Below are 445,911 nucleotides of genomic sequence, written 5' to 3'. Positions count from 1 at the left end.
TGGAAAGATTTGATAAACCATTTCAGGTCTTAATTGATTGTTCACGCTTACAGTGGCTTTCAGACAGCATACATTATAAAAAAATTCGTCTCCCCCCTCCTCTTTTCAGAATATAGATGGACTAGTCCTAAATAAACTGCCAAATCGTTGCGCGTGGCGCTAACGTTTTTTATAAATAAATAAGCCGTTTAAAAATAAATTTATGCAAACCAACACACCTGAAGATGACCGTTTGAGTTATGGTCGAAACGTGAGAATTTTTTTATTGATTTCATATATATTTTATTATTTTGTTGTTTCCCTTCAACGTGACTTTACCGAAAAAACTAAGAATATGTACAGCCCTGTTGACAATCCACTCCTGGATGAAGGTCTCCCTATGCCATGCAGCTAATGGGAGTTACTTAACCATACTTTACCATGTTAGTGCCGGTTGATGGTGGGGTGCATTGTTGTGGGCCAACAAGTGCAGTACACAATGGAGTTATTGCATTGCCCTCTGCTTTCCACCACGTTGCCCTGCAGCCTAGTATGCATAATAGTTGATCATCCAAGCTATTCGGGCACTATCAAGGCTCAACCTCACCTGATCAGTCGTGCTTCCGTGTAAAATGCACACGCTATAATATATTATTCCAGGTGATTTGTTTTTAAAGTATGGGCAGGTATTTTCCAGTTTTCATTTAATATGGAATGGTGTTCGCCACCAGTGAAACTTAACTTTTGAGTCATGTACCCCGTTTGTGCCACCTCAATCCTGATTTTCTGCCAGTTCACTTAAGTTTAGAAAGGTCAACCTCTGCAAAAGGTCATTAACTTTCGACCCCCCTGACATCACAAAGTGGCTATTTCATCAAGTTGCTTGTATACAGTAACCTACTGCAATTCAGTATTATGACGGGTCAAGTGCATTACGACACATGGCATGCATGTAATCAGAAAAAGACAAGTTGTGATTCCATTTTACAACAATATTTAATGTTAAAGAACAAACCAAGTTTTCTGCAAGATGCCAACCGAGGAGGGGTTCCAGCATGGTCACTGAGAAGCTGGTATGGAATGCTGTCAACGTAGATTTCACGAATACAGTATGTACTCGGTAGACCTTTTTACCTGATGACATTTTTCACACAGTAACACTCCAAAACAGTGAAGAGGCAAGTGCTGTTGATGAACGTCCACACAACAGGCCGGCACGTGGGTTATGGGTGGTGTGGCCAACGGAAACCCCAATCTGTCATCCGTCTCTCCATCGCAACTGTTCACGCTGTAGCTGTATAAGCCGCCGGGGGAAAAAGTCCATAGAAAGTCGCCAATAATCACTCGTCAGCGGTGCGCATGGCCAGGAGTCACAAAACGCAGGTTGCCGGGCTCCTAGCAGGTTAGGCACAGACGCCTTTAGTTGAATATGCCGGGGTCTACGTAAGGGAACGCCTCGAAGTCGCACACCTTGCCCCCGCTCTCGTCGTAGTGCAGCATGCGGAAACAGACGTCGCAGAAGAAGCAGGGGTCCTCGGGGGCCAGCTCGTCGTTGTTGGTCACCCACCTGGGGGGCGGGGGAGTGCAGCCGTTGAATGGAAAACGTTAAGAACGTTAAGAACGTTAAGCAAGAGGAGCATTGAATTAACTTTCGTAATAAATTACCCTCCGAACAACTTCTAAATAGAAATGTAGGCGATACATTTCAAGGTGCAGAAACGCTTGATGGGAGAGGCCAACAACGAATGTTGCCGGGATGCGCCTCTCACTTGGCCGTGTAGATTTTGCAGACAAGACACTTCCTCGACATGAAGCAGTGCTTGCTGACGAGCAGGGGGTACAGGGACCGGTCTTGGCAGTCATCCGGGTTCACCATCCTGGTAGGTGTTCATAAAATCGGACCACCAGAGTAAACCGCTGTGCGTTGCCCCACCAATACAAAAGGGGCTTCTCTTTGCTTCGGTCCACACAATGTTTACAAATATCGTGATCAAGGCACGTACACTGGTGTACAATTAAAAACAAAGTTGGGTCTTCATCTCCAGTACAATGTCACACCCGACTCGCTGGAAACAGATATATGAACTATAAAAGATGACTGGTAAGCCATGCACAAGTACTATGCTGGGTGTTTGCGGTGAATTGGTCAGAGCGGATACGTTAAGGTGGGATATAATGCGAGATTGTATTGTGACGAAAATGTAGTTTTTAAGTTGGTAAATGTTTATCTTCCTATGAAGATTGACCCCTGCCAAGGTAATAGGGATTTTCAACTACTGGTTCAGGGTTGCCTGTAGAGAGATAAGTGCCACCGAGTGCTTGATTTGACCAAGGAGACTGGCTCTGAATTACTTTTTTTGAATATGGCTCCTTGGGTTACATCCAAAAGCTAGAAGCTCAACGTCGCGCGTCTTTACCTTATGTCCTTGACGATGATGATGTGCTCGCAGTCTCCCTGGTGGCAGTAGAGGTAGGGGAATCCCACCTTGAGAACCAGGTCATTAAAGGTGTGGTCTTCCATGGAACGTGCCTCAAATGGCCCGAGGCCCCGGTCCAGGCAACTCGCCCACTCTACGATCGTCCTGCGAGACACCCGAGGAGTACGCATGGCTCAACACCATCATCATTACTTTGTTTTGGTGTGTTACGTTTATTGTCCTTCCCCCGCACCTCCAATTAGCACGGTTAGCTACGTACGGTGCGAAAGATCAGCATACATGCTTAATATATGAGCATAAACCATCACGTGAGCTCCGGTCATCCTCGCAATGGCTTTGGGCTGGCCATCGAACGAAGACGGTCACTGCATTGCGCGCTTTTTGAGATGCGCTTGTGCGGCCGTCTGGAACGGTCTTCCTTCCTGATATTAGCCACTGGAGCTATGCACCTTTAAATCAAGATTGAAAGCTTATTTCTTTAGAACAGTTTTTTGTGTTTAGTTTGTTGTCCTTCCCCCCCACCTCCGATTAGCACGGTCGGCTACATACGGTGCAAAAGGTCAACATACATGATTTTTATACCGTGCCTCCCACGCAAAATTAGATGAACCGAATTTATTATGCAGGCTTATGCAGTCATTGGTGACCAGGCTCAGACCATGAAATTGCTCTCCCTGAAATCCCAGTTTAACTACAGGTGGCTGTAACCTTGATTCAAACCTAGTATGTGTGCGGTGCTGGTTCAACGCCACCTGCTCACTTCACACGGTTCAGGAATTATTTTAAGAAGAAAAAAAAACAGGCAGCAGCAACAATAAAAGCAACACAATGCCACAGAAGTCCCAGAACGTGCCACCACCTGCTCAGATCCTGGCACTCGGGGAAGCGCATGTCATTGTAGAAGATGCCCTCAAAGTAGAAAAAGGCCGACTTGTAGAGGTCCCTGCTAGTGTGCTCGGGCGCCAGGTCGGGGGTGTTGCTGTACTCGCCCAGCATCTGCAGGTCGCTCACGCACGGCAGCGCATCCCGGAGCTCCGTCAGCTTCTGGCTGCCCAGCACATGGAGCACCTGGTGTGGTTTGCTGCACTTGTGCTGCAGAGGTAATGCAAAAAAAAATAATTACGTGAAATTCACCAGTACAAACCACCCCATCGAGCCACGTCGGCGCGGGGGGCCCCTCACGGTCCATGTACTTATCCCTCTGGCAATTTGCCGAGCCAGGACCAAACCGAGAAGGTCTGGCCTCACACAGACATCTGAAGAAGGCTTGGGACCAAGCAAGGCCAGAGTCGGGGTTGATCATGCTAGCTGTACATTGCGTCAATCGGCACGTTAAACTTTTGACATCGGCAGCAGTGGGAAAAAAAAAATCGACGGCACAAAGTATATTAGATGTGGTGTGCCGGGCGTGGAAATATTTCACGGGTCACCGACCCAAACAGGAACCTCTGAAATTAAGGCATGTGCGAGTGTGCTAGTGAGAGCTGGCCGGGGAGTGTGCACCGGCGAGAGTGTGCCGGGGAGTATACCAGCGTGAGTGTGCTGGTGTGAGCGTGTCGGAGAATACGTGCCGGCAAGCGCGTGCTGGCGAGATTGTGCCGGCGTGAGCGTGCCGGCAAGTGCGCGTCGGAGAGAGCGCGCCGGAGAGGACGCGCCGGAGAGAGCGTGAGTGTGCGCACCCGCTGAAGGATGATGGGGTAGTAGACGTTAACGTCGAGCAGGACCTCTCCGGGCGGGATGGCGTCCTCCGGCTCCTCAGACTGCTTGGCGTGGTACTGCAGCTCCTGCACGCAGCAAGAAAAAAGGCAGCAGCAACAAAACAAAGATCCCCCTTGTAGCCTTAAGAAACCTTTGGGGCAATTGCTATTAGCGAGCACCTGTGAAAGCAGGCACGGTACACGAGGGGGTGGGTGGCCAGCACCACGCACAAACACCTTTGTCTCCCCAGTGGCGATGTTCACACACCGCACCAGGTACTCATTGGAGGCCGAGTCGACCTAGGGGAGGCCCAGAACCGGTTCAGATAATCTTCACCGGCGGTGGCCGTGGACGGGAATCGAACTCGGGTTGCCAGGCTCGAAGCGCAGCGCGCTGACCGCCCTGGGTTTGGCCCTGCTGGCTGTGTGCACCATCTCGCTCGGGAGCCCGTGGGCTTGCCTCTGGCGGCTGGTCGTACCATCTCGCGCAGCATGGTTTGTATACGCTTGTTCGTTGGCGCTCCCGTAGGGCGCAGGCGTTGTTTCTTTTCCAGGTACTGCTGCCTCAGCCTGCACGCAAAGCACGCACAGCACACATAGCATGCGTAGCCTTACCATACTGTTGAGTCAAATCGCTGTTCGCGAGTACCCACGAAAGGTTGCCACGGCACAAGAGAGGGAGGGAGGGGGGGGCTAACACCACACACAGCACCAGGCACTGTTAAGGCTCGAGTTCACCGGGTTCGTAGTGAAGTCCGCTAACCACTACATGACCGCTCCCCACAGCAGTCACCGCAAACAAGCACACCGCATACAGCACGCACTACAACACGTGTACAGCACACATAGCACACAGCACACGATGTACACCGACACGAGACCTGTCAATCCACGACTGGATGAAGGCATCTCCCCATGGCACATCAGCCGTGGGTTATTTGACCAAAACTTCACGATGCCGGTCAGTGTTGATTGGTGAAGACCGGGAGTGTAAACCTTGGAGCATATGACAGTACAGTACAACATCGGATTTTTTTTCTGCACCGTCTCTCTGCTACCCACCAACATCGCCCCTGCCTTCAACATCTGCCATGGACGGCGGTCGGCCATCCCAAGCGCTATCCAGGCTCACCCCGCTTAGCTTTCTGACAATCTCGTTCTGTCGTGTGCCAACGCAGGGGGGTGGAATGGCATAGCTGCCATTCTTTCACTGCACGGTGCGGTGAACATTCGTTTTTATGTATTATGATGGGAAACGAAGTCTGTGTTTTTACAAATTTGGGCTTCGCGATCAGAAGCATCTTCTGATCCCGGGGGCGGTGGTCGGTGGGGGGCGGTGGTCAGCGGTGGGGGGGGGGAGCGGTGGGAGCCGACTCACCTGAGCGTGAGGAGTTCCACGTGCGGCGGGATGCTGCGTGGATCACAGTTCAGTGCCTCAGCGGGACACCGCAGCGTCTCCACTCTACGCGCGCGCAGGCAGAACACAGACACCGCGACAGACAACGACGGGGCCCCGTTTGTTGTCGTCAATGTCGGGTTGACATCACACGCGTGGTTACCTTAAGGACAAGCGCAACACGCGCGCGCACGACGTTATGCTTGCACGTGGAAAGCTGCCGCTGCTGCGTCTCCGCACCCGCACACGAGGCTCAGCTCCTGCTCCAGTGCCTCGCTGCCGCCGCGTCTCCTCGCCTCGGCGGCAGCGAAGCGGCTCCGCCACCGCTCCGCCAGACCGCGCACCCACACGGCCGACGAGTGCGAGCCGGCAACCTCCAGCCGGAGTTCATCCCCGCACGCCTGCCCGCCCTGGCCCCGGCCATGCCCCCGTCCTTCCACGGCACCGGGGGACGAAGCAGAGAGAGGAGTCGCCAGAGGAGTCGCCGCAGGAGCCGCCGCAGGAGGAGGCGGAGGAGGCGCCCGTAACCCCGAGCCGCACGCCGCCTCCGCCATCTGTTTACTTCCGTCTGCTTGATGCGCACGCGTGCTACGGGTGCCCGTGCGCCCTGCGCTGACGGTGGTGGGGAAAGGCGTTTGTAAAATAAAATACAATTTACGCGTTGCCGACTGCGGCGTCTTTGGGGTGGGGTCCAGGTCGTTGGGACGCTTACCCCCCCCCCCCCACCTCGATTCCGTAGGGCGATGACCACAACGTGAAGTGAAACAATGGTCGCACGTTTTGATTTAAAGCTTTCGTGACTGCAGTGTTAGGGGCCGTCCATAAATGACGTCACGTACCTGGGGGGGTGGGGGGGTCAGACGTTTGTGACGATGTGTGACGGGGGGGGGGGTGAGAAATGTGACGTCACATCAAAATGCGCAACTTTAAATAAATATAGACAACACTTTCTACTTAATTAGACTTTTAAATAAATGTTTTATCCTACAACATCAGAGTGCAGCGCCACATTAAATACGCACTACAATGACGATAGTTTAAAGCGATTTGAAGCATGTGTTTTTTTGTTGGGGGGGGGGGGGGGCAGAGCTTTGTGACGTCATATTTGAGGGGGGGTCTGACTTTTTGTGACGTCGTGTAACGGTGGGGGGGGAGTAAAAAAATCGTCCAAAATCGCGTGACGTCATTTATGGACGGCCCATTAGACGAAGAAGAGCTGATGATGATAATGGTGATAATGATGATAAAGATGAAAATTATGATGAAAATGATAATAATGCTGATAACAATGATGACTTTACCGACAGAACCAAAGAGTATGGATTCCTGCAGTCACGAAAGCTTCAGATCAAGATTGATGATGATGCCGGCGGTGATGAGAAGGAAACTCTTTGGACACCAACAGAGCGAGTGCAAGCGGTGTTGTTATTGTTCGGAAAATTGGATGTAACCTGCAAGGGAATCAATATATTTATGTATACCGGAGGAATTCGATGAGCTATAAAAGCTTTTTTTTAAACAGATGTCCAGTAGGGGCAAGGGGTCAGAACGTTACAAAAATATGAGTACACACCGCCTGCACGTTGCTAAAATGTTGTCTTGCACGGATGTACAAGTCTCCTGCCACAAACAAACAAAAAAGGAAACGTGGAGTTTCCACCGCTCGTGTTGCGATCGAAACGTCCTGCAGTCACGAAATCTTCAAATCAAGATTGAAATGAAGATTAAAAGCAAGATTCAACTCTCGTGGTGGAAACCGCCTCGTCTAGAACCCATTGCGCACCCTAAACGCAGCGGCTCTTGAAATATCGACGAGAAAAATAAATGTGTCACATTTTGACTTAAAACTTTCGCGGATTGCAGGAATTCATATTCTTGGCTCTTTCGGTGAAGTCGCGTAGATAGAAAATAAAATAAAAACAAATAAAGACCGCTTGTGTCGCGATCGAAACGTCGTGGGGTTTTTTTGCTTTCATTATTTCAATTTATTATTTTTAATTTCATTTAATTTTATTACCGCAAGAACCAAGAATATTCCAAAAAGACCGTGTTTGTTTGTACACCGTCCGCGCCCTAACGAGAGTGCGCGCGGCTGCCCTCCCGTGGCCACGTGCGGCTCCACAAGTCGCGGCGGCAGCGGCACGCGGGGGCGTGGCCTCGCGTCTCCTGGACGCGCGCGTCCCCAAACACAGGTGGAGGAAGACCTGCAACGGGCGGCACACTCACACACACTCACTCTCATACTCTCACACACTCACCTGAGCGGCACACACACACTCACCTGAGCGGCACTCACACTCACCTGAGCGGCACACACACACTCACACTCTCACACTCTCACACACTCTCACTCTCACCTGAGCGGCACAACCGAGGTAAGGATCTCACCAGCCCCCCACTCGCTCCCCCGCCCCTGCGTTGGACACAGCCCTTGGTTGTAAGACATTGGTGAGGACGTCACCTGGTGAGACGGTGGAGACACCTGCGGCAGAGAGAGGCGCCTGGGTGATGCGCACTCACCTGGCCGGAAGCTGTATGGGGAATGGACACCTGAGTGGACACGAAGCTGGGGAGACGGACACTCTACCTGGGGTGACGGCTGGGGAGACAGGGTACTCACCTGGGTGAAAACTCACCTGGGTGGACACACACTCACCTGGCCCCAGGTGAATCGAGAATAGAGCAGTGACTTATAACGATGACTCTATTATGACAGTTCCCAAAGGATACAAAGGCTAGCGATACTATTACAGTTCCTAAAGGATACAAAGGCTAGCGATGCTGCTGTATTAGCAACGGACAGTGAGACGTTTCACGAAACATTTCACATTGTGTTGTGCACGCAGGGCAGAGTTGATAAGAGCTGTGTGTGTGTGTCGGTCTTAATGGGGATAGTTGGCCCGAGTGATTAGCGCACTGCGCTACTAACCAGAGCACCCGAGTTTGATTCCCGTTCACGACCAATAAACGTCGCGATTGTCTGAACCGGTCCTGGGCCTCCCCCCCAGGTTGACTCAGCCTTACGTGAATGCCTGGTGCGGTGTGTATTAAACATTGCCACTGGTGAGACAAAGGCGGTCGGGTGTGGCGTTGGCCACCCACCCCGTCGTGTGCCGTGCCGGCCTTTTTGGGTGCTACTCGCTAACGGAAACTTGTCCCATAAGTCTGTGACGGCTATAAGGGGGATCTGTGCATTTATTGAGCTTAAAGGCGCTTTCTGAAACATTTACTCCGCTGGTGAATGATGGACCTTCGTCTCTGTTTTTTTTATATATAATGTATGAAAATTAAATAGATACTTGCAATAAGATCCTCACATGCATGTACTGTACAGGATGCTTCAAAAACATGTTAACACTAAAAAGGGACTACCGTTTTTAATGAAAAAAAACGAATGATAGACTGTAACATGATAACAAATGTAATGTTAACGGCTTTAAAAAGTCAAAGAGTCTCCCACTTGTTCGCCATCGTTGTCAACACGTGGCCTGGAATCTTCTTCAGGTGGTTTCCAGAGCCCGGAGGCAGCAGCACATGTCACGTGGTGTTAACATTTTTTTGGAGCGCGCTGTATAAACAGTGATGCGCTTGTATAAACAGCACTCTACTTCGCTGTACAATCAACTGTGGCTGTCATGGATAAACCAACCCCTGCCATGGGAATAAGGAATTTCCACCACTGACCTGGCACTGCCGACAGAGATGAGGACGACCACATGGTCATTGATAAACAATGACCCCACGCAAGTAACACGTTTGTAATAACAATGTATCCTTAAGTGCAGCAGATATGCTCTGCTCAATGAACCTGATGAGCCGAGTTCGATTCCCGACCGTGGCTAACAGGATAAATACAGGTGATTCTGATTCTGCAAGTGATATCTGAATTGCGGTGGCGAGATCCTATGTCCCTCGCCTGGAATGCATGAGGTCGTCGTGGGTACGATCCCTAGACCCTGACAATGCCTGTTGTATATTTGGAGTTTGCGTGTTCTTTCTCCCCTTGGTCGCGTGGATATTTCTCCACGTCTTCCGGTTATGCCCTCAACATGAAGAAACGTGCTTGTAGATTATGTGGGTGCTGCTATAGATTCCCACGTGTGATCATATAAGCCACTTCAACGCAGGGACGTGCAGTCAGGGGAGGCAGGTGAGGCACAGCTTCACCTGTCATACTCCAATTAAATAGCTGATACGAAAAGTAAAAATGAATAAACTAAACATTAAGATTTTCCATTGATCTACGTTATGAATGTCATTTCTGTACGATTCCAATCATTTTTATGGTCAAAATCGCCAAATTTGCAAAAACTGCAGGAAGAGACGAGAGGCGAGGAAGCGACGAGATCAGCCTCCCCTCTGATTGCGCAACCTCTCAGTAACTGGATAGAGTGCGGGCAATAAGCGCGTGCCTGTTACTATCTCAGTATGTCACCAATATAATGTTTATATTCTTAGCTCTGTCGATGAAGTCACGTTGAAGGGAAACAATAAAATAATAAAATATATAAAACAATAAAAATTCTCACGACGTTTCGACCATAACACAAACGGTCGTCATCAGGTGTGTCGGTTCGCATTAATTTATTTATTTTTAAGCACACCGTTATTTTTTTAAACACACCGTTATTTTTTTTTAAACACACCGCTATTTATTTTTAAACAGACCATTTAAAAGTAAATAAAGTAATGCAAACCGACACACCTGATGACGACCGTTTGTGTTATGGTCGAAACGTCGTGAGAATTTTTATTGTTTTATATATATATTTTATTATTTTATTGTTTCCCTTCAACGTGACTTTACCGAAAGAGCTAAGAATATGAATTACTGCAGTCACGAAAGCTTTAAATAAAAATATAATGTTTGTAGACCCCTTCATTTCATGTCCTCCCCTTCCATACTCCAGGTAACTTATTTCACGTATGTGTATAAAGATATTTAGGCTCGCTGGTCTCGTCATGAAACTGCAATGAAAAAGTACCAGGTGAGGCAGCTATCACATCTACCTCACTGAAGGGGGCGTATCAGACACGCCCCCCTCATCGAGGACACGCCCCCTCAGTGAGGACACGCCCCCCTCAGTATGTGAATCTGGCTCTGATACCAGCCAGTGTCTCCCCAGCCATTGACCTCACCGCACGTCAATGCTTCAATTAGCTATCAAGTGTGGCCAAGTCTCTAAAAAAAAATAGCTCTTAGCTCAGTGGGCTTTACCTGGTAAATAAAATAGTAGTAGGACCAGTGATGCCTCCTCACTCACTAACCTAGCATCAAGTACACTATGGTTAAACAGCTGTCACCAAGGTGAACCGTTTTAAATTATTCATCATCTGATTTGTACCACTCGTGCTGCAATATCTTGACAGGGCAAAACATTAGTGTTGCGAGTTGATGTATGCACCTTGGTGCAAATGTTAGTAAGCCAGTGGTGTTCACGTGAACAGGATTTTCACAAATACACCACACCTGCTGGCAAAATGTACACATGTGAAGGTTTCTACTCTTGCACAACTGGCCGACGTTTTCACAATTGTAGTCTCGTATGAATTCGTACACGAGTATAGTATTGGGAGGTTATAAGAAAAGGCTTGACACTTTCTGGCAATAAAACAGTTTGTGTTCAGCTGTTAAAACACCAAACTGAAACCTTTTGCAAGGAATCGTGTCCGCATTAATCACAAATACTCGTGGTAAACATGAAAAAAAAACACTGGTAGTCTATGCATTGTCTTTGGAACTGATTGGTCCACACCAGAGACAGCTTTCTTTCGAGCATGCTCTCAAACGGTGTTAGACCAGAGGATGCCAAAAGGCGAACAGCACAAAGACAATGCCACTATCAGGACATTGAGAGCTCGGGGTGAGCAGCTACAGCTAAACACCCGTTTTATTGCCAAAAAGGGTAAAACCTATTCTTACATTTTGATACTGGCAAGGGAGGTTCCATGATATCGGGAGGTTATTGGACATCCCTTGGGTGTTCTCGGACAGAGAACAGGCGTCACGGTGGTGAGATGTTAACTACCTCGCCTGGTATGCAGGAGGTCGTGGGTTCGATCCCCGACCTTGCTGCCTGTTGTGTATTTGGAGTTTGCACGTCTCTCCCTGTGGTCGCGTGGATTTTTATCCGGGTCCTCCGACCTTCCGATGGACTTACTGCGATGTTCCCATGTGTACTGCCGGGTGGACTAAATAGGGGAGGGTAGCGTGAGTAGTGACGGCGTCCCATAGTCCTCGCGTCGTGCGTTGTGGACGTGGGTGAAATGCGAAACGTTGGGCGTTTGTGCGCAGCCTGCGGAACGAAATGCCGACGCAGATCCAGTACTACAACTCGTCACCGGCCATGACGGGGGTGCTGCACCCCCAAACGGCGCAGTGTTCGCGTCAGCCCGTCCGGCCCTGGGACCCTTACCCACCCCACCCACCGGCACGCATCGCCCCGGCCACGGGTAAGCACACACCAGCAGCAGCAGCAGCCGCCGCCGCCGGTAACGCACGGAGTATTGGCGACGCTTAACCAGAGCTGGGCTGTCTTGATTGTTTCACGTGATAGGTTGCTCTTATCAATTATCGGTTCGATTGCTCAACTTTCCCCCACTTCAGATTAGCACGGTTGGCTACGTATGGCACGGAAAAAGGTCAACGCACGTACATACAATCGGATAACTTGAAATTGTGTGCAGGTGATGGGCACGGTCTGGGGACGACGTTGGTATTGTCAGTGGTGTCACGCCGGGCCTGACTTGCAGGGGGGGGTTTCGGCCTTTGAGAGACAGCATGTGGGGGCAGCTGACATTTGCAAAGGGGTCCGCGTAATGGAAACACAGACTAAGCAGTCGATCATTAACCCACGTTTCCATGAACCGGCTGCATATGGGCGATAGCAGCGCGCGCACAAGGGCAGAACCAAGCTGGGCCAAAACCAGGCCAAGTTGTGTTCCCATGAAGCCACTGGCCTCATCCGCTCCCATCCCATTCCACCCACCTCACCCCCTTTGTCAGCCCCCTGCTGGATGAGGGCCTCCCCACAGCGTGCAGGTCCTGGGGGGTTATTCGATCATACTTCACCATGCTGGTCAGTGCGGCTTAGTGAAGGCGGGGAGATGAGACGCAGGAGCATAGAAGTACAGATTTGCACCCAGATTTGTACTCACAACCGTCGAATTGTTCGTCCAAGCATTTTGCCTCAATGCCAACCAAACACAGCTATTAAAGTATCTACAACTGGTAGCATTAAGCGCTGTAGCTGACACAGTCTGTTAGCTTATGATCTCAACCAGAACGAACACAATTCTTTATAGCCACCCATTTCACGTATTTGCAAAAATGCAAAAACCTATCAATATTTTTTATTGAAAAGTTGCTATTTTCCAAATTTGTAGCCATTTTCCCACCAACAGTTGGGATACAAATCAGTTTCCATCAACACACGAGCCGAGCCCATTGTGCCTCGTGCAGTGTGCCATGGTCTTGCTGTAACCAGAGCCTGATGCAACGCGCCTACAGGCATGGGCATGCTTCTTGCATCGCACCCCAAACTAAGGTTTTCACCTTGGTTGGCTGGCAAACTCCCATGCGTATCGGTGTTTTGCACGAACGTACATAGGTTTTCAGCACTTCAACGCATTTATTTTTTTCTGACGATTCTCAGCCCGCGCCCGACAGATTCTCAGTTTCGCTCGGACTCCGGCTCGCGAGCGCCGTCACCTTTCGCACGCGAGCGCTTGCGCGCGTACCGGACCGTGTGTGTGCGCGCGAACGCGACTGGCCGCGCAGGCTTTCACCACCGGTCGCTGTCGGTCCCGCTGGACCGCCCAACGTGGAACGACCCACGCCACGGGCGCGCCGCCTCTCCGCCGGCCTGGCCGCGCGTCGGTCCGCGACGCCAGCCCTTCCAGTCGTCCCTTGGCCGCCGAGCTCCCTTCGCAGGTGCCCTCCAGCAGAGCCTCGCGCGTCTAACGCTCGTCGGGTGAACCGTGGTTATTCGTCGCCGCCGCATTCAAGTTCGGTTTAGAAACGCTTTTTGCGTGGCGATTCGGTTTGTCGTCCGTTCCACCCGCACCTTCGGTCAGCGCTGGTTCGCTATGTACGGTGCGAACATTACTTCTCTCAAGCTCTCACCACGCACTACCGCGGGCATCTTCAGGAGTTGCAGACGACAGCCCTCTGACGGTGTCTTTCGGCTAGTACATGCAGGTACAACCCCGACCACTCGCCAGACAGCCATCGTCGGCCTTCTCCAGTCTCTAGCTTCTCCAAGTCCTGAAGATACCCCGCAGTAGTGCGTGGACAAAGCTCGAGGAGAGAAACGCTCAACAGTACACCGCAGGCAAATCCCGCGTTTTAAATCACCACGATTGCTAGTCACACCGATCGTCGGAGAATAGTCCTTCTAGCTAAGGCGTCGGCGGTTTGCGCCCGGCTGGTTGCGGGGTCCTCGTCGTGAATGACACGGTCGTTGCGTGGCGCAGCTCGGACGATGGACGTGGGCCTGTACAGCCGGGGGCGGCACGTCAACGGCAGGATGGGCAGCCTGCCACCGTACGCCCCCTTCAATGACCCGCACCTGCTCGACTACTACACGCGCAAGTTCGCGATGGAACCCCGGCCGCCGTCCACGGTGGGTGGTGCCTGCGTGGTGCCCGAGGGCACGCGGTGGCAGCGGCGGGGATGGAAATTCGAGAAGCCACGTTGATGTTGATGACGGTGAAGACCTTGAGGTGTATGACAAGTGCTGATCGTCGTGATGATGATGATCGTGGTGATACGGATGATGATGACAATACCGGGAATCATAACAATGATGGTGATACTTACAATACCAAAGCTGATGATGAGTATTGTTGTTGTTACAATGGACAATACGGATGATGATGACAATACTGGGAATCATAACAATGATGGTGATACTTACAATACCAAAGCTGATGATGAGTATTGTTGTTACAATGGACAAAATAAAACTGATGGTAATGACAATAATGTGATTTACAATGGAGATATTTTAAGATAGTGGTGACACAGACTATGACAGTTGTGATGATGGCGATGCATGAGTACTATTTTAACCAACAGCTTAAGGTGACGCGCACGACTTGGAATAAAAAAAATAAACTCTACGTTTGACACATCCGTCACTCCTGAGTTACCCACGTTACTCCCACTGCCGAGCGCAGGCGGGGAGAGGGGGGAGTGCCCGCAGCACCAGGGGTGGCGTCCTCTACACGGTGACGGTGAAGACCGGAGATCGCAAGAACGCAGGCACCCAGGCCAGGGTATGACCAGCGGCGTGGTGGATGTCATGTGCGCCGTGCGTGCGTGTGTGTGCGTGTCTACGTATCTGCGGGGAGCGGTCATGTAGCAGTTACCACCGGTGTCGATTATCTGAACCGGTCCTGGGCCTCCCCTAGGTCGACTCAGCCTCAAAAGGTGTACGTGTGTGCGGTGTGTGAACATCAGCGGCCAGGCGTGGTGCTGGCTACCGATCCCATCGCGTGCCGTGCCGGCCTTCGTAGATGTTCGCTCACAGACACTCGCTCCAGCGGTCTGTTAAAGTCTGCACGGTGGGTGGATCTTCTCCTCCTTTGCCTTTGCGCTAGGTGTACCTGCAGATGAAGGGCTCCAAGGGCAGGGTCAACAAGAAGCGCCTCTACAAGAAGTCCAGCTCCGGCATCGGAGACTTCCGGTTCGGCCGCGGCTCTAGCCACACGTTTCGGCTGCACGGCCCCGAGCTCGGCGAGCTCAAGGCCATCACGCTTGAGGTACGGGGAGAGAGGGCGGCCACCACTACCACCGTAGCGCGTAAAGGACCGCGGCATTACGTCCGTCGTGCCTCCGTGTGCTCGAATGAGTGTGTTGCGTTTGTGCGCTCGTGTCCATTGGTGACCCCGAGCCTAGCGGTGGACATTCCCTGTTCCGATGGCGGGACTCAGTCTCACCGTAGGACGGCCCCCGCTGTTGGCGATTTTTGGGAGCGGTAGGGTTAGCGGTTAGCGCGCTGCGAACCCGGCAAGCCGAGTTTGATTCCCGATCACGGCCAATAACAGTGGCGACGAACATTTGAACCGGATCTGGGCCTTCCGTAAATGTTCTCAATCCTTAAAATGAGTACCTGGTGCAGGATGTAAAACATCACCACTGGGGAGATGAAGGCGGCTGGACGTGGTGTTGGCCATCCACCTCCTCGTGTGCCGTGCCGGCCTCCATAGGTGCTCGCTAACGGCACTTTCCCCAACAGTCTTTTGAGGCAACACGGGGGATCTTTGTCTTTGTTGTGGTTGTCAACTCAGCCTCAGATGAGTCCCTGGTGCAATGTGTAAACATCGCCACTCGGCAAGCAATGGCGGCCGGGCGTGGTGTTGGCCACCCACCCCCTTGTGCACCGTGCCGGCCTTCGTAGGTGCTCGCTGTACGACACTTGCCCCAACAGTCCGTTTAGGCTACACGGGGGGAACCTTTCTCTTTGGGGCAGCACGACGGGCTGGAGGAGCACGACGCGTGGTTCGTGGAGGAGGTGAGCGTGACGAGCGCGTCGCGGGCGCGCACCTGGACCCTGCCGTGCCACTGCTGGCTGTCGCTGCACCGCTCCGACTGCCAGATCAGCCGCACGTTCACGCCACTCGCCCGCGAGTCGCATACCGGTGGGGGTGCCCCTCGCGATCACTCGCCGCGCGTTCTATAAACACTGGCGGCGCCACGTCACATATCCGCCCCGACCTATTATCCGCCAACACCCAGTGAAATCTGCCCTTTCGTGCGTACGTTCGCTTACCTGTAAAGCACAGAAAAGCGTTTCCCCACGTTTAAAGCAAATTTGCGCTTAGTTTTTTGTCCAGTGACCCATTTGTGCATGTGTGAACATCTACAGATGTGTGAACATCAAATAGACATCTAAAGATGTTCACACATGCGACCGTTTGAGCCGGATGACACTTCACCAATAGGTTACCTTAATGACACTTCACCGATAGGTTACCTTAACAATGACACTTCACCGATAGATTACCTTAACAATGACACTTCACCGATAGATTACCTTAACAATGACACTTCACCGATAGATTACCTTAACAATGACACTTCTCCGATAGATTACCTTAATGACACTTCACCGATAGGTTACCTTAACAATGACACTTCACCGATAGATTACCTTAACAATGACACTTCACCGATAGATTACCTTAACAATGACACTTCACCGATAGATTACCTTAACAATGACACTTCACCGATAGGTTACCTTAACAATGACACTTCACCGATAGGTTACCTTAACAATGACACTTCACCGATAGGTTACCTTAACAATGACACTTCACCGATAGATTACCTTAACATTGACACTTCACCGATAGATTACCTTAACAATGACACTTCACCGATAGGTTACCTTAACATTGACACTTCACCGATAGATTACCTTAACAATGACACTTCACCGATAGATTACCTTAACAATGACACTTCACCAATAGATTACCTTAATCACACTTCTCCGATAGATTACGTTAACAACGACACTTCACCGATAGGTTACCTTAACATTGACACTTCACCGATAGATTACCTTAACAATGACACTTCACCGATAGGTTACCTTAACATTGACACTTCACCGATAGATTACCTTAACAATGACACTTCACCGATAGATTACCTTAACAATGACACTTCACCGATAGGTTACCTTAATGACACTTCACCGATAGATTACCTTAACAATGACACTTCACCGATAGATTACCTTAACATTGACACTTCACCGATAGATTACCTTAACAATGACACTTCACCGATAGGTTACCTTAATGACACTTCACCGATAGATTACCTTAACAATGACACTTCACCAATAGGTTACCTTAATGACACTTCACCGATAGGTTACCTTAACAATGACACTTCACCGATAGATTACCTTAATCACACTTCACCGATAGATTACCTTAACAATGACACTTCTCCGATAGGTTCCCTTAACAATGACACTTCACCAATAGGTTACCTTAATCACACTTCACCGATAGATTACCTTAACAATGACACTTCACCGATAGGTTACCTTAACAATGACACTTCACCGATAGGTTACCTTAACATTGACACTTCACCGATAGATTACCTTAACAATGACACTTCACCGATAGGTTACCTTAACAATGACACTTCACCGATAGATTACCTTAACAATGACACTTCACCAATAGATTACCTTAACAATGACACTTCACCGATAGGTTACCTTAATGACACTTCACCGATAGATTACCTTAACAATGACACTTCACCGATAGGTTACCTTAACAATGACACTTCACCGATAGGTTACCTTAATGACACTTCACCGATAGATTACCTTAACAATGACACTTCACCGATAGATTACCTTAACAATGACACTTCACCAATAGGTTACCTTAACAATGACACTTCACCGATAGATTACCTTAATCACACTTCACCGATAGATTACCTTAACAATGACACTTCACCGATAGGTTACCTTAACAATGACACTTCACCGATAGATTACCTTAACAATGACACTTCACCGATAGGTTACCTTAATAATGACACTTCACCAATAGGTTACCTTAATCACACTTCACCGATAGATTACCTTAACAATGACACTTCACCGATAGATTACCTTAACAATGACACTTCACTGATAGGTTACCTTAATCACACTTCACCAATAGATTACCTTAACAATGACACTTCACCGATAGATTACCTTAACAATGACACTTCACCGATAGGTTACCTTAATGACACTTCACCGATAGATTACCTTAACAATGACACTTCACCGATAGGTTACCTTAACATTGACACTTCACCGATAGATTATCTTAACAATGACACTTCACCGATAGATTACCTTAACAATGACACTTCACCGATAGGTTACCTTAACATTGACACTTCACCGATAGATTACCTTAACAATGACACTTCACCGATAGATTACCTTAACATTGACACTTCACCGATAAGTTACCTTAACAATGACACTTCACCGATAGATTACCTTAACAATGACACTTCACCGATAGATTACCTTAACAATGACACTTCACCGATAGGTTACCTTAATGACACTTCACCGATAGATTACCTTAACAATGACACTTCACCGATAGATTACCTTAACAATGACACTTCACCAATAGGTTACCTTAACAATGACACTTCACCGATAGATTACCTTAATCACACTTCACCGATAGATTACCTTAACAATGACACTTCACCGATAGGTTACCTTAACAATGACACTTCACCGATAGATTACCTTAACAATGACACTTCACCGATAGGTTACCTTAATAATGACACTTCACCAATAGGTTACCTTAATCACACTTCACCGATAGATTACCTTAACAATGACACTTCACCGATAGATTACCTTAACAATGACACTTCACCGATAGGTTACCTTAATCACACTTCACCAATAGATTACCTTAACAATGACACTTCACCGATAGATTACCTTAACAATGACACTTCACCGATAGGTTACCTTAATGACACTTCACCGATAGATTACCTTAACAATGACACTTCACCGATAGGTTACCTTAACATTGACACTTCACCGATAGATTATCTTAACAATGACACTTCACCGATAGATTACCTTAACAATGACACTTCACCGATAGGTTACCTTAACATTGACACTTCACCGATAGATTACCTTAACAATGACACTTCACCGATAGATTACCTTAACATTGACACTTCACCGATAGGTTACCTTAACAATGACACTTCACCGATAGATTACCTTAACAATGACACTTCACCGATAGATTACCTTAACAATGACACTTCACCGATAGGTTACCTTAACAATGACACTTCTTCACCGATAGGTGACCTTAATACTGACATTCTACCGATAGGTTACCTTCACAATGAAAATGAATCGATAGGTTACCTTAACAAAGACTCTCACTGATATTTTACCTCCACAACGACAGCCGTGTGTACACGTCTTCTGGGACGATGTCGCGACGCTGAACATGAGGTTACGACGGTTGTCCCCCCCCCCCCACCCCCGCCGTGACCGTAGTGTACGAGGTGGTGACGGTGACGGGCGACGTCCGCGGCGCCAGCACCGACGCCAACGTCTCCGTGACCCTGTTCGGGGAGCGCGGCAGCACGGCCAAGCTGCAGCTCACCAGCGCGTGAGGCCGCCTCCGTTCACCGCGCGCCCGCACGATTGACGCGCCTCCCACGCTAGCGGCTTCATTCGTTTGTTCATGCCTTTGTATTTGGGGTATAAGGCAGGGTCAGCGTAGGAGGCAGGGTCAGGGTAGGAGGCAGGGGCAGGGTAGGAGGCAGGGTCAGGGTAGAAGGCAGGGTCAGGGTAGGGGGCAGGGTCAGGGTAGGAGGCAGGGTCAGGGTAGGAGGCAGGGTCAGGGTAGGAGGCAGGGTCAGGGTAGGAGGCAGGGTCAGGGTAGGAGGCAGGGTTAGGGTAGGAGGCAGGGTCAGGGTAGGAGACAGGGTTAGGGTACGTCTTAAATATATGGATAAATGTGATGTCCTTACTTGTGAGCCAATCAGGTGTGGAAACCAGAGGGATGGAGGGTTAATGTATATAATACCGAAACAGGAGGATTTCTCTACAACTCTGGCTGTAGCTTGATGATGCTGGTTGTAATTACTGGCGATATATCGTACTTGAATCGTAAATGTTGTGGGTTTTCTCTCCAACACACCGTCGTGCTGTACTAGTAACAAAGTGACAAGTTTTGTTTACGCGACAAACCTTACTAATTGGCTGTGTCGGCTGGTGGCAGGTTTAATGACGCATTTATATTTAAGCGATCTAACCAAAAAACCTCCATGGTGGATAATATTGGTCACCAAAGACTACGTGTTAAACAGGAACACGCAGGCTTTTGCGACCAATATGAAAGTATAACTGTGTCGTAACCTTCTACCACCCGACACAGCCAATCAGTAAGGGATTTGTCACGTAAACACAACGTGCCAATTAGTTCCTACTTCAGCCCACCGGTGTATTGGAGACTAAATGCACAACATATACAATTTGAGTACGACGTTTCACTGGTAATTTCATCCAGCACCATCGAGCGATTTGTCAGAATAGTGGAGATGGGTAGGTCGGTCAGTGAGTGGGTAAGTAGGTCGTGGGGTAGATGTGTAATGAGGTTGGTGTGTATAATTCGGTGGCCAGGCCGGATCGCCGCGTGAGGTGCGAGCGTTTGCGTGACGTGTGTGCCCTTTGCTGCTGCAGCGGCAAGGACTGCTTCGAGAGAGGGAAGACGGACACGTTCAAGGTCAAGGCGAACTGCGTGGGACCACTGCGGAAGATAAGGCGAGGGGCAACATTGATTGACTCGCATCAAGTTTTGTGTTTTGATTGACATCCCGCCACGGTGGCTAGGAGATGTTAACCACCTCGCCTGGTACACAGGAAGTCGTGGGTTCGATCACGACCCCGACGCCTGCTGCTGTATATTTGGAGTTTGCGTTTCTCTTTCCCCGTGGTCGCGTGGATTTTTCTCCGGTTTTCTCCCCATCAATTAGAATCGACGTGCGTTTAGAGTATTTGGCTGCTTTAAATGTTCACATCATAAGCCACTTCGTTGAGCTTTCATTTGTGGCTAGGTCGCTTCTGAAAAAGAGCGATGTAGCTCAGTAGGCTTTACCTGATAACATGTAAAAAATAGCTTTTTAAACTGGCTAAGAACTCTAACAGACCAAAATTTGTCTAATTTGCAAGAGCAACCCGGGCATGAGTCTGCCGATAGGGGGGGGCGATGATTGCTGCTGTGTATAAACACAATCGAACAAATCTGTGTTGTTGTGCCACCAAAGATAAAGATCCCCCTTAAAGGCAGGTGGCCAGCACCACACCCGGGCCGCCTCTGTCTCCCGAGTGGCGACGTTTCCACACCGCACCAGGTACTCATTTGAGGCTGAGTCTACCTAGAGGAGGCCCAGGACCAGTTGCGATAATCGTCTCTGGTGTTCGAGGCCACCGTGAGTGCCAGTTGAACTCGGGGCCGCCGGTTTCGTGGCGCGGCGCGCTGACCACTGTGCCACTGCTCCTTGCACACACACACACAAAGATAAAAAAACAAAGATCCCCCATATAGCCTTAACAGACTGTAGGGGCAAGTGCTGTTAGCGAGCACCTATGAAGGCCGGAACGGTACACGAGGGGGTGGGTGGCCAGCACCACGCCCGACCGCCTTTGTCTCCCTAGTGGCAATGTTTACACACCGCACCAGGTACTCATTTGAGGCTGAGTCGACCTAGGGGAGGCCCGGGACCGGTTCAGATAATCGTCACTGGTGTTGGCCGTGAGCGGGAATCGAACCCGGGTCGCCAGGTTCATAGTGCAGCGCGCTAACCGCTGCACTATCGCTCCCCACACACGCACACGCACACACACACGCACACACATACACGCACACACACGCACACACACGCACGCACGCACTCACGCACACACACACACACGCACACACACACACACGCACACACACACGCACGCACGCACTCACGCACACACGCACACACACGCACACACGCACACACTCACGCACACACGCACACACACGCACACGCACGCACACGCGCACTCACGCACACACGCGCACGCAGGGTGGAGCACGACAACCGCGGCAGCGCCCCGGGCTGGTTCCTGGAGCGCGTCGTGGTGACGGACGTCAGCCGCCCCGGTGCCCGCTGCTTCTTCCCGTGCGGGCAGTGGCTGAGCCGCGACGAGGGCGACGGGCGCACGGTGCGCGACCTGCTGGGCAGCGCTGACCCCATGCACGCGCCGCGCAAACGTGAGGGCGGGCAGCACCCACGGGGGACGGCCACACTGGGCGAGCGTGCAGAGTGTCCGTGAATCTCCATTCATTCATAATAAAGGTTTTTGGGTTAGATCGCGTTTATTTATAAATGTGTCGTAACCCTCCACCACCCGACACGGCCAATCAGCAAAAAAAAAAAGTGTCACGTTGACAAAAGACAAATAATTCACTACTTCAGCCCACCGGTGTGTTGAAGAGTTAATCCACATTTACAGTTTGAGTACGACGTTTCGCTGGTAAATACATCCAGCATCATCAAGCAATTCGCCAGAATGGTAAAGCCCTCGCTTGCTTCCGGTTTTAATATAGAGCAGCAGGGTGACGTCATCACTTAACTCATATCAGGTGCATTGATTAGAGGCGGAGGGGGGGGTATTGTAATTATAATCGATTAGTAATCAGTCATTGGTTATGATTAGTAATGAGTTGTAGATTAGTAATTCTTTAAATGTAATGTGTATTATTTAATAATACGCTTCCAGGCCGCACTAAGCCGGTAGCTGTCAGAGCGATTAAAGTTATTCTTGTTCCTCTCAATTTCAATGGATTCTCTAATTAGTCTTTGCCAGTAATAATTCGTTTTACACACCACTGCAACATTGTCAAAATCAATTGAGTGTCCTTGTTGACAAGCATGTTCTGCTACTGCCGACAGTTGTGTTTGAGATAATTTAATATTTCTCTGATGTTCTTTTAGTCTTACGCTGATGTTACGTCCTGTCTGCCCAATGTAGCAGCTGCCACATGAACAATAATCAATGCACCTGATATGAGTTAAGTGATGACGTCACCCTGCTGCTCTATATTAAAACCGGGAGCAAGCGAGGGCTTTACCATTCTGGCGAATTGCTTGATGATGCTGGATGTATTTACCAGCGAAACGTCGTACTCAAACTGTAAATGTGGATTAACTCTTCAACACACCGGTGGGCTGAAGTAGTGAATTATTTGTCTTTTGTCAACGTGACACTTTTTTTTTGCTGATTGGCCGTGTCGGGTGGTGGAGGGTTACGACACATTTATAAATAAACGCGATCTAACCCAAAAACCTTTATTATGAATAATATTGGTCGCGAAAGCCTACGTGTTAAATCTCCATTCACTTATTCACAGCTCTATGAATCTCCATTCACTTATTCAACGCTCTATGAATCTCCATTCACTTGGGTGCAGCTCTATGAATCTCCATTCACTTATTCAATGCTCTATGAATCTCCATTCACTTGGGTGCAGCTCTATGAATCCCCATTCACTTATGCGGGGCTCTGTGAATCTCCATTCACTTGTGTGCAGCTCTATGAATCTCCATTCACTTATTCACAGCTCTATGAATCTCCATTCACTTGTGTGCAGCTCTATGAATCCCCATTCACGTATGCGCGGCTCTGTGAATCTCCATTCACTTGTGTGCAGCTCTATGAATCTCCATTCACTTATTCACAGCTCTATGAATCTCCATTCACTTGGGGGCAGCTCTATGAATCTCCATTCACTTATTCACAGCTCTATGAATCTCCATTCACTTGGGCGCAGCTCTATGAATCTCCATTCACTCACTCAGATCAGCGACCGTGGCCCCAAATGCACGCTCACGCAGGAGGTGCCAGCCGAATCCATCCGCCGAGCCCAGGTGCCATCGAATGGCCTTTCCCAACCTCGCGTGCAGGCGTCAACTCGGCAGTTGTATTTCAAATGCCGTACAAGAAACGAAGAACGATTTAACCTCCGTTCCCCCCGGCGTGCAGTCACGGAAAAAATCAGAAGCGCTGCAAAGTGTGCAGAGCCTCCATGCAACTCTTGGTTCACGTCTGCATGGGGCAGGTCAGGCACAGTGCCAGTTGTGTGGTGTCCTGGCGATACTTAATAACCCACAGGCAGGAACCCAGAACCTGTTCCATTGCCACTGGCCACGGCCAACGGCAATCAAACTGAGGTGCCACCATTATTACTACGCCGGTGGCTATGCGGCCAATAAAACTGTCGCCACTTTTTGGGAAGTTACCATTGAAATTGACCGAGCCCCCCGTCATGGGCAATGTTGATTCTTTTCACCGCTGGCCCCTGCGGCCACCGGCAAAAGACATCTCTGCTCTCGTTCTAGCCGGAAGATGCGTGGATTCGACCGCTCCGGTTTGTTCGATTTGACAGTGCGCGCACTGTTAAATCGTTTAGCTTTGCGTCCCTCACCTGCATCTCCGTTTATCCGATTAGCACGGTTGGCTACGTACGGTGCGAAATAACTTCAACGTGCGTGCACACCACAGGCTCCCTGGCTTGCGGGTTTGCACGAGCGTAACGCACGGGGCAATGCCGCCGCTGGTGGTTGCTCAGGGAAACGCGCGCGGACAAACTCCGCTAAATCTTTGCGCAACAACTCCAGAGGTCAGGGCCAAAGGTCGCTGCACAGAGAGAGAGAGAGACGCCACGGAGAGAGACGCGCACCGCACCCCTCCCCTTTAGAGCTGCGCTGCTCCTGTGACATCAACGCGGCCACAACTTGCCAACGGCCACTGTGTGCACGGGCTTAAAAAGATGGTAAATAAAGGCAGGCGTGGAGAGCGCGGTGCTAATTGGAAAAAAGCACCGTTGTGGCCCAAGCGTGTCGGGACTTGCCTTCAAAAATAATACCACGAAGCTTTGCTCGCGAAGGAACGGTGTGAGGTGTCACTGTATGAGATGCCGAAATCACGCGCTTAGGTTTTCGTTGCCGTATCGATACGACCTAATGCAGTCGAGTTAGTTTTATATATATGTATATACAAATGTACATGGTAATATGTCTGAAACATGACTTTTTTTTATTCACGTTATATATTTCCGTGTATTTGTTTGGCCTCTGTTGTAGAACGGCACGGTTAACTGTCCATGATCGCGAAAAGCCGACGTGTTAAACTGACGGTTAACTATCGCCGTCATACCGACGGTTGCGCTCCTTTGGCGCAGATAACCGTCGCTCCGGTTGACCGTCACACGCGACCGCGGCTAGAGCCGGCCGAATGGTTTTTCTCGCGCCGCGATCGATGGCGAATCGCTCGCCGCGCATTTGCCGCACGCAGACCCGGGGGTGGAGGGGGGGGGGGTGCCGCTCGCCGATTGCGTGCGGAGGCGCTGGCGCTGGCGCCGTCCGCCTGCTGGAGAAAGCGCGTCGCTCGCGGTAACTCACCCCGGTCGTTGTTCACCCCGGTTCCTGCTGCTGCTGCTGCTGCTGATTCCCGGTCCTCCTCTCCCCACGCAGCCAAGAAGTACGAGGTGACGGTGTTCACGGGGGACGAGCGCGGCGCCGGCACGGACGCCGACGTCTCCATCAACATCTTTGGGGAGCTGGGAGACACAGGTCGGTGCATGTCCAGTGCGTGAGTGAGTGGGAGTGTGGTGGTTAGCGCACTGCGCTATGAACCCGGGGACCCGAGTTCGATTCATGCTCATGGCCACCGCCAGTGACGATTCTCTGAACCGGTCCTGGGCCTCCCCCTAGGTCGACTCAGCGTCAAATGAGTACCTAGTGCAGTGTGTAAACATCACCACGAGGGAGACAAAGGCGGCCGGACGTGGTTCTTGCTGTCCACCCCCTGGTGTGCCATGCCGGCCTCAATAGGTGCTCGCGAACAGCACTTGATGCTAGCGTCTGTTAAAGCTATATGGGGGATCTTAGTCTTTGTTTTCTTAACCAATCTGAAACAATGAACTATTTTTTTTTATTTTAAAACTAAATACTAAACTGAACATGTTATTTTTATATTACCAGGTAAGGCCTACTGAGCTACATTGCTCTTTTTCAGAAGCGACCTGACCACAAATGATAGCTCAATGAAGAGGCTTATCACATGGAAATGTATCACGTGTTGATTTTAAATGTGGAGGGAAAAACCGGGAGGTTCCGGAGAAAAATCTATGTGGCTACAGGGAGAAAGACACTCAAACTTTAAATATACAACAGGCGTCAGGGTCGGGATAAAACCCACAACCTCCTGTATACCAGGCGAGGTAGTTAACATCTCGCCACCGTGGCACGCTTGTTGAATGTGCGTGCTGCGCGCAGGGGAGAGGCGGCTGGACAGCAGACGGAACAACTTTGAGCGCGGCAAGCAGGACAAGTTCACGCTGGACTCCCCGAATCTGGGACGTCTCACCAAGATCTCCATCGGCCACAACAACCGCGGGCCTTCTCCCGGGTGGTTCCTCGACAAGGTGGGTGCCCACCTCGTCGCCCCACCGCGTCGCGACCCGGACGCCGCTCTGCACCTCGCTGCGAGCATCCGCGGCCCCGCAGTGCCTCGTCGAGAAAGAGAAGACTCGCCAAATGTTTCCAGAGGCCGTTGAAGACTAGGTCCCCCCCCCCCCATCCCGAGCTGCTGCGACGTTGGCAGCTGCCCTTACCACGTGCCACTGTCTGGCTCTCGGTTGAACAGAGATGTGCGCGTAAAAACGGTGCGCGCAAAAAAAATATGAAAATTGTTTAAACATTTTTTTAAAATGTTAACAAAGAATTACGGCCATCGGCCATTTTTATGTTCCTCTTCGCGTAATCAGCCGCGGCGTTGAATGCAATCGCGACGCAAAGTTGCGTCATGTTGACGGTGTGGTGCGGCGTGGGGTTGTGTTGTGCGCCGAGCGCTGCAGGTGGTGGTGGACGACAGTGACGCCGGCGTCGTTTACCAATTCCCGGTACGGCGCTGGCTGTCGGAGGACGAGGATGATGGGCGGATTCGGCGCGAGATCCCCGTGGCCGGCGGTAGCGTCACCGACGGAGGCGCCGGTAGATCCCACGCGGCGCCCTCCACGTGTCAAACCCTAAACCTGACCCTTCACTTGTCAAACCCTAAACCTGAACCTCCACGTGTCAAACCCTAAACCTGAATCTTCACGTGTCAAACCCTAAACCTGAATCTTCACGTGTCAAACCCTAAACCTGAACCTCCACTTGTCAAACCCTAAACCTGAACCTTAACTTGTCAAACCCTAAACCTGTATCTTCACTTGTCAAACCCTAAACCTGAACCTCCACGTGTCAAACTCTAAACCTGAACCTCCACGTGTCAAACCCTAAACCTGAATCTTCACGTGTCAAACCCTAAACCTGAATCTTCACGTGTCAAACTTAAACCTGAATCTTCACTTGTCAAACCCTAAACCTGACCCTTCACGTGTCAAACCCTAAACCTGAACCTCCACGTGTCAAACCCTAAACCTGAATCTTCACGTGTCAAACCCTAAACCTGACCCTTCACTTGTCAAACCCTAAACCTGAACCTTCACGTGTCAAACCCTAAACCTGAACCTCCACATGTCAAACCCTAAACCTGAACCTCCACGTGTCAAACCTTAAACCTGACCCTTCACTTGTCAAACCCTAAACCTGAATCTTCACGTGTCAAACCCTAAACCTGAACCTTTACGTGTCAAACCCTAAACCTGAACCTTCACGTGTCAAACCCTAAACCTGACCCTTCACGTGTCAAACCCTAAACCTGAATCTTCACTTGTCAAACCCTAAACCTGAATCTCCACGTGTCAAACCCTAAACCTGAATCTTCACGTGTAAAACCCTAAACATGAACCTCCACTTGTCAAACCCTAAACCTGAATCTTCACGTGTCAAACCCTAAACCTGAATCTTCACGTGTCAAACCGTAAACCTGAATCTCCACGTGTCAAACCCTAAACCTGAACCTTAACTTGTCAAACCCTAAACCTGAACCTCCATTTGTCAAACCCTAAACCTGAATCTTCACGTGTCAAACCCTACACCTGAACCTTCACTTGTCAGACCCGAAAAATGAACCTCCACTTGTCAAACCCTAAACCTGAATCTTCACGTGTCAAACCCTAAACCTGAACCTTAACTTGTCAAACCCTAAACCTGAACCTTCACTTGTCAAACCCTAAACCTGAACCTTCACGTGTCAAGCCCTAAACCTGAATCTCCACGTGTCAAACCCTAAACCTGAACCTCCACGTGCCAAACCCTAAACCTGAACCTTAACTTGTCAAACCCTAAACCTGAATCTTCACGTGTCAAACCCTAAACCTGAACCTCCACGTGTCAAACCCTAAACCTGAACCTTCACGTGTCAAACCCTAAACCTGAACCTCCACGTGTCAAACCCTAAAACTGAACCTTCACGTGTCAAACCCTAAACCTGAACCTCCACGTGTCAAACCCTAAACCTGAACCTTCACTTGTCAAACCCTAAACCTGAATCTTCACGTGTCAAACCCTAAACCTGAACCTTCACGTGTCAAACCCTAAACCTGAACCTTCACGTGTCAAACCCTAAACCTGACCCTTCACGTGTCAAACCCTAGACCTGAATCTTCACTTGTCAAACCCTAAACCTGAATCTCCACGTGTCAAACCCTAAACCTGAATCTTCACGTGTAAAACCCTAAACCTGAACCTCCACTTGTCAAACCCTAAACCTGAATCTTCACGTGTCAAACCCTAAACCTGAACCTTAACTTGTCAAACCCTAAACCTGAACCTTCACTTGTCAAACCCTAAACCTGAACCTTCACGTGTCAAGCCCTAAACCTGAATCTCCACGTGTCAAACCCTAAACCTGAACCTCCACGTGCCAAACCCTAAACCTGAACCTTAACTTGTCAAACCCTAAACCTGAATCTTCACGTGTCAAACCCTAAACCTGAACCTCCACGTGTCAAACCCTAAACCTGAACCTTCACGTGTCAAACCCTAAACCTGAACCTCCACGTGTCAAACCCTAAAACTGAACCTTCACGTGTCAAACCCTAAACCTGAACCTCCACGTGTCAAACCCTAAACCTGAACCTTCACTTGTCAAACCCTAAACCTGAATCTTCACGTGTCAAACCCTAAACCTGAACCTTCACGTGTCAAACCCTAAACCTGAACCTTCACGTGTCAAACCCTAAACCTGACCCTTCACGTGTCAAACCCTAAACCTGAATCTTCACTTGTCAAACCCTAAACCTGAATCTCCACGTGTCAAACCCTAAACCTGAATCTTCACGTGTAAAACCCTAAACCTGAACCTCCACTTGTCAAACCCTAAACCTGAATCTTCACGTGTCAAACCCTAAACCTGAATCTTCACTTGTCAAACCCTAAACCTGAATCTTCACGTGTCAAACCCTAAACCTGAACCTTAACTTGTCAAACCCTAAACCTGAACCTCCATTTGTCAAACCCTAAACCTGAATCTTCACGTGTCAAACCCTACACCTGAACCTTCACTTGTCAAACCCGAAAAATGAACCTCCACTTGTCAAACCCTAAACCTGAATCTTCACGTGTCAAACCCTAAACCTGAACCTTAACTTGTCAAACCCTAAACCTGAACCTTCACTTGTCAAACCCTAAACCTGAACCTTCACGTGTCAAGCCCTAAACCTGAATCTCCACGTGTCAAACCCTAAACCTGAACCTCCACGTGCCAAACCCTAAACCTGAACCTTAACTTGTCAAACCCTAAACCTGAATCTTCACGTGTCAAACCCTAAACCTGAACCTCCACGTGTCAAACCCTAAACCTGAACCTTCACGTGTCAAACCCTAAACCTGAACCTCCACGTGTCAAACCCTAAAACTGAACCTTCACGTGTCAAACCCTAAACCTGAACCTCCACGTGTCAAACCCTAAACCTGAACCTTCACTTGTCAAACCCTAAACCTGAATCTTCACGTGTCAAACCCTAAACCTGAACCTTCACGTGTCAAACCCTAAACCTGAACCTCCACGTGTCAAACCCTAAACCTGACCCTTCACGTGTCAAACCCTAAACCTGAATCTTCACTTGTCAAACCCTAAACCTGAATCTCCACGTGTCAAACCCTAAACCTGAATCTTCACGTGTCAAACCCTAAACCTGAACCTCCACTTGTCAAACCCTAAACCTGAATCTTCACGTGTCAAACCCTAAACCTGAATCTTCACTTGTCAAACCCTAAACCTGAATCTTCACGTGTCAAACCCTAAACCTGAACCTTCACGTGTCAAACACTAAACCTGAACCTCCATTTGTCAAACCCTAAACCTGAATCTTCACGTGTCAAACCCTACACCTGAACCTTCACTTGTCAAACCCGAAACCTGAACCTCCACTTGTCAAACCCTAAACCTGAATCTTCACGTGTCAAACCCTAAACCTGAACCTTAACTTGTCAAACCCTAAACCTGAACCTTCACTTGTCAAACCCTAAACCTGAACCTTCACGTGTCAAGCCCTAAACCTGAATCTCCACGTGTCAAACCCTAAACCTGAACCTCCACGTGCCAAACCCTAAACCTGAACCTTAACTTGTCAAACCCTAAACCTGAATCTTCACGTGTCAAACCCTAAACCTGAACCTCCACGTGTCAAACCCTAAACCTGAACCTTCACGTGTCAAACCCTAAACCTGAACCTCCACGTGTCAAACCCTAAAACTGAACCTTCACGTGTCAAACCCTAAACCTGAACCTCCACGTGTCAAACCCTAAACCTGAACCTTCACTTGTCAAACCCTAAACCTGAATCTTCACGTGTCAAACCCTAAACCTGAACCTTCACGTGTCAAACCCTAAACCTGAACCTCCACGTGTCAAACCCTAAACCTGAACCTTCACTTGTCAAACCCTAAACCTGAACCTCCACGTATCAAACCCTAAACCTGAATCTTCACGTGTCAAACCCTAAACCTGAACCTCCACGTGTCAAACCCTAAACCTGAACCTTCACGTGTCAAACCCTAAACCTAAACCTTCACTTGTCAAACCCTAAACCTGAACCTCCACGTGTCAAACCCTAAACCTGAACCATCACTTGTCAAACCCTAAACCTGAACCTTCACGTGTCAAACCCTAAACCTGAACCTTCACTTGTCAAACCCTAAACCTGAATCTTCACTTGTCAAACCCTAAACCTGAACCTTAACTTGTCCAACCCTAAACCTGAACCTCCACGTGTCAAACCCTACACCTGAACCTTAACTTGTCAAACCCTAAACCTGAACCTTCACGTGTCAAACCCTAAACCTGAACCTCCACGTGTCAAACCCTAAACCTGAACCTTCACTTGTCAAACCCTAAACCTGAACCTCCACGTGTCAAACCCTAAACCTGATCCTTAACTTGTCAAACCCTAAACCTGAACCTCCACGTGGCAAACCCTAAACCTGAACCTCCACGTGTCAAACCCTAAACCTGAACCTCCACGTGTCAAACTAAAACGAAACGTTTTTTTTTTATTTTATACAGGTAAGGCCCACTGTGGCGTTGTGAGCGATCGGCGAATGCCACAGGCAGACAAGTCTAACTATCTCGACTAATCCCTTCCCCCCGCTCCCGCTCCACCCGCCAGGAGGCACCCTGTACACGCTGCGGGTGCTGACGGGGGACAAGCGCGGCGCCGGCACGGACGCGCGCGTCTACGCGGTGCTGCACGGCGCCGGCGCCGGCGGCGCGCGGCCGGGCAGCAGCGGGCGCCTCGAGCTGCGGGGCGGCTCCTTCGAGAGGGGCGGCACGGACGTGTTCCAGCTGGAGGCCGGGCACGACGTGGCCAGCCCGCTGGCGCGGCTCACCGTCGGGCATGACAACTCGGGCGCCGCTCCGGGCTGGTTCTGCGAGAAGGTACGGGCTGCGTGGCGCAGCCGCGGCGTCATTTGTTTGTTGCATGGATGTACGTTGAAATGCTTTCGCACCGTACGTAACCAGCCGTGCAAATCGGAGGTGTGCGGGGAAGGACAACAAACTAAACACTAAAAAGCAGTTCTAAAGAGACGAGTTGTCAATCTATATTTAAAAGTGCATAGTTCCAGTGGCTCGCCGTTGTTGTCGTCGTCGCTTGTCGTTGCCGTCGTCGTTTCGTGTCCGCGGCCACGTCCGATTCGCGCGGTCGGCTAAAAGGAGTTCAGTTCAACGAAGGTGAGCGCGATCGTTGATCTCGTCCGCGGGGCTCAGGTGGTGGTGCTGTGCCCCGGCACGGGCGTGGAGCAGACGTTCCCGTGCGGCCGCTGGCTGGACCGCCGCGAAGGGGACGGCCTCATCGAGTGCGAGCTCCTGGAGGACTTGTCGCTGCGCAAGACGGTGGCCAAACGTAGGGGCGATGTACTCGACCGGTCGGACTTACTTGGCGCGAAGGTTGCGAGACTTTGTAATCGATCGAGGAAAGCCTCCATGAGACTTGAGACTCTTGTTGCAGAAAGTTATTATTTTGGGATAGCGTGACACGCAGGCTTTCACTGGTAGGTCTCTTCACAATTCTGGCAAAATCGCCCGATGATGCTAGATGTAATTACCAGCGAAACGTCAAAGTACTGAAATTGTAAATTTCGTGGATTTACTCTCTAACACACCGGTGGGCTGAAGTCGTACCGAATTGGAACGTTTTGCTTACGTGACAAACCTTACTAATTGGCTGTGTCGGGTGGTGATGGGTTAACGAAACATTTATACTTACGTGATCCAACCCCGATAAAACTTTACTATGAACATTTTTAGATACTTAGCCAAATAGCTTTTTTTTAATATATAATAGTTTTAATAAGTTGCAGTCCCTACCGGGTGAGGGAGTTGATATTTCGCCACCGTGGAGCCCTCGTTGTTTCGGTCAACGATCGCCGCTCGTCATCGTTCGGGCGCCGGTGCCCAGCCCGCGTCCACCGCCACATCTGTGCTTCTGTCGCCGCGCTCTCAGGGCAGCCCAGCTCCGTGTGGGTCCACACGAGCGACGTGCGCAACGCCGGCACGGACGCCAACGTCAGCTTCCAGCTGTACGGGGAGCGCGGGCACTCCGAGGAGATCCTCCTCGACAACAAATCGGACAACTTCGAGCGCGGACAGACGGACAAGTTCACCGTAGGTGTCGTCGGGAGCACGCCCAGATCCTGGGTGCTCATCTGGGCGGCCGCCTGTGATAAAGTTGGCGTCTAGGAAGTTAAACTTAAAACTATTTAAATTTGAACTATTTTCTATTTTACCAGGTAAGGCCCACTAAGCTCTTTTTCAGAAGTGACCTGGCCACAGATGTGGAAATGCAAAGCAGCCAAATAGTCTTGAACGCATGTTTTTTTAAATTGATAAAATAAAATAACACAATAATATTCTCACGACGTTTTGGCCACAACACAAGCGGCCGCTTTTATCAATTTATTATTTTATTCTCATTCTACGTGATTTTACCGAAAGAACCAAAGAAGATGAATCATTGCAGTCACGAAAGCTTTAAATCGAAATTTAAATGTTTTTTAAAGTTCATAGTGGCAGCTTGGTCACTGATGACAGTTAAAAAAAAAACTTTCTAAATGTTTTTTTTGTTTAATCTGGAGGAAAAAGGTCCAGATCTGAGGATTTAAAACATACATTTCCCTTTGACTGCCATGCAATGAAGATCTCTAAAGCGGCAGATGTGGGAAAGTGTGGCACCGCTATTGTGGACAGGAAGCTGTGCGAAGCAGTCATCCTGTGATATCACCTTCGATGGGCCAATCTCTCCACGCCTTTGCAGGTCGTGAGGATTATTTCTGTCCATCGTTATGTACCAAGGTTTGGGAAACTGCAGGTGACCTGTAAAGCTGAGCCCACGAGGTTCGCGTCCCCGCTGTCGTGTGTCGCGTGCTGTTGCCGGGGATGCAGGTGGAGCTGCCGGACCTGGGGCCGCTGTACAAGATGCGCGTGTGGCACGACTGCACGCACCCCTTCGCTGGCTGGCACCTGGACAAGGTGTGGCAGGCACTGGTTGCGACTCGCCCGCGTGTGTGTCGTTGTACCTGGTGCGGTGTGTAAACATTTGGGGAGACAAAGGCGGTTGGGCGTCGTGGTGGCCACTCACCCCCTCGGGGGCTGTCCCGGCCTTCATAGGTGCTCGTTAACAGCACTTGCCCCAGCAGTCTGTTCAGGCTACATGGGGGAACTTTGTATTTTGTGTCGTATATTTATGGTAGGGAATGGTGGCATAGTGGTTAGCGCACTGCGCCACGAATTTGGTGACCCGAGTTCGATTCCTAGCCGCGACCGACATCCAGTGGTGAGCGATATCTTAATTTATTCTGGGCCTCCCCTAGGTCAATTCAACCTTAAATGAGTACCTGGTGTGGTGTAACAAATATCGGCCGGACATGGCGGTGGCCGCATAACCCCTCGTGCACCGTGCTGTGTGTAGTGAACATCGCCACAAGGGAGACAAAGGCGGCCGGGCGCGGTGATGACCACCGATCCCTTCGTGTGCCGTGTTATCGAGTAGCAAGTGTTACTTGCTAACAGCACTTGCCCCAAAAGTCTGTTAAGGCTACACGGGGGGATCTCTGTGTGCGTGACTGCGCGTCACCCGCCACTGCAGGTGACCGTGTGGATCGCGGGTGGACGTGAGCGCTACACGTTCAGGTGCGGGCGCTGGCTGGACGTGAACGAGGGCGACGGGGAGATCGTGCGGGAGCTGCCGGCCGAGGGCCCCTCCGTCCGCCAGCCACTGCCAGGTGCGTGCAAGCCCACGGCCGGCTCGTATAAAATACCCACAATACTTTGCACAGCACTGTCGGAAATGTTTTACAATACTTTGCAAGACATGGTCGGAAGACCCACGATGCCTCACAAGGCACCAGGAGGAGTGTCCGTAATGCGTGGATAGGCTGAACGAGATGTTGAATCCAGCAGCATCCCTGAACGGTGTCACGGGAGGTAAGTGGGCCTGCAAATGCGAATTCAACCCCCGATGAAGCCTGGAGAGCTGAACGGAGTTCAAGATAACTCAGAAACCACTTGTGAAAGACCCAACGCAGAAGATCCCTGGGTTCGGTGTCCCACGAAGCTCCTATTCCACCCTAAATCGCATCCGCACAAACCATGGCAGATGCGTATACCCGATGCATAAATGGACAATTAAAAACTCTCCAGTGTGCAACTTTGGTCACTCAGAGCAGACCATACAATGTGTAACGACGCAACGCCCCGATCCACAAATAAGGAGACATCACAGCCATACACTCCGCTGCTCCTGACCCAGTTATGTCGCTTGACCACCTGAATGCATCTACATGAGCCGTACGAAAGAAGAAGTGGGCCTGCTCGCCCGCCTGTACCCGCTTTCCTGCTGACCTGCCTGCCGCAGGGGTGCCTCGGTTGGATCGTGGCGCTAAAGCCCCCCTCCCTTTCCCCACCCGTCGTGTCCGGCCGCGCGCAGTCGTGCAGTACGCGGTGCTGGTGGAGACGGGGAAGTGCGCCGGTGCCGGCACGGACGCCGCCGTCTCGTTGTGCCTCTACGGCGAGCGCGGGGACACGGGGAACCGCGTGCTGCAACGGAGCTCGTCGCACCGCAACAAGTTCGAGCGCGGGAACGTGAGTCCCCCCCCCCCGGAGCCACCGCCGTGCCGTGCGGACTCGGCGTGGGGAGACTTGGTCTCGCACGACCGATTGCCCGGAGGTTTTAGGCGTAGAGCAACGTGCGGCCGCACGGAGAAGGCGGTGTCCGTGCCGGCACCGCGCACGTCCCCCGTGCGAGCCGTCACGCTCGCAGTTCATCACTGGGCAGCATTATTACGTAATTACTTTAGTTGTTTACAGTTCCGGTTCATACGACCTCACGGTGACAATGCCGTTACGGTGCTCTGTGATTGCACACGCTCCGCACTGCGTTCTGTGCGCGTTGGATTGCTACCGTCCTCACGTTAACCAAAGCTTCCAACACGATCGTGGCAAAAAGGCGTTGTTGTGCCGTGCTCCTACGCTCCCACATCTGTGCTCCATGCCTCCACCAACCCACACCGGCCAAAATGGCTGTTCCCACCCGGCATGGCGCAGAGAGACACCCATCCAGCAGTGGATTCACACGGGGGGAGGGTCCTGTGCGTGCATGCGGGCGTGTGCGCGTGTATCCGGCGCAGACCGACGAGTTCGTGCTGGAGGCCGTGAGCCTGGGCCGGCTCGACCGAGTGAGAATCGGCCATGACGGCAAGGGAGCCAGCGCCGGGTGGTTCCTGGAGCGAGTCGAGGTGCGGGACAAGAGTCGGCCAGAGGGCCCGGCCCAGGTGTTCCCCTGCAGCAGGTGAGGCTCCCTCCCTAATTTATTCATTCTTTCATTTTTGTTTCTATTTACTCACTGCGCTACCTGATCTCGTCAAGGAGAAGTAAACCATCGCGCGAACTCCCGTCATCCTCGCAGCAACAGCAGCATGGGTTTTTGGCTAGCCATCGAATTAAAACCGTACGTAGCCAACTGTGCTAATCGTAGGTGTGGGGAAAGGACAACAAACTAAACACCAAAAAATCAGTTCTAAAGAAATTAGTAAAAAAATAATTGCTCCAGCGGCTTCCTAATATCAGAAGGAAGAGCGTTCCAGATGGCCGCAGAAGCGCATCTGAAAGTGCGCGATGCGGTGACGACTGCCTTTGTTTGATGGTTAAAATTTCTATTCACAAGGATGAGCTGGGTGCATCCGTATGGCTAGAAGGTCACGAGTTGGCACAGCGAGCAGCACACGCTCGCTCGAGTCTATGAACCCATAACACCGTCTCAGTTTCGTGACCTCCATCCTCAAATGTTGTGGTGATGTCACCGGCATTAGTGGCGAAGTGACTTTTGTTGTTGTTAGGAACGGCTTATTTTGCGATGTGACCGAATGTTATGAATTTGGGAACATCACTTTCATTTTAAGTAGTAATTGACATTTAACGAGTATACAAGCCAGAACTCTGATACGTACATCTCTATTAGAGTTACACAGCTATACTTTTACTTTATAGTTTATTTATCATTAATACAGACCAGGTGGAAACCCACTTGGGTTTGGAGCCCAGACATGGTCAGACTGAAATCTGCCATCATCGCAGGAAAGAGAGGTTTATTTCAATGCAACTTTGATAAACAATATAAAGTATGTCAACACATTCGCACATCTCCAAATGCTGTACAGGAAGCAACATTAGCTTCGCTGGCGATAGACCGGAATCGCAGTCAAAGAAGCACTTACACAAAGCTCCAGCCAAGCAAATGGGGCTGAAGTTCACCCCTGTTGGTGACCCGAACTCACCGGTAGAAATTCCACCTTCCCATGGTAGAGGACAACCCTCGACTGCATGTGTGCGTGTGCTCGCTGCAGGTGGCTATCGGAGGGTGAGGACGACGGACAGATCGTAAGGGAGCTGCTGCCCTCAGGACACTCGCAGATTCTCAAGAGTAAGAGGCTCACACGTGCAGGTGGTTGGGAGGCTCACAGGGCGAAGACCAAAACTAAACGGATTTTATTTTACCTGGTGAGGCCCACTGAGCTATACAGCTCTTTTTTTTCAGAAGCAACCTGGCTATCGGTAATGATAGCGCGACAAAGTGGCTTATCGTGTGGAAATTTATAGCAGCCAAATGCTTTGAGCGCACGTTGATAATTATAAACGTGGAGGGAAAAACCGGAGGACCCGGAGAAAAATCCACGTGACAATGGGGAGAGAGACACCGCAAACTCCAAGTATATAACAGGCGTCAGGGTCAGGATCGAACCCACGATCTCGCCACGGTGGCTAGGAGATGCTAACTACCTCGCGGTTTGTGGTTAATCCGGGTCTCCAAGTGCAGCGCGTTGGTGGGCCCAGCCCCAGTCACGTAAGACCGCACGCATTAAGAGCAACCCGTAAAAGTTTTGTTTGTGGCTTAATTTGACTGACTGACGATGATTGACGATGACAGCCCAGCGTCCTGTCTCCCCATCCCCGCGGTCCCGTGCGATCGTTGCCGGCAGACATCAGCTACCACGTGAAGGTGCGCACAGGGGACGTGCGCAACGCCGGCACGGACGCCAACGTGTACGTGCGTCTCGTCGGCGAGGCGGGCGAGACCGCCAAGATCCCGCTCCGCACCTCCGCCAACAAGACCGGAAACAAGTTCGAGCGTGGACGCGTCGATGTGTTCACCATCGAGGGCGGCGACATTGGCAAGGTGCGGCCGCGGCGTCCATTTCGAGGGAGGTGCTTTGTAGTCCTTCCCGCGTCGCCGACACGCCAGGCAACCCTCCACAATAACCCGGGTCCTACGGTTATTCCCTCCACATTTGGAATCGACGTGCGTTGAGAGTATTTTGGCTGCTAAACATTTCTACGTGATGAGCCACTCCGGTGAGCAATCATTTGTGGCCCAGGTGGCTTCTGAAAAATAGCTCTATAGCTCGGTGGACCTTACCTGCTAAAATAACGCAAACTGTTTAACATCATTGAGTTTTAACCCGGCGCGACCTCTTGTCGCGGTCTCGTGCCATCAGTCCGATCTCTTCCCACGAGTCGCTACGCCCTTCCAAGCCGTTCAGTTTGCAGCTGATCAGCGTTCCGCTGCCGTTTCCCAGCACCTGCACAGAGAAATATCGAGCGATGAAACCCAATTGAACGTGGCAGCCTTTTTGCGATACGAAACTAATTCAATTAGCCGTGCGCATGGCCACCCGCTAGGCGAGTCGCCGTTGACTGGGCTGCGGGCGCGGCGGTTGTGACGGTCGGTGCCCGACGGTCGCTGACAGGTGCGCCGCCTGGTGATCGGACACGACGACTCGGGGCCCGGCGCCGGCTGGTTCCTGGAGGGCGTGGAGGTGGAGGTGCCCGCGCAGGGGCTCGCGTACACGTTCCCCTGCGGGCGCTGGCTCGCCTCGGACGAGGGCGACCGCCGTACGGAGGTGGAGCTGCAGCCGGGGCAGGTCCAAGAGCGCAACAAGTGTACGTGCCTCCTCCTCCTCCTCCATCACCGCCACCACCAGAGCCACATTACTACTCGGGTGGGAGATGCCTTGCTGGCAATGTGGACGAGCTCACACCCCCTGGCTGTTATGTACACCTATGTATTTAGCCTTTTCGTTAATCCACTGCTGGATGAGGGTGCCTCGCCATGCCGTGCGGGATCGTATTTTTCCCCGCACTGATCGGTGCCGTGTTGGTAAAAAGCCCCGGGGGAGAGCACGCGCGTGGGGAGCAGCCGAGTACAGCCCAATGGGTTTTACTCTGTGCTGCCCGCGATGCCAGTAAATCCCACGCTTCCACGCAGTGATAAACTACGAGGTGACGGTTCGCACGGGGGACGTGCGCGGCGCCGGGACGGACGCCGCCGTCTTCGTGCAGCTGTACGGCGAGCACGGCAAGACGGAGCAGAAGACGCTGGCCAGCCGCTCCGACAGCTTCGAGAAGGGCGCCACCGACGTCTTCAAGGTGCGTCCGTGTGTCCACCACCACCGTCATAAAAACGACGACAGCCACCGTCCGCCACTTAAGTGGCGGTAACGACGGCGTCACCGCGGCGCCTGTGCCACGCCAGGTGCACTTTTGAGGCCACGTGAAGTGTCGAAGGCTCGCTGACAGGTCATGCGACACACCCAGGTGAGATGACGAGCAGATGCACCGGCTATGCCACCTCCTGCACCAACTTACTGAATTTTAGCCGCCCGGCTCTCCGCTCGTTATTGTGTTCCTCCGTGCTCCGATGTTGCTGGAGGTCGACTGCCTCCAGCTGCCCAGTAGCGCCCTTGACGAGCCTCCTCCATAGAGGCCGATCTTGACACCGCCGGTACCTGTCTTCGGCAAGTCCAACCAGCACCACTCGCAGTAGCAGCAGCAAGCTGTGTGGTGCAGAGCAAAGTGGTGACACCTGTTGCACCTGTTCCCTGTTTACTTGCAGTGATCGCGCAGGTATCTTTGTTCAGGGTTCACAGATATGGTTTTAGGAGGCCCCGGGGCAAAATGCTGAATAAGGGCCTCTGAAAGAGGCCCCGTTGGGCCTTCTGCAGATTACCGTCCATTTAGCAGACCGCCGCTGCTTACACCTCGTATGACGCTGGGGCAGGTGCTTGGATGGACTACAGCAAAAAATTGGAACGGTTGACGTTAGATGTGATGTGAGGCGCTTTGAGTCGACAGGAGATACCGGTTTCAGCGAATAGCTTCGCTAACCCACCTGCATGGGTTTAACCCAGCTGCATGTATGTTGAACTTCTTTCGCGCCGTACGTAGCCAACCGTGCCAATCGGAATGTGCGAAATTAGTGTCGTCAGCTCGCAATTGCGTCGATTTTTTTCTCTTGCAACTTCGCTTTCCTCCGGCTTGCAAAATAAGAGCGAGAAAATTGGATGAACGTGCCAATCAACGAGCTTTCCGTTGATGAGATTCAAGATTATTATTATACACAAGAATCAATGGATGCTTCCATAGCGTACTGCTTCGCACACTGGACCTGCAATCCAGAGGTCGCAGGGTTTGGTTTGATCTCTGAGCGTAGGAGATGTTGTTCAAGTTTAAACAGGAAGGTTTATAGAGCGCACAATAACGCGTGTTTGGAAGGCTACGAGTAGACATCTCTGTAATCGGTCAATTGAGTCCATGAGTCAGATGTGGTTGCTAAAACAGGAACCACTTTGTAAGCGATCAACGGTCGCCATGCCCACTATGTTGACCCTGTAAAGACAAAAAATATATATAATTTACCGTTCTAACTCAGTCTATGAGTTGAAATCAATATAGCCAGCCGAAATGTGCAATACGGTGTAAAAAACCTTTCGGAGCTAGACTGCGTAAGAAGCCGGAAAGTCTGCTAAAGTAAAGAAATAAGCCCCGACCCAAGAAGACCGGGCGCTACTTAAACTGTGCACAGTGCACGTGGAGTTTACGTGGAGTTTACGTGCAAATCGCGTGGGGCGCTTTTTAAAAATAATATAAAGTGTTGTACTGTACTATAAATGCAGTCGACGTGTTAACAACCACCAATTCTAAAGCTATTTACAGTGTTGGCCTTGTCTGGTGTGAACCTATCTATGGCGCTAATAGCGCCGCTCGTTCCGAGTGCTTTGCGAAGGATTTCCCCCTCACGCTCGCTCGCTCGCTCTATAATCGTCACTTTGTCAGCTTAAGGTGTTTTACATTTACTTTACATCAAACGAACTCTTCCAAGTCCACGGCTATCAGCCGCACGTGGCACCGTCACTGCGTTCAACAATACAACGCCTGATTGTTTCACCTTTGAAAAAAGGTGAAACAACAGCTGTTACCGCACGAGTAGGTTTCGTCATCTCCGCATGTCTTGAAATGCGTTTCCGTTGTTGTTATTTGTCTTCCCCCAAACGTTTAAAATAAAAAAGTACTTAACAAAAAATAGTTTCACGACGTTTCTGGGTGGGCGTGAACCACCGACCTTTACAGTTCACAGCAGAACACGCTAGCTAATTGCGCCGCAGAGACAGCTACAAGGGATCACTTGCTGTTCCATGTTTAAGGAGTTTATGAAATTCGCAGTCTTAAAAAACAAATCTAGAATAGACTTTCTACAAGCAAAAAAAAATACACTCAGAAATGTCGTCCCTGGGTGGACTTGAACCAGCGACCTTTTGGTTCACAGCCAAACGCACTAACCAATTGCGCCATAGAGACAGCTGCAGGGCATTGATTGCTGTTCCGTATTTAACGATTTAATGACATTCGCTTTCGTAAAAACTAAACGAGTATTGGCTTTGGGGCCGTCCATAAATGACGTCCCGCACCTGGGGGGGGAGGGGGGTCAGACATTTGTGACGAGGGGGGTGAGAAACGTGACGTCACATCAAAATGCGCAACTTTAAATAAATATAGACAACACGTTCTACTTAATTAAATAGACTTTTTAATAAATGTTTTCTCCTACAACATCAGAGTGCAGCGGCACATTAAATACGCACTACAATGACAATAGTTTAAAGCGATTTGAAACATGTTTTTTTTGGGGGGGGGGCAGAGCTTTGTGACGTCATATTTGCGGGGTGGGTCTGACTTTTTGTGACGCCGTGTGACGAGGGGGGGGGGGTCAAAAATCGTCCAAAATCGCGTGACGTCATTTATGGACGGCCCCTTTGTGAAATAAAAAAGACTTTCAAACAGCATCTCTGGGTGGGCTTAAAACCCACCAACCTTTCGGCTCACCGGCTCGTTGATGATATTCAGTTTTAATGAAATAAAATCGAACAAACGAAAATCCCTCCAACATCCTCCCCCTCCCCATCATGGGCTTGAACCACCAAACTTTTGGTCGTCACATCTTCAAGGCTCTTTAATGGCACTCACTGTATTAAAATAAAATCTAGAATTATCATTATTATTTACTCTGTGCACGCAAAAACATACGCTCACAACCACCAACCAGCCCGGGCGCGCTCACCGATTGCGCCACAGACGGCAGGCTGCGAGAGACGACGTCCCCGGCACGGGACGCGTGCGTTGAACTTCTTTCGTGCCGTACGTGGCCGTGAAGCGTGCTGCTGCTGCTGCTGAGCCCTGTTTATCGGTCAAGTTGACTTTGGACGGATTTGACTGACGCAGCACGAGAGTGCGAGCCGAGGCAGGCGGATCTCACGCGGCAAACTCCAACACCGTTCACTCTCCTCGCCGCGCCACCACCGTCGCGCCCCGGATTTATAATTATGGCTTCACCTTCTACTCCCGCCCCCTCCGCCCGGTCAGGTAAACACACAAAACTGTAACAAAATGTAATTCACCATTGCACCACAACGCATTTTTTTTTGCTTCCATAATACAGGTTTTTTTTTTGTAAGGGAGGGGGGGGTTAGATCGAGTAACTATATAAACGTGTCGTTAAACCCACCCCTTGTTAAATACTACGTGAAAAAAAACCCATATCTACGGTAGAGGATGAAAGTGTTGGGTTGTTTGGGTGGCACGTGGCAACAGTCAACGCGACGCCGTTGTGCCGCACAGAAACGGTGTCTGTGGTCTTTGCAGACGATGAAAAAAACGTTTGAGTTGTCAATCTCCCAACAATTCAACCAACAAATTACTTTCCAGCATCCACCTATTAACTTTCCACCTATATACTGTCCTTTTATGTGGCTGCACATTCGTTTGTTCATCACCACACACCACCTTGTTTTAAAAAAAAAGTAAATGTTAACTTCGTCCCTGGGTGGGCTTGAACCACCAACCTTTCGGTTAACAGCCGAACGCGCTAACCAATTGCGCCACAGAGACAGCTGCAAGAAGCCGCCTGCAGTTCCATGTTTGAGGAATCAATGACATTCGATGTCGTCAAATCGAACTGAGTATTGACTTTGCGTTATCAAAATATACTCACGCCACAGAAATCGCAGGTAACAAACTCAGCTGGCCGTGCGGTCTCCAAAGCCCCCCGATGATATTCGCTCGGAGCTAACCGCAACACGAGGCACACAAATGCGACGCACAGTTGGGGACTTGTAAATGAAAAACTCCGTGCAGACTTATTGTCGGACAAAGGGAGGAACGTCAGTCAGCAGGTCATTCACTTCCTCTAAGGTAATTGTAACTTTCATTGACATATACTTTTTAGCGTTATACTTTGTTTACACATGCACCGTGTACATTATGCAATGGCCCACAGTCTGTTGTATTTTAAGGATAACTCGTGACCCACATGTTTTGTGAAAAATTCCAATTCATTAAAATGCAATTAACTGAAAAGAAAGGCACTGGCCTGCTTTTAAATGCGTCCACTAAATACGTTTGCAAACATTTGTGAACATGACATGGTGTCTATTAGATTACCCAACAACTTAACCTTTGCAACAAAAAATAGAAAAAAAAACCTCGTCCCTGGGTGGGCTTGAACCACCAACCTTCCGGTTAACAGCCGAACGCGCTAACCAATTGCGCCACAGAGACAGCTGCAGGGACACTCGATCTCGATTTGGTGCTTTCGTGACTGCAGGAATTAATTTTGATTTAAAGCTTTCGTGACTGCAGTAATTCATATTCTTAGCTCTTTCGGTAAAGTCACGTTGAATGGAAACAATAAAATAATAAAATATATATAAAAATTCTCACGACGTTTCGACCATAACACAAACGGTCATCATCAGCCTACACAGCCTACACCTGATGATGACCGGTTGTGTTATGGTCGAAACGTCGTAAGAATTTTTAAAATTGTTTTTATATATTTTATTATTTTATTGCTTCCCTTCAACGTGACTTTACCGAAAGAGCTAAGATTATGCAGGAATTAATCTTTGTTTTTTTCTGTATCCCCTGGTATATCTGTGCTAATTCCCTCTACTTAATGTCTGTACATATAACTGCGGTTTTGTGTTTCCTCTACCTGATGATGATTGCTTGTGTTGCAATCGAAACGTCGTATATTATGTAATTTTATTTTTTTCTTATTTCTACGTGACTTTACCGAAAAAAAAAAAACATTACACTCTCGACCGTTCGTTCCATCGTTAATGCGTCTCAACGATATTCAACTGTGTATAAACGTACATCCAGAATTGACCGCGCGCAAACAAAACAAACTCGCAAACACTTAACACACTCGCGAACACAGCACTTGCTCTGAGGCTTTAAGCTACCAGACATCAGCCATGAGCATCAGAGGTTGGCGTGTCCTGTGCTGCACGTAACACATTGCGACTGATTGTGAGCCATTGCAGCGCATTGGGAGAACATTTGAAACGCTCCAAAAATTTGGTTGGCAACGTAACTTGGTTTGACTGCTTCCGACTGGCAAGTTTTCCATCTCAAAGTTGGTGTCTCAAACACGCGAAGTTTCCATCTGTTAAGGACTCCAGCAGGATTTTCACGTTGCTCTTCGTGAGTTGTTCATCACCACTCCCCGTGTGAAACATTTCACTTTCCTTCCATGTCCGCAACATTCACGTTCACTGGCCTGCACTGGCAGTGGTGAGCGTGGTTCTTAAAACTATGTTGTTTTCTAATTGCACGAGCATTTGTCAGCATGCACGTACATTTTAAACGAGCAATTACAATGTAACTTTATTGCGATAAAAATCAATCGCACGTCCCTGGGTGGGCTTGAACAACCAACCTTCCGGTTAACAGCCGAACACGCTAACCAATTGCGCCACAGAGACAGCTGCAAGAAGCCACCTGCAGTTCCATGTTTGAGGAATCAATGACATTCGATGTCGTCAAATCGAACTGAGTATTGACTTTGCGTTATCAAAATATACTCACGCCACAGAAACCGCGGGTAACAAACTCAGCTGGCCGTGCGGTCTCCAAAGCCCACCGATGATATTCGCTCGGAGCTAACCGCAACACGAGGCTCACAAATGCGACGCACAGTTGGGGACACGTAAATGAAAAACTCCATGCAGACTTATTGTCGGACAAAGGGAGACACGTCAGTCAGCAGGTCATTCACTTCCTTTAAGGTAATGATAACTTTCATTGAAATATACTTTTAAGCGTTACACTATGTTTGCACATGCACCGTGTACATTATGCAATGGCCCACAGTCTGTTGTATTTGAAGGATAGCTCATGACCCACATGTTTTGTGAAAAATTCCAATTCATTAAAATGCAATTAACTGAAAAGAAACGCAACTGGCCTGCTTTTAAATGTGTCCACTAAATACCTTTGCAAACATTTGTGAACATGACATGGTGTCTATTAGATTAGCCAACAACTTAACCTTTGCAACAAAAAATAAAAAATAATAATACCCCGTCCCTGGGTGGGCTTGAACCACCAACCTTCCGGTTAACAGCCGAACGCGCTAACCAATTGCGCCACAGAGACAGCTGCAGGGACACTCTCGATCTCGATTTGGTGCTTTCGTGACTGCAGGAATTAATTTTGATTTAAAGCTTTTGTGACTGCAGTAATTCATATTCTTAGATCTTTCGGTAAAGTCACGTTGAAGGGAAACAATAAAATAATAAAATATATATAAAAACAATAAAAATTATCACGACGTTTCGACCATAACACAAACGGTCATCATCAGCCTACACAGCCTACACCTGATGATGACCGTTTGTGTTATGGTCGAAACGTCGTGAGAATTTTTTAAATTGTTTTTATATATATTTTATTGTTTCCCTTCAACGTGACTTTACCGAAAGAGCTAAGAATATGCAGGAATTAATCTTTGTTTTTTTTCTGTATCCCCTGGTATATGTGTGTTAATTCCCTCTACTTAAGGTCTGTATATATGTCTGCGGTTGTGTTTCCTCTACCTGATGATGATTGCTTGTGTTGCAATCGAAACGTCGTATATTATGTAATTTGTTTTTTTTAATCTTATTTCTACGTGACTTTACCGAAAAAGAACAAAGATTACACTCTCAACGATATTCAACTGTGAATAAGCATACATCCAGAATTGACCGCGCGCAAACAAAACAAACTCGCTAAGACTTAACACACTCGCGATCACAGCACTTGCTCTGAGACTTAAAGCTACCAGACATCAGCCAAGGGCATCAGAGGTTGGCGTGTCCTGTGCTGCACGTAACACATTGCGACTGATTGTGAGCCATTGCAGCGCATTGGGAGAACATTTGAAACGCTCCAAAAATTTGGTTGGCAACGTAACTTGGTTTGACTGCTTCCGACTGGCAAGTTTTCCATCGCAAAGTTGGTGTCTCAAACACGCAACGTTTCCATCTGTTAATGACTCCAGCAGGACTTTGACGTTGCTCTTCGTGAGTTGTTCATCACCACTCCCCGTGTGAAACATTTCACTTTCCTTCCATGTCCGCAACATTCACGTTCACTGGCCTGCACTGGCAGTGGTGAGCGTGGTTCTTAATAGTATATTGTTTTCTAATTGCACGAGCATTTGTCAGCATGCACATACATTTTAAACGAGCAATTAAAATGTAACTTTATTGCGATAAAAAGCAATCGCACGTCCCTGGGTGGGCTTGAACCACCAACCTTCCGGTTAACAGCCGAACGCGCTAACCAATTGCGCCACAGAGACAGCTATACAGCACCACTTGCTGTTCCATGTTTAACGAATTCATGAAATTTGCTGCTAAAAAAGAAAAATCTAGTATTGACTTTGTGAAATAAAAATGCACTTTCAAACAACATCTCTGGGTAGGTTTGAAACATCAACCTTGTTGGTTAATTGCTGAAGGCGGTAACCAATTGTGCCACAGAGACAACTCACAGATGCTGCTTGCTGTTCCATTTTTAAGGCACTAATGACATTCGCTGTGGTAACAACGAATCAAGAATAGACTTCGGCAAGCAAAAAATACTCTGAAACCTCGTCCCTGGGTGGGCTTGAACCACCAACCTTTCGGTTAACAGCCGAACGCGCTAACCAATTGCGCCACAGAGACAGCTGCATGAAGCCGCCTGCAGTTCCATGTTTGAGGAATCAATGACATTCGATGTCGTCAAATCGAACTGAGTATTGACTTTGCGTTATCAAAATATACTCACGCCACAGAAACCGCGGGTAACAAACTCAGCTGGCCGTGCGGTCTCCAAAGCCCACTGATGATATTCGCTCGGAGCTAACCGCAACACGAGGCACACAAATGCGACGCACAGTTGGGGACTTGTAAATTAAAAACTCCGTGCAGACTTATTGTCGGACAAAGGGAGGAACGTCAGTCAGCAGGTCATTCACTTCCTCTAAGGTAATTGTAACTTTCATTGACATATACTTTTTAGCGTTATACTTTGTTTACACATGCACCGTGTACATTATGCAATGGCCCACAGTCTGTTGTATTTTAAGGATAACTCGTGACCCACATGTTTTGTGAAAAATTCCAATTCATTAAAATGCAATTAACTGAAAAGAAAGGCACTGTCCTGCTTTTAAATGCGTCCACTAAATACCTTTGCAAACATTTGTGAACATGACATGGTGTCTATTAGATTAGCCAACAACTTAACCTTTGCAACAAAAAATAAAAAAAAAAATACCTCGTCCCTGGGTGGGCTTGAACCACCAACTTTCCGGTTAACAGCCGAACGCGCTAACCAATTGCGCCACAGAGACAGCTGCAGGGACACTCTCGATCTCGATTTGGTGCTTTCGTGACTGCAGGAATTAATTTTGATTTAAAGCTTTCGTGACTGCAGTAATTCATATTCTTAGCTCTTTCGGTAAAGTCACGTTGAAGGGAAGCAATAAAATAATAAAAAATATATAAAAACATTAAAAATTCTCACGACGTTTCGACCATAACACAAACGGTCATCATCAGCCTACACAGCCTACACCTGATGATGACCGTTTGTGTTATGGTCGAAACGTCGTGAGAATTTTTTAAATTGTTTTAATATATATTTTATTGTTTCCCTTCAACGTGACTTTACCGAAAGAGCTAAGAATATGCAGGAATTAATCTTTGTTTTTTTTTCTGTATCCCCTGGTATATGTGTGCTAATTCAATCTACTTAAGGTATTTATATATGTCTGCGGTTATGTGTTTCCTCTACCTGATGATGATTGCTTGTGTTGCAATCGAAACGTCGTATATTATGTAATTTTTAAAATTTTATTTCTACGTGACTTTACCGAAAAAAAACAAAGCTTACACTCTCAACGATATTCAACTGTGAATAAACATACATCCAGAATTGACCGCGCGCAAACAAAACAAACTCGCAAACACTTAACACACTCGCGAACACAGCACTTGCTCTGAGACTTTAAGCTACCAGACATCAGCCACGGGCATCAGAGGTTGGCGTGTCCTGTGCTGCACGTAACACATTGCGACTGATTGTGAGCCATTGCAGCGCATTGGGAGAACATTTGAAACGCTCCAAAAATTTGGTTGGCAACGTAACTTGGTTTGACTGCGTCCGACTGGCAAGTTTTCCATCTCAAAGTTGGTGTCTCAAACACGCGAAGTTTCCATCTGTTAATGACTCCAGCAGGACTTTGACGTTGCTCTTCGTGAGTTGTTCATCACCACTCCCCGTGTGAAACATTTCACTTTACTTCCATGTCCGCAACATTCACGTTCACTGGCCTGCACTGGCAGTGGTGAGCGTGGTTCTTAAGAGTATGTTGTTTTCTAATTGCACGAGCATTTGTCAGCATGCACATACATTTAAAACGAGCAATTAAAATGTAACTTCATTGCGATAAAAAGCAATCGCACGTCCCTGGGTGGGCTTGAACCACCAACCTTTCGGTTAACAGCCGAACGCGCTAACCAATTGCGCCACAGAGACAGCTGCATGAAGCCGCCTGCAGTTCCATGTTTGAGGAATCAATGACATTCGATGTCGTCAAATCGAACTAAGTATTGACTTTGCGTAATCAAACTATACTCAGGCCACAGAGACCGCGGGTAACAAACTCAGCTGGCCGCGTGGTCTCCAAAGCCCACCGATGATATTCGCTCGGAGCTAACTGCAACACGAGACAAACAAATGCGACACACAGTTGGGGACTTGTAAATGAAAAACTCCGTCCAGACTTTCTGTCGGACAAAGGGAGACACGTCAGTCAGCAGGTCATTCACTTCCTTTAAGGTAATGATAACTTTCATTGAAATATACTTTTTAGCGTTATACTTTGTTTACACATGCACCGTGTACATTATGCAATGGCCCACAGTCTGTTGTATTTTAAGGATAACTCGTGACCCACATGTTTTGTGAAAAATTCCAATTCATTAAAATGCAATTAACTGAAAAGAAAGGCACTGGCCTGCTTTTAAATGCGTCCACTAAATACCTTTGCAAACATTTGTGAACATGACATGGTGTCTATTAGATTAGCCAACAACTTAACCTTTGCAACAAAAAATAGAAAAAAAAACCTCGTCCCTGGGTGGGCTTGAACCACCAACCTTTCGGTTAACAGCCGAACGCGCTAACCAATTGCGCCACAGAGACAGCTGCAGTGGCTTCCAGTCTGTGTCCCTGCTGACACTAAGCCGTGTTCATTGATTGGCGGAACAGAAGACGATAAATAACTCGTGGCAACGTTAATAACCTGCTTACTGCATCGCCTGATTTGAGCAGGGCATTGATCTGCAGGTGGGGATGTATGATAATCCCCATCTCTTCATGTTCCACCAACCATTTTCCAGGTCACCAAATTATATTCATACGCAACTACACCCGGTAAGAAAAATGACCGCTATTTATACTATTATATTAGTATAATGTACACTTCACCCATCCCCAATAACCATTATCAGGTGACGTCACTCAACATGGGACAACCCCCCTCCCTCATTAATAATCATGAGCTGAACAATTTTTCTATTTAATATTTCAGATTTATTGCAATATACACCCGTACTTGGACGGGCAAACAAGCTCGTTCATCATTAAATGCAACATATGATGAGTTCAGGAACAGTGTGTAATTGTGCATATCGTATTTCTCCAGCATGTTAAGATTAACACTTAACACTTAAACTGTGATTAAGATTGACGCTTAAACTGTGAACCAACAGCAAGTGAATTTAGATACTCACGGGGTGCAAAATATTCTGGCAATTGCGTCCCTGGGTGGGCTTGAACCACCAACCTTTCGGTTAACAGCCGAACGCGCTAACCAATTGCGCCACAGAGACAGCTGCAAAAAGCCACCTGCAGTTCCCTATTTGAGGAATCAATGACATTCGCTGTCGTAAAATCGAATCGAGTTGGGGACTTGTAAAAGAAAAACTCCGTGCAGACTTATTGTCGGACAATAAGTGGGAGACACGTCAGTCAGCAGGTCATTCACTTTCTTTGAGGTAATTATAACTTTCAATGAAATATACTTTTAAGCGTTATACTTTGTTTACACATGCACCGTGTACATTATGCAATGGCCTACAGTATGTTATATTTGAAGGATAACTCGTGACCCACATGTTTTGTGAAAAATTCAAACTCATTAAAATGCAATTGACTGAAAAGAAACGCAACTGGCCTGCTTTTAAATGCGTCCACTAAATACCTTTGCAAACATTTGTGAACATGACACGGTGTCTCTCTATCAGCCCATCTCCTCCTAACCCTCTCTCTCTCTCTGCATCTCTTTGACTCTCCTCGTACCCCCAGTTCCGGATTAAGCTTGTGCGGGGCCTGTAGCAAATGTTATGAAGGTGCCGAAAATAAAAATACATAAATATTAAAACACAAATGTTTTACTTGCATAGTAAAGTAATTGTATTTTTTTTATTTGCTACACAGCCAGATAATGCGACAAATCGCTAACCTTAAAACACCCGGTCGTTCATAAAAGTCGAAGGCGGTATAGTACTATAGTCATAGAGCAAGTGCAGAATCACTGAACCGGAATTGATAGCTTGTGTTGTGCCCGAAATGTCGTGATTTATTTTATTTTATACTCACGTGACTTTACCGAAAGAACCAAAGAGTATTATTATCTTGTGTTGCCCCAATTAATTAGCATGGTTCCAGCATCAGCAGTTTCGCGTTCTTAAAAGCACAGCCAAGCAACATCATCATCTGTCTCTGTGGCGCAATTGGTTAGCGCGTTCGGCTGTTAACCGAAAGGTTGGTGGTTCAAGCCCACCCAGGGACGGACGTGTGCTTTTTTTCCACTCACAAGAAGCGAACTTTTAATTTCTCGATTTGAATGTATGTGCATGCTGACAAATCTTCGTGGAATTAATCACATTTTTTTTAAAGAACCACGTTCACCGCTGCCAGTAATGGGAACAATCCAGTGGAAGCCAGTGAACGTGAATATTCCGGACATGGTAGGAAGTGGAATTTTCAACAAGGGGTCTGGTCATGAACGACTAAAAAAATTGCAACTTCAAAGTACTGCTGCAGCATCAAGAGATGGAACCGTCATGTGTGCAAAATATGAAGAGCTCAGGAACATTACGCGTAACTGTGCAAATCGTATTTCTCCAGCATGTAAGACAAACAACTTAACTGCGTACCAACAGCAATTGAATGTTGACTTCTTGTGTGCAAGATAATTTCACACTTGCATCCCTGGGTGGTGTTTGAACCACCAACTTTTCAGTTAACAGAAACAGTTGCGAGAAGACTCAGGCTATTTCATCTCTAAGGCTCTTTCATGACATTTTCTTGAAGCTACCAGGCGTCAGCCGCTCTTTCTTTTCTCTACGTCTGTCTCTCCTCGTCCGTCTCGCCGCGTCGTTCTCCACGTTTAGCTGTCACAGGAACCGCTATTTTGCATCACCACTACAGGCTCTTGCGCGCGCAACACGGCGTTCGCGCAGTGCCAACCACCCAAGGTCAGCGTCTCTCCCCCCCCTCCCTTCTTTCTGTCCCCGGTGCCGCACAGCTGGAGGCGGAGGACGTGGGACGGCTGGCGAAGCTGCGCGTGGGTCACGACGACAAGGGCATCTCCTCCGCGTGGTTCCTCGACTCGGTCACCGTGCGCCGCTTCCGCGGCAAGCGCGAGCTCGCCGCCGCCGCCGCCAACGGCGCCCGGACGAACGGGGAGGCCGGAGCCGGCCGACGGGACGGGAGCCGTCGCGGGAGCCTCGCCGGGGTGGCCGCACCGATGGCGGCGCTGGCGGGCAAGGGGCCGGGCGGAGAGGCGGCGGGAGCGGCGGACGGGGACGTGGAGACGTACACGTTCGTGTGCCGCCGCTGGCTCGCTCGCAACGAAGACGACGGGCAGGTGGTGCGCGAGCTGCTCCCCCAGGAGGGCAGCGCCCTGAAAGGTGGGAGGGGAGAGCTGTTGGGTTCTGGCCGCACGCGTGCGTGTAGGGCAGGGCCACATTTCTGGTCACTTGGCACCCCCCCCGGGGGGACCCACCCAGGGGAGAGCAGTAAATACCACTCCGCTATCCGCCCGCCCACGCCTCTCCTCCCACTTTTGATGTGCAATCAAACTTACGAACTTTCAGAGATTCGAACAAACTCGTCCGTGTGTCCAGTTGCCTGTTCGGACCGAGACTCGTAAGTTCAAGCACCGCGCAAACAGATGGCGGTGGTGGCGGCTACATCTATAGAACCGTGAAGAACCAGTTGCATCTACCCAGGAGATTTTACAACTTTTAAAGCCATTCCCCGTGTTTAGTGTACATGCCGTACAATATGTTTGGAATCGACATGAGTAAAGTTGACTTACGAACAGGCCTCTGGAACCTAACTCGTTCGTAAGTAGAGGAGTCCCTGTATATATTCTGTATATAGACAAATATTTCCCGTATAGCCTTTAAGAGGCTGTTGGGACAAGTTCTGTTCGCGAGTTGCACCTATGAAGGCCGGCACGGCACGCGAGGAGGTGGGTGGCCAGCACCACGCCCGGCCGCCTTTGTATCCCCAGTGGGGTGGATTAAATACCGCAAGGTACTCATTTGAGGCTGAGTCGACCTAGGGAAGGCCCAGGACCGGTTGAGATAATTATCACTGGTGTTGGCCGTGAGCGGGAATCGAATTCGGGTTGCCGGGTTTGTAGCGCAGCACGCTAACCACTACACACACCCAATATGTCACATTATTTTAAAATATATATATGTATTTTTTTAAAGGTCGGATCGGGCGACACGTGGGCACTGGGCAAATGTGCCTTTTGCTTGCCTCGCCCCCACTTTTAAATCCAGTCTTGGCGTAGGGTGAAGGAGAAATTGCACTCAACTAAGAATTCATTCTTGAGGGATGCTTTCTAATTACAGCGCCAATCAACGAGATAGATGGTTACAATTAATCATGTAGCAGCTGTGATGAATCTATTGCCAGATGAAGGCCTTTCCAAATCATTGCCAGTAGTGCTACGGTGGAAAAATCCACTTGATTTCATTGCTTAATTGCCATGGTGGATTTTCTGTCGGACGCATTCCATTCCTTGGCTGCCATTCTGTCACTATTCTTGCTAAATACTATAAATACTGTAAATGGGTGCCACTGGAAAACCTTGGATCAAGATCCCAATTATGAACATTGCCAAATGCAGGTCTCTTTGAAATTATTCAAACATTCAATGCCAGAGGATTATTTACTGCACTGTTATGCTTTTTTTGAACGTCATACAATGTTAAACATATGTTTTTACATAAAGGGCCCAATAAAATGGCTTTGGTGCTTAAGTACAGAGTGGGCAGCAGGCCAGATTAGGGCAGCAGTTAAAGACGAAACCGTTTAAACACCATGGCAACCGCTTGCTTAATTGAACATTTTCCATCTTCGCATTTGCTTCATGTCTTAATGGCATTTATTAAACGTTTTTTTAGAAGCCCTTTTCCCTAAATTATTGATGCGATCGTTGCCGTTTCATTTTAATAATTAAGGCGGCCGTTTCTCCCAGGCGGATTGTCGGGGAGTGCCATCTGTCACGTGCAATGTTGTTTCTGTCTGCGCTGACCGGGGGAGATGACGGCGCGAAGCTGCGCTCGTTGTTGGGTGCAGCGCTGCCACTTAGCAAGCTCCGGGGAGCTGTGCTTTAAAGCAAAGCAGCTGGCAAAGGAAAAGCAGCTGTCTCTCGTGGCGCTATGGGTTAGGGTGCCTGGGCGGTAACCGAAAGTGTTGCTGCTTCATGCCCACCCAGGGGAGTGGTATGCGTGCGTTTTTTTTCTTCTGTTGCAAACAAGAAGTCAATGTTGAATTGGTCAGCGAACGTTGCCTTTTGAGTCACGGGGTTTTGAACACGGAGTTTGGTAACAGGTGACTATGATCCAAACGGGTGAATGAGTCGGTGGGACTTTTTGAGATGGATGAGATATCAACTTTCCTGGAAAAGGCCATGTGAAACAATAGAGCAAGTGGGTTGTTAAAGCCAAAAAATGCATAACATATTTGAATGTTCTTCCATTGAAATACAATGGCAGGTCAACAGTTGTATCGCGATGTACAATGCTTTGCCAATCCACCACCGGATGAAGGCTTCCCCAGCCACAGAAACCCCTGATGCATGTGGTCGATGTATCCTGGCCTTGGTTAGGACATCAGAAACCTGTCTCTGCGACGCAATCGGCGAACGCGTTCGGTTGCTCACCAGAAGTCGATGCTAGATTGCATCTTACTAACGGGGTATTAAACACAAGACCGCCACAGAATGCTTGCAGCTGTACATGCGGTGAAGATGGTTTAGTGTGTTTGGTTGTTAACAGAAAGGTTGGTGGTTCACACCCACCCAGGAGATGTGAGTGTTTTTTTTACAATTAAATACAATTAAAGTGGTTGATATTGTTTAGTACGATCGCATTGTCTTTAGCAGGATTCCTCAATTGGCAGTCAATGGGCCACATGTGGCCTGGGAAGGATCTTGGAGTGGCCCACCGAGCTGTGGGAACCGCCAAGACATATTTGGCGCCGAGTATTAATTCAACACAGATTGGTGACGTGAAAGTGAGACGAGAGAGCCGTTGACAAGATGCATTATAATAGTCACAGGGCATGTCAACGTATGGTGTCACGTGCCCATAAAGCACGTGCCAGTTATATTGTGGGCTGCCTGTAAAGACGGCCGATGAACCCCAGTCGACAGAGGACCGCCGACGATGACTCGCAGCGTCGATCGATAACTCACTCTTGCTTCTGCACCCCCCCCACTCCTGCTGTCGTTTACTCCGGCAATCGCTTCTCAGAATGCACGTACAGCGTGCACGTGTTCACGGGAGACGTGCGTGGCGCCGGCAGCAACGCCAACGTCTTCATCACCGTCTACGGCACCGCGGGCGACTCCGGCGAGCGGCAATTGCGCGATTCCGAGAAGCACCGCAACAAGTTCGAGCGCGCAAACGTGAGCCCCCCCCCCGGTGGTGGTGATTGTGGTGCTAATGGTAGTGGCGGTAGTGAGTAGGTGGGGCTACCTGAGTAGTGGGTGGAGCTAACTGGGTAGTGGGTGGGGCTACCTGAGTAGTGGGTGGAGATACCTGAGTAGTGGGTGGAGCTACCTGAGTAGTGGGTGGGGCTAGCTAAGTAGTGGGCGGAGCAACCTGAGTCGTGGCTATGGTTGACAGAGGAGTAGAAACTTGATTTGAAGCTTTCGTGACTGCAGGAATCTTTCGGTAAAGTCACGTAGGTAAAAAATATACCTACGTGACTTTACCGAAAGAACCAAAGAGTATAGAGGAGTAGAAGTCGTTGCAACCAACAGGACAGAGCTATACAGCACAAACGCTATGATGTGAACGTATTTATGTTGAACTTCTTTCGCAACCGTGCTAATTGGAGGCGTGTAAATGTTGGGTGTTTGTTGTCCTTCCCCCGCACCTCCGATTAGCACGGTTGACTACGTACGGTGCAAAAGAAACTTAACATACATACGACATTACAGAACAAATGAGATGCAGGAGACTGACAACAGAAATGAGAGAGTGCAAACGAAACAGAAAAAAAAAGAGTCAGCTCTTAAATCGTGTGTGGCGGACATCCACGTCGGCAATCACGTCGGCTGCCGCTGTGTCATCGCTCTGCGGCCGCTGCAGGAGGACGTCTTCACGGTCGCGGCCGTCGACCTGGGAGAGCTGAAGAAGGTCCGGCTGCGACACGACAACAGCGGCGTTAGCGCCGGCTGGTTCCTCGACCGCGTGGAGGTCACGGAGCAGACGTCCCAGCGCAAGTGAGGGCACCCACGCCGGCGCAAGGGTTGGAGCGTGCAGGCGGGTGGACGCGCACGGGTGTCGGAAGGGTTGTACACATGATAAGCCACTCACGTTGAGCTGTCGTTTGTGGGCCAGCTCACTTCTGAAAAAGAACTACGTAGCTCAGTGGGCCTTAATTGGTAAAATAAATAAAAAATAGTTTATAGTTTTAGTTTATTTTGTGTCGTGCCCGGCCCCACCATGTTATTGTCACCTGTGCACGCCATGCTACGTACGTGTTCCCATTGTCATCACCTGTGCCCACCGCGCTAGGTTCGTGTTCCCATTGTCATCAACTGTGCCCACCGCGCTAGGTTCGTGTTCCCGTTGTCATCACCTGTGCCTACCACGCTAGGTACGTGTTCCCGTTGTCATCACCTGTGCCTACCACGCTAGGTACGTGTTCCTGTTGTCATCACCTGTGCCTACCACGCTAGGTACGTGTTCCCGTTGTCATCACCTGTGCCTACCACGCTAGGTACGTGTTCCTGTTGTCATCACCTGTGCCCACCGCGCTAGGTTCGTGTTCCCGTTGTCATCACCTGTGCCTACCACGCTAGGTACGTGTTCCTGTTGTCATCACCTGTGCCTACCACGCTAGGTACGTGTTCCCGTTGTCATCACCTGTGCCTACCACGCTAGGTACGTGTTCCTGTTGTCATCACCTGTGCCCACCGCGCTAGGTACGTGTTCCTGTTGTCATCGCCTGTGCCTACCACGCTAGGTACGTGTTCCCGTTGTCATCACCTGTGCCTACCACGCTAGGTACGTGTTCCCGTTGTCATCACCTGTGCCTACCACGCTAGGTACGTGTTCCTGTTGTCATCACCTGTGCCCACCACGCTAGGTACGTGTTCCCGTTGTCATCACCTGTGCCTACCACGCTAGGTATGTGTTCCCATTGTCATCACCTGTGCCTACCACGCTAGGTACGTGTTCCTGTTGTCATCACCTGTGCCTACCATGCTAGGTACGTGTTCCCATTGTCATCACCTGTGCCTACCACGCTAGGTACGTGTTCCTGTTGTCATCACCTGTGCCCACCACGCTAGGTACGTGGTCCTGTTGTCATCACCTGTGCCCACCACGCTAGGTACGTGTTCCCTTTGTCATCACCTGTGCCCACCGCGCTAGGTACGTGTTCCTGTTGTCATCACCTGTGCCCACCACGCTAGGTACGTGGTCCTGTTGTCATCACCTGTGCCCACCACGCTAGGTACGTGTTCCCTTTGTCATCACCTGTGCCCACCGCGCTAGGTACGTGTTCCTGTTGTCATCACCTGTGCCTACCATGCTAGGTACGTGGTCCTGTTGTCATCACCTGTGCCCACCACGCTAGGTACGTGTTCCCTTTGTCATCACCTGTGCCTACCACGCTAGGTACGTGTTCCTGTTGTCATCACCTGTGCCTACCACGCTAGGTACGTGTTCCTGTTGTCATCACCTGTGCCTACCACGCTAGGTACGTGTTCCCGTTGTCATCACCTGTGCCTACCACGCTAGGTACGTGTTCCCGTTGTCATCACCTGTGCCTACCATGCTAGGTATGTGTTCCTGTTGTCATCACCTGTGCCCACCACGCTAGGTACGTGTTCCCGTGCGGGCGTTGGCTGGCCGTGGACGAGGACGATGGGCAGGTGGCGCGCGAGCTGGTGGCACAGGACCCCGCCCGGGTGAAGGCCCCGGCACTCGGCTCAGCAAAGCGGCCCAAGTCCAGCACCAGCCTCAGCTTGGAGCAGAAAGGCAGGGGCGGGGGGGCGGCACGTGGACAACATTCACCAGGCCCTTAGGGCTCTATCCACCTGGCACTAGGCACTACGAACTAGGAAACTCACACTCGCCACGCTGGGAGTCCTGTGTGGTGTTCGTGTCTTGATGGGAAGTTGTGAACGGTGTTAGTGTGGCAATGGGGAGGCGTGTGTAGTGTTAGTGTGGTGATGGGAAGGCGTGTGTTGTGTTAGTGTGGTAATGGCGAGTCGTGCATGCTGTTAGTGTGTGATGGTGAGGTAAGTCGTATGTGTTGTTAGTGTGGTGATGGTGAGGCGTGTGTGGTGTTAGTGTGGTGATGGTAAGGCACGTGTGGTGTTCGTGTGGTGATGGTAAGGCACGTGTGGTGTTTGTGTGGTGATGGTGAAACATGTGTGGTGTTAGTGTGGTGATGGTGAAACATGTGTGGTGTTAATGTGCGCGTTGCCTGTGCAGCTCAGCTCACGACGTACAACATCAAGGTGAAGACGGGAGACAAGCGTGGATCGGGCACGGACGCCAATGTCTACATGGTGCTGTACGGAGAGAAGGACGACACAGGTAGAGAGGCAACTTGCCGCTTGGCTGTCGCTTCCTTCCACATCATCATGTTTTTGGTTCTGGTTGTCAACCTTTTTAGCGTCGTCACATTATTATTATTATTATATACATCATCGTGGGATAATCTGCATTCTCATCATCATCTGCATCACCATTGACTACTAATTTGGCATTGCCGTATCACTGTCATTGTTGTCATCACCAGCATCTACATCAGCAATCATCAGTATCGGCAAGAGAAGCATCCTCATAATCATAATCAGCAGCAGCATTATTCGCAAACATCATCACGTGCAAGAGAAAGATCAGTATCAGGAAGAATAGCATCATAAGCAACAGCAGCATGATCAGCTTCATCACCACCATCATTGTCGTTGCCACGGTTTGATGGTTTGCATTTGTTGCCACAGGCAAGGTGAACCTGAAGTCATCCAAAACCAACAAAAATAAGTTTGAGAGGGGCCAGACTGATGAGTTTACCCTGGAAGCTGTCGACATCGGAGCCCTGAAGAAGATTAAGATCGGACACGACAATGCAGGTACTCCCCCTTCCAGGAGTAATCCTTCAATTGAAATTAATGAATGAAATTAATTTGTGCAAGTGTTTTTTTTTGCTGGCAAGAAGTCAATACTATATTACATCTTATGGCAGTGAATGGCATTGACAAGTCATGAAGATGCGCCACAGATGCAGCCATCTCTGCGGAGCAATCGGTTAGCACGTTCGCCTGTTAATTAAAAGGTTGGTGGTTAAAGCCCACCCAGGGACGAGGTTTCTGAGTGTTTTTTGCTTGCAGAAGTATATTCTAGATTCGTTTTTACAACAGCGAATGTCATGAATTCCTCAAATATGGAACAGCAAGTGGCTTCATGCAGCTGGTGCTGTGGTGCAATTTTGTGAGTGTGTTTGGATATTGATTGGAAGTTTGGTGGTTCTAACCCACCAATGGACGATTTTTGTGATTACATTTTGCTTGAACAAGTCAATTTTAGATTATTTTTTATCGCAGTAAATGTCATTAAAGAGCCCTAAAAAATAGGTCAGCCAGAGGTTGTCAGCAACTTTATGGCGCAATTGGGTAGTGCATTCGGTTATTAATTGAGAGGTTGGTAATGAAATCACGCCCATGGACAAGGGTTTGTGAGTATATTTTGATTGCAGATATTAATATTAGATTAGTTTTTACAACAGCGAATGTCATTAATTCCTCAAACATGGAACAGCAGATGGCTTTGTGCAGCAGTCTCTGTGGTGCACTTGGTTCGTGTGTTTGGCTGTCAACTAAAAGGTTGGTGTTTCAAACCCACCCAGTGACGATGTTTGTGAGTAGTTTTTTATTGCGCAATGTCATTAATTCCTTATATATGGAACAGCAAGTGGCTTCTTGAAGCTGTCTCTGGCACAATTGGCTAGCGTGTTCTGCTGTGAATTGTAAAGGTTGGTGGTTTAAACCCACCCAGAGATGCTGTGTTAATATGTATTCTTATTTCACGAAGTCCATACGAGATTCGTTTTTACAACAGCGAATGTCATTAATTCCTTAAACATGGAACAGCAAGTGATCCCTTGTAGCTGTCTCTATGGCACAATTGGTTAGCACGTTTGGCTGTTAACTGAAAGGTTGGTGGTTCAAGCCCACCCAGGGACGACGTTTCTGATTGTGTTTTGCTTGCAGAATGTCTATTCTAGATTTGTTTTTTAAGACAGCAAATTTCATAAATTCGTTAAACATGAAACAGAACGTGATCTGTGTAGCAGTCTCTGTGGCGCAATTGGGTAGTGTGTTTGGCTGTTAATCGAAGGGTTGGTAGGTCAAGCCCACCCAGTGACGAGGCCTCAGAGTAGTTTTTGCTTGCAGAAATCAATTCTCGATTGGTTTTTACGACAGCGAATGTCATTAATTCCTTAAACATGGAACAGCAAGCAGCATCTGTGAGCTGTCTCTGTGGCAGAAATTGGTTAACTCCTTAAGCAATTAATCAACAAGGTTGATGTTTCAAGCCCACCCAGAGATGCTGTTTGAAAGTGCATTTTTATTTCACAAAGTCAATACTAGATTTTTCTTTTTTAACAGCAAATTTCATGTATTCGTTAAACATGGGTGGGCTTCAACCACCAACCATTTAGTTACCAGCCAAACGCACTAACCAATTGCGCACAGAGACAGCTACAAGGGACCACTTGCTGTTCCATGTTTAAGAATTAATGACATTCGCTGTCGTAAGAAGGAATCTAGTATTGACTTTGTGAAATAAAAATACACTTTCAAACAGCATCTCTGGGTGGGCTTGACCCACCAACCTTTACAGTTCACGGAAGAACACGCTAGCTAATTGCGCCAGAGACAGCTGCAAGAAGCCACGTGCTGTTCCATGTTTAAGGAATTAATGACATTCGCTGTCGTAAAACGAATCGAGAATAGACTTTCTGCATGCAAAAAACACTCTGAAACCTTGTCCCTGGGTGGGCTTGAACCACCAACCTTCCAGTTAACAGCCGAACGCACTAACCCATTGCGCCACAGAGATAGCTACAAGCAACCACTTGCTGTTCCATGTTTTAGGAATTTATGAATTTCGTAGTCTTAAAAACAAATCGAGAATAGACTTTCTGCATGCAAAAAACACTTTGAAACCTCATCCCTGGGTGGGTTTGAACCACCAACCTTCTGGTTAACAGCCAAACGCGCTAACCAATTGCGCCACAGAGACAGCTACACGGGATCACTTGCTGTGATATGTTTAACGAATTTATGAAATTCGCTGTCTTAAAAAAAAAACAAATCTCGAACAGACATTTTGCAAGAAAAAATTCTACAAAAACACATCACTGAGTGGACTTGAACCACCAACCATTTGGTTACCAGCCAAACGCACTAACCCATTGCGCCACAGAGACAGCTACACGCAACCGCTTGCTGTTCCATGTTTTAGGAATTTATGAATTTCGTAGTCTTAAAACACAAATCGAGAATAGACTTACTGCAACCAAAAAACACTCAGAAACTTCATCCCTGGGTGGGCTTGAACCCCCTTTCGGTTAACAGTCGAACACGCTAACCAATTGCTCCACAGACACAGCTGCAAGGAACTGCTTGCTGTTCTATGTTTAACGAATTTATGTAATTCGCTGTCTTAAAAAACAAAACTAGAACAGACATTCTGCAAGCAAAAAACTCTCCAAAACCGCATTATTGGGTGGGCTTCAACCACCAACCATTTAGTTACCAGCCAAACGCACTAACCAATTGCGCACAGAGACAGCTACAAGGGACCACTTGCTGTTCCATGTTTAAGAAATTTAGGAAATTCGCAGTCTTAAAAAAAAAAATCTAGAATAGACTTTCTGCAAGCAAAAAACACTTAGAAACGTCGTCCCTGGGTGAACTTGAATCACCAACCATTCGGTTACCAGCCAAACGCACTAACCAATTGCGCCACAGAGACAGCTAAAAGCAACCACTTGCTGTTCCATGTTTAAGAATTAATGACATTCGCTGTCGTAAGAACGAATCTAGTATTGACTTTGTGAAATAAAAATACACTTTCAAACAGCATCTCTGGGTGGGCTTGACTCACCAACCTTTACAGTTCACGGAAGAACACGCTAGCTAATTGCGCCAGAGACAGCTGCAAGAAGCCACGTGCTGTTCCATGTTTAAGGAATTAATGACATTCGCTGTGGTAAAAACGAATCGAGAATAGACTTTCTGCATGCAAAAAACACTCTGGAAACCTCGTCCCTGGGTGGGCTTGAACCACCAACCTTCCGGTTAACAGCCAAACGCGCTAACAAATTGCGCCACAGAGACAGCTACACGGGATCCACTTGCTGTTCCATGTTTAACGAATTTATGAAATTCGCTGTCTTAAAAAAACAAATCTAGAACAGACATTTTGCAAGCAAAAAATTATCCAAAGAGACATCACTGCGTGGACTTGAACCAGCAACCATTTGGTTACCCAGCCAAACGCACTAACCCATTGCGCCACAGAGATAGCTACAAGCAACCACTTGCTGTTCCATGTTTTAGGAATTTATGAATTTCGTAGTCTTAAAAAACATATCTAGAACAGACATTCTGCAAGAAAAAAACTCTCCAAAACCACAATTCTGGGTGGGCTTGAACCACCAACCGTTTAGTGACCAGCCAAACACACTAACCAATTGCGCCACAGAGACAGCTACAAGGGACCACTTGCTGTTCCATGTTTAAGGAATTTATGAAATTCGCTGTCTTAAAAAACAAATCTAGAACAGACATTCTGCAAGCAAAAAACTCTCCAAAACCACAATTCTGGGTGGGCTTGAACCACGAACCGTTTAGTGACCAGCCAAACACACGAACCAATTGCGCCACAGAGACAGCTACAAGGGACCACTTGCTGTTCCATGTTTAAGGAATTTATGAAATTCGCTGTCTTAAAAAACAAATCTAGAACAGACATTCTGCAAGAAAAAAACTCTCCAAAACCACAATTCTGGGTGGGCTTGAACCACCAACCGTTTAGTGACCAGCCAAACACACTAACCAATTGCGCCACAGAGACAGCTACAAGGGACCACTTGCTGTTCCATGTTTAAGGAATTTATGAAATTCGCTGTCTTAAAAAACAAATCTAGAACAGACATTCTGCAAGAAAAAAACTCTCCAAAACCACAATTCTGGGTGGGCTTGAACCACCAACCGTTTAGTGACCAGCCAAACACACTAACCAATTGCGCCACAGAGACAGCTACAAGGGACCACTTGCTGTTCCATGTTCAAGGAATTTATGAATTTCGTAGTCTTAAAAAAACAATCGAGAATAGACTTTCTGCATGCAAAAAACACTCTGAAACCTCGTCCCTGGGTGGGCTTGAACCACCAACCTTCCGGTTAACAACCGAACGCGCTAACCAATTGCGCCACAGAGACAGCTACACGGTATCACTTGCTGTTCCATGTTTAACGAATTTATGAAATTCGCTGTCTTAAAAAAACAAATCTAGAACAGACATTTTGCAAGCAAAAAAATTCTCCAAAAACACATCACTGTGTGGACTTGAACCAACAACCATTTGGTTACCAGCCAAACACACTAACCCATTGTGCCACAGAGATAGCTACAAGCAACCACCTGCTGTTCCATGTTTTAGGAATTTATGAATTTCGTAGTCTTAAAAACAAATCTAGAACAGACATTCTGCAAGAAAAAAACTCTCCAAAACCACAATTCTGGGTGGGCTTGAACCACCAACCGTTTAGTGACCAGCCAAACACACTAACCAATTGCGCCACAGAGACAGCTACAAGGGACCACTTGCTGTTCCATGTTCAAGGAATTTATGAATTTCGTAGTCTTAAAAAACAAATCGAGAATAGACTTTCTGCATGCAAAAAACACTCTGAAACCTCGTCCCTGAGTGGGCTTGAACCACCAACCTTCCGGTTAACAGCCGAACGCGCTAACCAATTGCGCCACAGAGACAGCTACACGGGATCACTTGCTGTTCCATGTTTAAGGAATTTATGAATTTCGTAGTCTTAAAAAACAAATCGAGAATAGACTTTCTGCATGCAAAACACACTCTGAAACCTCGTCCCTGGGTGGGCTTGAACCACCAACCTTCCGGTTAACAGCCGAACGCACTAACCAATTGCGCCACAGAGACAGCTACACGGGATCACTTGCTGTTCCATGTTTAACGAATTTATGAAATTCGCTGTCTTAAAAAAACAAATCTAGAACAGACATTTTGCAAGCAAAAAAATTCTCCAAAAACACATCACTGCGTGGACTTGAACAAACAACCATTTGGTTACCAGCCAAACGCACTAACCCATTGCGCCACTGAGACAGCTGCAAGAAGGCACGTGCTGTTCCATGTTTAAGAATTAATGACATTCGCTGTGGTAAAAACGAATCGAGAATAGACTTTCTGCATGCAAAAAACACTCTGAAACCTCGTCCCTGGGTGGGCTTGAACCACCAACCTTCCGGTTAACTGCCAAACGCGTTAACCAATTGCGCCACAGAGACAGCTACACGGGATCCACTTGCTGTTCCATGTTTAACGAATTTATGAAATTCGCTGTCTTAAAAAAACAAATCTAGAACAGACATTTTGCAAGCAAAAAATTATCCAAAGACACATCACTGCGTGGACTTGAACCAACAACCATTTGGTTACCAGCCAAACGCACTAACCCATTGCGCCACAGAGACAGCTGCAAGAAGCAACGTGCTGTTCCATGTTTAAGGAATTAATGACATTCGCTGTGGTAAAAACGAATCGAGAATAGACTTTCTGCATGCAAAAAACACTCTGAAACCTCGTCCCTGGGTGGGCTTGAACCACCAACCTTCCGGTTAACTGCCAAACGCGTTAACCAATTGCGCCACAGAGACAGCTACACGGGATCCACTTGCTGTTCCATGTTTAACGAATTTATGAAATTCGCTGTCTTAAAAAAACAAATCTAGAACAGACATTTTGCAAGCAAAAAATTATCCAAAGACACATCACTGCGTGGACTTGAACCAACAACCATTTGGTTACCAGCCAAACGCACTAACCCATTGCGCCACAGAGACAGCTGCAAGAAGCAACGTGCTGTTCCATGTTTAAGGAATTAATGACATTCGCTGTGGTAAAAACGAATCGAGAATAGACTTTCTGCATGCAAAAAACACTCTGAAACCTCGTCCCTGAGTGGGCTTGAACCACCAACCTTCCGGTTAACAGCCGAACGCGCTAACCAATTGCGCCACAGAGACAGCTACACGGGATCACTTGCTGTTCCATGTTTAAGGAATTTATGAATTTCGTAGTCTTAAAAAACAAATCGAGAATAGACTTTCTGCATGCAAAACACACTCTGAAACCTCGTCCCTGGGTGGGCTTGAACCACCAACCTTCCGGTTAACAGCCGAACGCACTAACCAATTGCGCCACAGAGACAGCTACACGGGATCACTTGCTGTTCCATGTTTAACGAATTTATGAAATTCGCTGTCTTAAAAAAACAAATCTAGAACAGACATTTTGCAAGCAAAAAAATTCTCCAAAAACACATCACTGCGTGGACTTGAACAAACAACCATTTGGTTACCAGCCAAACGCACTAACCCATTGCGCCACTGAGACAGCTGCAAGAAGGCACGTGCTGTTCCATGTTTAAGAATTAATGACATTCGCTGTGGTAAAAACGAATCGAGAATAGACTTTCTGCATGCAAAAAACACTCTGAAACCTCGTCCCTGGGTGGGCTTGAACCACCAACCTTCCGGTTAACTGCCAAACGCGTTAACCAATTGCGCCACAGAGACAGCTACACGGGATCCACTTGCTGTTCCATGTTTAACGAATTTATGAAATTCGCTGTCTTAAAAAAACAAATCTAGAACAGACATTTTGCAAGCAAAAAATTATCCAAAGACACATCACTGCGTGGACTTGAACCAACAACCATTTGGTTACCAGCCAAACGCACTAACCCATTGCGCCACAGAGACAGCTGCAAGAAGCAACGTGCTGTTCCATGTTTAAGGAATTAATGACATTCGCTGTGGTAAAAACGAATCGAGAATAGACTTTCTGCATGCAAAAAACACTCTGAAACCTCGTCCCTGGGTGGGCTTGAACCACCAACCTTCCGGTTAACTGCCAAACGCGTTAACCAATTGCGCCACAGAGACAGCTACACGGGATCCACTTGCTGTTCCATGTTTAACGAATTTATGAAATTCGCTGTCTTAAAAAAACAAATCTAGAACAGACATTTTGCAAGCAAAAAATTATCCAAAGACACATCACTGCGTGGACTTGAACCAACAACCATTTGGTTACCAGCCAAACGCACTAACCCATTGCGCCACAGAGACAGCTGCAAGAAGCAACGTGCTGTTCCATGTTTAAGGAATTAATGACATTCGCTGTGGTAAAAACGAATCGAGAATAGACTTTCTGCATGCAAAAAACACTCTGAAACCTCGTCCCTGGGTGGGCTTGAACCACCAACCTTCCGGTTAACAGCCGAACGCGCTAACCAATTGCGCCACAGAGACAGCTTCACGGGATCACTTGCTGTTCCATGTTCAACGAATTTATGAAATTCGCTGTCTTAAAAAAACAAATCTAGAACAGACATTTTGCAAGCAAAAAATTCTCCAAAAACACATCACTGCATGGACTTGAACCAACAACCATTTGGTTACCAGCCAAACGCACTAACCCATTGCGCCACAGAGACAGCTGCAAGAAGCAACGTGCTGTTCCATGTTTAAGGAATTAATGACATTCGCTGTGGTAAAAACGAATCGAGAATAGACTTTCTGCATGCAAAAAACACTCTGAAACCTCGTCCCTGGGTGGGCTTGAACCACCAACCTTCTGGTTAACAGCCAAACGCGCTAACCAATTGCGCCACAGAGACAGCTACACGGGATCACTTGCTGTTCCATGTTTAACGAATTTATGAAATTCGCTGTCTTAAAAAAACAAATCTAGAACAGACATTTTGCAAGCAAAAAATTCTCCAAAAACATATCACTGCGTGGACTTGAACCAACAACCATTTGGTTACCAGCCAAACGCACTAACCCATTGCGCCACAGAGACAGCTGCAAGAAGCAACGTGCTGTTCCATGTTTAAGGAATTAATGACATTCGCTGTGGTAAAAACGAATCGAGAATAGACTTTCTGCATGCAAAAAACACTCTGAAACCTCGTCCCTGGGTGGGCTTGAACCACCAACCTTCTGGTTAACAGCCAAACGCGTTAACCAATTGCGCCACAGAGACAGCTACACGGGATCACTTGCTGTTCCATGTTTAACGAATTTATGAAATTCGCTGTCTTAAAAAAACAAATCTAGAACAGACATTTTGCAAGCAAAAAAATTCTCCAAAACCACATCACTGCGTGGACTTGAACCAACAACCATTTGGTTACCAGCCAAACGCACTAACCCATCGCGCCACAGAGATAGCTACAAGCAACCACTTGCTGTTCCATGTTTTAGGAATTTATGAATTTCGTAGTCTTAAAAACAAATCTAGAACAGACATTCTGCAAGAAAAAAACTCTCCAAAACCACAATTCTGGGTGGGCTTGAACCACCAACCTTCTGGTTAACAGCCAAACGCGCTAACCAATTGCGACACAGAGACAGCTACATGGGATCATTTGCTGTTCCATGTTTAAGGAATTCATGAAATTCGCTGTCTTAAAAAACAAATCTAGAACAGACATTCTGCAGGAAAAAAACTCTCCAAAACCACAATTCTGGGTGGGCTTGAACCACCAACCGTTTAGTGATCAGCCAAACACACTAACCAATTGCGCCACAGAGACAGCTACAAAGGACCACTTGCTGTTCCATGTTTAAGGAATTTATGAAATTCGCTGTCTTAAAAAAACAAATCTAGAACAGACATTTTGCAAGCAAAAAATTCTCCAAAAACACATCACTGCATGGACTTGAACCAACAACCATTTGGTAACCAGCCAAACGCACTAACCCATTGCGCCACAGAGAGAGCTGCAAGAAGCAACGTGCTGTTCCATGTTTAAGGAATTTATGAATTTCGTAGTCTTAAAAAACAAATCGAGAATAGACTTTCTGCATGCAAAACACACTCTGAAACCTCGTCCCTGGGTGGGCTTGAACCACCAACCTTCCGGTTAACAGCCGAACGCACTAACCAATTGCGCCACAGAGACAGCTACACGGGATCACTTGCTGTTCCATGTTTAACGAATTTATGAAATTCGCTGTCTTAAAAAAACAAATCTAGAACAGACATTTTGCAAGCAAAAAAATTCTCCAAAAACACATCACTGCGTGGACTTGAACAAACAACCATTTGGTTACCAGCCAAACGCACTAACCCATTGCGCCACTGAGACAGCTGCAAGAAGGCACGTGCTGTTCCATGTTTAAGAATTAATGACATTCGCTGTGGTAAAAACGAATCGAGAATAGACTTTCTGCATGCAAAAAACACTCTGAAACCTCGTCCCTGGGTGGGCTTGAACCACCAACCTTCCGGTTAACTGCCAAACGCGTTAACCAATTGCGCCACAGAGACAGCTACACGGGATCCACTTGCTGTTCCATGTTTAACGAATTTATGAAATTCGCTGTCTTAAAAAAACAAATCTAGAACAGACATTTTGCAAGCAAAAAATTATCCAAAGACACATCACTGCGTGGACTTGAACCAACAACCATTTGGTTACCAGCCAAACGCACTAACCCATTGCGCCACAGAGACAGCTGCAAGAAGCAACGTGCTGTTCCATGTTTAAGGAATTAATGACATTCGCTGTGGTAAAAACGAATCGAGAATAGACTTTCTGCATGCAAAAAACACTCTGAAACCTCGTCCCTGGGTGGGCTTGAACCACCAACCTTCCGGTTAACTGCCAAACGCGTTAACCAATTGCGCCACAGAGACAGCTACACGGGATCCACTTGCTGTTCCATGTTTAACGAATTTATGAAATTCGCTGTCTTAAAAAAACAAATCTAGAACAGACATTTTGCAAGCAAAAAATTATCCAAAGACACATCACTGCGTGGACTTGAACCAACAACCATTTGGTTACCAGCCAAACGCACTAACCCATTGCGCCACAGAGACAGCTGCAAGAAGCAACGTGCTGTTCCATGTTTAAGGAATTAATGACATTCGCTGTGGTAAAAACGAATCGAGAATAGACTTTCTGCATGCAAAAAACACTCTGAAACCTCGTCCCTGGGTGGGCTTGAACCACCAACCTTCCGGTTAACAGCCGAACGCGCTAACCAATTGCGCCACAGAGACAGCTTCACGGGATCACTTGCTGTTCCATGTTCAACGAATTTATGAAATTCGCTGTCTTAAAAAAACAAATCTAGAACAGACATTTTGCAAGCAAAAAATTCTCCAAAAACACATCACTGCATGGACTTGAACCAACAACCATTTGGTTACCAGCCAAACGCACTAACCCATTGCGCCACAGAGACAGCTGCAAGAAGCAACGTGCTGTTCCATGTTTAAGGAATTAATGACATTCGCTGTGGTAAAAACGAATCGAGAATAGACTTTCTGCATGCAAAAAACACTCTGAAACCTCGTCCCTGGGTGGGCTTGAACCACCAACCTTCTGGTTAACAGCCAAACGCGCTAACCAATTGCGCCACAGAGACAGCTACACGGGATCACTTGCTGTTCCATGTTTAACGAATTTATGAAATTCGCTGTCTTAAAAAAACAAATCTAGAACAGACATTTTGCAAGCAAAAAATTCTCCAAAAACATATCACTGCGTGGACTTGAACCAACAACCATTTGGTTACCAGCCAAACGCACTAACCCATTGCGCCACAGAGACAGCTGCAAGAAGCAACGTGCTGTTCCATGTTTAAGGAATTAATGACATTCGCTGTGGTAAAAACGAATCGAGAATAGACTTTCTGCATGCAAAAAACACTCTGAAACCTCGTCCCTGAGTGGGCTTGAACCACCAACCTTCCGGTTAACAGCCGAACGCGCTAACCAATTGCGCCACAGAGACAGCTACACGGGATCACTTGCTGTTCCATGTTTAAGGAATTTATGAATTTCGTAGTCTTAAAAAACAAATCGAGAATAGACTTTCTGCATGCAAAACACACTCTGAAACCTCGTCCCTGGGTGGGCTTGAACCACCAACCTTCCGGTTAACAGCCGAACGCACTAACCAATTGCGCCACAGAGACAGCTACACGGGATCACTTGCTGTTCCATGTTTAACGAATTTATGAAATTCGCTGTCTTAAAAAAACAAATCTAGAACAGACATTTTGCAAGCAAAAAAATTCTCCAAAAACACATCACTGCGTGGACTTGAACAAACAACCATTTGGTTACCAGCCAAACGCACTAACCCATTGCGCCACTGAGACAGCTGCAAGAAGGCACGTGCTGTTCCATGTTTAAGAATTAATGACATTCGCTGTGGTAAAAACGAATCGAGAATAGACTTTCTGCATGCAAAAAACACTCTGAAACCTCGTCCCTGGGTGGGCTTGAACCACCAACCTTCCGGTTAACTGCCAAACGCGTTAACCAATTGCGCCACAGAGACAGCTACACGGGATCCACTTGCTGTTCCATGTTTAACGAATTTATGAAATTCGCTGTCTTAAAAAAACAAATCTAGAACAGACATTTTGCAAGCAAAAAATTATCCAAAGACACATCACTGCGTGGACTTGAACCAACAACCATTTGGTTACCAGCCAAACGCACTAACCCATTGCGCCACAGAGACCGCTGCAAGAAGCAACGTGCTGTTCCATGTTTAAGGAATTAATGACATTCGCTGTGGTAAAAACGAATCGAGAATAGACTTTCTGCATGCAAAAAACACTCTGAAACCTCGTCCCTGGGTGGGCTTGAACCACCAACCTTCCGGTTAACTGCCAAACGCGTTAACCAATTGCGCCACAGAGACAGCTACACGGGATCCACTTGCTGTTCCATGTTTAACGAATTTATGAAATTCGCTGTCTTAAAAAAACAAATCTAGAACAGACATTTTGCAAGCAAAAAATTATCCAAAGACACATCACTGCGTGGACTTGAACCAACAACCATTTGGTTACCAGCCAAACGCACTAACCCATTGCGCCACAGAGACAGCTGCAAGAAGCAACGTGCTGTTCCATGTTTAAGGAATTAATGACATTCGCTGTGGTAAAAACGAATCGAGAATAGACTTTCTGCATGCAAAAAACACTCTGAAACCTCGTCCCTGGGTGGGCTTGAACCACCAACCTTCCGGTTAACAGCCGAACGCGCTAACCAATTGCGCCACAGAGACAGCTTCACGGGATCACTTGCTGTTCCATGTTCAACGAATTTATGAAATTCGCTGTCTTAAAAAAACAAATCTAGAACAGACATTTTGCAAGCAAAAAATTCTCCAAAAACACATCACTGCATGGACTTGAACCAACAACCATTTGGTTACCAGCCAAACGCACTAACCCATTGCGCCACAGAGACAGCTGCAAGAAGCAACGTGCTGTTCCATGTTTAAGGAATTAATGACATTCGCTGTGGTAAAAACGAATCGAGAATAGACTTTCTGCATGCAAAAAACACTCTGAAACCTCGTCCCTGGGTGGGCTTGAACCACCAACCTTCTGGTTAACAGCCAAACGCGCTAACCAATTGCGCCACAGAGACAGCTACACGGGATCACTTGCTGTTCCATGTTTAACGAATTTATGAAATTCGCTGTCTTAAAAAAACAAATCTAGAACAGACATTTTTCAAGCAAAAAAATTCTCCAAAAACACATCACTGCGTGGACTTGAACCAACAACCATTTGGTTACCAGCCAACCGCACTACCCCATCGCGCCACAGAGATAGCTACAAGCAACCACTTGCTGTTCCATGTTTTAGGAATTTATGAATTTCGTAGTCTTAAAAACAAATCTAGAACAGACATTCTGCAAGAAAAAAACTCTCCAAAACCACAATTCTGGGTGGGCTTGAACCACCAACCGTTTAGTAACCAGCCAAACACACTAACCAATTGCGCCACAGAGACAGCTACAAGGGACCACTTGCTGTTCCATGTTTAAGGAATTTATGAAATTCGCTGTCTTAAAAAACAAATCTAGAACAGACATTCTGCAAGAAAAAAACTCTCCAAAACCACAATTCTGGGTGGGCTTGAACCACCAACCGTTTAGTGATCAGCAAAACACACTAACCAATTGCGCCACAGAGACAGCTACAAGGGACCACTTGCTGTTCCATGTTTAAGGAATTTATGAAATTCGCTGTCTTAAAAAACAAATCGAGAATAGACTTTCTGCATGCAAAAAACACTCTGAAACCTCGTCCCTGGGTGGGCTTGAACCACCAACCTTCCGGTTAACAGCCGAACGCGCTAACCAATTGCGCCACAGAGACAGCTTCACGGGATCACTTGCTGTTCCATGTTTAACGAATTTATGAAATTCGCTGTCTTAAAAAAACAAATCTAGAACAGACATTTTGCAAGCAAAAAATTCTCCAAAAACACATCACTGCGTGGACTTGAACCAACAACCATTTGGTTACCAGCCAAACGCACTAACCCATTGCGCCACAGAGACAGCTGCAAGAAGCAACGTGCTGTTCCATGTTTAAGGAATTAATGACATTCGCTGTGGTAAAAACGAATCGAGAATAGACTTTCTGCATGCAAAAAACACTCTGAAACCTCGTCCCTGGGTGGGCTTGAACCACCAACCTTCTGGTTAACAGCCAAACGCGCTAACCAATTGCGCCACAGAGACAGCTACACGGGATCACTTGCTGTTCCATGTTTAACGAATTTATGAAATTCGCTGTCTTAAAAAACAAATCTAGAACAGACATTTTTCAAGCAAAAAAATTCTCCAAAAACACATCACTGCGTGGACTTGAACCAACAACCATTTGGTTACCAGCCAACCGCACTAACCCATCGTGCCACAGAGATAGCTACAAGCAACCACGTGCTGTTCCATGTTTTAGGAATTTATGAATTTCGTAGTCTTAAAAACAAATCTAGAACAGACATTCTGCAAGAAAAAAACTCTCCAAAACCACAATTCTGGGTGGGCTTGAACCACCAACCGTTTAGTAACCAGCCAAACACACTAACCAATTGCGCCACAGAGACAGCTATAAGGGACCACTTGCTGTTCCATGTTTAAGGAATTTATGAAATTCGCTGTCTTAAAAAACAAATCTAGAACAGACATTCTGCAAGAAAAAAACTCTCCAAAACCACAATTCTGGGTGGGCTTGAACCACCAACCGTTTAGTGATCAGCAAAACACACTAACCAATTGCGCCACAGAGACAGCTACAAGGGACCACTTGCTGTTCCATGTTTAAGGAATTTATGAAATTCGCTGTCTTAAAAAACAAATCGAGAATAGACTTTCTGCATGCAAAAAACACTCTGAAACCTCGTCCCTGGGTGGGCTTGAACCACCAACCTTCCGGTTAACAGCCGAACGCGCTAACCAATTGCGCCACAGAGACAGCTTCACGGGATCACTTGCTGTTCCATGTTTAACGAATTTATGAAATTCGCTGTCTTAAAAAAACAAATCTAGAACAGACATTTTGCAAGCAAAAAATTCTCCAAAAACACATCACTGCGTGGACTTGAACCAACAACCATTTGGTTACCAGCCAAACGCACTAACCCATTGCGCCACAGAGACAGCTGCAAGAAGCAACGTGCTGTTCCATGTTTAAGGAATTAATGACATTCGCTGTGGTAAAAACGAATCGAGAATAGACTTTCTGCATGCAAAAAACACTCTGAAACCTCGTCCCTGGGTGGGCTTGAACCACCAACCTTCTGGTTAACAGCCAAACGCGCTAACCAATTGCGACACAGAGACAGCTACATGGGATCATTTGCTGTTCCATGTTTAAGGAATTCATGAAATTCGCTGTCTTAAAAAACAAATCTAGAACAGACATTTTGCAGGAAAAAAACTCTCCAAAACCACAATTCTGGGTGGGCTTAAACCACCAACCGTTTAGTGATCAGCCAAACACACTAACCAATTGCGCCACAGAGACAGCTACAAGGGACCACTTGCTGTTCCATGTTTAAGGAATTTATGAAATTCGCTGTCTTAAAAAAACAAATCTAGAACAGACATTTTGCAAGCAAAAAATTCTCCAAAAACACATCACTGCGTGGACTTGAACCAACAACCATTTGGTTACCAGCCAAACGCACTAACCCATCGCGCCACAGAGATAGCTACAAGCAACCACTTGCTGTTCCATGTTTTAGGAATTTATGAATTTCGTAGTCTTAAAAACAAATCTAGAACAGACATTCTGCAAGAAAAAAACTCTCCAAAACCACAATTCTGGGTGGGCTTGAACCACCAACCGTTTAGTAAACAGCCAAACACACTAACCAATTGCGCCACAGAGACAGCTACAAGGGACCACTTGCTGTTCCATGTTCAACGAATTTATGAAATTCGCTGTCTTAAAAAAACAAATCTAGAACAGACATTTTGCAAGCAAAAAATTCTCCAAAAACACATCACTGCGTGGACTTGAACCAACAACCATTTGATTACCAGCCAAACGCACTAACCCATTGCGCCACAGAGACAGCTGCAAGAAGCAACGTGCTGTTCCATGTTTAAGGAATTAATGACATTCGCTGTGGTAAAAACGAATCGAGAATAGACTTTCTGCATGCAAAAAACACTCTGAAACCTCGTCCCTGGGTGGGCTTGAACCACCAACCTTCTGGTTAACAGCCAAACGCGCTAACCAATTGCGCCACAGAGACAGCTACACGGGATCACTTGCTGTTCCATGTTTAACGAATTTATGAAATTCGCTGTCTTAAAAAAACAAATCTAGAACAGACATTTTTCAAGCAAAAAAATTCTCCAAAAACACATCACTGCGTGGACTTGAACCAACAACCATTTGGTTACCAGCCAACCGCACTAACCCATCGTGCCACAGAGATAGCTACAAGCAACCACTTGCTGTTCCATGTTTTAGGAATTTATGAATTTCGTAGTCTTAAAAACAAATCTAGAACAGACATTCTGCAAGAAAAAAACTCTCCAAAACCACAATTCTGGGTGGGCTTGAACCACCAACCGTTTAGTAACCAGCCAAACACACTAACCAATTGCGCCACAGAGACAGCTATAAGGGACCACTTGCTGTTCCATGTTTAAGGAATTTATGAAATTCGCTGTCTTAAAAAACAAATCTAGAACAGACATTCTGCAGGAAAAAAACTCTCCAAAACCACAATTCTGGGTGGGCTTGAACCACCAACCGTTTAGTGATCAGCAAAACACACTAACCAATTGCGCCACAGAGACAGCTACAAGGGACCACTTGCTGTTCCATGTTTAAGGAATTTATGAAATTCGCTGTCTTAAAAAAACAAATCTAGAACAGACATTTTGCAAGCAAAAAATTCTCCAAAAACACATCACTGCATGGACTTGAACCAACAACCATTTGGTTACCAGCCAAACGCACTAACCCATTGCACCACAGAGACAGCTGCAAGAAGCAACGTGCTGTTCCATGTTTAAGGAATTAATGACATTCGCTGTGGTAAAAACGAATCGAGAAAAGACTTTCTGCATGCAAAAAACACTCTGAAACCTCGTCCCTGGGTGGGCTTGAACCACCAACCTTCCGGTTAACTGCCAAACGCGTTAACCAATTGCGCCACAGAGACAGCTACACGGGATCCACTTGCTGTTCCATGTTTAACGAATTTATGAAATTCGCTGTCTTAAAAAAACAAATCTAGAACAGGCATTTTGCAAGCAAAAAATTATCCAAAGACACATCACTGCGTGGACTTGAACCAACAACCATTTGGTTACCAGCCAAACGCACTAACCCATTGCGCCACAGAGACAGCTGCAAGAAGCAACGTGCTGTTCCATGTTTAAGGAATTAATGACATTCGCTGTGGTAAAAACGAATCGAGAATAGACTTTCTGCATGCAAAAAACACTCTGAAACCTCGTCCCTGGGTGGGCTTGAACCACCAACCTTCCGGTTAACAGCCGAACGCGCTAACCAATTGCGCCACAGAGACAGCTTCACGGGATCACTTGCTGTTCCATGTTCAACGAATTTATGAAATTCGCTGTCTTAAAAAAACAAATCTAGAACAGACATTTTGCAAGCAAAAAATTCTCCAAAAACACATCACTGCATGGACTTGAACCAACAACCATTTGGTTACCAGCCAAACGCACTAACCCATTGCGCCACAGAGACAGCTGCAAGAAGCAACGTGCTGTTCCATGTTTAAGGAATTAATGACATTCGCTGTGGTAAAAACGAATCGAGAATAGACTTTCTGCATGCAAAAAACACTCTGAAACCTCGTCCCTGGGTGGGCTTGAACCACCAACCTTCTGGTTAACAGCCAAACGCGCTAACCAATTGCGCCACAGAGACAGCTACACGGGATCACTTGCTGTTCCATGTTTAACGAATTTATGAAATTCGCTGTCTTAAAAAAACAAATCTAGAACAGACATTTTGCAAGCAAAAAATTCTCCAAAAACATATCACTGCGTGGACTTGAACCAACAACCATTTGGTTACCAGCCAAACGCACTAACCCATTGCGCCACAGAGACAGCTGCAAGAAGCAACGTGCTGTTCCATGTTTAAGGAATTAATGACATTCGCTGTGGTAAAAACGAATCGAGAATAGACTTTCTGCATGCAAAAAACACTCTGAAACCTCGTCCCTGGGTGGGCTTGAACCACCAACCTTCTGGTTAACAGCCAAACGCGTTAACCAATTGCGCCACAGAGACAGCTACACGGGATCACTTGCTGTTCCATGTTTAACGAATTTATGAAATTCGCTGTCTTAAAAAAACAAATCTAGAACAGACATTTTGCAAGCAAAAAAATTCTCCAAAACCACATCACTGCGTGGACTTGAACCAACAACCATTTGGTTACCAGCCAAACGCACTAACCCATCGCGCCACAGAGATAGCTACAAGCAACCACTTGCTGTTCCATGTTTTAGGAATTTATGAATTTCGTAGTCTTAAAAACAAATCTAGAACAGACATTCTGCAAGAAAAAAACTCTCCAAAACCACAATTCTGGGTGGGCTTGAACCACCAACCGTTTAGTGACCAGCCAAACACACTAACCAATTGCGCCACAGAGACAGCTACAAGGGACCACTTGCTGTTCCATGTTCAAGGAATTTATGAATTTCGTAGTCTTAAAAAACAAATCGAGAATAGACTTTCTGCATGCAAAAAACACTCTGAAACCTCGTCCCTGAGTGGGCTTGAACCACCAACCTTCCGGTTAACAGCCGAACGCGCTAACCAATTGCGCCACAGAGACAGCTACACGGGATCACTTGCTGTTCCATGTTTAAGGAATTTATGAATTTCGTAGTCTTAAAAAACAAATCGAGAATAGACTTTCTGCATGCAAAACACACTCTGAAACCTCGTCCCTGGGTGGGCTTGAACCACCAACCTTCCGGTTAACAGCCGAACGCACTAACCAATTGCGCCACAGAGACAGCTACACGGGATCACTTGCTGTTCCATGTTTAACGAATTTATGAAATTCGCTGTCTTAAAAAAACAAATCTAGAACAGACATTTTGCAAGCAAAAAAATTCTCCAAAAACACATCACTGCGTGGACTTGAACAAACAACCATTTGGTTACCAGCCAAACGCACTAACCCATTGCGCCACTGAGACAGCTGCAAGAAGGCACGTGCTGTTCCATGTTTAAGAATTAATGACATTCGCTGTGGTAAAAACGAATCGAGAATAGACTTTCTGCATGCAAAAAACACTCTGAAACCTCGTCCCTGGGTGGGCTTGAACCACCAACCTTCCGGTTAACTGCCAAACGCGTTAACCAATTGCGCCACAGAGACAGCTACACGGGATCCACTTGCTGTTCCATGTTTAACGAATTTATGAAATTCGCTGTCTTAAAAAAACAAATCTAGAACAGACATTTTGCAAGCAAAAAATTATCCAAAGACACATCACTGCGTGGACTTGAACCAACAACCATTTGGTTACCAGCCAAACGCACTAACCCATTGCGCCACAGAGACAGCTGCAAGAAGCAACGTGCTGTTCCATGTTTAAGGAATTAATGACATTCGCTGTGGTAAAAACGAATCGAGAATAGACTTTCTGCATGCAAAAAACACTCTGAAACCTCGTCCCTGGGTGGGCTTGAACCACCAACCTTCCGGTTAACTGCCAAACGCGTTAACCAATTGCGCCACAGAGACAGCTACACGGGATCCACTTGCTGTTCCATGTTTAACGAATTTATGAAATTCGCTGTCTTAAAAAAACAAATCTAGAACAGACATTTTGCAAGCAAAAAATTATCCAAAGACACATCACTGCGTGGACTTGAACCAACAACCATTTGGTTACCAGCCAAACGCACTAACCCATTGCGCCACAGAGACAGCTGCAAGAAGCAACGTGCTGTTCCATGTTTAAGGAATTAATGACATTCGCTGTGGTAAAAACGAATCGAGAATAGACTTTCTGCATGCAAAAAACACTCTGAAACCTCGTCCCTGGGTGGGCTTGAACCACCAACCTTCCGGTTAACAGCCGAACGCGCTAACCAATTGCGCCACAGAGACAGCTTCACGGGATCACTTGCTGTTCCATGTTCAACGAATTTATGAAATTCGCTGTCTTAAAAAAACAAATCTAGAACAGACATTTTGCAAGCAAAAAATTCTCCAAAAACACATCACTGCATGGACTTGAACCAACAACCATTTGGTTACCAGCCAAACGCACTAACCCATTGCGCCACAGAGACAGCTGCAAGAAGCAACGTGCTGTTCCATGTTTAAGGAATTAATGACATTCGCTGTGGTAAAAACGAATCGAGAATAGACTTTCTGCATGCAAAAAACACTCTGAAACCTCGTCCCTGGGTGGGCTTGAACCACCAACCTTCTGGTTAACAGCCAAACGCGCTAACCAATTGCGCCACAGAGACAGCTACACGGGATCACTTGCTGTTCCATGTTTAACGAATTTATGAAATTCGCTGTCTTAAAAAAACAAATCTAGAACAGACATTTTGCAAGCAAAAAATTCTCCAAAAACATATCACTGCGTGGACTTGAACCAACAACCATTTGGTTACCAGCCAAACGCACTAACCCATTGCGCCACAGAGACAGCTGCAAGAAGCAACGTGCTGTTCCATGTTTAAGGAATTAATGACATTCGCTGTGGTAAAAACGAATCGAGAATAGACTTTCTGCATGCAAAAAACACTCTGAAACCTCGTCCCTGGGTGGGCTTGAACCACCAACCTTCTGGTTAACAGCCAAACGCGTTAACCAATTGCGCCACAGAGACAGCTACACGGGATCACTTGCTGTTCCATGTTTAACGAATTTATGAAATTCGCTGTCTTAAAAAAACAAATCTAGAACAGACATTTTGCAAGCAAAAAAATTCTCCAAAACCACATCACTGCGTGGACTTGAACCAACAACCATTTGGTTACCAGCCAAACGCACTAACCCATCGCGCCACAGAGATAGCTACAAGCAACCACTTGCTGTTCCATGTTTTAGGAATTTATGAATTTCGTAGTCTTAAAAACAAATCTAGAACAGACATTCTGCAAGAAAAAAACTCTCCAAAACCACAATTCTGGGTGGGCTTGAACCACCAACCTTCTGGTTAACAGCCAAACGCGCTAACCAATTGCGACACAGAGACAGCTACATGGGATCATTTGCTGTTCCATGTTTAAGGAATTCATGAAATTCGCTGTCTTAAAAAACAAATCTAGAACAGACATTCTGCAGGAAAAAAACTCTCCAAAACCACAATTCTGGGTGGGCTTGAACCACCAACCGTTTAGTGATCAGCCAAACACACTAACCAATTGCGCCACAGAGACAGCTACAAAGGACCACTTGCTGTTCCATGTTTAAGGAATTTATGAAATTCGCTGTCTTAAAAAAACAAATCTAGAACAGACATTTTGCAAGCAAAAAATTCTCCAAAAACACATCACTGCATGGACTTGAACCAACAACCATTTGGTAACCAGCCAAACGCACTAACCCATTGCGCCACAGAGAGAGCTGCAAGAAGCAACGTGCTGTTCCATGTTTAAGGAATTTATGAATTTCGTAGTCTTAAAAAACAAATCGAGAATAGACTTTCTGCATGCAAAACACACTCTGAAACCTCGTCCCTGGGTGGGCTTGAACCACCAACCTTCCGGTTAACAGCCGAACGCACTAACCAATTGCGCCACAGAGACAGCTACACGGGATCACTTGCTGTTCCATGTTTAACGAATTTATGAAATTCGCTGTCTTAAAAAAACAAATCTAGAACAGACATTTTGCAAGCAAAAAAATTCTCCAAAAACACATCACTGCGTGGACTTGAACAAACAACCATTTGGTTACCAGCCAAACGCACTAACCCATTGCGCCACTGAGACAGCTGCAAGAAGGCACGTGCTGTTCCATGTTTAAGAATTAATGACATTCGCTGTGGTAAAAACGAATCGAGAATAGACTTTCTGCATGCAAAAAACACTCTGAAACCTCGTCCCTGGGTGGGCTTGAACCACCAACCTTCCGGTTAACTGCCAAACGCGTTAACCAATTGCGCCACAGAGACAGCTACACGGGATCCACTTGCTGTTCCATGTTTAACGAATTTATGAAATTCGCTGTCTTAAAAAAACAAATCTAGAACAGACATTTTGCAAGCAAAAAATTATCCAAAGACACATCACTGCGTGGACTTGAACCAACAACCATTTGGTTACCAGCCAAACGCACTAACCCATTGCGCCACAGAGACAGCTGCAAGAAGCAACGTGCTGTTCCATGTTTAAGGAATTAATGACATTCGCTGTGGTAAAAACGAATCGAGAATAGACTTTCTGCATGCAAAAAACACTCTGAAACCTCGTCCCTGGGTGGGCTTGAACCACCAACCTTCCGGTTAACTGCCAAACGCGTTAACCAATTGCGCCACAGAGACAGCTACACGGGATCCACTTGCTGTTCCATGTTTAACGAATTTATGAAATTCGCTGTCTTAAAAAAACAAATCTAGAACAGACATTTTGCAAGCAAAAAATTATCCAAAGACACATCACTGCGTGGACTTGAACCAACAACCATTTGGTTACCAGCCAAACGCACTAACCCATTGCGCCACAGAGACAGCTGCAAGAAGCAACGTGCTGTTCCATGTTTAAGGAATTAATGACATTCGCTGTGGTAAAAACGAATCGAGAATAGACTTTCTGCATGCAAAAAACACTCTGAAACCTCGTCCCTGGGTGGGCTTGAACCACCAACCTTCCGGTTAACAGCCGAACGCGCTAACCAATTGCGCCACAGAGACAGCTTCACGGGATCACTTGCTGTTCCATGTTCAACGAATTTATGAAATTCGCTGTCTTAAAAAAACAAATCTAGAACAGACATTTTGCAAGCAAAAAATTCTCCAAAAACACATCACTGCATGGACTTGAACCAACAACCATTTGGTTACCAGCCAAACGCACTAACCCATTGCGCCACAGAGACAGCTGCAAGAAGCAACGTGCTGTTCCATGTTTAAGGAATTAATGACATTCGCTGTGGTAAAAACGAATCGAGAATAGACTTTCTGCATGCAAAAAACACTCTGAAACCTCGTCCCTGGGTGGGCTTGAACCACCAACCTTCTGGTTAACAGCCAAACGCGCTAACCAATTGCGCCACAGAGACAGCTACACGGGATCACTTGCTGTTCCATGTTTAACGAATTTATGAAATTCGCTGTCTTAAAAAAACAAATCTAGAACAGACATTTTGCAAGCAAAAAATTCTCCAAAAACATATCACTGCGTGGACTTGAACCAACAACCATTTGGTTACCAGCCAAACGCACTAACCCATTGCGCCACAGAGACAGCTGCAAGAAGCAACGTGCTGTTCCATGTTTAAGGAATTAATGACATTCGCTGTGGTAAAAACGAATCGAGAATAGACTTTCTGCATGCAAAAAACACTCTGAAACCTCGTCCCTGGGTGGGCTTGAACCACCAACCTTCTGGTTAACAGCCAAACGCGTTAACCAATTGCGCCACAGAGACAGCTACACGGGATCACTTGCTGTTCCATGTTTAACGAATTTATGAAATTCGCTGTCTTAAAAAAACAAATCTAGAACAGACATTTTGCAAGCAAAAAAATTCTCCAAAACCACATCACTGCGTGGACTTGAACCAACAACCATTTGGTTACCAGCCAAACGCACTAACCCATCGCGCCACAGAGATAGCTACAAGCAACCACTTGCTGTTCCATGTTTTAGGAATTTATGAATTTCGTAGTCTTAAAAACAAATCTAGAACAGACATTCTGCAAGAAAAAAACTCTCCAAAACCACAATTCTGGGTGGGCTTGAACCACCAACCGTTTAGTAACCAGCCAAACACACTAACCAATTGCGCCACAGAGACAGCTACAAGGGACCACTTGCTGTTCCATGTTTAAGGAATTTATGAAATTCGCTGTCTTAAAAAACAAATCTAGAACAGACATTCTGCAAGAAAAAAACTCTCCAAAACCACAATTCTGGGTGGGCTTGAACCACCAACCGTTTAGTGACCAGCCAAACACACTAACCAATTGCGCCACAGAGACAGCTACAAGGGACCACTTGCTGTTCCATGTTCAAGGAATTTATGAAATTCGCTGTCTTAAAAAACAAATCGAGAATAGACTTTCTGCATGCAAAAAACACTCTGAAACCTCGTCCCTGGGTGGGCTTAAACCACCAACCTTCCGGTTAACAGCCGAACGCGCTAACCAATTGCGCCACAGAGACAGCTTCACGGGATCACTTGCTGTTCCATGTTCAACGAATTTATGAAATTCGCTGTCTTAAAAAAACAAATCTAGAACAGACATTTTGCAAGCAAAAAATTCTCCAAAAACACATCACTGCATGGACTTGAACCAACAACCATTTGGTAACCAGCCAAACGCACTAACCCATTGCGCCACAGAGAGAGCTGCAAGAAGCAACGTGCTGTTCCATGTTTAAGGAATTAATGACATTCGCTGTGGTAAAAACGAATCGAGAATAGACTTTCTGCATGCAAAAAACACTCTGAAACCTCGTCCCTGGGTGGGCTTGAACCACCAACCTTCTGGTTAACAGCCAAACGCGCTAACCAATTGCGCCACAGAGACAGCTACACGGGATCACTTGCTGTTCCATGTTTAACGAATTTATGAAATTCGCTGTCTTAAAAAAACAAATCTAGAACAGACATTTTTCAAGCAAAAAAATTCTCCAAAAACACATCACTGCGTGGACTTGAACCAACAACCATTTGGTTACCAGCCAACCGCACTACCCCATCGCGCCACAGAGATAGCTACAAGCAACCAATTGCTGTTCCATGTTTTAGGAATTTATGAATTTCGTAGTCTTAAAAACAAATCTAGAACAGACATTCTGCAAGAAAAAAACTCTCCAAAACCACAATTCTGGGTGGGCTTGAACCACCAACCGTTTAGTAACCAGCCAAACACACTAACCAATTGCGCCACAGAGACAGCTACAAGGGACCACTTGCTGTTCCATGTTTAAGGAATTTATGAAATTCGCTGTCTTAAAAAACAAATCTAGAACAGACATTCTGCAAGAAAAAAACTCTCCAAAACCACAATTCTGGGTGGGCTTGAACCACCAACCGTTTAGTGATCAGCAAAACACACTAACCAATTGCGCCACAGAGACAGCTACAAGGGACCACTTGCTGTTCCATGTTTAAGGAATTTATGAAATTCGCTGTCTTAAAAAACAAATCGAGAATAGACTTTCTGCATGCAAAAAACACTCTGAAACCTCGTCCCTGGGTGGGCTTGAACCACCAACCTTCCGGTTAACAGCCGAACGCGCTAACCAATTGCGCCACAGAGACAGCTTCACGGGATCACTTGCTGTTCCATGTTTAACGAATTTATGAAATTCGCTGTCTTAAAAAAACAAATCTAGAACAGACATTTTGCAAGCAAAAAATTCTCCAAAAACACATCACTGCGTGGACTTGAACCAACAACCATTTGGTTACCAGCCAAACGCACTAACCCATTGCGCCACAGAGACAGCTGCAAGAAGCAACGTGCTGTTCCATGTTTAAGGAATTAATGACATTCGCTGTGGTAAAAACGAATCGAGAATAGACTTTCTGCATGCAAAAAACACTCTGAAACCTCGTCCCTGGGTGGGCTTGAACCACCAACCTTCTGGTTAACAGCCAAACGCGCTAACCAATTGCGCCACAGAGACAGCTACACGGGATCACTTGCTGTTCCATGTTTAACGAATTTATGAAATTCGCTGTCTTAAAAAACAAATCTAGAACAGACATTTTTCAAGCAAAAAAATTCTCCAAAAACACATCACTGCGTGGACTTGAACCAACAACCATTTGGTTACCAGCCAACCGCACTAACCCATCGTGCCACAGAGATAGCTACAAGCAACCACGTGCTGTTCCATGTTTTAGGAATTTATGAATTTCGTAGTCTTAAAAACAAATCTAGAACAGACATTCTGCAAGAAAAAAACTCTCCAAAACCACAATTCTGGGTGGGCTTGAACCACCAACCGTTTAGTAACCAGCCAAACACACTAACCAATTGCGCCACAGAGACAGCTATAAGGGACCACTTGCTGTTCCATGTTTAAGGAATTTATGAAATTCGCTGTCTTAAAAAACAAATCTAGAACAGACATTCTGCAAGAAAAAAACTCTCCAAAACCACAATTCTGGGTGGGCTTGAACCACCAACCGTTTAGTGATCAGCAAAACACACTAACCAATTGCGCCACAGAGACAGCTACAAGGGACCACTTGCTGTTCCATGTTTAAGGAATTTATGAAATTCGCTGTCTTAAAAAACAAATCGAGAATAGACTTTCTGCATGCAAAAAACACTCTGAAACCTCGTCCCTGGGTGGGCTTGAACCACCAACCTTCCGGTTAACAGCCGAACGCGCTAACCAATTGCGCCACAGAGACAGCTTCACGGGATCACTTGCTGTTCCATGTTTAACGAATTTATGAAATTCGCTGTCTTAAAAAAACAAATCTAGAACAGACATTTTGCAAGCAAAAAATTCTCCAAAAACACATCACTGCGTGGACTTGAACCAACAACCATTTGGTTACCAGCCAAACGCACTAACCCATTGCGCCACAGAGACAGCTGCAAGAAGCAACGTGCTGTTCCATGTTTAAGGAATTAATGACATTCGCTGTGGTAAAAACGAATCGAGAATAGACTTTCTGCATGCAAAAAACACTCTGAAACCTCGTCCCTGGGTGGGCTTGAACCACCAACCTTCTGGTTAACAGCCAAACGCGCTAACCAATTGCGACACAGAGACAGCTACATGGGATCATTTGCTGTTCCATGTTTAAGGAATTCATGAAATTCGCTGTCTTAAAAAACAAATCTAGAACAGACATTTTGCAGGAAAAAAACTCTCCAAAACCACAATTCTGGGTGGGCTTAAACCACCAACCGTTTAGTGATCAGCCAAACACACTAACCAATTGCGCCACAGAGACAGCTACAAGGGACCACTTGCTGTTCCATGTTTAAGGAATTTATGAAATTCGCTGTCTTAAAAAAACAAATCTAGAACAGACATTTTGCAAGCAAAAAATTCTCCAAAAACACATCACTGCGTGGACTTGAACCAACAACCATTTGGTTACCAGCCAAACGCACTAACCCATCGCGCCACAGAGATAGCTACAAGCAACCACTTGCTGTTCCATGTTTTAGGAATTTATGAATTTCGTAGTCTTAAAAACAAATCTAGAACAGACATTCTGCAAGAAAAAAACTCTCCAAAACCACAATTCTGGGTGGGCTTGAACCACCAACCGTTTAGTAAACAGCCAAACACACTAACCAATTGCGCCACAGAGACAGCTACAAGGGACCACTTGCTGTTCCATGTTCAACGAATTTATGAAATTCGCTGTCTTAAAAAAACAAATCTAGAACAGACATTTTGCAAGCAAAAAATTCTCCAAAAACACATCACTGCGTGGACTTGAACCAACAACCATTTGATTACCAGCCAAACGCACTAACCCATTGCGCCACAGAGACAGCTGCAAGAAGCAACGTGCTGTTCCATGTTTAAGGAATTAATGACATTCGCTGTGGTAAAAACGAATCGAGAATAGACTTTCTGCATGCAAAAAACACTCTGAAACCTCGTCCCTGGGTGGGCTTGAACCACCAACCTTCTGGTTAACAGCCAAACGCGCTAACCAATTGCGCCACAGAGACAGCTACACGGGATCACTTGCTGTTCCATGTTTAACGAATTTATGAAATTCGCTGTCTTAAAAAAACAAATCTAGAACAGACATTTTTCAAGCAAAAAAATTCTCCAAAAACACATCACTGCGTGGACTTGAACCAACAACCATTTGGTTACCAGCCAACCGCACTAACCCATCGTGCCACAGAGATAGCTACAAGCAACCACTTGCTGTTCCATGTTTTAGGAATTTATGAATTTCGTAGTCTTAAAAACAAATCTAGAACAGACATTCTGCAAGAAAAAAACTCTCCAAAACCACAATTCTGGGTGGGCTTGAACCACCAACCGTTTAGTAACCAGCCAAACACACTAACCAATTGCGCCACAGAGACAGCTATAAGGGACCACTTGCTGTTCCATGTTTAAGGAATTTATGAAATTCGCTGTCTTAAAAAACAAATCTAGAACAGACATTCTGCAGGAAAAAAACTCTCCAAAACCACAATTCTGGGTGGGCTTGAACCACCAACCGTTTAGTGATCAGCAAAACACACTAACCAATTGCGCCACAGAGACAGCTACAAGGGACCACTTGCTGTTCCATGTTTAAGGAATTTATGAAATTCGCTGTCTTAAAAAAACAAATCTAGAACAGACATTTTGCAAGCAAAAAATTCTCCAAAAACACATCACTGCATGGACTTGAACCAACAACCATTTGGTTACCAGCCAAACGCACTAACCCATTGCACCACAGAGACAGCTGCAAGAAGCAACGTGCTGTTCCATGTTTAAGGAATTAATGACATTCGCTGTGGTAAAAACGAATCGAGAAAAGACTTTCTGCATGCAAAAAACACTCTGAAACCTCGTCCCTGGGTGGGCTTGAACCACCAACCTTCTGGTTAACAGCCAAACGCGCTAACCAATTGCGCCACAGAGACAGCTACACGGGATCACTTGCTGTTCCATGTTTAACGAATTTATGAAATTCGCTGTCTTAAAAAAACAAATCTAGAACAGACATTTTTCAAGCAAAAAAATTCTCCAAAAACACATCACTGCGTGGACTTGAACCAACAACCATTTGGTTACCAGCCAACCGCACTAACCCATCGTGCCACAGAGATAGCTACAAGCAACCACTTGCTGTTCCATGTTTTAGGAATTTATGAATTTCGTAGTCTTAAAAACAAATCTAGAACAGACATTCTGCAAGAAAAAAACTCTCCAAAACCACAATTCTGGGTGGGCTTGAACCACCAACCGTTTAGTAACCAGCCAAACACACTAACCAATTGCGCCACAGAGACAGCTATAAGGGACCACTTGCTGTTCCATGTTTAAGGAATTTATGAAATTCGCTGTCTTAAAAAACAAATCTAGAACAGACATTCTGCAAGAAAAAAACTCTCCAAAACCACAATTCTGGGTGGGCTTGAACCACCAACCGTTTAGTGATCAGCAAAACACACTAACCAATTGCGCCACAGAGACAGCTACAAGGGACCACTTGCTGTTCCATGTTTAAGGAATTTATGAAATTCGCTGTCTTAAAAAACAAATCGAGAATAGACTTTCTGCATGCAAAAAACACTCTGAAACCTCGTCCCTGGGTGGGCTTGAACCACCAACCTTCCGGTTAACAGCCGAACGCGCTAACCAATTGCGCCACAGAGACAGCTTCACGGGATCACTTGCTGTTCCATGTTTAACGAATTTATGAAATTCGCTGTCTTAAAAAAACAAATCTAGAACAGACATTTTGCAAGCAAAAAATTCTCCAAAAACACATCACTGCGTGGACTTGAACCAACAACCATTTGGTTACCAGCCAAACGCACTAACCCATTGCACCACAGAGACAGCTGCAAGAAGCAACGTGCTGTTCCATGTTTAAGGAATTTATGACATTCGCTGTGGTAAAAACGAATCGAGAAAAGACTTTCTGCATGCAAAAAACACTCTGAAACCTCGTCCCTGGGTGGGCTTGAACCACCAACCTTCTGGTTAACAGCCAAACGCGCTAACCAATTGCGCCACAGAGACAGCTACACGGGATCACTTGCTGTTCCATGTTTAACGAATTTATGAAATTCGCTGTCTTAAAAAAACAAATCTAGAACAGACATTTGGCAAGCAAAAAAATTCTCCAAAAACACATCACTGCATGGACTTGAACCAACAACCATTTGGTTACCAGCCAAACGCACTAACCCATCGCGCCACAGAGATAGCTACAAGCAACCACTTGCTGTTCCATGTTTTAGGAATTTATGAATTTCGTAGTCTTAAAAACAAATCTAGAACAGACATTCTGCAAGAAAAAAACTCTCCAAAACCACAATTCTGGGTGGGCTTGAACCACCAACCGTTTAGTAACCAGCCAAACACACTAACCAATTGCGCCACAGAGACAGCTATAAGGGACCACTTGCTGTTCCATGTTTAAGGAATTTATGAAATTCGCTGTCTTAAAAAACAAATCTAGAACAGACATTCTGCAAGAAAAAAACTCTCCAAAACCACAATTCTGGGTGGGCTTGAACCACCAACCGTTTAGTGATCAGCAAAACACACTAACCAATTGCGCCACAGAGACAGCTACAAGGGACCACTTGCTGTTCCATGTTTAAGGAATTTATGAAATTCGCTGTCTTAAAAAACAAATCGAGAATAGACTTTCTGCATGCAAAAAACACTCTGAAACCTCGTCCCTGGGTGGGCTTGAACCACCAACCTTCCGGTTAACAGCCGAACGCGCTAACCAATTGCGCCACAGAGACAGCTTCACGGGATCACTTGCTGTTCCATGTTTAACGAATTTATGAAATTCGCTGTCTTAAAAAAACAAATCTAGAACAGACATTTTGCAAGCAAAAAATTCTCCAAAAACACATCACTGCGTGGACTTGAACCAACAACCATTTGGTTACCAGCCAAACGCACTAACCCATTGCACCACAGAGACAGCTGCAAGAAGCAACGTGCTGTTCCATGTTTAAGGAATTTATGACATTCGCTGTGGTAAAAACGAATCGAGAAAAGACTTTCTGCATGCAAAAAACACTCTGAAACCTCGTCCCTGGGTGGGCTTGAACCACCAACCTTCTGGTTAACAGCCAAACGCGCTAACCAATTGCGCCACAGAGACAGCTACACGGGATCACTTGCTGTTCCATGTTTAACGAATTTATGAAATTCGCTGTCTTAAAAAAACAAATCTAGAACAGACATTTGGCAAGCAAAAAAATTCTCCAAAAACACATCACTGCATGGACTTGAACCAACAACCATTTGGTTACCAGCCAAACGCACTAACCCATCGCGCCACAGAGATAGCTACAAGCAACCACTTGCTGTTCCATGTTTTAGGAATTTATGAATTTCGTAGTCTTAAAAACAAATCTAGAACAGACATTCTGCAAGAAAAAAACTCTCCAAAACCACAATTCTGGGTGGGCTTGAACCACCAACCGTTTAGTAACCAGCCAAACACACTAACCAATTGCGCCACAGAGACAGCTACAAGGGACCACTTGCTGTTCCATGTTTAAGGAATTTATGAAATTCGCTGTCTTAAAAAACAAATCTAGAATAGACATTCTGCAAGAAAAAAACTCTCCAAAACCACAATTCTGGGGGGGCTTGAACCACCAACCGTTTAGTGACCAGCCAAACACACTAACCAATTGCGCCACAGAGACAGCTACAAGGGACCACTTGCTGTTCCATGTTCAAGGAATTTATGAAATTCGCTGTCTTAAAAAACAAATCGAGAATAGACTTTCTGCATGCAAAAAACACTCTGAAACCTCGTCCCTGGGTGGGCTTGAACCACCAACCTTCCGGTTAACAGCCGAACGCGCTAACCAATTGCGCCACAGAGACAGCTTCACGGGATCACTTGCTGTTCCATGTTCAACGAATTTATGAAATTCGCTGTCTTAAAAAAACAAATCTAGAACAGACATTTTGCAAGCAAAAAATTCTCCAAAAACACATCACTGCATGGACTTGAACCAACAACCATTTGGTTACCAGCCAAATGCACTAACCCATTGCGCCACAGAGACAGCTGCAAGAAGCAACGTGCTGTTCCATGTTTAAGGAATTAATGACATTCGCTGTGGTAAAAACGAATCGAGAATAGACTTTCTGCATGCAAAAAACACTCTGAAACCTCGTCCCTGGGTGGGCTTGAACCACCAACCTTCTGGTTAACAGCCAAACGCGCTAACCAATTGCGCCACAGAGACAGCTACACGGGATCACTTGCTGTTCCATGTTTAACGAATTTATGAAATTCGCTGTCTTAAAAAAACAAATGTAGAACAGACATTTTTCAAGCAAAAAAATTCTCCAAAAACACATCACTGCGTGGACTTGAACCAACAACCATTTGGTTACCAGCCAAACGCACTAACCCATCGCGCCACAGAGATAGCTACAAGCAACCACTTGCTGTTCCATGTTTTAGGAATTAATGAATTTCGTAGTCTTAAAAACAAATCTAGAACAGACATTCTGCAAGAAAAAAACTCTCCAAAACCACAATTCTGGGTGGGCTTGAACCACCAACCGTTTAGTAACCAGCCAAACACACTAACCAATTGCGCCACAGAGACAGCTACAAGGGACCACTTGCTGTTCCATGTTTAAGGAATTTATGAAATTCGCTGTCTTAAAAAACAAATCTAGAACAGACATTCTGCAAGAAAAAAACTCTCCAAAACCACAATTCTGGGTGGGCTTGAACCACCAACCGTTTAGTGATCAGCCAAACACACTAACCAATTGCGCCACAGAGACAGCTACAAGGGACCACTTGCTGTTCCATGTTTAAGGAATTTATGAAATTCGCTGTCTTAAAAAACAAATCGAGAATAGACTTTCTGCATGCAAAAAACACTCTGAAACCTCGTCCCTGGGTGGGCTTGAACCACCAACCTTCCGGTTAACAGCCGAACGCGCTAACCAATTGCGCCACAGAGACTGCTTCACGGGATCACTTGCTGTTCCATGTTTAACGAATTTATGAAATTCGCTGTCTTAAAAAAACAAATCTAGAACAGACATTTTGCAAGCAAAAAATTCTCCAAAAACACATCACTGCCTGGACTTGAACCAACAACCATTTGGTTACCAGCCAAACGCACCAACCCATTGCGCCACAGAGACAGCTGCAAGAAGCAACGTGCTGTTCCATGTTTAAGGAATTAATGACATTCGCTGTGGTAAAAACGAATCGAGAATAGACTTTCTGCATGCAAAAAACACTCTGAAAACTCATCCCTGGGTGAGCTTGAACCACCAACCTTCTGGTTACCAGCCAAACGCACTAACCCATCGCGCCACAGAGATAGCTACAAGCAACCACTTGCTGTTCCATGTTTAAGGAATTCATGAAATTCGCTGTCTTAAAAAACAAATCTAGAACAGACATTCTGCAGGAAAAAAACTCTCCAAAACCACAATTCTGGGTGGGCTTGGACCACCAACCGTTTAGTGATCAGCCAAACACACTAACCAATTGCGCCACAGAGACAGCTACAAGGGACCACTTGCTGTTCCATGTTTAAGGAATTTATGAAATTCGCTGTCTTAAAAAACAAATCTAGAACAGACATTCTGCAAGAAAAAAACTCTCCAAAACCACAATTCTGGGTGGGCTTGAACCACCAACCGTTTAGTGACCAGCCAAACACGCTAACCAATTGCGCCACAGAGACAGCTTCACTAGATCACTTGCTGTTCCATGTTTAACGAATTTATGAAATTCGCTGTCTTAAAAAAACAAATCTAGAACAGACATTTTGCAAGCAAATAATTCTCCAAAAACACATCACTGCGTGGACTTGAACCAACAACCATTTGGTTACCAGCCAAATGCACTAACCCATTGCGCCACAGAGACAGCTGCAAGAAGCAACGTGCTGTTCCATGTTTAAGGAATTAATGACATTCGCTGTGGTAAAAACGAATCGAGAATAGACTTTCTGCATGCAAAAAACACTCTGAAACCTCATCCCTGGGTGGGCTTGAACCACCAACCGTTTAGTGACCAGCCAAACACACTAACCAATTGTGCCACAGAGACAGCTACAAGGGACCACTTGCTGTTCCATGTTCAAGGAATTTATGAAATTCGCTGTCTTAAAAAACAAATCGAGAATAGACCTTCTGCATGCAAAAAACACTCTGAAACCTCGTCCCTGGGTGGGCTTGAACCACCAACCTTCCGGTTAACAGCCAATCGCGCTAACCCATTGCGCCACAGAGACAGCTTCACGGGATCACTTGCTGTTCCATGTTTAACGAATTTATGAAATTCGCTGTCTTAAAAAAACAAATCTAGAACAGACATTTTGCAAGCAAAAAATTCTCCAAAAACACATCACTGCGTGGACTTGAACCAACAACCATTTGGTTACCAGCCAACCGCACTAACCCATTGCGCCACAGAGACAGCTGCAAGAAGCAACGTGCTGTTCCATGTTTAAGGAATTAATGACATTCGCTGTGGTAAAAACGAATCGAGAATAGACTTTCTGCATGCAAAAAACACTCTGAAACCTCGTCCCTGGGTGGGCTTGAATCACCAACCTTCTGGTTAACAGCCAAACGCGCTAACCAATTGCGCCACAGAGACAGCTACACGGGATCACTTGCTGTTCCATGTTTAAGGAATTCATGAAATTCGCTGTCTTAAAAAACAAATCTAGAACAGACATTCTGCAGGAAAAAAACTCTCCAAAACCACAATTCTGGGTGGGCTTGAACCACCACCCGTTTAGTGACCAGCCAAACACACTAACCAATTGCGCCACAGAGACAGCTACAAGGGACCACTTGCTGTTCCATGTTCAAGGCATTTATGAAATTCGCTGTCTTAAAAAACAAATCGAAAATAGACCTTCTGCATGCAAAAAACACTCTGAAACCTCGTCCCTGGGTGGGCTTGAACCACCAACCTTCTGGTTAACAGCCAAACGCGCTAACCAATTGCGCCACAGAGACAGCTACACGGGATCACTTTCTGTTCCATGTTTAACGAATTTATGAAATTCGCTGTCTTAAAAAAACAAATCTAGAACAGACATTTTTCAAGCAAAAAAATTCTCCAAAAACACATCACTGCGTGGACTTGAACCAACAACCATTTGGTTACCAGCCAAACGCACTAACCCATCGCGCCACAGAGATAGCTACAAGCAACCACTTGCTGTTCTATGTTTTAGGAATTTATGAATTTCGTAGTCTTAAAAACAAATCTAGAACAGACATTCTGCAAGAAAAAAACTCTCCAAAACCACAATTCTGGGTGGGCTTGAACCACCAACCGTTTAGTAACCAGCCAAACACACTAACCAATTGCGCCACAGAGACAGCTACAAGGGACCACTTGCTGTTCCATGTTTAAGGAATTTATGAAATTCGCTGTCTTAAAAAACAAATCTAGAACAGACATTCTGCAGGAAAAAAACTCTCCAAAACCACAATTCTGGGTGGGCTTGAACCACCAACCGTTTAGTGACCAGCCAAACACACTAACCAATTGCGCCACAGAGACAGCTACAATGGACCACTTGCTGTTCCATGTTCAAGGAATTTATGAAATTCGCTGTCTTAAAAAAAACAAATCTAGAACAGACATTTTGCAAGCAAAAAATTCTCCAAAAACACATCACTGCGTGGACTTGAACCAACAACCATCTGGTTACCAGCCAAATGCACTAACCCATTGCACCACAGAGACAGCTGCAAGAAGCAACGTGCTGTTCCATGTTTAAGGAATTAATGACATTCGCTGTGGTAAAAACGAATCGAGAATAGACTTTCTGCATGCAAAAAACACTCTGAAACCTCGTCCCTGGGTGGGCTTGAACCACCAACCTTCCGGTTAACAGCCGAACGCGCTAACCAATTGCGCCACAGAGACAGCTTCACGGGATCACTTGCTGTTCCATGTTTAACGAATTTATGAAATTCGCTGTCTTAAAAAAAACAAATCTAGAACAGACATTTTGCAAGCAAAAAATTCTCCAAAAACACATCACTGCGTGGACTTGAACCAACAACCATTTGGTTACCAGCCAAATGCACTAACCCATTGCACCACAGAGACAGCTGCAAGAAGCAACGTGCTGTTCCATGTTTAAGGAATTAATGACATTCGCTGTGGTAAAAACGAATCGAGAATAGACTTTCTGCATGCAAAAAACACTCTGAAACCTCGTCCCTGGGTGGGCTTGAACCACCAACCGTTTAGTGACCAGCCAAACACACTAACCAATTGCGCCACAGAGACAGCTACAAGGGACCACTTGCTGTTCCATGTTTAAGGAATTTATGAAATTCGCTGTCTTAAAAAACAAATCGAGAATAGACTTTCTGCATGCAAAAAACACTCTGAAACCTCGTCCCTGGGTGGGCTTGAACCACCAACCTTCCGGTTAACAGCCGAACGCGCTAACCAATTGCGCCACAGAGACAGCTTCACGGGATCACTTGCTGTTCCATGTTTAACGAATTTATGAAATTCGCTGTCTTAAAAAAACAAATCTAGAACAGACATTTTGCAAGCAAAAAATTCTCCAAAAACACATCACTGCGTGGACTTGAACCAACAACCATTTGGTTACCAGCCAACCGCACTAACCCATTGCGCCACAGAGACAGCTGCAAGAAGCAACGTGCTGTTCCATGTTTAAGGAATTAATGACATTCGCTGTGGTAAAAACGAATCGAGAATAGACTTTCTGCATGCAAAAAACACTCTGAAACCTCGTCCCTGGGTGGGCTTGAACCACCAACCTTCTGGTTTAACAGCCAAACGCGCTAACCAATTGCGCCACAGAGACAGCTACATGGGATCACTTGCTGTTCCATGTTTAAGGAATTCATTAAATTCGCTGTCTTAAAAAACAAATCTAGAACAGACATTCTGCAGGAAAAAAACTCTCCAAAACCACAATTCTGGGTGGGCTTGAACCACCACCCGTTTAGTGACCAGCCAAACACACTAACCAATTGCGCCACAGAGACAGCTACAAGGGACCACTTGCTGTTCCATGTTCAAGGAATTTATGAAATTCGCTGTGTTAAAAAACAAATCGAGAATAGACCTTCTGCATGCAAAAAACACTCTGAAACCTCGTCCCTGGGTGGGCTTGAACCACCAACCTTCTGGTTAACAGCCAAACGCGCTAACCAATTGCGCCACAGAGACAGCTACACGGGATCACTTGCTGTTCCATGTTTAAGGAATTCATGAAATTCGCTGTCTTAAAAAACAAATCTAGAACAGACATTCTGCAGGAAAAAAACTCTCCAAAACCACAATTCTGGGTGGGCTTGAAGCACCACCCGTTTAGTGACCAGCCAAACACACTAACCAATTGCGCCACAGAGACAGCTACAAGGGACCACTTGCTGTTCCATGTTCAGGGAATTTATGAAATTCGCTGTCTTAAAAAACAAATCGAGAATAGACCTTCTGCATGCAAAAAACACTCTGAAACCTCGTCCCTGGGTGGGCTTGAACCACCAACCTTCCGGTTAACAGCCGAACGCGCTAACCCATTGCGCCACAGAGACAGCTTCACGGGATCACTTGCTGTTCCATGTTTAACGAATTTATGAAATTCGCTGTCTTAAAAAAACAAATCTAGAACAGACATTTTGCCAGCAAAAAATTCTCCAAAAACACATCACTGCGTGGACTTGAACCAACAACCATTTGGTTACCAGCCAAACGCACTAACCCATTGCGCCACAGAGACAGCTGCAAGAAGCAACGTGCTGTTCCATGTTTAAGGAATTAATGACATTCGCTGTGGTAAAAACGAATCGAGAATAGACTTTCTGCATGCAAAAAACACTCTGAAACCTCGTCCCTGGGTGGGCTTGAACCACCAATCTTCTGGTTAACAGCCAAAAGCGCTAACCAATTGCGCCACAGTGACAGCTACACGGGATCATTTGCTGTTCCATGTTTAAGGAATTCATGAAATTCGCTGTCTTAAAAAACAAATCTAGAACAGACATTCTGCAGGAAAAAAACTCTCCAAAACCACAATTCTGGGTGGGCTTGAACCACCAACCGTTTAGTGACCAGCCAAACACACTAACCAATTGCACCACAGAGACAGCTACAAGGGACCACTTGTTGTTCCATGTTTAAGGAATTTATGAAATTCGCTGTCTTAAAAAAACAAATCTAGAACAGACATTTTGAAAGCAAAAAAATTCTCCAAAAACACATCACTGCGTGGACTTGAACCAACAACCATTTGGTTACCAGCCAACCGCACTAACCCATTGCGCCACAGAGACAGCTGCAAGAAGCAACGTGCTGTTCCATGTTTAAGGAATTAATGACAATCGCTGTGGTAAAAACGAATCGAGAATAGACTTTCTGCATGCAAAAAACACTCTGAAACCTCGTCCCTGGGTGGGCTTGAACCACCAACCTTCTGGTTAACAGCCAAACGCGCTAACCAATTGCGCCACAGAGACAGCTACACGGGATCACTTGCTGTTCCATGTTTAAGGAATTCATGAAATTCGCTGTCTTAAAAAACAAATCTAGAACAGACATTCTGCAGGAAAAAAACTCTCCAAAACCACAATTCTGGGTGGGCTTGAACCACCACCCGTTTAGTGACCAGCCAAACACACTAACCAATTGCACCACAGAGACAGCTACAAGGGACCACTTGCTGTTCCATGTTCAAGGAATTTATGAAATTCGCTGTCTTAAAAAACAAATCGAGAATAGACCTTCTGCATGCAAAAAACACTCTGAAACCTCGTCCCTGGGTGGGCTTGAACCACCAACCTTCTGGTTAACAGCCAAACGCGCTAACCAATTGCGCCACAGAGACAGCTACACGGGATCACTTGCTGTTCCATGTTTAACGAATTTATGAAATTCGCTGTCTTAAAAAAACAAATCTAGAACAGACATTTTTCAAGCAAAAAAATTCTCCAAAAACACATCACTGCGTGGACTTGAACCAACAACCATTTGGTTACCAGCCAAACGCACTAACCCATCGCGCCACAGAGATAGCTACAATCAACCACTTGCTGTTCCATGTTTTAGGAATTTATGAATTTCGTAGTCTTAAAAACAAATCTAGAACAGACATTTTGCAAGAAAAAAACTCTCCAAAACCACAATTCTGGGTGGGCTTGAACCACCAACCGTTTAGTAACCAGCCAAACACACTAACCAATTGCGCCACAGAGACAGCTACAAGGGACCACTTGCTGTTCCATGTTTAAGGAATTTATGAAATTCGCTGTCTTAAAAAACAAATCTAGAACAGACATTCTGCAGGGAAAAAACTCTCCAAAACCACAATTCTGGGTGGGCTTGAACCACCAACCGTTTAGTGACCAGCCAAACACACTAACCAATTGCGCCACAGAGACAGCTACAAGGGACCACTTGCTGTTCCATGTTCAAGGAATTTATGAAATTCGCTGTCTTAAAAAACAAATCGAGAATAGACTTTTTGCATGCAAAAAACACTCTGAAACCTCGTCCCTGGGTGGGCTTGAACCACCAACCTTCCGGTTAACAGCCGAACGCGCTAACCAATTGCGCCACAGAGACAGCTTCACGGGATCACTTGCTGTTCCATGTTTAACGAATTTATGAAATTCGCTGTCTTAAAAAAAACAAATCTAGAACAGACATTTTGCAAGCAAAAAATTCTCAAAAAACACATCACTGCGTGGACTTGAACCAACAACCATTTGGTTACCAGCCAAATGCACTAACCCATTGCGCCACAGAGACAGCTGCAAGAAGCAACGTGCTGTTCGATGTTTAAGGAATTAATGACATTCGCTGTGGTAAAAACGAATCGAGAATAGACTTTCTGCATGCAAAAAACACTCTGAAACCTCGTCCCTGGGTGGGCTTGAACCACCAACCTTCTGGTTAACAGCCAAACGCGCTAACCAATTGCGCCACAGAGACAGCTACACGGGATCACTTGCTGTTCCATGTTTAAGGAATTCATGAAATTCGCTGTCTTAAAAAACAAATCTAGAACAGACATTCTGCAGGAAAAAAAACTCTCCAAAACCACAATTCTGGGTGGGCTTGAACCACCACCCGTTTAGTGACCAGCCAAACACACTAACCAATTGCGCCACAGAGACATCTACAAGGGACCATTTGCTGTTCCATGTTTAAGGAATTTATGAAATTCGCTGTCTTAAAAAACAAATCTAGAATAGACTTTCTGCAGGAAAAAAACTCTCCAAAACCACAATTCTGGGTGGGCTTGAACCACCACCCGTTTAGTGACCAGCCAAACACACTAACCAATTGCACCACAGAGACAGCTACAAGGGACCACTTGCTGTTCCATGTTCAAGGAATTTATAAAATTCGCTGTCTTAAAAAACAAATCGAGAATAGACCTTCAGCATGCAAAAAACACTCTGAAACCTCGTCCCTGGGTGGGCTTGAACCACCAATCTTCTGGTTAACAGCCAAAAGCGCTAACCAATTGCGCCACAGTGACAGCTACACGGGATCACTTGCTGTTCCATGTTTAAGGAATTCATGAAATTCGCTGTCTTAAAAAACAAATCTAGAACAGACATTCTGCAGGAAAAAAACTCTCCAAAACCACAATTCTGGGTGGGCTTGAACCACCAACCGTTTAGTGACCAGCCAAACACACTAACCAATTGCACCACAGAGACAGCTACACGGGACCACTTGCTGTTCCATGTTTAAGGAATTTATGAAATTCGCTGTCTTAAAAAAACGAATCTAGAACAGACATTTTGCAAGCAAAAAAATTCTCCAAAAACACATCACTGCGTGGACTTGAACCAACAACCATTTGGTTACCAGCCAACCGCACTAACCCATTGCGCCACAGAGACAGCTGCAAGAAGCAACGTGCTGTTCCATGTTCAAGGAATTTATGAAATTCGCTGTCTTAAAAAACAAATCGAGAATAGACTTTCTGCATGCAAAAAACACTCTGAAACCTCGTCCCTGGGTGGGCTTGAACCACCAACCTTCTGGTTAACAGCCAAACGCGCTAACCAAATGCGCCACAGAGACAGCTACACGGGATCACTTGCTGTTCCATGTTTAACGAATTTATGAAATTCGCTGTCTCAAAAAAACAAATCTAGAACAGACATTTTTCAAGCAAAAAAATTCTCCAAAAACACATCACTGCGTGGACTTGAACCAACAACCATTTGGTTACCAGCCAAACGCACTAACCCATCGCGCCACAGAGATAGCTACAAGCAACCACTTGCTGTTCCATGTTTTAGGAATTTATGAATTTCGTAGTCTTAAAAACAAATCTAGAACAGACATTCTGCAAGAAAAAAACTCTCCAAAACCACAATTCTGGGTGGGCTTGAACCACCAACCGTTTAGTAACCAGCCAAACACACTAACCAATTGCGCCACAGAGACAGCTACAAGGGACCACTTGCTGTTCCATGTTTAAGGAATTTATGAAATTCGCTGTCTTAAAAACAAATCTAGAACAGACATTCTGCAGGAAAAAAACTCTCCAAAACCACAATTCTGGGTGGGCTTGAACCACCAACCGTTTAGTGACCAGCCAAACACACTAACCAAGTGCGCCACAGAGACAGCTACAAGGGACCACTTGCTGTTCCATGTTCAAGGAATTTATGAAATTCGCTGTCTTAAAAAACAAATCGAGAATAGACTTTCTGCATGCAAAAAACACTCTGAAACCTCGTCCCTGGGTGGGCTTGAACCACCAACCTTCCGGTTAACAGCCGAACGCGCTAACCAATTGCGCCACAGCGACAGCTTCACGGGATCACTTGCTGTTCCATGTTTAACGAATTTATGAAATTCGCTGTCTTAAAAAAAACAAATCTAGAACAGACATTTTGCAAGCAAAAAATTATCCAAAAACACATCACTGCGTGGACTTGAACCAACAACCATTATGGTTACCAGCCAAATGCACTAACCCATTGCGCCACAGAGACAGCTGCAAGAAGCAACGTGCTGTTCCATGTTTAAGGAATTAATGACATTCGCTGTGGTAAAAACGAATCGAGAATAGACTTTCTGCATGCAAAAAACACTCTGAAACCTCGTCCCTGGGTGGGCTTGAACCACCAACCTTCTGGTTAACAGCCAAACGCGCTAACCAATTGCGCCACAGAGACAGCTACACGGGATCACTTGCTGTTCCATGTTTAAGGAATTCATGAAATTCGCTGTCTTAAAAAACAAATCTAGAACAGACATTCTGCAGGAAAAAAAACTCTCCAAAACCACAATTCTGGGTGGGCTTGAACCACCACCCGTTTAGTGACCAGCCAAACACACTAACCAATTGCGCCACAGAGACAGCTACAAGGGACCACTTTCTGTTCCATGTTTAAGGAATTTATGAAATTCGCTGTCTTAAAAAAACAAATCTAGAACAGACATTTTGCAAGCAAAAAAATTCTCCAAAAACACATCACTGCGTGGACTTGAACCAACAACCATTTGGTTACCAGCCAACCGCACTAACCTATTGCGCCACAGAGACAGCTGCAAGAAGCAACGTGCTGTTCCATGTTTAAGGAATTAATGACATTCGCTGTGGGAAAAACGAATCGAGAATAGACTTTCTGCATGCAAAAAACACTCTGAAACCTCGTCCCTGGGTGGGCTTGAACCACCAACCTTCTGGTTAACAGCCAAACGCGCTAACCAATTGCGCCACAGAGACAGCTACACGGGATCACTTGCTGTTCCATGTTTAAGGAATTCATGAAATTCGCTGTCTTAAAAAACAAATCTAGAACAGACATTGCAGGAAAAAAACTCTCCAAAACCACAATTCTGGGTGGGCTTGAACCACCAACCGTTTAGTGACCAGCCAAACACACTAACCAATTGCGCCACAGAGACAGCTACAAGGGACCACTTGCTGTTCCATGTTCAAGGAATTTATGAATTTCGTAGTCTTAAAAAACAAATCGAGAATAGACTTTCTGCATGCAAAAAACACTCTGAAACCTCGTCCCTGGGTGGGCTTGAACCACCAACCTTCCGGTTAACAGCCGAACGCGCTAACCAATTGCGCCACAGAGACAGCTACACGGAATCACTTGCTGTTCCATGTTTAACGAATTTATGAAATTCGGTGTCTTAAAAAAACAAATCTAGAACAGACATTTTGCAAGCAAAAAAATTCTCCAAAAACACATCACTGCGTGGACTTGAACCAACAACCATTTGGTTACCAGCCAAACGCACTAACCCATCACGCCACAGAGACAGCTACAAGCAACCACTTGCTGTTCCATGTTTTAGGAATTTATGAATTTCGTAATCTTAAAAAACAAATCTAGAACAGACATTCTGCAGGAAAAAAACTCTCCAAAACCACAATTCTGGGTGGGCTTGAACCACCAACCGTTTAGTGACCAGCCAAACACACTAACCAATTGCGCCACAGAGACAGCTACAAGGGACCACTTGCTGTTCCATGTTCAAGGAATTTATGAATTTCGTAGTCTTAAAAAACAAATCGAGAATAGACTTTCTGCATGCAAAAAACACTCTGAAACCTCGTCCCTGGGTGGGCTTGAACCACCAACCTTCCGGTTAACAGCCGAACGCGCTAACCAATTGCGCCACAGAGACAGCTACACGGAATCACTTGCTGTTCCATGTTTAACGAATTTATGAAATTCGGTGTCTTAAAAAAACAAATCTAGAACAGACATTCTGCAGGAAAAAAACTCTCCAAAACCACAATTCTGGGTGGGCTTGAACCACCAACCGTTTAGTGACCAGCCAAACACACTAACCAATTGCGCCACAGAGACAGCTACAAGGGACCACTTGCTGTTCCATGTTTAAGGAATTTATGAAATTCGCTGTCTTAAAAAACAAATCTAGAACAGACATTCTGCAAGAAAAAAACTCTCCAAAACCACGATTCTGGGTGGGCTTGAACCACCAACCGTTTAGTGACCAGCCAAACACACTAACCAATTGCGCCACAGAGACAGCTACAAGGGCCCACTTGCTGTTCCATGTTCAAGGAATTTATGAATTTCGTATTCTTAAAAAACAAATCGAGAATAGACTTTCTGCATGCAAAAAACACTCTGAAACCTCGTCCCTGGGTGGGCTTGAACCACCAACCTTCCGGTTAACAGCCGAACGCGCTAACCAATTGCGCCACAGAGACAGCTACACGGGATCACTTGCTGTTCCATGTTTAAGGAATTTATGAATTTCGTAGTCTTAAAAAACAAATCGAGAATAGACTTTCTGCATGCAAAAAACACTCTGAAACCTCGTCCCTGGGTGGGCTTGAACCACCAACCTTCCGGTTAACAGCCAAACGCGCTAACCAATTGCGCCACAGAGACAGCTACACGGGATCACTTGCTGTTCCATGTTTAAGGAATTTATGAATTTCGTAGTCTTAAAAAACAAATCGAGAATAGACTTTCTGCATGCAAAAAACACTCTGAAACCTCGTCCCTGGGTGGGCTTGAACCACCAACCTTCTGGTTAACAGCCGAACGCGCTAACCAATTGCGCCACAGAGACAGCTACACGGGATCACTTGCTGTTCCATGTTTAACGAATTTATGAAATTCGCTGTCTTAAAAAAACAAATCTAGAACAGACATTTTGCAAGCAAAAAATTCTCCAAAACCACATCACTGCGTGGACTTGAACCACCAACCTTCCGGTTAACAGACAAACGCACTAACCAATTGCGCCACAGAGACAGCTACACGGGATGACTTGCTGTTCCATGTTTAACGAATTTATGAAATTCGCTGTCTTAAAAAAACAAATCTAGAACAGACATTTTGCAAGCAAAAAATTCTCCAAAAACACATCACTGCGTGGACTTGAGCCAACAACCATTTGGTTACCAGCCAAACGCACTAACCCATTGCGCCACAGAGACAGATGCAAGAAGCAACGTGCTGTTCCATGTTTAAGGAATTTATGAATTTCGTAGTCTTAAAAAACAAATCGAGAATAGACTTTCTGCATGCAAAAAACACTCTGAAACCTCGTCCCTGGGTGGGCTTGAACCACCAACCTCCCAGTTAACAGCCGAACGCGCTAACCAATTGCGCCACAGAGACAGCTACACGGGATCACTTGCTGTTCCATGTTTAACGAATTTATGAAATTCGCTGTCTTAAAAAAACAAATCTAGAACAGACATTTTGCAAGCGAAAAATTGTCCAAAGACACATCACTGCGTGGACTTGAACCAACAACCATTTGGTTACCAGCCAAACGCACTAACCCATTGCGCCACAGAGACAGCTACAAGCAACCACTTGCTGTTCCATGTTTTAGGAATTTATGAATTTCGTAGTCTTAAAAAACTAATCTAGAACAGACATTCTGCAAGAAAAAAACGCTCCAAAACCACAATTCTGGGTGGGCTTGATCCACCAACCGTTTAGTGACCAGCCAAACACACTAACCAATTGCGCCACAGAGACAGCTACAAGGGACCACTTGCTTTTCCATGTTTAACGAATTTATGAAATTCGCTGTCTTAAAAAAACAAATCTTGAACAGACATTTTGCAAGCACAAAATTCTCCAAAACACATCACTGCGTGGACTTGAACCAACAACCATTTGGTTACCAGCCAAACGCACTAACCCATTGCGCCACAGAGATAGCTACAAGCAACCACTTGCTGTTCCATGTTTAAGGAATTTATGAAATTCGCTGTCTTAAAAAACAAATCTAGAACAGACATTCTGCAAGAAAAAAACTCTCCAAAACCACGATTCTGGGTGGGCTTGAACCACCAACCGTTTAGTGACCAGCCAAACACACTAACCAATTGCGCCACAGAGACAGCTACAAGGGCCCACTTGCTGTTCCATGTTCAAGGAATTTATGAATTTCGTATTCTTAAAAAACAAATCGAGAATAGACTTTCTGCATGCAAAAAACACTCTGAAACCTCGTCCCTGGGTGGGCTTGAACCACCAACCTTCCGGTTAACAGCCGAACGCGCTAACCAATTGCGCCACAGAGACAGCTACACGGGATCACTTGCTGTTCCATGTTTAAGGAATTTATGAATTTCGTAGTCTTAAAAAACAAATCGAGAATAGACTTTCTGCATGCAAAAAACACTCTGAAACCTCGTCCCTGGGTGGGCTTGAACCACCAACCTTCCGGTTAACAGCCAAACGCGCTAACCAATTGCGCCACAGAGACAGCTACACGGGATCACTTGCTGTTCCATGTTTAAGGAATTTATGAATTTCGTAGTCTTAAAAAACAAATCGAGAATAGACTTTCTGCATGCAAAAAACACTCTGAAACCTCGTCCCTGGGTGGGCTTGAACCACCAACCTTCTGGTTAACAGCCGAACGCGCTAACCAATTGCGCCACAGAGACAGCTACACGGGATCACTTGCTGTTCCATGTTTAAGGAATTTATGAATTTCGTAGTCTTAAAAAACAAATCGAGAATAGACTTTCTGCATGCAAAAAACACTCTGAAACCTCGTCCCTGGGTGGGCTTGAACCACCAACCTTCTGGTTAACAGCCAAACGCGCTAACCAAATGCGCCACAGAGACAGCTACACGGGATCACTTGCTGTTCCATGTTTAACGAATTTATGAAATTCGCTGTCTCAAAAAAACAAATCTAGAACAGACATTTTTCAAGCAAAAAAATTCTCCAAAAACACATCACTGCGTGGACTTGAACCAACAACCATTTGGTTACCAGCCAAACGCACTAACCCATCGCGCCACAGAGATAGCTACAAGCAACCACTTGCTGTTCCATGTTTTAGGAATTTATGAATTTCGTAGTCTTAAAAACAAATCTAGAACAGACATTCTGCAAGAAAAAAACTCTCCAAAACCACAATTCTGGGTGGGCTTGAACCACCAACCGTTTAGTAACCAGCCAAACACACTAACCAATTGCGCCACAGAGACAGCTACAAGGGACCACTTGCTGTTCCATGTTTAAGGAATTTATGAAATTCGCTGTCTTAAAAACAAATCTAGAACAGACATTCTGCAGGAAAAAAACTCTCCAAAACCACAATTCTGGGTGGGCTTGAACCACCAACCGTTTAGTGACCAGCCAAACACACTAACCAAGTGCGCCACAGAGACAGCTACAAGGGACCACTTGCTGTTCCATGTTCAAGGAATTTATGAAATTCGCTGTCTTAAAAAACAAATCGAGAATAGACTTTCTGCATGCAAAAAACACTCTGAAACCTCGTCCCTGGGTGGGCTTGAACCACCAACCTTCCGGTTAACAGCCGAACGCGCTAACCAATTGCGCCACAGCGACAGCTTCACGGGATCACTTGCTGTTCCATGTTTAACGAATTTATGAAATTCGCTGTCTTAAAAAAAACAAATCTAGAACAGACATTTTGCAAGCAAAAAATTATCCAAAAACACATCACTGCGTGGACTTGAACCAACAACCATTATGGTTACCAGCCAAATGCACTAACCCATTGCGCCACAGAGACAGCTGCAAGAAGCAACGTGCTGTTCCATGTTTAAGGAATTAATGACATTCGCTGTGGTAAAAACGAATCGAGAATAGACTTTCTGCATGCAAAAAACACTCTGAAACCTCGTCCCTGGGTGGGCTTGAACCACCAACCTTCTGGTTAACAGCCAAACGCGCTAACCAATTGCGCCACAGAGACAGCTACACGGGATCACTTGCTGTTCCATGTTTAAGGAATTCATGAAATTCGCTGTCTTAAAAAACAAATCTAGAACAGACATTCTGCAGGAAAAAAAACTCTCCAAAACCACAATTCTGGGTGGGCTTGAACCACCACCCGTTTAGTGACCAGCCAAACACACTAACCAATTGCGCCACAGAGACAGCTACAAGGGACCACTTTCTGTTCCATGTTTAAGGAATTTATGAAATTCGCTGTCTTAAAAAAACAAATCTAGAACAGACATTTTGCAAGCAAAAAAATTCTCCAAAAACACATCACTGCGTGGACTTGAACCAACAACCATTCTGGTTACCAGCCAACCGCACTAACCTATTGCGCCACAGAGACAGCTGCAAGAAGCAACGTGCTGTTCCATGTTTAAGGAATTAATGACATTCGCTGTGGGAAAAACGAATCGAGAATAGACTTTCTGCATGCAAAAAACACTCTGAAACCTCGTCCCTGGGTGGGCTTGAACCACCAACCTTCTGGTTAACAGCCAAACGCGCTAACCAATTGCGCCACAGAGACAGCTACACGGGATCACTTGCTGTTCCATGTTTAAGGAATTCATGAAATTCGCTGTCTTAAAAAACAAATCTAGAACAGACATTGCAGGAAAAAAACTCTCCAAAACCACAATTCTGGGTGGGCTTGAACCACCAACCGTTTAGTGACCAGCCAAACACACTAACCAATTGCGCCACAGAGACAGCTACAAGGGACCACTTGCTGTTCCATGTTCAAGGAATTTATGAATTTCGTAGTCTTAAAAAACAAATCGAGAATAGACTTTCTGCATGCAAAAAACACTCTGAAACCTCGTCCCTGGGTGGGCTTGAACCACCAACCTTCCGGTTAACAGCCGAACGCGCTAACCAATTGCGCCACAGAGACAGCTACACGGAATCACTTGCTGTTCCATGTTTAACGAATTTATGAAATTCGGTGTCTTAAAAAAACAAATCTAGAACAGACATTTTGCAAGCAAAAAAATTCTCCAAAAACACATCACTGCGTGGACTTGAACCAACAACCATTTGGTTACCAGCCAAACGCACTAACCCATCACGCCACAGAGACAGCTACAAGCAACCACTTGCTGTTCCATGTTTTAGGAATTTATGAATTTCGTAATCTTAAAAAACAAATCTAGAACAGACATTCTGCAGGAAAAAAACTCTCCAAAACCACAATTCTGGGTGGGCTTGAACCACCAACCGTTTAGTGACCAGCCAAACACACTAACCAATTGCGCCACAGAGACAGCTACAAGGGACCACTTGCTGTTCCATGTTCAAGGAATTTATGAATTTCGTAGTCTTAAAAAACAAATCGAGAATAGACTTTCTGCATGCAAAAAACACTCTGAAACCTCGTCCCTGGGTGGGCTTGAACCACCAACCTTCCGGTTAACAGCCGAACGCGCTAACCAATTGCGCCACAGAGACAGCTACACGGAATCACTTGCTGTTCCATGTTTAACGAATTTATGAAATTCGGTGTCTTAAAAAAACAAATCTAGAACAGACATTCTGCAGGAAAAAAACTCTCCAAAACCACAATTCTGGGTGGGCTTGAACCACCAACCGTTTAGTGACCAGCCAAACACACTAACCAATTGCGCCACAGAGACAGCTACAAGGGACCACTTGCTGTTCCATGTTTAAGGAATTTATGAAATTCGCTGTCTTAAAAAACAAATCTAGAACAGACATTCTGCAAGAAAAAAACTCTCCAAAACCACGATTCTGGGTGGGCTTGAACCACCAACCGTTTAGTGACCAGCCAAACACACTAACCAATTGCGCCACAGAGACAGCTACAAGGGCCCACTTGCTGTTCCATGTTCAAGGAATTTATGAATTTCGTATTCTTAAAAAACAAATCGAGAATAGACTTTCTGCATGCAAAAAACACTCTGAAACCTCGTCCCTGGGTGGGCTTGAACCACCAACCTTCCGGTTAACAGCCGAACGCGCTAACCAATTGCGCCACAGAGACAGCTACACGGGATCACTTGCTGTTCCATGTTTAAGGAATTTATGAATTTCGTAGTCTTAAAAAACAAATCGAGAATAGACTTTCTGCATGCAAAAAACACTCTGAAACCTCGTCCCTGGGTGGGCTTGAACCACCAACCTTCCGGTTAACAGCCAAACGCGCTAACCAATTGCGCCACAGAGACAGCTACACGGGATCACTTGCTGTTCCATGTTTAAGGAATTTATGAATTTCGTAGTCTTAAAAAACAAATCGAGAATAGACTTTCTGCATGCAAAAAACACTCTGAAACCTCGTCCCTGGGTGGGCTTGAACCACCAACCTTCTGGTTAACAGCCGAACGCGCTAACCAATTGCGCCACAGAGACAGCTACACGGGATCACTTGCTGTTCCATGTTTAACGAATTTATGAAATTCGCTGTCTTAAAAAAACAAATCTAGAACAGACATTTTGCAAGCAAAAAATTCTCCAAAACCACATCACTGCGTGGACTTGAACCACCAACCTTCCGGTTAACAGACAAACGCACTAACCAATTGCGCCACAGAGACAGCTACACGGGATGACTTGCTGTTCCATGTTTAACGAATTTATGAAATTCGCTGTCTTAAAAAAACAAATCTAGAACAGACATTTTGCAAGCAAAAAATTCTCCAAAAACACATCACTGCGTGGACTTGAGCCAACAACCATTTGGTTACCAGCCAAACGCACTAACCCATTGCGCCACAGAGACAGATGCAAGAAGCAACGTGCTGTTCCATGTTTAAGGAATTTATGAATTTCGTAGTCTTAAAAAACAAATCGAGAATAGACTTTCTGCATGCAAAAAACACTCTGAAACCTCGTCCCTGGGTGGGCTTGAACCACCAACCTCCCAGTTAACAGCCGAACGCGCTAACCAATTGCGCCACAGAGACAGCTACACGGGATCACTTGCTGTTCCATGTTTAACGAATTTATGAAATTCGCTGTCTTAAAAAAACAAATCTAGAACAGACATTTTGCAAGCGAAAAATTGTCCAAAGACACATCACTGCGTGGACTTGAACCAACAACCATTTGGTTACCAGCCAAACGCACTAACCCATTGCGCCACAGAGACAGCTACAAGCAACCACTTGCTGTTCCATGTTTTAGGAATTTATGAATTTCGTAGTCTTAAAAAACTAATCTAGAACAGACATTCTGCAAGAAAAAAACGCTCCAAAACCACAATTCTGGGTGGGCTTGATCCACCAACCGTTTAGTGACCAGCCAAACACACTAACCAATTGCGCCACAGAGACAGCTACAAGGGACCACTTGCTTTTCCATGTTTAACGAATTTATGAAATTCGCTGTCTTAAAAAAACAAATCTTGAACAGACATTTTGCAAGCACAAAATTCTCCAAAACACATCACTGCGTGGACTTGAACCAACAACCATTTGGTTACCAGCCAAACGCACTAACCCATTGCGCCACAGAGATAGCTACAAGCAACCACTTGCTGTTCCATGTTTAAGGAATTTATGAAATTCGCTGTCTTAAAAAACAAATCTAGAACAGACATTCTGCAAGAAAAAAACTCTCCAAAACCACGATTCTGGGTGGGCTTGAACCACCAACCGTTTAGTGACCAGCCAAACACACTAACCAATTGCGCCACAGAGACAGCTACAAGGGCCCACTTGCTGTTCCATGTTCAAGGAATTTATGAATTTCGTATTCTTAAAAAACAAATCGAGAATAGACTTTCTGCATGCAAAAAACACTCTGAAACCTCGTCCCTGGGTGGGCTTGAACCACCAACCTTCCGGTTAACAGCCGAACGCGCTAACCAATTGCGCCACAGAGACAGCTACACGGGATCACTTGCTGTTCCATGTTTAAGGAATTTATGAATTTCGTAGTCTTAAAAAACAAATCGAGAATAGACTTTCTGCATGCAAAAAACACTCTGAAACCTCGTCCCTGGGTGGGCTTGAACCACCAACCTTCCGGTTAACAGCCAAACGCGCTAACCAATTGCGCCACAGAGACAGCTACACGGGATCACTTGCTGTTCCATGTTTAAGGAATTTATGAATTTCGTAGTCTTAAAAAACAAATCGAGAATAGACTTTCTGCATGCAAAAAACACTCTGAAACCTCGTCCCTGGGTGGGCTTGAACCACCAACCTTCTGGTTAACAGCCGAACGCGCTAACCAATTGCGCCACAGAGACAGCTACACGGGATCACTTGCTGTTCCATGTTTAACGAATTTATGAAATTCGCTGTCTTAAAAAAACAAATCTAGAACAGACATTTTGCAAGCAAAAAATTCTCCAAAACCACATCACTGCGTGGACTTGAACCACCAACCTTCCGGTTAACAGACAAACGCACTAACCAATTGCGCCACAGAGACAGCTACACGGGATGACTTGCTGTTCCATGTTTAACGAATTTATGAAATTCGCTGTCTTAAAAAAACAAATCTAGAACAGACATTTTGCAAGCAAAAAATTCTCCAAAAACACATCACTGCGTGGACTTGAGCCAACAACCATTTGGTTACCAGCCAAACGCACTAACCCATTGCGCCACAGAGACAGATGCAAGAAGCAACGTGCTGTTCCATGTTTAAGGAATTTATGAATTTCGTAGTCTTAAAAAACAAATCGAGAATAGACTTTCTGCATGCAAAAAACACTCTGAAACCTCGTCCCTGGGTGGGCTTGAACCACCAACCTCCCAGTTAACAGCCGAACGCGCTAACCAATTGCGCCACAGAGACAGCTACACGGGATCACTTGCTGTTCCATGTTTAACGAATTTATGAAATTCGCTGTCTTAAAAAAACAAATCTAGAACAGACATTTTGCAAGCGAAAAATTGTCCAAAGACACATCACTGCGTGGACTTGAACCAACAACCATTTGGTTACCAGCCAAACGCACTAACCCATTGCGCCACAGAGACAGCTACAAGCAACCACTTGCTGTTCCATGTTTTAGGAATTTATGAATTTCGTAGTCTTAAAAAACTAATCTAGAACAGACATTCTGCAAGAAAAAAACGCTCCAAAACCACAATTCTGGGTGGGCTTGATCCACCAACCGTTTAGTGACCAGCCAAACACACTAACCAATTGCGCCACAGAGACAGCTACAAGGGACCACTTGCTTTTCCATGTTTAACGAATTTATGAAATTCGCTGTCTTAAAAAAACAAATCTTGAACAGACATTTTGCAAGCACAAAATTCTCCAAAACACATCACTGCGTGGACTTGAACCAACAACCATTTGGTTACCAGCCAAACGCACTAACCCATTGCGCCACAGAGATAGCTACAAGCAACCACTTGCTGTTCCATGTTTTAGGAATTTATGAATTTCGTAGTCTTAAAAAACAAATCTAGAACAGACATTCTGCAAGAAAAAAACTCTCCAAAACCACAATTCTGGGTGGGCTTGATCCACCAACCGTTTAGTGACCAGCCAAACACACTAACCAATTGCGCCACAGAGACAGCTACAAGGGACCACTTGCTTTTCCATGTTTAACGAATTTATGAAATTCGCTGTCTTAAAAAAACAAATCTTGAACAGACATTTTGCAAGCAAAAAAATTCTCCAAAAACACATCACTGCGTGGACTTGAACCAACAACCATTTGGTTACCAGCCAAACGCACTAACCCATTGCGCCACAGAGACAGCTGCAAGAAGCAACGTGCTGTTCCATGTTTAAGGAATTAATGACATTCGCTGTGGTAAAAACGAATCGAGAATAGACTTTCTGCATGCAAAAAACACTCTGAAACCTCGTCCCTGGGTGGGCTTGCACCACCAACCTTCTGGTTAACAGCCAAACGCGCTAACCAATTGCGCCACAGAGACAGCTACACGGGATCACTTGCTGTTCCATGTTTAACGAATTTATGAAATTCGCTGTCTTAAAAAAAACAAATCTAGAACAGACATTTTGCAAGCAAAAAAATTCTCCAAAAACACATCACTGCGTGGACTTGAACCAACAACCACTTGGTTACCAGCCAAACGCACTAACCCATCGCGCCACAGAGATAGCTACAAGCAACCACTTGCTGTTCCAGGTTTTAGGAATTCATGAATTTCGTAATCTTAAAAAACAAATCTAGAACAGACATTCTGCAGGAAAAAACTCTCCAAAACCACAATTCTGGGTGGGCTTGAACCACCAACCGTTTAGTGACCAGCCAAACACACTAACCAATTGCGCCACAGAGACAGCTACAAGGGACCACTTGCTGTTCCATGTTTAAGGAATTTATGAAATTCGCTGTCTTAAAAAACAAATCTAGAACAGACATTCTGCAAGAAAAAAACTCTCCAAAACCACAATTCTGGGTGGGCTTGAACCACCAACCGTTTAGTGACCAGCCAAACACACTAACCAATTGCGCCACAGAGACAGCTACAAGGGACCACTTGCTGTTCCATGTTCAAGGAATTTATGAATTTCGTAGTCTTAAAAAACAAATCGAGAATAGACTTTCTGCATGCAAAAAACACTCTGAAACCTCGTCCCTGGGTGGGCTTGAACCACCAACCTCCCAGTTAACAGCCGAACGCGCTAACCAATTGCGCCACAGAGACAGCTACACGGGATCACTTGCTGTTCCATGTTTAACGAATTTATGAAATTCGCTGTCTTAAAAAAACAAATCTAGAACAGACATTTTGCAAGCGAAAAATTGTCCGAAGACACATCACTGCGTGGACTTGAACCAACAACCATTTGGTTACCAGCCAAACGCACTAACCCATTGCGCCACAGAGACAGCTACAAGCAACCACTTGCTGTTCCATGTTTTAGGAATTTATGAATTTCGTAGTCTTAAAAAACTAATCTAGAACAGACATTCTGCAAGAAAAAAACTCTCCAAAACCACAATTCTGGGTGGGCTTGATCCACCAACCGTTTAGTGACCAGCCAAACACACTAACCAATTGCGCCACAGAGACAGCTACAAGGGACCACTTGCTTTTCCATGTTTAACGAATTTATGAAATTCGCTGTCTTAAAAAAACAAATCTTGAACAGACATTTTGCAAGCACAAAATTCTCCAAAACACATCACTGCGTGGACTTGAACCAACAACCATTTGGTTACTAGCCAAACGCACTAACCCATTGCGCCACAGAGACAGCTGCAAGAAGCAACGTGCTGTTCCATGTTTAAGGAATTAATGACATTCGCTGTGGTAAAAACGAATCGAGAATAGACTTTCTGCATGCAAAAAACACTCTGAAACCTCGTCCCTGGGTGGGCTTGAACCACCAACCTTCTGGTTAACAGCCAAACGCGCTAACCAATTGCGCCACAGAGACAGCTACACGGGATCACTTGCTGTTCCATGTTTAACGAATTTATGAAATTCGCTGTCTTAAAAAACAAATCTAGAACAGACATTCTGCAAGAAAAAAACTATCCAAAACCACAATTCTGGGTGGGCTTGAACCACCAACCGTTTAGTGACCAGCCAAACACACTAACCAATTGCGCCACAGAGACAGCTACAAGGGACCACTTGCTGTTCCATGTTCAAGGAATTTATGAATTTCGTAGTCTTAAAAAACAAATCGAGAATAGACTTTCTGCATGCAAAAAACACTCTGAAACCTCGTCCCTGGGTGGGCTTGAACCACCAACCTTCCGGTTAACAGCCGAACGCGCTAACCAATTGCGCCACAGAGACAGCTACACGGGATCACTTGCTGTTCCATGTTTAACGAATTTATGAAATTCGGTGTCTTAAAAAAACAAATCTAGAACAGACATTTTGCAAGCAAAAAAATTCTCCAAAAACACATCACTGCGTGGACTTGAACCAACAACCATTTGGTTACCAGCCAAACGCACTAACCCATCACGCCACAGAGATAGCTACAAGCAACCACTTGCTGTTCCATGTTTTAGGAATTCATGAATTTCGTAATCTTAAAAAACAAATCTAGAACAGACATTCTGCAGGAAAAAAACTCTCCAAAACCACAATTCTGGGTGGGCTTGAACCACCAACCGTTTAGTGACCAGCCAAACACACTAACCAATTGCACCACAGAGACAGCTACAAGGGACCACTTGCTGTTCCATGTTTAAGGAATTTATGAAATTCGCTGTCTTAAAAAACAAATCTAGAACAGACATTCTGCAAGAAAAAAACTCTCCAAAACCACAATTCTGGGTGGGCTTGAACCACCAACCGTTTAGTGACCAGCCAAACACACTAACCAATTGTGCCACAGAGACAGCTACAAGGGCCCACTTGCTGTTCCATGTTCAAGGAATTTATGAATTTCGTATTCTTAAAAAACAAATCGAGAATAGACTTTCTGCATGCAAAAAACACTCTGAAACCTCGTCCCTGGGTGGGCTTGAACCACCAACCTTCCGGTTAACAGCCGAACGCGCTAACCAATTGCGCCACAGAGACAGCTACACGGGATCACTTGCTGTTCCATGTTTAAGGAATTTATGAATTTCGTAGTCTTAAAAAACAAATCGAGAATAGACTTTCTGCATGCAAAAAACACTCTGAAACCTCGTCCCTGGGTGGGCTTGAACCACCAACCTTCCGGTTAACAGCCAAACGCGCTAACCAATTGCGCCACAGAGACAGCTGCACGGGATCACTTGCTGTTCCATGTTTAACGAATTTATGAAATTCGCTGTCTTAAAAAAACAAATCTAGAACAGACATTTTGCAAGCAAAAAATTCTCCAAAACCACATCACTGCGTGGACTTGAACCACCAACCTTCCGGTTAACAGACGAACGCACTAACCAATTGCGCCACAGAGACAGCTGCACGGGATGACTTGCTGTTCCATGTTTAACGAATTTATGAAATTCGCTGTCTTAAAAAAACAAATCTAGAACAGACATTTTGCAAGCAAAAAATTCTCCAAAAACACATCACTGCGTGGACTTGAACCAACAACCATTTGGTTACCAGCCAAACGCACTAACCCATTGCGCCACAGAGACAGATGCAAGAAGCAACGTGCTGTTCCATGTTTAAGGAATTTATGAATTTCGTAGTCTTAAAAAACAAATCGAGAATAGACTTTCTGCATGCAAAAAACACTCTGAAACCTCGTCCCTGGGTGGGCTTGAACCACCAACCTTCCAGTTAACAGCCGAACGCGCTAACCAATTGCGCCACAGAGACAGCTACACGGGATCACTTGCTGTTCCATGTTTAACGAATTTATGAAATTCGCTGTCTTAAAAAAACAAATCTAGAACAGACATTTTGCAAGCGAAAAATTGTCCAAAGACACATCACTGCGTGGACTTGAACCAACAACCATTTGGTTACCAGCCAAACGCACTAACCCATTGCGCCACAGAGACAGCTACAAGCAACCACTTGCTGTTACATGTTTTAGGAATTTATGAATTTCGTAGTCTTAAAAAACTAATCTAGAACAGACATTCTGCAAGAAAAAAACTCTCCAAAACCACAATTTTGTGTGGGCTTGATCCACCAACCGTTTAGTGACCAGCCAAACACACTAACCAATTGCGCCACAGAGACAGCTACAAGGGACCACTTGCTTTTCCATGTTTAACGAATTTATGAAATTCGCTGTCTTAAAAAAACAAATCTTGAACAGACATTTTGCAAGCACAAAATTCTCCAAAACACATCACTGCGTGGACTTGAACCAACAACCATTTGGTTACCAGCCAAACGCACTAACCCATTGCGCCACAGAGATAGCTACAAGCAACCACTTGCTGTTCCATGTTTTAGGAATTTATGAATTTCGTAGTCTTAAAAAACAAATCTAGAACAGACATTCTGCAAGAAAAAAACTCTCCAAAACCACAATTCTGGGTGGGCTTGATCCACCAACCGTTTAGTGACCAGCCAAACACACTAACCAATTGCGCCACAGAGACAGCTACAAGGGACCACTTGCTTTTCCATGTTTAACGAATTTATGAAATTCGCTGTCTTAAAAAAACAAATCTTGAACAGACATTTTGCAAGCACAAAATTCTCCAAAACACATCACTGCGTGGACTTGAACCAACAACCATTTGGTTACCAGCCAAACGCACTAACCCATTGCGCCACAGAGACAGCTGCAAGAAGCAACGTGCTGTTCCATGTTTAAGGAATTAATGACATTCGCTGTGGTAAAAACGAATCGAGAATAGACTTTCTGCATGCAAAAAACACTCTGAAACCTCGTCCCTGGGTGGGCTTGAACCACCAACCTTCTGGTTAACAGCCAAACGCGCTAACCAATTGCGCCACAGAGACAGCTACACGGGATCACTTGCTGTTCCATGTTTAACGAATTTATGAAATTCGCTGTCTTAAAAAAAACAAATCTAGAACAGACATTTTGCAAGCAAAAAAATTCTCCAAAAACACATCACTGCGTGGACTTGAACCAACAACCATTTGGTTACCAGCCAAACGCACTAACCCATCGCGCCACAGAGATAGCTACAAGCAACCACTTGCTGTTCCAGGTTTTAGGAATTCATGAATTTCGTAATCTTAAAAAACAAATCTAGAACAGACATTCTGCAGGAAAAAACTCTCCAAAACCACAATTCTGGGTGGGCTTGAACCACCAACCGTTTAGTGACCAGCCAAACACACTAACCAATTGCGCCACAGAGACAGCTACAAGGGACCACTTGCTGTTCCATGTTTAAGGAATTTATGAAATTCGCTGTCTTAAAAAACAAATCTAGAACAGACATTCTGCAAGAAAAAAACTCTCCAAAACCACAATTCTGGGTGGGCTTGAACCACCAACCGTTTAGTGACCAGCCAAACACACTAACCAATTGCGCCACAGAGACAGCTACAAGGGACCACTTGCTGTTCCATGTTCAAGGAATTTATGAATTTCGTAGTCTTAAAAAACAAATCGAGAATAGACTTTCTGCATGCAAAAAACACTCTGAAACCTCGTCCCTGGGTGGGCTTGAACCACCAACCTTCCGGTTAACAGCCGAACGCGCTAACCAATTGCGCCACAGAGACAGCTACACGGGATCACTTGCTGTTCCATGTTTAACGAATTTATGAAATTCGGTGTCTTAAAAAAACAAATCTAGAACAGACATTTTGCAAGCAAAAAAATTCTCCAAAAACACATCACTGCGTGGACTTGAACCAACAACCATTTGGTTACCAGCCAAACGCACTAACCCATCACGCCACAGAGATAGCTACAAGCAACCACTTGCTGTTCCATGTTTTAGGAATTCATGAATTTCGTAATCTTAAAAAACAAATCTAGAACAGACATTCTGCAGGAAAAAAACTCTCCAAAACCACAATTCTGGGTGGGCTTGAACCACCAACCGTTTAGTGACCAGCCAAACACACTAACCAATTGCGCCACAGAGACAGCTACAAGGGACCACTTGCTGTTCCATGTTTAACGAATTTATGAAATTCGCTGTCTTTAAAAACAAATCTAGAACAGACATTCTGCAAGAAAAAAACTCTCCAAAACCACAATTCTGGGTGGGCTTGAACCACCAACCGTTTAGTGACCAGCCAAACACACTAACCAATTGCGCCACAGAGACAGCTACAAGGGCCCACTTGCTGTTCCATGTTCAAGGAATTTATGAATTTCGTATTCTTAAAAAACAAATCGAGAATAGACTTTCTGCATGCAAAAAACACTCTGAAACCTCGTCCCTGGGTGGGCTTGAACCACCAACCTTCCGGTTAACAGCCGAACGCGCTAACCAATTGCGCCACAGAGACAGCTACACGGGATCACTTGCTGTTCCATGTTTAAGGAATTTATGAATTTCGTAGTCTTAAAAAACAAATCGAGAATAGACTTTCTGCATGCAAAAAACACTCTGAAACCTCGTCCCTGGGTGGGCTTGAACCACCAACCTTCCGGTTAACAGCCAAACGCGCTAACCAATTGTGCCACAGAGACAGCTACACGGGATCACTTGCTGTTCCATGTTTAACGAATTTATGAAATTCGCTGTCTTAAAAAAACAAATCTAGAACAGACATTTTGCAAGCAAAAAATTCTCCAAAACCACATCACTGCGTGGACTTGAACCACCAACCTTCCGGTTAACAGACGAACGCACTAACCAATTGCGCCACAGAGACAGCTGCACGGGATGACTTGCTGTCCCATGTTTAACGAATTTATGAAATTCGCTGTCTTAAAAAAACAAATCTAGAACAGACATTTTGCAAGCAAAAAATTCTCCAAAAACACATCACTGCGTGGACTTGAACCAACAACCATTTGGTTACCAGCCAAACGCACTAACCCATTGCGCCACAAAGACAGATGCAAGAAGCAACGTGCTGTTCCGTGTTTAAGGAATTTATGAATTTCGTAGTCTTAAAAAACAAATCGAGAATAGACTTTCTGCATGCAAAAAACACTCTGAAACCTCGTCCCTGGGTGGGCTTGAACCACCAACCTTCTGGTTAACAGCCAAACGCGCTAACCAATTGCGCCACAGAGACAGCTACACGGGATCACTTGCTGTTCCATGTTTAACGAATTTATGAAATTCGCTGTCTTAAAAAAAACAAATCTAGAACAGACATTTGGCAAGCAAAAAAATTCTCCAAAAACACATCACTGCATGGACTTGAACCAACAACCATTTGGTTACTAGCCAAACGCACTAACCCATCGCGCCACAGAGATAGCTACAAGCAACCACTTGCTGTTCCATGTTTTAGGAATTTATGAATTTCGTAGTCTTAAAAACAAATCTAGAACAGACATTCTGCAAGAAAAAAACTCTCCAAAACCACAATTCTGGGTGGGCTTGAACCACCAACCGTTTAGTAACCAGCCAAACACACTAACCAATTGCGCCACAGAGACAGCTACAAGGGACCACTTGCTGTTCCATGTTTAAGGAATTTATGAAATTCGCTGTCTTAAAAAACAAATCTAGAACAGACATTCTGCAAGAAAAAAACTCTCCAAAACCACAATTCTGGGTGGGCTTGAACCACCAACCGTTTAGTGACCAGCCAAACACACTAACCAATTGCGCCACAGAGACAGCTACAAGGGACCACTTGCTGTTCCATGTTCAAGGAATTTATGAAATTCGCTGTCTTAAAAAACAAATCGAGAATAGACTTTCTGCATGCAAAAAACACTCTGAAACCTCGTCCCTGGGTGGGCTTGAACCACCACCCTTCCGGTTAACAGCCGAACGCGCTAACCAATTGCGCCACAGAGACAGCTTCACGGGATCACTTGCTGTTCCATGTTCAACGAATTTATGAAATTCGCTGTCTTAAAAAAACAAATCTAGAACAGACATTTTGCAAGCAAAAAATTCTCCAAAAACACATCACTGCATGGACTTGAACCAACAACCATTTGGTTACCAGCCAAACGCACTAACCAATTGTGCCACAGAGACAGCTACAAGCAACCACTTGCTGTTCCATGTTTTAGGAATTTATGAATTTCGTAGTCTTAAAAAACTAATCTAGAACAGACATTCTGCAAGAAAAAAACTCTCCAAAACCACAATTCTGTGTGGGCTTGATCCACCAACCGTTTAGTGACCAGCCAAACACACTAACCAATTGCGCCACAGAGACAGCTACAAGGGACCACTTGCTTTTCCATGTTTAACGAATTTATGAAATTCGCTGTCTTAAAAAAACAAATCTTGAACAGACATTTTGCAAGCACAAAATTCTCCAAAACACATCACTGCGTGGACTTGAACCAACAACCATTTGGTTACCAGCCAAACGCACTAACCCATTGCGCCACAGAGATAGCTACAAGCAACCACTTGCTGTTCCATGTTTTAGGAATTTATGAATTTCGTAGTCTTAAAAAACAAATCTAGAACAGACATTCTGCAAGAAAAAAACTCTCCAAAACCACAATTCTGGGTGGGCTTGATCCACCAACCGTTTAGTGACCAGCCAAACACACTAACCAATTGCGCCACAGAGACAGCTACAAGGGACCACTTGCTTTTCCATGTTTAACGAATTTATGAAATTCGCTGTCTTAAAAAAACAAATCTTGAACAGACATTTTGCAAGCACAAAATTCTCCAAAACACATCACTGCGTGGACTTAAACCAACAACCATTTGGTTACCAGCCAAACGCACTAACCCATTGCGCCACAGAGATAGCTACAAGCAACCACTTGCTGTTCCATGTTTTAGGAATTTATGAATTTCGTAGTCTTAAAAAACAAATCTAGAACAGACATTCTGCAAGAAAAAAACTCTCCAAAACCACAATTCTGGGTGGGCTTGAACCACCAACCTTCCGGTTAACAGCCGAACGCGCTAACCAATTGCGCCACAGAGACAGCTACACGGGATCACTTGCTGTTCCATGTTCAAGGAATTTATGAATTTCGTAGTCTTAAAAAACAAATCGAGAATAGACTTTCTGCATGCAAAAAACACTCTGAAACCTCGTCCCTTGGTGGGCTTGAACCACCAACCTTCCAGTTAACAGCCGAGCGCGCTAACCAATTGTGCCACAGAGACAGCTACACGGGATCACTTGCTGTTCCATGTTTAAGGAATTTATGAATTTCGTAGTCTTAAAAAAACAAATCGAGAATAGACTTTCTGCATGCAAAAAACACTCTGAAACCTCGTCCCTTGGTGGGCTTGAACCACCAACCTTCCGGTTAACAGCCGAACGCGCTAACCAATTGCGCCACAGAGACAGCTACACAGGATGACTTGCTGTTCCATGTTTAACGAATTTATGAAATTCGCTGTCTTAAAAAAACAAATCTAGAACAGACATTTTGCAAGCAAAAAATTATCCAAAAACACATCACTGCGTGGACTCGAACCAACAACCATTTGGTTACCAGCCAAACGCACTAACCCATTGCGCCACAGAGATAGCTACAAGCAACCACTTGCTGTTCCATGTTTTAGGAATTTATGAATTTCGTAGTCTTAAAAAACAAATCTAGAACAGACATTCTGCAAGAAAAAAACTCTCCAAAACCACAATTCTGGGTGGGCTTGAACCACCAACCGTTTAGTGACCAGCCAAACACACTAACCAATTGCGCCACAGAGACAGCTACAAAGGACCACTTGCTGTTCCCTGTTCAAGGAATTTATGAATTTCGTAGTCTTAAAAAACAAATCGAGAATAGACTTTCTGCATGCAAAAAACACTCTGAAACCTCGTCCCTGGGTGGGCTTGAACCACCAACCTTCCGGTTAACAGCCGAACGCGCTAACCAATTGCGCCACAGAGACAGCTACACGGGATCACTTGCTGTTCCATGTTTAAGGAATTTATGAATTTCGTAGTCTTAAAAAACAAATCGAGAATAGACTTTCTGCATGCAAAAAACACTCTGAAACCTCGTCCCTGGGTGGGCTTGAACCACCAACCTTCCGGTTAACAGCAAAACGCGCTAACCAATTGCGCCAAAGAGACAGCTACACGGGATCACTTGCTGTTCCATGTTTAAGGAATTTATGAATTTCGTAGTCTTAAAAAACAAATCGAGAATAGACTTTCTGCATGCAAAAAACACTCTGAAACCTCGTCCCTGGGTGGGCTTGAACCACCAACCTTCCGGTTAACAGCCGAACGCGCTAACCAATTGCGCCACAGAGACAGCTACACGGGATCACTTGCTGTTCCATGTTTAAGGAATTTATGAATTTCGTAGTCTTAAAAAACAAATCGAGAATAGACTTTCTGCATGCAAAAAACACTCTGAAACCTCGTCCCTGGGTGGGCTTGAACCACCAACCTTCCGGTTAACAGCCGAACGCGCTAACCAATTGCGCCACAGAGACAGCTACACGGGATCACTTGCTGTTCCATGTTTAACGAATTTATGAAATTCGCTGTCTTAAAAAAACAAATCTAGAACAGACATTTTGCAAGCAAAAAATTCTCCAAAAACACATCACTGCGTGGACTTGAACCACCAACCTTCCGGTTAACAGCCGAACGCGCTAACCAATTGCGCCACAGAGACAGCTACACGGGATGACTTGCTGTTCCATTTTTAACGAATTTATGAAATTCGCTGTCTTAAAAAAACAAATCTAGAACAGACATTTTGCAAGCAAAAAATTCTCCAAAACACATCACTGCGTGGACTTGAACCAACAACCATTTGGTTACCAGCCAAACGCACTAACCCATTGCGCCACAGAGACAGCTGCAAGGGACCAGTTGCTGTTCCATGTTTTAGGAATTTATGAATTTCGTAGTCTTAAAAAACAAATCTAGAACAGACATTCTGCAAGAAAAAAACTCTCCAAAACCACAATTCTGGGTGGGCTTGAACCACCAACCGTTTAGTGACCAGCCAAACACACTAACCAATTGCGCCACAGAGACAGCTACAAAGGACCACTTGCTGTTCCCTGTTCAAGGAATTTATGAATTTCGTAGTCTTAAAAAACAAATCGAGAATAGACTTTCTGCATGCAAAAAACACTCTGAAACCTCGTCCCTGGGTGGGCTTGAACCACCAACCTTCCGGTTAACAGCCGAACGCACTAACCAATTGCGCCACAGAGACAGCTACACGGGATCACTTGCTGTTCCATGTTTAAGGAATTTATGAATTTCGTAGTCTTAAAAAACAAATCGAGAATAGACTTTCTGCATGCAAAAAACACTCTGAAACCTCGTCCCTGGGTGGGCTTGAACCACCAACCTTCCGGTTAACAGCAAAACGCGCTAACCAATTGCGCCAAAGAGACAGCTACACGGGATCACTTGCTGTTCCATGTTTAAGGAATTTATGAATTTCGTAGTCTTAAAAAACAAATCGAGAATAGACTTTCTGCATGCAAAAAACACTCTGAAACCTCGTCCCTGGGTGGGCTTGAACCACCAACCTTCCGGTTAACAGCCGAACGCGCTAACCAATTGCGCCACAGAGACAGCTACACGGGATCACTTGCTGTTCCATGTTTAAGGAATTTATGAATTTCGTAGTCTTAAAAAACAAATCGAGAATAGACTTTCTGCATGCAAAAAACACTCTGAAACCTCGTCCCTGGGTGGGCTTGAACCACCAACCTTCCGGTTAACAGCAAAACGCGCTAACCAATTGCGCCAAAGAGACAGCTACACGGGATCACTTGCTGTTCCATGTTTAAGGAATTTATGAATTTCGTAGTCTTAAAAAACAAATCGAGAATATACTTTCTGCATGCAAAAAACACTCTGAAACCTCGTCCCTGGGTGGGCTTGAACCACCAACCTTCCGGTTAACAGCCGAACGCGCTAACCAATTGCGCCACAGAGACAGCTACACGGGATCACTTGCTGTTCCATGTTTAACGAATTTATGAAATTCGCTGTCTTAAAAAAACAAATCTAGAACAGACATTTTGCAAGCAAAAAATTCTCCAAAAACACATCACTGCGTGGACTTGAACCACCAACCTTCCGGTTAACAGACGAACGCACTAACCAATTGCGCCACAGAGACAGCTACACGGGATGACTTGCTGTTCCATGTTTAACGAATTTATGAAATTCGCTGTCTTAAAAAAAACAAATCTAGAACAGACATTTTGCAAGCAAAAAATTCTCCAAAAACACATCACTGCGTGGACTTGAACCAACAACCATTTGGTTACCAGCCAAACGCACTAACCCATTGCGCCACAGAGACAGATGCAAGAAGCAACGTGCTGTTCCATGTTTAAGGAATTAGTGACATTCGCTGTGGTAAAAACGAATCGAGAATAGACTTTCTGCATGCAAAAAACACTCTGAAACCTCGTCCCTGGGTGGGCTTGAACCACCAACCTTCCGGTTAACAGCCGAACGCGCTAACCAATTGCGCCACAGAGACAGCTACACGGGATCACTTGCTGTTCCATGTTTAACGAATTTATGAAATTCGCTGTCTTAAAAAAACAAATCTAGAACAGACATTTTGCAAGCAAAAAATTGTCCGAAGACACATCACTGCGTGGACTTGAACCAACAACCATTTGGTTACCAGCCAAACACACTAACCCATTGCGCCACAGAGACAGCTACAAGCAACCACTTGCTGTTCCATGTTTTAGGAATTTATGAATTTCGTAGTCTTAAAAAACAAATCTAGAACAGACATTCTGCAAGAAAAAAACTCTCCAAAACCACAATTCTGGGTTGGCTTGATCCACCAACCGTTTAGTGACCAGCCAAACACACTAACCAATTGCGCCACAGAGACAGCTACAAGGGACCACTTGCTTTTCCATGTTTAACGAATTTATGAAATTCGCTGTCTTAAAAAAACAAATCTAGAACAGACATTTTGCAAGCAAAAAATTATCCAAAGACACATCACTGCGTGGACTTGAACCAACAACCATTTGGTTACCAGCCAAACGCACTAACCCATTGCGCCACAGAGATAGCTACATGCAACCACTTGCTGTTCCATGTTTTAGGAATTTATGAATTTCGTAGTCTTAAAAAACAAATCTAGAACAGACATTCTGCAAGAAAAAAACTCTCCAAAACCACAATTCTGGGTGGGCTTGAACCACCAACCGTTTAGTGACCAGCCAAACACACTAACCAATTGTGCCACAGAGACAGCTACAAGGGACCACTTGCTGTTCCATGTTTAAGGAATTTATGAAATTCGCTGTCTTAAAAAACAAATCTAGAACAGACATTCTGCAAGAAAAAAACTCTCCAAAACCACAATTCTGGGTGGGCTTGAACCACCAACCGTTTAGTACCCAGCCAAACACACTAACCAATTGCGCCACAGAGACAGCTGCAAGGGACCAGTTGCTGTTCCATGTTTAAGGAATTTATGAATTTCGTAGTCTTACAAAACAAATCGAGAATAGACTTTCTGTATGCAAAAAACACTCTGAAACCTCGTCCCTGGGTGGGCTTGAACCACCAACCTTCCGGTTAACAGCCGAACGCGCTAACCAATTGCGCCACAGAGACAGCTACATGGGATCACTTGCTGTTCCATGTTTAACGAATTTATGAAATTCGCTGTCTTAAAAAAACAAATCTAGAACAGACATTTTGCAAGCAAAAAATTCTCCAAAAACGCATCACTGCGTGGACTTGAACCAACAACCATTTGATTACCAGCCAAATGCACTAACCCATTGCGCCACAGAGACAGCTGCAAGAAGCAACGTGCTGTTCCATGTTTAACGAATTAATGACATTCGCTGTGGTAAAAACGAATCGAGAATAGACTTTCTGCATGCAAAAAACACCTGAAACCTCGTCCCTGGGAGGGCTTGAACCACCATCCTTCCGGTTAACAGCCAAACGCGCTAACCAATTGCGCCACAGAGCCAGCTACACGGGATCATTTGCTGTTCCATGTTTAACGAATTTATGAAATTCGTTAAACATAGAACAGCAAGCAGTTCCTTGTAGCTGTGTCTGTGGCGCAATTGGTTAGCGTGTTCGGCTGTTAACCGAAAGGGTGGTGGTTCAAGCCCACCCAGGGATGAAGTTTCTGAGTGTTTTTTGGTTGCAGTAAGTCTATTCTCGATTTGTGTTTTAAGACTACGAAATTCATAAATTCCTAAAACATGGAACAGCAAGTGTTTGCTTGTAGCTGTCTCTGTGGCGCAATTGGTTAGTGTGTTTGGCGAGTAACCAAATGGTTGGTGGTTCAAGCCACCCAGAGATGTGGTTTTGGAGAGTTTTTTGCTCGCAAAATGTCTGTTCTAGATTTGGTTTTTAAGACAGCGAATTTAATAAATTCGTTAAACATGGAACAGCAAGTGCTCTCGTGTAGCTGTCTTTGTGGCGCAATTGGTTAGCGTGTTTGGCTCTTAAACGGAAGGTTGGTGGTTCAAACCCACGCTGGGACGAGGTTTCAGAGTGTTTTTTGCATGCAGAAAGTCTATTCTTGATTCGTATTTACGACAGCGAATGTCATTAATTCCTTAAACATGGAACAGCACGTGGCTTCTCGCAGCTGTCTCTGGCGCAATTAGCTAGCGTGTTCTGCTGTAAACTGTAAAGGTTGGTGGGTCAAGCCCACCCAGAGATGCTGTTTGAAAGTGTATTTTTATTTCACAAAGTCAATACTAGATTCGTTCTTACGACAGCGAATGTCATTAATTCTTAAACATGGAACAGCAAGTGGTTGCTATTAGCTGTCTCTGTGGCGCAATTGGTTAGTGCGTTTGGCTGGTAACCGAATGGTTGGTGATTCAAGTTCCCCCAAGGACGACGTTTCTAAGTGTTTTTTGCTTGCAGAAAGTCTATTCTAGATTTTTTTTAAGACTGCGAATTTCCTAAATTTCTTAAACATGGAACAGCAAGTGGTCCCTTGTAGCTGTCTCTGTGCGCAATTGGTTAGTGTGTTTGGCTGGTAACTAAATGGTTGGTGGTTGAAGCCCACCCAGTAATGCGGTTTTGGAGAGTTTTTTGCTTGCAGAATGTCTGTTCTAGTTTTGTTTTTTAAGACAGCGAATTTTATAAATTCGTTAAACATAGAACAGCCAGCGATCACTCGTAGCTGTCTCTGTGGCGCAATTGGATCGGGCGTTTGGCTGTTAACCGGAAGGTTGGTGGTTCAAGCCCACCCAGGGATGAGGTTTCAGGGTGTTTTTTGCATCCAGAAAGTCTATTCTAGATTCGTTTTTACGACAGCGAATGTCATTAATTCCTTAAACATGGAACAGCAAGTGGCTTCATGCAGCTGTCTCTGGCACAATTAGCTCGCGTGTTCTTCTGTGAACTGTAAAGGTTGGTGGGTCAAGCCCAACCAGAGATGCTGTTTGAAAGTGTATTTTTATTTCACAAAGTAAATTCTAGAATCGTTTTTACGACAGCGAATGTCATTAATTCTTAAACATGGAACAGCAAGAAATTGCCTGCAGCTGTCTCTGTGGCACAATTGGTTAGCGTGTTTGGCTGTTAACCGGAAGGTTGGTGGTTTAAGCCCACCCAGGGACGAGGTTTCAGAGTAGTTTTTGCTTGCCGAAGTCTTTTCTGGATTCGTTGTTACGACAGCGAATGCCATTAATGCCTTAAAAGGTTTACAGCAAGCAGCATCTGTGAGTTGTCTCTGTGGCGCAATTGGTTAGCGCGTTCGGCTGTTAACAGGAAGGTTGGTGGTTTAAGCCCACCCAGGGACGACGTTGCATGCAGAAAGTCTATTCTCGATTCGTTTTTACGACAGCAAATGTCATTAATTCCTTATACATGGGACACCAAGTGGCTTCTTGCAGCTGTCTGTGGCGCAATTAGCTAGCGTGTTCTGCTGTGAACTGTAAAGGTTGCTGGGTCAAGCCCACCCAGAGATGCTGTTTGAAAGTGTATTTTTATTTCACATAGTCAATTCCGGATTCGTTTTTACGACAGCGAATGTCATTAATTCTTAAACATGGAACAGCAAGAAATTGCCTGCAGCTGTCTCTATAGCACAATTGGTTAGCGCATTTGGCTGTTAACTGAAAGGTTTGTGGTTCAAGCCCACCCAGCGACGAAGTTTCTGAGTGTTTTTTGCTTGCAGAAAGTCTATTATAGATTTTTTTTAAGCCTGTGAATTTATTAAAATCCTTTAACATGGAACCGCAAGTGGTTGCTTTTAGCTGTCTCTGTGCGCAATTGTTTAGTGCGTTTGGCTGGTAACCAAATGGTTTGTGGTTCAAGCCCACCCAGGGACGAGGGTTCAGAGTAGTTTTTGCTTGCCGAAGTCTATTCACGATTCGTTGTTACGACAGCGAATGTCATTCATTCCTTAAACATGGAACAGCAAGTAGCATCTGTGAGCTGTCTCTGTGGCACAATTGGTTAACTTCTTCAGCAATTAACCAACAAGGTTGATGCTTCAAACCCACCCAGACATGCTGTTTGAAAGTGCATTTTTAGTTCACAAAGTCAATACTAGATTTTTCTTTTTCAACAGCAAATTTCATAAATTCGTTAACTATGGAACAGCAAGCAGTTCCATGTAGCTGTGTCTGTGGCACAATTGGTTAGTGTGTTTGGCTGTTAACCGAAAGGTTGGTGGTTCAAGCCCACCCAGGGATGAGGTTTCTGTGTGTTTTTTGCTTGCAGAAATTCTATTCAAGATTTTTTTTACGACTGCGAATTTCATAAATTCCTTAAACATGGAATAGCAAGTGGGACCCTTGTAGCTGTCTCTGTGGCGCAATTGGTTAGCGTGTTCGGCTGTTAACCGGAAGGTTGGTGGTTTAAGCCCACCCAGGGACGACGTTGCATGCAGAAAGTCTATTCTCGATTCGTTTTTACGACAGCGAATGTCATTAATTCCTTATACATGGGACAGAAAGTGGCTTCTTGCAGCTGTCTCTGGCGCAACTAGCTAGCGTGTTCTGCTGTGAACTGTAAAGGTTGCTGGGTCAAGCCCACCCAGAGATGCTGTTTGAAAGTGTATTTTTATTTCACATAGTCATTTGCAGATTCGTTTTTACGACAGCGAATGTCATTAATTCTTAAACATGGAACAGCAAGAAACTGCCTGCAGCTGTCTCTGTGGCACAATTGGTTAGCGCATTTGGCTGTTAACTGAAAGGTTTGTGGTTCAAGCCCACTCAGCGACGAAGTTTCTGAGTGTTTTTTGCTTGTAGAAAGTCTATTCTAGATTTTTTTAAGACTGTGAATTTAATAAAATCCTTAAACATAGAACCGCAAGTGGTTGCTTTTAGCTGTCTCTGTGCGCAATTGTTTAGTGCGTTTGGCTGGTAACCAAATGGTTTGTGGTTCAAGCCCACCCAGGGACGAGGGTTCAGAGTAGTTTTTGCTTGCCGAAGTCTATTCACGATTCGTTGTTACGACAGCGAATGTCATTCATTCCTTAAACATGGAACAGCAAGTAGCATCTGTGAGCTGTCTCTGTGGCACAATTGGTTAACTTCTTCAGCAATTAACCAACAAGGTTGATGCTTCAAACCCACCCAGACATGCTGTTTGAAAGTGCATTTTTAGTTCACAAAGTCAATACTAGATTTTTCTTTTTCAACAGCAAATTTCATAAATTCGTTAACTATGGAACAGCAAGCAGTTCCATGTAGCTGTGTCTGTGGCACAATTGGTTAGTGTGTTTGGCTGTTAACCGAAAGGTTGGTGGTTCAATCCCACCCAGGGATGAGGTTTCTGTGTGTTTTTTGCTTGCAGAAATTCTATTCGAGATTTTTTTTACGACTGCGAATTTCATAAATTCCTTAAACATGGAATAGCAAGTGGGACCCTTGTAGCTGTCTCTGTGGCGCAATTGGTTAGCGTGTTCGGCTGTTAACCGGAAGGTTGGTGGTTTAAGCCCACCCAGGGACGACGTTGCATGCAGAAAGTCTATTCTCGATTCGTTTTTACGACAGCGAATGTCATTAATTCCTTATACATGGGACAGAAAGTGGCTTCTTGCAGCTGTCTCTGGCGCAACTAGCTAGCGTGTTCTGCTGTGAACTGTAAAGGTTGCTGGGTCAAGCCCACCCAGAGATGCTGTTTGAAAGTGTATTTTTATTTCACATAGTCATTTGCAGATTCGTTTTTACGACAGCGAATGTCATTAATTCTTAAACATGGAACAGCAAGAAACTGCCTGCAGCTGTCTCTGTGGCACAATTGGTTAGCGCATTTGGCTGTTAACTGAAAGGTTTGTGGTTCAAGTCCACTCAGCGACGAAGTTTCTGAGTGTTTTTTGCTTGTAGAAAGTCTATTCTAGATTTTTTTAAGACTGTGAATTTAATAAAATCCTTAAACATAGAACCGCAAGTGGTTGCTTTTAGCTGTCTCTGTGCGCAATTGGTTAGTGCGTTTGGCTGGTAACCAAATCGTTGGTGGTTCAAGCCCACCCAGGGACGAGGGTTCAGAGTAGTTTTTGCTTGCCGAAGTCTATTCACGATTCGTTGTTACGACAGCGAATGTCATTCATTCCTTAAACATAGAACAGCAAATAGCATCTGTGAGTTGTCTCTGTGGCACAATTGGTTAACTCCTTCAGCAATTAACCAACAAGGTTGATGCTTCAAACCCACCCAGACATGCTGTTTGAAAGTGCATTTTTAGTTCACAAAGTCAATACTAGATTTTTCTTTTTCAACAGCAAATTTCATAAATTCGTTAAATATGGAACAGCAAGCAGTTCTATGTAGCTGTGTCTGTAGCACAATTGGTTAGTGTGTTTGGCTGTTAACCGAAAGGTTGGTGGTTCAAGCCCACCCAGGGACGAGGTTTCGGAGTGTTTTTTGCTTGCAGAAAGTCTCTGTGGCGCAATTGGTTAGCGTGTTCATCTGTTGACCAACACGGTTGGTGGTTCAAGCCTACCAAGGGATGATGTTTAAAAGAGTGTGTTTTGCTATCAAGAAATCAATACTAGGTTGCCTTTTTACAGTGATTGTCATTCATGCCTTCATGATGGTACAACGAGTCTTGGTGAATACGTTGTTGGTTCATGCGATTCATCTGCCAAATGTTTTCCTCAGCTGAAGTCGGTGTTGAAACATCCGCTGATTCTCACTCACCGAAACTAGTCGGAAACGTGAGAACCTCATCTTCGTCCTTTAACCTTGCGCTGGACGCCCTCTTTTTTATTTTTGTTCACCCCGCAGGCCTTTCGGCCGGCTGGTTCCTCGACTGGGTGGAGGTGGACGCGCCTTCACTGGGCCAGCGCCTGCGCTTTGCCTGTGCGCGGTGGCTCGATGCGGACGAGGACGATGGCAGCACGGAGCGCGAGCTCTTCCCAGCCGAGCCGAGCTCCGAGCGCTATGCCCCACGTAGGTGCTCCGGCAGCTCGGACGCTTTGCGCCGCGACAGCAGCTGTGCCGGCGATTGCGCCGGCGATCCCGGTAGCGACGATGCTAAAAACGATCGTCACGATGGCGGCGACGACGATGTCGGCGTTTGTGAGGATCTCGTTGATGCCGGGCGAGCGGCGTCCGGTCGCCAGTCCCCTTTCGCACGTCCGCTCCCTGCCCGGTACTGAAAGAGAGAGACCAGAGCAGCAGACGGTTTGAGTGGTGCCACCATTCGTTTTCTCGCTGGGTCAACTCAAGCCCAGGGCGGGCTCCCTGCTCGCAGAAAACAGCAGAGCGGCGGTTATCTTGCATTGGCCGTTTCTGAGCCAGTGGTGAAAAATCAATGAATCCCTCTCGGTAGGCGCTGCGGTTGCCACCTCGTCCTGGCTTCTCACAAAATTGTTGTCCACGTGAGGTCACGGTCCAAAACGTCCTCGGGTTTTTGTCGAATGCGTGAAAACACACCGCTCACGGTGGCACTTCTCCCCTCTACTGATGCCGTGAAACAATCTTCCCACGTTTGTCCTCATTTTTTGTTTGTACCTCAAAGGTGGCGACCCCGGGGAGTCGGTTTTGCCACAGCCCAGTGTGGTCAGGGCGTTTTGTTGTCATGGCGCCTCTCAAGAGTGATGGCTCACCAGTCGGGAGATTTGCGAGTTTCAACTCCCGTTTGGGTCGTGGATTCTTCCCATCGCCCGCCCGAGGGTGGATAAAATCAGTAGCGCCAAATTGTGGGACGTTAACAGTGTACAACCTATGGAGTGACTGGTCCCCACCGTAGGAATGTGGAACTAACACCACTTACTCAAAGACCACCAACATACATAAGTGCGGTCCTATTGCTAGTTTGGTCACAGAAACACTTTGACTTTTACTGCATAACCATGACGGTTGGTTTTTTCTTTCTAGCGGACACTGGGGAGGAGATCTACAGGTAAACTAATGGTGACGTTGGGCAGGTATTCATCAAGCAGGGAATTCATCATTACTGACGACAATGATGAAGGGTGATCTCAATTTTAATGCCACGCATGCTTCTCTTGTTGTGTCCAGACGATTCCTGTGATTTGTGTTTAATTACAGGCAGTGTTCAAGCATTGACAGTTTGATTATTTATAACGCTGTATTGCCATTAGAAGCTTTAGGGCAATAATGGTGTTCTATTAATGTAACTAAGATGATATATTTTTAATATTATAATTATCACAGACTTCATTGTATTTTCAATAAATGAGCAAATGCAATTGTAAACGAGTTGATGAAACACAATGCGGTTTAATAAAGAATTAAAGCTTTCGTGACTGCATAAATTACTCATTGTTTTTTTTCGGTAAAGTCACGTATGTAGTTTTACCGTAAAATTATATTAAAATAAATCAATCACGACGTTACAACCGCAACACAAGCGATCTTCATCAGGTGTTGAAAACAAATAGCGAGGGAGCACATAGGGCGACACCAACGCTACACATAGAGAGCGTTAAACTGCAGGGAGGTAAATACAACAAGAAGATGAGAGACGAGAATTCAACAACCCTAAGAAAAAATTACGTGATGCAAAACCAGTCAGGCCAACAACACAGTTAGACACTTGCCTGGCGGACCACGAATTTCAGAAGAGTGCTAAATTTCGTGTTCATCCTCTGGATTAAACATACCAGCATAGACAGAGTGAACAAATACGAGGTACAAGTCAGCAGAAATACATATACAGGGACACCAAGAGGCAAGGACTTGTACCTCGTATTTGTTCACTCTGTCTATGCTGGTATGTTCAATCCAGAGGATGAACACGAAATTGAGCACTCTTCTGAAATTCGTGGTCCGCCAGGCAAGTGTCTAACTGTGTTGTTGACCTGACTGGTTTTGCATCACGTAATTGTTTCTTAGGTTTGTTGAATTCTCGTCTCTCATCTTCTTGTTGTATTTACCTCCGTGTAAGTTTAACGCTCTCTATGTGTTGCGTTGGTGTCGCCCTATGTGCTCCCTCGCTATTTGTTTTTTACACCTGATGAAGATCGCTTGTGTTGCGGTCGAAACGTCGTGATTGATTTACTTTAATATAATTTTATGGTATTTCTACATACGTGACTTTACCGAAAAAACCAATGAACAAAGCGGTTTTTTTTACTATTAAGAAGCATGAGGGGAGTGGTGGCGCAATCGTTAGCACACTGCACTTTGACATCAGCGGCGGGTGATATCTGAGTGATATCTCAACCAGTCCTGGGCCACTCTTTCCCACCTCCCATTCACCATCCCACATTGACCAGTGTCACGAAGCATGGTAAAAGTTAACTCCATGATTCACACGCATGGGCAGGTCTTCATTGAGCAGCGTCTGAATCTCGGAACGCACAAATGGTCAGCTTTCATTTCAGTTAGAGAGAGGCGAGCGCCTTCGTTTTTAAAAGACGTTGCACTCCCAGCAGAGAACCGAAGCGACACAACCGCAATCCACGATAGCTGGCGCCGTACTGTGGAGTCGTTCTTGATCGGCCAGAGACCATCAACTCGCTTAACTTGAGAACACGGTTTAACCACAGGTGGCTAAAATCTGCATTCAAACCCAGGCTCTTAGCAGTGCTGGCTCAGTGCTTTGACTTCTAAAGCCACTTGGCCACCTTTTCATTTTTTTCCCACGAATTAAATATGCAAATTGTCCAGCTCAGGAACGGCGTGACTCCACTTTATATCGCTTTGCCCATTTGTCAACAAGTCTATTAGTAGTTCAATTAGTCAGGCCCAGGTGAGAGCCTTTCAAGGTACAGTCATCGCTTTGCAAGTAGGAGACACGTATGGAATATTGCGGGCATTATTATAGATGACAATGACGCACAGCAGGTCATCAAGAAATGCGTGGCGCATGCTGATCGCTGCGGTGACGCCAATCTTGCCGCTTTGCTATCAAATGCTCAACCAAAAAGTGTCCCTGATACGCACAACAGTGTAGCGGCAAGGCTTAACAGAAGGAATTCTTAACTGTGATGTTGTGAACCATAATGTGTCCTTGTGTCTTTGCGGTTAAAACTCGCGACTTACAATCGCAACGCTGCGAGTTTAAAAATCCCCTTCTCCGGAGACGATTAAGCACATTGTCCCTCCGGGTTTAATATGTAAACATGTCCTCTCTTCGCAGTTAAGCAAACGGCGGTTGTTGTCTTATAGGAACGTGGAATTTCCACCGCCGGTTTAAGAGCGGCCGGTGGGAGTGAAGCGTTGCACCATTGCCTGTGTGAGGAGGGAGACTCATTGACCTTGTGAGGGATAAATGCGAGCAAAGTCTGACTCTGGGTTTTGTACGAACGAAAAGGCGACTGTCTGATGGGGTTCCGTTAAAGGATTGCCAATGTAGCTTTTTCGCAAAATGCCAGCTTGCACTTTGTCACCGCTTACTAACGCCGCCCACCCTTGCCGAAGCAGCCGTCCTCATGCAGTGCTGCAGAAGTGGAGTGTGACAAGCGAACAATAAATTCCAGTTCATGTTGGTCGCTTCCTATGAATGCTGTTTATCTGTAGTGTCACGGTGTTGTCTGCCACGTGTGTAACTAGATGCCAATCCGTCCAAACTGTGATCCAGTGCTGCGTTTATAAGTTGCCCACGTTAGCTTTCACTGTCGATATCTATTTGTTTATTTATTGGGCCGGGTGGTGCTGTTGGCAGTTCTCAACTCTCTCTCGCGGAGTTTACAATCGGCATACCACTTTGTGGGACGTCAACAGTAGATGTACTTTGGCTAGAATGGCTCCTGCCATAACAATGTGGAATTTCCACCGCTGGTTCGAAACCCTGGGCTCGTTTGACTCGTGAGACATTTTTATTGCGTCAAAGCCCCCACGTTAATTGTTTTCCAACAGCTGCGTCCGACACAGAGAATTTGAAAACCCGCATCGAATCACCGTCTGTACAACGTTGGAGTCTGGGTACATCACGTGTTGATCACAAAGAGCTGCAGTGGTTGAGGTTGCTTTGAGGTGCATTTGCCATACGTGTTGCCTTGTTTTAAACACGGGCCTTCTCACGAAAGGGCTGCCCACGTAAGACGACAACGACCAGTTTAAAATGCCATATCTGTGCATGCCAGGCGTGATGCGCAAGCTTGCAATCCAGCACTTTGGGCCATCAGGGTTGGTGGGTCGGGGAGAGATTGTGTTATCCGTGAGATATCCACCTGCGTGGTGACCAGGTTGACCGTCGAGAATGCAGCACAGCAAGTAGGTTGCCAAACCTCTCGAATTCGAGCGTTAATCCTTTGCGTCAGTGGCTTTTCTTTGGGCGCCTCTGGGTTACCTCACATGCAAAAAAAAACGACTCGGCAAGGAATTGGCCAAACATCCCCAAATGCAGCACCTTCCCGAGGCAGCCTCAGGGAGGGCTATCATTACTGATACTGCGGTCCATTTATAGCGAGCAGCTCGATGCCGTCCGGGTGTCTAAACCGCTCTGCGGCACGTGGAGAGAAGCCAAATGGGTTTAAAGGGGAGCATTCAATTACACGTATTGGCCTCACCTGGCGAGGAGAATATTAATGTACGTTTAATGGATATGCCTGCTCGCTATTACATTGATTGTGAAGACCACCCTGCTTGCCTCTGTGGTTTGCCCATATTTGACTCTAAATTACGCGCAAAGTGAGGGCTATTTCTGGGCCCGTTGTCGATTGCCTTCGTCTGCTGCGAATGTATCATGCAGCCCACATGCTGGCTCCATATTTGCGTTGCGAAAAAAATGATACATAAATAAATGAGATCCGATGAAATAAAGTAAAAAAAAACCCTCTGGTGCGCCGCGGATCCGGACAAAATTGTTTTGCCACGCGGTCGTGAAGCAGAATGACGACAGCGTGACTTGGGAGTTGGCCTCCCAGAGCGACGATGAACCTTCCCTTTTGTGAAATTTTAAACAAGCCATGGTGTTGTTTACGAGCGCGTAACGGTAGAACGACGTTTAGCTTCCCCGCTTGATATGCAGGTCCACTGGGGAAAGCCCTCTTTGTGTCCGAGGGCCTCGTATCGGCCGAGTCCCCAGTAAACACGCAACGTTGGGCCCGACGCTGGCACGTGGTTGTAAACGTCGAGCCGAACGTCGGTCTCAACGTTCCACGTTTACTGGGATTGCGTTGGGATCGCGTCAGGGTCAGAATCCGTGTTGCTGCTGTTGCTGCTGTTGCTGCTGCTGTTGCTGCTCGCGGTATCGGTGAATGTTGGTGTGGGTTCTAACCGTGGTGGTTTGGTGGCTGACCTAACGGGTTCTTTGGCTTTAGCGTGTTTGTCTAAAAGGCAAAGCCCCGGCACGGTGCGGTGTGAGTCGGAGCGACGTGCGTTGACGGCACGGTGCGTTGTGAGTCGGAGCGACGTGCGTTGACGGCACGGTGCGGTGTGAGTCGGAGCGACGTGCGTTGACGGCATGGTGCGTTGTGAGTCAGAGCGACGTGCATTGATGGGCTGTCGTGGTTCTCTCTTTTCGGGTGAATGAAATTCTGCGATCTTCTTTGAGCTTGCGTTCTACAGACATGATTCGTAGTTAAAAGATTAATGTCCCTAAATCATTTAACGGTCGAGCCGATAATAACTGAGCACATTTTAAACTTGGCCAAATTCATAGTTTTTAATTATTGAAAATAAAATTTTTAATAATGCATTGTATTAAAAATTTAATTGGCATAATATCTCAATGCAGGGAAACAAGTATTGTGATTCACTCAGACTTCCCTGGACAAACAAAGGACGTTGCTGTCATTTAATAATTCACAGAGCATTCCACTCATCACTTTAAGCAATAGAGATGAAGGCAAAGCATTGGCGACCCTAAAACCAGCGGTGGAAATTCCACATTCATATGTCGAGGCCAGTTTCTTGATGGAATGACTATTGTTGTTTTCCCACAAGGTGGTACCAATTTTACTTTCCCCAGTAGAACGACAGACCGAGTCAACCTCCACAAGAAATTTTAACACGTGACCTTCCAGCACCACCTGGAAAAATTCGCGTTCAAATCCCAGTCAGGAATTGACTCAACTCCTCATCATCTCCGGTGTCAATAAAATGAAAACAACATCTTTGGAAGATCAACAGTGGCTACCCTTTGGATAAAACGGCCAGCATCATTGACTCTAGACTGCCAATGGAGATACACAGATTTGAAATCGAGGCATTTTGATAGAATGGCGGCCTCCTCGCGACTCAATCGACGAGTCCCCCCCTTCACCCGACGCAGAATTTTATTGACCTTAGCGGTCGGGCCTCGTTTGTGACCACTGAGCTGCGGTCGTGAGGTTTGTCGCCTGGTGACGGTGCGTCTGCGATGGTGAACTCTGGGTGCTTTCCCTGCTCGCCTCCTGGGTTTCTCCAAGCCACTGCACTCTCCCTCCCGTCTCTCCGCTGCTGTTGGTGGTGGTGATGGTGGTGGTGGAACAGCGTGATCTCTGGGCACAAGGTAACCTCCAGACTCTCTATCGGACGTCATATTTGCACATCCATCGTTTTAATCTTCTCGGCGGTTAAACCTCACTTCTCTTGAACGTAGTTTTTTGTTTTTCCGTGCGTAAGATATTTGGTAACACTCACTCCAGACATGTCTCTCATCTTCGGTGTGTAGAACGTTGAGCAAGCCTGCGAGCGATTTGCGAGTATCAGAAGCCTCCACCGTGCTCATTTTAATTCAATTAGAGAAAGACCCTCACTTAACATGAGTGGTAGCCAGTAATGATACCATATTCTGTGTCCTATGTCAATAAAGTTATACAATCAGGTCATACACACACACCCCGAACAGATGATTTGATGCATCGCCAAAATATTACATGAAATATCAGCGGAAAATATTGCGTCTTATAATCAGGAGAACAGGGTACTTTATGTGCAGCATCTACGCAGTATAAGAATCTCAAGGCCAACTGTGTTGTGGGAACAGGATTTTCAACCAGGTATCACCCACCTAAAAAGTACTTCAAAGCCTCCGCCTTCACCCGTTTACAATAAATAAGGGAGTTGATATTCAGGGATCATGGTAGCAAACGGTAATTGTGTACGTCTCTGTGTGGAATGTTTATCTGACCGGCGATCTCTCTGGCTAGAGCGCACGACACATAATTGGAAGGTCGCGAGTTCAACGTCCTGACGGAGAATCAACCCTCGAATTGAGTCTCACTTAGCGGGACCTCACGAGTGGATCGGCTTAATTTGGCGCAGTAAAAAAAAAACCCCGTTGCTCAATAAACCTGGTGACAGCAAACCAACGTGAACTAAACCAATCCGAAGAAAACAATCCTACAAGGGTCCTACGGTCGGACTGGCTCCTGCCATATAGGAACGCAGAATTTCCGCCAGCAGCAACACGCAAATTGCGGAGCGCTTGTCCGGGTCGCGGCGGTGCTTGGACGCTGACTGCGGCACATGATAGACCCCGGCGCGTCGTTAGCCAACACCGGCGACCCCCCCCCCCATCCCCCTCAACTCCCACCCCGCGCGAGCGCAACGGCTGCGATTTCGTCCCAAACGCATCTCACACCTCCTTCCTCTGCTGCCCCCACCCCCACCACCGCACCCGCGGACAGACGTCCCGTACGAGATCACGACGCGCACGAGCGACGTGCCGAGCGCCGGCACGGACGCCGACGTGTTCGTGGTGCTGTACGGCCGCGACGGCAGCTGCACGCGCCAGGCCAGCCTCTGCCCCAGCAAGAAGCAGCGCAAGGAGCACTTCAACCGCGGGTCCGTTGACACCTTCGTCCTGGAGGTGTGTGGCCCACGCCGCTTGGGTTTGTCGTGGCACGGCAGTGGTACTACTACTACTACGATGCGTCACGTGGTGAACCATCCACGGTAACACCGTACGTACGTTTTGGCTAAGTGTGGTCACCTCCATGTGATCGTTACCTCCGATGGGCACGGTTGGCATTGCACGGTGCGAAAGAATTTCAACGAACGTCGCTGCCCGCTTAATTGTTCTTGCAGTATTTTGTTTACTGATTAAATATGTGTGGGATAACAAACTCAGAAATTAAGGTTTCAAATGAATGGCCTTTTTTAAACTGTTCTCCGGAGTAATCAACGGCATGGGAAATTCTGAATTCAATACAATTGAATCTCCCAGCACGTGAAGCAACACGCCAGCACTTGTTTGCCGAACAGTGCGCCGTACAACCTTTAAACACATCAGAGATCTGTCTATCTCGATTTTTAGATCCCTTGCTGGCGAATAGACAAAAAGCTATTTTTATTTTACCAGGTAAGGCCCACTGAACTATATTGCTTTTTTTCAGAAACGACCTGGCCACCAATGATAGCTCAACAAAGGGACTTATCACATCGAAATGTAGAGCAGCCAAAAACTCTAAACGTACGTTCATTTTAAATGCGACCACGGGTGGAGAGAGAGAGAGACGCAAACGACAAAATTTACAACAGACGTCAGGGTCTGGATCGAACCCACGACCTCCTGTATACCAGGCGAGGCAGTTAACATCTCACCGGCGTTCAGCGTAGGTTGAGCGGGTCAGAGTTGAGGGCGGCCGTGTGTGTGCGTGGGCGTCCCGCCCACACGCTCAGCTGGAGGACGTGGGCGACGCCATCGAGAAGGTGCGCGTGGGGCACGACAACGGGGGCTTGAGCGCCGGCTGGCACCTCGAGCGCCTGGACGTGCGCAGGCTGCTCGGAGGAGGGAAGGTAAGGAAGGATGTTGTTGTCGTCATCGTCATCGTCGTCGTCGTGGCTGACCCCCTCAATCATCATCACATCAATGCCACGATCATCGTTATGATCATTAGCACCACTATGATCATCATTTAACATTGCCAAGATGATGTGATGTGACCATGCCGTCGAGTTTTGAATGAGCCCCTGTGTGTTTTTGGTGACACCACCACCATGACTGCTACCACTGCCAACAACAACACCCGCCATTCACTACTAAGTGGCAGTGACAACACCACAGCGCCTGTACCATGCCAGGTGCACTTTGAGGTCACGAGAAGTGTCCAAGGCTCGCTGGCAGGAGGTCATGGGACAGACCCAGGTTGCATGGGTTGACTGACTGAGATGATTGGCAGATGCAGCAGCTGTGCACTCAACTGTGCCAACTACCACTACCACTGGCACCATCAACACCAGCAGAACTATCGCCGCCACCAGCACCACCACCACTACCACCAACACAACCAGTACCACTGCCATCATCATCACCACGAGGACCTCCACCAGTAACCAACCATCATCGCCACCAATATCACCATCACCATAACCACCAACAACAACAACAACCGCCATTCGCCACTAAGTGGCGGTGACGTCACCACGACGCTTGTGCCAGGCTATGTGCACCCTGAGGCCACGTGAAGTGTCGAACGCCCGCTGGCAGGAGGTCACGGGGCAGACCCAGGTGCCACGGGTCGACTGACTGAGATGACTGGCTGATGCACCACCTGTGCCCCCTACTGTGCCAACCTGCTGTGCTTTAGCCACCCAGCGCTCCGCTCGCTGTTGTGAGCGTCGCTCCTCCGCCCTCCGTTGTTGTTGGAGGGCGACTGCCTCCAACTGCCCAGTAGCATCCTTCACGAGCCTCCTCCACAGAGGCCGATCTTGACACCGCTGGTACCAGTCATCGGCAAGTCCACTCAGCTCCACGTCCTCCCGTACCACATCACTCCATCTCTTCTCTAGCCCGTGCCGCGCCCGCTTAGCCCCCTCAATCCGGCCAAACAAAAGCTGTTTCGGCATGCGGTGGCTGGGCATGCGGGCTACATGACCCAGCCATCGCAGCCTTGCCTGCCGGAGGAGCTCACCGATGGGACCCTGCCCAGATCTTTCAAGGATTTGTGAGCTCCTCACACAATCCAGTCTGGTTAAACCCAGGATGGATCGTAGGCAGGTCAGCCTAAATGTTTCTAACCGGCGAAGATGTTCCATTAGGGGGGTCCACGTTTCGCAAGCGTAGAGAAGGGAGGGAATGACCGTGGCCGAGAAGACCTGAAGCTTAGTGCGGAGCGACAGACCAGGTAGCTTCCACACAGCGTTACGCAACCGATGAAAAGATATTGCCGCTCGACTGATTCGGAGTGAGACCTCTGCTGTTAAACTGGAGCCAGTCATAAGCACACTGCCCAGGTATGGGAAACTCTCCACTCTCTCCACAACTGCCCCATCACCGATTGGGAGTTGTGGGGGTGGAGTGTCCGATGGTACAAAATACCCAGGCAGGTGCTTAGTTTTGGTGGGGCTGATGGTAAGGCCCCACCTCTTAGTGGCACGCTCCAGTCTCAGCAGCAGCGTCTGCAACTCCTCCTCTGACTGAGCAGCTATTACCAAGTCATCAGCATACATAACGTGGTTGAGCAATAGGGAGCCATCCCTTGACCGCACCCGGGCATCGATTAGCCTCCCATTATATCTGTACCATATGGAGATTCCCCCGGTACAGCTATTGAAGGCTTCACGAACTACGTGGTCAAAATAGATGTTAAATAATGTGGGAGCCAGAGGACATCCCTGTCGCACCCCAAGGTGTACAGGGAATGGCTCTGACTCCCGGCCACGTAGTTTTACCCGGGCCCGCTCACCATCATGAAGGTCCTTAATGATCGTGAGCAGAGGGTCAGGTACTCCAAAAGCACGAAGAACGACCCAGAGCCCAGGCCTACTGATGGTATCATAGGCCTTGACCAGGTCAATAAAGCAGAGATGTAGGTCTTGTTGGAATTCCCTACACCTCTGCTGTAGCAGACGGACAGAAAATATGGCATCTGTGCAGGACCGCCCTTTCCTGAAACCGCATTGGGGCTCCGCAAGCCTCTCCTCAGCGTGCCTGGCAAGGCGATGCTGAATAATCCTTGCCAGGACCTTTCCCGGCACACTGAGGAGTGAGATGCCCCTGTAGTTGTTACAGTCTGTGCGGTCCCCCTTCTTAAAAAGGGGGACCACCAGGGCATCCTTCCAATCCTGCGGAACCCGTCCAGTGGTCCAGACTGTTGTTATGATGTCATATAGGGCAGTCTGTGCACAAACGCCACCCTCCCTCAGCATTTCGCTTGGGAGATCATCTCTGCCCGCTGCCTTTCCTGGTCTCAGACTCCGGATCGCCTTCAATACTTCCTCAGCAGATGGCACCTCAGCCAGCCACTCACAGGGGGTGACTTCATCCAATATTTGAGGCACCGCAGCCTCAGCAGGGTCATCCTCACTTTGTGCCACGATGTTTTCCTGGCTGTGGGATTTTCCCTCCCCCAGGACCTCACAGAAATGCTCAGCAAATCTGCGAACCTGTTCCTGGGGGTCGGAAATTGGATCACCGTTTTTTCCCCTAATGATGGTAATAGGTGTGGCGCTGCAGGTTACTTTTTTGATGGAGTTAAATAGCGATTTGTGATCACGGGCCACTGAGGCAGACTCCATCTCCTCAGCAACCCGCGACCACCACCCATCCTTGCAGCGCCTCACGGCTCTCCGAACCTCCGAGCGAAGGCTGCGGTAAGCCTCCTCATTCTCTGACGTGGGATTCTGTAGCCGATGACAGTGGGCCTGTCGCTTTTTCTCAACCATCCTGAACAACTCCTCTGTCATCCAGGGTGTCTGGGGAGGTCTGGACCGCGTACCCAAAGCAGCCATTGCAGCTGCATGAGTCACAGTCCTAAACCTCGCCCATTTACCCTCGACATCAGGAGGAGTCGGGGACGATGCCAATCCCAGCCGCAAGCGATGATGAAATTCTCGCTTGCAACTTTCATCAGATAACTGAGACCAGGCCACTTTAGGTTGGAATGGGGTCCTGGGTGTACACCCACCACCGGAGTGGAAGAATGGCAGGCGCATCTTACAGATGACTAGTCGATGGTCAGAGGGCAGATCAGCTCCACGGTAGGTCCTGGTGTCAAGGACATGGGCTCGCATTCGCTGGTCCGTCACTATGTAGTCCAGCAGATGTTCTTGCTTGGACCCGGCATGCATCCATGATGTTGTGTGGATGCGCCGATGCCGGAACAGCGTGTTGGTAATTACAAGCCCATGGGCTGCACAAAAATCTAGCAGCCTCCTACCATTGTTATTGAGCTGATCTGGCCCATGCCCTCCAATCACTCCAGACCAGGTGCCAGTATCATGACCAACTCGGGCATTGAAGTCACCCAACATGATGACTCTATCCCGAGGGGCCACTTTAGCCAGCACCTGTGACAGGAGGTCATAGAAGGCATCTGACTCATCGGCTTTGCCTGCATCCCTCCACGGATGTTCATCTTCGGTGGGGGCATAAGTAACCACGACCACCATTCCTCGCCTCCGGTTGATGGGAAGGCGAGCCCAAAGTAGCCTGGGGCTTACAGCTTCCCACACCTCACCGCCACGCTCCCACGCCCCCTTCATTCTTTTGTTCAAAAGAAGACCCACACCCTGTTGTTTGGCAGTCTGCTGCCCCGAGTAGAGGACTGTCCACCCCTCATGGTGGCAGGAGCCAGAGCCGGTCCACCGGACCTCCTGAATGCCGCATAGATCCAGGCGGTACCGGTCCAGCTCCCGACAGAGGAGTGGCAGCCTCTCCTCTGCAGTGAGCGTTCGAACATTCCACGTGGCCACCCGTAGTGGCTTTTCGTTGTTTCTGGAGTAGCCCCGAGGGTAGGTATTCAATCTCCTGGCTCCGCCAATTGGGGTTTGGCCAGGAGACGTCATAGACGCCTGGCCCCCCGGGGCCTCCGGCACAAGCTTAGTTGTTACATATTTCACTTTAATTCGTGGTTTTGTGGTAATTAATTGAAGGTGGAGGGGTTACCAGCCCCTTGCACCCGTCCAGAGCCCCCGTTTAGCCCCTGTGGTGGACACATATGCCATGAGGGGAGGAGCCAATCAAAATTGGAACTCCCCCCACAGCACTGTCCACGACAGAGTTGCCCGTCCGGCACCGCGAGGAGGTAGGGGGTTGTTTTGCCGGACTCCCTAACCATAACCACCACCACCACCACCACAAACAACCAGTACCACTACCATCATCATCATCACCACGAGGACCTCCACTAGCAACCACCATCATCGCCACCAATATCACCATCACCACCACCACAAGCAACCAGTACCACTACCATCATCATCATCATCACCACGAGGACCTCCACCAGTAACCAACCATCATCGCCACCAATATCACCATCACCAGCACCATCACCACCACCAACACAACCAGTACCACTACCATCATCATCATCATAACCACGAGGACCTCCACCAGCAACCACCATCATCGCCACCAATATCACCATCACCAGCACCATCACCGCCACCACCACCAACACAACCAGTACCACTACCATCATCATCATCACCACGAGGACCTCCACCAGTAACCAACCATCATCGCCATCAATATCACCATCACCAGCACCATCACCACCGCCACCACCGTCATCACCACCACCGCGCTGACGCTGGCTGTTGCGGCCGGGCGGGCAGGGCTCGGAGACGGTGAGCTTCCCGTGCGGGCGCTGGTTCGCGCGCTCGGAGGGCGACGGCGAGGTGGTGCGGGAGCTGGTGCCGCGCGCCGTCGTGCAGGAGCGTGTGCTGCGCGACGGGAGCCTCAAGCGCGCCGAGAGCGTCGTGGACGACGTCCTCCAGAGTGAGCGGTGGGAGGGGGGGGGGGCCCTGCCATCCCAGGGGTCAGGGGCACTGAGCCAGCAACGCGTCGTGGGGGCCCGGGTTTTGAATCCTGGTTTCAGCGGTTAAGCCGGATTCTCAATGCTCGCCGATGAAAAGGCAAACAGGTGATCGCAGAATCGGAATGTTTATGCACGCTGGAGGAATTCAGTAGGGGCAGGTCAGAACGTTACAACAGCAAACAATACAAAAACACGATCGGAGTGCAATATACAACTAAAACCTAACAATTTTTTTTAATCTTTGTTACTGACTTTAGTTGTTCATCCAAAGTTAAATTGCAGCTTCTTCTTCGAAGCTGCACGTGGTGCTGGCCACAACCGCCCCCTCCGGCAACGCCATGTTGGCCTTCACGAGCGCTCGTTAACAACACCGCTCGCCGCCTCCCCCCCCACCACCCCCCACAACGGTTTCCAATGGCAACCCGGGGAGGGGGGGGGGTGGGTGGGGAGGACCGCCGTTGTCTCCCTGCGATGATCTCGGTGCTATCACGCGTTGCCCCCTCGCCCCCCCCCCCGCCGCGCGCAGCTCACAAGTACAAGGTGCGCGTGCACACGGGCAGCGTGCGAGGTGCCGGCACGGACGCCAACGTCTTCGTCACCCTCTTCGGCGACCAGGGAGACTCCGGCGAGCGCAAGCTGAGCAAGTCCGAGACGCACTCCAACAAGTTTGAGAAGGGCCAGGTATTGCGGGCCGTGTGGTCCGTGCATGCGTGTGTGTGTGTGTGTGTCAATTAGTGGGACCTGAACTTGAAACTAAACGGTTCATTTTATTGTATCAGAAGAGACCTGGCCACAAATGATCGCTCAACGAAGTGGCTTGTGACGTGCAAATTTATAGCAGCCAAATACTCTAAATGCACGTTGATTCTAAATGTGGAGGGAAAAACCAGGGGGACCCGGAAAAAAGATCCACGCGACCACGGGGGGAGAGAGAATGCGCAAACTCCAAATATACGGCAGGCGTCACGATCTCCTGTATACCAGGTGAGGTCGATAACATTTCGCCACCGTGGCACTGAATCTCACTCCTTGATTCTCACCCCGCGCACACCCTGAGCATCGACGGGCATCTCTCCCTCCTACCCCCCCTCTCTCTCGGACGTCGGCTGGCTCAGGAGGACATCTTCACCCTGGAGGCCGTCGACCTGGGCCGCATCCACAAAATCAAGGTGCGGCACGACAACTCCATGCCGAGCCCCGACTGGTTCCTGTCCAAGGTCGAGGTGGAGGACCTGGACACGGACGAGGTGTTCCTCTTCACCTGCGAGCGCTGGCTCTCCAAGGACAAGGAGGACAAGAAGCTCGAGAGGACCTTCTACGTGAAGGTCAGGAAGCGAGATGCTCACCCCCCACCCCACCCACCGCTAGCCCCGTGACAGTTTTTCTTGCGCGGTGACGTAACCTCCGCGGTTGCCGACTCCGAGGTGCAAAATGAAGGGACGCGTCGCGGGAAGTAAGAAGACTATCTCAGGGGAGAACCGCACGTGAACGCAATGTCTACGGTGGTGAATTCTATTGTTGTTGTTCAGCTGACAAACAAAAAAAACGGACTTTTAAAGTCACAGCTTGCTGAAAGAAGAGGATGATCAAGCGACAACCAGGACATGTGGTCACCCTTTGGTGACACCCAGCAGTGGAGGTTTGCTATTCGGCGCAGTCTGGATCTGCGAGTGCCTTTTAAAATTTTATTTTGCAGCGGGCAACGCTGAGTTGTAGATGTTGTCGACGGTGGGTGGTTACATCTCTACATAATGATGACGATGATGAACATTCTCAGTCCCCTGATGCATGCCAAACCTCCCCTTGTCACGTTCATAGTGGGGCTGCTTTCGCCAACCTTCAGCACACTGGGTCAGTGGAGGTCGGTGAAGGGGAGGGATGGGATCTAACCAGTTTATGCGTCACTCGCCACCGGTGTAAGCCGTGGCTGAGAATCGCACGCGGATCACCAGGTTCACAGCACAATGTGTGCGCTAAGCGCCGCGTCGCTTCTGTCCTACGTATTTAACACGTTATGTTCGTGTTAAAAAAGCATCAGTGGTGAAAATTCCATATTCCTATGGCAGGGTCAACCCGTTGGATGACTACTGCGGACTTCCCATATGTTTCCAATGCTGAATCGATGGTGGTGGGTTAAGCAAAAACTTTACCACGTTTCACAGGCAAGGCCTAGTGCTGCATACATCTCCATCTGTGCCATCTCATTAGAGACTGCGGAAAGTCTTTATAGTTTTACACTTGCGTTTATTCTCGGCTAAACGATGTCCTACTCTTGAGATCGGTGTCAGCAGATCTCTCGCGAACAAGACTTACCCGACGAGACTTACTTTTATAAAAAGGAAAAAAAAAGGGCACGGCAAAGCAAATTGAACGAATTTTTCACAGCTCTTAATAAATGTATCGCCGAGAACGTGATTCCATTATCAAGCTGTTCTTGAGAGGTGGGGGCGGGGGGCATGCGTGTCGTGGGATCATTGGTTGAGCCGTAGAATTAATAAACCGAGAAAAAAACAGCTCAAACGGCAACGCTGGTGACTTCACACTTTTTTTTTTGCGCCAGTTGTTGTTTAATTGCAACGTGGGCGCGTGGCGCCATAGTCGGCGCAGCCGTGCCCGCAGTCGGAGGGTCGCGAGTTCACATCCCAAAACTAAACAGTAAACTAAACTATTTTTCCTTTTATTTTACCAGGCGAGGCCCGACTGAGCTGCATCCCTCTTTTTTCAGAAGCGACTGGGCCACCCACGATGGCTCAACGAAGTGGCTTATCGTCGTGCAAAAATTTATAGCAGCCAAATACTTTAAACGCACGTTGTTTAAAAATTTTGGACCATCATTTGTGGCCAGGTTGGTGTGATGGTATTGGGAACAGGAACAAGCGGAGTGAGTGACCGCCGTCGTCGTCGCTGACGTTTCGCCGTTCCTCTCCCTCGCAGGGCTACGATGGGGAGAAGTCCAGCGTCGGGAGCTCGGTGCGGAGCCTGCGCGGTTCGGCCGGCGGCAGCCTGCGCGGCGCGGCCAACCAGACGGCCCCCGCCGCGTCGAGCCGGCGCCGGAGCATCGTCGAGGATACGATATACGAGGGCCCGAGTGAGTCATGGACTCCTCGCGTGACTCTTCGCTGAGGCTTGCTGTGGCTCGTGGAGGGGGAACTCACGCAAAACCCCGGAACGTAGCCCCGGTAGTCCACGGCGCCAAGTGGGAGTGTTGCTGATGCCACCCGCTAATCAGGACCGATATCAATATCGTCATCGCCACCGGTGCTCCCACGGTCACCGCCACCTTTGGCCACACATTACCCCGACCGGGAACGTGCATAGCACCGCGCACCTCCGATTAGCACGGTCGTCTACGCACGGTGTGCGAAAGAAGTTTGACAACGTGCGTACGTACATAGCGATTATTGCCTCCCCCGCCCCCTCGGACCACGCTGGAAGATGAGACCTGTCCTGGCATCTTGCATTCTCACCCGGCTCGTCGACGTGAACTCACTAACGACACCGCCTCCTCGCCCGCAGCGCTGCCGTACCACGTGGCGGTGACGACGGGCCGCGAGAAGGCCCAGGGCGCGCCGGGGCGCGCTTTCGTGGTGGTGTGGGGCCGAGCCGAGCGGCGCACTCCCCGCCTGTGGCTCGACAATCCCGACGGCCCCGTCGCCTTCTCCCCGGGCTCCACGCGCTCCTTCCGCCTAGAGTCCCTGGACGTGGGCGACGTCACCAGCGTGGAGGTGGGCGGTGCGGTGTGGTGCGGGGCGACCCCCCCGGAAGGGCTCGTTGGCCAAAGGGGCCCGGGTGCCTGGCCAAAAGATGTTAACTACCTCGCCTGGTATACAGGACGTCGTGGGTTCGATCCCGACCCTGGCACCTGCTGCTGTATATTTGGAGTTTGCGTATTCTCTCTTCCCGTCGTCGCGTGGATTTTTCTCTGGGTCCTCTGGTTTTCCCCTCCACATTTAAAAACGTGCCTTCAGAGTATTCGGCTGCTATAAATTTCCATGTGATAAGCCACTTCGTTGAGCTGTCATTTGTGGTGAGGTCGCTTCTGAAAAAGAGCTACGTAGCTCAGTGGCCTTAGCTGGTAAAGTAAAACATTGTTTCGTTATAATTGGACAGGGGTCTCCGTGGTGTTCCTCGCATGCAGCGGGCGACCACCGGCCAACACGAGCCCCTCTCCCTGTGGGTCCAGGCCGGATTTCGGCACACTTGCCGAGTGGCGGCGGCGGAAACGCGGCGTCTCTTGTGTGCCTCGTCTCCCTCCGTTTCCGCCAGCTGGGCCACGACGGCACGTCGTCGTCCGAGTCGAGCTGGTTCGTCGACGAGTTCACACTGTCCCTGCCGACGCGCGGGGTGGCCTTCCGCTTCCCGTGCCGCTGCTGGCTGTCGCGCGCGCGGGCAGACGGGCAGACGGCGCGGGTGTTCAACGTGCACGACGCCGAGCTCGCCAACTCCAAACCCAAGGTGCGCGCTCGCGCTGCGAATAAGTGACGTGCACGTCACATTGATGACGAAGCGTAGGTCACTAATGACAGTAGCGTAGTGTGGAAACGGCCGTTCCGTGTTAACCCTCTGCCACCCAGGTCGGACGTCCGCTGCGGAGATGGAGCAATGAAACCAGATCGTGTGTGGGTGCTAGACTGAGTGTTGCATCGCCGCATTGTGGGGGTCGGCGCTGAACCAGTGGGAGAAATTCCACAATGCCACGGAGGGGCGTGGCGGTCTGACCATAGTTGATATCTCGCAAAGTGGAACTGGTTTTACGGACCTCAGAGGGATGATGGGCTCGGTGGAACTTCCGCCGGGGTGTGGACAGGGAGCGTTCTGGTCTTGGGTCAAGCACTCTGATCGCAGAAACTGACGCAGCACAATTTGTAACTCTGATCACATTGCAAGAACGCTGCACTGTCAATGCGGACACATGGACGCCAGCGTAGAATGCAATCGGCGACAGTCAACGCACGATCCGCTGTTACCATTAAGCACCGGCAGCTCGCACGGCGCAAGCGAGGCCTCACGAACGACCCGGATCTTCTGCAGCGTCGCGGGCTCTGCGCGGTCTTTTACCGGACAGCACCGCGGCCTTAATTAAACCGACTCACAGCAGGGTTCCTAATTAAATATTAATTTTTTCCCCGCCTCCTGCAGAGAGCGTTTTTTTTGTATTGAGCACGAACACCGTTACAGACGAAACGACGTATTATCACACCGGTCTCGTCCGTTGTTGCGCCGCCGCTCCCGGCTTCCAGTGGGTTTGACGAATGGCCGTGCGTCGCGGCAATAAATCTTGCTGAGGTCGGAGACTCTCTCAGTCTCTACTTCCAGCTCATCTGAGCTCTCCCAACACCCCCCCACCCCACCCTCCCTCCCTCCCCCACCTTCTGCGCGGCATTGGCCCACACCTTCCCCGTTGCCCGCTGAAGTGGCCTGATTGATTGTGGCAGGTTATCAGGCAGCCCGGCTGCAAGAACTCACAGATGCAAGGCAGGGGATTAAGCGGGGCTCAAGCACTGCACAGGCACGACTCTTCCTCGCCCCGTAATCAAACGACTGCCGCTCAAGAAGCGCAGTCCGCGCCGAATGCTCGTCGCGCGAGTTCCACTCTGGCTCCGGGCCTTGCAGCCGGCGGCTCCCGGGGTCATGTTGGCGTGAAGAACAAGAGAGGTTGCGACCAGGTGGCCAGAGGCACGAGGCGTGTTTGGCGATGGCTACGTTAGAGACACTGCCGGGGCTCGAATCTGGGGGGTTACGACCGCTTGCGATTCAATCGGCTTCTCAGGTGAGATGAGTTGATGGCCCCGTGGTTTCACTTTGTTGTTAAAGCCTCAGTTGCCTAGCTCAGATCGAACGGCGGTGGGTTCGTTCGAGGGCCGGTCCACGTTGCGCCGGTCGCGATGAGGGTCGGCCACAACGGTCGGGGCGTGAGGGTTCGTCGGTCGCTTAGCGAGTCGCTCGAAGGGGTTGCGTGCTGCGCGCTCGCCGTTTGCCCGCAGGTGAGCTACGAGGTGACGGTGGTGACCGGGGACTCTCCGGGGGCCGGCACGGACGCGGGGCTGCACGTCACGCTGTTCGGAGCCAACGGGGCGACGCCAGAGGTGACCCTCGCCAAGGGGGAGGACCGGTGAGTGACGGCGCCGCGGCAACGGCGTCACGTCGTCGCCTCTGCTAGGTCTGAGCCGGAGTTCGACGTCTCGTGCACAACGAGGACATCTCTCTGTGCGATGTGCTGTATGTTGAACTTCTTTTTGCACCGTACGTAGCCGACCGTGCTAATCGGAGGTGCGGAGGAAGGACAATAAACTAAACACACAAAGCAGTTCTGAAGAAATTAGTTTTCCATCTAGAGGAGTTCAAAGAGCATAGCTGCAGTGACTTAATAACGTCGGAAGGAAGAGCATCCTAGACGGCCGCAGAAGCGCATCTGACAGCGCGCGATGCAGTGACCGTCTTTGTTCGATGGTTAGCCAAACGCCGCTGCGAGGAGTTAGCGTGATGGTTTATGCTCCTTGAGGTCACCAAGGTATTTGTGGTTCATTTGCATCACCACCACCGTCGTCACCACCACCACCACCGCCACCGTCGTCACCACCACCACCACCACCGTCGTCATCACCACCACAGCCACCGTCACCACCACCACAGCCACCGTCACCACCACCACCGTCACCACCACCACCGCCGTCGTCACCACCACCACCATCGTCACCACCACCGCCGTCGTCACCACCACCACAGCCACCGTCACTACCACCACCATCGTCACCACCACCACCACCACCATCACCGCCGTCGTCACCACCATCGCCGCCGTCGTCATCACCACCACAGCCACCGTCGTCACCACCACCACCACCGTCGTCACCACCACCACCACCGCCGTCGTCACCACCATCACAGCCACCGTCACTACCACCACCACCGTCACTACCACCACCACCGTCACCACCACCACCACCGCCACCACCGCCACCACCGCCGTTGTCACCACCACCACCACCGTCGTCACCACCACTACCGCCGTCGTCGTCGTCACCACCACCGCCACCGTCGTCACCACCGCCACCACCGTCGTCACCACCGCCACCACCGCACATTGACGGCGTGACACATAAACCCCACGCAGGTTCGAGAGGGGACACAAGGACGTGTTTGCGATGGAGATGGATGACGTGGGGCGGCTGGAGAAGATGCGTGTTCGCAGCGACGGCAAGGGCAGCCGCCCAGACTGGTTCCTGGAAAAGGTCATCATCAGCGTCAGCCATGAGCTATCCACTGCTGCATAGCTTTTCTGAGCATAGCTGCTTCTTCCCGCTCGTGTGTACATATATATCTTTTTGTTGCGAAAATCATCGGGAACAGAATAATGGAATAATTATAGGCCAACCAGTCACATTTGTGAGCCGGGTTTAGGAAAGTTTTGACTACTATCGACCGCAGACACGCACGGACAATCATATTCCGCGTGTTCTTCCCGTGGTCGCGTGGATTTTTCTCTGGCCCCTCCGGTTTGTCCCCCCACATTTAGAATCAACTTTGGTTTAGAGCATTTGGCTGCTATACCTTTTTACACGTTACGCCACATAGGCATTACAAAAGCTACCGGCTTTCCCAGCCAGTCACGTTTTATTTCGGCCGCTAATTGTGTTTACAGTCCGCGTTCACGTCACCGGATTTTTTTTGTTTATATATGTATGTATGCGTCGTCGCCATTGTTGTTATTTTCAGATTCTGCTGAGGAACGTGAAAACATTCGAGGTGACGGCGTTCAAGCTGAGCGGTTGGATCTCAAAGTCAAAGGGGGACAAGAAGCTGGTGTGGGAGCTGCCAGCCGTGGTCGGGGCGGGCAACGACCCTCCGTCTAAGACCACGTACACCATCGCTGTGAAGACGAGCAAAGTCAGGGGTACGTCCGAGCGGGACAATTAGGTGTCCGAGAGGGGGGGGGGGTGGGGCTAGACCTCAGCGATTCGGCCCCCCGCAAATAATGAGTGGCTCTGAGATTTGTGATTCTCCTTCTCCCGCCCTGTTGCTATCTTGCAGGAGCAGTTTTTGTATTTTTTATTCAGCCGTTGATGCTGCAGTGGCTCCATAGCAGCAGCTGTAGGCCCCATCGGCTTGCATGCGAATTCCATGGACAGAAGAGTCTGGGGTCTGACACATGATTCGTGGTGCAATGTTCAGTTCAAAGGATGTTAAGTTTAAGATGGATTTTAAAATGTTTTAGGTTTACATGGACTGTAGTTTTTGCAGTTGATTGAAATCACCTTGACAAAATTCATACAAATCAGGATTAAAAAAAAAATCCAGAGGATAAATCCAGGCCCGTACTTATCAGACCTGGCTCCCTGTGACAGAGATCACGATGCTGGGAAAGAACCTTTCCAGTGGCAATGAAATGAAATACCACGATAAAATGTTTCTCCATGCGGGGATTGAAGCCTCGTGACCTTGATGATCCACACGTGTTGCACTTCGCGGACTGTGCAGAGAAGCAGTACGTACGTATTGCACGTTAAACTTCTTTCGCACTGTACGTAGCCAACCGTGCGAATCGGAGGTGCGTATTACCAAGGTCGCTCACTCATTGCTTCCTACGTCAGGCCACGGGGCTTTCCATCGCCTCCTTGTAGACTGCCATCGTGCTATATTTTTTTTGCCAAACCTAGGCAATTCGTTGCCGAGTAAACGTAACCCCTTAAGTGGCGGATTATATCACAACCGGTACCGCCCCCCCCTCACCTTGACACAAGCCCACACCAACCGGCTTGCTGAAGTATGGTCATAAAGCCCCCCATGACCAATGATGGTATGGGGAGTCTTCATTCATTGGTGGATTGAGAATGGTTGGAATTTTACAATTAGAATACCCATTTAAGCCAGCTGGGGTGATGCCGTGCGAGACCAATGTGTGTATTGATTGGTACGAGTGACACGACTGGAGGATGCAACAACAATAATAATAATGCCCTTTTGCCCGGATATAGATGTCGCCTTACGTCTGGGCAGAATGTTCATTTTTCAGGGGTCAATTGTGCAGGTGACCCTCTGCCGTGTGTTCCGTTTGTTACAAATTGCATTACCAGGTGCTGCCACCGAAGAGCGGGTTGACCTCTAGCTCACGCGGAGCTCGCGGAGCGGTGAATAGCCCGACCGTGGTTTGGTGAAATCGCGGGACGCATCTCACGTAAACAGTCGGGGGGGGGAGGGGGGGGGTCAACAACGCGTGCGTACACGTTAAGATTGAATGACAAAAACGCACCGAGGGATTGTAGGGTTTGGTTGGTTGTTACAAAGCAGCGTGTTTATTGTGGCGGAAAAATCGGCTCGCTCGGCCGGGACCCATCGTGGCTCGAAACGACGGATCGCGGTCGAGGCTAACGACGGAGTGGGGGCCAAAAGAAGGGAACGCGTCTGAGAGCTCGTCCCCACCGCGGAGATGGAGTGATTAAATCAGCCCGTGCGCAGGCGTTAGGTGGATTGTTGCATTGCCAGACAGTGAGAGGTGGCAATGGTTCCCGGAAGACTTCATCCAGTCTAATAACATGAGCGGTGACGCAGTAGTTGATAACCCACTGTCCTGTGACCTGAGTTCGATTGCTGGCCGCGGCTAACACCAGTGGCAAGTGATATCTGAACCAGCACTGGATGCCCCCCCCCCCCCCCGTTTACCAACCCACGTTGGCTTTGTTAACGTCTCTACTTTGTGCCTTTCTTTCGACGAAATGTCTCTCCACCTCGAATGCAGCACGAAACATCTGAACCAGACTTCTCAATGATAGAAACACCGCCCGTCCTTTGAACAGTTTTTCATTATTCGCAGCTTTCCCAGCAGCACGCCACTGCTGCTGCTGCCATTGCCGTGCTGCTCGCCGTACGCAAGTTGAACCTCTTTCGCACCGTACATAGCCAACCGTGCTGCTCGTAGGTGCGGGTGAAGGACGTCAAACTAAACACAAGAAGCAACTCTAAAGGAATGAGTTTTCAGTCGAGATTTAAAATCTTGCATAGCTCCCAGTGGCTTCCTAATATCGCAAGGAAGGGCGTCGGTTCCAGACGGCCGCGGAAGCCGCGCCTGAGAGCGCCGCGCGACGCTGCGACCGCCGTCTGTGTCCGACGGCGAGCCGAAAGCCGCCGCCGCCGCCGCCGTGAGGATGACGGCAGGAGTTCGCGCGACGGTTTCACGCCCGTCGACGAGGTCAGCGATGCGGCCGCGGTTCGCGTTTGTGACGAGCGCTTTTGTGCGTCGCCGCGCAGGCGCGGGCACGGACGCCAACGTGTTCGTGGCGCTGCACGGGGACGCGGGCGACTCGGGGCCCCTCGCCCTGAGCTCGGCGCTCAGCGGGGGGAACAAGTTCGAGAGCGGACGCACGGACGAGTTCCGCTTCGCCGACCACAAGAGCCTCGGCCGCCTGTCCAGGTTGCGCGTGTGGCACGACAACAAGGGTGAGGCCTGGCGCGGCTGCTGCTGCTGCTGCCGCCGTGTGTGTGTATCTGTGTGTGTGTGTCTCTGTCTGTGTGTGAACGTGTGCAGGAGCCGTAGCACAGTGGTTGGTGCTCTGCGATGCGAACCCGGCGACCCGAGTTTGATTCTCGCTCGCGGCCAACACCAGTGACGATTACTTGAGTCGGTCCTGGGCCTCCCTTAGGTCGACTCAGCCTCAAATGAGTACCTCCTGCAGTGTGTAAACATCAGCACTAGGCTTTAAAGACTCTTTCTAACACCTGTTTTATTGCCAGAAAGGTTAAAGCCAATTCGTCTTTTCTCGTCGTCTTGTTTTCTTGTTACTGCTTTTATTGTTTCTGTACTTCCCCCCCCTCCCCCGATGTTCTTCCAGCTGTGCAACCTGCACCTGCCGATTAGCACGGTTGGCTACGTACGGTGCGAAAGAAGTTCAACACACACACATACACACGTCACCTCGCGACGACGAGGTGACGTGCCCTTTACGAATGCTTGCGAGCGGTGCGCCGCCCCATGCTAGAGAACGGTCCGCTGAAGGAGATATCACAGAACTACAGCCGAGATTCCTTCAAGTGACCTCTTTTTGATGACATACTCGGGGACACATTTGCCATATGCCCTGCCGCAGGCAATCTGATCATTTTTATTCCACCCTAGAACTAAAACGTTGAAACCCTGTGTAACGAAAAAAACCAAGCATTTAATACGATAGTTTGTGTGACAATCAACTCACTCCGCTTACAAATCCGGATTTATCGTGGGCGGCTGAAACCCGGAATTTAACCGAGGGTGTCAGCGGTTCCAGCGCAGTGTCGCCTACCCCTGAGTCTAGGCGGTGCTCGCTTTAATTGAAAGTAGCTCACGAAAGGTCGAGAGCTCTGGCGAATCTAATTATCGCCGGCAAAGCAGATCTGAATGTGGTAATTTCATTGAGGGTTCTACGTGAAGTACCGCGAGTTGTAATCAGGTGGAAAGACGATGAGGGTAATGAGTTCCGCGGTCGAGCAGGTGAAGTGGTTGGTGCAGCGGCTCGGCAAGGGATCGAGTCGCTGTTCCAGTACTCGTGGCTACTCGCTAGAGTACTTGCTCCCGTAGTCTATAGGCTTACACGGGGTTTGTGTGTGTGTGTCTGTGTGTGTCTGTGTGTGGGAGCAGTAGTGTAGCGGTAATCACGCTGCGCTACGAACCCGGCGACTCGAGTTCAATTCTCGCTCACGGCCAACACCGGTGACGATTACCTGAATCAGTCCTGGGCCTCCCCTAGGTTGGCTCAGCCTCAAATGAGGACCTGGTGCGGTGTGAAAACATCGCCACTGGGGAGACAAAGGCGGCCAAGTGCGACGTTGGTCACCCACCCCCTCGTGTGCCTTGCCGACCATCGTTCATGGGTGCTCACGTACAGCACTTGCCGCAAAAGTCTGTTAAGGCTATACGGGGGATCTTTGTCCTGCGTGTGCTAAGAGATGGAACCGCCGCGCCGCGATGCCATCAATCCAGCCATGTGGCATCTGAAGTAGGTCTGGGCTTCTGCGCACGTCAGTCTAGCGTGGTACGGCAGGGCAGACATCACGACTAAGTGAACAAACGCAGCCGCAGGAGGTTTATTTTTTTGTGTTCACCTGCCACACCGCTCCCTCGCGTGCCACACCGGCGTCGATTCGGGCGCTCGCCAACAGACAGCGCTCCACCTGGGGCAGCGCGCGTCTCTCGCCGCGCGTGTCCGGGCTCGCGCTTGGTGCGCGTCCGTCCGTCCGTCTGTCTGCCTGCGTTAATGAAACACCCCCAGAAAGCGCCCATTCTCACAGTCACGGCACGTCTCGCCGACAGGCCTGGGCGCCGGCTGGCACCTGGCGGAGATCGAGGTGAGGGACGAGGTGGCCGGGCAGACGTTCGCCTTTCCCTGCAACCGCTGGCTGGCGGACGACGAGGACGATAAGAAGACCGAGCGGGAGCTGACGTGCGCCGGCTCGCACAGCCGCGCGTAGCCCCCCCCCCCACCTCTCCTCCCCCAAACGCGGCGAGACATCGCGCGCCTCCCTTTCTCTCTCTCTCTCGCTCTCTCCGCCGCACGCGCTCGTTCTCCCACTGAATTTCAACGAGGGCTAAATATAAATTAAGAAAAGCGGGGAGGGTGCGGCGGAGGGTGCGGCGGAGGGTGGCGTGGTATATACGTTACGCGGGTGGAAACAACAACCCCCCAGAAAAAAAAACCCGACGCGAATTTGAGATGAGCGAAAGCAGCGGGCGCCCACTCCCCGGCGGCACCCCCTCCCCCCTCACCCCGCTCCCTGCCGTGGCCGCGGGATTTCGTGAAGGTCGCTGGTGTAGTCGCGGCCGCCTCCGAGCGCGCCTCTACGGCGCGACGGCCCCAGACGCGTTGTTACTCCGGAGCTGCCTGTGGGGCGTGCCGCTCGGAGCGTAACTGCTTTTGCCCGGCTCACGAATTTTTGTTGTTGTTGTTGCTCTCCGGACGCGGTCGCCCCTCGTGAGCGCTGCCCCGGGACCGCCGGCGTCGGGGACGTAGTTTGTAGTCGCCGCCGTAGACGAGCGGACGGGAACAGGTTGAACCTATCAATCCCATCGATCAAGTGGACGGCACACCTGTCAACCCCTTATCAGTGCCCTACCCTTATTACAGACCAGTTCAGACCTTATTGGTCACCCCGTGCCCTTATAAATCTCAACGTTTAGCCTACAAATTCCCATCACAAGGGAGAAACACAAACAAATAGACAATATTTTTGCCCATATTGAAACGGCTGTACGCTGTATGGACCTAAAAACTGTACACGAATACAGGTAAACCGTATGGGCTGACAGGTATGCGATGGATTTAATTTTTGAAGCAGGTGAGAACCCTCTGAGACCAAATACCAAAAGTTTCAAGTAAAATTTTGTGTATACGTAGTTATACAAGAAAGCGAAATTGACACTGAAAAAAAAATTATGGTGACAACAATCAAAATACATCTATGGAAACGGAAATAAGCGATCAAATATTTTTTTTTAAATAACGCTTTTAGTATACGTGTGAGTAAATATTACCATGAAATGCAATGCCGACTGGACGACTCCAACATAAATACAATGTACAGGATAAAAGCGCAAGCATTAAAGATCACCAAGATTGTTTTTTCTTACAAATCGCAAAAATGGTGAAATTATACTGAACAATAATTCACCTGATGGCATTGAGGCGTTTAGAATTGAATGCCTCCCGGACAGACGACCGTGAATGTCCGCTCGGCACTTAACTGGCACCTTTCTGCGTGACCGTCAACTGTTCAGGAATTAACAGCCATAAACCTGGCCAAGAACTGAAACTCAACAATTATCTCCGACTGCACAGGTTCCATTTCAAACTGATGGATGTGTACGTTTTCCCTGTGGCTGGGAGATATGTTCGTGGTAACGGGTGTGCGAAGAGTTCTACGTGTGGAAGTTTTGATATTTACTCTTTTTTTCTACAGATTGTCGCTTCAAAGAGGCCAATTTTCCTGTACATTTGTGTGGAATGATTGAGCTGTTTTGTTTAATGCAGGATCTCTTCTGTTAACGCAGCATCATTATCAACAAAACTGTCATGTTAAATACAATGGTTCTTTTTTGATTCTGTAATCATCATAATCAATATTTATTATTAATTATTTAAAAATTCTGAATGTGTTCAGATTTTAATAAACAAAAATGGTTTCGGTTCTCTCAAGAAGACTGTAAATGTTGTAACATTTTTTGTAAACAAATTGATTGTGCTTGAATTCGGTTAACAGTGACTCAATTTTTAAATATCAATAAACATTGTTAACATTGTTAACAGCTTGCAAATTCCAAAAAGGGGAAATATATACACATCTTACATGGGATTTTGCCTCTGTGTCATCTTTTGTTTAAAGCCGCATACAGGAAGTCGCACCACTTGCCAAACTGGAAGTGGCACATTGCATTTCATTCTGGGAGTTCCATTCACCCTCCCCAGCTCTGTCCAAAGCATCAGCACAAGTGGCTGTTGATGCTTGTGGATTAATCCTTGCCTAACTTTTAATTCCAAATTTCGAATACCAAGTCCTTTGTGTAACAACAGTTATTCCTAAATGAAACTTCAATTTCAAAAAATCAAAATGTACTGAACACAGATTAAAAGTTTTGAGAAGTGTAGATTCACCAAATTATCAATTTACTGATCATGAGGCGTTATCACTCTGCTCCTGGAGAAAGACCTTCCCACAATCCGTATCGCTGCTTTGCAGAGGCAGATCTCTCGTTCCGTCTCCACATCGGCCGTGTTCCCAGGTGTGTTCCATATATTAGGCCTAATTTGAACGCCCTTATATATATTTTTTAAAATCAAGGTGTTGTTGAAACTTCTACAAATAGAGCATTCACAACTGACATTCTTCCTGAATAATGTTTAATGTATGGAAACAACACCAGTCAGTAAGTAGAGTGTTACTGTGTGGGAAGTGAGTATAGAGTTGATTTGTGGTGTGAGACTTCGTATTTATGAACTCAGAGAAAAAAAGTGGCAACTATTGTACAGTGTTATGTGTCATCGTCGTTATTTTTGGCTGTGATTTTAATACACATGCACATTTTACAGTAAATACTTTCTCGGTTGATATACATCTCAATATTACACGTCTTGGCACAGCAGTGTATGGAGGGAATTGGCGAAGGCTCTCGAAAAACCGTGGCACCAAGTCCAAAAAGTAGGCCACACTGTGTGCCAGTATCACAGTCCAAAAGCAACACTCGAGATTGACCTGGATGTGACTTTCTAAATGAATCAAGAGGTTTCTCTCGAACTGCATCCGAGAAAATTCCATCGTTAGGAAACATTTGACTCGCGTTTGGTAGGATGCGAGTTTAAACCCCCGATGGTCGTTCAAACGAGTATCAATCACGACGTGGCAAGTCAACGGTGGCTGTCCCCAGTCGGATCGTTCTCCACCATAGGAGAAGAGCATAGCAGCTCACAGCTCCTCTCGCCATATACAACGGAGATTTCGTCTAATTTGACCGATTGTCTACGGCCAGTGCTACTTTTTGTACGTTGGGCTTGTGCACCGTACGTAGACAATCCGGCGAATCGGAGGTTTTATACCATTTCTGATAGTAAAACAGGCGTTAAGATGTCCAAATAGATACCCTTTGCCAGGCGTCAAGTCTGCATTAACCACACGTACGTGTGGCAAAACATGCAAACAAGCATGCTCTGATAATTATATACGCATCCATAATAGAGGGGTTTAGGGTTAGATCGCGTAAATATATAAATGTGTCGTTAAACCCGCCACCACCCGACACAACCAACTAGTAAGGGTTGTCACGTAAACAGAACGTGGCCAATTCGTCACTAGTACAGCACACCGGTGTGTTGGCGAGCCCAACCACAACATTTACAATCTGAGTACGACGTTTTACAACTAGCTTCATCAGGCGATCTAACCCAAAAAAAAACCTTATGGATGATATTGGTCGCGAAAGCCTACGTGTTAAACTGAATAAACGTATTGTCTTTGCAACTGATTGTCCTACAACAGATACAGCCTTTTATATGGCCTTGTCTCACCAGTGTCATAGCAGAGAAGGAACAATGCCAAAAAAGGGTCCCATGGATATATTGATGAGATATATCCCTCGCGAAAGAGACTCTCAATTTCAATGGCTCGCCAACCTGGTTAAAACCAGGGACCCCTTTTGCATGCCATTTCACCATTTCTGCACAGGAGTGAATTCAGAAATAAATAAAATAAAATGCAATCGTATCACGCCACGTGCGGCAATATGCGTAATTTGATTTTTCCATTCATTCAGCAAAGGAGGTTGCAGCATTTGATTTTAAATTTAAATAATTTTCCGCGGGAGGTTACGAACGGTGTGATGATGCATCACGGTGCCACGCTGAGTGAGCTGGGGCACCCCACATACCTTGGAGAGGGGTAGGGGTGGGAACCACGTCGAAGAGCAGCTACTGAGCAACACCCACCACGGAGAACATGTGCGGGGCATGTTTTTAATTGGGCGAAAGCAGGGACCCTGAGCATGCTGTGTTGCTTAGAAACGCAATTTGTCATAAATGGGGGGCGGGGGGGTGTTGTCGTTACCCGCGCCTGCGTGTGTCGCAATGGGTCGCCGTGTCTGGGTGTTAATGCGGAATGGTCGCTGTCTCGAGGCAATCTGGAAAGCAGCCGATTTCATTACAGAGCCCGAATGGCCCTCCCACCCCCTCGCCCCCACCCCCTCGCCCCTACCCCCAGCCACACCCCTACCCCCACCCCCTACCCCCACCCCTTTCCCCACTCCCACCCCTTCCTTGCTCAAGTGAGTAGTGAAGCACCGCTTGGTCTCCCCCGCACCCCGCCCCCCTGCCCGCACCGCGGCCCCCTCCCCCCGCCTCCCGACCCCCGCTGGTGACCCTGAGCCTGTGGTGGAAATTCGACGTTTCCATTCCGCGGGAGGGCACACGCCGCTTCTACGGATCGCCGCCGTTGAAGCGGCTCGCAAATCATGAATCGTTTTAGCGATCCGAGGTGTGATGGGCTGAGGACAAGAGGCAATGCGATTTGGAAGAACGCGGATTCTGAGAATTGTTATTTTGATGTATTTACATTTGTGAAAGCCGATGACTGCATGAACAAAAAATGTATTTTTTTTATTCCAGCTCCGTTGATTTCACCGTCGTGCGACACGTGATTGTGTTATAGGGCAAGCGGGAAAGCTATGCTGCCGAGTGTGGATTCTAGGTCACAGAGAATGACTTCTGAATCTCAGAGGTAGTTCTCTGATATCCACATTTTATGACTGTTCTCTAAGACAGGGGTTGGTACACGCACCGATCTCCGAGAGTTCAAATGGATTATTTGTCTCATTAAATGATAGCCGCAGCAAAATCGCATTGCGGGGATACATTTGATGACCTGAACTTTTGTCCTTCCGTCATTAAATTAGTGGCTCAATAGTAATCGTCTCGTTGAATGATATAAAAAAAGGCTTTACCCTATCTGGAATAAAGATAAGTGTTGAGATATTCAAACACCAAGTAGACACCAAATTACAAGCCAATTTAATTTCCAGCAGAAATGGTAAAACCTTTATTTTATCGTTCAATATCTTGATACTGGTGAAAGGGTCCTTTAACTGCTCAGCCTACGCTATGGATGCTTTGGTGTTTGCATTGCCCTTGTACTGCTCGCCTTTTTACAGCCTTTTGTCTAGCACTGGTGAGACAAAGCCATAAAGGAGACTGTCTCTGGTGCAGGGCAATCAGTATCCAGGACAGTGTATCATCAAAGCATATTTCTTTGCGTTTTTTTACCGCTGGTATATGGTTGCGCAGACATCGATGCATTTTGATCGGTGTCTACTTGGCGTTTGAACATCTCACCACCTGCATTTACACCAGGAAGGGCATGAAGCCATTTCAGAATTCAATAACTTGATACTGGCGAAAGTGTCCCATGGAAATCACGCTGTTGAAGGACTTTTCCCTGCCAGGTGAATGCAGGTTTCCCACCACAAGCATGGGATCTCCAGCAGACACGAGAGTTGCCCCATTGTTTGATTGAACAGGGATGATGCATTGTGACCATAAACATTATCATTCTGTTTAAAAATTTGAATTAAAAATATTTTGTATTCATAGACGAAGAGTATGTATATGTGAATTTCAATTTAAAGCTTTCGCGACTGCAGGGATTCATATTATTGGTTCTTTCGGTAAAGTCACGTAGAAGAGAAATAATAAAATAATAAAAATAAAACAATAAAATTCTCACGACGTTTCGATTGCAACACAAGCAATCATCATCAGGTGTGAAAACCACAGCAAGAAAATTTTGAAAAAAGTGGCGTTTTTTTTCTGAAAATCGAAACGTCGTGAGAATTTTATTTTTGTTATTTTATTATTTTATGTTTTCCCTTCTATGTGGCTTTACCGAAAGAACCAAGAAGAGTATATATATGGTGCGTGAATTTCTGGAGTGGAAATACAGTTTAGTGTTTAGAATGGAAGATAAGTGAATTGGCTATCTCTGCCAGTGGAGGGTGCTATTGAATAATCCTTGTAGACGTCTCTCCTGCCTTGCCCTGAACATTACACACTGCAGTGAATATTTCACTATACTGTCGGTAGAGGGATATCGGGTTCTTAAAGATGCAGCCCAACACACAAACATCTCTAATCTTGAAGATGAATACGTAAAGTATACGTCGCCATCTTCACAAGACATTGATTGTTTTCTTTACTCTTAAATTAGGGGCCATCCATAAATGACGTCACACACCTGGGGGGGGGGGGGGTCAGACATTTGTGACGAAGGGGGGGGGAGGTTTGAGAAATATGACGTCACGTAAAAAAGCGCTACTTTAAATAAATATAGACAACACGTTCTACTTAATTAAATAGACTTTTCAATAAATGTTTTCTCCTACAACATCAGAGTGCAGCGCCACATTAAATACGCACTACAATGACAATAGTTTAAAGCTATTTGAAGCATGTTTGATTTTTTTTTGGGGGGGGGGGCAGAGCTTTGTGACGTCATATTTGAGGGGGGTCTGTGACGACGGGGGCGGGGGGGTAAAAAATCGTCCAAAATCGCGTGACGTCATTTATGAACGGCCCCTTATGTTTGTGTCGTATTTGGGTTTCTCCTGTAATGCGGTTGTATCAGCTTGGATTTTATATTTTGCTTCGCTGCTGCTGTGGTTGTTGTTGCTGTTGTCATCATTGTAGCTCACCAGGTCACCCTTGCGAATGACACTCTTATCCTGGACTCCCAAGAGTCCCTCGCCCGTTTAACAATGACGTCACCCTGCTGCTCTATTTAAAACCGGGAGCAAGTGGAGAGGGCTTTACCATTCTGGCGAATTGCCCGATGATGCTGGATGTAATTACCAGCGAAACGTCACAGTACTCAAACTGTAAATGTTGTGGATTCACTCTTCAACACACCGGTGGGCTAAAGTAGTGAATTATTTGTCTTTTGTCAACGTGACACTTTTTTTGCTGATTGGCCGTGTCGGGTGGTGGAGGGTTACGACACATTTATAAACAACGCGATCTAAACCAAAAACCTTTATTATGAATCAGCCAATAATGTCTGTGTGTCCCGCGTGTGACGTCACTCCACATCGACCAGCCCCCCTCATTAATAATCATGAAGAGGTTACGTCCTCCACATGGACCCACCCCCCTCATTAATAATCATGAGCGGGTGACGTCACTCCGCACGGAGAACCTCCCCCCTCATTAATAATCATGAGCAGGTGACGTCACTCCACATCGAACAGCCCTCCTCATTAATAATCATGACCAGGTGACTTCCTCCAAATGGACACCCCCCTCATTAATAATCATGAGTGGCTGACGTCACTCCACATGGGGGGCGAGGCGCCTCCTCCCCCCTCCGCGGCGCCAACTCACAACCCTCACTACAAAGGCAGAACCTTCACGTCACGCGATCTCCGTAACGCTATTGAGACATCGAAGTAAAAAGGACGTCATGATGAACCAGGGATAACCTTAAAATGAAATAGGTCTGTGTCAACGCGCCCTTACAAATTGCACACCAATGGATGCAATGAATATCACGTCCCGGTCTGATTTTCGCTTGCAAGTTTCAGATTTACCGCAATACACCCGTCCTTGGACGGGCAAAAGGCGAGTGTTTATAAAATACACAGAGACCAGAGAGGTAAGAATGGATGCTCTTAACCACTCGAACGCTCTGGCCATGAAAGTTACCAATTATATAGATTTTTTTTTTCTTTTTGAACGCAGTGCTATTGACGAATGCATTCAGTTAGTTTTGTTATTTGTTCTCGCGCGTCGCTGCCAACGCAAATTCTGCCAGATATTTGGTTCGATAATTTCTCTGCAGTTCTTGTCCATTGGAATGCTGTAATAAATGTCATCAGAACATGTTATTTTGTTAAAATAGATATGTTGTTTGCATTAATGCTTCGCAACCCTTTGCTTCACGAATCAAAAATGTTAGAAGACGTATAATGGTGTGTGTCTCTCTGTATGTGTCTCTGCGTTGTCTCTCTCTGCTTGTGTGTCTGTGTGTCTCCGTGTCTGTGTTTTGTCTCTCTCTCAAATTTAGCATTTTTGGAAGAACGTAATCAACCAGGTGGGGTGTTGACTGTTGTGTTAGCCGACTCTCTGTGTTGTATTGCATTATATTTCTAAGTTCACTGATTTGTTTTCTACCTGATGACGATTGCTTGTGTTGCAATCGAAACTTCGTATTCTATTATTTTATTTATTTTCTTCCTACGTGACTGTACCGAAAGAACCAAAGAGTCATTCCTGCAGTCACGAAAGCTTCAAATCAAGTTTAGGACGTATAACGTTGTTGTGGATAACATTGGCGAAAGCGTGTCCCCCTTCGCCTTCTAGCTACAGAGCCGTGTTGTTACATTCCGTATCATCGCAGTGCAGCGGTTACATTTTGTTGTACATGGGTTTTTATGAATGAAAAAAACGCAATCCCGTCATGTTGCGGAGTGTGGCGTATTAGAGGGCACGGCTGTAACACTGCAGCGATGCCACTGGTACACCTGCGATTATTACATGTGGAAACACAGGTGTGGGTTTCGAGGCGTTTCAGTGCACTATGAAAGCAAATTCTCTCTTCCCATTGCATCCTGCACCTTCGTCTTGTCTTACCCCCATCCCACGAGTTGTGAGTGCAACACAGCTGAAACTCCCAGGTGCTATTACAGATGACACCGCTGTAGGTGCTTAGTTTGAGTTGAGTCAACCTATGGGAGGTCAAGACCAGGTTCACATTATTCCCTGACATGGCCATGAATTGAACCAAGCAAGGTCATACACATGTAAGACAAAGATCCCCCGTAGAGCCCTAAGAGGCTGTCGGAGCAAGTGCTGTTAGCGAGCACCTGTGAAGGCCAGAACAGCACACGAGGGGGTTGGTGGCCAACACCACACGTGCCTACCTTAGACTCCCAAGTGGCGATGTTTACACACTGCACCAGCTACTAATTCGAGGCTGAGTTGACCTAGGGGAGGCCCAGGACCGGTTCAGATAATCGTCACTCGTGTTGACCGTGAGCGGGAATCGAACTCGGGTCGCCAGGTTCAGTAGCACAACGCGCTAACCGTTATGCTACCAAACCCCACATACACATGTAAACGCACAAAGACTCCCCCCACTAGCCTTATAGACTCTTGGGGCAGGTGCTATTAGTGAGTACCTAGTACGGCCCGGGGTGGCACAATATAACCTTGCTTCCATGAACCACAGAAAACAAAGGATGCACGGAAGTTTCTCCCAAACCCCAGGCAGAAGGCAGGAATTATCGGGGCCAGTTTCACTTCACAGGCTGGCCTGAATTCTCTCAGGCCTGCATTCGGGCTGAGTGGAAATGCGTCGCCAAACATGTCAATCAAAAACGAGGTAGGTGGCAGGCACATTTCATATTAAATTACATTTCACATTTAACATTTAAATTTGCCAGCAACACGGGCTTGACCTTTTACAAGCAAGTATTTTTTGGCATGTCTCACTTGGAAATATTCATAGTTAAGACCCGTCCAAAGAAGGGCCCAAGACAAATTTGGATAGGCATGGCCAAACATTAAACCCAAGTGGCTGAGATGATAGTGCAGTCCACACAGCACTGCACTACCATTCCCCCCCCACACATAGACTAAGATGCTCCATTTACCTTCATAGATTATTGACAAATGCTGTGAGCAACCACCTTCTGAGGCAACCACCTTCTGAGGCAACCACCTTCTGAGGCAGACACATGGCACGAGAGAGGGTCAGCCGTGCGCACGGACACTGACCTCAACACACGAGAATGTGTTTTGGCTGGGGAACACGACATTTGCTGGATTTCGACGCCATCTAAATTGTTTAAAAGTGACACCAATCAAAAGCACGTTGCGCAAAAGTGCAGCACAAAATGTCGTGCCCTCGCCGTGACGACACGTTTGAATTTGGGGAATGGCGAGCACTGAAGCGTTACATTTGGACAAACCAGCGGCGGTGGTAAAGAGACGCTCTCTTGCAGATTTATTGTCTCGGCGTGACGGCGCTGTGTGAAGTCGAAGTCGCACATCTGTAACCCTCAGCATGTTGCCGTTGCCTCTGCGTTTCTCTGAGAGTGGGAGGTTTTTTTTTCCCTGGTCGGTGTCGTTTGAAAAGTGCAAGTGCTGTACACACGCACGCACGTTGAAGTTCTTTCGCACCGTACGTAGCCAAACGTACTAACTGTGCAAATCGTATGGGAGGACCACAGAAGCCAAACAGAAAAATATATATACGTAAAAACATAAAGCGGTCGGTGAATGTGCCACAACTGTTATAATATAAGTTTGTCAAATATTTTGGTGGTTCAAAATTTGTGCAGATTTGCCACTTTTTTTAAAGGACAGTGTGTATACTTAATGGGTAGGTGGAAGGGCAGTTTCTGCCAATATTTGGCATTAAAAACAATAACACGGACAAATGAACCTTATGGCGGTAACCCGGAGTACCCCGGCTCTCGCATAATGTCGGTGATGCAGTCATTTTTAGTCTGTTGATGGTCGGCGATGCGGCAATCGACTCATCTCGACGAGCTGTACACGATGCACTATTCAAATTTTAATTTTTCGATAACGGATTTTTTAATGCTTATGTTTGGCGTTTCGACATCGCGGAGTGGCACTGATTTAGGATTTATTGGTACCCCGGTCGCGGAGTTAACACCCCTGTTAACAAAAAATAGTATCCCAGAAATAAAATATTTCATTGCCTCGGCCCCATTTTGTATTATTTGGTAACCCGGGGTACCGCCATGAGGATCAATTCTGCAGTCACGTTCCACCTGGTTGCTGGCTTCCTGCGCCGCAAGCAATAATCGGCAGAAAAAACGATTTAGACCGACGTGTACATGTCTCCCGTCGCCATCGTTCCTCGTGAGCACCGGGGGAACGAGCCTGTGTTTGCAGGCGTGTAATGATGAACCGTCCACCTCCAGCCATTTTATAAATTGTCACTTACATTTAATGATGAAAATATATATATTATCGCAGGTTTATCCATCCGATTTGCAATGGCACTCATTCCTTGTTTTTCCATCCCGCATTAGCCGAATTTGTAAGATGTACACATCACGTGCGTATTATTATTATTCGAACAAATTGAACGTACCAGGTTAGTAAACGGTACGACTCGATGCATGCATCGTGAGCTTAAGAATCGTGAAAGCATAATTTTTACGGGATGAAACGAGGAGTCGTTATATATGCGCTGCTCACTTTCTGGATGTATACAGTATTTTCATTGATGCATTTATATTCGAGGGTTGCCAATGCTTTGAGATACAAAAAAAGAAGCTGGGCACACATCGTGACAAGAAGCACTTCTCCAAACCACTGATAGACCTGGTGAATGCGACGTCTCAAGTGTAGCATTGGTACAATTACGGTCGTGTTTTACAACTGACGTGTACAAACTGGGACTTTTTAACGTCCCCGGGGAGACTGGACAGATTTATTGGGGACGGCTGCAGTCTCAAAGAGAGAAGGGTCCTGCTTGAGGAGTGTGAGAAAAATAAACGGGACAGGTGACAGCCCCCAAATTCATGCCATCACGCGCACACAAGTCGGTTAACCTCACGGAGGGCAAAGTATTGAGCAACAGCATTTGTTTTTATTTAAAGCTTTCGTGACTGCAGTAATTCATATTCTTAGCTCTTTCGGTAAAGTCACGTTGAAGGGAAACAATAAAATAATAAAAAATATATAAAACAATAACAATTCTCACGACGTTTCGACCATAATGCAAACCGACACACCTGATGACGACCGTTTGTGTTATGGTCGAAACGTCGTGAGAGAATTTTTATTGTTTTATATATATATTTTATTATTTTATTGTTTCCCTTCAACGTGACTTTACCGAAAGAGCTAAGAACAGCATTTTTGTTTCTTTTGTATTTAACCCCCCCCCCCCCCAAAAAAATGAATTTTTATTATTTCTTATGATGTACAGATGATGGTATGCACTGCTAGCTCGGAGTACGATGCAGTGTTTACAGTTCTTACGCTAGTTCGGTTAATGTGAAGACAAAATGCACGCTCGTCGCCACTAATGGTTGGCTAAATACTGGACAGTCTAAAAATTCTCGCGGATTGAAATGGAATGCAAAGTGAAAATAATACTTTTGATTGAAGCATTCATCGTCAACAGCAGTGATTGTTAACATTGTTAGGGAGCACTTATTCCATACTTAGTGACACAAATGTTTAAAGTTTTGGTTTTCATTTTAATTTACTCTCAATCATCCAGAGAGTACTGACAGAGCACTCAACTCGTTAGCGACATGAGTACAATTGCGCGACAATTCCACAGTGGCCGTCCTATAGACAGGCTGGCCCCTTACATGGGAATGTGGAATTTCCACCACTGGCTGAGGGCCATTCACGGAGATGAACGCTTGCACAGTTTCTCACGTGAGCAAAGGAAACACTTCACTGAGGAAAACACGTTCAATTTTTTTTGTTAATTAACATTCAACGTTTTTATAGACGCAAAGATGCATTAATAAATGTTGAGTAACAGAATCCTGCAATATGAGAGGTTGAAAACTGATTCCTTTAGAACCCGCGCCTCCGATTAGCGCGGCTGGCTACGTACGGCGTGAAAAAAGTTCAACGTGCGTACAGACAATGCAAACTCCCTTCAATCGTCTACTTGTGTCTCTCCAGCTGGTGGTACGACCCTGGAGTGAGGGCAGCTCCCTTACTCGGCTTGCCGTGATCCCTGTTCTCGCCCACAGTTCCTCTACGACACAGACCCACACGCGAGTTCGCGAATCCCATTCTCTCACCTGATATTTTTATCTCCTCTACGTACATACGGTGAACTTACTTCACACCGTACGTAGCCAACCGTGCTAATCCGGTAAAGCTCGAATCTCCATTCATAGAGTAAAATGAAACACTATGTATTTTTTGTTTGTTATTTTACCAGGTAAGGCCCACTGAGCTATGTAGCTCTTTCAGAAGCGACCTTGCCACAAATGATAGCTCAACGAAGTGGATTATCACGTGGAATTGTATAGCAGCCCACACACTCTAAACGCACGTTGATTCTAAATGTGGAAGGAAAAAACCGGAGGACCCGGAGGCAAATCCACACGACCACAGGGAGAACACACAAACTCGAAATATACAGGCATCAGGGTCGAGATCGAACCCACGACATCCTGTATACCAGGCAAGGTAGTTAACATCTCACCACCGTGGCGCCCTCCATTAGCTTACACAGAGATCTGTGAATCTCCATTCACCTCTGTAGAGCCCCACGATCCTCTATTCACACTTCAGGAGTTCTTCTCAATTTTGTGAATAATCACTTATCGTGATGTTCCACGGGATGCTTTATTATCAGTTGTACAAACACTATAATTGTAATTTAAAGCTTTCATGACTGCAGGGATTCATATTCTTGGTTTTTTCGGTAAAGTCACGTAGAAGGGAAACAATAAAATAATAAAAATATAAAACAATAAAATTCTCACGACGTTTCGACTGCAACACAAGCAATCATCATCAGGTGTGAAAACCACAGCAAGAAAATTTGAAAAAAGTGGCGGTTATTTTTAACAGCACCGCGGAGAGCGATTTGACAGTTTGTTCAGATGGACGAGTCCATCTATGTTCGGAAAAGAGGAGGGGGGAGACGAAAATAATGGATGCGGGTCTTAATTGATTGTTCACGCTTACGGTGGCTTTCAGACCGCATCCATTATTTTCGTCTCCCCCCTCTTTTCCGAACATAGATGGACTCGTCCATCTGAACAAACTGCCAAATCGCTCTCCGTGGTGCTAACGTTAAAAATAACCGCCACTTTTTTCAAATTTTCTTGCTGTGGTTTTCACACCTGATGGTGATTGCTTGCGTTGCAGTCGAAACGTCGGGAGAATTGTATTGTTTTATATTTTTATTATTTTATTGTTTCCCTTCTACGTGACTTTACCGAAATAACCAGGAATACTATAATTGTGATTCATTATCTGTGCTTATACGTTATATTGTAGTTATCAAAATACAAAGCCTGATACAATGAGGTGATAATATTGGCTCCCAAGTCATTACATCTCTTACAACAAAGTATATTGTTCATCATTATCATCATCATCATCCATTAACTTGGTCGTTTATTAATTTCATGTTCATTATTCAATTACGGTGATCCAATAACTTATCAAATTAATTTGCCCATTTAATATATCATGCAAAAGTTCACTTGTGCATAATTCCTTCATTCATCCACCGAGTGATTTATGCATCACTGCATTAAAAAAAATCTGGCCTACAAAGATAAAGAGGCCACTGTGTGTCTGTGTGTGTGTGGATATAATAATTATCATTTCAGGAAGCAGAAGTACATTTAAGGTGGCAAGGGCAGCTGAGAGGGGCTAATGCCACCAACATCAGAGCTAAACCAGTCTTAGGAAACGCGTGCCCAACCCGAACCCCCTTAGAAATGAATATTTGTTCTGCCGAATGGACCAGTATCCAGGATCACTGGCTCACCTTCCAAATAATTGTACCCCCTTTATTTTTTGGTAAGACAAAGCAACCACTCATTTCACATTGAAAGACTATACCCATGCAAATTATTAACTGAAACGCCACGGTACAAACGCCGCTTTGCAGACGAAATTCGTGAAACAGATGCTCAACCCTCCAGACAATTTTTTTACATTCCTCCAAGAGACGCTGGTGGAACCATCAATCGCATCCGAGCACCAACAGGCCGATGATCTCATCTCCTTCATGAATGGGAAATGAAAGACGGGGCCACACTAGTGCGATTTGTGGCCATGCAACCAAAACTGTGGCCCATGTGGTAAACCACTGTAGCCTCCGCTCGTTGAACAGAGGATTATCAAACACGACACATACTCTTGTCTCCTGAAGAAGCCCTCTCGTGGCTCGCTGACCTCAACATTGGCACTTAGACCCTGAACATATTGCCACACGTCAATGTAATAATAATGATAATAGCGACAACTTTAGCGCCATACCTCGGAAAGCCGTGGCAAGCACGCAACCGTAACGCCTGCCATTCCCTCGGGGGGGTGGGGGGGGGGTGGAAATAAGTCGGGTCGACACAAATATTACCATTGGGGAAACAATTTTTCGGGGAACCAATATACATTTACGCAGCTTGACCTGAAATGCTGAGTTCAAATCCGAGCGACCGCCTGTGATTAAACCGCGCTCTCGAGTGCCGCGAGTTGATGGTCTCAGCCCGGCCACCAATAGCGGTGAAGAAAAATCATCACGCTAAGATTTGCGCCAAAAGCACGTTTTTGAATCGATAGCGGGTCTGTTGACTCCAGAAGTAGTTCTGCAGCGAGAGTATCTCTGCCACAGCGGTGTGCACCACTGGCTGCACGAGATCCGAATGGAATTTCTTCATCTCTCAAATGATGCCACTTTCACGCTTGAAATTGGGGGGGGGGGGGGGGGGAGATACGTATGTTTGTACGTTGAACTTCTTTCACGTGGTACGTACAGTGAGGGAAAAAAGTATTTGATCCCCTGCTGATTTTGTATGTTTGTCCACTGACAAAGAAATGATCAGTCTATACTTTTAATGGTAGGTTTATTTGAACAGTGAGAGACAGAATAACAAGACAATCCAGAAAAACGCATGTCAAAAATATTATAAATTGATTTGCATTGTAATGAGGGAAATAAGTATTTGACCCCCTCTCAATCAGAAAGATTTCTGGCTCCCAGGTGTCTTTTATACAGGTAAAGAGGTGAGATTAGGAGCACACTCTTAAAGGGAGTGCTCCTAATCTCAGCTTGTTACCTGTATAAAAGACACCTGCCCACAGAAGCAATCAATCAATCAGATTCCAAACTCTCCACCATGGCCAAGACCAAAGAGCTCTCCAAGGATGTCAGGGACAAGATTATAGACCTACACAAGGCTGGAATGGGCTACAAGACGATTGCCAAGCAGCTTGGTGAGAAGGTGACAACAGTTGGTGCGATTATTCGCAAATGGAAGAAACACAAAAGAACTGTCAATCTCCCTCGGCCTGGGGCTCCATGCAAGATCTCACCTCGTGGAGTTGCAATGATCATGAGAACGGTGATGAATCAGCCCAGAACTACACGGGAGGATCTTGTCAATGATCTCAAGGCAGCTGGGACCATAGTCGCCAAGAAAACAATTGGTAACACACTACGCCATGAAGGACTGAAATCCTGCAGCGCCCGCAAAGTCCCCCTGCTCAAGAAAGCACATGTACATGCCCGTCTGAAGTTTGCCAATGAACAACTGAATAATTCAGAGGACAACTGGGTGAAAGTGTTGTGGTCAACTCAACTCGCCGTGTTTGGAGGAGGAGGAATTATTTTCGTCTCCCCCCTCCTCTTTTCGAACATAGATGGACTCGTTCATCTGAACAAACTGTCAAATAGCTCTCCGTGGTGCTAACGTTAAAAATAACTGCCACTTTTTTCAAATTTTCTTGCTGTGGTTTTGTGTGATTAAAGCGCGCTCTCGAGTGCCGCGAGTTGATGGTCTCAGCCCGGCCACCAATAACGGTGAAGAAAAATCATCACGCTAAGATTTGCGCCAAAAGCACGTTTTTGAATCAATAGCGGGCCTGTTGACTCCACAAGTAGTTCTGCGTCGAGAGTATCTCTGCCACAGCGGTGTGCATCGCTGGCTGCACGAGATCCGAATGGAATTTCTTCATCTCTCAAATGATGCCAATTTCACGCTTGAAATTGGGGAGGTGGGGGGGGAGATACGTATGTATGTACGTTGAACTTCTTTTGCGTGGTACGTACAGTGAGGGAAAAAAGTATTTGATCCCCTGCTGATTTTGTACATTTGCCCACTGACAAAGAAATGATCAGTCTATAATTTTAATGGTAGGTTTATTTGAACAGTGAGAGACAGAATAACAAGACAATCCAGAAAAACGCATGTCAAAAATGTTATAAATTGATTTGCATTTTAATGAGGGAAATAAGTATTTGACCCCCTCTCAATCAGAGAGATTTCTGGCTCCCAGGTATCTTTTATACAGGCAACGAGCTGAGATTAGGAGCACACTCTTAAAGGGAGTGCTCCTAATCTCATCTTGTTACCTGTATAAAAGACACCTGTCCACAGAAGCAATCAATCAGATTCCAAACTCTCCACCATGGCCAAGACCAAAGAGCTCTCCAAGGATGTCAGGGACAAGATTGTAAACCTACACAAGGCTGGAATGGGCTACAAGACCATTGCCAAGCAGCTTGGTGAGAAGGTGACAACAGTTGGTGCAATTATTCGCAAATGGAAGAAACACAAAAGAACTGTCAATCTCCCTCAGCCTGGGGCTCCATGCAAGATCTCACCTCGTGGAGTTGCAATGATCATGAGAACGGTGATGAATCAGCCCAGAACTACACGGGAGGATCTTGTCAATGATCTCAAGGCAGCTGGGACCATAGTCACCAAGAAAACAATTGGCAACACACTACGCCGTGAAGGACTGAAATCCTGCAGCGCCCGCAAGGTCCCCCTGCTCAAGAAAGCACATATACATGCCCGTCTTAAGTTTGCCAATGAACATTTGAATGATGCAGAGGACAACTGGGTGAAAGTGTTGTGGTCAGATGAGACCAAAATGGAGCACCTTGGCATCAACTCAACTCGCCGTGTTTGGAGGAGGAATGCTACCTATGACCCCAAGAACACCATCCCCACCGACAAACATGGAGGTGGAAACATTATGCTTTGGGGGTGTTTTTCTGCTAAGGGGACAGGACAACTTCACCGCATCAAAGGGACGATGGACGGGGCCATGTACCATCAAATCTCGGGTGAGAACCTCCTTCCCTCAGCCAGGGCATTGAAAATGGGTCGTGGATGGGTATTCCAGCATGACAATGACCCAAAACACACGGCCAAGGCAACAAAGGAGTGGCTCAAGAAGAAGCACATTAAGGTCCTGGAGTGGCCTAGCCAGTTTCCAGACCTTAATCCCATAGAAAAACTGTGGAGGGAGCTAAAGGTTCGAGTTGCCAAACGTCAGCCTCGAAACCATAATGACTTGGAGAAGATCTGCAAAGAGGAGTGGGACAAAATCCCTCCTGAGATGTGTGCCAACCTGGTGGCCAACTACAAGAAACGTCTGACCTCTGTGATTGCCAACAAAGGTTTTGCCACCAAGTACTAAGTCATGTTTTGCAGAGGGGTCAAATACGTATTTCCCTCATTAACATGCCAATCAATTTATAACATTTTTGACATGCGTTTTTCTGGATGTTGTTGTTATTCTGTCTCTCACTGCTCAAATAAACCTACCATTAAAATTATAGACTGATCATTTCTTCGCCGGTGGGCAAACGTACAAAATCAGCAGGGGATCAAATACTTTTTGCCCCTCACTGTAGACGTTCATTATGCTTCGTTTGTGTAAACATGCCCTGTGATTTGGTGCGTGCACACGCGGCTCGAGTCGTCCGCTGCGTGTGACGTCGGTGGCACGGAGCGCGACCTCTGGGGTGGGAAAAAACACAAAACCCGGCGCCTCCTGAGCCACGCCGGGCCGGCGCGGCGCGGCCCCCGGTGAGAAGACAAAAATGCGTAACATGATTCTGTTGTCCACACATGCGCAGAGCAGAGTCTGCGTTTGGGTTTTGAATTGTAACGGTTCCACATTCGTGCTGCCGATGTTCGAAGCAACAGCGTGTTTCATTTAGAGTAATGTCAACAGAGCTTTCATGACACCCCCCCGACGAACGCAACATTGCCTGTGTTCCCACCGAGCAAATTAACTTGCTGAAGCCCTACCAGCAGCAAATCAAAATTGTGAACTCGCGTGGCACTTCATTATCGGTGCGTGGATGTTTTGCTGTTGACGGGCCGGCATTCACCGAAGCCGCAGGGACACCAATGCCAGTTCTGTGAGAGCGAAGGTGTCGAAAAACTCAAACAGGCTACACGAACTTTTACGATTTCTCGGCAGGCAAACGGTTACAAAACTGCAAGAGCATGGTCATGCTTTATTAAAGTTGGCGTGGTCAGGTCGCTGCCAAAGCCCACGAATGTTTACTTTAATTGAGAGCTGCAACTTGCTCCTTCCTGTATCCCCTTTGCGCTCTGCTGTCCTCCACGTGCACGCTCAAGTGGCCTCTTGTGGAAACAAAGGGGGGGTCGGTGATGAGGGTGGTCATGGGTTTTCGAGGCGCAACCCAACGGCGGCTTCAGCTCGGGATTTATGCGACGCTCACGCGCGCACGCATGCACACACGCGCTCTGTCACTGGGCGAGCGGTTGGCGCGTCAAGAATTTGTGGAAGTTGCCCGGAGGGCGCGCTCATGCCATTAACCCGGAGACTGCGTCGGTCTCTCCGGCTGCAAGGGAAGCTGCAACGCAACGAAGATGGTGGAAAGTTGCTGTGGCCATTTCGACTGCTGCACTCGACCATAAATAAGGGAGAGGCACCTCGACTTGAAAGTGGTTCACTCCCTGGCTTGCCTCTGTGGCATGCTGAGTATCAGGGGGACACGAGGTGGCCACTTCCTGGTAGTGCAGCAAGTAGGATGTCGATGTACCTATATAGATTATTGAGTGTGTGTGTTTTTTTTTTAGATATCTCTGGGTACTTCTGGCTCCTCCCACAGTCAAGACACTCAGTCAGGAATCGGGGCCCGACATCTCGGGAAAGGAGAGGAGCCTCGTCAACAAATTCTGAGACTCACCGAGAGTATTTCCTGCATAAATCATTGACCGCGATTACGAGTTAAGATTTACAAACACACGCGGCACCCACTCCCCCCACCGCACCATGCAAAATGTGGACCCCCGCATATCTCCCGCCCTGCCGATACATTTTTTTTCCCCCGGTGTCAGTTAAATTCACGTGGGCTGGGGTAGAGGGGACGAGGAGGCTGCTTGGGAAGATGAGGAGGAGGAAGAGGAGGAGGTGGTGCTTTGCCGATTGGCGGAGCTCGCATGCCCCAGCTCACTCGTCGCAGCCCAGGATTTCGACGCGCAGTGTGATGCGGTTGAACCACGCCGTGGGCAGGATGCGCACGTACCGCGCCCAGAACGGCGACTCGAACATGTTCTTCTTGTGCGTGTTGTTGTCGTAGTTGCCGGCAAAGATCTGCGACGTGAAACAGGCGTGCCAGGTTAAACGTATGCCGCACGAGGTTGTGCGGAATAACTTGATAGCCACAATATCTCATTATCCACAGAAATTAGGCTTTTGTCAAGAGTAGGAGGAGGCAAAGCGTTCCACTCACGGATCGCAATGGGGGCAGAGGTTTGCAGTTTCAGCCCAGCGGCCGCCCTGGTAAAATCTGCGGGCGAATGAACCGTAAATACTACACGGCGTCTGCTCTGCAGCGTGTGCTGGCGTTAGCATCCGAATTTGCCTCGTTGGAAATATCTCGCACACGTTGCGAACAAATCACAGGGCGACATCGCCTCGCACTGCTGCAGGACTGATGCCCATTTGCAGGCCGGCACTGCGTTCACTTAGCGCCGGACCAAGACAGCTGCTGCTACGGTCCCCTTGGTTAAATTGCAGCAGGGCACTGGAATGGTTTGCGATGAGCCGCAACACGCTCCGCGTGTATGCACGTTAAACTTCCTTCGCACCCTACATAGCCACCCGCGCTAATCGGAGGTGCAGGGGAAGGACAACCAACTAAACACACAAAGAGCAGTTCGATCGAGATTTAAAAGTGCATCGATCCAGTGGCTTCCCAATATTGGAAGCAAGAGCGTTCCAGATGGCCACGGAAGCGCATCTGAAAGCGCGCGACGCCGCTGCTGCTGCTGCTGCCGCTGCCGCCGCTGCTGCTGCTGCTGCTACTACTGCTGCTACAGCTGCTGCTGCAGCTACTACTGCTGCTACAGCTGCTGCTGCTGCCGCCGCCGCCGCCGCTGCTGCTACTGCTGCTACAGCTGCTGCTGCTGCCGCCGCCGCTCCTGCTGCTGCTGCTACTGCTGCTGCTACTGCTGCTGCTACTACTACTACTGCTGCTGCTGCGAGGACGACCGGAGCTCGCTTGACGATGGTTCATGCTCCTCGACGCGGCGCTGCTCCGAGTCGAAGTGAGCGCCTCGCACTCGGACACGCCACGCATCGCACATCGCCGCTTCCACCCACCTTGGGGCGCCCGCTCGCCCCGTCCTTGTAGAGCGTCCAGCTCTTGCCGTCGTCGCTGTGCGCCACCTTGTAGGCGCGCACGAACTGCACGGTGCCGAGGTCTCGCGCTCCCTGCGTCACCACGCCCGACACTCGCCGCGGCCGCAGCAGGTCCACCTGGCGTGGCGGGGTGAGCGGATAGTGCCGGTTAGAGGCAGTGTCGTTGAGGCCCCGTGGCCCGCCAACGCCGCGTCGGTGCGCCGGAACCAAACCGCAACGTGGGACTTCTGAATCGGGATTAAATTTTCTATTTAGATTTGTATTTTACCCGGTAAAGCCCGCTGAGCTATATATACCTCTTTTTTTCAGAAGCTACCTGGCCACAAATGACAGCCCAACGAAGTGGCTTATCACACGGATATTTCTATCAGCCAAATACTCCAAACGCACATTGATTCTAAATGTGGAGGGAAAAACCGCAGAAATATCCACGCGACCATGGGGAGAACACGCAAACTCTAACTATACAGCAGGCATCAGGGTCGGGATCGAACCCACAACCTCCTGTATACCAAGCAAGGTAGTTAACATCTCGCCACCAGGTTCAAGGCCAAGCAGGGCCAGGGGCCTAATAAAGACATTGGTTGCGAACATGCGGCTTCGCCGTGTCAATTACGAACGCGCTCCTCAACTTGCTCAATGCGTGCGGCGTTGGCGGCATGGCCCCTGTTCCTCCGCAGTGGAAAAAGAAAAGCAAGCCGGGTCCTCCTGAGCTATGCTGTAACTGACTACGCAGCACGACCGTGAAAGCCTTGTGCATTCGTACGACCGGAGGGCCTAGAGAAAACCCCACGCGGACAGGGGGAGAGAGACGGTACCTGCAGCCACTGCTGCTCGTTGCAGCTGGCGGGGGTCCAGGCGTTGACTCTGCCTGTGGCGTCGAGCCGGGCAAAGTGCGGCTCCCAGCCCCAGAAGTCGAGGCCCAGGGTGTGGAACACTCCGGACGCCGTCATCTGCTTGTCCTTGATCCTCCCGTCTTTCACACCCAGTGGCTCTGAGCAGCCTGGGGTTGGTGGACGGGTGGATGGGTGGATAGGTGGGTGGGTGAGTTGAGTGGGTGGATGGGTGGTTCGGTGGGTGGATGGGTGGTTGGGTGGTTGGATGTGTGGGTGGGTGGTTGGATGGGTGGGTGGTTGGGTGGGTGGGTGTATGGATGGGTGTATGGATGGGTGGGTGGGTGTTTGGGTGGGTGGATGGATGGATAGGTTTGGGTGGACGGACAGATGGACAGGCGGGCACCAAGTGGAGATTTACAAATTAGGATTAAATTATTTAGATATCGTGTTGATTATTAACAAAAGTAAGTGGACCAAAGCAAGACACGTAATTAGAAACTGACAACGGATCGCCAGCCATAAGTCAGAGAGTATGTCCACCTGGGAAACGGAACTCGTATGCATGAACTCTGGGGGATAGGTGTCAGCTTGGAGAGGCCTTCATCCAGCCAGGGACAATCATGGCTGATGAGAATTTCCACACGCTTCTCTGTGGCCTTTTCGGCCCTGATTCTAAGCTTGGATTGTACCCCCCCCCCCCCCCCCCCCCACCAAGTCTACGATCTAATTTGTGAAACGGCCGAACACTGGGCCTGCGCTTTACGTGTCGCACAGCGCGCGCTCCAAAAAAGGGAATGTGAAGCCACGGGAGAGGGGGTGCCGCTCTTACGGACGGGACGGGCGATTGCATCTGAGCAATGACACAGGAAAGACCAAGGATCTTCAAGAGTCAAAAGTTTGCAATGCGCTGCATCGCCGGATCAAGCAGTCAAAGCTGCCTTTTGGCCATTTAATCACCGCGATAAGAGATAATCTGTCTTCCGCGCCGCGGAAGTTTAAAATAATGCGCCCTTTTGTGCGGATCTGGCCATGAAAGGGAAATGACACCCCTTTGTTTTGCTCATTTTACTGCGACCTGCTTCGGAGCTTCAACTATGCAAGCAAAGTTGTAAGCAAAGCGATTGACTGTTACACCGGTCCGTGAAGACACAGGAGGGTAGTGGAGATTGCAACGACGTCAATCCTCCCTGTGAGGCGGCTGGCGGCAGCTGTATGCGCCGATAAGACGCTCGCCGGATCGGCGAGATGAGCCGACATTGGCAATCTCCCCCTCCCCCGCGCCCCCCCTCCCTCCCCCTGTCCACCCCTTCAGCCACCTCTACACCGGTGCCCCACATCTCCCGCGAGTGCCACTGTAAAAAACCTCGCTGCTCTTGCTCGCGCGCTCTACGCTCCAGCGACTCATCCTGCTCTCTCTAATCGCGTCTGTCCCGTTACGCACGCACGCACGCCCTCCCTTCATCCATCCCCTCCCTTCCATACCTCCCTCCCTCCCTCTCCTACATCCCTCCCTCGCTCCCCCCCCCGCTCCCATTTCATGGGTTCTGTCTGCACTGAGGGTGATAGGGAACAAAGACGGTCGGAAAAGCTGGTGGTTTTTTTTCATTTGTTCCGAAATTGGTTCACGTGATAATTGACACGCGACCACAAAGTTTATCCTATGCATGGAAAAGGTGATTTCCATCAGAAAAGGAGTAGTTAATGAATGGGAATTCCTGGTCTGACTATCGATGCATAATTGTGATGCTGGAAAGGCATAATAGAGGGCATGGTTGTAAAACCTGTGAAGCTGGAGACGAGGATTGTAACATTTCAACCTTCCCAGTGATGCCATGAATTGTTACGATTCGATGGTGCAACTCAATTCAATAACACATTATTCCTTCGTCCTGTTTTTAGTGTCCCAATTGCTTTCCAGCTCTTTTTTCCGTCTTGTTTGTACGGCGTTTCTTCGTTTCGTTAGCTTCATTTGCCTAAACGTGATGTCGGCAAAGCGATTCGTGTCGATCGTAAACACGTGCGCGTCTCCAACGATGTAGGCCGAGGCGTCTTGGTCACGTGACACACACGCCTGCCCACCAATCACAGCCACTCGCCCACCCGCCCGCCCGCCCACATCACCGAGGTCTAAAGGCGTCACGGCCGGGCCCCCCAGCCGACCTGCCGCTGTTCATCTCCGCTTCCCCTACCCCCCCCCCCCGTCCCCTTCGTTGTAAACCTGGCGCCCAGTCCCCTCCAGCCCACGGACCCCGGTGCAGTTACACCGCCTGCACACTCGATAGCTCCACCACGGTCGGGGGATGTCAATGTTCCAGGTACAGCCTCCGAGACTAATCTCGCGTGAGGATTCTGATACTTTTGAGAAGTTCAGGCGTTGTTTTTGCTTCACGTGCAGTAGGAAACTGGAGGACCCCGCGCTCGCTCTGTGGGCCATGCATTCCTCGATAGCCGCGCACTCACCGGTGAGCTCGCACCCCAGCAGCTCCATGCGCAGGGTGCAGCGGTTGTGGCAGATCGTGGGCAGCAGGCGCACGTAGCGGCTCGTGATGGACGGGCTGAGGGCCGTCACGCGCGGCGTCGAGTTGTCCCAGTTTCCGGGAAAAATCTGCGAGGGACGTGACCACGACGAGCGCGGCGGTTCTCATGATTCGAGCCACGTGGGTGGGGGGGGCGTTGCTGCCGCGAAGTCATTTTTCAAGACACGATGTTAAACTTCACGGCGTTACGATGTTCGTGATATCGGTGTCCCGTAACTTTGTAATTGAATGTCACATTTTGATAGTACTATTATCGCGTAAAAAAAGTCCTTAAAACTGTACTTCCCTCGACACAAACCTCCCGTAAAGCGTCCTGATCATTGCAATTTTAAGATCAATAATGCTCATAACGGGCATTCTGTCAGAAAATTATGACGTCATATTGAGAAAGGCTGTAAGAACTTGGTGGGGTGGAGAGTGGGGGGGAAACCGAATTGTAAAATTAATTTATGTGCAGTGACATCGCGGGATGTCACTGTGCAGTGCCGGTCCTAGAGAGGCCCGGTGAGCACTGCTTGATAGCGCTAAGTGGCACCACGCTTGGCATGCAGTGCCAACCCCTACAGGACAGGGTGTGGGAGTGCCGACCGTAGGAATGAGGTTACTAACGGCCATGGCACTCTGCTTGACCCAAGAGGACACGTGACCAGTTAAGTGTACGAAGGGGCCCCAAGTGGGGGCAAGGGGTGGTCACGTGGTCGGGAGCCAGATCCTTCCCGAGGATTCTGGAAGGTGGTCATGGCCAAGGGCGGAGCCGGCCACGCCGCAGAGAATATAATCCGGGTCCCGAGAGGGACCAGGGTGGTTGTTGTTGTTCATCCTGAAGACACCTTCGTCTACGTTCCCCGTTCAACAAGTCTCCAACACGTGGACCTGGACCCGAGCTGTTGGTCCTGGTCCGTAGTAACTCGTTACGTTGTAATTAGTGTAGTTAGCCTGGTGGTCACCACCTCGTTAACTACACCAGTTACGTTGTAATTAGTGTAGTTAGTCTGGTGGTCATGTAGCTAGTTACATTGTAATTAGTGTAGTTAGTCTGGTGGTCACCACCAGAGGTTGTTATTCTGTTGAGGGGTAGTTACCCCGTGTGTTGGCGTTAAATAAATGTGTTGCCTCCAAGTCTACGTCTGCGACTCAGTCGAACTCACTACATATGCACTCCGCTCCCTCACACCGCTCACCCACTGGGCTGGGGGAGGGGCGGTGGGGCAGGCGGGGGGTGCGGTTCACCGACTCACTGACCCTGTTCTTGGTGGAGCGCGCCTCGCGGTATCCGCTCCACATCTTGCCGTCATCGCTGAACGCGAGTGTGAACTTCTTGATGTACTCGGCGCTGCCCATGCGGCGTGCGCCCTGCGTCGTCACGCCGCTCACGCGCATCGCGCGGCCCAGGTCCACCTGCGAAGAGGACGAGCAACGATCGCGCGTTCCAATCGGAAGCGACCTGGCCACAAACGATGGCTCGAAGAAGCGGTCGTCCACGTGGAAGTTTGTAGCAGCCAAATACTCTAAACGCACATTGATTCGAAATGTGGAGGGAAAGGCCGGAGAATAATCCACGCGACAACGGACAGAGAACACGCAAACTGTCAAATATACAGTGGGAGTCAGGGCTCGGGATCAAACCCACAACCTCCTGCATACCGGGAGAGGTAGTTAACATCTCGCCCGGGGTGAACTTACCTGGATCCAGGCCGACCTGTCCTGATCGTCGGGAGTCCACGCGTTCACCAGACCATTGCGGTTGAGGCGCGCGTAGAAGGGGAACCACTTCTGCAGACCAAATATGCCACTGTACATGGAGGAGGCGGAGATCTGGTAGCTCTTGATACCGCCCCCTTCCATCCCCAGCGGTGCCCCGCAGCCTGCGAGGGGCGAGCAAGTTCAGAAAGTGTGAAACGTCGACGCGGCACCAGGCTCGTTGCGCGGCAACGGTGTCCGTCGCGTTGCCGCGTAAGGCCCACGCTGGGCCCACGCTGGGCCCACGCTGGGCCCACGCTGGGCCCACGCTGGGCCCACGCTGGGCCCACGCTGGGCCCACGCGCCTCTCATCAGTTGCTTCTCCGCTGGGGTTTGCGTTGCCATTTGCAGCACCGACGTTGTGGAACAACCTTCGTTTTCCTCCCTCAGCCATCATGTAAATCTTCCTTTAAAAAATAGATATCCTGAAGCGGAAGATTAGTGCTCGATAATGGTCACATTTGCAAATGCGATTTGTAACTTTTTTCGTTACCTGTTTATTGATAGTTCAATGTTAAGGTGCCATTGTACTGAGGGACTACTACTGCTGTGTGCTGTTGTCTTGGTGTGGTCTGGGACTGTTTTGTTGTTGTTTTGCTGCCTTGCCAAATTTTGATCAATCGGGCTTATATAATGAAAGTGTTTATTATTTACTTATATTTAGTGACTTGCTCTCCATTATCTCTATTGTGCATTGTTTGCTGTTGTAACTCGCTGACCCGCCCATACTTCACAGCTCATCGGATTCCTCTAGTCTAAATAAACAATTCTGATTCCGATTAAACTCGGTGCTGGTGCGCGTGTACGTGGGATACTGACGCAGCTGGCAGTTCTTGCCGGTGTAGTCGGCCGGGCAGTCGCACGTGTAGTCCCCTTTGAGGTCTCGGCAGATGCCACCATTCTGACACGGCTTGTCGAGACACTCGTCGATGTCTTGACGGGACATCGAGAGAAACGCGCGTTAGTCTGAACACAGCTCTCCCTCCCCCGGCATTGGTCATGCGTACCGCTCTAATGCTGCTCTTGGCAGTGGCGTAGCATGGTTGGCATGGTACCATCGTGATTGGACTATTGTGGTTGGCATGAACCATCGTAGTTGGCATGGGCCATTGTGCGAGGAATTAAATGAGGCCCCCTTGTCCGATGCCACCGCCAGCCCCCTCTTTGTAGCCTGGCGCCTGGGCCCCTCTGGCCCCGTGTGCCTGAGTGGGAATTTGCGCTGCCTGCACATGTGTGGAGGCTGTGCAAACTGGTCGTATGTATGTATGTATGTTGAACTTCTTTCGCACCGTACATAGCCAACCGTCCTAATAGGAGCTGCCAATTGTCCGGTTGAGCCAATGGTAAGTCAAACAATTGCTCGCGTTTCTGGAGCATGAAGTACGTTTTTGGGTGTTCGTGTTGTCTGTTTTGTGCCAGTCACTGTTAACAGCAGCTTAATTTAAAGTGCAAATCATAAAATACTCGCCAACGTTCTCATTAGTGCTGCGTTAGAACGTAGAGAGATGTCGTGGGTTTATTGAAGGGCTATTGTCTGAAACATTAGCCCACTGCTTTGGCATGTTTGCTGAAGTTTTAATGATGAACAAAATGCGTTTCTTGATGTACTTAAACATCTCTGTCAACCCAGTCTGCCCGATTTTTTCTAAAACAAAGAACTTAACTGGGATTAAGGACTTGAGTTTAAGCTGATGTGACGTGGCATAATTTACTTGGACGTGAGGTGGAAAATAAATCTGAAATCCTGAGCATATAACTTTTTCTCAGCAATCTGGGCTCGCCAATATTCCACTAAAACAAGCAGATAATGAGGAGCACAGACTCCTTGTCATTGATCAAGATATTTCCTGAGATCCATGCCTCGCCCATCTCTTCCAAAGAGGACCCATGTCGATAAAAATGGGGCAAAATTGCCGCCAGCATTGGTTCAAGCGAGCCCGATTCTGCCGGTGAGAGCCTCAATGTTGAAAACGGTCCACAGAGTTGGCTTGTTTTGAACCAGTGCTGCTCATAAAATGCACTCCCAGGGAATGGCTGTGCAGCCGATGGGTTGTGTAAAAATATACATTTACTTATTACAAATATGTAAAAGGAGGCGTTATCATGTCTTGCAAGCTCCAGCAGCAAAAGGGATGCTTTGCTTTGATGTGCCTCAGGCGGGGGAATGGTAACACAGGAATGTGTATTGGGCTATGTGGATCACATCGCTAATGGTTGGAACAAATCAGCCTCAGTGATCCCACCTACTGCCATGTTTTTTAGTCATGGTTCCATTCTGAAGTAAATTATGGTTTTCACTTTTTACCATCTGATCGATATTAATTGTGCTTTGTCTGTCATTTTGTACAATTGTGCAGCCCAAAGTACAACGCGAGAAAATCACTTTGAACGTGATTTACATACGCGTTAAATCGTAGATCCTGACACGTAGTTTTGATGGATTTATTGTTTGTGAAATAATTTATTACAACCTATGAACGGATGCAGTCTCACACCCCGAGTGTGTAGCCTCACCTACTGATCAAACCCATCCCAAAAAAACCTCTAAAATTCCCAGAAACACCTAGAAACCTACTGACCCCTTGTACCTCAGCGCAGCGCTGGTGTTGGCTTAGCGCAGGGGTACCATACATTGTCCTACCGAGGGCCAAACAGGACTTTCAAATACCTTAAGTGGGCCGTGCATTTAACACACACACAAAATTTAGCGTTATCCATTAAGGAAATAGCGTGCGTCTCGACCAAATGTGAAGGGGCCCTTGCGGTGACATAAGCGACTTGAATACACTCCAATTAGAAACACCGCGTTGTTGCCAGGTCTTCAAAAATAACGCCCCCTGGAACCCAATTGGTGCGGCTAAGGTGCTTTGGCGGTGATACCAAATGATCGCTTGTGTGAGGCGTTTGGAAGTGGCCGGCCTCCGGTGGACTGTATTAAGTGAAAGTAGTGGGCCATGTGACACGCGGCCCGTGGGCCATGTGACACGCGGCCCGTGGGCCATGTGACACGCGGCCTGTGAGCCATGTGACACGCGGCCCGTGGGCCATGTGACACGCGGCCCGTGGGCCATGTGACACGCGGCCCGTGGGCCATGTGACACGCGGCCCGTGGGCCATGTGACACGCGGCCCGTGGGCCATGTGACACGCGGCCCGTGGGCCATGTGACACGCGGCCCGTGGGCCATGTGACACGCGGCCCGTGGGCCATGTGACACGCGGCCCGTGGGCCATGTGACATGCGGCCCATGGGCCATGTGACACGCGGCCCGTGGGCCATGTGACACGCGGCCCGTGGGCCATGTGACACGCGGCCGGTGGGCCATGTGACACGCGGCCCGTGGGCCATGTGACACGCGGCCCGTGGGCCATGTGACACGCGGCCCGTGGGCCATGTGACACGCGGCCCGTGAGCCATGTGACATGCGGCCGGTGGGCCATGTGACACGCGGCCCGTGGGCAATGTGACACGCGACCCGTGGGCCATGTGACATGCGGCCAGTGGGCCATGTGACACGCGGCCCGTGGGTCATGTGACACGTGGCCCGTGAGCCATGTGACATGCGGCTGGTGGGCCATGTGACACGCGGCCCGTGGGCCATGTGACACGCGGCCTGTGGGCCATGTGACACGCGGCCCGTGGGCCATGTGACACGCGGCCTGTGAGCCGTCGCCGGCTCGGCGAGTGCAGCGCCACCACCCACTGTCTGTGCAGAGTTGGCCCTTGAAGCCCCTCGGGCACTTGCAGTGGAACTCCTCGTCGATGGAGTCTCCGCGCACCCCGAGCGACGCCTCGCACTGCCCGCCGTTGTGGCACGGGCTCGAGCTGCAGGGCCCTGCGAGCGAGGAAAGCGGTCGGTGATGAGAAACCGCGAAAGACAAAGATCCCCCCGTAGAGCCTCCACAGGCTGTTGGGGCAAGTGCCGTTAGCAAGGAACCTGGTGTGGTCAGTACCAAGCCTGGCCGTCTTTGTCTCTCTAGTACGGATATTTACAGACTGCATTAGGTATATCATTAAAGGTTGGCTCGACCTAAGACAGTCCTCAGAAATGGTTGTGATATCACTCGCCGCCACTTATAGTTGGCTGTGGCCTGGAATCGAATAGCACGGTGCCCTGAATTCACTGCGCTAATGCTTCCTAAACACGTGTCACACACGTGTCACACCACAGAGACAAAAATCCCCCGTGTAGCCTTAACAGACGGTTGGGGCAAGTGCTGTTAGCGAGTAGCACCTATGAAGGCCGGCACGGCACACGAGGCCGCCTTTGTCTCCCCAGTTGGCGATGTTTACACACCGCACCAGGTACTCATTCGAGGCCGAGTGGACCTAGTGGAGGCGCAAAGACCGGTTCAGATAATCGCCACCTGGTGTCGGCGGGAATCGAACTCTGGCTGCTGGGGTTCGTGGCGCGGGATCGTTATGCGAGGCAGTCTGGCAGACTGAGTCCTCAACATGATTCGATGAGTGACGTTAGCAGGCGCACAGTAAGCGGGGATTTCCAAATTCGGGCAGCGCAGAGGGAAGAACCCAGTTGGAACCGTTCGCCCAACATTGACCCGACGTTCCACGTTTGCTGGGAAGCGGGCAGCGTGGACGTCGTAGCTACGCGTATGGAACTCGCAGTGCCCACGTTGCGTGCACACGGGATGCTGCGTGTACAGTTTGCCTCCGTTTAATCCAGTCGGCTGTAATCCTTCTTCTCATCACTTAGCCCTCTAAGCTGTCGGAGGATTCAAGGGAGCAGGTTATTTCCCCCCACTGTGTAAGCTTTATAAATAGAGTATTAAACCCGAGACTATGGCTATTTATTTTGCATTCATAAATGTCTTCCGCGAGGTTACGGTGGTAAATCATACGCACAGTGTAATACACACTTTTTGCAAGTCGATAAATATCGGTTGGCATATGGTGATATTGGTCTGTCTTTGGAATGTGGAATTTCCACCGCTTGCCTACAACTGCCAATGGAACGTGAGCAGCGCCCAGATATGCTCGTGCCGAAAGACACGCTTCCATTGTCCATAACAAAGAGGGGGGGGGGGTTTGGGGGGGGGGATCGCGTAAATAAAAATGCGTCGTTAAACTCGCCTCCACCCGACGCGGCCACGGAAGCAAAACGTGACGGTTAGTGACGAGTTCAGCACACCGATTGTGTGTCGGAGAGTTAAACCCACCGCACTCAAGTTTCAAGTTTTCAAGTTTCATTTATTAGGTATAGCCCTGTGAGCCATGCGGCTCTTAAGTCGGGTGCAACTGCAACAAACTAAATTTGAACACAGAACATCCCAAAGCGACGACGGCAACAGAAACATCCTGGAATTAACCAGCAAATATTCCACACAAAAAAATCAAAACGCTGTGTGCAAAAATCACAATGTGGTGCAAGCCAACAACAACAACCATAAGACAATTTAGATTAACCATATGTTTTCGAATCACCAAAATAAAGCTATAAAAATAATGTAAGAACAGTAATCATAGGAAGTGTATATTTAAATTTAACAATAAACGATATACATAACACGTACGATTTGAGCACGACGTTCAGCTCGCGATGACAACGGCCAGCTTCATCAGGTGACCAGCCAGAATTGTGACGAAGTCTTCCTCTCTCGGTGGATACTTCCATCGTGTCTCCTACTGAACTGTTGCTCGCTTCGAAATGAATGGTTTGCTGGCGGCATTTGCAGTAACAATGAATTTCACCAAGCTCTGGGCAACAGTAGCAGAAATCCCAGAAGAACCGGTTTCCCCCCACGGGTTGAGGGGAACGAAAGTGACAGATGCAAGTGTGTAATGTGTGTATGTTGAACTTCATTCGCGCCGGACATAGCCAAATGTGGTAATCGGAGGTGCCGGGGGGAAGGACAACAAACTAGACACAACAAGAAGTTCTCAATAAATTAAGTTTCAATATAGATGATTTAAAAGTGCATAGCTTCCTAATATATATACCAGAAGGAAGAGCGTTCCAGACGGCCGCAGAAGCGCATCTGAAAGCGCGCGATAGCGGTGACCGTTTTTGTTCGACGGCCAGCCAAAAGCCACCGCTGCTGCTCACAGGATGGTGACCGCAGTCGTTCGCGTGATGGTTTATTGTGCTCCTTGATGACTCTGCTGCACAGTCCGCGTAGTCAACTCTACACTGACCGATGCAGCATCGTCGTGCTCCAGGTTCCGTGTAGGCAGTGGGGTCTCACCCCAGGTTTTCTTGCCAGCACGTCCTCCCACAGGTGTATTCAACTCTGTCTTCGGCTCTACGCGTTGTCCTCCCACACACGCCGCGTCAACTGCGAGCCCCGTGACCAAATCACCCGGAATGTTGCGCCTGGATAGCCGCCACGCAACCTCGGTTGTTAAAGAGGCTGCTGTGCGGTTACGCGGCAGGCAGCAGAGGGCATTAGAGCAAAAGTCATTGCTGTGCCGTACTTTGAATGCTCACGTCTTTGCCGCCCGCCTTCACCAAACCGCGCTGACGCGCGTGATGAAGTTACGGTCAAGCATCCCTCACACTGCCTGCCAAGGGGAGAGGACCCAACATCCAGTGGCTTTACACGTGCACACATGTCACCTGTAGTTACGACAACCCGATATGGAGCTCGCTGTCCAACTGACCTGGAGCCACTCCACATCCGTGGGCCAGTGCTGTCTCACGGGGGCCGATAGAATCCTTCCAGAATCCGGTGATTAAAACCCCTCCTCGAATTCAATAATGCAAGTCACAACCCGCAAGCTTATTACGTGAACATTGTAAATACGAATGTACGATCATCTCCTAGTTAGCCAGACTAATCTCCGAACTATCCAGCAGGCCTAGCAAACAAGAGCGAAGCAAAGCTTAGCATGATCAAGAAACGTGAAATACTATGGAGCGCAACTTTGATCGTGTCGCTTGGTGTCGGCCGCTTGGCGTTTTGGGTCTGTGCTCAGCAGCCCTGATACAAAGAAAAATGTAAACCTGGTAGGAAACATCTTGAAGAGTTATTCTAAAAGTAAAGATCAATTACTCCAACAGATCGGATTCATATCATTCAGGTTCACACAGCGTTGTTGCTATGGGAATCCATATAAGGAACATACACTTTGGCTTGGTGCCAGAGTTAAGTTTCAGAACTGTGAATAATGCCCATGGAAGCGTGAACAATGTGTTCTCACACTGACCGTCATTCCGTTTTTATAAGCGGTAATGTTTTCACCTCCCCTCTCAGGATGATAAAAACTCGTGAACCGAACGTCAAACGGAACGCCGAAGTGTCTTTTTGCACAAACCGGCAACAATGACGTGCAACGGACGTCTGTCGGCAGTGCTGAGCCAGTGGTGGAAATTCCGCATTCTCATGCCGGGGGGGGGGGGGGGTGAGTCTATCCAGAGCATGGCCAATGTGTTCCCACAAAGCGGTACTCATTGTGATGCCTCTCCATCAGGATGTAGCACACGAAGTCAACTGTCGACAAGGAGCTCACACTCGGAGCTCGGAGACGTCTGACTGCAAGTTCGATCCAAGATTTGACCTCACCTGGTATGCAGGAGGTAATGGGATCGATCCCGACCCTGACCCCTGTATATTGGGATTTTTCGTGTTTCTCTCCCCATGGGTCGCATGGGTATTTCTCCGGGTCCTCTGATTTTTCTCTCCATATTTAGACTCAACATGCGTTTTAGGGTATTTGGCTGCTAGAAATGTCCACGTGATAAGCCACTTTGTTGAGCTGTCATCCGTGGCCAAATGATCTGGCCAAATGATAGATTGCCTAGTAAAATAAAAAAATAGTTTAGTTTTAGGTTGTAACCTGCCATATTCAACAACAAAAAAGGGCTGAGACAAAAAACACGGATGGCACAGATACATTTGAAACTAAATTAAATGAAACACACGTGAAAGGAAATGTTTGGAGTCCGGTATTAAAACGACCGATTGTCACAGCTGAGCGGACTTCAGTCGGCAGAGACCGTTCCAGGTCACCGGGGCTGCAGATGGAAAACCCCATTCTGCCGTCCTAAGCTGAGTGGATTTCACACGCAGCAGCAGCAGTAGGTCCATAGCACTTTACAGATGCGCATCTGTCGCCGTCTGGAATGCTCTCCTTTCCGATATTAGGAAGCCACTGGAGCTATGCACTTTTAAATCTCTGTCGAAAACGTATTTCTTCTCAACTGCTTTTTGTGTTTAGTTTTTGGTCCTTCCCCCGCATCTCCGATCAGCGCGGTTGGCTATGTGCAGTGTCAAAGAAGTTCAACATACATGCAATATCGTTAACGCATCGCACGTTAGTCATTCCGTGTGGCGTTTAACGTTTCTTCGAGGTTTAGTTTCGTCCACATTGATGGCAGCTGTCCCCACCCTGGACCGACAACGCTGAGTGTCACAGCGGCTCCTGTACTGGAGGAGCAGCTCTTGGTGGTTGGAGTGAACTGAAACACTTCCCGACGAACTGGTGCCAGTGCTTCGGGCACGAGGTGTGGCAAGGGGACGTGGCGGCAGGAGTTGCGGGTTGCCCAGAATCCCAGCAACAAACACTCAAAAGAGACCCGCGGGTCATTTTCCCTGCATTGCAGTTCAAAGGTAGCGGTGCGTGCGTGGACACGCGAGGGATGTGAGAGCCCGGGCATCGTTAGTGCAGCGCTTGTCGGGGAGAACGACCGGCGGCAGCTTTCGTCCGGAAGAGCGACGTCGCTGCGACGTCGCTGCGATGGAGCGAGCGCGTGAAAGAGTCGGTCAGCTTTGTTGAAGTACCACCCACGGCCGTTGCACGGCCAACTGCTTGAAAGGTTTGGGCGAATCGGGCGCTTGAACACGCGAATAAAAAGAGTTGCACTAACTTCACAGGAAGCGATAATATTCCAATGCCCACATGCCATGCACGGTAAAGCCGGACTTGCAATCCGAAGTGCGTCGGTTCAATCTCATTCCGCAGGCAGCAGCAGCAGCAGGGGAAACATTGGGGCATTTTTTTTTAAGCATTCCCCTCTACGGCAGTCAACCCAGCAGCAGAAAAAGGGAACACCAGAGAGTCCAGCTTCAAAGCTGACTGATCGGCATGGAAGAGAAGGCCAACGCACCCTCCCATAGAGGCTCTCTCGAGCTCCCTCTAGTGCAGGGGTCGGCGACCAAAATAACAAGAAGAGCCATTGTTTTCGAATTCTGTAAAAAAAGCAAAAACCTCAACATTTCAAGAGCCGCAATGCACGTGATGAATACGAGGTGGCGGGGTGGTCCTCAATAAACGACGTCACGAAGCAGCCCTTGAACAGCCGCATGCCGCTCCGGGGCCGCAGGATGCCGACCACCCCCCCCCCCCCCCCCGGCTCCAGCGGACGCCCGTCTGTCAGCACCGGCGTGGGCGTTTGCCTTCGCTCGCTCCGTGTGGCGTGCGATGCACCCACATTGGCAAGTCGCTCCGTTGACGAACAAAGCTCCCGAGTCTGTCGGCTCCTTTTGTCTCGCCGCTGTCGTGAGCGGTCGACCGCCCTCACCCCACTCACGTTGCCCCTCCCGGCCGCTGCAGTTGATGAAGGGGCTTCATCTGCGCGGCGCCTTCCATTGTTCACGAGGGGCAGGGGACGGTCCTTTGTGCATTGGCGGAGCCAAAATCCCCACGGCGAGGGGAAGCCCCGCGCGGAGTCACGGCAGGGAATCTCCGCGCTGACGGCAAGATGGGGATGCTCGTGCAGCCCACGCGAGGGATGGCGATCCGTTGCGCGATCCATCGTCAGCATCGGCCGCGATGGGTCCACAGCTGGACGAAGGCCGCCCCAAGCCGTCCCCACCTCCCACGGTTCTGCGCTGCAACAATGCAACCCTAACCCTGCACGTGAACTAATTTCATCGTTCCATCTCCTTAAATGCACGTGCTCTGAGGTGTGATCCATCCCTCGACTGCCACTCCATCATTACTAGTGGGGGGGGGGGGGTTAATATACTCACAACTACATTCACGTATCGATACACATACGTGTATCGATAGCTTTCATGGGCAGCATTGTGTCCTCGAATGTACACCACAGTGAGAAAGAGATGCCGCTCGGTGCACACGAAAGCCAAGAGAGAGCCCCAACACATTTCGCACGCAACGATCTTCGCGGAACACTTCATCAGTGACGTGACCCCCCACCCCCACCCCTCCTCGATAGAATTTCCGGAAAAATGACAAAACCAACAAAATGAAAAGTGAGGATTGGCTCGGTGGCGTTGGCACGTCGTCGTTGTCATCGTCGTAGCATCGTCGTCGTCATAATCATGGCATGGTCGTCGTCATGTCGAGTCGTCGTCGTCGTCATCGTCGCCTTCGTCATCACGGCAGTGTCGTCATGTCGCGTCGTCGTCGTCGTCATCACCTTCGTCATCATGGCAGTGCCGTCATGTCGCATCGTCGTCGTCGCCTTCGTCATCACGGCAGTGCCGTCATGTCACGTCGTCGTCGTCATCGCCATCGTCATCACGGCAGTGCCGTCACGTCGTCGTCGTCATCGCCTTCGTCATCACGGCAGTGCCGTCATGTCGCGTCATCGTCATCGCCTCCGTCATACCTTCCTGGCAGAGATCTCCCTTGAACCCGGGCGCGCACGAGCAGCGGAACGGCTCCTCCAGGGAGTCCCCGCGCCCCATCGCCTGCACCTCGCACTTGCCGCCGTTGTGGCACGGGCTCCGGCTGCAGGGTCCTGACCATCGGCGACACAACCGCGGACGCGAGGAGCCGTTACCGCGCGCCACACACGCGCGCACAAAGACAAAGGCTCCCCCATGTAGTCCCAACAGACTGTTGGGGCAAGTGCCGCTAGCAAGCAAAACCTACGAAGGCTGGCATGGCACGCGACGGGGTAGGTGTCCAGCACCAGGTCCGGCCGTCTTTGTCTCTCCAGTGGCGATGTTTACACACAGCACCATGTACTCATTTGAGGCAGAGTCCACCTAGGGGAGACCCGTGACCGGTTCAGATAATCGTCACCGGTGTTGGTGGCCGTGAGCGGAAATCGAACCCGGGTGGCCGGGTTCGTAGCGCAGCGTGGCGCTAACCGCTGCGCCACCGCTCCTCCCCACACGCGCGCGGCCGCCAGCTTCCGAGATTATAAAAAGGTAAAAGGCAAAGATGCAGCCCTGCGATTGCTTGCTCAAGGCACTGCTGTCAGAGCCCCTCGAAAGGGCGTTTTGGCCTACTCTTCCACGCTTGGAAGGGCTGGGAGTACCCACACTTTACCCCACCACACGCGGCCTGCCGATCAACGCTGCTGTCCCCTATTTATCAGGATCTTTATTTATGCTGGAGGAATCCGATGAGCTATTAAGCACTTTATCACAGATAGCAAGTAGGCAGGGCGCCGCGGGTGCGCGGAGATGTTAATTATCTCACCTGGTGTACAGGAGGCCGTGGTTTCAATCCCGACCCTGACGCCTGCTGTATATCTGGAGTTTGCGTGTCTCTCTCCCCGTGGTCACGTGGATTTTATCCTCCGGGCCCTCCGGTTTCCACCCCCCCTCCCCCCCCTCACATTTAGAAACCTGCGTTTAGAGTATTCGGCCGCTGTCAAATTTTCACGCGATGACAAGCCACTTCGTCGAGCTGCACAGTAAGCCCAGTGGGGTCTTACCTGGTCCAAATAACTAAAAATAGTTATCATTTTACAAAAGACAACTCAGCGGGCTCACCTCGTGGCCACCCCCCCCCCCCCCCCCCGGCTTTTGTTGCTGCACCTCTCGCTTTTTCATGATTCCTTTGAGTGGTCCCTCTGATGGCTGCTATAGTAACGGGGGGCGGGTGGAGGGTGGGCTCCGTCACCCAACTTCCAGTCCTTTGGCTCTCATCTGCTGGACGTTATTTGTGCTGCTCCCGGCGTCGGCGTCGTAAAGGTTGTCAGCGTCTCAATCGCCGCTTGTGCTGATGCGTCCGTTTTTATCGGGAGGGGTGGGGAGTGGCAGGCATGAATTAAAAATGAGGCTTTACAGATATAAATATAAAAGCCCCCCCGCCCGCCACCCCCGCCCCCCCCCCCCCCCCCCCCCGGCGAGTCAAAGTTGAGTTACCGCGCTCTCTCCAAGTCGGCGTTTCCGCGTGTCAATGTTTTTATGTCCGTTTCGAAACAAAATAAATAAATAAAGTATCAATGTTTTATACGTCGTAAGTTTGTAAAATGTGCGGCTGCCCACGTATGCCAGCTTCCCCCCCCCCCCCCGGCCTTCTCCGTCTCTGCGAAGCGAGCGAATTTGTTTTTGTGAACGTGGTCGAGTTGAACCGGAATGACCTTTTTGGATGACAGGCTCCGACGCGTCGTGCTATTTACGCTCCACCTGCCGGGAGATTCTTCGGCTCCCGAAGCTTCGGCACTTCCCGAACGAAGAAGCCTCCCCCGGCACGTGCAGCGACAACGTCGGGCATCGTGCCCAACGGCACGACCCGAGGGCGCGCGTGCGGTGGCGTTTTGAAGTATGAAAGATATTGTGCGGTTGATCCTGCCTTCAGGGATTAAAAACGTTTGCATGGGAATGCGTGAAGTTATCCAACTTTCGAGACTGCAACAAAGCCCTTGGTCCTATTTAATGTGGTGTGGTGTGATGCGTGAAATATATATATTTTTTTAAGGATGATAAGAAGGACTCACTCGTATATGCAATACTCATCTACTAATATGCTGAATGTGAAGGTTAGTGTTGTTAATCACTGCAGGATGAAGACCCCCGTGTTGGTCATAAGGGCGGTTTGGCCATACTTCACGGCGAAACGTCGGACATCGTACGGAACAACGCGCCGTGTAAACTAAAAAAAACACACCACAGAGCTTGGCACGGTCCCATTTTTTCCACATGCAGCCCCCAACAGTGCCGTACTTAATACGAGCCCGCCTGCCTCCATGCAGCCTCGGAGGCTAAAGCACGGGGACTCTTTGTCTAATGCATCGCTGGTGCTTGTGCAGCTGCGTGCACGCGGGTGTCTGTGCGCCCGTGCACACGTGTGCGTGCACGACTGCGCGCGTCGCGCAGTCGTGCACGCACACGTGTGCACGACTGCGCGCACAGACATCCGCGTGCACGACTGCGCGCGTCGTTCCGCCACCGCAGCAGCGGTGCTGCTTTGACGCCCATTGGTCTCATCGGGCGGCGGGCGATGATTGATGTGAAGGATGCGCGTGCACGCGCGTGCGCGCGCTTATTCAACAGCCGGCCCTCGGGGGGGGGCGGGGGGGCGGTGTGTGGGTGGGGGGTGGAACACTGACATTGACCGGTGACGCTGCCCTACGCGGGCGCTTGATGCACGGCGCCTGCGCCTTGGATCCGCTCAACCTCCGTGCGGTTTTTTTTGGTCGCGCGATCTCCAACCCCGCGGCCGGCTTCCTCCCGCCGCGCGCCCTCCGAATGCATTCCCAGCTCCTGATAATTCACAGCCTCCGCATCAGGCCGGAAGGCGGTGGGGGCGGCGGCGGCGGCGATGATGATGAGAAACACGTTAAGGCGCCATTCCGCTTGCACAGTTTTTTTCTAAACGTTGATCTCTCGCCGCAGCCTCAACCAGCCCCCCCCCCCCCCGCAGCAAACACGTTAGATGGAATGTTCCCAGCGAGGCTTACCGAGCGTTTGCAATTGCCAGCGGTTGATAACAGAGCGTGCCATTGTGCGTTTGCAGGGGTAATATGTTGCTCTCTGCTTAACACAATCGTGGCAATGTAGCAGCGTAAGCCAAAGGGGCTTTGTTTTGTAAATACCAATAACGATAAGAAAAAGCCAATTATTTACTCGGAGAAGCCTCACTGGAACCGCGGTACTTTTTTTCAGAAGGGTCCTTCATTGGGATGTTTGGGCGAGTTTCACGACTGAGGATTTGGCGTCGTGATTGGAGGACCAACGGAGTACCCGGAGAGAACCTAGCACGGATACACAGAGGAGTAATACTCGGCACAACCATTTCCTGGCCACACCATGCAACCCAGCTCCTACAACACCTGGCAAGCCTTGTTAATCTTGCTGAACCATCCAAGTACAATCCAGACGCAACCCCGCTGAGCTTCTGAAATCTGATGATCGACCGCATTTAGGGTCACTTTGGTCACGGGCTTCATGTGGCTTAGCAGGGGTGACGTGAACCCCGTTATATAGAATATATTTCAACAACTCATTTCTTCCACGTGATTCGATGTACGTATCTTAGGCTCAAGAATACGTGTCTCAATGAATTGATGTATTATTACGCCCACAATGCATTTCTTCCCCAAATTACTTAATTTCGACGTGAAGGCCACGTGAGGTTTCTTGACCTTGAAGGCTTTCGGTTTGGCGTTTTAATGGGCTTTCCCAAAGCGTTTGTCGCCATTGGACAAGCAATGGCGGGGGTTCATGTGGCCGGATGTTGCTGCGCTTTAACCCCTAACCACACCACTGTGGTCACATTACCCAGTGACGGAGACTCGTCGAGAAGGAGTGCCACGCAATGACAATTGTTTTTTTGATTATTTTAAAAGACCTTTGTTAAACCACTTCTGTATGGAGGCCTCGCCAATGCCATCTGAGTCACGAGGGTTCTTTGACCATACTTTACCCCCCCCCCCCCCACCGCTGATCAGTGTGGCTTGGTCAAAAGACGGGGCCCCGAAGCGGCTCCATAATTTTAACTCCCACCGCCGATGTTAGCCGTGGCTGGGAATCAAACACGGTCGGTCAGGTTCACGGCGAAGTGCACTAACCGATGCACCATGACTAACACCCTCAAAATCGTATTGTTATGAATACTGGTTGTATAACATGGCCATCCACCTGCGAAGGAGAATGTACCCAGACCTCCTCTTCAATGCTTGTTTGAACTGAACCTGTTTACTTTAGACCTCATTCCTGGCTCATTGAACTCCGTTCTCACGAATGTCATAATAAAGAGAGTCGGGAAGTGAGGTCACGCATCCAGAGACCTTAACTTTGACCCCTTGGACACCCACTTCTCCCCGTTCTCAAACAAGCCAGTGAAATGTTTACTACGTAAGCGCCCGCCACTTGCACGATGAGCTGTGACACGTTGCACGCCTCCATGTAACGCTGAGTCACGGCTGCGAACTCAGGGCTGGACTTTTCCGTGGTTTGAAAACGGGGCTACTACTTTGGCCTCTGAGGCTTCAAATAAAAAAACAAGGACACATCGTGGACAGAAGAACATACCACAACACCACGAGAGGGGAGAACTGCATGCGGACGCAATATCGTGAGTGGTGTACGATTAAGCAAATCGCAAAAAACCACGGAAACTCTTAAAGTCATGGGAACACTTTCATATTTGGCAGGACCACCTTTTAAGCCACGGACAAAAAGAAAGAAAAACACCTCAGTCTCCATCCATAGACCAACGAGTAAGTAGCAGGGCGACGCTCATCTCCATCAACAGCAGCACTGAACCAATCGTGGGAATTCCACATTGCCATGGCAAGTAACGTTCCGTCCGTAGGATGGACACTTTTTAAATTTCCACGAAGTTTTTTTGTTTTGTCTTTAATTCAGCCGAGTTGACTCGCAACCAGGACCTGAGCCTTCCCACCACCGTTTTTCGATTGTCAGCCAAGCGTCCCTGACCACGGCACTGCCCCCTTATGCGTGGCAACCGGGAGCGAAACAAAATGATGGCAATCGCATGGCTTGTGCTGCGGGTAGCGCTCAAGTCGCGCTGCGCGGGGCTGGGAGGCTTCAACGAAGCAGTGGCGGCGGCGGCGGCCTCCGGCATCCGCATTCGGCTTCGATGCCAAATGCGGCCACGGAAACATCTGGCGCCGACGCGTGAGAAAAATCCAGCGCCCCGGAAAAAAATAATGGAACTTTGCGGGGGCGCTTTAACTTCTCCACCCCCCCCCCCACCACCACCACCACCACCCCCCCCCCCCCAAAAAAAAAGAAAAGTCGCACCCTGCCCCCCTGTTGACGCAGCACTCGACTTGAACAAAATAAATAAACAACCAAACAAAACAACGGCGCGTTCCAACAATAATAATCCCTCCGCCAATCTGGTCACGCGGCGCCGGGGGTGAGCTTCACGTGACGGGCTCGACGGCCGCGCCGGGGTGGCCGCCGGTGGCATCGCAGGCGGCGAGCGCAGCGGCGGCGGCTCTTGGCCGCAGGGCCGCAACGCCACGCTGCTCCTCCTCCTCCCCTCTCTCTCTGTCTCTGTCTCTCCGCGCGAATCGTCGTGCGGTCGTTCGCTCCGGAAATAGCGTCGCCCAGCGGGGTGGGGTGGGGGGTGGGAGACGTTAGAAAAACGACTTGGATAAAAATACATAAATTGCGGTCTGTGGTGAAATTTACGCCCGTTGCGTACACTGCGTCCAGCCATGGATCCGTGTTTATTCAACGAGTAACGGCCGTGCCTCTGGAGGATGGCGTTTGGGAGGGCCGGGCGAGCGCTTTGAGAAAAATATAAGCAGAGAACTCCGTCCATTCCGTGTCTCCGCATCTATTGTCTTTCCAGACCGATGCTGTCCAGTGGCATGAGTTTAACCGAGAAACCGGCGGAGCAATTTTTGGGATCGGGGGTTTCTCCGCAAACAGCGGACGGTGAGTTTAAAAACCGAAACGGTGTTCGGTGAGGGCGAACGGTGTGGGTGGTGGGAATTAATTTGGCTGGGGATAATTAACAAAAGAAATCCTCAAGTGACAAAGAAAGCACTGTTCACAACAACAACCGACTGATGACGATGGCGTTCTCTTACGGCTTAAGAAGGATTTGCGGCGCCAAAGTTGGCGAGATAAACACAAGTCACGGCGGTTCGGTGAATTAGGTCGTATGATCAGATTCGAGCTCCTCTTGCCTGCGACCCTATTGCCCACAAAAAAATCTTATTACCCACGGGAGCTGAAGGTCTCCACAATAAAAACCTCATGAATTCCCTGCCCTTTTCTTCCTATTATACGCACATTTTTCGCGAATGGGTGAAGTCACGCGACAAATTCATCCCGCTGCTGCGTTCTCCGGATTAAAAGATTCTCCAGAAAGAGAGAGGCACCTCAAACTTGTGCTGAGTGTCTCCCCCCCCTACACCCGTACCCTCCCCTACCCACACACTAACACACCTACCGGATTATAGGACGTACCCCCAACATTTGCTTTCAAACGCTGAGGGTGAAGTGAGCATTATAGCCCGGAGGAAACGGTATCCGTGATCATCCTCGATATTTTGTGCGTGTGTATGGATAGGTGGAGTGAGCTTGCGGATAACATGTTCGTCCCTCGCACATTATCACCGCGGATAAGGGGAGTTTTACTCTACAGTGATTACAGGCTGGCGCGGAATATACTGTAGGGAGTGTCATCTTCCAGGGATAGGCAGAAAGTGGCTTTTGTCATTTCCTCCACAAGCCAGAGGAGAAATTGGTACCAGCTTAGGTAGTGTTACCGATGTATTCATGCGGCCATCGCGTGATGGTTTATAACCATCACGGAAACTGTGGTTATCATCGCAGCAGCGGCTTTTGGCTGCTGGCCGTCGAACAAGGACGGCGGCCGCCGCATCGCACGGCGCTTTCAGACGCGCTTCTGCGGCCGTCTGGAACGCTCTCCCTTCCGACATTAGGAAGCCACTGGAGCCGTGCACTTTTAAATCGGCAGATGTTAAAACGAATTTCTTTATAACTGCTTGTTGTGCTTAGTTTGTTGTCCTTTCCCCCGCACCTCCGATACGTATGGTGCGAATGAAGTTCAACATACATACATAAGAGTGAACCACTTGATAAACCCACTAATTCCAAATAGTTAGCGCATAATTCACTACTTTTTCTTTCGTACGGCTGACGTAGATGTCATTTCACATTCGGGTGGTTAAGGCAGATAACCGTGTCAGAAGCAGCGGAGTGTATTGCTGTGATGTCTCCTTCGGATTTCTGGATCGAGCATTGTGCCATGATATGCTGTTTGGGCTGTCCTGGAGAGATTTTAATTTTCCATTATTCACCGGTATTGGTCAGACGAAGACCTAGGAACCACTCAGGTTATGATGGCGCCAGCTCCGGGTATAAGCGACCAGCAAAACGCGTGGGACTATCGTGGGACGTTTCAGTGGCCAGAACAGGACATCTGTTCAGCGCCCAACAACGTTTGTACAGAAGGGAGAGAGAAAAAGAAAACCCATCCAACGTCATCGCCGGGTAGAGCCGCGCGTGCCTCTGGCTGTGAGTCGAGCCACAGAGTGGAATTGCTTGCAACACGCAAACAAGCCAACGTTGTGTGCGGCACGGTTGGCTAGGTGCGGTGCGATAGAAGTTCAACATCCCGACGTACGAACGTGCATACGGCACTGCACTGCATTTTGCCCACGGTGAAATGTGCTCACTCGAGTGAAGCCAGGCAGAATGTTGGAAGCGGTGGCAAGTGTGAGTAGTTGTATCTATAGGGAGATTTAAGGGGTGATTGCAAAGTCTGTGGCCTGACAGAGGAGTTGGACGACGAGCCCTGTTAAGGGCAGCAATGTTCCCTCGAGAAGCGTAATGCGCTCGCTCCATCATCTCGGGTTACATTCGCAGGCATTTCTTTGTCCATCCACTGCTGGACGAGGGCCTCACCACGCCACGCAGGTCATGGGCAGGTGAATACGGGTTGATGAAGGTGTGGAACATATATGTGGGAGCATATAAGTAGAGTACAACCATGGGATTAACTGCATTGCCTTTGGCCGCCCACTACGCAGCTTCATCATCATCATCATCATCTGTGCACCAGGTAACCAACTCAGAGCAATCATTTGTGTGGCTCCTCAGACCTCCTGTTGAGACTATTTATATTGCTTCATTGCCACTAGAAAATCAGTTTCTCTGCAAATAATGATCGAACTATGGAAACACACAGAAGGCACTGGAAGCCAGCTCTGGTGGGTCTTGGTTGTCTGGGTCGCCACGGTGGCGAGATGTTAACTACCTCGCCTGGTATGCAGGATGTCGTGGGTTCGTTTCGGACTCTGACACCTGCATATTTGGAGTTTGTATGTTCTCCCCATGGCGACGTGGATTTTTCTCCGGGTCCTGCGATTTTTTCCTTCCACATTTAGAAATGTACGTTCATAGTATTTTTCTGCTATAAATGTCCATATGATACGCCACGTCTTTGAGCTATCATTTGGGACCAGGTCTCTTCTGAGAAAGGGCTATGTAAACTGTTAACGTCAGAAATTTGAAGACTCCTCCAATATCCCGTAGATTGTCTATATTTTCTACTTTAACTCGTGGGCATTTGTGATTTCGAACATCTGAAATCTTTTCGCGGGGCGCCACTCAGATGATACGCTCGGCCCTCGAAATCACGAGCGCGTTGCAAAAACCCGGTGATGGAACGGCGCAGCATGGAATGGAAATCTGAATCTGGTTGTGGTACAACCGAAGCAGTGATTCCAGCAGCAGCAGTAGCAGCAGCAGAATCGGAGCCCGTTCCTCCTTCAAGCCGATGGAGACGAGACGGCTGTCCACTTCAGGAGACAAGAGGCTGTTTAATTGCTGTATTGGGAGCAATAGAAGCCTGTTGAGAATGGGTTTGGAAGGCTCTGTTGACCTTGCTCTAATCCCAATCCTTCTATAAAGTCTGGTTGTGGTACAACCGAAGCAGTGATTCCAGCAGCAGCAGTAGCAGCAGCAGAATCGGAGCCCGTTCCTCCTTCAAGCCGATGGAGACGAGACGGCTGTCCACTTCAGGAGACAAGAGGCTGTTTAATTGCTGTATTGGGAGCAATAGAAGCCTGTTGAGAATGGGTTTGGAAGGCTCTGTTTACCTTGCTCTAATCCCAATCCTTCTATAAAGTCCGGTGCACAGGAGTCACAACAGAGAATTAGGTGTGGAGTGACGACGGTGGTGATGACAGCCAAGATGATTAACAGCTGGGCCACATGCAGTTTAGTTTTTGGATCAATAGATGCTCGAATGTCCTCTCTTTCAGTAAAAAAAAGAAGTTTATCCTCATTGGTTTTTTTCGGTAAAGTCACGTATGTAGAAATACCATAAAATTATGTTAAAATAAATATAATTTTACGGTATTTCTACATACGTGACTTTACCGAAAAAAACAATGAGTAATTTATGCAGTCACGAAAGCTTTAATTCTTTATTAATAGTTTATCCGTGCACACAGCGAGCAATGGAGCAACGCACATTGCCATGGGTGGCCCTGAGCCAATGGTAGACATTCTACATCCCCGTGGTGGTGGCGACTCACCTATTCATGGTGGCAATTTTACTTTTACTGTTGGATAATTTTCCAAAGGTATTCACAAACTTCCTCCATCTGATATTTGTTGACTCGACGCCTACGATTTTTAATTGAAACACAGCACCGTTGATTGATACACGAGTTAAGGCTTCGGAAAACACATGGCAAATTCGAGCCACGCATTGCCCGGCATTATTTGAATGCCAGTTGAAACAATGGCGCAGGTTTATTATAATCTCCCACCTCTGTCCACCCAGCACTTCACGTGAGAACATCAGAGTTAGCCTCTCGGTAGTACGGACGTATATATGTCGAACTTCTCTCGCAAGCGTACATCGCCAACTGTGCTCATTATCGGAGGTGCGGGGGGGGGGTCGCGTGTGGTGAGATTACGTATGGGTGCTCCCACCTGTTCTAACACCTCTGCTGCGCGTGGAAGAGAAGGCTTAGAAATACCCTCGGGGGGGGGGGGGGGGGGTAGTCTCTGACGCTCCCTCTAGCAGTGGCATTGCAGGGTTTGTGCCTTGTACCTCGCAGCACCAGCATTTGGGAAGGGCTCTTACTTCTGAAACACCTGAGACAAGATGGTCAAACTTAAAACGTGACGCTGCAAGGTAATATAGGTTTTTTGGGTTAGATCGCGTGAATGTAAATGTGTCGTTAAACCCGCCACCACCCGACAAAGCCAGTTAGTAAGATTTGTCACGTAAACAGAACGTGCCAATTGGTTACTAGTACAGCACCCCGACAGCAAATCCGCACCATTTACAATCTGGGTACGACGTTTTGCCAGCACACTCGAAAGGTGTGCCCCTAGTCACCTGAAGTGACTCCAGATGAAGTTCTGTTATGTCATTTTCCTGCCCCATTCATCGACCTGGGCCCTGCACTGATGAACTAATTCTACGATTACAATTGCAGGGGGGGGGGGGGGGGGAAAGCAAACAACTATACATTAAATCCTGGTCAGCTCAGCCGATGGGATGATTGGCCGATATATCATCAACGATGGCCATCCCACGAAGGGGACTGGACCCCGTCATGGGAATGTGGAATGTATACCACCTGCTTAGGGCCATTAACAGTAATGAACCCTATCCCCATTGCTCGTTTGAGCCGGCAGACACATTGGCTTTAGCCACTGCGCACGCGCGCGTGTGAACGCACACGCGCGTGTGAACGCACACGCGCGTGTGAACGCACACGCGCGCGTGTGAACGCACACGCGCGTGTGAACGCACACGCGCGTGTGTGTGAACGCACACACACGCGCGTGTGAACGCACACGCGCGCGTGTGCGTTCACGCGCGCGCGTGCGTTCACAAGAGCTCACACGCACGCAAACGCGAGCGTTGTTGCTGACCTGGGCTTCACGTGTGAAGTGTGTTGTCTGTTTGTAGTGAAGTGTGTTGTCTGTTTGTAGTGAAGTGTGTTGTCTGTTTGTAGTGAAGTGTGTTGTCTGTTTGTAGTGAAGTGTGTTGTCTGTTTGTAGTGAAGTGTGTTGTCTGTTTGTAGTGAAGTGTGTTGTTTGTTTGTAGTGAAGTGTGTTGTCTGTTTGTAGTGAAGTGTGTTGTCTGTTTGTAGTGAAGTGTGTTGTCTGTAGTGAAGTGTGTTGTCTGTTTGTAGTGAAGTGTATTGTCTGTTTGTAGTGAAGTGTGTTGTCTGTTTGTAGTGAAGTGTGTTGTCTGTTTGTAGTGAAGTGTGTTGTCTGTTTGTAGTGAAGTGTGTTGTCTGTTTGTAGTGATGTGTGTTGTCTGTTTGTAGTGAAGTGTGTTGAATGTTTGTAGTGAAGTGTGTTGTCTGTTTGTAGTGAAGTGTGTTGTTTGTTTGTAGTGAAGTGTGTTGTCTGTTTGTAGTGAAGTGTGTTGTTTGTTTGTAGTGAAGTGTGTTGTCTGTTTGTAGTGACGTGTGTTGTCTGTTTGTAGTGAAGTGTGTTGTCTGTTTGTAGTGAAGTGTGTTGTCTGTTTGTAGTGAAGTGTGTTGTCTGTTTGTAGTGAAGTGTGTTGTCTGTAGTGAAGTGTGTTGTCTGTAGTGAAGTGTGTTGTCTGTTTGTAGTGAAGTGTGTTGTCTGTTTGTAGTGAAGTGTGTTGTCTGTTTGTAGTGACGTGTGTTGTCTGTTTGTAGTGAAGTGTGTTGTCTGTTTGTAGTGAAGTGTGTTGTCTGTTTGTAGTGAAGTGTGTTGTCTGTTTGTAGTGAAGTGTGTTGTCTGTAGTGAAGTGTGTTGTCTGTTTGTAGTGACGTGTGTTGTCTGTTTGTAGTGAAGTGTGTTGTCTGTTTGTAGTGAAGTGTGTTGTCTGTTTGTAGTGAAGTGTGTTGTCTGTAGTGAAGTGTGTTGTCTGTTTGTAGTGATGTGTGTTGTCTGTAGTGAAGTGTGTTGTCTGTTTGTAGTGAAGTGTATTGTCTGTTTGTAGTGAAGTGTGTTGTCTGTTTGTAGTGAAATGTATTGTCTGTTTGTAGTGAAGTGTGTTGTGTTGTTTGTAGTGAAGTGTGTTGTCTGTTTGTAGTGAAGTGTGTTGTCTGTTTGAAGTGAAGTTTGTTGTCTGTTTGTAGTGAAGTGTGTTGTCTGTTTGTAGTGAAGTGTGTTGTCTGTTTGTAGTGAAGTGTGTTGTCTGTTTGTAGTGTGTTGTTTGTTTGTAGTGAAGTGTGTTGTCTGTTTGTAGTGAAGTGTGTTGTCTGTAGTGAAGTGTGTTGTCTGTAGTGAAGTGTGTTGTCTGTTTGTAGTGAAGTGTGTTGTCTGTTTGTAGTGAAGTGTGTTGTCTGTTTGTAGTGAAGTGTGTTGTTTGTTTGTAGTGAAGTGTGTTATCTGTTTGTAGTGAAGTGTGTTGTCTGTTTGTAGTGAAGTGTGTTGTCTGTTTGTAGTGAAGTGTGTTGTCTGTTTGTATGAAGTGTCTTGTCTGTTTGTAGTGAAGTGTGTTGTCTATTTGTAGTGAAGTGTGTTGTCTGTAGTGAAGTGTGTTGTCTGTTTGTAGTGAAGTGTGTTGTCTGTAGTGAAGTGTGTTGTCTGTTTGTAGTGAAGTGTGTTGTCTGTTTGTAGTGAAGTGTGTTGTCTGTTTGTAGTGAAGTGTGTTGTCTGTTTGTAGTGAAGTGTGTTGTCTGTTTGTAGTGACCTGTGTTGTCTGTTTGAGGTGAAGTGTGTTGTCTGTTTGTAGTGAAGTGTGTTGTCTGTTTGTAGTGAAGTGTGTTGTCTCTTTGTAGTGAAGTGTGTTGTCTGTTTGTAGTGAAGTGTGTTGTCTGTTTGTAGTGAAGTGTGTTGTTTGTTTGTAGTGAAGTGTGTTGTCTGTTTGTAGTGAAGTGTGTTGTCTGTTTGTAGTGAAGTGTGTTGTCTGTTTGTAGTGAAGTGTGTTGTCTGTTTGTATGAAGTGTCTTGTCTGTTTGTAGTGAAGTGTGTTGTCTATTTGTAGTGAAGTGTGTTGTCTGTAGTGAAGTGTGTTGTCTGTTTGTAGTGAAGTGTGTTGTCTGTAGTGAAGTGTGTTGTCTGTTTGTAGTGAAGTGTGTTGTCTGTTTGTAGTGAAGTGTGTTGTCTGTTTGTAGTGAAGTGTGTTGTCTGTTTGTAGTGAAGTGTGTTGTCTGTTTGTAGTGACCCGTGTTGTCTGTTTGAGGTGAAGTGTGTTGTCTGTTTGTAGTGAAGTGTGTTGTCTGTTTGTAGTGAAGTGTGTTGTCTGTTTGTAGTGAAGTGTGTTGTCTGTTTGTAGTGAAGTGTGTTGTCTGTTTGTAGTGTGTTGTTTGTTTGTAGTGAAGTGTGTTGTCTGTTTGTAGTGAAGTGTGTTGTCTGTTTGTAGTGAAGTGTGTTGTCTGTAGTGAAGTGTGTTGTCTGTAGTGAAGTGTGTTGTCTGTTTGTAGTGAAGTGTGTTGTCTGTTTGTAGTGAAGTGTGTTGTCTGTTTGTAGTGACGTGTGTTGTCTGTTTGTAGTGAAGTGTGTTGTCTGTTTGTAGTGAAGTGTGTTGTCTGTTTGTAGTGAAGTGTGTTGTCTGTTTGTAGTGAAGTGTGTTGTCTGTAGTGAAGTGTGTTGTCTGTTTGTAGTGATGTGTGTTGTCTGTTTGTAGTGAAGTGTGTTGTCTGTTTGTAGTGAAGTGTGTTGTCTGTTTGTAGTGAAGTGTGTTGTCTGTAGTGAAGTGTGTTGTCTGTTTGTAGTGAAGTGTGTTGTCTGTAGTGAAGTGTGTTGTCTGTTTGTAGTGAAGTGTATTGTCTGTTTGTAGTGAAGTGTGTTGTCTGTTTGTAGTGAAGTGTATTGTCTGTTTGTAGTGAAGTGTGTTGTTTGTTTGTAGTGAAGTGTGTTGTCTGTTTGTAGTGAAGTGTGTTGTCTGTTTGAAGTGAAGTGTGTTGTCTGTTTGTAGTGAAGTGTGTTGTCTGTTTGTAGTGAAGTGTGTTGTTTGTTTGTAGTGAAGTGTGTTGTCTGTTTGTAGTGAAGTGTGTTGTCTGTTTGTAGTGAAGTGTGTTGTCTGTAGTGAAGTGTGTTGTCTGTTTGTAGTGAAGTGTATTGTCTGTTTGTAGTGAAGTGTGTTGTCTGTTTGTAGTGAAGTGTGTTGTCTGTTTGTAGTGAAGTGTGTTGTCTGTTTGTAGTGAAGTGTGTTGTCTGTTTGTAGTGATGTGTGTTGTCTGTTTGTAGTGAAGTGTGTTGAATGTTTGTAGTGAAGTGTGTTGTCTGTTTGTAGTGAAGTGTGTTGTTTGTTTGTAGTGAAGTGTGTTGTCTGTTTGTAGTGAAGTGTGTTGTTTGTTTGTAGTGAAGTGTGTTGTCTGTTTGTAGTGACGTGTGTTGTCTGTTTGTAGTGAAGTGTGTTGTCTGTTTGTAGTGAAGTGTGTTGTCTGTTTGTAGTGAAGTGTGTTGTCTGTTTGTAGTGAAGTGTGTTGTCTGTAGTGAAGTGTGTTGTCTGTAGTGAAGTGTGTTGTCTGTTTGTAGTGAAGTGTGTTGTCTGTTTGTAGTGACGTGTGTTGTCTGTTTGTAGTGAAGTGTGTTGTCTGTTTGTAGTGAAGTGTGTTGTCTGTTTGTAGTGAAGTGTGTTGTCTGTTTGTAGTGAAGTGTGTTGTCTGTAGTGAAGTGTGTTGTCTGTTTGTAGTGACGTGTGTTGTCTGTTTGTAGTGAAGTGTGTTGTCTGTTTGTAGTGAAGTGTGTTGTCTGTTTGTAGTGAAGTGTGTTGTCTGTAGTGAAGTGTGTTGTCTGTTTGTAGTGATGTGTGTTGTCTGTAGTGAAGTGTGTTGTCTGTTTGTAGTGAAGTGTATTGTCTGTTTGTAGTGAAGTGTGTTGTCTGTTTGTAGTGAAATGTATTGTCTGTTTGTAGTGAAGTGTGTTGTGTTGTTTGTAGTGAAGTGTGTTGTCTGTTTGTAGTGAAGTGTGTTGTCTGTTTGAAGTGAAGTTTGTTGTCTGTTTGTAGTGAAGTGTGTTGTCTGTTTGTAGTGAAGTGTGTTGTCTGTTTGTAGTGAAGTGTGTTGTCTGTTTGTAGTGTGTTGTTTGTTTGTAGTGAAGTGTGTTGTCTGTTTGTAGTGAAGTGTGTTGTCTGTAGTGAAGTGTGTTGTCTGTAGTGAAGTGTGTTGTCTGTTTGTAGTGAAGTGTGTTGTCTGTTTGTAGTGAAGTGTGTTGTCTGTTTGTAGTGAAGTGTGTTGTTTGTTTGTAGTGAAGTGTGTTATCTGTTTGTAGTGAAGTGTGTTGTCTGTTTGTAGTGAAGTGTGTTGTCTGTTTGTAGTGAAGTGTGTTGTCTGTTTGTATGAAGTGTCTTGTCTGTTTGTAGTGAAGTGTGTTGTCTATTTGTAGTGAAGTGTGTTGTCTGTAGTGAAGTGTGTTGTCTGTTTGTAGTGAAGTGTGTTGTCTGTAGTGAAGTGTGTTGTCTGTTTGTAGTGAAGTGTGTTGTCTGTTTGTAGTGAAGTGTGTTGTCTGTTTGTAGTGAAGTGTGTTGTCTGTTTGTAGTGAAGTGTGTTGTCTGTTTGTAGTGACCTGTGTTGTCTGTTTGAGGTGAAGTGTGTTGTCTGTTTGTAGTGAAGTGTGTTGTCTGTTTGTAGTGAAGTGTGTTGTCTGTTTGTAGTGAAGTGTGTTGTCTGTTTGTAGTGAAGTGTGTTGTCTGTTTGTAGTGAAGTGTGTTGTTTGTTTGTAGTGAAGTGTGTTGTCTGTTTGTAGTGAAGTGTGTTGTCTGTTTGTAGTGAAGTGTGTTGTCTGTTTGTAGTGAAGTGTGTTGTCTGTTTGTATGAAGTGTCTTGTCTGTTTGTAGTGAAGTGTGTTGTCTATTTGTAGTGAAGTGTGTTGTCTGTAGTGAAGTGTGTTGTCTGTTTGTAGTGAAGTGTGTTGTCTGTAGTGAAGTGTGTTGTCTGTTTGTAGTGAAGTGTGTTGTCTGTTTGTAGTGAAGTGTGTTGTCTGTTTGTAGTGAAGTGTGTTGTCTGTTTGTAGTGAAGTGTGTTGTCTGTTTGTAGTGACCCGTGTTGTCTGTTTGAGGTGAAGTGTGTTGTCTGTTTGTAGTGAAGTGTGTTGTCTGTTTGTAGTGAAGTGTGTTGTCTGTTTGTAGTGAAGTGTGTTGTCTGTTTGTAGTGAAGTGTGTTGTCTGTTTGTAGTGTGTTGTTTGTTTGTAGTGAAGTGTGTTGTCTGTTTGTAGTGAAGTGTGTTGTCTGTTTGTAGTGAAGTGTGTTGTCTGTAGTGAAGTGTGTTGTCTGTAGTGAAGTGTGTTGTCTGTTTGTAGTGAAGTGTGTTGTCTGTTTGTAGTGAAGTGTGTTGTCTGTTTGTAGTGACGTGTGTTGTCTGTTTGTAGTGAAGTGTGTTGTCTGTTTGTAGTGAAGTGTGTTGTCTGTTTGTAGTGAAGTGTGTTGTCTGTTTGTAGTGAAGTGTGTTGTCTGTAGTGAAGTGTGTTGTCTGTTTGTAGTGATGTGTGTTGTCTGTTTGTAGTGAAGTGTGTTGTCTGTTTGTAGTGAAGTGTGTTGTCTGTTTGTAGTGAAGTGTGTTGTCTGTAGTGAAGTGTGTTGTCTGTTTGTAGTGAAGTGTGTTGTCTGTAGTGAAGTGTGTTGTCTGTTTGTAGTGAAGTGTATTGTCTGTTTGTAGTGAAGTGTGTTGTCTGTTTGTAGTGAAGTGTATTGTCTGTTTGTAGTGAAGTGTGTTGTTTGTTTGTAGTGAAGTGTGTTGTCTGTTTGTAGTGAAGTGTGTTGTCTGTTTGAAGTGAAGTGTGTTTTCTGTTTGTAGTGAAGTGTGTTGTCTGTTTGTAGTGAAGTGTGTTGTCTGTTTGTAGTGAAGTGTGTTGTCTGTTTGTAGTGTGTTGTTTGTTTGTAGTGAAGTGTGTTGTCTGTTTGTAATGAAGTGTGTTGTCTGTTTGTAGTGAAGTGTGTTGTTTGTTTGTAGTGAAGTGTGTTGTCTGTTTGTAGTGAAGTGTGTTGTCTGTTTGTAGTGAAGTGTGTTGTCTGTTTGTAGTGAAGTGTGTTGTCTGTAGAGAAGTGTGTTGTCTGTTTGTAGTGAAGTGTGTTGTCTGTTTGTAGTGAAGTGTGTTGTCTGTAGTGAAGTGTGTTGTCTGTAGTGAAGTGTGTTGTCTGTTTGTAGTGAAGTGTGTTGTCTGTTTGTAGTGAAGTGTGTTGTCTGTTTGTAGTGAAGTGTGTTGTTTGTTTGTAGTGAAGTGTGTTGTCTGTTTGTAGTGAAGTGTGTTGTCTGGTTGTAGTGAAGTGTGTTGTCTGTTTGTAGTGAAGTGTGTTGTCTGTTTGTATGAAGTGTCTTGTCTGTTTGTAGTGAAGTGTGTTGTCTATTTGTAGTGAAGTGTGTTGTCTGTAGTGAAGTGTGTTGTCTGCTTGTAGTGAAGTGTGTTGTCTGTAGTGAAGTGTGTTGTCTGTTTGTAGTGAAGTGTGTTGTCTGTTTGTAGTGAAGTGTGTTGTCTGTTTGTAGTGAAGTGTGTTGTCTGTTTGTAGTGAAGTGTGTTGTCTGTTTGTAGTGACCTGTGTTGTCTGTTTGAGGTGAAGTGTGTTGTCTGTTTGTAGTGAAGTGTGTTGTCTGTTTGTAGTGAAGTGTGTTGTCTGTTTGTAGTGAAGTGTGTTGTCTGTTTGTAGTGAAGTGTGTTGTCTGTTTGTAGTGAAGTGTGTTGTCTGTTTGTAGTGAAGTGTGTTGTTTGTTTGTAGTGAAGCATGTTGTCTGTTTGTAGTGAAGTGTGTTGTCTGTTTGTAGTGAAGTGTGTTGTCTGTTTGTAGTGAAGTGTGTTGTCTGTTTGAAGTGAAGTGTGTTGTCTGTTTGTAGTGAAGTGTGTTGTCTGTTTGTAGTGAAGTGTGTTGTCTGTTTGTAGTGAAGTGTGTTGTTTATTTGTAGTGAAGTGTGTTGTCTGTTTGTAGTGAAGTGTGTTGTCTGTTTGTAGTGAAGTGTGTTGTTTGTTTGTAGTGAAGTGTGTTGTCTGTTTGTAGTGAAGTGTGTTGTTTGTAGTGAAGTGTGTTGTTTGTTTGTAGTGAAGTGTGTTGTTTGTTTGTAGTGAAGTGTGTTGTCTGTTTGTAGTGAAGTGTGTTGTTTGTTTGTAGTGAAGTGTGTTGTTTGTTTGTAGTGAAGTGTGTTGTCTGTTTGTAGTGAAGTGTGTTGTTTGTTTGTAGTGAAGTGTGTTGTTTGTAGTGAAGTGTGTTGTCTGTTTGTAGTGAAGTGTGTTGTCTGTTTGTAGTGAAGTGTGTTGTCTGTTTGTAGTGAAGTGTGTTGTTTGTTTGTAGTGAAGTGTGTTGTCTGTTTGTAGTGAAGTGTGTTGTTTGTTTGTAGTGAAGTGTGTTGTTTGTTTGTAGTGAAGTGTGTTGTCTGTTTGTAGTGAAGTGTGTTGTTTGTAGTGAAGTGTGTTGTTTGTAGTGAAGTGTGTTGTTTGTAGTGAAGTGTGTTGTTTGTAGTGAAGTGTGTTGTTTGTAGTGAAGTGTGTTGTTTGTAGTGAAGTGTGTTGTTTGTAGTGAAGTGTGTTGTTTGTAGTGAAGTGTGTTGTTTGTTTGTAGTGAAGTTTGTTGTTTGTAGTGAAGTGTGTTGTCCGTTTGTAGTGAAGTGTGTTGTCTGTTTGTAGTGAAGTGTGTTGTTTGTAGTGAAGTGTGTTGTTTGTTTGTAGTGAAGTGTGGCCGTTTACCTTTCACGTGCAGCTTTTGTCTAAAATGTCAGCACGGAGCCCTCTCCACTGATTCCACATATCGCCAATTAAGGTTCATCTCTCTGCTGGGCCTCTCCACTGTCAATTATTAATGAGTACATTGGTGGGGACTTATTGTTTTTTAAAGTCAATATCTGCCAAACCTTTACAGCACCCGTGCGGTGCATTCATAAGTCTCGGCATAACCGCAAAGGTTTAACGGTGCTGCTGCTGCTACTGTTGTGGTGGATTTTCCTTTTCAAATAGTTTTCGCTGTTACATTTTTGCTTTATTGAATGTGCTCTTTTCGTGTATCCTCCTGTTAACGCTTCCAAACCCCCCTCCCCTGCACCTTCCCGTTCGTGCGTGCGTGCGTGCGTACGCACTGTGGGGAGACAAAGGCGGCCTTCATAGAGTGTTCACTCGCAGCACTTGCCCCAACCAGTCTATACGGCTACTACGTACCCGGAAAATTGAGTTCGATTCCCGGACCTCGGCTAACATCGGTGTTCCGTGCTATCTCTGTGCCTGTCTGTGTCCGTATCAGTTGCTAATGTGGCACTAATTGAGCTCGCCGTATTCACTTCCTTCTGCTCTCGTACAAAGGGCAACGACTCAAGGAGAAGGAGGTGGTGGCGGAGTTTTTTTTGCTAGCTGTGACCGGGATGCCATCGTGTGCGTGCGCTATTCCCCCCCCCCTCCCCAAGCCGCATTTGCATTTAAACAACAAAGGAGGCATCTGTTCGGAATTAATTACCGAAAGCTATGACCAAACGGCCACATTTACTCCCTCAGTGCACGGTGCTGCCACCACCGCCGTTGCTCCTGCTCGCGACTGGACGTCCACTCATTTCGACGGAGACGGAACCCCTCCAACCGGCGCCTTCGAAAGGCACTTTTGTCAACGAGGATTAACATTGATGTGCAACTTTTACGCGAAAGCCTTCGTTGCTTGCTTTTTTTTTTGCATTCGAATGCAAAATATAGGAATGAATAAATTAAATAAAGGCTCGCGGAGATGGAAACATTTAAACGTCTCGCCGCCGCAACTGAAACTGCGAGGGCGATGGGGCTCTGCTCATTTCAGTCGGTGGAAATTCCGTGTCCCTATGCCAGCGATCAGTCTCATGTATGTACGTTGAACTTCTTTCTCACCGTACGGTCGGAGGTGCGATTAGCACGGTTGTGTCAACTCCCCCAGATCAGGATTTGAACTTAGACCCTTGCTACTGTGAGGAAAGCACACCAACTACAGCACCACCTGGCCGAATCCATGACCAAATGCTACATCACTACAGTAAAATGTCAACAGTTAGAACATGAAGGGTTTTGAGTATATATATTTAGATTTATCAACCCACTGAGTTTTTAGATTTGGCAATCCACTGTTGGACAAGGGTCTCCGCATGCTGTGGACGTCGTGGGAGATGTTTGATCAAACTTCACCACACCAGTCAGTACAGGGAGCATGGATATGGGCACATCGACGTACAGTACAACCGTGGATTTGTCTACCCACCACTTTGCCCGTGCAGCCCTATAGCAACCTGTTGATCTCCCTTTCAAGCACTATACAGGCTTAAAAGCCTGATTAGCTTGTGGGATATGAGACTGTGTGCATTCTGGGTGATTTGGTCATCGGCATGTTTTGGTAAAATATCATAATCGTGATAATTCTGATGAAACAACATTTTGTAAAGATTTAGTTTCTATATTTGTTTTTTTTACGTGCCGTGTCTCGCTGAACGGCGAAGTGGCAGAGGTCTTAACTTTGCAATCGAAACGATCACATTTATAATCCTGCTCAGAGGGGTGACTCAAACATGTCCCCACGGAAAGTTGAACTGTGAATGTTTCTCGTTCACCTTTAACGTGGCCCATGGGGTTGTTGCTCTTTAAAATTCAAATCAATGAAAGCCGGCGTAGTTGTTAAAATAACATATTGAGCGCTCGTTTGTTCGCCAAGTCTGCTGCAAGCTGACGCTTTATTAATCCCTAACAGGAGAAGTTTGTTTCACAGCGCGATTCACACCGAACAGAACAAAAGGCCTCCATTGTTCGTGCATTTTACGTGTAGTTATTTTAACGGGGGCACGAGTCGTACGAGCGTGTAGGCTTGTGACATGGCAGCCGGTTTTTAACCGCACGTTTCTTGCCTTTATTAAATGTTCCGTAGATTTTTTTGTTCATGAATAGAAAAAATCCCCCCTCTCTTCTCAGTCCTTAATTATTTTACGTACGTAGGGTCTACATTTTATCCATGTTGAAAAGAAGGCTCGCTGAATATCGGCGTTCTCTTTCAAAAATACTTGGCCGATTGATTTGGTGCACGGTTTGTTGTGTGGGAGGAGGCAACCTTCTTAAAACTTATCAAGAACGCTGCCTCCACCCATCGGCAAGGGCACCTTGGACGCATCACTGTGGGCGCCACGGTGGCTAGGAGATGTTAACTCCCTCGCCTGGTATACAGGAGGTCATGGATTCGATCCCGACCCTGACGATGCCTGTGTATTTGGAGTTTGCGTCTCTCTGTCTCCCCGCGGTCACGTGGATTTTTCTTCGAGTCTTCCGATTTTTTCTCTCCACGTTTAGAATCAACATCGTGTGTTTAGAATATTTGCTATAGATGTACATGTGCTAAGCCACTTCGCTGAGCTATTATTTGTGGCCAGGTCGCTTCTTAAAAGGACTGCTATAGCTCAGTGGGATTTACCTGGTAAAAAAAAAGTTTAGTTTTTCGGGTTGATGGCCGCTCTTCACCAATTGCCTTCGACGCCGTTAACAGCTCTCGTCTCTAACGACAGCTCAAAAAATATCTCGCAACTAAATGGCTCCCGAAGCTGTCTCGAGCCCGACGGCTCGCGCGGTGCCCCCAGGTTCATATAAACGCTCTGCGTCATCGGCAGGATCAGCATTTGCTTCGCCGTGTCAAAAGGAGGGGGGGGGGGGGGGGGACGCGACTCGGAATCTCACCTGGCAGCCGCTCTTCGCACTGGCGGCCTATGAACTCGGGAGTGCAGTGGCACTTGAGGTTGGTGCCGTCTTTGCCGCTCTCCAGGAAGCAGGTTCCACCGTTCGCGCAGAAGCCATCGTGGCATTTCTCTCCTGGGTCAAGCCGGGAGGTGGGGGAGGGGGGCGGCAAAGCGGTTAGCACACCGCTCTCATCAGTTCGATTCCTGGCCACGGCAAACAACCGGCGGCGGTGAGCGTATTTGTCTGAACCGGCCTTGGGCGCTCCGTTGATCGACCTCCGCTGAAACAGCGTGGTGAATTATGGTCAGGTAACCCGCGCAGCGTGGTGAATTATGGTCAGGTAACCCGCGCAGCGTGGTGAATTATGGTCAGGTAACCCGCACAGCGTGGTGAATTATGGTCTGGTGACCCGCACAGCGTGGTGAATTATGGTCAGGTGACCAGCGCAGCGCGGTGAATTATGGTCAGGTAACCCGCGCAGCGTGGTGAATTATGGTCAGGTGACCCGCACAGCGTGGTGAATTATGGTCAGGTGACCCGCACAGCGTGGTACATTATGGTCAGGTGACCCGCACAGCGTGGTGCATTATGGTCAGGTGACCCGCACAGCGTGGTGAATTATGGTCAGGTGACCCACACAGCGTGGTGAATTATGGTCAGGTGACCTGCGCAGCGTGGTTGAAATATGGTCAGGTGACCCGCGCAGCGTGGTGAATTATGGTCAGGTGACCTGCACAGCGTGGTGAATTATGGTCAGGTGACCCGCACAGCGTGGTGAATTATGGTCAGGTGACCCGCACAGCGTGGTGAATTATGGTCAGGTGACCCGCACAGCGTGGTGAATTATGGTCAGGTGACCTGCGCGCGTGACCCACGCAGCGTGGAGAAATCTTCGTCCAGCAGTGGATTGACAATGGGCCGTAAATGACGTTTTTTACGTTAATGTTCTTAACTGGTAAATATGAAAACAGGAGGCCTCCCCTTCTCACGGGTCAGCATTCAGCTCACGTCATCGTCATAGATCACTCCGTCTCCCCCCTCACCCCCGCTGTGAAACTTTCATCTGTGCTCGGATTCACGACCGGGAAGAAACGATCAGTTAAAACGCAGCAGCAGCAGCAACAACAGCAACAACAACGGACGCAGCTGTGCTTTTTAAAAGCTCTGCTGTTTTTACATCACCTGTGCGGTGGAGAAATAGCAGGTGTTCTCCGATATATTTATTTATCTGAATGTGTTTTGAGCATCCACATCATCCTGGGTGTGACATTAAGCTGCAACCCGCGACCTAAAAAGACAAAATCAAAGGGAAGCCACCCCCCTCAACCAATCCTTTCCCAGTTACGCCTAAAGAGCCCTAGTTCCTGAGCGTGGCGACGTGACGTTAAGTGGGATTGGATGGGACGGGGGGAGCTTGAGTCACGGCACCTTCTCCCGGGAGAGGACGTCTTACGAAGGAGAGCAACATCGCCTGTACGATGCAGTGACACGAAGCTGTGCCACAAGGCATCCAGACTCGCAATCTCAAGGGTTGGGAGTTTAAAATCCTTGCTGGGGGGGGGGGGGGGGGGTTAAATCGACGAGGGGCGGTCCTCAAAGTTCAATCTCCTTTCACAGGGCCCATTTAAAAAAAAATAAGTTCAGAGGCCACCAACGGACTTGGAGCAACTGTGGCAAGGAGTGAATGAAATAAATTGGGGGAGGCCAACAACAACCACAACCACACGTACTTTCCCACATCTGCTCGAAAACAAGCCTTGCTAATGCCCCATCAGCGTAACGTTAGCGAGAGACTCAAATTGAAAAGTCGTTGTGACCTGCTCACCCCGTGGCTTCAAGTGACAGGAAGTGACAGGAAGCCCCCCCCCCCCGAGTCCTCAGCTCAGCCCTCGAGCTTCCTCTGCACACTGGAGGCGAAGCACCGCCGCCTTGGTGCTCATTTGATTTGTTTAACGTCCACGTTTTTTTTTTTCAAAGCGCGCCCGCGTGCCTGCTCAACGGTTATTGAGGACGCTCGCGACGGGTCGACGTGCCCTGATACCGACGACCAATTTATTGTCCGCAATCGATGAAGCGCGCCCGTTGTTGCTTCAATCAGGAAACGTTGGCGCGCTGAGGGTGGACGGGCGAGCGGGCTTGAGGCTGCCGAGCTTTGGCCGATGGAACCATCAGGCCGCTGCTGCCGCTGGCTTTGTTTGTTGTTGAAATGTTCTGACCCCGTGCCCCTGCTGGACAACTGTGAAAAAGAGGTTTATAGCTCATCGGATTCCTCCCGTATAAATGCATTTTTTTATTCTGATTTCAATTGGACCACCGTTACAGACGTGAGCCGATGCTGACCGAGGGCGCCGACCGCACGTGTTCCACATTCATTCTGCGATTTCATGGTAGCTTCGTCATCGGCATGCCGTTCTTATTGATCGTGTTCAGCTTCCCCACGAGCCCTCCTACTACCATTGCATTAAAATAACAATGATACAATCCTGAACATTTGTTCCGTGTTTTGTTGTTGTTATTATTTCGACTTGAAGGGATGGCTTGTTGGTGCTGAGGGCATTTGGCAGTGTCATCTGCGCGACCTTTAATTCCGCTCGCACACGATGAAGGTGGAAGACTCCGCTAGCGTGAGCCATCGCACACCGCTTCTCCACGGATCTAGTGCCGTACAGACAATGTGTGAGGACAATTCCATTCCGGTGTCTTCACGTTATCATCGTCGTCGTCATCAGCCGTGCAAAATCCACTGCTGGATGAAGGCCCTCCCAAAGCCGCCGCCACCCCTCACGATCTCGCGACGTAGCAAATCGATCTGGCACCTGCAGCCGAGCTGATTACATCGCTCCATCACCCCAGTGGGTGTACTCTCTCAAGCGTCCCACTGCTTGGCTGCCACCACGTGATTATTCTCGATCATCATCATCACATATAATTAAAGTAACTTTAAAAAAAATCCAGACCAACTTTAGCCAGCGGCGGCGGCAGCAGCGGCAGCGGTTGTTTTCGCAAGCAAACGCTCGACCGGCTCTGACCTCGGTACGGGGCTCTCGTCAGCAGTCCGGTTTGTCAAACAAACGCCGCTGCGTCATTAAGATGACTGCTGGCAAGAGCACCCCATGCGAACCGTAGGGCCCCGGCTGTCGCGGAGCTTCTTGGACGAGGATCCGCGCTGCACGCGCGCAACTCCACGCTGCGTCTTCGCGGCGTGGAGACGTGGACGCCTCTTGCTCCCCCCCCCTCTCCCCCCTAAAGGCCGTCGGCCCTTCTTCTACTTCATACTGTGCTCGGCAAACAATGGGCGGACGTGCCCGGTGTCCCCGCGCGCTTTTTGTTTTTCCGTAAATGAAGCCGCAGCGATGGGACGCCGAAGGGCGCTGACGCACGTGGGCCGGGGGGAGCGCCAGAGTCACGCATCGCGCCTTCTTCTCGCTCTCGCCGGCCAACAGGTTTACAAAAATTGTCGACCCCTCCCCAAACAATGGCACTCCCCCCCCCCCCACCCAAAAAAATGTATTTTCTAGGCATATATACCTACACAACATCCTATATGCAATAGAGTCAGTAGTATCTGCACAAATGGGGGGGGGAGGGGAAGAGGACATTAGTGGGGTCGACGGGGGAGGCGCGAAACATCGAAACCCCCTCCCCCCAGGAGCTAGAATAAGGTGACCAAAGACCACCGAAGTTCTCGTCGTAGAATTCGCCATCGACAAACGGTTGGTTATTACAGTACGGAATGTGCTTACAAACGCAGCACAGTGTATATACAGTATATAGCCAAGTAATTATATTTGACGTCAGTCTCCAGAATGTAGCGTCTCCGTCTTAACCACGGTCTGGGTGTCTCCGGTGTGTACGCGATCCGTACCAAGGCTGACCTTGTCTGACCTCTGGGTAGCCTTGTTTGCAAAGCCGGATTAGCCCATGGGTTATATTGGTTCGAGCATACATACGCAGACGCGTCTGTGTTGTCAACACGCGTTACATAAACAAGGTCTGTTCAGTCCATCAGTCTTTACAGAGCTTTGACTTTGCAGAGCAATATTATCAAGTGGCAATTGTTTTACAGAGTAAACGCCGGACTGATATTGACATTCTGGGTCTCATCAGCAGAGACTTGTTAAACGAATGCTGGGTTACAGCCCAGAGCTGCTACACAACTCACAACACTGTCTCCTCCTCTCTGCCGGTCCACACGCAGAGGTGGAGCTCCCTTCAATGTGTATTATCCCAGAGCCTCATAGTTAATTGACAAATGCGCCTTATTTTAACTAAAATTGGCCAAACATTCCAATGCAGGATGCTCATTAAGATAATTGTTGAAGCTCAAGATTTTTTTTTTCCTCCAGGATACATACAGTAGAGACAACATTTTCATTATCATGCAAGTGGGTGACGGGATATTTTTTTTTCCATCACCTCTCTTCTCATTGACAAAAGTCAAGCTATAGTTCTATGGATATGCTGTTCCTGCCTTGGGATTATGTAATTTCCACCATAGGCTCACCACCACAGAGATCATCATCAACCGATACTCATCTGAGTAAGCAAAAGCGCCGACCGACTTTGTGGCTGTTGCGATCGATTTTTTTTCCAATCCTCTTTACACGGTGGATGAAACAAATACAACTTCGTGGGAAGCAAAAAAAGGTTGTATTCAGAATAGATTTATGGTGATGGTGAAATAATTGTTTCACTACGTCTGCCTTTCTCGCGTTAGTTTGAAAACAACAACAACAAAACTTGAGTTTCATCCATTTTGTTTTGTCGTGTCCCAAAAACCGCATCTGTGGCAATGTCGTAACGCAGGTCGTGAAATGAAAGCAGCTCCGTCGGGACTGCCATTTAGAGAAACATTTCCCAAGCCGTGGCCAATGTCACGTGCTTATTTCACTGCCAAAAAAAATTAAGCATTAAATAAATAGGCACACAGAACCGTGGTGGTTGATGGGTCTGCGTGGGGGGGGGGCGCTCTAAAAATGCTGGGAAAGGGCAGCTGCCCAAAAACCGTGGGCACTGCGTGGATATTTCTGGCGGTTTGAGACGAGGGGTAGAACGAGGCGCCCGCAAAGTGTTTGTGCGGAGCGATGGTCCGCTCTTCGTAAACACGTGCACATGCGAGATCGCGTGGAATTGACGTGAGAGTATTTGTACATTCTCGTTCACTGTCGGAGCATCCGGGCGTTGTTCACGAACACGTCGTGACTAAGCTTTATCAGAAACAACAACAACAAGCGATTCAACGAAACATCGCGTAAAGATGTGATTTGTGACATTCTCTCAAATACAAATATAATGGCAATAATAATGCCATGCATTTATTTACGTATTTGTCATGGTGACGCGTATATAATAATAACAACGCAGTTTATTTATTTTTCCAGGATAGCCTCGCTTGAGTCTGAAGACACTCTTACAAGGAGGGTCCTGCACTGGAATGTTTGGCCAATTCCTTGGTGGCAAGATGTCATCTCCCTCGCCCGGCATGCAGGAGGTGATGGATTCGATCCCGACCCTGACGCCTGCTGTATATTTGGCGTTTGCACGTCTTACTACTCGTGGTGGTGTGGACCTTCCAGCATTTCCCTCCACATTTAGACTCGACGTACGTTTAGTGTGTTTGGGTGCTATAAATGTCCACATGTCAAGCCACTTCGTTGGGCTACGATTTGTGGCCAGGTCACACAGCTCAGTGGGTCTTACCTGGTAAAATAAAAAAAATAGCTTAAGAGTTGAAATAGCGACGTGCATACAGTAAGAGCGGTATTTGTTTAGCCAAGGCTGGCTCTGTTTGGGGAGACCCAAAAAGGGTTAGAAACTGGTCGATGGTTTGTTTCCTGTTGTTGGTTAACAGAAGTGGTAAAGTCTGGAAGGCGCCCCCCCCCCCCCCCCAATACGTGGAACAGAAACCTCGCTGCTGCGTTTGTTTTTCGCGGTTGTCACCGACGTCGTCACTGTCGTGTCAGATCACGGCAGCTCGGCTATGTGCCCCGTCGCTCTGTGTGCGCACGGAGAGAGGGAAGCGATGTCTAAGCGGGGGCCTGCGTCGTTTTAAGCGAGCGGCGAGTGGCGTCGAGACGCCGCTCGTCGCCACCACCAACGTCGTTTGCTTTAAACGTCGCCACCACCAACGTCGCTTGCTTTAAACGTCGCCACCACCAACGTCGTTTGCTTTAAACGTCGCCACCACCAACGTCGTTTGCTTTAAACGGCGCCACCACCAACGTCGTTTGCTTTAAACGTCGCCACCACCAACGTCGCTTGCTTTAAACGTCGCCACCACCAACGTCGTTTGCTTTAAACGGCGCCACCATCAACGTCGTTTGCTTTAAACGGCGCCACCACCAACGTCGTTTGCTTTAAACGGCGCCACCACCAACGTCGTTTGCTTTAAACGGCGCCACCACCAAAGTCGTTTGCTTTAAACGGCGCCACCACCAACGTCGTTTGCTTTAAACGGCGCCACCACCAACGTCGTTTGCTTTAAACGTCGCCACCACCAACGTCGTTTGCTTTAAACGTCGCCACCACCAACATCGTTTGCTTTAAACGGCGCCACCACCAACGTCGTTTGCTTTAAACGTCGCCACCACCAACGTCGTTTGCTTTAAACGGCGCCACCACCAACGTCGTTTGCTTTAAACGTCGCCACCACCAACGTCGTTTGCTTTAAACGGCGCTTCGTGGTGGCTGGCGCCGCGCTCTGATCCCGAGTCGTTCGCAAAACCGAGGATGCCGCCCGCCTCCGCACGGTTACAAGAAATCTGGGACGCAATTGTGGGCAGAGGCAAAATGAAATCTCACAATACCTGGCGTTGGAGAGGCCTGTTGTGCGTGTAAATGTATTTTGTCCTGACCACTGTATTATTGCACAAATTATAACAAAACCCGGACTTTTAATGTCGTTGGAAGATTTACAGATTTCCCAGAATAGCTACCATGAAAAGAGGGATAATCCTGGGAAACGCAGGACATGTGGTGACCCTTTTCAAACCGCGTCATCCAACTAATTACGTTTAGTTACAAAAACAGCATTGGACAGAACATATTTTAACGGGCAACAAGTTTAGCCTAGGTCGTGGTGAAAGAACGTACCAAGTTGGACTAACTGCAGCATTGAACAAAAAAAATAAACAAATCTACAAAAGAGTGACTGGCACTTCCTCTCGCGAAATATGTTTTAAAAAAATCAGTGTGTTCTTGTGAGCAATATGCTGTACATGGCCCATCCTGATTGGCAGAAACACTAAAGACGTTCCAGATGGCCTGGAGGGTCGAAATTTGGTACAGGTATGGTCACATTTATAAACGTGCGTTTATATTATTTAGCTGCAATAAATGTCGACGTGATTAGCCATTTCGTTGAGCTATCATTTGGGGCCAAGTCGCTTCTGAATAAAGGCTATATATAGCTCAGTGGGCCTTAAGTGGTCAAATTTAAATAGTTAGAAGGGTACGCAGGGGTTGCGTCTGGTTACAAATGGTAAAATCCAGAACCATAAATAAACGGACAACGTAAAAAAAAACACTTTTTGGGTTTTTTTTAAATCTATGGCGATGGAAGTTCGTGTCCTGGAGAGTTTAAAAAAGTGCTGAGTCCTAAGATGTGATCGTATATTTGATCACTCAGTGTATTGGGTACTGTTTGGGTGAGTGTGATACTAAATCAAATTTCAAAGAGTAAGGAAAGCTCGCTGACAAGCAGCTACTAGTAAGTAGAAAAACTAAATCTCGAGATGTGCTTTGATTTCTCCCAGCTGGGCCAAATCTCATACAGTACCCTTGTCAAAAGCTGTTTGTGATAACTCATCTCCATATATATAAAAGGCAAAGTTGTGAATGTGTGTCTATTCAAAATGTTTAGCGTACTTCCCGACATGCAACAAACTGCTAATTTGCCATGTGGGTACTTTCCAGACTGTACACAATGCAAACATTATAAAAATACACTTTTTTTTGGTGGGGGGGGGAGCTCAATAATGCATTTATTTTTTTGCACGGCAAGTGAGCTGTGACGTCAAATCTGTAATGTGATCCGCGCATGTTGAATTGTAACGCATTGTAGTGTAGTGGTTAGCGCGCTGCGCTATGAACCCGGCGACCCAAGTTCGAATCCCGCTCACGGCCACCACCGGTGACGATTATTTGAACCGGTCCTAGGCCTTCCCTAGGTCGACTCAGCCTCAAACGAGTAACTGGTGTGGTGTGTGAACATCGCCACTGGGGAGACAAAGGTGAATCCAAGTCCCGGGCGAAGCAAAGCTAGTCAATTATAAATTCCCAGCGTTCCGTTTGTCAACTAAATAGTCTTTCAGAAGGCCTGCATCTAAAAGTTATAGAAAGAGGAACCACCCCCGCCAGATGTGGGGGCTACGGCGAGATTCAAAGTGCAGTTCAAAAACAACAACAACAACAAGAAAAGCCTCCATCTCCTACACGTGAAAGGCAACGAGTCGACTCACGTAATCATTTCTTGCGAATCGGCCAGGCCAACTCCTTGCCCGAGGGGAGGGTTCAGGGTCACAACCCGGTATCAATCTCGATTGCATGAGCGGGTTTAATCCTGTGTGGGTTGCCACTGGATCTGTGTGTTTCCGTTCACGTACAGCGAGTGGCTGCTGCGTACATCAGGACTCGTCTCGCGTGCGATTGCCGTGTTAGTTACGGACATCAACAGCTGTTGACTCTCTTACGACATCTGGAGAAGGTCCTCCTCCGACTGTGCTTCCTTCAGCTGTTCATTCACAAAGACAAAGGCCCCCCGTGTAGCCTTAACAGACTGTTGGGGCAAGTGCTGCTAGCGAGTGGCAACCTATGAAGGGCACGGCGCACGAGGGGGTGGGTGGTCAACACCACGCCCGGCCGCCTTTGTCTCTCGCGTGGCGATGTTCACACACAACAGCAAAACGCATATGCCTCGACACCCCCTACCCATGGCAAGAAAACACAGATACGGATCAATATTGCCCTGCTTTTATGAGATACTACTGCAAGTACCGCGGGCACGGCGGGAACCCCACGAAACAATCATTGGAGAGATATCAGTGGATGATGGGGGGGGGTTGTAATGATTGACCTTTTGCCGGGGATTTTGCAGGCGTAATCTTTAAACTCCCGATGAACGCCCAAATTAATTCATCGTAACAGCAGCGATAACAAACAGACCACACACGTAGTGGTTTGTTGGTAATAACAGGGTCTCAGTGCTCGCCGATTAGGAAATGTTTAATCTGCTTCGTGAGCAGATTCGTGAGCTTACACTCGCGAGGGGGGGTCTTGTTGTCATCGTGTTAAAGTTGGTTAACGCCCTGCAGCCACATACAAACATGGGGGGTTTAAAAAAAATGTTATTACTACTACTGTACTCAAATGATGTTAATTTCATAAACACGCGATCTCGGTATGTAACATTCCGGCATGTTCTGCGGTTGCTGTGGGACCACGTCTCTCAATACTGTTGGACATTGAGTTTGCGCGCGCACACGCACACGTGCTTCATGCACTTGCTGTACTCTGTCAGTGCCAGATAAAGGCGCAGCCCTGCAGTTACTCGCTCGTGCCACCGCTCGACACAGTCAAAGTCTGCTCCACTGCGAGGGGGCTCGTGGGAGGAGAAGAGCTCCCCTTCTCTTCCCCACCTCCTTATTGGACAGTTGGCACGGACGTCTAAGATGTTGGCAGTGGCAACTCACTCTTTGCCCCACAACACGCGACCTGAATTGTACGGCCGCGTTGGATGGACACCGGGACGACGGAAATTGATTTAAAAAAAAATCGCGCTTCGTGTTCAGCTGCCGCGCCCGGAGATTGAACCCGGCCAACCTTTTGGCGTCCGGCGTGTTCACCATTACGCAGCGGCAGTAAAGTCGTTCAGGCACTTTGCGTGGCATGTAGGCAACGTGTGGACTCGTGCGACATCTGTTCGAAGTTTGCGCCTGAGTGTTAGAATCGTTTGCGCCAGACGTTATTTGTTAACTACCGCATTTTATTGCGTTCTGAGCTTTCGGTTCGCGGTGTAATTATACATTTTTTTAAGACGGAACAGCGCGCGCGCACGCACGCACATTGCATTAACGAGTTGTAACGTGTGCATCACGAACCGAATCAAAACTCAAGCCACCAAGAAGCGACGCCTTGCACGTGCATCGAGCGACATAAACGAAGATGCCGCGTGGATCAGAGAACGCACGCGAATGAATGAAGATGATTTAACAAACGTTGCTGTGCGCCAGGTCACGGTGGCTGCGAGCGGTGGCCGCTTTGGTCAAGAATCGTTGGCGGATGACGGCGAAGGAATGGAAGGCGGAGACGGAGAGACGTGAGATCGTCTCGCGTCCAGGATTATTATAACATCGCAGGATGATCACACGAGGCAGCCTGAGGAGGAGGCCTCTATCCAGCAGTGAATTGACCGTGGCTGGTGACTACAATGATGATGGTGATGATCCAGACACGGATCACAAAGTGGAGCATGCTCGTGCCACGCGCGTACAGAGCTCGAAAGAAAACAAGAACTGCTTGACAACATCTGTTTAAAGACACATCATCATCATCACTGTAGCCATGCGATCACCCACACTTGTAAGAACGACACTGGGGATGTCGATCAAAGTTGGACACGCGTAGTTCAATCGACGAACGTCTTCTCAACTCACCGAGGCTTCCACACAGCGCCGCTGCAAGCCAGATGACGAGGATGCTGCTGCTGCTGCTGATGGTCATCTTCATCCTGGCGGAGACCCACGACCTAAGCAGACAGAGGACCCCACACGCGCGCGTCTGTCTGCGAGTGCGTCTGGAGTGTGCGCACACAGACTACAACACGGTTCACTGGCTGCGCTGCTGAGGATGCGGCTGTGTGAGTAAGGCAGGCAGGGAGGGGGAGGGAATGGCTTTGGCTTAAGGGGAGAGAGGGGCGGATCGCCGAGAGGGCGGAGGGAGGGACAGGCACGGCCGACCTTCTTTCACTTCTGGTTTTAAGGAAGGCGACTTCGGAAATGTCCAACGCGCGCGCTCCGTCTGAATAACAAAGACAATAAACATCCCACCGTCACCCCTCCAGACCACCCTCTGTTGTGTAACGGCCTCCCCTTTGTCAGTCGATCCACGAGTCGACTTGTGGACGAAAGGCGCCCGCCACTACGCCGTGTCGGTGTACGTGGGGTGGCTGCTGTGATCCGACGCGCTGCTTCAGCACGCCGGTCAGTGCGGAGTGGTGAAGGGAGGGCGGGCAAAGGTGCAGCCCTGCAATTACCTGTCCGCGCCGCTGCTGGCCAGAAGGATCGCCACGAGAGGGTTGGGGGCATTTGGTCAACTTTTCCGCGCTTGGACTTAACGTCTTGGGAAATGTGGGAGAATCCCATACCCCGCAATACGTTGCTAATTGGTGTGCACTATCTTATACTGCAGGGTGGCCAGAGGCATTGGGGGCCGTCCATAAATGACGTAACGCGATTTTGGACGACTTTTGACCCCCCAATCCCTGCGTCACACGGCGTCACAAAAAGTCAGACCCATCTTCAAATATGACATCACAAAGCATGCTTCAAATCGCTTTAAACTATTGTCATTGTAGTGCGTATTTAATGTGGCGCTGCACTCTGATGTTGTAGGAGAAAATATTTATTAAATAATCAATTTAATTAAGTAGAACGTGTTGTTGTCTATATTTATTTAAAGTTGCGCATTTTGATGTGACGTCACATTTCTCACCCCCCCCCCCCTCGTCACACATGTCTGATCCCCCCACCCCTAGGTGCGTGACGTCATTTATGGACGGCCCCTTGGGGGAGGGTGGGGTGGTGGTCACTGCCACGCCTGGAGAAGGAACTGGCTCACCTCTTTATTGCAAGCCCAGTGTGCCGCTAAACACTGCACCACGGAAACTTTGCCGAAGAGAGGGAGGCGGTTCACAACCGGTTCGGTTACCGATCGCCACTGATGTGAGCCGTGGCTGGGATTCGAACTTAGGGTCCCGAGGAGTCGAGCAGAGCGCTCGAACGACCTCTAATTCACAACACCCCACGCGTGCTTTGGACGTGACCGTCCCTCCCTCGAGCCAGCCAGCCAAACTTTTTTTTTGGAAAATAAAATATCGTGATGTAAATGCGTTGAGCGCATTGTTAGTAAACAGCGGCGGTGTTGGCATCGCAACGCGTGACTCACAGTCACGAAGCGACGCGTTTCGAATCCACATTCGTGAGTGCACTCGCAGCCTAACCCATCCCTGCGGGGTTAGTAAAAAGAGGGCCACTCTCTGTCGTGTGCGCGTGTGTGTGAAGTCAGCGGTAATTGTCTCTGGGTAAAGATGTGTTGTTACCCGCTGTAGGAATGTGGAACTTCCACTTCTACCGATTGTGCGCTGTGGCTGCGAATCGAGCGCATGCCGTTGGGTTGGTAGCGCAGCGCACGGAACAGCGCACTGCGTCAACGCTCCACACCAGCGTTTCTTGTCGCGTTGTAAACTTTGCCATTGCGGTTTTCTCTCTCTCTCTCTCTCGTTGAACGTTGCCAGAACGGGAACGTGACGTCAAACGAAGATTTGTATTCCAGCTGACAGAGTGCGTGGCCCGTTCTTCCCGCTTTGCGACGGAGGACGCAGGCGACCTTTCCCGTTTTGAGGAGAGATCGCCACCACCGCCCCCCCCCCCAACTTCCGGACAAATAATGACGAGGAGCAGCTGCCCAGGACATCACAATGAGCATGCCGTGTTAGACTAATGTGGAATTACCATCGCTGCCTCGGGGACGCCGATTGAGAGGTTCCACTGGCCACTGCTTGTTATGTTTCTTTGTTACATCTCGCTTTGTAAGTAAACAGCATTACCGTGCACAGGTTAGGTACATCGTCATCTTGTCGCTGAAAGGAATGGAGTTGAGTTGTTGTGTTTGTTACCTTTTCTAACGGTCAATATGCTGGTTGCTCGCTCTGCATCGTTCGCTCACCCCCACGCGTTCGGCATCCCGTCTCTCGGTGTCAGTGCGGGCGTGAACATTTCCGTTCTGCTTGGCACGACTTCGCTTTTGCTCCAGCTTCTTTTGGCAACGCTATTTCCCCTTCCCCTCCCTCCATTTACAATTGTGCCCTTGGGCTCAAGTCCAGGAAGAGTTCTGGCCTCCATGAACATCGGGTACTTCGCTCGCAATGGTTCTAGCGATGCCTGTTGAGACGCTCATCATTGCTCGTTACTGAACAAAATCCTGCTGATGAGATGCAGGGGCGGAGCCAGGGGGGGTGACAGGGGTGACATTCTGCGTGTAAGTGTACGACACTCGGTCTGGCGGACTCCGTGCAACTGCATTGTCAGAGTGTGTCGCCAACCGATGGCGCCTAGTTCAACAGCCTGACTCTCTAATTATTATTGAAATTAAAATTTGTTGAATGTCACCCGGGCCTGAAATCCTGGCTCCGCCCCTGATGAGATGCACTCTCAGACGAAGGTCACGGACTGTTTTGTTTAAAAAAAAAATACTCGCGTAAAAAAACAGATAAATGTGGGAAGAGGAGGCGTTGTGTATTTTGTGATGAAATTGGATTCTCAAGTTGATGATCTCAGCCCGAACAACGATGGCTGCACACACGAAATAACACACTTTGTTTTGCAATTAATTTTGGCTCAACTCCAGCTCGGTGAATGAAACAGTTTGTCCTGTGGCAATGTCATCGTAGAGTGTGTGTGGGAGAGTGCACACCCCCTCCCACCACCCCCAATGTGTGGAGGACGCAGCAGGACACTTAAATGATGTTTCGGAAGTCCCATTCAAAATATTTATTTTGCAGCCATTCTCTGCACCAATTCACTCCGGCCACTCGCTCAGAGTCGTTCAGTTACTTCCCTATCGCTCATCTATCGCTACGACCGTGATTACTGTTCCCCTGAAGCTCCCTTCTTGATCCTTCCACCCGTGCTGAGGACTCGGTCTACCACAGCCTGGCCGGTGTCTCATCCACGCTGCGTTCAACCACCACACTGCACAAAATACAAAGATCTCCCGTATAGCCTTAACAGACTGTAGGGGCAAGTGCTGTTAGCGAGTGGTACCTATGAAGGCCGGAACGATACAGTGGCAATGTTTACACACCGCACCAGGTACCCATTATGAGGCTGAGTCGACCTAGGGGAGGCCCAGGACCGGTTCAGATAATCGCCATCGGTGTTGGCCGTGAGCGGGAATGGAACCCGGGTCACCGGGTTCGTAGCACAGCGCGCTAACCGCTACACCACCGCTCCCCACAGGTCACAACAACTCACTCACCAACTCACTCACCCACTCACTCACTCAGTCGCTCGCCTCCTCATCAAACTCACCACACCGCAGGTCACGAACACTTTTGTCTTTCTGCTTCTTCCCTCGCCGCTGCTCCACTGAGCAACCCCCCCCCCGAGCTCTTCATAACGGTGACCTCGCTCGACTCGGGACGCGTGCGAACGACGTCTGTGTCGTTTTAGAAACGTCTGACAGCGCCGTTTGTCGCCGGCCGCTTGATGCTTGGGGCCTTTGGGGTCCCGAGCTTAGCGACTGCATATCAGTAAATAAAAACAAACAAACAAACACACACATGGAGCGGACCGCTGTGCGAGATCTCCAAATGGATTCTACGTCTCGCGACGCGGTGCCGACGACAAGCAGCGATCGGATACATTGGGGCGAGGTGAGGTGGAGAGAAGAACGACCAAATAATTCTTCAAATATATGCATTTTTTGGTGAACCAATTATTTAATTCATTTCACAAAACACACAGCCTTAGGCGTTGTACAGCGGTGTCGTTCAAAAACATTTTACGGACAGCCTTCATACATTAATGGGGAAGCACTCTACTGGCGTGATTCAGGGCGTCGAGTTGCGGCAGCTGACGTGCTAATTGTGTACTTTGAGGGGTGTTTTAAAGTACGGGGGATGAGCTTAATGGGCTAACAAACTCCCCCGGCCGTCTTACGTCTCCCTTAATGCCACGGCCTTTCTGTCTTCAGACTCCGGGCTGGGCGGGCGAAACTGCGCGAGTCCATGTGCGATGTTCCATTCCGAATGTTCTTTCATTATAGACCGCATCTCGCGTGGTAGTGAACGGATATCGTTTGTATATTAACAAAACATTGTGAAAGAGATAACGAATCTCAATGGGTCATCCTGGTTAAAAGACATTATCATCATTACGTGCATAGGAGATGATACATCTCCATGAGCGTCCATGTGGTTAAATAAAGAACACCGTTGGCCGATGGATCCGATAGGGCATTGAGACCCGTGTTAAAAACGATGCACGCACATGCGCGGTCCGTTTGTCAATCCACTGCTCGATGTGGCATTCCGCACGCCTTGTGGGGTTACTTGACCATACCTCACCTTCCTAGTGAAGGCAGGAAGCATGCACGTGGGAGCAAACAGTATAGAAGGATGTCGTATAACGCAGGCATTTTTATCCGGCTAACTAGGTAGGCAAATTGGAGCAAAGAGCTCCTGGCACAGACAATTTCCACCTCCAATAAGCTCGTGCGCTTTGGGCTCCTTAAACAGCTTGGCTGAACACTAAGCTGTGTGCAGAGATAGCGAGGCTTTCTGGGTGACGTAACAACTGGCTGCCTGATGAGCTGTCTGGCTGAGTGGGTAATCCATTGTCTGGCTGGCTGACAGGCTGATGATGGACTGGCTGATGGACTGGCTGACAAGCTGATTGTCTGAGTGACTGGACGATAGGTTGCCTGATGATTGGCTGGGTCAGTGGGTAGTCCATTGTCTGGCTGGCTGACAGGCTGATGATGGACTGGCTGATGGACTAGCTGAATGACTGGCTGACGAGCTGATTGTCTGGATGACTAGACAATAGGTTTCCTGATGACTGACTGGCTGACTAGCTCACTGGCAGGATGGTGTGCTGGCTGGTTAACATCTCGCCGCGGTGGCCAGATGTTAACTACCTCGCCTGGTATTCAGGACGTCGTGGGTTCAATCCCGACACTGATGCTTGTATAAAGTATGTGGAGTTTGCATGTTCTCGCTCCTCGTGGTCGCGTGGATATTTATTCCGGGTCCTCCGGGTTTTCCCTCCACATTTATAAAAAAAAACGTGTCTATAGTCAGTTTAACATGTAGGCTTTCGAGCCAAATATCATCCATAATAGAGGTTTTTGGGTGAGATCACGTAAATATATAAATGTGGCGGGTTTTAACGACACATTTATATATTTGCGCGATCTAACCCAACAAAAACCTCCTATGGATGATATTAGTATTTGGTTGGTATACATTTCCACGTCATAAGTCACTTCGTGACTGCAGGAATTTATATTCTTTGGGTCTTTCGGTAAAGTCACGTAGATAGGTAAAAAATAACAAAAAAAACTCCGATGTTTCGATAACAACACAAGCGTTCGTCATTAGGAAGAGGGGGTTAGCCTCTTTAGAAGATGATGTTAGCTTCTTTAGAAGATGTTAGCTTCTTTAGAAGATGATGTTAGCTTCTTTATAATCTTCTTTAGAAGCTAACCCCATCTTCCTGATGACGAACGCTTGTGTTGCGATCGAAACGTTGGAGTTTTTTGTTATTTTCTTTGAATCTATCTACTTGACTTTACCGAAAGACCCAATAACTATCATTTGTAGCCAGGTCGCTTCTGAAAGATACCCATATAGCTCAGTGGGCCTTACCAGGTCAAATAAACAAATACAAATTTGAGTTTAAATAGTTTTTTATTAACTGGATGGTTGGTCGTGTGGCTGGGTTGGCTGGCTGCTGGGCAGACTGGCAGTCTGAATGGCAATCTAGATGGCTGGGTGTCTGGCTGATGGGCTGCCTGGCTGGCTAGCTAAGCTGCTCGAGAAGAGAATGCCTTTACATTTTGCGCCGTGTAAGCACACATCAATTTTGCAGCGATCTGGCCCATGTGTGCCCCGTGTGATTGCATGGGAGTATAGGACTGCACGCGCGTGTGTGTGTGAGTGTTGTTGAATCAGGGGGTGCATGTGCCCAGTGATATTTATCCTCCAGGACGTGATGGTCATCGGTATAACATTAACAGCGCGCGCACACACACATGCACAGGGGATGGGTGCTGTAATGGAGTGCGTGAGCCAGATGATCTCAAAATCCGAGATTGATTCCCGCTCACGGCCGACGATTATTTGGATCAGTCCTGCCCCCCCCCCCACCCCCACAGGTCGACTCAGCTTCAAATGAGTAACTGGTGCAGTATGTAAACCTTATCCGTGGGGAGATAAAGGCGGCCGGGCACGGTGCTGGCCACCCACGCCCTCGTGTTCCATGTCGGCCTTCGTAGGCACTCGTTAACAGCATTTGCCCCAAAGGTCTGTTGAGTCTGTACAGGGGGTCTTCGTCTATATGTACTGTATATACTGCATTAGACTGTACACTGCACCTACAAGTCAAGATGTCTTCATTATCCATTATAGAGGTTTTTGGGTCAAGTTGCGTAACTATGAATGTGCCGTTAAACCCTCGGCAACCCAACACAGCCAGCTAGTAAGGGTTGCCACGTCAACAAAACATGCAAATTATTTACTAGTACAGCACACCGGTGTGTTGGAGAGTTAAACCCACGACGTTCATAATTCTAGTTTCGCCAGTAAATACAACCAGCATCATCAGGCGGCTGCCAGAGTTGCGGAGAAATCCTCCTGTTTCGGTCTTAACTCGAGGGATACATGCGATGTAATCACTTGCGAGCCAATCAGGTGCGAAGGCTAGATGGGTTGGGTTAATGCAAGCATATTAATTACAATAGATATCCATTACTGGTCGGATTATTCTTCATTGTTTGTCATCGCTGTTAATGCCACAGCACCTCCTTCCTTCTGCTCGATCCCACAGATTTTGCAGAGAGTATGTTGTGCTCATCGTCCCCACCCTCTTGCATTTTGCTCTCCCCCTTTGTTACACAGTCGACACGTCCTCCACGGACCGCTGTTACAATCTCATCACCGCCACTTGGATTAAAGACGTTAGCTGGACCTTCTGGGTGCCCAATCGAATGCCTGTCCCACCCATCGCCCACTCTCTCTTAATACATCTGCAACGATTAATTTGCCACGTCCTACTCAGAACGCCCACGTCGCTCGTCCTATCCTGCCATGGGGAATTCCTAGCATGCGACGCACGCAGTGGCTTCTATTGAAAGTCCAGACGACATTTGTTGTCTTCTGATTGTGTTCCGATCCACATGGCCTACACCGCAATTGCCAAGTGCCGGTTTAAAACCAGGAGATGCACCATATTTAAACGTTAATATCCAAAACGGGCCGACCTACGCCTTATAGGGTTATTGTTAACCCAGAGTACCCAACCCATAAATCGTCCCCAACCCCCCAGAGCCTCCCAGCACACCATGTTCTGCAAGTGCCGGATATGTGAAAAACCCATTTAAAAAAAAAACCCCATTAATATCTGAACCCCGTTGTCTGCTTCACCTCGGCTCACTCAGCCTGAAATAAAACGTCCTCGTCACGTGCACGATCGACACCGACACAGCTGTCCAGCCATGCGTGGTGCTGACCTCACGAATCCGTTGCTGAGAACAGCACCCAAAGTCCCAACCCTCACTCCGCCCCCTCGCTAACTGCGGCGCCGGCACCGCCCCACCAAACGCGTGGAGCGAACAGCCGCTCAATGGTTGTTTCGTTTCCGACAATTTCGGCTACTCGCTCGGCAGGGGACGCCTGAGGCCGCTGCCCAGTTCCCCGCCCTGGTCCAGCTCCCCGCCTCTTGCTACTCACAGCCCCCCCCCCCCCCAACTGCTCCACACCAATAACTCCGCAACAGTCCACACTGCAGTCCAGGGGCTAAGTGTGGGATCCTCTCCGTGCGATATTAATAGTCTGTCTCTGTGATGACAAGGCGACCTTGGGCGGCTGTTGGCACACATGCAGCGAATTGGTTGGTGGCCGTCACGGGGTTTTATAGAAGACTTAAACGTCCCTGCGCCGTGCACGAAATGCGAGGATGTACGCCGTAAATACACACAAACCTGTCGCGGTGAAGCAATAACCTTTTAACATTTGGTAAAAAAAAATTGCCCTATAGCATGCGCACGCGCTGGTGGCCCGCGTGTCTGTTGCGTACACGGAGGGATGGTAAAAAAAATCACGCCGAGATTGGCATTATAAAACATAAACGCAGCCTTCTCCCGCGGGTTGATTTGTTTTTTTTCAACAATTCAGTTCTTACAGCCCCTCCGTGTCAATCCAATTTCTACACGAAGGCGTCAAACAACGCCGTGGCGGTATCGAGGGCTGTTCGACCATACTTCACCACGCTGGTCAATGAGGGTTAGTGACGGGGCGGGCATAGGGAGAACAGTGGTCGGAGGCTCACCGACCGGTTCAGATACCGCTTTGGCCACTGATGTTAGCCGTGGACGGGAGTCGAACTCGGGTCGTCATAAGTTTAAACATATCCGCCGCTGCTAATATTTCTTGTTTGTCACGGAAACGTCGCGGTGAGTTTGCGCAGTTATTTGTTGAGAAGAGATGTTTGGCTGACTGTTATTTCCTTGTTGATTATTACTTCACGTGGGAGGGAACTGAAATGTCTTTGGAAAGCCCTCGCCTTGGCCGAGGTTTACTCCCCAAACATCTTGCTTCGCACGGAGACTGCTACCCGCCTGCTTGCTGTACTGCCTCCTGCGAACAGGGTCACCCCTCCCCCCCCATGTCGCGTGCGATCACTTGCCTCTGTATCTCGACGCGATTCGTCATCCTTGACCATCTCTACCATTCACCTTACCCCGGAGTTTCTGAATTCATGGTGACATGAATGCGTGAATCGCCATACGCTGAAAAGTGCGCAAAGAATCACGTGGAGAGTTTACTTGTATGGAAGAATATATAGAAACCCCATCGCACCACTCGGAGTGTGTCCATACTAATTAGATATATAAACACCATCCCACCACTCGGAGTGTGTCGATACTAATTAGCACCGCTCTGTGATCGGTCACCATCGGTTGTCCTATACGGATGGACTTGTCCCAGCCATGTGACTGTCGAATTTTAAACCACTGGCTGTTTTGGCCGCCATTGGAGTTTAACTCCCCCCATATATGGTAAGCGTGGTGAGTTTAATAACCGAAATGTAATGCGACGAAAAATCACGTGTATATATAATACTTAAAATCAGCTCAATAGGTCTTTGTATAGGAATAGGTTTTACCCTTTTAACTGGCACAAAAACTGACACCTTTATTTAAGGCATCATGTTTGCAATAACCACAGCACAAGCAGTCAAAATGCAAGCAAAAAATACAACTCTGATAATAATATGCACTGTCCTTGAATTTTATTGGTGCACACCCGAGACGGCTTTTCTTAGAGCCTAGTCTCCATTGGTGTTGGACCAGAAGACGCCAAAAGGCGTACAACTCAAAAACAGCGCACTATCAGAGTATTGAGGGCTCGGGGTGAGCTTTTACATTATGAGACCTCCTTTGCCAGTAACAAGATATAGGAATAGGTTTAACCCTTTTAACTGGCACAGTTTTTGGAATAGGTTTTACCCTTTTAACTGGCACAGTTTTTGTGCCAGTTAAAAGGGTAAAACCTATTCCTATATCTTGTTACTGGCAAAGGAGGTCTCATTATGTAAAGGTCTTTGTATTTTTGTATTTTAAAGCAAAAGTTGGAGTCACGTTTCGTAGTCCGCTCAGTGTTTGTATGTCACCGAATCTGTAGAACTGAATGGTCACCGGGCTGTAGGTTTGAGGTGCGTCTTTCTTTCTGTAGCGTCTTGTGATCGGGAGAATACGATAATCACTGATTTAAAAACAGCGGCTCAATATATCAATAGACAAGCGGTCTTTCGGAAATATGAATAGGGAGCATGCAAAATGGACACGTGTGTAGGATGGACAACAACGACAACATATTCTTAGCTCTTTCGGTAAAGTCACGTTGAAGGGAAACAATAAAATAATAAAATATATATAAAACAATAAAATTCTCATGACGTTTCGACCATAACACAAACGGTCATCATCAGGTGTGAAAACCAACGTGATGATGACCGTTTGTGTTATGGTCGAAACGTCGTGAGAATTGTATTGTTTTATATATATTTTATTATTTTATTGTTTCCCTTCAACGTGACCTTACCGAAAGAGCTAAGAATATGAATTACTGCAGTCACGAAAGCTTTAAGTCAACAACAACAACAACATTAAACGTGTCATGTTGTTGTTCGGAACAATGAAATGAACCGGAAAGAGAGGAAGACCCAACATCACAGTGGCTTTAACGACGTCGACGCCGTGAGAGATTGGTGCCCGAGAGATGTGGCCACTACATTTTGATTTAAAGCTTTCGTGACTGCAGGGATTCATATTCTTGGTTCTTTCGGTAAAGTCACCACCACGTAGAAGGGAAACAATAAAATAATAAAAATATAAAACAATAAAATTATCACGGCGTTTCGACTGCAACACAAGCAATCATCATCAGGTGTGAAAACCACAGCAAGAAAAAAAATAATGTGGCCACTACTTTAGCATATTGGCACAAGGCAGAGGAAAGTGGACACAACAGCTGACGGCATGTGCAGTGGTCACCTACGGGGCTATCAGCCCCGTGTAGACCGCGATGATGATGAGCATGCAACACACACGCGGACTACTCACATTACGACTCATCAGCGAGCCATACCCAGTGAAAGACCCGAACTGTGTGTAATGGTATCTACTACAACTCTAGTGCTGTTTGTTGCTGGCCACTCTGTTTCGTTGTTGTTGCCTCTGGCCCGTATGTGCCCAGCCACAGTGATAAAGCAAAATAACATTAGCGAGAAGTACGCGTTTAAGTTGCAGTTGTGTCTCCGCAGACGTAGAGAGACAAAGATCCCCCGCGTAGCCTTCAACAGACTTTTGGGGCCAGTGCTTGTTAGCGAGCAGCACCTATGAAGGCCGGTACGGCACACGAGGGGGTGGGTGGCCAGCAACCACGCCCGGCCGCCTTTGTCTTCCTTGTGGCGATGTTTACACACCGCACCAGTTACTCACTTGAGGCTGAGACGACCTAGGAGAGATCCAGGACCGGTTCAGATAATTGTCGCTGGTGTTGATGATGGCTGTGAGCGAGAGTCGAACTCGGGTGGTCGGGTTCGTAGCGCAGCGCGCTAACTACTCCACCACCGCTCCCCCCCCACCAAAAGAGAGACAGCCGTACAGAGACAGTCAGACCGCATACGCGAACGTTACTAAGTGAGATCATCTCTCGCGACAGGGATATACAATTCATCAGAATCAGAAGCTCTCTGCCTCTCTCACAAATGCGTTGGCAGGCAGGTCTTCCTTTTCGCTGCTGGATTTTTCATTTTTGTATTTTAACGCGATTTATGGGGGGTCGTGTACCCACCCGCGCGCTGCGTAATCGGAATGACATCGCAACGGAGTGCCGAGAGAGGGCCTCGGGACGGCTCCCACGCCGAGGCGGTGTCGTCCCGTCCGTCGTAGTCTCACGGGGTCGACGAGCATCGGGGCCCCAGAGGGTGGACACCAGTAGCGTGGCGAGCATGGGGCACGCAGGGGGTGCCTTGCCCCTCACCGCCACCCCCCCATCTCCACCCTGGTGACCAAAGCTACGAGTTGGGGCTCGCCTTGACAAGCACCATGGCGTCGTGTACAAAACGATGATTTAAAACCCGGTTTTTTTATTGTATGGAAATGCTTTCATTTACGTTCCATATTTTATTTTAATTGAATTCGAGCAGTAACGCAATGCTGCAGAGAGGTACTAACGGAGCTGTAGTGACTGCATTTTGCGAAGACGCAACCGCCCTTTACGCTCATATGCGGACGTCTCTGCAACCGGTTGCGAGTGGTTGCGCAACCGGTTGCTGGCAGTAGCCAAAGACTCTATCTTCGCGCGCGCATGTGCTCGGACTACGATTGGTTGGAAGCCACTCCAGTACCCCGTTTATTGTTTTGATTGCGGCGCAACTCCTCGCTCGCACGTGGACAAAGGCAGTTGCAGCCGAATGAGTTGCGTCAATTCGAGAAGTGAAGTTGGCCGCGAAACTGATTGCTCCCGTGTGGAACCCGGCTGGACAGTCTGGGAGGTTCTCCCTAACTAAGGTCGGATATATTTTAGGCCAGAGATCGACTCATCTCTTCATCATCAGCAGCATCATCATAATGTAAAAGTATACTCTTTGGTTCTTTCGGTAAAGTCACGTAGGTAGAAAAAATAATAGCTCACGGCGTTTCGATCGCAACACAAGCAATCGTCATCAGGTGGGACAACCACAGCGAGACACAACTGCTGAAGTGGGCCACCTACTTCAGCAGTTTTACCTACCACGTGACTTTACCGAAAGAACCAAAGAGTATGCATTCCTGCAGTCACGAAAGTTTCAAATCTAAATGTAAAAGTCCATCAGGGTCGGAAATATAAGTTATGAGTGATGTAATTCATCGGCCTCCGCAGTAGCGGCCGTGGTCTATCCACTGCTGCAGTGTTCTTCATTGCAAGGTCCGAGGGCCACTGGACGGCCTTTAGCTTGGCCCCTGACGTGCAGCCCCCGAAAATACACAAAAAGTGACAACACCTCCTCCCCATCATCATCATCGTCGTGCTGCTGTCAACCCCCAGTGGTTTCAAATGGTGGTGGCGGTCCTCCTCACACTGATGATGTCTTATCGACGAAAGTGCCCCCCCCCCCCACCTCTAAACATTTGTGAAGAACACTGCACTAGCAACGTGCCCTGACCAATGCCTCAATGTTTCAACTTCACTCGCGTAAAGAGCCTGTTGGTTATACGGTGTGTGTGTGTTTGCTTTATTGACCTGGTCAAGGCCTATGATACCATCAGTAGGCCTGGGCTCTGGGTTGTTCTTCGTGCTTTTGGAGTACCTGACCCTCTGCTCACGATCATTAAGGACCTTCATGATGGTGAGCGGGCCCGGGTAAAACTACGTGGCCGGGAGTCAGAGCCATTCCCTGTTAACCTTGGGGTGCGACAGGAATGTCCTCTGGCTCCCACATTATTTAACATCTATTTTGACCACGTAGTTCGTGAAGCCTTCAATAGCTCTACCAGGGGAATCTCCATATGGTACATATATAATGGGAGGCTGATCGACGCCCGGGTGCGGTCAAGAGATGGCTCCCTATTGCTCAACCACGTTATGTATGCTGATGATTTGGTAATAGCTGCTCATTCAGAGGAGGAGTTGGAGACGCTGCTGCTGAGACTGGAGCGTGCCACTAAGAGGTGGGGCCTTACCATCAGCCCCACCAAAACTAAGCACCTGCCTGGGTATTTTGTACCATCGGACACTCCACCCCCACAACTCCAAATCGGTGATGGGGTAGTTGTGGAGAGAGTGGAGTTTCCCATACCTGGGCAGTGTGCTTATGACTGGCTCCAGTTTAACAGCAGAGGTCTCACTCCGAATCAGTCGAGCGGCAATACATTTTCATCGGTTGCGTAACGCTGTGTGGAAGCTACCTGGTCTGTCGCTCCGCACTAAGCTTCAGGTCTTCTCGGCCACGGTCATTTCCTCCCTTCTCTACGCTTGCGAAACGTGGACCCCCCTAATGGAACATTTTCGCCGGTTAGACACATTTAGGCTGGCCTGCCTACGATCCATCCTGGGTTTAACCAGACTGGATTGTGTGAGGAGCTCACAAATCCTTGAAAGATCTGGGCAAGGTCCCATCGGTGAGCTCCTCCGGCGGGGAAGGCTGCGATGGCTGGGTCATGTAGCCCGCATGCCCAGCCACCGCATGCCGAAACAGCTTTTGTTCGGCCGGATCGAGGGGACTAAGCGGGCGCGGCACGGGCTAGAGAAGAGATGGAGTGATATGGTACAGGAGGACGTGGAGCTGAGTGGACTTGCCGATGACTGGTACGAGCGGTGTCAAGATCGGCCTCTGTGGAGGAGGCTCGTGAAGGACGCTACTGGGCAGTTGGAGGTAGTCGCCCTCCAACAACAACGGAGGGCGGAGGAGCGACGCTCACAACAACGAGCGGAGCGCCGGGTGGCTAAAGCACAGCAGGTTGGCACAGTAGGGGGCACAGGTGGTGCATCAGCCAGTCATCTCAGTCAGTCGACCCGTGGCACCTGGGTCTGCCCCGTGACCTCCTGCCAGCGGGCGTTCGACACTTCACGTGGCCTCAGGGTGCACATAGCCTGGCACAAGCGTCGTGGTGACGTCACCGCCACTTAGTGGCGAATGGCGGTTGTTGTTGTTTTGTGTATCAGTCTGGCTTTTACAGAGTATTCAGTGGTATTTGTTTAAGCCAGCAAACTGTGGGCTGGTTTCGACCTGGTGGGTCTCATCGGCAGTCAGGCTTATTCGCTTGGGGGGACGAAACTCGGTCTTAACAATGGAGCCGCGTGTTCAACGCAATTACATTATATACAAGCTCAGGATCGTGTTCGTATTTATTTATGTTGGACTTCTTTCGCACCGTACGTAGCCATCTGCGTATAATAATGTATTCTATTTCAAGAGCCATACCGTACTCCTATTCGAGCAAAACGTTGACCCACGCATTCGTGAACACGTCACCTCTCTTGGTGTCGAAGAAGCGTGCCGTCCAAAGGCGAACGCTCGCGACTTGAGAATTTTATTCACCGGTGCTCGCTAACAGCACTTGCCCCAGCAGTCTGTTCAGGGGTGGGGGGAGGGAGGGAGGCATCGTTGTCTTTGTCAGCCTGTCTTCAACGCGGCCAACTCGATAACTGCGCCACTCACCGTCGTCACAGCAGCGCCAGCCACGATCTAAGCCCTCTGCTGGATAAATCCCTTCCCCTAAATCGTCGTGGTCGCTGCTGCTGCTGCCCCATCTCCTCCCAAAGTCATCGTCTTCGTGGAGTTCTGCCCCCCCTCCAACCTCTCCTCCACCACACGTCAGCATTTCATTAAATGTTAAATATTAATTATTAATTGCTCGGCGTGATGCGCGCGCGCACCCTCGCGGCGAATGCTGGGGACTGCATGGGGTGGGGTGAGGGGTTGGTGGTGGGAACGCGCGCCTGTGGTGGTTGTTCGCCGGTAAGATGGTGGGTGACGCCGCCGGCTCAACGATTCTATCGGCGGCAGTTGTTGTTGGTGGTGGTGGTGAAAGAGAATGCAGCGCTACACAGCTGTACAACAACTCACCTTGTCAGAGCCCTACCTTATTTGCACACCAATTCACAACGTATTGGTCACAGCGTGCCCTCTAAAAATCGCAACGTTCATCCTACAAAGTCCCATCGCACAGGGAGAAACGCAAACAAATAAACAACAAATACATTTTTTTTTGCTTGCATTGAAACGGCTGTACGCCGTATGAACCCCAACACTAAATTTCCCTCTACAAGAATACGGGCAAACCGTACCGGTTGACGGGTATGTATGTAGGATGAGCGGGACTCTTTCGTTTGTGTCTCTTCGCGTCCAAATGAGAGTGGTCGTTTATGCCATCGGCCCATTATTGGCTGTGCGCACCAAATTGCTAGCGAAACAACAAATTGTGTGGGTCTCACCAGCAAAGGGTCGTTCTCGTAAAATGAATGCTGATAGACTACAGGGAGTTCTTGGTGAGATCGCTCCATCTCAACGATGGGGACGACACGTTATAGCGCGCACAAAAAAAACACAGCACCGGACACAAACTCATCGCGCGTTGGCTTTGAGCATCATGGTTAAAAAATACGAACATAAAGCAGAACGTGATTCTGTCTCGCCACATAGATACTCATGTGTGTGTTTAGTCCATCAGGCCCCCTTGGCTTTTTCATAGACCAATATCAAGCAGCAGCGGCACGTGTGTGGCCACGTCGACTAAACGTACGCCGCTCGTAGCACGATTCCATCGGAGCGGTGAAGGACAGCACGACGGAGATATCCATCTCTCGGCTCGTCCTGCGAGTCTCCGACTGACGCGCCGTGTCTCATCATTTGCTCTCTTCCGTTCGAGACGTCCGGCTATCGGCGGCGTGAGCAAGTCGCTGCACGGGCTGCGCCTTTACCCAAGTCATTGATTGCCGAGGAGGTCATCGCCACTGTGCGACGCGGCCAATTCGATCCGCACGACGCCAATGCTCTTCCTTTTGCCAGGCGACGTGGCGATTTTGCCCTCCAAACTCCCCCGCTCTCAGAGGCTCGTAACAAACCACCGCCACCTTTTTAATCCGGCCTGAGGTCGTTCCCTTTCTGCTACGCAGTCGACGCGTCCTCTCGCGGGCCGGTCTCTACCAGTCATCCCATCGCCGCCGTTCTATCTCAGTCCCTCCTGGGTGCCAGGTCAATGACCGTCTCGGTTACCTGCCCTCCCCTCTCAATGCATTGCACGCGTGTTCCCCCATCCAAATTCAACAGGCAGAGATGTCTTCTGTTCCTTGTCCCGTCAATGCAAAAATGTTATTGTCCGTAATATAGTTTTTTGTTTGTTTGTTAGATCGCGTAAATATAACTGCGTCGTCCAACCCGCCACAGACAATTAGTAAAGTTTATCACGCGAACAGAACATGCCAATTCATTACGAGTACAGCAACACCGGTGTGTTGGAGAGTAAACCCACAACATTTAAAAATAATTATTGACGGGACAACGCCAATGATAAATTGTCATTGATGGCCATTACAATACGCGATTAACCAAGAAGTCGCCGCTGGGTATAGAGCGGTGGTGCAGCGATTAGCGCACTGCGCTTTGAAACCGTTCACACGAGTTCGATTCCCGATCACGGCTGAGTGATATCTGAACCTGTACTCCCCCCCCACTTCAATGTATTCACACGCGGACCGATCAGCGTGAAGTATGGTCAAACAATCCCGGAAGATCGCCACGGCTCACCTCCGTGCAGCAGTAGCTTGACAAAGGGCTGTCAAAAAATAAAATGAATACGATTTACAGTCGTTCGTCAGGCCACAGCGCTGAGCTGAGCGTGTTCAGGTTGGTGAAGGAGTGAGCCGGTTTCCGTGTCGGATACCACTGAGCTACGACACCCCGGTTAACGTCGGGGATGCGTTCCTGAAAGGTGCGACGACGAATACCGAAACGGCGTAAAATCATAGCGACGTACAGGGTATGGTGGTTGTTGGTGGTGGTTGTTGGTATTGGTGGTTGTGGTTGTGGAGGCGAAGGCTGAGAGGCGACGGATAACGAGGACGGACGATGCTGCCAGCGACGTAAGCGCGTGGCTTGGGGGGGTTCGAGACGACGCACATCAGGTCGCGGTATCACTGAAGTGACGACGTATTGGCGAAACGATGTAAACCGGCTGTGGTGGACGGTCAATCGATGTTCGTCGCACATTTCAGGAAGCATCGCCGCCCCGATGACCGAACTCGCCAGTTGCGCCACGCGTCGGTACAGCCCGTGTGCGGACGTCCTGCGTTCATCATCGAGTCCGTGTGTGTGCGCGCAATTCGTTAATTCTGGAAACATTCGCCACCCCCCCCCCCCCCGTGTGTTATTGCTCAGGAAGAGGGGGCATTGTCATTGCACGTTGAAGCGCGGCTAAGCCGACCCTTGGCAAACAGCAGGATGGGCCGGACTACCCGCCTCCAGCCCGGCCTATTTCACAAACACACCACGGACGTTTGAATATACTGCCGTAAATAAACAAATAAAGCCCCACCGCGCACGCAACCGGTCTGCTGCCTCTCTGTAAAAACCAAAAATTACATTCCCCCTTCCTTCCTGTGACAAAACCAAATGCTTCCATTCTTCGCACGTGCGCATAATTTGTTTCAAAGTAGAACGATCAATTCAGACCCGTTCCAGTATTTGTTTTATATAGACACACACACTGTAGATATGTTTCAATAATACCGTAACAACAAGCAATGTCGCTGGTGGCCTGTGGGATTATAATCACGTCGACGGATCGTGAGAGATGGCGGTGAGGGCTTTAGGTTTGGAGGAGGATGCCTGTGTCCAACAATGGATTGATCATGGCCGATGATTATGATGGAGATGATTGCAATCGCATGAAGCGGAACTCGAGATACGATGGTGACGACGACGATGATGCTGCTCCTGCTGATGATGTTGAATGCAATACGCATACAGATGACGGCATGGGTGAGTGAGTGTGTGTATTACATTGCATGGGGAGCGAATGGCGCAGTGGTTAGCGCACCCGGCGACCGGAGTTCAATTCTCGCTCACGGCCAACAACACCAGTGACGATTATCTGATCCGGTCCTTGGCCTCCGCTAGGTCGACTCAGCCTCAAATGAGAACCTGATCGGCCGTGGTGCTGGCCACACACCGTGTTCGTGTACCGCATGCGGCCTTCATAAGGTACTCGTTAACAGCACTTGCCCCAAAAGTCTGTCAAGTCTATACGGGGGGTGGTGGGACCTTTTTTTGTTGTCTTTTTATTTGCTACCAGGCAAAGCCCACTGAGCTATATAGATGTTTTTTTTTTAAATAAGCGGCCGGTCCACAAATGATAGCTCAACGAAGTTCCATATCATCGTGTGGACATTCATAGCAGCCAAAGACTCTCAACGCGTGGTGTTGATTCTAAATATGGAGGGAAAACCCGGGAGGACCCGCATAAAAATCCACGCGCGGCCACTGAGAGGAGAGACACGCGCACTCCAAATACACAACAGGCGTCAGGGTCGGGATGGCACCCACGAACCCCCACCCCCCCCCCCCTGCATTGCACCCAGACGAGGTTCCGTCAACGTCTTCTGAGCCGTCGTCGCCTGACCCGAAATCTCAGCGCGCGACGACGATCTCTCTCGCTGCGGCCGCCGGCACGGGCGCACAACCCCAGCGGCAATGGGCAAGGGCTTCGCCACGCGCAGCCCCTTCACGCTGCGGCTGGCGGCGAGCGGAGACGCCGATGCCGATTGTTAAAAAGCGATCGGGGGAAGAGGTGGGGGGCACTGCCTGCCGCATGCAGCTGGAGAGGAGGGGGGAGGCGTTTTTAAATCCCGGCCCCACCCGCCTCCCTCTCGGCATCGTTCACCGTCAGCCAGCAGATGGCAACAGTGAACCGATACGGGGGGGGGGGGGGGGTTGTGGTCTCGACTCGCAGCCAGGGAACACGCGCATTGTCATCGGGGTGTGAGGAGGGGGTGGGTCGTTGTGGGTGTCGCACTTGATGAGAATTCACTTGCAAGCGGCAGGGGCTGCAGGCGGCAGCGAGCTCTGCTCGCTGATGCCCCCCCCCCTACCCGTCCCTTCTCCCGCACTCCGTCGGAATAAATTCCCCAGCACGTGAGCTGCTGTGTCCGGAACGGTGCAACGAGCGAGCGAGTGAGAGAAGAGAGAGCGAGCTAGGAGGAGGGAGGGAGGGAGTTGAGCACATGTTCCCCTTTGCGCGGCCATTTTAGGATATGAGGCATTGCTCGAGAGAGAGAATGTGGTCAGGTATAAACGACGTTTTGCTCCATAACCAAATCACTGGGTTTTATTTTGTCGCGGTTTTAATAAAATAAAAATTTCAAGTCCTTTCACCGCGCAAGACGAAAGCCATTTGCGTTGATTCAGAGTTCGTGGCGTATCTCTTTAGATCTTTAGATATTGAATTAAAAAAACAAATATTGTAAACATGGCAATTTCTTAGCACGTTCACATTTTAAAAATATAATTACGGAGCTTTTTTGTTGTTGTGTTTGCTGCCTTCTCCCCCCCACATCGGTTGACCCAGTTTGAATGAACACGCACACCGCCATGCGATGTCGCGCAGAAACCCCAGACGCGCCGCTTTGCTGTAGTGGCGGTGGTTGTTGTTGTTGGTGATGACCGAGTGTACGGGGCTCTCGGTGCGTTCAGCTCTTCAATCATTAACCGTCTATTAAAAATCGATCGGAGGGTCGCCAGTAATCACGTGCCATAATCACCGATCTGCCGCCAGCTGTTTGCGCTGTGTAGGTGGCAGAGGGGACCCACGGCCTCGAATCGACGGCATTCACGCTCCAAGAGCGCGGATATCCACGCGGCTACCCCCCCCCCCCCCCCCGTTCGTTCTGGGAGTGATTAATGCGCACAATTTCAGCACGCACGCAAGCAGCGCTATTGCGAATGGGGATTTTTTATTATTATTTAAAAAAAATGTCACCCCGCCACACAGCCCCTCCCCCTTCCGTACGTGAATTAAAGTTAACCGTGAGACAGACATGGCGTTGTGCGGGGGGACACGCCGGTTGGGTCGCCAAGAAAAAAAAATAACCAAGCCTTGGGGACATTGGCACCACGAACACTCGAGGCTGCATTTCATACATGCACGGAGAGATAGAAGGGCACGTGTGTGGGGAGCGGTGGTGTAGTGGTTAGCGCGTTGTGCTGCGAGCCTGGCGAACACCCAGTGACGATTATGTGAACCGGTCCCGGGCCTCCCCTAGGTCGACTCAGCCTCACATTAGTAGCTGGTGCGGTGTGTAAACATCGCCACGAGGGAGACAAAGTCGGGCGCGCGTGTGCCGTGCCGGCCTTCATAGGTGCTCGCTAACAGCACACTTGCCCCTACAGTCTGTTACAGGCTATACGGGGGATCTTTGTCTTTAGTGGATATAGCCTCGGGGTTCTGGGGCCAGTCCGAATGAATGACCCGGAATGTATAGGTGCGACTATGGACGTGCACAGCGGAATGTAAAACGAGTAGATGACCGTGTTTCTACACCGTAGACGGCAGTGGTCAATCGAGAGCACGCGTATCGCTCGTCATGTCATCCGTTATTGCTGACCAGGTATATAGAACAGCTGATGCGTCATGTTCACATACATGTCAACCCTTTATCAGTGCCTATCTTAGTACAGGCCAATTCAGACCTTATTGGTCACCCCATGCCGCGTATAAATCTCAACGTTCATCCTACGCAGTCCCAAATAGACAACACATTGTCTTGCCCGTATTGAAACGACCTGAACTTGATTTTCCTGTACAAGAATACAGGATAAACCGTATGAGTTGACTCTCCCATGAGCAGCAGCAACAGCGATGATCTGTCCACTACCGGATGTAAACCATTCCCAAGGCGACCGTGCAGAGTAAATTCCATGATTAATAATGTTAGTAGCAATCAGATTCGTACTCATAGTACATTTGGGTTACCTGTGTGGTTCCTACGGCTAACCCAGCAATAGATTATCTTAAGAAAAAAATCGAACACATTGTCCAATAACCATTCCTTAAAAGGGACACGTATAATATACGACGTTTCGAGCAATGTCCCTTCGTCATTTTAGATCCTGCTGCGCTATGCACTGTTTATATCAAGTAAGCGTCACTTAATCCAGAAGGACGTTCTACCAATTATAACACACACGCCGATGAACCCATCATATCGTACACGATGCACTAGTTCTGTCGAATATTAAGCAAAGGATAACGGCGGTGCAACAACTCATTGCAAGAAGTTATTGTATTGACGTGCAGCATCCTTGAGATTCATCCAGATAGTAAACCACTGACCAATCATATAGTATTGACCATGTAGTACTCACCATATAGTATTGACAATATAGTACTGTATTGACCATATAGTACGCACCATATAGTATTGAACATATTGTACGGGCCATATAGTATTGACCATGTAGTATTACCCATATTGTACGGACCATATAGTATGAACCATATAGTATTGGCGGGATTCTGTCTCCTGCGTACTGTTAGAGGCGTTACAAACCCACATCAGCAGCAGTAGCAACAACGCCTCGCTCGATCGATACAAACAACAACAAACAAACGCGGAACGTCAACAACATGAGCCGTGTTGTTGTTATTGTGGTCGGTGTTGTTGCTGTAGTTGTTGTTGTTGTGTGCTTCTGTGGGGAACGGTCGCGTAGTGGTTAAGAACCCGGCGACCGAGTTCGATTCGCGCTCACGGCGAGCAGCGGTGACGATTATCTGAACCGGTTCTGGGCCTCCCCTAGGTCGACTCAGCCTCAAACGAGCACCTGGTGCGGTGTGTAGTGAACATCGACATTGGGGAGACAAAGGCGGTCGGGCGTGGTGCTGCCCCCCCCGCCCCTCGTGTGCCGTTGCCGGCCCTTCATAGGTGCTAGCTAACAGCACTTGCCCCTACAGTCTGTTAGAGGCTACACGGGGGGTCTTTGTCTTTGTCTCCTGGCTCTGCAGAGGCGTACGAGATGAATAGAAGTCCGTGATGTCTGCTGCTACTGGCTGGCTGTGGTTGGTGGAGGCTCTTCCTCTGCAGCGCTGCAGCGCTACGCTGCGCTACGAACCCGACCACCCAAGTTCGATTCCCGCTCGCGGCCGACACCAGTGACGGGTCATCTGAACCGTTCCGGGGCCTCCCCTAGGTCGACTCAGCCTCAAAACGGAGTACCTGGTGCGGTGTGTGGCAGACATCGCCGCTAAGGGAGACAAAGGCGGCCGGGCGTGGTGCTGCCACACACCCCCCCCTCCCCCCCCATTCCCTTTCGTGTGCCTTTGTCGGTGCCACTCGCTGACAGCGCTCGCCCCGGCGGTCTGGCCCAGGCTACACGGGGGACGTGGGGGGGAATTTTCATCTCTCCTCCATCGCCAGCCACCATTTTGTGACAAGGGGAGGAGGCGTCTCGCTGCAGAGGGAAGCCACGGGGGCTGACACCCAAACACCAAAGACAAAGACCACCCCCACCCCCCGTATAGCCTCGACAGACTGGTGGGGCAAGTGCTGTTAGCGAGCACCAGTGAGAAGGAGTGGGTGGGGGGGGGTTGGCCAGCGCCACGCCCGGCCGCCTTTGTCTCCCGAGCGGCGATTATTTTTCCGCACCGTAACCGGGGTACTACTTTTTGATGCCGAGTCGACCTAGGGTGAAGGCCCAGGACCGGTTCAGATAATCGTCACTGGTATTGGTGGCCGTGAGCGGGAATCGTAGCGCAGCGCGCTAACCGCTACGCTACCGCTCCCCCATCCACACACCATCACACACACACAGAGATAACGCCACCAGACGCCTTATTCTCTCGATTATAAGTCGCACTCTTTTTTTACACCACCTCTATTTTAAAGCGAAGGTTTAGTGGTGCGTCTTATAATCCGGTCGGCGAGTGTGTCTGTGTGTGTGGAGAGAGGGTTAGTGGAGCGTGTAGCACGCCTGTCCACCCATACGGTTGACCCAGCATTCTTGTAAATCTAAATCGGGTTTTCAGGTCCATATTGCGTACAGCCGTTTCAACACGGGCACAAAACATGTTTTTTTTGTGTCTATTTGTTTGTGTTTATCCCTTGTGATGGCACTTTGTAGGATGAACCTTGAGATTGATAAGGGCACGGGGTGACCAATCAGGTCTGAATTTGGTCTGTAATCAGGTAGGGCACTGATCAGGGAGCCTGCCAGGTATGCGGTAGTGTGGTGGTTTAATAGCGCGCCGAGCCCGATTCCAGGCTCACGGTCAGTAGCTTTAAATGAGCACAGTACCAGGTGATATCGATACAATGAAAACACTGTGGGATAATATACATGGAGCGTCTGGTCACTGCCATAGGAATGCGGAATTGATACCACACCGCGTGGGACTCCCCCGACGCCTTCAAACGAAATCGGAAATATATAACATCTGACACCGTGACGTCGAAGAGCGGTTGTCCCCCCCCCCCAAAGCGCGGGGCCCGGGGCAGTCGCCCCGATTCTCCGTTTACTCTCGGGACGGCTCTGGAGATGAGTACCGCCCCGTTTACCCGACCGAGCAGTGAGTGGTCCGTAGGCCTCCCTCGGCCGCACCTAGAACGTCCATAGCACGGCCGATGCGATGGGACAACTGAGAATATCCCACAGCTTCGACTGCAATCGGCAGTTTCAAACCACGGTCCACGTAGCAAGGCCGCTTGCCCGCTTCTGTCATTCGCCGGCAAGATGTTCACGAGGCTTTACTCTTGGCAGCCGTTCGCTGGATTCTTAACCTCGGCAAGAACGTTTTTGATAAACTCACCGACATATAAAAGCAGAAATGACTCATGCTCCAACGTCCGTGTTAGAATTGAATTAATGATTTCCTGTGGATTTTTCTCCGGGTCCTCCGGTTTTTCCCTCCACCTTTAGAAACATGCGTTTAGAGTATTTGTACATTTCCGCATGATAGACCACTTCGCTGTACTACCATTTGTGGCCAGGTCGCTTCAGAAAAAGTGGGCCTTACCTGGAGGGACAATTGTCCTTCCAGTGCGTGTCCCTCATTCGCGAGCTTGTTAGATGCACGGCTTCGTGGACACTGGCCAGAGTGTTATTTCAGAATATCTGATGATGTGTCGGCATCTGACATTGCTCACGCGGCCCATTCAAAACGCCTCATTCTGCGCTGGCATAACTGCTAGAATTATATTAAGAAAATATAAACTATTCCCTATTCTCCGGATTATGAGACGTTTCAGAAAGTAATACGCACTCCAGACGTGTCTGCGCTGTCAATACAGTTACCAAAACAAATGTAGTCGCACGAACATATCCCGGACTAAAAGACGCATCGCCAACCTTTGCTTAAAAAAAAATAACTGGTGAAAAAAGGTGCATCTTATAACCTGTATATTAGGGGTATTTACAGTTACACAATCTCAAGGTGTTTTTTTTTTAACAAGTGTTATATAACGAAGCTAAAAATAATAAAAATGTGACCGTGGTGTTGTCACTAATTGAGATGTTCCGCATCACACCACGATTGCCTTTCTCAGAAATTGTCTTATACCGTACTGATATTGATTTTGCAATAGAATGAAGAATTATTATGATTCAGTTTTTTTTTTTAAAGAGCAAAGAATACATATATTTAATACAAAAAGGCTGCAAAAATGAACTCACGACTGGCACGATGAGCCCTGTTGTAAATAACAGTCGATAAACACATCCCTTCAGATACACGGATGTCTCATTATTCTTTGTACACGCAGGATGGATAGATTGCAGAAATCTTGCATTTTACCCCTCGCGATACATTTGAGCAAATATCACGCAGCATATATATGCAATATAGTTCATTTACACTGTTTAGTCTAGAAATATAATGCCAAACTTGTAGGTACGACTGCGTTTGAGGATGCATGAAGACAAAGACTCCCCGTGTAGCCTTAACACATTTTTGGGGCAAGTGCTGTTAGCCAGCACCTACAAAGCCCGGCACGACACACGAGGCGCTGGCTGGCCAGCACAAAGTCCGGCCGCCTTTGTCTCCCTAGCGACGACGTTTACACACCGGACAAGGTACTCATTTGAGGCTAAATCGACGTCGGGGAGGCCCAGGACCGGTTCAGACAATCTTCACTGGGTGTTGGTGGCCGTGAGCGGGAAACGAACTCTGGCGTGGGCTGGGTTCGTAGCAGCAGCGTAGCGCTAACCGCTGCACCACCGCTCCTCACTTCGGAGGGACATGCAATCCCATGGAGATAAAGAGAGACAGAGAGATGGGAGAATGTTTAGAACTTATTCTGTGGAGGGCTCGGGACTGAGGGGCGGGACGCTAGAATGGTAATCGTGTGAATGGAGACACTTCATCAGATGATAACAAAGGTCAAAAATAATACAGGTGTTAAGATGTTCAAACACCAAATAGACACCTATTACAATGCACCGAGTCTGCATTAACCACACACACAGTCCTTATGCTAAAACATGCAAACGAATATACTTTGATAATGTACGCGTTTGCCCTTGAAAGGGATTGGCCTACAACACAGACAGTCTCCTTTATGGCTTCGTCTGGTTGGAGCTGTAGACCAAAGAACGAAAAAAAAGACGAACAGCACAACAACAATGCAAAAGGCCAACATCATCGACAAGCATCGACAAGCATCGGGTCAATAACTTTTGTTCTCGGGCCGCAGAAATATTCCGTCGTGGGCAGAGGGAACAGAGCAGCCGAGTGTCGCTGCACCCGGATGCAAACACCGCCAGGCACTCGGCAGTGTAAGGGAGGAGGACCTTCTGGACGAGGCCACGTTCCGTATATCATGCACTGAAATATATTTTTTCATTGTCAATTTAGAAAACTCATTTTATTACAGTCAATACTTGAGGTAGCCTGGGAAAAGTCGATAAAGCACACGTGCTTAGTTTTAAGTGCTTGCCACAAATTAACCACAACACCTTGCTGATCTCCTCGAACAGCATGGACCATCACGAGATCCCGGTCATCCTCGCAACAGCGGCGGATTTTGGCTGGCCATCGAACAACGTCGGTCACTTCATCGCGCGTCTCCAGATGCGCTCCTGCGGCCGTCTGGAACGCTCTTCCTTCCGATATGAGGAAGACACTGGGAGCTATGCACTTTTAAGTCATCTAGATTTTAAAACTAATTTATTTAGAACTGTTTTTTTGTGTTTAGTTTGTTGTACTTTCCCCCACACCTCCGAGTAGCACGGCTGGCTACGTACGGTGCGAACGAAGTTCAACGTATGTATAACATTGTATGTATTTAATATGTCACTTTAGAAAAAAACACATTATTGCTGTTAATACTTGAGGATTAGCCTGGGAATAGTTGATAAACCACACGTGTTTATTGCAGCACGTGACACGACAGCGTCATCATTGTTTTGCCGACTGCCAACACCAGCCCACTTGATGGGCATTCAGACGTTGTGGGTTATCAGGTTTTTCCAGGACGCCTGGCTTGTCCGAAACAAGGCAATCGACTCTCAAAACAGCTCCCCACTTCGAAGAGCCGCTCACTTCGAGTCCCCTGCAGTCCTCGATTCACAAAGCCACCAAACCTCAACGTCTGGTTCAACGTTTCTCAACTCCAATCCTCGGCCATCCCTCACCTACCACAGGAGAGCTGTCCTTGGTTTACCAACCATCAGGTACGGACAACGCGCAGCGGCTTAAATTGCAGCGAGCATCACGAAGATGTGGAACGTGTGGTGGCGTCGCGATGGCGAGTGGAATTGAGAGACACGGGGCGTCGTCTAGAACACAGCCCCGCGACACGCCGTGATGGGACACGTGTGTCCGGACACGTGTGTCCAATCTTGTGTGTGTGTTCATTTTGGCCAAAGGCGAACAACCATTGGGCAATAACTTGGTTACAGCAAAATAAATACATTAACGTGAATAAAAAAAAATGCCAAAAAAACATTTGCACGTGCAGGTAAAATGACAGACGTAAAGTTCGTACAGAACCTGGAGGGATCATCGCGGGTTATAGCTGTTGTTCTTCATTGCAAGACCCCCGGGCCAACTGGCGGTCCCTGGTGGCCCTTACTGTGGCCCCTGGTGGCCCTTAATGTGGCCCCGACGCCCTTTAAAATGTGGCCCCTGGTGGCCCTTAATGTGGCCCCGACGCCCTTTAGTGCGGCTCCCGACGATGCACAAAAGTGAAAACACCCCCCCCCCCATCATCATTATCGTGCTGCTGTCAAACCCCCAATGGTTTCAAATGGTGTGGCGGCCCTCACGCTGATGATGTCTTATCGGCGAAAGTGCCCACACACCCCCCCTTCGCCGTCTGTAAATTCGTGAAGAACACTGGGTTATGGTGAGCGTGCCCTTGTCCCTCTCTCTCTCTCGGTGGTGGTCTCCAGAACCCGGAGGGCACAGTTCTTGTGCTATTGTTGAAAAGTCTCAGAAGTATTACTATGTTTTTGAAGCACCCTGTACATTCTAACGATGTTCTAGACGGGCCAAGAAAGATAGGCGAGCGAAGTAAAATATATTGCTTTTCGAGATGTGATCGGACGCTTGAGTTGAGTCATGTACATTTTAAAGAGGCGCTAGAAAGGCGAGAATATTCAGTGAGCGATGGGAATTCCAGAGGCTCTAGAAGGGCTCGAAAGCCGAAATGTGGCACAAATGTGAGTCAAGTATGTAACTATAATCATCCAAATACCTACTTTTATTATTTTGGGCCCCAAAACACAGATATATGTGGGGTTCATCGGTTTCGTTCATAAAGCCAGGGTCACCCTCGAGATTTACGCCGATTCACCTTTTAAACTCTTTTTGTAATAAGACAAACAATCACCAAGAGCAATGCAGTAAATGCACACCTGTCAACGCCGTATCAGTGCCCTACCTTATTACAGACCAAGTCAGGCCTTACTGGTCACCCCGTGCCCCGTATACATCTCAACGTTCATCCTATACACCTCACTATACCACACCTGTCAACCCCGTATCAGTGCCCTACCTTATTAAAGACCAAGTCAGGCCTTACTGGTCACCCCGTGCCCCTTATACATCTCGACGTTCATCCTGCAATGTCCCATCACGTGGGAGAAACACAAACAAATCGACAATATAAATGTGTTGAAACGGCTGTCCGCCGTATGGACCTGAAAACTCAATGTCCCTGCACAAGAACACGGGGTAAACCGTATGGGTTGACACGGTGTGTAAACGTATGCACGCTCACGTTGGCAAGGTTAATTTTGGGACGTAATGTGGGTCAGATCTTGATAGCCGCATGCTTCATGAGGAACGTCGTCTGATTTGCTCGAAATACCGTTAGGATCACTGTTGCCGTATTACTGTTTTAATACGTTTGTGTGTGTATATATACTGAATAAGGTTCATTGTATAATCCGTAATAGGTTTTTTTTGGGTTAGATCGCGTAAATATAAATGTGTCGTTAAACCCACCACCACCCGACACAGCCAATTAGTCATGTTTGTCACGTAAACAAAGCGTGTTAATTCGTTACGAGTACAGCACACCGCTGTGTTGGAGAGAAAAAGCCACACCATTTACAATTCGCGTACGACGTTTCGCCAGTAAATAACACAAATAGGCAGGCGTGACGCCTCAAAACCCATATTTGGCTCCCCATATTCAACACGAAAGTACTTTTTTTTTTACACATCCCATCAGCCGTACGCGCGTCAATCTGGGAATGCATCAGAAGTAAACTCTGTACCAGCAATCGTGTAGGAGAGGCACCGGGCGTTGTGTCTGCCTCATTCATTTGTGTTACCTATAATTCACGATTGTGTTCGCAGTGATCGCAGTGCTGTACACCGTGAATGTTCCTGCACCGGGCGTGGTGCAGGCCACCCACCCCCATCATGAAAGCTGCTGCTCGCTAACAGCACTTGCCCCAGGGGTCTGCTAAGGCTACAGGAGGATCTTTGTCTTTATACCGTGACAGTGAGACACTACGTGGTGGTTTCTTCTGATTGCCCAGTAACCCAATCTGCCGACAACTACGAGTTTTACACTTTTCATTGATTACGAATCGATACGTTAAAGAAAACAATTGTTAAGAATCAATCAGCCGCCGGGTGCAGACTGGATAATCTGATTTCACACTCACGACGGGGCGCAGTGATAACACGGGATTATGGGTAATCCGATTACAGTAACGCATTAGTCAGCACGCAACTCAGCTTGTAATTGCATTTACGGTTGTACTAAAAAAAAGTTGCGTGGAAAAGGTGAGCGCTGCGCTGCACTCCGAAGTCCGGCGGCCCGAGTTCGATTCCCGCTCACGGCCAACACCGGTGACGATTACCTGAACCATTCCTGGGCCTCCTCTAGATCGACTCAGCCTCAAGTGAGTACCTGGTGCGGTGTGTAAACATCGCCACTGGGGAGACAAAGGCGGCTGGGCGTGGTGCTGGCCACCCACCCCCTCGTGTGCCGTGCCGGCCTTCATAGGTGCTCCTCGCTAACAGCACTCGTCCCAACAGTGTGTTAAGGCTATACGGGAGATCTTTATCTTTGTAAAATGACTCTCAACTGAGAATACTTTTAGGTCGGTGTGTTGAGGCTGTGTTGCGTTTTCTTTTTATCTGTGCAACTTTTAGACTTCAACATTTTGCAGAATAGCTATTTAAATGTATCCTCGTTTTAATTAATTGTACCATCTAGGCCCTTCTTAACGTAAGGGACTTTCGGAGAGCATTTACATGTATACGTAGGCCTAATTGCGTGATTATATCACTTGTACTTCATGAAGGAAACATCTGCTAATCTAGGGCGCTGCAGAGGCGAGATGTTAACTCCTTCGCCTGGTGTGCAGGACGTCGTGGGTTTAATCCCCACCCTGACGATGCCTGCAGTTTATTTGGAGTTGTTCTCCCCGTGGTCGCAGTGGATTTTTCTCCTGGTCCTACGGTGTTTCCCTCCATATTTAGAATAAACATCACGCGTTCAGAGTATTTGGCTGCTATACATTTGCACGCGATAAGCAACTTCGTTGAGCTATCATTTGTGGCCAGGTCGCTTCTGAAAATGAGCGATGTAGCTCAGTAGGCCTTACCTGGTAAAAAATAAAATTGTTTAACAAGCCCGACTCTAATGATGAGACCCATAAGGACGAAATCGATCCATAAATAAATGCTACTGCTTGATAATTATTATTGGTTTGGAAAGCCAAGAGGTCAAATGGACTGAAAGCATATACTGCATATCTTTATTATAATTCGTGAACAACAATTCATACATTCATAAGCGATAATCAAACATACATACAGTACATACATAGGAACATTACACTCGCGGACAAGTGAGTAGTAACAATGTGTTATGTTGACACTTCTAAAACACGACTCGTGTTTTCGTTTTGAATTAGCCCACGTGGTCTCTTCACGTCACAGTGCATGTCATGAACGTTGGCGATAAATCTACAACGACCACGTGGCCTAACCCATAATCAATGCGGACTCACTGTCCTGGCTACATAACCCAATGTTTCAAAATCAGCTCAAAACAATTCGTACATTTTAAAATGATGAGACGGTTGTTACTCCTAATAGGAATTCGGAAAGTCTATATTATAGTACTTTACGATACCGTATATTGGCATTAGTGCATCAAGATAACAATACCTTAAGCAAATAGCATTGCGCGAATTATTTATTGTTTCATATTTTAATTGTTTTATTGTTTCCCTTCTACGTGGTGACTTTACCGAAAGAACCAAGAATATTAAGCCCTGAAGCTACGAAAGCTTTAAATCAAAATTTATTTAAGACTATTTATTATTTTATACGCATATCGAGAAATGAACAAGAACAGAGAAACACTTTTAAACACGATAAACTAAAAGCACCACCCTGATATTATTTATAATATTTTAAAAGCGTATATAACATAGTGTATGTGTACATATCCACATATATATTCCAACAAAGTTTCTCAGCCTGATACGGTGTGTAAACATCTATCCAAGGGAGACAAAGGCGGCCGGGCGTGGTTCTGGCCACTCACGCCCTCGTGTGCCGTGCCAGCCTTCATAGGTGCTCGCCAACAGCACTTGCTTTAAAAGTATGTTAAGGCTACACGGGGGATCTTTGTATTGTGTATTTGTGTACGATGGAAGTTACCTTTGTGTGTATATACATATGTGTGTGTGTGTGGGGGAGCGATTGTGCAGGGGTTAGCGCATGATACTACGATCCCGGCGGCCCGACTTTGATTCCTGCTCCCGGTCAACATCGGTGACGATTATCCGAACCAGTTCACCCCACCAGGTGCTCAGAACCTGGTGCGGTGTGTAAACATCCCCACTCGGGAGACAAAGGCCGCCTTGCGTCGTTTCCGGCCTTAATAGGTCCTCGCTAACAGCTCTGCAGTGGCCACAACAGTCTGTTAAAGGCCATGTTGAGGGTCTTTGGCGATGCATGCATGTATATGATTGTGTATGTATATGAGTGTGCATGTATATTAGTGTGTATGTATATGAGTGTGTATGTACATTAGTGTGTATTATATTAGTGTGCATGTATATGAGTGTGCATGTATATGAGTGCGCATGTATTTGAGTGTGCATGCATATGTGTCTATGTATATGAGTGTGCATGTATATGAGTGTGTATGTATATGAATGTGGATGTATATGAGTGTGCATGTATATGAGTGTGTATGTATATGGGTGTGTATGTATATGAGTGTATATATTAGTGTGCGTGTATATGAGTGTGCATGTATATGAGTGTGCATGTATATGAGTGTGTATGTATATGAGTGTGTATGTATATGAGTGTGTATGTATATGAGTGTGCATGTATATGAGTGTGTGTATATGAGTGTGCGTGTATATGAGTGTGCATGTATATGAGTGTGTATGTATATGAGTGTGTATGTATATGAGTGTGCATGTATATGAGTGTGTGTATATGAGTGTGTATGTATATGAATGTGCATGTATATGAGTGTGTATATACATCCGGCAAAACAACCCCCTACCTCCTCGCGGTGCTGGACGGGCAACTCTGTCGTGGACAGTGCTGTGGGGGGAGGTCCAATTCCGATTGGCTCCTCCCCTCATGGCATATGTGTCCACCACAGTGGCTAAACGGGGGCTCTGGACGGGTGCGAGGGGTTGGTAACCCCTCCACCTTCAATTAATTACCACTAAACTACGACTGAAATATGTAACTAATAAGCTTGTGCCGGAGACCCCGGGGGGACAGGCGTCTATGACGTCTCCTGGCCAAACCCCAATTGGCGGAGCCAGGAGATTGAATCTCTACCCTCTGGGCTCCTCCATAAACAACGAAAAGCCACTACGGATGGCCACGTGGAATGTTCGAACGCTCACTGCGGAGGAGAGGCTGCCACTCCTCTGTTGGGAGCTGGACCAGTACCGCCTGGATCTGTGTGGCATTCAGGAGGTCCGGTGGACCGGATCTGGCTCCTGCCACCATGAGCGGTGGACAGTCCTCTACTCGGGGCACCAGACTGCCAAACAACAGGGTGTGGCTCTTCTTTTGAACAAAATAATGAAGGGGGCGTGGGAGCGTGGCGGTCAGGTGTGGGAAGCTGTAAGCCCCAGGCTACTTTGGGCTCGCCTTCCCATCAACTGGAGGCGAGGAGTGGTGGTAGTGGTTACTTATGCCCCCACCGAAGACGAACATCCGTGGAGGGATGCAGGCAAAGCCGATGAGTCAGATGCCTTCTATGACCTCCTGTCACAGGTGCTGGCTAAAGTGGCCCCTCGGGATAGAGTCATCTTGTTGGGTGACTTCAATGCCCGAGTTGGTCATGATGCTGGCACCTGGTCTGGAGTGATTGGAAGGCATGGGCCAGATCAGCTCAATAACAACGGTAGGAGACTGCTAGATGTTTGTGCAGCCCATGGGCTTGTAATTACCAACACGCTGTTCCGGCATCAGCGCATCCACACAACATCATGGATGCATGCCAGGTCCAAGCAAGAACATCTGCTGGACTACATAGTGACGGACCAGCGGATGCGAGCCCATGTCCTTGACACCAGGACCTACCGTGGAGCTGATCTGCCCTCTGACCATCGACTACCATTCTTCCACTCCGGTGGTGGGTGTACATCCAGGACCCCATTCCAACCTAAAGTGGTCTGGTCTCAGTTATCTGATGAAAGTTACAAGCGAGAATTTCATCATCGCTTGCGGCTGGGGTTGTCATCGTCCCCCACTCCTCCTGATGTCGAGGGTAAATGGGCGAGGTTTAGGACTGTGACTCATGCAGCTGCAATGGCTGCTTTGGGTACGCGGTCCAGACTTCTCCAGAGACCCTGGCTGACAGAGGAGGTGTTCGGGATGGTTGAGAAAAAGCGACAGGCCCACTGTCATCGGCTACAGAATCCCACGTCAGAGAATGAGGAGGCTTACCGCAGCCTTTGCTCGGAGGTTCGGAGAGCCGTGAGGTGCTGCAAGGATGGGTGGTGGTCGCGGATTGAGTGTGTATGTATATGAGTGTGTATGTATATGAGTGTGTATGTATATGATTGTGCATGTATATGATTGTGCATGTATATGAGTGTGTATATATATGAGTGTGTATATATATATGAGTGTGTATATGAGTGTGTATGTGTGTATGTACTGTATATGAGTGTGTATGTATTTGTCTGTGCATGTTTTAGGTGTATATGTGTGTGTATGTATGAGTATTTTATTGTATGTATATGAGTGTATTTACGTATATACGTTCACAATTCGGATATTTGATTTCTTTAGCATTGTAACGTTAAAAAAAACATTCGTAGTCTACCGTAACATTAACATTAAAAACGATTTCCTGAGAGAGGCCAGTTAACTGAAACGCCGAGTCTTTCATTTCCTTTTTAACGAGATGTACCAAAATAATATATAAGCCATACAAACCTACAAACCATCCGTAAAAAATATCAGCTTTCAATTAGGCCAGCTTACACATGCAGCCCCAGTAATTCAGGATACATTCCAAGTTTATTATTACTATTGCACATTCACAATTTGAAAATGCTACTTTTGTTTTGGTGATACTGTGCACCAAGCGCAAATAAAACTCAACACATTGGGCAACTACTTCATACACTAGTCAACGTTTTAGGCAACAGTCCTGCTTAATTGCTCCGTTCTATTTGAAGAAGGACCGTTTCCCGAAACGTCGTGTTGTTGTTAACAGCTGTTTGCTGGTCAAAGGAACAGGTGAAGCACGTTTTTTTGCAAAATCTGAACGATCAATAAAGACAAAAAAGTGATATCGTCATCACTGTCGGCCTTCATCTCGCAGATGGGTTGACATTTAGTTGTAAGGTACTGCTATGATTTGTATTTATGATTTCAGTATGAATATCGACTTATCCACTTATTATGTACTAAGCGAATGACTTGTGACTCCGCTAAGTTCATGATAAATGTAAAAAACGACATTGGCCGTAGCGTCGATTACTGCTACATATATCGGCGATGTTTGGGCAATGCCCCTTTTTTGTTATCTTATGCGAGGGTAAAATGTGTTTTTTTGGAATTAATTGTACATCATATACGACGTTATGGGCAATGGTCCTTCTTCATGTCACAATATATAAAGTGGTATCAAAAATATACGATGTATAAATATGTTTATTATATATTTTAAGACATCTAAATTATTATTAGTATAGGTTTTTAATATAAAAATATGTATATCATATAAATACAAAAAAACGTGAATTCCAGTAGAACCCCTCTTAACGGTGGTGATTGGTTCCACGAAACCGATCGTAAAAGTGATTTGGTCTTTAAGCGAATATAGGAAATACATGTTCAAGGCTTAATTCGTTCCGACAGCATCAAAAGTTACCCTTTTTCACCCAAAAAACTTAAGTTACAATATTTAATTAAAGGACATTAGTACGTAAAAATACTAACAACATTGTAAACAAATAATGTGAAAAGAAACACGGTTAATCAATGCATGAATTAATAGTTACTGTACCTACAACAGCCAGTCGTTAACAGGGGGAATGGTCGTTATGCGAACACGTTGGGCTCTATGGAGGCCCTTGGTTAAGCTACAGAGACACGATTACGAATATTGAAAACGGAGGTAACGTTAGAGTATATTTGAGTAATAAAAGATCGTAGAGTTTCCCACGACAAGTAACCATGCCGTCGTTTCATTTTGCTGTAGTCTCTTACAACCCGTGCTCAAGTCAATAAACGTGTTACACTCATATATTATAACTTTAAAAGTGCTGTTTGTTACTGGCGTTTTTAAGGGGGGGGGGGGGATGGGACAGGCTGAATAAGTTCAATTTAGTTATCAGGTGGCAATTCCTACTTTCATTAAATCTATCCCGTAACCATGACCAGATCTTCAAAAATGAAACTATGTCATTTGTTACTTCACCAGGTAAAGACCCACTGAGCTACATAGCTCTTAATCTTGATTTGAAGCTTTCGTAACTGCAGGAATCCATCCTCTTTGGTTCTTTCGGTAAAGTCACGTAGGTAGAAATGAAATAATAAATGAAATGATTATTTTATTTTATTTCTACCTACGTGACTTTACATAGCTCTTTTTCAGAAGCGACCTGGTCACAAATGATGGATCAGCGAAGTGGCTGTAGCCACGTGCTAATGTATAGCATTCAAGTACTCTGAACGCGTGTTGATTCTAAATTTGGAACAAAGAACCGGAGGACCCGGAGAAAAATCCACGCGACAAATGGGGAGAACATACAGACGTCAGGGTCGGGATCGAACCCACGACATCCTGTATACCAGGCAAAGTAGTTAACATCTCGCCACCGTGGTACCCCAGGTGACTCTGGGGTTTAAGATGTAGTTAAATTGATAAATTCGCGTGTTCACCTGTGTTGCCAATCCACTGCTGGTTTAGGGCCTTCCTACAATTTGCGGGGTCGTGGTTAGGGCTATTTGACCATACTTCCCCACTCTGGTTAGTTGCGGGTTGGAAAAAGCGAGGGAGAGCATAGACGCCTTAGCACTGCCCTAAGATGTTTTTAAATGAATCTTTGGTAATATGCCTGGCGTGTTCAGTACTTTAACTGCAGCCCTGGATAGTCCGCAAAGGTTGTTCCATGAATGATTTTAGCTCACAGCAACATCCACTTCGCCTTACACTGTCCTCATATTTTTAATTAACACGTTTATAGGATTATAGGAATACAATCATATAGGACCATTATGAAGAGGCATACCTTGGTATTCTAGCGGTAGTGCCTTACGCCCGATTCCAATCCAGTCTAGCAGCGTTTCTGGAGACGAAAACAAAATTTCGAGCTGTGAGAAATTGGTAAAGCCCGGGGCGTAGCCACAAACTTCTCCAGTCGGTCTCGAGAAGGGACTCGGGTGGACTCGTCGACTCGTGGCAACGGATCCCATCCGAGGTTTGTTCAGAGCGCTCAAGGCACCCCTGCGAAAAGACAATGAGAACCAGCCGTGGTGAGTAAAACACAAGCGATGTGACGCCTAAGCCAGCCCCCTTCGCGACCATTTTAATGAATAATAATAATTCTGACAATCTCCCAATGATGGCCGTTGTTGTGATCACCAGCGAGCCCTCAAAATTACCCATTTTGGAAATGCTGTGCAGGGTTTGCGCTCCCAAACGCACACGCTGGCGTGCTGAAGCAGTAACTCATCTAACCACGCATTGTTCACAACTTGACACACACACACACACACCTTGCTGATTGGTTGCGCCGGATGGAGATGGGTTTTACGACGCATTTATATGAACGCGATGCATGCTGCTGGCGGGAAGAGAGGTGCCACAAAATGCTTGAAATGTTAGTGTGGGTAACATTCGTGCGATGATCCGTAAACCCACGCGGCCTCCACAGTGCGTGCTGGATTCCAGGCCACGTGCGTAGCCACCACTGCCTATTCATGTATTGTACTAGACAAAGATCCTCCGTATAGCCTTAACAGACTGTTGGGGCAAGTGCAGTGAGTGAGTAGCACCTACGAAGGCCGGCACGCCTGGTCGCCTTTGTCCCACCTAGCAGCGATGTTGACACACCGCACCAGGTACTCATTTGGGGCTAAGTTGACCTAGGGAAGGCCCAGGACTGTCTCCAGATAAATCATCACTGGCGTGGGCCCTGAGCGGGAATCGAACTCTGGTCACCGGGTTCGTAGTACATTTACTCACACACCACCACGTTGGGATTGTTCAGGTTGGAAGTAAAAGTCGATTTTTTTTTACCCCAATTAGTGGCCGCAATTACCACAGCAACCCGCGATGTTTACATCCACGGTAAGTTGCATACGACAGTTGCATACCTGTCAACCCATACTTTTTACCCGTATTTTTGTACAGGAAAATGTAGTTTTCAGGTCCATACGTCGTACAGCCGTTTCAATACGGGCAAAACAGTAGTTGTCTATTTGTTTGTGTTTCTCCCTTGTGATGGGACTTTGTAGGATGAACGTTGAGAATTTATAAGGGGCACGGGGTGACCAATAAGATCTGAGTTGGTCTGTACTAAGGTATAGGGGTTGACAGCGATGCAGTTGCCCAACGTGCGCGTGGTTGATGCAACTCGCGCGCAACACGTGGGCGAGGTTTGCATCGCCAGCGGTTGCACAAACATTACGCACCTCGACCGCGTTCGTCAATAACACTGCCGTTAAACAAAGAGAAAATGAAAGTTATATAAGTGTATATATGTGAGTATATATAACGGTGGACGTTTCGGGAAATGACCCTTCCTCAATAAAGAAAAGATCACCTCTCTGCTATGAAGAAGTTCCATTGCCTGTTGGTATATATATTAACACACACGTATATATTGACATGTATAGATTTTATATAGAAACGTTCCATATTCGGTATAGGCTTAACTATCGGGCAGCACTATTCACTATAATAATAATGCGATAAAAGAGGGTATATTTACATATATACATATATGGTTTAATCATAGGCCAAATTAATTAACCCTTTCAATGCCTAAATATAATGTAAATATTTGGCTAAAACGTCTCGTATTATATTTACATTTGTATACGGTGTATGCCTATTATAGTTATTATTACATGTTGTATAGATTATGTATTTATTCAATCTATACAAGCCTGTGAGTTCGTATAACCTCGCTCGATTGGGTAAACGCACGTGGGCTGTGATCTGTTGCACCTTCAGTGGGTGTTGTCTCTTCTCGGTCACGTGGCATTTCGGGCCTTCGGGATAGCGCTCAGCAATTTAGATTAAAAAAAAATATTATTAAAACCTCTAATTTGTACACAGCATACATCGTGTGTGCAACGTATGCATTGTATTTCTCACCGATAACCGTAATGTCGTATGTACATAATCTTTATAATGCATTATACGGTAAAAGTATATATTCGGCGTATTGTGTTTTATTAAAGTATTCTTGTACATATTAAATGTGAGATCAACATAATAACTATTGTTCAATACGCATGAGAAAGTACATTAGCATATGTGTAACACACAGACGTAACGTACAAAGAGTATTTAACATATTTATTTAGAAGGGATACAACCCGAAAAGTCGCCTATTGTATATATATATGTTAAGCCTTTTAGGACCACAGTTTAATTGAGAGAATGTGTTGAGTTTCTTGTTAATTGTAGCAGCAACATCACAACACATTGTGTCCGTATTGTGCAGGCGTACGTACTTAATCTATAGGTACACGATACGCATATGTACATAGACGTGCACTTTCTTGAATGGTTAATTCTCCAAACTAATAATACATTGATATATATATTCATAAATGTGAACACAAGCTATAAGTTTGGGTTTGTGTAGTGCCCATATATTGTAAATGTGTTTGCTGGATATACATCTATTTTTCATAGATTTTACATAAATTAAATACGTAACATCCTATAGGTTCTGTAGTTACAATTGTATGATCAATGCATTGAGTCATTATACACTAATATACCGTACACTCATATAAATATAAAGATCACCCATATGGATTTACAGACTCTTGGGGCAAAGCATGCACATCATTATTATCATCAATATGTGTGTGTTTATATTTTATACTGTATCAATAAAAATTAGCACCAACACATTTCTGAAATTATATTTAGATACATAATGCATATCTTGCTTGAATTACGCTATTTCTTAGTCAGCGAATATAATATATATTGACCCACATATTTTAATCATTATTTTGTATACGGTTAAATTAAGTATCAATAACTCTGAACAATAACCGCTCATATCAATGCATATTCATATATATATATCAATATTCAGCTGATTTGGTCCATGGGTTGAATGCAGATAATTGTAATAGCCATGCAGCATTTCTCGTGCATTATTCTCTTTAGCATAACATTCATACAGTCTACGCAACAATATCCCCTACTTATTGGTTGCAATGGCTACAAATGTCATGAGCAAACCTGAGATAATATTGCTTTACATTAATGTTCGTGCCTCTTTCTCCAATCGAATGTTCAGACAATGCGTTCAAATGTTGTCGGCAACAATTTTAGCGAAATCGCGTCTCCTCCCTTGAATGACTCCCCTTCTGATATATAGTAAATAATATCTCCATATTTTGTTCTCCTTCGTTTAATCTCGGTGCATATAGCTGACCCATTGTTGCAAATGCTATTTAAAATCACAATAATTATAAATGTAAATTATGAATGCCTTCATGTCTATGCAATTTTTTTTCCAGCGTTGGTTCGTGACAGCTCTGATGATTGTTCAATGTTACACCTAGACGAATCTCTTCCCGTGGTCGACAAAGGAAGGCAGCATGCTACGACTTAATTTTATAATCATTGAGCATGATCGTCATTAGCTTCATCCAGCGGTGGATTGAGCGTGACTCGTGGTAACGAGAACCAATCATCACGCCCGGCGGTACCTTTGGAGGTAGCGCGCGAGGTGCCGTGGCCTGTGAGTCAACGTTCTCCCTGGGTGTCAGTGAAAGAAAAGAAAACAAGTTAAAGGCGTGGCCCTGCAAGTGCTTGCTCACGCCTACTGCTGGTGGAAGGGGCGTCCACTCAAGCAAAGCCCCCCCCTCCCCGTGTCTCTAGACGTCTTGGAAGGGGTGGCAGTTACCCACACTTTACACAACCGCGCGCGACCTGCCCGCCCGCCCGCCCGTGTGTGTGTTACATTTGTGAGCGTGGTGCGGGGCGGCGAAAAGGTGGAGGTGCGGGGATTTAAACAAAATGTAAACAACAACAACAACAAAAGCAACAACTGCTCGTTGTTGCAGGATGCCGCGACGGGTGATCGCAAAGCACCGGGTCAACCGATTGGATTGCGAGGGGCACAAAGAAGAGGGTGTGCTAGCTCACCAATCACAACCGCCGTGGCAGCATGCCACGTGCTGCGTACGAAAGCGCCTCCGTCGTGTACGTGCGGTGCTCTACGACGTGCGTGAGTGAGTTCATTAATTAAGGTTCGTCACGTGCGGTGAACGGACGTTGCGGGTGACGCTGAGCGTTAATTGCTTTTTAAATCACCTTGGCTGTGGCTTATCGAGCCAGATCAAACAGCTTTTTTTTTTGCTCACGTAACTTCATCAGCACGGACATTGCCACCCCAATAACTCATGCACGGTGTGCTTATCGATACAGAACGGTGTTGTATGGCGTGTGGAGCGGTGGGGCGATGGTTAGCGCAATGCGCTGTTATGCTACCCGGCCACGTGAGTTCGACTCCCAGCCGAGACAAACATCGGTGGCGATTATTTGAGCCGGTTTCGGGGCGTCCAATCGGTCGCCTCGGTCTCAAACGAGTGCTTGGTGTGGTGTCTGGTGTACAAACTATTTCTTAAATTTTGTTTGAATTTTTAAAATTTAGTTTTACTAGACGAGGCCCACTGAGCTATGTAGCTCGTTTTTGTTGTTGTTGTTGTTGGTGTTGTTGTTGCAGAATCGACCTCATCACGCGGGAATGAATATCAGCCAAATATTGCAAACGCATGTTGTTGAATCTCAATGTGGAGGAAATCACCGGAGGACCCTGGCAAAAATCCACGCGACCAATGCGAAAGAGACGCAAACTCCAAATATAGTGCAGCAGCAGCAGGCTTCAGTGTCGGGGTCGAACCCACGACCTCCTGCATACCAGGCGAGGTAGCTAACATCTCATAGCCACCGTGATGATGATGAGAGAGAGAGACACGCAAACTCCAAATATACAGCAGCAGGCTTCAGTGTCGGGGTCGAACCCACGACCTCCTGCATACCAGGCGAGGTAGCTAACATCTCACCACCGAGGCGCACACTACATCAGCCCGGGTGTGATCCTGGTCTACATCTTTAAAACGTATGTGGTCCCGGCCTGAATAGACGCTTGCCAACTTGCCCCGTCCGTGTGAATGGCTACATGAGGATACTTTTTTATGTGCATGTATATATGATTGGGGGAGCAGTCGTGGAGCGGTTAGCCGTGATGCGCTATGAACCTGGCGACCGGAGTTCGATTCCTGCTCACGGCCAACACCAGTGACGATTATCTGAACCGGTGCTGGGCCTCGCCTAGGTCGACTCAGACTCAAATGAGTACCCGGTGCGATATGTAAACATCGCCACTGGGGAGACAAAGGCGGCCGGTGCGTGGTGTTGGCCACCCCACCCCTTCGTGTGCCGTGCCAGCCTTCATAGGTGCTGCTCGCTATTAGCACTTGCCTCCAACAGTCTGTTCAGGCTATACGGGAGATCTCTGTCTTTGATGCTTGTATGTGTGTACGCGTGAAGGTGTTATACGTTCAGAACTTGAACTGTCTTGAGAAATCTGGTGAATTATGGTCAAACGACGTCCCCATTAGGGGGAGGCGGGGGGGGAGCTGTAAATGTACGTTCAAGAATGTTGATAAAACACAGACCTTTAACATTACACATGCAGTTTATTTCGCGAGTAAAGTCAAGATACAGTCCACGTTATCGTATTCCTCCGACTATAAGACGCTCCGGAAAGTAAAAGACGGTGCCAATAAAGTTTTACAAATTCTGGCCACGCCAAGACAAAGGCCCCCCGTGTAGCCTTCACATACTGTTGGGGGCAAGTGCTGTTCGCGAGCAGCATGCTATGAATGGCCGAAGCGGTACACAAGGGGGTGGGGGTTGGACAGCACCACGCCTTACCGCCTTTGTCTTCCCAGTGGCGATGTTTACACAACGGACCAGGTACTCAGCACATTAATCAATAACACTTTGTTACAGCCCTATGAAGAATACGTATATAATCGGCGACGTTTCGAGCAATGTACCTTCTTTACAGCACAGAGACAGAGGCCAGAGAGACCGTGGTTGTTTTTTTTGTATCGGATTATAAGACGCACCCCCCACCCACCCCCCCAACGAAAGTTTTGTTTTTAATTACAAAATAGTACAGGGGAAGAATAAAATGCCTCTTGTAATTTGGACAATGTGGAGGTAAAGCGCAGCTCACGTGACCTGGGAACGCATCGGATTGACTATTTTTTTTGTTACAAAATTGCGAATAAATAATTACGAGTTTGTTAGGTTATCGAAGATTAAACATGTTGGTTATAAGGTTACAAATATTAAGCCTTCACAACCCATTAACATCGGATTTCATGGAAGTCTCGATTAGAATGTTTGATTAAGGATAGCGTTTTAATTACTCACTGAAAACCGATTGCATTACGTTGCATATAAAGACTGCAATTGTTATTTTAATTCTTTATTATAAGCATGCATTGCCATTTATTACAGACGATTGTAATTGTGTGCATGTATTGTGATTTATTTTCTATGTTTATTGTAATTATTGTCAGATTTTGATTTGTAAATGGTTTTAAATATTGATTGCACGAGCTGATTTTATGCTGTTAGATATTGATTGGAATTTCAGAACTTAATTCTAATTACTCTTTACATTATATCATTTCAATTGTTATCCAATAATTTTAAGGTTTTTTTCATGTTTTGAAATATTAATGTTAATTGATTTTAGATACCTAAATTAATAATGGATGTATAATTGTGTTTATTGAGTTGTTGAGACAGGCTGGGTCAGGGACAGAGCTAGGAACCATCACTTCTCACCCAGGAAACGTAAAAATGTCTCAACTTATCGGTCTAACAACAACAAACAATTACCTATACGGGATTGAAGAACGGTACAATTTAAAATAAATAACAAATGTACGATTAACCACAAGGAGCATTTAAATAACATTAAATTTGTGTAATTATCTAATTAATGATTATCATGCTGTCTGGGACACGCGTGTGTGTGCGTGTTATTGTTAGTGGGGAGCGGTAGTCTAGTGGTTCGATTCCAGCTCACGACCAATACCAGTGACGATTATCTCAACCGGTCCCGGGCCTCCCCTAGGTCGACTCAGCCTCAAATGAATACAGTAGCTAGTGCAGTGTGTAAACATCGTCAGGCGTGGTGCTAGTCCCCCCACCCCCTCGTGTTTCCGTGCCGGGGCTTCATCGGTGCTCGCTAACAGCACTTTCCCCAACAGTCTGTTAACGGCTATACGGGGGTTCATTGTTCTTCTGTTTGTTATTGCACGTGTTTTAGAAACAACAACAACAACAATGACTTGTCGACTATTCACACCGCTTAAGTTGTAAAATAAAACCAGTTTTAAACAGTTGAATCCCACTGCTGAATGAAAGCCTCCATCCAGAATATACCGTCAGTATAGACTAATCAACGAATGAAAAAAAACAAGAATAGGTTTTAACCTTTCTGCCAATACAACAGAGGGTGTTTTAAGATGTTCAAACACCAAATAGAAACATTTTGCAAGGAATCAAGTTCTCATTGACGATGAATATATTAATTATCAGAGCATGTTTGGTTCCATGTTTACAACGAGTACCGTGTGTGGTTAATGCCAACTTGATTCCTTGTAAAAAGGTTCCTATTTGGTGTTTGAACATCGTAACACAACCCCAGTTGTATTGCCATGAAGGGTAAAACCTTTTGTTATTTTTTCATACTTTGATACTGGCAAAAAAAAGGGTCAATTTTTTTTTACTATTCAACGACGGTGGCTCTCACCCTCTTCTCACGCCTCAATCAATCAAGTCAATCAACTCTTTGGTTTTTTTTGGGGTAAAGTCACGTAGAAATAATAAAAAATAAAATTATATAATAGCATACGACGTTTCGATTGCGACACAAGCAATCATCATCAGCTACAGAAGAGCTACATTTAAGAGAGAGAGAGAGGAAACACACAACCGCAGATATATATACAAACCTTAAGTAGAGGGAATTAGTCAATCAAGTTTTTTATTTCTATTGCAATATTTCGTGCAAAGGATGCCATTCAAAGTGCTGTACAGATAAAAAAAAACATAGTTAATAGACTAAATCACACGAATAATGAAAGCAAATTCCATACAAAATAAACTTATAATGCATTACTATCGAAGGCATTACTATTCATCTTACTCTGCTCGCCCAGTTTGTCCGGGATCTCTCTTGCAAGCTGAGCCCCTTTCTCGTTGGCCAGTCCCATCGTGAATAGACTCCCCAGTGTTACGGCAAGTCCATTCGCGTGCCAGTCTACCACCGATCTGTTGGTCTATTATTCGTTTGCCTATCTATCGGTCTGTGTGTTTATTCGTCTGCCTATCTATCGATCTGTGTCTATTCGTCTGCCTATCTATCGATCTGTGTCTATTCGTCTGCCTATCTATCGATCTTGTGTCTATTCGTCTGCCGATCAATCGGTCTGTGTGTCTATTTGTCTGCCTATGTATCGATCTATGTGTTCATTCGTCTGCCTATCTATCGATCTGTGTGTCTATTTGTCTGCCTATCTATCGATCTGTGTGTCTATTCGTCTGCCTATCTATCGATCTTGCGTCTATTCGCTGCCTATCTATCGATCTGTGTGTCTATTCGTCTGCCGATCAATCGGTCTGTGTGTCTATTCGTGTGCCTATCTATCGATCTATGTATCTATTCGTCTGCCGATCAATCGATCTTGCGTCTATTCGCTGCCTATCTATTGATCTGTGTCTATTCGTGTGCCTATCTATCGATCTGTGTGTCTATTCGTGTGCCTATCTATCGGTCTATGTATCTATTCGTCTGCCGATCAATCGATCTTGCCTCTATTCGCTGCCTATCTATCGATCTGTGTGTCTATTCGCTGCCTATCTATCGATCTGCGTGTCTATTCGCTGCCTATCTATCGGTCTATTCGTGTGCCTATCTACTATCTATCGATTTGTCTATATATATATCTATATATAACATCTTCCGTTCTATAAATCGATCTCGTTGTGTTGTCTGCCTATTTATTTACTTACCCAACTCAATACAGTCATAGCCTGCTTGTGCATCTGTATACCTCCATATCCATCAGTCCACCTATTTAGATACGTGTCTGTATATTTATTCATATATTTAGTCATATACAGTATATATTGTAGCTATCGAATTGCCTGTTTGTTAATTGATCTATTGGCTATCTTGTTGTCTGTTAATCTACATGCATACACTTATACAAGTATATATATATGTCTAGCTGCCTATCTATTATTAGTCGGCATGTCTGGTTATATCATTACATGTTTAATCAAAATTCCTGTCGACTGTTCAGTATATAAGTCGATATTCGTTTGTCGTATTAATCTATTTAACGGTGTTTCCGTTTGTCTATATATGTATATGTATGTGGTCTCGAGGTGCACATGGCCTGGCACAAGCGTCGCGGTGACGTCACCGCCACTTAGTGACGATTGTCGGTTGTTGTTGTTGTTGTGTTTATTGATCTGTAGAGTCATCTCCATTAGTGCCACTACTGCATTGACTATTCTGCGTTATATCTATTCGCGTTTCTTGCTTAGCGATCTCTCCTTTCGCGTCTCTGCAGGTTTGACGTGTTTTTTCCCGGCTGTATATTTATTTATTTATCGATCAGCATATCTAACTTATTTATTTATCGATCAGCATATCTAACTTTGAGTCGGTGTGTCCGTTTCTCTATAAAGTGATAAAAATGTAGGTTTTATATAGAGTCCTAAATAGGTGATCTATTCGTCTGTGTGTGCGTTATTATTTCATGCACCTATTTACAGAGTTTAACTCCTCAACGCCATTTGTCAAAAACACCACCTTAAAAATAACATATACAGACAACGTTTCGGGCAACGACCCTTATTAATGGCTCAGACGAATGGATAGATAAATAAACATTCACACGACTGGATAGCAATATGACGAAGGCTCGTTTGCCCGGAACGTTATCTATTATACATCTCGTTCCATTTACCGCAGTGTTGTGAACGAATTCGTAGAGTTTGATGTCGGGTGTACTTCTGCACCATTGCCAACGCAGCAGCCCCACAAAGTGAATAATTATGATCACAGTTGGACTATGTATTATTGAGTCTAAGTATACATTCGTAATGATATATGCGCGCGTTTACGCATATATTCGTTTTAGTATTGATGAACGTTACCTATCCGCATGTATGTACGCGTATCTCTGTATATGCTTATATTAGTGCGTCTCTTGCTCTGTCCATATTACAATCTATTCGTTTGCACGTTATGCATCTATTCGTATATTTAGATCTACATACGACTATCTATGTGTCTGTCTCTTCGTCTATCGAAATCTACATCTATTCGTTTGTGCTATGTATATATTCGTTTGTATCATTGTTAATACGCACATTCGTTTGTGTCTTTACATATCCGTGCGTACGTTTCGTCTACCTATTACCACTTATATCGATTCATTGTTAAGGCCTCGTGTCCGTGAAACGTAATCACATGAAGAAGATTTTCCCCAGTTAGAGAGAAGAAAAACGTAGGTATAAAATAAAATAAATCACGACGTTTCGGGCGCAACACAAGCGTCCGTGCTTTCCCACGTGACTTTACCGAAAGAACCAAAGAGTATGGATTCCTGCAGTAACGAAAACTTCAAATCATTATTAAAACAAATCCACTTAAAATGTAATAGACGTAACGTGGTATTCATCATATAATTTACCGCGTCCTAAATCTATTCATTCGGAGATTAGATACACACACATATATATAAAAACACACATACACACATATATAATGAATACGTTGCAAAGATTTCTCTTGCGCTTGAGTGTGATAACGATTTTAGAGAGGCTATCATTTTGCACGACCATCTACATCCAGCAGTGGATTGATCATGACTGGTAATATTGACTTTCATCATTTTCCCCCAAAGAGCGTTTGAATCGAACAAACGACATTTAATTGAGAATCGTAATTAATACAAATACATCGGCAAATTGGACACCAAGTTAAAGTCTGACTTAATATTTAAACTTTTAAACACCATGTATTGGAATACAATAGTAATAATCAATCCCTGCAGCATTTTAAATGATTATACAGTACTTGTGTGTGTGTGACAACATCACATTCCCCCCTCGTGGCCACCAACACCAGGCGACGATGATCTCAACCGGTCCTGGGCCTCCCCTAGGTCGACTCAGCCTCGAATGAGAACAGTACCTGGTGCGGTGTGTAAACGTCGCCAATGGGGAGACAAAGGCGGCCGTGCGTGGTGCTGGCCACCCCGACCCCCACCTCGTGTGCCGTGCCGGCCTTCATTGGCGCTACACGCTGACAGCACTTGACCCAACAGTCTATGAAAGGCGATACGGAGAATCTTTGTTTTTGTTGTTGTTGGTTGTTATTGTGGTGTGCAAAGTAACGGGACGTGCAGTGAACGTTCGTTCTCTGACGCCAATGCTGAATGTGTCAACTTCATTGGACCTTTTCATTATAATCACAGTATATCTTATTATCTAACCTTTAATATAATCACCCTCTTTTACGGGCATATTCGAGGCGTCTTTGCTCTTTGATATTGTACTATATCGATATTATGAATCATTAAGGTTATGTCATTTATCCTTCATCTGTTTGTATGACTGAATATTAAAAAGACGCGATGTAAAACACTGAATCGTATTAGGTGCAGTATATCACGTTGTAAACATTTAGAGACTGTACTTGCCATTCAGCGTTAATTCAATGCACCGGGTTGTAAGGAATGTACAGTGCGAGAGGAATGTAGTATATCTACATTACACGTAACAATAGCGAAACGTAGAATTCCTAATTATTTATCTATTTTCAGCATGCCGGGCATCTCACAACAATCGAAGAGAACTCTGCACCCACCCTCCCCACCCTCCCCACCCTCCCCTTCCTGAATCGCTCCGGTTTCGAGAGGCTTAACTCCACATCCCAGATGTGTTCTAATGTTACAACGCTACTTTGTGACAGCAGCATCAGTAGTAGTCGTATTATTATTACTCCTACTACTACGCGGATTACAATCAATCTTAGCCAGACATCCTCGTGGGCACCACCACGCGTGACGGTTCTGCCATTGATGCATCGTCCCAGGGTCGGTGAACGCTTCCACCATCCAGGGGCATGGCGAGTTCCACACGGAACGCGCACGGGAAGCGAAGGGACTGAATTAACTCGGATGAGGCGACTCAAGTTGTTTGGTTTTTGTCACCCCCGTCCCCGACTCCCGGTAGGCGAGATGTTATCTGCCTCGCCTGGTATGCAGGATGTCGTGGGTTCCGTCAAGACCCCCAGAAGCCTGTTGTAGAGTTGGAGTTTGCAACTTGTGTATTTTTCTCCCCGTGGTCGCGTGTATTTTTCTCCGGGTCCGCCGGGTTTTTCCCCCTCCATGTTTAGAATCGACATCGGGCGTTCAGAGTATTTGGCTGTAATAAATGTCCACGTGATAAGCCACTTCGTTGAGCTATCGCGTGTGGCCAGGTCGCTTCTGCAACAGAGCTAGAAAAGTTCAGTGGGCCTTTCATGGTGAAATAAAAATAGTGGTTTAGTAAAGGAAACACTCGGGGATAGTCTAATAATCCGATCGGTGTGTACGTGTGTATGAGACTAGATGTGGGGAGTGGTGGTGTAGTGGTTAGCGTGCTGTGCTTTGAACCAAGTGACCAAACTTCGATTCCCGCTCATGGCCTCTAACATTAGTGGCGATTATATGAACTCGTTCTGGACCTCACCTAGCTCGACTCAGCCTCAAATGCGTTCACCTGGTGCGCTGTGTAAACAACATCGCCACTGGTAACAGCACTTGCCCCAAAATAATGTTAAGGCTATACGGGGGGGGGGGTCTTTGTCTTTGTGACCAGGTTTGGACGCAGTCCCATCGGTGAGCTCCTCCGGCAGGCGAGTCTGCTTTGGCTGGGTCATGTAGCCGCGTGCCCAGGCACCGCATACGCAATCGGCTTCTGTTTGGATCTGTCCCGTGAACTGTCAGCGAGCCTTCGACACTTCACGTGGACTAAAACTGCACCTAGGCTGGCACAAGCGCCGTGGTGACGTCACAGCCACTTAGAAACGAATGACGACTCAAATTAGAAACGAATGACGACTGTTGTTTTGTTGACCGCATTTATATACATTTTATTGACACCATATACAAGTTTTGGGGGTCCGTTTTTACTCCAATAACCAAGCGAACACGGTATATCGTAAAAAAAAACATGTATAGAGTATAACGACACCGTTTAAACGAGTTTTACTAGGGTATTATTTAACAAAAAGTTTTGCTGGCTGGCTGGTGGGGCGGATGTGCGCGTTGTTAGTTATTCGTTATCCTTGGAATGAATACGAGTTGGGTTTCTGTTGAGCTTGTACACGCGAACAGGGCACCGTGTATGCGCGTACAAGACACACATCGCCTGGCCGCCAGCAGGATGGGTGAGCGAGGCATCGGCACGGATATCGTCCAGGATGTAGCCACGGTGCAATGGATGGGGACACGTGACTCCAGAGACGATGGAAGCGAGGAATAAGCCGGCCAAGATGTCGGAGATGAGACGATATTTTTTTTTTATTTTACCACTGAGCTAAATAGGTCTTTTTTTGTTGTAGAAGTGACCTGGCTATCACAAATGATAGTCCAACGAAGTGGCTTATCATGTGGCAATGTACAGTAGCAGACAGATACTCGAAACGCACGTTTCTAATTGTGGAGGGGAAAAACCGAAGGAGCCGGAGGAAAACTCCACGCGACCACAGGGGGGGGGGACATGCAAACTCCAAATATACAGGCATGCCAGGGTCGGGAGCGAACCCACGATCTCCTGTATACCCAGCGAGGTAGTTAACATCTGGTGATGATGATGAGAGCGGATGATGGAAGAGAGGGAGAGAGGAGTGAGCGGAATTGAGGGAGGAGAGGGGAGGGATTCAGAGTGGGTGTGGCCACACGAGTCACGTGAGTTACCGGAGGTTTGGAGGATTTAAAAATGTTTGTGTTTAAAAACTTTACTAGAACTATTGTAATGGTACAAACAAAATGTCGGTTATTTTCCCAGACATTCCAGAATGAGTCCAAAGTATCTTTTATATATATTTTTAAGGAGGGTCCCGATACATTGGGGATGTTTGATAAATTCCACGAATGAGACAGCTCGGCTTCGTGTGGGAGGTGAGTGGAGGACCCAAAGCACCGCGCTGTGAACGAGGTTCACGGTTCGAGTCAAGGGGCCGCCCCGATTAACGCCGCGGCGCTGCGCTGTAACCACAGTGGACGTTGAAAATCCCGGGACGTGATTCGCAGGACCAGGCTATTCATTGTGTGCCCGGACGTTACGGTCCAAATTTGCCCCCTCCAAAAAAAAGAGATGAAAATTCCCGGCTTAGAATATACACAGCAATAATCGCCGAACCGACCTCTACCTAAAAGCAAGAGGACGTGGCAGGATGCTCCTGACAGACACTCCTGTGGCCCAGCGAGGCTGTCTTGTTTGTTCCTGCAGGGCAAGCGAGCGCAGTATAACAATAGCCAGCGTCACAGGCGCGATGATTGAACCGTCTCGCGCGCCTAACAAAACGCTGCTCCTGTGAAGAAGGATTTGTTTTTCACTCCTCCTCCTATCCAGCGCTTTACACAATTAATCCGATTTAGGAAATCGTTACGTCGCCCAATCACACCGCGCCTTGCCAATCACGCAGCCGCGCGATTTCAGAATAGTAGCAGTTGCTTACAGCCACATGTTGTTGTCCACTGTTGGATGAACACCCCCCCCCCCCCCCCCCCAATAAACCGCGAAGGATCATCAATGTTTCTTGACCATACCTCTTCGTTCGCTCACCACGCTGATCGGTGCGGGTTGGTTGGGCACCGCGGTAGCTAGGAGATGTTAACGACCTCGCATGGTATACAGGAGGTGGTGGGTTCGATTCCGACCCTGACGCTTGTTGTATATTTGGAGGTTGTGTGTCTCTCTCTCTCTCTCGTCCCCTGGTCGCGTGGATTTTTCTCCGGATCCTCCGGGTTTTCCCCTCCACATTTAGAATCAACGTCACGCGTTTAGAGTATTTGGCTGCTATAAATTTCCACGTGATAAGCCACTGCGTTGGGCTATCACTTAGCTCAGGGGGCTTTACCTGGTAAAATAAAAAAAATAGTTTAGGAAGAGGGGTTGCCTCGGGGAACCAGTTCAGATCTCACTCGGCCGATCTTTGTTGTCCGCCACTGCTGATGTGTAGAGACACGTTGTGTTGAGTGTGTTATTGTATGCGTGCATCCTGTATATGCAGATGTATTCATGCATATGTGTGCATTGTTGTGTACGTGGATGTACTGTTGTATACGTTGGTTTGTATTTTACACGTACATGTAGTACATGCGGGTGTGTATTGTTGTACAGGTGGATGTATTGTATACGTGCATGTATTATTGTATATGTAAATGTATTATTGTATATGTGGATGTATTGTTGTACAAGTGGATGCATTGTTGTACAGGTGGATGTATTGTTGTACAGGTGGATGTATTATTGTACAGGTGGATGTATTGTTGTACAGGTGGATGTATTGTTGTACAGGTGGATGTATTGTTGTACAGGTGGATGTATTGTTGTACAGGTGGATGTATTATTGTACAGGTGGATGTATTGTTGTACAGGTGGATGTATTATTGTACAGGTGAATGTATTGTTGTACAGGTGGATGTATTGTTGTACAGGTGGATGTATTGTTGTACAGGTGGATGTATTGTTGTACAGGTGGATGTATTGTTGTACAGGTGGATGTATTATTGTACTGGTGGATGTATTGTTGTACAGGTGAATGTATTGTTGTACAGGTGGATGTATTGTTGTACAGGTGGATGTATTGTTGTACAGGTGGATGTATTATTGTACAGGTGGATGTATTGTTGTACAGGTGGATGTATTTTTGTACAGGTGGATGTATTGTTGTACAGGTGAATGTATTGTTGTACAGTTGGATGTATTGTTGTACAGGTGGATGTATTGTACAGGTGGATGTATTATTGTACAGGTGGATGTATTGTTGTACAGGTGGATGTATTGTTGTACAGGTGGATGTATTATTGTACAGGTGAATGTATTGTTGTACAGGTGGATGTATTGTACAGGTGGATGTATTGTTGTACAGGTGGATGTATTATTGTACAGGTGGATGTATTGTTGTACAGGTGGATGTATTGTTGTACAAGTGGATGTATTGTTGTACAGGTGGATGTATTGTTGTACAGGTGGATGTATTATTGTACAGGTGAATGTATTGTTGTACAGGTGGATGTATTGTACAGGTGGATGTATTGTTGTACAGGTGGATGTATTATTGTACAGGTGGATGTATTGTTGTACAGGTGGATGTATTGTTGTACAAGTGGATGTATTGTTGTATAGGTGGATGTATTGTTGTATAGGTGGATGTATTGTTGTACAGGTGGATGTATTGTTGTACAGGTGGATGTATTGTTGTACAGGTGGATGTATTGTACAGGTGGATGTATTGTTGTACAGGTGGATGTATTATTGTACAGGTGGATGTATTGTTGTATATGTGGATGTATTGTTGTACAAGTGGATGTATTGTTGTATAGGTGGATGTATTGTTGTACAGGTGGATGTATTGTTGTACAGGTGGATGTATTGTTGTACAGGTGGATGTATTGTTGTACAGGTGGATGTATTGTTGTACAGGTGGATGTATTATTGTACAGGTGAATGTATTGTTGTACAGGTGGATGTATTGTTGTACAGGTGGATGTATTGTACAGGTGGATGTATTGTTGTACAGGTGGATGTATTATTGTACAGGTGGATGTATTGTTGTGCAGGTGGATGTATTGTTGTACAGGTGGATGTATTGTTGTATAGGTGGATGTATTGTTGTATAGGTGGATGTATTGTTGTACAGGTGGATGTATTGTTGTACAAGTCGATGTATTGTTGTATAGGTGGATGTATTGTTGTATAGGTGGATGTATTGTTGTACAGGTGGATGTATTGTTGTACAAGTCGATGTATTGTTGTATAGGTGGATGTATTGTTGTACAGGTGGATGTATTGTTGTACAGGTGGATGTATTGTTGTACAGGTGGATGTATTATTGTACAGGTGGATGTATTGTTGTATAGGTGGATGTATTGTTGCACACGTGCTGGCTACCCACCCCCCATTCGTGTGCTGTGTTGACCTTCACAGGTGCTACTCGCCACACTACCCCCAACAGTCTGTTGAGGCTATACGGAGGTGGGGGGGGAGGTGATCTTTGTCGTCGTTGTAATCGCAGTGATCACGCGTCTGTGCACAAGCATTTGCGGTGACTGCAAATTGAAAAGTTCCCCCCCCCCCCCCGAAAATCACGAGGACAACCCGAAACCTTCTTTTGCCTTAATGGGAGTCTTTCCCCCCCCCCCCCTCATATTTATTTTCATGATTATCATAAAAGGCATGTTCCTTTGGCAATGCGATTCACAGTGCCATCGACCTAGTCACCAGCCAGAGTGACGGCTTCCGCGAGACCGTTCGCTGAGTGGCCGCACACGACAGAATTCCAAAGTGACCCATCGGATTGCTCAAATGCACCGGCTAATCGCGGCCTTTTGTGGCTATTCACGGGAGTAATGCAGCGTTCGTCGTCGCGGCTATGGAAGCATTTATTAAAACCACTCTATATATTAAGCCGTACTCCGCCTTGAGTGCTGTTTGCGAGGGCACTGCGATTGTTTTTGTTGTTGTTCGAGTGACGATGTATAGAAGGTTTTAAAAAAATATATTTTATTTTTAATTTCTATCAACGTGACTTTACCTAAAGAACCAAAGAATAACGTTCCAGATATGCACAATATGTACAACACACACTATGTACAACACACACAATATGTACAACACAATATGTACAACACACACAATATGTACAACACACACAATATGTACAACACACAATACGTACAACACACACAACATGTACAACACACACAATATGTACAACACACACAACATGTACAACACACACAATATGTACAACACACACAATATGTACAACATACACAATATGTACAACACACACAATATGTACAACACACACAATATGTACAACACACACAATATGTGCAACACACACAATATGTACAACACACACAATATGTACAACACACCCAATATGTACAACACACACAATATGTACAACACACACAATATGTACAACACACAATATGTACAACACACACAATACGTACAACACACACAATATGTACAACACACACAACATGTACAACACACAAAATACGTACAACACACACAATATGTACAACACACACAATATGTACAACATACAATATGTACAACACACTATGTACAACACACACAATATGTACAACACACAATATGTACAACACACACAATACGTACAACACACACAATATGTACAACACACAATATGTAAAACACATAATATGTACAACACACAATATGCATAACACACAATATGTACAACACACAACATGTACAACACACAATATGTACAACACACACAATATGTACAACACACACAATATGTACAACACACACAATATGTGCAACACACACAATATGTACAACACACACAATATGTACAACACACCCAATATGTACAACACACACAATATGTACAACACACACAATATGTACAACCCACAATATGTACAACACACACAATACGTACAACACACACAATATGTACAACACACACAACATGTACAACACACACAATATGTACAACACACACAATATGTACAACATACAATATGTACAACACACTATGTACAACACACACAATATGTACAACACACAATACGTACAACACACACAATATGTACAACACACAATATGTAAAACACATAATATGTACAACACACAATATGTATAACACACAATATGTACAACACACAACATGTACAACACACAATATGTACAACACACACAATATGTACAACACACACAATATGTACAACACATAATATGTACAACACAATATGTACAACACACAATATGTACAACACACAACATGTACAACACACACAATATGTACAACACACACAATACGTACAACACACATAACATGTACAACACACACAATATGTACAACACACACAATATGTACAACACACACAATATGTACAACACACAATATGTACAACACACACAATATGTACAACACACACAACATGTACAACACACACAACATATAACACACAATATGTACAATACACAAATATGTACAATACACAATATGTACAACACACACAATATGTACAACACACACAATATGTACAACACACAATATGTACAACACATAATATGTACAACACACAATATGTACAACACACAACATGTACAACACACAACATGTACAACACACACAATATGTACAACACACAATATGTACAACACACACAATATGTACAACACACACAATATGTGCAACACACACAATATGTACAACACACACAATATGTACAACACACCCAATATGTACAACACACACAATATGTACAACACACACAATATGTACAACACACAATATGTACAACACACACAATACGTACAACACACACAATATGTACAACACACACAACATGTACAACACACAAAATACGTACAACACACACAATATGTACAACACACACAATATGTACAACATACAATATGTACACCACACTATGTACAACACACACAATATGTACAACACACAATATGTACAACACACACAATACGTACAACACACACAATATGTACAACACACAATATGTAAAACACATAATATGTACAACACACAATATGCATAACACACAATATGTACAACACACAACATGTACAACACACAATATGTACAACACACACAATATGTACAACACACACAATATGTACAACACACACAATATGTGCAACACACACAATATGTACAACACACACAATATGTACAACACACCCAATATGTACAACACACACAATATGTACAACACACACAATATGTACAACCCACAATATGTACAACACACACAATACGTACAACACACACAATATGTACAACACACACAACATGTACAACACACACAATATGTACAACACACACAATATGTACAACATACAATATGTACAACACACTATGTACAACACACACAATATGTACAACACACAATACGTACAACACACACAATATGTACAACACACAATATGTAAAACACATAATATGTACAACACACAATATGTATAACACACAATATGTACAACACACAACATGTACAACACACAATATGTACAACACACACAATATGTACAACACACACAATATGTACAACACATAATATGTACAACACAATATGTACAACACACAATATGTACAACACACAACATGTACAACACACACAATATGTACAACACACACAATACGTACAACACACATAACATGTACAACACACACAATATGTACAACACACACAATATGTACAACACACACAATATGTACAACACACAATATGTACAACACACACAATATGTACAACACACACAACATGTACAACACACACAACATATAACACACAATATGTACAATACACAAATATGTACAATACACAATATGTACAACACACACAATATGTACAACACACACAATATGTACAACACACAATATGTACAACACATAATATGTACAACACACAATATGTACAACACACAACATGTACAACACACAACATGTACAACACACACAATATGTACAACACACAATATGTACAACACACACAACATGTACAACACACACAACATGTACAACACACAATATGTACAACACAATATGTACAACACACACTACATGTACAACACACACAATATGTACAACACACAATATGTACAACATACACAATATGTACAACACACAATATGTATAACACACAATATGTACAACACATACACAATATGTACAACACACACAATATGTACAACACACACAATATGTACAACACACACAATATGTACGACATACACAATATGTATAACACATACACAATATGTACAACACACACATTATGTACAACATACACAATATGTACAACACACACAATGTGTACAACACACACAGTGTGTACAACACACACAATATGTACAACACACAGTATGTACAACACACACAATATGTACAACACACACAATATGTACAACATACACAATATGTACAACACACACAATGTGTACAACACACACAGTGTGTACAACACACACAATATGTACAACACACAGTATGTACAACACACACAATATGTACAACACACACAATATGTACAACACACACAATATGTACAACATACACAATATGTATAACACATACACAATATGTACAACACACACATTATGTACAACATACACAATATGTACAACACACACAATGTGTACAACACACACAGTGTGTACAACACACACAATATGTACAACACACAGTATGTACAACACACACAATATGTACAACACACACAATATGTACAACATACACAATATGTACAACACACACAATATGTACAACACACACAATATGTACAACACACACAATACGTACAATACACAATACGTACAACACACACAATATGTACAACACACACAATATGTACAACACACAATATGTACAACACACACAACATGTACAACACACACAACATGTACAACACACAATATGTACAACACAATATGTACAACACACACAACATGTACAACACACACAATATGTACAACACACAATATGTACAACATACACAATATGTACAACACACAATATGTATAACACACAATATGTACAACACATACACAATATGTACAACACACACAATATGTACAACACACACAATATGTACAACACACACAATATGTACAACATACACAATATGTATAACACATACACAATATGTACAACACACACATTATGTACAACATACACAATATGTACAACACACACAATGTGTACAACACACACAGTGTGTACAACACACACAATATGTACAACACACAGTATGTACAACACACACAATATGTACAACACACACAATATGTACAACATACACAATATGTACAACACACACAATATGTACAACACACACAATATGTACAACACACACAATACGTACAACACACAATACGTACAACACACACAATATGTACAACACACACAATATGTACAACACAAACACAATATGTATAACACATACACAATATGTACAACACACACAATATGTACAACACATACAATATGTACAACATGTATGTACAACACAAACAATATGTACAACATGTATGTACAACAAACAAGGTTAAAGACCCCCCCCCCCCTCGCGTAAGCCACAAAGAATGTTGGGGCAAGTGTTGTTCGCGCGTGGTGGTGGGTGGTGTTGGTCAGAATCATGCCCGACCGTCTTTGTCTCCCCGTAGCTCATGTTTGAATTCCAAGAACCGATCTAATATGACTCGCCACTAATGTTTGCCGTGACCTGGGAATCTAACCATGGGGTTTTGGGTTTCTACAAAGACAAAGTTTTCCCATATAGCCTTAACAGACTGTGGTGGCAAGTGCTGTTAGCGAGCACCTTTGTGTGTGTGTATATACACATCTAGCGAGCGTGTGTAAGTATCCATACATGCTGTGGAAAATAAACACGGCACCAATGTCTGTTTAACTCTGACTGGAATCTATTGATTGGGAAACCCCACATCACTACTTGTTTGCATTGGTTATGAACGTCATCGATACTGAAATATTGATTAAGTTGTTCAAAACTTGTTTTTTTCAGTTGAATCATCAGAGGGGGTTTTAAATGAATGCACAATTCATATACAGTGAGGGAAAAAAGTATTCGATCCCCTGCTGATTTTGTATGTTTGGCCACTGACAAAGAAATGATCAGTCTATAATTTTAATGGTAGGTTTATTTGAACAGTGAGAGACACAATAACTACAAACAAATCCAGAAAAACGCATGTCAAAAATTTTATAAATTGATTTGCATTTTAATGAGGGAAATAAGTATTTGAACCCTCTGCAAAACATGACTTAGTACTTGGTGGCAATACCCTTGTTGGCAATCACAGAAGTCAGACGTTTCTTGTAGTTGGCCACCAGGTTTGCACACATCTAAGGAGGGATTTTGCCCCACTCCTCTTTGCAGATCTTCTCCAAGTCATTAAGGTTTCGAGGCTGACGTTTGGCAACTCGAACCTTCAGCTCCCTCCGCAGATTTTCTATGGGATTAAGGTCTGGAGACTGGCTAGGCCACTCCAGGACCTTAATGTGCTTCTTCTTGAGCCACTCCTTTGTTGCCTTGGCCGTGTGTTTTGGGTCATTGTCATGCGGGAATATCCATCCACGACCCATTTTCAATGTCCTGGCTGAGGGAAGGAGGTTCTCACCCAAGATTCGACGGTACATGGCCCCGTCCATCGTCCCTTTGATGCGGTGAAGTTGTCCTGTCCCCTTAGCAGAAAAACACCCCCAAAGCATAATGTTTCCACCTCCATGTTTGACGGTGGGGATGGTGTTCTTGGGGTCATAGGCAGCATTCCTCCTCCAAACACGGCGAGTTGAGTTGATGCCAAAGAGCTCCATTTTGGTCTCATCGGACCACAACACTTTCACCCAGTTGTCCTCTGACTCATTCAGATGTTCATTTGCAAACTTCAGACGGGCATGTATATGTGCTTTCTTGAGCAGGGGGACCTTGCGTGCGCTGCAGGATTTCAGTCCTTCACGGCGTAGTGTGTTACCAATTGTTTTCTTGGTGACTATGGTCCCAGCTGCCTTGAGATCATTGACAAGATCCTCCCGTGTAGTTCTGGGCTGAGTCCTCACCGTTCTCATGATCATTGCAACTCCACGAGGTGAGATCTTGCATGGAGCCCCAGGCCGAGGGAGATTGACAGTTCTTTGTGTTTCTTCCATTTGCGAATAATCGCATCAACTGTTGTCACCTTCTCACCAAGCTGAGGAGGAGCACTCCCTTTAAGAGTGTGCTCCTAATCTCAGCTCGTTACCTGTATAAAAGACACCTGGGAGCCAGAAATCTTTCTGATTGAGAGGGGGTCAAATACTTATTTCCCTCATTAAAATGCAAATCAATTTATACCATTTTTGACATGCGTTTTTCTGGATTTTGTTTGTTTTTATTCTCTCTCACCGTTCAAATAAACCTACCATTAAAATTATAGACTGATCATTTCTTAGTCAGTGGGAAAACGTACAAAATCAGCAGGGGATCAAATACTTTTTTCTCTCACTGTGCAATCATACATGCTGGACTTGCATTAATGGGTACATATATACGTGTACAATAATGGTATGTATTATTGCATGAGATGGGTGGTTATGCATGTGTATGTGTATACCTATTGGCAGTGCTCTGTGTGTACGTCTAATGTGTGCTATGGAAAAGGGTCATTGCCCGTAACGTCGCCGATTATATATATATTTTCTTTTCAGATAATGTTATTGACGAGTGTGCCGAGTATTTTTGTTCATAGTTATATAGGTACTGATATTATCTACGTGGATGGCAGTGTTGTTAAATGTGTTCAGCATGTGTAAATGTACACGTGCGAGTAATTTAGAATTATTTGTTTTATTAATTTAAAAAATACCGCATACAGTACAGACATACACAAGACAAATGTTCCCCGTACTGTATAGCCTTAACAGACTGTCGGGGAAAGTGCTGTAGGTCTGCACGAGAGCGGCCGGTAGGATGGACAGCACCACGTCCGGCCGCCTTTAATCTTCCCAGTGCCGATGGTCTCACACCGCATCATCATCATCACCACCACGGTCCGTGGAGTAGATAGCCCCGAGGTGTCCACTGCACATTTCGTAATTAGTTTATGCAAACCGCACCGTACACTACTTTAAGGCGGAGTCGACCTGGGGGTCGCCGGGTTCGTAGCGCAGTGGGCTAACCAGCACTACACGAGCGCTCCACACATACACACACTGCACATGCACGTTACGCATGCACCTTCACGTACACACCATACGTACATAGTACTACATACATACTGTACGCACACACACACACGCACTTGCCCCCAATCGTCTGTTAAGGCTATGCGTTGAATCTTTGGCGGGGCGGTTAGCGCCACTGCGTTTGTGAACCTGGCTACCCGAGTTCGATTGCCGGCCAGGGATCAGATCTGTCAGTGGAGAGTGAAAACTGCACGGGTCCTGGGTGACCTCTACAACTTCACGGGGCCTGGGTGACCTCTACAACTTCACGGGGCCTGGGTGACCTCTACAACTTCACGGGGCCTGGGTGACCTCTACAACTTCACGGGGCCTGGGTGACCTCTACAACTTATCGGGGCCTGGGTGACCTCTACAACTTATCGGGGCCTGGGTGACCTCTACAACTTCACGGAGCCTGGGTGACCTCTACAACTTCACGGGTCCTGGGTGACCTCTACAACTTCACGGGTCCTGGGTGACCTCTACAACTTCACGGGGCCTGGGTGACCTCTACAACTTCACGGGGCCTGGGTGACCTCTACAACTTCACGGGGCCTAGGTGACCTCTACAACTTCACGGGGCCTGGGTGACCTCTACAACTTCACGGGGCCTGGGTGACCTCTACAACTTCACGGGGCCTGGGTGACCTCTACAACTTATCGGGGCCTGGGTGACCTCTACAACTTCACGGGTCCTGGGTGACCTCTACAACTTCACGGGTCCTGGGTGACCTCTACAACTTCACGGGGCCTGGGTGACCTCTACAACTTCACGGGGCCTGGGTGACCTCTACAACTTCACGGGGCCTAGGTGACCTCTACAACTTATCGGGTCCTGGGTGACCCCTACAACTTCACGGGTCCTGGGTGACCCCTACAACTTCACGGGTCCTGGGTGACCTCTACAACTTCTCGGGGCCTGGGTGACCTCTACAACTTATCGGGTCCTAGGTGACCTCTACAACTTCACGGGGCCTGGGTGACCTCTACAACTTCACGGGGCCTGGGTGACCTCTACAACTTATCGGGCCCTGGGTGACCTCTACGACGTCACCAGTCCGCACTGACCAGCGTGGCGAAGCATGGCCAAACGACCCCTAGGAACGAGACGGCGAGAGGAGATCTTAATTCAGCTGCGGATTGGCGAAGGCCTGTAATTAGTAATGATTATTGCATTATCACCTGGAATATCAGCGTAATACTTTGATTGATCTGTATTATTTAGTAGCATTTTCATATTTCATCTTATTCTGTACAGTGTATAACCCACGGCTGCAATTTCCCCTAAATAATTACCTATACTTATAAATGTATATATGCATTTGTACAAACACACTTATCCATATATGCATGCTATAAGCATGCCCTGCCATGCATTCATGCTACCACTTCAAAGTGGGATCTGCAACGTGTACTAGGGTACGTGGCCGTTGAGGCTATATTGGCATGCACTGCAACTACTTGCAGTACGTACACACGTATTAATAATAATACACGTGTCCTGATGTACAATAGGTACACTATAGGTATTTACGCGCACCTACACATATAGTGATGCACGTACGCATAGATTGGTTCACGACACTACCCTCGGTATTTTTTTTTATCTTTCCAGGTAAGGGCCCACTGAAGCGTCCTGGCCACAAATGACAGCCCGACGAAGTGGCTTATCGCGTCGAAATTTAAATCAGCCAAATACTCGACAGCAATGCTTCTTTGCCTTTGGTGCAAGCTGCACCTCCTGGGGGTGCGAGACATGGCCAGATTTTTTTTAAATATATAAAGTAAATAATCGAAAACACAAAAGAAGCACGGGCAGGTGAGTATAACTACTTTGTTTCATCAAACCCCTATGTATTATTATTATTATTTGTTTCATCAAACCCCTATGTATTATTATTATTATTTGTTTCATCAAACCCCTATGTATTATTATTATTTGTTTCATCAAACCCCTATGTATTATTATTATTTAACATTTGGTTAACGATTGAGCAGCAAAGGAGTGCAAGGCTGCAGTAAATGTCACGAGCCACTTCTCTCGACGCGTGGTGTTGATTCTAAACGTCGAGGGGAGAAAACGACGAAAGATTCCACGCGACCACGGGGAGAGAGAGACACGCAAACTCGAAATCTACAGCAGCAGGCGTCTGGGTTGAGATCGAACCCACGACCTTCCGTGTGTGCCAGGCGAGGGAGTTGACATCTCCTAGCCACCGTGATGATGATGAGCGAGAGAGACACACAAACTCCAAATATACTGCAGCAGGCATCGTCTGGGTCGAGATCGTACCCACGACCTTCCGTGTGTACCAGGCGAGGTAGTTGACATCTCCTAGCCACCGTGATGATGATGAGCGAGAGAGACACACAAACTCCAAATATACTGCAGCAGACATCGTCAGGGTCGAGATCGTACCCACGACCTTCCGTGTGTACCAGGCGAGGTAGTTGACATCTCCTAGCCACCGTGATGATGATGAGCGAGAGAGACACACAAACTCCAAATATACTGCAGCAGGCATCGTCAGGGTCGAGATCGAACCCACGACCTTCCGTGTGTACCAGGCGAGGTAGTTGATATCTCCTAGCCACCTTGACACTGCGCTAAGAATGCATCGCGCGCGCCCTCAAGAATGGAGAGACGGAGAGACGAGGTCAGTTCGTGTGCAGGGTGACGACCACGTGGGGATTCCTTCATCCAGCAGTGGAGAGACAATGGCTGATAAAGATCGCGATGTATATACACTGCGTTTCAACACACAGTGGACGTTCAATTATCGGAATATTAATTAAATTGTATGGAAATAGTCACATATGTTGGCTAGCTATTGGAGAGAATTGCAATCGCACGCTGGTGGTAAATGTGTTTCACCAACTTAAAAACAAGCGCGTGCGTAAAAAAAGACAAAGATCACCCGTATAGGCTGCACACGCCGTTGGGGCAAGTGCTGTTAGCGAGTAGCAACCTATGAAGGCCGGAAACGGCGCACGATGGCCGCCGCGCACACACGCACACACATGCACACACATGCACGCGCGCCCACACGCACACATGCACGCGCACACACATGCACGCGCGCACACATGCACACGCATGCACGCGCGCACACACGCACACACATGCACACACATGCACGCGCGCACACACGCACACACATGCACGCGCGCACACACGCACACACATGCACGCTCGCACACACGCACACACGTGCACGCACGAACACACGTGCACGCGCGCACACACATGCATGCGCGCACACACGCACACACATGCACGCGCGCACACACGCACACACATGCACGCGCGCACACGCGCACACACATGCACGCGCGCACACATGCACACGCATGCACGCGCGCACACACGCACACACATGCACGCTCGCACACACGCACACACGTGCACGCACGAACACACGTGCACGCGCGCACACACATGCATGCGCGCACACACGCACACACATGCACGCCGCGTGCAATGATGCGCAGAGGCAGCCCCGTGACGCAGGCACGTGTTCTGTCTGCGTGGCGCGTGCTTGTGTGTGTACAGCCAAGGACCACGCGCCTGTTTTTGTGCTAAGAAAAGGGACATTGCCCGAAGTGTCGCCCGTTATATATTGTTTCTTTGAAGGCCACGGCGTTATTGACGAATGTGTTGAGTATTTGTAACAGACGTGTATGTTAACACGTATGTTAACGTGTATATTAACATGTATGTCAACGTGTAGATCCAACGCACGAATTCGATTCCCGCTCACGGACAACACCGGTAACGAATATCTGAACCGGTCTTGGGCCTCCTCTACGTCGACTCAGCCTCAAATGAGCACCTGGTGCGGTGTGTAGTAAACATCGCCACTAGGGAGACAAAGGCTGCCGGGCGTGGTGCTGGCCACCCACCCCCTCGTGTGTTTGTGCCGGCCTTCATAGGAGCTCGCTAACAGCACTTGCCCCAAAAGTCAGTTAAAGGCTACACGGGGGGTTGTTTTCTTTGTTTGTGTTTGTTGTGTGGGTTGTGTGGGTTGTGTGTGTGTGTTGTATGTGTTGTGTATATTGTATGTGTTGTTCGTATTGTGTGTGTGTGTTGTATGGGTTTTGTGTGTTGTGTATATTGTGTGTTGTGTATACTGTGTGTTGTGTGCATTGTGTGTGTTGTATGTATTGTGTATATTGCGTGTGTTGTTCGTGTTGTGTGTGTTGCATGGGTTTTGTGTGTTGTGTATAATGTGTGTTGTGTATACTGTGTGTGTTGTGTATAATGTATGTGTTGTGTATATTGTGTGTTGTTTGTGTTGTGTGCGTGCACGCGTGATCGCTGTAACGTTCACCCGCAGGCATTCAACACCAAGTAAATGTTAAATCTCAATGATCTCTCATCTGCTTAAACACATGTCACGCATACATATATATGTGTATAAAGAACATGTCTGTATGCGCCTCTAACATGTGTGTATTATGCTATATATATGTACTGGAATGTGCGGACAATTTGTTTTTAAAAGTAATAAATGCCTTATGCGTTATACAGCAAGCCTCACCGAGACTTCAGACTATTCTTTTTGCAGGAGGGTTCGTGAGTTGGTAATTTTTGGCCAGTTGCCTTTAACGAGTCTTTGGAAGTAAAGTTAGTCCTGCGTTAAGACTACATTATAATATGTAGTACATACAAACGTGAACCATTGTAAAGTGTGACGAGTTTTTTTTTTAATTGCCCATTAGGACGTGTTTAGATAACACACACACACACACGACAACTGCGTCATAATCTCGTTACAATATAATGTTTAATACATATGTATGTTGAACTTCTTTGGCACTGTACGTAGCCACTCGTGCTCATCGGAGATGCGGGGGAAGGACAACGATCTGAACACAAACAAAAATCAGATCATGCATTATGTATACGCGTGTACATAAGCACATGTCCAACGGAATATTCGTCTCATTTTTATTGTTCTTATACTGTACTGTATAATTGCATAGGCAGTTTACAAAAAAAAACATCTGAAAACAAATGTTGTGAAAAGTGAGATTGTATACGCACATTGTTGCTTCTTCAGCACACAAAATGCCCCACCATGAATAAAGAATATCAATAAATTACTTTTAAAATACTGGTGACCTTTCGAAAGTGATGACATATACACGTCAGTATACTTGCAGGAAGTCTACACTGTATTGACGACTTTGTGCAATAACTTTGTAGAACGGGGATTAAACAAAATAATACTTCCAATTAATACATAACGTAACTTGAAATAATACGTAAAATAGAATATATGGTAATGTATAATAATTATATATATGCAGCGTTGTTAATCCGGAGCCGAAATATTTTAATTCGAAACTCAACACGAACGCGTATTCAGAAAGTTGTCATAAACGTCATGGGTAGACTGTATTGTGTATGTTGTGGTCATTGTGTGTGGCACGTGCTTTACAAGTTGTGTATGTTGTGGTCATTGTGTGTGGCACGTGCTTTACAAGTTGTGTATGTTGTGGTCATTGTGTGTGGCACGTGCTTTACAAGTCGTGTATGTTGCGGTCATTGTGTGCGACACGTGCTTTACAAGTTGTGTATGTTGTGGTCATTGTGTGTGACACGTGCTTTACAAGTTGTGTATGTTGAGGTCATTGTGTATGGCACGTGCTTTACAAGTTGTGTATTTTGTGGTCATTGTGTGTGGCACGTGCTTTACAAGTTGTGTATGTTGTGGTCATTGTGTGTGGCACGTGCTTTACAAGTCGTGTATGTTGAGGTCATTGTGTATGGCACGTGCTTTACAAGTTGTGTATTTTGTGGTCATTGTGTGTGGCACGTGCTTTACAAGTTGTGTATGTTGTGGTCATTGTGTGTGGCACGTGCTTTACAAGTCGTGTATGTTGCGGTCATTGTGTGTGACACGTGCTTTACAAGTCGTGTATGTTGCGGTCATTGTGTGTGGCACGTGCTTTACAAGTTGTGTATGTTGAGGTCATTGTGTATGGCACGTGCTTTACAAGTCGTGTATGTTGCGCTCATTGTGTATGGCACGTGCTTTACAAGTTGTGTATGTTGAGGTCATTGTGTGTGACACGTGCTTTACAAGTCGTGTATGTTGCGGTCATTGTGTGTGGCACGTGCTTTACAAGTTGTGTATGTTGAGGTCATTGTGTGGCACGTGCTTTACAAGTTGTGTATGTTGTGGTCATTGTGTGTGGCACGTGCTTTACAAGTTGTGTATGTTGTAGTCATTGTGTGTGGCACGTGCTTTACAAGTTGTGTATGTTGAGGTCATTATGTGTGGCACGTGCCTTACAAGTCGTGTATGTTGTGGTCATTGTGTGTGGCACGTGCTTTACAAGTTGTGTATGTTGTGGTCATTGTGTGTGACACGTGCTTTACAAGTCGTGCATGTTGCGGTCATTGCGTGTGGCACGTGCTTTACAAGTTGTGTATGTTGTGGTCATTGTGTGTGGCACGTGCTTTACAAGTAGTGTATGTTGAGGTCATTATGTGTGGCACGTGCTTTACAAGTCGTGTATGTTGCGGTCATTGTGTGTGGCACGTGCTTTACAAGTTGTGTATGTTGAGGTCATTATGTGTGGCACGTGCTTTACAACTTGTGTATGTTGCGGTCATTGTGTGGCACGTGCTTTACAAGTTGTGCATGTTGTGGTCATTGTGTGTGGCACGTGCTTTACAAGTTGTGCATGTTGTGGTCATTGTGTGTGGCACGTGCTTTACAAGTTGTCGGCCTATAGCGCGGCTAGTGTGTTCTAGCGACCCTTTATTAAAACACTGCTTCTCATTATGCACGCGTACATGAGATTGTTCATAATACAGGTTTTTTTTGGAGGGGTTAGATCGCGTAAATATATAAATGTGTCGTTAAACCCGCCACCACCCGACACAGCCAACTAGTAAGGTTACGTCACGTTAACAGAACGTGGCCAATTCGTCACTAGTACAGCACACCGGTGTGTTGGAGAGCAAATCCACGACATTAACAATCAGAGTACGACGTTTCGCCAGTAATTCCAACTAGCTTCATCAGGCGACAGCCAGAGTTGTGGAGAAATCCTCCTCCTGTTTCCTTCCTCAAATAGAGCGGTAGATGCGACGACGTCACTCGCGAGCCCTTCACGTGCGAAGACCACAGAGTGGTCGCGAATAAATGACAATAGGTGCCCATTACACCGGTTGGTGTAATGTGATGTTTCATTCGCATGGGCGGGGCTGGGCTCAGCGGTCAGCGCTTGCGCTCCGCTACGAACCGGCCGACCCGAGTTCCGTTTCCCCGGTCCTGGGACTCCCTTAGGTCGACTCAGCCTCAAATGAGTACACCTGGCGCAATGTGTAGACGTCGCCACGAGGGGGTCAAAGGGGGCCGCGAGTGGTGTTGGCCACCCACCTCCCTCGCGTGCCGTGTCGGCCTTCATGGGTGCTCGCTCACAGCACTTGCCCCACAAAGTCTGTTAAGGCTACACGGGGGATCTTTGTTGTGAACTGCTATCCTAGCTGGGCGGTACCGAAACTGCATGCTTTGGGCCAATGACTCTCGGACTCGAGTAATAAACACACGCACACAGCCTTGTGCAAACCACCAGCTCCAGAGAGACTACACAACCAGGGCCTACAACGTCGAATAACAACGTGGAGAGACAACTCCAACAGAGACTAAGAACTGAGAAGGATGAGCCGCCTGGTAGAAGATGCCAGGTTTTGATCAATAAAAAAAAATCAACGTTTTATATCCATAAAAAATGTATTTTTTTATTTTATTAGATCGTGTAAATAAAAATGCGTCGTTAAAATCCGCCACCACCCCGACGCAGTTAATTTGTAAGGTTGTGTCACGTGAACAGAACGTGCCAATGAGTAACTACTTCAGCACACCGGTTGTGTGTTGGAGAGTAAATGTTGTGGGTTTACCCTTCTGAAGTAGGAACCTAATGGCACCTTTGTTTAGGCGATACACCTTACTAATTGGCCGTGTCGGGTGGTGGCAGGTTTAACGACACATTTATATATTTACGCGATTTAGCCCACCCCCCCAAAAAAACCCCTTTATTATGCATAGCATCGGTCACGAAAGCCTGCGTGTGAAATCAGTGTTTATATAATACACGGTAAGTTACCCAGCTAGTGACCCAGCTAGTAACGCATAGGAAAACGCATGGTGTTTTTCACCTCGAGTGGGTATTTTTGCTTTACCCGGGTTAACCAAAAAGGTGAAATAAATTAACAGATTTGCGCAGAACGAGGAGTGCAACGACGACAAACCACCAGAGCGATCCGCTCGTAGGAACGAACTACGGCGGAACGGAACGCGCCGGAGGAGCGGGCAAATGTTTAGGGGCCACCTCCCGACGCTGACCCCGACGAATCATCGAGGGTGGCTGGCGCAACGGCCCTCCGTGTGAGCGATGCAGTAGTCGCTGCTCAAGGTCAACGCCAGCGGACGTACGAACAAGCGCAAGTAGTACGAGTCGATTTTAATTTGTTACAGTGATGACGGCCTCAATTCATCTCGCGGCGCCCCGCCTGTTTCACACGGGAAATCCTGCGGTGCTGCGTGAGCGTCTTTGTTGAACTTCTTTCGCGCCGTACGTAGCCGACCGTGCTCATCGGAGGGGCCGGGGAAGGACGAACTGACAGCTTATATATATACTACCTACATTTTCAGCGAAGCAAGCATAGATAGCAGCAGTAACAAAGACGCATAAAAAAATCGTCAATATTGCATAGAATGAGTACACAGCGGGGTGCTTAAGGAATGTTGCGCAACTAACAAACGAGGCATTTGACGTTCGTCAAAGATAAACAGACGCGAGACGAGCAGAAGACAGACACCTCAATCACGTCGACACTTGGCTGATGTACAAAGTCTTCCCATTGTTTTAGTGGAGCTGGCTGATGTACAAAGTCTTCCCATTGTTTTAGTGGAGCTGTCTGCAAATGTAGCACCCGTGCAGCACTGCACAATAGCGGGGTACGTGCGCTCACACCTCGTGGCATGTAACCTTGCTAGCTGTACTCTATCAAGGTACACTCAGTCTCATGTACACGTACAAGCTGCACTATATCAAGGTACACTCAGTCTCACGTAGATGTGCAAGCTGCACACTATCAAGGTACACTCAGTCTCATGTACACGTGCAAGCTGCACACTATCAAGGTACACTCAGTCTCACGTAGATGTGCAAGCTGCACCCTATCAAGGTACACTCAGTCTCACGTAGATGTGCAAGCTGCACTCTATCAAGGTACACTCAGTCTCATGTACACGTACAAGCTGCACTCTATCAAGGTACACTCAGTCTCATGTAGATGAACAAGCTGCACTCTATCAAGGTACACTCAGTCTCATGTAGATGTACAAGCTGCACTCTATCAAGGTACACTCAGTCTCATGTAGATGTACAAGCTACACTCTATCAAGGTACACTCAGTCTCATGTAGATGTACAAGCTGCACACTATCAAGGTACACTCAGTCTCATGTACACGTGCAAGCTGCACTCTATCAAGGTACACTCAGTCTCATGTACACGTACAAGCTGCACTCTATCAAGGTACACTCAGTCTCATGTAGATGTACAAGCTGCACCTATCAAGGTACACTCAGTCTCACGTAGATGTGCAAGCTGCACACTATCAAGGTACACTCAGTCTCATGTACACGTGCAAGCTGCACTCTATCAAGGTACACTCATTCTCACGTAGATGTACAAGCTGCACACTATCAAGGTACACTCAGTCTCATGTAGATGTACAAGCTGCACTCTATCAAGGTACACTCAGTCTCACGTAGATGTACAAGCTGCACTCTATCAAGGTACACTCAGTCTCATGTTCACGAACAAGCTGCACTCTATCAAGGTACACTCAGTCTCACGTAGATGTACAAGCTGCACACTATCAAGGTACACTCAGTCTCATGTAGATGTACAAGCTGCACTCTATCAAGGTACACTCAGTCTCATGTTCACGAACAAGCTGCACCCTATCAAGGTACACTCAGTCTCACGTAGATGTGCAAGCTGCACTCTATCAATGTACACTCAGTCTCACGTAGATGTACAAGCTGCACTCTATCAAGGTACACTCAGTCTCATGTTCACGAACAAGCTGCACCCTATCAAGGTACACTCAGTCTCATGTAGATGTACAAGCTGCACTCTATCAAGGTACACTCAGTCTCACGTAGATGTGCAAGCTGCACTCTATCAAGGTACACTCAGTCTCACGTAGATGTACAAGCTGCACACTATCAAGGTACACTCAGTCTCACATAGATGTACAAGCTGCACTCTATCAAGGTACACTCAGTCTCACGTAGATGTACAAGCTGCACTCTATCAAGGTACACTCAGTCTCATGTAGATGTGCAAGCTGCACTATATCAAGGTACACTCAATCTCACGTAGCTGTGCAAGCTGCACACTATCATGGTACACTCAGTCTTATGTACACGAACAAGCTGCACTCTATCAAGGTACACTCAGTCTCACGTAGAAGTGCAAGCTGCACTCTATCAAGGCACACTCAGTCTCATGTACACGAACAAGCTGCACCCTATCAAGGTACACTCAGTCTCATGTAGACGTACAAGCTGCACTCTATCAAGGTACACTCACTCTCACGTAGATGTACAAGCTGCACACTATCAAGGTACACTCAGTCTCATGTACACGTACAAGCTGCACTCTATCAAGGTACACTCAGTCTCATGTACACGTACAAGCTGCACACTATCAAGGTACACTCAGTCTCATGTAGATGTACAAGCTGCACTCTATGAAGGTACACTCAGTCTCATGTACACGAACAAGCTGCACACTATCAAGGTACACTCAGTCTCACGTAACCGTGCAAGCGTCACGCGCAAGCGCGCATTGTGTCGTGTCCTGTCACGTGGCGTGACTCGCAGCCGCGTCACGAGTTGGTCATCGCACTTGGAGACACACTCGAGGCGACAACCGCAGGTAAAACGCAGAGGCGTATGGCCTCTCAGTGACTGATTGAGACACTGCGCCTGCTAGAAGGACCGTAAATGTACAATTCCAAGAAATGTAGCTCGTAATTTTTTAAAAACTAAATTTGCGGGGGGGGGGGGGGGGGGGCGGGGAGTTATATCGCGTGGGTTTAATGTCATGGTTTTATTACTAATACCTTCCACCACCTTACATAGCCGATCGACAATTTGATTAGTTTTGCTCTGTCGGGTCGTGGAGGGTTTTATATATATTTAAAAACTGGCATTATACCTGAACGATCGAATCCTAAATAAAACGAATTATGAATCGCAATATCGATGGTGAAAGTCGAAGCAGACGATGAAATCGAGCTCAACTATCTGCTTGTATCTGAATGAAAAAAAAAACGAAAAACTATATTTTCCAAAACGAGGCCCACGACGACAGCCGATGGCTTTGACTCATAACGCAGTGGCACCATGAAGTTCTAAATTACTTTAAGTCTTGCATGGCGACTATATACACACACACACTATCTTCATTTTCAGTGAAGCAAGTAATTCGACCACCACCCTCGCCGCGTGGAGTGTGACGCTAAATGCAGTAGAAAGCAGTCAAAATTGCGACTGTGTAATGTTACAATGCTTCTTTATTATTTACGCGTATGTAAATGATTATATTGTTGTGCTATGAAGAAGGGCTGTGGCTCGAAACGTCGCCTCTCATATTATTGCATCCTTGTATTCACTATAGTATACACACGTGCCTCGTGTATTATTATTCGAGCGAAATATCAACCGCTGTTAACTGGATAACTTGATATCAACTACGCGGAGAGCGGACAGTCTTGAATACGATGCTGGTCAGCGCACATTCATGTGTTGAGTGAACACCGCAAACCTCTAAACATGCCGTGGCATCTTCTTTGCTTCTTTCGGTAAAGTCACGTAGAATGAGAATAAAATAATAAATTGATAAAATAAAATAACACAATAATATTCTCACGACGTTTCGGCCACAACACAAGCGGCCTTCATCAGGTGAAGGGACGAGACTGTCTGGAGGACAATGCCGTGGCATGGCTCAGAAAGACGGCCGCTAGCGAAGCGAATGGAACAACAGAAATCGATCCAAAAAAACCCCAAAACCAAAGTGCTCAAAGAACCCGTGGGAAGATTCACACCGAGAGACAGAGAGTTGGGAGCACGCGGATCAGAGGAACGACTCGCGCGGGATCAAATGCATCGTTCAAGCTGCCAGGAAGAGTGCAGGGGGGTGGTGGTGGGGTGGTGTCTTGGGTCAGACACGACAGGTCGCTTGCACGCACGCGCCTAGAACTTATTTCGCGCCGTACGCTGGCGGCCTTCAAGGAGGTTGTTGTGGCCAAACGTGGCAAGGAATCGTGACGAAGTAGGACGAGCCCGGGGGGGGGGGGGGAGATGGAACTCGTCCAAGAGCGACTCCCATGGAGGAGATGGAGCTATAAATTCAGAGGTGGCGGCTAGAATTCATCCAGCAGTGGATCGAGCACGGCTGATGATAACGACGAGTGAATCGGTGTAATGAATGTCGTGATAATTTCCCATCCGTGGTGAATATGCCGCGCCTTCAGATGCGCTTCTGCGGCCGTCCTGGTACCCTCTTCCATCCGATATGAGGAAGCCACTGGAAGCTGTGAAATTTTAAATCATCGTCATCATCATCTAGATTGACGAACTCATTTCTTTAGAACTGCTTTTTTTGTATTTCGTTTGTCGTCCTTACCCTCCCCCCAATCCCCCCGGCGCATCCGATTAGCGCCGTTGGCTACGTACGGCGCTAAAGAAGTTCTACATACAGCGGGCACGAAACCCACGCCGGAGTTGACACTGAAACGTGAGCGCAATCGTTCCGCTTCTCTGGCGCGACAGAGACGTCGCCTCTCGCCTCGTACAGAGCGGAGACGACAACTCCGAGCGGATTCTTACAACGCCATCGTTCGCTGGGCCTATGCATGCCGCGTACCAACAATGTGTTAGCTACAATGCAATTCGCTATTGTTTCGTATACGCGGTGAATAACTTGAGCGAACACCTGGTCACGCCGTCAAAGATTCCCTCCAGTTTAATGGGGATGTTCATACTTTCTTCGTACGGTCTGATGATTGTATACGTGTGTGTGTTGAACTTCTTTCGCACCGTAGGTAGCCAAACGTGCTAATCGGAGGTGCCGGGGAAGGACAATAAACCGAGCACAGAAAGCAGTCCTAAAGAAATGAGTTCGCCAATATAGAAAATTATTTAAAAGTGGCATAGCTCCCAAAGGCGGCCTAATATCGGAAGGGAAGATCGTTCCAGACGGTCGCAGAAACGCATCTGAAAGCGCGCGTTGCAGTGCAGGATAGCCAAAGGCCGTTGATGATGATGTTGGTGACGTTGAATCTCGATGAAACTGTGAGAAGAAAAAAAATGATCGCGTTCCACCTTCCACTGGGGAGATGGAGCGATACAAATCAGCTCGTGGACAGGTGCCATCTGTAAAAACGAAAAGAGCTTTATAGCCCATCGGATTCCTCCAGCATAAATACCGATTCTGCAAGGTGGATTGTTGTATCGCAGGAGCATGTGTCGGCATCTTGGAGACTTTTCATCCAGCAGTGGATTGACCTTGGCTCATGATAATTATGATGTATTGAGAAGTAGGTATTTATGGTTTATTAGTTATGCGTGTAAATGTGTATTACTCGGCATGCATGCACAGGATATTGCAGGTTGTGTTCATGTTTTTCTTACTCAACAACGTATGAATGCATATAGACTCAATATAATATTTAAAGTGTGTTATTTACGTATTGCATAGTATATTGTATTTACCGATTATACGCATGCTTACAGTTTGCATGATGTTATTATATGTATGACATTATGTTAGACGTCATATGTATGTGCGAATCATAGCAACTTGTACGTAGTATGTAGTGTGTAATGGACACTGCGCTACAATTAGCGCAACCCGAGTTGGATTCCAGCTCACGGACAACACGGGTGACGGTGATCCGAACCGGTGCAGGGCCTCCCCTAGGTCGACTCAGCCTCAAACGAGTGCCTGGTGCGGTGTGTAAACATCGCCACTGGGGAGACAAAGGCGACCGGGCGTGGTTCTGGCCACCCACTTACTCCCTCTTGCGCTTGCCCCAACAGTATGTTAAGGCTACACGGGGGAACTCTGTGTTTGTGTGTTTTTTTTTGCGCGTGTGTATGCGTGAAATAAAATACACGACTGCAATCAAATATCATTTGCATTTATTGAAACGGAACGTTTGCCATCACCTTACACTGCATACGTGACGCGAGCATACTCGCGTGTCAAGGATAGCCGCTACAGTCACGGGATTAAACGTGGACATGCGCGCGTGTAAGTGACCTCCTGTCAGCGAGCCTTTGACACTTCACGCAGCCTCAAGGTGCACCTAGCCTGGCACAAGCGCCGTGGTGACGTCGCCGCAACTCAGTGAAGAACGGCGATTGTTGTGCTTGTGTGTGTGTGTGTTATGCGCATTCACGTATGTACATGTGGGTGGGTGTGTGTGAGGTACTCGCGAACAGCACTTGCCCCAACAGTCTGTTAAGCCTATACAGGGGATCTTTGTCTTTGTATGGTGGTGTGGGGGGAGCGGTAGTGTAGCGGTGAGCGCGCTGCGCTACGAACCCGGCGGACCCAAGTTCGATTCCAGCTCACGGCCAACACCGGTGACGATTATCGGAACCGGTCCTGCGCCTCCCCTAGGTCGACTCAGCCTTAAATGAGTACCTGGGTGCGATGTGTAAACATCGCCACTGGGGGAGACCAAAGGCATTCGGGCGTGGCTGCTGGCACACCCACCCCCTCGTGTGCCGTGCGTATGTATAAAGACAAAGATCCCCCGTATAGCCTGTAACAGACTGTAGGGGCAAGTGCTGTTAGCGAGCACCTATAAAAAGGCCGGCACGGCACACGAGGGGGTGGGGTGGCCAACACCACGCCCGGCCGCCTTTGTCTCCCCAGTGGCGATGTTTACTACACACCGCACCAGGTACCCATTTGAGGCCGAGTCGACCTAGGGAAGGCCCAATACCAGTACAGATAATCGTCACCGGTGTTGGCCGTGAGCGGGAATCGAACCCGGGTCGCCAGGCTCGTAGTGCGGCGTGCTCACCGCTACACTACCGCTCCCCTCTGCGTATGTATATACATACACACACACACGCGAACTAGGGGAAGTTTTCATCAGCAGAACAAAGGCAGTCGTCCTCGTCACACCGTAGACTGCGGTGGTTCTTAACATTTACTACAGCCTTGCACCCCCCCCCCCCCACACCTTGAGTTCTCAATAGTAAAACTATATTGTTAATACACGCGTAGGGTTTGACGACACAAAGTAAGTCGTTACTCATGTGCCCGTGCTCAATTTGTGTTTTCGATTATTTACCTTTCGCAAGTCCAGGGAGGTGCGTGCACCCCCCAGCGTGTGCGTGCACCCCCAAGGAGGTGCGTGCCCCCCCCCAAGGAGGTGCGTGCCCCCCCCCAAGGAGGTGCGTGCACCCCCCAGCGTGTGCGTGCCCCCTCCCCAAGGAAGTGCGTGCACCCCCAGGTGAAGAACCACCGCCCCAGACGCATCCCCGACACGCGACGTGGCCAAGAGCACGGCCACCTCCCTGGCGCCTGTCCGGCGTATAATCGACCCCGTTGTGTATAGACCGCTCGTGGCATTTCAACAAAGTGTCGTGTACTCATCCGTCGCAAGGAGTTTTTTTTTTAATACATCCACAATAGGTTTTGCGGTCGCTTTAAGCTATTCGGGCGTATTTAAACAAAAACAAATTTCACGTTCGGTGCGCAGCGGCAGGAAACGTGTCAACTTGCGTTCGTGCACAAAGACACAGTCCCCCCCCCCACCACCACTCCTAGGGTGTTAAAAAACGACGTTGTTTCGGTGTTCAAGTTCATGCCACTGGCGGTGGAAGTGACTCCGCTATCAGAGACACAATCATTTTATTTTTAAAGAGTGGAGGAATCCAATGAGCTATGAAGCTCTTGTTCACAGACAGTCGAGTGTAGTGGCGGAGTCAGAAATATCGCTCGCGCTGTAGAGCTGCAGAAAAACCGCTCTCTTGGGTACACACATCTTGGCTGAACACTTCCACACATTGGCCCGACGTTTGTGGATAGACGTGGGAGTTACCCACACTTTACCCCACCGCCATCGACTCACCACCGCTGTGTGCACCCACTTAGACTGCTGGGTGGACACAGGCGGTGGTGGGGGGCAGAACATCGGAGCGGGGGTGAGCGGGAGATTTAATAAACTCGCCCCAGTGTTTTTACTGCCACCCCGGGAGATAGGATCGAACTGACGACCTCTGCATTGCAAGTCCAGTTGTGCTGCTAACCATCACTCCACGCCAGCAAACCTATACACTTGGGAAACAAAGATGAGGTTTGTATATATATAAAATCGATTGTTACTCACATTTATTCACAACTGCTTTTGTGTTTGTGTCGAGTTTGTTCTTCCACCGCACCCCCGATTAGCACGATTGGCTACGTACGGTGCGAAAGAAGTTCAACATACATTCATGGAACTGCGTAAGTACGGGCAGGTACCACGAAGTACTGCAAAACAATATAATAATAACAGCAACAACGTCCTTATCTATCCAGAAGAGACCCACCGAGTCTAAACGTCGGACCTCTTTTTCAGGAGGGTTTATGTGGCTTTTAATTTCAGATTTTTTTTTAAATTTAAGATGTTTTTAGAAAATGAATGATGGAATTGTGATAATTATTATATATATAAAAAAAAATCGCGGCCGGAAATTCGAATCCCTCCTTGTGCTGTGGATGCCCGCCTCTTGAATGCCAATGTCTCCCCAGAGTCCGGATTGCAAGTCCACCGTGTGCCGATAAACCATTAAGAATATGTATTTATACTGGAGGAATCCGATGAGCTATAAAGCTCTTTTTCACAGATGTTACATTACAACACGGAAGCATATCCACTACGTAACGCGGTACTACATAATAAACAAAGACAAAGATCCCCCGTATAGACGTATAGGGTATTGGGGCAAGTGCTCTTATGAAGGCCAGAACGGTACACAAAGCAGGTGGGGTGGCCAGCACCACGCCCGGCCGCCTTTGTCTCCCCAAGTGGCGATGTTTACCACACACCGCACCCAGGTTACTAATTTAAGACCGAGTCGACCTAGGGGAGGCCCAGGACGGGTCCGATCATTATCGTCACCGACGTTGGCCGTGAGCTGGAATCGAACTCGGCCTCGCCCGCGTTTGGCAGCGCGCTAACCGCGCTGCACAATGCCTACAACGCACAAACATGTCCCGTACATGTGCGGGCGGCTTTAAATCACTCGCTACACGATGCAGGCGCACCAACGCGAATTCGCCCCGCACGCTTCGTCTGTGCTGCCCAGCCAGCACTTGCACAACGAGCCGCACGTAATCCACGCGGTCAGCCGCCGCAGCCAGCAAGAGACGACGTTTCAGATTAACTGCCCTCGTAAGCGCCACGTGCGGAATATCGTTTCGATTGTCCAACGGGTAAAATTACATTTGGATTGCACGCGCGTTTTTTTTTAAATCCCAGATTTTTTTTTACAATACACCAATTGACGAAGCCCCCCCCCCCCATCCCACTACGCTATGGGTGTTGTTTGACCAAACTGCACCAGGATAGTCAGCGCGTGTTGTGGGGAGGGAAGAGCTGAACCGGTTCTGGTAACGCTCCCCCACTCGTGTTAGCCGTGGCTGGGAATCGAACTGGGGGGGGGGGAGCTTGACGCACCGCTCCCCCGCTCGTGCCCTGTAAAATGCGTACCGCACAGCGACAGTGATTACCATCACCGGTAACCGGTACAGAGCTGGTGGGCGCACCGCGGTTTGGCGCATCGGCGCTCACGAACCCGGGCCACTCCAGGTTCCGATGTTGCGGCCACGGTCAACATCGGTGGCGAATGTCTGAAACCGATCGCTGCGTCGTGCTGTCCCTAGGTCCACTCGGCCCTAACGGAGGCGTCGGTGCTGTGGGAAGACACGAGTGGTCGCTGGGTCCACCACGACCTCCTCGTGCACCGTTCAGGCCTTGATAGGTGCTCGCTAACAGAACCTGGCTCGACAGCCTACACGGCTGTGCACGGGAGACCTTTGCTCGTGTGTGTTTGTCTGTGTGTTGGGGAGCGCTAGTGGAGCGGTTAGCGCCCTGCGCTATGAACCCGGCGACCTGGGTTCGATTCACGCTCACAGCCAACACCAGTGACGATTATCTGAAGCGGTCATGGGCCTGGTGCGGTGGGTAAACATCGCCATTGGGGAGACAAAGGCGGTCGGGCGTGGTCCTGGCCACCCACCCCCTCGTGTACCGTTCCGGCCTTCATAGGTGCTCGCTAACAGCACTTGCCCCTACAGTCTGTTAAGACTATACGGGGAACATTTGTCTATGTCTGTGTGTTAGCTGTACGCAGGTGTAGACGCGTATGCAAGCGTTGGATGTGGAAATGCGTATCGAGACACGAACACAACATTAAGGCAGGCGAAATGTGTGCGTGTGTGTGTGTACTGTATAAATCAGGCTAACTAATTCATCCCTTCCCGTGCGGAGCGGTGGCGCAGTGGGTGAGCGCAAAGACAGCGACGTGAGTCTGCCGACCTTGGCTTCGTCGATTCCAGGGCGACTGACTTCGGCGGCTTGGTGGGTGTCTCGCACGCACCAGGGCTCCGCCTGCTTCGCCACCACCGCGGTGAAGTATGGTCGAACGGAACGATGTGACCGGCGCGGCACGTGGGAGGGGAGGCCTTCAAGCAGCAGTGGATTGACATAATTATTATTGTTATAGATAATTATTCGCGCCGTGGCCCAAATACGTTATCTTGCTCTATATGTTCCTCGAAAATCGTCTGTGTACGGCGCAGAGTAACGCCTCACGTTGTTTGGGGGATAGGGGCCCATGAAATAATGTTGCCTATACACCGCAATTATCATCATTAGCAGCAGCAGCAGCCATGATCTATCGACCGCTGAATGAAGGCCTCCCCAAGCAGCGTTGGCATCATCCGTGAAGACTTTGCGATGCAACAACTCACAAGCGGTGCTTCATATCACCCCGTCGTCCTCCTCTTCTACCACCACCCACCCACACTCTGGCTTCACTGTTGATGGAGTCTTGATTCCTATGTAACCCGAGGACCGTCGTGGTTTAGGTGCGAAACGTCGTGGTGGTAGCTTCGCCACAGTTCACCACCCGCGTCAATTCGGATCGGTGAAGCTGGCACGCGCAGCTCACCTCCGAGCAGCGAATCCTACAAGCTGCAATCAACGCAGCGGAAGGTTTTATTTATTTATTTTATTTAAAAAGAGGCCACAGCACTGCTGATGAGCTCAATAACGATCGAAACCCATCCAGCGATTACCCGCTCAAACCAAGGCTGCGTTGAAAGCATCTTGTTTTGATGAGGCCCATGTTGTCGATGAGCCTAAATGTTACTTCATTTGTAATCTTCCGTGAAGATAGACTTTCATCCCCGAATTAATAAATAGTTTTATTTCTTTATTTTTTTTATAAGAATCGCGGTAATTCGCGAAGGTGCCGAGTTATATTTGCTGTGTGGATTTCCAACACGGCTTGCTCCACGTAAGTTTTTTTGTTTGTTATATATACTAATTTAATGTTGGTGTGTCTGTAGATATGTGTGGGTGTTTATACTGCACGTGATATCACAAATAAAACGTGCCACAAAATACACTGCTTCAAAGAAACTTCGTTAGGAGTGATACTCATCATCATCAGCAGCAGCAGCGGCCATGGTCGATTCACTGCTGGATGAAGCCCTATACTATACTAATCCACGTAAGCGCCTGCAAAATTAACAGATCTCATCGCTTCCATATCCCCAATTGACATCGTCCAGGACGCGCTCTTTGGCACACATCCGAAAGCCAAAAACAAAGAGGCCGACTGCTGCCTCGGCTCGTGGGTTACACTGCGCGCACTGTGCGCGACAAATATGCGCGCACCGGTCCTGGAGCCTACCCTAGGTCGACTCAGCCTCAAGTGGGCACCTGCTGCAGTGTGCAGTAAATATCGCCACGAGGGAGACAAAGGCGGCCCGGGGGCGTGGTGCTCGCCACCCATCGTGTGCCACGCACGGCCTTCATTGGGTGCTGCTCGCTAACAGCACTTGCCCCAACAGTCTGTTAAGGGCTATACGGGGGATCTTTGTCTTATCGTGCATCTTTGGCTGCGTGCAGTGCGCGATCTATTCCCACTCCCGCCTATTCATTCACACATGCAAATAATGTACTGTAATCAATTATTCCCAAATCACAATACTGTACGATATGCTTTGTGTACAAATGTCTAAATATATATTCAACAAAAATATAATGAACACGTAAAAGACTCGTAATTCGCTTATCTTCACGTATAAAAACACCCCCAGTAATGTTATGTTTGTGACTACATGTGATAAGAATTAAAACGTAGGCTTTCGCGACCAATATTATCCACAAGAGGGTTTTTTTGGGGGTTAGATCACGTAAATATAAATGTGCCGTTAAAACCCATCGTGTGTTTACGTGACAAACCTTACTAATCGGCTGTGTCGGGTGGTGGTAGTTTTAACGACACATTTATATTTAAGCGATCTAACCCGAAAAACATCTATAATTGGACGTGCGATGATATGAAACGCACACAGTGTGAAAAAAAAACTACGTGCCACTGCTGCTGCGTTACACGAGCAAAGTTAAACACAACAACAACAAAACCTCACACTCGTCAACAACGACGCCGTCTTAAACGAAACATAAATATCTCAACAATCGGCGACGTTTCGGGGCAATGGTCCTTCTTTCGAGCACGTGTGTTCAACATGTCCACCCAAAGGTCCCTGTGTGTGCTCGACAACGCACATGCCCCCCCTCCCACCCCAAAGTCCTCCCCCAGCCGCCCGTGCCGTGGGCTCCCTGCCCCCGTCCAAGTTCACTTCAGAACTTTCATTCCCCTCTCTGCCGATGGCTGCCTCCTTATTTCTAAAATAACTATGCCCACTTTAATCGTACTAGAGCGTGTTTCCCTCGCCAACGCAGTGACCGAACAATGAATGCCGCTGCTGCTGTAGATGAGAATCAGCATCTTTATTTAGACTTGCAGAAGGAATCCGACGAGCTATGAAGCTCTTTATCACAGATGTCCAGTAGGGGCACGGGGTCAGAACGTCGCAACAACAAACAATACAAAAAAGACGTTAGGAGTACAAAGCATAGAACATCAAACACATCACTGGAACAAACAAACAAAAACGTGACGATAGTGGCAAGACCTGGCGCGCTACCCTTTACCCGAACTAAAACTCCCCAACACAAGACAGGTAGCGACGGTGTGGAGCGCAGTCGACACAACTCGGCTTCCCTCCATCTCTCCGGCGCTTAGATGTACGTGCTATGAAGGCTTGGTGGCGGGTGGAGGGCTCGATACCCGAAACGTCGCCTTTCCCTTTTGTTAATTTAAAGGCCGCTGTGTTTCATGAAGGAAATGTGTTGAGTTGTGTTCGTTGCCGTGATGCTGTTGATGTTTGTGCGTGCGCACCGCTGCCACACCAAACGTCGTCGTCGTCGTCAGCCGTCGTCAACAGATCAATCCTCCGACGCTAAATTGGCTCGGTGTCTGGGCCAGGAGCGGCGAGAACGCAGCCCTCATTAGCGCCGCGTGTTAATTTGCGAACGCGTGGGCCCTTCTTGGGAAGTTGTCAAATGACGCCCACGTGTGTGTGTGTGTGTGCGCGCGCGCGTGTCTGCGTGTCTGTATGTTCGTGCATGGTTGTTGTGCTTTGTAAATAAAAAAAACCCAGATATATATACACACCTTTAGACAGTAGTGTGTGCTGTGTGTGGAGGGTGGGGTGGCGGTAGTGTAGTGGTTAGCGCACTGCGCTATGAACACGGCTCGCTCACTGAACAACATCCGTCACGAATGTCCACCCCGTGCGGTGTGTAGTAAACATCGCCACTAGGGGAGACAAAGGCGGTCGGGCGTGTACCGTTCCGGCCTTCATTAGGTACTCGCTGACAGCACTAAACCCCAAAAAGTCTGTTTCGGCTCTACGGGGGGGGGGTCTTCGTATGCTACGGCGTGTTGTATTGTGTAGGCATACGCATGAGTGTGTGTATATGAAGGGTATTGTAAGATCGGCCTCTGTGGAGGAGGCTAGTGAAGGACGCTACTGGGCAGTTGGAGGCAGTCGCCCTCCAACAACAACGGATGGCGGAGGAGCGATGCTCACAACAACGAGCGGAGCGCCGGGTGGCTAAAGCACAGCAGGTTGGCACAGTAGGGGGCACAGGTGGTGCATCAGCCAGTCATCTCAGTCAGTCGACCCGTGGCACCTGGGTCTGCCCCGTGACCTCCTGCCAGCGGGCGTTCGACACTTCACGTGGCCTCAAGGTGCACATGGCCTGGCACAAGCGTCGTGATGACGTCACCGCCACTTAGTGGCGATTGGCGGTTGTTGTTGTTGAAGGGTATTGTGTTTGTTTTGTAGACCTGAACTTGTGTTTGTTTAGCTAAACGTGAAGTACTTCACACGTGTTGATTGGTATTGTGTTTTCACGTACGGTATCGTGTCTATTATTTGCATGGTATATTCACTTGCTACAAAAGCACTACACACGAGTATTTGATATTATTTCAAATATAGGCGTATGTCCTTCCAGGTTATAATATAAACTTGTTTACGTGCACATAATTCAAAGGTCATACGTGAAGTACACACATGTAATGTGTTACATAGTATAGTATAGCCTACGAAGTGTACTATATCATATATTCAATGGAGATTATACTATTTATACATAACGTTGGCTTATCTATGCTACATAATGTAGCATATGCGTTGTATGGAATTATTATATGTATAATCAAGTTAAAGTTAATTTACTATATCACATGTGCAGTGTTTATTAAATGCCAGCTGGACTATGCATTGTATGCAGGAATACGAAATATACTTCTGTATTTACGATACTATGTATATTTACGTGATGTAAACGTCGCACTATATGTACAATTATATGCTGTGGAATGTACACACTATATTAGGATCACAGAGGCATGCTGCACTAAACATTTAAACATTGTACATGTTCAACTATTGGGTAAATATATCCGTAAAGATGCGTCCATAAAATACTTCATAGTTCATGAGCATATATAAAATAAAACATATTATGAATGCATATATAAGCGGTCATGCGTGTCAGGCTACTATACAGTACGGAATGTTGTCCTTAATAAAGCAATTCTATTAAGTGAAATAAACTTTATATTTATTATATACAGTTGTATATAGAGCGTATATTTAATAAGTAACCTCTATTGACCAACCTGGTGAAGTATGGCCAAATATTCCTCAAGGTTTCCGCAAGCTATGGGCATGACTCCCCATCCATTATATTACACACAGACAGACATATATACTGTGCACATATATGTGTGTAAGAAAATGTGTAAAATAATTAAGCGTGGCATTCATGCATAGAAAGGAATGCTGTACAGTACACGTATCCACAGTATAGTACAAATGAAGGCTCTCTCTATATTGTATTATTTATATACAGTAAATTCATATTCGTTGCAGGGCATGAGCTGTATTAGAATAATATAACACAGTTTGAATGCAATTGTGTCTATTTACACGATTATGTGCACGCCTATGCGTGCACAGAATCGTGTAAAATACATACACACGTATACCTAGTGCACGTAAATACAAATATACACGCACAAAGTGTCACTATTAATAATTACAATCTAAAAGTAGAGGTTGAATTTGTTAGAACGATTCTGTGTATTTACCCTACGACTCGGGTACGCTTAACAATGTGCAATTGAATGTACTAAAGTACTAGGGCGCTTTAGCAACGATTTCAAATGACCTATTAATGTATGGAAAGTAAGACAATAGCGAACGTATCTATGCAGGCATGCATGCAATGTATACATGTGTCTATGCACGGATATACACATTCCCGGGCCTCCCCTAGGTCGACTCAGCCTTAAATGAGTACCTGGGGGGGTGGAGACAAAGGCGGCCGGGTGCGGTGCGGGCCCACCCACGCCCTTCGTGTGCCGTCGGCCTTCACGGTGGCTCGCGAACAGCACTTGCCCCCAACAGACCGTTTACGCTACACGGGTCACCTTTGTCTTTAGATGCACACCGTGTTATGCAGTGGGATTTGTTTACTCATCAGCTGTTGCAAAATCGTAGCACATTTCGGTTCAAAATGTGACCACTTTTAACTCATGGAATCCGCGGGGACGTCTCTCTCGCTCCGAATTCGAACCGTTGGTGCTGTCGAGGCCTCGTTTAAGCGAAACAACAGAATCCCTATTGATTAATTTCATAAAGAAAGACAACAAAAACAACAACATCGCTCGGCTGATTCATCCATCTATTTGTGTTGTCGTTCCTCAACTGAGAAAACTCGTTTTCCCAATTAATTAGTGCGTGCAATGCTTACGATGGGCCTTACACGCGTCATCGTTAGAGATGTGTGTGTGTTTCTGTCGTGTGACTGTTGTCGCAATCGCAGCGGTAGTGTCGCGGTTAGCGCACTTCGCTGCGAACCTGTCCACCCGAGTTCGATTCCCGCTCACGGCCACCAACACCCAGGCGACGATTATCTGAACCGGTCATTGGCCTCTTCGTGATCGAGTGAGCCACCCAAGGACGTAGCCGTGGAGTCAACATTGGGGGGGAGACCAAATCTTCCAGGGGGTGTGGGGATCCCCCCCAGAAAAAAATAATCTAAAATTGAAACGAATTTCCTGCCTAAAATATAAAAAAATCACTAACACGTAGGATGGATTTTTTTTTTTACAATAATGTCTAATAGTGTATTGTATTACATTGCTGTTTTTTTTTCTTTTTTTACCTTTCTTGTTTCATTGTATATAATGGCAGAGATTAGGAAATAATAAAGTACAACCATAACCACAATCATATCAACAGAAATCTATTTTATAGCAATATATTGGGGGGGGGGGACATTTTGAGCATATTTGAATATTGGGGGGGATGTGTCCCCCCCAATATTTATTATAATTACGGCCTTGGAGCCACCCCCCCCCCCCCCCCCCCAGTGTGCCTACCCCACCTTCATCAGGCGCTCGCTAACAGCACTTGCCCCAACAGTCTGTTAAACGGCTATACGGGGAATCTTTGTCTTTGTGACTCATTGTGTAGTTTGGCGTTGGGAAGGGACACACAGAGGCCCCGCCCTAACACAATTACACATCCAACTGTGACATCACCACATTAATTAATGCAAAACAACATCCTTGTATGGTATAGTTAGTTATGTCGCACCTCCGATTCAGCACGGTCGGCTACGTACGGTGCAAAAGAAGCTCAACATGCACACGCATGTATATATTAATCATTAGCACTGCCCCCACCCCATCCGCTTACAAGGGAGATAATAAGACATTGGGTCGACGATTCGGCTAACCGGCCTTCTTCAGAGCCCTGTTTGATCGCATTGACCACATCCAACGTCTTAAAATGATAATTAAATAGCGTCAATGCGTGCGTATGAGCAGTACAGTACTGTGATGTGGCACGCTAATAAATCAGGAGCATAAATTAACATATGCATATTTTCTTACAGTTATGTTCACAATTGCATTAACGTGAAGTACATCAACCAGCGGCGTGCCACGCGCAAATTGACACCGCGATGAACAGCAATGGTTGGTTGTAAGGTAGAAGGGGAGTATAATTGCCTGTTGCCCACTGTGGCAAAGGCCTCCCGTATAGCCTTAATCAACCTTTGGGGCAGCACCTACGAAGGCCGGAACGGCACACGAGCGGTGTGGGTGGCCAGCACCACGCCCGGCCGTCTTTGTCTCCCGCGTGGCGATGTTTACTACACACCGCACCGCGTACTCATTTGAGGCCGAGTCGACCTAGAGGAAGCCCACCACCGATTTCAGATATTCGTCATCGATGTTGGCCGTGAGCGGGAATCGAACTGTGGCGGCCGGGTTCGCAGTTCAGCGCGCTAACCGCTACACCACCGCTCCCCTCGTGGACGAGCGCGCGCACGCAAATAAAACAAAGATCCCCCGTATAGCCTTAACAGACTGTAGGGGCAAGTGCTGTTAGCGAGCACCTTACACACAGAGACAGACACGCATCTGTCCGTGATGGCGTGATTGCACGCATTCACATCGCCTCGACCGCTCGCTGCACGGAATGGAACACACACATACACACACTCCCACCTGGCAACTGTGATGATGATGCGCCCGTAATTTAACATTAAAATACGGACACAGATACAGACCTGAAAGAAAATAACCATTTTAGTTTTTGCATGTTTTTTTTAAAATATATAACATACAAAAAAAATCCACCCACGTACATGGTTTAAAGAAATTATCACTTTGCGCCCATCACAGGCCTTCCTTATACAATATACTATCTTAACACGCTCACAAAAACATCTACAGTATAGCCATTTAACAGACTCGGGGCAAGCGCTGTTCGAGGAGTAGCACCTATGAAGGCCGCAACGGCACACGAGGGGGTGGGTGGCCAGCACCTACGCCCGGCCGCCTTTGTCTCCCCAGTGGCGATGTTTACACGCCGCACCAGGATACTCATTTGAGGCCGAGTCGACCTAGGGGAGACCCACGACCGTCTGAGATAATCGCCACTGGTGTTGGTGAGCGGGAATCGAACTCGGGTCGGGGGATTTTGTAGCGCAGCGCACTAACCACTACATTGCCGCTCCCCACGCCACAGAGAGACACACTCACACAAACACTTACCCACACACAAACACACGTGTGTATGCGTGTGCGTAGGTACAGGCGCAACATTTACATTTTCATCCTGCGGCATTGCATCAGCCTCCTCGCATTTCGCGATGCAAGACTAATGTAAACAACCATTAGCTTCCCCCCCCCGCCGCCGCCTCTCCGCCGCATTCCATTCGCATCGCGTGCGTTGGCCCTCCACCCACGGACGCTGCAACATCGAAGCCACAACGCGCACAACGCTAGGGGTTCCTCTGGAATTATAAGACAGCGCGTTGTGGTGTGCGCGCGCGTGCAGGGGGAGCGGCGGCGACCCGAGTTCGATTTCCCGCTCACGGCCAACACCGGTGACGATTATCGGAACCGGTCCTGGGTCTCCCCTAGGTCGACCCAGCCTCAAATTAGTACCTGTGTGCGGTGTGTAGTAATCGTCGCCACTGGGGAGACAAGGGCAGCCGGGCGTGGTGCTGGCCTCCCACCCCCTCGTGTGCCGTGCCGGCCTTCATAGGTGCTCGCTAACAGCACTTGCCCCAATAGTCTGTTAAGGCTACACGTGGGATCTTTGTCTTTTCATGGGGGGGGGGGGGGGTAGAGGAGTGGCGCTGTTTGTGGTGGTTGGTGGTGGAGGCTACAGTTCCAATTAACGTGTGTGTGTTGCGTTTGACATTAACATTAGATTTTTTTTATGTTACGAGGCAAGGCCTACGGAGCTATACATGTTGAACTTCTTTCGCACCGTACGTAGCCAACCGTGCTAATCGTCGGTGCGGAAGAGCTCTTTATTCAGAAGCGCCTTGGCCACAAATGACAGGCCAACGAAAATTGCTTTCTTACGTGGAAATGGTACGGCGGACAGATGCTCTGAACTCATTTTGCTTCTAAAACGTGGAGGGAAAATCCCCACGCGACCACGGAGAGAGAGACACGCAAGCTTCAAATATACAGCAGCAGCAGGCGTCAAGGGACGCGATCGAACCCACGACCTCCTGTGTACCAGGCGAGGGAGATGACATCTCGCCACCGTGGCACACACAATGTATAAATGACAACCGCAACTCCTGTATGTACGACTGTACGTGTGTATGTGTGTGTGCGCGCTCGTGTGTGCATGTATGTATGGGTGCCGTGTGTGAGATTGTGGGGCCAGTGTGTGTGTGTGCGCGCGAGTCTGTGTGTTGGGAGCGGTCGGGCTGGCTGGGCTGGGCGGATGGGCAGGCGAGGAGTCGCGCCGCTAGATGTCAGAATTTCTTTGGCCTTAAAACGCCGAGCAACGGCGCTCCGAGTTACACACACAGAGAGCTTCAACTCTGGCGAGCAGCGAGAGAGGACAGGAGAGTAAGTCGCACGCACGATCTCCACAACTCATCTCTCTCTCTCTCTCTGCGCGCGCGTCTCTTCTCGCTCGCAAACTCTCGCCCTCACGCACGCAACGACGTACTGTTCGCAATGGCATTGTTGGTCTTGTTCCATGTATCGCGATATGTGTGCGTGTGGGGGGGGCTTGCTCGCCTCACCGCTCTGTACGTCTATGGGGACAAGAGACGCGCGCACGCCTACCTAGACGAAGCGTAGGGCTGTCCATTCCACTTGTGTGTGTACAGAGCCACTGTTGTCGATGTGTACACGTGCGCGTACGACCAGTATGGGTAAGCAAGCGAAGTTTGTGTGTGTGTGTGCGCGCGTGTGTTAATACGGTTGCGAGCGGAAGCATTTGTGTAGGCGTGCGCGTGTGTGCACGTGTGTATGTGTGTGCGCGCTAGGTGCTCGCTAACAGCACTTGCCTCTACACTCTGTTAAGGCTATAGGGGGATCTTTGTCTTTGTGTGTCTGCGCTATTCCCGCTCACGACCATCACCAGTGGCGATTATATGAACCGGTCCCTGGCCTCTCCTTTGGTCGACTCGGCCTCAAAACATCTGGTGCGACGAGTAGCAAACATCGCCACACGGGAGACAAAGGCGGACGGGCGTGGTGCTGGCCACCCAATCCTCACCCCCTCGTGTGCCGTCACTGCCTTCATTAGGTGCTCGCTAACAGCACTTGCCCCGATATTCTCAGGCTATACGGGGGACCTTTGTCTTTGCAGTATGTGGTTGTGTGTTGGTCGGTGTAAGTATAAAAATATGTATGTGCATGTGCGCGTCTTCTTCGTGTATGTACGTGCGTTTTGTGTATTAACAGCTGTGAGTATGCACGTGTGCACATATATTATTGATTCAATATGCAGGATGTGCATATGCCAAATTGATAGTGTAATAATGTGCAGCTCTTTGGCAATCCACTGCTGGATGAAGGCCTTCTGGGGTGGAAGGGGGGTGTTTGACCATGCTTCACCAATCTGGGTCAGTGCGGGGTTGGTATGGGGGGGGGGTTGTGAATATAATTTCCCACATATCACTCGCTAACTTTTCTACAGTTATACGCGTATAAGTGAGTCCGACAGTAATTTCACCATAAACAGTTCGTATTAAAACAACAAGTTACGTGTAAAGGCGAGTAAAGAGCGTCCCAACACGTCCAAGTACACATCAACTGCAGTTTCGCCATCGCTCATTGATACGATGGAAATGTAGGAACTCTGCTTCTGACCGAATTTCTGCCGGTAAGTTCCTGTAGAAAATCGACACAACCGGGCGGGGTCGAGAAGTGAAGGAGTCCTAATAAATAAATAAATAGTTTGGCGGGGGGCAGTGAACTAATTACTTAAAGAATTGTCCGCGTGTGTCTGCGGATCCATACCCGGCCACCCGAGTTCGATTCCCGCTCGCGGTCACCGATACCAGTGACGATTATATCTGAACCGGTCCTGTGCATCCCCCTAGGTCGGCTCAGCCGCAATTTAGTAAGCTTGGTTGCGGAGTGTAAACATCGCCGCTGGGGAGACAAAGGCGGCCGGGCGTGGTGTTGGCCACCCACCCAACTCGCGTGCCGTTCCGGCCTTCATTAGGTGCTGCTCGTTAACAGCACTTGCCCTAACAGTCCGTAAGGCTATACGGGGGATCTTTATTCTTCGAATATTTGGATCCATACGTAAATATGTAGTGGTTCAAACGTAGAAACAACAATCCGTTCTTTGGAACTATTATGATTAACAAGGACAAAGATTCCCCGTATAGCCTTAAAAAGGTTTTGAGGCAAGTGCTGTTAGCGAGTAGCAACCTATGAAGGCCGGCACGGCACGCGATGGGGTGAGCGGCCAGCATTAGGCCCGGCCGCCTTTGTTTCCCGAGTGGCGCTGTATACACATAGCACTAGCTACTCATTTGAGGCCGAGTCGACATAGGAGAGGCCCAGGACCGGTTCGGATAATTATCAACGGTATTGATGGTGGCCGTGAGCGGGAATCGAACTGGGGTTGCGAGGTTCGTAGCGCAACGCGCTAACCGCTACACTACCGCTCCCCTGTTAGATTTAACGACTCAAATTTGAGTAGAAATATTATACTGGGCACGCAGAATTGACGAATAAAAATTGTTTATACATTCAAAACAACATCGTGTTATATACGCCTGTTACATAGCACGCATTGTAAGCGAAACTGTCATACATCTCATTGTAAGATGACTACGGTGTACTGTATATGCCTACGCACTCCATTCAAATGTAGCCTACATCATTGGGTGACGCGTGAGACGATCAATTGTAATAATGATTAATAATTGTCGTATTGTTTTCACGTGCCTTTCTTTCCAACGATGGGGAATGTGAGTTGCCCGTGTGTGTGTGTGTATATATATAGACAGTATGTAACACAAGCTATAGGTGTGTGATTACATCCCCGATGTGTGAGCGCGTGCGGTGGCGGGGAGCGGTGGTGTCCGTGGCTTTTAACGCACCGCGCCATGAACTCGTCTCAACCCGAGTTCGACTAAGGACCAGCGACGAACACCTTAACTGGCCCTGGGCCTCCCCGATTTCGATGTTGTAAACAATGGGGAGGCAAAGGCGGCCGGGCGTGGTTCTGGCCACCCACCTTCGCGAGCAGCACTCTCTTCAGGGCTACACGGGGCCAATACGAAGGCGATCTCCCCGTTGGTGGTGTTCGCGAGCGCCAATTACGGTTGCTCATAAAACACGTGGAGAGTGTGGGGGGCAAGGCAAGGGGGCTACTGATCACACCCGGCCCCAAGTGCGCACGCACGGCACAAAGACACCAGACCCCCCCCCTCCCCCCCACGTATAGCCCGAGGTAAAGCGCTGCGCTCATACAGCGAGCACCTACGAAGGCCGGCACTGCACAACACTGGGATGGGGTCGCCAATCAACGAACGAGTCGACCTACCCGAGGCACGGAAACCGGTTCAGATAATCGCCACCGGTTGTAGCGGTGGCCGTGAGCGGGAATCGCTCAACAATAGACAAAGATCCACCGTATAGGCTTTAACAGACTGTTGGGGCAAGTGCTGTTAGCGAACACCGATGATGGCCGGAGCGCCACACGAGGGGGTGGGTGGCCAGCACCACGCCCGGCCGCCTTTGTCTTTCCAGGACTCGTGTTTAAACACACAGGTGTTCATTAAAGGCCAAATCGACCTAGGGGAGGCCCAGGGCCAGTTCAAATAATCGTCACTGGTGCTGGTGGACGTGAGCGGCAATCGACTTCGGCTCGCAGTGTTCGCAGTGCGCTAACCGCTACGCCACCGCTCCCCACAACAAAGACAAAGATCCCCCGTATAGCCTTAGCAGACTGTAGGGCCAAGTGCTGTTAGCGAGCACCTATAAAGGTGCGGCACGGCACACGAGGGGGTGGGTGGCCAACACTACATCCGGCCGCCTTTGTCTCCCTAGTGGCGATGTTTACACATCGAATCAGGTACTCATTTGAGGCTGAGTCGACCTACGGGAGGCCCAGGACCGGTTCAGATAATCGTCACTGGCGTTGGCCGTGAGCGGGAATCCAACCCGGGTCACCAGGTTCGCAGCGCAGTGCGCTAACCGCTACACCACCGCTCCCCACAACGAACGCGCGCGCGCATACATTGCATGGCATTGACGCTGCAACATAAGAAGAAGCACTTGCAATAGAGGATAACAAAAGGCTTGTTGTACTTACCCGTTGCACCCATTGGCAACAGCAACACACGCGGTTCGCTATCACGGGGGTGGGGGGGGGGGTGCCCAAACCAACACGGAACAGCATCGGACCGAGAATTCGCGCTCGCAGCGACGTTCACCTGACCCCGCGTTCACCATCGCTGCGCGTTCAGCGCCCAAGCAAAACTCACGGACTCTCTACTCACTGCCGCCACCGCTGCTTTCCAAAAAAAAACAAAAACCCCTTCACGAATGAACGGCAATTTTTTTTTCTACGAAAAAATTACACACAAACAAAATATATAAGTCGATACAATTCTAACCGGGGCACGGAGAGCGTCATTTATTAAAACGATGACCGAGGCTGCCCGGATCGCGGCAGCGTCAGCCTGACGCGCGGCTCTCAGTAATTAGCGGCGGAGGCGGCGCGCGCACACGGCGCCCTGACGTCACTCGCCGACGATAATTGTTGATTGGAGGCGCCTTGATTGTAACCACCGCTCGTCACTCTGCCGGGGCTCTTAATTTGTACGTACACAGCGGGGGGGGGGGGGGGGTGGCAGGGAGTAAGTGGGGAGCGGTGGTACAGCGGTTAGCGCTGCGCCGCGTAACCGGGTTCGATTCCCGCTCACGGGTCACCAACACCAGGTGACGATTATCTGAGCCGGCCCTGGGCCTCCCCCAGAGTCGACTCGGCCTCCAATGAGTACCTGCTGCGGTGTGTAAACATCGCCGCTAGGGAGACAAAGGCGGCCGGGCGTGGTGTTGGCTCGCCCACCCCCTCGTGTGCCGTGCCGGCCTTCATAGGTGCTCGCTAACAGCACTTGCCCCAAACAGTCTGTTGTCTATACGGGGGATCTTTGTCTTTGTTATACACATTGTGCCTGTGTGTGTATGTATGGCGGAGCGGTGGCGCAGTGGTTAGCGCTACGCTGCGCTACGAACCCTTTCGTCCCGAGTTTCATTCCCGCTCATGGCTATCAACACCGGTGACGATTATCTGAACCGGTCCTGGGCCTCCCCTCGGTCGATTCAGCCTCCAATGAGTACCTGCTGCGGTGTGTAAACATCGCCGCTAGGGAGACAAAGGCGGCCGGACGTGGTGTTGGCCACCCACCCCCTCGTGTTTCCGTGCCGGCCTTCATAGGTGCTCGCTCACAGCACTTGCCCCTACAGTCTGTTAAGGGCTTACGAGGGTTCATTGTCTTTTGTTTGTGATATTGCAGCGTTGGCAGTGGTTGGGTCACCCAGCACACGTCACTGTATACATTTTATATAAACTCTACACGTTCATCATTGCCCTTTACAGGATGACTTACGCAATAGGCGACGTTATGACAAGTGGGTCCTTTTTCGTATAGGATAAATAGGTAATGGCAGCGGTATTTAAATCAGAGCAGAGATATTATTTCTCCATAATGAAAAGGGGCAATTGCCCGAAACGTCGCCTATTAAATATGTTCTCATTCTCAGCTCAGTGTTGTTGACGAATGCGCGTAGAGCTTCGCGTGAATTGTGTACGCGCACACACGCGCGCTTGCGTTGAATACTCTACGCATGGTATCTATTTATAGAGATCGATACTGACGCAGCAAAGATTAGGAACCGATCCACTTAATGTCACCTGAACGGTTTCAACAACGATAATTGCCATGCATTTACTGAAACAACGTTCCGATATTTATACTCCGACGACAATGAATATTTTGGTATGTGTTGTTTGCATACTTGTGATACTGTATCGGAACAACACGTATGCTTTCGCGACCAATAATAATAATAATAAAGGTTTTTGGAAGCAGGAAGACAATTCTGGCAACACGCCTGACGAAGCTGGTTGTCAGCACCAGCGAAACGTCGGGCTCAAATTGTAAACGCTGTGGCTTTACTCTCCATCACACCGATGTGCTGAGGTTGTAGCTAATTGGCACGTTTTGTTCACGTGACAAACCTCACTAATTGGTTGTGCCAGGTGGTGGTAGGTCATTAACGGCACATTTTATATTTACGCGATCTAACCCAAAGACGTTGATTATTATGAATACTGTATCTGCACGTAGCTTGTGTGTGGGTAAGTGTATGGATTCAAATCAAACGCCACCGAGAGCTGCCCGTGCAGCATTTCTTAAACGAAGCTACAGCTTTGCTGATGACAGTGAATGAAGCTGAAACTCGCAAATCTCCAATTTTTAAAATAAGATTCTACCGTGCAACCTTGTTCTGAAACACCCATGTATTCAGGTCCGATTGGTGACAATTTAAAACGTTTTTTTTCAACGGTTACATTTTATTGTTTGACACTTAGCAGCACTGAGTATTTTGACGCGTGCAAAGATACTTAAATAAGACAGTACTTGCATGGTCGTCCAATAAAGTAATATTACATCCTTCGCCAGTAGGATGCAATATTACTTCCGTCTAGCGAACCATTTGGCAGGAGAATTTGCTTGCTGGAAATACAATCTTCGACAAGTTTCCACTTCATTGAGCCTCATGAGCAGTGTGCGGCCAACACGAAGCAATGCCCGCCTCGTGCTCCCTTTGTCAGCGGGAATGTCAAAAACAAGTGGCGGATTTCACAATTAATACGTGCGCTATTATTGTGCGTACTGTCTATGTGCATAGCCTTACGGTCAATCCACTGCTTGATTAGGACATCCGCATTCCATACGAGTCTTCTATGACTATGCTTCACCACGCCGGTGCATTCATTTCACGTGATCATAAATACAGAGCCTACAGTGCAATGGGAATGCACGTGTACACACATGTGTATAAATGTTGTATATAAGACTAAGTTAAGAAGTAGTTTAAAAAGGAATAGAATATATTTGTTATACTACAGGCGCTCGAATTAATACCGTTATATAGACATTGATTACGATATAAATATGGTACTTATAAATAGATTAATTTAATTATATTTATTATCTCCAGTTCATATTTAGAGCGTGGGTCACACGTTTAAAATTATAGCGCGTTCAATGTGCGTGTTATATATTTAACGGCGTTAAAAATCGATCATACAACAACACACGTGCACACACAATTAATGAGTTAACGTCAGCATCATTACATCAGCCGTCATCAATCCACTGCTAGATGGAGACCGACTTCCCAAGATGTCATGATTTCACACTCACGTATATTCACACATTCCATAAATTTACGTTATACAGGACACACAATGCGTCCGAATTTGAGTCACGTAAATCAATACAATATGAAATACATTGATTAAATATATAGAGGTCAGTAATTGTAAGTAAGCATGCTGTTTGTAAAAAAAAACAACTGCGGCATAAAATATTTAAATATACGGTACATTTCGTTAAGCGAGATGTAATATCCCACGTCCGTATATCGATACGGTAATTAACAAACACGTTGAAATCTAGCTACAGTTAAACGTCACGGCAATGCACAATCGCCATTTAAAAGTCGCATCTTTGTCGGCGTCTATAAACACATTTCATGCCGGTACATGCACATCTAACATGTGGCCGCTTAATCCATCTAACATTCGCCACGAAAGCATTGCGCACAACGCGTCTCTTCAAGCAAATACATTCCCGCTAACACCACCACGACCACTGACAATCAATCAAACGAATCGTGCTAATCGATGGCGCTAATGATGATGAACTAATATCTGCAATAATATCCAAGGTCGCGCATTGATGCGGTATTAACAAATAGAAACCAGATACAGCTCTCCCGTGTACTATCGCCTAGTCACCGGTGCTGTTAGCGAGCACCTATTAAGGCACACGGAGTAAGTCTGCGTTGTCAGTAACCGCGCCCAAGTCCACTTTGTGGCCCCGTAGCTTCGGATCCACCGCCCACAGATAGCCGTTAACGCCTGAGTCAACCTAGAGGAGGGCCACGACAGATTCAGACTTTCACTTTCCAACTGACGTGCATGGACGGGGAATGAACTCAGGTTCACCGTGTACATAGCACAGTCCCTTGCTATTGGTAACAGTGAACAAAGACAAAGATCCCCCGTATAGCCTTAACAGACTGTTGGGGGCAAGTGCTGTTAGTGAGTAGCATCAACTATGAAGGCCGGAACGGCACACGAGGGGGTTGAGTGGCCAGCACCACTCCCGGTCGCTTTTGTCTCCCCAGTGGCGATGTTTCCACACTGCAACCAGGTACTCATTTCAGGCTGAGTCGACCTAGGGGGAGACCCAGAACCGGTTCAAATAATTGTTACTGTTGTTGGCCGTGAGCGGGAATCGTAACAATGCATCACCGTTATATCCAAAGGGACGCGCAGTGATTGCAATGCTGGAGGACTGTGTAAACAATACGTGAGATTAGCGTTGGCCCAGAATCATACGCACACACGCACACACACACGACAGATCGCGCGTACAGCGTACGTAGAGACTGCTGGGAGTCAGCGCTGTTCGCGAGCGCCTATTCAGGTGACGGGGGCGGTAGCACAAATTGGGTGGCGTGGTCAGCACCACGCCCGGTCGCATTTGTCTCCCAATTGGTGATGTTTGGCACAGGGCTCCAAGTGCTACTCATTTACGGCTGAATCGACCTATAGGAGGCTCGGAGCGTGCAGGTTCAGGGTACTGCTGAACAATTGGTGTTGGTGGCCTTCCGCGGGAATCGATCTCACGTCGCCAGCAGGCTCGCAGTGCGCTAACCACTGCGCCACCGCTCCCTCCCCCACATATATAAAGACACAGGTCTCACCCCCCACCCCCCACATATAGCCTGTTAGGGCAAGTGCTGTTAGCGAGCACCTATGAAGGCCTTCACGGCACGGCACGCGAGGGGGTGGTGTGGCCATAATCATGCCCGACCGCCTTTGTCTCCCCAGCCTTGACATTTAAACGCCACAGCCATTGCTCGCACTCACACACACTCGGGAACCAATACCCCGATTTGCATACAAATAAAATCGCACACCTAACGCAAAAAAATATATAATAATTCACATCCACCAATACGACCACAAGCGAAAACACACGCGCGCACACAAAGACAAAGATCCCCTGTACAGCCTTCAAGAGACCGTGGGGGCAAGTGCTGTTAGCGAGCACCTATTAAGGATGGCCACGGCACGCGAGGGGGTGGAGTAGCCATCACCACCCCCTCGCCTCCCCGGCCATGCCGGTGTGTAATACACCCAGCGCCGGCTATACTCATGTTGGTGCTGAATTGACCTAAAAGATGCGTTCTGCTCGGAGGTCGTTTCAGACCGTCGCGACTGATGTTGGCCAAGCGGCCTGGAATCGAACTCGGCTCGCCAGAGGCTTCGCAGCGCAATGCGCCAACTACCGCTGCTGCGACCACCGCACCCGAACAGGCGAAAAAGACAAAGGTTCCCCGCCTCGTAGCCTTGACAGATTCATGGGGCAAGTGCTGTGAGCGAGCACCTGTGAAGGCCGGAACGGCACACGAGGGGAGGGGATGGGCAGCACCGAGCCCATTCGCCTTTGTGCCCCAAGTGACGATGATTTTACACACCGCACCAGGTATAGATTTTAGGCCGAGTCGACCTAGGCGAGACCCAGAACCGGTTCAGATCAGTCACCGGTGTTGGCCTTTTGAGCGAGAATCGACCTGGGGGGGGGGGGGGAGGGGGCGCAGAGGATCGTAGCGCAGCGGGCTAACCGCTGCACCACCGCTCCTTCGTATAATAGACACGCACGGACAGATAGCCCACACGCCTCCATCACACACCCACACACACGGGCGCGGTCTCTATACGAGGAGAGAGAGAAGTTCAAAGCGACAGAGAAAGACGCGCGCCACTGCGTTGCGTTTTACAACCTGTCCACTAACGCGTCCCTTGTGTTAACGCCCGCGGGGGCCACGCTGAGGTTGAGGGCGTGGGGGTGGTGGGAGGAGGAGGAAGGGCGGACCCCGTGTCCCTGCCCCGGAGGCGGACCCCTACGACCCCCGGGGTCCCCGGGGTTAAGCGTCGCCCCCTTGAGTCGGGGGGCCGCGCTTTCATCGCGTGACGGGGACAGCGCGACAATGGCCTGGCAGTGGCCACGCTCGTGGTGGCTAATTGCCAAGGGGGTTATCCCCCCCCCCCGTTTGGTTAAATGGGCGTAAATAACACAGACTCTTGTAATTGCGGTTATATAGGCTGCCTTTAAAGGAGGCTGTTAAAAATCACGAGCGTGGTCGTGGTGGTGGTGGGGAGGCGGAGGGGTTGGACGAGGGGCGAGGGAGGAGGGGGCTTGAGGCGAGGGTTGGCACGTCGCCCTTTGCCACGGGGAATAGGAACGGGGACGACTCCTTGGGCTGGCTCCTGTCGAGGCGCGATCGTGGGCCAAACGCTCACGAATTATTACAGCGCCCGTGTATCGCGTAATGTGACTGATGCTTGATTCCGCGATGATTGGCGAATGACGGCGTGATCCTCTTTGGATGTCGATTCGTTAATTTTTGATGATCGGCGATTAGTGCTGATCGATGACGAGTGGTGATAATTAGCGACTGATTTGGTGCTTGCGGATGACTGGTGGAGAGATTACGATTGGAGACTGATGATCGGTGAATGACGATTGTTACTTGACGATGGGATGCCGATTGGCGCATTGATGACTCGATTATGTGTTACATCGATGACACGCCATGGGAGAGAATGGGATTCGATCTCTGGGCGGATGTGGCCGCCTTGACCCTGCAAGTTCATTTATCCGGGCAGAGATGTGCGGAAAGCCCCTGGCAGGCTGCGTGAGTGTGTGGGGGGGGCCTCAATTGACGGCCGTGGGATGCCGTTGTTGTACGCCGCACGAGTTAACGGCAGACATCTTGTAATTACGTACAGTCGTGCGCTCCGTCATATTTGCATGCAGAGGTCTCTCCGGGTATACAGTGGGTTTGTGATGCTAATAGAGTGAAACTGTCCATTAATGTGCACGAAATTTGCATGCAGTGACACGCACGCGCACAAGATAAAGATTCCCCCCCCACCCACACACACTCCTCCCCCGTGTCGCCTGAACAGAGTGTTGGGGTAAGCGCCGTTTGCGAGCACCTCTGAAGGCCGGCAACGGCGCACCCGGGGCTCGGGTGTGCCAGCACAACACCCGGCCGTCTTTATCTCCCTGGTGGCGATGCTTGTACTACACACGGCCACCAGGTACTCATTCGAGGCCAAGTCGACCCAGGCGAGGCCCACGACCGGCTCAGATAAGAGTCGAACCCCTGGCTTCGCAGCGCGGCGTCGCGAACGACTCCACCACCACCACCGTGCCCCCGCTATCTCCACGCGAGCCACATCGGAACAAGCGGAGAGTACTCGCACAACTCTCCGCGAATCCCATGGGCCATATGAAAGAAAACAAAGATTTCCCGTGTAGCTGAATGACCCCGTAGGTGCCAGTGCTGTTAGCGAGCACCTATTAACGTAAGCACGTCGCAGTAAGGGGTGGTGTGACCCAGCACTACCGAATCCTGTATGTCTCCCGAGTGGCGAGGTTTACATACCACCACCGGCTACCTTTTTAAGGACTGAGTCGACCAAATGGAGATGTTCAGACATCGCTTGCGACTCAGGTCAGCCGTGGCCAGGAATCGAACAACTCGGGTGGCTTGACACGCAGTGAAGTGCGTGGCCAGCACCACGCCCGGACGCCTTTGTCTCCCCAGTGGTGATGTTTACACACCGCACCAGGTACTCGTTTGAGGCCGAGTCGACCTGGGGGAGGGGGGAGTTCGCCAGGACCGCTTCAGATAATCGCCACCGGCGTTGGCCGTGAGCGGGAATCGCACCGCACCATGCACTAACCCACAAAGTCCGAGTCTCATCTATCAGGAGGCGTCGGACCTGTTGAGGAAATTTGCCACTGAATTTTGGTGATGAATGGGATTTGCAATTTGACGGCCGGGTTCGCAGTGCAGTGCGCTAACCACTGCGCCACCGCTCTCCATAGACGTAAGCGGTTGTGAGCACCTATGAAGGCCGGAACGGTACACGAGGGGGTGGGTGGCCAGCACCACGCCCGACCGCCTTAGTCTCCCGAGTGACAATGTTTTTATCCACCGCACCAGGTACTCATTTGAGGCTGAGTCGACCTAGGGGAGGCCCAGGACCAGTTCAGATAATCGTCACTGGTGTTGGCCGTGAGCGGGAATCGAACCCGGGTCGCCAGGTTCATAGCGCAGCGCCCTAACCGCTACACCACCGCTCCCCACAAAAGGACACATACAGACACACAAACACCGCGTTGTGTTGAGTCAAACAACATACATAGACTCACGTGTACATGTACACACAAGCATGTACTGCACGTAAATACATACTGTTGTGTAGAGATAGTCATATCGTGCATGCGTACACATGCATTCACAACAACATACATATCCAGGCAATAATTCCTTTTTACTCAAATTTAAATAACAATGCAATCATGGGTGTATTCCACTGTGTGCTTCTGCATTCACCAACAATATCTCCCCTCGTGTAGCCTTAACAGACTGTTGGGGCAAGTGCTGTTAGCGAGCACCTATGAAGGCCGTAACGGCACATGAGGGGGTGGGTGGCCAGCACCACGCCCGACCACCTTTGTCTCCCCGGTGGCGATGTTTACTACACACCGCACCAGGTACTCATTTGAGGCCGAGTCGACCTCGGGGAGGCCCAGGACCGCTTCAGATAATCGTCACTGGTGTTGGCCGTGAGCGGGAATCGAACTCGTGTCGCCGGGTTCGTCGCACACACACACACACACCCATACACATCACGACACACACACACCCATACACATCACGACACACACACACACCCATACACATCACGACACACACACACCCATACACATCACGACACACACACACCCATAGACATCACGAGACACACACACCCATAGACATCACGAAACACACACACCCATACACATAACGAGACACACACACACCCATACACATAACGAGACACACACACACCCATACACATCACGACACACACACACCCATACACATCACGACACACACACACATCACGAGACACACACACACACATACCCATACACATCACGACACACACACACCCATACACATCACGACACACACACACACACACCCACACACATCACGACACACACACACACACCCACACACATCACGAGACACACACACCCACACACATCACGAGACACACACACACATACACATCACGACACACACACATCCACACACATCACGACACACACACACACCCACACACATCACGAGACACACACACATACCCATACACATAACGAGACACACACATACACATAACGAGACGCACACACACACATAACGAGACACACACACACATCACGAGACACACACACACACCCATACACATCACCACACACACCCATACACATAACGAGACACACACATACACATAACGAGACACACACATACACATAACGAGACACACACATACACATAACGAGACACACACATACATATCACAAGACACACACACACACATAACGAGACACACACACACATAACGAGACGCACACACATACACATAACGAGACACACACACACATAACGAGACACACACACACCCATACACATAACGACACACACACACACCCATACACATAACGACACACACACACACCCATACACATAACGACAGACACACACACCCATACACATAACGACAGACACACACACCCATACACATAACGACACACACACACACCCATACACATAACGACACACACCCATACACATAACGACACACACACACCCATACACATAACGACACAGACACACACCTATACACATCACGAGACACATCAACAGACGGGCACTACATACTCACAAACGGACACAAATGCTACATAGGCTTCTATAATACAAGTAACAACAAAACTGTTGAATTCCAAAATGGGATACACAGACTCACACGTAAAAACACGATTGTGTTCAATTGTAATATGGTAAATCACATCAACACACATGCACAGCAAAAATTGCGTCTCATTACAGACCGTGATTTTAGATACACATACACACGTGAGTTCACACACAAACGTAAAACCACTATTATGTTGCACAAACACTTTAAATGTATACAAACGAGTAACAACACAATTGTGTCACATCACACACTGGATATTCCCAGATACAAGTAACAGCAAATTCAATTGTGTTACATTCCACACTGGAAATTCACACGTAAAAACAACAACACAATCGTGTTTTACAATATAAACTGGGATTTCACACGCACACACAGCATAATTGCGTGTTAAATTACAGTGGTATTTCATGCACACGGAGACATACGTGCACACACAATTCCTGACACAATTGTGTTACGTTCTTACACCTACACACACGATTAAAAGGAAATTTCCTGTTATATTTGACACTGGGATGTCACACACACACACACGTAATACAACGTTTGTTCAATTACACGTTGCGATTTCAAAACAAACACAAGAATCGCACAACTGTGCGTGGGATTCCAGACTGGGATGTTAACATACACCACAACCGTTTAAACGCAAGTATATATTCCACACCGAGATGTCACATGCAAAGACAAAGATCCATCGAATAGCCTTAATAGACTGTTGGGGCAAGTGCTGTTAGCGAGTAGAAACCTAAGAAGGAACGGCACACGAGGGGGGTGGGTGGCCAACACCACGCCCGGCCGCCTTTGTCTCCCTCGTGGCGATGATTACACACCGCACCAGCTACTTATTTGAGAATCAACGTATACGTTGACCTAGGGGAGGGCTCAGGCCCTGGTTCAGATACCAAGAACGGTTCAGATAATCGTCACCAGTTGCGAGTTGGGACTCGAACTCGGGTCGCCGGATTCGTAGCGCAGCGTAGCGCTAACCACTACACTACCGCTCCTCTGCCCACTCGAACGCGTCCACACGCAAAGCAACAACACAATTGTGTTAAACTCCTCACTGCGATTTCACACGCAAAGACAAAGATCACCCGTATAGTCTTTACAGACTGTTTGGGGCAAGTGCTGTTAGCGAGCACCTATCAAGGCCGGAACGGTACACGAAGGGGTGGGTGGCCGGCACCACGGCCGACCGCCTTTGTCTCCCCTAGTGGCGATGTTTACTACACACCGCCCCGGGTTCTAATTTGGGGGCTGAGTTGACCTAGTGGAGGCCCAGGCGCGATTCAGATAATCGTCACCGGTGTTGGCCGTGAGCGGGAATCGAACTCGGGTGGCCAGGTTCGTAGCGCAGCGTAGCGCTAACCGCTACACCACCGCTCCCCCGCATTGCGATTTCACACAAACACACTCACTCACACACTCAGCGTGCACTCCACTTCCTTAAGTGCGATGGGACGAAATATTATCAACAAAGGCTCAAAAGCAAACCTCTGCCATTCTACACTGAGCCGGGAAAGTCAAGCGCAGCAATTAGGCATTCTTACAACCACCACCACCACCAGCAGCACGCCGCCTTTGTATCCCCGGCCATTCTCAGCGACGCACTCGCCAAACAAAAGAGGAGAGAGCCGGGGGGGGGGGGGGAGTGGGGGGGGGGGGACTAATTTGAACATTTTACTAAAACCCTCGGCTCTTAAGTGGGCCCAGTTTTCTGTGCCGGCTAAATAACTCAATTGACGGAAAGTGTTCGGAATGCGCCCGGATGGGGGCCCACGCGGGTGGGATGGATCGCGACTCATGTCGTCGGGACCCTCACCGCACCGCACAATTTTGCGCGGTGCGGTTGGACTACGGAGGCGGGCAGGCGGGTTGACGTTGGGTGCTGTTGTGTGAGCAGAGAGACGGAGAGAGAGAGAGACGGAGAGAGCTGGGTGGCTTCTGTGCTTATGGATTGAGATCTCAGCGCTCACGTATACTCAGTAAGAACACCGGTATTGCATGTGTGAATTGGGAGTTAATACGTATTAGGTGTTATTGGTGGGTTGTGGGAACTCTTCATGTATGCAGCAATGTCTGCTGCTGATGGTATTAATTATGATATTATTGTTAAGTACTTTGTTAATTACACTCCAGGATGAAGATCTCCTCACGCCTGCGTCGCTCGGTGGAGGTTACGTTGACCATACTTCACCACTCTGGTCAGTGCAGGCTTGTCAAGGGGGGGATAACCTATGACTCGCCACTGATGTCCAGCCTAGCCGCGTGTCGAACCGAGGTCCACCCAGCTCATAACGCGGTTGTGCAAACTCGCTTCGCCACCGCTCCTTCGCTTGAACAACAATAACAACATTCCCTGGAGCGAAAATGTCCATTTGTTTGTATAAAGTTAACGTTCTGTAAATATGTACCTTTTTTGTTTAACATATCTAAACTATGAACACGGTTGGCTACGTACGTACGGGTTGGGCAAGAAGTTCAACACACACACTAACGGCCACGTAAAAGCCCGTGCAGCTCATCAGTTGGGACGAGTGTTTGGGTCGCGCATCGCACCGATACGCGCGCGGCTACTGTGGGCTCGTGCGCGTGACCGTGGGCTCGTGCGCGAGACCGTGGGCTCGTGCGCGTGACCGTGGGCTCGTGCGCGTGAACGTGGGCTCGTGCGCGTGAACGTGGGCTCGTGCGCGTGACCGTGGGCTCGTGCGCGTGACCGTGGGCTCATGCGCAGCCCATGGTTAGAGCGGTGGCGCAGTGGTTAGCGCACCCGGCGAAGGGAATTCGATTCACGACCACGGATGGAGGCGTTATAAGAAGGGGGGGAGGGAGAGCGAGGGGATATCCCAACACGCAAGTGACCAGCGCGGTGAAGTATGGTTTAAATCACAGCCGCGGCTTGAGAGAAATTGGGAAGCCTTCAATCCAGCAGTGGATTGACAAAGAGCTAACGCTTATTATTGCTGTTGTTTTTTTAAAGATAATATACGGTTGGATGACTATGACCTTTAAAACAAGTTTAAAACCGTATAAAACGTACACGATTATAAGATAAATTATCTGTAAGTTACGTGGAGGAATGTCTTACGTTTTTGATATTAGCATATAATACAATGCATTAAATATATTATAGTGTATCCATTGCACGTGAAATATGATCAAAATCTCAAATGTTTTTTTGTTATAACGCATAAACTTGCATGCGTGCGTACCCCCTAATATTTTGTCATTTATCTACAATATGTAACATAAATGTGAGCTGCAACATATTATGTCGTAACTAACGTAAAATCAACGTTCTACAATAAGTACTATATATAGCAGAGTCTCAACAATACGGACCGTGTATCATTTTAATATATATAGCCTGTACAGCCATGTAATAGACAGAAGCTATATATTTAAAATCATTGTGACTCTATATTTAATTCATATTGTAGTACAAAACCGATTCATGTAATGCTGTATATATTCACAAAAAAGTCACAGCAGTAGAGTGTATATCTATAATATTGCAGACTTGACGTATATTCAACATATATAACAAAAATGTAACGCGAATTATATAAAACCACTTGCGCGTCATATAGTTTCCCGAGTCATCATAGCATCGTGCATATTGTAAAGCCTAACACACCTACTATATACACCATGAATAGCGATGCACCGGACGGAATAGAGATCTCAATTCAAGACAAGAACCATTACTCGTGATATCCAATTGTTTCTTAGTCAACGTCTTAAATTCTAGAACAGACCCCACCTGAGAAGAAAATCCCGACACGCAACTGCCAATGCTAGGCAAGTCCCCCCCCCCCCGCCGTGTGCAACCAAAGACAAAGATCCCATCCCACCGTATAGCCTACACGCGATGTTAGGCCAGGTGCTGTTAGCGAGCACGCCACGACCGCGCCGGACCGCCGTTGTCTCCCCGGTACCGACTGACGCGTGACGCACCACCGTACCAGGTACTCATTTTAAGACCGAGTCGATCTAGGGGAGTTGGAGGGGGGAGGGGATTGGAGGTGCAGCATCGGTCAAGATATTCACCACTACTTGAGATGCGTTGGCCGTGAGTGGGAATCGAACTCGGGTTTGCCGGGTTCGCAGTGCACTCGCAACTCCACGCCCGCTGCCCTCCCACACACACATACCCAAGCAACACCGCACAATGCGCGGCATCATTCAATGCAAAGCACCACAGCCGTCCTGCACGATAAACACACGGCGCATAGCAGCAATGCTGTTCCTCGTGATCATTATATAATTATCGAGCGAACACGTGCAACGTGCCGACGGTGCAAGGTGCCTAATGTAGTGCAATCGGCCTCACGCTTAACGATACATACAATTAAAACGCGCACACACACACGTATACATACATACGTCGTGTGCTGGTGGCTTACACGCCTTACAGGAGACACACGGTGTTCACTAATAACAATGTTGCAGCGCTAGGATATCCGATGCATCTTCTGTCTTGCGATGGAGGGGAAAAATAAAAGACAATTAGGCTAGCCGGTAAAAATCCGGCGCAACCTGAGCGATAGTCAAGAGTCGAGGCTTTAGACAGACACACAGGGAGAGAGAAGACACACATGGAGAGAGAAGACACACAGGGAGAGAGAGGAGATACACAGGGAGAGAGAAGACACACAGGGAGAGAGAGGAGACACACAGGGAGAGAGGAGACAGGGAGAGAGGAGACACAGGGAGAGAGGAGACACACAGGGAGAGAGGAGACACACAGGGAGAGAGGAGACACACAGGGAGAGAGGAGACACACAGGGAGAGAGGAGACACACAGGGAGAGAGGAGACACACAGGGAGAGAGGAGACACACAGGGAGAGAGGAGACACACAGGGAGAGAGGAGACACACAGGGAGAGAGGAGACACACAGGGAGAGAGGAGACACACAGGGAGAGAGGAGACACACAGGGAGAGAGGAGACACACAGGGAGAGAGGAGACACAGGGAGAGAGGAGACACAGGGAGAGAGGAGACACAGGGAGAGAGAAGACACAGGGAGAGAGAGACACACAGGGAGAGAGGAGACACACAGGGAGAGAGAAGACACAGAGAGAGGAGACACACAGGGAGAGAGGAGACACACAGAGAGAGGAGACACACATGGAGAGAGGAGACACACAGGGAGAGAGGAGACACACAGGGAGAGAGAAGATACACAGGGAGAGAGGAGACACACAGGGAGAGAGAAGACAGGGAGAGAGGAGACACAGGGAGAGAGGAGACACACAGGGAGAGAGGAGACACACAGGGAGAGAGGAGACACAGGGAGAGAGGAGACACAGGGAGAGAGGAGACACAGGGAGAGAGAAGACACACAGGGAGAGAGAAGACACACAGGGAGAGAGACAGGGAGAGAGGAGACACAGAGAGAGAGGAGACACACAGAGAGAGGAGACACACATGGAGAGAGGAGACACACAGGGAGAGAGGAGACACACAGGGAGAGAGGAGACACACAGGGAGGAGACACAGGGAGAGAGGAGACACACAGGGAGAGAGGGGACACACAGGGAGAGAGGAGACACACAGGGGGAGAGAGAAGACACACAGGGAGAGAGGAGACACACAGGGAGAGAGACAGGGAGAGAGGAGACACACAGGGAGAGAGGAGACACACAGGGAGAGAGGAGACACACAGGGAGAGAGGAGACACACAGGGAGAGAGAAAACACAGGGAGAGAGGAGACACACAGGGAGAGAGGAGACACACAGGGAGAGAGAGAAGACACAGGGAGAGAGGAGACACACAGGGAGAGAGAGAAGACACAGGGAGAGAGGAGACACAGGGAGAGATGAAACACACAGGGAGAGAGGAGACACACAGGGAGAGAGGAGACACAGGGAGAGAGGAGACACACAGGGAGAGAGGAGACACAGGGAGAGAGGAGACACACAGGGAGAGAGGAGACACACAGGGAGAGAGAGAAGACACAGGGAGAGAGGAGACACAGGGAGAGAGGAGACACACAGGGAGAGAGGAGACACACAGGGAGAGAGGAGACACACAGGGAGAGAGGAGACACAGGGAGAGAGGAGACACACAGGGAGAGAGGAGACACAGGGAGAGAGGAGACACACAGGGAGAGAGGAGACACACAGGGAGAGAGGAGACACACAGGGAGAGAGGAGACACACAGGGAGAGAGGAGACACACAGGGAGAGAGGAGACACAGGGAGAGAGAGAAGACACACAGGAAGAGAGACAGGGAGAGAGGAGACACACAGGGAGAGAGGAGACACACAGGGAGAGAGAAGACACACAGGGAGAGAGGAGACACACAGGGAAAGAGACAGGGAGAGAGGAGACACACAGGGAGAGAGGAGACACACAGGGAGAGAGAAGACACACAGGGAGAGAGAAGACACACAGGGAGAGAGGAGACACACAGGGAGAGAGGAGACACACAGGGAGAGAGGAGACACAGGGAGAGAGAAGACATCCGCTAAGAAAGAGAGCGGAATCATCCGAATAATTATCTTTGCGGGGAAGACAGAGAGAGCGGTAGAGAGGAGATAAAAAAAAATCACGTGCATCGTTAACATACACGGTAGATTTTGCTCGAGCAAGCAAAACAAATGTTTTTTTTTAAACAAACATAATAACCAACAACATCGACAACAAAAACACGAACGCATAAAAAATAGAGAGGAGGACGGAGATTCGACACGCCCCGTGCTTAAATGAACGCCAGCGCCATTGCTGCTGGCGTCCCCTTACCACCACCACTGTACGTCTAATACAGTGGTGCAGTCATTTGCATATATGGGCTCTTGTTTTGCATACGAGATGTGTGTCGTGCCAATTGTGCTGCCGCTACTGCTGCTGCTGCTCGGGAGGGTTCCACGTCACGCACGCGCGCACGCACGCGCGCGCTCCTCGCCACGGAACGATTTGCGCCACCGCTACAGCTTCTCAGCGCCCAATCCAAATGCCCTCTCTCTCCTCTCTCTCCTCGCACCGCTTTGCCAGCCGGCCGGCCAGCCTTATTTCGGCACGCAGAACAACAACGAGAACGATGAAGTTGCGCGTGTTGCGCGTGTGTACCAGGTTCGGCTGATGCCATGTTGTTTTGTACGGGTTGAGTAATTAACATTGGTGGATGGACCCGTAGCAAAGAGGGAGGTTGGGGGGGGAGCGGTGGTGTAGAGGTTAGCGCACTACGCGACGAACCCGGCGACCCGAGTTCGATTCTCGCTCACGATTCAATAACAGTACTCGGTGCGGTATGTAAACATCATCAATATAGGGAGACAAAGGCGGTCGGGCGTGATACTGACCACCCACCTCCCGCGGGTTCCGTGCCGGCCCCTAAATGGTGCTCGCTAACAGCACTTGCCCCAACAGTCTGTTAAGGCTATACCGGGGGGGGGAGAGGGAGTCTTTGTGGGCACGTGTATACGTGCAGCGGTACACTACGCTGCCGTGCGCGCTGCCGTACAGACAAATTAATTGCCACTCAGCACACGCGCGTTCAAAGTGCAGATATCACTCGCACAGAGAGTGCGTGTGCACTCCCAACACATGTGCGTGCGTAATTTTACGAACATGCGTACTAGCACGCGTATGCATTGCGACCATGTGTTCCGATGCACAGCAGCAGCAAGTAGGGCATTGCTGCACGCGTAACGCCACGCCTCCCCACGTAACGCGAACGGCATCTGGCGCAACGATGAACACGCGGCGCGGCAAATCATCGTGCGCCATTCTCTATCCACTGCTAGATGAAGGCCTCCCCACGCAATCCACACGCCCCCTCATAGTCCAGTTGCACGACGACCGCCGCTACTCATCTCACTCACGCTGCACCAAAACCTCATCGCTTCATCTCCGCGGCAGCCGTTCTCTCGGATGCATTTACAATCACTCCTTTTGGCTGCCATTCCGTGACCAGTCTCCAATTAAAAAAAACTAATTGGAGACTGGTCACGGAATGGGTCAGATTTTCCACACATTGCGTTTGTTGTATCCGTGACCAGCAGCGAGTATCGCAAAGGTTATAATGAACCCTTCTGAGCGAGGCATAGCATTTCCCTGGCCCCCATGCCCGCATCCCCTACAGATCCATCTTCGCAGCAAAGTGCGCACAATGTACATGTCATTAGCACGTGCGCCTACTGTATAGCCCCCGCATGTGCGCGGAGCTCAGTTCGCATTCGGCGAAGCGTTTCTCGTGCACCGCAGATGAACACTCTACTCATAGACCTGTGCGCGACCACACCAACACACACCTCTTCTCATACCAAAGACAAAGATCCCCCGTATAGCCGTAACAGCACGTTACGACGAGTGCTGTTAGCGAGCGGCACCTATGAAGGCCGGCATGGCACACGAGGAAGGATACGTGGCCATCGCCACTGCCAGGCTGAGCCGACCTAGGAGAGTCCCAATACCGAATCAAGCATTCGTCCCCGTTCTTGGTCGTGAGCGCGAACCGAACTCGAGTCGCTGCCGGTTTTTTCTGCAGCGCGGTGCGCTCAACGCTGCACCACCGCTGCCCCATACAATGCAACGCAACACATGCCTCAAGCAAGCGCGTGTGCGCGCACAGCCTAACGCACGCGCGCGCGCACGCCGGGTGTAGCCACCCCGAGCTGCCCCGACACCCGCGCAAGGCGCGCGCGGTGCGCTCCACCTCGCCGCCGCGAGCCAACCTCGACTCGAGACCCCCGCCGGACTCGGCCGCGCTTCTTCCCCCGTGCCACCAGCGCGGGACGACACCGCGCGCCTCGGTACACAGCGGTAGGCGCTGTGCGTCACATTGTTGTTATCGGTGATGCTGCTGCTGTTGTTGTTGGCTGTTAGCGGTGGTTGTGATCGTAGCGTGATAGTGGTGGTGTGATAGCGGTTACGATCGTGGTGGTGTGAGAGTGGTAGTGGTGGTGGTGCGATAGTGGTGGCTGTGGTTGTGACAGTGATGGTGATGCTATCGTGGTGGTTTGAGTGGTGGTGGTGCGATAGTGGTGGCTGTGGTTGTGACAGTGATGGTGGTGGTGATGTTATTGTGGTGGTTTTAGAGTGGTGGTGATGCGATAGTGGTGGCTGTGGTTGTGACAGTGATGGTGGTGATGTTATCGTGGTGGTGTTAGAGTGGTGGTGGTGATGTCATCGTGGTGGTGTGAGAGTGGTGGTGGTGGTGCGATAGTGGTGGCTGTGGTTGTGACAGTGGTCGTGGTGGTGGTGATGTTATCGTGGTGGTGTGAGAGTGGTGGTGGTGCGATAGTGGTGGCTGTGGTTGTGACAGTGGTCGTGGTGGTGGTGATGTTATCGTGGTGGTGTGAGAGTGGTGGTGGTGGTGCGATAGTGGTGGCTGTGGTTGCGACAGTGGTGGTTTAGCTATCGCTGCCCGTGGCTGAGAAAACAGCATACGTACACTTCACGTGACGTAAGGAGGTCGAGTGAGGCGGCTGCGAGGGTGGAATTCTTGCGCTCGGAAGATCTTGATGCTTTTTCGACAAGAGACGGAAAAATAAATTCACGACAGCTCTCATCGTCCGCCAAGCCAGCCAGTTGAGCATTCGCTAGCGTTCAACAGACTCCCAAGTCAGTATCTCTCTCTCTCTGCGTCTCCATGTGTATGTATATATATACACACACACGACAAACAAACTAAAGTCTTTAAAACAAACTATTACAATTTAGCTTTTTTTCCCCCCTCTACAACAAAATCATTCGTCGGTCAATCGACGTTGTGCGCCTCGCTCGCTGTCGATGCACGCACAGCAGCGGGCAGCGGCGAACAGCAGCAGCAGCAGCAGCTCTTGCAATAGCATCGCGTCGTCTCGTGTAGATCTGGTGGAGGCACCCGCGTTGCGCAGAGTTCAGGTGAGCATTGAACTTGACACCTAGACGCTGTGTCTGCCATTGACTCAGCGGCCCGCCAGTGGCTTTGGGGTGCCGGGTTCGTCTGGTTCCCTCGTTTAATGAGATGCAGCTCGTATTGTTTGTTCTTAAGCTTCATCCTCTGCTAACTATATAAGCAAGGTCCATGCGTTTCACTCCCACACCCCACCGCCCCCCCCCCCACAACTTGCACCCCCCCCCGCATCACCATCTCCACATCTCTCTTTAAAAAAAAAAACTTCTATTATTTTGTGTTCTCTCTCACTCTCTCTCCCTTCACCATCACGACCACCACCCCCATACTCCACTCTCTACTTGCAGCCTTCAACTTTAGCCATCCCTCCATAGCCCCCACCCTCACCCAGACCCCCCCCACCCACCCCAAGTGGGTGCTCCATGCACCCATTGTGCGAGCTTGTCTGGGATAGGATTCCCGGCGGGCCACTAAAATAAAGTTTTCAAGGTTAGAGCCGCGCGTCTGAAAAGCGCCTCATTAGAATTCCGCCATGCAAATAAGGATGGCCCGGGCGTGAGAACCGACGGGGAATAATGCCGGCTTCCCCGATGGCTCGAGTCAGCACCCCCCACCACCACCATCATCATAGCCCGGCGGGACGTGTCATTGCCATAGTAGCCAGGGCTGGCTGGTCAGTAATACGGCTAGCCCCATCTGTATGGCTCTTGCCGACAGGCGTGATGGGGGGAGGGTCGCCCAGACTTTTTTGGGCCGTTGCCTCTGTAAATATATCAATCGGCTCTTGTTATGCTGCCTGCCCGCTTTATATTCGAGGCGACTGACTGTATGCATGCAATGCTAGCCGACCCGGCTATGTGTGTGCGTGTGTGTACGAATGAGTGTTACAGGGTCCTCGTGTGTGTGTGTGGACGTGCCGGCCTTCATAGGTGCTCGCTAACAGCACTTGCACCAACAGTCTGTTAAAGGCTATACGGGGTATCTTTGTCTTTGTATGTATCGTCGGTTACGTGTAAGTACAATTTGAGTTTTATTGTGTTTAAGCATATATAAGAAAACAATCTACATATTTATCAATGATACTGCCCTGCAAGGAGGGGGGGGGGGGATATATAAAGTGACGTTTCGGGGAATGACCCTTTTTCAAAGCACATATTATTGTTGGTGCACTCTAAGTCCGTGTAATTATGGTGTTAAGTTTACCCGCTCTAGCGAGTGACACTGTAATGTGTGATAGTTAGCTGTCTCGAGGATTACATGCGATACATGTGCGCGTAAAATGCATTTTTATTCTAAACTCATAATACACACGTACGTACATAACGTAGCACTACAAACACGCACACGCATATCCATAAACGCATAGACACTGCATACATGCATACACTCTTCCATACGTGCATAGTATACATACGTACAACCCACATGTATATCGTAACATATATACACGTACAAAGACATGAACAAACTTACACATGTGCATACGTATCACATACACGCATTCACACAGACACAAGATGATTGTACATCCATACGCATACATATACGTACATGTATACCCATATACACGCGGTCATACATATACAGTATAAAGATCCCCCTGTAGCCCACATGGGCTCTTGAGACAAGTGCTGTTAGCCAGTACCTGTTAAGGGCATGCACAGCATGCATACACAAATCAAGGATAAATATCCCCCGTGTAGCCTTTAACAGACTGTTGGGGCAAGTGCTGTTAGCGAGTAGCACCAATGAAGGCCGGCACTGCACACGAGGGGGTGGGTGGCCAGCACCACCCCCGACCGCCTTTGTCTCCTCAGCGGCGATGTTTACTACACACCGCACCAGGTACTCATTTGAGGCTGAGTCGACCTAGCGGAGGAAGCCCAAGACCGGCTCAAGTAATCATGCACACATAGACCAATGACGCTCTATTGGCAGGCAGTCTCAACCACACACATACACTCATTTGCCCCCACCACCAACAACCTCCACCCAACTCCCCCAACCAACCCCATTACACCACCACATTGCCTTTTGAACATCACACCCCATCCTAACAACACTCTAGAAGAGAGGAGAGAGAAAAAACCCGAACCCACCCAACCACAAAACGCGCGTGCTGTTATTTGGTTTGCTAAACACGTCCGTGGCTGGCTCCGTGAACAATATGCGTGGCGCTCGGGAGTGGTCATACGGGAGGGGACAACGAGGGGACCCTTTCAGCGCCATTCGTGCAGACGTAATGATGCACGGGGAAGGAGACTCTCTCACTGCGTGTGTGTGCGTGTAGACGAACGCCCGGACTGCTGGCTCGGGCTTACGGCTCGCAGGCACGGCCACAGGCAAAGGCACTTGAGGATATGTTGAGACGGCAAGAGAGAGACAGACACAGACAGACAGATAGAGACGCTTCCTCGGCAACGGCGACGTGGATGGCGATCGAGGTTTCAGGGCGAGCCGCTCGCTCGGGCTGTCTCTCGTGCGCGCTCAACAACTCGAATGGTCATCAAGACGAATCACCACTGACGATGTTGCTCCTAGGTGGCGGTGGTGGTGGTGATGGTAAGAGGAATTCATTCCTCACTCGTTATTGGCAAGAACGCTCGCTGCCTTATAGGCTGCGTTGGAATCGGAATTCTCGGCGTAAGGCACTACCACTAGAATACAAGGTAACGCCTCTCTTTAATAATCCTATTGCGTATATTCCTATAGTCAGTTTTTGGACAAATTAATGCGATATAGAAATGGTTGGGTGCCGTCTTAATTCAATCGCTGGCTGACAGAGATCGAGATGGTGACGATGGCTGTTTGTGATGGAGGTGATACGTATTTGTATATGCGGGTTATATTTAAAAAGGCTGTGTGCGTTCAAAGGAATCTCTTCTGACCTTATTTTGGCCGACGGCGGTTCTTGTTCGTGAAGGATATTCCACTTTGTTAAAAGGGTGCGTGTGAAATATCGCAAAAACAATTAGAACCGAGCTCCTTAATTTACGAGGCGAGCTGCTTTGAATGTGTGTCAGTGCAAGTGTCTGTGCGTGAGACTGTAATTGTGTGACTGTGTAATTCATGGGTGCTACTCGCTAACAGCACTTGCCCCAACGGTCTGTTCAAAGGCTATACGGGGGATCTTTGTCATTGTATGTGCATCTATATATGGGTGTGCCTGCGCGCGCGTCTGTATGTGCGTGTGTCTTTATATCCGTACGACTGTGCCTCTGTGTGTCTGTGCAATTATGTACGTTTGTGTGTGTCTCTGTATCTGTGTGTATGTGTGTGTGAGAGAGTCTTTGTGTGTGATCGAGAGAGAGAGAGACGAAACTCAATTATCATAACACTGCTTAATGTATTGATAGTAACGTCTCACGCAACGGTGGCAGCCCTCGGTAACAATGAGCTCTTAAACAAATCAGCTGCACTTACCCGCCACGCAGTGCCGCGAAAAACCCCAAACCCTAGACACAGCGCGCGTAGACAACGCATTTTACACGGCAGCCTACGAGACTACGTACGCCCGGTGAGCGTATGAGTGCGTACATAGTCGCATCTCTGCTTTGCCCCGTTTGCTGATGAGAGAGAGTGGAGGAAGAGAGCGAGAGGCAGCGAGCGAACGAGAGAGAGAGGGAGAGAGAGGGAGCGCGCCAAAACTGTTCTGCCGTGGCTAATTATTTTACAAGACAGAACGTTTCTGCTGTTTGCCAGTCGTTCGCACGGCCCACAGACCAGTGTACGAATAGGGGGGGGGGTGTGGTGTGTGTGGGGGGCGCTTTCTGCACGTTGTGTGCATTCATTCATTCATTGGCCGCTCATTATTATGGAAATGGGTGTCTGGGGCTTGATTTGAACTTGATTTTGGCACCGGACCCTTCCAGTGATGGTGGGGGGTGGGATTGAGAGACGGGGGAGAGGGGGGTCAGTGGTGGTGGGGGGAGGTCAGTGGTGGGGGGGAGGGGCAGCTTCTGTCCCCTCCCCCTATCCCTCCCCTCCCCCGGCTGTCCCCTCCCTGGCCGCCCCCACCGCCACCACCACGCACGCGTGCGTGGTGGTGGTGTCCCAGGGACCTTAACAGCAGACGCTTTTTGATTAAGGGAGCATTTGGGGTTGTAGAGAGAGAGAGGAGGAGTGGTGGTGGTGGAGCGGGCGGTGTGGGAGGGGGGTGAAAGGGAGAAGGGAGGGGTGGGGGGGGGTTGAAATGGGGGTGGCTGCTGGCGAGGAGAGCGGAGCGAGAGCGGGTGGGGTGGTGGCTGGGTGGTGGTGGTTGGCGGTGATGTGGTGGTGGCGGTGGGAGGAGGTGGTTGGAATGGGGGGGTGGTGGGTGTTAGAGGGGGAGGGGCAGCGATTGTGGGTGTGTGTGAGAGAGAGGGGGGGGGGGTGCCGTGTGGGATGCGCGACGGGTCATGGGGGTCCTCGGCGCGCGCTCTCACCGCATTCGCGTCTCGGTGGAACGAGCGCGTGGGTCTCCTCGCGTCACGGCGCTGCCCCCCGCTGGATGATAATTCTGATGACGACGATGGCGACGGTCGCTACTATAACGAAGTCAGTGCGGGGGGCCGGGAGGTCTCATTCGGGGAAAACCACGCCAGCGGTTCGCGCAGCCTCGCAAGGCAAGCCGCTCTCTTCTCGTCCGATGACCACGAGAGAGAGAGAGGGGGGGTGGGATGCGGTTGTTGGGGTAGAGGGAGGAGGGTAGGAGGGGGGTAGGAGGGGGCCGCGAGCAGTGATGGAGAGAGCAGCAGGGGGAGTGAGGTAGAGGAGGGTGGTGGAGGTGGGGGGGGAGGGAGATGGGTGTAGAGGGGAACGCGGAGCCTCAGACCACGGGACGTTGACGCTCGCGGCGGCCGGAGCCGCGGTGGGTCCGTCTCGCTCTTCCCGACGCAGAGACGCAGCCGCGCTCCAGCTCGCTCCGTCTGCCCTCCGCACCCGCAGCCCGCTCGCGAATTGGCATCGTCCGGAGCTATTTAAAGGGATTTCGCGTTTTTTAAGCGAGCGATCAGCTGTCCTCGGCATAACACGCGAGCCGCCAGCCTCACAGTGGGCTGCGTGTGTGCCTGCGAGCGTGCGTGCGTTCCGCGCGCGCGTGTACGTCTCTGATATATACAACATACAGTACACGTGTGTATATATACACATACAGTACACGTGTGTATATCAGGCTGTGTCTGAAGAAGGCCCGGAGGCCCCACGTCCCTGCGATCAGCGAAGAGGAGAGCGGGAGAGAGAGGGAGGGAGAGAGAGAGAGACGACACGGCGCGGTCTATAGCTCCATCTTGTGTGTAGTGGATTCATCCGCCGTCCATTTGATTCGTACGGACGAAGCGCGCCTCTGGCCTTTGCAGCTAACCACGCCAGCGCTGCGACGAGTGCCGGACGGAGGAGCCTTCTGCCATACCAAGGTACATCTCTCTCTCGCTGCGTGTGCCCGTCTCCCCTTCACGATTATTTGTTGACAATAAATGTGTCTGCGTCGTGTGAGCGCCGTCTTCGGAGCAGAACCGATAGCGATATAGTCGCAGACGCACCGCACACGCACGCCGCACGCTACGGTCACACACGACACGCACGCCGCACGCACGCTATGGTCACACGACACGCACGCCGCACGCACGCTATGGTCACACACACGCACGCTACGGTCACACACGCACGCACGATACGGTTACACACGCACGCCGCACGCACGCTATGGTCACACGACACGCACGCCGCACGCACGCTATGGTCACACACACGCACGCTACGGTCACACACGCACACGCGACCGTACTGCCTTGTGTGTATTGCAAGGCATGCGCGTGTGCGCGTTGTTGCATCCTCTGTATAGCCCCCGCCGCGATCCCGATATCGGCGACAGCTCACAACTCGCGAGGCTGCGACCTTCTCGTTTCGCCCCTCGGTTGTCCCGTGCTGCGTTGCGCCTGTCTGTCTGCGTGTGTGAGTGCACGCGAGAGAAGGACGAGAGAGAGAGAGAGTGGGAGGGAAGAGCTATCTCTCCGTGTGAATAACGTCACATCTGCCACCCCCTTGCGGGTGGCGAAGAGAGAGAGTGGAGAGGATTTGTTTTTAATCTGCAGCTGGAATTGTATCAAAGTGCGCTGTCACGATGGGGGTGGGCGGGGGGCGGTCGGAGAAAGTGGACAGAGCGAGGAGGGAGGCCGTGGTGCTGCTGGCAATCGTAATGGGTGAACGTTAATTGGTGCGTTGGCATGATATCCACACGGGCCCGTGTGTATGTTGAGCAATCACGGGCACATTGACGCTGTCGTACTGCGTCTACATTGCGATGGGATTTAATACGAAAATAAGAGCCACTAAATGGCACTTTCCGTGATTGTACCGGCGCCAGCCCTCCCCTCCACACAACCCTCACACACCTCGCTCCCTCGGCCGAATCCATCACGACGATAATGCCAATTGGCTATGAGAGCTAACTGTGCTAAGCGTGCGTAAAATGCAAATGAGTTTGTAGAGTAAAGGGAGCACGGAGTGTGATTTAAGGTGAGATGACGATTCAATTAAGTGGCTGTGGCATAGTCAGCAGTAGAAGCAGCAGCAGCATTGACATTCTCAATGGCAGAGACAGGGTCTATCCACTGCAAGATTAAAGGGTTTCATTCGCAATTGCCATCCCTCCACGGTCTCGCGATGCCATCCACAACCCACATCACCGAATGAACTCATTTGCCCGCTTCATCCTTTCAAGTGTATGTTGGACTTCTTTCGCACCGTACATAGCCAACCGTGCTAATTGTAGGCGCGATCCATCAACGTACACTTGGTCAACATACGACGTGGATCTATTGCTACGTGTGTTAGAAGGCAGACCAACGTAACGTGGGCAACGACAATGTGCGTTGTGACTTGGGCTTTTCTACGATGCATGCACACGAACGCCCAAACGTCACGCTTTCACGACAAAGACAAACAACGAACATTCCCCCGTATAGCCTCAGCAGAATGTTTGGGGCAAGTGCTGTTTCGCACTTCCGATTAGCACGGTTGGTCACGTGCGGTGCGAAAGAAGTTCCACATACATAGCGAGCACCTCTCAACACACACACACATAAACAGTGCTGCCACTTGGACATTTGCTTGACAATTGAACGAAGCGCAAAGACTTTATAAGTCTTCTCTACCCTGCACGCATATGCGCATTGACATCTTTGCAAGCCGGAGGCCGCTGTCCACACCGCTCATGGTTCTGAAATGGAAATCGCTTTTTTACCCCCACCAAACCCCCTCGCTGGCGTAGAGACCGCGAGTCCTCGTGCAACTGTGACAAACCCACCTCGACTTTCTCTCTCTCACTCACATTAAGCAGAGTCTGGTGGGGTAGGTGTGGGTAGGTGGAGTAGGTGTGGCAGGTTAGATAGGTGGGTAGGAGAGGTAGGTGTGGTAGGTGGGGTAGGCGAGTGCTCATTGAAAGCTTCAACATTTACCCAGGCATCACCCGCCGCACCACGTGCTTGCGATACGCGATCGGGCCCAAGTGGTTAAATCTGCGCCTACAAATTGGACGTCGTCAATGGGCGAGAGCGTAACGACTCACGGCGGCCATTTTCTTACTCGAAGCCAAATGCGAGGGAGTGCAGAGCTGCCTGCCTCCGACGGTTGCGTCTCCTCTGTTTTGCTGGGACTCGCAACGTCCCTCGCTGCTGCTGCTACAAGAGTGCGCGGAGCTGTCCGTGGTAGGGCAATTGGAGGCAATTTACTAAGCGAGGTTTAATAGAACCATTGTGCCTACCTGTGGTTTGTCTATGGTCAGTATATGACATATATCGAGGCACATTGACTATTCAAATTGCACCACGCCAGGTGAATTGTCACAGTACACACGTACAACGTACAGCTTGCGATCTATAGCTGGCTATGGATAGCTAGCTATAGCTAGCTGTGGTGGATTTCAAAGTAATTATCACAACACTCGTACACACAAGAGAATTGACACCTAAAAGTATGCTTTGTTTTACTGTAATACAATTTAATTATGTTACGTATTTAATTTCACATAGGAACTGCATGTTACAATTTTAAATATGATCCGTGGTTAATTATATTACTGTGTGCCAATTATAAAGCGTATTAAGTTGCATGTAACTCAAGGGTGCAACACTTACAATACGTAAAGTTTGCTTTTTTTTGTTGGACGTCACTAGCTAATCACGTGTGATTGCATAAATAAGATCTGTGCAAAATATTGTGACGTGAATTCATGGTTATTAGTTATTTATAAAATGTTACTTTAAAAATATTTAGCGAAGCTAAGCAACGTTGCACAGTATGACATACAATGGGAATATCGTGCGTTAAATGTTTGTAACTACATTTTCTATAAACTACATTTATACAATATTACATGGTCCTATATGCAGCACGCATACTTGAAATATAATAGGCGTATGTGATTTCAAAAACATTTAAAATAAGTTGTATGTAATTCATGTACGCTCTATACCATTGTATAACAACACGCCTGACATTGCCAAAGTTGATATTATTTGAATGCGCAGTGAAAAATAAAATACTTATTTAGGTATATATATATAACAATGTAGGGCACATATACATGTGACTGTGTGTGCAATAACTCGAGGCACATGTGTCTGCCTGCTATGCATCAACACAGCCACTTTATGCCGTGCCTGGGTAATGTGAGACTTGATTATTCACGCCTATATACTTCGCCGTCCGGGTTTATACAGCAGCACCGCGAGTGTCGCTCTTACTACTCGCGTACTATTACATAAAGCACGCCGTGCAGGTATTACAGCACACATATATATAAACTACAGGTGACGTATATGTATCGTAGGCGTGTAACGTGCCAACAATGCCTGTGCGTTATGTTTTACAGCCAAGTTAGCCAGATTCCACGTGCTCTATTTTATAATTGTTATAGATCAGCATTATGAGTTAAAAAATTATATGCTTTACATATATTGCATAGAGTCTGTTCCCTTCCATCATGTCTTAAATTAAACATTCTGTAGACAAAATTCAGACGTAAATCAGTGTTTCAAACAAGTAGAAAGTTAAACGCAGACTGATTTGTAAACGCATGTACAATCATTTGCTCAACAAAACATTCAGGATTGTTACGATTAAATAAGCTGTAGACGATACATGCTTCACTATAGACCATAAATGAGGTCACACATGCGAACATACGGTACGTCTTTGTGTCTCTCTCACACACGCACACGCACTCCACGTCTACTTGAAATGCATCACATGCAGACGCGTTACAGCAGACCAACAATGTTTACACGAGTGTGCGTATGGGTCACATTACACACCTGCGTAACTCCCGTGTTATATATCGAGAGACAGAGGATACGACACTTAAGGTTTAGTCATGAGACCCTCGCTGATGGGGTTCAGGTGAGTTGATAGGCGCCGCATGCTCTCGTCGGCGTAATTGCGGCCACGCGTTAAAGACTCGGGGCCCCCACCTCCTCGTCACGTACAGCCACCCACGTGACGCCGTAGTGACGAGTGGCCTTACGAGGCAGTAACCACGCGTCACGATGGCCTGGCTGAACCAATGGGGGGGGGGGGGTTATGGGGTTGGGGAAACTGTGCACATTTTTGTTGTTGTTTAAACCTTGTTGAATAAGCAACGAGTTGAATGGCACTCTGGGAGTGCGGATTGATTTCGCACCGCGTGCACTTAGAGGGAGGCTTCGAAACAGCTCAACGCGCGCGGTCACAACTTGCAGTTCTATACGGCAAATATGGCGGCCATTGTTAACATTCCCATATCCTCGGCCCCCGCTCCTTAAAGTGACTACGAGTGGGCGGGGGGGGAGGCTGCTTCTGATTGCAGCTCGCGGTCACTCACGAGGGTCTCTTTTGTGAACACACCTTCCGTGCCTGTTTGTGGTCGGTGTTGGTGCAGTGCTCAGCGAGGCCATTTGAATTGTCGCCTCGATCACTTGAGTTTGATTTCCGATCACGGCTGACATGGGTACCGAGTGATTACATGCGAGACGCCACGTGCCACACAACTAAGCGACCTTTCAGATTCAATGGCAGAATACCGGGCCTGTTATTTTCACGCCACGCCAGTGCGCGCGGGGAGCGGCGGCGTTGCTGCTGGCGCGTTGCGACACGAAGCTGGCGACCCGAGATCGATTCCCGTGCCTCCACGAGGTCGACTCGGCCTCAAATGAGCACCTGGTGCAGTGTGTAAATATCGCCACTGCGGAGACAAAGGCGGTCGAGTGTGGTGGTGTTGGTGTTGGCCACCCACCCCCTCGTGTCCGGCCTTCATAGGTTTGCTACTCGCAAATAAGCACTTGCCCCAGCAGTCTGTTAAGGCTGTACGGGGGATCTTTGTCGAGTGTGCGTGCGTGCGTGCACGCACGGGTGTCGCATATAATTAAATAATGCCAGGCCACCTCAGTTCAATTCCAGGCCGTGGCTGTAACATCAGGAGCGAGCGATATCTCAAATCCGGTACTGGGCTCCCCCTCTTCACCCACCGTGAAGTATGGACAAACGACCTTCGTAAACGGCACTGCGCCGTTGATGCCTTCCACCAGAGCGTTTGACCAAAAAGGCTGTAAATGATCAATCATATCGTGTTCTTTGGATTCCTTCGTGCGCGTGTGCTGCGAGACCCGCTGTTTGGAATCTTGAGTGCTTGCACGGCATTGGAAAAGCTTAAGTGCATCTGGGGCCATTGGAATTGCTGTATTTATATACAGTGGTTCATTTGTCAGGGCGGGTGCTTTTCATAACGATTAGGTGGTTATGACAGCACGTCTGTATCTTCATTATATTTCACGATTATTTTTTTTGTAAAGTACGATAATGATTTTCAAAATATAATGTTCAGTCCTTTGTCAGTCCACTGCTAGATGATGATTTCCCAGCGTCGTGTGGGGGTTGTTTGACCATACTTCACCACACTGGTCAGTGCAGGGATGTTTCAGAAGAGTGAGAGGGAGAGGTAATACCCGTTCAGATGGCACTCGCCACCGATGTTAGCCTTGACTAAGTGTCGAGCTCAGGTCCAGGTAGCCAGGCTCGGAGCGTCGTGGTGTACACTAACCACTCACTGCACAACCGCTCCACCCATCCTGAACTATGCTACCTCCACACGCCACCGCGTTAGCCGGATTATAAGACGCATGGGAATATAACTCGCGCCCCGAAGCATATGCTGCATGGCAATAAAGTTATCCAAATCTGGTCATATGTACACACACACGGTAACCTGACTATTAGACGCACCCCAAGTTTTGATTAAAAATATCGGTAAAAAAGTGCGTCTTATAATCCGGATTTCAACCAGTTACAATACGTATAAATAAAAACAAAGTTAAATGAGACGGGCGTGTGGATATCTAATAACATTGCGATTGCTTGTGGTCCATTTATACCCATTGTATGCGATATTTAAATATCAGGATGCTCGTATGTATTAAAAGCGTCTACCCAAGCATACTAATGACAAATATCCCCCGTATAGCCTTAACGCACTTTTGGGGCAGGTGCAGGGTACATGAGGGTGGGTGGCCAACAACCACGCTCGGCCGCCTTTGTCTCTCCAGTGCTGATGTTTACCCCACACCGCACGAGGTACTAATTTGACACTGAGTCGACCTAGGCGAGGCCCAGGTCCAGTTCAGATAATCGTCACCGGTATTGACTGAGCGGGAGTCGAACTCATATGGCCGGGTTCGTAGCGCAGCGCACTATCCTCTCCCCACACTACATTACCGCTCCAAAAGACAAAGATTCCCCGTATAGCCTTAGACTTTTGGGGCAAGTGCTGTTTGCGAGCAAATACACACCATCCACGTGCACTGGCACATAGAATTTGCAATAGGATGTAGTTGAATAGTTTTAGATATCAGCAAGATACAAACGCAGACCCAAATGGTTGTCAATTTTACCGTATTAATATGTACGTGGTTATTCAGGCTCGGGGTGGCATCATTCTTTGCAATCATATACACAATACTTAAAAAGACCCAATAGGCCTTGACTAAACCCGTTACAGGCCTGTATTCATCGTATGCTTTATCAATCGTATGCCGTCAAAGCCCCCCGCTCATTGATTGCAACAACAGAAGCATTGCGACACCACAGCGGAAAGGATGAATTATGAAAGGAGAAAAAAACACCCCAATACGAGGCCCGTTCACTAAGTGAGCACGTGGTGCCTGCAACAAAGCGGTACTTTGCAAGCAACGCACCGAGGCTGGAGCCACGTCGACTATGCGTGCGGCTGCGACGCACTCGCTCTATACGTGTGGCAATTTATATTCTTTTCATGTAGATTTACGCGGATTGGGGTTCTTTTTTTAAAGCCCATATTCTCCATGCCCAGGTCCGTGCCTTTGAGCAGGCCACTCCGTAGGCCTTAAAATGGCGGCGGAGACGTAGAATAATAAAATAAATAATCACCTCCGCACGCGCGTTTTTAAGTCGTCCGCGCTTTTGGGAACGTACTTTTTTGTTGTTGTTTACCAATTCTGTCTCTGTTGATTTCAATTATGTAGTGTATCCATTTACCTTTCCATTGCGATGAATCCGTCAGGTGCACTGGGAAGTTATTGGCCCTTGTTTATCTTAACGATGCGTAACGTCGTTCGGGCTGGTGTTTGGATACGCACTGAACTACCTCAGCAATTTCACAAACGTTCAGGGTGATTATTAATTTTATAAACGGGTATGCGTGCAGTGTTCACGTAAAGATGTTCTCGTACGCAATGCACATGTAGTATCCATTTACACGCACACGGATATAATTAGGGCAATCAACACGATGTAATAACGAGGTTATGAAGTTGGCCTAAACCTGTGCACTCATTAATTTTGATGTTAATGAAGCCACCTGAAATATGTATGTACTTAAAAAAATGATAATTACATATCAGGCTTGCGTTTTTAATATGAAACCAGCATTAGGCTGGAAAGACTGGTTTAAATCAATAATTACACTATAACGTCTTGTATTTAGGAGCATGCTTCATTAATAGGTGTGTGTGTGTAGCATGTTCAATGGAACAGTTACTAATGGGATCATTGTTTTTGCATGCAATGTGCTAATTATTTAAATACCTGCATACACTCGCTCGCATGATTCACCTAGGCCTTGGAGCGATGACATCAGCTCGTTAGTCGGAGCTGAGGTTGTTCATGACCGCGAGAGATGGGTGAAGCCTTCATCCAGCAGTACATAGACCATGGCCGCTGATGATCACGACTCGTATATAGCATAGTAAACATCGCGCTGTATGTATATGCAGTTGTATATAATCGCACGCGGTAGCTCATCATTCTTCGTGGTCCACGCGCGCGTCTCTCCGGTATTTTCATACCGCGCATATCCAGGTTTCATTTGTTCCCTCAAGAAGAACCGCGACAACCGTCAGGTTACGCGATCGGGACCACTTATTGAGTGAAATCATGACTAACACTCCCCCCCTCCCTCACCTCCCCTTCCGCGTATCTCCCCTCTTATCTGATTGCAAAGTCCATTCACACAGCGTCCCACGTACGCGCTCTCTTCGTCAGATAGACCGACACAATGAGCCTTGCGCTCTTCACCGGAGATTAACCGCACTGCCTCGATGTAATACTCATATCAAGAAGATGGGTCATTGCCCGAAACGTCACCTATTATATATACATTTAAATTGTAGGGCTGTGTTATTGAAACATTTATTGAGGTTTGTTTTTTGTCGCGTGCTTCTACATCGGTGCTAATGAAGCGGTGTCGTTAAAATGTTTGACGTTACAAATGCAGAGTTCGGCTTGGGTGATCGTTCAAAATCTGCTCGTGTTTCATTCCCGAATAATTACGCCTTTAAAAAAAATCTAATTTAAGATTAGGCAGGGCGCACTTGGGCTTGGGCATAGACGACGTCTCGAAATAATCACGCGGGCTACGAACCAATGGCGTGATCCGAGTGTCGCTGCAGGAATATGCACACTCATTGGGCAAGTATAAAAATAAATAAAACACTGCTCAATTAATAATTCACACCATACGACCGACGTTAAAGCGTTGTTTTATATACATATTTTGCGTTTCACTAAATAACATTTTGTCGTTTGGTGGATGTTAGCATACGGTACGGAGTTTCAGGTAAATGTATCTCGTACGTATGATGCATCTATTTTAGCGTAATTTCATTATATTTAGGGCTAATTTAGGAAGCATGGAAACCGTGTATTGAGTCTGCCACATCACACGCGGACGCGGGCGCGCTTCCTCGTCGTCCTCAACGCTGTTGACCATCCTACGTGCGTCACAGAACGCCAGCGTCTCGCGCATACACAGAGGGAGATATTAATAGTGGATTAGTGGGTTCGTGAGTGCAGTTCAGATCAAAGATCTCAAATTCTCGTCCAACCTCGGACCGCGGATGATTTCCCCGCGGGGAAACCGACAAGGGGGGGGGGGGGGAATCCCTTGCAGACTTCTAAGACCACACGCGGGACATTCTCCACGACACTGGTCCCAAGTCGGAGTCCCGTTATGGACCGGTACAGCGGCCAAGTTCAGAGGCTCATTATTATTGTTATTATCATCATAATCATCATCGTCAGCCATGGTTAATCCACTGCTGGACGAAGGCCTCAATCCAAAGCCATTGTCTGGCAATTCTGCCATGCACTGTACTTCACAGAAGAGCATCATTTGGTACACTGAGATCCCTGGATGAAGTGCGCCTTACAAATGTAAATTATTATCATCACCACCTAACACACAATTTGCTTCACTGCCAAATATCAAATTCGAGACATCGTCCCCCACACCCAATGAAGAGTTTGCACGATACCTTGACTCGATTTCGTCTGATGGACGTGAACTTGGGATCCCCCGGCCTGCGCGAGCGGTTCTCTCCCCACCTCCACCGATCAACATCGGCCAACCCGGTCGACGTTCGCTTCACCTGCATGGCTTGCACCCTGCTGATGCCCCGCGGTGGAGTAGAAACCGCGGAAGCGGAGCGCTTTGCGTTCTGTCGGCAACGGCGGCACTCGAGACGCAATAGTCCGCGAGGCTCGCCGCTCGATGAACGCGTGACGATTATCGTTCGAACCGTGGGGGAATGGGGGGGGGGGTGTTTAATCGATCCGACACTTGGACGTTCGGATGAAGATCGCAAATGCGCGCGTTGCGTCTACAATGCAAGTACAACGTCAGGAGACGAAATGAGGAGGATAAACGAGGAGGTTGCGATGGGTTGCACTTGCGAGCGGGGCCAAGGGAAGGGCAGGTAACCGAGACGGGCATTGGAGAGAAGCAACTGCAGAGGTAGGAGGCCCCAAGGGAAAGTCCCGAAGCCAGATGGTGGCAGCGGTGCTGCCCGGTGGTGATGAGACTCTCTGTGAGAGTGGACCGTGAAGGACGTTGTGTGCCGTGCACCAACGAAGGCACCTGAAGCCAGAGTTTTGCGGGATCTGGCAGAAGGAAGGAAGCGATGACGAGATAGATATATATCGCGGTGAGTTTGGGCGCGTGGGTTTTGTTGGCTCATGGCTGGGCGCGTGTTTGGTAGGTGACATCATTGTGATATTTAGGGCCCAAATGAACCATGGCAATACTTGGCTTGTATGAAATGAGCGCTGTAGAAAGGCCCACATAAATGCATTGTTTGACTTTTTTGACATTTATTTAAACATGCTTTAAATTAATGTCAAATATACATCAACAATTACTCTTGCTTGATTAATATCGGAAATGCCACATTTATCATGGCGAGCATTAGTATTTGATGAAGACAAACACAAATTACTTCCAGATGCAGAATCTTCATTTATACTCGAGGAATCCGATGAGCTGTGAAGCTCTTTTTTACATATGTTCCACATTACGGTGAAAATTTTAATGATTCAGTAAACATGGATGTTTTATTTTTAAATAAAATAATAACAGAAATTATATTGAACTAGGAATGCCTTACTGCGTATCAATACTCACTCAGAAAGGTCTTACTTAGGAAAGTATGACATATCCTTTTAACTCATGTGCTATATTTTGGTGTTTGCGGCGGTGGTTGTGATGGTGCTGGATTTTTGATGGAGGTGGCTATGATTGTGGTGATGGTGCTGGTGGTATAAGGGTGGTGCTGCTACTGCTGATGGTACTGGTGGTATGGCGGTGGTTGTTATAGTGGTGGTGGTTGTGGAGGTGATGATGCTGGCTATGGTTGTTGTGATGGTGCTGGTGGTATGAGGGTGGGGGTGGTGCTGCTGATGGTACTGGTGGTATGGCAGTGGTTGTTATAGTGGTGATAGCAATGCTCGTGTTCATTGTGTTGATGGTGGTGGTAGAGCTGAGAGCGGGGATGTTGGTGATTGCCGTAATTGCGCTGGCTGAGATGATGATTGTGATGGTGCTGGCGATATTGGAACGCTTCTGGTGGTGTTAATGAAGGTGTTGGTCGTGGTGGTGATTATTTTGTGGGGAGCGGGTAGTGTTATGGTTAGCGCGCTGCGCTACGAACCCGGCGACCCGAGTTTGATTCCCGCTTACGGCCACCACCGGTGACGATTATCTGAACCGGTTCTGGGCCTCCGCTAGGTCGGCTCAACCTCAAATGAGTACCTGGTGCGGTGTGTAAACATCGCCACTGGGGAGACAAAGGCGGTCGGGCGTGGTGCTGGTCACCCGCCCCCTCGTGTGCCGTGCTCGCCTTCATAGGTGCTCGCGAACAGCACTTGGCCCACCAGTCTGTTCAGTCTATACGGGGGATCTTTGTCTTTGGTGATAATTGTGCTGCCGGCGATAGTGGCAGTGGTAGTGGTGGCGACGCTTGTGCTGATGGGGGCGTTGATAACGATGGCGGTAGTAGTGACAATGATGTTTATTGTGCTGCTGCTGTTGTTGTTGCTGCTGTTGTTGCTACTGCACGACCAATAAATGGGCTTCCCCTGGGTCGACTCGGCCTTAATTGAGTACCTGATGTAGCACGTGAACATCAGCGGCCGGGCGTGGTGGTGCTGGCCACCCACCCCCTCGTGTGTGCCATGCCGGCCTTCATAGATGCTACTCGCTCACAGCACTTGCCCCAACAGTCTGTTGTTGAGGCTACGCGGAGGAGTGGCCATTAGACCGCGCGTCCTTTGGACGTTTCCGTCGGTCCAGCCATCCAGCAAAACTTGAGTTTCTAATATAGTGTGACGGAGGATGTTGGACGTGATAATCTCGCAGATTGGCGAAGCGGGTCGTACATTCGTGCTGCTCACAGCGCAATACTGTTGCGAAAAAAATAAAAAAAAATACTCCACGCGCTGCGCAAAGTCTCAGCGCGTGGAACGATCGGTGAGGAGGGGTGTGGGTGGGGGGGGAGAAGGAGGACGAGTAAGGAGGTGGACGAGGAGGAAGAGGAGGGCGAGGGAGGGAGGGAGACGCGAAAGGAACGCGCGTGGCTCCCCGCTGGGAGCGGCGGGAGGCGCGACAGACTCGGGACGCGCGCGGCGGGAGAGATGCCACGGACTTCCAGCGACGTTCGCGATGCCGAATCGAGGCGCGGTAACGTCGGTGGCATCGGCGTCGCCGGGACATTGTCCGCGATGATGAAGAAGAAGAAGAATCAGAGTCAGAAGAACAAAGCCGCCAGAGATCATTGCCACGGCTCCCCCCCTCCTCCCCCTCCTCCCCCTCCTCCTCGCAAACAGCGAAGCGCGCTCAGCACGACCCCCGCGGGCGTAGAGTGGCTTGCACGACAGCGACGGCTACAGACGGCAACAGCAGCACAACAACAGCACGACAACAGCACAACAGCACGACAGCAGCACGACAGCGTGCATTACACGGCGACAGCAGCAGGGCACGGCAACAGCAGTGCGGATGCAATGCATCGCGACAGCAGTACAGCAGCAATGCGTCGCAAAATTAATACACCATACCTTGTAACAACAATACAGCAGCCATACCTTGTAACAACAATACAACAGCCATACATCGCAACACCAATACAACAGCAGTACATAGCAACAACAATACAACAGCAGTACATCACAACAATACAACAGCAATACATCGCAACACCAATACAACAGCAGTACATAGCAACAACATAACAGCAATACATCGCAAGAACAATACAACAGCAGTACATCGCAACAATAATACAACAGCCATACATCGCAACAACAATACAACAGCCATACATCGCAACAACAATGCAACAGCAATACATCGCAACAACAATGCAACATCAGTACATCGCAACAACAATATAACAGCAATACATCGCAACAACAATGCAACTGCAATACATCGCAACAACAATACAACAGCAATACATCGCAACAACAATACAACAGCCATACATCGCAACAACAATACAACAGCAATACATCACAACATTAATACAACAGCAGTACATCGCAACAACAATACAACAGCAATACATCGCAACAACAATGCAACAGCAATACATCGCAACAACAATACAACAGCAATACATCGCAACAACAATGCAACAGCAATACATCGCAACAACAATACAACAGCAATACATTGCAACAACAATGCAACAGCAATACATCGCAACAACAATACAACAGCAATACATCGCAACAACAATGCAACAGCAATACATCGCAACAACAATGCAACAGCAATACATCGCAACAATACAACAGCAATACATCGCAACAACAATACAACAGCCATACATCGCAACAACAATGCAACAGCAATACATCACAACAATACAACAGTAATACATCGCAACAACAATGCAACAGCAATACATCGCAACAACAATACAACAGCAGTACATCACAACAATACAACAGCAATACATAGCAACAACAATGCAACAGTTATACATCACAACACCAATACAACAGCAGTACATCACAACAATACAACAGCAATATATCGCAACAACAATGCAACAGCAATACATCGCAACAACAATACAACAGCAGTACATCACAACAATACAACAGCAATACATAGCAACAACAATACAACAGCAATACATCGCAACAACAATGCAACAGCAATACATCGCAACAACAATACAACAGCAATATATCGCAACAACAATACAACAGCGATACATCGCAACAACAATGCAACAGCAATACATCGCAACAACAATGCAACAGCAGTACATCGCAACAATACAACAGCAATACATCGCAGGAACAATTCAACAACCATACATCGCAACAACAATACAACAGCCATACATCGCAACAACAATACAACAGTCATGCATCGCAACAACAATACAACAGCCATATATCGCAACAACAATACAACAGTCATACATCGCAACAACAATGCAACAGCCATACATAGCAACAGCAATGCAACAGTCATACATCGCAACAACAATACACCAGTCATACATCGCAACAACAATTCAACAGCCATACATCGCAACAACAATACAACAGCCATACATCGCAACAACAATACAACAGTCATACATCGCAACAACAATACAGCAGTCATACATCGCAACAACAATACAACAGCAATGCATGACAACAACAACGCACCAATTAATCGCAACCACAATGCAACAACAATGCAACGGAAGGACAATGCAACAGCAATACATCGCAACAACAATACATCGCAAGAACAATGCATTGCAACAACACAACAACAATACATCGCAACAACAATACAACTAAAACAAATACTGCAACAGCAATGCGTTCTGCGCGAAATGACCCATTCAGTTAAATATTTCTCCGTTCGTCTCGGATGCTGCTATCATCCCGACACCCACACGCCCGTTAATTAGACAAGGCCACGGTGCATGCACGCAACATGCTGTCTCTTTGGGGATCTGTTGGCTGTCCGATATGTTTCCCTGCACGTTGTCGATACCTGTTCTGCCCATTTGTCTCATATTGTTGCACAAAAAACCTGAGATAATGTTAACATTAAATACATCAGCTAATATATAATTGTACTGTTGCGATATACGCAATGTCGCTTATTCATAACACATACAATATTAATACATTATTTAATGTATGCGCTATCAAGAAGGGAAATTGCCTGAAACGTCGCCTTTTATATCTTTTCTTTTCAAGGCCACGGTGTTATTGACACTGCTTGTGTACCACTGCCAACGCAGCATCTGCAGCGCCTGCAGCACCAACATTGTTTACTAAAGAATGGCTTCTGATATAAAATTCCAAAAAAATATCCTCTGGCATCATTGCCAAGAGCAGGTCGCTGTGTGCCAATGGCATCGTAAAAAAATAAATACAAATAAGCTGCGATATTTATAGTAACGTGATTATAAATATCGTGGGAGGTAGATATCGCTTTGTATAACATGCAGCAGTCGATATATTTAGCAGAAGGTGCTTATTGTGAGAGTTGTAGCTCACTCATTGTTTTTTTCGGTAAAGTCACGTATGTAGAAATACAATAAAATTATATTAAAACAAAAAACACCTGATGAAGATCGCTTGCGTTGTGATCGAAGCGTCGTGATTATTTTTTGTTTTAATATAATTTTATTGTGTTTCTACATACGTGACTTTACCGAAAAAACCAATGAATAATTATATGCAGTCACGAAAGCTTTTATACTTTATTAGTTATAGTTCAGTTGATACGCTTCATGTATGGACTAGAGTAGTATGTTCAATGTGATGATACACAGCCATTTGTCAATCCACTGCTGGATTTTGGCCCCGCTCTCGATGCCTTGTCGGCCGTGGGGGTTTATTTGACCATACCTCACCACGCTGGTCAATGCGAATTGATAAAGTGGGCGACCAGAATCGGTTTAGATGGCAATGGAATTCTAACTCGGGTTGTCAGCTTCACAGCGCAGTGAGCTAATCACTGCGCCACCGCTCCACGCCATTCCGTAAACACGGTTTGTACGCATCGCTCTGCATATCTCACCTCCGCGCGTCCGCACACATTCGATTCAATAAACAAACAACGCATCCTGCCTCTCAAACGAATGAGCGACAAGCAGCCTCCAGCCAGCAGCGGACATTCCACATTCATGTGGCGGGCACAGGTGTATCAAGAAAATGACCGCTCACGACTACCCATGAAGGGTTACACATTGTGCCCCGTCCGCACGCCTCCCCTCCACGAGGGGATGATAGGATGAGTCGATCCGCGGCCACGAGTTGAACTCGTTACGTGTCTCAGCGCCAGTCAATCAAGCAATCAAACAACGCCCATGTCCATTATTTCCAAAAGGATAGTCGTCTTAATTGCCTTCTATCATATTCTATGGTTCTTTCGGTGAAGTCACGTCGATAGAAAAAAAATAATAATAACAAAAAATACAGTGATGAAAAATATCACGACGTTTCGATCGCAACACAAGCGGGCGTCATCGGGAACAGGGAGGTGAGTCTCTGAGGGCAAGCTGTTTTATAAATGTTTAGAGATGGGCCGGGCAGCTAATGTTCATGTAGCAGACAGCTCCGACACCGGCAGTAGGTTTACTGTCATTATCCAGTTGTCGTCACAAACCCAGGGCTTCGTGTGCACCGGATTTGTCCGGGGCTGAGCTGCGGAAAATATACCCCCACCCATCACCCCACTTGCTCGGTGGAGGGTGGGGGTCTGGGTGGTTTCCAGATAACATTCCAGTTAGAAATGAAGCCTCATTACAGAGCCATTTGTGATGAACCCACAGGCATGCAACTCCCTTCAGGTCTTTTATAAAGAGAGGTTCACAATGGATATAGACTGTGTGTGTGTGTATATATAGCAACGCGCATGGGCTGGAATAGCACAGAGTACAGAATAATGCTCGCGGGGTTATGCAATCGTGGTGCTTTAAAACTATGCGTCACGACGTCGCATATCCGAACGTCGCATATCCGCCCCTGAATCACAGCCGCACCACACCCAGTGCAGTCTTTGTAGACGTTCACAAATCCGCCCACACGTCAGCCCCAATATGGTCGACGGTGCCACCTTGCGCTTGCACAGGGCAGGGCTGAGACAGCCCCTTGGTCAATCCGCTGCTTGACGGAAGATCTCCTCCCACGCCGCGTTTGGGTCATGGGGGGGTGGGTTGTTTGACCATACTTGGCCGCACTACTCAGTGCGGGTTACTGAACGTGGTGGGGTGGGCAGCCAGGATCGGTTCAGTAAAATCACTCGCCGGAGCAGCGTGCCGTGGACGGGAATCGAACTTCAGAAGCTGCACATGGCGCAGTGCGCTCGTTAAAACTCCCTGCCCCGCCGCACCCTCTCGGCTGTTAGGCCATCGCATGAATATAATACAGCAAATAAAACATAACATTCCAGCCAATCTCATTCTACGAATGGACGAAAGCCTCAACCACGTCATGTCGATCACGTGGAGGAGGACGGGGGGGGGGGGCTGTTGTCGTCTGCATACTTCACCACTCTGGTCCATTGTTCTATTTGATATCGGATGTCACGGCGACGCATTGTATGTCCCCGTCGTTGACAAGGCCACCTACCGGGGGCACTGCCGAAAACAATGCCGCCTCGGCGCCTGGAGGGGGGGCGGGGGGGGGGGTCACCAAAGAGGAGCCCACCAAGAAATCGGTGGCCCAATTACTTACGCGGCATTGAATGGCGGAGGACATCTAACGTGCTATCGCATTGTGTTGTGTGGGGTGGGCTGTGTTCGTGAGTGTGTGTGTCATCCTCTCGTGTGCCGTGCCGGTCTTCCTAGGTGCTCGCTAACAGCACTTGCCCCAACACTCTGTTAGGCTAGACGGGGGATCTTTGTATATATGTGGGGAGCGGTGGTGTATTGGTTAGCGCGCCGCGCTACGAACCTGGCCACCCGGGGTCGATTCCCGCTCACGGCCAACACCGGTGACGATTATTTGAACCGGTACTGGGCCTCCGCTAGGTGGACTCAGCCTCAAGTGAGTACCTGTGTGCGGTGTGTGAAAACATCGCCACTGGGGAGACAAAAGCGGCCGGGCGTGGTGCTGGCCACCCACCCCCTCGTGTGCCGTGGCGGCCTTCATTGGTGCTCGCTAACAGCACAGTCTGTTGAGGCAACACGGGGGATCTTTGTCTTGGTGTAGTATATAGCAACGGTGTGTATATATCGGTGTTCAAAACTGTACAACCACCCGACGAGCCAGAGCGATTAAATTAACATCCAGCAGTGGATTGACCATGGCTGCTGCTGCTGCTGATGATGATGCTGTACCAGTGGTTAGCGCACTGTGCTTACGAACTTGGCGACCTGAATTCGACTCCAGGACACGGTGGTTAACATAATCGGTTATATCGGAACCTGCCCTGGCCCCCCTTAGGTAGACTTCTAAGTAGCACTCCGTGCGCTGTCACGGCCTTTAATAGGTGCTCGCTAACAGCAACCTGCCACTTAAAGGCTACACGTGGGATCATTGTCAAAAGTCGTCATGGTCATCATCATCATATTCGGCCGTATCCAATCCACTGATGGATGCATGTCTCCCCAAGCAGCTGCTGGGTAACAATCTACCTTGACCTAATTCAATCGCTCCGTCTCCTCCTTACGGACGCCCTGTGGGGAACGTTCCGTTCCTTGTCGATACATTCGTACGTGGCGTGCTAGCGGCCCAGTTAGGTTGGCGCCGCGACCCCAGTGCATCCGGGTTCGATGCCTGCCCCATGATACGCAAACAATGGCAATTAAAAAAAAAACAATCTAGTCCGTGCCTCCTCTAAGTCGACTCAGCCTAAAATGTTTGGCGTAATCGGTAGCATTTCGTAATAAGGGTAAGGCAAATGCGGCACGCCCGCCCTAATGTGCCGTATCTCCTACAGATATAGGGGGCTCGCTAACAGTCTGTAACGCTGGCCTATATTCGCACGATGGGTACAGCCATAAATATATGATTAGGAATTCTGTAGAGGTTACAAGTAGCATTGTTGTGATAGGTATGTTTTGGCAGACGATTTACATAAGGAGAGGGGAAATTACATTTCTGATTAGCCCCTTAATGGTTATAAAATGTTCATCTGGTTCGTACTACTGTAATAGCAACAGTAATGGTGTCTGTCAATCTCCCTCCCCGCGCAGTGATGGTCATGCGGAGTGGGGGGGGGAGGTTGACCATACTTCACCGCCCTGGTCACTGACGGCCTTGTGACCAGGCACTTATACGATTTGGTCTTGCACGATGTCGTTCGTACAACACGTGCTGTGAACAATGAAATAGGATTCTAAATATAAGCTGACGCACAGCGGTAGACCGTTCGTACCGCGGCATGAAGACCTCTACGTATAATAGACAATCCGGCTGTTATCGTAAAATCACACAGTTATCATGTAGCATAGTTATTGTCAGGCAAGATAGATACATATACATATAATATTTGACATTACGTCAAATACAGGAGACCTCTTTGCAATGCGAGGTTTGTATTCAAATGAAAACAACACACGTACCGGTAATTCAGAATCAGAATTTAGACTCGAGGAGTCCGATGAGCTATAAAGCTCTCTTTTTTCCCCACAGATGTCCAGTAGGGAAAGGTTGAGAACTTTCTTAAACATCTGCCCACTATTAAAGCATCGGGGTCTCGCGGCTCGTATGTGAAGAGAGTGCTGCTCGGACAACGTCTGACCGATTCACTGATGCAGGTGACATCTGCGTGTCGGCAAGGCAGCGTGGAATTCCCGGAGATATCCCACCCGAGATCACGCCCAAGGCGCCAACCAGCTGCTTGGCCTACGGATAGCGCACGTGTCCTACTTGCTGTACTATCACAGCGCGCGTCACGCATCATCATATCGGTTTAACGCGTAGGCTTTCGCGACCGATATCATTCGTAATAAAGTTTCGTTGGGGTTAGATCGCGTAAGTATGAATGGAAACAGGTGGATATAATTACCGGCGAAACGTCGTACTACTAAAATTGTAAATGTTGTGGATTTACTCTCCTACACACCGGTGGGCTGAGGTAGTGACTAATCGGCGTTTTGTTTACGTGATACATCCCTTACCAATTGGCTGTGTTGGGTGGTGGAGGGTTACGACGCATTTATCCTTGCGCGAACTAACCCAGAAAAACTTTCACTATGACCGCATCGTAACCACACTCTGGTGTAGTTAAAATGTGACACATTAGCCGCATGGTAACTTTAATGTTTGTAAACAAAAATACAAGTCCGTCTCGAGGAATGCAATTCGGTGCGAAAGCTTTTCTTTAACATTTAACTGGGGAGCGTAGTTTATGCTGAGTGCTCTTGCCAACAACAGATGGTAATCCAGCAGAATTTGCTTTTTTTCATATTCCACGTCTGACACCGCTGATGAGATACAGAAGGTGGAAAACCCCGTCCAGAGTTTTCTTGCTCAAACAGATGCTGCTGCTGCTTGATAATATTGGTCTGGACAGCTACAATGATTATAGGCTGATGGACCAAACCGTGTTCGTTTTGGTACGCAGAGACACGGAACTGAGTTCTACTTATCTAGGACATGTGTTTGCGTGTGTTTGCATTGGTGAAGCGGTGGTGCAGCGGTTAGCGTGCTGTGCTGCAAAGCTGACGACGCGAGTTCGATTCCGACTCACGGACAACACCGTTGACGGTTATCTGAACCGGTCCTGGGCCTCTCCCTAGGTCAACTCAGCCTCAAATGAGTATCTGGTGCGATGTGTAAACATCGCTACTGGGGAGACAAAGGCTCGCTAACAGCACTTGCCCCAACAGACTGTTCAGGCTATACGGGGGGGAATCTTTGTCTTTGGGTGAATATGATGGGGGATACATTTAAAATCCGGTGCTCCATTTCCGAGTTCTTATCGTATAAAGTTGCTGCTATCATAACGCGAACGTTCATGGCATCAACGACACTGTTAAGAATAGTGTAGTGGGACTTGGGCAGGACGCGTCACGGCTATCGGAGCGGCCAAGTCACGCGTCCCGTTCGAGGAGATGGAGCGATGGCAATTGGATCCATGTGCAGGCGCTGGGTGCAGGATTGTCGCGTCGCACGATCGTGAGACGTGGCGCCGGTGGCGGCTTGAGGTTGGACGCCTGAATCTATCCAGCAGTGGATTGACAAAGAGCTTGACGCTTGATATTACGCCCTGAGAACAATTGTTGTAGGGCGCTTTACCAATGTAATTGTGATTATTACTTCTAAATGTCCTATATTTAGAAAGTATATTTTAAACGTATTTTACATTTCGGGTGATACTCTTTTTATTTGTATGTGACTCTTAAAGTCGAATCTGTAATGTTAAATATTAATAATATGTATTTAAATATACTTTAAATAAATATACTATATATACATCTAAAGTCTATATTGAATCTATAAATTACTCTATACATTGCCTGCAATTTTAGTCGTGTAAGTGTGAGTTTTGGTAAAATATTAACTTTAAAAAAACGTAGACTTCACCGGATGTGTAAACCTGCGTCGCCTACATATATACGTATACTGTGTAGAAAATGTATATTTTATTTTTAGTTTGTTTCGTATGGTAGTTTTTATTTTTGTATACAAAAATAGGTTCGTTAACTACAATTGAGCGGAAAATTACGGGTATATCAAATTTATAAATTTATGTTGCTAAAACAAAAAAAAATCAACCGATAGGCATTTAAAATATATAATTGACTGCACTGTGAAAACGCATTATATTGTTACATTCTGCATACATATCATTATATTATGTGTATACATTATATTACACTGTGTACACACGCGTTCAATATATTGTACTCGTATGTATACATTCGTTATATGAATGCGAATATCTGACAACTCATATATAACGCAATTATCCTAAACCTCGTTTTAGAACCACACTTTTATTGAACTAATGCATTTTTGTCTCTCTAAACTGTATTTTATTTTTTGCAAAGAAACTTAAATTAATATCACATTTGGTACAATTTAAAACACGTACGCATTTGGCGCTGCTTCGTTACTTAAACAAAACGTAACGTGTTGAATTATATTAATTTCGGCCAAGATGATGCCATATATTGTTTTACGAATTTGTGTGTTTTTTAACATTAATGATATGTATGGGATATAAATAACTCGTACAATTTTCACATTTTTAAATTGCACTGCGTTATTTGCGTAAATACGGTTTCATATATAGTATATCCTGTGAACAACTCATACAATCGATTTTATTATTTACAGTGAAAAGCTCATTAACTATTTAACATTTAATGATAAAGTATGTTATACATGTATACACATTTCTGGCAAATTATATTAATTAATTATTCGCGTTTTGTGTGCGTGTGTTGGTGACATTGCAGTTTATATATTTTACTCGTGTATATATTGTTTTACCATATTTTAATGTTACACGTGGCAATCTTTCTATAGATTCACGATACATAGTTGTAGAATGATTGTAAAATATACGTGAACGTGTGATCACACACCCATGATCTAATTACACGGCTAACTTCAGCCGTGAAGGCATCTATCTAACAATGGACAGTATCGCACACACAAAGGCAAAGAATCCCCATATAGCCTTAACAGACTGTTGGGGCAAGTGCTGTCAGCGAGCACCTATGAAGGCCGGCACGGCATGCGAGGGGGGTGGGTGGCCAACATCACGCCCGGCCTCCTTTGTATCCCTAGTGCCGATGTTTACACAACGCGCCAGGTACTCATTTGAAGTTGAGTCGACCTAGAGGAGGCCCGGGACCGGTTAAGACAATCGTCACTGGTATTGGCATGTACTGTACACACGTGTACTGTACACGAGCATTTACTTTGTATTTTTTAAATCACGGCTGCTGAGTAGAGGCCCAAAAGGCCTAAAACGCCAAGCGGCCAGCAACAAACGGCACTTACATTTTGTAAGTCTTTAAGTGTATCGTGCTTGTTGATTTGAGCGAGATAACGTGCGAGGTAACCAAGCACACCTACTAACACAATGATTCACAACTTGTGTATGAATCGTAACGTTGATCGTGAAAGCCTCCACGTATAAAAATACACACAACACACAGGTAGAATCTTGACTTAAAGCTTTCGTGACTGCAGGAATTCACATTCGTGAGTCTTTCGGGAAAGTCACGTAGATAGGTTCAAAGAAAATAATAAAAAAAATATAACTACAATGCAGTATTTTAATTAAACAATATACATTTACCCGCAATCATCATTACATTTACACACTTTAATTTAATTAGAAGAGGGGGGGGGGGGGAGGCAATTAGTGATAATTGGCCCAGGCTTCATTAACACAAATGGACAGACACAATGATTGCTCTTTGGTTCTTTCGGCAAAGTCACATGACTTTACCGAAACAACCAAAGAATCTGGATTCCTGCAGTCACGAAAGCTTCAAATCAAGATTGACACGGTGATTGCTTTGCATAAAACCGCATGTACGCCGTGCAGGCATTGTGCACAGTGCAGTACGCGGTGCACGGCATTGTGCACAGTGCCACGTGTTGAGCGGCTTTCGTGAGATGTGACCGTGACCGCACAAATCTCGCGCGAAACTGCGAGAGGCCGGACAGAAAGAGAGCGCCGCTGTCTCACGCCGTGCGCGGTCGTCGTCAGCGGCGCTTCGTTTCGGACGGACACGTTGTCCCGAACTGCCGCTCCGACAATCGTTTCGCCAGCCGGCTGCGTCCTTCTCGGAGGCTGGGTTTTGTCCGTCCAAGTGCTTTGTAAACCCGGCTTCCCGCTTGGATTCCTGCCTGGCTGGCTGCCTGCCTGGCTGGCTGGCGCCGTGGCATGCGGGGTTCGCGGTGGTGACGTCACCCGCAACACATCTTTCTGCTGTGACGTCACCCGCGCATCGCACACGCGTCAGGGTTGGCGGTTTGGAGCGCCGTGTTGACGTCACGCTCTCGCGCTCTCTTACTGCAAGAGAGAACAGTTTTGCTTGCTGGCTGGCTGGCTGGAGGCTGCTGGCTGGCTCGAGGCCGCAGCCCGCATGCCCTTTGGACGTGCGGGCCACTAGTTTGATTAATTATAAAACAAACTCAGCAAGCTCATCAACATCACTGGATAACAATGAAAACATAATATAATACGGTTACAGTGAGGGAAAAGAGTATTTCATCCCCTGCTGATTTTGTACGTTTGCCCACTGACAAAGAAATTATCAGTCTATAATTTTAATGGTAGGTTTATTTGAAAAGTGAGAGACAGAATAACAAAAATCCAGAAAAACGCATGTCAAAAATGTTATAAATTTATTTGCATTTTAATGAGGCAAATAAGTATTTGACCCCTCTGCAAAACATGACTTAGTACTTGGTGGCAAAACCCTTTTTGGCAATCACAGAGGTCAGACGTTTCTTGTAGTTGGCCACCAGGTTTGCACACATCTCAGGAGGGATTTTGTCCCACTCCTCTTTGTAAATCTTCTTCAAGTCATTAAAGTTTCGAGGCTGACGTTTGGCAACTCGAACCTTCAGCTTCCTCCACAGATTTTCTATGGGATTAAGGTCTGAAGACTGGCTAGGCCACTCCAGGACGTTAATGTGCTTCTTCTTGAGCCACTCCTTTGTTGCCTTGGCCGTGTGTTTTGGGTCATTGTCATGCTGGAATACCCATCCACGACCCATTTTCAATGCCCTGGCTGAGGGAAGGAGGTTCTCACCCAAGATATGACGGTACATGGCCCCGTCCATCGTCCCTTTGATGCGATGAAGTTGTCCTGTCCCCTTAGCAGAAAAACACCCCAAAAGCATGTTTCCATTTCCATGTTTGACGGTGGGGATGGTGTTATTGGAATCATAGGCAGCATTCCTCCTCCTCCAAACACGGCGAGTTAAGTTGATGCCAAAGAGCTCCATTTTGGTCTCATCTGACCACAACACTTTCACCCAGTTGTCCTCTGAATCATTCAGATGTTCATTGGCAAACTTCAGACGGGCATGTATATGTGCGTTCTTGAGCAGGGGGACCTTGCGGGCGCTGCAAGATTTCAGTCCTTCACGGCGTAGTGTGTTACCGATTGTTTTCTTGGTGACTATGGTCCCAGCTGCCTTGAGATCATTGACAAGATCCTCCCGTGTAGTTCTGGGCTGATTCCTCACCGTTCTCATGATCATTGCAACTCCACGAGGTGAGATCTTGCATGGAGCCCCAGGCCGAGGGAGATTGACAGTTCTTTTGTGTTTCTTCCATTTGCGAATAATCGCACCAACTGTTGTCACCTTCTCACCAAGCTGCTTGGCAATGGTCTTGTAGCCCATTCCAGCCTTGTGTAGGTCTACAATCTTGTCCCTGACATCCTTGGAGAGCTCTTTGGTCTTGGCCATGGTGGAGAGTTTGGAATCTGATTGATTGATTGCTTCTGTGGACAGGTGTCTTTTATACAGGTAACAAGCTGAGATTAAGAGCACTCCCTTTAAGAGTGTGCTCCTAATCTCAGCGCATTACCTGTTTAAAAGATACCTGGGAGCCAGAAATCTTTCTGATTGAGAGGGGATCAAATACTTATTTCCCTCATTAAAATGCAAATCAATTTATAACATTTTTGCCAGGCGTTTTTATGGATTTTGTTGTTGTTATTCTGTCTCTCACTGTTCAAATAAACCTACCATTAAAATTATAGACTGATCATTTCTTCGTCAGTGGGCAAACGTACAAAATCAGCAGGGGATCAAATACTTTTTCCCCTCACTGTACATCAGTCTAGTGTACAATAACTGAAATTATGGACAGACGTATTTTGTACTACAGCCTTGCGCTGATCATGATAATCATTTGAACTCGTAATGTGCCGCTCAGTAAATTGCTCACTCTCTTCAAGAGAAGAGAGAACGACTCGGAGGAGGAATCACAGAGGGGCGCCAACAATTGCCCAAGTTCTGTGGTCCTCTATATATCACGGCATTATCGGCCAATTAATGCCAACCTAAGCTAGGGTTCTTGAAAATCTCGAGTGAGAAACGTAGCCCTGGGCGTTACATACAGAGGTACACGGAAGCCGATGTGGTTCCCATATAAGGCTAGAGGACACACCATGTAAAATCAATATTAACCGTTAAGAGTGGAACGTTCATTATGACATCACAACGGGCAGCATCAAACCACGTGGCTGCTGTATGCTGAGCCTCGATCGATCGATCCCTCGTGCTTAAATCGCCTGTGCTGCTTCATGTCAACTCTAATTCGATCTTGGGCATGAACAACCCCACGCGTGTTTGCTGATTTGTTTTTGTATTATTATTATGATTTTGTTGAACTATATTCGGCACGCGTGGTGATGCTTCCCCGGTGCGTAATTGGTGACCTCTCTGGACTTGCAATCCGGAGGAGGTCGTCGGTTAGGTTCGTGGCCGTAGAAACGATGGTGGAAGTTCCTTGAATTCTCGCCTCCGCGTCTTGTTTTCACCCAGCAGTAGAGTACAGTACACTGTACATTCATAACCAGTGCCGGATCAAGCTAGTGCGGGGCCTGTAGCATTTGTTATAAAGGGGACGTAAATTTAAAAAAAATAACCAGATACATATTAAAACAACATTTAACCTTGCATAGTAAAGTAATGGAGTTTGTATTTATTTACTTGCTATATACAGCCAGATAATACGACAGATCGATAACATTAAACACCCAGTCGTTCATAAAAGTTGAAGGCAGTATAGTACTATAGTAATAGAGCAAGTGCAGAATCACTGAACCGGAATTGATAGCTTGAAAGCATTTCGCGCGGAGGCCCTTGAAAGTGCGGGGCCCGTAGCACGTGTAGCTACTAGCATGTGTTAGTAGCTACACGTGTAGTAGCCACTTTTGTTACGAGGATCCTCCGGCACTGTCCATAACGCCACAGATAGTCCATCGGCGGGTCACGTGCTGTGGGGTGAAGCGTGGTGGGTACTTTCGAGACGTCTGGCTGGTGTGGGAGATGATAGGCCACACACATCCTCTGGAGCGGCTCTGCATAGACCCATGCATATGGCACAGTAAGGCGTGCGGTGTGTACGGCACGGGACTTGCACGCACACGTGGAGCCAGCAATTGCAGGGCTGCGCCTTTATCTTTTTGCACGTTTGCCACGGCGTGTCTGTGCGTGTCTACGGCGCCACGAGTGAGCGCATTGCTGTGTGCAAGTTGGAGCTCACCTGTTGTCACCACAATGTTCCACAATGCCAAGTTGGAGCATACCTGCTGTCACCACAATGTTCCACAATGCCAAGTTGGAGCATACCTGTTGTCGTCACAATGTTCCACAATGCCAAGTTGGAGCATACCTGTTGTCGTCACAATGTTCCACAATGCCAAGTTTGAGCTCACCTGCTATCACCACAATGTTCCACAATGCCAAGTTGGAGCTCACCTGTTGTCACCACAATGTTCCACAATGCCAAGTTGGAGCTCACCTGTTATAACCACAATGTTAAACAATGCTAAATTTGAACGGTGCATGTAACACAGCACGTGATACTTCCACTTCACGTAGCACAGCATGCAATACATTCACAGTGCACATAACACAGAATGTGATACATTCACAGTGCACATAACACAGAATGTGATACATACACAGTGCATGTAGCACAGAATACATTTCACACAGTGCATATAGGTGCCGTACATAAATGACGTCACGCGATTTCGGACGATTTTTGACCCCCCCTCCCCCTTCGTCACACGGCGTCACAAAAAGTCAGACCCCCCCCCTCAAATATGACGTCATAAAGCTCTGCCCCCCCCAAAAAAACATGCCTCAAATCGCTTTAAACTATTGTCATTGTAGTGCGTATTTAATGTGACGCTGCACTCTGATGTTGTAGGAGAAAACATTTATTAAAAAGTCTATTTAATTAAGTAGAACGTGTTGTCTATATTTATTTAAAGTTGCGCATTTTGATGTGACGTCACGTTTCTCTCCCCCCCCCCCCATCGTCACACATCGTCACAAATTTCATACCCCCCCTTGGTGCGTGACGTCATTTATGGACGGCCCCATAGCACAGAATGCGACACATACACAGTGCATGTAGCACCTCATTAAATACATGCACAGTGCTGAAATGAATGTTTCGTATGTAGACACTTACGGATATCAGTGTGTCAGCGAGAAATACATACACAGTGTGCATACGCTTCATGGACACGAGTGTGCATTAAACGCACGACTACAGACACATGTATTTAGTTATTTTAAAACGGACCAGGTGGGGGGGGGGGAAGGGGGGGGTCTCCGTATTTACGGTGGCCCTCTGATAATTACTATTGCTGCTTTGATATGTAAATGCATTTCAATCTGTAAACATAATGGGGCAGTTATCAAGACCATGCAGCTATTTAGCAATTTTCAAATTCTGCGGCGTTCCAAGCAATTGCCACTCATACGGAGGCGACTCCGCAGCCCGGCGGCATGAATGGCATCGCGCTGGGGCAACGACTACAAAGCACAATGCAGATATATATTGCGTCCGCGGTTTCAAACAACGCGACACCGCTGCTAACGCTCCGAGGCTATCGTTCAACGGTGGTTTAAAAAAAGAAATAACAATTACACGTTGCAACGCGCGTAACAGGGCGTGCATACACACCGGTGGCCATAATTCTTTTCTCACTCGATAATTTCCGGAACGCCGCTGAGCTGGCTTGCACGTGTGGATTTACAGGCGTAAGGCACTGCCACCAGAGGACAACGTGTTTACTATGAGTACATAATAATAATAATAAGCCCACGCTATATTATTATTGTTGTTGCTACCGATGTTGAAGTGCTGTCTTTGAGGACGTCTGGTGTTCCCATGAAGCAATGTCCACGCATGGGTTTGACACAGCACTGCGCACACCACCACCACCACCACCCCAAGAATCAGAATATTTCATTGAGAGTAGAGCAATCCGACGAAGTATGAAGCTCCTTTTTCACAGATCGCAAGTAGTTCCTCACCACTGGCACCCGGTATCAAAAGGACAAAATGAGGGGGGAGAGATGGATGTGGTGAGCAAAAAAAACAATCCTGGAACAACATTTCCGGCCTGTACAGGTTAAAATGAAGCCCTGTGTGTATATGTATATCTGAAGTGACTTCATCTTGAGTAATGTCTTATATTTTTTATTTAGCAATTTAAAGGATTGTCCCCTATTCAATGTCATATATATGTGTATATATACATCGACTATCTTCACATTTGACCTGGATTCAATGTTGCCTCGGTTCTGAAAGCACAACTGATGTAAACTACGTTCCGCTACTACAGTGCAGTCGCGATCGTTCTGCTTTGCCTTTTACCTCTTGCTGCTTTGAAGGGGTTGTTACCTGAAACGTTAGACTGTTGCACGTGTGTGCGTATTTCCGTTGCCGTCAAAAGCAGCATTCACGATGCGCCTCTAGATCTTTGCTAAATGCGGGCTCGAGTTTAAATGAATGCCTCTCATTTAACGCAGTGAGGCACCCTTCAAGGTAGGGGGGGGGGCTATCTCTCGTCAGGAGGGTTTCTCAGAAGCAGCTACTTGCTGGTCATTTCTGGAAATATACCAGCACTTGTTTACGTTATGGAATTTCCCCGCGACACTTGTGCAATAAATGTGCACGACCTGCAGAGGCCCATTTTGGGCGGGACACGTCAGTGGCGGCTGTAGAGGGTCCGTTGTGTCGAGGATAATAAGCGGAGTGGCAGCCGATGGATGCATGGAACGTGTCCGAGAGGAGGTCGCCAGCTGAGGAGATGGAGCGATTAAATCAGTTCGCGTGCAGGTACCGGGTGGATTGCATCGCGGGAATCAGGTTAGCTTCGCACCTCTGATGGGCACGGTTGGTCACTTTACAGTGCAAAGGAAGTCCAACATGCATACGGTTTGGGGGAGGCCTTCATGTAGCAGTGGATTGATCATGGCTGCAGAAGATGCTACTGATGATGAAAATGCTATTTGGTTATTTATTTAAACTTCGGCAAAGAAAATCGCCGGGTAGCCTTGGGGATCGATGTCCTTTATCCAAAGCAGGGTGAGAGCCCGACAGTGCAAGCCGTGGAGATGTGGATAACGGTCGGGGAATAGAACCTTCGAACAAACACTGCTTCGATCGCGAGCAGGCTACGTCATAGGAGCCGACGCGGAACTCTTAAACACGTGCGTATTACGCATAGAAGCACATCTACTAGATTGAAAACTCATTTAATTTCGAAGTGTTTACGTGCTTAGTTTGTTCTCCTTTCCCCCCGCACCTCCGACGAGCATGGTTGACTACGTACGGCGCAAAATAAGTTCAACATTCGTGTATGTGCACACTTCGCATTTATTAACAGGTAAAAAAAACGGTGCACAGCGCACGCGCGAAATTTGCATTTAATTTCCAAACCCGTGTGCGAATATCTCTTGGTGGTGTCGGTGGCGGAGAGGGCAGTCGGCGATCGCCTAACCAAGAGGGGCGGCAACGTCGACACCGCCGACGGTCACCCCACTGCAGCCAGCCCACGGGTTCCTCGTACAAAGGCTGCGTTGACCTGGGGGGGGGGGGGGGGTTGGGGGGAGGAGGCCCGCGACAAGTTTAGGCCAAAGGTTTTGACGCGGCCCAGTGAGCGAACTCGACCTTTTGCCGGAAATAATATAGTCGTAGTGTGTGGAGGACCACTAGTCACACACTTAACCCCGAAACAATGCTCGCGCGCGTGTGTATGTACGTGTGTGGAGTTTAACGGAAATATGTCCCATCTTCCCATCTAGCCTTAAGAGAATGCAGTGGAAAGTTCAGTTGGCTCCTATTAAGGCCGGCATGACAGACTAGGGGTTGGTGTGGCCATCGCCTCACCCAGTCACCTTTGGCTCCCCTGCACTCGAAGTCCGTATTCCACAATGTGTTACTAATGTGTTATTAATGCAATGTGTTATTAATTTAAGGCTTAACTGTCTTAGGAGAGGCCCACGACAAGTTAAGATTCTACTAGCCCCTGGATCTGAATTCCGTCGCACAGTCAGTGATTGAACTCAAGTCACCGGGATCGTTGTGCGTCACGCAAACCACTGTAGTACCCTTCGTACAATACAAGTGTTTGTGTATCTTTGTGACGATATGTCTTCAGACAAAGATATCCTCCACAGATTGTTGGGGAAAGTGCTTTTCGCGAGCACCTTTGGCTCTCCATCGTTGTCAATGTACTGCATCACTCATTTAGGGCTGAGCCAGCCTAGGGCCGTCCCAGGACCGGTTCAAATATTGGCCACAAACGTCAGCTGTGAGCGAGAATTGAACTCGGGGTTGCCGGGTTCATAGCGCAGTGCGCTAACCCACTACACTGCCACTCCCCCACGGTGTATTCTTTGTCTTTGTGTTCATACAAAGACAACAATTTATGAAGGCCGGCACGGCACATGAAGGCTGGTGTGGCCAACACCATGCCTGACCGTCTTTGGCTCCCTCGTGGCGATGTTTACGATGTTTACACACCGCACCAGGTACTCATTTGAGGCAGAGTCGACGTAGGGGAGACCCAGGACCGGTTCAGATAATCGTCACCGGTGATGGCCGTGAGCAGGAATCGAACTCGAGTCACCGGATATTTAGGGCAGCGTGCTAACCGCTACACTACCGCTCCCCTATTGTGTTCATGCACGCACACATACAAAACACAAACATGTACCTACAAAACACAAACACGTATGTACATACACTTGCATCCCACTGGGATTTTTGCGCACAGCATTGATATACGGTTCTTTTTTCTGGAAGATTTTGCTGGTTTTTCCTGTATGTTTCTGTTGCGCGTCGTCACTTTAAGATGTTCTTTGTTCATGTTTTTGTTGTGGTTGCACCCGAGTCAAGAGCCGCATGGCTCACAGGGCCATACCTAATAAATGAAGCTGAAAATGTAACTGAAACATACGCACGCAGCGGGTCCTCTGCACGATGTGCATGAGCCTCGGCTATACTTGCCTCCGTCGAGCGAAATGGGTTCCCCTCCTTTTTCTTTTGCTAGGCATTGTGGGTGGGGAAACAAAATGGCGGACGTCCGTTGACGAGCGCTTTAGGCGTCGGCGTCGCTCGTTTGTGGGGCCGCTCGTTTGCATGCGAGCATCACAATATGGGGCGCCAATTAAAACCGAGCGTGCGCACGCGTATATTCCGTTTTTTTTTTTTACGAACAATGCGTACCCATCTGTTTTATCGGGAGGGGATTCCGCGCGGTCCATACGACGTTGGAAATGCACGAGGAAGGCGGAGCGGGGGTGTTTGCGTCGTCATTTCGGCTCCTAACTGGCACAGCCCGAGCTCGAATCCCAGCCGACGGGCGACTCGCAGCCTCGGCCCATCAGTCATACGGGCCCTGTTACAAAACGAGTACCAGTTTGTGACGATTGGGCGACAGACGTTTTACGGGAGAGGGCCTGGCTCGCTGGGGTGTGGAATTTTCCGTCACCGGTTTAGGGTCGCCAGCTGGTGGTGATGTTCTCCCCGGCGTCGGTAATGGGTATTTATTTTAGGCTGAGTCGACCAGAGGGTAAAGGGGGGGGGGGGGGCGGCACGACAGGTTCAAATACCAGTCGCCAATTTTGTACGGGTCAGCAATCAAAATCCCAGTCTGCAGGCACCTCAGCCCATCAATTCCTTAGGGATAGATAAAATGAGTACCAATTTGTGACAGTTCCACAGCCATTATGCAACGGGGGTGGGGAGGGGGAGAGACTGGCCTCCAGCACTTTGCGGGAACGTGGAATTTCTGCCACTTGTTTTGGAGTCACAAAGTGGAAACGAGCACGTCTTGGCATGCTTAGACTCCTTTTTGACTTTGCACCTGGCCTGTGCGCAGATGGGAGGCTTCCGTAGGGGCAGGGGGGAAGAATTTGGGGATGTCTCCCCCCCTCCCCTCTTGGTTGTAGAGATGAGAAGATTGCAACCGCCACTCCCGTAATCGTGGATGGTGGAGGAGCCCTCCCCGGGATTGCAATCGGAAGCAGCGTGGATTTCTAATTAAAGTCACAATCTGGGCACTGTGGTGTAAAAACCCCGTTGGATTCGCTGCCACACATTTGTAGGTGAAGATCGGAGAGCGGTGTTTTTAGAATGGCTGGGGTGCACATCAAACGGTATCATCCTACACCACTCTCGGCTGGGGGCAGTGGCCGTAGTGTGTGTAAAAAAAAAGCAACCTATTTTATTTATTTATTTACCAGGTAATGCCCACTGAGGTATATAGTTCTTTTTCAGAAGCGACCTGGCCACAAATTATAGCTCATTGAAATGGTTTATCACGTCGACATTTATAGCAGCATGTTGATTTTAAATGTGGAGGGAAAAACCGGAGGACTCAGAGAAAAATCCACGCATCCACAAAGAGAGACACACAAACTCCAAATACACAGGGGCCAGGGTTGGGATCAAACCCAAGACCTCGTGTATACCAGGCGAGGCAGGTAACATCTCACCACAATGGTTAGCGCAGGCCCTGCAAAACGTGAAGTTGACACCCTCCTCCTCACCACTGTTCACTATCCCTCCACGCCTCATGGCCTGGCGGCTAGGCCTCTCCTTGATCTAGGCCCCGGTGCAATTACACCGCTTGCACACCCGATAGCTACCCCGCAGCTGGCTAAAGAGATCACAAGCGGTGGCACTGTGTGCGTGCACACACTGTGCAGAGTCTGTTGGATTTGGGATTAGATTTATGGTATTGAATACATTTATGTCTACACAGTCAAGTTCCAACTGAGTTTAAAAATAAAACTTGATACTGTTTTTTTGTTTGAATGAGCGTCCCCGTTTGTGATATACGGCCGATCATTATCCGGATAGATCTTGACTTAAAGCTTTCGTGACTGCAGGAAATCATATTCTTTGGATCTTTCGGTAAAGTAACATAGATAGGTTCTACGTGACTTTACCGAAAGACCCAAATAATATTATCCAGATAATTTTCCGTCCCCGCAAACACCAGGAGAAGACACACACACACACACACGTATGGGGAGGTAAATATGTAATCGACAGATTGGTTCTGCTGTACACAGACCACCTCTCTGTAAAATTACCATGTGCTAGGACATTCCCTTTTTCACGACGTTTGTAAAGCAACTACGCACCGAACGTTTCACCCTCAAGGCAGAAGGTGACGTTGACAAGGGCACCGAGAACAGGGCCTGCATTGTGACCGACACCTCATTGGCGTGGACAGCCAACTCGATTTGACTCGACTAGACGCCCGAACTCTAGTTGAGGGACATCTCCAGCCGGTTAATGAAGTGGCTCATGTCACCCAAGCGGTACGGAGGTTTCCGTCGCTCCGCGCAGGTTCAGTCGTTGCGATTTTGCGCTGTGCATGCGGGCTCACCCATTTCTACCCGAAATTCTCTCGTTTGAATTCGCTCGTGCCGAATATGTGGTCGGATGTGGGACAACATCGTGTGCGCGCACGCCTCTTGTCAACAACGCAGTGTTGACCTTTGAACCTACGAGTATTTACGGGAAAGCCCTGCTTATAAACCACCTGGAGTTGCCCTTCAACTCAGGCCATATCGAGTCGACGCAACTCGCCTGTCCTGTGGAAGTGAGCGCCATGAGCCTGGACGTGGGAGCTGTATGCATCTCGGCATGGGGTCTTTGATATAGCGGCCGAATTTCACACTTCACGTAATCCCATTCTCTCTTTTTACAACTACTAGGTTCGGCTCCTGCAAGTAAATTGTTGACATACACGGGTGATATTTTTAGAGTTATCCCCACAGGCGCTCACATCGAGTCTCGCAAGTGTAAAGAGACTCGATGTGAATTGGCGAGCATTGGCTGACTCTTCCGCTGTAAATGTTGTCCGATTCTAACCGAGGACAATTGCCTAACAACATTAGCCTATTGTTTTATGTTTTAAGGAAGTATTAATTGATGAACGCGGTGAGCCTCATTGTAATTTGTAATTATAGATACGGAGCCGCCGACGCAGCTGCTGAATTCTTTGCTTTGCTGACGTGGTCAAATACGTCGTCACAGTCGGGGGAATGACTCGAGGCACTGATTTCTGTGTTCAGGTTGTGAGCTGCCATCTCCGAGATGCGGGGTTCAAGCGCAGAGATGGGCGAGTGACAAAATAGCACTCATCGCCCTGTCGATGAGTGCCACCTTTGGTTTCGGGCGTCAAGGCGGTGATACATATATTGCCATCAACATCATCATCAGCCACGATTCATCCAATGCTGGATGAAGGTCTCCCAAAGCCAAAGCCGCAGCCACCACCACCTGTACTCGTTCTCTGCAAGATCGATGTTTTATTTTTCCTTTTATTGTGTCGTTGCTTCTATCCGCTACTAGTGCCACGGATCTCCCGTGTAAAATTTAAACGATTGTAACTCTTACTAAAACTATTTAAAATAGCCGGGCAGCTGGCTAAACGGGATCTTTCAGAATCAGAATCTTTATTTCGACTGGACGATTCCGATTAGCCATTAAGTTATTTTTCACAGATTTCCGGTAGGGGCGGGTCAGCAAGTTACAACCGGTTACATCGGTGTAACAAATAATATAAACTTCAGCTGAAAACTTAAACTTTACACGACCCTGCTATAATAATCCACCTAGATTAACAATAAAAGCCACTGTGTAACCCACGGCACCGCCACCACTCCAACCCCAAGGTAATAGATGGCAGATGTTAAATTATAATATTATAGTTAATGATAATAGTTAATGATTGACAGCCCGTTGTTAACATACTGCTGGATAAAGGCCCACTCATGCTGCGTTGGTCATGCGCACCAAACTTCACCACACTGGTCAGTGCACGTTGGTAAAGGAATATTTCAGACATCACTCACCACTGGTTTTAGCCTAGGCTTGATCAGAGATTGTTATCATTAAATATTCATTATCGTACAAAAAAAACATTAATCTGTGACTTTTTATACATTACAATACATGCTTACCAACAATGTAGCTACACTGAGAAATAAAAGTAAAAAAAAAATCTTTGTTGGTAGTCAGCAGTTGTTGTCCTATCATCAGACTTACTCCTGCCATACAAATGTGGAATTTCCACTTACGGCTGAAGGCCGCCAATGGGAGATGTCTCCGTACCGTCACACACCTGGCTGAGCAAAGAGACATTGACTCTTGACATTGAAAAAAAGGTGCAACCTCGTGAAATCACTCGCCGATAGACATACACGCCTAATTTATACGATACCTCGTTAGAAGCGCCTGTAATGCTGCGATCGGGTTCACGAACGCAGGGCGATGACTAAACAGGCTCAGATAATATATTATATCTCTGCGCTCAGGACACGGCCAGCTTTCCACCGTTTAGCATCTCCGTTCGAACATTCCCAATGAAACTGAGTGAGGAAATGCGACCGAGCGCTCGGCTCGCAGTGCTAAAGTTTGCAGAGTTCAACTCCTGTTCACCCGTCGACTCAGCCCATCGTCTCTCCGGGGGGTTGCTAAAGCGAGAAGCACCTTGTGTGAAGTCAAACCATCGTGGTGGTGGTGGTTGTTGTTGTTGGTGTTGTTGTGCGCATCGACGGGGGCTGACTGGCCCCGTTCCATACGAATGTGGAATTTGCCACCACTGTCAGAAAATTGACCGTCTGACCGGGGGAGAGTCACGGCGGCGCCCTCGATTGCCTTTAGCCAGCGGGGACATCGGGAGTGGTGCTTCGGGAATTGCGCAACCCCCCCACCCCCTCCCGCGTCCCGGGCCGGGGATCAATCGCCCACAGTGGCCAGATGTATACAGGAGGTCGTGGGTTCGATCCCGACCCTGACGCTTGCTGCTGTATATTTGGAGTTTGCGTGTCTCTCACTCTTCCCCGTGGCTGCTCGACATTTCAACGTGATCAGCCACTTTTGTTGAGCTGTCATTTGTTGGCCAGGTCGCTTCTGAAAAAATAACTACGTAGCTCGGTCGGCCTTGCTCAAAGGGAAACCGTTGTTGACGTCTCACAAAGCGGTTCCTATTTTAACCACCTCAGAGGGATCACGGGCTGAGTCGATCCCTGAATGGGAACTGGACTAAAAAAAAAGAGCATGCGATTGCGCTGCTGAAGTCATAGTCACAGCTGGGATGATACGTCGATGAGCTGGATCAGTCGACTGACAATTGTCAGCGCGATTACCAGCGGCACACGTGGTGGACAGGGGCGAGACCATCTCTTTCCAACGAACGTCGTGTTCGCCGATTACTCGAGTCGCAGAACCGCTCATTTCCGTACACTGTCAAATGATAAGATGCTCCGTGTGTCACCTGTATCGTGAGAGCAAAGGTGGGGGGAGGGGGTGGTGCATTTTATAATCCGGCGTGTGTGCGCGCCCGCGTGTGTGGTGGGGAGCGGTGGTGTAGCGGTTAGCGCTACGCTGCGCTACGAACCCGGCGACCCGAGTTCGATTCCCCATCACGGCCACCATCAGTGACGGTCATCTTAATCGGTCCTGGGCCTCCCCTGGGTCGACTCAGCCGTAAATGAGTACCTGGTGCGGTGTGTAAACGTCGTCACTCGGGAGACAAAGGCGGCCGGGCGTGGTGCTGGCAAACCCACCTCCTCGTGTGCCCTACCAGCCTTCATAGGTGCTCGCAAACAGCACTTGCCCCAAAAGTCTTTGAAAGTTATACGGGGGATCTTTGTCTTTTGTTGCGGGTGTGTGACTCTATTGGCACTCTCGGGTGCGTCTTACTTTCCGGCGTGCCTTATAATCCTGAGAATACGGTAATTAAATATTCGAATAGCTCAGATCTATTGTTTTCTCAGCAGTGTTATGGGTCCATAAGCTTCCTCTGCATTGGCTGCCTAGATGGAAGGGCACTTTAGCCGCTGCTTTTATTTCATCTTCCCAGTGTAAATGAACACAGAAGAGAGTTCTCCGAGTGAACACTCAGTCCCACGACACCACGCGTACCAGGCGAGGTAGTTAACATCTCGCCACCGCGGCCACCCCAGAGGGATCCCACGAGTGGAGACCCCTTCCGCCAGCAGTGGCACGAGCGGGCAATTGCAGAGCTGCGCTTCACCTCCACCGCGACGATTTCGTCCATCCCAAAAGGCCATGCGTGCCTGGTGGAAGGCCACGCGTTTCATTGATTTCTAGCGCCGCGAATGCCAAAAAAGTAAACCCCTCCGTGCTTAGCTTGACCGAAGCTGTGCCACCGCGTCCGATTGCAGCTGCAACTGTCGATGTGAAAGCGTGGGTTAGTGGGCACCTGCAGGTCGGAGACACCGTTTTGACTGTTGAAGTAAGTGGGCACGGGCAGGGCACTGTGGTCTGGACGGACGATCGCGGTGGCAGCCAAACGAGGGATCGTGCCCGAGAAAGCGCGTCCGCCGTGGGAGACGGAGCGATGCTATTGGCTCGTGTGCCTTCAGGGGAGGCCTTCCATCCACCAGTGGATTGATCATGGCTGATACTGGCGGTGATGATGGTGATGATTTCACCATTGTTTGCCGGCTCACGAGCAACAAAGGAGGGATGATGTGTCGCTGTGCTGCTCGGCACAGGATTGGTTTACGACGGCGGCCAATCAGACGCGTGGCTTCCCCGCACCGCGTGGCCCTTTTGGGATGGATGACAAAGGTAAAGGTGCAGTTCTGCAATTGATCGCGCACGCCTCTGCCAGCAGAAAGGGCCGCCGCTAACGTAAACTCTTTAGAGCCCTTCCGGCCAAAATGCCCTCTGGAGTGGCTCTGTTTAGGTACAGGGAGAGCTCTGTAGTCCCCCTCTAGAGTGACTCTGTATAGGTACAGAGGGAGCTCTGTAGACCCCTCTAGAGTGACTCTGTATAGGTACAGAGGAGCTCTGTAGACCTCCTCTAGAGTGACTCTGTATAGGTACAGAGGAAGCTCTGTAGACCCCCTCTAGAGTGACTCTGTATAGGTACAGAGGAAGCTCTGTAGAGCCCCTCTAGAGTGACTCTGTATAGGTACAGGGGAAGCTCTGTAGACCCCCTCTAGAGTGACTCTGTATAGGTACAGAGGAAGCTCTGTAGACCCTCTCTAGAGTGACTCTGTATAGGTACAGAGGGAGTTCTGTAGACCCCCTCTAGAGTGACTCTGTATAGGTACAGGGGAAGCTCTGTAGAGCCCCTCTAGAGTGACTCTGTATAGGTACAGAGGAAGCTCTGTAGAGCCCCTCTAGAGTGACTCTGTATAGGTACATGGGAAGCTCTGTAGACCCTCTCTAGAGTGACTCTGTATAGGTACAGAGGGAGTTCTGTAGACCCCCTCTAGAGTGACTCTGTATAGGTACAGAGGAGCTCTGTAGACCTCCTCTAGAGTGACTCTGTATAGGTACAGAGGGAGCTCTGTAGAGCCCCTCTAGAGTGACTCTGTATAGGTACAGGGGGAGCTCTGTAGACCCCCTCTAGAGTGACTCTGTATAGGTACAGAGGGAGCTCTGTAGAACCCCTCTAGAGTGACTCTGTATAGGTACAGGGGAAGCTATGTAGACCCCCTCTAGAGTGACTCTGTATAGGTACAGAGGGAGCTCTGTAGACCCCCTCTAGAGTGACTGTATAGGTACAGGGGAAGCTCTGTAGAGCTCTGTAGAGCCCGTCTGGAGTGTGTTTCGGTCGACCGGCCAGACTGCCGTGCCGGCAATTGGCTGGCCGGCGTGGAGGAGGAGGGAGTACCCCACGCTTTGCCCCACCACCACGACCGCCGCCACGTGCGACTTGCCGATTGACTGTGTGATTGTGCCCGCTTACACGTCTCGAAATGCGAAGGGGGTAAAGAGAATGAAATGTAGCGGGTTGGTTTAACAGACTGTGCGAGTTATCTGCCTGATTCGGTAGACAGTCAGCACTGCGGCTCCCTTTATAAAATGCAATCATCTCTAAAGCTACGTAAAAAAAAGTGTTATATCAATATAGGGTAATGTGCTGTTTATTGCTCGATGGAGGCCATCCGAGGCTATGTTGTCCGTAGGAGTTGTTTGACCATACTTCACCATGCTGGTCAAGGTGGGGGGTACAGGACTGCCTCAGACATGGTTTGCCGGTTTCATCGCGTGGTGTGCTAACCACTGCGCCACCGCTCCAACCCACTCTGGTGCATTTCACATCTGTAAAGTGTCGGTGTGTGTGTGTGTGTGTGTTGGTGTGTGTGTGGTGCTGGGGGTGCGGTAGTGTAGCGGTGAGCGCGCTGCGCTACGAACCTGGCGAACCGAGTTCCATTCCCGCTCACGGCCAACACCGGTGACGATTATCTGAACCGGTCCTGGGCCTCCCCCAACTCGACTCAGCCTCAAATGAGTACGTGGTACAATGTGTGCGCATCGCCACTGGGGAGACAAAGGCGACCGGGTGTGGTGCTGGCCACCCACCCCCTCGTGTGCCATCCCGGCCTTCATAGGCGGCGCTACTCGCTAGCAGCACTTGTTCCACGTGCGCGTACGGGCCGGGGTTTTTTTGGTGGTGTTGGTGGTGGTGGTGGTTGTTGTTGTTGTTGCAAACCCTGGGCCGGCCGGCCGTGGTGGCATTACATTAAAACACCCCCCCCCCTCCTCACCCACCTCCTCCTCACCCACCCCCCTCCTCACCCAACCCCCTCCTCACCCAACCCCCTCCTCACCCCCTTCCTCACCCCCCTCCTCACCCCCTCCTCACCCACCCCCCTCCTCACCCAACCTCCTCCTCACCCACCCCCCTCCTCACCCACCCCCTCCTCACCCACCCCCCTCCTCACCCACCCCCCTCCTCACCCACCCCCCCTCCTCACCCACCCCCCTCCTCACCCACCCCCTCCTCGCCCAACCCCCTCTTCACCCCCTTCCTCACCCCCTTCCTCACCCCCCTCCTCACCCACCCCCCTCCTCACCCAACCTCCTCCTCACCCACCCCCCTCCTCACCCACCCCCTCCTCACCCACCCCCCTCCTCACCCACCCCCTCCTCACCCACCCCCCTCCTCACCCACCCCCCTCCTCACCCACCCCCCCCTCCTCACCCACCCCCCTCCTCACCCACCCCCTCCTCGCCCAACCCCCTCTTCACCCCCTTCCTCACCCCCTTCCTCACCCCCCTCCTCACCCACCCCCCTCCTCACCCAACCTCCTCCTCACCCACCCCCCTCCTCACCCACCCCCTCCTTACCCACCCCCCTCCTCACCCACCCCCTCCTCACCCACCCCCCTCCTCACCCACCCCCTCCTCACCCACCCCCCTCCTCACCCACCCCCCCTCCTCACTCACCCCCCTCCTCACCCACCCCCCTCCTCACCCACCCCCCTCTTCACCCAACCTCCTCCTCACCCAACCCCCTCCTCACTCAACGCCCTCCTCACCCCCCTCCTCACCCACCCCCCTCCTCACCTACTCACCACGCCGCCATGTTGCCTCTCCGCGTGCTCGCTCCCCCCCCGCATTCAAGACGACACAGAAGGAGGAGGAAGGAGGAAGGAGGAGGGGGAGGGTCCATTTTGAGGAATGATTTCTGATTACCCAACGAGCAAGCAAGCCGAGCCGGTCCGAGTCGGAGGTGGCGGGGAAAGGGGTGAGCGTGGGGTTGGTTGGAGGTTCGTTTGGATGAACTTCCCCAGTCGCCATCTCCAGCCCGGCGATTTAGAATCATCCGTCCCCGTGCCATTGATGCCGGAGGTGTTTCTCCATTCGAGAAGAGATTGGGGGGCGGGTGGAGCTGGGCAATTTTTCGCGCATTCTTTCGCGGTTGAGACTGACGGCAGTTTTGGTCTCGTTTACCGACGCGTCCACAGCGGTGGTGGTTGTTGGTGTTGTTGTGTGGGCTAACGACGTCGCGGAGCTGATTTAAACGAGAGCGATGGATGATCATTACGGGCTCGTGTGAGGTAAGGTAGAGAGGGCGGCATCAGCGGCACATTGCGCTGTGAATTCGGCGGCCCGAGTTCGATTTGTGGCCACGGCTAACGTCAGTGGCGAGCGATGTCCGAACCGATCTCTGGTCCTCCCACTTCGCTGACCTGCCACTTCGACCAACATGGCGTGGGCAGGCCTTCATTCGGAAATGGATTGACAAACAATTGTGATTAATAATTTGTATTATTTGGGGTAAATTAGGCATGCTAACGTGGCATATCGAGTAGGCGATGCTAGCAGCTTTATGTTTCACCACCATCATCGCCACCATCATCGAGCAGCAGCAGAATCTATTGTCAGTCCACTGCTGGATCGAAGCCTCTCCGCCAAGTTGACCCGATCTCTTTTACCGTGTGCTTTGCCAATTAGTGAGCTTCGCAGAATTATCACAATCGCGTAAAATGGACATTCTGAAAATGTACCATCTCAATTATGAACCATCTCAATTATAACGCTTCTTCCAATTAGCACCGCGACAGAGCCCAACAGCCTTGGCTGCATACCTATGCGGGTAGGGGTGGAATCCCATTTGCGTTTCGCTAATCGTGCTTTCCACACACCGACCAATTAAAGCAGAGCGCAACCGTAGGAGATTGCATTAAACTTCATTGTCGTGCGGCATTATTGCCATAAAAGAACACAAATATATACTTCAAAAGATATATATGGAATGGGCAACACTTTATGCAATACCCCTTCTCTACCCTGTCTGCTATGAAGAAGGACCAATGTCCCTTCTTCATAGGGCAGCGTTATTGTATGCATGTATGTTGGACTTCTTTTGCACCATACGCAGCCAACCGTGCTCATCGGAGGTGAATTTGCAATTCACAAATGTGTTGACATTCGCAAGACGTATTCGACATCATCCCTAGGACTGAAGCAAGATATTTTCACGATCTTAAATAAATAAATAAAAAGTGTGCTCACAATTGGAAGTTTGGGAGTTCAAATCCAGGTTGAGCAAAGGGGGGGGGTTGACACTGCACCATCATCATCCCTCCTGGGTGCATACAATTCCTACAGCTTCGTGGGAAGCCTCCATAGAGTTCTGGAACTGGTGCCTGGACGTTTGTTTTGGTGGAGGGGTAATGTGTAATTTCCTTCATGGGGTCGAGGATGGTCATGGTGACGAGCGCTTCCTTACGCTTGATGAAGGAGGGAGATACTGTACTCATCATTCCTGCCTGCTGTAAGCAAATAAATAAACCCCCACCGATTTTTTTAATATATTTTTTTTACTTACTTCCCCTGTTGGAAATTGTACCGTACACATGTATTTTTTGTTAAAGCTGCGTAAAAAAAAAAATATCAAGAATTTAGTGTGAAGTGATTTATATTTTATACCGGGTCTTCTATGCTCCATTTTTATATATATATACTGTGAGCTTTATTATTTTAAAACGTGTCCCGTAAGGGTGCTTCATTTTATCTTTTACACAAGAGGAGAGCCTTGCAGCTCGTGAAGCGAGTGTGAAATCCAGGGGGCTGCCCTCGACCGCGTTGCTGCTTTCAGCGCGTCCGTCCGAAACATTCACCGCTGCGAAAGGGATAAAGGGACAGCCCTGCCTGCAGCTCGTACCACGGCTGAGCGCGGCGTTCTTCATTGCAAGGGCCACTGACGGCCCCCGGTGGCCTTGAGTGCGGCACCTGACGTGAAAACACCAGCCCCCAATCATCATCGTGCTGCTGTCAAACCCCCAATGGCTTCAAATGGTGTGGCGACCCTCACGCTGATGGTGTCTTATCGGAAAAGTGCCCCCCTCCCTCTCCGCCGCCTCTGAAAATTAGCTTAGCGTGTCGGCGGTTCTTGCCTACCCCGTAACAATAAGAATTCACATTTGCAAGGCGCGTTTCATCCGTAGCATTCACTTAGCAGCGCGGATTAAACTAGGGAGGAGGGGGGGGGGGGAGCTATTTGATGAGCCACCTTTACTCTTCTTGGGAGAGGTGGGAGTACCCGCACTTTACCGACCTCACTGGACTCACTGCGATTAACCCAGTGACACCGCTGGATGCACGTAGGCTGTGGAGCGGGGGGAGGGGGGGATTCAAGAATCGTTGCGCCGTTGTTTCAACTGCAGCGCTCGGAGATCGAACCTGTGACCTCTGGATCGCAAGTGCAGGGTGGTAGTTGCAATTAAAATAAATGTTATAATACACAAATGCACTTCCATTGGCTTCTTAATGTAATTTCAGTTTTACTGTAGCCTGTCTGTAACCCTGAGCCTAATCCTTAATCTGCACCGATAACAATCACACTAACACTTAACTTTACCGTAGGCATGATTGAATACGGTGCATCAATGCACGCGTAGACACACGCACAATGTGCCAATGTGTCTGTTTAGAATCATTTTGGTTCAATCTTTTATATTCTCGCTGCACGTGGCTTGTATTGGTGGGATGAGTCTTGTCAATAACATTGGGCGAACAAAAGTGGCATTAACTTCACGGGCCAAACCCTGTTTAAACATTGTATTATCACAGCAATGAAAACACGCACGGCTTGCATATGTGTTCATCATAATTGTGTACATCGTGTTACTGCAACGGGGAGGGTGGTGGGACAGTGGTTAGCAAGCTGCCCTATGACCCCGGTGACACGATTTTAATTCTGAGCCGTGACGAGCGCGAGTGATGGGCGATATCTGAACCGGTCCTAGGTTCGATTCTCTTCAGGAAGCCACGCTAACCAGCGCGGTGAAGTATAACCAAACAGCGCCCCCTCCCCAAGACCGACACGGCACGGGTGGGAACTTCGTCCAGCAGTGGATTCAGAAACCAGGCCTGCACATAGACTCGCCTCCGATTAGCACGGTTGGCTACGTACGGTACGAAAGAAAGTTCAGCATACATTGCTACATACACATTACCATAACCTCTCCCTACTGTGACTTGGAAACGCTTCGTAATCATAGCAATCTCCTAACGGGGCCTCGCGTCTGCTTAATCGAGTAACAAGAAATCGCATTTGAATTGTAATTCGATCGCACCCCCCCACCCCCCATCCTTCCCCAGCGTAAAAAAAAACGCTTCGAGGCAAAAGTCGTGGGAACGCGCGGCCCGTGTTTAGCCTCAAGTCCGAAACGTCGAGCGAGCGAGCGGCGGTGGCGGCCGCAGTCCGCGTCGCGCTGAGTTCCATGCCCGGGTCCCACAGCCGACTTGAAGTTGTGCAGGCGGCCCAGAGCCGCGTCTGCAACGGTTCTTGGACGCAGCTCACCGCTCGTCTTCACCTCGTCTTCACCCCGTCTTCACCGCATCTTCACGGCGTCTTCACCACGTCTTCACCTTGTCTTCACCGCGTCTTCACCTCGTCTTCACCTCGTCTTCACCGCGTCTTGGCCTCGTCTTCACCTCGTCTTCACCGCAGCTTCACGGCGTCTTCACCGCGTCTTCACCGCATCTTCACCTCGTCTTCACCTCGTTTTCACCTCGTCTTCACCGCGTCTTCACCGCGTCTTCACCGCATCTTCACCTCGTCTTCACCTCGTCTTCACCGCGTCTTCACCGCGTCTTCACCTCGTCTTCACCGCGTCTTCACCGCGTCTTCACCTCGTCTTCACCCCGTCTTCACCGCGTCTTCACCGCGTCTTCACCTCGTCTTCACCTCGTCTTCACCGCGTCTTCACCTCGTCTTCACCTCGTCTTCACCGCGTCTTCACCGCGTCTTCACCTCGTCTTCACCGCGTCTTCACCGACCACTCGCCCACCAAAGTGGTGAAGCATGGCTAAACGAGAAATAACGAAACAATTTTTATTTTACTCGGTAAAGGCCCACTGAGGTGTGTATCTCTTTTTCAGAAGCGAACTGGTCACAATTGAGAGCTCAACGAAGTGGCTTATCACGTGTACATTTAGGGCAGCCACATTCTCTAAACACGTGATGTTGAAGCTAAATGTGGAGGGCAAAATTGGAGGACCCGGAGAGAAATCCACGCGACCGCGGAGAGAGAGAGAGAGACACGCAAACTCCAAATATACATGGTCGGGATGGAAATCAACGATCACCTGCATACCAGGCGAGGTCGTGAACATTTCCTAGCCACCGAATACGGCATGGGGAGGCCTTCATCCGACAGCGGCCTGACACAGGGGCTGTACACACTGCGTTGGTACATTGTACGCATGTCGAGATGCATTGGGGTCGGACGTGGCGGTTGTGTCGAAGTGTGGGTACGTAGCGAGCACGGGGTGTTTTGCTGTTCTGCCAAGCAGATTTTTTTTTCTCCCAAGATGCTCCTTTTTCCCTGCTGAGCATTCGTATCGAAAGATGCCCGGACGTTGATGCCCGACGTTGCAAGCGAACGCGATTGAAGATGCTACTTCGATGGAGACCTTCGCGCGCGGTTTCATTTGAATAATTTATCATTCATTCTTTGTTTTACAATTCACAGCCCTTCATCGGCAATGGTCTTTCTCCCCACGCTGTGTCGATCCGTTGAGCTTATTTAACCATACTTGCACCACGCTGGTAAGGAGTGGCGAAGGGGGGGGCGGAGGAGTTCAGTAGCGGTTCATACATCACTCGCACCGCTGGCCTTAACCGGGGTTTTACCGCGCAATGCACTCACCGCAGCGCCACCGCTCCTCCCGATGCCTGACTTGTAGAGGAGTTGCATCCTGCCCGCGTGTGTCTGTGTGTAAGTCTGTGTGTCCGTCTTTTTGTGTGTGTGTCTGTGTGTGTGTCCTGCCGTATTTAACAATCGGACGTTTTCGTGCGCGCTATCGTTCGCCTCATTTGCATTTGACTCGCTTGCCAAACGTCCACCGAAAGTGTTTCAAGGCTGAGAGGTTGATAAGCGTCCGCGGTGCAGTGTAATGGAATGCAATAACCGTGTCCCCCGCGTCTGAAACGCAGCCCCTTTAAACCGCCTCTGCCTTGGGAATTTATACTGAACCCTAACGATGTTAAATCGTAAGCGGAGTCACGGGGGTGGGTGTGGGTGGTTGGGGGGGCAATAGACTTTAGCCCCCCCCCCCGCGACAAAAAAATCCCATATGAATATGGGGGGTGATGTCGCAGCCCCGCAATTGCTTCGCGCACGCCACTGCTGTCGGAAGGGCTTCCGCTAGGGGGCGCGCGAGAGTAGCCCCTCTACACGTGGGTACTTGGGCCTGCTGGTCCATGCTGGCCACGGCGTCTTGGAAGAGATGGAGGTACCCACATTTTACCCCAACACACGCTCCGATCGACGAAGATTCATACTGCTGCGTGGACAATTGGCAGGGGGACATTATGAGACCTGCAAGTCCAGCGTGCTAACAACACCACGGGGTGAAAATGGAGATAGAAGTGAATTGGCTTAATTTTTGCGGGAAAATGAAAGTTTAATTAATTAATTATTAGTGATCGCACTTTGATTGTTTCTTAAAAGTATGATGTATAAGGGGAGCGGTGGTGTAGTGGTTAGCGCACAGTGCTATGAACCCGGCGACACGAATTCGATTCCCGCTCACGGCCAACACCGGTGACGATTATCTGAACCTGTACTGGGCCTCCCCTAGGTCGACACAGCCTCAAATGAGTACATTGTGTAAACATCGCCACTGGGGAGACAAAGGCGTCCGGGCATGGTGCTGGCCACCCACCCCCTCGTGTAACCGTGCCGGCCTTCATAGGCGCTCGCTAACATCACTTGGCCCAACATTCTGTTAACGGCTATTCGTGGGATATTTTTCTTCGCATGTACGTTCTATGTTGCTGAACTTCTTTAAGCGCCGTACGTAGCCAACCGTGCCAATCCGCACCGACCCGCGTGGGGTTGGTGGATCAGAAGGAGGTTAGCGTTTGCGCGGGACAAGCGGCCAGCAGGCACTTGAATGCGACCACGAGGGGGCAGTACAGCAAGTGGGTTCATGACTCCTCTCGGGCGCGTGGGGTTTTCTCCCGATGCTGGAGGTTTGTAAAGAACTCGGGCCAAACATCACCAACGCACGAACCTCCTGGAGGCACAAAAATAGAAAGTGCCTTGAGACTCGCGGAGGCCTTGACCCAATAAGTAAATAAATAAATAAAGCGCGCGATAGGCGACGTTCCGGGCAATGGCCCTTCTTCTTCGCAGATAATGTAAAGTAGGGGCATCGCACGAAAGGTCGCCTACGTGTATCATCATCATCATCTTTGTATTCGTCTGCATTCGTGGCATCGTTTTGTTCCGCTTGTATAAGTTTTGTTGTGAGTGCTTGTGCACCGCTGCCGACTCGACGCCACACGTCCACATAAGCATTGAGCCAAGAGCATTTAAATCTAACAATTATAATTTACAATGCCTTGTTAAATCCACTGCTGAATGAAGGCATCCCCCACCCCCTCCCCCCGCGTTTGATTATACTTCACCACTCCGGCTCATTGCGGTGGTGGCAACGAGGGGGCCCGAAACGAACTCGGATATCAATCGCTGCCGATATCAGCCTCGTCCCAGAATGGAACCCATGTCTCCGGTCGGCTTCATCATAGCGTGGCCCGCCAGCCATGGCGAGACCGCTACACCCCCTGTTCCGCGGTGTGATCCCGCCGCTAATCCGCTGGGTTTCAGTTTTCACTTTCATTTATTAGCCCTGTGAGCCATGCGGTTCTTGACTCGGGTGCAACCGCAACAAACAAAAACACGAACAAGGAACATCTTGAAGTAACTACACGAAGCAGAAATTTTCGGGAAAAAAACCCAGAAAAGTCTTCCAGAAAAAGCACCGTATATCAACGCTGTGCGCAACAATCCCAGTGCGATGCAAGTCAAACAATAAAAACCATAAAACAAAATAGATGAAAGTTATCAGTCTAATTCTGTACTACAACAAACAAATATGGCGAAACCAAAACGTTTTCGAAATCACCAAAATAAATCGATAAAAAAACAACGTAACAGTGATCATAGGAACTGTGATTCAAATTTAACAATAAACGATACACATAACATGTACGACCAAACTTTGCAGCCATAGCTGGCAGCATGAGTCACTCCAATAACAGCAGGAGTATCAGTAGGAGGTGAGAATTGAGCAAGGTGTCGCGGCACCTGCTTGGGTCTTTTTTTGCGTTAAAGGTGTTCGGCGTTTTGTGCGCGACTGCTGGAATCATTTTTCAGCGAAATGCCCCGTGCGCGGCACTGCGTCTAAGGCAAGTGAAAATCTGTGCGCAAGTGTCACGGACTACGGCGTTGCCGTGGGTGCGTGCGTGCGTGCGAGCGCGCCAGAGAGAACGCGTCTGGATTGTAAGTATGTATGTCCCTTGGTGTGGACCAATCAGTCTCAAGGACAATGCCAATATATTATAGTATGTTTTTTATTTGCATTTTGACTGCAGGTATTGTGGTTAATGCAGACATGAATCCTTGTAAAAAGGTTTCAGTTTTGTTGCCAAAAAAGTGGGAAAAACCCTATTATTATATGTTGAACTTATTTTGCACCGTGCGTAGCCAACCTTGTGAATCGGAGGTGCGGATTTGATAGAATTGGCCAAGCATCCCAACGCAGGACACTCTTGATAAGGAGTCTTAAGAGACTCCGGGGAGGTTTTACTCATTGAGGTTTAAAGACTAGAGCGTCGAATAGGCACTCATTGCTTGCTACGGCATTGATGATAATCATCAAGACGGTGCATTGACGCAGAAAATGAGGCAAGCGGCTGAGAAACTGCGCAGAGAAGGATGGAAGATGCGTTACACTTGGAATTTATTTTTGCCAAGAAAAAGTGAGATTTGTTGTTAAACAATCGGCTTCAAATATAACAAAGCATTATACTACACCAAGCGCCGTTAATACAATTGAAACAGAATTGAGCCTAGAACCGGTTCACAAAATCACTTGCCACTGATGCTAGCCGTGGCCGGGAATCCGCCCGGTGCGTGAGCGTACTGACCGCAGCGCCACCACTCCACCCCATGCTTGTGCTTTTTAAACACCACGACCAAGCGATGGCGTTAGTTTGAAATCAACGTGACTACGTAATTAAAGGTTTCCATTACCAAGGTAATCGTCGATGGGGTGCAAAGGGAGGGGAGGTAATGATTGAGGGGAGGGAGAGGTGAAGCCGTAAGGTGGCAGAGGGAACTGACCCATGACAAGTTCACGTGCCAAGTCAAGTTCCCTTTTTTTTGTTCACGTCACTGTCCTAAGACTGCCATTCAGGATAATCCAGCTGCGGTGGCGAGGTTTGCCTGCGATGTATTTAACAACGACTCTGCAGGGCGGAAGAGTGAAGCCACGGTGCTTGACGCACCGAGCTCTCAATCCCATTACCATCAAGAGTTCGATTCCTGGCCACGGCTAACGACAGCAGCGGGCGATATCCCAATCAGTCCTGGGCACACCTCATTGCCAACCCGCACTGACCAGCGTGGTGAAGTATGGTAAAGGTAACCCCCTTCCCACCTCCTTTTCCCGACATCTAGCAAGTCGATTGACGGAGGCCGGCGCAATATTGTGATTAGATTGGAGGACGGGTGGCATAATTCGGCGCTCGTGCCAGGCTAGGTGTACTTTTAGTTCACGGTCGAAACCTCGGTGTTTTGTGTTATCAAACAGGGTGCCTGTTAGTTACCTAACCCCACATTTACTGGTTCTGTTTACCCCGCCCGACTCTCTTGCTCGTTGTCGCGAGCGGGTCGCTCTTCCTTCTACATGCATTTATGTACGGTACACAAATGCCCGAATGACTGTTGCGGCGATTGCTGTTAGCGAGCGCCTATTAAAGCCGAGCACGGTACACGAGGGACTGGTTCTATCGAGCACCACGCACGGAAGCCTTTGTCTCTCTGGTGCTGATGTTATCAGACCACGGCCGGCACTCATTTGAAGCCGAGCCAACCTGAGGGGGAGTTACAGTTTCGGTGTCAGATGCCACAATGGCCATGCTGTAAACACGCACACACATCGGTGGAATGATTAATTTCGTTTTGTTGTTGTTGTTGTGATTTTGGTAGTGGCTCCTGGCAGGCAGATATATAACTTAAGACACGGACTAAACCCCCATTTAAATCTCGAAAACTTGATATGTATTTTTTTTAAAGTAAGGTTAACTTAAAACAGAAATAAATATGTAAAATAATACAAAAAATGTTAGGGGTCAATTAATTGAGCGGGGCGTGGGGGGGTGGGGGTCACAAGAATTCTGGACCCTCTTGTACAATATTTGAGACGCAGAGCGCAAGCGAAGGAGGCGGTGTGGAATTGGTTTTGGTGACCCCCATCCGCCACTAGAGGCGCTACAGATTTTAACGGCCACTTTATATTGTGCCCCGCTAACCAGCAGCATCGGCAGAAAGGTCTACAGCATAATGCGGTTGTGTATCACATATTTATTTTGTATGCGTGTTCCCTATTAATATGAATGCGACGGTTTAACTAAATTCACTTTTGGTCATTGTTCTTTAAATACCTGATGACAAATTTAGTGCGGGTCACTCGCCAGTCGACGTTGGTTGCCCTAACACAGCATTACAGTTCACTAGACCTGTAACCGAACCCGCAGCGTGTTCGCGTTGCTTTCTTTCCGTCTTGGTGGCACACTCAACCGAGGGGCGAATTACTCGGGGAGATCGTGGGAGGGGTTTGCGGGGAGCGGTGGTGCAGCGGTCCACTCAACCGCTGTGTATCTCGGCATCTACGTGGCTGTTGTCTACCTGTGCGTATGCACGCATTTATTTTTAACCGTACAAAGGTTAAACATCGCCACTAGGGAGACAAAGGCGGCCGGGCGTGGTCCTGGCCACCCACCCCGTCGTGTGCCGTTCCGGCCTTCATAGGTGCCACTCGTGAACAGCACTTGCCCCCTTACAGTCTGCGAAGGCTGCACGGTGGGGGCTGGAGGGGGGGGTGAATCTTTGTCTTTGTTCAGCGCGAAACTCAAAGCTCGATGCAGAACAATAGGTCAAGTCGTGCCTCCATTGAAGTGAAACTCATTTAGTGGGGGGTGGATGGATGCGGGGTGACGACGACGCCGCATTGGAAATGTTAGTTTTCGTGGCTTCCTATTCGTGAGCTCAACACGCTACGGTTATTATTAGTATTATTATTTGCGCCAGACGTCGTCTCTCTCGCCCGTCCTCGAATGTAGTTGGGACAGACGTCAGTCAAGTTGGAGCTCCACCCGCGCTAAATTCCGCAGTGTTGGTTGTAGAGCACGATTCTAAATGAAAACGGCCCCTCTGTCAATCCACTGCTGGATGGAGGCCTCCCCACCACAGCGTGTCACGTCATGGGGGGTTCATTGACCACCACGGTGGTTAATGTGGTTCGATTACAGATTGTGGAGGGCTCGGTGAATGGCCCTGGCCGGAACGCAAACGTGGGATCTTTGTCTTCGTTTTAAAAAAAAGTGTTTTCCGAACCTGTAGGCTGAGCCTTCCTCTCGACAGACCCTGCCATAAATATGCACCTGATGTATGAAATCTCCGAGACATCAGCGCTGGGAACACAAAGGCGGCCGGGCGTAGTTTTGGCTACATCCAGCCCCGGGGTCTTGTGTATTACGCTAAGGTCGACTTAGCCTAAAATGATGAACGCGCGTACGTCCAACGTGCTGTGCACAACGTCGGCCAACGCTGAGACGGAGACGAGTGACTGGGAGTGGTTTCCCATCAGCGTGTGCTCAGCGCCGGCCTTTTATTGTAACACAAAGACAAATGCCCTCCCCGACCCCGTATAGCCTCGAGTAAGACTTTTGGGGCAAGTGCTGTTCGCGAGTAGCGACCTGTGAAGGCCGTAACGGCACACGAGGGGGTGGGTGGCCAGCACCACGCCCCGGCCGCCTTTGTCTCCCGAGTGGCGATGTTGAGACACCGCACCAGGTTACTCATTTCGAGGTTGTAGTCGACCTAGGGGAGGCCCAGAACCGGTTCAGGATGAATGGCCACTGGTGGTGATCGTGAGCGGGAGTCGATCCTGGGCCCGCCGGGTTCGTAGCGCGGCGCGCTGTAACCGCTGCACTAGCCACTCCCCAGATTTTATGAGAATATTGGCGCTCACCGAAACCACTCACCCCAGTAGCACGCGGGCACCCAACTGTCTCCTCTTGCCTCTGGCTCAAGCCATTTGTAAGGCCAATGTTATGCTTTAAAAATTAACTGCCCCCCCCCCCCCCCACCGATAGTACCGTCATATAAATACAGAACCGTGTGTGTGGTTATTTAAGTTTTAACCGGCGAGTTGGGGACGGGGGGGGGGTGAGAGAGATTAATTTGAACGTAAAAAAGAGCTTTATTGCTCATCGGATTCCTCCGGCATCAATAAAGATTCTGATGTTGCGGGTTTAATTTGCCACGGTGTGTGCGTGTGTGAAGTCTGCGACCAGGGGTGGTGCAATTACCAATGCCTTCGCTGTAAACGTTATGTAACCTTCACCAGGTGCCGGGAGGGGGGGGTGTAATGGTGAACAGCACAACTGGACTTACAATCCAGAGGTCGCCGGTTCGATGCCACCTCCCGGTGAGACAGCAAACACAACGGGGTTGGTAAAGGACAACCACGCCACATTTCGAGGTCGCGCGTGGTAGGGGGGGGGGTGTAAGGAAGTGCCGGATTATCCCAGTAGCAAAAGTAGCTACACATGTAGTAGTAGCTACGGGCCCCGCACTTTTAAGGGCCCCGCGCTAAATGCTTTCAAGCTATCAATTCCGGTTCAGTGATTCTGCACTTGCTCTATTACTACAGTACTATACCGCCTTTAACTTGTATGAACGACTAGGTGTTTAATGTTAGCGATTTGTCGTATTATCTGGCTGTATAGCAAATGAAAAAATACAATTACTTTACAATGCGGGTAAAACATTTGTGTTTTAATATGTGTGTTTTTATTATTTAGGGCCCCTTTATAAGATCATGCTACAGGCCCCGCACGAGCTCAGTCCGGCACTGGGTGCCATGTGTGAGTTCTCCCATCTCCCTCAAGACGTTTGACCAGCACGGCTCTCTGGAGCCTCCGCCTTCCTCGGAGGGGCCGCCTTCCGCCAGCGGTGGTGTGAGCAGGCATTTGCAGGGGCTGCGCCTCTGCGTTCACCATATAGAATTCTCGGTCATGCGACCTCGACGCGTCGTTAAGCACGTACGGTGGCGTGAAATAAATCAATTCGAAGCACGTCTCCCATTGGCCTGTTCGTCCCCTTGCGGTGAACGCAATGTCCGTATTTATATAATTTCTGCAGTAAGTTCAAAACAACATTGTAAAATGCACGGCGCGTGTTCTAACACAGTTAGCGAGCGCCTGTGAAGGCCTGGCGCGGCACACGAAGGGGTGGGTGGCCAGCACCACGCCAGGCCCCCTTTGATGATGTTTACCCACCAGGTACTCATTTGAGGCTGAGCCAACCTAGGGGAGGCCCATGACCGGTTCAGATATTCGGCACCTTATTGGTCGTGCACGGGCAGCAAACTCGGATCGCTGGGGTTCGTCGCGAGGCGCTTTAACAACTACACTACCGCTCACAAAGAAAATGATCCCCCATGAAGCCTCAACAGACTGTTGAGGCAAGTGCTGTTTGTGAGCACCAATTAAGGCGATGCACGAGCGGGTAGCGTGACCATCACCACGCCCGATTGTATTTGCCTCTCCGGCGATGCTGTTTTATAGACCGCACCAGGTATTCATTTAGGGGCTAAGTCGACCTAGGGGAGGCCCAGGCCATGTTCAGATATCACTCGCCACTGATGTTGGCCATGGCCAGGAACGCTTCACTGAGGTCGCCGGCGTGTGAAGGCTCTGGAATGCAAACCAACATTGGGCCCCTGTGCATCATTTGTAGGTGTAAACAGCAATCATTAATGGGCATCCATTGGTTTTGGGTTGCTGAAATATTACGTCAAAGCAACGTGCTCATATTTACTGTCGTTTTTTTTTCTGAATGATCACACGTCCTGGACTCTTGAGAAACAAAACATAAAATGAAAATGTCTTTCGACATCAATGCCATGTGGAGGTGTAAAGGGTGCTTGTTGTTCAATCCCGACCCTGACGATGCGTCTTTATTGGAGTTTAAGGTGTCCCTCTTCCTGCGGTCGCGTGGATTTTCCCCCGGTCCTTCGGTTTTCCCCTCCACATCCAGAATCAGCACTCGTTTAGAGTATTTGGTTGCTGTACATCTCTAAATGATAAGTCACTTCGTTAAGCGATCATTTGTGCCCAGGTCACTTCGGAAAAAGAGCTTTGCCTGGTCAAATAAACAGAGTTAATTTTGTTTAGATGGCGATTGGCTACTACGTTGTTATTCTTAACACGTGATAACCGAAGAATAATGAACGGAGTGGCAGCCGAGGGACACTCACCGGGGAGATGGAGCGATTAAATCAGTTCCACGCGACCACGGGGATCGTGAGATGTGACGGCTATGGCTTGGGGATTCCTTTAGCCAGCAGTGGACTGAACATGGCAGACGACGACGATGGCGATGATTGTCGCAGAGCCGGATAACTCGTGAATGTTAAACATGATCGGTAGTATTAAAAAATATACGAGCACTTAATTTGATGTCAAAATAATACAAATAATGATGAAGTAAAATTTTGATTTCAAGCTTTCGTGACTGCAGGGATTCATATTCTTGGTTCTTTCGGTAAAAGTCACTTTACCGAAAGAACCAAGAATATAATGATGAAGTAATATGAATGTTAATATTTTAAGCAGTATGCATTGTGTGGAAGGATTTGATGGGCCTTGCCATGCCGTGCGGGTCGTGGAGGGTTATTTAACCATACTTCACCACGCCGGCCAGTGCGGGTTTTGTGAAGGTGAGGAGCACAAACGCGGGAGCATAGGAGTACGGTACAATAATGACTTGTAACGCAGCGTCGCACGTCGCCTGTAACAACCGGGGTTGTTATGGGCAGGACATTACTGGACCACCTCCCATGAGCACGCATGACTATGTACGGTGCGAAAGAAGTTCAACATACATACACACATGGGTGGGTGAGTGATTGGTATGGTTGGTTACGTACGATGCAAAAGAACGTCCATAAATCGTGGAGCGATGATTTTACCCCCCTACTCGCGGACTTCATTATAAAGTTTCAGGACAAATGCAAAGCTGAGTCGACCGAGGGGGATGCTCAGCACCGGTTAAAATTATTCGCCACTGTGCTTGGCCGTGAGCTGGAATCGAACTCGAGGGGTCGGGTTTGTAGAGCAGTGCGCTAAAAGCTCCACCACAACTCCCTCTGTGCAGCCGCTCCCCCCCCACACACACACACACGTACAGAGAGACACACGCATCCGTGCAATTACAAGTGTCAGCAAGTGTATCAGGTTGTACACATCCTTTGTGAGTGCTTGCCCCCATGCACAATAGGCGTCTGCTTAGAGGGCTGGATGGTTGTTGGCTGGTTAGATGGGCTAGCTCGCTAGATGACTTGTGGCCCAGCTGTCTGTACGCCTAACGGGCTGGCTGACTATATGGCAAGCTGGCTAGCTGGTGTTCTGTCTTGGTAACCGTATGGCTGCTTGGCTAAATGGCTAGTTGGCTAGCTTCTAGATGGCTGGCTAACTGGCTAGATGTCTTGCCAGATGCATAGCTGTCTGAATGGTTTCGCTAGCTGGCTAGCTGGCTTGCTGGCCATTTGTCCATCTGGCTAGCTGACTAGCTGTTTGGCTATTTGGTTGGCTACCTACATGTCTGGCTGGTTATATGGCTGGCTGGCTAACTATATGGCTTGCGATATGGCTAGCTGGCTAGGTGACTATCTGGCTAGCTGGCTGGCTATCTGGCTGACTGGTAAACTTTGTCTTGCAATATGGCTAGCTGGCTAACTGACTATCCGGCTAGCTGACTGCCTGGCTGGCTGGCTATCTCTCTGGCTTTGCTACGTGGCTAGCTGCCCTAGCCGGCTGGCTATCCTATTGGCTCGAGGTACGTGGCCGGCTGGCCGATCGGCCGGCTAGCTGGCCGGCTATATGGCTGGCTGGCCGGTTAGCCGACCGTAGTACCTCGTGACGACATAATGACTGCGCCACAGGCACCGTGTGGCCGCTGTAGACCTTTACCCTCCTTGTACGAAACCATGGGACCCCCCCCCCCTGAAAGCTCAATGCCAAACAGCCAAATAGCCCTTTATACCGCCGATCGCGCGACACACAATTGCACAGACTGCCCATACAGACTGCTCTTGTGTAGACTATGGATACTGCACAAAAAAAGACAAAGATCCCCCGTATACCCTGTAGGGGCAAGTGCTGTTAGCGAGTACCTATAAAGGCTCGGCACGGCACACGAGGGGGTGGGTTGCCAACACCACGCCCGGCCGCCTTTGTCTCCCTAGTGGCGATATGTACACACCGCACCAGGTACTCATTTAAGGCTGAGCCGACCTAGGGGAGGCCCGGGACCGGTTCAGATAATCATTAGTGTTGGTGGCCGTGAGCGGGAATCGAATCCGGGTGGCCAGGTTTGTAACACAGTGCGCTAACCGCTACCACCGCTCCCCAATACTGCACGCACACACACACACGCATGCAGCCTGCATATATATGTTAAAATAAACTACATTTGTGTTGTCTGTGCCTGTGCGTTTGTGCCACGTGTGTCTCAGTGTGTGTTGTATAGGTGCTCGCTAACAGCACTTGCTCCTACAGTCTGTTAAGGCTATACGGGGGTGGATCTTTTTTGTTATTTGTGTGTACTATTTGTCTTTGTATCTGTGTGCGTCTTACGCGTTGCCTCGGTGTTTTGTGTTGTGCGTGTGCTCTGTGTGTATCTGTGTGCTATGTTTGTATTCCTGCGTCTATTTGTGTATCTTTGTCTTGTTGTCTATGTACCAGTCTCTGTGTGTGTGTGTGCGTGTTCCACGTGTCTTTGCCTTTTGCCAGTTTGTGCATGGGGAGTGGTGGGATGGTCGTTCGCGCAATGCGCTGCGGTGTGTAAACATCGCCATAGGGGAGACAAAGGCGGCCGGGCGTGGAACTGGCCACCCAGCCCCTCGTGTGCCGCACATGCTGGTCTTCACAGGCGCTCCGAACAGCACTTGCCCCAAAAGATAAAGGCTATACGGGGATGTTTGCCTTTGTTGTCACTTTGATTAAATATAGCATATGCACACTACAGACGTCAGGACCACGTCGACTCATATAGGGGATATTATCTTTAAAGTATAAAAAATGGTGGCGAAACTACATTATACATACGCCTCCTATATACATAAGGGATGAGCATCAACTTTGGCATACTAGTTATATAGCCATCTATACATGGTACACATGTGGTGCATGTGTGTGCTAAACATATGCAGGCAATTTGGGGTAAATATACATTGGCTGCTATACGTGCATGGTCATGCTGACCGGAGCTGAGCTGCACATGTAGTATATTCCCATAGTATAAATGATACACATACAGTGAGGGAAAAAAAGTATTTGATCCCCTGCTGATTTTGTACGTTTGCCCACTGACAAAGAAATGATCAGTCTATAGTTTTAATGGTAGGTTTAATTGAACAGTGAGAGACAGAATAACAACAAAAAAATCCAGAAAAACGCATGTCAAAATGTTTATGTATTGATTTGCATTTTAATGAGGGAAATAAGTATTTGACCTCTCAATCAGAAAGATTTCTGGCTCCCAGGTGTCTTTTATACAGGTAACGAGCTGAGATTAGGAGCACACTCTTAAAGGGAGTGCTCCTAATCTCAGCTTGTTACCTGTATAAAAGACACCTGTCCACAGAAGCAATCAATCAATCAGATTCCAAACTCTCCACCATGGCCAAGACCAAAGAGCTCTCCAAGGATGTCAGGGACAAGATTGTAGACCTACACAAGGCTGGAATGGGCTACAAGACCATTGCAAAGCAGCTTGGTGAGAAGGTGACAACAGTTGGTGTGATTATTCGCAAATGGAAGAAACACAAAAGAACTGTCAATCTCCCTCGGCCTGGGGCTCCATGCAAGATCTCACCTCGTGGAGTTGCAATGATCATGAGAACGGTGAGGAATCAGCCCAGAACTACACGGGAGGATCTTGTCAATGGTCTCAAGGCAGCTGGGACCATAGTCACCAAGAAAACAATTGGTAACACTACGCCGTGAAGGACTGAAATCCTGCAGCGCCCGCAAGGTCCCCCTGCTCAAGAAAGCACATATACATACCTGTCTGAAGTTTTCCAATGGACATCTGAATGATTCAGAGGACAACTGGGTGAAAGTGTTGTGGTCAGATGAGACCAAAATGGAGCTCTTTGGCATCAACTCAACTCGCCGTATTTGGAGGAGGAGGAATGCTGCCTATGACCCCAAGAATACCATCCCCACCGTCAAACATGGAGGTGGAAACATTATGCTTTGGGGGTGTTTTTCTGCTAAGGGGACAGGACAACTTCACCGCATTAAAGGGAGGATGGACGGGGCCATGTATCGTGAAATTTTGGGTGAGAACCTCCTTCCCTCAGCCAGGGCATTGAAAATGGGTCGTGGATGGGTATTCCACCATGACAATGACCCAAAACACACGGTCAAGGCAACAACGGAGTGGGCTCAAGAAGAAGCACATTAAGGTCCTGGAGGGGCCTAGCCAGTCTCCAAACCTGAATCCCATAGACAATCTGTGGAGGGAGCTGAAGGTTCGAGTTGCCAAACGTCAGCCTCGAAACCTTAATGACTTGGAGAAGATCTGCAAAGAGGAGTGGGACAAAATCCCTCCTGAGATGTGTGTAAACCTGGTGGCCAACTACAAGAAACGTCTGACCTCTGTGATTGCCACAAGGGTTTTGCCACCAAGTACTAAGTCATGTTTTGCAGAGGGGTCAAATACTTATTTCCCTCATTAAAATGCAAATCAATTTATAACATTTTTGACATGCGTTTTTTTGGATATTTTTTGTTGTTATTCTGTCTCTCACTGTTCAAATAAACCTACCATAAAAATTATAGACTGATCATTTCTTTGTCAGTGGGCAAACGTACAAAATCAGCAGAGGATCAAATACTTTTTTCCCTCACTGTACATATTGCTTATATGCTACACACCAAGGCTGTATGCGCTACATATTTCAGTTCATTCAATGCATAAGAGCTCAGATGTGTAGGGTTATAGGGTAGAGTAGTGATGTATTGAATCAGGGATACACTAAACAGGCTATCGATATAACACAGATACATCGAGATGTAGGCTGTATAGTACGGACACCATAATCATCAGCCATGGTCACTCCACTGCTGGATGAGGGCCTCCCGACATAGCGTTAGTCACGGCGGTTGTTAGACCATACTTCACCATTCTGGTCAGGGCGGGTATGATTAAGGTGGAGGGTGGGGGCAGGACTGATTCAGATATAACTGGTCACTGATGTTAATAACCCTGGTTGGAAGTCAAACTGATCCAGGTTTGTTGAGAGGGCATTGCGCTAATCGGCGCATCACCGCGATCAGCGATGGTGACGTCAGCTCGCGTGCAGATGTTGCTGGCTTGGGGAGGCCTTCATTCAGCAGTGGACTGATCATGGCCAGCGACGATAATAGTGATATGAAAAATAACAATAGGTGTTTCGCCTTTCTGGCAATGAAACAGGAGGTGCTAAGATGCCCAAACACTAAAATGGATACCTGTTTGCAAGGAATCACAACGGACTTGCGGTGAACACGCAAACAGACATGCTCTGATTGCCAGAAAGAGTAAAACGTATTCTTATTTTTTCATACTTTGATACTGGCAAAAAAAGGTGCCGTGATGATGATGGTGATGATGCACCACCGTTAAATCCCGTGCTACATGATACCACCCGCGTTTGAAGAGTGCAACGTTGATGTGAGTTCTTAAACGGAGGTTTTGTTTGCCGATGCCGCTGTTGTTGCTGGCTCTCGTCATGGAGCACAAACACAAATAGACAGCAACCCAACGCCGTCCGTGTGAATAACAACACTGGGCCTGCTATGAATATACAGTCGATATAAATAGCAGGCGACGATTCGGACAATGACCACGAATAAGGGACGTTGCTGAAAACGCCTAAAATGCGACTGCGTTATTTGCGAATGCGTTGAGTTTGTGTTATCTCTTGAAGCCGGTGTCTGTGTGACTCTATATAAAATAACGTACCGATGGCTGTACTCCACTGTACGCTGTTTTGGCAAGAGATGCATTTTTTTTGGCACGGGATTGTGTTTTTTTTTTTCTCTCTCTCAGAGTCCCCTAACGTGCCGTTACGCAACAAGGTTCAAAACGTGCCGTGCGGTTACATTACGTGACGGAGTAACGCGTTCCTGTAAAATCAGATTACGGATTGCAGTTGCATTGCGCGATTACTCACAGAGCAGTCCGTCGCAATTTGCGCCGCTTGTGAGAAAGCCACATTTTAGTTATTGTTGTAATTAATTGTTAGGGGCAAATGGTCTATCGTCGCAAATGGCACGTGACTGTGATTAGCAAAGACACGCCAATCATTAGTGAATGACAGGGTGGCCTTGCAATAGTATAACATATATAATAGGCGACGTTTCGTAGCACGTGGACGAAACGTCGCCTATTATATATTTAGACGCATCTATATTTTAACCGCATGTCTTCTCGTTCCAGGGCAGTGCCATTGACGAATGTGTTGAGTGTTTAGTTTTCTGACATAGCTGCCTGAGTTGTGAAGAGCTCTGTTAGCACGTGACGGGCAACATGTGTGTTCCACAATCATGTGTGTTTTACGAATTATAAATACTGTGGGTGATATGGAGCGATTTCATTAAACCCCAAACAAAAACATAGTACATTGGATCCGCGGGTGAAAGTCTTACACACTCCGTTACGATGGCACGAGGCAATAAGACAAAGATCCCCCGTGTAGCCTTAACAGACCGTTGGGGCAAGTGCTGTTAGCGAGCAACTATAAAGGCCGGCACGGCACACGAGGGGGTGGGTGGCCAACACCACGCCCGACCGCCTTTGTCTCCCCAGTGGCGATGTTTACACACCGCACCAATTCCTCGTTTGAGGCCGAGTCGACCTAGGGGAGGCCCAGGACCGGTTCAAATGATCGTCACCGGTGTTGGCCGTGTGCGGGAATCCAACTCGGGTGGGCCGGGTTCATAGCGCAGCGCGCTAACCACTACACTGCCGCTCCCCTCTCACACGCATACAAGCAAATACAAAGGCAAAAATCGCCTGTACAGCCTGCACAGGCTGTTGGGACAAGTGCTGTCAGCGAGCACCTATAAAGATCTCCAGAGCGCACGAGCGTTGCGTTGCCTCGTTAACATCGTCACACAGCCACAACACGTCTCGCTCTGTAGACTGCATAAGTGGTGCTCGCTAACATCAACACACACACAGCATCGACAATTAATGTCGACGACAGGAGATAATATATATAGCCTCTCTAGAGGTTTTTTTTATATATAGTATCTACAGAGGCTATATAGAGCCTATAGACTGTTAGGGTAAGTGTTTTATTTTTTCTTCAAATGAAACAACTATTAAGGCCGGGCACGGAGCACGAGTCAGATGGTGTGGCGAAACAACCACGCCCGGCCGCCTTTGTCTTCCCAGTGCCGATATTAACACCCACCAGCAAATATAAACTCGTTTAGGGCTGAGTCGACCTAGGAGAGACTAACACACACGGTCACAAAACACACACACACAGGAGAAAGCAGTAGCGGTAGGTGGAGGAATGCAGATTTAATTCTCCTGTCGAGGAGAATGGAGGCGGAGTGGGGGGGGAGAACCGAACGGCGTTGGCAAAAAAAGTAGTGACTGGCGATCTTTTTCTCAAGACATCAAGTTCGAAAGGGCAAAGCCATTCAAGGCTCGAAGGGGTGGGGTGGGAGCCTCTAGGGGTAATCCCCTATCCACGGGCACGCTGGCTGGCAACAGGCGCGAACTCGCATCGCAAATAATAATTATAAGAAGCGGCAGCAACAGTCCGGTCCGCCTCGATCGCCGACAGTTCTCGGAAGCGAAAGTACCTGGGGAGCCGACATTGCTATTCTTCTCCCACCCAGACTCACAACTTCACACGTGTCCCACGTGCAACGCATGTAGACTGTGTGTGTTTATACATACACGTCTGTGTGTGATGCACACAGCCAGCTAGATGATTGACAAGTTAGAAAAGCTAGCCGGATAGCTGGTACAGCGAGCGACACACACACACACTCTCGCTTCTCTTACGCACGCGAATATCTCTGTAAGACTTGTACCAAGAATGAAAGAGACGTGGTTGTTTTTTTGTATTATTGTTGTTTAAATATACAAGGGTAAAACAACAACAAGAACAACAAAGTTGCTCATTGTCGGCGAGTCGTGGTGACGAACGGAAGAGACGCCGAGTCGGACTGAACAGCCGCGTGTGAGCGCGTGCGCGCGCGAATGGTAATTCGCTTCGGGGCGCGCACGCACAACGAGGGCGAATTGCGATGGGGGGGCTTCTTGCATCGATCCGTCGTGGCCCTGCGGAGGGGGGTGTGGGCTGGGTGGGTGTGGGGAGGTGGACAGGAAGGGGAAGACGCTGGGAACGGCGCGTGGATGTTTCAACGTCGACGACGAGAAGACTCGACCGCCGGCACGCACGCACGCACGCACGCCCGCGCGCACAAGCCGCGCACGGAACTGGATTTTATCTTTGGTTATCTAGCTGTATGAGTGCATTAGTCGTCATAAAGCTAGATAACCGAAAGTAAAAACCCGCTCCCGCTGTCGCCACCCGACGGAAGACGCCCGCCACGGGAAGGTGAGCGAGCGGCCACGGCCACGGGACGGAGAGTGGCGCGCGTCTCGACGCCACCACTCTCGCTGTGGCCGCCGCCTCTGCGAGATGGAGACACTGCCCGCAGGCACGCGGGGCGGACGTTACAGTCGCGGAGTGTGCGTGTTGTGTGTGTCTGTGTGTGTGTGTTGTGTGTGTCTGTGTGTGTGTGTTGTGTGTGTCTCTGTGTGTGTGTTGTGTGTGTCTCTGTGTGCGTGTTGTGTGTGTCTCTGTGTGCGTGTTGTGTGTGTCTCTGTGTGCGTGTTGTGTGTGTCTCTGTGTGTGCGTGTTGTGTGTGTCTCTGTGTGCGTGTTGTGTGTGTCTCTGTGTGTGTTGTGTGTGTCTCTGTGTGCGTGTCGTGTGTGTCTCTGTGTGTGTGGTGTGTGTCCCTGTGTGTGTGTTGTGTGTGTCTCTGTGTGCGTGTTGTGTGTCTCTGTGTGCGTGTCGTGTGTGTCTCTGTGTGCGTGTTGTGTGTGTCTCTGTGTGCGTGTTGTGTGTGTCTCTGTGTGCGTGTTGTGTGTGTCTCTGTGTGCGTGTTGTGTGTATCTCTGTGTGCGTGTCGTGTGTGTCTCTGTGTGCGTGTTGTGTGTGTCTCTGTGTGCGTGTTGTGTGTGTCTCTGTGTGCGTGTTGTGTGTGTCTGTGTGCGTGTTGTGTGTGTCTCTGTGTGTGTGTTGTGTGTCTCTGTGTGTGTGTTGTGTGTGTCTCTGTGTGCGTGTTGTGTGTGTCTGTGTGCGTGTTGTGTGTGTCTCTGTGTGCGTGTCGTGTGTGTATCTCTGTGTGCGTGTCGTGTGTGTCTCTGTGTGCGTGTCGTGTGTGTCTCTGTGTGCGTGTTGTGTGTGTCTCTGTGTGCGTGTTGTGTGTGTCTCTGTGTGCGTGTTGTGTGTGTCTCTGTGTGTGTGTGTTGTGTGTGTCTCTGTGCGTATTGTGTGTGTCTCTGTGTGCGTGTCGTGTGTGTCTCTGTGTGCGTGTTGTGTGTGTCTCTGTGTGCGTGTTGTGTGTGTCTCTGTGTGCGTGTTGTGTGTGTCTCTGTGTGCGTGTTGTGTGTGTTTCTGTGTGCGTGTTGTGTCTCTCTCTGTGCGTGTTCGTGTGTCTGTGTGCGTGTCGTGTGTGTCTCTGTGTGCGTGTTGTGTGTGTCTCTGTGTGCGTGTTGTGTGTGTCTCTGTGTGCCTGTTCGTGTGTCTCTGTGCGTGTTGTGTGTGTCTCTGTGTGCGTGTTGTGTGTGTGTCTCTCTGTGCGTGTTCGTGTGTCTGTGTGCGTGTCGTGTGTGTCTCTGTGTGCGTGTTGTGTGTCTGTGTTCGTGTCGTGTGTGTCTCTGTGTGCGTGTTGTGTGTGTCTCTGTGTGCGTGTTGTGTGTGTCTCTGTGTGCGTGTCGTGTGTGTCTCTGTGAGCGTGTTGTGTCTCTGTGTGCGTGTCGCGTGTGTCTCTGTGTGCGTCTTGTGTGTCTCTGTGTGCGTGTTGTGTCTCTGTGTGCGTGTTGTGTGTCTCTGTGTGCGTGTTGTGTGTCTCTGTGTGCGTGTCGTGTGTGTTTCTGTGTGCGTGTTGTGTCTCTGTGTGCGTGTTGTGTCTCTGTGTGCGTGTTGTGTGTCTCTGTGTGCGTGTTGTGTGTCTCTGTGTGCGTGTTGTGTGTGTCTCTGTGTGCGTGTCGTGTGTGTCTGTGTGCGTGGTGTGTGTTTCTGTGTGCGTGTTGTGAGTGTCTCTGTGTGCGTGTTGTGTCTCTGTGTGCGTGTTGTGTCTCTGTGTGCGTGTTGTGTGTGTCTCTGTGTGCGTGTTGTGTGTCTCTGTGTGCGTGTTGTGTGTGTCTCTGTGTGCGTGTTGTGTGTCTCTGTGTGCGTGTTGTGTGTGTCTCTGTGTGCGTGTTGTGTGTGTCTGTGTGAGTGTTGTGTGTGTCTCTGTGTGCGTGTGTCTCTGTGTGCGTATTCGTGTGTATCTGTGTGCGTGTCGTGTGTGTATGTGTGCGTGTTGTGTGTGTCTCTGTGTGCGTGTTGTGTCTCTGTGTGTGTGTTGTGTGTGTCTCTGTGTGCGTGTTGTGTGTCTCTGTGTGCGTGTTGTGTCTCTGTGTGCGTGTCGTGTGTCTCTGTGTGCGTGTTGTGTGTGTCTCTGTGTGCGTCTTGTGTCTCTGTGTGCGTGTTGTGTGTGTCTGTGTGCGTGTCGTGTGTCTCTGTGTGCGTGTTGTGTGTCTGTGTGCGTGGTGTGTGTCTCTGTGTGCGTGTTCGTGTGTGTCTCTGTGTGCGTGTTCGTGTGTCTCTGTGTGCGTGCCGTGTGTATGTGTGCCACAATTGTTATTCCTCAAGTCCACGCATGTGCACGCTTTGCAGTGTAGGCCTATCTGCGAGTCTGTAGGCACGGTGTGTGTGTGTATTTGTGAATATCTTGATTTGTGAATGTTTAAACGTTCATTTTCTGACGCTGCACAGCTACCAACTCATTCCGTTGCTGCAACTAAACTCTGCAATTGTTGAAGGTGTGCGTACTGTTGCACGGACATGTGCCCTCCGGTTTGGTTTCCACAGAGCCCCCAGCTCTTGTTTACGACGATGCCCATGCAGTGAATGTGTGCGCATGCATCTCTGCCTGCGTGTGCTTTGTACGGGGAAGCGGTGGTACAGTGGTTTGCGCGTTGCGCTACGAAGCAGAATCAGAATCAATTATTTTGGAGGAATCTGGTGAGCTATGAAGCGCTTTTTCACCGATGTCTCCGGTAGGGGCGGGTCAGATCCTGGCGACCCGAGTTCGATTCCCGCTCGTGGCCACCACCTACACCCAGTAACCATTATCTGAACTGGTCGTGGGGCTCCTCTAGGTCGACTCAGGCTCAAATGAGCACCTGGAGCGGTGTGCGAACATCGGCGTTGGGGGACACAAAGTCGGCCGAGATTGCTTCTGGCTCATCCCACCCCCTCGTGTGCCGTTCCGGCCTTCATAGGTGCTGCTACTCGCTGAGAGCACTTGCCCCAAAAAAGTCTGTTGAGACTATACGGGGCATCTTTGTATTCGTTTGAAATCTACTATTATTAGAATGCTTGTTTTGCCGAGGAAAGCCTCGTTGAGTCCCACGACTCTTTTACAGGAGGGTCTTGCCAAATGTTGGTAACACGGGAGATTTGGGAAGGGGGGGTGTTGATGCTGCTGTTGTTTGTGATCCCAATTCATGAATTTGTTTCAGCATTGTTTATTTTTATGTGTAGAGTGTACGCACAGCTATGCGATGACAATAAGCGCTGTACCGTCATTAGTATCACCAACTCGTCAATGAATAATCAACATACGCACGCGTATGGACCTGTGCGGAGTGCACGTCAAAGTGTACCCCGCTCATCAAGTTCAGTCGCACTGCCTAACGCGACTGATGTTTGGTCGTGAATGTCCACTCATAGCCTACACAGCGGTGCATTACTTACACGTGTGTGACGAGTGTAGGCCTGCACTGCACGCGTGCATACATTACGCTCTCTAGAAAGATGGGCGACTTCAGATGATGGCAACGATGGAGTTTAGATCGTAGCTCAGCTATATGGGTGCCGTGGTGGCGAGATGTTAACTACCTCGCCTGGTATACAGGAGGTCGTGGGTTCCATCTCGACATTGACGCTTTGCTGTATATTTGGAGTTTGCGGTGTCTCTCTCCCCGCGGTCGCGTGGATTTTTCTCCGGGTCCTCCGGTTTTTACCTCCACGTTTAGACACGTGTGTTCAGAGTGTCCGGTTGCTCTAAATGTCCACACAATACGCCACTTAGTTGAGCTAGCATGTGTGGCCAGGTCGCTTCTGAAAAATAGCCATATTGCTCAATGGGGCCTTACCTGGTAAAATATAATACGAAGTTTAGTTTAAATTTATGTGCCTGCTGATATACGTGCACATATTGCGTGCTTTGTGTACAGGCATCGCCAACGAATGCCATATAGGGGTTGTTATCCGACCGAAACACTTCCGGGAGGCCTAAATGAGGCTATAGCCGCGTGAAACGTGATACGTTGGTCCCAACTTTGGCCATACGGTTGGAACTGTTGAACCAACGTTGTCCCGACGTTGGCACGCGGTTGAAACCGCTGGGCCAAAGTTGGCCCAAAGCTCCATCCATGCTCACTGGGAGGACACGTCCTGTGCCACCAAATCGCATTGCACTCCCGAGATACGCCCGATCCTACAGCAGGAGACCTCATGGCGTGAATGTTTTCAGGGATTCATTTCACACACTCGTTTTTTTTGTTCCCGGAACGCTGCTCAGGCGTAGGGATTAGTGGTGTAAGGCACTACCACGAGAGTACTAGGTTACCGCCTACCCGTATAATACGAATAAAAACACAATTATCCTATATTATTGTACCGTATGTTTTGATAATCGTATCAACAGAGTTTATAACGGAAACAGCAGCAGCGTTAATAATACAACAAATTACATGAGAATAATAACACGGACTGTGCCCGCTGTAATTTAGCACGAGGTGTATATTCCACACGCGAGCGTTATCAACACCCAAAGCGTTCGGTATGCTAGCCCGTGCTGTAGCGTGCATGCGTCTGTGCGTGTGCGCGTCTTTGAAAAGATCATCGCAATAGCAGATTACTCCTTTTTTTTAAATAGCTAAAGTACGTGTTGCCGATACTCGTTGGATAGTGTGTTTGCTCATGATGCGCGCGTCATCACGGAAAGCTCTTGACGTGACGTTAACGATGACGCTTTGCGTAGCATTGTGTCGTCAGTCGACGGGACACTCCTTCTCGACGATTTGAAACACGTGGCCGGATGCACGGCGTTTACGCTGGGCGCATGGAGCGCACGCGCCCCACAAATGTCTTGCAACGGTCTGGAATCGCAAGCACATCGACTAACCTGCAAGAGTTGCATTGGAATAATTGTCGCCGTGTTTGAGTGGCACGCAAAGCTCACGAGGCACACACGCGCATTGCACCCAGTTCATTGACATAACCAGATGCACACTCGGGGTTTTAAACTGCTCCTACAATTGACGTAAAAAGCTCGCGTCTGCTATCGCAGTCGTCCGATTTTCATTGCAACTTTGAAAGCTCTCGTAAGCAGTTGCATTTGGAGGATTGCCCTTCTTTTTTTCTCTCCGCCTGATGAAGACCGCTTGTGTTGCGATCGAAACGTCGTGTTTTTTTTGCTTGTGTTTTCAATTGATTCTTTTTTTAGAGTGTATTTAGTATCTTCTATTTTTTTAATTAAATTTCCTATCTACGTGACTTTACCGAAAGAACCAAGAATATTCATTGTGACCGCTTTTTCTTACCGTATAACCGTTTGCGCATTTGCTCAACAATGAATCAACGAAATGATCGAACGCGTTGAATGAGTGCATATGTGACATCGCGATTATCTTCCACATTGCCATCGTTAACGGTTATATATATAAATAAAATGTAAAAGTAACAACACACCTTTAAGCACGCCGAGGTTGCGTTTATGAATGCATGTTGCGCACGCGAGCTCTGAATGTCTTGATTATATTACCACGTGGCAATTGAGCAGTCGTGACATGGGGATGTTTGTGATCTCGCAGGCTGTATCTGAGAAACGGGAGTCCAAGCATGCGGAAAGCGGGCGAGGAGGGGAGCGATGCCGAAGCAGCAGCAGCAGCAAACCCTTCCCATCGCCCAACCCCATCCCTCATTCACACCACAGCCACCCACGTATTACCACCTCCCCATCCTTATACCCCCCCCACCACCGCACGCTTAGCCCAAGCTCCCTGCGAGCCAGCCCCCTCTGCATCATCCCGCCTCTACAGCCCGCCTCTACAGCCCGCCTCGCCCAAGAATACGAAGAAAAATAAGAAACCCAGCGCGGCACGCAGGGAATTCTGATGAGAGACGAGGGAGGAGGAGGAGCGCGCTTTGTGCCAAACGCTGCCTCCATCCCTCCGTCCCGCCCACCCAACGCTACGCCACGCCACGCTGCTCCCGCTAGCGAGGAGGAGGAGGCGACACTTGGGGATGGGGAGTCGATGGGGACTGGGGTGGGGGGGGGGCTGAAGGAGGTGGGAAAGGGTGGGGGTGGGGAGTTGGGAGATCGTGGGGGAGGTGTTTCAATGACATTCCTTCGAGCCCTACGATCCTTGCGCACAATCATAGCCGGGGCTCGACGCAGAACGGACTTTCAATGGGCAGCTCGGGGCCTGAATTGGAAGCCCAAAGAAAGCGGTGGCTGCCCCCACCCCACCCCAGCTCTCTCCCTCCCCCCTCTCTGCCCCCCTCCCTCTTCTGTCTCTCCATCCCTTGGCTGGGCTGCTCTATCACCTCCCCCACCCACCCAGCTCCCGCTTTCTAATTGCGCGCACGGGTGCGCGGGAGGGCCGGTCGGGGTCGGCCCGGCGAGCTGTGAACACTGCAGGCCTCTCTTTCCCACGGCCCTGCGTGTCGCGCGCGCACGTGGACGCACGCGCGCGCGCCTGCGCCTGCCGCGGCCCCGGAGCGAGACGCACGCGCGGGGTTTTACAGACGCGCGCACGCACGCACGCGCGCAGAGACGCACGCGTGCACACACGTGCACGCGCGCAGACAAAGATCTTCCCCCGTATAGTCTTGACGGACTGTCGGGGGAAGTGGCTGTTTGCGAGCCGCCCTATATGAAGGCCGTGATACGGCACACGAGGGAGGTGGGTGGCCGACACCACGCCCGGCCGCCTTTGTCTCCCTCGTGGCGATGTTTACATACACTGCACCAGGTACTCATTTGAGGCTGAGTCGACCTAGGGGAGGCCCAGGACCGATTCAGAGAATCGTCACTGGTGTTGGCCGTGAGCGGGAGTCGAACTCGCACAGACCCACGTGCACACATTTACGTACATGGGCAATATCTTAAATTATAATTCCGATTGTGTAACCAGGAGAGTCCTATGTCTCTTTTCCAGGAGGGTCCTGCCAAGTTTTTGTGGTTAAGGGGCGATGATTTGTATGTAGATTCCAATGGAGTAATTGAAATATACATCGGATACAAATACATATAGCCTTAACAGACTGTTGGGGAAAGTGCTGTTAGCGAGCACCTATGAAGGTCGGCACGGCACAAGAGGGGGTGGGTAGCCAGCACCACGCCCGACCGCCTTTGTCTCCCCAGTGGCGATGTTTACACACCACACCAGGGTCTCATTTTAGGCTGAGTCTAGGGGAGACTTAGGACTACTAACCGCTACACCACCGCTCTCCACCATACACAGTACACGCTAGGACACACACACACACGTACATACACTTGAACACGCACCCTTATGTGCACACATCCATATAGATGATACACACGGATATTTATCTGTGAACTTGCACAAACTCGTATTCACACGTACACACAGAGATCCCCTGCATCGCCTTGAACAGACCGTCGGGACAAGTACTGTTAGCGAGCACCTATAAAGACCAAAATACACAAAGTACATGAACGTACACGCACATGCGTGAATCCATGAACGCACTTGTACACTCATGGACGTATCGGATGTTAGCATGTACACCTCTACACACGAAGTGGTGTTGTCTATCCACTGCTTGTTATTTTAACCGAAACAGCCCGAAACGTTTATTCCTAGAATTATGTTGGCAAGCGGCCAACATCCATCTCGTCGTACACAGCGCTATACTGATACGGTTGCAGGGTATAATCATTCGTGAATCATCATGGTACAGGGTATAATCATTCGTGAATCATCATGGTACAGGCCTACCTTGTATTATCGTGGCAGTGCCCTACGCCGATAATATCGAACCGGCGTTCGGGAAAACGCCGAGTGAGAGTTTAAGCTTTTTCATCGCTTTGCTCGGTGGATCGCTTACATCGCAGGGGGAAGGCCTTCATCCAGCAGTGGACTGACCGTGAGCTGCTGATGGACGATAGCCGGTGCGAAATTGAGCATGGGTCAAAGAGACGGAGACTCCGCGCGCGCGTGTGGGTGAACTTCGGTGTTGGTGAATGCGGAGGCCTCCGGCTTCCTGGACAACACTTTCCTCCTTGTGTTGACCCACACCCCCCACCGCATTGTTGACGACATCTGTTGAAGCGCATTCAGTGTAGCTACCAGCCAGACTGTCTGCCGTCCCTGGCTACACTCCGCCTCCCAGACCCTCGACCACGTTTTCTCTGTGTCTTTGTGACTCTGTGGGGGGGGGAGGGGGATGAGTGGTGGTGCAGCGGTTAGCGCGCTGATATACGAACGTCGGCGCCCCGAGTTAGATTCGCGCTCACGGTCAAAAAAACCGGTGACGATTGCCTGAACCTGTCCTGGGCCTCTCCTAGGTCGACTCAGCCTCAAATGAGTACCTGGTACGATGTGCAAATATCGCCACTAGGGAGACGAAGGCGGCCGGGCGTGGTGCTGGCCACCCACTCCGTCGTGTGCTGTGCCGGCCTTCATAGGTGCTCGCAAACAGCACTTGTCCCAAAAGTCTGTTGAGGCTATACGGGGGCGGGTCTTTGTCTTGTTTTCTATAAACTTACACGCACGCACACACACATAACATCCCCTCTCCATCCATTCCACTCAGTGTTATAAAAGCCAATAATTGCGTTAGCCCAACTGTCGTGCCTCACGGTATGCTGCGCGTGTTGAGCGTATAGCGATTTATACATAGTCCGTGCCTCTTTGGCGAATCGCTAAATAGTCACGATTTCTAAGTCCCGATTTGAGATTCTATTCTCCATATATCTGAGTTTAGGGCTTACCCTCTGGTTACCCACCTCTGGGTGACATTATACACACACGTAAAATAAGTTACCTGGAGTATGGAAGGCGAGGACATGAAATGAAGGGGTCTACAAACATTACATTGGTGACATACTGAGATAGTAACAGGCACGCGCTTATTGCCCGCGCTCCATCCAGTAACTGAGGGGTTGCGCAATCAGAGGGGAGGCTGAGCTCGTCGCTGCCTCACCTCTCGTCTCTTCCTGCAGTATTTGCAACGAAGCTCCGAAAATTTGGCGATTTTGACTATGAAAATTATTGGAATCGTACAGAAATGACATTTATAACACAGTTTAGTGAAAAAAAATCTTAATTTTTATTTTATTCTTTTTTTTTTACTTTTCGTAACAGCTGTTTTCATTGGAGTATGACAGGTGAGGCTCTGCCTCTCCTGCCTCCCCTGACCGCACGTCCCTGTTGGGTGCCACTCCGATGCCCGTCTCGGTAACCTGCCCTCCTCCACCTCATACACCAAGGGAGAGATCATCCTCCTCGTCGTCACGTCGACGTCGCACTGCTGCACACGTGCTCTTCTTGATTCACCTCGTCTTCCCTTCATTCCGCGCCCCAACAATTCGTCTGAAACCTCATCTTCATAAACTCACCTTGAAACTTATTTTATTTACCACGTAACTCCCAATGAGCTTGTGTGACTCTTCTTTTCAGAGGCGATCTGGCTTTGCCCTTCATAGTGGCTGCATCATCATCATCATCATCGCACGTTGGGAATTTATAGAAGCAGCCAAATAATCTAAACGCGTGAAATTGATCGTGAATTTGGTGGAGGGCACAACCGGAGAAACCGAAGAAAAATACACGCGGCCACCACGGGGGAGAGAGAGAGAGAGAGACACGCGAACTCCAAATACACAACTAGCATCCAGGCCACCTGCATTCCATCTACACCGCTTGTCCGACCACGATCTTCCATAGTTACTCACCCTATACCTGTCATCCTTTCGGTTGTCTTGAATCCGTGGTTATATCAAAGCAATTAATGAAAGTTTTTTTTTTAAATACAACACTTAAAATGTAATGTGAGAGCTGACAAACTTCTTGAGTTCGGAACAATTCTTCACTTATTCCTTGTCTGTGCTATTGACCCTGTGCCAGCGATGGAAATCCCACATTCCTATGGATAAGGTCAGTCTATCCATGGAACAACCACCGAATCTGGTCTTAGTTGGATGATGGTGATGATGGTGGTGCTAATGACGGTGGTGGTGAGGATTGCGATGATGGTGATTGTGATAATGGTGGAAATGATGGTGGTGTTGGTGACTATAGTGGTGATGATAATGGTGGCGAGGATGATGATGGTGTTGGTGATGATGGTGACAAACCCAGGACCAAGATGTGACCTCGCAATTTTCCAATTGCGAATTTAGGCCACGTATACAACTTCTGAGAGCAAGACGGTAATACTAGCGGTAAAAGAGAGACCAGGGGTTGACCGATATATGATGAGTGGATGCTTGTAGCGAGTCAGTAAGTGTGGAATCATCTATCAGCTGGATAGCTCGAGCTGGATTCTATCTATGAGAGCCAGACGTGCGTTTATTAGAATTCTATCCCGAAAACAGATAAATGTCTTCATTGTATCAGATAAAGGGCGCATTGAGATGCATGTCTCTATTTCAAAGCAGACTTGGATGAATATAAAATACAAGCACAGAGGCAACATAACAAATGAGAAAACAAAACACGTGAAAAAAGACCTCACTTTAAATTAACCCGATTAAACACCCAGTGAAAAGTACGTTCCGGTACAAATCGAAAATCCAACCATTTTTTTGCTTTGTTTTCAAACAATAACCTCAACTCGATCAGCAGATTTAGCGACAGCACGCGTAGAGAACACGGCTTGCAGAGACTTTGGGCGCTTGTTTCCAGTGTAATGAGGCGTCATCATTAAGCGAATTTGTGGGCAAATCTCGAGTCCTAATTTTGGGCTGGTGCCGTATAACGGAACTTTATAGATCACAAAATATCTCCATTGGACCGAGTGTAACTGACAAATTGAGCAATAACGATATTTATAACACGAAATCAATATTCCCAACGATTGCTGAAGAGTTAACAAAATACACTTCTGGAAAAAATAACATAATTGGCCTGAATTTTTTTGTTATTAATAACATAATTGTCCTGAATTTGTTTTAATTAATAACATAATTGGCTTGAAAACTAATTCTGAGCATTCCTTAAATCTCATTGTTTTACTCGTCAGGACACGTGACAACACGTCGGCGCAAACTAACAATTACAAATATGAAGGCGCAGCCCATGCAAGTGCCTGCTCACGCTACTGCTGGTGGAAGAGCCTCGGCTATAAGAAGTATTAGAGGACTCTTTTGGAGGGTATTTGGCCTACTCTTCTACGCTGGACAGACGTGTGGCCTACTCTTCCATGCTGGGTAGACGTCTCCGAAGACATGGCAGTAACCACACTTTACCCCACCATAAGCTGCCTGTCACTATACTTCACTGTGGCTTACCCATATTTACTGTTACTGGATGGACAGAGGGCATGGGTATTCAAAGACACTTGAATACAAATGGAGATAAAATGAAATCGGCGACTTCTGGATAACAAATCCGCCAGCAAACATCGACGCGCCACAAAAAAACAAAGATCTCCTGTATAGCCTCTAAGAGACTATTGGGGCAAGTGCTGTTAACGAGCGCCTATGAAGGCCGGGACGGCACACGATCGGCCACCACACACCGCATCAATTTCCACAAAGCTCACCACAACAACCACAATCACCCTCCCCCTGTGTCTCTCCATCCTCTTCCTCCCTCTCTCTCGACACCCCTCCCCCCACCTCCGCGGGACGCCTGCATTGTTTGGGCCGTGTAATCCAAGACCTACGGAGAGAAGAAGCAGCAGCAGCAGTAGCGGCGGCGAAGACACGCGAGTGACTTTAACTGGGGGTTGTAAATGACGCTTCGGAATGAACTCACGGGGGGAGGGAAGTTCCACTCCTAGCGAGGCAGAGAAAGGGACGGACACGCACGACTACAACCCACCACTCCCACCCCACTCCTCGTGTTTGTTTTGGGTTGTTTTTATTGCAGTCTTTAAAGGGGCCCCCTCACTTTAACCGTCGTAAAATAAAACTTAACAGAGTCAGTGTCGCACCTCCTCCAAATTAGCGTGCGTGCGGTCCGCTGCAGTTGTGTGATAATTCCACATTAATATGGCAAGGGCAAAGTAGATCCCATCGCTGTTTATTAGATTATTGTGGTTTAAAAAAGTGACTATTTTCAAAGTCGAAATTACGTTTTGGTTCAAGTGGATGTTGAGTGTTGATGATCCATAGTGGCCGCACTGAGTCAATTGTGCACATTCCCTCTTATTGTGCCGGGGCCAGTCTTTCCGTGGCACGAATCGCTGTTCACAGTTCGTGTTTAATAGACGTCATATTATTATTATATTATTGTAATATGACGTCTCTTAAACACGAACTGTGAACAGTGAACAGTTCGTGTTTAATAGGGTGTTTCGACCAAAAGGCGTCATCTGGTCGAGCACCAATTGGGCCGAGGCTCAAAAGAAAGCCGTCCCTTGGTATGGACCAATCAGTTTCAAGGACAATGCCAATATATTATCATAGTATGTTTTTTGTTTGCATTTTGACTGCAGGTATTGTGGTTAATGCAGACATGAATCCTCGTAAAAAGGTTTCAGTTTTGTTGCCAGAAAAAAGGGGGAAAACCCTATTATTACATTTTGGTACTGGCAAAGGAGGTTTAATGGGACGTCATATTGATCTTTAATGCACCACTAATGCACCGCTATGTAGAAAAGTCCGAGTGGCTTCTGGCAAAAATGGGTGTGGAGTGCCATCTCTATGGGCGGCCCTGAGTCATTTGTGGCAATTCTTCAATCCTATGGCGGGGTCATTATGATCATTGCACTAAGTTCACATTCTACAGAATTGTATATATTCATTGCATCGACCCAAAATATAGATGGGTCGAGTCGAACCTCGACTTGGACCTGAACTTGCACTTTTAAGTCGCGCGTTCTAACCACAGCGTTACCCGGCATCATATAATTATTGGATTCTTTTATATTATTTTTCATTTAATTATGATCCAACCATGCTGCCGCGATTGTCATGGTTAGCACATTGGGCCTGCAATGCAGAGGTCGCCGGTTTGATCTCCAGGCGCTATACATTTCCAGATGATAGCCCAACGAAGTGGCTTATCATGTGGATATGTATAGCAACCAAATCATCTGAACGCATTCTAAAATGTGGAGGGAAAAATCCGGATGACCCGGAGCAAAATCCCCGCGACCGCGAGAAGATCATGCAAACTTCTGTACACCAGGCGAGGTAGTTCACATCTCGCCACCGCGGCATTTTTAAGTGTCACGATCACCACCAGCCCCGCCAACGCCACTGTCTGGCTCGCGGCCTTCTCTCGGGTCTCCGACCTTTGGGGGGCCACTCCAATGCCCATCTCGGTCCCCTGCCCTCCCCTCCCTCCTCCCTGTACGCGTGTCACACCCCATCACAAGAACCTCCTCTTCCTGACAATATCTAACAACGCTATTCTATTCCGAATCTCCTTGTTGTTTAGCCCTACCCTGTCATATGAGTCGTTGCACGCGCATTCAAAGGTCGAAAGGATTCTATTTTTTTTCCAAAAAGTATATACATATATAACACATATCAAGGTGTCTTTGCTGAAGCAGACACCCACGTGTTTAATGAAACGTTTTTATGATAATCAAGGGATGGCATTACGGATCGTTCACGTGTTTTTTTTTTTGTCAGCGTAGAATATTGTCTTTGGACGACGCATGGCGTCATCATCATCACCACCATCATCACCACCATCATCACCATCATCACCATCATCATCATCACCACCATCATCACCACCAGCTACGACCAATCCACTGCATGGGTGGAGACGTACTCGCAGGTCACAGCCCTCACTCACGGTCCGCCTCAACACCAGCCAGTCGATTCCATCGTTTGCCTGCCACTCCGTGCTTCGTCTCGACCAACCGAGACGTCGCCATCATCGTCGTCTTCCCCTTCTCGCCATGACGTGTCCTGCCCATGCCCACTGATTTTTTTCTTCCTACACGGGCAATGCGATCTATTTCACTTGAATTTGGTCTCTCATTCACGTGTCCCCTTGCTTCTGTGCTGCCAATGTACACGGAGGGACGGGAAAGCGTGGTTTGTTATTGCGCACGGAGCGCTGTGTGCATGCGCGTGTATTGTCTTGCATTGTGCACGCGCGTGGAGGTGCATTCCGAACGCATTGACGTAATGTTATATAATCGCTTGCCTACAATCCCACCCACCCGGGTTCAACTCCTAGACATGATGGAAAGCGTGGTTGATACCTGAACCCCGATGAACTCTGCCTTAAATGAGGGATGCGCGAGCGCATTGTATAAACCGCAGTACTGGGGACACGAAGGGTGACCGGATGTGGATCTGACCACGTGATCGGTTCGCCTTCGTAGAAACTCACTCACAGCACTTTACCAGACGATCTATTTTTTTTTTTTACATGAGGATATATTTATTTGATGTAGATAGTGGAATCTGTATGTCAAGGTTTACCAAGCTCCAGTCCGTGCGAACCACCACGCGCAGTCTTTCCGCGTTCACCAATTGACGCCCCCGTTCAAATACACATCGACTGCTTCCACGCTGCGCGCGCCCGATGATTGTTAAAAACACGTCCCACGTGACGTGCTACGCAACTGACGCTGTCCGCGTCACGTGGACAACACGTGTACACGCGCACACACGTGCGAACACGGAGATCTCAATCTTCACGTGAATCGGCTCTATTAACGCAGATCGTGTAAATTGCTGAGCGTGTCACATGGGACGTACTTAACACTCAATGGGCGCTTGCAGCGTAGAATAAGTTTTCTTTTTTATCTGAATGGCGAGTAAATTGGTAAACGCACAAAGACCGAGGCGCGGTAGGTCAAGAGGACTGGAGTTTGCGAAACCATGCAGCTGTATGTACAAATGTGTATATTATGTATGTACCGTATATTGCAATGCGTTGTAGTATGTACACTGCTACAGAAGGATTAAAATGTCATCTTCAACTTAGGATGAAATATTCGCTGTGTGTATTGTTGCCTGCGGTACAACCCATGTCCATGATTTTTTGGCAATGTCCACACGTGTATACATGTCGTCATACGGAATCGCGGGTCAGCTTTTCAACGTTTAAATTTCCGAATTCGTGATCGTATGCCGGACTGCGCTACAATAAACGATTCATACCCCAGGGGCTTACATTCTCTCTCGATATTTTGCGGAACGCTTGGAGTGTGGATCGTCGGCGTAAGGCACTACCACTAAGAGTGCACAGTACGAGGTATTTATTTATTGGAACTCATATTTCTACACACCATCGCCACAGGATCGAGACCACCACCTACCTCGTCTCGATACCGCGAGAGTAACGAGACGAGGGTTACAATGGAACAAAGCTAAAGGTTATTCCGTAAAAATACATCAGACTCCACGTGTGTGTGTGTTTTATGCCTCCCAATGTGAATTACCTCTAGCATTTGCTCAAAGGCAAATTCGTGAAGTTCCACAACGGCGCCGGGGACATGAAAAGAAACTGTGTTCTCATATTCACACGATAACATTATCGGGATGTCCGAGATATCATTGCAGAAGGAAACTATTAAGAAAGAAAGTGATGTTGATGGAGACTCGGCCTCGCACCAACAGTGCGTGAGACACCAACGGCGGTCGTCCTCTAAACGACACTCACGCCCGCCGTGGGAACGTGGAATTTCCACTGCTCACTCCATCAATGAAGAGGAGAACCGCCCAATGCGCGTCCCGCTGACTTGAGCATTTTTGATGATTTGAGAGATTTACTGCGGGTTAAGCGAGTGCGAACTCTGCGTGCATCATGCATGCAATGCACGTACGGGGTAATGGTCACAAGCACACACACACACGAGTATACGTATCAATAGCAAACGCAGAACTGCCAATAACAATTACGCTACTAATAAACATTCGCGTGCGCAAAGTCAGCGGTGCATGTGCGCATGTATCGCGCCGTGCGTGAATATCGGTGACTTTGAAGCCGACTTCGCTCGCTCGCTCTCGATCGGCTGCAGCGTCACACTCCACGGCGTGCGAACTCCTCGGTTCGCACGTTGAGTTCCGCTTGAGGCTGCCTCTGTGCCGTGCGAGTGGAACCAGCCACCCTGCGGGTCGTTACCCCCCCCCCCCCCCCCCCCCACGATGAGCACGGTTCGCTGCGCACGGGGCGAAAGACGTTCAACGCACACGCAGCAGACGCGTTTTAAGGGCTCACGTTTCAAAATGGTACATCTGTACAATCGTCTAGTCCCTTCCATAACATCATTTTTAATTTACGTCAGGCGATCAATCACGACCGTGGATACCGATTTAGTGGTATCAACTGTACGAGTATGCGCAACTAAGGGATTCACCAAAGCTGCGGTTACACACAACACCTTAAAAAAGGCTCCAACACGTCGGCCAAGCGGCCAGCAACAAACAGCACCAGCGAAGGTACGAGTCATCCGACAAGATACGAGTATACGGCGACGTGGACACGCATGTTGTTTGAACGCGGCGTTATCGGAGTGAGGCTATCTGCACGTGCTCGCGCGCGCGTGCTTGAGCGTGTGTGTTTGATGTCACCTGGCCACATGCGCACACAGTACCCCCCCCCCTCCATCCCAATTAAGTAACCCTGACAAGATGTCTCGTGGCCGCGAAAGCTTCGTTTGATTGCCGCCCACCCCGCCTATCGGTGGCACCCGTCAGATTCATCAGACGCGAAGCAGCGACCGGCAGTTAAGTTCCTACTCCAAGCCTAACCACCCCCTCCCTTCTCTCCAACCAATTAAAAGCGAGCAATTAGCGCGTCCTAAAGCGTTGCCGCACGTGAAGACAACACAATATATACACACACGGATGTGTGTGCGTGTGTGCTTGTGTTCCTCCTTATATCAACAATTGCCCAGGTATGGTCATTCGCGGATGGGCACTGGATGCTGTGTGTAGCCGTCTGTACACCACGATCACCTGCGTGTATTTTGCTATCACGATGGCTGAGCACGGAGGTCCCAAATGCACAAAAGCCCAAGGCGGGCGGGCAAGCCACCAACAGCACACTTTTAAAGTCGTCATCGGTGAGAGTCCATATCTAGATATATTTCACACATATAATAACAACAGAGATCCATCATCACTTCGCTGTTCGAAATGTTTCGACCCAAAACACAAAAAGCGCTAGCGGTCGCAGTTTTAATCAGCGGAGACATTATTATTACTGAAGGGCTGTCTAAATGACGTTGGTAGCAGATTTATATACGCCTCTAATTAGTGTTTAATTTTGCCCACGGCTGTACGGATTGCAGTCTTTTGGCACGGCAGAGAGAGAGAGAGAGGGGAGGGCTGGAAAGAACGAGCGTCATGTTGAGGACTTAAGAGGATGGGTCCCCCCCCCCATTTCATTATAACCCTTTCCCTACCCCCACGCCTTCTTCACGCGTACGGCATGTCGTGGCGTGGCGGGTGATTACCGCCGGGTCGTTGGGAGTGCGTTTGGCTTTGGCCCCGATCGCAAATGGTACGCATGATGCGCGGGGGTTGTGAATGGGTTAAAGCGCGCGCGCGCTTGCTCCCTGCCGCACTGAACACCGCTGATTTCTGCGATGTAATTACAACGCGTTTACAGCACGAACTTCGCCCAGTTTGCGTGTCTCGTGTATACGTGTGTACGTATGTCTGTGTGTGTACGTGTGTGTGGGGAGCGATTAGTGTAGCGGTTAGCGCGCCGCGCTATGAACCTGGCGACTCGGGTTCGATTCCCGCTCACGCCCAACACCAGTGACGATTATCTGAACCGGTCCCGGGCCTCCCCTAGGTCGACTCAGCCTTAAATGAGTACCAAGTCCGGTGTGTAAACATTTCCACTAGGGAGACAAAGGCGGTCGGGCGTGGTGCTGGCCACCCACCCCCTCGTGTACCGATCCGGCCTTCATAGGTGCTCGCTAACAGCACTTGCCCCTACAGTCTGTTAAGGCTATACGGGGGATCTTTGTTGTTTTTTTTGTACGTGTGCTTGTGCGTTAGCACGTGTCTGTGTGTGTGTACGTGTCTGTGTGTGTACGTGTCTGTGCGTTAGTACGTATCTGTGTGTGTGTACGTGTGTCTGGGCGTTAATACGTGTCTGTGTGTGTACGTGTGTCTGTGCGTGAGTACGTGTGTGTACGTGTGTCTGTGCGTGAGTACGTGTGTGTGTACGTGTGTCTGTGCGTTAGTACGTGTCTGTGTGTGTGTACATGTGTTTGTGCGTTAGTACGTGTCTGTGTGTGTAAGTGTGTCTGTCTGTGTCTGTGCATGTTTGCGCGTGTGCACGCGTGTCTCTTTTTACGTGTCTCTGTGTACGTATGTAGGTATTTCTGTGTGTACGTATATCTGTGTGTAGGTGTGTACGTGTGTCTGTGTGTCGGTGTGTGTAGTGTAGCGGTTAGCGCGCTGCGCTATGAACCTGGCGACCCGGGTTCGATTCCCGCTCACGGCCAACACCAGTGACGATTATCTGAACCGGTCCCGGGCCTCCCCTAGGTCGACTCATCCTCAAATGAGTACTTGGTGCGGTGTGTAAACATTGCCATTAGGGAGACAAAGGCGGTCGGGCGTGGTGCTGGCCACCCACTCCCTTCGTGTACCGTTCCGGCCTTCATAGGTGCTCGCTAACAGCACTTGCCCCAACAGTCTGTTAAGGCTATATGGAGGATCTTTGTTTTTATCTTTGTGTGTTGTGTGTCTGCGCATGTGTACGCGTATCTGTCTTTGTACCTGTTCGTTGTGTGTATGTACAGTATGTAGGTGTATGTACGTGTGTCTATCTGTGTGTAGGTGTGTCTGTGAGTGTGTACGCGTCTCTGTCTTTGTACGTGTCTCTCTGTGTATGTATGTGGGTGTGTCTGTGTGTATGTGTGTCTATCTGTGTGCAGGTGTGTCTGTGTTTGTAGCGGTTAGCGCGCTGCGCTATGAACCTGGCGACTCGGGTTCGATTCCCGCTCACGGCGAACACCAGTGACGATTATTTGAACCGGTCATGGGCCTCCCCTAGGTCGACTCAGCCTCAAATGAGTACCTGGTGTCATGTGTAAACATCGCCGCTAGGGAGACAAAGGCGGCCGGGCGTGGTGTTGGCCACCCACTCCCTCGTGTGCCGTGCCGGCCTTCATAGGTGCTCGCTAACAGCACTTGCCCCAATAGTCTGTTAGAGGCTACACGGGGGATCTTTTTGTTGTTGTCTGTGTGAAGGTTGTATCTATCTGTGTGTAGATGTATCTGCATGTGTGTAGGTGTGTCTATGTGTGTACGTGTATACGTGTGCCTGTGTGTGTGTACGCGTGTCTGTATGTGTCTGTGTGTATGTGTGCCTGTGTCTGTGTGTGTGTGTACGCGTGTCTGTATGTATGTGTCTGTGTGCCTGTGTCTGTGTGTGTACGCGTGTCTGTATGTATGTGTGTCTGTGTGTGTGTATGTGTCCTCGCTTGCGAAACGTGGACCCCCCTAATGGAAAATCTTCGCCGGTTAGAAACATTTAGGCTGGCCTGCCTACGATCCATCCTCGGTTTAACCAGGCTGGATTGTGTGAGGAGCTCACAAATCCTTGAAAGATCTGGGGCACGGTCCTATCGGTGAGCTCCTCCGGCAGACAAGGCTGCATTGGTTGGGTCATGTAGCCCGCAAGCCCAGCCACCGCATGCCGAAACAGCTTTTGTTCGGCCGGATCGAGGGGGCTAAACGGGCGCGGCACGGGCTAGAGAAGAGATGGAGTGATGTGGTACAGGAGGACGTGGACCTGAGTGGACTTGCCGATGACTGGTACCAGCGATGTCAAGATCGGCCTCTGTGGAGGAGGCTCGTTAAGGACGCTACTGGGCAGTTTGAGGCAGTCGCCCTCCAACAACAACGGAGGGCGGAGGAGCGACGCTCACAACGAGCGGAGCGCCGGGTGGCTAAAGCACAGCAAGTTGGCACAGTAGGGGGCACAGGTGGTGCATCAGTCAGTCATCTCAGTCAGTCGACCCGTGGCACCTGGGTCTGCCCTGTGACCTCCTGCCAGCGGGCGTTCGACACTTCACGTGGCCTCAAGGTGCACATGACCTGGCACAAGCGTCGTGGTGACGTCACCGCCACTTAGTGGCGAATGGCTGTTGTTGTTGTGTATGTGTGCCTGTGTGCCTGTGTCTGTATGTGTGTACGCGTGTCTCTATGTATGTAGGTGTGTCTGTGTGTGCGCGTGTCTGTATGTATGTACGTGCGTCTTTGTGTGTCTGTGTGGGGAGCGGTAGCGTAGCGGTTAGAGCGCTACGAACCCGGTGAACGCGAGTTACATTCCCGCTCACGGCCACCAACGCTGGTGACGATTATCTGAACCGGTCCTACGCCTCCCCAGGTCGACTCAGCGTCATATGAGTTACGATACCTTCTGCTGTGTGTCAACATCGCCACTCAGGAGACAAAGGCGGCCGGACGTGGTGCTGGCCACGTTCATCATACTTTGCCCACCGGCTTTAATTTGTGCTCGCTAACGGTACTTGCTCTTACAGTCTATAGGGCCCGTGAATGTGGTTATTCTTAAGGTGGAGTTTGCGTGTGTTTACGTAGAAAGACAACGCCATTTTCAGTATTCGAATAATGTATATCTCGTATACATCTTTTACGTACGTTAACGTGTCTCACTTCGACGCAACGTCTCAAATAGGCACCGTGGCATGCAACTTGAAGGCCGATGTAAAACAAGTACACCTGTATACATTACCTACAGGCGATTATATATAGATAGATATCACACACCTATATAGGTTTGTTTAAAATTAGTTTTTTTCTCTCTCAAAATTTTAGATTATCGGCAAACCGCATTGAAAAAAAAATAAACCAGGTGGGAAAGAAACCCCATTACGAAATGCAAAAACGCGTGGTTAATGAAGGTCACGGATATCATCACCTCTTTCAGTGAGAAAGAAAAGAGCTGCCGTGGTCGTCATTGGCGAGCCCACTGCACTCGCAATCCACATCGCATCGGTTCGATTCCGTCACCCGGCTCCGTGGGTTGTTTAATTTGGGCCCCAGTTAAGAAAAAAAACAAAGACAAAGATCCCCCGTATAGCCTTAACATACTGTAGGGGCAAGTGCTGTTAGCGAGCACCTATGAAGGCTGGAACGGTACACGAAGGGGTGGGTGGCCAGCACCACGCCCGACCGCCTTTGTCTCCCCAGTGGCGATGTTTACACATGACACCAGGTACTCATTTGAGGCTGAGTCGACCAAGGGGAGGCCCATGACCGGTTCAGATAATCGTCACTGATGTTGGCCGTGAGCTGGAATCGAACTCGGGTCGCCGGGTTCGTAGCGCAGCGTAGCGCTAACCGCTACACCACCGCTCTCCAGTTTCTCAACCACCACCACCACCAACCCCCAGCCTCTCTCCGTCTTCCCAGTGTGCGGTGGGTCAAAGTGTGGGTTCGCGTGGAGGAGTAGGCCAACGATTCCCTCGAGAGCTTCCTCTGGCTCACGCGAGCGATGTCAAGGGGTTGTTTACCTTTTTGAGTGAGGGTCAAATGTGTCACGGGCGGTGACTTGGGCCTTCCTCGCTTTGAGAACCGCTAATTATCGATGACCAAAAACGGTCACCGGTTCAACAACCGTAAACCGATCGTTAAACTAATTTATTTCGGTGATGCTGGTGCGTTTGCAGTGGTGCACAAGCACAAACAACAACAACAGCAGCAGCAACATACTCAACACATTCGTCAATAACAATACCGTGGCCTCAAAAGGAAGAATATAACAAGTGACGTTTCGGGCAATGGTCCTTCTACACAGCACATAAAAAGGCCAGAGTGATGGAGCAATGCTAAACCTATATGTGCTTTATAGTTGTATATTACATTACTGTATAGGCCGACATTATAATGCAGTGTATTATATATACACACACACACTCACGACACGGCACGGACGTGAACTATAATTTCAAATGTATGCATGGCGAATCAAATTACATTTCACACCACGGATCCGCGCGTGCAAATCGCATTGTCTTTGTGCGGGGTCGGTAGCGAGAAATTAGCAAACGGCATTTTAAAATTGCGGGTGGTATTGCATCATGATAAAATCATCGTCGTCATCATCATCACGATCTCACGGGGCAGATAGCCCGTAGATAGTCCACTGCGCATTTTGTCCATTGCTTTTGTGGGAATGAATGGCTGACCAAAAATAAACGGAATAACCACACGCACAATCACGGGCCGTATGCAAAATAGGGACACTGTACATATAGCGTGGTCATTTTTTCAATATATATATACCCTCGTCTGTGCGTGGGGGGGGGGATGGGAGGAGCGGTGGCGCAGTGGTTTGCTCACTGCGCCATGAACCCTGCCACCCGAGCTCCATTCAAGGCCACGGCTAACATCCGCGGTGAGTCGCAATTATTGACCAGCGCGCGCTGACCGGCGTGGTGAAGTATGGCCAAACGATCCGCATGGCGGACAACCGTGACGTGGGCGGTGAAGCCATCTTCCAGCACGAGTTGTAGATTATTCTCGCCTTACGATGTACACACATCTTTGCACGTATGCATGTAACTATTGATGAATACAAATATATACTGAATGACAACGCGTGTACGCATGCATTTTCCGAACATGCATGTGCATACTTATATATTTACAAGTGTATACTCTAGCTGGATATAGATTTACCGATATGATTAATTCAATTAACCTCCTGGACGCACCTGCATACATGCAATTGTGTGTAGGCGTGAAGGTATGATGCTATACGTAAGCTACTACTTAATGTACGTGTGTGTGTACACACTGTGTGCGCGCAGTAGGCATGGATGTACTATATATACATTGACATGTTTTGTATTTTGCAGGACCTTGATGAGAGCGTGTGTGTGTGTGCACGTGTGTATGGGAACGTTTGCATGCAAGTTGCACAAAGACAAAGACCCCAGCCACCCATTGTATAGCATTAATAGACTGTAGGGGCAAGTGCTGTTAGCGAGCACCTATAAAGGCCGGCACGGCACACGAGGGGGTGGGTGGCCAACACCACGCTCGGCCGCCTTTGCCTCCCTCGTGGCGATGTGTACACACCGCACCAGGTACTCATTTGAGACTGAGTCGACCTACGGGAAGCCCAGGACCGGTTCATATAATCGTGACTGTGTGTTAGCCGTGAGCGGGAATCGAACATGGGTCGCCATGTTCGTAGCGCAGCGCGCTAAATTCTACACTACCGCTTCCCACAAGTGCGCACACACGCACGTACACACACACATACTGCACATGTATAAAACTCAGACCGGGACAAACGTGGCGATGTAACGGCGCTAAAAGGGAGCGCTTCTCCGCCCCCCCCCCCATAAAATTTATAACGGCGCTTAAATTCGGCAAAAAAAATCCTGGAGACACAAAGCTCCCCTTTTACGCACTGTCTAAGCATAGATCGCACTCACGAGATTCAATGCAATGGGACCATTGCAAATAGGCGTCTGAATTAATTCCATCTGGAGGGAGTGTGGGGTGTATGTGGGGGGGGATGCCCCCCCCACACCATCCACTCCGTTCTCCCGTACCCCAACCCCTAGAGCAGCCTCCAACCTCGCCACATCTTTCAGCTCCCGAAACCATGAAGCCAACATCTCAAGCTGCCAAAAGAAAGGCTGGTGGCGTCCACACAGCCAACCCCCTTGTCGAAGTGGCCGGGACAATGGCGAGTCATTATACAGTCGGCTGGGAGAGAATTTGGACAGACAATGGGTGGTTGCGCGCCGCTATTGTGGCCTCGCTTAATTCCATTGAAGTCCACGTCCAGAATCATGAATGGACATCTTTGTGCCGGCCCTGCACGGGTTTACGGGCTCGCTTCGAGAGCTTATCGGAGCCTCTAGGCTAACGAATTGCTTTTTTTTTTATATATGCAGAAGGAAGAGAGAGAGAGAGGAGAGCGATTCGCGGAATGAATCCATAAGCGTACACATACTTCCGTGCACTTTCCCTGGCGGAGGTTTGCATTTCACTGTTCTATTTAAATTACTCCCACCCCCCCCCCCCCAAAAAAAAAAAACAGAAACGGACGGACGGACAGAGAGAGAGAGAGCGCTTTACACTCCAGCCGTGATGTCGCAACACCACGGGGGAGCGTGCATTCTCCCCGACGAGTACACGTCGGGGAGACAAAGGCGGTCTGGCGTGGGGTACTCGCCACACACACCCTCGTGCGCCGTGCCGGCATCCATAGGCGCTTGCCCCAACAGTCTGTTGAGGCTAGACACGGTGGTGGTGGTGGGGGGGGGGGGGAGAGAATATCTGTCTTTGTCGCCTGTGTTGTGTGTCGACACACACCGAGGGAGCGGCGGGGTGGTGGTTAGCGCACTGCGGCGCTACAAACCCGACGAGCCGAGTTCGTTTCGCGGCCACGGCCAACATCAATGGCGATTCGTCTGAACCGTGTCTGGGCGTCCCCCTCGAGGTCGACTCAGTCTTCAGTGAGTACGTAGCGCTGAGCTGTGTGTGAAGCAAACATCAGCGCTGGAGAGACAAAGGTGGCCTGGGTAGCCACATCACCACACCCCCGTGCAAACAGCACTTGCCCCAAGAGCCTAAGCAGGCTATACGGGTGGTGCAAGGGGGTGGAGGGATATTTGTCTTTTATATACGCGCGCGTGTGTGTGTGTGATACAGACAGACGCATGCAAAGGCTATGGGAGAGAAGGGAGACTTAAATTACGTGTCTTGCATATTAAGCGCGTGCATTGATTACATGACGCGCGCCTGCATTGTGTTTAGCCACCCTGGTGTCCCGACTGCCGTCTGTTGTTGTTGTTGCTGCTACTGCTGTTTGGTTGTTGTTGTTGTTGACAGGTGGAAAACGCAGATTTGTTTTTATTCTATGCGGATTATAGTGTAGAACAGCGTCTTATAACATAGACACAACACAGATAAAGATCCCCCCGGATCGCCTTATCTAACTGATAGATGTAAGTACTGGCGACCAACTAACATGGGCCTTTACATGTGCTGCGAAAGGGTGGTGGTGATCAACACCACTCCCGGCCGCCTTTGTCTCTCCCCTTCCCCCTCGCCCTCCCATGTGCCAATGTTTTTTTTTAGCACACCGCGCACCAGGTACTCATTTAAGGCTGAGCCAACCTAGAGGTGACCCATGGTGAGTTCGGCTATCACTCGCCACTGATGCTAAGCCGGATCCGGGAATTTCGAAACTCAGATGGCAGAGTGGTTCGTGGCGCAGTGCGCAAACCACTGCACCACCGTTCCTCCACCCCCCCCCCAAACGCACATTTGATTATATAAAGGAACAATCGAGTGTGCATTATATTGGTCTATTTTAATTTCACACACACAATGCCATGCGTACGTGTATACTATCCATACACCTATTTCAGCACTGCGATGTATATGTTCGTATTCTTGTTGTATACAAAATAAAATAAAGATTCCCCTGTATAGCCTCAACAGACTGTAGGGGCAAGTGCTGTTAGCGAGTAGCACCTAGGCAGGCTGGCACGGCACACGAGGCGGTGGGCGGCCAACACCACGCCCGGCCGCCTTTGTTTCCCTGGTAGCGATGTTTACACACCGCACCAGGTACTCGTTTGAGGGCTACACACAGTCACACACGGAGACATACATACACGCACACTTTTACCAGCATATACACGTGTACGAAGGCATAAACACACACACTTATAGGCGTACATATACACAATACACACAGAGGCAGAAACAATTTCACACTCAAAATAAACATGCACAACACAAATACGCACGTGCACAGCCAAGCAGACATTCATGGACAAAACACACGACACACCCCTATACATAGATATTCACACGGAAACAAGCATAACGGTACGTAGGCAGCGGCACATTTATAAACACACGGGACCAGAGACACACATACTCACGCACAATAATAACAACACAGACGCACACATGCATACAATAAATCCGCAATAGACACACAAATACACAAGACAAATATCTCCGTTTGGACATTTGTGCACTGTTGACACGCGACACACGAAGGGGTGGGTGGCCAGCACCACGCCCGGCCGCCTTTATCTCCCCCAGCGCTGTTGTTTACAAGAGGCGTCTGCACAGGTTTAGGTATCGCGCGCCACTGATGTTAGCCGTGGACGGACAACGACAAAGGTCGCCCGTATAGCCTTGAACACGCTGTTGAGGCAAGTGGTGTTAGCGAGCACATATTTGAAGTTTTGGAACGGGGTGGGCGGCCAACATTACGCCCGACCGCCTTTGTCTAAGTACAGGCTGAGTCGACCTAGGGGAGGCCGCGCCTCACAGGGGACCACCTGCATATACGCAGAGTCACGCCTTTTTGCTAATCCACTGCTGGATAGTGTGCACACGAGCAACAGTCACACGGACACACTCGCGCTCACATCGCCATCCACATCGCAGAACGGACAGGCAACACACACACAGACAGAACACAACGATCCCACGTATTGCCTACGGACGCTCTAGGGGCAAGTAGTGTTAGTGAGCACCTATGGACAGAACACACACAGGCGCAGACGACAGTGACACACGTGAATTCACAGACAAGACAAAGACCCACCCCTCCCTGCTAGCGATGTTTACACACCGCACCAGTTACTCATTTGATGCTGAGTCGACCTAGGGGACGCCTGGGACCGGTTCAGATAATCGTCACTGGTGTTGGCCGTGAGCGGGAATCGAACTCAGGTCGCCGGGTTCATAGCGCAGCACGCTAAGCGCTACACTACCGCTCCCCACGACACACACAAAAATGACAAAGACCCCCCCGTATAGCCTTAACAGACTGTAGGGGCAAGTGCTGTTAGCGAGCACCTATGAAGGCCGGAACGGTACACGAGGGGGTGGGTGGCCAGCACCACGCCCGACCGCCTTAGTCTCCCCTGTGGCAATGTTTTTATCCACCGCACCAGGTACTCATTTGAGGCTGAGTCGACCTAGGGGAGGCCCAGGACCGGTTCAGATAATCGTCACTGGTGTTGGCCGTGAGCGGGAACCGAACTCGGGTGGTCGGGTTCATAGCGCAGCGCGCTAAGCGCTACACTACCGCTCCCTACGACACACACACACATAGACACACACACATGAGAGTGTGACACAGGCCCACACATGAATGCATACATGAGGTGTGCGCTGGGAAGAAGGGGCCTTCTCGTGACGCCATGGGAACGCGGCTCGGCGTGTCGCGGGCGGCTGCCCGGGCCATCGAGGCCTCATTAGCCCTAATGTATTCGGACCGCGCACCGTAACGCATGCAAATGCATGCAAGCCTCTTCTTATACTGCCCCCGTGTGTGTACGCGCGTGTGTGTGTACGCGTGTGTGTGTGTGTGTACGCGCGTGTGTGTATACGCGAGTGTGTGTGTGTACGTGCGCGTGTGTGTATACGCGGGTGTGTGTGTATAGACGCGTGTATGTGTATATGCGCGTGTGTGTATAGGCGCGTGTATGTGTATACGCGCGTGTGTATAGGCGTGTGTATGTGTATACGCGCGTATGTGTGTGTATACGCGCGTGTGTGCACGTGTATAGTGCGGCGGTGAGCGCTCTGCGCCACGAACCCAGCGACCCAAGTTCGATTCCCGCTCACGGCAAACACCAGTGACGATTATCCGAACGGGTCCTGGGCCTCGCCTAGGTCGACTCAGCCTCAAAAGAGGACCCGGTGCGGTGTGTATAGACATCGCCACTGGGGAGACAAAGGTGGCCTGGCGTGGCGTTGGCCACACACCCCCTTCGTGTACCGTGCCGGCCTTCATAGGTGCTCGTTAACAGCACTTGCCCCAACAACTCTGTTCAGGATACAGGGGAATCTTTGTCTTTGTGTAGGTGCTCGCGAACAGCACTTGCCCCAAAAGTATGCTGAGGCTATAGGGGGGATCTTTGTCTTTGTAGGCATGCACGTGCGTCTGTGTGGTGTTGGCCACCCACCCCGTCGTGTGCCGTAATCGCCTTAATAGGCGCTCTCTAACAGCACTTTCTCCACTAACCTACGCAGGGGAAACCTTCGTCTTTGTACATGCGTGCGAGAGTAGTGCTATACTTGTGCTATGCAGGCCATGCCCCACAAACCCCCCGGCCACCTGGGTTTGATTCCCGTAAATTGCTCGACCGAAGCGACAATCGCTATCTGAACTTGACCCGGGCCACTCCGAGGTCAACTATAGCCAACGGGCGTTGATCAACATCAGTTTGTTGGGAAATACAGGGCGGCCGGTGTGTACGCGGTTCTAGGCACACCACCACCACCACGCCCGCCCAACGTACGCCTAGGCTGGCGTTAATAGGTGCTCGCTAATAACAGCCTGGCCACTGCTTTAATGGAGCTATACGGAGGATGTGCATCTGTGTGTGTGCGCGCGCGTGTGGTGGTGGTGGTGAAGGGGTCACCAGGCAGGGCAATTTAGTTTCCATTTATTTAAGGGATGCGCATCACCATTACTAATAGAGCTCTGTAACCAGAGCTCCCTAAGGTCGACTTAGCCGAAGATTAGCAGTCCCGCTCACGGGCAACACCGGTGACGATTATCTGAAGCGGTCCTGGGCCTGGTCTAGGTCGACTCGGCCTCAAATGAGTACCTGGTGCGGTGCGTAAACATCGCCACTGGGGAGACAAAGGCGGCCGGGCGTGGTGCTGGCCACCCACCCCCTCGTGTGCCGTCTTCATAGGTGCTCGCTAACAGCACTTGCCCCTACAGTCTGTTAAGGCTACACGGGGAACTTTGCCTTTTGTGTGCAGTGCTGACTAGGACACGTGTAGTGTGTCACACTCTCACCTTTATTGGCGGGGTATGTTTTCTATTTGTAGCATAATAATCGAATATAAATAACATGTATTTCTAAAGCTATGGATACAATAATTGCGTCCAACATATAAACTAAATGATAATCGTCATGGTCAATCCACTGCTGGATGAAGGCCTCCCCAAGACGCCGCCGCCGTGGCTGCCACCTCTCACGATCCTGGTAATTATCAGTGATCCGGCGTGGAAGAGTAGGCCAAACACCTTCCAGAGCGGCTCCAGTGGAGGTCCTTATGTTGGCAGTGGCGTGAGTGAGCAATTTCAGGGCTGCACCTTCACACTTCCTTTTTTTACAATAAAAAAGTAAAACAATTACAGGTGGACACAAGGACAACAATTATAACAATAAAAAAAATCCATCAATGGAAAAAAAACCCCCAAATAATGATAACTCCAGCAGAACAAATGGGAAGAAAAAAAATCCACCAAAAAATATGATGAAAAAATTATGAAAACAAAACCAATCAAAATCATTCGTGGTAAAACAAAATCCAAATGAACCCCCCATTAAAATAAAATTAATTAAAATCCAGGTGGTAGGAAGTACCGTACACAAAAAAACACACGAGTGAATAAATGCATTGCACTACTGAACGATCTATAATATAGATATGTATAATAGCAATTTAAAGCTTTCGTGACTGCAAGGATTTATCTTCTTTGGTTCTTTCGGTAAGGTCACGTAGAATGAGAATAAAATAATAAAATAACACAATAAAATTCTCACGACGTTTCGGCCACAACGCAAGCGACCTGTCGGGACCAGCCGTCGGGACCAGCCGTCCCGACAGGTCGTCCCGACAGGTCTGTACCTTTCACCTGAAGACGGCCGCTTGCGTTGTGGCCGAAACGCCGTGAGAATTTTATTGTGTTATTTTATTATTTTATTCTCATTCTACGTAACCTTACCGAAAGAACCAAAGAAGATGTATAATAGCAGTCATAACTAACTGATCGGTAATACAAAACGTGCAGTCTGACATACTTCGGACAGCGCTTGGAAAAAACAACAACAACAACAACAACAGTAAACAAGAAGGAAATAAATCACACGGGGCGTAGTGTACTCAACATCAGTGTTCAAAGTTATATAACGATGACCGTGCCGCCTTTGCGGTGCTCATCACGCAATGCCATTGTGAAGACGACTGCCTGCCCCGAAGCTTGACACCTACCCACCCACCTGTACCCACAATCAACACAGCAACATGCATTGCTGTACGGATTATAAGACGCACCGGAAAGTAAAAATGCACCCCCAAACGTGTGCCCCTGTGTTAATACAATCATACAAAGCTGGTCACACGCACGCACGCACCGGATTATTTAAAGGACCCCCATATGTTGCTTTAAAGAACAGCGGAAAAAAGTGCGTCTTATAATCCGGAGAATACGGCATGATTAATCCTTAACATTAGTTTCGTCTGAACGAGTGTGCACCATCGCAGGCGTGTGATCAACGATTTGCACGATTTGCTGAGTTGAATATTTTAACATAAACACATGCATCCGTGTATGTGTCTAAAACAACGAAATGTGCAGTTCTCGATGTGCGAGTTTAAGTGATACCTTTTTATTTCAAATGTTAACAAGTAATACCACGTCAAGGCGTCTCCCTCTCTCGAAATTAGCGTGGAGTGGTGCTCATCTCACTATAGTGCCCTGAGCCCGGCCATTGGTATGAATTCCACATTCCTACGACGGGGGCCAGATTTATTGACACTACAAGCACCGTTGACTTTCCACACGTGGCTTTCGTTTTTTTTTTTTATCGAACCCTTGAAAAGGTGAAGTTGTTATTTATTAAAACGAAACAAAAGTACACATTTTTGCTCTCGGCGATCGCCACCCGGAGGTTGGGGTTGGCGGATCACTGAACAATGACCAGGAACTACGAGGTGGCCTTTAGAAAGCAGTACAGAGGAGTAGGGTTTTCACCCAGAAACCTCTGCGAAAACGTGTCCGATTCCTTCGGCTTCCCCCCCCCCCCCCATGTCCTCTCGAACGACAACAAGGATCAGTCCTTGATGTTCGGTTCCTGGCTTTCCTGGTTAAATAGAGCTCTATTAGCATTATCATCATCATTACGAGAGAGTGAGATTGATGGGATTCGCGGGATTAACCACTGGAATGAATGACGTCATTCAGAGGTAATTGGTGCTTTCAGCACATTGCATTGGACTGTAAGGGCCCTTAATTATGCAAGGTTTGAAGTAAGTTAACAGTTACTGCCCACAGGCATTATCGAGTCGATGTGTGTGCTCGCACGTATGTTCTATTCTATGTTAATGTCTTTGTCTTTGTATTAATTCATGAATTCACTAGTAGTTGTATGCATGTACGCAACGTCTTTAGATATGCAGCAACACACGTGTATGCAGATAATACGTGCGTTGTGAAAGCGAGGGTTGGTCGATCACACAAATGTTGTGAAACTCCCTTCCCGTGGCGCCGAGGCTCCGAACCCTGGCTCGCCATGAGAGGGCGGTACAGCAAATGTGGACTCCATCTGTTCCATCTGTATGGGATCAAGTGTTGTCATCTCGCATGCGTTGGGGTTTTCTCCGGGTGCTCCGATTTCCTCCTACATCTATCAATGCTTACTAATTGGCCGATAACACCTCACTATTTAGAGGACCGCAGAGCTTTGGGGACAATTCGGAGCTGCCTCATTGCCTGATCGCTTTCTGCCTTCATCTGTGGTTCCTCGAGCCTCTCTTCGAGAGTGAGTGAATGCTGTGCGGTGCGTTACTGAATGTTATTATTGTTATGTATATACTGTGTGCATGTATGTGTGTTCACGAAATGGCAATGTGGAGTTTCAACCAATGGCTCAAGAACACCAGCGGACATTTGTGTCACCCCATTGCTCGTTTGAGCAATGGGGTAACACAATTGCTCGTTTGAGCATTGGTGGTGGTGGGGGGGGCACCGTGACTTGACTCTTGGGTATGAATATGTGTAAATTATAGCCTCAATGGGAACAGATTGAAAGTGGCTCAGAGGTCAGTGGTGAGCTGGCACAATGAGACCATCGGTTGAAATCGTCGCAGCTGCCCATGATGATCTTAGCCTGGTCAACAATGACCGCAAATTCTAAAAAAGAAATCCCATCCGACTAAATTAGATTGTGCACTTAATTTGCCTAAACCCATTTCTGAGAATTAAACATATCGCTTGGAATGTGGCGCAATAAACATACATCTCTGTAGTAGGGCAGGTAGGAAAGTGCTGCCACCTATTGTGGATAAGAGGTCACTTGAAGTGACCTCATAACCAGTTGTGTGATATCTCCTTCCACGGACAGTTGTCTAACATTGCATGAATCACTGCTTTTCGAGAATAGCCGACAGGTTCCACGTCTCATGCCGTGACGCCGAAAGCACATTCGAGATAAAATTAGGGGGAAAGAACAAAAATGTAAAAAAAAATGTCGAGTCTCTCTGCCAAAGCCATGACAATAGCCAGCCTATCAATGGGATGCTCACGATTGCATAGCAGTATTATTATTAGATTGCCAAGAAACGCCCAAAGGCCCTATTAGCCGAAGCATACACAAACGGAATGGTGCATTTCAGTACAAATGCGGGACACGCACGTGGCTAAAAATAGACGGCCAAATTAAAACCCAATTCCATTTTCATTCGCTCAATCAGTCACGCATGGCTAAAAAAAAATCATCGTTTCGCACTGCGTGCCCGTCAATTGTGTGAATCGCCGTGCATTTAAACGCGAAGGGTCGTTGAGGGGGCTATTCCGCAGTCAATGTGTCCAGTGTTCTTCACTGGGGACAAGCATCATTAGCGCACTGTGGGCCACTCGTCTACACGCAGGGGCCCGAGAAAATGTTTGCCCTGAGTGGAGTAAACAGTTTGCTGTGGCTCCGTTGTGCAGCGTCCGAGCCGGACAATGGGCCACATTGTCTGCTAAATTCTCATTAAGAGGACTGGCGGAGTGTGTGTGGGGGGGTACTGTGGAGGGTCACTGCGGCAGGAGGGAGCTTGGGGGGTTGGCGGGGAGTTGGTGTGGTGGGGGAGACGGAGTGGGCAGGGTGGGGGAGGGAGGATGAGGAGGAGGAGGCAGACAGGGAAATGAGGTCAGATAGATGGGGCCACCTTCAAGTTCATGTGGTGCTCTTGCCTTGCAGAGTCTCACCACATTAAGGGAGCCGTCACCCCAAAGCCATTGATTTAGCTACCCAGGAAAGCAGCTCCACTGAATCTCAAGCCTGACTGCTGATGAGACCCAGAAGGTCAAAACTGGTCCAGAGTTTGATTGCTGAAACAAATGTTGCTTGATAATATTGGACTGGAAAGCCAAGAGGCTGATGGACTGAAAATCTAATGTAATATATATGCCGAGACGCAAAATTGAGTTTTGGTTATATTTGAATCACACTCTTCATTTTTAGATGGATTGGCCAGGGGCTGGCAGTATAGCAAGCAAGGTTCGGAACCCATCTGTGTGGATTTTTGAGTGGTGTCCTCTTGTTACGCATGGGTGGACTTTTTTCAAGGCACTCTGGTTTGACCCCACATGCAAAACACTCAATTAAAATGTGTAAAGTGGCCGAATGGCTCATAGGTCAGTCACGCAGACCTGCCACTGTTGAGATCCTGGGTTTAATTACAGGTTTCAACTGTGTATTGTAATTAAGCTGGGTCCTCGAGTGTCGTTCGTTGATGATCTCAGCCCGGTCACCAATGACTGCACAAAAAACGTATTATATTAAATTGGAGTTGTACCGCTTTCCCCAGGCACACCAGGTTTTCTCCCTTGTGCCAAACTAGCGGGGGAATTGGCCAGTGCAGGACTCTCCCGAGAAAAAAGTTGCCGAGCCTCAACTGAATATTTCCCTTTCCTAGGTAAATACATCACTATTATCAATATTTTCAGAATCGGAGTGATTGAAATTACACGTGAGATACATTCCATAATTGAAAGCCCCCCCCCCCCTCTCTCTCTATCTGCCTCCCTGTCCGTCTTTCCTCCCTCCTTATCTCTTGGTGGACTTGTATACGTATTTCTACTGACCGTGTACCTCGTATTTTTCATTCTATCTATGCTGGTATGTCCAATCTAAAGGTTGAACACGAAATTTAACACTCTTCTGAAATTCGTGGTCCGCCAGGAAGTGTCTAACTGTGTTGTTTGCCTGACTGGATGTGCTTCACATAATGTTTTTTCAGGTTTGTTGAATTCTCGTCTCTCATCTTTTTGTTGTATTTACCTCCGTGAGTTGTTCTTGACACCTGATGAAGATCGCTTGCTTTGTGATCAAAACGTCGTGATTGTTTTTTGTTTAAATATAATTTTATTGAATTTCTACATACGTGACTTTACCGAAAAAACCAATGAGTAGCTGCATCATCATCACCACCACAAAGGCATCCCCACACCGTTACCTTCTGTCACGGCACCGCGATGCCACCATCCAACTCGCTCCTGCACACCAGCTGACCGCATCGATCCGTCTACGTAGTGGTCGTCCTATCGGATGCCTTTCTCAACTTTGGCTGCCATTCCACCACACAGTCTTGTTCATCTGTCAACACTCCTTCTAGCTATGTGACATCGTTAAAGTATTGATCACATTTAATTATGTGTTTAATGCTAGATACGCTGAATGTGCAGGAGGGAGGTTCATCATGGCATTGTGGGATAATGCTTTTTTTGCGTGTGTTTATATGGGATTGAACACGCACGACTAGCACATTACACCGAAAGAGTGAGATAGATCAGGGGATGATCTCATCATAAGATTATCTCAGCAATAGAGCGAGTAGCTCGCAATCGGAAAGTTGCGAGTTCACAATCCTGGTTGGAGGTCGATACAATAGAAACTAACTACTTCGTAGTGGTTGCCCGATGGAGGAACCGATGAAATGCACGTTTGTCGAACCTTTTTCGCACCGTACGCAGCCAACCTTGAAAATCGGAGGTGCGGGAATGTGGAACTTCCACCGCGAGGTCAGTGCTGTAAACACCCTCGATATTCAATTGAGCAAGAAATCACGCTGACCAACGTTTGGCAAGTGGGATTGGTGTAACACAAAAGGCAGAGAAGTCCGCGTGACCACACGCCGCTCCGGTCAATGATATTATGTGCGTCAATGTACTCCGTTTCACCTTGACGTGAACCCCAGGCCCTGCCCCAACAATGGGGGTGCGTGCCGCGCGCTCTTTGCTCGGGGGGGGGGGGGGGACTTTGCGGTGGGGGAACAAAAAAGAAGTACTGCACCGAGAACGGGGCATCACGTGGCGCGAAATGTGGGACAAGTCCACGTGGCGACGGCGTTTTGCGTGCGAGGAAGACGGCGTGCGATTACGGTTCGTTAGATCTGACAGCGTCGATTGCATGGAATGTTGCACAATTACGTGGGGGGCTTTTTGGTCGTTTAAAAAAAAATACAAATTTTAAAGAGCAAAGGTGCATGCCTGCAATTACTTGCTCATCGTCACTTGCCGGAAGAAAACGAAAGGGCCTCCACTAGAGGGAGCTGTAGATAGCCCCTCTGGAAGGTAAACAGTACGTTGGTCTACTCTTCCACGCTGCCCAGGTGGTCTTGCACTCGACCTGCCGATCGACTGACTCTGCCGTATTAATTGAAAGTGCGGGGTTGGAATCAGTCACTCGGGATTTAAGTAACTTGCTTGTTGTGTCAGCCTGAAGTGCCGGGAGATATAACTTGTAACCGCTGTGGATTTGCGCAAGCCCAGTGTGATCATCATTTCACCATGGATGCTCACGATTCCGGTGTTCATTCAGGAAGCACCCAATGCTTAATTTATCCCCAAAAAACTGCCTGAATTTATTTTGGAGTGCATGAGCCCAAGGCAGTAGTGAAGAACGTGCGAGCATTTTATTTTTTTATTTGTCACCAAAAGAGCAGGGCGCGTTTGTGGCTGTGCGCGTGGCCTGCAGTCCAGCACGGTGGACGCGACGGTTGATGGATCGCAGATGCGTTCTCGCGGACGTCGAGACGTGATTCCCTGACTTGCCCGGAGAATGCAGCGCACAAACAACGCCGGATTCACCTGTGTCGTCTGCACGGGGGATATAGTGTTTCCTAAGTCGCACGCGTGGGTTTTCTCAGGTTGCTCCGGGGTTCCTTCCAGATGCAGCACCTTCATATACAGAGGACCGCAGAGCATCGGGCAATTTATGTCGTGGGCTCACCGCCCGTCTGTGGTTCCTCCTCGCGCCTTTGAGTCGGTTCCTGTATCGGCGACGAGCGAGGAGCGAACGACGTGCGGCGGCGACGGCGTTACAGGTTGACAGAATAATTATTAAAAAATAATATCAATGCAAACAAAAAGTTGTTAAAGTAATAATGTGCTTCTTTTCGATGGGTGTATAAATTGTGTCATAATAAAAAAAAAAACGTACAGCCCTTTGTTAATCTATTGCTGGATTAAAGCCACCCCTCGCTGTACTGATCAACGACGGTTGCTTTGTCATACTTCGCCACGCTGGTCAATGTGGGATGGTGAAGGTGGAGCCCAGGACTAGTTGCGATATCACTCGCCACTGATGTTAGCCGTGACCAGGAGTCACAATAAAGTGGCCACTGCATAGCCCAATGTGCTCACCACTGCACCACCACGCCACCTTGATAACAAAGGGAGATATGATGGAGTAACAACACCAACAGCACACTCGAAGGGATGAACGCCGATGGTCAAGACTAGCGATGGAGTGGCAGCCAAAGGAGTGAGCACACGCCTGGGTGGGATACCCCACTGTGTAGTTGGAGCAAATGGAATCCGCTCGTGTGCAGACGCTTCTTTTAATTGTTGCATCGCATGACCGTGGGACAGGTTGGCAGCTTGGCGAGGCACTGATCCAGCAGTGGATAGATGATGACGATGATGATGTTTGTGCTATGGCTGGGGTTAGTTCCTTCATGGGACACCCACAAAGTCGAGTGTCTCGCTGCTCAAGCGAGCACGCGGTTGGCACGTACAACTGGCAGCCTTGAGCCAAGGGTGGAAATTCCGTATTCCTATGGCCCGTCGCCAGTCTCTAAATTTGACGACCGTTGCTGCTGTAACGCACTCATTGCATCTTCGCTGCAGGGATGATAGGGCTGAATGAAGCAACTTCCAGCGAGGATTTTAAATTGTAAACCTCACCGATTCTTTGCCCGGCAATCTAGCCACAGTGCCAGTCATCTGCATTTCAATTGCTTGGACTCAACACATTAGTCAATGACACTGCCCTTAAAATGAACATATACAGTGAGGGAAAAAGAATTTGATCCCCTGCTGATTTCGTACGTTTGCCCACTGACAAAGAAATGATCAGTCTATAATTGTAATGGTAGGTTTATTTTAACAGTGAGAGACAGAATAGCAACACAAAAATCCAGAAAAACGCATGGCAAACATTTTATAAATTGATTTGCATTATAATGAGTGAAATAAGTATTGACCCCTCTGCAAAACATGACTTAGTACTTCGTGGCAAAACCCTTGTTGGCAATCACAGAGGTCAGACGTATCTTGTAGTTGGCCACCAGGTTTGCACACATCTCAGGAGGGATTTTGTCCCACTCCTCATTTTGCAGATCTTCTCAAAGTCATTAATGTTTCGAGGCTGACGTTTGGCAACTCGAACCTTCAGCTCCTTCCACAGATTTTCTATGGGATTAATGTCTGGAGACTGGCTAGGCCACTCCAGGACCATAATGTGCTTCTTCTTGAGCCACTCCTTTGTTGCCTTGGCCGTGTGTTTTGGATCATTGTCATGCTGGAATACCCATCCACGACCCATTTTCAATGCCCTGGCTGAGAGAAGGAGGTTCTCACCCAATATTTGACGGTACATGGCCCCGTCCATCGTCCCTTTGATGCGGTGAAGTTGTCCTGTCCCCTTAGCAGAAAAACACCCCCAAAGTATAATGTTTCCACCTCCATGTTTGACGGTGGGGATGGTGTTCTTGGGGTCATAGGCAGCATTCCTCCTCCTCCAAACACGGCGAGTTGAGTTGATGCCAAAGAGCTCCATTTTGGTCTCATCTGACCACAACACTTTCACCCAGTTGTCCTCTGAATCATTCAGATGTCCATTGGCAAACTTCAGACGAGCATGTATATGTGTTTTCTTGAGCAGGGGGATTTCATTCCTTCACGGCGTAGTGTGTTACCAATTGTTTTCTTGGTGACTATCGTCCCAGCTGCCTTGAGATCATTGACAAGATCTTCCCGTGTAGTTCTGGGCTGATTCCTCACCGTTCT

The 445,911-nt window shown here is 48.2% G+C and overlaps 3 protein-coding genes, 2 long non-coding RNA genes and 118 other non-coding genes across 130 annotated transcripts; 5 read left to right on the top strand and 118 right to left on the bottom strand.

The window, feature by feature from the left end:
- Positions 1-956: 956 nt before the first annotated feature.
- On the bottom strand, positions 957-6,216 carry SNAPC3 (small nuclear RNA activating complex polypeptide 3). Its single transcript, XM_032953184.2, has 8 exons — positions 5,751-6,216; positions 5,493-5,576; positions 4,594-4,684; positions 4,097-4,201; positions 3,277-3,509; positions 2,397-2,561; positions 1,749-1,856; positions 957-1,546 (listed from the first exon to the last, which is right to left on the bottom strand). The coding sequence occupies exons 1-8, from the start codon at positions 6,062-6,064 to the stop codon at positions 1,399-1,401; spliced, it is 1,248 nt and encodes a 415-aa protein (XP_032809075.2). The 5' UTR covers positions 6,065-6,216; the 3' UTR covers positions 957-1,398.
- Positions 6,217-7,449: 1,233 nt separating this feature from the next.
- Positions 7,450-13,430, top strand: LOC142924418 (uncharacterized). Its single transcript, XR_012941626.1, has 3 exons — positions 7,450-7,885; positions 11,806-11,963; positions 13,291-13,430. It is a non-coding gene; the product is annotated as an uncharacterized LOC142924418 (long non-coding RNA).
- A 556-nt stretch (positions 13,431-13,986) lies between these two features.
- Positions 13,987-159,275, top strand: LOC116942134 (lipoxygenase homology domain-containing protein 1-like). Its single transcript, XM_076066939.1, has 42 exons — positions 13,987-14,134; positions 14,691-14,789; positions 15,114-15,275; positions 15,986-16,184; positions 19,604-19,718; positions 20,795-20,875; positions 22,171-22,358; positions 25,621-25,719; positions 26,425-26,573; positions 27,006-27,141; positions 31,707-31,975; positions 32,306-32,441; positions 33,042-33,202; positions 33,980-34,066; positions 34,683-34,818; positions 35,523-35,677; positions 36,223-36,383; positions 37,438-37,514; positions 38,071-38,267; positions 38,839-39,031; positions 39,357-39,585; positions 52,241-52,722; positions 55,588-55,742; positions 56,431-56,564; positions 58,172-58,329; positions 58,789-58,893; positions 59,304-59,432; positions 131,140-131,304; positions 138,882-139,063; positions 139,876-139,992; positions 144,757-144,919; positions 145,486-145,640; positions 146,075-146,284; positions 147,894-148,047; positions 148,476-148,684; positions 149,226-149,414; positions 150,493-150,729; positions 150,944-151,071; positions 152,074-152,191; positions 152,676-152,853; positions 155,205-155,393; positions 157,240-159,275. The coding sequence occupies exons 1-42, from the start codon at positions 13,994-13,996 to the stop codon at positions 157,395-157,397; spliced, it is 6,885 nt and encodes a 2,294-aa protein (XP_075923054.1). The 5' UTR covers positions 13,987-13,993; the 3' UTR covers positions 157,398-159,275.
- Positions 41,652-41,725, bottom strand: TRNAH-GUG (transfer RNA histidin (anticodon GUG)). The gene has a single exon. It is a non-coding gene; the product is annotated as a tRNA-His (tRNA).
- Positions 43,239-43,312, bottom strand: TRNAN-GUU (transfer RNA asparagine (anticodon GUU)). Its single transcript has one exon. It is a non-coding gene; the product is annotated as a tRNA-Asn (tRNA).
- TRNAN-GUU (transfer RNA asparagine (anticodon GUU)) lies at positions 43,908-43,981 on the bottom strand. Its single transcript has one exon. It is a non-coding gene; the product is annotated as a tRNA-Asn (tRNA).
- Positions 45,792-45,865, bottom strand: TRNAN-GUU (transfer RNA asparagine (anticodon GUU)). Its single transcript has one exon. It is a non-coding gene; the product is annotated as a tRNA-Asn (tRNA).
- On the bottom strand, positions 46,981-47,054 carry TRNAN-GUU (transfer RNA asparagine (anticodon GUU)). Its single transcript has one exon. It is a non-coding gene; the product is annotated as a tRNA-Asn (tRNA).
- On the bottom strand, positions 47,348-47,421 carry TRNAN-GUU (transfer RNA asparagine (anticodon GUU)). The gene has a single exon. It is a non-coding gene; the product is annotated as a tRNA-Asn (tRNA).
- On the bottom strand, positions 48,019-48,092 carry TRNAN-GUU (transfer RNA asparagine (anticodon GUU)). Its single transcript has one exon. It is a non-coding gene; the product is annotated as a tRNA-Asn (tRNA).
- TRNAN-GUU (transfer RNA asparagine (anticodon GUU)) lies at positions 49,206-49,279 on the bottom strand. Its single transcript has one exon. It is a non-coding gene; the product is annotated as a tRNA-Asn (tRNA).
- TRNAN-GUU (transfer RNA asparagine (anticodon GUU)) lies at positions 49,875-49,948 on the bottom strand. Its single transcript has one exon. It is a non-coding gene; the product is annotated as a tRNA-Asn (tRNA).
- TRNAN-GUU (transfer RNA asparagine (anticodon GUU)) lies at positions 50,564-50,637 on the bottom strand. Its single transcript has one exon. It is a non-coding gene; the product is annotated as a tRNA-Asn (tRNA).
- TRNAN-GUU (transfer RNA asparagine (anticodon GUU)) lies at positions 51,526-51,599 on the top strand. Its single transcript has one exon. It is a non-coding gene; the product is annotated as a tRNA-Asn (tRNA).
- Positions 61,532-61,605, bottom strand: TRNAN-GUU (transfer RNA asparagine (anticodon GUU)). The gene has a single exon. It is a non-coding gene; the product is annotated as a tRNA-Asn (tRNA).
- Positions 61,719-61,792, bottom strand: TRNAT-GGU (transfer RNA threonine (anticodon GGU)). Its single transcript has one exon. It is a non-coding gene; the product is annotated as a tRNA-Thr (tRNA).
- On the bottom strand, positions 62,267-62,340 carry TRNAT-GGU (transfer RNA threonine (anticodon GGU)). Its single transcript has one exon. It is a non-coding gene; the product is annotated as a tRNA-Thr (tRNA).
- Positions 63,739-63,812, bottom strand: TRNAN-GUU (transfer RNA asparagine (anticodon GUU)). The gene has a single exon. It is a non-coding gene; the product is annotated as a tRNA-Asn (tRNA).
- Positions 64,292-64,365, bottom strand: TRNAN-GUU (transfer RNA asparagine (anticodon GUU)). The gene has a single exon. It is a non-coding gene; the product is annotated as a tRNA-Asn (tRNA).
- Positions 64,476-64,549, bottom strand: TRNAN-GUU (transfer RNA asparagine (anticodon GUU)). The gene has a single exon. It is a non-coding gene; the product is annotated as a tRNA-Asn (tRNA).
- On the bottom strand, positions 65,582-65,655 carry TRNAN-GUU (transfer RNA asparagine (anticodon GUU)). Its single transcript has one exon. It is a non-coding gene; the product is annotated as a tRNA-Asn (tRNA).
- Positions 65,766-65,839, bottom strand: TRNAN-GUU (transfer RNA asparagine (anticodon GUU)). Its single transcript has one exon. It is a non-coding gene; the product is annotated as a tRNA-Asn (tRNA).
- On the bottom strand, positions 66,872-66,945 carry TRNAN-GUU (transfer RNA asparagine (anticodon GUU)). The gene has a single exon. It is a non-coding gene; the product is annotated as a tRNA-Asn (tRNA).
- TRNAN-GUU (transfer RNA asparagine (anticodon GUU)) lies at positions 67,240-67,313 on the bottom strand. The gene has a single exon. It is a non-coding gene; the product is annotated as a tRNA-Asn (tRNA).
- On the bottom strand, positions 67,608-67,681 carry TRNAN-GUU (transfer RNA asparagine (anticodon GUU)). The gene has a single exon. It is a non-coding gene; the product is annotated as a tRNA-Asn (tRNA).
- TRNAN-GUU (transfer RNA asparagine (anticodon GUU)) lies at positions 68,530-68,603 on the bottom strand. Its single transcript has one exon. It is a non-coding gene; the product is annotated as a tRNA-Asn (tRNA).
- On the bottom strand, positions 69,636-69,709 carry TRNAN-GUU (transfer RNA asparagine (anticodon GUU)). Its single transcript has one exon. It is a non-coding gene; the product is annotated as a tRNA-Asn (tRNA).
- TRNAN-GUU (transfer RNA asparagine (anticodon GUU)) lies at positions 70,004-70,077 on the bottom strand. Its single transcript has one exon. It is a non-coding gene; the product is annotated as a tRNA-Asn (tRNA).
- Positions 70,372-70,445, bottom strand: TRNAN-GUU (transfer RNA asparagine (anticodon GUU)). Its single transcript has one exon. It is a non-coding gene; the product is annotated as a tRNA-Asn (tRNA).
- Positions 70,556-70,629, bottom strand: TRNAN-GUU (transfer RNA asparagine (anticodon GUU)). The gene has a single exon. It is a non-coding gene; the product is annotated as a tRNA-Asn (tRNA).
- On the bottom strand, positions 71,662-71,735 carry TRNAN-GUU (transfer RNA asparagine (anticodon GUU)). The gene has a single exon. It is a non-coding gene; the product is annotated as a tRNA-Asn (tRNA).
- Positions 72,030-72,103, bottom strand: TRNAN-GUU (transfer RNA asparagine (anticodon GUU)). Its single transcript has one exon. It is a non-coding gene; the product is annotated as a tRNA-Asn (tRNA).
- Positions 72,767-72,840, bottom strand: TRNAN-GUU (transfer RNA asparagine (anticodon GUU)). The gene has a single exon. It is a non-coding gene; the product is annotated as a tRNA-Asn (tRNA).
- Positions 73,135-73,208, bottom strand: TRNAN-GUU (transfer RNA asparagine (anticodon GUU)). Its single transcript has one exon. It is a non-coding gene; the product is annotated as a tRNA-Asn (tRNA).
- On the bottom strand, positions 73,871-73,944 carry TRNAN-GUU (transfer RNA asparagine (anticodon GUU)). Its single transcript has one exon. It is a non-coding gene; the product is annotated as a tRNA-Asn (tRNA).
- On the bottom strand, positions 75,159-75,232 carry TRNAN-GUU (transfer RNA asparagine (anticodon GUU)). Its single transcript has one exon. It is a non-coding gene; the product is annotated as a tRNA-Asn (tRNA).
- TRNAN-GUU (transfer RNA asparagine (anticodon GUU)) lies at positions 76,449-76,522 on the bottom strand. Its single transcript has one exon. It is a non-coding gene; the product is annotated as a tRNA-Asn (tRNA).
- On the bottom strand, positions 76,817-76,890 carry TRNAN-GUU (transfer RNA asparagine (anticodon GUU)). Its single transcript has one exon. It is a non-coding gene; the product is annotated as a tRNA-Asn (tRNA).
- Positions 77,185-77,258, bottom strand: TRNAN-GUU (transfer RNA asparagine (anticodon GUU)). Its single transcript has one exon. It is a non-coding gene; the product is annotated as a tRNA-Asn (tRNA).
- On the bottom strand, positions 77,738-77,811 carry TRNAN-GUU (transfer RNA asparagine (anticodon GUU)). Its single transcript has one exon. It is a non-coding gene; the product is annotated as a tRNA-Asn (tRNA).
- TRNAN-GUU (transfer RNA asparagine (anticodon GUU)) lies at positions 77,922-77,995 on the bottom strand. Its single transcript has one exon. It is a non-coding gene; the product is annotated as a tRNA-Asn (tRNA).
- Positions 79,028-79,101, bottom strand: TRNAN-GUU (transfer RNA asparagine (anticodon GUU)). Its single transcript has one exon. It is a non-coding gene; the product is annotated as a tRNA-Asn (tRNA).
- TRNAN-GUU (transfer RNA asparagine (anticodon GUU)) lies at positions 79,396-79,469 on the bottom strand. The gene has a single exon. It is a non-coding gene; the product is annotated as a tRNA-Asn (tRNA).
- On the bottom strand, positions 79,764-79,837 carry TRNAN-GUU (transfer RNA asparagine (anticodon GUU)). Its single transcript has one exon. It is a non-coding gene; the product is annotated as a tRNA-Asn (tRNA).
- Positions 80,686-80,759, bottom strand: TRNAN-GUU (transfer RNA asparagine (anticodon GUU)). Its single transcript has one exon. It is a non-coding gene; the product is annotated as a tRNA-Asn (tRNA).
- Positions 81,792-81,865, bottom strand: TRNAN-GUU (transfer RNA asparagine (anticodon GUU)). Its single transcript has one exon. It is a non-coding gene; the product is annotated as a tRNA-Asn (tRNA).
- TRNAN-GUU (transfer RNA asparagine (anticodon GUU)) lies at positions 82,160-82,233 on the bottom strand. Its single transcript has one exon. It is a non-coding gene; the product is annotated as a tRNA-Asn (tRNA).
- Positions 82,528-82,601, bottom strand: TRNAN-GUU (transfer RNA asparagine (anticodon GUU)). Its single transcript has one exon. It is a non-coding gene; the product is annotated as a tRNA-Asn (tRNA).
- Positions 83,265-83,338, bottom strand: TRNAN-GUU (transfer RNA asparagine (anticodon GUU)). The gene has a single exon. It is a non-coding gene; the product is annotated as a tRNA-Asn (tRNA).
- Positions 83,633-83,706, bottom strand: TRNAN-GUU (transfer RNA asparagine (anticodon GUU)). The gene has a single exon. It is a non-coding gene; the product is annotated as a tRNA-Asn (tRNA).
- On the bottom strand, positions 84,370-84,443 carry TRNAN-GUU (transfer RNA asparagine (anticodon GUU)). The gene has a single exon. It is a non-coding gene; the product is annotated as a tRNA-Asn (tRNA).
- On the bottom strand, positions 84,738-84,811 carry TRNAN-GUU (transfer RNA asparagine (anticodon GUU)). Its single transcript has one exon. It is a non-coding gene; the product is annotated as a tRNA-Asn (tRNA).
- On the bottom strand, positions 85,474-85,547 carry TRNAN-GUU (transfer RNA asparagine (anticodon GUU)). Its single transcript has one exon. It is a non-coding gene; the product is annotated as a tRNA-Asn (tRNA).
- TRNAN-GUU (transfer RNA asparagine (anticodon GUU)) lies at positions 86,762-86,835 on the bottom strand. Its single transcript has one exon. It is a non-coding gene; the product is annotated as a tRNA-Asn (tRNA).
- On the bottom strand, positions 87,683-87,756 carry TRNAN-GUU (transfer RNA asparagine (anticodon GUU)). Its single transcript has one exon. It is a non-coding gene; the product is annotated as a tRNA-Asn (tRNA).
- On the bottom strand, positions 88,420-88,493 carry TRNAN-GUU (transfer RNA asparagine (anticodon GUU)). The gene has a single exon. It is a non-coding gene; the product is annotated as a tRNA-Asn (tRNA).
- On the bottom strand, positions 88,788-88,861 carry TRNAN-GUU (transfer RNA asparagine (anticodon GUU)). The gene has a single exon. It is a non-coding gene; the product is annotated as a tRNA-Asn (tRNA).
- Positions 89,525-89,598, bottom strand: TRNAN-GUU (transfer RNA asparagine (anticodon GUU)). Its single transcript has one exon. It is a non-coding gene; the product is annotated as a tRNA-Asn (tRNA).
- TRNAN-GUU (transfer RNA asparagine (anticodon GUU)) lies at positions 89,893-89,966 on the bottom strand. Its single transcript has one exon. It is a non-coding gene; the product is annotated as a tRNA-Asn (tRNA).
- TRNAN-GUU (transfer RNA asparagine (anticodon GUU)) lies at positions 90,630-90,703 on the bottom strand. The gene has a single exon. It is a non-coding gene; the product is annotated as a tRNA-Asn (tRNA).
- TRNAN-GUU (transfer RNA asparagine (anticodon GUU)) lies at positions 90,998-91,071 on the bottom strand. Its single transcript has one exon. It is a non-coding gene; the product is annotated as a tRNA-Asn (tRNA).
- On the bottom strand, positions 91,735-91,808 carry TRNAN-GUU (transfer RNA asparagine (anticodon GUU)). Its single transcript has one exon. It is a non-coding gene; the product is annotated as a tRNA-Asn (tRNA).
- TRNAT-GGU (transfer RNA threonine (anticodon GGU)) lies at positions 92,839-92,912 on the bottom strand. The gene has a single exon. It is a non-coding gene; the product is annotated as a tRNA-Thr (tRNA).
- TRNAN-GUU (transfer RNA asparagine (anticodon GUU)) lies at positions 93,759-93,832 on the bottom strand. Its single transcript has one exon. It is a non-coding gene; the product is annotated as a tRNA-Asn (tRNA).
- On the bottom strand, positions 94,681-94,754 carry TRNAN-GUU (transfer RNA asparagine (anticodon GUU)). The gene has a single exon. It is a non-coding gene; the product is annotated as a tRNA-Asn (tRNA).
- Positions 95,050-95,123, bottom strand: TRNAT-GGU (transfer RNA threonine (anticodon GGU)). The gene has a single exon. It is a non-coding gene; the product is annotated as a tRNA-Thr (tRNA).
- On the bottom strand, positions 95,234-95,307 carry TRNAN-GUU (transfer RNA asparagine (anticodon GUU)). Its single transcript has one exon. It is a non-coding gene; the product is annotated as a tRNA-Asn (tRNA).
- TRNAN-GUU (transfer RNA asparagine (anticodon GUU)) lies at positions 95,602-95,676 on the bottom strand. Its single transcript has one exon. It is a non-coding gene; the product is annotated as a tRNA-Asn (tRNA).
- TRNAN-GUU (transfer RNA asparagine (anticodon GUU)) lies at positions 95,971-96,044 on the bottom strand. The gene has a single exon. It is a non-coding gene; the product is annotated as a tRNA-Asn (tRNA).
- On the bottom strand, positions 96,339-96,412 carry TRNAN-GUU (transfer RNA asparagine (anticodon GUU)). The gene has a single exon. It is a non-coding gene; the product is annotated as a tRNA-Asn (tRNA).
- Positions 97,260-97,333, bottom strand: TRNAN-GUU (transfer RNA asparagine (anticodon GUU)). Its single transcript has one exon. It is a non-coding gene; the product is annotated as a tRNA-Asn (tRNA).
- TRNAN-GUU (transfer RNA asparagine (anticodon GUU)) lies at positions 97,628-97,701 on the bottom strand. Its single transcript has one exon. It is a non-coding gene; the product is annotated as a tRNA-Asn (tRNA).
- On the bottom strand, positions 98,365-98,438 carry TRNAN-GUU (transfer RNA asparagine (anticodon GUU)). The gene has a single exon. It is a non-coding gene; the product is annotated as a tRNA-Asn (tRNA).
- TRNAN-GUU (transfer RNA asparagine (anticodon GUU)) lies at positions 98,734-98,807 on the bottom strand. Its single transcript has one exon. It is a non-coding gene; the product is annotated as a tRNA-Asn (tRNA).
- On the bottom strand, positions 99,841-99,914 carry TRNAN-GUU (transfer RNA asparagine (anticodon GUU)). Its single transcript has one exon. It is a non-coding gene; the product is annotated as a tRNA-Asn (tRNA).
- On the bottom strand, positions 100,577-100,650 carry TRNAN-GUU (transfer RNA asparagine (anticodon GUU)). The gene has a single exon. It is a non-coding gene; the product is annotated as a tRNA-Asn (tRNA).
- TRNAN-GUU (transfer RNA asparagine (anticodon GUU)) lies at positions 100,947-101,020 on the bottom strand. The gene has a single exon. It is a non-coding gene; the product is annotated as a tRNA-Asn (tRNA).
- On the bottom strand, positions 101,501-101,574 carry TRNAN-GUU (transfer RNA asparagine (anticodon GUU)). Its single transcript has one exon. It is a non-coding gene; the product is annotated as a tRNA-Asn (tRNA).
- TRNAN-GUU (transfer RNA asparagine (anticodon GUU)) lies at positions 101,867-101,940 on the bottom strand. The gene has a single exon. It is a non-coding gene; the product is annotated as a tRNA-Asn (tRNA).
- On the bottom strand, positions 102,421-102,494 carry TRNAN-GUU (transfer RNA asparagine (anticodon GUU)). Its single transcript has one exon. It is a non-coding gene; the product is annotated as a tRNA-Asn (tRNA).
- Positions 102,974-103,047, bottom strand: TRNAN-GUU (transfer RNA asparagine (anticodon GUU)). The gene has a single exon. It is a non-coding gene; the product is annotated as a tRNA-Asn (tRNA).
- Positions 103,158-103,231, bottom strand: TRNAN-GUU (transfer RNA asparagine (anticodon GUU)). Its single transcript has one exon. It is a non-coding gene; the product is annotated as a tRNA-Asn (tRNA).
- On the bottom strand, positions 103,342-103,415 carry TRNAN-GUU (transfer RNA asparagine (anticodon GUU)). Its single transcript has one exon. It is a non-coding gene; the product is annotated as a tRNA-Asn (tRNA).
- TRNAN-GUU (transfer RNA asparagine (anticodon GUU)) lies at positions 103,896-103,969 on the bottom strand. Its single transcript has one exon. It is a non-coding gene; the product is annotated as a tRNA-Asn (tRNA).
- On the bottom strand, positions 104,817-104,890 carry TRNAN-GUU (transfer RNA asparagine (anticodon GUU)). Its single transcript has one exon. It is a non-coding gene; the product is annotated as a tRNA-Asn (tRNA).
- On the bottom strand, positions 105,001-105,074 carry TRNAN-GUU (transfer RNA asparagine (anticodon GUU)). The gene has a single exon. It is a non-coding gene; the product is annotated as a tRNA-Asn (tRNA).
- On the bottom strand, positions 105,185-105,258 carry TRNAN-GUU (transfer RNA asparagine (anticodon GUU)). The gene has a single exon. It is a non-coding gene; the product is annotated as a tRNA-Asn (tRNA).
- Positions 105,369-105,442, bottom strand: TRNAN-GUU (transfer RNA asparagine (anticodon GUU)). The gene has a single exon. It is a non-coding gene; the product is annotated as a tRNA-Asn (tRNA).
- Positions 106,105-106,178, bottom strand: TRNAN-GUU (transfer RNA asparagine (anticodon GUU)). The gene has a single exon. It is a non-coding gene; the product is annotated as a tRNA-Asn (tRNA).
- TRNAN-GUU (transfer RNA asparagine (anticodon GUU)) lies at positions 106,475-106,548 on the bottom strand. Its single transcript has one exon. It is a non-coding gene; the product is annotated as a tRNA-Asn (tRNA).
- Positions 107,030-107,103, bottom strand: TRNAN-GUU (transfer RNA asparagine (anticodon GUU)). The gene has a single exon. It is a non-coding gene; the product is annotated as a tRNA-Asn (tRNA).
- On the bottom strand, positions 107,396-107,469 carry TRNAN-GUU (transfer RNA asparagine (anticodon GUU)). Its single transcript has one exon. It is a non-coding gene; the product is annotated as a tRNA-Asn (tRNA).
- On the bottom strand, positions 107,950-108,023 carry TRNAN-GUU (transfer RNA asparagine (anticodon GUU)). Its single transcript has one exon. It is a non-coding gene; the product is annotated as a tRNA-Asn (tRNA).
- Positions 108,503-108,576, bottom strand: TRNAN-GUU (transfer RNA asparagine (anticodon GUU)). Its single transcript has one exon. It is a non-coding gene; the product is annotated as a tRNA-Asn (tRNA).
- On the bottom strand, positions 108,687-108,760 carry TRNAN-GUU (transfer RNA asparagine (anticodon GUU)). The gene has a single exon. It is a non-coding gene; the product is annotated as a tRNA-Asn (tRNA).
- On the bottom strand, positions 108,871-108,944 carry TRNAN-GUU (transfer RNA asparagine (anticodon GUU)). The gene has a single exon. It is a non-coding gene; the product is annotated as a tRNA-Asn (tRNA).
- TRNAN-GUU (transfer RNA asparagine (anticodon GUU)) lies at positions 109,425-109,498 on the bottom strand. The gene has a single exon. It is a non-coding gene; the product is annotated as a tRNA-Asn (tRNA).
- On the bottom strand, positions 110,346-110,419 carry TRNAN-GUU (transfer RNA asparagine (anticodon GUU)). The gene has a single exon. It is a non-coding gene; the product is annotated as a tRNA-Asn (tRNA).
- On the bottom strand, positions 110,530-110,603 carry TRNAN-GUU (transfer RNA asparagine (anticodon GUU)). Its single transcript has one exon. It is a non-coding gene; the product is annotated as a tRNA-Asn (tRNA).
- On the bottom strand, positions 110,714-110,787 carry TRNAN-GUU (transfer RNA asparagine (anticodon GUU)). Its single transcript has one exon. It is a non-coding gene; the product is annotated as a tRNA-Asn (tRNA).
- Positions 111,268-111,341, bottom strand: TRNAN-GUU (transfer RNA asparagine (anticodon GUU)). The gene has a single exon. It is a non-coding gene; the product is annotated as a tRNA-Asn (tRNA).
- Positions 113,112-113,185, bottom strand: TRNAN-GUU (transfer RNA asparagine (anticodon GUU)). The gene has a single exon. It is a non-coding gene; the product is annotated as a tRNA-Asn (tRNA).
- Positions 113,848-113,921, bottom strand: TRNAN-GUU (transfer RNA asparagine (anticodon GUU)). Its single transcript has one exon. It is a non-coding gene; the product is annotated as a tRNA-Asn (tRNA).
- Positions 114,216-114,289, bottom strand: TRNAN-GUU (transfer RNA asparagine (anticodon GUU)). Its single transcript has one exon. It is a non-coding gene; the product is annotated as a tRNA-Asn (tRNA).
- TRNAN-GUU (transfer RNA asparagine (anticodon GUU)) lies at positions 114,954-115,027 on the bottom strand. The gene has a single exon. It is a non-coding gene; the product is annotated as a tRNA-Asn (tRNA).
- Positions 115,138-115,211, bottom strand: TRNAN-GUU (transfer RNA asparagine (anticodon GUU)). The gene has a single exon. It is a non-coding gene; the product is annotated as a tRNA-Asn (tRNA).
- TRNAN-GUU (transfer RNA asparagine (anticodon GUU)) lies at positions 115,692-115,765 on the bottom strand. Its single transcript has one exon. It is a non-coding gene; the product is annotated as a tRNA-Asn (tRNA).
- On the bottom strand, positions 116,796-116,869 carry TRNAN-GUU (transfer RNA asparagine (anticodon GUU)). The gene has a single exon. It is a non-coding gene; the product is annotated as a tRNA-Asn (tRNA).
- On the bottom strand, positions 117,534-117,607 carry TRNAN-GUU (transfer RNA asparagine (anticodon GUU)). Its single transcript has one exon. It is a non-coding gene; the product is annotated as a tRNA-Asn (tRNA).
- TRNAN-GUU (transfer RNA asparagine (anticodon GUU)) lies at positions 118,272-118,345 on the bottom strand. The gene has a single exon. It is a non-coding gene; the product is annotated as a tRNA-Asn (tRNA).
- TRNAN-GUU (transfer RNA asparagine (anticodon GUU)) lies at positions 119,010-119,083 on the bottom strand. The gene has a single exon. It is a non-coding gene; the product is annotated as a tRNA-Asn (tRNA).
- On the bottom strand, positions 119,748-119,821 carry TRNAN-GUU (transfer RNA asparagine (anticodon GUU)). Its single transcript has one exon. It is a non-coding gene; the product is annotated as a tRNA-Asn (tRNA).
- TRNAN-GUU (transfer RNA asparagine (anticodon GUU)) lies at positions 121,775-121,848 on the bottom strand. The gene has a single exon. It is a non-coding gene; the product is annotated as a tRNA-Asn (tRNA).
- On the bottom strand, positions 122,143-122,216 carry TRNAN-GUU (transfer RNA asparagine (anticodon GUU)). Its single transcript has one exon. It is a non-coding gene; the product is annotated as a tRNA-Asn (tRNA).
- Positions 122,327-122,400, bottom strand: TRNAN-GUU (transfer RNA asparagine (anticodon GUU)). Its single transcript has one exon. It is a non-coding gene; the product is annotated as a tRNA-Asn (tRNA).
- Positions 123,064-123,137, bottom strand: TRNAN-GUU (transfer RNA asparagine (anticodon GUU)). Its single transcript has one exon. It is a non-coding gene; the product is annotated as a tRNA-Asn (tRNA).
- Positions 123,432-123,505, bottom strand: TRNAN-GUU (transfer RNA asparagine (anticodon GUU)). Its single transcript has one exon. It is a non-coding gene; the product is annotated as a tRNA-Asn (tRNA).
- On the bottom strand, positions 123,800-123,873 carry TRNAN-GUU (transfer RNA asparagine (anticodon GUU)). The gene has a single exon. It is a non-coding gene; the product is annotated as a tRNA-Asn (tRNA).
- On the bottom strand, positions 124,354-124,427 carry TRNAN-GUU (transfer RNA asparagine (anticodon GUU)). Its single transcript has one exon. It is a non-coding gene; the product is annotated as a tRNA-Asn (tRNA).
- Positions 125,460-125,533, bottom strand: TRNAN-GUU (transfer RNA asparagine (anticodon GUU)). Its single transcript has one exon. It is a non-coding gene; the product is annotated as a tRNA-Asn (tRNA).
- On the top strand, positions 130,320-130,392 carry TRNAN-GUU (transfer RNA asparagine (anticodon GUU)). The gene has a single exon. It is a non-coding gene; the product is annotated as a tRNA-Thr (tRNA).
- Positions 159,276-169,062: 9,787 nt separating the features above from the next.
- LOC116941870 (lactadherin-like) lies at positions 169,063-339,918 on the bottom strand. Of its 8 annotated transcripts, XM_076066716.1 has the most exons (15): positions 339,304-339,918; positions 263,116-263,330; positions 230,188-230,398; positions 226,837-226,897; positions 226,534-226,625; positions 215,882-216,013; positions 194,265-194,396; positions 187,437-187,568; positions 184,554-184,667; positions 183,678-183,859; positions 183,237-183,392; positions 181,918-182,062; positions 179,440-179,624; positions 178,583-178,738; positions 169,063-177,571 (listed from the first exon to the last, which is right to left on the bottom strand). In XM_076066716.1, exons 5-15 carry the CDS (start codon positions 226,604-226,606, stop codon positions 177,428-177,430), a joined length of 1,551 nt encoding a protein of 516 aa, XP_075922831.1. In that variant the 5' UTR covers positions 226,607-226,625; positions 226,837-226,897; positions 230,188-230,398; positions 263,116-263,330; positions 339,304-339,918; the 3' UTR covers positions 169,063-177,427. The 8 variants fall into 8 exon arrangements, with proteins under 8 accessions (XP_075922831.1, XP_075922830.1, XP_075922834.1 ...); XM_076066715.1 differs by lacking the exon at positions 226,837-226,897; XM_076066719.1 differs by lacking the exon at positions 226,837-226,897 and having other exon boundaries at positions 263,116-263,172.
- A 4,482-nt stretch (positions 339,919-344,400) lies between these two features.
- On the top strand, positions 344,401-423,009 carry LOC142924403 (uncharacterized). Its single transcript, XR_012941604.1, has 2 exons — positions 344,401-345,140; positions 413,548-423,009. It is a non-coding gene; the product is annotated as an uncharacterized LOC142924403 (long non-coding RNA).
- Positions 423,010-445,911: the final 22,902 nt, after the last annotated feature.

The sequence above is a fragment of the Petromyzon marinus genome, chromosome 13 (assembly GCF_048934315.1).
Source record: "Petromyzon marinus isolate PM22_M1 ecotype Great Lakes invasive population chromosome 13, UKy_Petmar_22M1.pri1.0, whole genome shotgun sequence".
NCBI classification, from domain to species: Eukaryota; Metazoa; Chordata; class Hyperoartia; order Petromyzontiformes; family Petromyzontidae; genus Petromyzon; species Petromyzon marinus.
Note: the sequence above shows the minus strand (reverse complement) of the source record. Positions and strands in the feature narration are given on the sequence as shown.

What these genes read in the sequence shown, in the direction of transcription:
- SNAPC3 (XM_032953184.2), bottom strand. Translation starts at nt 6,064, where the DNA reads ATGGCGGAGGCGGCGTGCGGCTCGGGGTTACGGGCGCCTCCTCCGCCT. An exon ending in ACCCCATCATCCTTCAGCGG is followed by an intron (nt 3,510 to 4,096) that starts GTGCGCACACTC and finishes TTACCTCTGCAG; the next exon opens with CACAAGTGCAGCAAACCACA. An exon ending in ATCATCGTCAAGGACATAAG is followed by an intron (nt 1,857 to 2,396) that starts GTAAAGACGCGC and finishes AACACCTACCAG; the next exon opens with GATGGTGAACCCGGATGACT.
- LOC116942134 (XM_076066939.1), top strand. Translation starts at nt 13,994, where the DNA reads ATGGACGTGGGCCTGTACAGCCGGGGGCGGCACGTCAACGGCAGGATG. An exon ending in TGGGGAGCTGGGAGACACAG is followed by an intron (nt 25,720 to 26,424) that starts GTCGGTGCATGT and finishes TGCTGCGCGCAG; the next exon opens with GGGAGAGGCGGCTGGACAGC. An exon ending in GCGACGTCACCAGCGTGGAG is followed by an intron (nt 148,685 to 149,225) that starts GTGGGCGGTGCG and finishes CGTTTCCGCCAG; the next exon opens with CTGGGCCACGACGGCACGTC.
- LOC116941870 (XM_076066716.1), bottom strand. Translation starts at nt 226,606, where the DNA reads ATGAAGATGACCATCAGCAGCAGCAGCAGCATCCTCGTCATCTGGCTT. An exon ending in CGGCAAGAACTGCCAGCTGC is followed by an intron (nt 183,860 to 184,553) that starts GTCAGTATCCCA and finishes CGCCCCTCGCAG; the next exon opens with GCTGCGGGGCACCGCTGGGG. An exon ending in GCTGGGGTGCGAGCTCACCG is followed by an intron (nt 179,625 to 181,917) that starts GTGAGTGCGCGG and finishes CACCAACCCCAG; the next exon opens with GCTGCTCAGAGCCACTGGGT.